The sequence below is a fragment of the Rhynchophorus ferrugineus genome, unplaced genomic scaffold, assembly GCF_030347505.1.
Source record: "Rhynchophorus ferrugineus isolate W39M unplaced genomic scaffold, kcgeb_rfMv2 rfM3, whole genome shotgun sequence".
Classification (NCBI taxonomy): domain Eukaryota; kingdom Metazoa; phylum Arthropoda; class Insecta; order Coleoptera; family Curculionidae; genus Rhynchophorus; species Rhynchophorus ferrugineus.
The window spans coordinates 48,365,631-48,911,012 of record NW_027472582.1 but is presented as its reverse complement, the minus strand read 5'-3'; the positions used below and the strand labels follow the sequence as shown (position 1 = coordinate 48,911,012).

Sequence of the window (545,382 nt, the reverse complement as noted above, 5' to 3'; positions counted from 1 at the left end):
ACACTACAAACAACGCGTCGACCGAAAGACAAGACCCACTAAAATTAAGAACGAAACGAATCGCCATAATAAAGTTCACACTTAACCGTGTTAGTTTCAGTCATTCGACGATACAATAACGGCAACAATATTCACAATAAAATGAGGGTGCGACAATGGGATCCCGTTCATATTTCATGCGAAACAAGACAGCATAGGAGCGGTATGGACCGACCGCGCCAAGTGGAATAAAAATAACACAAATTATGGCTTTTTGGTTTGTGCTCTTTTCGCCTGATTTTGTGTCTCTTTGTTCTTGCTAGGTCGGAAACGGTGTGACTTACGAGCCAACGAAAATAAGTTGAATATATGGAGGTTAAGGGGAAGATTGATTAAAATTGTGACTCTGTTTGTGCTTAACGCTTTCTTGTACGTCCAAAATAAGCGGATACTAAATAGAAGTAATCAAATCTAAAATCAAATATTAATATTACGTAATTTTTATCAGACTTTATTGAATTGAAATTATCGGTTCAAGAAGTATACTAGTCTAGAGGCATAAATATTAGGTATTTTGTCCAGTGAAATAAAATCAATATTTTTATTATCCATTTTTTGCTAAACTAACACATAAAAAGAAAGAAAAACAACAAAATAATAAAATTAAAAATGTTAAAAATTTACAGGTTAATAAAGTGGGGGCCCAAGATAATGGCGCGTTCTCGTTGACATTCCTGCCAAATTCCTAGTAAGCTTAATCTAAAAAAAAAGAAAATTCTTGAATTAGAAAAGTGCATCCTACAAAGCCAACAATTTCTTTTCACAAATTACGGGTGTTTGAAAAAACTAGAAAATTATTAACTATTCTCCTAACAATTCAAAATTTTTAAAATATAGTAGAAATCCTAATTTTATTATAGCATTACTTTATACTCCAGACCTCACATTAGATTTGAAGTAAATCTGTGAAGTAAAACTGTGAAGTCAGTAGATATATCATATCAACCGTCTCGAAGTTTAATTTTTATAAATGTTCCATTATATATATGTGGCTTACATATGTCCGATCTCGGAGTCTAAGTCTTGGAGTCATACAAAAGAATTGGCAGGATAACTGCTCGAAAAAGCGGATTCTAGTCTTGATTGTAATACTTTTTTTCTTCCATGTGCACCAACTTAGAGGATCAAAAGCTACTGCAGCTTGGCCGATTCGGCTAAGTACTTCGACGATAGGTAGCAATATATAGATATTGAACGCAATGGCAAACAGTGTAGAATTTATTTGTGTTAAAGAAAATTACTCTGAATTTTATACTGCTATTTTATTAAAAATATTTCGTCACGTTACATTTGAGAGGATAAAAAAGTGCCTTTAACTAAGTTTTAGTAGAAAACTGGATCATAACAGAAAAAAAAACTATAATGAAGCTGTATTGAACTGCAATAATTATAGGTCAAAAGATTCACCATATCACAGTTTCGTAAAAATACTGTCTGAACTAATGGCTTCCGAATTGATTAAAATTCGCCCAATCCTACTTAAAACCAGTATACTCATAGCATATTACATTATCCTTCCATTTTTTAATTATCAAACGGGCCATAGAATAGAAGGTTCTTATCGGTTGACTATTCAGTTTAGTGACAGACACTTTATTAAACCATGTAACTTTATTGGGGAACTTTCAGTGTCAGATAGCCCATCCTGACGATGAATTTTGTAGCGATTATGAAACGTCGGTTAGATTTACTCAATAAACGCTCCAAGCTTCAAGCATCAAGTCTAAAATTAGCAATGATTTCAATTGAATATCTTAATTGAATAATTGAATGATATAATAACGGTGATCATTAATAATAAGAGATGCCTTGAATTCAAGTGCTCAATAACATGGGCTGAAAAGTCTCGCACGTAACAAATAAAACGCGTTTTTTTGCTTCAAAATTCATTATATTCATCAACGCAATTTCCATCAAGAGCTACACAATCATTCCAGCGCCGCTATAACATTTCAATACCACTTTTGTAGAACGATTTATCTTTTGCTTCAAATTAAGCCCGTCACCAATTGCTGTGCACCCAGAGGATCGTTTTGATTCCGAAGTGAAGTAATAGCTCCATGTTTCATTCAATGTCACATGTCGATGCACAAATCCCGGTTTTTCATGTTTAAACAGATTTTATAACCAAAAGCTTTTAATCTGTATTTACGAAATATTTTATTATAATATATATATTATTTTTAAACACTTGCCAATAGTGTAATAACACGCACAAAAATCAAAAAAGCAAACCGACAAATGGTTTACCATTCATAAATATTTAAGCATCGATAGACAAAAAATGAAAAATCATGTAGCATAGCAAAATTTGCCCTGAAACATAATTTCACTTCGAAAACTTTAAAAATTTTACATTTCGATTTGTTCGTTTTTTTTTCAGTTAGCATTTTTGCCACGATACGGTTCTGGACGTGTAGAGCGACGCCTAGCGTCGGTAATGTGCTCGTTGAATGGAGGGTGCGAACCATTCGACTGAATGTAACAGCTGATGTCACTCTTTCCCCTAAATTCGGCGGCAGAATTTTCATTAAAATTATTTGTGCTCTTCCAGGCAATGCGATAATTTCATAAAATATGTATTCTGCTTCCTTATCTCTGTTATATTAATGTCGACGAAGGGTTGATTATAAACTTATCCCGGTAACGAACAACTTTGATGGCTTTCGGGAATTTTCTTTTTTTTTTGGTCTTCAGTTTAAACCGCAAAACTTTCTATATCTTGTTAATTAGATATTAGTTATGAAATATTATATGGTAAACATAGCCTTATTTCGGCCCATTTATTACTAAAAATTCTGTAATATTTAATATATGTTTGATTTTTTTTGTTTATAATAAGTAGTAACCCATCATCTTTGAGAATTAATATGTGAAATCAGATTTATAATTGTAAAGATGACTTTAGTTTTCAGTGCAATTTCCATCCTTGCATGTATAATAAATAATGTTTTCCGAAAGAGCTCTATCTGGCGAATGAGCTGGACGTTAAACAAATTAATACCTTAATTTACCGATTTCAGCGACGGTATTTTGTGTTATGTGAGCAGGTACGTTATCTTAATGGAAAGTAAAATTATTCATTCATAAACCAGTTCTTTCTTCAACAATTTTTGTCAATTAAATGTTTTGTCAGTTTTTAGTAGTTTACAAAAGAGACTTAATCTCGTTTCAAAACCGGGATTTGGGAAAGAGCGGGATTTGCATCAATTCTTAACCCCTAATTTTGATTTAGGACGACTATGGTAAACTAAAATTAGCTACAGCGATTAAGCGTCGCCAAAATATTGTTTCAATATTTTTAAGGCACGTACATATCTTTATGTGTTCTTAAAATTTTAAATTAAATTTAATATAAGCATGAAATGCTTTAAAAAATGTTTTTTACAAAAGATGAAATATTAAAAATACTTCGAATTTTTTATTCTACTTATTGATAAACAACTTAACAGTCTACCTTATTATAAATCACAAACACTATATTATAGGAAATAATAATATAAATTAATTAAGTATATAAATAAATGGGTAGAAAAATAGGAAAAGATAAAATATAAATAGAAGTTCCTGGAATCAGACTGCATTTAGCTTTAGACCAGGAGACAGTACGTGGTAAAGTAGATACAGAGAAATATGACAAATAAATAGTCTTCCTTAAACTACTACATTTCATTAACAAGGCTAGATATATTAATGAAGTCCATGTCAGCATTTCGATGTTACAGATTCTTTCTTAGACTGTTTTTTAAGCCTGACCAAATTCCCATATCTATGTGTCAATTGCATGTAATTAAAATATATGTTATCCCTCACGTCCAAATCTCTGATAGATTTTAATACTTTTTGTATTTTTACATGAATTTTTCGATGCCCTGAGATAATTTTTTTATATGATATTTTTCATATGACAAAGCTACATTTGCCGATGATATTGCCATATAGGAGACAGAAATGGAAGTAACAAAGAGAAAGTTGCAATAGGCAAATAACAATAAAAATAACTGGACCCAGAAATGAAGAAGAAAGGTCTATAAGTGCATATTGAATATTCATATAATCATTTCTATAAGTAAATGTAACTTATCAAAACATGCTTACGTGCAACCGATTTTTAAAATCTGTATGTACCTATGTAATCTAGTCCTGCACTTGGGTTGTTCTGCAAGAAATGACATAAATAATATAAATAATGAACACATTTTTTGGAAAAAAGTCAGTATAAAATCGTATAAGCATAGATATACTAGATTCGTATCAAAACTAAATGGAAGAAAAGCCACCACTCTCATGTTTAAATGATATAATGTTTAAATATTTATTTAAATATCGAATTAGGCCTAAATATGGAGCATGATATATTTTTATGAGAATCAGAGCAATTGGTTTTGCATAATGTAGAGAACTGCAGGTAATTTTGTAGATTTAATTTATTTGTTTACATATGTAGTCAAGAAAACGCTTCTTTGGACGTAAATAACTGTTAAAGACAAAGATATTCTGTATAAAAATCCATTAAATTACTATAGGGTTCAAAATTAAAATATATCCACAATATCACAATTATTCGCACAACTATTGTAGGTATTATAAGGTAACAAAATAAATAGTACGTTTATGAAATAAAATTGAATTCTTGAGTTAATTATTTGTTTTGGCATCCTAAGCCGCGAAACTGGTGAAGTCAGTACAACTATTTCAGCAAAATCATTAGATTGCTATGCCTAGTTGGATTACTATTACTATATACTTTTAATCGAAAATTACTGAAATTAGAAATGCAAATTATGTCACCAACGTCCTATTAACACAAGCCAAGATGAAATCTACAATAATTCTCACACAAAACATGACACAAGTTGGCGGCCAAGTGGAAATTAAGAAATAGTAAAAATATATTATAAATCGAAAGATTGATTTAGTTATTTTGATTTAAATTAAAAAAATTAAATCAAATCAAAATGGAAATATAAAACAATCAAATGTGCGTCAGTAAGTATAAAAATGCTAATATTTATAAGACATATATAAAATTTTAGGTAACTTATGTCAGAATAATTTACACGTACTACCCAACACTACCGGAAGAGTATTTTAAGTACTTGCATTGAACATAGTTATATGAAAGAAACCCAGCTGTGAACGTCCCAGGACATCAACAATATCGACTTGTCCATTAGGGTGAAAAATGTACGGAATTTTCGCTAGTTAATTCGACCTACCTTGAAGAAATATTTATAAACCTTACAACCTTGCATAGCATAAAATAATTAAGAGATAATTTAATAATTATTTTTTATTAATCTCCTAGAACGCCAACAATCTGCCCGTGGGCAATAAATATTATTATATAATATCAGTTACATAATATAACTATCCTGACATGTAGATCACTTCAGAAAGTGATCTACTGTACAACTTATAATCTAAATTTTATTCTAGATACTATTCAAACTTATTTTAAAATCTGTCCTAATTTATTCTAATAACTATTCTAGCTTATTCTAGATGTTATTAAATCTCACTCTATTTGTCTATTAATCAGTTCGTATGGCAGTTTGCGTTTGAGCCTATGCACTTCACTGTCATCGCGCACATTTAACTGTTTAGCGAGTGTATTGAGACGCACTAATAATCTTTCAAAATACTTCGCACTAACACTCCGAATCAGACTCGTTATGGGTTTTATGGGGATATCGCGCTGAATCAGTTTGTTGGACACGTAATATGGGACATCGACGATGACTCGCAATACTTTATTCTGGAACCTCTGGAGAATATCTATATTAGATTTGCTAGTAGTACCCTACAGTTCAATACCATAGGCCCAAATAAGCCTAAGTATTGACTTATGCAGCAAAACCTTGTTATCTAATGATATCAGCTAGTATATTTGGTTTAGTTTAACCCCAAGCTGTTTGCGTTTTGTAGCTATATGTTTTTCCATGTCAAACCTCGATCGAAATGCATTCCCAGATATTTAACGTTGTCTGCTGCACGTTTTCAACCACAATTCGACTTTGTTAAGATGAAGTCGGAGGTTTCTTCTGGCTCATATTGGACCCTAGTATCATGATAAAACCGCTGTATCGCCAGGTTATGTTGCAACAGTAGTGTTTCTTGAGGTCCATTTAATAATTGATATAACAAAACTAAAATTAATATGTTGTCATATTTTTGAATAAGATCTTAATAACTTAAAAATAATTATTCTTTAAAAATTGGACCCATACTATAAACAACACTCTGGACACCTTATGTTATAATAAACATGGTCTTCAGCATTAAGCCTACCGACTGGAGAGTAAAGAACTTAGAAATTATTAAAGACATCCGGTCTTACCCAGCCTAGTTATTGATGTGATTAGGATTATTTTAGTTGTCGAATTTTGCATTGCCGTCGGCCAATCCGGTGCTTTATAATATTATTGATTTGTTTCTGTCTTTCAAATAACAACTATCAAAAAACATCTAAACATTTTGAAATAACGTCTTTGAAAAATTATGAAATCAGCTACAAGAAAATATTAGAAATCTAAAGACATTATTTCAATAAAGTAAATATGGGTTTTAATATAATATATTACTAACTACTACCAGTAGATATATAAAACAGATATACCGTGGCAAAATTACCAAAAAATATCTAGAAGGACAGTCTCTCAGAAATAAAGCTTAATATCGAAGAAAAAATTTGTTGTGTCGAAAATGATGCAAATGGAAAACGAAACGCTTCTTTGAGATAATGGGTAACCTCATATCTCTTTAAAGATTTGTCACATCGAAAACGTTATTGTGATGGTACTAAAAAGTAAAACAATAATAAAACAGGCCTTACTACAAATTATATATAATTATTTATTACCAGCTTTATTAAAATAGACAGCTTACAAAAGCATTGAAGAAAATATATTAAACATTGTATAAGGAATAACATTGGAGTAAAATGAAAATTCCGTATTCATGAAATTAACATAACTAATAAACAAATCAAAAAATGAAAACTAATAAGATCTTATTCATATATTAGGTATACCCGGCCCATTTAATATTAAAACTATTTTACCAGATCCTACTCCTACAAGAGATTATTAAATGTAATAGGTCAATTGAAAAAAGTCCCCGGCTTGACATATAGATGGGGTTACTAGAATTAAATCCATATGTTTTTAGTTAGCCCTAAACCTCAGAAGATGCGTGTACAAATTTGACAGCTGTCGGATCATTAGTTTGTGAATTTCGAGTGAAGCAACTTTTGTTATTGTGAAACAAATGGTTAAAAAGGAATTTCGCGTATTGATAAAATATTGTTTTTTCAAAAGAAAATATACAGTTGATGCAAAGACTTTTCAATTGACTTGTTATGTATGAACTGCATGGTAGAACAACGCAACAAGTATTTCAAGCTAATTGTTTTTCGTTTTGACCTAAGATATTGCAAACCTCACTGAGTCAAATGATATTTTCAAATAATGGTTCTCGAAATAGGGTTGTCGAAGGAGAAACCAAATTTCTTAAATCTAGCTTAAAGTAACATCATAACTAACTGACCTATAAAAGAAAAACTTTTATGAAGTTGACATATGATTCTTTTCAAGGGCGATGGTCTGACATTCCTCATTACTGTGAGAATAGTTAGGATATAATTGTTTGTGAATTTTAACTTCAATTACACATGTAATGTAGTTAAGGCAGTATTATTTTCTTTTATATTCAAGTTTCTCGACTTCTGGTATAATTTTAGTTTAATAATTGTTTGTTGTATTTTTGTTACTGGGTGATTTGAACATTAAAACAGATAGCTTGGATTTTATTTCAAATATTTCTTAATTTTATATGGAATTACTATAATTATGAAATTATAGCAAATAAAATGAATAGAGTTATACTTAAAATAAAGAGTAATCTCTACGTAAAACAAGTGTATAAGTAATGTTAAATAATATAAAGCATAAAAAGAAGAAAGAAAAGGAATAACTTTTGTTAACGTAATTATACGATAGTTCACACGTACCACCCAACGATTTTAGGAGGGAGTTTCTAGGGCGCGGTACTTACATTGTGTTTATTGTGGTTGTGTTAAGTATTCAGCTGCGAGAATCCCTATTTTTCTGAATAAAGTTGAGAAAGTAGGAATTTGGCGATAATTGGGTAATTAATCCAATATTATTTGTGAAAATAGTTCTCATACTTAACGATTTGGTAAATAAACAAATGTTGACCAGATAATTCATTGCTACATTGGATATAAAATAAACTGTCCATAATTATCATAGTTTTATAAACCAATGATATAGGCGGTTATTTAATATTTCTTTTTTGCTCTTGCTCTTTCACTATCTGAAATAATTAGAAACAATTCAATAATTAAAAGTAAAATTCAGTGCCTTAGGTTAAAAGGCGGTTCCCCTGATGTAGCTGCATGTTTATCATTATTTTATGGAGTGTGTGTGAATTAAGTAAAATTAAAACTAATTTAAACTTATAATTAATTGAAATTTGAGTTATTTCTTTTATGTTTTTTAAATAATACATTTAGATCAAAAACATTGAGCATCCTCCGATATAAAGTCTATTAAAGTAAATTATAGTGGAACATTCGTTTTATACTCCATAACATTTCACCAGGTGTGCCGGTAAATAATTTTATGATTTATTATGATTATGATTTAATACACATATCACTATTATGTCCAAAATAATAGTGTTATATATTTTTATTATAATTTATATATATAATTTTTTGAAAATGTCGAGTTTTGTGTTTGAAAACGTGCATTATTATTATTACTTTCCTTGTTTCATCAAAAGAAAAAAGCCGCCAAGTCATCGTTTGCTTGTAGAGACTTAGTGGTGAACCTGCTCCAACCTTAATAATAAGATGTGAAATTCCAGGAAATATTAGATGAATATTAAACACATAATCAAAAACAATTGGCAGAAAAGTTGAATGTGAACCAAATCGCAATTTGTGATCGATTACGAGCTATGAGAAAAATCAAAAAATGGAAAGATGGGTGTCACATGAATTGAATGACAGATAATTAGAAAATCGAAAAATCGTCAGTGAAATTTCACTTCAAAGATATGAAAGGAAGTCATTTCTACATAGAATGGTAATGGGCGATGAAAAATTATATTATTCTAAGGAATAAATCATGGTTATCACGTGCCTAAGCCATCTCATCGTCCGTATTGCTAAATTGCTCTGGCCATGCTCTGTATCTGGTGGGACCAAGTTGGCGTTGTATATTAATAATAATAATGCACGTTTTCAAACACAAAACTCGACATTTTCAAAAAATTATATATATAAATTATAATAAAAATATATAACACTATTATTTTGGACATAATAGTGATATGTGTATTAAATCATAATCATAATAAATCATAAAATTATTTACCGGCACACCTGGTGAAATGTTATGGAGTATAAAACGAATGTTCCACTATAATTTACTTGCTTTAACACTTACTACCAATCGTTGTTGGAGGAAATTGGACGGTAACAAAAACACTGTTTACTTATTGATTTTATTTATTTGATCTTAAGTTATGCATAGGAGGGTGGACGGAAATATTAGTTAAGGATAATGTTGAAGTATTCCAGAAATAGGAACAAGGAGAGATATAGTCATTCTGAACTTTTATACCCTCGAACTGCATAATATTAATCCTCATGCATTATCTATCCAATATGAATCGATATTACTTTTTCCTAACATTGTTATCATGTTATAGTTATCAAATTAGTAAAAACGTGATGTAAACTAGTATAGCTAGTACGGCCTAAAGAAAAGAAAAAAAGACCCTTCAATCGGAATGACTTTTTATGTTAGCGTAATTGCACGGTAGTTCACACGTAACACCCAGCGATTTCTAGAGGGAAGTTTTTGGGCGCGGCAGTTACATTGTACCTTGAAAGGATCCTGCGGTGAATACCCCGGGATAGTCGCGATCGACAACTTTATTAGGGCGAAGGGTTTACGTGATTTGTTCTAATTAATCGAACCTACCTTGAGAATTATAAATTTTCTCAGACGTAAGCAAGTATCCCACTGTTATTTAGCAAAAGAAAACTATTTACATAACAAATTGACAACGCCGGAGACGGGCCTTTTTATTTATATAAAATATTTAGATTACTACATTTTACTATATTAAACAAAGAGGATATTTTAATTTTTACAACCGTAATTACAATTATATGAAATAATTATTTAATGTTGAGAAAATATGGTCGATTTCTTAAACGACTTCGAAGAAGGAGAAGCTTCTATGTTCGGCTGTATATACATATATATATTTTTAATGTATTTTCGCCGATTTATCCGTCAATTATGGACCGATTGTCAAAATTCTCTTTTTATTCGAAAGAGTGCACTTCCGAGGTGGTCCCATCGGAACCAAATCAGGATCTGTTGGGGGAAGGGGGAGAAATAGAGGGAAAACCTCAAACTTCAGGCACGTATAATGTTTTCACATATTTTTTATCTAAAACACTCAGATATTTGTGTATAATGTCATAGCTCAACTGATGTGACGAAAAATCGGAAGTAGTTCAGTGTAAAAGCCATTCATTTGCTTTTTATGCACTAACCATATCTTACGAGAAGTCATAGAAACATTATTGACAACTATTTGTATGGTGTAATGAATAGAAAGTTCAGAACACTCGCGGTAATCGCGGATTCGATTCCCAACAGGGCAGCAGTTAGTAGTACTTAAAATAATATTGAAAATAGATAAATAGGTTTAGGTAGGTATTAATCTAAATTGTGTGTAGATAGTAAAATATAAAATACGTTTAGTAGATAGGTTAAATAATTTTTTGTTTATTTTTATTTAGTTATTACAACAATTATTACGTCCATATTTTATTTTAAAATGGGTTTTTGTCTTAAAAATCTAAGTTTGATTAATTTTTACTTTTCAGTGAGTTTTTTATTATATTTTTTGAAGCCGGTTCAACCTTTTTTTAAATATTTCTTCTAAATAGTCCTCTTAAACCTTTCAATTGCAATTGATAACAAATTTCAGTGATTGTTTCGTTCAGTTTTCATCCATATTTACTTATCTTTGAGCTTTTATACTGACCCCACGTGGGCTTTATCGATTGTTTTAATAACATCACTTCTAAAATATTATTGTTCATAGAGTAATGTTTTTAATCATTATTTCGCGTCCTATATACAGACAGTATACCGATCTCAAGATTTAGTACTACTGCTAAACATATTTTGTAATACCACAAGCATTGATTATAACCTAAAAAGGAACCTTCAATTTCATCTAAATAAAATCCGATTAAATTTAAAAGCATGATGTGTAAAAGAGATAACATCTATCCGCCTGATGTCCAAACTGTGTGGATTAACATGTCCCTCAGTAGATGTTAACAATTATTGAGTAGGAGAAACAGAAATTGTAAAATATTTTGAAATGCATTCAGATGGACTTTTCACTCAAACTGGAGAAAACATATTCACGAAATATAAGTAATCTGAGTTTACTTCGTTTAAAAATAACATGATAAGCGTTAAAATCGACGGCTCATATTAGATGTAACAATATCTCTCTGAAACCCATGAAAACCGTGATTCAAAGTGTTAGAAGCGAAATAACTAGATCAAAATATAGTATCCCTACATCAAACGATTGCAATGTCAGTTACGTATGGAGGCTAGAACTTTTTACCACCATTCGCCTGATGAAATTATAGAGTATTTATATTAACGTAGAATAAATAGCTTTCCGAATAAGATTTAGGTATAATTATGTACAGAAGATCACTTACTAATCCTCTACATCATTGCTGTTAGTAATCTTCTACATGGTTTGAGTTATTATAAATGATTGAATTCACAAAAAATGTTTTTACTGAGCTTTGGTTAGATTGTTGAAAATTTATATAAAGATGAATTTTATACTTTGTATTATCATTATGACAATAAAAAAAAACAAATAATTAAACGATGCTCATACTACTAAAAGATTGTCTACTACCATGAATGGAAAAAAATATATGAATTCCTGATTTATACACAATTTAAAACGGCTGCAATTCTTCATGAAATAGATTCATAATCTGAATAATTTTCAAGGCAATTGATTCGGAGTGTTCTATTCTTGTACCAAAACATCCGCCAATTGCATTTATGGATGTTAGTGATGGAAACCTATGCCTCATTCTCTGTCCTAGTTCCCATCATAACGGTTCAATTATGTTGAAGTATGACGATTGTGCTGACCAAAGAAGATGTGTTTAAGTATTTAAGTTTAAGACCTTTTTGGCAGTATATCATCCCCCGACCATACCACCACAGAAATGTTTTCTAGCCCAAGAAATATGTATAAATAATTGTTTTTATAAATCAGTTTACAATTAGTAATTAGCGGTCATTTTTATGTCAATGACAATGAATGCCTTAGGGAATCAAAAAAGTTCAAAGACAATACATTTTAAGACTTCTTTGGACGAAAACCCAGCTCAAACTACTGGTGCCTCCTTCAGATAGCTTAGCATCACGCTTATCATGATTCAGTATCACAGTTTCATTGCTTACCAGACAAAAAAGAATAGTTTTGTACAAAGAAATATTGTAACTGATGATAAAAATCGGATCTACCTCTAAGTAGTCATCCGTTGAATCATCTGTTGAATCTCGAATAGGAAATTCCGCCGTATCCAGCGTATTCGCCGTACCAGATTTAACTCTTCTTGATAACGACTTGTTCAGTCCGATGCAATGTGGTCTGACTGGCAGATTGTTTCGAAATGCCGAAGAAGTGCGAAAATGGATCGATGTTTGGACTGCCATATTACCTGAAGGATAAATTTTAAAGATACATTTTCTCAATTTTATCTCTATATTGTGAAAAAAATGATCAGAATACATACAAGCAAGTAATACTTTAGCTTAAAAAATTAAATGGTGTAAATTAGTGCAAGGTACAAAGAAAAAAGAAGTTGTCGGGCTGGTTCGACATTCTATATTAACAATTGTTAGCGTAATTACACGGTAGTTCACACGTAACACCCAGCGATTTCTAGAGGGAAGTTTTTGGGCGCGGTAGTTACATTGTACCTTGAAAGGATCCTGCGGAGAGTACCCCGGGATAGTCGCGATCGACAGTTCTATTAGGGCGAAGGGTTTACGTGATTTATTTTAATTAATCGAACTTACCTTGAGAACGTACTTTTTCTCAAGCATTAGTAATTATATTATTATTATTATTTGGCAAACGGCTAAATAATTAAAAAAACTTATATAATACATAAACTTATATAATTATGTCAATTTAATACTTAAATAAACTATAATAAACTTACATAATTATTTCAGTTAAATAACACTCTTCAGAATAAATTAATTAATTTTAATTAAAAAATAATAACATTAAAAGTGTATTAGCCGCTTTCATTAGCGTAGTGGTCAATGCGACAGGATGGTCATCCTACTGTTGCGATAGCCGTCCGCTCGAATCCTGCTGGGGTATGGATGTATTTTATGTTTGTGATTATAAATATCTTTGTGGGCAAGAGTGTAAAATCCGACAAGGAAAATGATCCCAGTCACGCCAGTAGCCAGGCTGGGTAAGACCGGATGTCTAGGATGGTCTCTAAGTTCGTCATTGGCCAGTCGGTAGGGTTAATGCCGAGGACCGTGGTTCGGAGCTCACATTAAGCTGTAGGACTAGTCCAGATAAAGCCTCGTTGGTAAAAATTGACCCAATCACCAATTATTAATTGTGAATCCAATCTACGCTTTTGAAACTTAAGCTAAAACCATTTTAACTATATCAATTGTCTACCCTTTTTAACTCATTATAATTACACTATTTTTCTCTTATGTCTGTAAATTCAAAAAAAATTGTTAATACCACCATAATTCTGAATTAAGTCATCAGACTATGCAATTGAGATCTGGCTCTTCTGCTCAGAAGAAAACCCATGTTCAGCGTCAGCTTTTAGACTTTAACAATAATTTTGTGAAATAGCTCTAAACTAGTAAAACAATAAGTGTAGGTTACTAGTGTAACCTTTCAAGGCAATTAATACCAACATTTGTGACAAAAAGTGCCGGTATACAGAGAATACACTCAACTAACTTATTCGCAAGATTTAGCTACCTTTCATTTGATTCTTCTCACACCTGAAAAAAAGAAACTTTGTCAGACCTTGCTGAAGGCCATTATAGTGGTGGGGTCTAAAAATTGAATTTCAGTAATGTTATATACTCAAATGAAGTAATTTTTACAACCACAAATCCGTTTTTACTTCCCTTGTGAATTTTAATTTTATATTCATGAACTGTATGAATATTATTGAAAAATAAATCAAGTATCAAGTTTATAAGGTCACTGGGTATACCAAATTTAATGTACACAAATAAAATGTGCAGTTTACCTCGCCATCTAATCTCGCAGCTTGACACATTGACGAGTATTTCGATTCGATAATATCTTGGTTTTCGTTGGTATCGAGATCTTCACCGATATGGTTGGTCATTATTATGAGATTTAAATAGCTGGACAAACAGCTCAGAAACTCAACATTTAATTCTCCTGATTTTTAACCGCCTATAAGTTTCTCCAAAGACCGTTATTTGGAAACAACAGTTATATTTTTAAATGTCTGCCAAGAAGTTGTTAGAATTATTTCCGATCCCAGAAATTAATGAATGAATTGAATCTGGTGGTGAGTACGACTGTGGTAATTTTGCTTCTTCACCGGCACTTTAATGCCTTAGAATATTGGCTGACATCAACGATTGCCATTCCCCCAATTATAACGGATTTAGTGGCATCAAAATCAATTTCCGGAGAGAAGTAGAATTTCATTGGCTCGTGATCGTTGCTGTTTTATTTGATTTGCTCGAACTCGTTGGATTCTAAGCTTATACGCTTCATTCTCAGTTACTCTCAAACTCAACATACCAATACAACTATTATAATCTTCTGGCTCTCTTCACTCACTCTCGGAAACTCGCACATCGATTGATTTTGGCTACCTGACTCAGGTCCTAACTCAGAATACTTGTAATAATTACATAGTTGTAATTAATTGTAATAATTGTAATAATTGTAAAAATTAAATACTTAAATTCTTAAATACACTAAAAATAAACAAATATTTTGCGTAGTAAAATGATGACTAAATATAAACAAATGTGAAATTCATTTAGAAAGTATGCCTTATCATAAAGAGTCTTTATATATTTCAACCCTATTCTGGATAAATGTTTACTCGACTGCAATTTGAAATCACCCTTAGTATATAGTTGGTATTTTTCACTTAATATTCACGTTATCGAATCGATGTACCTACCAAAAACAGCTATATGTCTGTCTAAAGTTGTAAATTCGTTTTACAGTCAGACAATATTATCCTTGTCATTTTATTTTATCTAAAAAGAGATAGAATACTGTTAGAGAAGTTCGAACATGTAACAGAATGAGCCTGCAAAAGTTGTCCGTTTGCCAAACTTCTGAAAATTCTTCAAAATCTTATAATTACGGGTTATAAACCGGCAAACGTTGTATTAACGCTTTGTTTTAATTAATTTAAAATCGCCGCGGTTTTTAATGAAAATATTTTCTTGCGCCTTGCAACTGCACTGTATATTAGTACGGACACGGTCACTAATATATCTCAAGAAATAAAAAATATAACATTAAATTCGCCAAAAAGGAAACCGTGTTTATGCGAAATAGGTGACGAATCAAGATCAGCTTGGTGTTTCAGAGATCAAATATACGAAATGTATAAAACAGTAACTAGTTTTTTCAAGCGAAACATAATCTAATACATTTATTTCAAAGAAAATTGTTAGTCTGGAAAATATCCATCAAAATCCAAAAGATATACAGCTATTTGAGAGATGTAGAACATCGGTTCATACATTGTTAGATAATATAGGATTTAAATGGTGTAGAGATAACCCACGAAGGCGTTTAATCGAACTTCCAGAGATTGCTTTTAAAAGAATACAATTTTTAAAAACATATAACAAAATCAAGGAAGAAATACATAAATTTATATATTTAAATTAGACATGAATATTTCAGAATGGTACATTGGGTTGCTCATGGCAAGATGATAATAAATATATTAAAGACAACGAAAGCTGATGGAAAAAGGTAAATGTTGGAATAACTATCGATTAGGATTTACTAGTCATAACATTTATTCATTGCAAACATATAGTTCTTCATGCTGTTACTTGGTAAATATAAATGAAATATTTAATTGCATTTTATGTAATTTCCTTTTTTAGAAATAAGCCTGAGAAAAGATACATAGTAGATAAATTACTGAATGTTGTGGCCACAGAGTATTATGTCTTCCTCCCTATCACTGCATTTTTAATCCAATTGAGTTGATATGGAGTATTGCAAAGAATTATTACAATAGATATTTAGGTCGAGGAAGATATTCAAACCAGATCTGTCTAGATTTATGGAAAGAGGCATTGTTGAAAATGGCACCTTCAGTTTGTGTGGGAGCGATCAGACACATTGAAGAAGAAATTGACAAATGGTAGAATCTTGAGCAAGTTTTTAATAGATTGGAAATAAACAGCTTAGTTATTCAATTGACTAGTGTTTCTGAAAGTGACAGTGATTGAATAAAACCTTATGAATGTTGGTTTATAATTCAATGCTGACGATTGCCAAGACAGGGTGATGAAAGAGGAAACCACTAAAGGGTCAGTATACAATTAATATAATTTAGTTGTATGGAATTGTATTATAGAAGCTTTAGTACTAGCTAGTGAAATATTTATGAGCATGTGTGTTATTGTTCAGAATATACATGAACGTTTGATTAACATGTATGAGTGGAGAAATAACACTAACTGTTTTGTAAATGCATTAAGGAGAATGCAGTGATTAAATGTAGTTTTATCAAGAAATATATATACAGATACTAACAGGACATACTCAAGAGAAATATAGTAATATCATAATGACTTTACAAGGACACATTGCATCGAAAGAAACAAGAACTAAGCATAAAACATAAATATGTTCTCTAATGAAAGTAAAATACTTTACTCAGATATACAATTGTTAATTATGTGGATTAGGCCTCCGGGGATACCACTACATAAAAAACGCGCCTAGAACCCTACCTGTACTAGTGTGGAAAAAATATAATAAATATAGTAGTAATAGTATATATAATAAAACAACTCTAACCTATAAATTATTGTGACTGTATAATTAATTGTAGTTTTAAGTTCTTCGATAATATATATATATATATATATATATATATATATATATATATATATATATATATATATATATATATATATGTATTATTATGTTAAAATAAATTATATTTAATAGGATATTTGTTCAATTATTTTATTTATATTAAAATTTTGTTATATGTCAGAGCCAAAATGTACTAAAAATCAGAGTAGCTACGGCAATATTTCGACGTTCCCATGTCATTGCTATTTTGAATTGACTATATAGTCTGTTCCAAGTTATTTTGTACATAGGTCATTTAAATTTGTGACATCAAAATGTCTCAATGTTGCCGCATCAACTCTGAGTTTTGGTTCAGTTTGGCTTTGACACACAACACAATTTTAATCTAAATAAAACAATTCAATAAAAATGTTATCAAATATAACTTATTTGAACATTATAGTACATCTAAAAACTGCAGTTAATTATACAGCCACAATAGTTTATAGGTTAGAGTTATAACCTCTTATCACTATTGTTTTCAAAAATTTTGCATACGTCTGACAACCGGACTACTTTGACAGGCTCATTGGTTTACGCGTTCGAACTAATCGGACAGCATTGTGTCTCTTTTTAACTAGAATGTATTTTTATGGCATTAGAGATGCTTAGTACAATCTTAATTAAAAATTAATTTATTACTACTACTCATTTGTACTTGGACTAATTCACAAGCAAGACGGGTGCGAGAAAATACATCAATATGTATTCTCAATTATAAAATTACAATAATTTATAGCTATAGTTTACACTAAAGTTATACACTTTATATAAGTTCGTATGGTTTGGCTCGTTTCAATCTCCTAACATCCTGCGCGCTGTCCAACAGTTGTATTGCTTCCACATTAGTTTGATTTAGTAATCTTCTTTCGTATTTCAATGCGAAATCTTGGATAACTTCACAAATCCATTTGATTTCTAGGTCATCGTGCAGTTCTTCGTTGGTTACGTAGCGATAAGCATTGGTCAATCAATCGAAAAACCTTGTTTTGATAGCGTTGTATGACTAATTGATTTGAAATTTTATGACAACCCCATGTTTGCACCTTATAGGTCCAAATTGGCTATATAATTATATTATCAACCTCTTTGATTTTAGATCAAGTTGAGAGTATCTTCTGACTAACCAGTATAGTTGTTTTATTTTGGTTCTAATGTGTTTTGCTTTTTGTCTAACGTGATGTTTCCAATTTAATCTACCGTCAAGATAAATTTTAAGGTATTTGGCTGATTCGGTTTAGCTTCAGGAATCGGGCATAGAATAAAATGAGAAAGAAAATATTGTCTGATTCTAAAACGAATTTACAAAATGCGGCAGGCTTTGAATAGACTATACATTTATTTGCAATATAAATAGTGGTAAAGTGTTAAACGGCCAGTGCCGAGAAATTATCTCCAATATATAATTCTAATTACGGTTTGACGATAATGGCAACAGAGGCAATTTTAATCAATATTCAAGAATTTTAGTAACAAAATAAGTTTCCAAATATACCCATAAATATTTAACAACCAACAACAATGCTGAACCTTTGTGGGCGTGAAACTATAAATGTGGATGATAGTGACAATTTACATGAGGAAGCAAAACTGTCGTTTTAACTATTTTCCTCGCAATTATTCCATATTTTTTGACCATACAAATTTTCCCTGGATATCTACACATATTTCAAAATCAAAATTGGCCACATTGGTCCAACCGCTCTCGAGACAAACTAAAAGTAATTCATTTTTATGTATATAGAAAATTAATATGCGTTTCATCATTCAAAAAATGCAAAATGTAATAAATTATTATGCATCAATAGAACTAAGTCAAAATCAAAAGTATTAAATCCAAAGAACAAAAGGATATTTTTCCGAGCGTTTCGCACGTGTATGAATAAATTTTCCCTAAGTAGACTACGAGATTTAGCGACGAGATAAGGTAACTGGTCAGGCCACGGCACGGTCGACGACAAAAAAATTGCATCGAAATGGAACGAACGGAATTCAAGATCGATTCGATATCGCCGTCTTTAAAAAAAGCGGCTTTTGTAGCCGCAGCGATCAGTGTGGAAAGCGTGAAATCTGATCTGGCTGAACACCTAATACCTACTTGTTGCCGTCCTGAGGTATGCCATTGCTGCCAGATAGGGAGGGCCTAGACATTTTCAGGGACGTGAACGTGTTTTCCTTATGATTGATTGAGTCACGAACCAGTTATACGTTGAATAATTAATCGATAAAAAAATACTTCATTATGCGGTGTTGGAGATTAAAGCTAATAATTAAAATTGCAATAATATTCAGTAAAAATATAAGATTTTGTTTTTAAATTGTTTGTTACATTGTTATTAGTCGTTCTCTCTCTCTCCCTCTCTCTCTTTCTTGTTTAATAATGTATAATTATTAACACTGCTCTTTTTTCTATTAAATCCACTTTGCTACACTACGCTATATAAGATGGTTTGATTATTTTAACTCTGCATAGCGTTCAGGCGTTTGCTGAATATCTAAAAAAATGTTTAAACCAAACGAAACTAATATTGAATATAATTTGCCGGACATAGAAGCTGAAAATTTGATGGTTGAATTAGTCGCACCGAAAGAGCTTACCAAAGTTATTAAAACTGACATTAACCCCAGAAAATCACCAGGCTACGATTTAATAATAGAATTACTGCAAATATTACCAAGAATGAGAATTATAAAACTCACCAACTTGATCAATTCAGCATTTAGATTAAAATATGCCCCAGGCATTTGGAAGATGGCGGAAATTATAATGATCCCAAAACCTGGGAAGTCACTAAACGATATAAAAGCCTATAGACCTATATCACTGCTTCCAGTAATATCTAAGGTTTTTGAAAAACTCCTGTTAAAAAGAAGAAAACCGATCATAGAGAGAAAAAACCTAATACTAATACAATACATCAGTTTATTAACAAGCCTTCAACAATTGACCAGGTCCACAGAATAATAGATGTTATTAAACAAGCCTACCAGAGTAAAAAATTATACTCAGCTATATTCTTAGATGTAGCACAAGCCTTCGATAAAGTTTGGCATGAAGGCCTTGTCCATAAACTACAGAAAATGCTACCAAAACAACACACCGAACTATTAAAATCGTACATTACAATCAGAATGTTTAGAGTCAAACAAGAAGAAGCTTACTCTACAATAAAAGAAGCTAAAGCAGGTGTACCACATGGAAGTGTACTGGGACCAATGCTTTATCTATTTTACACTTGTGATATACCACAAATGGAGAATATTACGATGGCTACATTTGCTGATGATACTGCGGTTATAGCTGTCGGAGACAACAGTGAAGAAGCCTCACGAAAGTTACAACAGGCAAATGACAATATAAATAATTGGACATAAACTTGGAAAATCAGAATTAATGAAAGTAAATCTGTACATATGCAGTTCACCTATAAACAGACCGTACAAACACCAATAACATTAAATAATACTATCATTCCATATAGCAACAACGCTAAATATCTCGGAATGAATCTTGATGCAAAACTTCGCTGGAAGGAACATATAAAGTATAAAAGAAAAGAACTGAAATTGAAATATAAGAAAATGTATAGGCTAATTGGAAGAAACTCACATTTATCAGTACATAATAAATTGCTATTATACTATGTATAGAGTTCAATTATGGGGATGTTCTGCAAAGAGTAATATAAATAAAATACAAAGAACAAAGTCCTGAGAGGTATTGTGGGCCCGAATACTATAGGACTGATTACTTACATCGAGACCTTCAGATACCCACAGTCAGTCAAGAAATCAGGAGAATTATAAGGGGGCATGAGGAAAGACTCCATTTTCATGAGAATATTGAAATATTGTAGCTTTTAGATACCACCAGAACAGGACACAGACTCAAAAGAATCAATCCATCTGATCTTGTGTAGTGGGGTGCATATAATAGAAAATACAGCAGTGACTTGTATAAACATTATTTCACCAGAGACTGAGTTAGGGCCGATGGGTCCTCTTAGTTATATACCAAGATTTAAGTTATCATAAAGACAAATTGTAGGTTAGACGGAAACGATTAGTAGCAATGTAACAATTAAATAATAATAAAAGAAATGTCCAGACGTTATCCAAAAGTTACAATACTTTGATATTAACATGAGAATGAAGTCACTTCCTCATGCCTCCTTGCGATTTTCTTGATTTCCTGAGTAACAGACGGTATTTGAACGTCTCGGTGTAAGTAATCCTTCCTATAATATCTGGGTACACTTACTATTACCGTCCCAAAGTGCTATGTTCCATAAAACTTACGTATTATATTTAAATTGCTTTTCATGGAACATCCCCATAATTCAATTCCTTAGGTCCATATAGATTTTATTACTTGATTATGTTTTAATAAGTTACTATTTTAAATTATATTGTGATTTTCTTCCAATTGACTAATACATTTTCCTATATTTCATCTCCAGTTTCACGTGCACAGATTTACTTAATATGGTTAATTTTTATTTGCCAGGTTTGGTCCAATTATTTATTTTGTCACTGGCCTGTTGTAATTTTCAGGTTACTCCTTCCTGGTATCTCTGACAGCAAGAATGGTTTTTCATGTATCATGAGCAAACGTAGCCATCCTAATATTTTTTTATATGTGGAATATGACATGAGTACAAATAGAAAAAGAATTGATCCCAATAAATTTCCTTGTGGTACAATTTTTTATTGTACTAATTTTCTAAGAAGCTGCCTGTTTGTTTGATTCTAAACATTCTAATTATGATATATAAATTCGTCCATGGCACCGATAGTGTGTTTTATAAACATGTAATTATTAATATATATACATTTAAATTAACGACTATGATTATATTAATCAACTACTCATTGGACAGCCTCAACAATTTAGGCATGTAGAAATTCAAACTGCTGGACCAACGTAAATGCAACAAAATCTCAGTGACCCAATTTATTCCTAAGCATTCTCAAAACTTAGGAGGTATATCTCATTGAGCGAGTATAACTTTTTTCAGCGCATGAAAACGTACTTGCCACTAAAAAAAAAGGGATTTTTGTGAATATCTATGACGAGTGGTAAAAAGTATATTTTCTACCAGAATCCCAAATGGAAAACGTCTATACCACCTCCCATATAATATAGATGGCAAAACAGGACATCTTTTAAAATCGTTTTATTTTTTGTTTATTTTATTGTCAGATGGAAACTGACCAGATTCAGAATACAAATATACTGTCAGCAGAATAGTTTAGACCACGAACTGACTATGAGATAAACTTTATATGGAAAGGCCTTTTACCAGAAAAAGAAGCAGGCAAGTCATATTACATGGTAACAGTTGCTCACAAGAGTCAGGAGACCATCTTGAGGTGGGAATCTCACCAGGCGTAGCCCCATGAGACTCCACTTTAACCGATCAATATAGATAAATATATTGAGTTTATTTGAGAGATGGCTTCTTCTCTTCTAAAGCTATAAAAGAAGTAATAAAATAATAAATGATTATCACCAATTCAGTGCCGCCACTCAAGGAAAGTATTCTACGCGTTCCTCCTTTCCTTCCTTATTCCTTCTTCTACTTCAACTTACTAAATTGAGCTTTTACTACAGCCAGTATTTAACTATTTAAAAACCAACATTAGTTCTAACCAGATGCCGTAGAGATTTATAATTGCAAAAGTCTTGAAACCATACAATTTATAAGATTTATTTTAAACTATAACGAAAATAAATTTTAATTCATACTTTACGTGCCAATACTTTCTATATCCTGCTAGAGCTTAATATTTCCCAACTGACGACACAGCAACCGAGACGATTGCTATTTCTTCGCAACAGGTTTTTTGATGTTGGTATACATACATAAGTGTCAATAATGCGACACACCTAATTTAGCTAATGAATTTCCTACTATTTTACACAAATGGTGTAAAATGTCTTGTTCTGAAGTCAGAAGTAAAATTTAGTCAACAACGTCTGTTTCATTTGTTTTTATTTTATTTTTTACAACCAATAATCTGATATTGGTCCCGCATGAGTTTGAATCTCCTTCACAAAATATCGCCACAATTAGCGCTCTGTCATAGCTATTCTTGTTTCGGACAATGTTGGTCTTCTATTTTTCAGGTCGCTTTCTATGATCTAGGTTCATGTATTAGTCGGAGGTGTTTGGATATGTCTCTCCCGGAATGAAAGGTGAACTAATTTCTCACATATTTCTACGGCGTAATCGCCCTTTTTTGGATATAAAAGAAGTAACATTTTCGTCCCAGAAATGCAAATTAAAACTTTTAGTGAAACCTTGCTGGCTTTGTTTTATATAAACCCATTAGTCATAGATGTTTTAAATTCGGAGTTAATGTTTTATTACTTAGATCCACTGATCATTGTACGTTTTATCCAAAAATGTTCACTACGGAAGTTTTTGAGGATTTTGTTAAATAACAAATTTTGTAATTTAATTATTTTAATTTGATTATTCTTATTTTTTTATACAATTTATATCATGTAAAGGTAGAACAACAGAACAATGCTTTGCATGCCAATACTTTCAATATCCTGCTAAAGCTTAATCGCTCCCAGTTGACGATACAGCGACCAAGACTATCGCGATTTCTTCGCAGCGGGTTCCGTTCACCGTACAATGTAGCTTCCGCGCCCCAAAAACTGCCTCCAGAAAGCGCTGGGTGTTACGTGTGAACCACCGTGCAATTACTGTAACGGAGGCCGCAATCAGAGGGGCCGACACACGGCGCTGCGTGCCCGCTGCTGAGAAATTCCGTCGATTCTCCCCGGCCGAGCACGGCCCTCTTCCCTGCGGCCATTGTTCGCCTTTAAGAAACATTTAAATTCCGTTCCGTTTTTCGTCTCCATTGTGACCCTTGGTTCTCGGCAATTATTACGCACTTTACCTAAATGCATCTCCGAAAACGTTTTCGATTTCGGGGCGTTTCGTCGATGAAAAGGGAAAAGAAGAGGAGAAGAAAAAAGCGCGCACACATACACACCCCGAACGAACAGTGGTCGCCTTTCAAACGGTCGCCTTTTCTTGTTTCCTTGCGATTTTAAGCACGGGACGATTTCAATAGTGGACTTGGCCGGTTCACGGCGGATTTAACTTCGATTGTTTTCGCTTTTTGTGGTTTTATTGACGGCAAATCGGGGGAATGTTTGGACATTATTTCGTAGAATACAATCAGAGAGTGGGAACCGGATCAAATTAAACGTCACTGGCCTTTCAGCTCAAGTTGGACAAGTCGATAATTGAATTTTCATAATCGCACTGTAGGAGCACAATAAACGATTTTTAAGAAACACGTGTAAGTTGTTTTATATCCTACGGTACTATTTGATTTTTTGATATAAAAATACAAATTTATTATTAAAAGTGTTATATATTGTTAGGATAATTAAACAAGCAATAATAAAATAAATCTAATATTACCAAATATAATATGCAAACGGTAATACTGAATCGTATTCTAATTACAGTCAAGTAAATATTTACCAAAAATAGAGTCGATATATGCAGCGACTGTCTATAGTAAATCATAGTTTGTTAGTGTATTTCACATTTTTTATTATTTAATCACAAATCTAGTACGCGAGAACTTTCTTTACTTGTATATTTAACAATCCTAATGAGAAGACGACTGACTTAACAGTCAATTGAAAAGTCCTCGGCCTACCAACACACAGTAACACACATTTTTTGGCAAAATTAGTTTTTTCTAATCAACATAATTTCCTTCAAGGGTGATAAATATTATAGCGACCCTCCAACTTCTCGATACCATTTTTGTAGTACGATTTGTCCTTTACTTCAAAATAGGCCTCAGTTTCGGCGATCACCTCTTCATTCGACGAACATTTCTTCCAAGCGAGTATTGTTTTGAGATCTGAGAACGGGAAATAGTCGCTGGGGTCCAGATCTGGAAAATACGGTGCATGAGGAAGCAATTCGAAGCCCAATTCATGGATTTTTGCCATATTTTTCACTGACATGATACATTGTCTTGGTGAAGCAGCACTTTTTTTTTCTTCAAATGCGGCCATTTTCGTCTAATAACGCGATGTAATAGTCACTGTTGACGGTCCTTCCTTTTTCAAGGTAGTCAATGAAAATTATTCCATGCGCATCCCAAAATACAGACGGCATAACCTTGCCAGCCGACTGGAGCGAGTTCATCGTGTGCAATCCACTCTGATGACTGTCGATTGGAGTTCCGAGTGAAATGATGGAGCCATTTTTCATCCATAATCGACTAAAATCTCGGGTTTATTACGCTTAACCATCTTCAAACACTGCTCCGAATCATCAATCGTCGTTGTTTTTGGTCAAAAGTAAGCTCGCACGGCATCCAAAGACTCTTTGCAAAGAGCTTTCTCATACCCAAATATTCGTGAATAATATGATGTACACGTTCAGTTGATATCTTTAGAGTGTCTGCTATCTCAATTTACAGCCATTCAAAATCATTTTGTGATGATTTTTTAAATGTTTTCGCCGGTAACAACCCTTTTTGGGCGTCCACTGCTTTCATCGTCTTCGGTGCTCATTTCACCACATCTAAACTTAGCATACCAGTCCTTGATGGTTGATTTTCCTGGGCCAGTGTCCAGAAACTCGGTATCAAGACAAGTTTTTGCTTCAACTATATTTTTTCCCTTCAAATAACACTATTTTATCAACAAGCCAAATTCCTTTTTGTCCATTTTTTCACAATAACAAAAGTTGCTTCACTCAAATTGCTATAATTCACAAACTAGTGATCGGACAGCTGTCAAATTTCTACACGTATCTTGTGAGGGTTAGGACTAACTAAAAAACATATGGATTTAGTTCTAGTAGCGCCATCTATGTTTTTTGTCAAAGTAAATTAAATGCGCGACGAGTTACTTCACGTACTAACCGCACTAATGACCAGCGATAGACAGAAAGTGATAATAGTACTATTGGTATGTCAGAAATACTTTCGAGATTGACTGGGCAGGCTTATAGTCAATACGCTTATAATACAACGAGTTCATTCAGATCAACCACAGCAACAGCAAGCACGAATGACGTTTAGCGATTCCGCAAAAATAGATGATGGTGCCAATAAGTCAGATACAATTGAGGAAAATACAATATGTAGTTGTCAATGTTGTAAGGTATTAAAATATAGCGATGAATCTACTCGGTTATGTTATGCCCGTGGAAAATTTAAATTGCTACAATTGACCCCACCACCAGATCAGTTACACTCATTAGCTACTAAGATGGGAAATCATTTCTTGACGAAAATCCAAAAATATAAAAGTTGTTTCCAAATATTGTCGATTAACGCAACACATATTTTACAGAACAATTTCATACCCACTTTCAAAATATTATACCATAAAACATTTTTGGTAACATTCAAATTTCTATGCGAAATAAGTTAACAAAGTTTTAGACAATGTAGATACAAGGACACACTTATCAGTTACTAGGACTGCTGTTTCATGTTATGTTACGGGTAATTCATCGTACAAAACTTTGTGCTCACAATCCAACACTGAAGCGAACTATTGTGCAAGAAGTACAAAGGTTTCGTAGGCAGAACAACGATTTGATATAAATGTTCAAAATAGCATTGGATTGGTTGCCATCTAATAGCTATAATATCGTCGTCCGAACTGATAAAACACCTACCGGTTAGCATGCGGGGAGATTTAGACGAAGGGTCTATTGTTATTATCTGAGAAAATTTTCAATATATATATAGGTGATAAGAGGCTCACCGGGTCACCCAACCAATGAAAAGAAACCCTGGATTTGATCTGACAATCGGAATAATCATGCAAGAACTCTGAAAGTGAAAGAAAAGTTCCTCAAGTTAATAACATTCATATTTAATTTCATGTCGACCAAATTTTTTTTTCATGTAAACTACTTTCCTAACCCAGGGAAATAATTGTGTAGATCATACGGCACGGCAATGTTAGCATCTCCCAATGATCATCAAGGAGACTCCAATCACACCTTAATATTATACAACTGTGGCTATTATCGAAATTATCCTTAAATAATAAAATATTGTTGTAAAGTTAATAGTTGGACCTCTTTGCACCTATGAAATCTAATCATGGGGTACCTCCATAAAAAGTACAATTCAAGGTGTTACTTTAAATATTTCGAATGAGTGTCAGTGCACACCAATGGGCATGCTAATCAGTTAGATAATGATCACTTAGATAGTGAAGTCCGTAGATTGTAATGTTTGCTGCCCATCGATCTGATTAATGGATATATATACTTTAGAGCAAGATTTAGAAAAAGATATTTTATACAGAAGATAGATAAGATATATTTTTTTTAATATTCTTGACAACTGATAATTTATGATTATGATTGCATACGTACATATGAAAAAAGTGAGGTTAAGTTAGAATATAGCGGGTAAACAGTAGGCATTGTGTAAATTATAAGAATATAAGCATCTAATATAGTATGTGAAGTATGCAAAAATTAAACTAAGTGAATAAAGTCCATAAATCGTTTAAACACTATTCCAATTTTATAATTTGGTGAACCGATATTGCGGAATTAAAGCCGCAATAGATATGGTCCGATGAATAATCGTTTATATTGTTATTGTTTTCTACAAATGATCGCATTTATGTATGAGGACCACAAAAGAACATCAATAGCGGGAGCTTTCATTATGATTTTGAAGACAATATCATAATATTTAGCTGGTCCTCTCATCGTACTTCGAATGAATATCTCGATATCCTGAATGAATTTTTATTATGACTAGCACATTGCTGTCAAACACTGCCGTATTCTAAGATAATAATGCGCCCATACATACAGCCAAAAAGGTTCAGTCTTTGTTTGCATCAGAATATCATCCAGCATCGTCCCTGGCAGCACAATCGGCAGGTCTCAATGAAATTGGACCATTATAGAGTATTCTAGAGCGGAGCAAGGAGTAAATTTCCACCAACATTATTGAAGCATGGTTGTGTTGGTATAAAAGTGGGAAAGCATTCCGTTGGCAAAAAGCAAATTTTTCAACACCTTACTAATTAATAAATAAGGTGTATAATTTTTTAATTTATATATTACACTATTATTAGTCGTTGCCGTCTAACCTACAATTTTTCTTTACAATAACTTAAATCTAGGTATATATCTAAGAGGGACCATTGGCTCTATCTTAGTCTCTGGTGTAATAATGTTTACATATTAACACTGTTGTTTCTCTATTAAATCCACCTCACTAAACTACACTACACAAGTTCAAATGATTTGATTCTTTTAAGTCTGCGTCCTGTTCTGGTGTTTCAATACTTCGATATTGACATGAGAATGAAGTCTCTCCTCATGTTTTCTTGCGATTCTCTTAATTTCTTGACTGATAGTCGGTATCTGAGGATATCGGTATAAGTAATCAGTCCTTTAGTGCACTGTAATATTGACCACCTACAATATTTCTCAAGACTTTGTTCTGGAAAACTTGTTTATTACTTTTCGCGGAATACCAATATTTGCTTGTACAATAGCAATTTATTATGTACTGATAATTATGATTTTCTTACAACTAATCAATACATTTTCATATATTTGATCTCCAGTTCTCTCCTTTTCTTTAGTACATGTTCAGTCTAGTGAAGCTTTGCATCAATATTCATTCTGAGATACTGGCGTTGTTGCTATATGAAATAATAGTATTGTTTATTGTTATTGGTGTTTGTGCGGTGTGATTATGCTTGAACTGCACATGCAGAGATTTACTTTCGTTAATTTTCATTTTCCAGGTTTAGAAACAATTATTTATATTGTCACTTTCGGTAACATTTTATGTAGCTTATAACAAGGATAAACATATCATGCCATACCTTATCGAAGGCTTGAGCCACATCTAAGAATATAACTGAATATAACTTTTTATCTTCATAGGCATTTTCGATAGCATTATATATCATTCACAAACATATATTCATTCATTATTCAAACTATATGCATTCTATAAACCTGATCAGTGTTTCAATGTTTTGTTTTTTATTGAAGGTTTATTAATAAACCGAAATACTGTATAAGTACGTATTAGGCTTTTTCTCTTTATAATCGATTTTATTCTTAGCAACAGGACTTTTTCAAAAACCTTAGATATTATTGGTTTCAGTGCGATAGGTCTATAAGCTTTTATTTCATTTTATGATTATGGTGTTTATGTCAGGTGTGATATTATTTTATCTATCCCTTATATTTATTACCGCTTAATAAATATACAAGCCTAATTAAATTCAGTTGCGGGAAAATGTGCAAAAGCCACACTCGTATCGAGGAATCCAGTTGTAAAATATTTCTCGCCATAAAAAATTGGCAGATAGAATTTTTGCCGGTTCACTAATTCCAACTACATGTAAAACATCCCTTTTTTCCCGAATTCGCTTTGAATAGGGCCGCCGATTCCCATCCGCGTATAATTTCGAGATTTTCAAAGGGCATCTTCACGGACGGTCGGCTGGTTAAAAACGATGCTCAAGCGGATTAAAGCCTTCCTGCATCCCGCAAAATATTTTTTCGACGTCACACGAATCGTCGCCCGGACGAAATCGGCCACGGAGCGCGTGAATCGGTTCAAAGCAATTATATTTCAACTCTTAAGCCTGCAGGGATCCCCCTCAACGCCCGCCCCGGACACCGCTCGCGCGCTCTTCCCTACGTATATGCGAGTGTGAGTGTGTATGTGTCGATAGCGGTCCTCGCGTTGCGTTCGAGATGGGGGCGGCAGTGGTAGCGGCGGCCAGGTCCCGGTCATCCTTCTGGAAGTAATAGGAGGGGGCGGCGGTGGCGGAGGGCGCCTCCGACTGTTCGCTGGAGCGATGTAGTCCGCGCTCGTCCATTTTACCGGAAAACTGTTTGGTGTCGCCAAATCGGGCGTACTTTACACTCGTACCGGCCAAACTAGCGGAGCGGATGCGTGGGGACGCGTTTATCGCACCGTCGGCTCAGATTCACCTGCTTCTCTTTATTTAACAGAAACGTGACCGATTCAAATGCGACTGTAACCGTAGAACAAAACTCGGTTAATCATTTATTGTTCCGTGCATGAAACATGTTCCGGAATGTCTTAAGGTTGCTCGAATAATTATGCTTAAAAAATACGGACAAACCGACGGAACAAGTTGGCTCTTACAGACCTATTTTACAATTTTACAATGACAATTTACTTTCTTAAAACTATTTTACCATAACTCATCAAAGTAGCGACTTATTGAAGCCGGCATCACCAACGATAGTGCCGTCTATTCTAATGAAAACGAATATGTCGACACAACCCACCTCTCACATCTTCCTTTCTAACATAAACATCCTCTTTCATTTTTTTATTAGCCAGAGTTATATCAGCGCGTTGTATAACATATATACCAGATATTTCGGTGATCATTTTCCAGTTAAAACATACTTCTCTGGCCATAAGTATGCATGATTTATGAGGGCTTTGATATAATGCATATTTAATTTTATTCTACCGACCTTAACCTCAAAACTACATAACTCATATTAATCCAAAATAATAGCGGGAATGATTTATAAATGTTCAAAAATGGCAAGTTTTGTTTCTGAAAAACGAAGTAATTTCATCAAAAGGAAACAGTCGATGAATTATAGTGAGCATTTTCCAAACATAAGAATACGTGAAACATAGTTTCGAGAATTGAAATGTGGTTATATCAACGTTCAAGACAAAGAAGCTCCTGGTAGGTCGAAAATATTTGAAATTGCCTAATTGCAGGAGTTATTTGATGAGGACCCAATACAACTTCAAAAACAATTGGAAGAACAATTTAATATTAAGCAATTCGCATTTTTTAAACGATTATGAACAATTAGAAAAATCCAAAAGACGAAAAGATGAGTACTATATTAATTGAAGGACGGGAAATTAGAGAATAATGAAAAATTAATTTATATCGAAAATCCCAATCCAAAAAAAATCATGATTATCACCTGGCGTAGCCGTCCCAATGACTATAACACTTTTCTCTGTATCTGGTGGGGCTATGGGGGGCATATATAATGAACTGTTGAAATCCGTATAAACAGTTAATATTGATCGCTACTGACACCAAACGTCCATAATAAACTCAAAATCATAATAAGGGGACATTTCAGCATGACAATGCTCTGTTTCATACAGCAAAACCACTCAAAGAAGAATTGAAATAACTTGAATAGGAAGTTTTGCGGCACCCGCCGTACTTTCCGGGCATAAATTCATCCGTTTACTACGTTTTCGTGTCGATGGGGCACGCAGAGCAGTACTTCGCTGATCTCGAAGAAGTTAAAAATGGCTGGATGAGTGGTTTAGCCCGAATTAGCAATCGTTCTTTTGAAATAGAATCCATACATTTACTATTAATTAATTATATAGATAATTAGAATCAAATGACCAATAGTTTAAATAAATATGTGTTAACCATCAACTGTAAATATAGTATTTCCTTTAACGAAAAAAAAAGTATAATACACATATAATATTAACATATTATTTATCGAAAACTATATTACATCCAATATATATTAATTATAATATAATAATTATATATTATATATTAAATCCCCTCCGTTCTGTTAAAATTGCTTTATTTCAATTAAACAGTATATATTATTGAAAATATTGTTCATCAGAAATTGTAACTGTTTTTATGTTTCAGTGAACATCAATTGAGTGAACCTTCAACTGAACCAAATCAACTTACTTATCGATCGAAATAAGTAATAGTTAGAAAGGGGACAAATCTGAGCTATCAACAGCATCACCATCAGTCGGCGAGTTTCAGAACATTCTTCACTTAATCGAACAATATTATTAGCCTCCCATTTTTTCGGATCACCCCATAACTTTTTTGGGACATATCCAAATCATTGTAATCTATGTAGTCTTTATTTCTTCACCATACGCTACTTGTTGCTTCTTAAACTCTGACTCGGTTGATCCCAAGCCGGATTTCCAAATGTGGCGGGGACATTACAACAATGATCAAAACTATGAAACAAATGTCAAAATAACAAAGTAATCCAACGCTAAAACATCACATAAAATCAATTATCTGAAAGAACATTCAACAGGAATGTTAAAATTATAAAGACTCCAAAAAATAAAGTGGCATTGGCCGTTTTGAAAGTTGCTGCGATGAAGCGTGAATGTGTGAAGCGTAATTAACGTTCTTTACTTTTCATATCAATATTTGGTTTGTCAAAACGAATATTAAAAAGTGGTTTCATATAAAACATTTTCATAAAAACGTCTCTTCAGTTAGATTTGGTTTGGTAATGCTGCAAAAATTATATTATAGTGATAAATGAGTACACTTTACTATAAAAATGTATATGCATTGTATTTTTAACATTTAAAATAAAAATGTAGGTAATTAAAATACATAACAAGTCGTAAGTTATTAGTAATAACTATTAATAAATTATATTACATTATCCAGTACGTAAAACAAAAAAATAACTATTATGTATAAAAAACTAAACTTATAAAAGAACTAATTTCAGATTTAAATAAATTACAATGAGTAAAAAAAGTCCTCTCCGGCCGGGAATCGAACCCGGGTCTCCCGCGTGACAGGCGGGGATACTGACCACTATACTACCGAAGAACATGCTAAAGGTTTGAGATACCTCGTATGTAAACTATTTATATGCAAAAATAAAATATTTTTTATTTCAAGAATATTCCTTATTTTTCGACTAAAGAATGTTAAATTTAAAGTAAAAGATATGAGTAAGCACCCATAAAAGATAGATACTGCAAAAATAAACAACTAAAATCTAGATACCCTTATAATATATAAGTTATAAACGTCCATTATGCAATTCTGTTTTAATTATCCCTAAAGAAATATTTTTAATCTATAAATAATTTTAATAATATAATATTATTTTGTTTGTACGAATTTCTGGTAATCGCTTTCCCATTCATTTTCTTTCACATACCGTGCATATTTATTAGTATTGATTAATACCCATGTGTAGAATATATATATATATATATATATATATATATATATATATATATATATATATATATATATATAATATTTTATGTTAGTAATAAGAAAGAAGTTAGTTGTTTATCATAATTTGCTCGAAGCTTTAATAAAGTCCAAATTCTTCAATTTCACTGAACTAAAGTGTCCAAAGAATCCCATGTGTGAAAAAATTTAGTTATTTTTTAATTTGCAGTGGTAGTTAAAATTGGTTGGTATTCCTGTTAGTAATAGCATTGTGAGATTATGTATTGAAAATATATTCCCGAATTTATTCAATAAACGAGTATATTTCTTACACAAATGGTTAGCTAAATATATTATATATGAAATGGCAACATCTTAAACAACCGAGCTCATATCTAAGACGCCCAAAATAATATCGGTATAACGGTTTCTGTAGAGCGTTCTTATCAACGAGACCGTGCTTACCAAACCGTATATGGGGCCGCAAAATAAGTGTTATAACTTTTATCATTTCACACCTCATTCCGTAACAAACTGTATAGGGTAAAAGTTCATCGTATCCTTGTTGTACCCTCTCCTTTCCAGCCGAAGGGCTTTTTCTGTTGTCAACTTCGAAATACACTGCTATTGTGGGTGCGTTCAATACAACTAATATTGTGCACAATACGTAAATTCGCACTAATAATTTTAAATGTTACTTTTAATACTACATATACATTATATCTCTTATAAGAATGATATTAATTTTGTATGTGTAATAGTAATCTACTATTTTTTATTTTCTAACTTACACATTAGGATTTTGGAAATGTAAAAAAAATATTAAAACTACGTATTATAGCACATACATCAAGTGTTATAAATTAAACAAAAGTAATTATAGAATATATAGAAAAAAAATATATACAATACCTTCCAAATATTTTTTGCACCTAATCGTATACACTTTTATCTATCTACTGTATATCTATTAAAATCTATTTGCTGAAAATTATTGTCTTGTCTTTTTATTATGTAGTTCAAATTGCCACTGCTTATATTACGCAGACTTCATTTAACAGCCATTAAACTTTTAGTCACTGGTTTTCTTACAATCGTATGCCTATCTGATTTTCTGATAACAACAAAAGAAACACTTTGCTTTGGAACCTTTGCTGATGACACCGTTATTATGGCAAAAGATATATCTCTGCCTAGGGCAATAGAAAAAGTGCAAGTGGCAGTCAACAAAATCTACAAATGGACGAAAGATTGGAAAATTGAACTTAATAGCTCCAAATCTGTCCACGTTAATTTTGCATTAAGGCGAAATAATAAAAACTTAATTATATCACTCAATGGATGCCCGATTCCTCAAGCAGAATCAGCAAAATACCTTGGAATCCATCTTGACGGTAGATTAAATTGGAAGCATCACGTTAGACAAAAAGCAAAACAAATTAGAACCAAAATAAAACAACTATACTGGTTAGCTGGAAGATACTCTCAACTTGATTTAAAATCAAAGAAGTTGATCTATAATGCAATTATAAATCCAATTTGGACCTATGGGGTGCAAATATGGAGTTGCACTAAAAATTCAAATCAGTTAGTCATACAGCGCTGTCAAAACAAGGTTCTTCGATTGATTGCCTATCGCTATGTAACCAATGAAGAACTGCACGATGACCTGGAAATCAAATGGATTTGCTAAGTTGTCCAAGATTTCGTCTTAAAACACGAAAGAAGATTACTAAATCATACTAACGTGGAAGCAATACAACTGCTGGACAGCGCGCAGGATGTCAGGAGATTGAAACGAACAAAACCATACGAACTTGTGTGAACATTTAGTGTGTAATATTAGTGTAAACTATTGCTATAAGTTAAAAATTAATAAATAATTATAATTTTATAATTGAGGAATACATACTGATGTATTTTCTCGCACTCGTCTTGCTTGTTAATTAATCCAAGTACATAGGAAAAGTAGTAACAAATTAATTGTAAATTAAGATTGTAAAATCTCTAAAAAACAGACTATCTCTAAAAAACAGACAGATAGATAAAAAATAGATAAATAGCTTACATAAAATATACAAAAATTATAACTTAAAGCTTTTTTTTTCCACTCATCTCCTACATTTCATTTTATATCCCAATCTCCTAAAGCCCTGTCTCAAAAAGCCTGTTATGGTATAATTAAAACTTTTTTTTAATTATTATTCTCTTATCATGCCACAACCTACCTGCTTAAAATGGACAACAAGCATTTGATGAGATTTATAGTATTATGCTTAATTTAATTACTATTATATTTAATTATATTATATTATTTTAAAAACTATTTATTGTGTCTATTAATCAGGTCGAGTTGTAAACGTTTTAACCTACGAACTTAACTGACATCGCATATTTAATTGTTTGGCGAGTGCATTCGGGTGCACTGGCATGACAGTCTTTCGGAGTATAAGCCAATACGTCTGGTTCAGTTTAAGCCCAAGTTGCTTAGGCTTTAATAGTACATATTTTTTCCAATATAAGCGTGGATCCAGATGCATTTCTATATATTTACCGGAGAACAAGTGCTTCTATGCACGGTGAACGCCAAGTGAATATATTTTTCCAATTCACCTTGAAACGCCATGTTTTCGGCCATAAATGAATTCTGTCGAGATGAAATTGAAGGTTCCTAGTTCCTGATAATGGATCCTCGCATGATGATGGCCGGTACTTCAGCAGAATACAAGAGATATAATAATAGGCCAAGGAATACATTGAACATCTGAATACATTGGAGTTCAGTGTATTCGTCACCCTGTTTCACAATAAAATATCAATCTGTGAGATATAACTTTAGTAGTTAAAAGTGTGGATGGGGAAGATTATTCTCATTTTAACTTGAAGGCTAATTAACTAAAATAAATAACTCAATTTAACTAAAATGTTACATGAAATATGAAAATTTTTTCAATAGAAACTACCAAAATCGTACTGATGGTACAAGAATTACTAATTACAAAAAAAAGCGATTACTATATTATCAATAATATCTTAATATAGTGTTAATATTAAAATATAGTGTTAATCAATAAACTACATTAAATTATCATGCTAAATTAAAATTTATTAACACTTAAATATTTTACACAATTCTAATACTGCATGCCATATTGTCTATAATTAATAATTAAATTCTATATCTATATCAATTAAACCAATACACGGATACTTACCCATATATATTAAATCTTGATCCCTTATGCTACTAATAGAGATGGATTAACGATATAATAGCCGGATGATTGATGTATAACAGAAGCGCGCTTCCATTATAATAGATTTTTTTTTTGCTCATCAATACTGCACATTTTGTACAATTTAATATAAACTTATTAGTTAGTTATTACACTTAATCTAGATGTGTTAAATAATTTAAATACACGTTTAGCAAGTTTTTGACATTTATAGACCTAAAATAATGGTATTGTCTTTAAACCGTGAGTGCCAAATTAGTAGAGTCCAATAATACAGCCAATACAGGTTACCAAAATTTATGATGTCAGCAAGTCGCAATGTTTCCACATCAAATTTTACTTTTGGTTAGCAGCATTAGCCAGTTAACCTCTAATTATTATCACTAATGTTTTAAAGAATTTTGCAGGCATTTGGCAACATGGTGCTAGTGAACCATCTTGAAACTAAATCAAATTTTTATAGATTAATTCGGTTACATGTTCCGACGTATCAGACAGTATTCTATTTCTTTTTAACTAGGATAAAATGAAAAGGACAAATCAGATGGGGATTTTATATAGATTTTACATTTTTACGAAGTGTAATTGTAAAAATTATAATGTGCAGAAATACATTGTTAAACCTAGTTTTTAATCAGAAATCGAAACAATAAGCTTTCGTGCAAAACTTAGTTTTGTGATTAAAAGCGATTCAAATAGTCGCGACCTTATTAATTAAATTAAATACTGCATAAAAAATAAAATAATTTATGTTGAAGTATCAATATGCGTCTAACTAAAGCACAACATGAAAATCGAATGATTACACTTTACAGAATCCATAAAAATATACGTAGGTATGCTAAAACAGAAAGTTTTATCTTATACACTGTATGTGCAAATTACAGCTTTTTCCTGCTATTGCTGGTCCGGTCCAATCTATAACTGATTCAAGACGAGGAATCCGTATGCTACCTATAAAGATCGAAAAATGTCTCAGCTTATTTTATATAATAGTTTGAATGATATATCTGGTGTTTGCATGTATTTTGATCAACAATATATATTGGTGAAAATACGAAGAACCAATTTACAAAAGTGTTAAATTTTTAAGATTTTGGCATAAAATCTCTACATAAAATAATAGTTAGTCCTCCATTTAGTATTATTAAAATACTCATTGTGTATAGACTTTAATCATGAAAAACTCAAAATTTCTTTTTTGAACATTCATTACTTTTATTGTTTAATTTGAAGAAATCTTCTGCAACAGACATAAAACACTTTTTTACATAAATCAGCAAGGTGTAAAAGCAATTACGAGCTGTTAAAACCAAATTAATGTGTTACTTCAGATGTCGATCGACCTCATTTAAATGACACGACAACGCATTGTTGCAACAAATACTAGTAACAGTAATGGTAAGATAATGGTAAGTAACAGACAGTTAATCCAGTTGCAAGACAAAGATCGGCCAAGATACACTGTTATATCTCAAATGGAAAATTCTGCTTCACTCAGCGTACTCACCAGACATAGCGCCGTCTGATTATCACTTATTCAGATCGACGCAGCATGGTTTGGCTGGCTTCGAATTGCTGATAGGTGCGATCGATGGATGGATTGTTGCCAAGTCAACCTCATTTGGTCAACACGTTTTCGCAATGTTGGCAGAAAAATGGGAAAAATGTTTCTTAATAAATGCCTTTTTAGGTTAAAAATTAATGGAATACATGCAAGCACCTAATACATTTTAATATTTTTTGAATAAACCTTCAACATTATGAAAAACCTATTTGTTTACCTTATGATATCATACTTAATTGTGACAATTTTTAATTACAGAAGCAAGACTACTAGTTCCGTGTAACTTTAAATTGCTCCAACCTCTTCTAGTTTTCGCTTGCAGACCTTCCATTGATCAGTCTGATTTTTTTTATTTATATAGTAACAATAGTTAGAGTAATAGTTAGACCCTGTAGGGAGCATTAAAAGTAAAACATGATGTCTTCGACAGATCAAGTTAAACAGAACTTAACTCTTACAATACTAATACAATCATTCGGCCTCGCAGATGCTTGCTGATTTAGCTCTTTCATGCGATATATTGTGTATAACATTATACGAGGCATTTTAAGTTTTCAGTAATATAGTCACTAATATAAAATGCCACGTCTTCGAGTACGAAAAGGAAAGAGAACAGGTCCACAGGAACAGAGCATATATAAAATGCAGAAATAATCATTAACTATCAATTAAATAGAACTACAGAAGGAACATTTGACGGATAATGTAAATATAAGAGGCCAGGTTGCAAACACACATGTAAATAAAAGTCGAGAACAACATAATAAACGGCTTCAAGCTAATAGAATCAGATTAGAAGCACATCACTATATAATATTCGTCATTATGACGTTGACAAATCGTCATTGGCAATATGGAAAAAATGCAAACCTTGTTATACATTTAAGTATAAAGCTGAACCTGCCGGTCTTTGTTGTGCTTTGTTGTCAAGAAATGTTTCATTTCTATTCTTTCACATCTCAATCGAAATTGTTTTTGCGTAAAATTTGTAAATTCAATTCTTGAAACAAAAATCGTTCAGAATGGAGATGGTTGTAATTTTGATTCAACATTCAATATTTAAGATGGAACAATCAGGTTGATTCGTTGTCTTAATTCAATTTCAAATTTCAAATCTAGTTTATAGGCGACAAGGATCAATCAATTAACACACGTTGTCTATATAACCACATCGAGTAGATGAAGGAGATAAATTGTGGTAATTTTGGGTTTCTGCAAAATCAAAACCAAATGGTTCTAAACAAAAAGCCAATATTTGATACTGATATAATTTATTTTGAATCGTCGGAATGGTTTTAATATTAAGAAAAATTATTCAAATTCGTCAAAGATTGAGGATTCAAACATTGCTTAGAAATAAGCAGTTTTTTGTGTATGGAAAGCTAAGCATGATAATAAACCAATGTATTATGCTAAATTTCAATTACCCAATTTAAAATACGTTTCCAAGGAGAAAAAGATGTTTAAGGTGATATATCGTTTACCATTGTTAAATGTTAATTAGAATCGGAATATATACAGCGTTACGTACAGCCCAAAATATTGAATTATACAGTGTATTATTAAGTTTGTTAGAGTAAATAAGTGGAGACAACTTTTTCAACTTGTTGGCGTTACTCGACACGCCGAAATGAAGCAAATAAACGAAGCGACATCACGACAACACGCTAATTATGAGTCGGTGTCAGAATCGTTCGGCGTGTCGCCTGCATTTTCTAATTAACTTTCCAACAGTAGGAGAGGAGCGAACGTTTTAAGCCCCTTGGCAAACAGTCGAAAATTATTCCGGGTCCTTACGTTTCGCTCGCGAAATCTGCTAAAATAACAAATTTAATTTTTGGTAATCCGTTAGCAAACTGTAGATTTCGTTATTGGCATTCATGAGATTTAAGCATAAACCGAACAACCACGCATTGAAAATATGTTTTTAAATATTAATTTCTAAAAATAACACAGTCCCCGCCGATTTTATAATGAGTTGGGCAAAAACTAATTTCGATTTCGGTCAAGCATTTCAAAACAGTTCTATTCATATACACTTCAAACACTAATAAATGCTACAAATTACAAAGTACAATCAGGTGTTAGGTTATGTAAACAGAATAGAACTAACAGATCAATTGAAAAGTCCCCGGCCTACCATAGTAAAACAAATGTTTTGGGCAAAATTTTTTTTATTCAAAAATTCCTTCAAGGATGATGCACTGATTAAAGCGACACTCCAACTTTTCGATACCACTTTTGTGGTACGATTTGATCTGCGAACAGAAAATAGTCGCTGGGGGGCACATCTGGAGAATACGGTAGATGAGAAAGCAATTCAAAGCCCATTTCATGGATTTTGGTCATCGTTTTCACTGACTTGTGAATGTCTTGGTCATCTCCATATATAGTCAAATTTGAAGAATTAATAATTAGAAAGAAATAAACAATAACGTGAAAGAAATTTTAGCTTAAATCGTTTTTTATCTGAGAAGTGAATTAACTTTTTTAAAATTTCAAAACCATTTTATTTTAAGAAGACTTGCGTTTTATAAATATTAGATTTTATGTGTAAAATGAAGAGCAATCACTCGTCGTTGGTTTTTCTTAGGCTTCAATTTTGACGCAGTTACTTCTTCAGTTGACTCAAATTTCTCTTGCCCAAGTATCATTTTATTTTATGAACATGGAATATACGACAGATGAAAAAGAAAATCAAGACTTATTTAATTCAAATTCACTACCTATTCTTCTCTTAATGAACTATTGAAATTGATCCATATTACATTCCGATATAAGAAATCATGTTTATTTAACTTTTTGTTTCTATATCTTTAAGGTATCAGCTGGCCTAATTAGTTTTCCAAAATTACTTTACACCCTTTTTTCCATTTTCTTGCTGTTGATTATTATAAGAGATTACAATATTCAACATCATCGATGTCTTGCTTGCGAATTGATATTGAATAAGCAGAAAATGTAGTTAAAAGTAATAATAAATTAATTTATAATTAAGACTAATTTCTAATTTATAATTAAATTAAGCATATCTAATAAAAGATACCAACTTAATGATATTGAAATGTTACCAAAAATATGAAAAGAAGCTAGCGAAGTTATAATTATTTAGAAAGATAATTTCAACTGGGTTTATCAGGATAAAATAAATTGAAAAAATAAATATTGAATTTGACACTTCATATTTTAACTCCTATGATATATACATCAGTTTTTTTAGAGTAGCAGTATAATACTCCTCCATTATAGTCATCTTTTTTTATTTAAAAAAGACCTTAAAATCTACATATGTTCATTAATCACCGATGGCCGTACCAGAAAAAAAGTGTTCGACAAGGTCGTCGAAATTTGGCGAGCCCTCCGATTTGAACGGACGAATATCGGCGAGAGCGCGCATCATTAGCTGCTCAAAATGCAAAACTGTTTAAATAAAGAAGGCAATGAAAGGTGTAATTGATAACTGATGAGCTTCTGTGCGGCGTTCTAGTTTTCCGCGACGTTTGATCCACGTAAGGTTTCGTTATTCGTCAAATAACCCGCATTTAACTCAATTAAACACGAACAACCGTCACCATTTTAATCATTATTTTTAAACAAGAACGTATAAAAATAGTATCCTATATTTTTAGTTAATATTTATTATCCTTGATAGGTGTAAAATAATATTAGAATCTAATCAAATACTTTATAAATTACTTTATTATTTTTCAGTGCCTCACACTATATACATAAACCTACATACACCCGATTGCAAAAATCACTACTGTGGCTACATATGCAGACGTCACAATCATCTCAGCATCTCATGAAGATCCCATTACAGCATCAAATAATCTCCAAATGCACCTTGATAAAATACAACTGTTGCTGAAGACATGACGTATTAAAAAAAAATCTACCCATGTAACAATAACTCTGCATATAACATGCGCACCAAGGAATATCAATACCTTTCCAAAGTCGAAAATGCTAAATACCTTGGTATGCATCTGGACCGTCGCATATTCTGGAAGAAGCATATACATAATACAAGAAGTTTAGAACATACAAGAAGCTAAACGAAAACAACTTGGACTTAATCACTTGGACTTGGCGAAAATCCCAGTTATCATTAAATAACAAGGTATCACTATACGTATCAATACTTAAACCTACTTGGTCATATAGAATATAGCTATGGGATACTGCTAGCAAGTTTAACATAGCTATCATACAACGGTTCCGAAACAAAGTGTTGCGTGCCATTATCGATGCCCCGTACTTTGTCTTTAATGAAGTGATACAATACGATATCCCCCAAGAACCCATAACAGGTGTAATTCATAATGTTTGAGTTAAGTACTTTATAACAGTGTTAGTACAATATTAATAAATCTTATATATAAAAATGAATCGCAAAATGTGTTGGTAAGCGCATAACTCAACAACGCCTGGACCAATTTGGCCAAATCTTTTTTTAAAATGTTCGTTGAAGTTCAAGGATGGCTTTTACGGCGAGAAAAATTAGAATTATTGCTGGAAAAACCCTAAAAATAGCCCTTCTTATATATAAAAATGAATCGCAAAATGTGTTGGTAAGCGCATAACTCAACAACGCCTGGACCAATTTGGCCAAATCTTATTTTTGAAATGTTCGTTGAAGTTCAAGGATGGTTTTTACGACGAGACAAATTAGAATTATTGCTGTAAAAACCCTAAAAATAGCCCTTTTATATATAAAAATGAATCGCAAAATGTGTTTGTAAGCGCATAACTCAACAACGCCTGGACCAATTTGGCCAAATCTTTTTTTAAAATGTTCGTTGAGATTCAAGGATGGTTTTTACGGCGAGAAAAATTAGAATTATTGCTGGAAAAACCCTAAAAATAGCCCTTTTCTTTTTCCCATACAAATGATTTGTAACTAAAACGTAGTCAATTTGAGCTTTATTGCTATGGTATAAAGTTCATATTAAATTACAAGCACTCACTGTTGTCTAAGCAATGTAGGTGTGTTCCTGACGTCAAAGATCATATCTATCAAAACAATGTGCGTGTGTGCGTTGGAGCACAGAATACATAGTTGGAGGAGTTTAATGTCGCGTTCCGAAACTCGCGTTTCTTTTGTATTAGTTTCGGCACGCGAGATAAAATGTATCAGTTTCCACGTCAATACATCAGTCAAACAAAAATCGCGTTACCAACAGTGTTTTATTATTTTTAATATCCAAATTTTAAATAAATAAAACAATTCGTACAGCTTAAAAGGATTTGAGTTCATAGTTTCAAGTCATATCAAATTAAAAAAAAAAGTTGTCTGTTACAGATGACTTTTGACAGATGACAGATGAATTGTCAACTAATACACGAAACAAATTCGTATATCGTGTTTTGTGCAGAGTATTTAGTTAGTTAGTGTTTGTTTAGTTCGTGATTAGTGAAAAAATAATTTATATTTGATATGCCTCCTATAAGACGAAGCAATTTAGGTAGAAGAACCAGAAATGCTATAAACCAAGCTAATTACCGATCTAATCGTACTGCACAAGAACGTGACGACGGAAATGAACATGAAAGAATTCGGATATCACAAACGCGTGAAGCGCGAGCGCGACATTCAACTAATAATCGCGCAAGTTTGAATCGAGCTGCTTTCAGTTACGATGTGTCAATTGACTACAGTAACTACCAATGTGTTGTTATTGGTTCTATGAACTTGGTTTGCTCACACTGTAAGGCATTAAAATACAAAAACGAAGCCAATGGATTGTGTTGCGCAAATGGTAAAGTGAAATTGATACCATTGGATCCACCACCAGAACCATTGTACTCATTGGTTTCAGGAATAGGAACAGATTCTATACACTTTTTGACACATATCCAACAATATAACAATTGCTTTCAAATGACTTCATTTGGGGCAACAAATGCAGTTCGGGAAAATTTTATGCCAACTTTCAAGGTATGTATTATAGCAGTTACTCATAATTATTTTAGCGAACAAAATTTTCTGTCACCAAAGTTAAGATGTGTTACTAATCTTCAATTTCTTAATCATTACGAAATATATCACTTAGTCATCATATTATATGGTGATTCAGTTTCAGTGACACTTTTATTATATTTTATATTTGATAGATATTAGTTAAAACTAAATATATACTTTTTAAGATCAAATATTGTTTAAGTTTGATCACTGACAATCCATTAATTTATACCACACCATAATATTTTTTTTATTTACAGATACAAGGGCAAATATATCACAGAGCAGGTTCACTGTTACCAGTATCAGATAGCGACAACAAATTCCTGCAAATTTATTTTATGGGCAATTCACCACAAGAAATTGATCTGCGTTGTGCACATAACAATTTAGTAAAGAGGTCTATTGTAGAACAATTACAAACTTTATTTCATCAACACAATCAATTGATTATATTGTTTAAAACTGCCCTGGATCTGATGCCATCCGATAATCACAAAATTATAATCAGAGCTGATAAAACACCTGCAGGTCAACATACAAGACGTTTTAATGCACCAACTATTGATGAAGTTGCTATCGTTGTAGTTGGAGAAAATTTGGAATCCCGTGATATTGTTTTACATCGTCGAAATGATCAATTACAACGTATAAAGGAAACACACCGCTCATATGATGCACTGCAATATCCCATTATTTTTTGGCAAGGTGAAGATGGCTACGATTTATCAATAAAAATGATAAATCCCATTACAGGTAACTAAAATATTAGTTTAGCTATGGCGATAATATCTCAGTCACTATATTATGTATTTAAATGTTATTAAAACAAAATCTATTTACAGGTTCTGAAACCAACAAAAAAGTCAGTTCAATGAACTATTATTCATACCGCCTAATGATTCGGGAAAATGAAGATAATCACATATTGAAATGTCGGCGATTATATCACAAATATGTTGTTGACATGTATGTTAAAATTGAAACGGATAGATTAACATTCATCAGGTTGAATCAAACCAAACTCCGATCTGAAGAGTATATTCACCTTCGAGATGCGATTAATACTGATGGAAATGAACAGAATGTCGGTCGGATGACTATTCTTCCAGCAACATACATCGGAAGCCCTCGGCATATGCACGAATATGCTCAAGATGCCATGTCGTATGTTCGTCATTAGGGTACAGCAGATTTGTTCATCACATTTACATGCAATCCGCAATGGATAGAAATTAAGCAGGAGTTATTCCCTGAGCAATCACCCATTGATCGTCATGATATTACAGCCAGAGTCTTTAGACAAAAGTTGAAATCTTTAATGAATTTCATCGTAAAACATAATGTGTTTGGTGAGACACGCTGCTGGATGTATTCTGTGAAGTGGCAGAAACGAGGATTGCCACATGCACACATTTTGATTTGGTTGGTTGAAAAGATAAGGCCAAATGAAGTTGATGCAGTGATATCAGCTGAAATCCCTAATATACAAGTAGATCCTGGATTGCATGAGGTAGTTATCAAAAACATGATACATGGTCCCTGTGGAACTCTTAATCAAAATTCACCGTGTATGATGATGGTAAATGTTCAAAACGATATCCACGGACATTAATATCGGAAACAATTACTGGTAATGACGGTTATCCATTGTATCGTCGCAGATCGACAGCAGACAATGGAAAATCAACAATTGTCAAATTAAATCAACAAGATATTGAAATAGATAATCGTTGGATTGTTCCATATTCACCCATTTTATCAAAGATTAATTATTACGACTGCTATTAGTCAATGTACGTGGCCCAACATCATTCCAACAGTTACGAACTGTTGATGGTGAATTGTGTGGATCCTACAGAGAAGCCTGTCAACGTTTGCAATTGCTTGAAAATGACGCTCATTGGGATCAAACTCTCAATGATGCTGTAATATCATCACATGCTCATCAAATACGAACATTGTTTTCTATAATCATATCTACATGCTTCCCATCAAACCCAATTGATTTGTGGATGAAGTACAAAGATTATATGTGTGATGATATTTTGTATCAAATACGGAATAGAATGGGAAATCCAAATATACAAATCAGTGAAGAAATTTACAATGAAGCATTGATTTCAATTGAGGACATGTGCTTGATAATGTCAAACAAACTATTAATTCAATTAGGCCTGACCGCGCCCAATCGTCCAATGCATGACGCTTTTAACCAAGAGTTGCATCAAGAAAGACTGTATGATCTCAATGCTTTGAAAGAATTAATTCAAACAAATCTCCCACTGTTAAATGAACAACAGAAGTATGTATTTGAAACTCTTATGAAAGTAACAAATGATGAAACTGGAGGGATTTACTTCTTAGATGCACCTGGTGGTACAGAAAAAACCTTTTTGATTTCATTAATATTAGCAACAATTCGCTCACAAAATAAAATTGCACTCGCTTCGTCGGGAATCGCAGCAACTTTGCTTGAAGGTGGTCGAACAGCCCATTCAGCACTAAAATTGCCATTAAATATGCAAAGCAAAGAAACTCCAACCTGCAACGTTTCGAAGAACTCTGCAATGGCAAAGGTTTTGCAGCCATGTAAATTGATTGTTTGGGATGAATGCACAATGGCCCATAAAAAATTTTTGGAGGCTTTAGACAGAACCTTAAAAGATCTACATAGCAATAATAACCGATTTGGTGGTGCAATGATTTTATTAGCAGGAGATTTTCGTCAAACATTGCCAGTGATTCCACGATCAACGCCAGCTGATGAACTCAATGCATGTCTAGAGTCCTCCAATTTGTGGAAACATGTCAAAGTACTTCATTTAAGCAAGAATATGCGTGTCGAGTTGCAAAATGACCAATCTGGAAACATATTCTCTAAACAACTCATTGACATTGGTAATGGCAAATTTCCTATAGACATGTTGACTGGCTGCATTAACTTTCCTCAAAGTTTTTGTCAGTTAACTCGATCAAAAGATGAACTTATTCAGAAGGTGTTTCCAGATGTTTCTCAAAATTACAGAAACCATGATTGGTTGAGCGAACGAGCTATACTGGCTGCAAAAAACATAGATGTAAATGAATTAAATTTCAAAATTCAAGAACAAATTACAGGCGAATTGAGGATATATAAATCAGTTGATTCGGCTACTAATCAAGATGATGTAGTCAACTATCCACCGGAATTTTTAAACTCGCTGGATTTGCCAGGATTGCCACCTCACAATCTTCAATTAAAGGTTGGATCGGTGGTTATAATGTTGCGAAATATCAACCAATCGCATCTTTGCAATGGTACACGGTTAGCGATAAAAAAATTACTAAACAATGTGATAGAAGCAACTATACTCAAAGGAAAGTATAAAGGAGAAGATGTTCTCATACCGCGCATCTCAATGATTCCGACTGATGTGCCATTTGAGTTTAAACGACTACAGTTTCCAGTGCGGCTTGCTTTTGCTATGACTATAAACAAGTCCCAGGGGCAATCATTAAGTGTTTGTGGTATTAATCTAGAAAACCCATGTTTCTCACATGGTCAATTGTATGTTGCCTGTTCCCGTGTTGGAAAACCATCAGATTTGTTTATCTATGCGCCAGGTAATCAAACAAAAAACATCGTATACCACAAAGCACTACAGTGATAATAATAATAATAATTATGATTCACATGATTAACAATAAAGCGATTACTTACTTTTCAATCCTTATATATGTTTTATTTAATTATTTTTTATTCACAACGCCCTATCACCAGGGTGATGGTTCTGTTCAGGAGACTTTTTTAAAATACGTAGGCACAAAAACTGCCACATTACAAATCTTTTTGACAGGACGAAGTCTGTCGGGTCAGCTAGTATATAATAAATATTACATATATATATATATATATATATATATATATATATATATATATATATATATATATATATACAGTACATTCAATGTTTAAATTTATCTTTATTATTATTAACTAAATAAGACTTTTTATCATATTTTACACCTAAATCACATCTGGGCCGGATTGAATCAGCTAGTTAAGTATACAAATTTGTAAAAAAGTCCGGTTTATAAAAGAAAGCATTTCCCATCAATTAAAATGATAATAATCAAATTTCCCAGTTGCTCACATGAAAGCATTCCTGAAATTAGTATATTTAAGGTATTTTCAATCGCTAGCTACCACGATTTATTTATTTTAATTATTTAATACTTCTCATCCTCCTGGAAGCATACTATTCCGACGTTAAACATATATCGACGTAATATATCGTATCTTCACACATCATAGGAGAAAGGTAATTCTCTTGAAACAAATAGGAATCAGAAGAACTAATGTCCGGCGAATATAATTGGTAGCGGACTAACAAATTTCTTATTGAAGGGTGTTTTTTACATATTTTGCAACATGTTGACAAAGGTTGCAACGTAATATAATAGTGTATCATATAACAAAATAACTTAATCGCTTTTCTAATGCATCGTTTATAATTCATAACCCATTATTTTGTTCTGATTGAATTTTAGTATTTTTCGAAAATTTCTTGTCTAATAATGGACCCATTGGCGATCCATTGCCTGAAAATCGAGATATTTTAGCTACACAAAATGTTTGTTCATAATCTAGGATATAATTTACCCTTTAAATCATCGTTGGCGTTTCTTCCAATTCTTCAGTTGCCAATTCTTCAAGGAAAATATATTCAAGGCCCCTAGCACTATATTCACCGATTGCGAAGGTCCTGTAGTATGTGAATAGCACTCTACACACTCTACACTCAACCATACGCATTATCAATGTTGGTTTGCCCCTTGAAATCAAAATTATGAAAATAATAAAATGAAACAATGTGATATACACAAGAATAAACTAATTTAATAAATAACTATTAGCCTTTATCGTATTTCTTTTATTCGATATCATTAAACTGAATCTTAATATTGAATACGTCTATAAAAATTCTGCCAAATTAAGATTGTCCTATTTTAAACTCTTAATTACCACAGCGATAGACACCTTAAAAGATAATCTCCTTTTAAGATTGGGATCATTACTCTTTTATATCTCCCATTTCCTTTCTAAAGAACATTTTCGGGATCTTACTCGAAGTTATATACCCTATTATATTTCTCTAATAAGTTTGATGTCCTCAGTTCGTTATTAGACTAATTTATCTTTTAACGACTTTCATACAGCGTATCATTAAGTCTTAATGGGCCTATTTTATTTTAAAGTAAATAGAATGAAAATATGTTAAATGCTACAATCAGTAATCACATAATCATCAATAAATAATGAATTTGACAGTTTTTGGGGCGATAAAGTTTGTCTATATTATTATTGTCTTATTAATATATTAATAATAAACGTCTCTAAATAAGTTTTATATTTCCTAAACTAGCCAAATGCAAATAACTCATCAAATTCATAAAAATTATTTATTAATTACAGAAGTTAACAAATTCGGGTCAATTTTTGGACCCTAGGAGATGACTTGGATTTTAAAAGTTTTTTGATTGACTGAACTCAATCCGTATCTCAGGATTGCTTCTAATTTTCTAATTCACACATAGTGGTAGGCACTGCGCTCTTATATCAGCATTTAAAACTTGTTTTTTTTTGCTTCGGAACGTGTAAAAGTACAGAGACAACGTTGTAAAGTCAATCCAAAGCGTTTTTGTTACGTTTGTGGATGTTATATGCACGGTAATCATATTTGCGGTACTTCGGTTTTATTGTAGTAAATACATGGGTACCGAAATAACGCGTACAAGTGGCTACTTGGTGGAAATGTATACTTTTCATATTCTGTGCTAACGTTATTGGGAGAAGAGAATAATTATCTAGATAACTGCTACTTTTGTTCGATAAATGCCATCAGTATAAATACAACAAATAGCATAGTATTAATATCCTGACTTAGCATCAGTGTCGAAGCCTGTTATACGTTCATCCATTGTCAATTTGTTGAAGTATAAGCGTAAATAATGCGTTAGGATTCTCGTCTTCATCGCCGGCGAGCAATGAAAGCCATTTTGTTACAAAAGAAGAGCATTTAGAATTAGATCGAAGACTAACTGCTGACGCAAAGTTTTCACAATATTTAACGCCTAATGAACCAGCAGCATGTGCATTGCTTCAAACTGTTGTTCATAACTTCCTCAGTAACCACAAATTACTAAATTACCAGTATGTAGAAGACAATTTATTGCAAAATTACTACAAGTTCGGAGCTTGAATGTTACTCAAAATACAATTTCTGCATCCACATTTTGATATTTTCCCATAAAACTTGGGCTGCAGGAGTACCGAGCAAGAAGAGTGGCTACACCAAGATATACCAAGATACGTCAATTATTATTTTAAATGTTTTAAAATAAGATATTGGTATAACAAGAAAAACTTAAAAGCGTCTATTAACGATAGGCTTCATAGCGAAAAAATAGCAGCGTATACAAATTATTAAACTGTTGAGAATCTAGTCCTCGCCATTTTTTATCAAGAACAGGGAATTTATTATTAAAACAGTGAATTAAATAAACCCATAATTTATTCAAAATATTATTAATCGCTAACTACAACCATTTTTTAATTTTAATTATTTAATTTTAAAATATTATTTATATTAAACATATACCGACGTAATATACCGACGTAATATATCGTATCTTCACACAACGCAGGAGAAAGGGAATTCTCTTGAAACATACAGTAATCAGAAGAAATAATGTCCAGCGAATATATTGGATAGAGGACTATTGAATTTCTTATTTAAGGGTATATGTTATTTTGCGTATTTTGCAACATGTGCTCAAAAGTGTCGTAACATAACAGTGCGTCATCTAACAATATAACTTAATCACGTCTCTAATGCATCGATTATCAATCATAACCAATGATGATTTCGTTGTGATTGAATTTTGAGTTTTACGTCTTACCAAACCAAACTACTCAAGACAAAATATATGAAAAAAAAATATGAATTAAATGATCAAAATTACTTCTCTTGCTTAAGTCAGTTTTGCCAGATATTTCTACCGTGTATCAATCCAAAGAAAGTTCCAATAAATAACGCTAATTAGGCCCAAATTTCGAATAGATTAAAAAATATATAAGCTGATACAAAATATGTGACATGTGTGTGTGTTGTGATGTTGTGATATAAAATAAGCAATTCATGAAATATTAAGTATTTGAGACTTTGCTGTATTTATGTTAAATAATTTAGTTACCATAGTAACTATTTTTAATTCTCATATAATATATACATCTCATATAATAATTCTCATGTAATTATTTTAGAGGAAACTGGATCTTACTGGAGCTGAGTTATTGTTTTGTTACTCGTTACATATAAATTCAATGCTTGTGATTTATGTATTTTCCTTTTTTAGAAACAAGCCTGAAGAAAAATACACTGTAGAAAGAACATTGTCTACAATAACACCTTCCCTTTGGATAAACTCAATAAGACAGACTGAAAAATAAATTGACAGACGGTGGAATAGTTAACATGTGTTCGATGGATTAGATTTAATTTCTAATTTCTGATTAATCTAATTTCTTGTTAATTTAATTGATAATTGGTAATTGATTTGAACAGTGATTGCCTAGTAAAAGAGATTGAAATAAACTTTTTTGTTGTAGGCTTATGGCCCATTGCTGATAATTACCAACACTGAGTGATAAGAGCAGAAACAACAAAATTATTATATAATTAATAGAGGTTATCTATAGAAAATCGTATTCTAGGGTGTGAAATATTTATGTGCATAAATATTTGTGTAATTGTTTAAAATACACATGGACATTAGGTTAGAATTTATGAGAAAATTAATACTAACTGTTTTGCAGACATGATAAATACATTAGAAATAATGTACACAAGCAGTAATAGAAGAAACTCAGAAGAAATTCAGGGATTTTAAAAAGACTTAATAAGGAAACACAGGAGCGAAGAAATCAAGAACTAAACCTAAAAAGGTAAATATGATCTCTAGTGAAAGTAAAATACACTATTTATTATAGATAGACAATTATTAATTAGGTAGATAAGCGTTCTAGGGGATACCCTACATAAAATAACTCTACCTTATACTCTCCCTGGTATGATAATTCAGTGTAAATATTATAAAACAGCTCTAACGTACAAATTATTGTGGCCGTGTAACTGTAGTTAGTCCTTCAATAACATATGCATTAGGTGTACTATAATATTAAAATAAATTATGTTTTATAACGTTATATTTGATTCGCTAACTTACTTACATTTGTGTTTTGTTATGTCATAGTCAAAATAAAGCGAAACTTAAATTTGATGTGGCAACGTTGCATTATACATTTTGATCACGCGCATTGGCTGTTTTATTGGACGGTACATTACATATTGTAATCATCAGAAATGCTTAAATGCGTAAAATGTTAATACATTTAACAAAGAAGCTATAAAAGAAAGGAAATCTCAAAAAAGATTATATTCATTCAGGTCTATATCTTATAAACTGAAATTTAAAACCCCTACTTCTGAAATATTACTAAAAATATAGGAAGAAAGACTGATACAATGTCATACCTTTAAAATTTTCATAGCATTTGCCATTCGACCGATTCTAGAACTAATCTATAAACTATCGGGAACTCTTTCGGGAGGCGAACTCGTAAAACCTCCTCGCTCATTAATAATGCATTTCGCCCGACTCGGGACCGAACGAGGCTTAAAACGGAAAAATCCTCATCGCAAATTAAATTGGAATACGTTTAATACCCCGTCCGCCGGCTGCCGTAAGACAATCGCTCCCGTTCCGTGGAGGTTCAGCGTTCCGCAAAAGGTAGCGTCGGCGGAGACGGCGGCAGCTTCTCCTCCAAGCCGGAAATAAAATATAAACAGTCCATAAATACCTACAGGAAAAGTCCCTCGACTCTCGCAAGGAGAGCGAGCGGCCCCCGCCTCCACCCCTCGTCTTCCCCGTCCCCCGACCGTTTCGGCAGCGATGATTAAGCAAACTTCCATAAACGGTCCCCCGGAGAAAGGCGGAACGGTTCGGTGGCGGCTCAAACAACTGGAAAATGAATTTCCTTCATCGGGCCCATCCCGAGTTAATTTACGAGTGGCTGTTTATAGACAGATATAAGGCCACATACAGGATCAATCGGAGCTCGTCTGTGCCGGAGCCGGTCTTGCAAGAAAACGATAAGATTTATGCCTAGGCTTAATAGGACCTGCCGTCGCGCTGGCGTTACGGAAAAATTATGGCCGAGGGGGTACGGCGCGGAAAGGGGGGCCTCGTGGTGACGGACCGGAGGAAGCGGATGGAGGCGGTTTGGGGACGGGGCTGGTTTAAATAGGAGGTATTTAACCTGGATGTTATGTCAGCACAGATATCATTATGAAGAAAGGCTCTCATCACGAAAATACATGTTAATTTTTTTATTTGAAAGCCTATTTTTCTGTCATATTTCCTTTTTACTGCTTACCATAAGTTCCGAACCACGGTCCTCGGCATTAAGACTACCTAGAGGCGAGTGGCCAACTTGGAAATCATCCCAGAAGACATCCTTTCTTACCCAACCTAGTAACTAACATGACTAGAATCATTTTTCTCGTTGGAGTTTGGCCTATAACAAAATAAAATAAATTTTATAATACAGATAAAAAAACCAATTTATATTTAATAACTGTCTTTTTATTATAATTTACGGTACAGATTTAATCTAGACTGGTTTCATTACTTACTGTAGACTCAAAGCTACGGCTCAGGAATTAAACCCGCAAACTAGCTAGTGACAAACGCAGAAACCACTACAGAATACATGCAGTCCTCTAAACCTGGTTATTGACGTGCCAGGGAGATACTACATATTTGCAGTTCATTGGTGTGGACCGATTGAATTATACAGCACATAGACCCGCTAATAACAGAAGTTTACAAATTCGGATCAACCTTTAGGCCCGAGTAGGTGTGAATGATTTCCTGTACTCGGACCTTCAGTCAATAATGATTCTAGTTTTCGAACTCGCGCATAACGGCGGCCATATTCTCTTATAACGACTATTAGCCGACGACATTGCGTTAAACATTGTTTGGAACTTGTTTTGTGCTTCAGAACGTGTGAAAATGCACAGAAGGAGTTGCAAACTCAATTCAAATTGTTTTGTTATATTTGTGAATGTTAGTTGAAATATGGATACCGAAATTGTTTTGTAACGCGTATAGAACGAGGCTGTACAAGTGGCCACTTAGCGAAAATGTATACATTTCAATTTTTGTGCCAACATTATGGAGAGAACCGAAAAATCATATAGATGACTGCTACTTTTGCTCGATGAATATTGTCGGTATATATGTAAAAATATAGCAGAGTATAAACATCCGACGTATAATCAGTTTCGAAGTCAATTACACTTACGGATACATTACCGTGCAAAAAAATGCTTTAAAAACTTCATCTTCATCGCCGGTGAGCAATAAAAGTGATTTCGTTGTGGAAAAAAGCATTTAACTAGAAAACTAATAGTGACCGCAAAATTGCAAAGTTGAAATATTTAACGCCAGCATCATGGACATCGTTTCAAAGTCGTGTTCACAGCTATCTCGGTAACCACAAATCAACAGATTACAAACACATAGTCGGCTATTTGTTGCAAAATTACCACAACGTTGACGCTTGCATGTTTCTCAAAATATATTTTCTGCATTCACATCTTGATTATTTACACAAAACTAGCGCGACATGAGCAACATGCGAGGAGAGTTGCTATAATCACACTGATACGTAAAAAAGATAGAAGTAGTATAAACGACTAAATTCAAGTTATGTTCCTTTCTAATTTATACTTTTTAATATAATAAATGGCCTTTAAAGATCAAAAATAGTAAAATAATGAATTTACTCTATATTTCGAAAACTATAACCAATTTTAAAAAACGGGCTGCTGATTTGGTTTCAACCCCTCAATTTACTTTATAAGCATTTGGTTGCTCAGTCCCAAAATTGTGTGTACTTGTATAATGGAATTGCTCAAAAATATATTTTCTGTCTGTATGAGAATCTGTAATGTATTTTTTTATTAATTCATTATTTTTGTTGTCTATTTTAAATAGATCAGCTGTCAAAACTCACAAAACTCCTTTAGAAACTTATAATAATACTGTTCCGTCATATCCCATTTACAGATTTTGGTCTCAAGAATTTGAAAATGACTATTTTTGCGTCAATAACAAAGAACAGCCAGCAGGGCGAAAAACAGCAATAAATTGAAAGATTTGTTGAACAAACACTCCGCTTAAACGCCCAAAAAAGTTTCAATTAGCTTAGTAGTTAATTAGTTAACTGCTTTCAGCTATTCATATGCTATAAGAAAGGACAAAAAGGATGGAAAATGACTACCACGCGAATTTACAGAAAATACAATTTCAAGCCTTTTGCAATACTGCGGTTTCATTCTTCGTTGACAAAAAAGAATTTTCTGTAACATATTATGACTGGCGATAAAAAATGCCTTTAATACGTCAATCTAAAGTGGAAGAAGTCATAAGTTCGATTAAGGGAGCCATCTCCATCGACACTGAAACGAAATATTCATTGGAATAAAATGTTGCTATGCATATGATAGGATAGGCAAGGTATAGTGTATTATAAAATATTAAACCCGAATGAAACTATTGCAATACAACTGCAATAACGAAAATTGAATTGATTGTTGTAAGAAGCTATCAATATTGAGTAGCAGACGCAAAGTCATCTTCTTGCATGATAACGCCCCCCTTGCATGGCCGCTCGTGAAATGTCCGAATTATCGAATTTAACAGTTAGGTTAGGTTTTTAAAAGTTCTTGATAATTTAAATAGATATTGATAATTCCTACTGCCAATGTAATCAAAATACATGCAAACCTCTAATAGTAGTTTTAGTACATAATTCTGTAACAGTCTAGTCAAAACAGTTGTGACGCACGTCATAAATATGTACCTGTCGAAAGTTGTAAATTGGTTTTACAATCAGACAATATTTACCTTCTCATTTCGTTCTATTTAAAAGATGGGTGACGAATCAGGATTAAAATTTAGTTCTCCTAGTGTCAAAATTCTGTGTACTTCTATAATGGAATTGCTCAAAAATATATTTTATATCTGTATGAGAATCTGTAATGTATTTTCTTCTAAATTCATTATTTCGACGAATCAGGATTAAAGTTTAGTTCTACTAATGTCGAATAGATGATGCTCCGCAAAGTTATATCGAGCAACTAGGTATTTGCCGAGCTATTTATTAATACATTATGGGCTATTTTAGGTCGTTTTAATTTATTTAACGTCGGTTTATATAAATAAAAAGAGTAACGCACAAAGAATCAGTTATCCGTTAGAATTGGCGTCAAAAGGAAAAGCCAAGTGTACACAAAACAAAACAACCATTTTTTGTTCCCTTCTCTGTTCAGGAGAGAAGCGGCGCGGGCCAGTAGGAACAGGCCAGACAGGGACAGCGACAGACCCCCGCAATGAGTTCCAGTTCGTTAAATTATTCCGAAGAGTGGGCCCGATATGAAATCACTCGGTTGATCGGGTTCGGTCTTACGATTTGCATGAAACAGAGAAGAGGTGACGCGTAGATGGACACTGGGCGTCGGTGTCTTTGTCGCAAAAAGCGTTCACCGACGCAGGATCCATAATTAGAAACTAATTGGCGTGAAATATATCTGTGCGCGACAACTGTATCGGGACCAGTCAATTATCCTTTCACAAATTGGTCCATGATAAATATCGAAAATAATTATTTACAATTGGAAGTACTATAACCCATTTGCTTGGAATAAAGAAAGTGTTTTAATTGTTCTCTTTAACATATATTATATAATCCTTAATCATATTAAATGGGGTCTTCAAGAAGAAAAATAAGTATATTTGTGATTATTCTCGTCTAAATTAGTAACAAAACAATAAATTATAGTGCTAGAGAATCAATTGTATTCTGAAAGAATCATAACATTTGGTATGAGACTTGGAATTGCAGGACTAATAATTCTATAAAAATAAAAATGCTAACATTATAAAAAAAGAGGATTTTCCAACAGTCTCACTCTATTGATACTGTAATGAGTACCATACCAGCTGAAAAGATTTTTCAAACAGCTAAATTAATTAAATAAATATTAATTAATCTATTATTATTAGAGCAATGTATACTATTATATAAAACTTGCATAAATACATTTTAAAATTTAGTTAAGATAATTGACTACACTTAAATGTTATGATATATAGAAGAAGCTGAAGAATTTCGAGAAAATATTAATTTAGAAAAAACGTTCTTTCCAAAATTGAAACAACTTAGAAAAACACCTTTATGCGACAGTGGAAAAAACATACAAAGTGGAAAAAAGTCTGCTTTCCACATATAAAAAGAGCACACTTCTCAAGAAACACCAAATGATAAAACTATTCAACTCTATTTAAACATGCTTAAGAATCAATTCAGGCCTGCCAACCTAATAATTAAAAATGTAAGAGAGAAGAACACGACATTACCATGGAAAACAAAGAACAAACCAAATAAACTAAGAAAATGATATAGATATAGAGCCATATATCCAGAATATGCAGGAGGTAATAGAAATAGAAAGATTCTCTAAACATTTGAAGACTGGAAACAACATACAATATTTGACAAAACAGCCTGTAAAGTAAATAAACAAAAAACTATTTGCTAAATATATTATTATGATGTGTGTTAAAATACTAACATTTTTGTTCAACAATAATTGTTGCTAAATGTAAATAAGTTCAAAATTTATATTATTTACTATTTTTCCTTTTTAGGTCTCACAATATTAGTGTGAGAATAGTCATGGAATAACAGACTACTACGGAAGATGGTGACACAAAACACAAGGAGACATACGAGGAGAAATGAATAATTTTGGTAAAGGAAGTAGAAGAAGAATGAAATAAATGTAAATGAATGAAATAAATCGTAACCTTTAAATTCTTCTGAAGTTATTTAATTAAAGTTAAATCTTTGATGTCAATCCTTTGCACTCTTCATTATTTATTCCTAAATCATATAACTCATATTTTGGGAAATACATACTGATATATTAATTCCATACTCGCCTTACTTGTTTATTAATGCAATCGCCACAGAAAAGTAGTAAAACATTAATTTGTAAATTAAGATTGTATTAAGCCATGTAATGTAAGTAAAAAAAGGTGTGTTAAAAATATAACTCAAATGAAAAGCATATTTTGTCAGTACAGTTCAGGTGCCACTTAGCATCTCAGAAATCTCTACAGTGCTGAATAATGGCTCTACCAGAAAAGTACAACACATATATGGTTAATGGTTACTATGAAATCGACGAGTCACTATTTTGTAAATAAATGACACACCATACAACTAATATATCTTTTAATTCTTCATTATTTCTTTCTGAATCCTTTGCATTATATTTGAAAATTTAGATTCAGATTCCTCCAATAACCTATATTAACAATTAGGATTACAAATAATATCTGCTATTTTTTTTTACTTTTAATAAAAAAGTATTAAAACAGAATAGAAATATGATATGTATATATGGAATGAATTTTACTTGAAAATCATTTTATCTTAATGGAAAGGCAAAACTACTTGTTGAATCCACGACATAATCTACAATGCTTGTTCAATTACATTATAACGTAAACGATACCCTTATAATTTAAAGACATAACTTATCACATCAGTTCGCCAAACACCACACCGATGTTTTACTCGAGGTTGGTGGTTGTTGTTCCTTCTATGCAGCTTTTGTTACAACTGTAGTTAAATTATTTGTGAGTATTGTATTTGCCTGCCTGCAAATTTCCATGGTATATATTCTAAATTCCAATAGTCCACAATCAACAATCAAATATTCTTTTGAATGGCAAAAAAGGGGTTTTCCACATGCGCATATCTGAATTTGTTGGTCTATAAAAAGCGATTATAAGATATTGATAAGATCATTTCAGTGGAAATGAATAGAAATAGTGTTACGATCAAGAGTTATTTGGCATTGTTACTACTGTAGGAATGTTCGTCTGGTCGGTCGGTCGGAATGTGTGACTGTCGATGCGATTATGAAAGTGGTGGAACCACGGCACGAAGTTCCATGCTGTGGAAGTGGTACTATTACAAGGGGGTAGAGAAAAGAAAAGAGAGCGAGACGTCGTCGTGGTGGCCTTGTATAGCCGAGAACCGTATGGTACCAATCCACCAGCGTAGCCAACCTTTGAACTTGCTGTAGGTGAATGCGTGGTGGCCTAAAGGGTCGTAGCGGTCGCAGCACTACAAACATGATCCATGGTTCATGCGGTACTTTGAACATGCCATCGCCATATATGGACATTCATTGTATCTTTATAGAGACATAGACAATGATGACCAATTATATCACTTGCATATGTCAAAGTGTGTTATTTTGTCTGTACGTATGTCATTAAACTTCTTCTGAATAGTTGGACAAGTTACATTTTCGTGTAACTATGTGGATTCGAGAAAGGTTTAGACTCACTACCGGACCCGGCAGGTGGTGCTGTGCATTTTTTTTATCTTTTAAACATCTTTCGATTATAAGAACACAACAACAACATCACTAATTAAATGTTACTGTGATAATCTTATAGTATTTGTTTTATAGTCGAAATAAGTTATTCTATACAAACAAAAAGCAGGTTCGAGCAGGGCAGCGTCTGTTGGCCCGCCATAATTTTTTATTTTGCTTCTTGTTATCGTCTTGAAATTTGCGACAAGTTGATTTCTGTTTGATGTCGTTGAAAATGTTTTGTTACAAATATGACAGTTAATACTCCCTATATAAACAAAATTCATGCTGTTGGATATTTCAACTTTTAGAAATTTAAACTTACATCCGCACTCAAAGAAAGATTGTCAAAAATAAGAATAATACACCAATTTAATTATTATTATATAGGGATATAACATATGGCTCAGTGAATGGAGGTAGGACGAAATAAAGCAATTACTTTATGTGGCCGTTATTTATTGACGCTATATAAAATAAATATATTCAAATAGATAAAAGGGAGAGCGGTGCAGTTTTACCTGAAGAGACACTAGGGCATTCAATGGAGGCAAGTCTAAACTGAACAATGGTCAGTGACTGCACAAAATTGATGCGATGATGTAATATGTAATGATGCAATAGGGATAATCCGCAATACCCTTCAATGATATAAGAGATCACCATCTCGGGGTTGCCAGATCTTCGTTACCGTTTACTGAATGTAACTGCTGGCAACCAGCCCGTGTTCAACATTCGGAATAATATTTTCTTGGCATTCTGTAGGCCGCTATTCAAAGATTTAAAATTCGACATGCCTCAAGATCGCTACAATACTCCCTTACCCGAATATTACCACATTACCACGAACATATTTTTACATATGCGGACATTTTCGGATGCTGGTACGGCTGTCGATATTTTTCGGTCCTACAGATATTGTTGCTTCATCATCGTTTTGGCACTTGAATGTAGTCTATGGACAATGTTGAAAATAAACTACTTTTCGAACAGGACTTCCGTAATCGACGCTTTGGGGTTCGATATTTCGACGACGTGATAGCTCATTTTCTACAATTACGAGACATAAAGTTCTATTTATATTGACAATTCTGGTACCGTAGTGAATAAAACTCTAATTTCATATTATTTCCATATTATTTAAGAAGAAATATATCCCTTGTTCCATATCAATCTACAAAAATAATGTTTAATAAAATAATAATATTTTACTAATAATTCATACCTTATACACTTATTTTCGCATTATCTGCCGCTAATTTTCCCTATGAAATAATAACACAACAAAATTTAAATATAAAATTAACTTAAAAATGACTTCTAACAACAACTCTCGTAAACAGCAAGGCATATATAGAAAAGGATGCCTAGTTGTGAAAACTGTCAGGCTAGATTAGAACAAATACGCACATGCAGTTCTAGCCGGTCAACACTTTATGTGGAGGTCTTTTACTGTCGTCTCTGCAATTGATAGCTAACTTCTGAGGCTGCTCTATGACTAATCCAAAGCTGCCCAAAGCCTTTAAAATCAAAATGTGAGTGAAGGAAGACATTCTGATTTAAACATAACGCCCAAAGAAATGTCTAGCCGAAATGCCGATAATTAGATAAACAAAAATTACATGTTAAAAGCTACAATATTTCAAAAGAATGCCGGAAAGATAACATTTGGAAAAGAAATTAAAAAATGAAATGAAATTTATGAAAGTTCTTTGTTCCAGTACTAATATTATATTTAATGAGAAATTACTTCTTGTAAGAATGTAAATATTAAAAGTAAAAGTACATATGTATGTATATGTATGCATGTTATGTATATATACATAAATTACGTTTTTATAATTGCATTTGAGTGTCATATCGATTATAAGAATGGCATATTAATACTTCCTTAACAAGAAGGGTATTACAATTCATCGTGTTCGCCTCGTTGTAGCTGAATGAGTATCGGCAACGGAGTGGAAGTCGTCCAGTAAATTCTAATTTTTGTTTAACAACAAAGCCGGGCATGAAGCCACTTTCGAGAGGCGAACTATAATGTGATTGCGGTTAATCGCATAACGGAAATCGACTGATGCGTCCACTGTTGATGTTCATCGACAAAATAATGTCCTCGTCTCCTAGCCCTCGATTCCGATCTATTATCCGCGTCGGGAGTCCCACCAGGAGATCATTACTTATCCTAAACTGAGTCTTTTTACCGACGTCGCTCGACCAAAACTAATATTCCTATGCGTGTTCATTCGTTCGCTCCCATTGTCATCACCTTGTCGCACGTCGAGCTTTTTCGCAAACGGCGACGCACCACCATACCCAGATCTGGGTACAGTTGCACGTCAATCGGCTCCAAAGGAGAGCCGCGGGACGCCTGAGTTCTAATTATGTCTGGACCTCGGGACACGGCTTACTAATTCCAATTTTTTTGTTGTAACCGTTCCACTCTTTTCAACGTTCTAATCTTTTAATCTCATTTCCGTTATTAATTGCCTATATAAGGGCCTATTTTATGTGGAACTGATTTTCTCAAGAGACTATGCACACAAACTATTAAAAAAAAATTATGTAAAAAATGTACCTATGTGATTTGTGCACTAATGAGATTATTGGGTAATAATTTTAATTTTAAGCGATAATAATTTTCATATTCATTTTTATCAATAAAATTAAATATATTTTAAATAATGGTACAAGTTCTTGTAACTTTAAAGTTTTATCCGAAGAATTTTGTATTTTATTCAAAGTATGTATCTTATCTAGAACTTATCCCCACAATATTCTGGAGTCGCCGGCTAAGTTGGCGCAGTACCTAAGGCGACAAAACGATCCACCTACTGCGGATTCAAATCCTGCAGGGGCATCTTCGTATATTTATGTTTGTGATCGTTTATAATTGTAATTGTACTTAAGGCAAGAGTGCAAAATCTGACAAGGAAAATAATTCTAGCCGCGCCAGTAACCAAGCTGGATAAGACCGGATGTCTTCTGGAATGATCCCCAAATTTGTCATTCTTCAGTCGATAGACTTCATACCCGAGGATAGTGGTTTGGAGCCCACGTTAAGCAGTAGTTCCAGTCCAGTATAACAAAAAAAGTATTTATTGAGAAAAATTGGTACACCATACATTTTGTACAATTACCATGTGTACCGAAAAGTCATTACTGGTTTATCTATGGAAAATTGAAAAAAATATTTATTGGTCATTTGATTCTATACATCTTGTCCATCTTTCAGGCAATTTTGGATGTCATCCCAAAAAAACTGTTTATTACTTGAGCAAAACTATTAATCGAGCCATTTTCTCACTTATTCAAAAATGGCGAAGTGCTAATCTGCAAACGCGTGTCCCATTGATGCGAAAAATTGATAGTCGAACGGGGCAAGGTCTGGAGAGTATGGTTGATGCGATATGTCCCATACAAATACGTTCAATGCTTCCTTGACCGGTTTTGATTTTTAAGACGGCGCGTTATCGCGCTGTAAAATAACTTTACCGTGTCTTCGGACCCACTATGGCTGTTGCATGGTTCAAATTGATCACCTGTTGTCGGTAGGAATAATTATTAACTACTTCACCAACTATAAATAGTTTGTAATACACCACACTACTCTGGTCCCACCAAACACAGAGCATTGTCTTGTGACCAAGACGATTTGACCTCAAATTTCATCGGCCAGCTTCGCCAGGTCATAACCATAACTTCTTACGTTTAAGATTTTTAAAATAAATCCACTTTACATCACCCGTTACTATTCGGTGCAGAAGGGACTTCCGATGTTTCAATTTTCCATTTGCCATTCAATTGATGATGAATTACTTGATGTCATTTAATCAATGTGGCACCCATCTTCCCATCTTTTGTATTTTCCCTATAGCTCGTAATCGCTCGCTAATAGTTTCTTGGGATATTTACAAAGCAAACAACAAAATTAAAAAACATCGAAAACATTATTTTGTGCATTCAATAATTATATATGCCATTCACTTTGTTAAAAGTGTTATTTTATACAGAAATATGTTAAAACTATCCCATATAATAGTTTGTTTATGCTGTATAACAGTTTTTTACTCATTTATAACATTTATATAAGTTTAAATAAAAGTTATTATAAATAGTTTTAAATACATTGTAAACTTTGTTAAAAGAAATTGGTATATTATTTTAAACGTTATGTAAATTAAAAAATACAAAATATAATTATAAAAAATACGGTGAGTGTAGAGGATCTTTCCATTCAAGCGTTTCCATGTAGACTGTCAATGATTTTACACTATGTGATGAAACATCCTCATAATACAGAATTAATTGAATTAGTTTGATTTGAACACTCAATTATTTTGTTTCTGCTATATCTTCTGCATCGACGCTAAATCTACACTTCTATTATTACCTCCAACAAGTGATTGAGAACAAGTGAATCTATCGATGTGTCTACGATGATTTGAAGAAATCATCTGAAAAAGTGTGATAAAAGTTCAGCACAACAAACGCTTAATCTGCTTAAAAGTCCAATGGAGGAAAAGACAAAATATATGGGATGCTAATACAAAATCTGATGGTTATGTTAAGATGTTAAGAATTATTTCCTTGGGTAAATATAAAACATATCTAGATGTGTCAGGATTACCTGTATATTCATAATAGGTGGAAATAAATACTTCTATAGTTATATTCAGTTAAGAGTTTGTTGGTTGCATTATGTGTAATTTTGTTAAAGCGAAAATTCATTAGTATTGGTTATATGAGACACTTTAAATATGGTTAATTCGAAACAATTGACAAAGAAAAGTCTATTATTAGAAGCATAAAAGGAAAGAGAAATACAAAAAAGTATACTAAAAATTAAGTTAAGCGCAAGACGAACTAGCTGAATCGTTATATATACATCTCACAATGGTTCACAAGTGTTTAAATGTACTGAAAATAGTGAGTAAAATTCGAACCAATATTAATATAATTTTGACGACCACATGTTGCACCAGAATTGAAATGATACTACTTAATCTATAAAACCTGGAAAAAAATTTAACAAATTTTAAGCCCATAAAATATTATTTGCTTTTTTTTTCACTGTTTTTAACAAAATACTTCCTCAGAAGTTCAAAATACAAACTGTTTAGACGATCGAAGCTATATTTTATCCATTTTTCTATTTTGGCATTTGAGAGAAGAATGAGAAATGAGTATGAGAAACTATTCAAATCATTAATTTAAATAAAACTTTAATTAAAAATCAATCTATTTAATAAATATAATACGTGCTTTATTATCTAATAATTATTACTTACTGTATAATAATACATATGAAATTTTAAATTAACTTAATTACTTTAATGTATATTACCTATGACTTATTGGTTAAATATTTTTAGTAATTCTGTCATTTTTATCTTATTCTATAGTAATTTTAAATATATTTTTTTATATTAACATTTCAATTTGTGTATTAATTAGACAATCGTACTAATCTTATAACAATTATCGTCTGTTTTTGAATTTCCAATAGAGCAATTTTCAGTGTAATAGACATTTCGACTTCATCTATGGTTGTTTTTTAAATTTTTTGAAACTTTATGATACACAAACTGTTACATATTGATTAAAGGAAATCCTGTCATGCGGTTTCTGCATATCGATAAAATCCGATACGATCCAAGAATCGACCCAATTTTTGGTCTTTACTGCATTGCAATGAAAACTGTATCAGTATGTAAACCGGAATTATTCGAGACGAATATTATTTTCTCATACATTTTTTGATATAGCGGTTTTGGATGCAAAAATGTAGTCGAGGTATCCACCCAATTTTATTCCACCGCTGAAGCACTTGCTGACAAAAAAAAAACCGCAAGAAAAAAACATATGTCTTTCTTTTTGAACCATTTCCAAGGCTTTCAATAGATGAAAAGAAGCTTGATTGAGGTATTGAGTGATTGAACTCGTTAGTAATACTAGTAATACCTCGTCTATTATGATTCTATGACTGAAACGCCTTTTCAGTGCAGTTTATTTGCAATTAAAAGCAAAATTCAACATATACTACAAATAGCGCCTGTTGAGCTCGAAACTAGTAATGTTTACTTACTTAAATATATGTCACGGTGTGTTTAAATGTACATTTTACATGTATATAACATTTTATATATATAAAAATGGTATATATAGTAGGTAGACAAAAGTCACATTTAATATATGAAAAGCCTTTACATTATTTACTTGTTGCCTATAGAGGAAGGGTGATAATTTTGTCCTCCTTATAGAACATTTTGTTTCTACTGTCTCATCAACCATGTAATTTTTATTATCAAAACATTAACATCAATTTTGGGAGTCTCTTGTCCATCAAATCTCATCTGAAAGCTCCTACAACAAATATATCAAAGATCAATCATAACAGCGCACCGATTCTACTTGCCGTGAAATGTATACAGCTCGTTCAGAATTAACTGGAGGTGATTAACCTTTACTGCAACAGCCGTATCGTTTAATCTGTACGACCTATCACGTATGTGAATTTACAAATAATGTGAATTCACATGAATTAATATAAAAATAAGAAAACGATTAACGATAACGATCACGATCGATAACGAGAGTTAGACATGATCAATTTGCATGTCACTCGATTTCGCTTTTGAAAAATTTTACATATACTTAAAATGTTAAAAACTATTATGAGATTAACATTACAGTATTCATATCAAAAGTTCTTAGATTTAAGACAAGGTTTTATAGGTATTACACATTACAGTGAAATAAGGTTAGACTAATTTCCAATATTAATCTTTTAATTAGAAATTTAAATACCCCCTGTCTTAGTAAATTTGTCATTATTAGAGTGGTTAAAATATATAGACAATCTATATTGCTAATTAATGATTATTATAATTAATGATACAATTTAATTACTAGACATTAGACTTAAATTATAGCATTCATAGTTTAAAATAAATAAATATTCATTAAAAGTATTTTCCGTATATAGCTACTAATTTTCCCATCTTCTACTAATCTTCATAACTCGTGTCGGATGGAGTACTGTCTGGAGAGTATGACAGAAGGATAGGATGACATTTTCATATCAGTGTTTTTCAATACTAGTTATCCGGAAGAATATTGTCATTTTGAAGATTTCTCATTTATCTGAGGGATTATTACTCTGGTTATGGTTTCATTTGTTTTAGAATACATAGTAGGTCATATTCAAATACATAGTTTGAATTTGTAATTTTTTTATTTTTTTGTTTGTTTGGTGACTTAACTTATGATATTCTAGGCTTGAAATGCAATAAACTGTAGCAAGCATTTTTCGCCACTGGAGATTTCAAAGCAAAAATACCATTATTTTTTATCATTCCATTCATAATGAAGCCAATTTGATTCGTTTCCCAAGCTTTTGGGCGCTTAGTGTCGATAACAGAACTTCCAGTGCTTTTTTTGTAAGTATTTGATTCTGATTAGTATTTGACTGAAGTATTTTCGAAGTATTAAAACATTAAATAGCATCTACCACAAAAATAATAAGGTGAATCGGGCAAGCTACAGGATATTTTACTTGTCTGCGTAAAGATGGTGCATGTTAAAGAGAGGAATTATTACAATCAATCTCTTTCCGTCTTCTTCGAACGCTTATCTGGCTAATTCTTTTGTATGGCTGCAAGATTTGAATACTATTACAGTCTGACTGTAAGTATGAGGTCTTTCAAATGCGATGCCTAAGGCAATTTCTATATATTTCTCTTCCAGATTATATTAGAAATTGAAATCATTCATTTAAGATGCAAGAATAAGTGCAAATTATAGAACAAATGTCCTGCGGTACCAACAGCAGCATATTAGTTGAGAAATAGATACTGCTCCAACTGCTGATTATGGATTATTGATGATAATCAAACATTTTTGGTTGAATTTTGTCAATCCTCCCCATCATACCTAGTCTTTCAAGATAAACCACTTTCAAGATATTTGCTCAGCTAAGACATATTTTTGATAGTCTTTTTTATATTAAGGTAATGTATTTTAATTAATCAGGGTTCCTAACTATATTTCCAGTTTAATAATGAAAAAACCCAATATTCACCACTGAAATTGAATTTATTGCTTTTAAAACATACTCTTTGAAATTCAATGCACGTTTTCATTAATTGAATCCAATTTTCATATCAATTTTTTCAAACGTTTCTACAGGTTTGAAAAATTGTTCACTCAGTAACTTGTTATAATGTGCAAGAATATAATAGGTGCCAAATCTAAACTGTATGGTGGATGGCCCATTAATCCGATATGTTAGATGTTTTTTATTTGATCCGATATGTGAGTCCTTGAATTCTCGTAATCTGATGTGTTTCTTCCGTGTAAAACTTTTGTTATATTTAACGTTTGCAGCGCGTGGTAACTTCAGTGTGGCTAGTGGTACGTGAACTTAGTAGCGTACCGAAATTAGTTAAAGAAATTGTGCTGGCTGGTAAAAAGGTGCAGCCTAAATCGAGTGCATCGTCAAAATCGACAAAAACATCGGAAAATGCAGCCAAAATGTCAGACAACAGAAAGACAAACATATAAGGGATCTGGAAGCACAAATTGTGATACTTCAAAATCAGTAGTTGCAATTAATCAATACCAAAATGACGACCGGCGAAACCGACAACGAAATGATTGACTCCGGAAAATCGGATACCGACGCAAGCACAGACAGTGAAGGGGAATTTCAAACTGTCCGCCGAAAAAAAAAAGGACAGAGAAGGCTGAAATCAACTACTACCACAGACGAGAAATCAAACCAAAGCAAGAGAATAAAGGAGCAAGTAAAGAGACAAGCTGTGGAACAAAATAGGGGCGAGTCTGCTCTTGATGCATTATGTACTAGTAATATCGCGGTAGCTTCTACTTCTTCTTCCGATCTTCCGCAATCTAACGTACCGCGTATCTCTGAACCGATGGATCACGCCTCAACAAGTAATAACGAACGAACTCCTACAAGTCAATCTAATGATATCCCAGCTCCAACTCCAATTAGCACCAAAAAAACTCGAGTACAAAAAAACTCCTCGGCGATAAAAACGCGTGTTCGGAACTGACTCGCATCCTGACTTTCCAGGGTATTCAGTTTGGGTCTACTCAAAATAAGCTCAAAGATGTAACTTTCTTTTCCCCCACACCTGATGACTACAGGATGATTATCAACGTCCTGAACGACCGCAAATACGGCTATCATACCTTCTGCCCGCCGGAGAAACAACATCTCCGGGCAATTATCAAGGGCGTTCTAGAAAGCATCTCAACAGACGTCCGAGCCGCGCTCATGAAGCTCGGTTTCAAGCCAATCCATGTAGAACGATGGAAAACAAAGAGGGGAAAACCAATTGCCATCGTGCAAGTGGTTGTTCCTCGAGAAGAACGCCGTATCATCGCGGTCGACCGCCTAATGCACCAAGTGTCCAAGCCCAACGCAGCAATGGCAGGTGCGGTCAATGTTTTAACTGCCAAATCTACGGTCAGTCCTCGGCCAACTGTAAAGTCACTCCGGTCTGCGTCAAGTGCGCAGGCAAACACGGCTCACGCACCTGTCCCAAAGAGAGAAATTCCCCGCCAAAATGCGACAATTGTGGAGAACCACACACCGCAAATTACTCGGTATGCAAATTCCAACCTGCTCCAAAAACAACCAAACCCAAAAGACCAATCCCTCCTCCCACTCATGTATGGGGAACTCAGGATAAAAAAATACTATCGGCTCGCCATGGTTAATTCCCCTCCGCGATCACTAATAGTAATGTTCTGGAACGCATTTTCCGTGCGTGGTAAGACGGAGGAACTTATCAACTCACTGTCGACTCATAATGTCGACATATTGCTTCTCCAGGAAGCGTTTCTGAAACCCTCCATCCGCTTTAAGTGATGAGTAAGTGAATTAGGTAATCCTAATTACTCAATTTATCGAAACGACAGAATAACAGGCCACGGTGGTGGTACAGCCATCGCTGTTAAAAATAACATCTAGCACATCCAACTGCAATCGCAGCCTCTCTCAAGTCTTGAACATACAACCATAGTAATCGAATCAAAATGCAGGTAAATTTAATTCACTTCAATCTATCGAAAAAACGATATATTCATTGAAGATGAATTTAAGTCATTATTTCAAGGAAATACCCCCAAATTCATCGGTGGAGATTTTAATGCACACCATCCACTTTGGAGCACAAGCAGACCAAACACTGCTGGTGCGGGCATCGCCGGTATAATACATGAGATAGAATATAAGGCTAATTTCTCCAAGCGAACCAACTCACTACTCCTCCAATCGACCAACAATAATTGACTTTTTCATCTATCAAAATTCAAATCAAGCCTCTGACCTGCAATCCATCTCTGGGCCCACTCCAACAGACATTATCCATTATAAACGACACTATCCCCTCTCTAAAGAGGAAAGATCTCCAGTCAGTTCCTCTTCTGAAGAGCATAGTCTCCCCCACAGACCTTCAGCTCTCCATAAAACGTCTGTCCTCCAAAAAAGCTCCAGGCCCAGATGGTATAACAATAAACCATCTAAAAAACCTCACCAGCAAGTAACTATCTGAACTTGCCAACATTATCAACTCCATCCTGAGGTTAAAGCATTTCCTAAAGTCCTAGAAACATGCGCTTGTCGCTGTTATTCCTATAAAAATGCCTCTGTATAACGACTCTGTATAAAATTCCGTTATAATATATAGAATTATATCCGAATTACTGTCCGTCCAATCTGCCCCAATGGAGCACAGGTGTTTTACAGGTATGTCTCGGAGAGACAACTTGAACTACTCCAAGCGTTCCAATCCAAAAAAGTTAAGTTAAGTTAAGTCCAAGCGTTACTCAGAGCCCCATGGTTTATGAGGAACATCAACACACACCTCGAATCAGGCATCCCGTTTGTGAAAATTTCATAAACATGCTCAGTGCGAGGTTCTCCATAGGAACTTTAGCACACGATAACACCATAATAAAATCACAAACCCCGGTAGTAAACAAACTACGACAGTCCCAGTCATAACCCAGGGTCTCTGTCGCTCTCAAAACAATCTTATCCCGAACCTGAAACGACATCAGCCGAAGACCATTTGGTTCCAGCTGGTCAATCTAGAATACGAAAAAAAAAACGAAATTCAAAATGAACAAATCATCAAATAATACTCAAGGATGTCCCAATCTCACGACGCGTCACATGACCACCTTAGTTTACGAAATCCCATACAGAATGTTCAATGTTGATCAACGTATAAAGCACTAAGTTCATCGATACGCTGTTTTTTTAATAAACCTCGTCGAAATTTACGAAAAGTAATATAAAAAATACGAGAATTGCTAATGATAGTTCCAGCTTAACAATGAATAAACCAACAAAGACCATTGAAATTATTAGACCATTGAATATATTGCTTTTAAAGTCATTATCTATGAAAGTCAATGCATATTTCCATTAATTAAATAATCAATTTAATTAAATTTTCACATCATTTTTTTTTCGTTCGGATTGAGGTAACTCCCAAATACGATTTTACAACAAGCTCTTCATCAGGCGTAAAATATTCTAATTGAGTGCCAAATCTAGACGGTACAGCGAATGATACATCAATCTGATGTTTTTGCATTGTCGTAATTGATAAAGATTCTTGCTTTTGACTTTTTCCGAATGTTTACCAATATTTCTGCCAAATAAATGGGCGTATACCATTCAGAATTCATGGCTACGATAATGCGGAAAAAATCACGAACAATTGCCTCGATATTCTTATTCCGTGAATAACTTATGTTGGTTTTAACTCATCTTTACAATCGATTTCAATATTGTTTTGAGCTCATAGAAATATATTCCTTCTTTGTCACTGTGTAAATGTTATACACAACTTTTAATACATATTGAAAGCATTTTTTAACATTTCCTAGCACCAATCCATTTTTAAAGCTTTTTAAATTTTATAGGTCCAACATGGAACACGAAAATATTTTTTACAGCTACATAATCATGTAATATCTTATTAATTCTTATCATACTAATGCCCCAGGATGCCTCAATTTCACAATAACTCACATGACTATCTTGATTTCACGTACAGAATAATTTTTATTAACGTATAAAGAATAAAGTTCATTAATACACTGATGTCTTGATAATTCATGTTGAAGTTTAAATAATTTGATTAATTACTTGAAATACTGCAGACAATACATATCGCGCTCATCGTATATTGAGAATTATTGGATGAAGTAATAAAACATATCTAAATGTCTCAGAATTACGTGCATATTCATAATAGATTAAAATCAATACTTCTATAATTACATTCACTTAAAACTTTATTAGGTACGTTGTGTGTAATTTTAATAAAATTTATTCACTATTTCTTTTTAAAAACTAGTAGATACTATTGACTATTTATAATGAGTGTAGGTATAATAAAATATATTGGATACGACGCTTTAGATGGTGTTACGTCGAAATAATTGAATAAACAATTGAATAAAAGAAAGCCCCGGTCAATTTAAAAATATGGAAATAAAAAAATAGAAGCATTGTTCTACTGAAATATACATGAAGCACAAGATGAACTAACTGAAACGTTAAATATTTATCTCAAAATGATTTTAATTTTTTTCTTTAAAAAACTTTTTTTAGTTTACACATACTCGCTACGATTATAAGCGATAAAATAGTGAGTAAAACTCGAGCAAAAGTACATTTATATAATTTTTATGGACCATATGTTGCTCACGTATTTATATAGTACTACTTGATCTATAAGACCCGAAAAAAATGTCACGGATTTTAAATTCGTAAAGTATTATTGTCTTATAGATCGCTTTTTCTTAACAAAACACTTCCTAAGAAGTACAAAATACAAATTTTTTAGACGATGGAATCTGCATTTTATAAACATTTTTTTAAGATTGTACCTTTTCAACTTATCCTGCTGCTGAGAGTTTTTACGTTGTAAAACTTTGTCTTATTTCTGCTTGTGGGACAATTTTTTATATTGTTTGATCAAATAAAAAAAGGCTTAGCATTGAATACAAACTGAAAACCATCATTATTTCTTGATTTTTAAAGATTTATGATACAGAAACCATTACATATTGATTAAGGGAAACCCTATCCACCACCACGCACAACCTTGGTGCATTTTAGCATTTCAATATACATTTTAACTTCTCGAATCACACGCGAAGGAGCATTATTCAGGAAGAAGATTAGTTTCTCATGCGGTTCTTGATACAGCTAGATGCCGAAATGTGGCCGAGGTATACCCCCGGGGATTATTCAGTTGGAAACTCACGATATGTTGCTTTTTTTAATAATTACATCTTACATTAGATAGGCTCAGGACAATCTTAAATTACAAATTAAGTTTTTACTACTGTTCTGTTGTATATGCATTAACACACAAGCAAGGCGAGTATGGGATTAATATATCAGTATGTATTTCCCGAACTAAAATAAAACTAATATAGTTAAGCTAAAGTTAAGAATACACTTATACACTAAACAAGTTCGTGTGGTTTGATTCGCTTCAATCTTCTGATTTCCTGCATGTTGTCCAGTAGATATACTGCTTCCACGTTGCTGTTATTTAGTGACCTCATTTCATGTTTTAAGGCGAAATCCTGTCATGCTGTAGCTATTCGTTGGTTACGCAGTGATAAGCATTAGTAATTAATCGTAGAACTTTGTTTTGGGTGCGTTGGATTAATAGTTGGATTGATGTTTTGATTCGGTTGCTTTTGTTTGTTTTTGGTCCAAATTGGCTTAATGATTGACTGATAAACCAATCTCCTTGATTATAGGTCAAGTTCCGACTAACCAGTATAGTTACTTGACTTTGAGTCTAATCTGCTCTGCTTTTTATCTAACATGATACTTCCAATTTAACCTACCATCGAGATGTATTCCGAGGTATTTAGCTGATTCTGCTTGATGAATCGGGCATCTGTCAAGTGAAATAATTAGGTTGTTGTCATTTCGCCGCAACGCAAAATTAATATGGACAGATTTGGAGCTATTAAGCTGTATTTTACATTCTCTAGTCCATTTGTAGATCTTGTTGACCGCTACTTGTAACTTTTCTACAGCCTTAGATAGAGCTATATCTTTTGCCATGATAACTGTGCCATCGCAAAATGTTTAAAGTACTGTTTCTTTTATTGTGAGGATATCTGCAGTATAGAGCAGATACAGGGGTGGTCCCAAGACACTACTCTGTGGATATATTACATGACTATCTTGTTTTCACGAATGTATAAATTTTATTAATCTATAATAAATTAAGTTTATTGATGTACAATACACTTAACAGGTCAATTGAAAAATCCTCGGCCTACCGTAGTAAAACACATTTTTTTGCCAAAATTATTATTTTTTATTCAACATAATTGCCTTCAAGTGTAATACACTGATTATAGTGCCCCTCCAACTTTTCGATACCATTTTTGTAGTACGATTTGTTCTTTGTTTCAAAATAGGCCTCAGTCTCGGCGATCACCTCTTCATTCAACGAAAATGTCTTCCCAGCGAGCCTTCTTTTGAGATCTGAGAAAAGGAAATAGTCGCTGGGGGATAGATCTGGAGAATATGGTGGATGAGGAAGCGTCGTTTTTACTGACTTGTGACACGGTGCATTGTCTTGGTGAGGCACCATTTTCTTTTTCTTCAAATGCGGCCGTTTGTCAGCGATTTCGTCCTTCAAACGGTCCAATAACGCTATGTAATAGTCGCTGTTAATTGTCCTTCCTTTTTCAAGGTAGTCAATGAAAATTATTCCATGCGCATCCCAAAATACAGACACCATAAGCTTACCACCCTACTGTTGCATTTTCCCACGCTTTGGAGCGGGTTCATAGTGTGAAGTCCACTCGGATGACTGTCGATTGGACTTCGGAGTGAAATTATGGAGCCATATTTAATCCATTGTCACATATCGACGTAAAAACTCGGGTTTTTTACACTTGATCATCTTCAAACACTGCTCCGAATCATCAACTCGTCATTGTTTTTGGTCAAATGTAAGCTCGCGCGGCAACCACTTTACACAGAGCTTTATCATACCCAAATATTCGTAAATGATATGATATGCATATTCAGTTGATATCTTTAGATATCTATTTCGTTCAATTTCAATTTACGGTCATTCAAAATCATTTTGTGGATTTTTTTAATGTTTTCGTCGGTAAGAACCTCTTTTTTGCGTCCACTGCGTTCACCGTCTTCGGTGCTAATTTCACCACGTCTAAACTTAGCATACCAATCCTTGATGATTGATTTTCCTGGGTCAGTGTCTGGAAACTCGGCATCAAGCCAAGTTCTTGCTTCGACTGTATTTTTTCCCTTCAAAAATCAATATTTTATCAAGACGCGAAATTCCTTTTTATCCATTTTTTTCACAAACAAACAAAAGTTGCTTCACTCAAATTGCTATAATTCACAAACTAGTGACAGCTGTCAAATTTATACACACATCTTTTGAGGATTAGGGCTAACCAAAAAAACATATGGATTTAATTCTAGTAGCGCCATCTATGTGTCAGACCGGAGACTTTTCAATTGACCTGTTAATAATCCACGTTGAAAGGTTTATTTTATTTCATTTATTGCTTGAGATACTGCAAACAATACAAATCGCGCTCAAATTAATAAATGTTCTTAAAAAACTTATGTACAGCAACTCCAGACTTATATAATAGACAGGCAAGACTAATATATATATATATATATATATATATATATATATATATATATTGCAAAACACTTTATTTGATATAAAATCTCACATAGTTTACAAAGTATAAATTAATGTTATTTATCCATCTTTGATGTCGTCTTTTGTAAAAGGTTAGAAATTAAGTCCTTACCTAATACAAAATTAATTAAAATATTTAAATGAAAACGCCTATTTATTTAAAATGATTATATGAATAAAAAATCTCGCTCATATTTTAAAACACTGCGACGTTTTAGTTCTGGAACTAGTCATAGGTACGCAACCTGATGCCGAACTCCCGCCTCGAAATCTCACCCTTGCCGAACCGGTCTATCTTGAATCAAAAGTTCTTGGTGTGCGGCACCTTGATCCAGGCGTGGTCTGGGCCTGCCCCCGCCCCGGTCGCGATACGTCGGCACCGAAGGCTCCACCTTGCTTCGGTTGTCGAGCTCCCTTTCGACAATGTGTCCTCGTCATCGTCGAGTGTATTAAATGGGCAATTTATTCCTACGATAAACTGTTTAATGCTCGTGCTGATCGACGCCAATGCCCATTCGACATCGGTCTGTGATGCTGTCGTTAAACTGGACGTGAATTATCTGCGGTGCGTTCCGTTCTAGTTCTGGTTGACACTTCATTTGCATAATGACACTTCTCCTTCGCCATATGTGCTCGTAATCGTTTATCGTAGACCTTGATTTTAATGTACCATTTTGTTGCGTTATTTAACTTTACTGTTTACACAATATGAATTTACGAATTCATAATATCATAAAATATGTTAATTATCATTTTAAACTGTCAATAAAATATTTCATTATTTGAAGGCCATTTACTACGTAGTCATATATAATAATACATAATAATATATAATAATTAAACATTAATAAATTGTCTTTTATAATATCTCCAAAAATTCACTTTATCCAACTAGTAATGAAGAATGATCTTATATGCTAAAACCACACCGAACCCCTATGCTACCTTTTCCATATTTGGAATTTTTTAGTTTGCATAATATGGAAATAATATAATGAAAAAAAATGCATTCCTTTGAAAACTATTTTACTTTAACGAAAGACTTGCTGGAACGATTATACTACCGATTGTAATACTGCCGACATAATGATATTTTACATAAACAAAACCCTTCAATCTAAACTCTTATAAACATAGTGCATTTCCAAAAATACAAGATGGTAACAGTCGCGCAATATAACATATTATATAGAAAATAATCTTGTAAAAACACTTAAAGGTCTTACATGAACAAAGCTTTTATATTAGACAACCTATCAAGGCATCTTTCATTTCAAAAAATAAAATTACACATTAATTAGAATTATGGGCCTATAAAAAAATTTTAAAAAGATTTTTTTTAATTTGAAGCTTATTGTGAATATGTGAATGAATAGTGAATCGACCCATTTTTAGGTATGTTCATAAGAAGTGAAACGCTGCTCAGCCATTTATATCGAAACACGCAGCAAGGTCTGGAGAATACGGCGGGTTGTCTAGCACTTTCCATTTTAATGTTTCTCTTATTCCCGCTTTTTATAATCCGATTTCCGCGGGTGGCAATCGCCATTGAGAGTTTCAATAGGTTTTTGGCAACTTATGATACAAAGCTGATCCAAATACAGAGCATTAGCTTGAAGCCATGAATTTGGCTTTGCCGTTGATATTGATGCATTACCAGGTGGTTTCCATGAGTCTTTCGCTTTTAGTTATCATAGCGAAGCCACTCATTATCAGTAACAATACGATGCAAAAAAATTCTCTGATTTTGCCGTTGATGCAGCATTTCACGCATAACTAAACGCTTTTCAATGTATCTTCTGTTCAATTCATACGGCACAAAATATCCAAGCCCTTGTGTCATTCCCATGTTCTTCAAACGATTGAAATAGTTTCTTGTGTTAATACCAACAATTCTACATATTCTTCTTGCGTTTTGGATGGATCGTCATAACCACCAACGACTAATCAAATTGTTTTGGCTGTCCAGAACGCCCTTTGTCTTAGATGTCAAAATCACCACTTTTTAGAACGTCGACACCAATATTCACATGTTGAAATCGATGGAGTATGATTGCCGTGAACTTCACAGAGCATTCGATGGCCAATTCTTTGTACGCTCGTGTTGTAAATCCTTTAAAATTAATTTGGCACCCCACATATAATTTCATAAGCATAGTATCGATGAAAGGGGATATTTTCTTTCCTACTACATTGCTCTTTGCTTTACAACAGAGTTTAAAAGTTCTAATGAATTAACATAATACTGTCTGTTACTTGTTTTTACAATTTCCAGATAATGAGTTTGTAAAATAACATAGCCATATTTGTAATTACAGGAAAAAACAGATGCATCAGATTAATATAATTTTTTTATCATCATGGCATCAAGTCCAATATGAATATATTTCAAAAATAATTTCAATTGTGTATAAATTTGATATTGAAAAACAAAATCAGATCATACATTCAAAAAAATACACAATTTCAAACTTGTTTTAATAACTTGATAAAGTTTGACATATTTATTATCGTTCTTTCCGTCTGAGGCGTCCGTCCATTATAAGTTATGAAATATCAAGGATTTGAAACATTATTTAATACATTAACAATTTAAAATATTATTTTATGGAAATGAGTGCTACTGAGCTACTGCAATCCGTCTATGATGGTGGTACACCATAATCTGCAAACTTGTGTTCAAATGTCAGTAAAGTCCGCCTTTGATGACTTTGAACTGCTATACTTGCGACAGGAATCCACGATCTAGGGGTGTTTCTAAAAACCTCGACGTTTCCTAATTGTTACAGTTTTTGGCTAGTCACCTTCAATCCAACTATTATCAACTTAGCTGCGATAATTTTGCCAGAATTACACTTAACTAACCCACGTGAGTCTGTCTTCTTTTCTTGATAATTAATTTGATTCCATTTTAAATGAATGAATTTAAAATTGATGGCGAGATATGAATTTAGTTTCCGAAGACTTCCTTATTCTCAATCTCCGATATCCATACCTTAAAAGCTGCTAATTAACTTTTTGCTATTCTCAAATTTTAATAAATCCGTTATGTTTTCCAAAGATACATTATTCTCAATTCCAATAATATACAACTTGAAATGCTTCAGATGCGAATGTCTATCCAACTCCTAAAGTTCGTATTTCTTCATCAGTTATCTGAGTTCGATAGATTCTAAGATAAATAATCTTACAATACACCTAAGACAGTGGTTTTTAACCTTTAATTATATGTTTTGCTTATAAGAAACACAATTGTTACGGAAAAATGTATTTTAGTGGGCACATTTATATACTAGGATTTATCTGAACGACCTACTGTTTAGCGTAAGCTCCTAACCACGGTCCTCCGCATTAAGCCTACCGACTGGCGAATAACCAACTGAGAAATCATCCCAGAACACATACGGTCTTATCCAGCCTGGTTATTGGCGTGACTGGGATTATTTTCCTTGTTGGATTTTACACTTTCTCACTTTGAAGGACAATCACAAACATAAATTTACGACTATGCCTCAGCAGGTTCGAACCCACGACTATAGTAAAAGCAAGTGGACCGTCCTGTCGCCTTTACCATAGCGCCAACCAAGCCCCGGCATACTATATTTTAGGAGGTACCAAACCCAAACAGTTATATTAATTTTGATTGGTTTTGTTGGTAATTTAATTTTTTGTATAGGTCACAAAATTATATTGTTATTTTTCTATTATTTGGGCTCGGCACCGACTTCTAAGTGATCAGTAGGTAGTAGTTAAAATAATATTGTAAATAGGTAAATAGGTTTAGATAGGTATTAAGCTGAATTGTGTGTATATAATAGAATAAAAATACGTGTAGCAGAAAGGGTAAATAAGGTTCTTGATAATTTTTATTTAGTTATTACAACAATTATTATGTACATATTTTATTTTAACATGTTCTCTTGTTTTAAAAATCTAAGTTTGATTATTTTTTAATTTTTAGTGAGTTATCATTTTATTTATTTATTTTTTGAAGCCGGTTCATTTTTTTTAAATATTTTATTTTTTCCTTTGTAATGTTAGATATCTACTCAATAAATTACGCAATTATTTTATTTAATATTACAATGGAGAGGCCAAATAAAGGTGCAGCCCATATGAGGAAAAATAGGAATAAAGAAACAATGATTGAAAAGAAGTAGCGCTTCAGGCCGCGGGGTCCGCAGCCTAGCCTAGGTGATTTGACAAATTTAACTAAACAACAAAAAGTTATTGTCCCCGCCGGTAATCAAACCCGTGACCTCCGCTTGGGAGCTAAACCCTTTAACCATTACACCATAGAAGAAGTTGTCTACAATATTTCTACGAGGTCTTATATGCTATTGTTAGTGCTTAAAAAGCAAACTGAATGGCTGTTGCGCTGAACGACTTCCGATTCCCCTTCACATTAGCTCAGCATTAATGTTATACACAAATATCTGATTATTTTAGATAAAAAATATGTGAAAACTTTGTACGTGCCTTACGTACGTACGTGAAATTTGAGCGTTTTCCTCGATTTCCCCCTTTCCCCCAATAGATCCTAATGTTGTTCCCTCCTCGTTTTTCGAAGTCGGTTAATAAAAGGGAGCAAAACTTAATTAGCAGTAAGATCAATACTTTCTTTAGACCGGAAAATGCTTAAAAACATCCATACATTCATATTTCAATAGTATATTAGTACAACTTTGAAATAAGATTATTTTCTTTTTCAAGATATTAAGATACTACTGTTAGTTGAAAAGCTAGATGAACTAGTTTAGTTAATTCCATTATTGGCTGCATTGATGTATTTACTCTTATATTTGTGATATTCATAAATATTAAGAAGTTATCAGCGCTACATTCGCTGATAATATTGCACTACTCGCTACAAGTAACAACATTGAGGGAATGGTAAATAAAGTACATATAGCAGTTAATAACACTACTAGGTAGACTAAGACGAATAAAGTTGAATGTTATGAAGTCTATACATATTAATTTCACATACAAAAAATAGAGTACCTGGGTGTTATAATTAGTTCTAAAAGAATTCCGTACACGAACACAGCTAAATACTTGGGTATGGGACTGAATGCCAAGCCCAAATGGAAAAAGCACATTAAAAAATACAAGCTGAACTTTGTATAAGGCTCAAAAATATGTGGTGGTTACATGGACGTCGATACTTTTATTATACAAGCAAAGCTTGAAGCCACTGTGGGCCTACAATATGCAATTATGGGGTAGCACAAAAAATCCAATATTGGCATACTCCAAAGTTATCAAAACAAAAAAAAGTTCTAAGTTCTCTGCAGCATTGTTAACGCCTCATAATATATTAGAAAAGAGGATATCCACAATGATCTAAAGGTACCAATGGTCAGCGAAGAAATTAAAAGATTTACGAGGAAACATCACGAAAGATTACGTGGTGACAAAAAGTGCTACAGCTGCTCGCCAACAGTGGACTTACCCAGAGGTTGAAGAGACAAAAACCGTTTGAACACATAGTTATTTGAAAAAACTGCGCTGTGTTTTAGAACTATATGGAGTCCACCAGTGTATGTTAATTACGTTTTAAGAAAAAATTACTAAATAGTTGTATATTAGTTATAATACGTGTATCATATGCTTCTATATAAAAAAGCAATATTGAAATATGTTATTGAAATTAAAAATCTCCTATCCTATTAATTTGTAATTAATATGAACTGTATATAATCGCGTCTTGACTTTTTAATGTCTTAATTTAGTAATTAACGCGAACTTCGAACCTAATTAACCCTGTTAACATCAATATTTCGAATTTCGTTAAATTTAGCGAATGGCAAATTCAAGAAATCCAATCTTACTCATCTCAGTTAATGGCGTGATTGAGATAAATATTATATTTTAGTTTTATCTTAAAACACATATGTCTATATGTAATCACAAACATCAATATACTGGATGAGATTCAAACCCACAACTACTTTGACAACAAGACCCAAACGAAAACTCGTATCAACAGTAAATAAGCAATTTATTTTGTTGCAATTTTGGATATTAAAATTGAGTCATATATTTCTATATTGAACATTATTAAATAAGATATATCCGACAGAACGAAACATAAAATAATAAAATCACTTCCAGTCTGCGTAAGAAAATGAATCTGTGCAAATAGAATAATCGATGAACGGCACTAATTCAATATTATTATCCGAGCCACGTAAAAAGCAAATTGAATAAATAGAATTTGGATCTTTTTTCTTTCGGCGACGGAGTGAAGGCTCGACGTAACTGGTTAGGCGCATTTGAATTTATATATGATCTTGTCGGGTCCGATTATGATCCACGCCAATTATTCCGATGACTTTTCAGCGTGATACTGCTCCCCAGTCGAGCGGCTCCGTCTGATGGGGTCGCGTAACGTCGACGAGCACATCGTTTACGTCTGTTTCCAACCAACCAAAATCCACAAAATGATATTAACGTGTATATCTGATGTCTAGGCGGACCAGTTTAGGTTGACTATAAGAAAGATTGTGTGTTTTTACGTTAGAGTTAAAACTTTAGAGCTTATAAGAGTAAATATTTATAAACGCTTTAATTAAGAGTTATTACGATAAACTTCTTCTTTTATTTTTAAATTATAGTAAAAAATACAACGTTCAAATATGCCCAATGAACATTAGCTATTGTCATTATATAATGAACCATAAAATAAATCTTTACCAACTTTTAAAATATTTATTATATTTATAGCGACTTTGAGGCATGTCGAATTTTACATAATGGAATAACTGGCAACCCCGAGACGTTTATCTGGGACGTTATTGAAGGGTATTTCCATTCATTCAGTACTCGACCATCGTTTGCTTTAGACGTGCCACCATCGACTGCCCAAGCCTCGTCTCCAGGTAACACCGCTGCCATCCGTTTTATCTATTTTGTATTTTCCACATTTTTTTATATTGCCAATAAGTAACGGTCACATAATGTAAACACCACTGTTTAATTTCGTTTTACCTCCATTCACCGAGCCACATCGTTTACTCTAAAGTGGTGACCCCGACGTGATCTTTCGCAAAATTGGGTTTGGACTCGTGAATGGAGGGTACATGCAACATGGTGTATTTTCCGTGGCCGTTATATTTTTTGTTTCAACATTTTCAAAATTTTTAATACGATTCTTCCCCGATTTTACTTTTGTTCGCTCAACATTACATACATTCAAACATTTGTTCCTCATTAAATTTTATTTTAGTGCTGGAACAATGAACCTAAAATTTCATTTCATTATTCCCATTTCATATTTTTTAAAATTTTTGTCCAAATGTTATTTCTTTCAAAATCTTTTGAACTCTTAGAGATTTTTACATCACTGTTTAATCATAAGCGTTTCGGTTAAATATTTCTTTCGGCGCTATGTTTAAATCATAATGTCTTCCTTCGCTCGCCGTCTCCGTCATAATGGCATACATTTTGATTTGAAAGGGTTTGGGCAGCTTCGACCGAATACCGTCGTTATTTGTTTTTTCTGAATTACCGTAACGTATGTGACTACGGATTTGTCACAGAGCAGCTCCAGAAGGTAGGTACCGATTGCAGTCACCGTAGACTCATGTCTTCGCCGAGGTACCAGAATTGCCAACGGCTCGTCGTCGAGGAAAATAAGTTACCACATCGTCGAACAATCGATCCTCCCACATCGTCGATTACGGGAGACCTGTCCGAAAAATAGCTTGTTTTCAACGTCGTCGATAGACCACATTCAAGTGCCAAAGCGACGATGAAGCAACGGTATCTGTAGGACCGGAAGATATCGACAGCCGTACCAGATCGCAACTGTACCAACCACAACAATTTCGATTTATCATATTGTTTGATATATCAGTATTTTATATTTTTTTTCACCACTATCGACTGCCCAAGCCTCGTCTCCAGGTAACACCGCTGCCATCCGTTTTATCTATTTTGTATTTTCCAAATTTTTTTATATTGCCAATGAGTAACGGTCACATAATGTAAACACCACTGATTTATTTCGTTTTACCTCCATTCATCGTTTACCCTAAATATTAATAATTTGCGATAGTAGTATATGTCTTAGCCTACGAACTTAACTGGCATCGCATACATTACATTGCAGCAACTTTATATAGACTATTATGCTCAATATGATATAACCATGTGGTTACGGTAATTTTGAATCGTATTTTAATTGCTGTGGAGTAAATATTTACCAAAAATAAAGTTGAAATATGTAGTGATTGTTTATGGTAAAGCATACTTTGTAAATGTATTTTACTCTTGTTATTATATAGTCTATTTAGTTATTTAGTTTACCAATGCCAAAGACTTAGTTCGTCAAAGCCAACTAAATACGTAGCGAGATACTAATGGTAGTATAAGTATGTCGCTTTCGAGAGTAACTAGAAATTAGCTGCTTAGAGTTAAAATGGAACGAGTTCATGCTCATCAAACACAACAACAGAGAGCAGGACACAATGAAATTGAACAATTCCGCAGACGCAGTGCTCCTGTGATCCAGGAATAAGCAACATTCCACTATGATCTAGGAAAAATTGAAATTTTTATCGGGAATAAATAAATATAATCTTAAAAAATGCAGATACGACATATACGGATATTATCAGTCCTTATCAATGTATTATATAAACAATCTGGAAGCTGAAATTGATAGGCAGGTTACCCAAAAGTGAATGTTTCATCAAAACAACGATTTATTTAAAATGTTTAAAATAATATTGAGTTGGATTGGATGCTATCTGACTATAATGTTGTCATCAGACCTCACAACACACCTGTCTGTGAGTACTCTAGGACGTTTAATTCACCGACTGTAGACGAAGCGGTTATTGTTATTGTCGGAGAAAATTAAAAAATATGTGTAGATGATATGAAGGTCACCTGGTCATCTAGTACTACATAAATATAATAGTAAGAGTAATAGGTGAATATTTGACATTATAAACAGTTAATTTTAAATAATTTAATTATAAAAACTAAATCAATACTCAATTTTCGCTTCAATATTACTATAGTATAGTTATATAAGCGAAAAATAGGTCACTTTCGAAATGAAAGCTAATAACCCACATATAGGTATAACAATTTGATTTGGCTTTATCATCGAAATCAGTATTTCGTAATCATATTGCTTTATATACGTTATAAATTATTATCTATTCATGCAAATGTTTAGCAAAACCAGCGAAGGAACCGAAAGGGTTGTGCAAAAACAAATAATAAGCGAATTCATATATAATAATACTCATATCAAATAATAATACTCATATATGTGCCGTTCCGTAACTGTAGAATTTGTGAGATACCTTTGAAAAACCGAATCAAGTGATTTTCACGAAGTTTCGGAAACCAATTTTACACCATTAAAATAATTTGGCCGAATCCAGAATAAATGGTACTCGCAAGATCCGGGCTGAACGGTGGATATATCAAAACTTTCCAGCGAATCTCTTTCAGTCTTTGCCAAGTTATTAAAGATGTGTTTTGGCCAATCAATTTTGGCCATTGCTGACACGAGAGAGTCAAAGTAATAGTTCATGTAACTCGTAATGAACAATTATTTTCTTAACCCACACTTAGCATTATATTCCAATGGCTTTGTGACTGTATCATTTTTTCATCGCCCACATTCGTTTCAAAAATAGCTCGATTTCTTTTCGTTCTAGCAGCGATTTTCATTACTCATTTTTAGTGCTAATTCATGTGTCTCATATTGTATCTTAAATTATTTTGGTATCTCTTGTTATACCCTCCCTCCCTCTCTTTCTTAAATGGCTCAAGACTATTTTATAATTGATACTATTGGGAAAAGTAATAAATCCCTTTTTTCCCCAACCTTATAAAATAAATATAACTGTATGTATATTTTATATAATATAAATATTCTTGAATAGCGAATAGTTAAAAAATAAGAAGATAACTGCAAGATACTCTTTATAATAATGAGTAACAAGTGAAAGTCCGATTTCCATAGCAAAAATTAACATACAAAAAAAGATAAATATAACTTGTTAACATCATATCATTTAAAAAAATGCCATTAATTTTTAAAACATCCTTAATCATAATATTTTTTCTAATATATATTTTTTCTTTCTATCGTATAAAATTTCTATCATTATTATCTTAGTTTTATTTAAAATAGATCAAGCAGAATTTCACGATTTTACCCCAATAATAATACATCCTTAATAAAAGTGAATAATGTAAGTGTCGACGTCGCATAAAAAGACGGTGGCCAAACAGCAGGAACGGCCATTCTGCCGCCCCCGCGGCCTCGCACCATCCATCATCGTAATCGGAGAAGCGGTAACCGCCTACCGCTGAACCGGCCTGATAATGCACCTCCTGATTTACGGCCCTTGATTTACAGGCCGCGTCGCATTATCACCTCGCCAGGGGGGGCCGCTGCCCCACACCCGGAACCCCATAAATCAAGCCGCACCGCACACGTTACACTATGTAAGCAGAGAACGCCGAAAACTCCATTTTTACCGCCCATCTTTGAACCGCAACATTGCTGCATGTTAAATATATCTTTTATGTCTGTCTTGGTTTGATTAAATCAGCAAAAACTTAATTTTTCTTTTCCTCTTTTACGAATTTAGCTGGCTAATAGTTGTTCCAAGTAACACATTTATATAATTGTCTTTTTATACTTAAATCAGCTGTAGTTAAAATATAATTTTCACTTTGAGTAAAATACACTGTACAGATTTGTCAAATTAAAGCTTCATATTTTAAAAATTCATTTAAAACTAATGATTCCTAAAAATAATTTTCAAATTCATTTTCAATTCAAAAAGAATATCCTTTTTACTATAAGTAACATTTTTACCTCTTCAATTAATAGTAATAGTAACTTCCATTAAAAGAAAATATTGAAGTTAATTATAATAAACTGCCGGCGCAGTGTTAAAGGCGATGGGACGGTCCTCCTACTGTTGCGATAGCCGCGGGTTCGAATCCTGCTGAGGCATGGTCGTAAATTTATGTTTGTGATTGTATAAAATTTGTGAATGTTCTAGGCAAGAATGTAAAATCCGTCAAAGAAAATGATCGCAGTCACGCCAGTACCCAGGCTGGGCAAGACCGGAGGTCTTCTGGGATGATTTCTAAAGTTGGTCACTCGCCAGTCGGTAGGCTTAATGCTGGGGACCGTGGTTCGGAGTCCACGTTAAACTTTAGGCCCAGTCCAGATAATCCCATAGTTGGTAAAACGAGACTTTAAAATATATTTTTAAGAAATAATAATAAACTGCTTTTTATCCATGATATTTATATTTATATACAATTAAATATTTATAATACTAAAACCTATTATATTTATATCGAGACTCAATTAGAAAATTATCTATAATGAAAATTAATAATATTGTATAAAGATAACTATAAGATACTTCAGGAAGCAGATAACTAAAAATTCGGACAAAAGTAACGGCAAATAGGATAAAAGGAAATATTTGGAAACATCAGTTTCTAGTTTGTCAAAATGCCTGTTATCAGAAAATGGCTTTTTGAATTTTGCCATCGATATATTGAACACCAACATGTGCACTTTAGTCTATAAATTATGGAATATAGGGAAAACTAACAGAAATAACTAAAACTATAACAAAACAATCAAAGTATACTGTATCAAATCATATTCTAACCAAATAATTTTCAATAATAATTTTAATAACTGTAAATTAATTATGAGGGAATTAATTCATATTATTTTTCAAACCTTAGCAACTAATTATCCCCATTTCCTTTGATGTGCTATTATATCCGATCATGTGACTTCTATTTCCTCAACCTCGAACTTTTGTCTATTAACTAATATAATTATTTACCAACTGTGTACGCAATTGTTAATTTAAATACCGGAAGCCATATTCATAGATTTTTTGTTAATGTAGTATGTTGAATAGTAGTCACTGACATTCAAAAACATATTCCTTTTAATATATTTTTTTAATATAACGTCTTTTTTTAGATACTATTAGAACAATCTTATAACTAGCCGAGTGAGGTATTTATATAACAGAATTTAGTCCCCAAATTAAAACTAAATTTGAGATTTGGAGATCATGGTAAAATCCAAGTAGGCTTTACTTTTTTGGTCTTAGCTCAAGCTGTGAGCATCTTGCTGATAGCCAGTACAGTTGTCCTGTAGTCTAATCTACCGTCCAGATGGATTCCTAGGTATTTTGCTGATACTTTTTGAGGAATTGGGCATACAAAAAAAAAACGAAAATGTACATGTGGATATAAATCTATTAAGCTCTATTTTCAATCCCTTTGGTCCATTTGTAAATCTTCTTGACTGCCACTTACAGTGTTTCTATCGCAAACAATATTCGTTTCTACAAATAAAGGTCGGATAATGATGCCATAATTGCAAATATCCGAGTACTGTTTGTTTTATTGTTGGTATATCAGCAGTGTAGAATTAAACATGAAAAGTAATTTCATACAAATATGAACAGTTGTACTAGGGATGCAAAAAAAATATATGATATAAAAATATCGATATTTTTGGCTGATATATCGACATATTGATATTTTTTTAGCCTATATTTCTTGATATTTTTTTGAAAATAAATTAATATAATATTTAATAAACCTTTGGTAAATTGGTACTTAATTTTAAATGTTTGTTGAATTTCTGTACTTAATTTTCCATTAAAAACCATTTCAGTATTTTTATTTCTTCTTAACAATATCTGTATATTTTTTGTCAAATATCGATGTTTTTTTATACTTGTTGCCAAAAATATATCGATCTTTTTTTAAAAACATCAGAAACGATTTTTTTTTTTAAATCGATATATCAAAATATCGCTGTTTTTTTCGGTGGCCAACAACCCTATGCTGTATTTTATTGTTCAACTTATGATAAAAATTATTTATTACATTTTACAATAGAAATTGGTATTTAATTATATACATATGTAAATATTTTATTATATTGGTATAATAATTTACAAATTAAAATATTACAATTATTCTATTTTATTTGCTATAATACACGAGCAAGACAATTGTCGGATAGATACATCAGTATGTATTTCCTAAACTTATGAAAGATGGCGAAAAGATGAAACAATATTAAAAGGTAGGCCAATTTTGATATTCTATTGTTGGCACATGGATAATGAGTAACAAACTAATTAAACAACCAACAACATCAGAACCTGAATTTCTACAAAAACAACGAAAATCATCTTGGCTATACATTACACGCAAATTTCTATAAATTAAAATCAACTTGTTTATATTATATCAAAGCATTATTTGGCCTACAAACCACCTAAAACTCAAAACCTATATGTTATTATTCTTCAGTGGATTTAAAAGAGAAACTAAATTTAAGAAAATTAAATTACTTGTCCACTTAACATAGTTTAAATCTTACCTACTAACAGTTACTAATCCTTCAGATCTCAAATAATTGTTGCAAGAAAAATAACTTGCACAAATGAATCTAGATAACTAAATATATTGAGGAAATTTTCTGAAATGTGAAAAAGCTTCGAATTGACTGTATCTTTTTTGCAAGCGAATTAATACTTTTTATATATAGAATATGTTTCTCTTATTATTATTATATTTATTATTAATACTAAAGCTGCATTATATACTCTAGATGTATATTTTTATCTTTCTGTTAACATTTATATTATATAATGTATAAATGATTTTGAATAAGGAAATAATTTTGAAAGAGTTGTATACAGTTTACGTTACCATTAATTTACAAAAAAACCACACAAGGTAATTTGACTTGAAAATCTGACGGTTTTCAAGCGATTATCTTCTTGCGCGGACGGTCCATACGTCGGTCCCCGTGTAATGGATGGACAGGACACAAAATAGTTGTCATCGTGTCGCATAATTTCAGTTAATTTATTATAGGAAAAGGGACACCGGGGGACTTAAACGGTCCTAATCGAGGGCGATCGAGGTAGACAGGCAGCTGTTATCGCTACGAAAGGCTCCATTGTCGCTGTTTTGTGCGCGTTCTGTCGCGGTGTGCGCCATATTTTCCCTAATGAAGAATGAAAAAACTCATGTTACTCCACTATAATTTTTATTTCAATATTTTAAAAAAATATTGGAATATTAAGTAAATCTAGCTTTATTAACTATAAGATATTATTAAATACTCAACTGCGATATCTAGCAATATTTGTTTTATATTAGTATTTATCAGAAATATTATATAACAACTGCCGATTTTCAAACTAGAAATCTAGCATCAAGATAAATGAAATAAAATATTTTCATACCAAATTTATAAACTCCATATAGGAAAATTGCAAAATGTTAAACCTTGAAATATGTAGGACCACCTGAGAAAGGATATATTTAAGTGTAAGGTGGTAACTTTTGCTATTGTGAAAAAAATGGATAAAAAGGAATTTCGCGTGTTGATAAAATATTGCTTTTTGAATGGAAAAGATACAGTTGAAGCAAAAAGTTGGCTTGATGCCGAGTTTCCGGACACTGCCTCAGGAAAATTAACCATCAAGGATTGGTATGACTAGTTTAAACCTGGTGAAATGAGCACCGAAGACGGTGAACGCAGTGTACGCCCAAAAGAGGTTGTTACCGACGAAAACATTAAAAAAATCCACAAAATGATTTTCAATGACCGTAAATTTAAATTGAATGAAATAGCAGACACTTTAAAGATATCAACTGAACATCATATCATTCACGAATATTTGGGTATGAGAAAGCTCTGTGCAAAGTGGGTGCCGCGCGAGCTCACTTTTGACCAAAAACAACGACGAGTTGATTCGGAGCACTGTGTGAAGATGATCGAGCGTAATAAACCCGAGTTTTTGCGTCGATATGTGACAATGGATGAAACATGGCTCCATCATTTCACTCCGAAGTCCAAAGGACCACCAATAACGACTATTACATAGCGTTATTGGGCCGTTTGAAGGACGAAATGACCGAAAATCGGCCGCATTTGAAGAAGAAGAAAGTGCTGCTTCACCAAGACAATGCACTCATCCACCGTATTCTCCAGATCTGGCTCCCAGCGACTATATCCTGTTCTCAGATCTCAAAGGAATGCTTGCTGGGAAGAAATTTTCATCGAATGAAAAGGTGATCGCCGAAACTGAGGACTATTTGAAGAAAAGGACAAATCGTACTACAAAAATGGTATCGAAAAGTTTGAGGGTCGCTATAATCAGTGTATCACCCTTGAAGAGAACTAAGTTCAATAAAAAAATAATTTTGCCAAAAAAACTTGTTTTACTATGGTGGGCCGGGGACTTTTCAATTGACCTGTTATAATAGCAATTTATTATGTACTGATATTTGTAATTTTCTTCAAATTAACCAATACATTTTCCTATATTTAACTCCAGTTCTGTCCTTTTCTTCTTTACATATTCCTTTCAGCGAAGTTTTGCATCAAGATTCATTCCAAGATATTTAGCTTTGTTGCTATATGGAATGATATTCTTGTTTATTATTATTAGTGCCTGTGCGGTCTGATTTTACGTGAACTACACATGCACAGATTTACTTTCGTTATTTTTTATTTTACAAGTTCGGATAAAATTATTTATATTGTCGCTTGATTGACAATGACAGAAAAATCCGCAGTGTCTTCAGCATATGTAGCCATCGTGATATTTTCTATCCTGATTTTCTATTTTCTTTCTAACTGATATATCGCAATTAATGTTTTTCTCTCTATAAACGGTTTTATTATTTTCGAAAGTTTTTTTAAATACCTTAGATATTACTGGTGTAGCGATCTTGAGCATGTCGAATTTTACATAGTGGAATAACAGTCTACAAAATACCCAGAAATATAATCCCAGATGTTGAACACGGGCGGGGTGCCAACTGGAACCCGACAACGAATAGCTGGCGGCAACCCCGAGACGTTTATCTGGGATATTACTGAAGGGTATTTCGGTCATTCAGTGCTCAACCCTCGTTTGGTTAAGACGTGCCACCATCGACTGCCCAAGCCTCGTCTTCAGGTAACTCCGCTGCCATCCGTTTTATTATTTGTATTTTCACATTTTTTTATATTGCCAATAAATAACGGTCACATCATGTAAACACCACGGTTTCATTTCGATTTACCTCCATTCACCGAGCCACATCATTTACCCTAAACTGGAGTCAGTGATATAGGTCTACAGGCTTTCATTTCGTTTGGTGACTTCCCAGATTTTTGGATCATTATAATTTCCGCTATCTTCCAAATGCCTGGGACATGTTTTAATCAAAATGCTGATTTGATTAAGTTAGTGAGTTTTATAACTTTATTTCTTGATAGTTTTTGCAGCAATTGTCCTTTCATTAAGTCATAGCGTGGTGATTTATTTTGATTAATGTCAATTTTGATAAATTTGGTTACTTCTTTCGGCATGACTAATAGAATCGTCGAATTTTCACATTCTATTTCCAACAAATTATACTCAATATCAGTTTATAATCAAGGAATTATTTTGAAAGATAATAAAGCACTGCATTTTTTCTGAAAATGACTGCATTTTAATTACAGTGTTATATTATAATTATAATATTTCGTTAATTTAAAATATAAAAATTATAATGTTATAATAACCACTTATCTGAATAACCCAGTTGATGTTACACAAACTATAAAAGTCGTAATAGCCCTCATCAAAAAAGAAAAATAGCAAAAATATGTTTTTAACACCGTTCAACAACGACAATAAATTATTACCCGATACATCGGACCGGTCGTAAATCAAAATTTAAAAATAAATGTCTCCAGTTTCCATTATGTCGCTTTTCGTTCCATGATTGACGTACGGTAAACAGAAAAAAATCACCTTTAATAACCTCCATTATTAAACGTCCGCTCCTATAGAAGTAATACCACTCACTGACATTATTTTTATCGAAAATCCACATCATTAAAATATCGTTTTATATTAATTATGAGCGGCTATTAGTTCGTGTATGTCGATTGTGTTTCCGCCATTTTATGTACACGTCGCTAATCGCTGAGACAATCCAAAGAAAAATAATTTTCGAATTTTAATATCAGATTGATTAACAGCATCAAGTTTCTCCACAAAAAAAACTTTTTGTCAGCATACTCAAAATTATAACATTCTACGATAATTGATTTTATTGTCCTCTTAGCCTTCCACAATCTGATGAATCTCATTTTTATCTTCTTGGGAAGTCAATAGGATATCCCAAAAAATCAAAGAGATAGACAAAGGTAAAAAAATATGAAAAGTAATCTGAACTATGTTGTGGATATCGTAACATCTCTCATCATACGTTCTCAATCGGCTAGTCGTTGAAGATATATGAGATCACAAATTATTAAAGAAAAACTAATAGTGAGTTTGACCGGTTCAGCTAAATTTTCACAAACTGCAACAGGCTTGCAAATTTATGGTTTTGTCGTATTCACTAACAATTTAATAAGAATATATTCATGTACAATTTTAATAGATTAGGGAAAAAGTAATTTCAATGTTCCTAATATATTCCTAATTCTCGAATAACACTTGTTCAATAAAGCAAGCACGTAACAGCCCATAGCTCCTTCTAGATAAAAAGTAGAGTTATTCGTTTACTCAGTCGAAAGTTATTGCGCTTTGTTTATTATAAATACTGAATACAATAAAAATATCAAAATTTTGATTCCATATGAATTAAAACTGAAAAATTCCATATTTCCGCTGAAAGTACTTGTGGATATAAATATGGATATATTTATCCTGCTTGTGTATATGCAGAAGACTGAAAAATTTCACCGTATCGACCCGAATGTTGACCCATTCTTTTACCATTTGTTTGGTAAGTTTCACTAGGTTAAGTCTCTTATCAAAAATTCCTGAAGTTCTACAGTGACGGAAATATGGTGGTACCAAAAAAGTCGAAAAAGATATTCGATCAGAATTGCTATCAATAAATAGTGTTTGAAATATGTTTGTCAGTAGTTTAGGACGCAAAGTAATTTTTATATTTTTTTTATTCCAAATTGATCAAATGGTCTTTTGCTGATGTCTCTTCAAGTTCGGTATAGGGAAATGTTTTGTGGGTGACAGAGACCCTGTGTTACGACTGAGATTGTCATATTTGGTTATCTACCGGGATTTGTGGATGGGTAGGGATTTTATCAAGTTGTTATCGTGTTCTAGGATCTCTAGGAGTAACATTACACTAAGCACGTTCATGAAACTCTTCACGAACGGGATGCCTGATTCGAGGTGGATATTGACGTTCCTCATAAACCATGGCGAACTGAGTAACGCAAGTTGCTCAGAGACATACCTGTACCACACCTGTGCTCCATAGAGGCAGACTGGACGAACTAGCATTTTATACAGAGTCGCCTCTTGGGGGATTGGGAGTTCGATTTTCCTGCAGAGGAGTGGGAAGAGTAGACTGTATATGCCATTGTCTTTACATATACAATGTACAATTACAAATACAATTACAATACAATTACAAATACAATATTACAAATACATATACTGTACAATAGTTAGCTAACATATTTCAACCTAATGATATAGAATCTACCATGGATACATCTCCTGTTTATCAACCCGATATAGATCTAAATCTAATTTCTCCATTGGAAGTTGCCACTGAAATTGATAACCTCAATCCTAAAAAGGCACCTGGTATAGATGACATTTCACCTGGATTATTGAATGAACTGCAACGAAAAGTAATCATCATGTTAACATATATATTTAATGCCTGTTTAAAACTTAAGCATATTCCGGAATGCTTTAAGGTAGCACAAATATCGAATGCAATATCAAAACTATTTGAGAAACTAATATTTAAACGTGGTAAAAATTTTGTAATAATACCAGATTTCCAGTTTGGTTTTCGAAATCGCCATTTAACAATCGATCAAGTGCACAGAGTCACTGCGGCTATTGAAAAAGCTTTTGAGGAAAAGAAATACTGCCCTGCAATATTCCTGGATGTGTCACAAGCTTTTGATCGGGTTTGGCATTTGGGATTAATCTGTAAGATGGGCAAATTGTTACCGCCTAACTATTGTCAACTACTGGAGTCATATATTTTCGGAAGAAAATTTAGACTATCGCATGAAATGGCGTTCTCGATATTTAAAACTATTTCGGCTGTAGTTCCACAAGGTAGCGTCTTAGGAACTCTCCTATACCCACTACTTGGAACCTTTGCTGACGACACAATTATTATAGCAAACGACATATCTCTGTCTAGAGCACTAGAAAAAGTGCAAGTGGCAGTCAACAAAATCTACAAATGGACGAAAGATTGGAAAATTCAACTTAATAGTTCCAAATCTGTCCACGTTAATTTTGCGTTGCGGCGAAATAATAAAAACTTAATTATATCAATTAATGGATGCCCGATTCCTCAATCAGAATCAGCTAACTACCTCGGAGTCCATCTGGACGGTAGATTAAATTGGAAACATCATGTTAGACCAAAAGCAAAACACATTAGAACCAAAATAAAACAACTATACTGGTTAGTCGGAAGATACTCTCAACTTGATCTAAAATCAAAGAGGTTTATTTATAAGACAATTATAAAGCCAATTTGGACCTATGGGGTGCAAATATTGGGTTACACTAAAAATTCAAATCAACTAGTCATAGAACGCTGTCAAAACAAGGTTCTTCGATTGATTACCAATGCCTATCGCTACGTAACCAACGAAGAATTGTACGATGAACTGGAAATCAAATGGATTTGCGGAGTTATCCAAGATTTCGCCTTGAAACACGAGAGAAGATTACTAAATCATACTAACGTGGAAGCAATACAACTGCTGGAGAGCGCGCAGGATGTCAAGAGATTGAAGCGAACCAAACCAAGTGTATACTTTTAGTGTAAACTATAGCTATAAGTTATTATAATTTTATAATTGAGGAATACATATTGGTGTATTTTCTCGCACTCGTCTTGCCTGTGAATTAATCCAAGTACAAATGAAATGTAGTAATAAATTAATTTATAATTAAGATTGTACTAAGCGTATCTAATAGATGTTATATAAATATATATTATTTTATCTAACGTCTGTATATATTAAGTAAATTTGTACACTTTTACGATTACCTATGTTTATTTACAATTGAAAGATTTTGAATTAATTCAAATTCATTAATTCAATTAATTTTGAAAATATTTCTATTATTATAAAATAACAAATAAAAAATAAAAATAAACATCTTAAACAATTTTTAAGAAAAACTCATACTTTAGAATGTATTAATATCACCATTCTAATCCGTATAGAGTCGCCTTATTCTCATATAATAGAGACACATATTTGGACCCACTTATTTAAGAATGCATTCGATTATAGCCGTATACCGATTTGTACATCTGATACATAATCCGGATCATTAAAAAGCCGTTCTCTGTTGTCACCGCCGTCCAGTTGACACTCGCGTCCGCTGCCACACAGTTATCGGTTTAGAAAATAAGTAACATATTGGACCGGGGTGCGGAATCTCTACTGAATTGTATCTTATTAGGGTGCGGGCCTCAGGAGACATTAGCTGATAAGGGCCGATAGTGACCGGCGATAAGGCAGCGGGAGATGGACTGGTCCAGATAAGCTCGGCGGTGACATGACCGCCAACAATGCCCATTGACATGTTCATTACGCACTCTGACGTGCATTAATATTGTAGGAAGTGTTTATCATTTGATGAGATTTTTTTAATACTCTATATTTGAATATGTTATCATTTTTCATATGATAACTTAATATATAATATTTCCTCTTCCTTAAAAACATAACCATTATTTTATTTCCATATATTAATTCTTTGTAACTTTACAAACTATTTAAAGATGAAAATTGAACTTCATGCAGTCACTAAATTATTATTAAAACAGGTTTCATAGACTATGATGCTATATTGCAAACTATATGTATGTATATATGTTCGGTGAATATATTCCTTTAAACTTATCTAAAAATAATGGTTAGAGGACTGATTAGTTTAGAGTACGGGATATTGTGGAAAACCGTTAATTAACCGAAAAATATCGTAAAAGCTACTAGCAACTGGAAAGAGTATTTTAAGTTTTTGGTTTCAAGAAGGTTTATGCACTATATTAAAATAAATATTAGAATCCTAGTTTAATAATTATTTATAATATTTTGCCTCATTACTATGGATTAGATTCAAATTTATAGTCATAGTTATAAATAAAAATAAAGAGCTACATATTTCTGTGATTTATTCTCCGAAATTATACGAATAACTAGTATACTTACTATATAATCAATTCATTACAATAAATTGTTATTAAAATCTCTTAGGATCCAGAAAATTTAGAGATCATTCTTCATTCATCTTATCCAATCGGCGTCGTCAAGAATTTTGAATTCCTCAACACTGACATGAGTTTTTTAAGGGCCTGCTAACTTCTGTCTAGTTCCAAGCACCTATGTATATCATCATCTCTAAAATACCACGGGACATTAACAGCATTCCTTAATCTTAATCTTCTATAAAGCTGCTGAATTAGCCCTTCTTAGAACAACCCTATAACTGGACAGCCATATGGGTTTAAATAGTTGTCTATATAGCAGTGCTTTATTGTATCTTAAGAGGGAATTTCTAAAATAGGGCAGAAAATTAGAGTGAATTGATTTAGTCTCATCCAAACTGATTATCCATTCTTAATATTTCTTAATTTTATTTATAGATGTTTGCCAATTCTAGGAGCTACTTTTCGTGGCCAGTAACAATACATTACGTGTAAAAACTTCCTCTTCCGGTGCTTAAACTATATTTCGGATATGCAAAAAATGGTCATTTAGCGTCTCTTGTTAAATCGTTCCGTTGAATCGTTATTTATGAGCGATTTAATCAATTTTATTCAATAGTTGATTAGGTACAAATAATCACAGACAGTATTAAGAGACCGGATTACGCAGAGAAAATAGTTTACTCAGTTTCTTGGAAACTTGACTTTGATAAAGTCTGGCATAAAAGGCTCATTTATGAACTCTTTAAAATGTTACCGAAGCAATATGTTGAACTGCTAAACTTCGACATCTCAGTCTAGATGTTTAAAATAAAACAAGAAGAAGTTTATCAACCATTAAAGAATCAAAAGCAAGTGTGTATATATGACATATCACAAATAGAAAATGTTACTATTGCTACGTATGTTAAGTTTACATGTCAAGTCTTATATAGAACTCACGTTATCTATATTTATAACATACATACATAAACATACATAAACAACACACAACTAAGTCGTAATGTAACCTAAATATAACCAAAAAAACAGAGAATATATAGTATATCCAATAAAACAGTCAGTAGAATCAATCTATAATATTTTATTTGTGTTGGTACTGGTCAAGCCTGTTGTCAAATTTCTACAAAATTCTTTAAAACGTTAGTAACAATAATTAGAGTTTCTTACCGGTAAACGTTATAAAACAAAATTCTAACATTGCGATGTGCTAAGGTCATACATTTTGAAAACATGTGTTGGCTGTTTTATTGGATAGACTATATATTAAGTATTTCAGAATAATGATCGACGAAGTATTGTGGATGCACCCAGATGCTATAGGAACAATTATTTACACCAGGACCATTTGATTCTGTCATCACTCGCATGTTTACACTGATGTACTGCAGCTCTTGGACAACATTGAACTAGTTTAGACTTTGTGAACTAGTAGTAGTTGCGTAGTGAAGAGCGCTTAATGATTAAAAGATTAAAAAACATTAAGTAAGGACCAATGGGTTATATAAGATAAGAGCCTAATTTTAAGTCACTGTAGGGACGAATTGTAAATTAGTTAGCACGACTAATAATAATATTTTAATAAATAAATATTTAACAGTTTTCAAATGTCTAGAATTTGTAATTATTAACATATTAAAATTAAATTACGCGTATCCGATCATACCGAACGTTATAACTTTCAATTTTTTATGATTCCTTGGCGAACCCCAAAAAACTATAAAACCAAGATAAAAAGAATTCCAAGCCGAGCATAATTTTTAATTTTCATTCGGCAATATAATAACGGGAAGCGCAGATATGTAAAGAATTTATATTCGGCCGACGTGCGGCCAGGACCCGATATTGTAAATTTTCGTGGCCGTTCTTCCAGAAGACGGCTCGCCAAACTTTTGTCTTATCGCCGCTCCCTATAAACTTACGAGGGCCCGGTAGCCGAGGAACGGTTTTTATTTGCCGCCGTGGAAGGAACGGAGTTCAGGGAAGACGATATTGATATGAAAAGTCTTTAGCCAAGTCGCCCCGCTTGAACCTTATGAGTTTGTGTTCTAAGGACAACTCGATCGTTTGAAAATTAAATGGAATATCCCACATAAATTTGTTTCACAAACATATTTTTAAGGGTTTCAGTTCAGTTTGGATATACCAGGTGTACCAGAAAGTCACTACCGGTTTTTTCGAAAAAAAAACTACATAATTTTCAAGAAAATAGAAAAATGTATTTATTCAAAGTATTATCCATTTGATTCTATTCACCTTGCTCCTCCTTCAAGTAATTTATGGATGGCATCCCAAACAAAACTGTTTGTCCTTTGATCAGAAACATTCATCGAGTCATTTTCTAACGTCTTCGAGATTGGCGAAGAGCTGCTCTGCAAGCACTTCTCCTATAGTTGGTCGGGACAAAAACTGGAGAGTACGGCGATAATATGTCCCATCCAAGTGCTTTCAACGCTTCCTTGCTCGGTTTTGCTTTAACGGTTTATTTTGCGGTTTGCTATCGTGCCTGAAAAGAACTTTACCGTGTCTTCAGGTCCATTCTGGGCGTTTTTCAAGCCAACTTAATGTTTCTACCAGTTGTATATGTTTGGGTTAGGTTTTTATCCAATAATTCTTACAGTTTAGCATCTTTAAACTATTTCGGTCTGCCAGAACGTTCTCTGTCGTGCGCATCGAAATCACTACTTTTGAATTTTCGAAACCACGCTTCTTAGGTTAGAGCATGCTCACCGTAAGTTTCTACCAGTAAACGAAGACTTTCAGCGGTTTTTCTTCTATTGATTAATGCGTGCTGCAAATACACATTTTCAGACACAAAACTAGACATTTTCAAAGAGGTTTAAATCTACGACGGTGTTACTTTCGCAAAATATAACATATATAGCTTTGAAGCTTGACGTCAGTAGACTAAAATAATAATAAATAATAGTGTGTCAAATCATAACATTGCATACTTAAGCCCAGCGACATCTATTCGAAAAACTGGTAATGTATTTCCGGTACACTTGATATATATATATATATATATATATATATATATATATATATATATATATATATATATATATATATATTATTATTATTATTATTATTTAATTAATATATGTTACTAGTCGTTTCCGTCTAATCTACAATGTCACTGCTGAATTTTTTTATATATAAATATATGAACCTCACTACACAACACTATACAAGATCAGATGTTTTGATTCTTTTGAGTCTGTGTCCTATTCTGGTGGTATCCAGTAGTTACAATATTTCAATATTCGTATGAGAATGGAATGTTTCTTCATGCCCCCTTGCAATTCTCTTGATTTCTTGACTGACGGTGGGTATCTGAAGGTCCCGATGTGGGTAATCAGTTCTATAGTATTTGGGTGAACCTACAATACTCTCAGGATTTGTAATTTTCTTCCAATTAGCCAGTACATTTTCCTATACTTCAATTCCAGTTCTTTTCTTTTCTTCTTTATATGTTCCTTCCAGCGAAGTTTTGCAGCAAGATTCATTCCGAGATATTTAGCGTTCTTGCTATATGGAATGATAGTGTTACTTAATGTTATTGGAGTTTGAACGGCCTGTTTATAGGTGAACTGCACATGTACAGATTTACTTTTATTAATTCTTATTTTCCAAGCTTGTGTCCAATTATTTATATTGTCACTTGCTTGTTGTAATTTTCGTGAGGCTTCTTCATTATTGTCTCCGACAGCTATAATCGCAGTATCATCAGCAAATGTAGCCATCGTAATATTTTCCATTTGTGGTATATCACAAGTGTAGAGTAGATAAAGCATTGCTCCCAGTACACTTCCTTATGGTTCATCTGTTTTAGCTTCTTTTATTGTAGAGTAAGCTTCTTCTTGTTTAACTCTAAACATTCTGGTTGTAATGTACGATTTTAATAGTTCGGTGTGTTGTTTTGGTAGCATTTTCTGTAGTTTATGAACAAGGCCTTCATGCCAAACCTTATCGAAGGCTTGCGCTACATCTAAAAATATAGCTGAGCATACTTTTTTTATTTTCGTAGGCTTTTTCAATAACATCTGTTATTCTGTGGACCTGGTCAGGTTTTTTCTCTCTATGATCGGTTTTATTCTTTTCAACAGGAGTTATTCAAAAACCTTAAATATTACTAGCAGCAGTGATATAGGTTTATAGGCTCTTATTTCGTTTGGTGACTTCCCAGGTTTTGGGATTATTATAATTTCCGCCATCTTCCAAATGTTTGGGACATGTTTTAATCTAAATGCTGCATTAATCAAATTGGTGAGTTTTATAATTCCCTTTCTTGGTAGTTTTTGCAGTAATTATCCTGTTATTAAATCGTAGCCTGGTAATTTCCTGGGGTTAATGTCAGTTTTAATAACTTTGGTTAACTCTTTCGGCGTGACTAATTCAATCATCGAATTTTCAGCTTCTAAGTCCGGCAAATTATGTTCAATATTAGTTTCGTTTGGTTTGAAAGTTTTTTCTAGATATTCAGCAAATGCTTCTGCTTTTTGGTGATTATCACGTACCCAATTCCCACATAGGTCTCTTATAGGTAAACTGTGATGAGTGAGCTTTAAATATTTTGTGGCTTTCCAGAGTGAGTAATTAGTTTCTTTATCATCTGTTAAATTTCGCAGGTAGTCATTTATGGTTTTGTTTTAATTTCCAGTATTTCCCTTTTCAGTCTTTGGGTTATATTGTTTAAACTATTTTTATTTTCAGGTGTTTTGTTTTGTTGCCACTTTTTTCGTAATTTACGTTTTTCAGCTACCCTTTCCTTCACTTCTTTTGGATAATTAATTCCTTTAGTTGTACTCTTAATTTCTGGAGTATTATTCCAACCAGCTTGTTGATTATCAACTACGAATTTCTCTGCTTGAAAATTTAATTGTTCAGTTGTCTTGAGGGGTACAAATAATTGAAAGAATTGAATTTCATCATATTCTTCCCAGTCTGGTCTCTTGTTTGTTAACGTTGGGTTTCCTTCTTGTCTTATTATATTTTCGCTCAACGTCAGAATCCCTGGCGTATGATCTGAACTTAACTCAAATTTTTTTCTACCTTTATATAGTTGGATGTTATGTTTATTACTATGAAGAAATCTAACAGGTCTGGGGTTTTCTCTTGATCAGTCGTCCAATAAATTGGTTTTCCATTTGACATGTAACTACATCTTAGTTCAGCAGCTGCTTTATACAGTTCATTGCATTTAGTTGTAATTGATATATGATACGGCTTAAATGATACCGAGTCAGAGATTAAACTATCTCCATTAACTTAACATGAAATATAATCATCAATACCGTTTTTTGTCTCAACAGGTCTCCGAACTTTTTCGTCCACATCATTAAATTTGCATCTATATACACATCGTTATAACTGTTAAGATTTTTCCGTAGCGCGGATAATAAAAACATTGACTTTACCCAAGAAAGTTTTCATTTTGACTAAAATTAAAATCTGTTAATATAAGATATATCGACGGAACTAACCTCACGATCAAGAACAATGGATATGACTATATTTTTGAGAAGTATAGTGAACTGATAATTATTGGAAATAAGTTACCACATTCAATCCAAATAATAATGCACTAAACTAAATTGGGTGCGATTCGATCAGAAAAAAACCAGTGTGTATAGTCGTAGATTAGTTTAAGAGTTTAATTGGATTAGTTGAGAATTCTTAGCATACCAAAAGAAGCGGCACTTTGAGACTTCGATGACAATCGTGTTGGTTAGGCTGAGAAGCCAGAAGAACTATTTAATTTGGATGTGCGAGGTTTAACAGATAATGAACCCGTAGGTAAAAAGCATGCTATGTGGTGTTTAAGAAAGGAACTTAGTATAATGTTGATGGAGATCAATGACAATTTTTACTATTGTATTACAGAAATCGTATTACGCCAAGTATTCTCAATAACTTGTCAAGGATGGTAACAAGAAAGTAATTTTGGGTCCTAATTTTGATTTTAATTTGTTTGAGGATTTTGAAAATAATGAATTATGAAGTCGAAACAATGCGGGAAGAAACATATTTATGGTATGAAATTAAAACGTAGCTATTAGTAGAAAAGAGATAAAAAAATTAGGTAGAAAATTAATAGAAATATTTAAAATATGAAGAAGAGAAAATTAACATTCATCAATAAATTTTTACAAATTTGACGTTTGAATAGTCTCTCGAATAAGTTTAAAGCAGCAGACTTTGGCGATTTTATATAGTGGAGTCAAATTAAGGTTAACGAGTTTCGCGAAAAAAGATGTTATTATTGCGAAAAAGAGCTTTAACTGAGCTTAAATTATCTTATGATGAATTAGTGTTGACTTAGTCTTGACAATCAACATGAACATTATTACTATAGAGACTAACTAAGAACCGATAATTCCTGCTGGATATATATCTTGTTTTTAAGTTATTGTAAAAACAAATTGTAGCTTAGGTAGGTAGTAAGAATGTTTTAATAAAAAGCATAATGGTAGATATAAATATAAATATCAAATAAACAAAAAAGAATTCTAGTGTCTCAGGAACTTTGAAGAAACCGTAGAAACCAAATCGAAGGATTTTAACTTAACAAACTTATAGAACTTACCAGTAGAATAAGTCGGATCATACTGAAATATTTCACAATATCAAAATTATTTGAAAAACTGCTGTTAAAACGTATAAAACCATCTATAAAAATAACAGATTTCCAGTGTACCTCTCGAAATCACCATTGAACAATTGACCAAGTGCACAGTGTAACGTTAATTAACTAACACAGGGTAGTGACTTGAGACCACTCCTATAACTGCTCTACACTGCTGATATCCCAGCAACAAAAGAAAAAGTACTTGGAAGATTTATATCTCTGAAAATGTATATGTCTGACAAAGTCTCTAAAAAAAGCACAAGTGACAGTCAACAAAATCTATAAGTTGACGAGAGACAGGAACATACGCCTTAAAAACTCCAAATTTGTCCACGTTAATTTTTGCGTTGCAGCGAAACAACAAAAACCTAATTATATCACTTAATAGATGCCCGATTTTCCAAGTAGAATAAGTTTAATATACCTAGCCATCCATCTTGATGGTAGCATAAATTTATCAGTCAATCGTAAAGCCAATTTAGCCTTATGGGATGCAAATAAGGCGTTCCAATAAAACATCAAACCATATATAATCATCACACATCAAACCATCACACAACTAATAATCCACTGCTGGCAAATCAAGTTCTAAAGTATGAAATAAGGTTACTAAATCGCAACAACCTGGAAGGACTAAAGCTACTGGACAACACGCAAGAAATCAGAAGAGTGAAGCGAAACAAACCTCACGAACTTGAATAGTTAAAGTGTTACTCTTAACTTTAGCTTAAGTAGTTCAATTTTATTTTATTTTTGGAAATACATACTGATGTATTTACCCCTAGTCGCTTATCTATGCAAGTACAGCAGAACAGTACTAATAAATTAATTTGCAAGTTAAAATTATACTAAGCATATCTAATGTAAGATATAAATTAATTTAAAAAATAAGATTTAGATTTTATTTCAGTTACACCCAGTACTTTATGAGATCAATATAATATAAAAATTCTATTTCTGAACTCAACATAAGCCGTATTGGGTAAATCATATTAAATATAAATGGGCAGATAAAACTTGTAGTACTGTACTTTTTCGTTAATAATATCTGGTATATTCTGTTTTGTACGACACTTTCATAAAAAATTTATAAAATCGTGTATCATCAACGTACCTTTAAGCGTAATTTCAACGTAATAGGAAAACTTTACATCGCCGTCTCTCTAAGATACTTTAAACTATTTACATAATGAAAACATATGCGCCAATAAAAATGAAAAAGTAAATATCATGTACTCATATTTACGTTTTATTAAACAAACTTATCGCGATAAAAGACAAAACGAAGTCATTTATTTCCACAGGTCACTTTTTCTTAGAACCATAGGACGCGTGTAGCTTGACGATATCAAATGAGATGAAAAATTCAGTTTTCTAATCGAGTAGACAGCGCAATCCTCACCAAAACAAAATGAGAACACACACATACATTCTCACACACACAAACACACACACACGAACGGACGACCGGGCGGACGAACGAACGCAAACCAGGAAACGGCGAATGAACATCGGCGAAGAGATCGCTCCGGTTAGTTTCGGTCGGATCGGTAACCAGCAAATGAAGTGAACGGAACCGTACCAAATAAATAGTTACCTAATCGAATTAGTCCTAGTCCTTTAACAATATTCACCTGTAAAACGGGATCGTGTCCCTGGCAAATAAAAGACCAAGGTGGCTGAATACAGCCGGTCGAACTTCGATTGTTTCTTTTCCGTTCGCCTTCTGTGATTTTTTTGCTCAGTTATGATACTAAAAATACTTTAAACTATATGTTATGCCCTTTATGTTCAATTAAGCTCATTGGAAAAATTAATTGATTATTGTAAAGGCTAAACATAAGTATTGAATACTAGATGACCTGGTGAACTTCGTATACCATAAACTGCAAATTTTCTCTGACAATAACAATAGTCGCTTACCGATTATAGATGAATTAAATATCCTTACATGATCACCGGCAAGTGTTTGTCAAGTCTAATGATGAAATTATTGCAGCTGTTAATTTTTTTTATCAATTACGCCTTACATTCAATATGCTTAGTAACATACAATCGTATTTCACAAATTAATTTATTACTACTGTTCCGTTGTACTTGCATTAATATACAAGCAAGACGTGTACGGGTTAATACATCAGTATGTATTTCCCAAATTTAGCTGCTTAAGCTAAAGTTAAAAATACATTTATACACTAAACTAGTTCGTGTGGTTTGGTTCGCTTCAATCTTCTGATTTTTTTGCATGTTATCCAGTAGCTCTATTGCTTCCAGGTTGCTGTGATTTAGCAACTTTGTTTCATGTTTTAAGGCGAGGTCTTGGATGACTTCATGTATCCATTTACATATAGATACGCATTGGTAATTAATCGTAGAACTTTGTTTTGGGTGCGTTGGATTACTAGTTGATTTGAATTTTTAGTGCAACCCCATATTTGCACCCCATAGGTCCAAATAGGCTTTATGACTAACTGATAAACCAAACTCTTTGATTTTAGATCAAGTGGAGAGTATCTTTCGACTAACCGGTACAGTTGCTTGACTTTGAATCTAATTTGCTCTGCTTTTTATCTGACATGATGTTTCCAGTCCTACCATCGAGATATATTCTGAGGAATTAAACTGATTCTGCTTGAGGAATCGGGCATCAGTCAAGTAATATAATTAAGTTTTTGTTAATTAGCCGCAACGCAAAATTAACATGGACAGATTTGAAGCTATTAAACTATATTTCCAGGCTCTACTCCATTTGTAGATCTTGTTGACCGCTGCTTGTACTTATTCTATAGCTTTTGACAGAGATAGATCTTTTGATCTTTGATGCAAGTACTGTTTATTTTGTTGTTGGGATATCAGCACTATAGAACAGATGTAGGTGTGGACCCAAGACACTACCCTGTGGAACTCCAACCATAACAGGTTTAAGATAGCTGTTAAATGGTAACATTTTGATTAAATAGTTGTTCTAATGAAAAAACATTTGTAGTTCTTAGATGATAATACGCTTCATTATTGGATTGTGAGCACAACGCCTGTCAATCTCCGCCTCTGGATTTTCCACACAAAAAATTGTAATAATTAATGATCTGCATCTGATAGTACTAATAGCGCTTCTAGTAAGTGATAAATTTGTCCTTGTATCTACAATTATTTATAATTTTGTAGGTTATTTCTGACACAAATTTGAATGTGACCAAAAACATTTATGTCAAAATGCCTTGAAAATGGGCAACGATGTCATTTGGAAGCAACTATTATATTTTTAAAGTTGTTCAATACCTCACCAAGATGTTCAATGTCTTGCCTACCGCAATTTATAAATTTGTTTTAGAATCAGTCAATATTTTCCTTATCATTTTATTCTAGTTAAAAATAAACACAATGCTGTCTGATAAGTTCGAACGTGTAACCGAACCAGCCGGTCAAAGTCGTCCAGTTGTCAAACGTATGCAAAATTTTTTAAAACAATAGTGTAAGAAGTTATAAAATGGCAAACGTTATTTTAATGCTTTGCTTGTTTTGATAAATTTTAAATCGCTGCTTATTATTATTCTGATTGAGAATTCCGAAACATGGCAGAACAGATTACGTTAATCAGTTACTTGAACAGGAACAAGATAATGGAGGCCCCCTCTTGCCAGTAAAATTCGTTAGAGGTAAGCATTTTTACAGTTAAATATTAATTTGCAGCTATTTTTATTGAAAATAATTTTTAGTGTGTTGCAGCTGCACTGAATATTAGTATGGACACGGTCACTGAAATATCTCAAAAACTGAAAAACAAAGAAAAAACATCCTTATACAAAGCTGGTGACACGGCGAATTCAAGATCAGCTTGATGTTAGCTCTATCAAAGATTAGATATATGAAATGTATAAAAACAGTGAGTAATTTTTCAATACAAACATATTTGATATTGATACAAAGGAAACTGTTGGTCTGAAAAGTATCGAAGAAATCAAATTGAACTTCCGGATATTACTTTTAAAATATACAATTTTTGAAAGCATATAATGAATTGATTAGAATTAGAGAAGAATTAGAAAAGACAAGAATATTTCAGAATGAAACTAATATACCCAACGATCACTCATGGCAAGATGATAATAAAAATAATGTTATGACAACAAAAGTTGATAGAAAAAGGTAAATGTTGGAATAACAATTGATTAAATTTTATTAGTCATAAGATTTATTAATAATTCATTGCAGATATATTATATATTAGTTTAGCAAGAAAGATCTATACAGGTATTAGCAGAACAAACGAAGGAGAAACACCGTTACATCAAAATATCTTTACAAGTAATCACTGTACCGAAGGACACAAGAACTAAGCGTAAAATATACTCTCTAGTCAAAGTAAAATATTTTGCTTGGATATACAATTGTTAATTAGGTGGATTAGGCCTCCAGAGGATATAACTACAAACGCACCTAGAATTCTAACTCATAGGTGGTATGAAAAAAAATTCATTGTTCAATATAATAAAACACAACCCTAATCTATAAACTATTATAACTGTGTACTTAATTGAAGTTTTAATTATATTATTTAGATTAGAATTTTGTGGTATGTCAAAGCCAAACTAAATTAATACTCAGAGTTTCGGCAACATTGCGACGTTTTGGCATCTCAAATTTAGATAACATATGTGCAAAATAACTTTGGATAGACTATATATCAAATTTGTCATATATCATATTTATAACAACTCGATTTTCACGTTATTGGATCAAAAATGTACCTAAATTTGCATGAAGTACATATCATGGTAAAGTATTAAACGGTCAGCAGAGACTAACAGTCAGCAAATACTTGAATGTGAATTATAATGTGTGTTTCATGATAATAGCATTCATAGATAGTTCATAGATGGTCCTTCTTTTAGAATATAATATAGTTGAATCCTAAATCGAAATATGTTATCAAAATGTTCCTTAAAAAGCTATACCTGTTTTGGTAGTGTGGTAAAGGAGACGAGGCGGTACTCCTGCTGCTACCTGTTTTTTGTACAACCATGCGATTTATCGATTAATGTGACCCAGAAAACCAAATAATGAGTTCAAAATATTCTTTTACATTTCTGGATACGATAACTAACACGATAACACTAATTACGAAAATATTCACTTTTCCTATTCATCAAGCGGCAACTCTTAAAAATTGTAACATAAAACAGCACTCAAGTTCCGGATTTCTTTCCCTACCGAACTTGGATTAAAGCATTATTTTCACGTTTATAAAAACTAATAGCAACTGAAGGCTACATCTGTACCAAATGTTGGGTGACAAAACAATTCTAATCACAATTACTTTAATTTGACGATCTTTTTCGTAAGTTTTTGATGTGGTACATTGTTCTGAAAATATTTTTTCTAAAACGTTTACCTAAAACTATTATAAATTTTAAATTAAACGTCTAGATTGTCCTGAAATGTGGGTGTGTGACGCCTTTGCTGTCCGATGTCAGGGATAGCGAACTTACATGTCAGGCTCGATGTTACTCTATATTGTTTGTTATATTTAGAGTCTTCTTTTTACCAGGACCAGACCTACTACTTAACGTAGGCTCCAAACCACTGTTGCAGTATTAAAACAATGGAATCTTAAATTTATAAATCAGTCCAAAGTTTTGTATCGGCTCCGAAAATATTGTTGTATCGACCCTTCAATATAAGTATTCACTCAGCAGTGATTTATTGTAAAAATCCTTTATCAACTTATTTTGCTATGGCAATGCACAGGTATACTGTAATAATGTACTATCATACTTCATTTAATGAAAGAAGAGGAAGAAGTGAAAAAACGACAAGCGCCGATATATTTTTTTCCAACATAAGTATTTTTAGTCTTCTTTAACATCGTGTAACTTGTGTAGAACGCACGTTAAGAAACATTATTATGGTATTTATAAAGGTTTAATTAATATATTTCTGTTTTTACAAATTGACAAATCGCTACTGATTTTTAGATGGTTCTTAAAAACTTATAAATCACTTCGGACAGACTATACCATGTGAATTTGGATATAAATAATGCAATTCATAGAATCATCAAGAGCAAACTGGCAAACGAATGTACTATAATAACAAAGACTTTTATTATAACTGGAAGTAAATTAAAAGAATTTGTCTTATTTATAGATGTTTCATAATTTAAATATATAACCAAAATGAATTATATATATATATATATATATATATATATATATATATATATATATATATATATATATAAAGAGAGAGAGAGAGAAAGAGAATTAATATAAAATGTTTTTCTTCTATTAAATAGCATTGAACGTTTACAAGCATCATACAATTCTCACACATCATCTTCATTCATATCTTTTTTGTATGCGCCGAGTGGCAAAAGGACATAAATCACTCGAAAAACGACCGACCGTGTAGTATTTGTGAGTATTATAATGCGAGATAACATTTGTAAAATTTGTATCCCAACAAAGCCAATAATAAGCCTGTATTAGTGTATTCTGTTAAGATATCTGAATAGGTTTCGGAAACAGGCGGCTACAACTCGAGAACCCTCGAAAGGGTCGTCTTCGACGTACAATAACCAATTTTGCCAAGAGGGAACGATGCGTACGAACTGGTCCTTGTATTAAGTAACGATGCTAATATACATTTCAGTCAAACTGTACGCACTTTTGTAAATTATGCCAGGTTAATAACACTACACAAAAAAAAATATGATCAAACTGTTGCTAATTTTAGATTAGTGACAGTTAGGCCATTCATTTTTAAAGCGCACTTAGGGGGTAATTAAATCTACAAAGAATTCATTGATATGTCATGACATCACTGGATTTTAACATTTCTATGATCTATTAATTTTATTTTCATTTGAAGATTTATCTTCAAAAATCGGTACAATGTATTTTATCTAAAGTATTGTCTATCGATAAGCGCTACGTTTTCCAATCTTTTAGGCAATTTACGAATTTCATCTTGAAACAACGGCATATCTTTTGAGGTTATCCACACATTTTCGACCCATTTTTTTTGATATCTTCATAAAATATAAAGCGCTGTTCAGACAGGTCACGACTCATATGTCGGAATTAATACTAATCATAGAGCAATAGAGAGAAAACTCAATAGGAGTCGCTGAAGAAAAATTTTACTTTGCCCAACATCCAGATAGAGCTATAATCGGCCGTTCATGGTATAGACACCTGTAAGAAAAATAATTTGTTGTGAAAACATTTGATTGTTCTTTTTGTTTGACGTCACGTTTAATTGGCCAATAAAATTTAAATAAAAATCAATTTAATTTCTGAAACAAATTTCGGCCGTTAGTATGAAATGTAAATTATCTCCCTCAATTATTTCAGGGCCCTCATGTTCATTCTCTTCACAAGTTCTTAAAGGCGAATGAAATTTAAAAAAAAAATAACTTACGGTAAGCGCTTTAAATGATTTCTCAAACATACTAGCGAAAGATGTATTTTCCTGAATCCATGAGCTTTAATTGATGTAAAAACAATTCCAAACTATCTTGGTTAAGTAGCCTTAAGCCAATATGTTTATTGGAATAATAACACATTTTTTTATTTAATAAAATGAAGTCCCTCAAAATAGATATTACCTTTTTAACTGATGGCACTTTAACAGATTTGTTCTTACTGGGTCCTGAATCGCTTTGCATAAAAATTCTTAGTGAACTTCGGTTAATCGTCTATTAAAAGGTTTGTAGTCAGTAGCTATTATTTTAGCGGAGTTGCAGATATCAAATAATTGATCCAAGAATACAAATACATCACCATTTTTATAGCTTCTTTCGGAAGGGGATGGATTTCTAAAATTAAAAAAATAATTATTTGATATTTTATTTTATTTTAACTAATATGAATAAGCTTACCCCAACTTACAACAGAAAAACATGCTATAATAATCGTGAATTTCTTCGATTCAGTTTGGAATTTTTAACATTATCAATATTTTTTAAAGACAGCCAAATACTTTTTCGTAGGAAAACAATTCTGTATTCCTTTACTGTCTGTGCATCCGAGTACACAGTACTTCCTAGATCGAGATCACTTTACTTATTTTACTACCAACTTATATATACTAATGAACTAATAACTTAATCTCTAAATATTATAAAAATCTTAACATACTGTTCCTTATGTCAGGCACACTGAAAATAAATAATAAGCGCACAATGGAAATGAAGTGAACTAATCAGATCCCGTCGCGGCTCTTGGCATCGTTGCGAAACATTTTCCCAAAATTTTCTATAAAGTTAAATCTCTATTTCTCTGTGATACTAATCAGAAGGATCGAAATCTGGATAACACGGCTGGTGGGAAAGCACTTCTTATTTCATCAACACCAAGTTGATCCCGCTAAGTAAACAGCCCAGCTGGGGTCATAGCTGATCCCCATGATTTTTTCGTTTTGGATTATCAATATAGGTCCACTTTTCATCACCAGTAACAAGATAATATAAAAAAAAACCTTTTCAATTTTGCCACTGAAGCAACATTTCACACATTACCAAATTCCTTTCAATGTCTCTTGGCTTCAATTTATACGGCACAAAATATCCAAGCTTTTACATCATTCCTATGTTCTTAGGGAAGTTGTTCTTCAACAATTCTAAATATTCATCTTATTATCAATTTTCTTTGGTAGTCCAGAACGCTTTTTCCCATGAATATCAAAATTATTACTTATAAAACAATAAAACCAGTATTCATATGTCATTTCCACCATTTTCTACAATTTATTTCCCATTTTTCTGGCAACATATCCAAGGAAAGATGGTAACAATAAGATGGTAATGGTTGATTTGGTAACAATCCTATTATCGACCCATTTTCGCACTTTCTCAGCATTTCGAATCCATGTGCAAGCCAAGCTATGCTGCTTCGATTTGAACAAGTACTCCTACACAACTCTTACCGGACAGATGAGTGTTGTAATGCACTAGAATGACATTACGTCTATTACTTGCTATTTATAGTCTTTTTTAGAAACAACATGTCGTTAGTTGAGGTCCACAGACCTATACAGTAATAATTTCAGCAACGTCAATAATGTCTAAAAGCGTTTGATGGACAGCAGATCCTTTCAAATCAAACAACATAAGTAAAGAAAGCATGTCGAAAATACAATTTTGAACTTCCATAGTTAGCGCCTGGAACTGAATACAGTATTACTGATATGAACAGTATTACTAAATGAGAAACTTATTTTATCTAGAAAAATGTCCATCAAATTTAACCGTTATGTTAGGTTGTTTACAGTTATCGCTAAACAAAATATATGCAATCTCCTAAAATTGATATGTCTCTTACAAATCTGTAATATTTTACATTACATAAAATTTATTAAGACATAGAATTGTATAGAAATTAAAATGAAATCATTGTATAAAAAGTAGTGTATATAGGTCTACATGGTACTCTGAACTATATTTAGACCAGTTAGGAAACAGACGCGGTACAGGTACGACAAGCTCCGGTAGCCAATATAATGGGACAAACTTTTTCAAAAATACTCAGCAGCAAGTTTGAATGAATCCACTACACAAGAAGATGATTTATTGAAAATTTATATTTTACACCCCATTGAACATTTTAACAATAATATTAATAGGTGGCTTTGAATTGGGGTGGTTGAAAGATTCACTTATGTTTGATGCTAAACGGTTCAGTACGTAACTCGTGACTAGCGTTTAACAGATGATTATTGAGATATTTAAGAAATCGTTCTTGTTACATGTAAGTAGATTATACTGATTTTATTTCGGTTGCTCTAATTACTATGGGACTTTTCAAGAAGGCGAATCAATGTTGAAAACACAAGCTGTGTGTTTTATCTCATTATACAAAATAATGTTGATATTTGGAAGGCTGTGTATTTACTTTACTCCAAGTGAATTTTATTTCTGTAAACAATAAAAATGTCTATAGAAAAGTTAATTAACGGTTGAAATGATATATATGTGATAGGTTCGTAAATACTTGATAATGTGTATGTTTCCAAGTTTATGACGATAAAATTAAACAACTGATCTGGTTTATCGAAAAATACTCCCAACTTGACCTGAGATGAAAGAGATTGATCTGTCAGTCAATAATAAAACATATTTGATCGTATAATGTGGAGAAATGGGATAGCACTAATACATTGAACCGACTAGTAATCCGACTCTGCTAAAAAAGTTTTTCGCTACATAACCAAAGAGGAACTACACGACAACTTCTGCACAACGCACAGAATATTAGAGGAACTTTGGCTTCAGTAGTCCTATTTTCTATAAATAACGCGCAATCATCTTGCTTGTGAATCCATACAAACACACCAGAGCAATAGTAATAAATTATTTTGTAAATTTAGATTGAGCTAAGCGTATCTAATATAAGATTTGGCTTTGATATACAACAAAATTCTAATCCAAATAAAATACTCAAACAAAAATACTGTTATCAAATATAATTTATTTTAACATCATAGTAAATCTAATGATCTATTATCATCAAAGGACTTAAAATTACAATTAAGACAGTACACAATGCACAGTATAATAGATTGTAGGTTAGAGTTGTGTATGATTATATTTACATTAAACTCTTTTCCATAACACCTGTGGATTAGAGTTCTAGACGCGTTGTAGTTGTATCTCCTGGAGACCATATCCATCTAATTAACAAGTAAATATTCAAGTAATATGTGTTACTTCCATTAGAGAGCATATTTACCTTTTACACTTAGTTCTTGTTTCCTTCAGTATAGTGTTTCATTGTAAAGATATTTTGATATCACTGTATTTTTCCTTGTTGTTATCACTGTATATTTCCTTCCTTCGCTTGTTCTGTTAATACCTGTATACATCTTTCTTGATAAAACTAGATTTAAGCACTGCATTCTCCTTGATGCATTTGCCATATCTGCACAACAATTATTATTCATTCTCTCCTGATACATTTTAACCAAATGCTCATGTATATTCTGAACAATTACATACATGTCTGTGCACATAAATATTTTACACTGTACAATAAGATTTCCTACAGTTATCGTATATTAATTATATACTCACTTTTACTTGTTTCCATTCTCATCACCCTGTCTTAGAAATTGACAGCAATGAATTACGCGATCTTTATGACAAATTCACGCTTCCACATCTAATGAAATTTGCTCATATTGTCAACTAATTTTGCTAATTAGTGGTATTAAACCGCACTGGTTGCCGTAATGATTTGACTACCAATGGAGCAATAAAAATGACCTGTCCCAACTGAAAAATCCCATCCTATACCAATTAATAGTTTCCAATTCATAGAATAAAATGTATATTGAACTATTAGTAAATATGAAAAAAATATTAATAAATTTCTTAGACTGAAAATTGTAATATATACTGACGTAATCAGTTTAATGTTAACTTGATACTAAAAAAAGTAAAATACATGTTTAAAAGTGATACATTATTATAACTCGAAAAGTTTGTATTGTTAGGATATACTTTGAATAAAACTTCTTCTAAGTATAGAAAAACATCCTAATTAAGAACTTAAGGAAATGACTCGCTGTAACGTGGAAGTTTTGAAAAGATTCCAATTACATGAAAGTTTTAATAAAAATCAAGCGCATGTTCTTTTCCAGCAGTGTATCGAAAATCCTTCTCGGAAGATACCATCACTGGAAATGGAATTTAATTTTCATAGCTCGTTAAACAAGCAAGAATAATTTTATATTATAATATTCAAATGTTAAGTATTTCAAATTATACTGTTACATTCCTTGGAAACTGTATGAAAATAATGAGTTCAAAACTTCTCTAAGAATCTGTATAACAGCTCAATTGAAAAGTCCCCGGCCTACCATAGTAAAACACATTTTTTAGGCAAAATTAGTTTTTTTTTATTCAACATAATTCCTTTCATGGGTGATACACTGATGATAGCGACCTTCCAACTTTTCAATGCCATTTCTGTAGTACGATTTGTTCTTCGCTTCAAAATAAGCCTCAGTTTTGGCGATTACCTCTTCATTCGACGAAAATTTTATCCCAACAAGCATTCATTTGAGATCTGAGAACAGGAAATAGTCGCTGGGGCCAGATCTGGAGAATACGGTGGATGGATGGATTTTTGCCATCGTTTTCACTGAATTGTGACACGGTGCATTGTCTTGGTGAAGCAGCCTTTTTCTTCAAATGCGGCCGTTTTTCGGCGATTTCGTCCTTCAAACGGTCCAATAATACCATGCAATAGTCGCTGTTGATGGTCCTTTCTTTTTTAAGGTAGTCAATGAAAATTATTCCATGCGCATTCCAAAATACAGACACCATAACCTTGCCAGCCGACTGTTGCGTTTTCCCACGCTTTGGAGCGAGCTCATCGTGTGCAGTCCACTCGAATGACTGTCGATTGGACTTCGAAATGAAATGATGGAGCTATGTTTCATCCATTGTCATATATCGACGCAAAAACTCGAGTTTATTACGCTTGATCATCTTCAAACACTGCTCCGAATCATCAACTCGTCGTTGTTTTTGGTTAAAAGTGAGCTGGCGCGGCACCCACTTTGCACAGAGCTTTCTCATACACAAATATTGGTGAATGATATGATGTACACATTCAGTTGATATCTTTAGAGTGTCTGCTATTTCATTTAATTTCAATTTACGGTCATTCAAAACCATTTTGTGAATTTTTTAAGTATTTTCGTCGGTAACAACCTTTTTTGGACGTCGAGTGCGTCCACCGTCTTCGGTGCTCATTTCACCACGTCTAAACTTAACATACCAATCAATGATGGTTGATTTTCCTAAGACAGTGTCTCGGAAACTCGGCATCAAGCCAAGTTTTTTTGCTTCAACTGAATTTTTTCCCTTCAAAAAGCAATATTTTATAAACACGCGGAATTCCTTTTTATCAATTTTTTGCTCAATAACAAAAGCTGCTTCACTCAAAATGTTATAATTCACAAACTAATGATCCGACAGCTGTCAAATTTATACACGCATCTTTGGAGGGTTAGGGCTAACTAAAAAACATATAGATTTAATTCTAATCCATCTAAGTGTCAGGCCAGGGACTTTTCAATTGACCTGTTTTTAATCAGCTTAGCGAAATGTTTGCCCCTCATTTTGGAAAAAACAAGTGCACCTGAAGGCGTGATATTTGGCACGGTTAAAGTTTATATCGAGAAAAAACTTTTAGACCTAATATTTTTGTGTAATATGCGCTACCAATAAATATATTGTAATAAAACGAAAACCGCCCAAATCAAGCAACCTGATATAGCCATTAGATCGGCGACACAAAATATATGAACAAACAAAGCGAAGTTATTTAATTTTTAGCAGTGTTCTGTGTTACTTTTGGTTATTACGGTAATGTTGGATTTATTAAAGGGTTATAGCAAGTTTCGATAAAAAACCATTAAGAATATTATGGTCACATAAAATTATATTTTACATTTTTTGCAGAGAACAAATTAATGTGCCCGCTTTATCGGAAAGTATATATTATCGGAAGGTAAAGATAACCCACGAAAAGGTCTAATTGGAACTTCCAGGCCTCGATTTTAAAAGAATACAATTTTTAAATGTCTATAGTAAAATTAAGGAAGATTTATTATTTAAATTTGTATATTTACATGAGATATGGATATTTCAGAATATGACCAATATACTCAATGGTCACTCAATCACCACTTTTGTTAAGACAGCAAAATTTCACAGAAAAAGGTAAACATTAGAATAACAATTGATTAGGTTTTATTCATCATAACGTTTATTAATAATTCATTGCAGATATATTATTCTTCATGCTGGAAACAGGAATGTTTAATAACACCTTCGGTTTAGATGAACTCGAATACATTGAAAAAGAAATTGACAAATGATGGAGTAGTGACAGATAGATTGAAGTATTATAGATTGAATAGACAGCTATTCACTTGAATGAAACTTTATATATATGGGAATATCATTTAGTGCGGACAATTTCCATGACAGGATGATGAGAGTGGAAACAACAAAAGGTGAGAGTATATAATTAATATACGATAAATGTAGGAAATCATAATGTAGAGTATGAAAGATGTATATTCCCCGATAATTGTTTAGAATATACATGAGCATTTAGTTAACATGTACAAAGAGAAAGAATAGTAACTGTTTTGCAGACATGGCAAATGTATTAGGGAGAATGGAGTGATTAAATCTAGTTTTATGAAGATGTATACAGGTAGTAAACTAATACAGTGATATCAATATGGCTTTACAAGAGAACCCTGTACCCAAAAAATGAAGAACTAAACGTAAAAGGTAAATATGCTCTCTAGTGAAAGTAAAATATATTACTTGGATATACAAGGGATACCACTACTTAAAAAGACGTGCCTAGAACTCTAACTCACAGGTGGTATGGAAAAGAGCTCAATGCAAATATAATAAAACACAACCCTAACCTACAAAATATTATATTATATATGTGTATAATGTACTGTATAATTAATTGTAGTTTTAAGTCCTTCTATAATATATGCATTAGACGTACCATAATGTTAGAATGAATTAAATTTGGTAAGAGTATGCGGCAACATCCCGACTTTTTGATATCATCATTTCAGATTTCAAACGTTTCTACTGATTTCAATCGATAGCTCCCAACGCTAATCTTAACACATAAAACTAGATAACTGATCGTGTTGCATCAACACTAATTGACCGAAATAAACAAAGACCCGAAAAAAAAACAAACAGCTAGGAATTGTCCTGTAACGAGGGACGTAACGAAAGGGTGAGGAACGAGCGGGCAGCGCGAAGCGTCGCGGGGGTCGTCCGGACGCCGTCGGCAAGGCCATAAATCGGAAGCGACACGTCGGGCCGCGGTGTTCCGGCAGCGGAGGGCCCCGTTCAGGAAGCGCGCTAACAAATGGCTTTGCGACATCATATTTACACCCTCCGCAACAAAAATAATATATGTCCGTTCGAATCATTGAACACGCATCCGAAGGCGTCCTGGCGAGACGCGAATGTCACCGCAAACACATTATCGCCCTCGCTGTTAGGGGCTTACGGGGAGAAGCTACCCGATATTCCCCCCTAGGTCACCTTTTAAAACTACTTCATGTGTTATTTTAAAAAAGTCAATTAAAAAAAATACTGAAGAGCAATCATTATACATTAATGTTAGATCATTCCTAACACTTTCGGAAATATAAAAATAGTAGATGTTATAGTCTATTCAAAATAACTGTGAAATTAACTCATGTCATTATATTTTTTTATTAATTACATCTTACATTAGATATGCTTAGTACAATCTTAATTTACATATTAATTTATTACTACTGTTCTGTTGTACCTGCCAATTTCTAAATTAAAATAAAACAATAAAAACAACAAAAAATCCACTTAAACTGAAGTTGTTTATTTTAAGGCGAAATCTTGTATCACTTAGTATATACATTTGATTTCGAAGTCAACGTGCAGCTCTTCGTTGGCTACGTAGCGATAAGCAGTAGTAATTAATCGTAGAACTTTGTTTTAAGCGTGTTGGATTACTAGTTGGTTTGACGTCTTAGAGCAACCCCATATTTGCACCCATAGGTCTAAATTGGCTTTATAATTGACTGATAACCCAATATCTTTCATTTTAGGTAAAGTTGAGAGTATCTTCCAACTGACCACCACATTTGCTTGACTTTGAGTCTAATCTGCTTTGATTTTTATCTAACATAATGTTTCCAGTTTAACCTACCATCCAGATATATTCCAAGGTACTTGGCTGATTCTACTTGAGGAATCGGGCATCTGTCAAGTGATATAATGATTTTTTTGTCATTTCATCGCAACGCAAAATTAACATGAACAGATTTGGAGTCTCTAGTCCATTTGTAGATCTGGTTAACCGCTACTTACAGAGATACAGAGATACATCTTTTGCCATGATAACACGTCGTACGTTTATTGAACGTATTACATTCGAACATGTAACCGAATTAATCTGCATAATTCTCCTGGTTGTCAAACCTGTTCAAAATTCTTCAAAACATTAATGATAACAATTACAGGTTACAAACCGGCAAATGTTATTTTGGCACCTTGCTTCTTTTCATAAATTCTAAATCATTCTTATTGTTACTCTGAAAATGTTGAAGCTATTAGAGTTATCAGAAACAGATTGAATCTATTCAATTATTCCGAACAGGACCGAGTTAATATTTGCATTAGAAGTACCATAATGTTAAAATAAATTTTATTTGATAACATTATCTTATTAGTTTTATATATAGTATTAGTTTCATTATTTTATTTATGTCAAAACCAAAAAGGAACTAAATAATATAGTTTCTCACATAATAGTGTAAAGAGAATAATTTAAAAATGTTTTAAATGTCATTACATTTAACTTATTACTTGTTTAATGTTTAAAAAATGGTTGATAATGTTAAAAATCCCAAACTAATTGGATTAAGTATGAAAGAAATTTATGATCGTTACAGCGTGTTTTATTGTCGTAAGTTCAAGTTCATATTAATAATCATACAAATATTTATTGTTTAATTTTAGAAATTAATCCCTATATTATATAAATAAGTATCATTAATTATAATTCTCAACAAAATACGAGCCTATAAACAATGAAAACCTCATACGAAACTAAATTTAAATGTTGTTAATTTTATTTATGTGCAGATACCCTCAACTCAGCAAATCATATAACAAGTCCATTGAAAAGTCCCCGGCCTACTATAGTAAAACATATTTTTTTAGCAAAATTAGTTTTTTTTATTCAGCATAATTCCCTTCAAGGGTAATACATTGATTATAGCCACCGTCCAACTTTTCAATATCATTTTTCTAGTACAATTTGTCCTTTGCTTCAAAATGAGACTCAAGCAAGTATTCTTTTGAGATCTGAGAATAGGAAATAGTCGCTGGGGGCCAGATCTGGAGAATATAGTGGATGAAGAAGCAATTCGAAGCCCAATTCATGGATGTTTGCCATCGTTTTCACTTACTTGTGACACGGTGCATTGTCTTGGTGAAGCAGCACTTTCTTTTTCTTCAAATGCGGCCGTTTTTCAGCGATTTCATCCTTAAAACGGTCCAATAACGCCATGTAATAGTCGCTGTATGCCAGCTGACTGTTGCGTTTTCCCACGCTTTGGAGCAGGTTCATCGTGTGCAGTCCACTAGGATGACTGTCGATTGGACTTCGGAGTGAAATGCTGAAGCCATGTTTCATCTATTGTCACATATCGATGCAAAAACTCGGGTTTATTACGCTTGATCTCCATCTCCCAACACTGCTCCGAATCATCAATTCGTCCCTGTTTTTGGTCAAAAGTGAGCTAGCGCGGCACCCACTTTGAACAGAGCTTTCTCATATCCGTATATTCGTGAATGATATGATGTACACGTTCAGCTGATATCTTTAGAGTGTCTGCTATTTCATTAAATTTCAATTTACGGTCATTCAAAATCATTTTGTGGATTTTTAAAATGTTTTCATCGGTAACAACCTCTTTTGGGTATCCACTGCGTTCACCGTCTTCAGTGCTCATTTCACCACGTCTAAACTTAGCATACCAATCCTTGATGGTTGATTTTCCTGGCATCAATTCAAGTTTTTGCTTCAACTGTATTTTCCCTTCAAAAGGCAATATTTTATCAACACGCGTAATTCCTTTTTTATCCATTTTTTTTCACAATAACAAAAGTTGCTTCACTCAAAATGCTATAATTCACAAACTAATGATCCGACAGCTGCCAAATTTATACACGCATCTTTTGAGGGTTAGGGCTAACTAAAAACATATGGATTTAATTCTAGCGCCATATATGTGTCAGGTCGGATACTTTTCAATTGATCTGTTACTGCATCCATAAAGAAAAAAAATCCAATTTTTGATTGAGTAGCCTTAAGCCAATATATTTATTCGGATAATTAACTTTTTTTTTCTTTAATGAATTGAACCCCCCCAAGGTAGGTATTAATTTTTTAACTGATGACTCTTTAACAAATTTATTCTTACTTCGGCAATAAAATTTAGCATTATTTAGGTACTGAATCGCTTTGCACCAATGTTCCTTGTGTATTGAACTTCGGTTAATCCCTTCTTAAAAGGTTTGTATTCAGGAGCTATCATTTTAATGGAGTTGCAACCACCAAATAATTCATCCAAGAATATAAATATATCGCCGTTTGCATAATTTGTTTCGGAAGGGGATTAATTTCTAAACTTAAAAATAAATATTTGTATGATTATAAATATGAACTTGAACTTATGACAACAAAACACGCTGTAACGATCATAAATTTCTTTCATACTTAATCCCAATCAGTTCGGGATTTTTAACATTATCAACCATTTTTTAAACATTAAACAAGTAATAAGTTAAATGTAATGACATCTAGATGACACAAAAATTCCTTAGTTAAACATTTCCCTGTGACTACATCTTCTTAACTCGTCTGTACAACTCGGTTAACTTCGGCAGTTTTCGTGTCATTGTATGACGTACATTATAAGCGTTTATTATATTTACCATTATAAGCGTTCAAGGGATAGAATCCAATCAGCTGAATGCCACCACTTTTTCTATTATTACAGACTTATTTATATCGGATATATTTATTTTCTTCACTTATTTACATTTACTTTACTTCTTGACTATTATTTATATTCTTCAGTTTCCGTATTTTGTGTTATTCTTATTTTAGTTCAGAGTATGTAAATTAGGCTTTTACTTTAATGTCTATATATAGTTAAATAAATTATATTTGTTATCGTACACTTTCGTATTGACAGAAATGGTTATTATTTTATTTCGATATTTCCAAATTTCCAGTTTACCAACTATATAATTTGGATTGGATTTACTGCTTAACGTGGGCTCCAAACCACGGTGCTCGCCATTAAGCCTGCCCACAGGCGAATGACCTTAACCTAGAAGTCATCCCAGAAAACATCCATCAGTCTTGCCCAGCTTGGTTACTGGGGCAACTGGGGTGATTTTCCTTGTTGAATTTTGCACTATTGACTTACGAACAACCAAAATTGGTTCAAATCAAAATTTTAACTTGAATTTAAAGAGATGTTTTTGGCGAATATATGAATCCAAGAAATAAATATAGAGTAAAACGGAACAATATGGCAACATAACTTTCAAAAGGTCACACTCTAACAACCAACGTGCTTAGCTGCATGGTGAATGTAGCATCTTAAATTTTTTTTTGGCCTGAAACCGGGAAGGGGAATCCTGTTACGGATAACTGGTCGGAAAGACCCACAGGAATAAGCGAGTTTGACTTGTTATGTGGAGACTGCCTCTGGGCTACACACTAAAAGCTTCTTACTGTTAGTAAGAAGAATGCCCGTGACCGCTAACACCGTTAAGAAGCACAAGGGCCAGGCAAGGACTTGGTGTCGTTATCACAACACGCAGCTTGCGGTACATCAGTTAATCGCTTGCAGGAGAAGGTCGAGACCAGCAAATAAAATATCGACCAGCTCGGTAATACATCTATTGTCCGAGAGACGAAGAATGGAGAAATATCTCGAGTAGAGCTAGGATATAAAATCGTGAACTTAGGCGACGTCTGTTTCTCTATGAGTTTGGTTATTCCTGACGAACCAGGGGGCGTTGATTATTCTCCTGAGAATCTTGTTTTGAGCGACTTGAAGACGTTCCACCTGGCTAGGTGAGACGTATTTTAGATATACGCTGGAGCCGTATAGAACGACTAATCGAACCAGCATCTTGTACAGGAGAGATTTTATTGAGAGACAACAAATTGACAATACCTTGACCTTTCTGAAGGGGCGTTTGAATCAGGGAGTTCCACTTAAACTTGCGACCGTAGACAAGACTGAGATAGGTCGCATCTTCTGACCATGGGATTTCGGCTTTCCCGATTTTACGGCGCGAAATGCTCGGTGCAAAACGCTTCTTGTGGAAGAAGATGGTCTGGGTTTTCTGTGGGTTAACCTGCAAACCTCCAGAAATTTCAACACTGAACCGTCTCATCGAGCTGTTTTTGGAGTCTGCCTAAGATGTGCTTTGATGTATTCTTGAAGAAGCAAAGTAAGCAGCATCATCTGCGTAAAAAGCTGCCTCAACTTGTGGTCTCCTAGGAACATCTGAAAGAAAAATATTAAATAAATCGGGCGCCAGGGAGGAGCCTTGCGAAACTCCTGCGTCAATGGTTTTCCGACTAGAGAAACTGGCTCACTTAGAACTTCAAATGATGCATTCTGATAGGCCGACTGGATGTCTCGAATTAGCTTCGACACAGCACGCTCGAATTGGTCAGGTCGATCAATCCTCGGGATTGGACCGGATTCCAGCAGAATTTCCAAATAGAAGGTTGTATTTGATTCCTTTTTTGACTAGGATAGCTGTTCAGCCGCCGCGGGCAGGCACACAGTCATTCTTGTAAACCGCGACAGATGACTTGGTTGTGGCGGGGTCATAGGACCCCTCTTCCTCTTTCCCACCACAGTGAATCCGTCATCCGGGTCTTCATTTTCCAACGGTAGGGATGTGTTGATTTGGTGTCTCAGGAAGGTGGGCTTAACAAGGACGTCTTGTAGCAACACATTGCGGAGAGCTCGTCTCCTTGCTTGGTTAAGAGTACTCAAAGTTGAGTAGCCTCAATTTTAAGTTCTGTATTTCCTTATCGCAACCGGGCATCGTCAGGGCTATCGTCGGGATATTTCTCAGTTGTTGGAAGGCTTGGGCTACTTTCTGGAGGCGGTGATGGCTCTGACGTGCAGGACGCCATTGTCCCGCTTGTAAAACGCTTTCCGGAGTTTACAAACGTTTATAATATTTGGGCGAAGGTGCTGTTGAAAGCGGTTTATGATTCGATCATTTGATAATCAGCTGCGGATAATTCTCGGAAGAGTAGGTAGGCCCGCAGGAGCGGACGCGACCATTCTCTTCGAAAGCTAGCACGGAACTGAGCACAAAATATTAAGAATTTGGAAGGGTATCTTAAATGTGCGCATGCGATACATTATTTTAGTTATTTAATTTGCCGCCAGGTGGCTCAAAGTATAAATTTGGTAGCAAATCATAAATTTTACACTTCCTGCTTTCAGAAGTCTACTCTAAAAAATAAGAAGGCGTAGTGTACGTATATTTATATTTCGTGGAAATAATCACAAATTTACTGGATATATATTTTGGACTATTTTGGTAATTCTATGCTTCCTATAGAAACAATTTAATTTATATACAAAGAATTTCGTTTTAATTTTTTTTGACAAAGCTTTTGTTGAAAGCGTCTCTTTCGTTGCTGATAAAGCAAACTTAAAAAAATTATGAACTTACGTGTTAAATATTCTTATTTTGTTAACTGTGTTTTTATGGTTCTTTTTTAGTTAAAATGATTTGTTTAAATCTTAATACATCTCAAATGTTGCGTCCCAGGATGTAGTACCATTTCAAGTAGAATACCCAGCTTTCCTAGGGATCCTGCTCTATATCAAAAATAGCTTTTAGCAATAAATAATGAAATCCTGATGAGAATCTCTTGTGAGGTCTTAAATTAAAGCAAAAGGGTTTGTAATGTACATTTTACATAGGATTAACTACAAACCGAAATGTAGAAGAGCATTGCTTAACAGGGATATGATTTTCCAGGATCCAGTTGTTATTTACACCGTAAGTTTTTTATAATGCAATTTATATGTAACTGATTTGTAAAATATAATAAGCCTCCATTTTAGCTATGGTATAGAAGAAAGAAAACATTAATCCAAATATGCTAGGAAATGTGAGTTTTGTATTAAATCTGTTATATTACATTTTAATATATTGTCAGTACAACATATTGTCACTAAACATAAAAAATTCTAGGAATTTTCCTTTTATATAATTGTAATGTAAATTTTACATATATTTAAATAAAATGCATTTTTAAGCTTATATTGCGTTTTTAATAATAAAATATTTTAAATTTCCCGCCATTCAAATTGTCCGTCGCGCCCTCTAGTGGCAAATTAATGCTAAACTTGTTCACAGGTTATATATGGGAAATACACTTCTAATTCCTCTGTGTTTTGTGGAACTGAGCATCTTAGAGGGTATATATATCGATATGTGTCGTGAGGTGCTTGTTGCCAGATTCCCACTGGCAAAGTATTTACAACCAGATATGTCGAGTTATTTATGGCTATATAACCCATACCGTATATGGTATTGTGTAAGTTGGCAACATCAATTTATAATTAGAAAATTTGAAACTACAGTGTTCTAAAAAAGTCTCCAATTTACTGAAATAAGTCATACATACAAGCTGTATTATGTTCAGATGTTGCAATAAAAAAATGTTTAATTTTTGCCTTTTGCTATTCTGTTCACTTTTGTCATCCACCAAAATAAACAACACCTGTTTATTATATTTCTAATCACGTCTCGTTGAATGCTTAGTATAGTTGATCGTGTTGAAAAATACAAGCATTTGCTGATATAAAATATTAGACAGGCCGCTTGTTAAGTTTTGTGCATAATCTGGGACTTAAATAGAACAGTCGAGACATAATTTACCAACTAAGTAAAAAAAAGTCCCTCGCTTTGTCAAATTACATCATACGTCAATATTATATCACCATACTGCCGGGCTTCAATAATTTCATTGTTCTACTCAATAACGTTTCCTGCCATATTTAGATCAATGTTTTTCTTTTCCTATGCCACAGGCAAAATAGAGGCATGTTATATTTTTCAAATCAGTTACATATAGTTTATAGTTATATATAGTTTAACATTATAAAAGACTTACAATTTAAGTAACTACTGGAAACCGCATGCCTGTTAAGCAATGCTCTTTTACATTTCGATTTGTAGACAGCCTCTCTAAAATGTACACTACAAACCCTTTTGTTCTAATTTAAGACCTGACATAATAATCCCATCAGTATTTCATTATTTATTGCTAAAAGGCACTTCTGGCATAGAGCAGCATCTTTAGGAAAGTTGTGCATTCTATTTGAAACGGTACTACATCCTGAGATGTCTTCAGATTTAAACAAGTCATTTTAACTAAAAAAGAACCATAAAAACACAGTTAACAAAATAAGAATATTTAACACTTAAGTAAGTAAGCTTTGTCAGTCATGTCGAAAAATACATCCATTTCGAAAGAAACGCTTTCAACAAAAGCTTTGTCGAAAAAAATTAAAACGAAATTATTTGTATATATAATTGTTTCTATAGTTTCTATATTAATTAACAAAAAATTCCAAAATATCCAGTAATTTCTTGATTATTTCCACCAGATATAAACACACGGACTCCACGATTTCTTATCTGTTAGAGCAGTCTTCATAGAAAAAAGCAGTCTTCTGAAAGTTGAATATGTCAAATTTAGCTTTGCTGTCAAATTCAAACTTCAAGCCACCTAGCCGCAAGTGAACAAACTAAAACATTGCTTCGCATGCGCCCATATAAGATAACCTAAATTCTCAATATTTTGTGAATAGGACTGAGGCATATTCCCCCTCTTTATTCTATATATACTATATTCTTGAAATATCCATATAATTTACAGGAACTGGCAATGGTGCAAAATCTAATTTTAGTACGTATAAGTTAAGTAAATGTATATTAATTTTGTTATTATATCTAACATTAGATATACTGAATATAATCATAACATTAATGTACACATTAATTTATCACTAATGCTTAATCAGGCTTGAATTTTGAAACCAAAAGTCTTTCGGCATGCATAATTTTACATGCTGCTTCGATTGCTTGTAAATCAAGTTTTAAACCAATCAAAATGTTCTCAAGTTATGTTGAAATATTAGTTAAAATAAAATAGTAACAAAATACTGCTTATAAAAAAATGCCTGTCAAAAAGATTTTTAATTCAAATTTATATAAAGAGACGACACAAAAACAAGAAAGAAAGTACACACAACAATTATCCAGGTAATGAAGAATCACGTTGGGTATAAGTTGAACTTAAAACTTGAACAGATTATTAAAACATAAAATGCATCAAATAATCCATATTTCATATAATCAATTAGGCTTGCCGGATATTTTGGCCGATATTTTTTGACCGATATATCGATATTTTTGTAAGCCAATATTTTTCCGATATTTGAGATAAATGAGAGTTTTCTGTGACATATTATACCGGACGGTAGAAACTTGATTTACGGGAACAATTGGAAGCCCCAAAACTCTTGGGTTAGTCCAGGAGAACTATCCATATCATCACCTAAGTAGAATATTGTTGGCACTAAAATGTTGCTGTGGATATGGTGGAAAAAGTAGGGTATAGTGTTTTACGAGCTACCATTGATGAAACTGTTAGTACAGATAACAATTCACGTCAATTGAACTTAAAGTCATCCTCTTGCATGATAACCTTCGGGCACACGTTGCGAAATTGTGAATGAAGCAGCACGAAACGTATGTTTAGTTGCCTCCAGCGGACTCAACAAAGATAGTGTCTACCAGATTCCACATGTTTAGATCGATGCAGTATGATTCCCAAATATTCGGGATGGCCAAAAATGTATCAATGAATTGATCGCTAATGGAAAATATTTTGATTAATATTTCTGTATGTATATTTATGTATTATGTACTACTTTTGTATTCAAACATTTTATCTATGCGAAAAAAGTTATACTTTGTCCATAACCAAAGATTCATGTATTCTAAACATCCCTCTAATTTGCAAGAAACGCAAATTCGTTCCTCTACATACACAAAGTTCTAGTCAGAACCGTGGAACTCGAATTCCACGTCTGACATAATTTCATGTCAATACACCTCAAATCTCTTAGCTTATGATGCTTTCGTAGGCATAGGACAGGGTAATTTTCCATGACAACATTGAAGGTATATTCCTAATGGATCTAAAACATTATGACAATAAGGATTGGTAATTGTATACAATTTATTGAACTAGAAAAAGAATCGAGTTTCAGTTATAACACCTACAAAAATCAACCCGCTGGTGCTTAACATTCTATTCTGATGCAAGTGGGCACCGTATGTGACAGCTCTGGCTGAAATAATAACATGATAAAAATCTATAAAATCTATTATCTATTAATAGGGCAAGGTTTCTAAAAATAAATATGTAAAAGCACAACTACAAATAAAATTAAATCAGTAAATCGATTAACACCACATAGGTGAAGTTAACGACACTAAAACTTAACAAAACGGTATACAAAATGCTTTAAAAATCTTTCAACAAACTTCACTACTTAGGGGTAATCAATGTGAAAATCATCTAGAAGGGTAGTGAACCAATCTTACACTTTTAAGTGTTGATGTAATTAATCATTCGATGTCATATGTTGTTGTTAATAAAAAATTGCAATCATTCATGCCCAAAAGTTTTATACCTATTGTTGAATGCATAAATGTATCAACAGTGATTAATTTTACATATATTCACTGTGCTATCTATCGATTGTCGGCATAAATACAATTGTTATCAGTGCCATCTGATTTATTTTATTATTCTATTTTCTATATTATTAGTATTCTACTTTTAGCAAAATAAATATGTAATATTGCTAATCATAGAAATGCTAATGTATAAAAGTATATATTATATATAATAAACTGTCTTAAATTCTTCAAACAATATATCATCTATCTGCAACTTAATATACATTGATGTAATTTAATAGAATTATACATTATTCAAATACTTAACTTTAATGCTTTTATATATTTCACTTATACCATATTTACATAATGAGAAATCTGCAATTTGTACAAAATACAGCTCTTTACAAAATCTCTATTTAATTAGTAGGCACTAATTAAATAGAGATTTCAAATAGAGTCATTAAATATATTAAATAAAATCATCAGTAAATAATAGCTTTAAAGTATTAAATATTTAAACATTATAAAAAGTACAAGCCTTTTCTTAGCGATTTTTATTATTAAATTTCTCAAAACAAGTATAATCAGTATACGTGCATTTTCCAGTGTATCAAATTACGAAATTACCCATCTGTTTTTATTTATATATGACGTTTCGTTTCATTTGCAGGTTAAGCTGTCTAACTATAATGAATTGTAAAGTGATTTAGTTTTTGTTTGTATAATGAGTTGTTAGCTATGGTTGCTAAGCGTTCACTACCTTGTTTGCTACAATGAACTGAGTTATTGTAAGTATTCATTTTAAATCAGAAAATTCCGGTTTATATAACTAAAATTATTCAAGGTATGACAATCGGCAGTATAGGACTTGGTCTTTTTATACTTTTAATCACTTGGTTGATAACACTGGTTATCTTCATCATTGGAATAAAAATACAGAGCAATATTGCTTGGATTGCTTTAGGTTTCACTACACTTCTTACAATAATTTTATTATGTATACCGACTGAAAAGGAACCATCACATATTACTCCTAAAATTGAGGTACTAATGTTCACTGTTATAGGAATGATATAATTAAGAAATTATATTTTAGGAAATAGATTATACCATTATTTATAAAGACAGCATATTAGTTTTTTTAATTCTGAGCACATTAGTAGGATTTGTTATATTTTTCATCACACATTGTACTGAACCGGTCAGACCAAAGCCACTTAAAAGTTTTCATGACAATTAAACATGACTCCTCATTTGTTTCTTAGAAAAGCAACAAAAGTACTTAGAATTTCTAGGAATATATTTACTACTAATAATTATAACAGGATAATTAATATTAAAGGTATGTTGTAACTTTTTGTGTATATTACATAAAAAATTTAATTTTTTAGGAAATGATGAATTCTTGTCAAAAGTGATGAATTCTGAAAATCCTGTTATAGTAAATTTTCATGCAGAATGGTGTGAACCATGCCATATTTTAACTCCGAAAATGAAAGAACTTATAGAACCTATGACCCATATTGATCTGGCTGTAGTGGATGTTGAAGATCATCCAGAACTTGTTCACACATTTGAAGTTAAAGCTGTTCCAGCTGTGATAGCAGTTCGAAATGGTTTAGTAGTAGATAAGTTTATTGGTTTAGTTGATGCCAATATGATAGAGGATTTAGTAAATAAGTTGGATCAGAAGTTATAATCTTCATTATAATATTAAGACCTTTATTAATTGTTTGTTTAAACAGTTTATTGTACATATGTTTTTTTCTTTAATTCTATTAAGGATAAATAAAAATAATGTTTAATGATAATAATATATTTCATTTATAAAGTATAAACTTAAGATTTCTGCCTTTATCAGAAATCAATATTAAAGCTATTTTCAGGAATTTTCACTAGATTCTCACTAGTATTAAGGTGTGTGATGTCAACTAAAAAAAACACACAACGGTAAACATACCTAACCACTCAGTCTGTCCATGTACATTAAAAATATTTATAGATTGTGTTACTTACATTGAACTTCTTTCAAAATTTGTTCACATTCTTTGAATTGACAGTATAATAGAACATATTTTTCAGTTAGTTCATAGTTATTGGAGTTAATAAGATTCAAAACGGTTTGTATCATTTCATTTTTGAGGAAAATTCTCCACTTATCTAAAATATACAAATATTCACATGAACTATTATACATCTATTTACTATTATATATCTATTATACATATATTACACTATTATACATCAGTTACCATAGTTCCTCCTTTGCCGATTGAAATCTTCAATAAAACTCTCTAGTACTTTAAACACACATTCCACTTCTAATTTGTATAATTGGGGAATACAGCTACATCTAAAAAAAACATTTTTACTAAAAAATAAAAAATCGGCTTTTCGGCATACATAGTCTCAAAATTATCGTGATGTATATCATATGCAAATTTGAATGTGTTGTAAAAAGAAGAAATCATGTTGCAACAGATCTCTAAAGGTAATTGTTTCACTCTAAAAATAGTGTCCTGATACAGAAGAGATAGAACACAAAAAGTACATGAGCCTAAAAAAGAAATAAATTTGGCAAAAATAAGACAACTTACTATATCATACCTTCTGTGTAATACAAAAAGCCTTTTGATTTGCTTTCTAAAGGTTTCCTGATATTTTTTGAGAACAAAAATTTAACAAAATCCTCTGACTGTGAGTAAATCTTCAATAAGAAGGTAAATTTAGTAATAACCTGCATTCCTGGGCGAACATATACTAATTCTTTAAATAATGAATATATCAGATCTCTATGAACAATACTGTCTTGCCTACAACATAAAAGTTAACAATAAAAATATATACAAAACGTCGTTTATTAAAAATTCTTACGACATATTTTCTAATTTTCCAATGCTGATTAACAAGTTTGTTGTAGATATTAGTAAACCACAGGCTACAAGTGATTTTCTCTAAAATATAAAATCAACTAATAACTGCAATATACTTTTTTTTTCATCAATTACTTACACACTTTCCGACATTTTTAATAACATCCAACAATGTTTTTAAAAAATGGCCACTCTTATTTATCAAAAGATTTTGACTTGAAATTTCTGTTATAAATGTCTTGTAAGTTTGTGATTCTTTTAATTTGCCATTACCACATATATATTGAGAGGCATATGTACAATATAATATTAAATGAGATAAAATGTCTAATAATTTACCTACCAATAGTCCCAACTCATCTTCAGATCTATAACAAAAAGTATTACAATATTAGTTATATAACATTACCATTAGAGTAAAGTTGGAAAATTACCTATTATTACTGTTTGGTTCTTCGATAGAATCTTTTAGCAAATAGTTCATATCAGCTTGCCGAATATCTTCTGTTCGCATACAGGCACAATAATTAATTAAATAATCATTCAAATCATGTAGATGAATTAATGTAAAGTACATAACTTTTGTAATAGACTCAATACACTGATGACTATTTAAATGATTTAAATCACTATTTATCAATAAAATTACATCAGAATAAATTGAATGTACATTGTATTTTTCATTGTGCTGTACACACTTATGCTTGCACAAAAATTCATTATTAGTCTGTTGATTTTGTAAATAAGGAATAGTATTACGGCTTAACTTAAATGAAGTTGTTTTTATTGTATGTTTTTCTGGCATTGCCTGGTCAAACAAATTCATTGAAATCATTCTTAAGGGGTATACTAAAAATTATTTAATTAATAATACAATCTTATATAATCAAATACTACTTTACCTGATTCTAAAATTATTTCATTACATACTGGTTTATAATTATCAGGTGCCTTCAATGTGTTTCTAAAAATAATTATACTTTTAAATAAGAATTTTCACTATATTTGAATTTGAAAAATATGAAACTACATCATTAAAATAATGTTCAATACCTTTCACTTTTTACCTTTACACTACAGTCTGTAGTAAGAATCTGTTGGCTAGCACTTGCTTCAATAGTAAGTCTCTTTACTTCTGTTAGATGTTGTTTCAAGTTTGCTATTTCTAAATTCTAAAAAATTCCATATAACAACAATATATACAAATAATTTATTATTCACCTTAAATTCTAATTGACTTCTTATAGATTTTACTTCCTTCTCAGATAGTAAAAGTTTATTCCTCCATTCACTCATAGTTTTTTGCTGCTGTATTTGTGTTATAGATGATGCCTCCTTCATTTTACTTCGCAAAATGCTAATTTCGCCATCTTTTTCTGCATTTAAACTCCTTAATCGCTCCATTTCCAACTCTAAATTATTTGATATTTTATTTGGCATATTATTTGCTTGAGTTGAAGACATAAACCCATTTGGATGTTTAAAAGCATCATATGAAGGCAATGTAATATTTAATTGTGAAGTATTTGCGTTATTCTAAAATTACTCTACGTAATCTATAGATTCATAAAATATATGTAAAAATAAATACCTGATCATAAACTTGACTAGCAACTTCAAAACAATGATTGAGAGCTTCATCATCTATATCACTACCCCATATTTCATCTTCCAATTTAATTTTTTTTCCTCTGTTGCTTTGGTAACTTCCTTGTCGTTTCGTCATTATTCAAAAATTAAAATTGTGCCTTTATTTTACATATTTTGACATCAATAATATATTTGTGACATTGAAGTTAGTTCATGAATCTACTTCTTTTACGTTTATGGCAAAATATTAATAGGAGTAACTGATTAATATATAATAATATCTATATAAATACTATTTACATTTAATTATTGATTTGTATAGAAATAGTTATAATAAATAGATATTCCTTCACATGTAATTAAAATTAATTTCTGAAAATTATTCTCATATTAAAGATTTTTTTTTAATTAAGTAGCAATTTAAACAGTTATAATTGGGATGCTGAGAAAATATTTAATATCGATATTTTTTTCAGAATAAATTAAAAACAATTTTTAAACCAACTTTTTAACTTTAACCTTAAGAGAATTAAAAAAAAATCTATGCCAATATTTCACAATTTTTATTTTTTCTTAAAAATATGGATATTTTTTAGAGTTATTGCATAAAACATTATCCATATTTTTTAAAAAATATTGAAAACGATATATCGATATTTTTTTAAATATCTATATTTTTTGGTGGCCAACACCCCCAGTTTATAATAATTAAATTTTTTGTAAAAATATCGATATATCGGTCAAAAATATCAAAAAATATATAAATATTTTCAAAAAACATCGATATGTCAATGTATTTTCGGCATCTCCAAGTCAAAACATCAAATGGCGGGAAAATAAACCGGTTAGGTTGCTGGTTTATATTTTTTCTATGGTTTATATTTATGGTTTATTTAAATAAAATGGAGAACCTATCGCTTCTTAATGAAAATCTGAAAGAAGGTAATGATTTTTCATTTCCTTTTACACCCTATGATATCCAATTGCAGTTCATGCAAAATTTATATGCTGCTTTAGAAAACAAACAACTAGGAATATTTGAAAGTCCCACTGGCACAGTAAGTATATAAAGCATACTATTTTGATACAATTACATATATTCAAAATGTATCAATATACTTTTAGGGAAAATCGTTAAGTATCCTTTGTGGTGCGGTTAAATGGTTGAAGGATCATCAAGAATATGAGAAAGTATCTTTACATGAAAAAATAGAAGCTCTTGCTGATAAAAAAAAAGCCTTATCTAGTGACGACACAAATTGGTTTGAAACACAATCACAAGAGATAGAAATCACAAGGAAATTACATGAATTAAAAGTATTATTTTCATTTTCATTATTATATTTCTATAATGTATTAATTCTAGATTGAACAGAATACATTAATTGACTATGAGAAAAAAATTGAAAAATTTAAAAAAGGAAATTTGAAATCAGTAAGGGTTAACTCTAAAAAATCAAATACTAAGAATAAAGAGCCACCAACTGCTAATGAAGATGTTAAAGAACTATCTAAAGATATTGAAGATGAAGATATAATATTGGAGGAAAACAATCAAGATATACTTAGTGAGGAAGAATCAGATGAAGATGATATTACTACATATCATCCCACACAGGTAATATATATATATATATATATATATATATATATATATATATATATATATATATATATAGAAAAAAGCATTTTGTAAGAAATTTAAAAACAGGTAATCATAGCTAGCAGAACCCATTCTCAACTTACTCAGTTTATTGGGGAGATTAAGAAGACCTCTTTTTCTAAAAATTTAAGAGTTATTTCTCTAGGTTCAAGGCAAAATTATTGTATTAATTCTACTGTAAGGAGACTCAACAATATGACCTTAATTAATGAAAAGTAAGTTATAAATAATATAATCTAATAAAAGTGTATAGACATTGTGTATGTGTGTTTAAAAGATGCTTAGACATGCAGAAAAAGAAATCTGCTAGAGTAATGGCCAGTGAGGATGGAAAACCAGTTAAAAGACAAAAAACTGAAAATTGCCAATGTCCGTTTTATAAACAAACAGGTATAGAAGAGTTAAGGGATTTTGCTTTAAATGAGATACATGATATAGAAGATTTGGTTCATGTTGGTAAAGAATTGTCAGCATGTCCATATTATGCCAGCCGTAAAGCTGCAGAAGATGCAGAACTTATATTGGGTATTTTGAAACTTGAAGTTTTGAAAAAAAAAACTTTTTAAAATTTTTTTAGTACCTTATAATACACTGCTTCATAAGTCAACTAGAGAAGCCAATGGAATAAGTCTGAAAAACAATGTAGTTATTATAGATGAAGCACATAATCTTCTGGAAGCTTTAGCTCAAATGTATGGTTCTGAGGTAAACTATCCTCAACTTTATTATGCTCTTCATCAAGTAAAATGTTACAAAGAGCGATACAATGTGATGTTTTCAGCTAATACTTTACGACATGTTAATCAGTTGATTTTTGTTATTAATAAATTATTATTAGCTCTTGGTTAGTATATATTTTCAAGATATTTAATGAACTAAGGCAATTAATTTTAGATAAGGATGTTAAAGAAGATGTTGTCGAGATATCAACACTAGAAAGTTTTGTTGTTACAGCGGGAATAGAGCAATATAACTTTTTCAATTTAGTAAAATTTTGTAAAAACAGCAAGATAACACAAAAAGTTTGTATTGTTACTAATTATTTTTGGTATTATTTGAATAAGAAATATTTGAATTTTATGTAGATAAGATCATACTCTCTAAAATATTCAATAGAGAATGAGATGACCAAGAAAAAAATTGTTAAAAAGGGAGTAAAAGATTTCTTGAATAGCATTAGTAGTAAGGGGGTGCCTGAAGAAAATAAAGATGAGAAAGCGACATTTCCAATGCCTAATAACCCTCTTTTGCCAGTAGTATCTTTTTTGGACACTTTAAATTATTCACATACAGATGGTAGGATATTAGTATCTAAGACAGCTGATAAGCAATCATCTAAATTACAATTTCTACTCCTAAACCCATCATCAAACTTTACTGATATAGTTTCTGAAGCAAGATCAGTAAGTATCAAAAATGTATTGCAAACATTTGCTAATATTTTTTTGTAGGTGATTGTTGCCGGTGGTACTATGAAGCCTTATACAGAATTCAGAGATCGACTTTTTATCAATTCAGGTGCATCATCTGACAGAATTATTCAATATTCCTGTGATCATATTATACCAGCTGAAAATATTTTACCCATAGCAGTTACAAAAGGGCCAAAAAATAAAAACCTGTTATTTAACTTCAGCAATCGCTTGTTAATGGTACTCTAATTTATTAATAATCTAATACTCCACTTACTATTTGATATCAATTTTCTAGGGGGAATCTTTAAAAACAATTTTAATAGAAACATGTGGTCATGTTAAAGGTGGAATAGTGGTTTTTTTCCCATCTTACAATTATGAGAACTGGGTCTATGAGCAAGTAAAATCTATAAATTTTGGGAGACCTTTGTTTAGGGAACCTCAGCACTCGGGTTTAGTAGATGAAGTTTTGCAAAAATACTCATCAACAATAGAAAAATCATCTAATGCTTTATTGTTTAGCGTCGTTGGTATGTTCATGTAAATAAGAATTCCTATTACAGGTTTTAGCTTATTTTAGGTGGTAAATTAAGTGAAGGATTAAACTTTAGTGATGATTTGGGAAGATGTGTGATAGTAGTAGGCCTACCATATCCAAATGTTAATGCACCAGACTTGAAAGAAAAGATGTCTTATTTGGATAAAACTGAGGTGAGTTTGATTATTTCATATGCATATTATAAAGTCAAATGCTAGGGCTCAGGTGCTGGACAAAAATTCTATGAAAACCTGTGCATGAAAGCTGTGAATCAATGTATAGGCAGATCAGTAAGACATAAAAATGATTATGCTACAGTACTACTACTTGATCAACGTTTTGCCAGGGCAAACATCCAGAAAGCATTGCCTGACTGGATTCAACGTTCCTTTAAAATATGTGATTATAGTGAAACATTTACACATATTAAAAAGGTAAGACACACACGTTTTACCTAAAAAAAAATTGTTTCATCTTCCTTTTATAATAGTTTTTCCAGGAGAGAAGAAAAAATACTCCGTGATTAAGAAGCTTCAATTATTTATTTTTTGATATAATTTCAATTCTATTTCGTTTTGAGTAATGATGTATTTTATCTTCCAAACTTTCTGTAAAATATATATCGATTATTATTATTGTATAAATATAATTATAAAATAATCTAACCGCATTTTTGTCTTTTCAGGACTGGAACATATTTTTTTGGTTTTACTCCTGTTAATAAGTTTTCCGTTAAACACTTGCAAATTAATTTAGGATATTTCAACTGTGTACTTATTGAGCATATGGCATCTTCAACCATCGCTTTCCTAAAAGTTTCATATAAAGTACTAAATAAAAAAAATATATTAAAATTACTTTATAGACATAAATGACCACATTTTTCGTAAGTTTTCCGAAACTACTGTTAAATTTTCTTGAGAATAATTCCACTTTACATTTTCATAGTCACACTCAAATAAATTCAGGGGTACTTCATTTGCCATTTGATAATCAGGTTTTCTACGCAAACAGCATTAGTACTGTAAATATAAAAAAATTATACCATTCTATTATAAAATTATTCTACCTTGGATTCGCTTTTATATTTAACAATTCTTGAATAATTGAAGGTTCCTCTTTCTTTAAACCTATTAAAAACAATATTGAAACCATATAACGTATTTGGTGCCAAAGAAAGGCATTGCCTTTAATAATTGCAACATACATAGTGTATTCTAAAAAGTATATGTGTATATAAATATTAAGAGACTTGGAAGACCACGTTAATTTACCATTGACTTCCTTACTCTCATTTAAGAGGTCTATTTTAAAATCAATTATGTTACGAACAAATTGCACTACTCCATTACCTACATCCATTTTGCAAAAATTTCTAAAGTCATGACTACCTATAAAGAATTTTGATGCCTCCCTCATTCGCTAAAAATAACAATTGAACAAAACAAATATCATCTTTGTATTTTAGCTTACATTAATGTCTAAATTTCCTTTTGGAAAATAATATCTATAAGTTCTTGATGTGCAGTTGAATCTTGAACTAAAGTCACTAGGTACTGGTGCCCATGCTATGCACTTTATGAAATCAGGCAGTACTCTGTTTAAAACCTTACAATAATCAATTTCTGTGCTAGAATCATCTGGGTTAGAAAGATTACTTCGAACATCAATTGAAATAGTCTATAAAATAACATTTATTCAAAATTAAACTTTAAAAATAATAAACATCTTACTTGACCAAATGAACTAACACCTTTATCTGTCCTACCACATCTGTGATAATTTGATGAACTTCTATCTTTTATAAGACAAGTTTTGGTTAAAGCATCAAATAAATAATATTCTATGGTATTAATAGTGTCTTCTTGAGTTGCAAAACCTTGACAATCCCAACCAAAGTAAAATAATTTTATAAAAATATGTCGAAACATATACCTGTTCACAAAATAATACTCAATATAATATACAGCAAAATTTAATGGAAACATATATCTTACTTAGCATAGTCAATATTTTTATGAACTTGCTTCATTGTTCCATTATTCGATTTGGAAATAATATTCTGTAATTGCATATTATGAGCTTCCAAACTTTGTATTTTTGCTATAAGATCCTAGATATTGAAAATAAATATTTTCCAGTAATAATAATATAAAGGTCATTACCTCCTTTGATAATTTATTTAATTCATCAATTGATAAATGTTTAGGCAACTTTTTTATTTTTGCATTAATTTCCATTTTTTTATTTAAAAAAATGCATATAAGAAAACAAATACCTGAAAACACGTTAGCTTATATTTTCAAAACCATACTACTTCATGACTACAGTGATAATTCTAGTTACTTATCATATATGCAAATTTCATTCGTGGCTAACAATCATATAGAAGTATGTTGATGACAACCATCTGTCATTTGTCATTGTTAGAATATTTGTAGCATCACATGACCTGTTTTGTTCCCGTGACCAAAATCGTACTAAAATTCAAAATATTTTGAGAAAATCCGGGATATTCTACGATATGGACATTTTAGACCCATTAGAGAGAAGGTACAGCGTTACAATGCTTTTGAGCAAGTTTCACCTAGAGTTGCGAGTTATATAACGCCTTTGACAAGGTCAAAGTAACTCAGATATTGTTTGATAAATAGTTCTAATACGCTAATTAGATAAACACGACAATAATGATAGCTGTGTATTTTTAGTGATGGTGTCGAATTAGAAGAACCGAAAGTGATTTTAACTAATATTAAGACTAATATGGATAGTGAGGATGAAGAAACTTCTGTTGAACATTTAGCCCCTCAAACGTTATTGGAAACACCAGAAAGTGAAGTGCAATATTCTATTAGGTCGCCTGAAGGTAGGTATATATCATTTCTAAATTTTCTATATAATTATTGATTGAAATATATCATCAACCAACAAAAAATTTTGTTGTATTAAAATGTGTCACTTGGTAAAACATTCAGCTTTTTCTAGATATCACTCATAATAAACATATTTTTGTTTATTTATTTAACCTTTGTTTTTATTTGCATGGAATTTGTATTATTTTACTGATGAAATGAAAATTATTTTTTATGGTATTTAACCTATATACAATTATTTGGATTAGGCTCAACACTTATATTTGTTCAGTTTTTTTTTGTCTGTCAAAAATGATGACTATGAACGGATAATAGAATATGGTTTGAGGTACTGGTTATTATCAGTGTAACCTTGCTGTATCGTGGTAAAAAAATACACACTTCTGATATTAATGTAGCTGTATGTAGATGTCTATAGTGTCTTAAAAGAGTGCTGAAACCCTTAAGTTTTTTTAAGGTTCTATGATTACCTACAGGGTATTGCAAGTAGAAAATGGATCAGATCCCACGCAGTATGTATCAACAACTACAAATTACCCAACCACAACAACTTTACCACAAGTTATATCAGGAAGTAGCTTGAATGGACAAATATATGTTATCGGAAATCCTGATGCCTATACCTCTCCTAGTGGAACTAGGCCTATTATACCTAGATCAACAGTAATAGATAATTCAGTTGTAGTACAAGTTAAAAAGGTAAATAATGTTAGATCAAACCTATTTCTTCATCTTTTTTAAACATAAATTAACATAATAACAATGCATATACATCATGTGTTTATTATTATGTCATTATAAATAACTAGTTTGTTGATATAGAAGGATGATAAAAGAAGAGCCACCCATAATGAAGTAGAAAGGCGAAGGCGGGATAAAATTAACAACTGGATAGCGAAACTAGCAAAAATAATACCAGAGAGTCCACAGGATGGTAAAGGAAATGGCCAGTATGATGGTCATTCAAAAGGAGGTATATTAGCTAAAGCCTATGAATATATTTTTGAATTGCAAACCAAAGAAACGCGTTTAAATGCCTGTTTAAAAGAAAATAAAAAACTCTCTACTTCACTGGAACAACTGAAACAGAAAACTTTTGCTCTTGAAGCAGAAAACAAGGAGATAAGGGATATTTTGAAAAAACATGGTATAGAGTTTTCAAGTAGACCGTCATAGCTCGTTTTATTTAGTGTCGTTATAAAAATGAAATTATTTGAAATAAGAGTATGTCGGTATTGTCACATGCCTTATTAATGTATCTCTTTCAATGATTAGGAAATATTTTTTCTAATTTCAGTATGTTTCATAAGAGACTTTAGATTATCAGATTGTCTAGATGTGACTGAAAACTTTTTAGGTTTTTCACACCATTTCCAGAAATTGAATGAATGCCTATATAGTTTGTTCTATACAATCTAATAATAACATGTGCAATTTACTTTAAGAAAAAGAGAAACATACTAATAAAATAAATTAATTGTCCAATATATATGTGATCAATATAAAAGTGATTTTAGACATTTTTTATATGTAAGAGAAATAAAATATTTCCCAATCGTACCATTTACATGCAAATCAAAGGGTTAGTGCTGTAAAAATCGTTGGAACCTTGATACCTTAAACAATAATGATAAAAAGTTATTTAAAATTTTTATGATATCTAGGATGTATTAGTAAAGAAAAATATAGCGAATTGTTTAATTTTTAATATTATTTTTAGTTAACCAAATATTCTTTTTTCAAATAGTTTTTGTCTCCTATATTTTTTTAATTATTATTTACTGTAGCTAAGATGAATTGTTATTTTTACTAATTTTTTTATTATGCTGTTGTATTTTACCCAAAATAATCTTAAATATTTATAAAATCAGTGAAATATATTACGTTAAATTACTATGTAATTTCTGTTAATAAAAAATTCAAACGTATAAAGTTGTTTATAGATGAATCAACAATCAAACTAACTACTAATAATAGGTTTAGAAAGTATTGGGTTTATCAATCTGTCTGCAGTATTCAGTCAAATACCGCATTCTAAGGTATCTTAGGATACACTTATTTGTAACTTGTCTGAACTTTACACATATTTGCATATATATTAACTAGTTTATTAATTATATATCAGGAATATATTTTAAGTTCGTAACAATCAAAATCAATTATTCAAACGTAAATTGTTGCAGGTAGTCTGATACTCGTTGATTCGCAACGAGTATCAGATCATCAGCTAAACAATCGTTGAAAAATATGTTTAAAATGAGCGATATTTTGGTTTTTATGACGGTTCTATGAATTTAATATTAATAACAATTTTTGTACATGAACAAGCTGGACGTTTAGTTTTAGATTATTAGGTTATAAAAAAAATTGATGGAAAAATGTATCAATCTAGAGTTAATTCACATTTTATTTACGCCAGAGTAACAAAGAAACATCACGTAAAATACAATAACAAAAGCGTTACAAAATAAATATTACCTAAATTTAAGATATTACTATTAATATAAACACTTTCTTGATAGATTAAATTAACATTGATCCTCATTATTTTAATTTCTTTAAAGAAAATATTTTAAATATCGCAGCTACAAATGTTATGATTTCGCCCTGTAACTCTTGACATGGTTGGAAAAGATAAGATCATGACCATAGAGTAGTATAACACTATAGTAGTATATAATAATATATATGGTCATGACTAATATGAAATCATGCCATTATCCGAGTTTTTTATTGCCATAAAATTTAATATTCTATAATGAAAAATACTTTGTGAAAACGTTATGTTTTCAGGAAATAATATATATTGAATTTGAAGCTTGTACATTCTACTGGCATCTGTAAGTATAGGTGCATAAGCATTATAAATAGGCTTGTGAAATCCTTGTGGTATTATTTGTTCGGAAACTGCAGTAACATTCACGATAATTAGGATTTTAAGATAAATTAAAGCATGTAAATACATGCACTTACATAAAACGTGTAAAATAAAAAACTGCATCATATATGAAATATATTTTAAAAAATGTAGGAAAATCATGATACATAGGATAGTATATACCATTAAATTTAGATTAAGATTTTAATTAATATTAATGTATATCATTTTTGAAGCAAAAATTACAATATTTATGCAATATCATTCATAAAAAATTAATACAAATATCATTTTAATCTTCATAGAACATGAGCTGACAAATTACGATATTCTTTATTATGATTACATTTTTAAACTTAAAACCATTCCTAGAAATTGTTCATAATGAATGGTAATGACACCATCTTGATCTGTATCATATTGTCTAAAGGCAGATGTCAATGTCTGTAAAAAAACATATTTTTCACTAATAATTCAAAACTATCCATAAAATGTATATGAAGAAAGTTAACATTACTATAGGAATATCAGATATTATAAATTATGACATAGTAGATGTAACAGATAGCGCCACTGATAATACTTACATGTAATACTATACAAGCTTGGATGAAGTCATCAAACAAAATAGTTCCATTGCCAACCCTATCAAATTTTCGAACTAAGGTATTCATTAAATTATCAGAAAGATTATATCCAAATGTCGTTAGCGCCGTTTGTAATTCACTTTTATCAATATTTCCTGAGTTATCCCTGTCAAATGATTTAAAACAATTTTGCCAATCTGTCACGTATTTCCACAAAGCACCGAAATCATCAAACCCTATTTGACCCCTATTTTGCCGGTCAAACATACCTTTAATCAAAATATGTGTCGATTAACAGAAGTTATATGTACCATATCTATTTTATTTTAGCGTTTGTGATTAATTATTACAAATGTATTAAAAACATACCAATCATCAATCGCACCGTCTCGGGATTAAACGGACTCCAGGTTCCGTTGGACAAAGCTTGTTGTAACTCTGAAGTATTTATAAACCCACTACCATCTCGGTCTACACTGTTAAAATAATTTGGTATGTATATAAACTGTGTGCTGAATATTCCTACTTACCTTCGAAATATTCCCCATAAAAATTCTTGGTTGGGTAGAGCCATAGTTCTTTCCTGTCTGAAAGTAATATCAGTAGTAGGTTAGTATAAAAATATGATATATTTGGTAAGATAAAAAGGGCAAGTTGTTTATTCAATAACTTAGTACATATCAAATGTTTTTTAACCTCAATAAATGAAACATCTTATGGCCTTGACATTTTATCTTGTATATTAAGCCCTATATATGAAAATAATTTATAACCATTAATATGTATACATGACTTCCAGTATCTCTAATAATTTCTAATCTCTATAATGTGGCTCACCGTGTGGATCTCCACAATCTTAGTTTTAAATTTCTAAGCGTAGTTATTTACATTGTCTGTTAATCTTGTGACATTAAATTAAAAGTACATACAACGTTAGTGTTCGTATTCATTTATTTTAATTTAACTTAACACACCTATAAACAATATTTTTTTATTATAATTAGTAAAAATATGATTTTTCAAATTTAAACAAATTATTTTTGTATTTTATACTATCCTGAAAATATCAAGAACATAGTTTCCTATATTATTTTTCTATGTTTCTTGTGTTGTATTTTTAGATGGCGCGTAATTAGTGAATTACATCATTTTATTTGTCAGTTTCTCAGTATTTGTGGATATCCAAGTAGTGGCTGAGTAATATTTTTTATATATTTTTACAACATAATGGCATTTCAATCTCCAATGCCCAGTAGAGAATTTTTATGGGATGTATTTCAAAGGTATATTGTTGCTATGGCTGAAATTTAATAAGTAATCTAAGCAGTTATTGTAAACAATTAGGGTTGATCGGGACAGAAGTGGCTTCATAAGCGCTGATGAACTACAACAGGCATTATCCAATGGTACTTGGAGTCCATTTAATCCTGAAACAGTTCGTCTAATGATTGGTAATAGTTAGTTTTTATTATTTTACTCAAAAAATGATGTTTGTTTTGTAAAGGTTGGTTAACTAAGAATTTTTCAGGGATGTTTGACCGTCATAATAAAGGACAAATCAGTTTTGAAGATTTTGGAGCATTATGGAAATATGTAACAGATTGGCAAAACTGTTTTAGATCATTTGATCGTGATAATTCAGGAAATATTGATAAAGAAGAGCTTAAAACTGCTTTAACATCTTTTGGTTATAGATTGTCTGATAGTCTAGTAAGTACTATGGTTAAGAAATTTGACAGGCATGGAAATGGAACCATACTTTTCGATGATTTTATACAAGCCTGTATTGTACTTTATGTGAGTAGAGTCTTTTATTTAATTTAAAGTAGTTAGTTTTTGTTTTTGTTGCAGACACTTACATCTGCTTTTAGACAGTATGATACTGACCAAGATGGATATATAACAATTCATTATGAACAGTTCTTAAGTATGGTGTTCGGGTTAAAAATATAATTTTATTTTTATCATTTACTTGTTATTTAATCTTTTTTTATGTCAGTTTAATTATATTCCATAAATAATGTAATTATTCTTGATGTTACTTCCTAATTTTAGTTTTTGCAAGAGACACAATTGATGCCATAATTTATATGGAAAATATACTTAAAGATCTGTGATAGAAGTGGGTTTATATATATTATGGCAAAACTGATGATTTTTAGTAAAAACTAAAATATAATTCAAAATTTTAAGTGCACGAAAGAAGTGTTTTCATTAAGAAATTTAGCTGTTTATATGAACACCTGTTTTTCTATAAATCATTGTTAAGCATTCCATAATTCAGCCTAATTAGTATTTTGCCAAACTTTACAAGACTACATGATTATTACTGCATATTATGAAAATGCATTATGTGCTTATATTTTGTACAAGAAATGTCACTAAATATTATCTATTTTAATAAATGTTTTTTAGGATAACTTTTGCTGTATTATTTAAATCATATCAGCCTTAGTTGGGCTAATCAAATTTACATTTTTTTTATTCTTACCTTAAATAGCATTTTCTTTTATAACAATATAGCCATTTTATGCCTTGAAATATCATGACACAAAATCTGGTGAGTGATTTGAGAGATAAACTGATTGAAAATCCTCGATATATTAAACAAAATGATGTCATAAATTATGGCTTAAAATTAAGACTCTTGCATTTTGGGGATTTCAACGACTTTTAAAGGCATTTCGTACCATTGTTATATTTAATTGATGATTGATATGATAAAGATTGATAATTCTTTTACATAGAAAACTGGGTTCTTGCAGAAGTCTCATCTATAGTTTCACAAACGTTTAACCTTTGCAGACTCTTGATTGAATAAAACAAACAGTCCACAATGATAATAAATAATATTATATTCTTTCTCTTTCTAAATTTAAACTATTACAGTCTTTTAAAAGATATTTCTTTTTCAACAATATCACAAATATATCTCTTATTTTGTGATTATTCTTAGATATCAAGACTATTTGTCAGGTAGATATTGTTCCATATTTTTAAGATGATTGAAGAATGCATCCTCTGGTGGACCCAGGCCGAGAATAATCCATGCGGTAAAAGCCAAGAGAGCTCTCCACAGAGACAAATGATTCCAAGTTTTCAACTCAGAGAGGGTCATCTGAAAGATGAAAAATTAAAATTTTATGTATAATACTTATATGAATTTACCTGACTATCGCCATTGTCACTAGTGGTAATATTTAACAAGGCTGAATGATTTCCGCCAACATTACCAATAGAGCTGTGGTTTTGATAGGCGAGCAGTGACAATTTCTCGTCATATACAGCCGTTGAAAGATGAACCATCATACATACTACATAAGTAATTAGTACAAAACAACATTTGGTGTTTTTACAAGTTCCATTTGCATCAGTAGAGTTGATATGAGCGATGTCGATTCTGAAAAAATAAAAGAAATTCATGTATAATAACAGAGAAGTAATTTTTCTATTTTGTGATCAGATTGAGATATCAACTCAACTATTTCAGAAGAAAAAAGTTACCATTATTATACTGAAACAACTTGTTAATTGTACATTGACAAGCCAAAATAGCTTTTAAAAAGCATTTTAGAGATTACTAGGACTTTTAAAAGCATTTCGTACCATTATTTTATTTGAGCAGTGATAATTATTTTACATAGAGAATTATATTCCTGCAGAAGCCACATAGTTTCGCAAACGTTTAACTTTTTTTTGAAATCTAACGGTGATTGTCGGATCGATCTTTTACTGCAAACATTATTGTGAAATTTTTGTTTTCAGAATTTAACAATATTGTAAAGTAAAAATTAATTTTTTTAACTTTTGATCTTGTTAGGTAACGTTACTTCTGTCCTAAGCTAGCTATTTATAAAGCTTTATATAATTTAAAGCGATTTGTGTAACACTTATCACACATTAAATTAAACTCTATATTTGCAGTATAAATAAGTCTCTGCCATTCGACAAAAAAAAGAGGAAGTAATTAATTAGTAAAAATTGTTTAATGTTATATTGTAAGATTGGACATCCGTCAATAACCTTATACCCTTAAAATATTAGTAATTTTGTCTGTTCAGTAATTTTAGAGAGTTCTTGTGTTATTTTTTTTGATTCACCTCTTTAATTTGAGAAAATGTACAGAGGCATTGATTCTAATTAGAGGTTGAGAGGGATTTTGGGATTGAAGAAACTGAATTTGATGTCGAAAATAAAAGAATACACCAAAAAAATCGAGTGTTCGAGTGATGCCGAATAGCTAACTCAAATCGAACTAAACACTGATATTCGAATAAATGAACAATATTCATAAATCGCTCAAACGGAAAGCGTCACTTTCCTCGTTGAACTCACGAGTTATAGCTCTTATTTACTGTTATTTTCCTTTACCCTTTACTATCTAAGTAGCACTAACATCATATGAATTTTGTTGATTCACGGGTGACCTCAAAAGAAAATTTTCAGTAGAAGATAAGGTTGGATTATTTAACAATAGGTTTAAAAAAGTGGCGGAGATTTATTTACACTCCCAGTAAATTGTGTATAAATGCTACTAACACTTAAGCATACGATATACCATGTAATAGTTTCTTCAGACGATTTTCCACGAGATTCGACGAAAGATTTTCATGAACCAAAATAAAAAAATGTAAGTAGAATGTAGCTTGGACGTTTAAAATGATACTTGTATATTTATTTTTTTAGCTGGTACTTACCTGTCAAAAATTGAAATCAAACATAGAACACATAAAGCGAAAAATAAGCCGACATAGATGTCGCTGTAGTAAGCGTAATGAACTAGAAATGCGTGGTCCTGATTTTGAAAATTACAGACTATGTACAGCCAGTGACCTAATCCAAGACCACCTAACAGCCCGTGGCAGAGATTTGAGAATCTTATCCACCACTTTTGGAAACAAATGGCAATTTGTATCGGGTACATTGTAGGTCTACAAAAAATCACGGTCGACAATTTTCGCTTTATTAAACACTTTTTTGTTTACCCTTTGTCCAGATTACTGAGAGAATCTAGATCTTGAGCCGATTGTCTACTCAGGGGTACAGTATTCGATTTGGAAGCCTCTTCAAACCTGGATTTCTTTTGCACATATATTTTATCTGATCTTCTAGGACTTTTCCTTGTTTTTTCGTTTTTATTTCCGAAATCCTCCATGCTGTTTTCGAAAACGTCATCTTGAAGTTCCTCTAACGCCAAAGTTATGTCATTTTTCAGTTGGTGTTCGTCATCCCTGAAAAACAATCAGATTTTAAGGTAAGATTTTAAATAATTAAATTTACACACTATGTTTTTAATAACCAGATAGTTATTAATATTAAAGAATTACATGGGTTTGAACTTTTTAAGGAACTTATTGCAAAATTATTGGCAACATATTGATGTTTGGAACGTTTTTCTAATGTTTGAAGTATTTTGGAGAAAAAAAGTATGCGAAGACGTCCACCCATAAATCCCATAAATTTTCACTGTTATTTTAATTCGATCACTACTAATTTTAGAGGGAAATACTTGCTGATATATTTTTTTCTCATCAGCGTCTAGAATCTTGGTTTGGGTGAATTTTACTGTAAATGAAATAACACCAAATTCAATTTTATATTTCCTACAGGAGGACTTAGTTGCTTTTGGGAGGCTTATGTTTAATAAATCATGTTTTACATCATGTAACTATATATACTTTTTTCTTCTTCCTTTTGGTATCAATATTTGAATATCTCATAATTCCTGTTCATTCTGTATTAATTATTTGCTATCCTTATTAGAATCAATGCAATATTATATTAATATTTATACAGTATTTTATTACGGTTATTTAATTGAGTGTTAAAAACGCATAACAGATGCGGGTATCTGCCTCTCAGCAGACCTAAAGTGTAGTGAATACGCGTTTACGCGTCTAGACAAAAAGACTGCCTTTCATTTTTATTAGTGTTTTAAAATTATTTTCCCTAATTTTACAACAGTCCTTTTGAAATTCATTTATAGTATTTTTGGTCAAAAACTAGTGGAAAAAATAACGTAAGTGAAAAATGATGTGCGTGAAATAAACAATGTATTTATTTTATTTTTTAACCTCTGGAAGTAAATAAAATAAAATATTAAAAATCTAAAAATGGCAAACCACAGCGATTCAACCAAATCACCTGCACACTTTGATATAAGATTAGAATAATCAGCAATAACGCAAACTCCACCATCAGAATGGATTACAGTCATTAACAAAAAACGATTGAGAAGCCCAGAAGAAGAAATCGCGAGAAAACAAACAAGAATCAGTGACTATTGGTTACAGAAACCAATAGAAACAAAAAACATCTTTAGCAACCTGTCGGAAGAAATTGAAGAGAATATACAACCAAGCCCTGAAAAAGTTGTTCCCAAACCGCCACCAATAACAGTCTATAAGGTAGGAGTAAAACACATCCATGACCTATTGAAAACCATTACTACGAACTACACAATTAAAACAGTGAGCTATGAAACAATAAATACCAATTGTTCGAAGCGGAGCACTTTAAAGTTCTAGTAAAAGAATTAGATGAAAGAAACACCCAATACCATACATTCAGGCCAAAATCCGAGAGAACATTTAAATTCGTGTTAAAAGGATTAACACCATCAAGGTAGCACTAGCTGAAAAAGGCCATGAGGTCGTAAATGTTCACAATATACGACATCGCACGACAAAAAACCTCTGCCTATGTTCTATATTGATTTAAAACCTAATGGAAATAATAAGGCGGTGTATGAAATCACCAAATTGAAAAATAATATTAAATGCGAACCACCACATATAAAAATACACAAATACACAAATAAATACCACAATGCACGTGGTGTCAAGCGCTCGGGCACACAAAGACTTACTGTCGCAAATCATATAGATGCGTAAAATGTACAGGAGAACACAAAACAGGAGATTGTACTTGTAAAGTTCGGGATGAAAAAGTGAAATGTGCTGTAACGGAAATCATCCAGCGAACTACAAGTGTTGTGTAGTTCACAAGCAACTACAGCAGAAACTCTATCCTGCCGTAAGGGAAAAAAGGCATCAACAGCAACAAAAACAATCCACACCTATCAGTCTACCCACCAGACCAAGTCAACCAGATATAACTTATGCCCAAATGGTTGAAAATGGTTAGATGGCTAGATTAGAAAACATGATAGCCAAACTAATGGATCAAATGAGTACGGTGCTTGGTCTACTCACAACTGAACACACAATGGACTCCAACAACACGCCAGGGAACTAAAAATGTTCGTAACTGAACAATATACTGACGTTATGATGGTTTCTGAAACACACTTTACGGACAAACATTATTTGAAAATTCCTAAATATAAACTTTATCATACAAATCACTCTGATGATAAAGCACATGGAGGTACAGCCATAATAATTCTAGATGATATAAAGCATTTCGAAAAAGAAAAATTCCGCAAAGACTACCTGCAAGCCACCAGTATAACCATAGAGGAAGTCCATGGACCATTAACAAGTTCTGCGATTTATTGCCCACCCAAACATAACAAGGCAGAACAATTTCAAGAATTTTTCAGTACGCTAGGTAATAGATTTATAGCCGGAGCAGATTATAATGCAAAACATTTAATGTGGGGTTCAAGAATAATAACATCAAAAGATAGTGAACTGCTAAAAGCAATAAAGACAGATAACTTACAACATATCTCTACTGGTGAACCAACATATTGGCCTTCAGACAGAAATAACAAACCAGATACAATAGATTTCTGTATTACAAAAAATATTGATCCAAAACAGTGTCAGGCAGAATCATGTTTCGACCTGTTTTCTGATCATTTACCAATAATAGTAACAATTTCTTCAGAAATTACCATCAAAGAACTGTGCAAAGTTCTTTGTGCAATAATAGAACTAACTGGTTCTCATTTAGAGAAAACTCCGAAAAGACCGAAACATCTCTCTAAACTTACCGTTACAAACTGAAATGGATATAGAAATAGCAGCAATAAACCTTACAAAATATGTACAGGAGGCAGCATATTCCGCGACTCCTAACAGTGAAACATTTCTAAGAAAAAATACACATATATCATGTATAATACAGAAAAAGATAGCAGAAAAAAGGAAGTTACGACGAAATTGGCAACAGCAAAGGACTGAAGAGAATAAAAGAAAATTTAATACGGCAATAAAAGAGCTGAAAGAACTAATCCAAATTGAACAAAACCAAGGCATTCAAGAATACCTAGAAAACTTGACATCAACTGAGGCTACAGACTATTCGTTGTGGAAAGCAACAAAAAGCTTTGGAGATCCCAGCAGCATAACCCACCTATTAAAACAAACGAAAATAATTGGACGAGAAGCAAAAAAGAGAAGGCCGACATTCTCTCAAAACACTTAAAAATGTTTTTAAACCTTTCCAGTCTCAGCTACATAAAGATGGGGAAAATAAAATTACTAGCTTTCTAGATTCGCCATTTCAAATGGATTTACCGCACGAGAAATTAACGGTCAAAAAAGTTAAACAAACAATAATGAGAGAGATTAATATTAAAAAAGCTCCTGGTTATGACTTAATTACTCGTAAAATTTTAAAAGAACTCTCAGAAAAGGGTATAAAACTATTAACATTTATATTTAATGCTATGCTACGGATTAATTACTTCCCTAGTATCTGGAAAGTAGCTAAAATATTAATGATTCTTTAACCAGGAAAAATACCGGAAGATGTGACCGACCTATAAGTTTATTACCAATAATCTCCAAAGATTTCGAGAAATTATACATAAAGAAGCATAATACATAAACTATATAATAGAAAAAAGAAAAACTATTCCAGAACATCAGTTTGGCTTTCGCAATAAGTATGGGACTATAGAACAAGTGCATAGACTTGTAAACAAAATAAACACTGACCTAAATGCCAAAAGATATTGTTCGCTTTTCTAGACATATCTCATGCTTTTGACAAAGATCGCATACAGGCTTGCAGGTTAAACTAAAGAAACTTCTCCCTCGTCCGGACTATTAGTTACTAACATCGTATCTCACTGATAGACATTTTATTGTAAATCAAGGCGATGAACATATCGAATTAAATCCCATATATTCAGGAGTTCCGTAAGGTAGTGTATTGGGTCCACTACTGTATCTTCTGTATAGGGCTGATCTGCCAACCACAAAAATAACTACTGTGGCAACATATGCAGACGACACAGCAATCTTAGCATCCCATGAAATCCAGTCACAGCATCAATAATCCTACAAACCCACCTGGAGCAAATACAATTATGGTTGAAGACATGGCGCATTAAAGCCAATGAAACAAAATCCACGCATATAACGTTTACCCTGCGTAGAAGAACATGTCCACCAGTGAATATCAATCATCATCAACTCCCCCAAGCAGAGCACGTTAAATATCTTGGTATGCACTTATATCGACGCCTAACCAGGAAGAAGCCTCTCTAAACGGAAACAACTTGGACTCAAATTATATCAAATGTATTGGCTCATCGGGCGCAAATCCAAGTTATCATTAGATAACAAGGTATTGCTGCATGAGTCTATACTCAAGCCCATTTGGGCATATGGAATCCAACTATGGGGTACCGCTAGCAAATCTAATATATTCATGATTCAACGGCTCCAAATAAGGTGTTGCGTGCCATTGTTGATGCTCCGTACTATATTTCAAATAAAGTGATACAAGGTGATATTCCTCTAGAACCTATAACGAGTCTAATTCAACGTGTGTGAAGTACTTCGAAAGAGTGTCAGTGCATCCCAATGTACTTGCTAATCAGCTAAATATGCGATGTGATCGTTTAAACGTTTAACACCACCTGATCTGATTACTGGACATATGTAGACTTTACAATAAGCTTTAGAATAAAACTAATTAATTAAGATAATATTTTATACAGAAGATTACTTAATGAAGTGATTTTCTACATGCCATGTATATATAATATAGAAATAAGAAATACTTATTGCCAATAGGGCAGATTGTAGAATCACGAAGAGTAATAATTAAAAAAAAAAATTAACTATGAATTTGTCTTCATCTTGATTTATTCTATACATTACTATTGGTCTCATTAATGCTTTTATGGTATTATAGATTCTTAATTTAATTATTTTTCAAATACATTATTTTTTAAATAACATATTATTGGCTTAAATCCTCTGTTTTTTTTTTGCATTTGTGCTGTAATACTGTCCACTGACTTGAATTTGACTTTTTGGACTCTGAATAACGAGTGAGACAGGTTGGTCTATTTTTACCCTCAGTGTCGTTTTGTATCGCCGTTGTTGCCTTTTCTTTCCGTTAAATACAGTAATATTTTCAAGCAAATTAATAGTTTTTGTTTTCTATACCCTTTCACTTATTTAACTTGTGTATCTGCTTTGTACTAATTGTTAATACTGCATCAGTTGTTGATTCTTCTTATATCTTCTATAGTTTCTCCGTAATTCCTGTATCATGGCTGATTTCACCACTGGAATCTGGGTATTATTGGCCATGAATTGGTTATTGGTCTTTTCAATTATTGCATCTTATGTGAATTTTGCCGAATTGGAATACTTGTTTGTGATTTATTTTTTTTAGATGCTTGCGTGTGTTGTGATTATTTTGCCACTTTAAAAAGAAATGAGAGAATGGGAGAAATTGGCCCAATATATCTTTAAAATATTTTCTATAATATTCCATAATATTTTCCTAAATTTTGGCAACATTCTCGCACTTCTTCGGTATTAAGAAACTGTGTACAAGCGAGACTCGCATGAACATGATCGATATGAACAAATGGTAACCGGAGGCGTTTTTTTTTGTCAGGTAGCTAATGAAAAAACAATGCTGAAATATTTCGAAATCGTATTTTTAGTCAATTCATGTAGTAACAATTTTATAAAATTTATATATTTCCATTATTTTACAGTTCCTTTTGTACAATAGCATCATTTTTTGAATGTAATTGTAATTTGCAATGAATAATGTAATTAAATAATAACTCGCTTCTCTTGATATTGAAAACAAATGTAAAATTGCCCAAGTTTACAAATTCTGCTCAACTTTTCGACACGAGCAGATGAGAACCATTCTTAAGGTTATCCCCTGAACTCAGATCTTCAATGCTTGCGTCAAGATTGGTTCTAGTTTTCGAATTGAAGAATGGTGGCAGCGCTGCGCTCTTATAAGAGCTGTAAGCTGATGACGTTGCATTAAATATCATTTAGAACTTGTTGTTGTGTTGTGATTCTGCTTCGGAATGTGGGAAAAGCGGAGGCAATGTTGCAAATGCCATTCTAAGTGCTTTTGTCATGTTTATGGATGTTATATGTGTGGTAAACGTGGAAAAATCATGACAAATGTACTTAAAGATGCCTGCCTGCTATACTCTGGTCTTGCTGTAGTAAACATTGATAAGCCACCCATTGCGAATTTGTTCAACTATAAGTGCAATAATGCCCGAAGAATATGGTCTTCATCATCGGTGAAAGTGATTTCGGTATGGGTGAATAGCATTAATTTCCCAAAGTGAACTTGCGATGATTCGCGATCTGAATTTCTCGAAACAAAAAGCAGAGTTGCTTGCATCGCGTTTGCAGAAATGGAGACATTCTGATCCTAAAACATGTTACTCTATACAGAAATAGAAAGTACACGATTTTGCCGTTGGTCAAAAAAGAAAATGACATGTGTTTCTGCAATGATATCAAAGGTGTATTTGATTTTATTAATACATGAATACACATACGATCCAAATGAATGGCGTTTGTTCATAGATGGTTTTAAATGCAGTTTGAAGGCGGCTGTACTCCACATTGGAAATAAAAAAATCACCTATTCCGATTTCTCACGCAGTACAAACTAAGGAATGCTACGACACAATTCCCACAATTGTCGCTAAGATTATGTACAGTGAGTAAAGAAAATTTAGAGTGTCGCATGAACAGGCATTCTCAACACTTAAACCTATTTCGGCTGGAGTTCCACAACGTAGTCTCTTGGGACAATTTCTATCTCTGCTCTATACTGCTGATATCCCAACAACAAAAGAAGCAGTACTTGCTGACGACACAGTTATAACGGCAAAAGATGCTCAATTTTCCTTATAAAGAGCTTGTGGTTGCTCAGGCTCAAAATCGTGTATATTTTTTTTATTTTTGGATAAAACATAATTACCTGTTTCTTGTTTTGTGTTTCCTTTTTGAGGTATTCCCCGCAGATCCCGGCGATATTTCTCTACGTTTCTTCTTGCTTTTTCTCTTTTCTTTCGGAATCATCATCTCTCTGCTGTCGCCTATCCCCGTTTCCGAATCTCCGTATCGCTTCTTTCTGGATTTTGACTTTTTGTTCGACCCGTTCATGATATCCTCGGGATCTCTCGAATTATAAATGTCTTGGAGGGCGTTGTATGCATTTCTTTCATCGGTGTCCATTTGCGAGTATTCCTTGCGTCTTCGGTAATGCTTTTTCTCTTCCGGACTGAGTAGTTCTAAGTTCCCTATTGGCGTACAATAATCGTGGAGATTAGTAATAAAATCTTAACTATAATTTTCAATATCTACCTGAGAGCTCCTCAGGCATTTTTTCATCTTCATAGAAACTAAGACTTTGGGGTCTGGACTCAGTGAAATGAGAATGCTTGTTGATGTCTCTTTTCATTTCTGTTTCTATTAGTGCCAGAATTTTGGAGTTTATTTGAGTTTCGCCATCTACGGAGATTTCTCGGCTCGGTGTATGAAGCACTGAAACATTAACAAAAAAATAAATGATTGAATGTTAGATTCAAAGAAATGTGTCGATTATTCAACAATTAAGGCGCAACAAATCATTTTTTTAAATAATGTAGGTAATCTGGGTTAAAGATGCCGAAAAAAAATCGATCGAAGAAGCCTAATTTTACTAACTGGGACATGATTAAACTTATAATGTAAGAACAAATCAGTTCAAACGTCAGACCCTAAAGTATAGACGATCTTGAACAGCAGACCCGAAACATAATTGAATAAATTCGGTCTGCTGCAAAAGGAGCTACCCGAACATCGAGAGTGAAATAAGAATATAAGGTAAATTAGCCCCTTGAAATTAGGGAATTGATAAAAGAAAGACAAAAAGCTAAAAGAGTGCGGCTTAGAACCAGAAATGTTGTAGATAAAACAATATTTAATAGAATAAGTAATCAGACAAATCAAAAGATTAAAAAATATTAACACAATTGTTTCGAAAAATATATAAGTGAATTACGCTCGGAAGTAGACAAAGATTATTCGCTATGGAAAGCAACAAATCTTATTTGACAGTCCGATGTAGCTGTATATCTGATTTCTCTAATGGAAGTTTTTACAGAAATTGACAATAACTTCAATCCTAAATAAGCTCCTGGAATTGATGATATTTCACCTGGGCTATTGAAACAGCTGCCACGAAATCTGTTTAAGACTGAAGCATGATCTGGGATTTTTTAAGATAGCTCAAATAATTTTGTTTAAAAACCTGACTGGTAGAGAATCTGGTAGAACAAGTAGGATCTTACAGACCGATTTGGATCCCGAAATCACTACTCAACAATACACCAAGTAACGTAAAGAGTAAAGAAAGTTTGTATATAGGCTCTTTCGAAACACTAGGTGAGGATTGGATTTTCACCATTATTTCATGAATATTTAATTTCTGGTTTTGGTGATCAGAATAAATCATCGATGTCAGAGACAATAGTGAAAAAGCCTCACGAAAATTACAATAAGCAAGTGACAATATAAATAATTACACACAAGCTTGGAAAATAAAAATTAACGAAAGTAAATCTGTGCATGTGCAGTTCACCTACAATCAGACCGTACCAAGCACCTATTAGATTAAATAATACTATCATTCCATATAGCAACAACGCTAAATATCTCGGAATGAATCTTGATGCAAAACTTTGCTGGAAGGAATATATAGAGAAGAAAAGAAAAGAACTGGAATCGAAATATAGGAAAATGCACTGGCTAATTGGAGGAAAATCACAATTATTATGCTATTATATAAGCAAATACCGAAACTTATATGGACATACGGAGTTCAATAATGGGGATGTTCTGCAAAGAGTAACATAAATAAAATACAAATTTTTAAGAACATAGTCCTGAGAGGTATTGTGGACGCACCCAAATACTATATGACTGATTACTTACATCGAGACCTTCAGATACCCAGTGTCAGTCAAGAAATCAAGAGAATTGCCATGGGGCATTCTCATGAGGATATTGAAATATTGCAGCTTTTGGATACCACCAAAACAGGACACAGACTCAAAAATCAAACCATCTGATTTTGTGTAGTGTTGTGTAGTGAGGTACATATAATAAAAAATACAGCAGTAACATGTATAAACATTATTTCACCAGATACTGAGATAGGGCCGATAGGTTCTCCTAGTTATATATCTAGATTTAAGTTATTATAAAGACAAATTGTAGGTTAGACGGAAACGACTAGTAACAATGTAATAATTAAATAATAAAAAAAATTGTATGAAAGCTCTAAAAATTAAGTCTTACATCTAATATTTTAAATTAATATAACAATCGTGATCTAAATGTAATGATGTTGCCAAAAGGTTACCATAAAGTTAGTGAGTACGTCAGTTTTTTATGGGGTTAGATCATAATGAGGCCATGACATAGAACTAATATTATCGGAACTTGAATGATGCTGGTGATGATCGAAACATTAACAACGAAATTATTTTGATATAAAGTATATTCGACACTAAACAAGCAATAAAGAAACATGATATAATGTTTAATTTAGATTCAATGCTCAATTTTTTTGTGGTATTTTGACAAAAAGACGTCTTATAGATATTACGTTTTCTGAAAATAACTTTTAGATAGTTACTTAGAGAAGAATATTTATGAGTCTTATTTACTTATAGAGTACATATGACGTTTATGACTGTTTAATAATTATTTTTTAAATGAAAAGATCATTTATTTAAATTAAATTTGTATAATGAATTTACAAAGTATTTTAAAGTTTACGTCTTCGTATATAAAACAATTGTTAATTTATTAATATTATAAAAGCACTTTTGTTAAACTTAATAGCTTAACGATACTTTTTCAAACAATGTGACTTAGTAAAAAAGGTAGTTTTGATGTCAGGTGATGTGCTTACCATTATAGTTTTCATTCTTATCACTTTTAGATACCTCCAAATTATCCTCTGAGTTTCCATAATCGTTTTCCGAGCTGGTAGCCGACTTGATTTGTTTATGCACCTGTGCCACTATCTCCTGCTTCATATTATCCTCTTTCTGTTTGTGTTTCCTCGGCCGTGGGGATAGTTTTACGCTACCGCTCATATCGTCCGCGTTTTTACGGGCACCCACACACTGTTCCACTTGATCGATCGGCGGTATTGTGGGGTCACGACCTTTCCAAACTACCTTTCGCACCACTAATTTTCGCTGGCAATTGCATTTTTCCTATGTCGATTTTTGTTCACTGCGTCTCCGATATCTCGTTTAAATACCAACATCCATTATAGTGGGTTTCGACCGTCACAAATGACGTCGGTCTGGCGTAAGGCCGAGCGTGAGGGAACACGCCAGTAGAGTAGGAAGGAATATAATGCGCAGGACCGCCCTGAATTCCCTTTAAATTGTGTAAAGGGCAACTTGATATTTTCTCGTAATGTTTACTTGCTAAATGTGACAGACTGGATTTATTTGTGGAAACATGTATTGATTTTGGTGTTTTTATTCATGTTTTGAGATATAATTAGAAGATAGGATATATAAAAAGAATACGTTGTCTTGCGGATTAAAATAAAATTGGCTTTCTGACTGTAACAGGTCAATTGAAAAGTCCCCGGCCTACCATAGTAAAATATTTTTTTTGGAAAAATCAGTTTTTATTATTCAACATAATTCCCTTCAAGGGTGATATACTGATTATAGGGACCTTCCAACTTTTCAATACCATTTTTGTAGTATGATTTGTCCTTTGCTTCAAAATAGGCCCCACTTTCGGCCATTACCTCTTCATTCGACCTTGCCAGCGAGCATTCTTTTGAGATCTGAGAACAGGGAGTAGTCGCTGGGTGCCAAATCTGGAGAATACGGTAGATCAGGAAGCAATTCGAATTCCAATTCACGGATTTTCGCCATCGTTTTCACTGATTGTGACACGGTGCATTGTCTTGGTGAAGTAGCACTTTCTTTTTCTTCAAATACGGCCGTTTTTCGGCGATTTCGTCTTTCAAGCGCTCCAATAACGCTATGTAATAGTAACTGTTGACGGTTCTTCCCTTTTCAAGATAGTGAATGAAATTTATTTCATACGCATCCCAAAATACAGACGCCATAACATTCCAGTCGACTGTTGCGTTTTCCCATGCTTTGGAGCGGGTTGATCGTATACAGTCCTTTCGGATGATTGCCTGTGAAATGATGGAGTCATGTTTCATCCATTATCATATTGACGCACAAACTCGGGTTTATTACGCTTGAGCATCTTCAAACACTGCTCCGAATCATCAACTCGTCGTTGTTTTTGGTCAAAAGTGAGCTCGCGTGGCACCCACTTTGCACAGAGTTTTCCCATACCCAAATATTCGCGAATGATATGATGCACACTTTCAGTTGATATCTTTAGAGTGTCTGCTATTTCATTCAATTTTAATTTACTGTCATTCAAAAGCATTTTGTGGATTTTTAAATGTTTTCGTCGGTAACAACCACTTTTGGGCGTCCACTGCATTCACCGTCTTCGGTGCTCATTTCACCACGTCTAAATTTAGCATACCAATCCTTGATGGTTGATTTTCCTGACGCAGTGTCCGGAAACTCGGCATCAAGCCAAGTTCAACTGTATTTTTTCCTTTGAAAAAGCACTATTTTGATTACACGAAACATGAAAAACAAAAATTTGAACACACGAAATTCCTTTTTATCCATTTTTTTCACAATAACAAAAGTTGCTTCACTCAAAATGCTATAATTCACAAACTAATGATCCGACAGCTGTCAAATTTATACACGCATCTTTTGAGTGTTAGGGCTAACTAAAAACATATGGATTTAATTCTAGTAGCGCCATCTATGTATCAGGTCGGGGACTTTTCAATTGATCTATTAATTACTGAGGCGATCATTATTTGTAACAAGATATTGTTCATAATTAAATTCCAGCTCTATTATTGTAGGATTTTGGAATTAGTTTTTATCGTTTCTTTCTTTGAATAATATTTAATTATAGTTTAATTATAATATTATAATATAGCACTTAGAACTGACTGTGAGTTAGGGATGTCGGCAGCGGAAAAAAATGGTCAGTATATTGATTTCAATATTTTAAAAAATATCGATATATCGGAGACAACGAAGCTATCGATATTTTAAAGAAAAATGTAATATTGATATATCGGCCTAAAAATATTGACATTCTCTAAACATTCTAAAAAATCGTAGTTTTTAATTTTATTATTTATTTATTTTTTTATTTTTTTTAATAATTAAAAGGTTTTTTTTCAATGTTTAAAAAATATATAAGTTTATAACTTATATATAAATTTATACACAATTATCTTTGTTTTGTTCAAAATGGGAATAATTTTTCAGCATCCCTACTGTGTGTCATTTATGTACTATGTATGTTATGTACTATGTACTTCTTCAGCATTCCAAAAGCGTGCATCTGTCAAACCATCCCGCATCTCTCTGAGCATGATACAATCAGAAGCTTGGTATGTACGCAAAGCGTACAAGAACTGGATATTCGATTTGCAATATTATAATTTTTCATATCTTCTTGCATATATCAAAGCTATTTGAGAAACTGATATTTAAACGTGTTAAACATTTGGTAACAATACCAGTTTTCCAGTTTGGTTTTCGAAATCACTATTCAACAATCGATCAAGTGCACAGAGTAACTGCGGCTATTGAAAGAGCGTTTGAAGAAAATAAATACTGCCCTACAATATTCCTGGATGTCTCACAAGCTTTTGATCGGGTTTGGCATTTGGGATTAATCTGTCAGATGAGTAAATTGTTACGTAACTGATAACGTAATTGACGCGTAACTATTGTCAATTGCTGGAGTCGAGTATCGCACGAAATGGCGTTCTCGACATTTAAAAATATCTCGGCTGGAGTTCCACAACGTAGCGTCTTAGGACCTCTCCTGTATCTGCTCTACACTGCTGACATTCCAACAACAAAAGAAACACTTCTTGGAACCTTTGCTGACGACACAGTTATTATGGCAAAAGATATATCTCTGCCTAGGGCAATAGAAAAAGTGTAAGTGGCAGTCAACAAAATCTACAAATGGACGAAAGATTGGAAAATTCAACTTAATAGCTCCAAATCTGTCCACGTTAATTTTGCATTAAGGCGAAATAATAAAAACTTAATTATGTCACTCAATGGATGCCCGGTTCCTCAAGCAGAATCAGCAAAATACCTTGGAATCCATCTTGACGGTAGATTAAATTGGAAGCATCACGTTAGACAAAAAGCAAAACACATTAGAACCAAAATAAAACAACTATACTGGTTAGTTGGAAGATACTCTCAACTTGATCTAAAATTAAAGAGGTTGATCTATAATACAATTATAAAGCCAATTTGGACCTATGGGGTGCAAATATGGGGTTGCACTAAAAATTCAAATCAGTTAGTCATACAGCGCAGTCAAAACAAGGTTCTTCGATTGATTACCAATGCATATCGCGATGTAACCAATGAAGAATTGCACGATGACCTGGAAATCAAATGGATTTGCGAAGTTGTGCAAGATTTCGCCTTAAAACACGAAAGAAGATTACTAAATCATACTAACGTGGAAGCAATACAACTGCTGGAGAGCGCGCAGGATGTCAGGAGATTGAAACGAACAAAACCATACGAACTTGTGTGAACATTTAGTGTGTAATATTAGTGTAAAGTATAGCTATAAGTTAATAATTCATAAATAATTATAATTTTATAATTGAGGAATACATACTGATGTATTTTCTCGCACTCGTCTTGCTTGTTAATTAATCCAAGTACATAGGAAAAGTAGTAATAAATTAATTGTAAATTAAGATTGTACTAAGTGTATCTAATAAAGATGTTATAAAAAAAATATCTTCTTGCATTTTCTGCAACAGTTCTTGATTTAAATTATTCGGTTGTCGTTGTTAGTGTTGGAAAAATTTTAATAGTTCGCAGGCATATCTTATAGGGTTACGTCTTGTTACTTCTAGTTGCTGATTGAACAACTCCTTGCTAATTCTTTATGTATTTTATCTCGGTTTATGACCAATAATGCTTATATTCATTTTTGGTCGTTGTGAGGGTTCTTTTACCGTTAAAATTGAAATCACCATTTTGAAACCAATGCACCATCGGAATAACACTAGATTGCTGGTCTATGATTTATAAACAATTGATGGGTTGTGGCGGCCGATTTCTTAAATGAGCAAAATAAAATAATTTTATGTGTAGATAACTAGTTAAAACAAGATAATTTTTTCTGCGAATTTGTTTCTGAGCAAGGTATGCATATTTTAGCTTGAAGATTTTTTTCATGAAATAAAATAATAAGATAGGTTTATATATATAATTATTGCATAACAAAAACTAACAGCTAAAAATTAAATACTTAAATTAATCACAGTTACAAGAATTTGGAGACTTCTCTAGATATGTTCTTATTATACTCCGCTCGATTTATTTTTGATTGCTAAAAAATAAATTACGTTATAAACGTAGCATCGCAAATATTACCATAAAATATTATGAAAGATAACCTTCAACGCCTGTTGTAATTCGATATTGAATAGTCTCATGATCCCTTTTATGTTTCTTCTGATGATTCTGTTGAATTCGGTACGTGTAATTTTGTAAGGTGCCGCTGTCGTTGACACGTTTGGGTCGCTAGATGTAGTTGTTTCCACTTTCTATACAGGTAAATGAATAAGGAGTTTTTGTAGATATCGGATTATATAAAAATAAATAATTAGATTACTTACTGGTTGATTTTCTGGAAGAAAGTTGTCGTTAATCATATTGTTGACTTTACCAAATGTATCCTTTGTGTCTTGATATTGCTATAAAGAATATATAGTTAATTATATTATTTAGAAAGAAATTTTCATATTATCTAAAAGAATATCAGGAAAAAAATGGTTCACAGCGATCATATACTACACCATGTAGAACATTTTTATTTTGTTGACACTTTAACAACTTAACTGCTTTCCTTTGTTGTGATACTTCTCTACTTAAAATAACAGTTTTTTTAATTAATACATTCCAATCGCACTTTGACAATAGTGGCCAGTAGTTTTAATTAATATTCAATATCTTTAGTCACAAAATTCATTTTGGAACGCACTCGTAAATAATTGTTAAACAATAACTGTACTACTCCTTTGTGATAGTGAAACTATTGCTATCAGTGAAACTATGTTATCCGTGTTTGGTTTTGAAAAGAAGGAATGTAGCAAGCGTTGTAGACTTATGCAAAAATTATCAGGATACACGCAAGAGCCTAATATGCCAGTTATAGTGCTGAAGTTTAAATAACTAATTATTTAAATTTAAAATTTAATTTATTTTTCCTTAATTTCTAAGTAACCTAGTTCCTTAAGTCCTAGTATGTCGAATTATAAAACATCATTTGTGGAAAGTTTTACATTTCATATAAAATTCACTGAAATATATTGCAAAGAAAAGTCTTGGAATATCGTTGAAACTTTAGAGTTAACATTATTATACCACAAGAATAATTGTTTTCATGTTTTTATGTCTTTTATTGATTGAAAATTGGTGCCTCGAAAAGGTAACTTGAGTATAGGATACAGAAGGAACACAATTAAGTGAATACGATGGTTGTTCAATAGTGTTTCTTGACTTCTTGATCAGAAATCCGTTTATAATGTTAGCCTTGTGGCATCAGACATAAATTCATCAAACTTCCATTAGAGAAGTAGATGACTCACAGTAAGCGGTATTAAATTATTTATGTAAGGGAAGCAAATTATTAAATCTCGGTACTTTTTGACATAACGCAATTCTCTTACATATTCGATTGCAGTTTCTGTAAATATTTTGCGATTCTTACATTTTTATTGAACATTGCAGGAATAATAAGCAAGATCAAGATAGCCATTTTAGTCCCTCTACAGCTATTGGGTTTGTTTTTCACAATGGGGATGTTCCAACCCTCGTCGGAAAATAGTATATGAGATATCAGCAAATGTATCACGAAGTTCATACAGATGATTTAACAGGTCAATTGAAAAGTCCCCGGCCTACCATAGTAAAACAAATTTTTTTGGCAAAATTAGTTTTTTTATTCAACAAAATTCCAACTCCAACTTTTCGATACAATTTTTGCCGTATCAACCACGACAAATCATACATTTGCCCTTTGCTTCAAAATAGACCTCAGTTTCGGCGATCACCTCTTCATTCGACAAAAATTTCTTCCCAGCGATTATTCTTTGGAGATCTGAGAACTGGAAATAGTCGCTGGGGGCCAGATCTGGAGAATACGGTGGATGAGGAAGCAATTCCAAGCCAAATTCATGGATTTTTGCCATCGTTTTCACTGACTTGTGACACGGTGCATTGTCTTGGCGAAGCAGCACTTTCTTTTTCTTCAAATGCCGCCGTTTTTCAGCGATTTCGTCCTTCAAACGGTCCAATAACGCTATGTAATAGTCCCTGTTGACGGTCCTTCCGTTTTCAAGGTAGTCAATGAAAATTATTCCATGCGCATCCCAAATTCCAGACGCCGTAACCTTGCCAGTCGACTGTTCGTGAATGATATGATGTACACTTTCAGTTGATATCTTTAGAGTGTCTGCTATTTCATTCAATTTCAATTTACGGTAATTCAAAATCATTTTGTGGATTTTTTAAATGTTTTCGTCGGTAACAACCTCTTTTGGGCGTCAACTGTGTTCACGGTCTTCAGTGCTCATTTCACCACGTCTAAATTTAGCACACCAATCCTTGATGGTTGATTTTCCTTGGGCAGTGTCTGGAAACTGGGAATCAAGCCAAGTTTTTGCTTCAACCGTATTTTTTCCTTTCAAAAAGCAATATTTTATCAACACGCGAAAGTGTTTTTTATCCATTTTTTTCGCAATAACAAAAGTTACTTCACTCAAAATACTATAATTCACAAAGTAATGACTCGACAGCTGTCAAATTTATACATGCTTATATCTTTTGAGGATTAGGGCTAACTAAAAACATATGGATTTAGTTCTTGTAGCGCCATCTATGTATCAGGCCGGGAACTTTTCAAATGACCTGTTAAAATAAATTATAGAGGTATATTAATACATTTTAATATATTGCAAAATACTATTGTTATAAAAAAGTTGCAAGAATTCGTCAATCGGTTTCGTTGACATATTGAATTATATTGGGTATCAACATGTTGAAGCAATGAAGATTTTCACTTGATCCAACAAGAAGAATGAGATTGTCAAAGACAAGTGTTTAGATTTGTTTAGAGAGCTTAGTTATCTTTTTAGTATCTGGTACAATAAGTTACTAATACTTATGTTATCCTTGATTATCTCCAATTAATACCCTTTTTATTAATCTAATGGTAATTATTAAGTTTATTAAGGGAATTCAAACCAAACGAAAGGTATATTGAGTATAATTTGCTGGACATAAAATTTCGAGTGAAATAAGAGGAATAGTAGTCTACGAAAAAATATTCTAGAGCAAGTGTACCACAAAGAGATGTATTGGGGCCAATTATTTACTCATTCTACACATGTTATATCCTACAAATATTGTGATGTGCTACATTTGCTTATGATACTGCAATTCTTGCGGTCAGAGCCAAAAGTGAGGAAGATACACGAAAATTACAACAGACAAGTGACAATATAAAGAATTGGACACAAATAATTGACATATATTATTGACAATGATGAATGATACAAAACTTTGCTGGAAAGAATATGTAAAATGAGAAAAAGAAAGAACTGGAATAAAAATATAAGAAAACGTTTCGATTAATTTGAAGAAAATCACAATTATCAGTACATATTCATATCAGTATTGAAACCTATTTTGACATAGGGAATTCAATTATGAGAATAGTTATTACGATTAGTGAGAATGTAATAAATAAATTTAAAATAGTATAGATATTTTACATATAATAGGACACGAATAGTAGTCTATGAACTCGTAATATAACATACGTGGCAACAAGTTATCAACAATAATGTCAGCTAGAAAGCCACATTAATGAAAAGATAATGGCAAGACTTATTTCAAGGGCAGTTACATATTTTATGTCATAACATTCACTTTACATTTTATTTATTACTTCAATTATTATTGACGAGGTTTCCGTTTAAACTTGAGAAAAAGTACTATGCCTTATATATTTATTAATACACACTAACTGTTTATTATAAAAAATATGACCAAGCAATCATGGTAATGCATATTTATGTACGTTATGCTAATACCTAATATAGTTTGGTTTTGCAAACTATAAAAATTTAATATTAATATAATTAAATAGGATAGCATATGCGATATTATCACCGAATGAAGCCAACAAAATAATGGTGTTTTTTGGTCAGATATTTCTTTGTTTCAGTTAAAGAAGAGTGCTAATTTCATCAAATTTTGGGCCTAACACAATGATGGTGCTAGTTTTATTGCATTCACCACTTCTTGAGTTAATACTAACCTTCAAAAAAAGCTGTTAAAATTTCATGATATGTTACTCATAAGTTTGTGAGTTATTCTGCGAAGAGTGACACTACTTTTGTTATTCTCAAAACAATAGATCAAACACAATTTCGTGTTTTAATTTTACACTGCTTCTTGATGGGAAAAAATACCGTTCGAGCGAAGCAATGGCTTGAAAAGTATTATAAGGACTCCGCTCCATCAGAAATACCAATAAAACGTTGGTTTACTGACTTCAAACCTGGTAGTGGAGACACCGATGATGCTGAACGCAGTGGACGTCCAAATGATGTGGTAACACTAGAAAACATCCACAAAATCGTTTTGAATGATCGAAAAGTGAAGTTGCGTGAGTTAGCTAACATCGTAAAGATATCAAAGAACGTGCTGGTTTTATATTGCATGAGCATTTGACTATGAGAAAGCTGTGTTCAAAGTGGGCGCCGCGTTTTTTCACTGTTGACTAAAAAAAAACGTGTTGATGATTCTGAGGAGTGTTAGGCCATGTTTAAACGCCACAAACCGAAATTTTTGCGTCGATATGTGACAATAGATAAAACATGGATCCATCATTTCATCAAAAAAATTTTCAAGAAATCAAAACGATCGTCATCTGAGTGGACAGTAACTGGTGAACCTCGTCCAAAGCGCCTTCAAGCACATCTATCGGCTTGAAAGGTTATGGCCTCGGTATTTTGGGATATACATGGTGTAATATTTATCGATTATATAATAAGATACCGAGCCGCCATTCCTTTTTTAACAGAAGTAAAATAAAATAATATAGTTTTCAAGTATAATAAAATAAAAATGTTTGTTGTAAACCCTATACATTTCATAACTGGTACAGTCGGTAAGATTCTGGACATAATCTAAGACTATTTTTAAAAATTTATTCAGTTAACCGAAAATCACTTAGTTATGAAGAAAATAACAAGGTTGGTGTTTTGCAATTACTCGAAGTATTTCTTGGTATAATTAAGCGAAGTTTGGGAAAAAACAAGGTCAGAAAAAGTAGATTAAAGGTGCTCAAAGACCCTTAGCCATAAATCATTATAATAAAAATGTCCATGATTTGAATAACTCTCAGGGTAAATCTGCCGCAAGTATCACAGTTCAGGGTGTTGTGTGAACCAAAGGTGAACTGAAGTTGTTATGAACTAACATAGTCTACTGTCTACTGAAATGTAGGTAAAATTTTATAATTCAGAAGATCATCAAGGTAAACTGGCCAGTGACGGTACAGACGATACTCATCAATAATTTTACTACTGTAAACTGTCTAGACCTGATGGAATTATTTCTCTTTGGTCATTACTTTGAGAGAGACATGTCATATCAGTTGCGTCGATATGGCCCTGGATGTTAAAAACGGCATCTTTGTATGCACTGGAATGGCAGTATTCCCTATGCCGTCGGGTCAACAAATCGCCATCAACATGATAAGTGAAATAAAAGTTTTTATACGCGTCTCATAACTTAAATGTAGTAATCTATAATATAATTTGAAATAGTGAAATTGAGTTGAAGCCGAGATATATTGAACAGCAACTTTTCACTTCTGACCAATTACTCTCTTTACAATGGATAGTACTATGCTGTGAGAATCCTAAACATAGGTTATTATGTTTGCCAGCATTAAAATGACAATACTATATACTATACTATACTACTATATAATATTCATGGTTCAAATATCATAACTTGTATTTGATGGAATCACCTTCTGATTGTGTACTATAATCTACTTTAACCAAATGCAGTTATTATGGTACTTGCGCATGCTTTCAAAAACTATTGAAGGTAAAATTACGTGTATTGAAAGAAAAATATGAGTAAAGGCAAGGTAAACTAATTTTTCGACATGAAAATAATCGATTACATATTAAATGCACCCTCATAAAGGCAAAAATATATACAAACTAAAAATGAGGGGAACTAAAATAGAATTTTTATCGAGCCCACCATTTTCACCAGATATTAATATGTTAGGTCATTACGTGAGTGTTAAAACTAAGTCCAGTCTCGTGAATCAGTTTAATTAGTTAGAATCAGTTTGTATGAATCTAAATCTGCCTACGCCAATTTTAGAAATAAGATAATTCGACATATCTCTATCAGAATAATAACATAAATAACATAAATTATTTAGGAATGAGATTGGAAAACTTATATTAAGAAGGATAATTTAGAAACCATTGGCAATTATTTGGAATAAATTCTACTCTTTAAGTCCATATTCTATGAATTCGGAGATTAGGACTTATGGTATCCAGATATGGAGTTGTTCCAAGAGGAGCAAACTGGAAAACATTACAACACGTGCATGTCAAATATAATTATTTCTTTAGATATTGGATACTGGTATTGGATATGGCACAATTAAACAGAAAAAAAAAGTTCAGAAATCGGAAATTAAAAAATTGATCCAGAGTTATGCAAATCTTTACGACGTTAATGTCTGGCTTCTCGACGGTGTGGATCAACCAAGATGATTCAAGAGAACTAAGCCTTTTGAGCTGGGGTAGTGTGGTGTTAAATGAAAACATAGTGCTAGTGTATAAAGTAAGGATGCATTGTTCCACAACATCTCCGGATTTGGCGCGTGCGCACTTTCATAGAATAAACCATAGAAAAGAGTAAACTATATGAAACTATATTGTCTTCCTTTTCTAATCGCGGTTCATTCTTTTCAAGTCGATCGGTCGATCAGATCAAAACAACAAAAAAATCTAGAATATTTAAATTTTGCGTTACATTAATAATTCTATACATACATTGGTTTTGTGCAGAATGTAAGATAAAATTTTTATAAGTTATAAAGTCGATACAGCATCAATTTTATTTATAGTGGGAATTTTAGCTGCCAAATTTATAACACATCATTTTCAACGACCTGGAATAGGTATCAACATATCCCAAAATTTAATGATAACAAGAACAGAGAAGAAAATTATTCTCGTGTTGGAAGTTGTCAAGTCATTAATGAGGTTTGTCCTTCAAGAATAGTAGCAAAAACTGTAGTAACTGGTAATAATTAGACATTTATTTTAAACATAATATATTTTAGTAATGATTTAAATTTTGTTTTATAGCTAAGATGTAGCTAGAATTTCTTGAGACTAAAAGTCGAATAATGTGAGATTCAGAGAATCAGAGAAGAAGAGATTAGACAGCATTTTGCTAAGATATAACAACAGCGTACAGTGATACTTTGAAATTTGCTAACAAAAGTAGACCTGGATCAAATAAACAAAATATGAAACTATCAACGACACCCTGATGATCTAATGACAAGGAAAATACAATACATTATTATATAAGATTATAGGTAAATAAATTATTATTTTGTAAATATAATGATGTATTGACTGAGATGTCTTCTTTAAAGTACGATCATCCATTCGTTTTTGATTAGTAAATATACAATATCTTAATCGAAAGCTCGAGGTAGTCAATTCATTAACGGGGTTTGTGGATCAACAATACTAGCGATAATATTTCGAGATTTTTATGAAAATTTTACTGCTTTCATATATAGTGGTGGCTTTTCGTTTGGTTCTAACTATATTGGGTGTGTTTGATCTAAACGATTTTGGTCTTTTTTACGGTAATGTTTACTTATATGGTTCTTGGAGTTCTTGATAATTGTTCAAATATGTAAATATATTTAAATATGGTGTTTTTACAAAAATAGAAAGGCGTGTGGAAATTATTTTTATTTCATTTTATTCAATAATTTTTTAAATAAAATGTGTTATTTCAAAAAAATTTCAATGTTTATTTCTCTGCTTATATATAGTTTTATCATATTTGTGTATTTTTATTTATAAAAAATAATGATAATGTGTAATATAATGTTTTTATAAAAATAGAATAGCTGGACATATATTAATTTTACTTTTATTATTTCGTTTTATTCAACACTTTTTTAAATAAAATGTGTTATTTCCAAAATTTTACCATTTTTATTTACTTCCTGAAACTATTTACCTGCTTAATATATTTAACATTAAATCTAATAATCAGGATAAAAAAATAAGTAAATAAAGCTGTATATACGCACGCGCTAAACTCCGATTATTCTGTGTTTTAAAATTAAATGGAGCCAATATGCGCCAAATTCGGAGATATTGCGGAGTAACGTATCCTTATAAAGTATAAACAACAATATAATAAACAAGTTGATCGAACCTAACAGAATTTAATGTGAAAATCACTAATATTTTGTCTATAATTTAGGGCTGCATAATATGTATCATTGGATAAATAATTATTCAGGTAGTATTTTTCTGTTTTAACATCATTGATATTATTTAATAAAGAAAATTGATGAATAGAAATAACAATGATTTGTTCTTTCAACGCAAAACATGTCACACAACAAAACATCATAAATATGGGAAAATAGTCGCTGGATATGATCAATTACAAGTTTAATTCATCGAAAAACACTTCTATTCTATTCTATATTAATTCATACTGGTAGTAGAAAATTAATCTATAGTTAATAGTAAATCTTATAAATAAATTAGTAAAATCTTATGATAATATATGGCTCATGGATAATAGTTAAACATAAATTCACTGATATTTATTTCATTACCTCAGAAGCAACTGCAAATAATGTTCGAAAGAAACCTGGTTTTGAGGATGCTCTTTTGGTTCTTGGTGCCTCACTAATTAATGGCTTGCCCTGTCAAGAAAAAATCAACTTAATATACATACATCACCATCTATAATCTACAATTAAGGAAAGATTTTTTTTGATCACAAAACATTTGTGCTCCATAGTAGACGGGCATTTATTTTATGTAATATAACGATGAAAAAATAAGTACATACCGACATTTCAATTAACTTTTGTCCATCAAGGTTATTTCCATCTTCAGCGGTATTGACCATGTACAAACCTATTGCCAGAAGAATGATGGTGGTTTGTTTGAGTGTCCGATGCATTACCTAAAATATTTATCGGATATCTAAAGTTAATTGATCCCTGTCATAATATTTTTATTAATTATTATTGCCATTTTATAATGTTCATACACATGTCAAGGTCACATGTTTAAGTCCCCTATAAGTGTTGATATTTTTGTCGAATAGTAATAAATGGTCAATAACGAGCCATCCCGGTATAACGTAATATTTTAACGACTGAAAATATTATGCAATTAGCGGCAGAATCATTTCGCTTTCACCTATTACATAGCAAATGACCTCTGCAAGGTAGGTCATTGATTCCTGCTAAATTTATTTTGTCGTGTCTATAGCAGACGATGTTTTTATCATATATTCATGTAATTACTTATTAAGGTTGTTCAAAAAACATATCTTTATACATTTGAAAGTTTATTTTGTTTATTTTATTATTGAAAAATATATTTTGTTTATCATATATATATATATATATATATATATATATATATATATATATATATATATATATATATATATGATATATTTGTGGAAAATGTGGAAATAACTGTCAAAATATAACGTCAAAAATTGAAAAATATGTAAACTTCAATAAAATTTGATAGATTTTTTAATTATATTTGTTATAGGTTATGGTTTATCGGTGATTATAGTTGTAATAGTAACAAATTTAACAAGTTTACACTTATACTCACTTCTGCACTGTCAATCTTACTTCCACATTACTATTTCATTTAATTTAACTTTTAACACAATGTTTCTTTGTCGTATTAATGCACATTTCACTTACAGACATTATACTTATAATATACGCAATGACTGTTTTGTAGTATTCTTAAATTACTATTACGGATTTGAAAGTAAGAGTTAAACTACTAGCGACTAGGCGTAGCTAGACAACAAAAGAAAAAATCCTTTTCTCTTTTCCATTTATTAATTTTCAACCGCTATTCGAACTGATACAATTCCAAGACACGTCTGTTCTAGTCCTATAGTTCGAATGTAATGGGTTTTGCCGAAAACGATTGCTGGTTGTGTAACCGTACACTGTCGCTTTTACTAATCTATTTAAGGACTTTCATATACGGAATTCAGAAGACACTATAGAGATGCGTTTAGCATTTGTATTCAGGCATTTCCCTGGTATTTAGGTGCAAAATAGCATATCAAATATATTTAAAAAATAGAAAGTGTTGTAGAATCATATTTATTAATGATTTTGTTAAGTATGTATGTATTCTGGTTTGTTGGTAGTGTGGCATTTACTAGACAAAGCTGACATAAATTCAACATAATAAAGAGTTATTTTTCAGATGTTCAAAATTTTCTCGATTTGCTTACGGGCTAAATATTAAAAAAAATTATATTGAAAAACTTAATAACATTATTAATATAAAGAAAAAAATTTATTGTAATAAAAATTTGTCCATAGGTTTTAATTTTGTTTTGTTATTTTACTAAGGTATATTAACATATTTTTAAAAAATATCAAAAAATATCCAAGTATGACACAACAAAACCTCATAGAACATTGTTTTTGTATTAATAGATTTAATATTTAAATAGTATCTTTGATATAGTTGGTAAAAAACTCTGTTTAGAGATTAGGAATAGAAATTTTAAACTGAAAAGATAATTGGGGTTGATACTTATTGTAGTGATACATTTTAGCGGACACTGAAAAATGACAAAAGAAGTGATTTTATGGTGTCAGTGTTCAGATCTAAGTTGTAAAAACCGCTTCCGATTATATCGTTGATATTTATCATAGTATTATCCCTATGAACTTGATGATGAACTTTGATATATATGATAATACAGTGATTTTAAGCAACTATTGTTAAATGGTTAAATTACTCAGACTTAAATTAAATTATAGACAATGTAGCTCAAATCAAATTGTTTATTGAAAATTAATTCATCATTTTTCACTTAATTATGTAGTAATTTAAAATGAATTGTTTATATGCGTTGATAACTATTGCAAATTTATATTAGTGCAGTTTATAACGTTTCTTGATATATAAAATGTATTTAAAATAAGATTAATAAACATTGTGAACCGTTGATAGTTACTTCTCTTCACATTGTTTGGTTCATGTCTCACATGGTTATTATTGTTACTATTATTACTATTAGTATTTAGTTTAATTTAAAGTTTATTATAGATAACGCTTTTCTGGCCCCACCAAATACACATTATGAATTTGGAATCGTGGATATATAGCTGTATAAGTCATGATGGTTGGCTAACCTTAACCAATGACTATTTACGCTTATTCTTGCAGTAATAGATCATTTTTTGTACCACCGATGATAAGTAGAGGTAAAAATAATTTCCTTTTTTGTTATTGAAATAACACACCATAAGGGATTCACTTCAATTCAGAAGGAGCCAGTTTCGTCTCTTGTTTATTATTCTAAATGTTGTAGGCCTTTCCTTATAGTTGATAACAACTGTGTTAAGATAATTCCAGAACAGGAATAAAGACTCCTCAAATTTAAAAACATAATCCATTTCTTTAGCACTGAACTTTGTTGGAACTATCCGGGTCCTTGTTTTGTTAATTAAAATCACCACTTTTAACACACGCAAATCACCCTCAACTAAAAAACTCCACTAAAATACACTGTTTACTTGTGTTATAGCTATCGAACATTTTTTTCATATTAAAATAGTATAAAAAATCTAAAGTAAAAGTTGTACAACGTTGTTGTTATTTACTCTTTAAAAGAATGCATCATAGTTTGTAAAAAGTTACGAATTAAATTTTCAAAATGACTACTCATATTGCACTACATGAAAGTGGACTTTAATAATATCTTATATGAAGGTTAGTTGTATTTTATTTTGCAGTTACAACGTATATAAAATTTCTTTAAAGGTAGTTTTAATACATTTTGTTAATTAATGTAACAATAATAATATTGAAAGGGAAATCCTTGGAAAATAAATAATATATATATATATATATATATATATATATATATATATATATATATATATATATATATATATCCATATTTGAACATGGAAGCAAAATATGAAATAATAAAACATTAAAATAAAACCACCACTTGCCTATATGTGTACTCACGTTTTTTCTTTTACGATTACTAGAAGAGACACCGTCTGGACGCTACACGATACACAAACTATACCAACAAGCCGTGTAGTAAGACGCGGACATTTCAACTGAGTCAAGGTTGATACAACATTAACTAACTTGGCTTTCTTGCATAATTCGTAAAATACCTGTGACTCTAAGACGGGCAAATGACTGAATGGTTCAGTTCCATTAAAATGATGTTGCATGATCATCTCGTTAGATGTCCATTGAGCAATAACCAGAAGTTTGTGAAGACAGTTGTTACATCATTCTGGAATTCAATTAAAAATGCATATTTTTTTTTTGAGTATGAACTAATTTAGAGATTTCTTTAAATGTTAGACGCTTGCATGTATTTTGATAATTTTTTTTACTTTATGAAAATTTGGTACTAAGTATATGTTAATCAAATTATGGTAGTTACAAGGCATGATGTCTGATGAGTATGCTGGCTGTGGCAGAACTTCCCATTCATAGTTCCGACACATCTCAAATGCATGAAATTAAGTCAGGTGTGCTGTAAAGCAGCATACTGGGTCTGGTTTTCTGTCTAATATTATATAATTTAATATTATAATAATATACTATATATAACACATGCGAACTTTTGATTGAGCCTATTAAAGCTGATACAGATAAGCCGTTTCATAAGTTATATAGACCTAAATAAAACAATTGGACTGCAGGGTCCGGAGCATATTTGTCAGATGCCAGTAAAATGGCCATCTATACAGCTATACTAAAGCCTATATGCTGAATGACGTACAGCTATATTGCACAACCAGCCACAGTAACAACGAAAAAGCAAAAAGATTTCAAAGTAAAACGATGATGATTTCTCTGTACGTAAACAATAAATATATGTATCTAGGTTTGAATCTGCGAACAGTGAAGGAAGAAATCATCAAATCGTCAAAGGAGTCATACAGCAAGAACCATCAAGCCAGATTAGATCAACACATTAATCAGTTAGCTGCTGAACTCCAGGAAGTGGACAGTCTAAGATACTCTAGCTTCAAGAGAAATAGTATACCAGACATAGAATCAAAATTTGCAAACAGAAGATTAGGATGGCATCAATAGGTTTACAACTCAGCTGAAGATATATCTACCGATAAAAATCTGACAACATATTAGATTAGATTTAGATTTTTTTGCCCGGCAAGCAATAAGAAAAAAAAAGATTTTGAATGATTTTGGTTCGAAATAGCATTTTCTGTCAATACGTATGACTATGACTGGGCTTTTCATCCAATATATTTTGTAAATCTTCTTTGGTCACCCGGACCGTTCATTGCCACTAATATCAAAATCACCTCTTCTAAATCGTTGAAAAACCTACAATATGACCGGGCAGCTTAACCATAAGTTCCTAAAAGTATTTGATCGCCTTCGGTAGCAGATTTCTTTAAATCAAACAGCAAAAGTAATCAATGTCGAAAATGTAAATTTGAGCGTTCCGTGAAAAACTCAATAATACTAAATAGAAAATGGAATTGTATGGAGAGAAATGTCTAATCTATCGAATTTAATAGCTGTCATCAATACTTCACATATTTACTAATAGATATTACTATAAAAAATTCATGCAAGCACCTAATACAAAGTTTACTATGAAAAATGTATTATGTATTTTATAGTACTAGGTGTGTCGGTAATTCATATCCGCTTTTTCGCTAAAGAAAACACGTTATTTAACGTCGATAGTTGAAATGTATTTATTCAAAGTATTAGCCATATGATTTTATATATTTTGTCCGTTTTTTTAGGCTATTGATTTCCTGTCGGCTCTATGATTTATGGATATTATTGCAAAAGAAGAGTTTCTTCTTTGAGATAAACCATTCATTGAGCAATTTTTAACTTCTTCGAGCTCCGCAGACGCGTGCTATGCGAGAAGGTGATAGTCAGATGGAGAGTACAGCGAATACGCTAAAACTTTTTATTCAAATGATTTGAACACTTCCTTGACAAGTTTTGCTCTCTGAGACAGTGTGTTGTCGTGCTGCAAAATTGCTTTATCGTGTCTTTGATAGTGTTTTGAGTTCAGATTGATCATTTGTTGTCGGTAACGATCAGTATTAACTGTTATTCCATGTTTCAATAGTTCATAATTTACGATACCAACCTTCTCCTGTCAGACACAGCGCATGATTTTGTGACCAAAGCGTTTTGGCCTTGAGGTTGATGGGCTGGCTTGGCGAGGTGATAACCATGATAGAGAATCACTCGTTACTATTATATGCAGAAATGACTTCCTCTCTTCCTTCTTTCACTGACTATTTTCTAATAGTCTGTCATACAATTTATCTGGTAGCCACTTTCCTATCTTTTGGATCTTTCTCATCGTTTGTAATTATTCGCAAATTGCGACTCGGCTCACGTTTAATTTCCTACCAATTTGTTTTGTGTGGTTTCCACCCAATAATTCCTACAATGTCGCATTCTTCAAACGTTTTTGGCCTACCAGAGTGTTTTTACATTGAATGTTAAAATCACAACATTTGCTCAGGTAAGTCCCTGCCAGTAAACGTTGAACTAACAATTTTAAATCTATAACGTTGTTATTTTTGTGCAACATAACTTGTGTAGCTCTGAGGTTAATATTAGTAGAATAAAGTTACAAAATATGTCACACATAGTGAGAGATTGAGATTGCATACTTATGGCTTGTGAAATTTATTACAAAAACCGAAAAAGAAAGTAATTAAAAACATCTTATAAATACTAAGTAGCATCAGATTTTTAAATTTGGGGTAATCCTGTGACCGCCATGCTGTTTTGGTGACGTATGTTTAACTTATAGCTTATTCACTTATGCCATATTGACATCGTAAGTTTACGTTTCTTGATAGTGCTAATAGCGTAAAAGTCAGATTCGTTCAGCATATTTCCACGGCAGACATGATGACCTTTCAAAGTCGATCCTCCAATGTTTGGTGCCTAATTCGAGGTCTTCAGTTAACACCTGTGCGTAAAAATGCTTCGCTGAGGACATCTCTGCTCTTAGTGAATCTGAGACGGTCAATTGACCGCTGTATATAAAAACTTGGGCATGCTTATCTAAAATCTAATTAGCTCAGGAGCACAAAGTCAATGACAATGGGGAACATTGTTCGTTCATTGACTGAAAAATTACTGGCTACTCCTATTTTTTCTATTGATATTTACTCGCATTGACATAATTGTCACCTATTAAATGATGCTGAGCCCACAGGGCGTTCACCAGGTATTTACAAAAGTTGCGATGTTAAGCGATTTATATTGAGAAGAAATGAATTTTTAATTTAACAACCAAAATTGTGTGACTAGATTTGCCAATAAGCTTTGTAATAAGCTATTTAGATGGCTTATTCAAAGCTTTTATTGGATGGAGTCTCAAATCTATTGGATGGAGCCTCAAATTTAGGAGGCTCCATCCAATACAGTAATTGAACAATTTTCACTGTTTCGATCTACGAAAACCTGATTTTTTCATTCCATTCATCAACTTGATTTGGGTTTGAATTCTAAGTCGGAAATAGAGCATTTTTTTGTTAAAAACGTTGGTCTTTTTATATAGCTTTTGACGAATGTCATTACGTCTTGACTAAACGATATATAAATGGTTTAAAATGTACAAATAGCTGGTAACAAACATGACGAAGTAAAATAAACACTGATATTCCGAACGACCAGTTGAGAGGTATAGAGGTAAGTCATACAATTGGTTCAGGCTAGATTTTGTGTCATTTTGTCGTTTGAGAAATCCAAGGAGTCTGTCAGTATTATCCTCCGATTCCGTTTTGCGATAGTATTAGCATTAGTCAATTCAGCGTTATGAGGTCGGAGCGAAGGAGAATTCATCTTGTCTATATAATTATAGTTACTTCTAGAATCCAACGGCACTGCATCGAATACACAATAAAGACCTTGATGGTAGGGAAAAGATGATAATAATGAGCTCATTCCCATGCATGCCATCATAGGAGGGGATCCACACGAACCTTATATGGGAGCCATCCAGAGAACGACAGCGATTTGGACACTAGATGATGGTTATACGTTTGTACTAGGAAATATTCAAAGATATGGCGCTAATCGGTAAGAACGAACCATTCCTTGAAAGGTCTCGTTGACATGTAGGAATATGCCCTATTCCGAGAGTTTGAGGAGAATGAAATTACCAAGCTAGTCATCTACTACCGAGTTACTTGTAAGATTCTATAAGATTTGGAGCCATCGGTATAGATGTGCCTAATCTCATGGTTGAAGAACAATTCCCAAAGGACTTGGGCCGAGGGACAATATTTTCTTCGAGAATTGGCAAAAAATAATTTAATGGATGGATGATTATTATAAAATGGATGATTCATCAATATAAAGGGTGAAGGGACAAGGAGAAAAGGCAGGAATTAGGGTTCGGCATCAGAAGGAAGATTCATAATGATGTGGAAGGTTCGAGAGATGTAGTTAGGGGAGAGATGGTCCTGGGTAGGTGGATGAATCCTGAAGGAAAGGATGGGGTAAGCGATGGAATAAACATCTTTACTGAAACTAAGCCCCTAAGTGGAGTAAGCTTCTCAATCGAGATCGAGCTTCCCTCGATATTCTGAGGGTTGTATTTTAAATGGCTACAGGGACTTGCTATGGGTAGAAGCCATAGTAATAAACCGAAAGGAACCATAGTCCAGCTTAGGAGGGATCAATTTGCATCGTGGTATAAATTTTAACTATAGTTTCTGATAGCCCCCTGTGGAATGGATTTTTGAGGTCGTTTTGCGCTGATATATCCATGGCAGTTAACGGGCTAAGATGACTCGCAAAAACCTGAAAAAAATGACTATGTTTTTATAGGGATGGGAGACCAGAATGAAAGATGATTAAAAGTTCCTTGAAAGGGTCCTATCGAGGTTGATAGAACACACAACTGAACAGTAGATAAGTATATTGTCATCAAAATGAATTCACTAATTGAGTCTATAGTTGAATGGAATAATAAGATAGAGCGAGATGTTTTCGTCTGGTTTGTTTTATACATTCGCATCCTTTATATCTCGGTGAGTGACCTTTAGCTGGGGTTGTTATCTGCGTGCTTGATGAAAAGAAGGGCCACACTGGAAGTTGAGATGTGGCAATGTGGCAATTTTTTTTGTTCAGGCCTAAAACTAGGCGGTGGAATGCATGACGCACACCTAGTCGCGGAGCCTTGCCATGGAGTGACAAGTTGGACCGGGTTATGTGGTACTGCCTCTGGGCTTACCAACACACTAAACAGAAAACGGTTCATAGTTGACTCCTGTGGATCGCTACTGCTACTGCATTAAATTTGAGGATATGGTACCCGCTGATCGGGCAGCCGTTATTGGGCACGAGAACCTGGCGATTCTATTGATTCGCGAACTTGAGTTAACACACGACTGGATACTGTCGTGTGGGGGTAAAAGTTATAACTACAGCGACGGATGAGGTCGTTTCAGCATGGAAAAGGGGGGATGTTAGCGGTGACGTGGTACTAAGCCCTCAGCATGTCGGCCAGCTCACGAACAAGCGCGTTTTCAGAAGAACTTGAGCTGAATTATTGTTTGTGAAATGATTGAGATATAAAGTGCTTGATTTCTGGAATTTGATTATTTCTGACAAACTATGGAGCGTTTGAGATTCTCCTGAGGAGCTTATTTTGGAAAACTTGAAGCCGTTTCACCTGGTTGGGTGTAAAAAACTTGAAGTAGACATTAGATCCGTAGAGGAGTACGGACCGAATTAACATCTTTTAAACTAAGAATTTGATGGAGATGAGAGGTCTGCTAGAAGGGCAGATCAGAGAAGATAGCAGTTTTGCTATCCCCGAACTTTTCTGGATTGCTTTCTGAATTTGAGAATGCCAACCGAACCGTCGGTCGAAGTGGTAACCTAGGTACGTGACGTTATCCAGCCATGGAATTGTTGCGGTGTCGATTTTAAGTTGCGAGACGCGCACTGCGTAATAGAAAAATGGCTTCTTATGGAAAATGATGGTCTGGGTTTTCAGGGGGTTGATTTATAACCTCCAGAATTTGAACCACTTAACCACATGATCATGATCATGACATGATCGAGCTGCTTCTGTAAACGTTCATGAATTGTAACTATGAACCTGGCGGTCGTGAAGAAAGTAGTGTCGTCAGCGTAAAACGCGACGTCATAACGAGAGCACATCTTTTCTCGGCAGATCTGAAATAAAGAGGTTAAATAAGGCTGGGGCCAGGGGGGAACCTTGAGGTACGCCAGCATCGATTTGTTTTCGACTGGAAAGTGTTTTCCTAATCTTGACTTGGAAATATTTGTCCGATAAGTAGGACGTGATGAAAGGGCTTAGGTCTTTTGGGAGGCCTAATCGCACGCATTTTTCGACCAAAATGTCGTGCCAGACCTCGTTGAAGGCTTTGTTTAGATCGAGAAGGACTGCTCTAAGCTTTTTACGTTGGTCAAGAGCGTGATGGTTGTGTGTGGTCAGATGGGTAGCCTGATGGACGGATGAGTGAGTGGTGAGCACGAAAGCCAAATTGTTTTTCAGGAATGATGTTGTTTTCCTTTGTGAGAGCATAGAGTATTGCCCTCTCCACAAGCTTCGAAAAGGCACTGAGAAGGGTGATGGGCCTGTAGTCAATGATTTTAATCCTCTCTTGGGCATAACCGCTATATGTGCGTGTTTTCAAGACGTCGGGAAATGTTTCAGCCTCATGATGATCTTTGCCAGTTCCGCGAGTTGCTTGTGCGGGAGCTTTTTTAATTGGGTTAACGATATTCTGTCGAAACCTGGAGATTTTTTGGTTTGAAGTTTGCCAATAATAGTCTTTAGGGACTGTGGAGACACTAAATAGTTGAGAAGAAAGGCTGGGGTTACTGGTCTTTTGATGGAGTGGGATTCGTTGAAGACAATGTCGTTGCCATTAGGTTTAGTGTTCTCTGTGCTGTGCCCAAATCATTGGCATTTAAGTTGCGCAGTGGAGGTAAGACTAGGAGGCAAAGTTATGCGAGCTTGAATCTTTCTGAGGGGGTATCAGTTGGTAGTAGTAGTCTTGGTAGTAGTGGATGCTCTATTCCTGATCGGAATGAATATTTGCAGTCCATTCACACCGAAAGGTTTTTTAAATTTCTTTATCAGTGCGTAGTATTAGTTTGTGGAGAGTTATCACTTTGCAACTGAGAGTAGAATGAGGTAAAGGAAGGGGATTTTAGTTTGGTGAGCTGGTGGTTGTTTCTAGTTGAATTTAGTTGATATCTCTGGGCTTCTTTAAAGACTCTTCACACACTTAAAATTATTTAGTAAAACAGGTTATGCGCTTATTTTTTAAAATCAGACATTCTTACTTAATACTACAAGCAGTAATCATAGCATATCGCATCATACATATCATATCGGTGTCTATCAGAGCCGAATAACCATCTAGTTCCCACAACCACAGAACCAGGAATGTGTCGGTCATAAAATTACTGGAGGGTGGGAGGTACACCGTAGTTAGGTTGATAGGGTGAATATTCGGGTTATAAATATGCTGCTATCTAAAGGAGCATTTTAGAGAAGGGAGGCGATTTCTAGAGACATAAACACTTATTAACGGAACTTCAATTTTCCTATTTTATTTTTGCGTAGTACGTCTAGATGAAAAAATGAATCTAGTTTTATTATTTTATTTATATACATTCATATATCTTGTTCTATTTTTTTAAACTAATTTATTCAAAATGAAGAATGCTTCTTTTCTTCGTTTTGGAATAAAATTTTGTAACTATTACATTTTTAAGACATTTACTACTGGAACACTTACGCAACAAATGTGTTTCTATCAACATTAGATAATGTCAATAATATTTGAAATTTTATTTTCAAATCTTTTTTTCCTAACTAGGGTTTATCGATCGATAGATGAGTGACCAATTAACAACTGTGCCAAAAGATACCCGGTTTTTCTCCAGCCCAGTTGTTAGCGTGACTGGGATAATTATTTCTTGTTGGAATTTACACTTTTGATTAATTATAATTCAATTAGCTTATAGACAATTTTAAAGTAATTTATTTATAGTATTTGATTTGCCTTTTTTGGTAATAGTAACCTGTTTCAGTAACAAAACTATGGAAAGAATATAAAATGGACAAATATTTCTAAATTTAGGCAACCAATAAAACAACAAAAACCTATGCCTAAAGGCGACAGGACGGTCCACCTACTGTTGCGATACTCGCGGATTCGAATCCTGCTAGGGCATGGTCGTAAATTTATGTTTGTGATTGTCCTACGTAAAAGTGCAAAATCCGACAAGGAAAATGATCCCAGTCACGTAAGCAACCAGGCTGGGTAAGACCGGATGTCTTCTAAGTTGGTCACTCGCTAGTTGTTAGGCTTAATGCCGATGACCGTGGTTCGGAGCCCACGTTAAACTGTAGGTCCAGTCCAGATCAACCCTAGTTGGTAAAAGTATACTTTAAAATATATATATAAAAATAAAAATCTATACCATTTGTCGAAATTAGGGACTTTGAATAAAATACATGTATCTGTATACATAATGAGTTTTATTGAGTTATATACAAACAAGTTGTAGCACATATACGAATTCATAAAAGTTAATGCTAGACGTTAGGAATTATTTAATAAAAAATTTATAAAAGACGGATACAAATCTATTTTTTGTTTACTAAAGTCATCATTTTATAAGGACGAATACAATGTATATCACTAACGTACACAGAGATTTAGTGCCCACAAAAATAATTATAAATAAAGAATAATATACAAGAAAAAAAATGCAGTTTTTGCTTGGTATATATTCAAAGTATCGCCAATTTAGCTTGGAAACATTCCGTGCTCTTGCACACAGAATGATTGAGCAATTTTGTATTTGTAAGTGCTGAACAACGTTTGTACTAAAAAAATAGTTTTTAATAATACTGTCAAGTACGACGATACTATGTATATAGATGTTCAATATAATGTTCCTGCTTCAACAAAACGGCAAACATGAAATATTCGTTCTACAAAAAGGCACTTGCGATTTTAATATCAAGTAAATTAAAGGAGCACAAAAAATCTGGTAAAAAAAACTAAATAGATGTTGGAGAAATAAACCCTGTTCTAGGTATGAACAACAAATTTAGATGTTACATGACTTAGCTCAATTTAGATTCATGAAGTACGTTTGGGCTATATTAGGCTATTTAAAATTTGGATGCAGCTTGTGTTTTTACTAATGTTGAAAATTTTTCTAAAAATAGTGTCTTTCTAATGATAATTTTATTTCAAAACTAGTTAACATAGTACGCAAAAAATGCACTATGTAGGACATAATTGTAGCAACAGACTCGTGGAAGTGACTCAGAGGTCTATAGAGAAAGTAAAGTACATTACTTAGTTAAACCAGAGCAATCTGCTCTTTTAATTCTTAAAGCAAAATGGCTGAAAATAAATACTATTCAAATATATTTATTTGCAGATATAAAAAAACAAAATTAATTCAAGTCTATCGCTACTCTTGATTCCTGAAATGTGAGATTCTAAAGATATCCTTTGAAAAATTCTTCTTACATGTTAATGACCTACTTTCAACTGTAGTTTTTATTACAACTACCAAAAACCTTAAGTCATTTTAGATCTAATCTTGAATCTATGTACACTTAACATAATCATACTGTAATTTCTGAAACTAAACCTAACATATTAAATAAATAGTAAAACACCTAGACAGTTTAATTAATGAAGAAAGAAATACATACAAAAATAATGACCATATTTCCTATTGAAACTATGTTAAATAGTTTGAATAGAAATATTACACAGTTAATGTACAAATTATAGTTCAAATAATTATTATCATACAAAAACTGTTGCTTTTCAGCCCCCCCTTTATCAAGAAAAAATACATATATTTACACAAAATATTGTTTTACTTTTCTTTAGAATACATATTGCTAGTATAAGCTCAACGATAATGTTATTATTTTCAACTCAAATATATGATATCTCATCTTATATGCAACTAATTATATACCTGCAAAATTGATATTAAGTAATTATAGGCAATATAAAGTAAACTCGTTAAACAATTGTTACATTTTGCCATTTAGCATGAGATAACCATTATGACAATAAATATATTGACGATAATAAAATTGTGACTTGCTCACAACAATTACTTGTGAATATTAGTGCACACTTCGCTTGTACTTACTTTGCATGTTACTGATTGCAAAAGTGTTTTTAAGTTGCATATATTTGATTATTCCTAAAAACACTTTAACTAAATGAAATTACATTGGCCTACATCATGAAACTCTAATTTCTGGCGTAATATAATATTATGATTATAAATTTTTCATTAGCTAGCTATATTTTATTTCAGAGAAATAAGGTAGTAAGAGATATATTTTTCTTAAAAATTTGTTTATATATGGCAGGATGAGCCATACCACCGACATCTGGGTGATATATTTTATTTTGTATTATTCTTTTTATATGGCAGTAACTGTGCTGAATTTTGCTTTATACTATAGGATCCTGGTTGCGATATCGTGATTTTTAACTAAACCAGTAACTGTTTCTTCTAATTTTAGGTAAAAAATTAGGCCAAGCGTTAGAAAAACATAATTGACTAAGATATTTAGAATATTACACCAAATGGAATTGCAATGATGGTGAAGTTTGAAACTGTTCAGAGTTTGCTTTGAGCGCCATAGTAATACGATCTCGTGAATTACTTTACAGAAATTATTGGCTATGAAGTCGACCTTGCTTGAATTTTGGCTGACCATTTAATGGGGTGACCCCTTTTGGTACTGCTCCTACTATGCGAACCTAAAAAGTAAATTATTACGTAGTAAGTAATCTGAGAAGCATGAGTGAATCTGCATGATTTGTAGATTTATACTAACCCTGGTCACTTGTCGGTTATCGCTAAATTGTGGTGGGGGAGCAACAACCAGTTCCTCGCTAGGTAACAAGCTTGGCTGATTCTCATTGAACTCCGGAGGAGGGGGTAAGCAAAACTCCTCTTTCTCGTCATTCTCATTTTCAATTGGAGGGGGCAGTTGGGCCAATGACACTGCATGTCTTTTCAGAAGACCTATACCAAGCGTTATAATAGAAACATTTAATGATACGTTGCTTTAAAAGTCCACTTACTGGCTTGTGGCCTTTGTAGTTTCACTGATGGCACTGAATTTGGGTCATAATCGTTGTTTGACATGTTCGTGATTTCTTGATCCGAACTGACGCCAGATGAACTGTTATCTCCGTCCTCCACGTTGTCGATCTTGTCCGTCGCGTCATTCTGTTTGTTAAAGAAGTCATCAGGATAAGATTTCGATGACTTTAATTGAGATCTAGTTCTTTGGATTTCCTCCACGCTGAAGTTTTGAGGAACTGACGCGCTACTAGAACTGCTTCCACTGAAAATACTATTGTATATAATAATAATAATGAAATAGTATTAAATTTAATTTTTTTAAATATTTTATGTAAAAAATATGAAAAATATTTTAGTTGATTATATATACCTAGTATTACTGTTTCCACTATTTTCAATAGGCTGCAATTGCACGGTTGATAGCCTGGAGGCTAAACTAGAAACATCTCTTTGCTCAGTATCGCTATCACCTTCAGAATCTGTACAACTGTAATCTGGTTCTGGAATAGATGGTGGACTAGAATGTTGACCAATTTGTACAATACTTGATGCAGATTTGCTGGTGGGTAGTTTTTTTCTTTTACTTCGATTACTGACTGTAGAATTGGACCTGAAAGATAGTGATCGTTATTGATACATAAAGTACAAATTTTCATATAATATTACCTTGAATTTCTGATTGGTTGAGCGTATTGGTTGGTTTGAGACGTCACCTTATTAGTCACAGGTACAGCTGGAGGACCAGTTCCTTTAAATGGTGTAGATGCCTGTTTGAGACTCTGGGACTTTCTCAATTGAGATCTCGAAACCTGTGACTGACTTTTTGATCTATAACCCACCGTTTGCATGTCTTCAGGTGAGGCATATAATTTCGCACTAGCTGTTGGATTAAATGAAGAGGCGACGCCTAAAAATATTGATATCAATCGAATATTGATTAACAAAGAGAACCAAAAAGTAATACAAACCTTCCTGCATTTCGCGTTTTAAGGTATCATATTCCGATTTTGACCTGGATACCTCTACCGTGACTACTTGTACTTGAGGTGGTGGCGGGGGTGGATGATTTGGTGGTGGCAAATTTCTGTTGGGGCCCATTATCACGCCTAAATCTTCCTGACTGCGGTGATTTTTGGTATTTGGTAACGTGTGGGAGGTAAAGTAGGCGGCTTCTTGGGCAAGGTCTGGCGTACTGTGGAAATCTCTACGCAGTGACCTTGTGCCAAAAATGTCAAAGAACTTTGCTTTTCCCTAAAATTGTAGTATTTGTGTGAAGTATTTCATAAACCATTTGATAATGTTAAATACTTATTATAATAACATTTCTTTAATTACATTTTATATATTTAATCAATATTAAGTGATTATACGTATTTCGATCAGCAGTATTGTTTTCACCAAAAATAAATAGTATCAATGTACTGTTGTACTAACTTGTAATAATTTTTAAACAACCTACCCTAACTGTTTAATTCTATTGTTTTGGCCTATCTTTACATAAAATAACAACTTTTCATTTAGTATGATGGAGTTATTCAGTCAATACATATGTTAATCATGGAATTTCCAAAATTAGTTTCGTTTGAAGATATATGCTCCTGACGTTCATCAAATACTTTTAGAGACTAATGGTGATGCTGCTCCGGAATATCTCAAATATCAGTTTCAGTTTCGACAATTTAAGAGTTTTAATGTCAAAGACAAGCAGCCTGGCTGGCCAAAAAAGTTCGAAAATAATGAATTACAAAACTTATTGGACGATAACCCAGAGCAAACTCTTTCAGGCCTCTTAGGAGTTGATCCATCAACTATTTCTTCATGCGACTTACATGCGATAAGAAATATCTAAAAGGAGAAGAAATTCTGCATCCACACCGAAATTGAATATTCATGGCCATAAAGTTTTCATATAGAAAAGATCAGCAAGGTGTAGTTTATTACCTGCGAAACCCGAATGAAACTTGCTACTGCAGATGTCTACCGGCACTAATTGAATACATTTAAGTGCGTATTGTTGGAAAAAAGAGTAATAGTCTCAAAGTAATCTATTTGAATGACAACGTTCGGTCACACGAGGCAAGAGTTGCAGAAGGCACTGTTCTGTACTCACCATACCATAGCCTCTTTTGATCACTTGTTCAAATCGACCCAACATGGTTTATGTAGTATCGCTCGCCATGTTGCCAGAATAATTGAAAAATTGTAGAAAGTAATGGAAAATAATTTGACCAGTTGGTCTAATTTTTCTCAATAAATGCTTCTTAAGTGACAATATCGGTAGTAAAACCTGAATATCGTTAGATTTAAGTCAGGATAGGATGGTGCCATATTTTCGTGACGATACTAAAACAACCCTTTGTGGGGGTGGATTTATCTAAGTATTTAGATGTTATGTCCATCCGATATAGTTCGGAGCATATAATATATTATATCATATTATTTATTAGCATTTAAAAGTATAATTTTTCATTAACATCTCGTTTTACATTTTTACTGCATCTGTAATAAAATCTAAATATAGCAGCGCTGCAGCTATATTTATCCCTCTGTATGTAATTTTTTGATTGTTTTTATTTTGAATAGTTAAATTTATAATTTAATTCTATAGTAGAAATTCAGAATGGCCATTAATAAAGTTAATTTTATTAATTTTAATTATTTACAAAAATTCAATTATTGTAGGTCTAAAGAAAAATTATTATTTTTCAAGAAAAAATTGCACTGAAGGAATATTGGATTTTTTTTCTGAACAATATAAAATAGGGTAGTCTTTAGTGACGAAGCTCGTTTTCATTTAAAAAGTTATGTAAATTGAACTAAACCGAAAGAGAGTCTCTTGCCTCTTACATTTTTAAGCTTTCCATTAGATGGCTATGTAAAAACCGAGGTAAAACATTTGGAGGGTGGGTTTTTTATAAAAAAAATTAAAACCCACTAAATTTTTGTTGTATAAATAGTTATGTATTTATATATAGTATAGGACTTTTGTTTTGATAATATATTGAGTTAAGTTATTATTATAATGAATCAATTATATAATGTAAATAATATAAAGCTAAATAATTCATAACTTAGCCATAGAAAAGCTAATAGTATATCTGTAATCTGGATATTTTGATTACCTTAGATTTGTTTCTTTTCATTTCAGCAACACTAGTGTACACTTTGCCTTTGGTTGATTTGCTAGATCCTGGCCGACCAGTGGTTTCCGAATCTTGAACATTTTGGAATAGTTCCTCTAAAGCTGTGTGGGCGATACGAGTGGATGTGGGCCGTTGTCGGATTGAGGCTGTCCTCAGCTGAACCGGGGTGCTAGTGGCTGTGCCATTTTGGGATTGCTGTATCGATTCTGCCGAACTCGATTTGGCAACATCATCAGTCTCATCTCGATCTCCACCTTAAAATCATGTAAGCTAAGTATATTCATACTCCTGTTACTTTTCATTATGTTTTTACGTCTTATTGAGAAGATAAATGAACTAAACTGTAACTGTTACTCACCTAAACCGGCTACTAAGCTTTTTGCTCTGGCACGACCAATGCTTAAGGTCGTTTTAGGATCCCTTCTAGGTGGTAAGGGTGCCTGTCCAGATCGGCCCAAAGTCCCAGTTACATTACCCATTTTTCTCGGTAGAGTTGAGAATTGCCTGTTAGTAGAAGTTTCTTGGTTGTTTCCACTGGGCAGAATTGTTGATCTACTCATATGAATGGTTCCTTGAGACGTAGGTGGATCCCAAGAAACAACCTAAACATATATTTAAAGTATATATTTTGCAAGTAATATATTGAAAAACACCGATAAAGAAATATAATAAAAAATCTCACCGTCATTTTGACTAAGTCGCCAGATTTCCGAATTAGATCAACAACATGTTCATGTGATGCTGAAGAAACGTTTTCGTTGTTGATCTCTAAAAGGAAATCGCCTTTCTTCAATCCAGCTATATCAGCTACACCACCTATAAGTAAACCGAAGGAATTAAGCTTACTATGCTTAGAAAAGTTAAGTGGGATTCCTGTTACCTGGATCCACATCGTCTAAATATTGTAATGCAGGGCATTTTTCGGATGGTGTCATTTCCATTAATGGAGACATGGCTTTGGCGCCGCGCAATATAAACCCGAAGCCTTTTCTACCCTTGTGGAGCACGACAGTTCGAGGTTCAGATGGCAGGTCAAGGCTCCTGGATAGAAATTATTTCTTTTTAACATATTGCTTTTGTATTTCATAATTTTGACATAAACATATGCATCTCTATATAACTCTCCTATTTAAACTAAGAAAAATATGTTTCTTTATGAAATTCGACTTTCAGTGACTCGAAAGCCGCTCTAGCTTTTTTCTAAAAATTTTCTAAAAGCTTTCACCAGCTGCTGTACCCTCAGCTCATGAACTTTTTGACTAATTTTGAGTAGTATTTTCTCATAAACTATTCCAAACAATACTCTGAATCGTTGTTTCTTTTTGGCTACAAAATATAAAGACTACGGGAAGATAGAATGGGACGTTAAATGGGTACCATTGTAACAATGTTCTGCGTGTTCCACCAAGGGGTTGAAGGTATAGACAGACTTATTGTTTTTGGTTATCTGCGTTTGTCTAAAATTTATAGGGTATCTTTGAAAATTCATCTAATCATCTTTGACATCTTTAAAAATGAAGCAAAAAATAAAAATGTTGTGTTCCAGGAGTGAAGTTCAAATAATGTGCATTTTTGAAAGGGTCTTACTATAGCCCATTAATGGCTTTCAATTAACCAATGATAAACTTAAGGGAATTTCATATGATATTTACATAAGTACGGGAAGGATTACTCTTTGCAATTCAGACCATTCGGATTATAGACCCAAATGTGCTTTAAAGATACAATTCCTAATTGTAATTTAAATATTAAGTTTTTTTATTATGCTTGATGTACATAATTGAATTGAAATATTTAGTATACATTTATTCACAGATTCTTTATTTAAAAGGGAAATATGGATATATACTTTAGCATTAGAATCAGTAGAAGTTGATCACACCACATTGGAACAAATGTAACATATTTTTCAGAGGATGTAAATGGATACATTGCAAATATGAAAATTATAACAGGTGTTTCTGTGGACAATCTGGGGGTTTCATTGGAAATAGACGAATTTGTGCCTTCAGCAGATAGAACCCAGCTAATACAAGATAAAAATACCAAGAAGTGTATATTTACATACAGTATTTATAAACTGAATAGTTCTCGAGCGTCACACTATAATGTTATTTACATATTTTGTTATTATTCTGCTACTCTACACTTGCGATATACCACAAATGGAAAATATTACGATGGCTACATTTGCTGATGATACTGCGATTATAGCTGTCGGAGACAATAGTGAAGAAGCCTCACGAAAATTATAAGAGGCAAGTGACAATATAAATAATTGGACACAAGCTTGGAAAATAAGAATTAATGAAAGTAAATCTGTACATGTGCAGTTCACCTATAAACAGACCGTACAAGCACCAATAACATTAAGTAACACTATTATTCCATATAGCAACAACGCTAAATATCTTGGAATGAATCTCGATGCAAAACTTTGCTGGAAGGAACATATAAAGAAGAAAAGAAATGAACTGGAATTGAAATATAGGAAAATGTACTGGCTAATTGGAAGAAAATCCCAATTAACAGTACATAATAAATTGCTATTATATAAGCAAACACTAAAACCTACATGGACATACGGAGTTCAATTATGGGGATGTTCTGCAAAGAGTAACATAAATCAAATACAAATTTTTCAGAACAAAGTCCTGAGAGGTATTGTGGGTGCACCCAATTACTATGGGACCGATTACCTACATCGAGACCTTCAGATACCCACAGTCAGTCAAGAAATCAAAAGAATTGCAAGGGGCATGAGGAAAGACTCCATTCTCATACGAATGTTGAAATATTGCAATTATTGGACTCAAAAGAATCAAACTATCTGATCTTGTGTAGTGTTGTGTAGTGAGGTGCATATATTGATTAATAAATCAGTACTGATATGTATAAACATTATCTCACCAGAGACTACCCCTAGGGCCGATGGATCCTCCTAGTTATATACCTAGATTTAAGTTATTATAAAGACAAATTGTAGGTTAGACAAGGTACTTGGAACCCATTCTAATTCATTAGTGAATGATTTTATATCTGGATTTTTTATTTATTACCAAAATTATGTACTTTTAATATAACTGAAGATCGTAACTGATCAAATGCTACCCTTTTTAATACAATTGTCTGGACTATCCTCAACAAAACATTACATTGTAATAATAAAAATAACAATTGTGTTGTTTGTTTTGGCGGAAAAAAAAAGTCAATTTTTATATTAAATCTTGTAAAAATAGAAACTTTTTCATTAATGTCGAATGAAAGAGATATTATTCACACACGTTATATTTAATATCTTAAATAATAAAATAAATATAACCTGTAAAAATAGGAAATATATATTCCTATTTAAAATAATATAATCGGACCATATAGTGATTTTGGTATGTTAACAAAAATTAATCTAAACGTTAACCAGTATTTAAATAACTTTTTTAAAATTAATTTTCAAATATCCTACATCTGCATCTTGTGGTCTTTGTTTTGTTCTTTTTAGCTACATATTTAAGTATAAATATATATATATATATATATATATATATATATATATATAAATAGTTCCCCTTTAGCTATTTCTCGCAATTTGGTTTTTCCAAAAATTCTTTGTTAATTGTGCTGAAATTAGTAACGCTTTTGCTCATCAAACAGCATTGTTAATTCCATAAAAAATATTATTTTTGATCCATTGTTTTGAACATAGTAATAGTTGTTTCACTAAAATCTCTGTAAATTATAAACCAATTGCTAGAGTGAAATGATGGAATTTTTCAAGTTTGAAGGTTAGTACTAATCGGCAATTGTAGGGGTTTGTCAATAGTGGTGTCATCAATGTATCTATCAGGTCGAATACTTTTTGACTAATGTGTTCGTAAAATATCTCTGTTTAATGTTTCTGATAAATTGGATATCTGGCAATTAACATTTCCGTTCATTTTCTCTTTCTATTTAAATTTATTGGTATTTAGATGTTTTATCAATAAACCTATTCTAATCCCCAACACATATTTGTTCAAATTCAAAAGAACACGAAAACCGCGCATTAATTTGGTTTTTACGGCCAAGCAAAAAGATTTATCAGTCCGGGACGAATGTTACTATTCGTTAGATAAATTTCACCCTTTTATCTCCGTTATCCGATTTAAATCAAGATTTTAATTTGTCGAAACATTGAAAGTCGAAGTTACACATTGTCGAAGAAAGCTTTAAATCCGAAATTCAACACGGATATCATACTGTGTCTGTTTCGAAACAAATACTATTTTAGTTTTTACATTCTTTTTTAAATTATATAACGGTCTTTTATGGAAATTAAAATATGATTTATTATAGTTAAAAATATTAATTTATAATGACTCAGTATTAGTGCATTAATATCAATTGGAGACATTCGTTTGTTATTTCCATTTAATAGCGAGATAGTGGTTATAAAAATTATAACTAATTTGCATCGGTTTAATATTGGCCTATAACATCAGTGTGGGTCAGTAATATGCTTATTAACAAACATTTAATCAACACTATTGCGTTTTGATTCTATATTGTTCGAGTTAATTCTATCTATAATAAATACAAACAACTAACAAAACATGATAAGAAAATTTCTTACGTTTTTTTCGAACGAGGTGTTGTCGCAAACTGTTTGGACGTGCTCTCTCTACGTCCAACAACTCTGCCACCTGGTTGCTGAGCGGAGATTCGGGAATCTCGGGCCACCATCATGGGTGTGGTAATGTTGTGGTGTCGCAGTTTGACTTCTTGGACGCAATGGGCGGGGAACAGCCCACTACGGTTCCCTGTGCTTCGGACATTGCCCTCCAAGAAACCATCATCTGTAGCGCCCGTAACTAGAAAATCATTAAAAATTATTAATCTAGATTTGGAGATGATTACAATCAAGTTTATCTATAATATTTGTTTTTGTATCTAATTTCTTAGTTAATTTAGTGAATTAAAGTAAATTTAAGTCAAACATATTTAAAATTTAATTTAATACTTTATAAATAATTTTAGGAATATATACAGAATATATAAAAATAATTACCGATCTGTTTTTATTGAAAATAGATGTATTTATAATTATTTTTCCAATGAACAAACACGTGTTGACATTTTGTCACAACGATTTATAAGCTTGTTGGCGATGCAGTGACATGTTAATTTGTTCCAGCACTTTCTTTTTGTTCGTAAAATCGCAGTGAATTTTTAAAAGACAACCTATTGACATATTGCCCGATCATGGATTCAATATAAGCTTTATAAACAAATGAATAATTCTCGACATGCCTTGTATCATATATTTTCTGCGATAATATATAAAATTTCGTGGGAAATTTAAAAGACAGTTCAATGTAACGGGTGGGGAATATTGTTAATATCGCAGTTGTCCGTGGCACAGAAAAATAATGATCGTTTTTATTGGTCACACAGTAATATGTTCTAGTATTTGTAAAAATGCGGTTTTATATTTCAGCTAGAAACTGTACATTTATTACAGAGGACAGTTAACTTGTTCATTGAAGGATTTTCTAATGTTTAAAAACGTTTTAAAGTAAATGTTAGTTTGTTCTTGTCCGTGTTGTAAGTCTAATAAGATAGTGTCATTGCAACAGAATCACTTGAAGAAACATGACGTATATACAGTTGAATTATGGATCCCGAGAGATACTATATATTATGTTATTGTACGTATTTTGACTAGCGATTCTACTCATTGATGAAAATGCGAAGACCAATAGAAACAATTGTTTAAAAAATCTAATATAACTTAAATTTGGTGGTTTTAACATTTCTCTACATAAAATAATAGTATTCGATATAATTATTACTGAGTTATTCAGTTTATACAGACACTAACTATGGAACGCTCAAAATTGAATTTTCTACATTTATTACTTTTGTTGTTTTATTTGAAAGAATCTGCTGCCGAGGCATATCAAACCCTTGTAGAAAGATAGAAGATACTTATGATTCAACCATTTCCCGATGTTTAAATGCGATGGGAAAAGAAGATAATCGTTATATATCCATTTTAAGATCGCAAATTTATAACAAAAAGGAAAAAAAGATGATTTTCTGCTGTGTAATGTGACTGCCGATGAAAAGTGGATAGTATGACAATCCCAAATGTAGAAAGTCATGTACAAAGTCCAGGAGAGCCAATCACATTTTGCTGCGCAGATGGCACACTCATGAACAAAAAATCTACAAAGGTGAGTAACAAATGATTTTATCCACTTGTACGATAACGCCTCGGTCCTACGCTGGAGTTGTGGAGGGATATACTGTTGTAGCTTGAATGGGAAATTACCAGACTTAGAGACTTCTGATTACTACTTGTTCGGATCGATGCAGCATAGATTATCACACGGTTTCAAAATGGATCGATGATTTATTTCAAAAAGGTTTTTATTGATATTTGGGTTTTACCGTGGTCATGAAAATTATCAGAATACTTACAAGTACTTATATAATGTGCTGTTGTTCATTGTAATTTCTTTGGGTTTGGGTAAAATTGTAAACAAGCAAAATTGTTACCGTTTTGATGAAGCTATTTCGCCTCCTGTATTATTACACGTGATCCGTCTGTTATCAATATTTTCTTTTATTTATTGTTAAGCCATATTGTTCTGCATATAAACAAAGGATTTCGAAAAAATATCGATATATAACTATTTTACAGACGATATTGATATTTTGTTGACCAATTGTTTTTTAATATTTCTTCAAAATTTCTATTATTTTTGGTACTTAATTTTATATGTTTTCTATTTAATTTCAAAGGTTTATTAAAAATACCGTTTCTTTTTAAAATGTTTAATTTTAATAATAATAAAAATGTGTAATTTTAATCGAAGCCGATATATCGATATTTTTAAAAATAACATTTACATTGTGAAGAATTAATTTTATATCTGCATCAAAGTGTATAATGCTGCTGTTCATGAATATTAGGTTATAAAGTTTGTATCATAATACTGGACGCCATATTTGTTGCCAAATACTGTTTTAATACAACTATTGTGTTTAAAAGTAATATAAAGAGAATATCTTGTTAGTGGACACATCTACAATATATTATGTGAAGTTAGTGGAATATCTAGTATCGGATACGCCATTATTTAAATTTGATTTAACCATGATAACTGACATTTGGTGGAGCTTAATAATTTCTTACAATTCTGGAATACTAAAAGAAGATAGATGCATTAGATATAGTACAGAGGCAGTAACATTAACGTGCGAGAGCAAAATTTAGGAACATAAATCGTTCTGATATTATGGCTGCAGAAGAAACTCTAATTTCAATTACTTATGTTAACAGAGAATGAACAATGAGAATGGCATGAGAATTTTCTGCGTACAATGAGTGACAAGATAAATAACATGTAAAAGAACAAACAAAAAACCACGAACTCTTAGGTGGATGTTCAATTACCTCTGAATTGTCGGCAATCTCAATACTTCCTTAGGATACGACGATGGCCAGGCACCGGCACATCAACGTTTCCGAGTTCTTTCCACATGCAACTCAATCACGTTTCGTATCGTATTATTAAAATAGCTCGAGGACCTACTGCAGCCACCGTAATTGTTTCGCAACGCCGCAAAGAAAAAAAAAACAAAGAAAAACACAAAACCAATAAAGCAAACCATTCTATTTGCATTATCAAATTTACATTATGTCTGCGCTATGCCGTGGCACTTTTATTGCGTCTATAATACCCGTGTTTGATTAATGCTTACGCTGCGGAATAAAAACCCACCGGGTTAGTCGCCTTTGGAGGTTTTAAAGGCTGCGTAGGCAGCCCGAGAGCTCGATTTCGTGTTGTCGTCGACAGAAAAATATCCCGGAATAGCTTTCGCTTTATGGAGTATCATTGTACTGGTTGGTGTTATGACTTGTTGATGTTTGGGACAATGGAATCGACCTTTATGGCTACTAAGGGTTAAACTTTTTTTAAAATTTTATGTCAATGTTATTTTAATCTATTACGTCGCTGTCATTAAAGTCAAAAGAGCCTTTACGCGTCATAGTATTACGATGCTGCAAGTGAATGTTTCATTCAAATTAGTATTTTTAAAATATACAAAAGTAACAATAAATAGTTTGAAATAATGTTTTTTTGTAAGATTTATAATAATTAGCCAAGTTTACAAATTCGGCTCAAGTTTTGGGCCCGAGCAAATGAGAAAGATTTTTAACGTTATTTGGTGCCCTGAACTTAGATCTTCAATCCGTGCTTCCAGTTCGCGTATGGTGGCAGCACTGCGCTCCTACAACGGCTGTCAGCTGATGACGTTGCATTAAAAATCATTTGCAAATTGTTGTTGTGTTGTGATTGCGATTCGGAACGTGTAAAAAATCAGATACAACGTTGCAAAGTCCATTCAAAGTGTTTCTGTTAGGTCCACGGATGTTCTTGGTAACCATGGAAAAATTATAATAAATGCACTCAAAGATGTATATTTGTAGTACTTTGGTTTTGCTATAGTAAATATTGACAAACCGTAGGTACCAAAATTGTATTGTAACGCGCGCAAAAAAACCTGCACAAGTGGTCATTTGAAAAAGGTATTTTCTGTGGTAAGGTCATGGAGAGAACAGAAAAGTCATATAAATGAGAGTTAATTTTACTCGCTAAAAGAAAAAAAAAAAACAGCACAGTATAAATATCATGACGTATCATTAGTGTCGAAGCCAGTTTCACGCACGGACAGTGATCCATTGCCAATGCCTAGGTATAATTGAAGAAAATACTTTAAGAACTTTGTCTTCATCACTGGCCGGGGGCTCGAATACTAATGGCTGACGTAAAGTTTACAAAATACTTAATGCTGGATGAAGCAGCAGCATGGCCATCGTTTCAATCGAGTTACTGACTTGGATTCGGCCCCCAATTTATCTTAAAAACAGCTTTTGGTTTCTCAGGTCCAAAACCGTGTATAGTTGTGTTATAAATCGAAACGACCCTTTTATACGTCTTTAAAATAGTGGACACAACAATGATCAAATAAAAAAAGATACTGTGGAACAATCACATATTGCAGAATACTTAATAGTACTATTAAATGATTAATTTAAGCAAAAGTCATAGCCAAATAGAGTTCATTTTATCAGAATTTGAATTAAATGTAAATTATATCAGAAACAACTTTTACTTTTCCTATTTAATTAAAAAAAAGTGCTAATAGTTTTAATGGTAACTTACATTACACAATAATATATCGCAAAATCCGTGAAAACCTAGATGGAATAAATACCTGGGTAGTATATTATTCACAAATTATTGTTACAAAGTCCGAGAAATCCAGATTCCACCAAACAATTTTCTTTTTTGTAGACCTTAGTGGTGCAGATTAATGAACAATGGCGAAAAACATAAACTCTGAGATGATTTTATAACAAGTAGAAATAGATTTTAAGAAATAATTTAATTTAATTTAAACTTAATAAGTGTAGTAAAAAACGAAGAAGAAACTTACAAAGAAGTACTATCTGAAGATTATAGAATTATATTTAGATCATCCAGAACTAGAAAATATACTCCAAAAGAACTGAACGTCATGCCTGATCTTGAGACAGGTGGGAACAAAGAAGAATACTGTATGACACGACAAGTACGAAAAGTAGGATATAAAATAATTAAAATTTGTATTTAGTCTGACTTACCTTCGATTAATTCACCTTCCCTAATTGTAATGTGACCTTTCTCTTTCGGATAGTAGGATTCGATGCAAACTACGGTACTTCCTGGCATGGATATACTGCAATTGGTGGTATCCGAGTTAGCAGTTCCTACTCCAGAACTGTCGCTGATAATGTCACTGGCATCACCAAGGCTCTTATCTGCAACACCCAGTGCGAGCACTGGATATAGATCACGAGTTTATGGCACAAATTACAAAATAATTATAGTATGTATATTATATAATTATGTATAAACATTTAACAATTTAGTCACCGTTTACTCGTGTATCACCACTATGATATCATACAGATAAGTTAGTTTCATACAGGGAACATATGTAGTAACAGTAGAAAGGATCCTCTCTTATGAATCAGTAGTAATTTTCGGCAAACTTAACAAAGATAAATAAATATTTTAAATATATCATTTGTAATCGAAATTTTTTTTTCATAGTCTTAACCCTAATATCGAACCTAGGTTGTTAAAATAATGTGAGGTTCTTTTACAAATATTTTTAGAAAACTATATAAATAAAGTATATAAATAACAATTTTTACAAAGCTACGGAAATTTATATTAAGATGGCAAGGGTTAAGTGAAGATGCTTCTTTTAAGAAAATTGTCTGTATGTAAAACTGAAAAGCTTCAATATCAAAAACTGTCAGATAATGAAAAAAAAATTGACTCAATGTTCAGCTTATTTGACAAATTTAACTGGCTTCTGATTTCCCTCATACATTAAAATATTATTTTGTGGAAAATGATTTTCCTTAAACGAAAAAGTAATAGTTACTATCTAAGGTGATTTAGTAAGCCTTCTGTAAAATCACTGCTATTAGGTATTAGAAAAAATTGGTACATTATATATTAAACAAAATATATATCCTCATTTTCTACAGCCAATGATGTTGGTTTGACAATGACTCAATTATCGATCTATTTTATGTAGATCAAGATATGTAGTATAAATTTAAATAAGTAATCAGAAGGCACTAAGACTGGTGAGTACACTGGGTGCGGCAAAACTTCCCATTCGAGTTGCAAGTGTATATTCTTCACAACTCTTGCAAGGTATGGCTGAGCGCTGTTACGTAAGATGGCAACTTCTTTACGTTTGTTACTCGCTATTGTTTTTCTTTTATGAAAATTCGTCATTCAGTTTATTCAACTGATGCAACATTCATTCGGATTTGACAGCTCATAATACACTACACGTTGCTGATCTCATATTATCCATATTCCGTTTCAGGGTCGATATACACGGCTCTCCTGTACTAACCCACGCTACTTTACGCTTGGGGTTTTGGTAGTAGATCCACTTTTTATCCATACGTTGCAAAAAATTCTTCTTTTGGCTGATAAACAATAAAAATCTGTCTTGAAATTGAAACGTCTCGAAATGATATATTCAATCAATTCGTGTGGTAACATTTTTTTCCTTTCCGATCTTTCCCATCACATGTAAATGTCTAGTCACCAATTTCTAAGAGGTATGAAAGTTTTTTATAACGAGTATGAACTGGGTTTTTGTCCAATAAGTCTCGAAATTGATTTTCTTCGAATCACCGCTTTTAAATGATTAAAACCTCGATAACAGACTTCGATAACTTCGATAACAGACTTCTTCAAATAAAGTTAATGAATATCGAAATTGCTATTTTGAACGATCCATAATCAAGGCCTCTATACATTGAACAACTGAATAATACTAAATAGAAAAATATTATTTTATATAGAATACTGTCAAAACCATCGAATATAACAGTTAGGTTAGATTGTCTAACAGTTGTTTATATTTATAATTCACATTTTCACGAACAGATATCACTAATCAAAATACATACAAGTACCTAATACTATAAATAAATTGGAGGGCCGTTGAAATAAAATAAAAAGAAATTATACTGAAACCTTTTGAAACTTCACCATTTTTACGTAACAACTATGTATAAAGCCGATATTTCATTTCCATTCTGCGAACCTGTGCACCCTAGTATATATATCGTTCGTGATAAATGTTAAAGTGGGAGCTCTTATGAGATCAAGTCACACGCTAGAACAATGGTCGGAAGTAGCTAGAACACGATGTATGCGTCACGACATATCTCGATCATGAACTGCACCGTCTACGAGCTAAATATGTTTGGATTCAATGAACAATATACTCCATTTTTACCATTTATTCGAAACTAAATCAGTAAATGTCAGGATTATTAAAATTCGCGGCATAAGCTGCCACTACAGTGAATGTAATGTATTTGTTATAATATAAAAAGAAATTATAAAATTGAGGATAAAATAATCTTTTCTAATATATGATTTTATAGTCGCATATCTCTACCAGAGTAATAATATTCGATGAAGACATACTATAGCGCGTTTGAAAGGTAACAGGACATAGAATATTCTAGGTGTGAAGGTAGCCTCACCCGTCTGTAACAATTACTGTGCGTTGAAATGGATATTTTAGAAGATTAATTTCATCGTATTTTGCTTTTTTATTTACGAAAAGGGTAAAAAAATAGCTTGCCTGCTTCAGTGAATGTTAGTGTCAGAATTGGTTTGTTTGTTCCCGTTCCGGAAAATTCAATGTTGAAGATGAAACTCGTACTGAGTCACCAGTACCAGTCAATCAAAAATGAATTAAGGACGGCATTCTTAAAAAATATCGATATATTTCATCTTACGAAATCGTTACAAAACTGAGCCTCCACTATGACACAATTCCGAACTATTTGCATAGGACTGGATATCAGATGAAGCTCAATACTTAGGTGGTACATGAATTAATAGCGAAAAAGATTCCATTTGTGGATCGTAGCTGAACTAAAGTAATTTTTTAAGCGAATTATTATAGGCGATGAAAAGTGGATTATAAACGATAATTCGAAAAGGAGCTGTTAATCATCAGGCACTTGAACCTAGCCAAACTCTTTTAAAAGCCAAACGACTTTTTACTGTTAACAGCTAAAGCGAATGAAGCAGGTCATTACAAATAAACGTCCAGAATTGAACAATAGGAAATGCTTTATCTTCGAATACGACAATGCTAAACCATATACATCTTTAATGAGCCAGCAAATATTGAAAGAGATTTGTTAAGAAGTTTTGATGCATCCACTCTATTGTATTATCCGATTACCATTTTTCGGTTTTTACAAAACTATTTGAATGATGTAAAACTGACTTCAAAAGAGGCTCGTGAAAATTGCTTGATTCAATTTTTGGCCCAGAAAGCTCGGAAGCTCCGAATTATGGTTTTAAATGGCAGAAAAGTTGCAAAAAATCATCTATCAAATCGGTACATATCCTTTATATCTATATATACTATATATACCTAACATATTGCTTCTTTAAAGGCAATACGTTTTGTTTATATATACGAAAAAGTTAGGTTAAGAAAGCATTAAGAAGTCTATTAAGAAGGCAGCAATATGTACAGAGAATTCGAGAATTCGAGAGTCGCCGAGCATATTATGTATAATTATTACGTGTTGGTTTGTTACGTTTAAACATGGCCAAATACTGCTCAGAATCATTAACACGTTCTTGTTTTGTTTTCTCAGAGTCAAATGCTCATGTAATATAAAACCAACACGTTCATTTGATACCTTTACGATGTTATCTAATTCACTTAACTTCACTTTTCGATCATTTAAAACTATTTTGTGAATTTTTTGGATGTTTTCTGGTATACTGTCCACTGCGTTCTGCATGGTCGGTGTCTCTATGACCACGTTTGAGGTCAGCAAACCAACGTTTTATTATTGTTTCTGATGAAGCGGAGTCCTTATAACACTTTTCAAGCCATTGATTCGTTTGAACGGTATTTTTTCCCATAAAGAAGCAGCGTAAAATTAAAACACGAAATTGTTTTTGATCCATTGTTTTGAAAATAACAAAACTAGTGTCACTTTTAGCACAATAACTCACAAACTTATGCCTAGAATATCATAACATTTTAACAGCTTTCTTTTGAAGGCCCATCTATGTGTTAGTCCCGGGACTTTTAAGTCTATATGTTTAAAGGACAACTAAAAAACACGCCATTGGATCTCCTTTGTGAACAATAAATATGAAACTTTTATAAAATATAGTTTTTGATTTCAGTATTTTTCTTTTTTTTCAGTATATTAAAAATCCTAATCATATATATGGTATCGTTTTAAAAAAGTATAACAATTAACATAACCGTGAAAAAAATTCACTTAGTAAATATTCGCAAAACCTTTGATTTGATTATTATTAATTTACAGACCTCATATAAATCATGGTACGAGAGCTCATAGCGACCTTTTGAATTTCCCGAACTATTAATTATTAATAGTCCTATTAACAGACTACTGTGAGATTTGGAGCAATCTGCAATTTGATTTGTTTGATGTTTGATACCCATTGATAGCAGAATACTTCTCGAATTAAAATTTTTGTTTTAAAAAAAACACCACCGATATCAAGAAGATGCTTGATAAATAAGTTCTTAAAAAGTGGTTTACTGAGTTCCGTTGAGGTCGTACCAGCACAACATTCAGGTCGCCCAAAGCGTGACAATTTCTGTCACGCTAAAAATCGTCAATAATATCTATGGTGTAGTATTCGAAAATCTCTCTTCTCTCTCAACTGAGATGAAAAAGCTAACTTCGCGATGGGTGCTGTGATGGCTAACACTTGACCATAAGCGCAATTGCATGACCTCTTCAAAGGAGTATTTGGTGATATTCAGTGGCAATCCGAACGAGTTTTTGAGCCGTTTCGTTACCGCTGACGTACTTATACCTGTGTTACTATGCTGTGCTACGTTACCGCTGTACATGGGTACAACAAAAAACACTAAAGACCAAGGAACAATCAAAACAGTGGGGTTCTCCGGGTGAACGTGCACCAAAGGTAGTCAAGTTATGTCTGTCTGTTAGCTACAGTGTTTTTGGGGTAACACCGCGTATATTTCATATCAATTTTCTTGAAATACATGAAACGATAACCAGGGAATGTTATCCATAGTTTTAAAACAGATTTGATATTGATTTCAAGTAAAAACGACCTCATTTAGGAATTAAAAAATAATTTCTAGATTTAGCTCTTCCTGCGAGTATTTCCTGTTTTCAAACCAGAGAAAAATGTGAGGTTGGGTCGAATGAAGAGGTCATCATTGAAACCTATTATTTGAACGGAATACATTGGAAACACTATGTCCTAAATGTATTGTTTGAAATGGAGATACGTTGACAAATACAACGATTTTTTATCGAAAAAATATATTTTATTCAAAAAGTCACAGACTTATGAAAGTGCCTTCGTAAATCAAGGATTTTATGTTTCCATAAATGAGTGGCTTAGGAAGCAAGACCATCTTTATTGTCTAATGTTTTGAAACTCTTCAAAATTAATAAACAACTTCTTAACGTTTTCTTTGCGAATAATACGTTAATTAAAAAAAAAAGCTACAAATTGATTTCAATACCTAATAATAATCCGGTTACCCTACTAATATTATAGTACGTTAAATAAAATTAAAGTATGATTTATATTTTCAAAAATTAATAGTGTAGCCAAGCAGTGTTACACTTAACCAACATCTGACATCCTATCTCGTACCGTTATCTTAGGGCACGTTTAAATTTCAGCTCTGAATACTTGAATTATTATAGTTTACTACGTGCTCCGTGTATCCAATATCATTAACAATAACACACTACAATTATTTTAACGACCACTAATTTTGCTGTAAATTGGATTTTAATTATAATCGTAATCCTCCTAATTAATTATTATTTAAATGCTTAGTTGGTTGCGTTCTGTTCTTGTTTTATGAACGAAGGATAATCGAGGTCAATTATTTTCCGAGAAGTATTGTTTTTTTTTGCGAATTCCCATCTCATTTCGTTATATCATTAGATAAGTTATAAAAAAATGGTTTTAATATATTATAATAATTTATAAGAAATTGAAATCTATATATTCAAAACATATCTATCTATACAATTAACAATTCCCGGTTGTCTAGCGGATTATCTGTAGATTGTAGATTTTTAAGTTAAAAATGATATAAGTAGGCGTATAAAAAGGGTAAGATAATTTGTTATAATAAAAGAAATATCTCAAAAAATAGGACATGAACTCTAGCCATGAGTTCATTTGACTTGACTTTAGCAAAATTTAAATAATAAGATACATTTTTAGATAAAAAATATTTTATTTTAAAAGTAATTAAAGTATGACCATAAGACTTTATTTACGTTAAACCTTGTTTTTAAGATTTAACGAAAGGTACATTAACATTACAATTCCCATTTATTGAGCAGATTCGAGCAAATTGTAATGGTAGTTATTGTAGTCGTATTATTAGAAATTCATATAAGACACAACTTATGAGTCGGTCAATTTTTGGACCAAAATTCTACTGCAAAAAGGCTTTTCAAGCAGACGTTTATATAAATGATGGTGGAGTAGTCACTTTAGGTTAACTCAGTTTCCTTGAAATATACAGATTTTGATACGCAAGGGAAATTTTACATATTAGAAGTACAAATTGAAAAGAAGAGTGATGCATCGAAAGGACGAAAGGCCATTTGATATGTGGCTCATCATTTCTTTTGTGAATTTATCTGCGAACATGAATAGTTTTGATCTAAACAAACGATGAGATTGTGGGAAGTGTTGCTTGTTTTAATTGCAAAAACACTATAGCTGAAACGCGTAGAGTGATAATAGTATACGGTGTGTTGCTAAAAATGGGCGTAACGATTACAGAAATATGTTATCAAACTCAACTTATGAGCTTGAGCTGGACATTAAAGATGAACTGCAAATATCTAAATATCCTTTTTACACGATAGTGTCTGAGTTTTACCATGTTAAAAATTATTTTTAATGTGCCCTGGTATCGTACATCAACTATGGCTTCATTAAAAAGAAGTAGTTCTTGGTGCCAAGTTGCTTCCGCCTCATAAATACCACCATATTTTTAGTGCCATCTTATTCATATAACCCCATGATTTTCTATCTAGTTAAATCCGTAAAATTTTGAAAGTTTAAATCCGTCTTGATCTAGAAATACTTTCAATTTCACATTTATTTTGGAAATTGTTTCAAAATAACCATTTTCATTTGATATTATTATGATATATTATCATATGACATACTACATCCAGCTGAGCATATTAACACAATTTAATATAAAAAAATGTTGTTAGGAAATCTAGCTCCGATTCATTACTTAAGAAATAAGTTTAGTAGTTTCTAAATAAGGTAGACGACAAAAACTGTTTACAAATGCTAATTTGTTAAAAAATATATAATAGATATAAAAGTTTTGAGCAGTAAAGACATTTTTTGCCAATATGAATATTGGAAATCAATTAGTTGGAAGAACCTTAAACCATTACAAATAATATTAATTATTCAATATGACTTAAATTACAAAAAAAAATATTATAATTGCAGCTTTAAAATGAACGGTATTTTATCTAGTATATATGAAGGTTAGTAAATTGTTAGTATTGTTCACGGTTAAGGCACGTAATAGTTTTAAAATATTAAGTCAAATGTTACAATTGTTGATAATAGCTGAATACATACACTTCATAAATATAAATCAAATAACTTAAACGTGATATAAACTAATCCCTAAATAATGATGTAAAGTTACTATATTACTAACTAAGCACTAAATCATACACTGATGACGCTAACGCATTTTGCGAAACGTGCATCGACTGACGCCAAGCCAACGATGCAGTGTCTCGTACAGTTTAATCACTAAATAAACAATGAGGTCTCTATAAAAAATATCAAATGCACATATAGCCATGCTGTTAGGTCTAACAGCTAAAAATGGAATTATATGAGAATACGAATGTGGATGATGTTCTTAACGTTTTGGTTTATCATGACAAATTTACTGAAATTAATGTTTCCTTTATGATGAAATAACATTTTTGTTAAAATCAAATATGGTTTTGCAATAACGGTATATAGAAAAGACCGGGAAAAGAATAGGGTTTAAAAAGTTATTTAGGCTTTACTACTTATTAGTATTTAGAAACCTATTCACTTATTATCAGTTTCCTTACAGGGAATAAATTGACATGATGAATAAATATCAATGTTTGGTTGAGTAAGATACAATTGAACATGAATACCAGGCAATATAGTACATCTTGTTGCATGTTGGCAACACTGCTTCCGTGTAAATAAAGCGACGCGTATGTATTGCTCAGTTTACATGCCAAGTCTTGCATATGTGATCTTGAGTGTTTTTTTAATTGTTAAAAAAACTAGCCTTGGGAACTATCGACTGAAATTGACTATCGACTGTTTCAGTCGACTGTTTTCAGTCGCTATTTTCGGCTCGACTGATTTTATTACTATTTACTATCGACTGTTTCAGTCGTTTACTTTTAATTACACTTCTCGAGTCTACTAGTTTCATTCGACTGATTTTTCGACGTTCTGGCTCTGTCGTCCTAGCCGCGACGTTCATTGGTTTGAATGTGCCGTATTTATGCTTACATAGATTTATATGTGATATATTTAGTTTCATGTGTTTTTTGTAGTTTGCTTGTAAATAGCAATATATTGTACATTAATATAGCAGCATTTTGGAATGATACTTTTCAAGATTATTAATATAGTAGGGCAAAAGGAGTAAAACTGTGAATGAAAAATAGTAAAATATTTTTCACTATTTTTATGGCAATAATAGGTTTTTTTTTATTTCCTTTTTGATTGTATGTTATTTAAAAGGTGTCTGGTATTTATTGTGCGGTCATTTTTAGTTATGTCATGGATTAGTGTTTTCTATGAGTAGGTATACGTTTAGTTTCAATTAATATTTATGGTTATTGTACATCTTTATTTTTTAGTTTTTGTTTAAATTCTATTGTATTATCTAGATTTATTATAGTATGTTATTTAAAATAGCAATTAACATATTATTAAAATAATTGTGGTCTTTATTCCATTCCTTTTTACAGATCCACAGAACATTCATAAAACATAAAAAAAATTTCTACTTCATTGCAATGTAATAGTATTTCTTTCCTTTTCTTTTTTAGTCAGTACCTATGAAGGAATATGGTCTTACTTATAGTACGATTGAAAAAAAAATAAACACATTAATATTAAAGAAAACAACCAATTGTATTTATTATATTTATATTATGCCTTCATTACTTTCAAAATATTAAGATTAAATACGATGAAACGTATTTGGGATAATTACTCAATTCCTTGTAATTACTCAATTGGCATTGCCAATTGCCCATTTAAATTGACTCGAAAGGAATTGATCCAAGCAATTAACTCCCTCCCTTCCTCTCTCACAATTTATATGGGAATGTATTCGTACATCTTCGTCTGATATCACGAATGAAAAAAAAAACAGTTGAACCGTGCATTTAACTGTAAATAGTAATTACTATTTTCAGTCGCTAGTTTATTGACTATCGACTATTTTGCGATTATCGACTGTTTCAATTATTTTCAGTCGATGGTTCCCAACGCTAAAAAACCAATCAATGAAATATGTGATCTCTCAGACAGCTGAATTGGTTAGTATTTCATGAGTAATAGTATCTACAATAATAACAAAACATGGTAAAACGTCGTCGGTGCAGAAGAATAGTGAGCGGAACCCAAAGTTCTCTGACAGAGATCAACGAATATTTTCAAGACAACATAAAACTATCGCGGCAAAAATGATAGCAGAATTTAACACTTGCAATTGTTCCGTTATGATTTGGGAGGCAATATTAGGCAAATTGGGCGGGTATTTAGCTGGTCTTCTAATTCACATCCCTGGCCGGATTACTCTAGTGAATATCTCGACAATATTCATTCCAGTTCTGCCATATTGCAAGATGATAATGAGCCCTTACATATAGCCAAAAACGTATAGTGTGAACAGTATCAGAATATGATCAAATATTTTCCCTGGACAATAAAACCGCCAGACCTCAATATAAATGAACCCTTATGAGGAGTTTTAGCGCAGCTTTCCATCTCTAACATCACTGCAGCAACTGGCAGATGTTTTGATATAATAATGGGACAACATTCCGTTGGAAATTATTCAGGCACTCCATGAATCTATCTCGCGAAGAACTGCAGCTATTTTAAAAGCAGATGTTAAAAATTAATTAGTTTGAGGAGCATCAGAATATCATCTTTTCTGGTCAGCACAATCACCAGACCTCAACACAATTGAATCGCTATGGGGAGCTTTAAGGCAGAGAATAATGTGTAGATTTCCATCTCCAACATTATTGAAACCATTGGTGGATGTTTTGATATACAACGGGACAATATTTTGTGAAGATTTGAAGGTGTTCTAAAAGCAAATAGAGGCTCCACACCTTATTAATAAATAAATATAATGTATATGTCAGGTGTTCATATAATTTTTCCACCCTTGTGGTAGGTTTATAAAACAAGAATATGTGTTATATATTCTGATAAGATTAATAAATAATTAGGACTTTATATTAAGAAATTAAGTAAGAAATATTTGAGTAACCAATATCATCAAATTATTAAAAAACAATTTTTTAGGAGGACGAATGTAAGCAATTTAATAATCAAGTATAATTTATTGTATAACTTATCCAAAACGTTAATCACACCAACAACATTGAGATCGACATGAATCGACCAAGTGGCATCACAAAAATGTACGAACGATCGAACAAATGTATAACAGGAGGAAAGAAAGTGATAGTGAGAGACAAATAAGACGATTAGTAAACAGAAGAAAACGCTTACCTGTTATAATACTGGCGTTGTCGGTCTCGGGGGGCGCGCTTCCGTCACTTAAGCTTGAACTCGCCGAACTGAAGGGTAGGGATGATCGGTCGCTGGGACAGGGTGAGGGGGGTAGGGCGAGGGTGCTGAGAGATGGCGCTCTGGTCAGCCATCCGATTGCACTTCGACGTTTCGGGTTGTAGCTGGGGGGTCCACGGAACGGGACTGAAAATAGCATTGATGCAGGCGAGGCATGCTTGATATCGATAGGGGGTAGCGCAAATGCGGGGAGAACAAACAACAGTGCTTCAGATCTGCGATATTTTGATCAACGACCAATATGTTCAAAATTTCAAAATAATAACTTTGCCTGTATATTATATAGACCATTAATATCGCAGTTCTAAGAAAGCTGAAAATAGATGAATATAGTTGTGATAAAATACCTACAAACTACGGAACACAAATTATAATATGCTACGTAATGGTAAACCCATACCTGTACTAACAAAATTAAAAAGTTATTTTCTACCTCTGATTTTAAAATTGGTAAAATCATGCTGAAGATTTGATGAGTCATCAATTCTTGAAATATCATCACATAAGAATAGAGAAAAGATAATTATGAACTTTTTAAAATTATACAACCTACTTACTTGTCAAATTATGTTAATCGCCCTGTGGTTGAAATTCGACCACAATATATTAATTTACCATACTTTTATCATAATAGAGTAAAAGGACTAATTTAAAAATGATGTATTATTAAAATTTGTTCTTACAGTATTTTTAATATGAGATCAGAAATGTCTTTAATATATAACATTAATTAAAATAATAAAAGTCTATATTAAAACATATTAAAATATATGTAAACTATCTCAAGAACTAATACTCACAAATATTTTTTAAACTGCATTTAATTAAATTTAATTTCTATTAACTTTCAATTGTTAACAAAATATTAACAAGGGTAATAAGGATACATTACTACGCCACTGGACATTATAACAAAGTATCATAAGTACGATTATTTTGAGAATTGGAATAGCTTCAGAACTTACAGTATACATGCTCTTTTTTACTCTTATGTTATAAACATAAGTATAGAATAATAAATAAAGTAATGTATGTTTATATACATTGAATGTTTTAATTCAATATTCCAATAAAATATTCATTTTAACTCTTGATGCACAAATTAACGTATCAAATTATCAATATTGTGATTTCTCGAAAATCCAAATATTTTGTAAGCAAAGAGAACAGACGATTCTTATTATTTTCGAATTTTGTTAATCTATGTTGTGATGACATTTTCACATATGTCGGGTTTTTCTTTCAGTTGTTCCGTTCCTTTCAATCTTCCGTTAAGGCGAGCACATTAATTTGTTTTCTCTTTATCCCCAGCGAGATTCAATCCTAGTACATTATTGTTGTGAGCCAAACGCTTAGTCCGCTGGGTTTGTTTATATATTTTATGTCACCGATCCGGAGGCTATTCCAGGTGGTTTCATTTCGGCCTTTTTCGTTTTGTTGGAATATATTTATTTGTAGCGCATATTACATAAAAATATTAAGCCTAAAGATTCTTCCTCGATATAAGCTTTAACCGTACCAAATTTCACGCCTTAGTGCCGCCGTTTTCTTCAAAAAGGGAGGCAAAATTTTCACTAAGCCCTTAAATATATAGATTATCTATATATTTATTGTGATATATTTTAAAAGGATACTTCAAGCAATTAAATGTTTTATTATGCGCTTGTCATGTGAATAGTGCTAATACATGTTATATCACGCGACTGATACAGCTGTGGCTACAAAGACAGTGTGTGTTTATGCTTCACTTAATGGTGTAGTGAGTTGTCTAGACATAGGAGTTTGGTTTACATTAGAATATATTTAAACCTTCAGTATCGTTTTGCGATCGCCGTTTCACAATCGCCACTTCTTTCCGTAAGATTTTATTAATTAAGACTTCACATTTCATAATTTGCATGAATTGTCAAATTAAATTGAAGTATAATTAGTAAATACACAATATAATAGGATTTTTTAAAATGTAATAATAATTATAATAATTACAAACAATTAATAATTATTATAGCAAGATATAGAATAAAATTCTTCTATTTAAAGGGACTTAAAAAGGATTATAAATTAACGGTTTCACTTCAAAGAACCAAACATAAACGAATATTTATTCAAAATGAATAATTAATTAAAACAATACTTAGAGAACAATTCTAGAAGTTCGATGTTTGACGAAATATTATTTACTAGACATGAACACCTATGAACATCCATGAACAAGCTGTGAAGTGATATCGTGCCTAAAATTCTATCAGAGATCCGGAATACGGGCTTGAAAAAAGTGCCATTTTCATGAAAAAAGTCTACCGATCATTTCGGTTCACAAAGAGTGGTAGCAGCAATGATTGCAAGAACTGCGCCTCTGGAAATAATTTGGTTGATGATGAACAATTGGGCTTTCGGGTCAGGGAGAACTGGGGGCTTAATTTTCCATTTAGTCCTCCGTAAAGTTCTGGAGCTCCAACTTACAATGAGTATTACTTACTAAGACTTAATTATTCAAGCGACACACTTATTTAATTACCTTCTACATTCAAGCTGATTCCAAGCCATAATAACATCAATGAAGTGGTATGGAAATTTCGATTATCATCACCTTAATGGATCATCTATCACCTAACGGTAACTAAATAACAGCGACCAAGACATAACAATCTTAGTGTAGTTTGATTTTCTGTCGGTGAGCCAACATGTTAAAAAGGAATTTTCTAAGAAGGAATTTCTATCAACAAGTCGGAATAATGCTGATTTTTCCGCATCACAAGAATGCGCCAGATTATTTATATGATTTCTGATATCCATTGGAATTTTGGTTACTCCAGAATTTCTAAAATCTTCCCTGAGGACATTGCTTTGGGACAATTGTGGAGATTAAAAGCATTTAGTAGCTTGATAAATAACTGAGGAATCTGTATCTGTCAAAATTAACTTGTTTCAAAGTAATATCAAATCAACGCCAAGCATGAGGTTAAATAAGTCTAAATCGGATTTTCAAATGATCCTCACAGAAACCAGATTTATTAAACCAGCTACAATTTTATACAAAATACAAGTTTCTGTCAGCACTCGTTTACTTTTGATAATACCTATACTCTACAAGCTTTTTTTATGAAAATTAAAAATTAATACAGTGTATTGTTGGCTTAAGTGGAATATTTTCGAGTTAAGAAGATATATCTTATTTATGCTTTTATATGAATGCGATAACTTACACAATATGTTGAAATTTCTCAAAATTAACTCACATTTTTATCTATATCTTGGCTTACAGATAACACTAATTGTTTTCACGTTGACTTTACATGATTATTGTTTTCACTTGAGAAAGGCTGATATTTATTTGACGTCAATTTTTCATTTTAATGTCTTCATGTCATTTATATTTCCGAAGAATAATAAACTTTGCTATGTTATGTCATGTGATGCTACACAGATCTTGATCGATAGTGTGAGTTTTGATCCAGAATTTTTTAAGAGCGTTCGACCATTCGTCTACCATCTATTCCAGTCAGTGGATTGTTTGAAGGAGAAGCCAAAAATTGTGTTGATAATTGAATATAATCAAAAGGTCAATTTTTCAATGCTTTATTGGTAAATTTCATAACTAGAGGTATATATATATATATATATATATATATATATATATATATATATATATATATATATATATATTACACAACATAAATTGTATATATCGAAATTAAGCTTAAAAATTACAAAAAAACTTAACACTTGTAAACTTAATACAAAAATTGAGACTGTCGCCCTAAAGCCACATCTGTATAACACTAATATAGAGTTTTGAAGACTACTCTCACGGAATCATTTAAGTCAAAGTCAAACTCTACAGAAAATTTGAAACAGACAGGTTAAGATTTAATGAACCTAATTATAGACACCAGAAACGCATATATTATTAGATGTTTGCAGATATATTGATCAGCGATATCTATTGGCAAAAATGCGAAGTACAATGTAAACAACCTAATCTAATGCCACGGATTCAATATTTCCCTACATTCAGTTTCTCTTTTGGTATGAAAATAAAACTTTCGACATTCATTACTTTTGTTGTTTGATTTGAAATCTACTGCAGAAGAATACCAAACACTTTTAGAAGCTTATGGTGACATTTCTGAGATATATCCCAATTGTACCTTTTGGTTTTAACGATTTAAAAATGGTGGTATTAACTGTAGACAAAGTACGACATGGATGAGCAAAAAAGTACAAATTTAATGAATTGTAATACCGATTGGATGATTGAACATTGAACCCAGCTGAAATTCTCAAAGGAAGCTAAACAGCTTGTGAATTAACTGTTTTGTATGCTTGAAAAAATCCAAAGGAAAAATGTCTACTGCATGATTTGAATGAAAATTGCTTGCAAAGCAAAAAAGAACAGTTTTCGTTGACGTATTGCAACCAGTGATGAAAAGTGAGTATACTATGACAATTTTAAGTGTGAAAAGTCAAGTGGAATATTCATGACCATGAAGTCTTGCTGTACATATGATGGGGCCAGTAAGGTGTTATATATTACGAGCTTCTAATCCTGAGTGAAACTGTTACTGCAGATTTCTAACGACGTCAAGATAATAAATTGAATGACTTATGGTTGCAAAAAATCGTCTTCCTGCATAACAAACCTCGGGCCACAGGGTGAAAGAGTTGTGAAGGATACTGCAGCAACTTGAAAGGGAAGTTCTACAGGCACAGCGGACTCTGACCACTTATTGCGATCAGTGCAGCAAGGAAATGCTGGAGGAGTGATAAAATGCGAACCAATATCGTTCTTTTGACAATGTATTGCCATGTAGCCATAATATCTTATTTTTATTTTGGAAATCGTTCCTATATGCTTTAATATAAAATATTATCCTATATACTAAACCGGGAATATTGTAGAATGACCTTCTTAGAATTTTCCTATTCTTGTTATTCCACTGCTTCGAATTCGAGGTGGAAAACCGTTAGAGACGTATTAAATGAAGCCATCAATAATCCGATTGCTAAAGCTGTTCTATATCGTAAAGTGTAGCTGTCAGTGTCTATTAATAGTTCTGTCTGATTTTCTACGGGAAAATATTATTCGACCGACGTGAAAGTACTCTCGACAGATTAACGATCAATTCCGCGAGGTCGGATCCGACTTTTTCGCCCATATCGGAATAATTCAGACCATTTCCCATTCCGGGCGTATTTTTAGAATGCTTTGGGGAAATAGCGTTGGCACAGTCAGTTTTATACGAAAATATACAACTTTTGAGCCTTCTTGTCTATGTGAATATATTATAACACAGCCGTCGAAGAATATTTGATTTATCTAATAAAATATAGATGCATATAGTATATAAATGAATTGATAGGCTAATATGATTTATAGATAATACTAAGTTTCAAACAATATACGCAAAAGTGTGTGCCATTCCAATCGTTCGTTTATTTTGTTTTGATGCAGACGTTTTAGGTTAAAAACACAATATTCCAGGCGTATAGGTAATTATTTACTGGTTTTTATAACATATTTCACTAGCCATACATTTTAAATGCTATGATTGGATACATATGGTATTTTATTTATGTTTTTCATTCTACTGATATTAACATCAAAACATGCCCGATTCCTCAAGCAGAATCAGCTAAATAACTAGGAATCCATATTGACGGTAGATTAAATTGGAAACATCATGTCAGACAAACAGAAAAACACATTAGAACCAAAATAAAACAACTATACTGGTTAGTCGGAAGATACTCTAAACTTGATCTAAAATCAAAAAGGTTGATTTATAAGACAATCATAAAGCCTATGGGGTGCAAATATGGGATTGCACTAAAAATTGAAATCAACCAGTCATCCAACGCTGTCAAAACAAGGTTCTTCGATTGATTACCAATGCCTATCGCCACGTAACCAACGAAGAACTGCACGATGATCTAGAAATTAAATGGATTTGCGGAACCAAACCATACGAACTTATATAAAGTGTAAAGGTATACACTTTATATAAGTAAACTATAGTTATTATATAGTCTAAACTATAGCTATAATTTATAATAATTTTATAATTGAGGAATACATATTGATGTATTTTCTCGCACTTATCTTGCTTGTGAATTAATCCAAGTACAAAAGAAGACTACTAAACCATACTAACGTGGAAGCAATACAACTGCTGCAGAGCGCGCGCAAGATGTCAGAAGATTGAAGCGAACCAAACCATACGAACTTATATAAAGTGTATACCTTTAGTGTAAACTATAGCTATAAGTTATTATAATTTTATAATTGAGGAATACATATTGATGTATTTTCTCGCACTCATCTTGCTTGTGAATTAATCCAAGTACAAATGAAATGTAGTAATAAATTCATTTATAATTAAGATTGTACTAAGCGTATCTAATAAAGATGTTATAAAAAAAATTAACATCAAAACTACCCAAGTTTTATTCCGATAAAATAACAGCGTTCTAGATTAAGATATAACTTTTAAAGAAAAAGCTGCCGAAACTCATCATTTGCTGGGAGATACTTCACTGTACCTTTTATAGCTTTAACCCTAAGAACATTCTGCATCGAAAAGTAACGGGTCCAATCCACTCCAGATAAACTCTTTCGATTTTTGTTGACTCACTAAAGATATCTATGGTCTAGCGTTGATGTGGTGTAAGACAACGTCTTTCTTATTGATCAATTCAAACATTCGAAATTATTTGTAAAGCTTTTTCTGGGTATGAACCACGATATTTTTCACACATCATTGTCGTATTTGATTCAATTGTCATCGCCTGTAGTCATTTCATTCAAAAATGCCTCGATTTTGTTTTGTTTCAGCAACGATTCAAAAATGGAGACTCGGCCCATTACACTTTTCACTGGCAATTCTCGTGGCATCTAATATCGAGCTCTTATGGTATTCAGTCTTATGTAAACAATTCAAAGTTATGTTTATTTCTGTAACAATATGACGAGAAGTACTATATCGGTCCATTTCCATATTTTAGCATCCAATGTATTTTCAGCATAGACATCACACAATTTTCGGTAAGCCTGTGCTGCATTTTATCTTTCTCAAGAATAAAGAAACAAAAGATGATGAATATAACCTGGAACCTCCATTTTCAATTCAGTACTTGAATGGTTTTAATTCTCATCAAATTTTTAATTAATATACGAAAGTGTTGCCACTTAAATAAGTATTCCGAGTATGTTGCTACCTTCGAAATATTATTTGGAGTTTGATTTTTTTATAACTGCCATCCAAGGCTTCCTTAATCAAAGAGTTCCTGAAATATATACGGTTTTTGGAATTTGGTCGTCGTTTTGGAATTGCGTTTAGTTCGGAGGGCGTATTTATCGTCTTCAATGTGGGACAAACTAACTGCATAAATGAGATAATTTATAGCCGATAACCGCAAAACCGTAAAAATAACATAAACATATAAATTATTTATACTTAAGGAGTTATTTACGATCGATTAAATAATCGTACAAAGAAATATTTAACCTTGATCTACTTAACTATAGCTTGACATGAGAGTCAAGTATACTCACAGTTTACGATCACAACAGTTACAGCGAAATCGAAGAACCGCATTTACTGTGAATCTTGTGACAATCAACATAATCTGAATTATAGCAAAATATTTTATAACATTTCAATTATATTAATGAATTGTTTGTATTAAATAACAAAATATTTCGATTATTTATTAAATAGTTAACAAATGCTTTTGAAACAAACTCAAAAAAGACAGGAAGATAAATTATTCAGTCATTGTTTCAATAACTATTAATTATTCAATGTATTCATTATTTGTTTACGCACATTACGTACAATATTTTTTTAGTCACCTATATTTATGCCAACATTCAGTCACGTACGAAACTGATCTCTTGAGGATTCAAAGACTTTATTTTCAATTGTTCAATCTGATCATAACACAGGTTAATTGAAAAGTCCCCGGCCTACCATAGTAAAACAAATTTATTGGCAAAATTTTTTGACAAAATTAGTTTATTTTATTCAACATAATTCCCTTCAAGGATGGTATACTGCTTATAGCGATCCTCCAACATTTCGATACAATTTTTGTAGTACGATACGTCTTTGCTTTAAAATAAGCCTCAGTTTCGTCGATCACCTCTTCATTCGACCAAAATTTCTTCCCAGCGAGCAGTCTTTTGAGATCTGAGAACAGGAAATAGTCGGAGGCCAGATCTGGAGAATACGGTGGATGAGGAAGCAATTCGAAGCCCAATTCATGGATTTTTTCAATGAAAATTATTCCATGCGCATCCCAAAATACAGACGCCATAACCCTGCCAGCTGACCGTTACGTTTTCCTAGGCTTTGGAGCGGGTTCACAATGTGCAGTCCACTCGGATGACTGTCGATTGGACTTCGGAGTGAAATTATGGAGCCATGATTCATCCATTGTCACTTATCGACGCAAAAATTACGATTGATCATCTTCAAACACCGCTCCGAATCATGAACTCGTCGTTGTTTTTGGTCAAAAGTGAGGTCGCGCGGTACCCACTCTGCACAGAGCTTTCTCATGCCCAAATATTCGTGAATGATATGATGTACACGTTCAGTTGATATCTTTAGAGTGTCTGCTATTTCATTCAATTTCCACTTTACGGTCATTCAAAATCATTTTGTCGTTTTTTTTAATGTTTTCCCCGTTAACAATCTCTTGTGGGCGTCCACTGCGTTCACCGTCTTCGGTGCTCATTTCACCACGTCTAAACTTTGCATACCAATCTTTGATGGTTGATTTTCCTGGGGCAGTGTTTTATCAACAAGCGGAATTCCTTTTTATTCATTTTTTTTTTCACAGTAACAAAAGTTGCTTCACTCAAAATGCTATAATTCACAAACTAATAATTCGACAGCTGTCAAATTTATACACGCATCTATTGATGGTTAGGGCTAACTAAAAACTATAATGATTTAATTCTAGTAGCGCCATCTATTTTTCAAGGCGGGGACTTTTCAGTTGACCTGTTATGTAGCCGATTAGACTGAAAGGACTGAGTAAATGGAAGGGTTATTGCTATAGTTATCACGGCAAATGAAAACAAAAATTTACAGAAGGCTTTCGAAGCTTTGATAGCAAAATAGTATTTCGCATTTGTGTTTGTCTAACGACAGTTTTTATTTAGATAGTTGTTCCCTTTGGTAGTTTCGTTCGGTTTGAGCTGTGAATTCCTCTGCTGTGAATCGACTTTAGTTAAATTATCGTTTTAACCTAATTAATTCATATGTTATAGTGAATGGCCTTCAAATTGACAAATGTTGTGAGTAGCGTAACTGCATTAATAACATAATTAACCATGGCAGTAGTTTTGGCCTGATCAAAATCCATGATTAATGACTTGCCGATTTTTCATTTTCTAATCAGCTCTCAAGTTTGTTTATAATTTTTGAATTCGTTAGGCAAACATCGGCCATCTTATTAATTAATTTAATTGAAATTATCTCTTATTTCTTATACTGGGTTATCTCTTATTTCTGCAGTATTCTTACATTTCAGGCAGACTACAATGTGCTTGTGACATTTCTCATGTTGCTATAAAATTACAATATTCACAGCTTTATTAGCCTGATTAACAGGTACAAATCTAAAATTCATATAATAAAAGCATTCTTTCAAAATAATAATACATTATTTTTCATTCGAATCTTACTGGAACAAGGGTGTTGTAAATTTATGTTTGTAATTGTGACTGTCCATTAGGCAAAAGTGTAAAATCTGACAAGTAAAATCATCCCAGGCACGTGAGTAATTAGGCTGTGTAAGACCGGATGTCTTCTGGGATGATCTCTGAGTTGGTCATTCGCCAGTCGGTAGTCTTAATGCTGATGACTGTGGTTCGGAGCCCACGTTAAACAGTAGGTCATTTTTGAAATAAATAAGCAAACAGGATTTCTATTATTATTTTGATATTTGTTTTAATTATCATTTTTATTTATCTTAATTTTATAACGATTTTTATATAATCAGAGGTAGAATCATCTTGAATATTACCATGCACTAAGCTAGCGAGCAATAATTGTTTAAAACAAGAACATATGTATATATTTTAATACTTAATATTAATTAGTTAAATGTTAATAGTTGCAAACATCAATTAAGTAAATCTGTCTCATTTCTACAAAAAAAAACATGTGAAATATGACTGAAAAAAACTAAATGACATATAATTTATGATGGCATAAAAATATATCAGTAGATTAATATTAGACACCGACATGACTTCGCTAAAATGAGCTAGAAACAAATCAAGACTGATTACGCAATAAAACGCTGGTTTTACCTGTCAAGACAAAACACACCACGATTAATTGATAATTGATTAAATAAAATTTATTCCAAAATATTTTTAGGCTGTTCAGTTGCCCTCTGATTCGCTTTCTTCGTCTCACTCTTTGTCTCCATCATACTGATTAAGAACCCGTTTTTTTGGCCATTAATCTGTCGCATTTAGTTGGTTTCCTAATAGTTTATCAATCGATGAAAAATTATCGAAATAATTTGGCTTGTCGGATAAGACAACCTAAAAACCTGAGCTGATAAATTGTGTTTTTTTACCTAATGGTTTTCGAACGCATACAATAGTAACGAGGTTGTTAGACATATGCCGGATGACTAATATACGAGATACGGGCATTGTTATCCTAGTATTAATAGTATACATTAAGAAATATTAGTAATAGTTAAATAACATAAAATTTGATGATGTAATTTTGATACTTTGCCAATGAAAACTAGTAAATGCCATAAAAACGTGTTAGACGTTGATTAACACTGGAAGCATCTCAAGAGAACTCATCTAGTCGTTTATGTGCATAGAAATTATGTTTTTATGATTTCCTCTATAATTATTCAGCTACTAAATATTTTGTACGGGGGTTTCTTTATTAACTTGCTGTATCTTCAACATATTATTATGATAATCAATCAAAATAACTGAGATGGAAGTGGACAGGTAATTCTGGGTCTACGAAAAGTTTTGTTTTTTTTGTCTTTAAATTACTTTTAACGCAATTATTTCTAATTCTGCATACTTTTTGCTAGAAGCTAATGTTTTTTTCTACCATCGGAAAACACATACAGTATATTTTCAATTTGAATTATGAATACAATGATCTATTACTACTTTTAATATCTGTTTTACTACTTTTAATTTTAATGTAAACAAATATTGGTTGTAAGATTTTTGTAATTTATTTTACATTTGTTCTTGTTTTGTCGATTAGTTTAGTACATGAACACCAAAATCACAAATTCAAGCTTAATAACAAACGAAGCTGGCTTACCAACATCCTCTTGCCGATAATTCTGAATAAGCTCAGCTAATTCCATGTTACCGGCAATCACAGCAACTTGGTAAGGTGTTTGATTGGCGAAGTTTAAAGCTTCCCGATCTGCGCCTCGGAATAATAATTGACGTGCGCAAGATTCCTGACTGTTTACCGCGCACACGTGTAGAGGTGTGTTTCCAGAAGCGTTACGCGCATTCATGTCTGCGCCGTAAAATAACAGGTGCTCGAGATGCTTGAGCAAACCGTTTTTGCAGGCCTGAAACATTAGTCGTCACATTTAATCATTTCTAATACTAAAAACGCATTAATGGTGTTCTCAACATACCTGATGAACTTCATGCCAACCTTGAGTATCTGCTGCCCCGGTAGTGGCATAATCGTGCAATAAGGTTTCCGTGAAGATGGGATCAACGCTAGGTGTAACAGTGAAGTAAAGGGCGGTTAGGCCTTTATTATCTTTATAATTCGGGGAAGCGCCCAGCTCCAGGAGGGTTTTGAGCGCTTCTAGGCTTTTGTGTTCTACCGCCTTATGGAGGGCAGTAGAACCGTCTTTGGTTCGATAGTCCAAGAGGGCGCCACCATTTACGAGCGCCATGAGAACTTTGGCTGGTTTCTTGATACCTGTAGCTATTGTTAAGGGTGTTTCTGAAAAAAGAAGAACAATCTGAATATATATACTACAGCACGAAATCTCCAACATCCACAAAGAGTTCGACATATTACTTCCTTAATCAACTATTCATAGAAATAAATAAATTATAACTGTTTGTTACATTACTTCACAAATTAGTTACTAAAAATCACAATAGATTGTAACATTAATATGATAATTTGAAAACCAAAAGCTTGTTTTAACTTTAATTTAACTTCATTTTCTCAATTCACAAAGTTAAGAATGGGTCGAAAGTATACATTTGATCTGTTTGAACTTAGGTACTGTACATGTTTGAAAAATACTTCTAACTTATAATAAAAATACCTTTGCAATTTGAGACTATGGAAGTCAAAAGAAAATATTGCTAAATACTTTGGATAAAAAATATACGATTTGAATAAATAATGTGGTGTAAATGATTCTCATTCAAGTTAAAATGATTAAAATATTTTTGGATACAATAAGATGGAAATATTATAATAGAGCTGGTATTATTAATTAATTAAAATTATAACTTATTTTCTATCTTATATTTTTTAAATATTATTTTCATATTTCAATAAATTGTAACACTTGGTGGTGAAAATAGTTCGTAAACTGACGTTTTCAGTTACACGTTAAGAAGATGTTAAATTATTTAATATTTCGCCATTTTCTAGGTACCTCCACAAATTTTGGGTAATTCGGATAACTTCTACGGATTTTGGTTTAAAATCCTAATCAAGTGATTTTCATAGGTTTCTTTCCCATACAGCTTAATTCCATTGAGACCGATAGCAAAAAATATTATCCAGAAGATGTCTGGTTAATACGGTGTGTTACATGCTTCTAATTAAGTTTAAGCATTTATATGTTATCAAGGAATTGTGTAATCACTATGATTTGACCATGATATATATTTTGGATTGTCGAGTGATCCAGTTTTAATGACATGGCTTCTAATTTCATTCATTTCCTCAACTGCCGGTTAAGAATGGATGATGATGATATGCAAACAAATTTCGAATCAATTCACCAATATCGATATTTATACACTCAAAGTAATGCTAGAAGAGCCAGCCACATTTTCAAAGAGTGTTTAATGATATTGCTGCCAACTATATTTACTTGTTAATGTAAGTTAATTGTAGTTGCCGTTAGCTACCTCGATATTGACGTTTATTATCCATCATCCATACTTTATTAAGGTATACGGAAGGTCTACTGATTGGCTTTATCAAGGTAAACATTAAAAAACTATTTGTCATGTAAGGATTCCATTGGGAGGTAAAGTATGTTGGTTTGAGCCTCTTATGTAACATGTCAATTGAAAAGTCCCCGGCCTACCATAGTAAAACACATTTTTTTGGCATATTTTTTTTTATTCATCGTAATTCCCTTCAAGGGTGATACACTGATTATAGCGACCCTCTAACTTTTCGATATCATTTTTGTAGTACGATTTGTCCTTTGCTTCAGAATAGGCCTCAGTTTCGTCGATTACCTCTTCATTCGAAATTCGAAAATTTCTTCCCAGCGAGCATTCTTTTGAGATCTGGGAACAGGAAATAGTCGCTGGGGGCCAGATCTGGAGGATACGCTAGATGAGGAAGTAATTCGAAACCCAATTCGTGAACTTTTGACACGGTGAATTGTATTGGTGAAGCAGAACTTTCTTTTTCTTCAAATGCGGCCGTTGTTCAGCGATTTCGTTATTCAAACGGTCAAATAACGCTATGTAATAGTCGCCGTTGATGATCCTTCCTTTTTTAAGGTAGATAGTGAAAATTATTCCATGCGCATCCCTAAATATAGGCGCCATAACCTTGCTAGCCCACTGTTGCGTTTTCCCACGCTTTGGAAGGGGTTTATCGTGTGCAGTCCACTCGGATGTCTGTCGATTGGACTTCGGAGTGAAATGATGAAGCCATGTTTCATTCATTGTCACATGTCGACGCAAAAACTCGGGTTTATTATGCTTGATCATCTTCAAACATAGCTCCGATTCATCAACTCGTCGTTGTTTTTGGTCAAAAGTGAGCTCGCGCGGCACCCACTTTGCACAGAGCTTTCTCATACCAAAATATTCGTGAATGATATTTAGAGTATCTGCTATTTCATTCAGTTTCAATTTACGGTCATTCAAAATCATTTTGTGGATTTTGTGTAACAACCTCTTTTGGGCGTCGACTGCGTTCATCATCTTCGGTGCTCATTTCACCACGTCTACCCTTAGCATACCAATCCTTGATGGTTGATTTTCCTGGGGCAGTGTCCGGAAACTCGGAATCAAGTCAAGTTATTGTTTCAATTGTATTTTCTGTTTATCTATTATTTCACAATAACAAAAGTTGCTTCACTCAAAATGCTATAATTCACAAACTAATGATCTCGACAGCTCAAATTTATACAGGCATCTTTTGAGTGTTAGGGTTAACTAAAAAACATATGGATTTCATTCTAGTAGCGCCATCTATGTGTCAGGCCGGGGGATAATAAAGAAACGTCTCGTATAAAATTCCAAAAAGCCTGGGAGCATGGGTTTTTTAAGCTTTTTAACACTACACTGTCCTTAATTATATGCTAGAAATATATTTTTTATAGTTTTATAGTTTTTATAATTGAGGACTATAAAGCCTTTGGTTTTGACTTTTTTGGATTAATTTTTTACATATTTTTGGCAGGATTCTAGAGAAGCGCCTATATCGAGGAAACAACGTTTTTGGAAACGTATGTTAACTCCTGTTCAATCATATAATGGAATTGATAATAAGTAGTGAAATAGGTCATCAGGTAAATATTTAATTTATTGCACTTCAGTTTGTCAATGTTTCTTGGATTTACTGATGTTTTAACTTTTTTGTTGAGTAGATAGCGTCTGTTGTCAGGCTTTTATAAAAGTAATACTATTTTATTAAATTACAACTGAATATCTCGAGAACCAATAATGCATCTCGAAAATGCATTAATGTCCAACTCGATATTTTTCTATTATTCATAATTTGTTATGGTAAACTTTCACTTCTAACGCCATATTATTGCACGATGAAAATTTGAATAAAAGCAAACGAACCAATTTGCGTTACAATAACATCATCGATATCGGCGATAGAACCGATAGAGTACGGTCGTAAACCAAAGAATATCAGCTAAAAGGAAACCCGACGTCTGAGAAAACGGGAATATATCCTTGGGGATCGATGGAATGGGGACCGTCTTTAAAGCCCAACAGGATTACTTTGAAAAGATGTCGTTTTATTGACGCGGAGACTTTTTTTTATTATTTCCTTCGAAATGAGATGGAAAATAGCGTTGCAGAGAAGGGGGAGGATGGCGTGGATGAAGTGTGTTAATTGGGTATCGACCATCGGATATTGAACTAAGCGGCGATAAATATTTTATCACCTGTATTATTTTAAGACATCATTTGATAATCAGTGGTATACCTTATAATAACTTATAACGAGTAAAAGAAATCGTTATTGTAACCGGCGGTTTGAGTTCGAATAATACTGGATTATCTATATATACGTCCAGTTAAGCTTTACATATTTGCTGGATTTATAAATACCTGTGTTCTAGTGTTTTTGTAAAAAGTAACGAACAATTCCATCACACATTGATAATCGATGTATATGATTTATTAGGTATTTGCATGCACTCTTTTTTTTTCGAATAAATTTATAATTAATTATTTTCAAACTTTTTCGGCACTCAATGTATTTTTTTGTCATTATCATCAATATATACAGTAGAATTTAACAATTGATATTTTGTTTTTTCAGCAATAGTTATTACTAATCAAGATATATTAAAGTACTTAATATATAGGTTTGCCGAGTGACGAAACAAGGACTCCTTTTGGATTAACTCTGGATTTCTGGTAAAATCAATCTATAAATAATTAAGTTTTTATAAATAACAAATACAGAAAACTAATGTTTCATCTTTTATGATCAACTATAGAGATAAAATATGATAGTCGAATATTAATTTCTTTGTACCTACATTTACTTTGTAGAAAACCGAAAATTTGATACATAAATAAAAATGAAATGAAATATCTCAATCATCTTCTATGTTTCAAAACTTGATAATTTTATGTTTTTGTGTAAAGCACACAGGTCTAGAATTGGATTCCTTTTAACAGAAAAGAACTTAAAATTCTGTTCAAACTGAAATGTGATTACCATGGAAAATAAATTGCACCTGGTTTTAATTTATTAATTTAGTTTAACTACTATATAGAATATTTAAGTTACTCAAAAATGTAAGAGCACTATATATTGAATTTATTTAAATACTTTGGACATCCAATGTATTTTATAAAAACGACTTAGTTTTATACTGTTGTAATAAAGATACAATACCGTTAAATGTTTTAGTAAATGGTATGATGTGATTTTTAAGAAAATATAATATTTATTATGTTGACAAATCACTTGAAATTCATAATTATTTTACAAAACGAAATTACTTTTGAACATGTCAGCATTCAGCAAATATGTACATTTTTTGTATATTTAATCCAATATTCCCTGTGAGGTATACTTTGTTATATGCCGTTGCTACTATGATTTGATTGATTGTCGATGTTATCTAATTATTACATTTTCGAAACAACTTTAACAAGATTTTCAAAAATTATAAAACAATAAATTGTAGATACTTCACTGTGTCGTTGTTGAAGTATTATTCGTCTTGATTGCCTATTGTCTGTTTTTATAATTCGGTGAAACTAACCGAGTTTATCAGCGGAATACATTAAAATGGCTTGCAAAAAAACCTACTTAAAGGCGCGACAGATTTTGCGTGATAACAATTAGCATAACTGTATGTTTAATTTAATCATATCAAGTGAGTGTCGATCAGAAGAGTGTAGAATCTGATATGACATTAGCATCTCAGTTACGCTGGTAATACACACATCTAGGTTAGCCATTTGCAAGCCGGTAGACTTTATAAGTTACCAAATTTTAAACATAAAGGGTGTAAATCGAGGACAAAAGATTAAACATGGGCTGAAATGCCCTGTCTTTAACAAAGAAAACGTGTTTTTTTCTATCAAAATTTGCTTTATTTATCAACATAATGTCCATAAAGTGCCAAACAATCATTCCAGCGCCGCTCTAACATTTCAATACCACTTTTGTAGAACGATTTATCTTTTGCCTCAAAATAGTTTCGGTGATAACTTCTTCATTCGAACGAAATTTCTTACCGGTGCGCATTTTTTGAGATCTGCAAACAGCCAGTAGTCATTGGGAGACAAATCTGACGAATACGGTGGATGTGGTTTGAAGTTAAATTCATGTAGTTTTGTCATTGTTTTAATTGATTTGTGACACGGTGCGGTCTCTTGATGAAACAGCATTTTTTCTTTGCCATATGCGGTCTTTCTCTGCCTTCAAACGCTCCAATACTGCTACTGCTATATAATATTCACTGTTGAGAGTATTTCCCTTCTCAAGATAGCCGATGAATATTACATCACGCACATCCCGAAATACCAATGCCTTTCCAGCTAATTGTTGTGTTTTCGGGCGCTTTGGAAGAGGTTCACCATTTGTTGTCCACTCAGACGACTGTAGTATTTGATTCTGGAATGAAATGATGGATCCATATTTCCTCAATTGTCGCATATCGGCGCAAAAATTCCGGTTTCTTACGTTGAAACATGGCCAAACACTGCTCAAAATCATCACCACGTTTTTGTTTTTAGTCAACAGTGAGCAAGAGTGAGCGGTACCCACTTTGAACAGGACTTTCTCATAGTCAGTACTCATGTAATTTAAAACCAACGCGTTCTTTTAATATCCTTACGATGTTAGCTAACTCTCGCAACATCACTTCTCGATCACTCAAAACGATTTTGTCAATTTATTAATGTTTTCTAGCGTTACCACCTTATTTGGACGTCCACTGCGTTCTGCATCATCGGTGTTTCTACAACCACGTTTGAAGTCAGCAAACCAACGTTTTATTGTTGTTTCTGATGGAGCGGAGTCCTTGTCACACATTTCAAGTCATTGCTTTGCTTGAACGGTATCTTTTCCAATCAAGAAGCAGTGTAAAATTAAAACACGAAATTGTTTTTGATCCATTGTTTTGAAAATAAAGAAGTAGTGTCACTTTCTTTTGTTATTTAAGCTATACAAATCTGAAGGTTGATTCTGATGTGATTCTCATAACCAAGACTTTTCTTATTTGAAAAGTAGATCGACATTTTGAAAGTGATTTGTGATTTTTTTTTACAAATACTACATAAATGTGAGGCAACCAAAGAAAATAAATGATTTCAGATAAGATTAAGTGGGCTATTTATTGCATTGCAAACTGTAAAAATTGGTCTTTCTTGGTCCATCACATTCATAGAGATTTCTTTATAAAAGATTTTAATCTATCTATAGTAGACAGTGTAGACTTCACCCTTCTCAACCTCTTCAGCCGGAAGCCAAAAAAGGACCTTTAAAACGATTGATGAGGAAAGAATGGTAAATAAAATAAAAAAATACTGTATAAATGGACGTGTAGAGCTGGTTTAGGTCCTACTTAAATGTGAGATATTAGGAGCCGCAGCATATCAGGCAAAGATCTTATTGTACAAGTAATAACGAATAAGTCAACATTAATATTGTTTTACTTTCATAACATAAGATAGTGCGGAAGAAATAATTGTTGTAAAGGGCGTTGAGTAGGTAGACTTTTGGTAGAGTTAAAATATATTGAAAATGTATGCAAGTAAAATGTAATACATAATTGTAACAATTATATATTATAAAATAAAAGATTAAAGAAATATTTATAAAAGATATATATATAGAAATAGTAGATTGAGAGCGCATGTTAGTATATAGTAGAGAACCGGGGAGACTTTCAATTAATTAATTATGATTGATTTATAAACCACCATACTGCCTTATTTTTAGTATTATACTACTGTTCACATATTCAATATAGCCATGTTTATATATTTTTATTTTAGTTTTTTTTTGTTTTCTGCTATATCGTCTAAATTTAGTTTTTGGTTATTGTGTATTATCTGATGACTAAGAAAATAGCGTTAATCAATTATTCCTCTAACCGGAAAGTTGTACTTAGAAACCAATTCTTAATACATTTTAGAAAGTAAAAGAAATAATTTTCATAAACATATTATAGGAAACTAATATTCTAAACTATATTATCTTACCTCCCGAATCCTGACAATGAAAGTTTGGATCGAGGCCCTTCGAGCACATCTTCGTAATCTTTTCCACCTGCCCATTCTGAACATAATCCAAAAACCGTCTCAAGTTCGCCCTGGTGTGAAGACTCTTCAACTGTTTCTCGTCCAAGGAGACCATCTTATAAACTCTTCTTTTGTACTTTAACTGAAACACGTAAAATTATTTCAAATGTATGCTTTTGAACAAATGTAAACAACATAATTACGATTATAATTGTAATTTTCAAAATTAATATAAATTGAATCAAATTGTCATCCCTTGTTTATAATTTTCTGTCATCTTTCTCTTAGATGGGTTTCACGGTTAATAAAATTGAGTACCTTTAGAAACAATCTTAAACTCAGTTTACAACCTCTAACAAGAAACCAAGGAATGATGTTTGGCAAGATAAAATTGTAGTAAAATTACTTTGGCCTATATTTTAACATTTTTGAAGCGGTTTGTTCAATATATTTATTCAATATTGCTACTAAAGTGATACATAATTATTCTCAGCAGCTATCAGCTGCAATATATCCTGGCTGTCGGATAAATTTTTTTAGTATTTATGTTTTATGTCGATTTTACTGTTAACATTCGTATGAATTCATGTTCACATTCATGTTATAAAATAATCTAAATTAAAATTATCAGTTTTGTTATCACAGATCATAATTTCGTGTAAAATAAGTTTATATTTTTGCCTTTAAAATTTTATCTGACAAATCCCTAAATTACTCTTTTTCTACTAGCTGTTGGAATTAATGGTTTGAAGTGGTTTTCCAATTGAGAGCTGGTGCTTCAATAAAAAAGGAAAGTATTTTTATATCAGATTATAACTAAAAATAAGAAAAATGTATCTGTTACGACAATTCTAAGTATAAAAATTCATGGGTTAATACCGGTAAACTAAAACATCATCAGTTACAAATTGAACTGTGGATTTGATAGCATCAGAAGGGTTAAGACTTGTTAAAACTAAACGACACCATAATAGACGATTGTCACCAACTCTCTTCCTGTTCCCGTTGGGGTATGTTGTTGGGTTTCACTTTTTACGAAGATTGCAATCGATTCATGGGTTACAACGATATGGAATTCTTATCTGATTCGAAAGATGGGAAAAAGAAGCAGTTAGCGACGAAAATTATTTTTTCAATTTCGTCTTGAATAAATTATAAGCACTATGAATTAATTCCAACATTTAACATATTACTTTACGAAATTCCTTTCTCCCTCTTTATTTTGTTTCATTTACCTTTACATGTAAATTGCTGCTTCTGATTTTTAAAAAATTTAAGCTAGCTTTTGACAAGTAAGAGATAATAAAAAATGACATTTGATTTGATTGGCAAAAGAAGTCTCTTTTAATTAAAATACAAATAAAAGATAAACATGGAAATTAAAGAAAATATCCGCTAAAAATAACACAAGTTTACTAATTTGGTCAGTTTTTGGACCCGAGCAGATGATAATAATTCTTAACGCTATTTAATGCCCTGAACTCAGACCTTTAATCCGTGTGTCAAGATAGGTTCGAGCTTTCGAGTTCGCACATGATGGCAGCACAGCGCTCTTATAATGTCTGTCAGCTCATGATGCTGCATTAAGCATCATTTGATATTTGTTATTGTTATGTAATTGTGCTTCAGAAATACAGAGACAACGTTGCAAAATCTATTCAAAGTATTTTTATTACGTTTGGGCATGTTACATGCCTAGTAAACGTGGAAAAATCATGATAAATGTACTCAAAGAAACGTATTTGCAGTACTTTGGTTTAGATGGAGTAAACACTGACAAGGTATAGGTACGGAAATTGTTTTCTAACGCGTGCAGATAAAAGCTATACAAGTTTCGGTGAAAATTTATACTTTTCATTGCTACGATTGCTACTTTTTCTCGATGGATGTAATTGATATAAATTTAAAAAAATAGCATAGTATAAACATCCTGACGTAGCATTAGTGTGAAAGCCCACAAGCATTCCCAATTTGTCCATGTTTAAGGGAAAATACTTTATCTTCATCTCCACGGAGCAATTAAATTAATTTCGTTACTAATGGCCATCGCAAATTTTAGAACATGTTTAACGCTTGGTTAACGCAGCAGCATGGGCATCGTTTCAAAGTGATGCACACAACTTTCTTGATGTTCACAATTCAGCAGATTACAAGCATGTAATCGACAATTTGTAGCAAAAATTACCAAAATTACAATTATAAAAATAAAAGATTGGAGCTCTAATTTATCTCATAAAACATTTTCTGCATTCACATTTTGATTTTTTCTCACACAACTTGGAGGACACATGCGAGGAGCAAGGAGAGCGGCTCCACTAAGATATAGTGAACATCAAAATGCGATACCAATGATTTTGGGATGAAGACATGATGAGTGATTACTGAAGGATCCTAGTGCGTGAAACAGATCCCAATCAGTATGAAGGACTCAATTCAACCTCTGCTCATATCTGATATATACTTTTTAATTGCAAAAACCAATTCTAAAAAACGGGCTGCTGATTTGGATTCAGATCAAAAGTTTCCCATCTTTTGGTTGTTCAGGCCCAAAACCGTGTATACTTGTGTAATTAAATTGTAACTTTACAGAAAATTTTATAATTTTAATATTAATAAAGCTATAAAATGGTTATCAACACGCGTAAAGTAAACATTTACTTCAACTCCTTAAAATTACAACAATAAACACATAAATAACAATTTATATAACCAGTTTCGCACGATGGCCTACATTAAGTCGTTAAGCTTGCGACACACTCCCGCCTTAAAATTAGTTAAATGATTCATGAATCCAGCCCTTACCTCGAGATAACCCACAGGTCCATTAAAGGGATAGTCCCCAAGGCGTCTCTCCTCATCCAGGAATTTTCCGGCACGCCCGTTTTCCGGAGGGCAGAACAGGCCATAGTTAAAACTTTCTTTCAGCTCCTGGGAAATAAAAACATTTGCTGCTTAGCGTTATGAATAATAAAACTATTGGTTAGGTCTACGCTTAGATTTCAGACAGTATAAGGGACATCAGAAATGTATAATAAGTTTACATTCAAAGCAGATCAGGGGGGTCAGCCAATCTATAGAGCAAATAGCTTATCCTACTATAGTAATACTGTATTAATAAGTTTATCGTGGAATTATCGCTAAATTTGTTCATAATTTATAAAAACCGAATGAACAAATAGTTGATCTTTTCAGTTTAAGAAAAATAGTAATTTTATTAATATTATAAAGTGCTTAAGAAGAAAAACACGGCTTTATAGTTTGAAATACACGAAGTCGGAATGAACTATTAGATTCTTGCATGTATTCTGATAATTTTTTCACTTTAAAAATGAATTTATTGAGAAGAGTTGGTATAATATATATTAATCAAAATATTCCATTATTTTCCATGTTCTTGGAAACATGATGACAGCATGTCGAAAGAACAATATTGGTATGGTAGCGACTTCTTCGCACTTCTTCAGCAATTTGAAATCGTGTGTGAGCCCAGTCATACTGCATCGCTCAAAACAAATGCTAATCAGAAGGAAATGTCTAGAGAGTAGAAGCAATCAGAAGGAAATGACTTCCCATTCTAATTGAGCCCATTATTTCTAGGTCATTTTGGAACAATGCATTGTTTAATTAGTCCAATTGACGTCGGTATCTATTTGCAGTAATAGCTCCATTGTGTTTTAGCAGATGAACAGAACTTCTTATACACAGTAAGACATGGTTATATGACGAAGCATATTCCGCTTCTGTGTCGAAATTTGTGGTTTTTCTGGACTAATTATTTCGAAATGGCATTCTCAGTCAATTCAAATGGTTGTAATTTTCCTTTTTTGATCATCTCAAAGTTATTGGACAATATGAGCAGTATTATCATATATAGTATATATATTGGAGCAACATCATCATACGTCATCATCATGCTTAGTATCTACATAAACTGAACAACTCAATAATACCAAATGGAAAACTGTTATTTGTTGTAAAGAAATATCAAAACCATCAAATTAAATGTTTGTTTATCATAGAGAGAAAAAACCTAATACCAACACACCAGTTTGAGTTTACTAACAAGCATTAAACAATTGGCCAGGTCCACAGAATAACAGATGTTATTGAAAAAGCCTACGAAAGTTAAAAGGTATGCTCAGCTATATTCTTAGATGTAGCACAAGCCTTCGATAAGGTTTGGCATGAAGGCCTTGTTCATAAAATATAGAAAATGTTACCAAAACAACCCTCCGAACTACTAAAATTGTACATTACAGTCAAAATGTTTAGAGTTAAATAAGAAGAACTCTACAATAGAAGAAGCTAAAGCAGGTGTACCACAAGGACGTGTACTGAAGTTAATGCTATATCTACTCTACACTTGTGAAATACACTACATCTGCTGATGTTACTGTGATTATAGCTGTCGGACACCATAGTGAAGAAACCACACGAAAATTACAACAGGCAAGTGACAATATAAATAATTGGACACAAGCTTGGAAAATAAAAATTAACGAAAGTAAATCTGTGCATGTGCAGTTCACGTACAATCAGACAGTACAAGCACCAATAACATTAAATAATGCTCTTATTCCGTATACCAAAAATGCTAAATATCTCGGAATGAATCTTGATGCAAAACTGGAATTGAAATATAGGAAAATATATTGGATAATTAGATGAAAACCACAATTATCAGAACATGATAAATTGCTATTAAATAAGCAAATACTGAAATCTATATGGACATACGGACTTCAATGATGGGGATGTTCTGCAAAGAGTAACATAAAAGAAGTCCTGAGAAATATTGTGGGCGCAGCCAAATTCTACAGGCATAACTACCTACATCGAGACTGAGATGAGGCCGATGGGTCCTCGTAACATAGTTTCTACCTATATCTAAGTTATCATAAAGACAAATTGTACGGAAACGACTAGTAACGATGTAATAATTAAATGATAAAAAATGTTTGTTTAACAGGTATTTATATTTATACTTCATTACATTTTTATCAATGGATATCGCTAATCAAAATATATGCAAGCGCCAATGAATTTTAGATTTTTCGAGTGGTTAATTATCTTTTTGTTTTCTGACTTGAGAAGATAAGTTATACTAATGAAAAATTATTTTTTCTTTTGCAAGTCTATAGATTTTTGTATTTACAAGTTTTAATAAAATTCCTCCAGCATCAATTTTCTGTTATTTGTCTAGATCCTGAAATTTCCTCAGAATATTTACAATTTATACAAAAATTATTCACCGTTTTTAAATTTTTGGATTACATTAAAATTCTAAAATGCAGTTACTTATTGGATTATTGGCCTGCTTCATTAAATATAATTTAATTATGTGAAATATTCTGTTTATAGTTCTTGAAGAGGGTTATCTAGCACATCGCTCAATAGTCGCTATAGTTTTTTAGTTTACTACGAGCAAGGTGAAGCTCAATTTAAACAAAGTTTTTTCATAATGAATTTTTATTTCTGCCAAATTAGTTATCAACTAATTATCTCGAATTAAAGCCATCTTAGTGTAAATAAATGAAAACAATGCTGATTTTTGATATTCACGTTTTGTTTAATAAAAAATATCTTATTTATAAAATCAAAGGCAAATATTTTATTTATTATCTAACAAGAGATTTTTATTTTTATTGCAAAACCTTTTACAATACTCTCAAGTAATATTTTAATCCGTCAGATTTGTTATTTCATTGCATATCAAAATAAATTTCACATATCACAGATATTTTTTTATACAATTTTTCGTGAAATACAACTTTAATAAGTCTTCGAGAAAGAACGCATTTTCTTTCAAATATAGTGGAATCCTGATTATTTTACTCGATACTAGGTACTCGATTATTTTACTTATTTTTATGAAGAATCTTGTAATGTAGCAATAAACTATAGCATCAAATATATTGTTATTGTGTAATAACATGAAAAACGTTAGTTTTGCGACATTAATTCGATTAATGAAGTTACTTTTTCTTTTGAAGCTTAAAAATCATGAGAATCCTGCTACGTATTATCATCACAAAAACACACACCATTATTATAACCATAAAGCAAGGTATTCTTCTCAAGTTTAGTTAGACACATTTTACCCAGACATCTTATATGTCTAGATCTAAGCGAATATCTGTAAAATGATAAGTCTTCTGTAACATTATATCGTACTAGGTCCTAAATAGCCTATGAGGCTGTCGGGCATTTAATAAATAAATAAATAATTACATCGTGGAATAACGGTCTACGAAATACCCAGAAATATAATCCCAGATGTTGAACACGGGCAGGGCGCCAGCAGGGCCAACTAGAACCCAATAACGAATAGCTGACAGCAACCCCGAGACGTTTATCTGGGATGTTATTAAAGGGTATTTCGATTCATTCAGTGCTCAACCATCGTTTGGTTTAGACGTACCACCATCGACTGCCCAAGCCTCGTCTCCAGGTAACACCACTGCCATCCGTTTTATCTAATTGTATTTTTCACATTTTTTTTATATAGCCAATAAATAACGGTCACATAATGTAAACACCACTGTTTCATTTCGTTTTACCTCCATTCACCGAGCTACATCATTTACCCCAAAAAGTTATTAGTATTGACAGTTAAATTTATCTGGACTAACAAACTTCAGGCTTAATAGTCGAAATAAATGTTGTATATGCTAATATCACAAATTAATTCTAAATAGTACTTCTTATTTTTTATTTCTCTTTAATTATTACATTGTTACTAGTCGTTTCCGATTAACCTACAAAGTATCTTTATGATAACTTAAATCTAGGTATACAACTAGGAGGACCCATCGACCCTATCTCAGTCTCTGATAAAATAATGTTTATGCATTTCACTGTTGTATTTTTATAACATGAACCTCACTACACAACACAACACAAGATCAGATGGTTTGATTATTTTGAGTCTTTGTTCTGGTCTAGCGGTATCCAAAAGTTGCAATATTTCAATATTCTCATGAGAATGGAGTCCTTCCTCAAGCCCCCTTGCAATTCTCTTGATTTCTTGACTGACAGTGGGTATCTGAATGTCTCAAATTTTGCATCCAGATTCATTCCGAGATATTTAGCGTTGTTGTTATATGGAATGACAGTATTATTTAATGCTATTGGTGTTTTACGATCTGATTGCAGATGAACTGCACATGCACAGATTTACTTATTTATATTGTCACTTGCCTGTTGTAATTTTTGTGTGGCTTCTTCTCTATTGTCTCCGACAGCTATAATCGCAGTATCATCAGTAAATGTAGCCATCGTAATATTCTCCATTTATGGTATATCACAAGTGTAGAGTAGATAAAGCATTGACCCCAGTACACTTCCTTGTCGTACACCTGCTTTAGCTTCTTGTACTCTTTAACCGCGTTTATTGATAGTAATTGTAATGTTATCAAGTCTAGGGATTGAAACAATGTAAAATTTTATAGCTTTGATATGTTTCTGCTACTAATGATATTTGTCTGTCATTATTAGTGTTTTATGTTATTACTGTTGCATTATGTTTTCTGTCTGATTTGCTCTTGGTACCCATTAAACACTTGTAAAAGGTTATGGTAATGCTGCTATTATATTTCGGCTATCAACTATGGTTTCTTTTATGGTGATATTTAAGTTAATAATATTATTGACTTCTTCTATATATTAACGTCTCGAATTGACAAGAATTTACGAAAAGAACGAATAGCAACCATCAATTGATGTAGACCTAGATCAAATGCAACAAAACTTAAATAATTTGCTGATGAATCTGATGCTTTGAATGATTGCTGATGAAGTTAATTTAACGTTCGTTACGTTTTAGTTACTTAAATGGATGGAGAGCGTTTGTCTAAATTGGCAAATATTCACAAAGTTGTCCATCTAGAGAAATATTTAAGTCAGTCCAATTTTTTTTCCTATTGTTTAGAACTACACATTCTTATTTAATTCCTAACTAATTATTAAAAAGTTAAACCGAATTTTTATTTGTTTCCAGCCTTTTTGCTTTGCAAATGAATAACATTTCAGTAACATTAAATTTTCAAATTAATATGCAATGCATGGAGGTGAAAGCAGTATAAAAGATAATAAGGAATCCAAAACAAAGAAATCGTAGTTATGTGTGGCAGTATATAGCCGTGTATAAAACGAAAACAAAGAAAAACATGGCCTTATAGAAGTTCCATTATGAAAAAATTACTACCAAGCTATTAACAATAAAATTGTTCGAGCAATACTGCAACCGTCCGATTCGTAGAAACAATAATAACTTTTGTAATTCGAAAAATATACAGAGTGAATGTTCTGCACAATATGCAGGCACATTTCTAGATAATTTAAGCAAAACGTGCATTAAGAAATGATTGTAGGTAATTTGTTGGACTCTTCTAACAGGCGTTCATATTTCTTTTATATCTGTAGGAATATTTAAGAGATTTCATAGTTGACAAGACGATAATAAAATACTTTGAGCAAAAATAAGGCGCGACCACGGAAAGTTGTACCCGTATTTCGATGGATCTTCACTTATGATTAAATAATTGCTTCAAATTAAATATTGGAGTTTGAGCCACGCCCTTTGTCTGTAAAAAAGAGAAATTTTCTTCTTACCAATTAATGCACAGTGGTCTGGAGATTATAAAGAGTCGGTCAAATCAGTACTCTGGGTGTTAAAGGAATTTAAAGTGGTTTTTCTAAATTTTAAAAAGCTATTGAATATTTCTTCCCAATTTTATATACAAAATTAACTTTTTAATTAAAAAGGGAAAATGATCTTATTATAATTAATAATAATGATTACATTGAACCTGGAAACAGATATAATATTCAGTTTTATTTAATTTTGATTTTTAATGTTTGCATACAGAATATGGTAATAAAAATTTCCATTTTAAGATAAACATTTTTGTAGTAAGTCGATTTTATTTATCATCATGCTGTCATTTAATAGAGCTGTTATTCCAACTTTTCGATGTTTTTTTTTTGTAGAATTATTTGATTTACCTGCATTCAACTCTTTCGTTAGTTCTGATGAAAACACATGGAATTCTTTATTATTCATTGATTCAAAAACAACAAAAGTTATTTTACTAAAGTCATTTTAACTGTAACTAAATTAAAGGAATTATAACACGTACTATGCAGAAGTCTGTGACTGTGACAATTAACTTCAAGATTTATTGAGAGAAAACCCGGCTGAAACCTTATTTTAGCTGTTGATTGAATTATTTCCAGACATTTACATGCGATTGAAGAGATCGAAAAGAAAATAAAGCTGCTTGCCAGACAAAAAAGAGTTTTCACTAACGTATTGTGACTGGCGATGAAAAATTAATTCATTACAATTCTACGCGCAAAAAGCAATAGTTTAGTCCAGAAGAAAGATCCACATCGATTACAAAGTTGAATATTCATGAACAAAATTTTGCTGCGCATATGGGATCTGATGGAAACTGAACGACGCTTTGCTACAAAAAAGACCAGCAATAGCGAGTAACAGACGCAAAGTCATCCTCTTGCATGACAACGCTCGACATACATTACAATAGTTGTAAAAGATACTGTTGCAGCTTGAATGAAAGGTTCTATTGAACTCAGAGTATTTATCAGACATATAATATAAATACCACTTATTTAGATCGGTGGACTAACTAGAACTTCTTTCTTTATGCTTATCTTTGTTTATTATTGATAATTTGTAATTTATAATAACTAATTCAACTTCACATCCTCACCTAAATATTGAATAATTTAATTGAATTGTAACGAGAAAAATATTTTATTAAGACAAAACAATGAAATGTCACTTTTTCTCAGGGATAGAATTCCATCCAGGACTTCTGAGGGACAAATGAATACCAAATTGTTAAATATACAACAACTTTTTAGGACAATGTCATATTTTAAATGTTGAGGTTCAATTAATTTTTTGTTGTTTCATTCTCTCGCTTCTTAACGTTATGAAGGAGGGTATTCTGTTTATTTTTGTGTCACATATGTTCAGAAGTAATTGGATGTTCTCCAAACTGTAGGAAACTTCAATAGACACTAATAATGGTCACCACCTACAGGACTGTGGCAGGAAACTGGCGTGCCATACAATTTTACTGGCCGTAAGTGTCAAGAAAACAACTCTAATAACATATGGTTGGTAAAAGAAGATATTTATTAACTTTGCCATCGGCGACTGAAAGATATCTCTATAGTTATTGTTCTTTTGCATGAAAAAAGAGACGTTGTGACAATGCGTCGTAAAATCCGGCATTTAAACCCACTGGTTCAATTATTTTTCTCACAATCCTTGAGGTTAGTTATAGTCCAGTCGAAAGTAAAATTCTTTTGTATGTCATCACCAGTATATATCCGATAGGTAATAATTTCTTAACCAAAATACTGCTAACTAATGGCAGCATTTATATTTTATTGCAATAACAGCAATAATTTCCAAGAAACATGGAAATGTAATGCATTATCTAAATCAGCATATTTCTAAAATTTTATTGAAATCTAAGAAATAAAAGATTTTACAAAACATTACAAAGCATAAGTTAAGCTATTCAGCATTTCTGGTGTGTAAGTTTCTTCCTAATTCTCTCATGTGTAATTCTAACAATTGTTTATGTATAATATTAATGGTCATGCGTATAAAGTTCGACAATTTCAGTAAAAGTGAAGGTATGAGTTTCATTATCGCTGTAAATAAATATCTGAACATAAAAGGGTTGAATAACATTTGATACATCATCAATTTTAGGTCCCTCTGGGTTATATATGTTACTAGCACAAAAATTATAACTTTTCGTTATATCTAAGGAATATAACAAACAGATATAGATATTAATACGCTTTTTTGGGAAGGCAATATCAATATATAAAGTGGCCAGTGATATTAAAATATGTTACTAACGTATGCAATTCATTCGCTCTGGTTAATGTACATAGACATAGTTGTACAATGTTTTCGAGATCGTCGATTTTGTTGTAGGCTCCGTGTGGTAAGTAATGGTATTTTGTTAGAACCATCTGTCCTTGGATCCATATTTTTTGAATTTTGAGTTTATTGAAATACATATTTGCGAAAAAACTCAATGAAATGAGACTAGTAGTATGTACTGATTTTTACATATAGTTTAATTATTGCTTTTTATTGCTTGGCTCTGTATTAGTTTAATATTAGGATATTTGTTAAAACAAAATAGCTTGTTAATCTGAGTGGTACGACTTCTCAAATTAAATACAAATAGGTTATTCATTTTTCCAAATTAATCCCCTTTTAATAAAAGGATTTTAAGTAAACTTTTTTTACTTTTTGAAAGAATTGTTAAATAGATTTCTGGAATGATCTTTCTAGCCTTATTGGATCCAGTTTAAATATCATTAATCGGTTCAAAATTAAATCTTATAAATAAATCTGGTTGATTTTATGTAGCTATTTGTCATCAAAGTTCGGTCTCAGTCTTCGTAGAGTCAAGACGTGTTTTCTCCTTCTCGAAAATAACTCTATAGAAATATAACAGGTCAATTGAAAACTCCCCGGCCTACCATAGTAATCAAATTTTTTTTTTTTGGAAAAATTAGTTTTTTGTATTCAACATAATTCCCTTCAAGAGTGATACATTGGTTATAGCGACCTTCCAACTTTTCGATACCTTTTTGGTAGTAGGATTTGTCCTTTGCTTCAAAATAAGTCTCAGTTTCGGCGATCACCTTTTCATTCGACAAAAGTTTCTTCCCAGGGAGCATTCTTTTGAGATCTGAGAACAGGAAATAGTCGCTGGGGGTCAGATCTGGAGAATGATGCAAGCAAGCAATTTGAAGCCCAGTTCATGGATTTTTGCCATAATTTTCACTGACTGGTGACACGGTGCATTGTCTTGATGAAGCAGAACTTTCTTTATCCTCAAATGCGGCCGTTTTCGGCGATTTCGTCCTTCAAACGGTCCAATAACGCTATGTAATAGTCGCTGTTGATGGTCCTTCCTTTTTCAAGGTAGTCAATGAAAATTATTTCATGTGCATGCCAAAATACAGACGCCATAACCTTGCCAACCGACTGTTGTATTTTCCCACGCTTTGGAGCGGGTTCATCCTGTGCAGTCCACTTGGACGACTGTCGATTGGACTTCGGAGTGAAATAATGGAGCCATGTTTCATCCATTGTCACATATCGATGCAAAAACTCGGGTTTATTACGGTTGATCATCTTCAAACACTGCTCCGAATCATCAACTCGTCGTTGTTTTTGGTCAAAAGTGAGCTCGCGCGTCACCCATTTTGCACAGAACTTTCTCATACCCAAATATTCGTGAATGATATGATGTATACTTTCAGTTGATATCTTAGAGTGTCTGCTATTTCATTCAATTTCAATTTACGGTCACTCAAAATCATTCTGTTGTTTTTTTTTGAAATATTTTCGTCGGTAACCACCTCTTTTGGGCGTCTACTGCGTTCACCGTCTTCGGTGCTCATTTCACCACGTCTAAACTTAGCATATTAATCCTTGATGGTTGAATTTCCTGGGGCAGTGTCCGGAAACGCGGCATCAAGTCAAGTTCTTGTTTCAACTGTATTTTTTCCCTTCAAAGAAGCAATATTTTATCAACACGCGAAATTTCTTTTTATCCATTCTTTTCACAATAACAAAAGTTGCTTCACTCAAAATGCTATAATTCACAAACTAATGATCTGACAGCTGTCAAATTTATACACGCTTCTTTTGAGGGTTAGGGCTAACTAATATAGATTTAATTCTAGTAGCGCTATCTATGTGTCAGGTAGGAGACTTTTCAATTGATTTGTTATTACCTGACGGATGCCCTATTCCTAAAACAAATTCAGCCAAATACCTCGGAATATATCTCAAACTGGAAACTGGAAACATCATGTTAGATAAAAAGTAGAAAAGATTAGACTCAAAGTCAAGCAATTGTATTGGTTAGATGGAAGATACTCTCAGCTTGACCTAAAATCAAAGAGATTGGTTGGGTTGCACTAAGAAATCAAATCAACTAGTAATGCAACGTACCCAAAACAAAGTTCTACGATTAATTACCAATGCTTATTGCTACGTAACCATCGAAGAGCTGCACGATGACCTCGAGATCAAGTGAATATACGAAGTGATCCAAAACTTTTCCTTAAAATATGAAATAAGTTTGCAAAATCGCAGCAACGTGGAAGCAATACAGCTACTGGACAACACGCAGGAAATCAGAACGTTGAAGCGAACCAAACCACATGAACGAAACACATACTGATGTATTAATCCCACACTCGACTTGATTGTGTATTAATGCAAGTACAACAGAACAGTAGTAATAAATTAATTTTTAAATTAAGATTCTACTAAGCATATCTAATATAAGATGTAATTAATAAAACAAAATTTCACCATGGATGAGATATGGATCCATCAGCACTCTTAAGAAAAAAAAGAAGTAAAAAAAAGTAAGAGGAAGTGGGTGGAAGCTGTGGTTCAGCGCTAAAGAAAGAGTAGTTAATCAGATATGCTGGGAATTTTCTTAACCTGTGGGTTTTGAAACCCTCTAAGTTAATTACCGCGAAAAATATTACGCTAACCTTCTTGATTATCTGGGTGCCTAAAAGAGATATTTCGGATACGTTTTGCTCATCCATCATCCATATTCTTCCGATTTTACTAGCCGGCTTCTACTTATTCCCAAACTTTAAGACGTTTTTTTGTGGATAGCACATCCGATGATGTAAAGGAGATTGCAGATGAATATTTTATAACCTTTTAGACTCTCATTTCCGGAAAGGAACATGGATCTTGGAGGAATGCTGGACAAAGGGTTCAAGTTAAAGGAAATTTTCGCCTTACCCTCGTACATTGAAGTTTTTTTTATATTAATTAGCTTCTACAATATTTATGTTTTTAGTCAGAATGTACAGTATGACAGTGCACTCACGTCGTAATAATGTAGGATATATTGCCTATCCCATATTGTAAATTCGTTTTAAAATCAGATACTATTTTTCGTTGTTATTTAATTCTAGTTAAAAAGAGATATAATGCTGTCTGATGCGTCCGAATCAGCCGATAAAATTGGCCCGATTTTCAAATGTCTGCAAAATCTTTCAAAACATTAATGATAATAATTAAAGGTTGTAAACCGAAAAACTTTGCTTTGACGCTCTGCTTCTTTTTATTCATTTCAAAATGCTGCTTAATATTTGTGATTACTCTTTATTGAAAATATCGAAGCCTAGAAATCATGCCTACCTCATGGGTTGTGTGGAAAAGAGTTCAACAACTCTAACCCACAAACAATTTTGGCTGTATAATTAACTGTTCCTGTGTAATTCCTTCGGTAATATATGTATATATGCATTTATGTATTATAATATTACAATAAATTATATGTAATAATATTCTTTTTATTTCGTTATTTTATTTAGATTAGAATCTTGTTATATGTCAAAGCCAAAATGAACTAAAACTTAAAGTTGATGCGCCAACATTGCGACGTTTTGACGTTTTAGAGAGAGAGTTTGCTGTTTCGTTGAACGTGCCACATTGTATATAATTTGTGCCTACACTTGGCTTTTACTCCAATTAATATTCATATTTGTTAAGCCAGTTTTAAATGTAATTGAATTGGATTCTCACTTTGTAAGTTAGCTAGTTATTTGTCTCTTAATTTGCTGGTCGCGGACCACTGGGAATTGTTCGCGAGGACCATCCGAACCTCTTTCATACCGCAGCGAACGGTGTAAAATGATTTATATACGCTATTTATAAATTTATATTACTCTTGTCGGTTGAAAATATATTTATGTTCAAGCACGTAAGTATAAGGCGGCGTATACGTCAAGTTTAAACATAAGTGGTTTAGCAGTATTTAAGATAAATATTAAATGCCATGTTTTATTATTGTTTTCCAAGATCATTTTTTCCCGTGCCGTTTCTCTTTTGTTCCATCTTCTGTGCGTAGTATTCTTGTTGTTGAGCGCGCCTTCCTCCGACCACGTAGGGCTCGGTCGGTGATGATTATTTTCTTGCAGCTACTGGTTTTATGCGACTATGGCGAATGCTTTTTTTTACGATCCGACACTGAGCCTGCGTTTGTCAGATTCTATAAAAATATTGCGGTTGAGATTTGTTACATTTTTTTCGCAGTTAACAATATATGTTGTTATGTTAGGGTGTGTTCATAATGTACTAAAAAAACTGGAGCAAATCAGTTTACCAAGATAATTTTAGCACAACAGAAACAATACTGAATAAAAAATATATATTATTTGCTATTTAGAAAGAAATTTAGATTTATTTTTAATGGACTTAAAAAAATTGGAGGTTCTATGTTCGACTGTATATATAGTCTGTTCAAAGCTATTTTATACATGCGTCATTTAAATTTGTGACATAAAAACGTCGCGATGTTCCCGCATCAACTTTGGGTTTTAGTTCAGTTTTGGTTTGACATACAACAAAATTCTAATCTAAATAAAATAATTGAACAAAAATGTTATCAAATATAATTTATTTTAAAATTATAGTACATCTAAAAATTACAGTTAACTATACAGCCACAATAGTTTATAGGTTAGAGTTATAACCTCTTATCACTATTGCTTTCAAGAATTTTGCATACGTCTGAAACCCAGACGACTTTGACAGGCTCATTCGTTTACGTCTTCGAACTAATCAGACAGTATTGTGTCTCTTTTTAACTAGAATAAATGAGAAGGAAAATATTACCTGGTTCTGAAACGAATTTACAAATTACGGCAGGCAATATATTAAACATCTTGATGACGTATGTACATAAAAAAACTTTGAAGTCTATTCAATATATTTTTTAATGTATGTTTACCGATTTTTCTGCCAATTATGGGCCGATTTTCAAAATTATTTTTTCATTCGAAAGAGTAACATACACTTCTAAGATGGTCCCATTGAAGCCAAGTCACGATCGGGGAACCCTCAAATTTCAAAGGCTCGTACAGTTTTCACATATATTTTAATTAGAAGAATCAGATCTTTGTGATCAGAAATCAGAAATCAGAAATCGTTCAGTGCAAACTCCTTTTTTGAAGTCGGTTAAAAAACTGGAGCAAATCAGGTAGTATCAGTATCAGATAGATCAATACCAAGAAAATTTTAATGCTATTTTTAAGCACAACATAAACATTCTGAATAAAAATATATTATGGCTAATTTGAAATGCTCTACATTTATTTACATTAATATTAATTATCGACCCATAATCATAGGGAACAGAAAGCATGTAATATTGTATTACATATACATAGGCCCTCAAATAAAAAAACCAAAGTATGTCATCAACATCCATGGCGTCATCGCTGCGCAATGTTGCCGCATCAACTTAGAATTTGGATTTGCACCGTTTGTCTCTTTATAAGCACTAATTGTTACTTATAATGGATTAAACAATTTTGGAGACTTTTGCCAATATGGTCCACTAGTACCAGTTCAAATCGAATTTTATAGGCTGATTCGGTTACATATTCATTATCTTTTCTATCATATATTCTATCTCTCTGCAATTGGTAATGTATTTGACGTCAGTTATGATGTGCATTGACTGTTTTATTGAACGGGGTATATCACAAATATAAGAAATATAAGTAACAAATTCCTTATACCAGTAAACAGCAACAGATGGAGGGCCGAAGAATTTCGAACTTTGGATCCCCAAATATCGTTAAATATATCTTACCTATTGAATTTAAATAGGATTTTTAAATCATTAGCATTGAATAGGTACGAATATAACAAAGAAAGAATGAATATGAATATGAAAGTATAGTTGCTACAGTGAAGTTAATATGATTTGATTAGTTATTGGCCCACACTTTTTCAAAAAGCTTATTTTACCAATTTTTCTGTCTGGCAGGAATAATGTAAACTCGAAGTATTGCAAATGCGGTATTCAAGACAAATTCTGCGTGTTTTCTATATGATCAGTAATAAAAATGTATGCGATTAAATTGAGATTACAACAGCTTAGACATGTTTCTAGAATGAAAGATGAAGAAGCATAACTGCCAACTCCGTAAATTCGCTGAAGTTTCCTTATCATCATCGCTATCTAGGCTGAGAGATTTTTGAGACTCTTCGACACCATTCGGATGAGAGAATTTTGTGGGTGGTTCCTCTGGATCCCTCTTCACCGAGTATTCCTTTTTTTTCTTGTGTCACCCACATCGGGTAAATTGACCAGCTAAATTGGCATTCTCTAAAGGTAAACAAATAGAGATAAATGAAGAATATATTCTAGCAACTTCCGGATAGCCAATCTCCATAGTGGGGGGCTCATTTTACAGTACGGAGATCACACTTGGGATACTTCCGATTAATCCATGAGTTTCTCCTTTCGTAGTCATGACCTCCACGAGCCCTGCCTCCGCTTGCCTTGTATACAGCTTCTTCCTGACTTACGATATGTATTTATAGATTTATATTTTTTATTTAATTTGGTGTTTGAGAATGATTGTTATGTTACGAAATATTTTCATGTTATTTTCATGAATCTTATGTTTTATAACTGTTGTAATAATGGTGTTATTTGTAAGTTGTAATTATTGTTTCGAGAGAATCTCTAATAAATATATCTCACGTGCTTACACAAATCTCACAAATTTATCGTGAGTAGACACCCAGCGGATGGCAAGGGATTGTTCAAGATATTTAAAGAGTTAGAAAAGTCAGTTCATAGAATTTCATTCAGAGATAATTTGAAGTTAAACAGAAACAGAATATCATAACTATAGACAAAATATATCTTAAAGAACTAAAAATTAATATAAAAATTTAATAAGATTAGAAACTTTTTAGAGGACAAGTTACAATGTTATCAACCATAATTAATTTTAACATGTAAATATTGTTGTTTTTATTTTGTTAATTTGTTATGACCTTCATTTAAACGTAATATTAGCAATAAACTTGTTTTATTAAATCTACTTATAAAAATATCAATTAATGATGGATGAGTAATGAAATAAAACAGAGGCATACATATTTTAAAATAAATTATATCAGGAATGTCTTAGCTCGATAAGATCTTCAACATTTACAATTGTGTGTAATCAATTTATTTACGGACAATGTATTAGGAAAACGGATAAAATATGGCGAATGTATCTGCAGATAACGTTAAGGTCGCATACCTTCGACAATGTCAATCATGTTTCATTATATCAAACTTCACTTCAAAGCCTATATCTATCAGTTTTGTAACTGAGGTGAAATTCTCGAATATATTAAGTATATTTCCATTTATACCTTTTTCATGGTTTTGTGATATTTTAGTAAGTCGAACATAGTCTGCTGCGTTTAGTTTTAAGAATTAAATGTTAGTTTTAGAATCAATAATTATTTTCCAAAGTACCGCGTTTATAACGCATTTTTATAGCTTTATGGCGGTATTTTGGGTATCCCTGGCATGTTACCGATCAGTGTTTGATTGCATTTTGTTGCCGCTACCTGGCCTCTTGTATATTTGAAACATGGAAAAACTTTTATAATTGGCCATTGTTTAGAAGAGAAGGTGATTGGCAGATACCAGCCTGCTTTCAAAGTAGGCGTGATATACATGCCACCTTAAATAGGGCGAACCGAGGGGTTTTAATGCATTCACTTTATTCACTTCATTCACAGAATTCATAATGAAATAATTTAGGGTCGAGAAGTCTAGATAGAAAGATCCATATTAAAGATCGCCTTGGTTCACTTAAATTGTAATTAATAGAAATAGACCAAAGAGTACAAAGTAAGTGTTCACTAAGAGAACTATCAAAGAAGTTCTCCAACGACGAAGAGAGAACTAGTTGCTTATTTAACATTACAAGGTGTCTGAAAAGAATATTTCTATTTGTTTAGCTTATTGCGTGATCGCCACATATCTGAGAAGTGTGGAGAATATGTCAAATAATATCTTTGGGAATTCAGTCACAATGGAGCGTTTCGCATTTTCTGGGTAAGAGGACCCATTATGCGTTCAAATGTTTTACAAAAAGAACGAGTCAGTAGCTCCAACACGTTGAAGATTCTGCAAGATTTCAAGCTTTCGTATGAGGCTCCAAATATGTCTCCCGAAATATCAAAATACCTATCTGAAACTTTTAAGAAACCGATACAACATCGAAAAGACTAAAAAACAGACGACCGAAGTCATCACGAACTATATAAAGAATGAAAAGTTTTAATCAGTCTATTTGTGACGATTTGAGCCTGTCAGAAGGACATTTCGAAAGCGCAGTGCCTAAGCTGAAGATCATAGTCATTTTTATCTTAAGGGATACCGCATCATAAGCCCCTTCATTTGACTAAAGTGACGGTATGATCTGTGTCATTTTTTCAATAGACAGTTTAGGTTTTTATAATCAATCCATTAAATATGAACATTAAATATATACAAGGACTTTTATGAAGTGTGTTGGTCCTTTTCTTTTTTCTAATAGATTCTCATAGCATTATAGTTTCAACTATTTAATTATTAATTAATTAGTTATATTCTAGATGGATAAGCTGGATAAAATAATAATAACACTGGACATACACAAAATATTTATTTAGTAATAAAATATTGCGCCGCAGTTTAATTCTTCTTAAAATAATTCTTCACGAAATAGATTCGTAGAGTCTCTGAATAGTTTCCAACCGAATCTTGTCTCATTATATATCAAAATATTCGCCGCTAACTGCTTCACTGATGTTGGAGATGGAAATTTGTTTCTCACCCTGCTCGAAAACTTTCCATAACAGTTCGATTATATTGAGGTCTACCAAAGGAAGTTATTTAATGATATTCGATGCTCCTAAAACCAAAACTGATTGGTATCATCTTGGAATATGCCAGTGTTTGGCAGCTAGTCGTAGTAAGAACTTCATCGTTGGGGATGTCGAGATATTCATTGGTAGTAATCCGGCTAGTGATGTAAATGGAAGGACTAGCTCAATATCACGATATTGCCGCCCAAACCATAACGGAGCATCCCCTGTACTTGACTCTAGGGAGCCTGTATATAATTCTATAAAAGTTCTTCCATGAATGTTATGATTTGTGAAATTCCCGCTGTGAGTGTTGAGTCATGTTTCCACTTTTGGGCGGTAGTTTGATGTTGTCTGGCAACAATCCTTTTAGTGTTCATTGGTTTCTGTCAGTTAACTTGTTAACTAGGTTTTGAGCATGCTCCCATTACCGCGGATATTATTATTCGTGGAACGTTTAACGATATCTGTGAGATCCCACATTTTACCGGTCGCTTGTTTTAAACGTCATAGAACAAATCCTATAATGCACTTTTCAGTGTAGGTGATATTTGATACACCGTGACACAGTGATATCACCTACAAGATTTGCTATTTTACACAGAAGCAGTGTTGGCCAACATGCAATATGATGCATACTCCGTATTGCATGGTTTAAAGTTTTGAAATTCAGTTTGCGAATATTTATTATACTTTTTTATAATTTATTATAATTTATGTTATATTACGAATATTCGTTATATTTTAGCAATGTTATTATATTTTAATTATCGGCTTTTATTAATTTATTAAATTTATAAATTAATTTTTTAATTTATTGTCTTTTATGACGACAATACTAGATCAAACCTATTTCGAAATATTTTCGGAAAATTTCAAACATTAAACACTGTATTATTACTGTATTTTAAAATGATAAAATAACAAAATAAAATGATAAGCCCTCGAACTGGATTTTATAGTTTAGAATGGTCACAAGTCCGGTGGAGCTAAATCAAGCATATATTAATTTAGTTTTTAATGAAAAAGTTAATGGACAAAGAGTGCCAATACTGTGCGAGATGACGCATTATTCTGATGAAAAAATCAGTAATTATCTGTCTTTTCACACTACTTCACTTCACAATAGCTTCAGAAAACAAGACATAACACTCGAATAATATTCTTGGTTGATGGTTTGATCAGGCAGAAGAAATTCATAATGAATGCCACCATTTTGATTTTCTACTACTTTTTAAGAGCAGCAAAATATCAGTAGTCATTAAAAATATATTTAATAAGAAGACATTTTTATACCACAAATGTTTAAAAATTATTGAATTTACTTTGATTTGTAAAAGCTGCATTCCAAATCTGTCTGCATTATTTCCAGACACTTTCGAGCTCAATTGTGACATACCAATACGACTATTATGATTTTCTCTCTACTGCTACTGGACTTCGACGATCTAAGTCAGGTCGTCTTCTTCTTGGCATTGTTAATAATAAACGTGAGAACAGTTCTCGCACACTAAGTTTGTGACTAAATAATAAAAAATAATAGAAACATATAACACATAGGCTTTTTTTGTTCAAAATTGGTTTTATTCATTAACGTAATTTTCATCAGGAGCCACACTATCATTCCAGCGCCGCTCTAATATTTCAACACCACTTTTGTAGAACGATTTATCTTTTGCCTCAAAAAAGACCTGTCACCAGTTGCTGTCCACTCAGATGACGATCGTTTTGATTCCGCAGTGAAGTGATGGTGAATCCATGTTTTATGCACATCCCAAAATACCGGGGCCATAACCTTTCCAGCCGATTGTTGTACTTTTGGCTGCTTTGAACGATGATCACCAGTTACCGTACACTTAGATGACGATCGTTTTGATTTCTTGACGATTTTTTTGATAAAGTGATGGATCCATGTTTTATCCATTGTCACATATGGATCCAAAATTCCGGTTTGTTACGTTTACACATGGCTAAACACTGCTCAGAATCATCAGCACGTTCTTGTTTTTGATCAATAGTGAGCAAACGCGGCACCCACTTTGAACACAGCTTTCTCATAGTCAAATGTTCATGCAATATAAAACCAACACGTTCTTTTGATATTTTTACGATATTAGCTAACTCAGGAAACTTTTCGCTCATTCAAATCGATTATATGAATTTTTTTGTTTTCTGGTGTTACCACCACATTTGGACGTCCTCTGTGTTCTGCATCACTGCTGTCTCTACGACCACGTTTGAAGTCAGCAAACCAACGTTGTATTATTGTTTCTGATCGAGCGGAGTCCTTATAATACTTTTGAAGCTACTGCTTCGCTTGAACGGTATTTTTTCGTATCAAGAGCAATGTAAAATTAAAACACCAAATTTCTTTTGATTCATTGTTTTGAAAATAACTCTAGCGACCTTGAGGCATGTCGAATTTTACATAGTGGAATAACGGTCTATAAAATATCTGGGATGTTATTGAAGGGTATTTCCATTCATTCAGTACTCGACCATCGTTTGATTTAGACGTGCCACCATCGACTGTCCAAGTATCATTCTTAGCACAATAATTAAAAATAGCGACAAAGTTTTATATATCAGAAAGACATTTTGATACTACAAATGTTTTAAATAAAAATTATTGAACTTACTTTGATTTGTAATCGTACATATAGAAGAAAATTAACGAGCCCAATACATTGTTCAGATGATTTGTCGATTGAAAAAAAAAGCGCCAATGTTTCATTGCGTCGAACATCATACCGTTCCTTACTTAAGACCTCGTACGTTGTCCGAAACGAGAACGCGTTCAGACGTTCGGATTTTTCCATTTTACAACCTTCGTACGCGATCGATCGCAACTGTTTTATGTCCCTCGACACGTCCATATATCAAAAGGCGATTTTTTCGTAAATTGTGTATCGGCGTTTCCCACTAAATCATCCCGAGGCCAGGAACAACAACGGAGACGGTGAAGAATAAGAAGAAGACGTGGAAGAGGAACGGAGATCGGGGTAACGAGCGACCGTAGTCTCGTGAGCGGCGACCCGTGAAGGAATCTCCTTGGAGTCCGGAGTATTCGACGGCCGCGGCTGAACCGATCGAGATGATACGTCTCTTCGATCGGCTTTGGGTCGCGCTAATTGAGGAAAACCGGTGAAATGGTGTAGCATGGTTCTCGATGCCCTTTCAGTCACACAAATTAATCCAAATATTTTTGCAATTTTGTTTTATTCATTCATTAATTGTTCTAATCCTCCACGTCTCCCACATCCCTTTACCAAAAAATATACTAAAATATTTAGAAAATTGGTGTTTACTTAATGAAGTTATAGAAATTAGTTTAGACGTCTAATGTATTTATGTGTTTGGTGTATATTTATGTCAGATTTATTTTTGACAACAAAAATATTGAAAACGCATATGCATTAGTACTTAACATTTAGATAAGCTAATTTCTAAAATATCGATCCTGCAAGAATGTTTAAAAAATTAGGTGTGAAGCCAGGTGTATCTGGGACCGAACAAGATACTTGAGATAACTTGAGTGCAGATGCCAAGAATTAGAATACGTTAACATTTCAACCCCTTGGAAGACCATTGATGGTGCAAATAAGCCGATATATATCGAGAAGCGTATTGGCATCGGAATCCCATGAGACAGGTGAATCTCAAGGAATATTTAGATGTATATATTTTCACCCTATAAATAATAACCAATCAGGTTGCGAGAAGAAGACTAAAGCCAGCCTACTTTCTCAGTACAAGGTACCCAAGTCCCTTGTACAATGAGGTGCATGCAATGGGGGATAAAATGCAATCTCTAATTATACAGACCTCAAAGAGTCTTCACACTAATCACACGAGTCTTCATACAGTCGTTCAAACTCAGGGAGTCTTCATTCAAATGACACGAGCCTTCATATACAATTACACAAGAGCTCATAGTTGGTGCCACTTTGGCAGTGCGAAATTTGACGTCACTAACCATTTATGCCCGTATCAATATCTTTGTAATTTAACTTTTATTGCAAATAAAGTCATTTTAACATTGCCAGTTTTTCTCTTATAATCCCTAGATGGCCCAGTGAACTTCGTATCACCAGCTTACAAACACTAGTTTTTTCTAGTTTTTGAACAAACGTACAATAGCTTCACTGTTGAGTTCTGCAACTGTTTAAGATTTTACTAACTTATTTCTGATACAAATACAAATGTTACCAAAAAGCCTTTATGGTATGATACCTTGAAAGTGGACATGAAACTGTCCTTTACAATATGCGTTTTGCTAAACAATAACATTCGGATATAACTAGCAGAATCGCTCAATTTCATTGAGTCGCGTTTGCTGTTGTTGTATTTCATATGTCTGTACGCATTATTTTCAGATACTTTCGAACGAACTTGTTGATATAACATTACGAGTATTATCATTTTCTGTCTCTTACTGTTTATGAGTGTGGTTAGCATGTAAAGCATCATGTCACTTCGATTGGCTTCGACGACCTGTCAGGTGGTATTCTCCTTGGTATTGTTAATAATAAAAGTAAAGAAATTTCTTGCGCACTAAGTTTGTAACTAATTAATAAGAAAAATGAAATACATTTTAAAACATATATTTAACCACAAATAGTTTCAGTTCTATTTTTGGTAAATATTTACTTGACTGTAATTAGAATATGATTCGAAATAACCCTTAGCATATAGTTATATCATATTACACATATATGCCATTTGTCACCTGATGACAGCGACAATGACACTTTGGATGTGAAAACAAAATTGTTGTTTTTACTAGTTTTTCGCAATCATTCCATATATCCTCACTATATAAACCTTTCCTGCTCTTCTACAAGTATTTCAAAACAAAAATGAGCAAGTTCAGTTCAAACGTTTTCGAGTTTTAGTGAGACTAACGAACAACAATTAATTTTTATATATAGATGCTAAATTTGGTAGTATTAACGTTAGTCCCTTTAATTAAACTCTATTATTGTGAATAAATTCTATTGTATATACTAATAATGGCATAACGTGCATTATTTAATATATTCTAAGTTTTATTGACAATACAGAAGTCGTGTCACAGCAATTACATATGTAAAAACAGAAAATGTCTTTTTACACCTTTATATCTAAAGTAGATTTGTGTCTTAATATTACCTTTACCAACTTTTTCAAAGTCACTTGGACATTGGACATTGATGAAATGCGTCAATTCTAAATCAACATATCTAATACCCCAAAAATATTTAATTGCGTAACAAAATATCTAGAATAATATTTAGAAAATAGCTGCAAATACCGCCATTTAAATGCATTGAAACTGAGATATTCGCGAAAAACTGAATTTGGCGATCTTTAACATTTAACATGCCAAGATATGGGCACGTTACATATGATTAATTTGACATAGTTTATACAATTAAATTCCAGTGGTGTAAAATGGTCAGTATAAATTATTAGATTAATTAGAATTAGAAGTATTTATAGTTCTAGTTTAACTCCCGCGTGCTTCCAAAGTTTAGCACGGAACATAAATAACCGGTTAGCAAAGGCATTAAGCCTGCACAAGTTTGGTGATACTTAATTAAACCTAAGTATACATTTTAAGCTTCTGTTTGTTTTAGCATTACTGAATTAGATTATACAAAACTTTTATTAACATCTTCTATACATTAATACGCTAAGCCAAAGCTTCAGACCCCTTTTTAAGAATATTGCGAGAACGATGCAGATTTCGCATATTTAAGGTTTTATGAACAAGTGCAAAAAGCTATATAACAAATATTACAAATATATCAAATAAAATAAAAAGCTTTCGTACTAAGATAAATTCTTATTTAATAATTATTTTGTCAAGATATATTCAACTATGAAAGAAAACAACAATGCTGAATAACACTAACAAAGTTCAAAGATAAAAATGAATCGTGTGTTCTTTCAGTCCACAAGAGGAGAATTTGTTCACCCTTTTAGATTTCGACAAACAAGTCTTTCACATTAATATTATAGATTTTGAGCCCAATTTGAATTTTAAAAGTTTTAATCAAATTTGGAAAATACAGGATGAAGGAATATGAAAATGGTGGTATTAAAAACTAATACTGTTAGATTATTATAATATATACTAATAAATTTTGGACAGCCTGAGAAAATAAGCCATCATATATTGATAAATTATAATTTATTTTGATTGTGACTCAGTATCAGTTTGATAAATGATAAAGATTATCACAGAAATAGATAAACAATACGTTTATGGTCTCCATAATTAGACTAACAATCCTTCAAAACATTTACAAAAAATAAGTCGGTAATCCCTTCTTTGCTTTAAACTGTGTCGCTCGGATTAATTATGTCATGTTATATAAAACAATACTTTTGGAAAATGTAACCTCTATATATTGCCTTAAAATAACAACGGATTTCCCGACTCTATCGATATATACACCGCAATAAATACTATTTAAGATAATACGTATTGTCATATTTATCTAAACCATCCAATAAGTACCGTCGATAACAGTGGAGTTACTTTGTTTTATCATCGTAAATATTGATATAATATTATTAATAAAACCTAAAATATACTTCTCATTATTTTAAAATTTTAATTTTAGTATACGTATTAAAAATGTTAACGTCCTTTATCATATATCTCATTTATAGCTAATTTGCGATAATTCAGAACCAATTTCTTCATTGTTTTTAAATAATAAGTTATTATCTATTTATATTCTATATTGGTGTTATATCTATAGTCTAATCAAAGTACATACGTCATCTAAATTTGTGACGCCAAAATGTCGCAATAATTCCACATCAACTTTGAGTTTTAGTTTATTTTATCTTTGACCTATAACAAAATTCTAATCTAAATAAAATAATGAAACGAAAATGTTATCAAATATAATTTATTTTTACATTATAGTACATCTAAAAACTACAGTTAATTATAGAGCCACAATAGTTTATAGGTTAGAGTTATAACCTCTTATTACTATTGTTTTCAAGAATTTTGTATACGTTTGACAACCGGACGACTTTGACAGACTGATTAAGGAAATTAATGGACAAAATCTTCATCCTTTCATAAGTTATGTGAGATAGTCGGTATGATATAATCGATGAAGTATAGTACTAGTAGTCAACTTTTAGTACATTGCAGATAATACAAGAATTAAAGTAATATTATTAAAATATTGTAGTAATCTGTAAACAAAAAAAAAACAAACGCAATATAAATTTAATGACAATATCCAAAAAGAATAATATCTCCAATATATAAAGAAAGTATATTGTATTGTCTACTCTAATGCAATTTGTAATAAGAACGACAGCAGCAATCTATTATCTACTTAATAATAAAAAAACTAGCATTCGTACTAGAACTAGGAGAAATAACATTCCTATGAGGTCATGCAATATATTTATATCATGCGGGTGTCTACCAATACCTACCCTATACCAGCTTGCAACCTTAGCGGGTCACCAATAATGAAACACAAATTCAAATCATCAATACACGACCGAAAGAAAAATTTGTACATATTTAAAGATACCATACAGGATGTGCACTTATATGTCTATATAAGGTTTGCAGAAAATAATTTAACTTGAAATTCTTCAATACATTTTGTCGTTTTATCTCCTATAGCTATGCATTTTTATATCAAACCTGTCGTCAAACAGGTCATGTCTACATTGCAGCAAAATATTCCTCATACTTTGGTCCTTACCTAGGGTTTCTATTAATCCTCTCTCAGTTAATCAACGATTCGATAATTAAACGAATAAATAAAACGACTAACCCATTAGCACCATATCTTATCGAACACAAAAACTATTGAACAAACAATTCATTAGAACAAAGTAAAAACTTTACTCACACGTACATTAAGTTTGCACATCACTCTTGCTACATTAACTAACTTAACGGATTAACTAACTACTGTCATCAGTAGAACTATGTTGCCTCAACATTAATAAATGTAGACTCGAAAAAGTTGATGTCACATAGAAAAGATTTGTATTAATTGTCGAAAAACTATTTGCGGAAATTATTCAAAGGACATTTCCAAGAGCTCGTGATGGAACAAGTCAAGAAGAGCAGAGATGATTTAGACCAAATTGCGGTAGTGTAGATACGATTTTCTTACTCCCTTAGTTTATGGTGGAAGGTGTTAGATGTGATAAGTGTCCCATTGTCGTTTTATCGATTTTAGTTTTGATTTAAACTGTACACACTGAGTATCTCTTTGGGCAGCTTTGGAATCTGAGTATGTCCAGTTAAAAATTGCCACAAAAAAGGATATGTCATCTCTCCGCTACTTTTCAATAGAGCAGTAGATACAATTACAAGAAACGTATTTAAAAAGGGACATAACGCCCAGTATGATGCTATAAGCTTCTTGGTCTATTTGATGTTCGCTGATACCGGTTGGATTGAGGCTTGGAGTAGTTTCGCTTTAAAAATCCTAACATAGTTATGTTGCGAAATTAACCATTTGAATTAAAGATGTTCAGAAAGAAATTATATATTTTGAAAGGAATATTTCTTCAGAATCACATATTATAACAGCCAACCAAATCTAGCTAGTGACACCCACACCAGCAATTTTTTCCTTAAGATCACTCTTCGCCATATTACCAAAAGTAGGATAAAGATGTTAAGCATGCATTCTGGAAAAATTTATAATGTCATTATTATTAGTTGCAACCCATTAGTTATTAAATTATTTTCGTGATAACCTTATATATGAAAGCACTCGACATTTTTCTTTGTGCAGTTTGAGAAATGCGTGTATATACAACTCATCACCCTGTATTCCGTCAGATATCAAATGTCGAATTAATTAAAATCACTGAATTAATTTGTCAGAATGACTACCTATATGCCAAATATTTTTATTTAAATACATTCATATAACATAATAACACATAATTGTATACGACTTTGTACAGTTTTTTAAAGTTTTAGAAATATACAAAATAATAAAGTAAAACTACCAAGAACAAAATATAATTATATTGCGAGATATATATAGTTATGAATTATTATAAAAAATGTATTAATATAATAGGCATGATTTAAGCTGCAAAATAGAACTAAAGACAATAACTGCATTTTAATACAACCATAAAATGTATGTTGTTTGTTCCAAGCCGATTTCAATGTTAACAATTAACTGTTAATGATTATTGTTTAAGTGAACCTTCGTCATTTGATATCTGGTATCATCAAATCAATCAATATCTTGTGTTTGGCAAAAGCTTATCACTCACTCGAAATTATACTTCTCAGTTACTCTAATAAGCAAATATTTACAATGTTATATCTCTAGTTGTTCTATAATATTAACAATTGAATTACATATTACGTTATTCTCATTTTATAAGATCATAAACGTTAATTAATTAAAGGCATTCCAAATATTTAGTAGTGTAACGAAGGTGTCAGCAATTTATCTGAATATTTGACATATGACTGGATATTTATGTACCTGTGATTCATTTATTGTATAATTTAGGTTTGTTAGATTGAGAACGATCATTAGTGAAAAGTATTTTTTAGAATGATCGAACTTTTAATCGAAATAAAATGCTCATTTTTATTTAATGGTTTAATCATTTTGGCGAATGCCTGGGGGGTTATTCTGACTGACAATCATAAGTGAAATAATAATTATATCAATGTAAAAACAGTATAATTCTAAAAAAGAAACTATAACAACTGATTTTAATATATTTATTTGAGATTCCAAAGATGATAATGTAAAAATGTTTCTCCTACACTATTATTGATGTGTACGCTAAGTTCTCGCTATTTTTCAACAGATGACTGCATTTGTGCCACAGTCACTGTTAATTTTTGCCCTAAGAGGTACAACAATATATAATAAGGAGCGATTTTAGCTTCTTACATGGTAACATTTACTGTATTGAAAATGTTAAACTTTGGTTTTTGTTAACAATGTATTTGCTAGGAACTTTACTTTATTGTGGGAGCAGGAATATGTCTTATATGAAACAATGTGCAAAAAAACAAACATAAATTTAAAGAAAACTAATGCTAATTGAGGAAGTTACCGGAGAGTATTAATAACAAAAATCAGAAGACCTTGCGGTGTTTAAATGTTTCTATTCAAATTATTCAAAAACAAAAACATTTTGTCAGAAATTAATATGACAATCGTTTTTGCACCGAATTTTTACTAATTATGAAAATTAGATATACTAGAATAACTTAAAGGCCAAAGGCATATGTCTAGCCAGACACAGTAATATTTTGTGTCTGTTGGGATCAGGTGTCAAAACCTAATAAAATTATTAATGGGGAACGCTACCACCAACCATTCGAAGAACTGAAGCAAGTATTCTAATAAAATCCAAGCAATATAATATTGACAGCAGCTATATAACAGCCAGCTCCTTCTGATAACCATTTGTTTTGATCCATCTAGAATGCCATTACTTGAATGCTTATCTCAATTAAATGTATTTAAAAATGACTTGGTACGTTTCTAATTAAATTCTAATGAGAATATTTTTGAGGCAACGCATATTATAACGTGTTCGAATATATTTCATATAAATAAAAGTATATTTTTAGCAAAAAAATAGCGAGAGCTTTAGCATCCATCCGATATTATCTTCATATTATCAATTCAATTAGGATCGTTCATGTAGTGATGACAAATAGAATCTAGACTTACCTTAGGTAATGCTGCCAAACATTGCTGTTTGACATCCCACACCATCTGGTCCCGCGGAAACTGCAGACATTTTTGTACGCTCAACTCAGGCACGTGGATGCGAATGAGGAGGTGGCCCGAATCATCGGCGCCACAACGGCTTTCAACCTCCTCCTCCATGATCATCGCTACTTCCTCACATCTGCAATAAAAATCAATTTTAAGTATATTCCTCCGTGCGATCATAGAAATTAATAACCATTCAATTTTAGTTAATTTTGAAATTGAGGAGATTGTGAGCCATAACTTGAAATTTAGGTATCACAACATTTTGGTATGACACGGGTATAAGGAAATTGATCGATAATGTATATGCATGTACAAGAAATTTAGAAAGAGCTAATTTTGTTCAAGTTAAAATAAGTATAAAATTAAATAAGGCAAATATTATTTTAAAACACCCTAGTTGTTGCCAATACAGACGTTTTCAGATCTGTTAGTTAGTTATTTTCTATCTTGGATTGTTAATTCACAACTAGTGTCCAATTGTTCCGAACCTACTATTTTATTGTGATTGTATATTATGCAAAATAATTTAATAAAAATAGAAATCGAACTTTTAGCAGATTTACTTTGAGAATTAGAACACAAGACGGATTTGAAAAAAAGAAAAGAAAAAAATTATGTCTTTATGGCTGCGAGATGTGATGAGTGAAGTGTTTAGAATTAAGTGTACAATATCGTTCGTACAGTTATTCCAATAAGTAGCTACTTTCTGTTGTAATAAAATAAAATAATATTAAGGTAAATTAAGGTTTTTGTTTTGAACCCTGTATGTTTCATAATTTAACTACTGTGGCATCAGTAAAAATGAGTACTATGGTTGCATGAAAGCCCGATTTTAAATACTTTTATATATTGTGTAGGGAAAATTATGTTGCGGCAACTAACTTGTTTAATTAATATTAAGGCTTTTAACATTAACGCTGATAACATATTTTTCTTTTGTTGCAACAATCAATTGTTTAATTTCAAACCAATACTTTTGTCTCATATCAACATTTCACAATACTGTTATTTACTTTATAGAATTAATCTCTGTTTCGTATTTTGTTATAATTTTATTTAATTGTATTATTGAACTATTATAACTGCGTGTTTTAAACAACGTAACCTTTTACTACTTCTGGTTATTATTACTATATATTTTCTTCTATTTATTGAAGATTACTCAAATATTGATTAATTATTCAACACACATTCAAGTGGCAAAATTAATTTAGTTCCGAATAATTTGGATACACGTCAGGGATTTTTGGTATATATATTATAGAAACTACTCGATTTTACGCATATATTTTAGTATTGGTTCATTCAAAATCGAGATGGATCCAATTCTGGTCTTTTAACCTTACTGTGCAGTGAAGAGTTTCAAAAAGGACCGGTAGAATATTAGTTAGCATCGTATAATTAAGGTTGCTACTAGTCAAGAAAATATGAAACTGCTTCTTAAGGGTTCTATAAAAATGTGTTTATAAGTGTTTTAGATTATTTTCTTGATTACATTAATGAAAAGCTGATGTAGTAACTATTGAAAGTAGCTTTTAATATTATGTTACCCTCTTGTTTATTTTTACCAATTCAAGCAGATGGGTTATGGTGAAATCCATTAATATTTTTATATTGTGGGCCTATAAAGTCGAATCTAAAATACATCATGCTAAATGATGTAGCTCCCTGCTATAGATAGAACTAAGAATAAAAATTGTAACAACACTATTACAGAGTTAGAGAGCCATTGTGACTGAACAATAATGGAGAAGCACCACTACTCGTAAGAACAGGATTTATTATTAATGATAATTTATTGTGATTCAATTTAAATGTAAACGAAACGATTATATTCTTGCTATTTAGTTTTAATATGCATAATTGAAATATTTATTTATGACATCATTATATTCAATAATATTATGTTTATATCTGATTTTATTTATACTGATATATTATCAATAATCTATTAAAAACAAACGCAAAAGTTTTATTATAAGCACATTTATTGATTATAATACGAATTTATAATAAATATTTGGTCGTATTAACCTTAGTTTGCCATTAGCAGAATTGATCAGCTTAACTGAATACCACATATTTATTGAATCTACTTACAAGCCAATTTCAACAGAATTCAAAGACCACGAATCCTCCTGTATCCATTTCAAAGTCTTTTTTGGTTTTAGCCACTTCATATTTAACATTTGAAAACTATTTACATTTAACACACCATTTCGTGCAAGGAAAGAAGTTCTACACAGAAAGCGAGTGGTAACCGGCGAAATATCAAGTGAATATACTGAGTATTCAATGCCAATAATTGCAATTTGAAAAATCGAAAAACCAGAAACATCCAACACACGTCTCAATCGTTAGGAATAACTACGACAACTGGATGTGAAAAAGGTGAGAAAAAACACGTTGATTTCGGCACTGTCTCGCCGATAAAGAGGTCGCGCTAGAGTGAGACCGAACAACGCATCACTTGTTCTTATCTTATCGGTTCATTTTACCGAGGTGTAAGTTTTTTATCTACTTTTCCGGATGAATAGGACGACGGGTCGCGACGATGAGGCAATTCAAGGAAGCTGAAAACTTAGGCTCTGCGTTTTTCTTTAAATAAATTCACTGCAGACTGCATTGTTCTGCAATCGGATGGTCGACCGCGAGCCGAGTTTTTTATGCTTTATCAGACATTAAAACTCAGCAAGATTTGCTTATTTTGTACTAGCTTGTTCATAAAAGATTGCGGAGCAGCATATATCCATTAAATGCCAATTCAACATTATTTCAAAATTTAATTTTCCATAAGGCACTATATCAAAATTTCATTTTAAAATAGAAAATGTCATCATCACTATGAATGGCATCTATCATCATGATCCTGGATTCAGAAAACAAGTATATTCGTATTCAAAAATTTGCCAACAAAGTGTAAGTTTCAGGTTTTTAGGATCTTTTTTTTTTAATGAGTTGATATATTATTACTAATCCGATTTTAATAATCAATACACTTTTTTGTATTTTAATTCTAGTTCGTTTCTTTTTTGATATGCACCGTCAAGATTTATGTTTCCGTCAAGATTTATCGCAATTTACTTAGTATTTTTTGTTCTGGCCTAAAACCAGGTGGTGGAATGCCTGACGTAAACCAATCGTCGATAATTGTTCTGGCGCGACCAGTTGGGTTGGGTTATGTAGGTCTACCTCTAGTCTTACTAATAAACTAAACCGTGACCTCACAGCTGACTCCTGTGGGTCACTACTACTAAGGCAGTAAATTTGGGGATTTGGCACCCGCCAACCGGGTAGCAATTATGGGCACCGGGACCCGTCAAAAGAGCAGAGCGATCTTGAGTTAACACACTGTGTAGCGACCTAGAGGCATGTCAAATTTTACATAGTGGAATAACGGTCTACAAAATACCCAGAAATCTAATTCCATATGTTAAACACGGGCAGGGTGTCAGAAGCGCCAACTAGAACCCGATAACGAATAACTGACAACCCCGAGACGTTCATCTAGGATGTTATTGAAGGGTATTTCCATTGATTCAGTTACCAACCATCGTTTGGTTTAGACGTGCCACCATAGACTGCCCAAGCCTCTTCTCCAGGTAACACCGCTGCCATCCGTTTTATCTATTTTGTATTTTTCACATTTTTATATTACTTCAATAAATAACGGTCACATAATGTAAACACTACTGTTTCATTTCGTTTTACCTCCACTTACCGAGCCATCTAATTTACCCTAAAACAGTATAAGTTTAATTTAAACCTATCAACCAAACCTCATTTAAAACTATCGACACTTCTTTTGGAAAAAAAATTGTTATGTATGTTTTCTTTTAATACTTTTTCAATATATTTTTATGTTGAAGATACTTTTTCGGCATCCCTATCACTTGCTACCTGGCTAAACTGAGATGATCACTTACGAAGAATTCTCTATAGCTACCTAAAAATGAAGCCGACTTGTGAATATCACCATGACATTGTCAGAAATGTTGCAAAAAGTAATGTAATGCGTTGAGTGATATAAAATACTATGATGTACTATAATATAAACAATTTTTCACAATAATTTTTAAAACAATAAAAATATCTCTACTCGTTATTATGACAAAAATTTCATTCTGGGTAACCCTAATATCCATCGGATATTTAATTAATCTAGATATAAAGATATTAATTGAAATTTGAACTTTTATCATCACCTTTAATCAGAAACCCGAATTTCTGGAAACAAAAATTACTCATTTTACATTAATGTTGTCTCATTCATACTGGCATGTCTGCCTTATAATGAACTTAAAATATTAGAAAATACAAAGTTTACTAATTTAAAAGTTATAAACACGTGTCCAATATTTAACATAAATCATTTTATACATTTTACAATAACAATATAATTTAAAACACGAGGTGATTTATCGCGTTTAAATCAAACGGTACTTTTTATAAAAATCCTTCTAATTTTAAATGTGTTTCTAAATAATTTTAATCTACCGTATAAAAAAAAATAAAACATTTTTATCTTAGATATTTTGATGTTTAAAATCGATTAAATAATCAGTATGGCGCCGTCGAGCATTTTATCCCAAGGAAATATATGAAGTTAAAAATACAATCTCTAATTATCTATTAATAAAACGAATTAAAGAGACACTTGTTATAGGTAGTTAGGAGATATTATAAGGTGTTATTAAAACTTAATGTAATCAGCTCTTTCAACGACCAAAGGGAATGAAGGTTTGCCTTGGATTATTGTCGACTATGAAATGTAAAAAGGAACAAGAGTGGAAAGTCATTGGTTAAACCTGTTAAGTAACAATGTCAATTGAAAATCAAGGAATACAATCAAAAGGGTGTGGATCTGCTATGAACTGGATTGGATCTGCTGTGAGAATTAAATGAAAATTTTATTGGAAATATCACCTTTTACAACGGATGCGCCTAATAGTGTGTTGAAGGAGAAATTATCAGTCCAGTATCAGTATCAGTGTTTAGTCAGTCCTCACTAATATAAAAAATGTCCCTGCGAGTGATATGTATTTGTAGCGTTTGTCATTGATATGCTGGCAAAACAATATGGCTGACACAGGCTGTTAAATTCGACCAGCCCTTATTGAAATTGCCTATAAGTGACATATTTATAAACTAATATAATCCAAGCAATACATTGACACTTCCAAGATAAAAGAATAACGAGTATGAATACATCTCAGTGTGATAAAACTATGAATTGTGATAAAATTCATATAAGTTAAAACAAGCCGCATATATAATTATATTTGAAAGATAATATGGTATTTCTGATCGGCCTCCTAAACTATATAATTAATCTTTGGGGATGCAATGATACAATAATGGATGGTAAAATACTTGATTGTTCTTCTCATTCTTCAATTCTCATCTTAAACAATTATACTTGTTAACTTTGTAATCATTTGTCTGAGGCTATAGAAAAAGTACAAGTAGCGGTCAACAAGATCTACAAATGGATCAGAGACTGGAAAATACAGCTTAATGGCTCCAAATCTGTCTATGTTAATTTTACGTTGCGGCAAATTGACAAAAACTTAGTTATATCATTTGATGGATGCCCGATTCCTCTAGCAGAATCAACTAAATGCCTCGGAATATATCTCGATGGTAGGTTAAACTGGAAACATGATGTCAAACAAAAAGCAGATCAGATTAGACTCAAACAACTATACTGGTTAGTCGGAAGATACTATGAATTTGACCTAAAATCAAAGAGATTGGTTTATCGGTTGATCATAATGCCTATTTGGACCTATAGGGTGCAAATATGAGGCACTAAACCGTCAAACCAACTAGTAATCCAACGCACCCAAAACAAAGTTTTACGTTTAAATACCAATGCTTATCGCTACGTTATCAACGAAGAGCTGCACCATGACCTCGGAATCAAATGGATAGACGAAGTGATCCAAGATTTCGCTCTAAAAGATGAAATAAGTTTGCTAAATCACAGCAACGTGGAAGCAATATAGCTACTGGACAACACGCAGGAAATCAGAAGATTGAAGCGAACCAAACCACATGAACTAGTTTAGTTTATAAGTGAATTTTTAAGTTTAGCTTAAGTAGATTAGTTTTATTATAATTGGGGAAATATAGTGATGTATTACTCCCGTACACGCCATGCTTGTACATTAATGCAAGTACAACAGAACAGTAGTAATAAATTAATTTGTAAATTAAGATTGTACTAAGCATATCGAATGTAAGATGTAATTAATACAAAAAAATTGTCTATTCTTACAAAGCAGACGTATCCAAATAACTTTATTTATTTTATTTAAAAAATCTTTAATATGCTACTGACACCTACTCTATGTGCAATGTAGAACAAGTGCTAATGCGAGAACTAATTGAATGTCAACTGACAAGCTGACGTTACGATGGGGTAACAGAATGAAGGAAAAATATTATCTGATAAAATATGAAAATATTATCCTGCGAATCCATTTGTAATTAATTGCATTGAATTGAATTGACAATTGTTAATTGGCGATGATGAAAAATTGGTCTATTTTGTTAATCTTAAGGCCAATAACTACTATTCATTGTAACAATGCAATAAATATTGTTTTATGATCTCTTAAAATTTTGATTGTTCGCTTATTTTAGCTCTAGTAAAGATTAGCCGAATATAATAGGCGATAATTTGTCAAAAATATGTATAATGTGCTTTAATATAAACAATAAAATTTAAAATGTATAAAACAACATAAAATCATGTTTATCAATTTAAAATCAAATCTATTTAAGTCACGTTATAGTGTTAGTTTTGTAATATATCTTTGGATTTTGCAAATATTATTTGATATAATTGCTAATAGTAATTTCTGTTCTTGTGTCGCAATATGAGAAAAAAATCTAATTAGAATTTGTTTTAATTTTATTGTCTAAACGATATTAGATTAGTAATTGTAAAAAATGAATAATAAATAAAATGACCCACTTTTATAAGTATAAAGGTTTAACATAGACACATATATATTAATGTTATATAAAACTGACTTGGAAATATGATCTACGTGACCTATGAATTGTTTTTAATTAAGTGATATTTGATTAATACTCTGATAGCAACATAATTACTATGTGGAATTTTATTGTATTGTTTTATCGCTGGTTCTGTTTGAATGTTGTATAAGCAGTACTTATTTTATCAAATTATCTTCAATATACTATTAGTATTTGCTATTCATTCACCTGGGTAAGGCCGTAAGGTATATGCTTTACTATTATTTCCTGATATATGATTGTATTTACACAAATATTTCAAGGAATTGAAGGTTGACATTGTTGTGATTGAAGGTAAAGTATCGATGTTTTAAGATCTGTCAATACGAGATAATCTGAAAAATATCGATAGTTTCCTGTAGGTCGGAAAGAAGTTATCTTTAACAAATAACATGTTGTTTCAATAAATTAGGTCAAGAAAATGTATTTAATTTGTTTGGTTCAAGCGTTACGTGTTAGTTGAATTGCTGTGTATCAAAAAATATGAAAATAAAAACTAAAATAAGTATATGTCAAAATAATGAAATCTTAAATATACTCCGCGTTTTTGTTAAGTGGCCTAATAATGCTCATCAGAAAAGACAATAGCTGTATTTTAGATCATTATTATTTTCGATATTTGAATAAAAGAGCATTTCGAAGATTTGATTATATTCCATCAAGACATCACACATAACAGTAAACTATCCGTCTATTCTAAGAGAGGTAATGATCTATCTGGATGGTAGTTGCAAGATCAATTTTGTTTTAGTAAGTATGGGATATGTTTGATGGGTGCCTCACTTTTTGAACGAAAGATATTAATAATTGTAATGGTTCTCTCAAGGCCGTCAAATTAATGCTTCGAATATGTTGTATGGACTAGCCCCAATTTATGAATTTTTGCCATGGTAACTACACACGTGTATACTCGTACATTGTAAAGGCTTGAGCAATAATCTTTTCTTCGCCAAGTTCAGTCGTTTTTGTTTTAAATAAATACAAAATATGTCCAAAAGCTAATGAAAATTTTCCTCGGTGATCGTTTTATCCTTTTCAAGATAATCGATATGAATTACACAGGGTACATGTCAAAAAACAATAGCATTCTTTGATATAAGTTCATCCGGAGAAACCCATTATTTTGATTGTTCCTTGGTCAGTGATTTTTTGTGATACATCCATGTTTCGATCATTGCCAAGCACTCCTTTGAAAAAGGCAACTTTATTTTTCATCTAGCAGCATCTATTCACGTTTAATATTTTAAACATGTACAATATTGTCTTCAAAAGCATCAGTACCCATTTATTATATATTCTTGTCAAATTTATATGCTTACAAATTATATTGTTTAATAACCACTAGGAATCATGATATAAATATTGATATATACAAATTTAAAATAATCTACGTAACAGTGTTGGAGAATTAGTTACATTTTACATTATCTGCCCTTTGTGGGCTTTGAAAATATCCCTATTCGGGTAATTTTGTTGATCTGTCACATCTGGAATACATCATAATGTTTATTCATAGTTTAATTTTAGCGACGTTACAGAATATCATTCAAGTAATATATAGTATGGTAACATAACATATAGTAATAGTTATTTACTGGGATTAATCTCAATTTGTTGTTTTAGCTTCATTATAATTTGTTTATTTCTTTGATTATCAATAGAAAACTAGTATTTTGTATTTTTTTTGAACTCCGTTAAATTTTGGCATCCATATATGAGAAATTAACAAGAAAGTAATCATAGAATTAGCAAATAATAAACATGAACAAATGGAGATTATCGTAATGCGCATATACAGAACGAACCAATCATGTGATACATTTTGTTCGAGAGGCTGTCTACAGTCAATAGTGAATTAAATACAAACTAATAGATGACAGTTGAGGAGAACAATGATGCATTTAAAGTTACAATATTACGAAAAATTCAATAATTCGCTGAAAAAGAAACTGCAGCAATATTTGGATAGACGGATAAAAATGCAACAAATATTAAAAAGCTGTAGGTGTTTTAACTGTCGAAAAATCTCGCAATATTTCATTTTTAATAAGCGAGCGTTGGTATTGGTACGTAGTAACAGATACACGATATTACGCATAAAACCGTTAGATCACACCCATTTCGAGAATAATAACGGGCATCAATGGTTACGCGATTATTAAGTCATTAAATTCCACCGTGCTTTTACTGAATTATTTTCGGCCGAGACAAGACACCGACGAAAGAATGAAAAACAGCCGACCGTTAGAAGAACATATTTATTATCGCAGATTGCTGGAGAATGGACAAAAACCCACTACGAAAAAAAGGAGGACGTGGAAAAACGCGAACGTCGCCGCTATTAAGCCGGTCTTGATACTGTTTACGACACTAACAGTACAAATTTTTCTTCATAATTGGAATCAGCGAGATCATAATACATTTTATGTGAACGTAAGCCGGTCCACGTGACACCATCTTCATCAAACTGTTGACATATGTTGATGATCCATTGAATATTTTTCGAATATTCGTCATATGCAGTAATATTGATCAATAGTTAAAAAAACAAAGGTACAGGGTGTCTATTGAGAATGTCCATATTTTAAATTGATACAAAAAAGATAGATGGGCGTCTGGTATCAGAAACTGACACAGAAACATATATTTAGAGGCTATGAAATATTGCACCAATGCACCAGAAGATATTCAAAACAGATCTGTGAGCATTATAACTAAAAACGGCACCATCAAAGTATCTGGTTTATATAAATAGTTATTAAGCAACTCTATTATATAGAATATAGGCGGTGATAAATATACGGTCAAAGGATTCAGATAAAATCCCAGACTACTGGATTTCTACATCACTAAAAACATTTCAATCAATTATATATAAATTGCAGAAAATCTATAAATAAAATCAAATCATTCACCTATTGTACCGACTTTAAATGTGTACATCATATCAAAGCCAAGTAATGGAAGAACCGATTGGATAGGCTTTGAAGCGGCATTAGCAGAAAAATCAACCTGGGACATCGGATACAGAATTTAGAGTGATATATAACTGACCGATAGTTCAGAGTCAAACAAGAAAATCTCTGTTCTGACTTGAGGAAAATACAAACAGTTGTGCGTCAGGAAAGTTTATTGGGAACAGTCCTTTATCTGCCATACTATAGGAACGGCCTACGTTCAATGAACATGTTGTTGCTATATTTGCAGATGGTACTGAAATCTTAGCCATTGGAGGTAATAACACTGAATTAATGAAAAAGTTACAAATAATTATTTCGGAAATACAATGCTGGATTTAAAAATGGCGCATTAAAATAAATCACTCAATTCATCAACGATTCATCATCATTTCATCAACAAAAGAATCAAGAACAAGCCAGTATATATAAATCACTAAGTAGTTTCGTATGGAAATACAGGTATATATATAGGCCCTTGATGTTAAACTATTGGTGGAAGCCACATATTAAGAACTGAAGCTCAAGTACAAAAAATGTACTGGTTATTGGGCAGATTTTCAGCCATATCAATATATAATAAGGTTTTGCTTTATTATCTATTCTTGAAAGCAGTATGGACATATAATGTTCAACTGTGCAGTTGTACCAGCCAACGCAATAGAAATAGAAATATGATACATAGATTCCAAAACCAGGTACTGCGGGGTATTTTTGATGCTCAATGGTACATTCGTAATGATAAGCTCTACAAGTACCTGAAGGTAGAAACTGTCAAGGACTATGCCCAAAGATATAAAGAGAAGTCCCATGAACATACCAATATTGAGATTCTCCAGCTCCAAGATAATGATGGCTGAGTCAGAAGATTAAAGCGAGTAAAACTATTAGATATAGTTCAGTGAAGTTATAAGTGCACAATAAAACCAATGATATTTTTTTGACATTGCAATTTTTTTATAAAAATGAAATTAAATTAAATTAACTTGAATCTAATAATGAAATATTAATGAACTAAGTGAGATTGCGTGAACTTAAAAACATTGAAGTATTACTACTGCTCGACAACAGTGGGTTGTCCATATATCCATATACCCGAAAGTTGAAGGGACAGAAACCCTTTGAACTAATATAGTTAAATTATGTGGAAAAATTGTGTAGTGCATTAAATGTATGTAGAGTGCACCAGTGGTAGGTAGTACATTCAGTAAACACTAAATAAGAATAGGCTGAAATATTAGATCTGGAATTTTAATAGATATATGTACTTAATAACTTGTTATATGTGTGCAATGTGCTTTTTAAATAATTATATTTAAATTTTAATTAAATAAATTAAATAACAGGTCAGTTGAAAAGTCCCCATCTTACCATAGTAAAACAAATTTTTTTAGCAAAAATAATTTTTTTTATTCAACATAATTCCCGTTAAGGGTGATACACTGATTATAGCGACCGTACAACATTTCGATAAAATAGACCTCGGTTTCGGCGATCACCTTTTCATTCGACGAAAATTTCTTCCCAGCGAACATTCTTTTGAGATCTGAGAACAGGAAATAGTTGCTGGGGGTCAGATCTGGAGAATACGGTGGATGAGGAAGCAATTCGAAGCCCAATTCATGCATTGTTGCCACCGTTTTCACTGACTTGTAACACGGTGCACTGTCTTGGTGAAGCAGCACTTTCTTTTTTTTCAAATGCGGCCGCTTTTCAGCGATTTCGTCCTCAAAAGGTCCAATAACGCTATGTAATAGTCGCTGTTGATAGTCCTTCCTTTTTTAACGGAGTCAATGAAGTTTATTCTATGCGCATTACAAAATATAGAGGCCATAGCCTTGCCAGCCGACTGTTGCGTTTTCCCACGCTTTGGAGCGGATTCATCGTATGCAATCCACTCGGATAACTGTTGATTGGACATCGGAGTGAAATGATGGAGCCATGTCTCATCTACTGTCACATATCGATGCAAAAACTCGGGATTATTACGCTTGATCCTCTTCAAACACTGTTAAGAATCATCAACTCGTTGTTGTTTTTGGTCAAAAGTAAGCTCGCGCGGCAACCACTTTGCACAGAGCTTTCTCATACCCAAATATTCGTGAATGATATGATGTACACGTTCAGTGGATATCTGATATTTCATTCAATTTCAATTTACAGTCATTCAAAATCATTAAGTGGATTTTTTTTATGTTTTCGTCGGTAACAACCTCTTTTGGACGTCCACTACGTTCACCGTCTTCGGTGCTTATTTCACCACGTCGAAACTTAACATACCAATCCTTGATGGTTGATTTTCGTGGGGCAGTGTCTGGAAACTCGACATCAAGCCAAAATTTTGCTTCAACTGTATTTTTTCCTTTCAAAAAGCAATATTTCATCAACAGGCGAAATTCCTTTTATCTATTTTTTTCACAATAACAAAAGTTGCTTCACTCAAAATGCTATAATTCACAATTTCAAACATAATTGAAACTAATCGTCCGATATCTGTCAAATTTATACACGCATCTTTTGAGGGTTAGGGCTAACTAAAAAACATAAAAACATATTTAATTCTAGTAACGCTATTTATGTGTCAGGCCGGGGACTTTTCAATTGACCTGTTATGTGCGTGATCTTGTTGTCTTGTTTCTATTATTTCATTTGACGCAATAAAATTTTAAGTTTGTATAAATTTTTTCAATATATTTTCATTATTTATCTGCTAATAGACACTAATACACATAAATCAAAAAGCTTCAAATGTTATAATTATCAGGTGGATCGGAAAGTCATTACCGTTTTTTTCGAAAAAAATTTTTTTTCAAGAAAATGGAAAAAATTATTTATTCACAGTACTGGCCATGTGATTCCATACCTTTTGTACTTCTTTCAGTCAAGTTATGGATGTCATCCCAAAAAATTGATTGTCCTTTGAGCAAAACCATTAATCGAGCCAACTTCTTCGGAATTGGCGAAGAGCTGCTTTGGAAGTAAAAGTCCCAAGTGACGTGGGTGTGATAATATTTCCCATCTCGTTTCTTAGGGCCCATAGTGGATGTTTTTTAATCAATGCATGGTTCAAATTAATCATTTGTTGCCGCTAGAGATCACTACTAACTGTTTCACCAGATTTCAGCAGTTCGTAATACACAACGCCAGTCTGGTCCCACTAAACACAGAACATTGTCATGCGACCAAAACAATTTGGCCCTGGAGTTGATCAGCCGGCTTCGCCAGATGCAACCATGATTTTTTGCCCTTAGGGTTTTCAAAATAAATCAATTTTTCATCATCCGTCACTATTCGATGTAGAAATGACTTCCGATTATACCTTTGAAGCAGCATTCCACAGACGATTTGTCGATTTCCCATTGGCCTGTCATTCAATTGATGTGGCACCCATCTTTCCATCTTTTGGATTTTCCCCATTGCTCATAATCAGTCGCTAATCATTTCTTGGGCCACATTTAACTCTTTTGCCAATTATTTGTGAGTTGGGGCTAGGTCTTCTTCCAATAACCCTAGCAGTTTCGCATCTTCAAACTTTTTCGATCTACCAGAACGTTGTTTGACTTGTACATTAAAATCATCACTTTTAAATTTTCGAAACCATGCTTCACATATTTTTAAGGTTACATGTTAATGCGTGCTGTAAATGCACATTTTCAGGTACGAAACTTGACATTTTCAAAAAAGTATACATCTATGACGGTGTTACTTTTGCAAAATATAACATGTATAGTTTTGAAGCTTGATCTTAGTAGAATAGAATGGCATATGTGTCTAATCATAACATTACATACTTAAGCCTAGAAACATCTGTTAGAAAAACCGTTTTCCGGTACATCTGGTATATAACAATTTTAAAAGAAGATACAAAGTCTAAAAGGTAAATCTAATCATATAGATGTATACTTTATTTTAAGTTTCTTATGTGTATACTAACAATATAGAAATACTAATACAACATGAATAAAATGAGTAAAATGAGATAAGTTAGATTTCCTTATAATTCAGTCATGTAACATCAGTAACTGATTAATATGTTTGAACATCTGCAAACTTATAGAGGTGTATATGAGTATAATGCATTGTTATTATTTATTATTTACATAAATATCCATTTCTTTCTTCATTTTCTTCTAAATGATAACAGAAAATGATAACAAATTATTATAATAACTCTAAGAAAGAAGTGGCAACCTATTACATCAACTGGGGCACAAACTATACAGAAGACTCTTGATTTGTCACTTGTCATTATCTCTTGAAAGATTTGATCCATCAGCATCCATATTTTTTATTCAGAATATAATCGTCAGAATAATCGGTAAATTTGACCCTCCATCAGATAAATAAGTTACTTAGGAATTCTCCAGGCGCAACTAGTACGAAACGTCATTCGCCCTCTCCGCGATAAACTCCCCCACGAAATTAAACGACGGCCTCGATGGCGATCCCTCGGGCCGTTTCAATTTTCGTCCAGTAGCAGCTAGACGGATCGATGCGACTTTTTATTGTCGACAACGGAAACCGAAAAAGAAGTTTATTAAGCGTCGGAAAACCGTAAGTCGACGAGGACGGCCACGAATATCTTGATGTGGTTTTTTCGTTCGGGAATTAATTGGGACGAAGCAGTTAAGGGATGGATTAGGAAACGTCGGCTGTTGAAGATATGGGCCGTTGATGGAACTAATTCCCAGATTCCTGCCGAAATATTGGTGAGAACGGCAACAAAAATACGAAGCCGGAAAAACATCGCTATAAATAATGCACTAATGAAATGTCGGAGATCATTTCATTATCGCATTTGTTAGGTTTCATATTGATATTCTTTCGTCAGTTCGATAAAATTAGTGGTCTATCCCATCCATATTTTCAATTCAAGTTCCTTAATTTCATAAAAATATTTAAAAAATATTCACAAAAGGACGGTTCAGCAAATATGTAATGACGAAGCGGTTTAATATTTAAGCAATAGGTTAGATGACTATTTTTGAAAAACTATTTTATGACAATTCTACATATTTACCTTATAAATACGCCCTAAAATGCTCTAAATATGCACGTGACGTAGTTGTTTTGGTCGCACTGGACGGTTTGTATGGGCGCAGGTCTTATTTCTACAATATTTTAATAACTTTTGTGTTACAATGAGACATTCTATCGTATAACGATGGTGTTAGCGACCGATGGAAAAAGCTCCAAGGAAGAAACTTCTTGCAAGGCGGGAACCAGCCAGTATAGTTTGAACGTCGATAACTTATTGACAGTAATAATATCATTCTAATATAAGTATATACAATTTAAAATACTTTTAAATATGTCTAAAGTGTATTTAACCTAATATCGAGGCAAATACGAACGTCACTATTTATATTTCGGGACTAGGAAAAAAACAAATAGTTAAGCTGCGATATATTTTTATTGTTTTTCAAAGTACTCGCCTTGGTGATCGATATAATAATATACAATTGCATATGCTTAAACCAATTTTCAAAGCATTTATTCCATTGCTAATGAGGTATCTTTAAAACATGAGTTTTGAACGCTTCAATAGCTGCTTCGAGTCATGAAAATCGTTGATCACGCAGTTTAATCTTCACGGATGGGAACACAAAAAAGTTATTGAGTGCCAAATCAGGGCTGTATGACGGATGACCCATCAATTCGATGTTTTGAGTGCTCATATAGTCTCCATTTAGAGTTAATTCAGCTCTTAAAAAATTTGATACTGATTACTAAACTATGTTTTAACTTGTAGATTAATTTTAATGTTACATAGTCAAGTTAATGGATTAAAACTATCTTAATTAGACCGTAATAAATATTTCAACGATAATACTTTTTTATTTTTCTCGAATAAAAAAAAACGAAAACAACAGGATCCGCAGTTCTTGAATTAACCTTTCCTTGTCAGTAGGCGTTGATTGATGATGATATGGTACGATGTATATATGTATATGTGGTAATCAAATCAATATAATGTAAATTTTATTGTTAAAAATAATCTGATAAGAATAAAATGAAATTTTGGAAGCATAATTTCCCATAAGTTTAGTAAGACGCACTCATAAAAAAGCCGATTGTAAAAGAATGAACATTTTTGCTTCAGAACAATTAAAAGTTAATTACTAGTTTAATAAGAATTAAATGATATGTTATAAAAATAATTTTGTTGACGATTATAGAAATTGTTAGTAGTATTTTTTTTATATATGTTATATCGCGAGATTGATTAATAAGGGTTTATATTACATTGGAATATAATTAAGATTTAAATCCTACACATTTCATACCTTACATAAGTAACTTTGGTTTTAATAATTATTAAAAATAATAATAAATAATAATAATTGGTTAGACAATATTTAGTATTAATTAATTATATGATTACGAATTATGATTATATAATCTAGAAACTGGGAAAATTAGCGAAGTAATTCAACATTTCCAATTACTGAAATTAAAATTATGACCTACTAAGCTGCAAAAGCTGCTTTGAAAAAAATAAATAGTACGGTAATGGTGAAGTAAAAACACTGAATTGGTATCACAAAAATCGACGGGATTTTTGTTTAAGGTAGTTATTGAACGGTTTACCAAACTCATATTGATGATATTTTTAAACTGAGATACGCAATATGCAATTTGTGTCAAGATTCTGCATTATGAATATATTAGCAAATAATATAATTAATATAATAATATAATTGCTTTATTGATAACAATTTTACTTATTACTTACTACTATATACTTACTTACTACTTACTATTTATATAACTGTTTCGAGTATAATTTATATTAGATAACAGAAAAATATATAATAAAAACCATTAATGGAGTTTAAAAATACCATTTAAAATTGCTAGTGAGACTGGATATCATTACAGATATTTATTTAGAATAGTTACAATATTATTATTTTTCACACCCTGCAATATCCGACAAGGAATCCCAGTTACGTCATTAACCAGAGTGAGTAACACCGGACCTTTTGAGATGCTCTCTAAGCTGGTAGCTCGCCAGTCGGTAGGTTTAATGCCAATGATTGTGGTTTGGAGTACACGTTAAGTAGTCAGTCCATCTCAAATAAACCTAAGTTGGGAAAAATGAGATTTTAAAATGTAAAAAAATCACTCGAACTATTAACAAAAATAATATAAAATCGAAATGGGAGCTCTCTACAGAAAAATTGTAACATTAACGTAAACGTTGGCTGAATACCGTAAAAAAGGATCGACGAGAATAAATAATATAATATAATAATAAGGAAAAGTTTCCCTAGTTTTTCACTTGACTAGGGAAACGCCTCTGAAAAAGGATACCAGAAAATTATTATTATAGGAAAACTAGTGAATAATAATAAAAACATTACACTACTACTACACGCCAGAAATCAAATAGCATTCTAAGTAGGGAGTTAAGCCAATGGTTCAGCACCAAACAAAGAAAAGTCTACGGCATTTGTCAGAAAAGTCATATCCAACATATTTTGGGATCTGAAAGGGGTTCTGTTCATTGCCCAGATTGAAAAAAGTAGAAACTATATATCTACAACAGTCTACATATCTACACAATAGATAAACGGAGTTGAGATTATGGAAATTATTAAAATTATAAAAATAGGAAAAATGATTATGCAGAGGATTTTAATTATTCATATTTATAAAATATAAAACTAGTTTATAAAAGAAGGTTATAATATATCTAATGTAACAGTCTACATATCTACACAATAGATAAACGGAGTTGAGATTATGAAAATTGTTAAAATTATATAAAATATAAAACTAGTTTATGAAAGAAGGCTATAATATATCTAATGTAAGTTTTGAATTTATATATAGAAGTTATTTAACTAAATTGAAAATGACCTGTTATTATTTATAATTTTTCATATAACTTTCTAGATTTCTCAAGCAAGCAAATATCTCTGAATCTCTCGTTATCTTTGAGTGCTTTCATAGTATGTCAAAAATGACCAAAATTATACATGACCTGTTTTCCATTTTCTTAATTTCATTGTTCGAACGGTCTTTAAAATAATGAAAATTACATTTGTAGTAGAAAAATTAATATATTCTTAATGGACTTTTATCTTGATATAAATTAAATTATGTAGATCATTTTCCTAGGAAGAGCAAGATTGAAAACAATTAAGATTAATGTATTAGACACGATAATATAATTTTTCTATCATCATTTTGGTTAAATGTGTTATATATTTATGGACTGATTTAGTATTATAATTTGATATTATTTTGAAAATACAATAAGTTATACTTTTCTTACTATAAGAGTATAACTATTAAAATCTAATGGTTGTAATCGTCATAACTGGCATCATAACATTCACTTTCATACCTACAACCGAATCTAATTTATATTCCTTCCTGCATATCTCCGTTTATTAAAACCAATATTGAAATTAAGCGTAAAAAAGACATGTGGACATATTGTCCTAAGAAATGGTTGTTTCGAAATTTACGATCACTTGAAATGCTGTATAGGCCCAGATCGTCGTATCTCATTATATAAACCGTTCATGCGTGACGCCGGCTTTATCCAATATCGGTATCAGACTGGTTAAAAAGAATTTGTGGCAACTGTCAATGTTTCACGACGTGAGCCTGTTATTTCGATGCGATGAATATCATGGCGAGATATCTAATGGCCTGTAGATTGCAAAATACTAGCCGCTTATATACGCGGAGAATTTTCAGGAAATTTCTCTGAAAATGTGTGCTTACTGATGAAAAAATATTTTCATATGTTCCAACCATATAACCCTCGGCATAGTTTAGTCGGAAAAAGGTTGCAGGTCTTTCGAATTCCTTAAGTATGAGTTTTCAGTTTAGTGTATAGTTTACTGATTATTTCTCTATTCTCCAGTTTTCGAAAATAGGTTATACATATTAAGATATTATTTAATTAATTTCACATCAAATATTAATTAACTAGACAACATCTAAGACACATAACTATTAGCAATCAGGGAACCTACTCATAAGAAACCTATGTGGAAATTCGGTGGGGTCAACAAAAACCAAATGAAAATGAGCTTGAATATAATTTACCATCCAATGAGTGCGAAAATTCGACAATTCATCTATAAAAACTGCTATTAACCCAAAAAAAGTACCGGGTTTATTTAGTAACCTGGTAAGTGCTGCAAAATCTACCAAGAAAGGGAATTATAAAACTTACTAATTTGATCATTTACATATTGATTAATATGTACTATCTCGGGTAAAACAGGTCCCAGTTGTTTGGAATACGACTATTATAATTCCGAAACTAAAGAAACCGCAAAATGAACTAAAATATTACTTATTTCACTGTATCGTCATATTAAAGAGATTAAAACAAACTATAAAAGAAAGCATGTAATACTTACTCATTAGTCTGGTATTGTGGAAAAAAAAACAACTGCTCAGGTACATAGATTTACATACGTCATTGAAAAAGTTTGTGAAGATAAAACATTTCTGGTCAGCTATATTCTTAGATGTATCTCAATCCTTCCACAAGGTTTAACATGAAATAATTATACACAAAATTCAGAAAATGTTACCAAAGTAACACACTGAACTGTACATCGACACTCTTTCAGAATACTTTGCATTACCACTTGTTATGAGATATCCGAGGGTATGTCAGGCTGAATTAGTTAAAGATGTAAGACGATGGCAGGCAGCATGTTACAGGAAAACTCTTACGCTTTAGTCATACTATTTAGAGTCAAACAAAGAGAAGCATATTTTACAATAAAAAAGGCTCAAACAGGTACACCACAGGGAAGTATATTGTGGCCAATTCTTTACCCACTTTGCTGATACTTGCTGTTAGGGGCAATACGGCCAGTACAGTATAAAAAACTAGACCCAGATATAGCATACACACACTAAAATCTCTTTAGTTCTTTTCTTATCTTCGATACATCTCGATACAAAACTCAATTGTTAGAAACGTATTAAAAAGAAAAGAACTGGATTTTAAATATATAAAAAATTGATACATTGAAAAAAATCTCAATTTCCATACATAATAAGTCATTGTAAAAGCAAATTCTAAAGTCAATATGGACCTATGGAATACGGTTATGGGGATGTTTCGCGAAAAGTAATATAAACAAAGTCTTAAAAGCTTTCATAGAAGCATCCGGTTACTACGATAGGAATATTTACTTGTGAGAAGACTCGGATAATACTCGAGCAGGACACATATTCAAAAGAATAAAAGTAAAGTAAATTTAATAAAAAATAGCAGTGTTAATTAATGCATTAATATTATTACCGGAGTACTACCGGAAACGATGGGTTCTCTTAGATATATATCTATTTTTTAAGTTGTTGTAAAAACAAATTGAAGGTTAGGCGGCTTACGAAGAATAAACTTAATCACCTCAGATGTGTTTTTTCTTACAATGGGTATAGCTTACGTGACAAAAATAAGATTTATTAAATCAGTATGAAATAAGATCCGATAAGAAGGAGAAATAGAGAGAGTTAAGATCAAAGAAGTGTCAATAGTGTGAGGATGAAAACTAAAAAATACATACACAAAGTTATTTTTAAACTACACATGAAGATGTTTCAGGCGCTCCTTAACACCACAGCAAAAATCGACCCACTCAAGTTAACATTTACATAGGTTCCTCAAGAGCCTACAATCCTAGAGTGTGCAAGTGTACATAGATATGTGGAAAAATAATATTAACTATGTGTGAAATTGACGTACGACACAGTCAGTCTCGACTGAAAATTGGATGAATAGTGGTGACAATATTTCACATGGCTATTTCGAGAAAAAATATCGAGAATATTTTGAGATCTGTAAACATCCAAACAATCTCAACAAAGACGAGGGCTATAAGGTTAACCCTATCTGGTATACCATGCCCTTTTTTAACAATTCTTCCGAAAATTCCATTCTGAAGATCCAATTTGTAATGATTGCAAAAATGGTTTGAAAGGCATTTTTTCAGATTCACTAGTTAGGTTCCTGGAAATCTATTGTTGTGGACGTAAAAATAGGTGATGTATTACGTGTAGAGGTTTATGAAGGTTACAGTTCTTTTGTATGTTTTATTTAATATGCTATTAATATAAACTTGACTAAAATAGCTACTGAACTTTTGAGGAGTGCTCCTACCCATGTTCCGAACATTTATATTGATTTTATGTTGTATGTATGTTTCTGTTGTATTGGTTACTTAAATAAGTACATAAGAATAACAAATAAATATATAACAATAACTCTTAATAACATATCAAAGTGAATGTTTGTATTAAAGTTAATTTATTATGTACGTCTAGGGAATCGCGTGATATCCGATATTGTTTGAGTTTTTTTGACTGAAATAGCTATAAAATAAATCACAACTAATAGGCGAAGTTTTTATTATACTCGTTATGTCTACAGGTTGGTTAAAGATGAATATGTTTCCAGGATGCCCCATTGTTCCTTACTTAATCAATACAGTAAAATGTTTATGCCAGTTCTTTTCTTTTTTAATATGATCATTTCAATAAGGTTTGCTATTAATATTTATATATTAGTCCATTAATATTAAGATGCCAAGATTGTTATTATATGAGATGATATTTATTATTTATATTTTTTAATTATTTTTAGTTTTTAATAAACACTAATTCTCAATATTCATTGATTAAATGTTATTAACTTAGTATAATAACAGCTCTTTACGTGGGTCCAGTTATATTTGTCGTTATATTGCAATATTTGGGTTGGCTTCTCGCTATTGTCTCTTGAAGGAAGATTGGAGTGTAATCAGCAAATACAGAAATGCTGATATATTATATTTGTGGTATCACATGTGTAAAGTACTAAGTAAGGTAGGTAACTGCCTTGTAGCACAGCTGCTTTAGATTCTTTTAGTAGCCTTCTAGCGGTGATGTAACTATTTACGGGTTTAGTGGTATCTTGGTATCTTAATATTAATGGACTAATATATAAATATCAATAGAAAAACTTATTGAAATAATCATTCGGTAACAGTTTTTGTGGCTTTATTTTCTCATACAATATATTAAAACAAAATATGAAATTATATTCTAAAATACGTATTACCTACTCAGATCAGTTTCAAGTACTGTGGTGTTTGTTGGAAATTAACTGCCAAATTCAATGATTATATAAAGATGTATAAAGATAAACATGTAACTTTTACTGATAATTAAATGTTCATTCCAATATAAGGATGGGCAATAAAATTTCCTTAATATTATACTAAAGCCATTAACATACCAAACAACATAAAAAGCGTTGTTATACCGATGGCAATTGAAAACCGTTAATGTTCAATAACGTCAAAATTCCTCATCATCGGTATATAACCTGTTGCATTTTACTTCCTCGTATCTATGAAGGTGGTGTAAATGAAATTATACATACAAATAAACTGAATAAAGTCTCGAATAATTCTCTCTCGTTCCAACGAACATTAAAATAGATATACGGAATGTTGGAACACACTCAAATTCAAATAAATAAGCTTTATCATTTATTATCTTGGGGATTAATTTGAATACTTGGTTAAGATATAAGGAATGGGCATATTTAAAGTTATTTCATTTTATATGGATAGACCTGTTATATTGTATGTAATTAATAACATATATCAAATTTGAGTGAGTCACCGATCCGCTAATGTTAATTTTTAACTTTTTAGATCGAATAAAAATATTATGCATCATTTTCCACAATTTTACAGATCTTTCCAATAAATACAGTGATGATAAAACGATGTCTTTTTGGGGTATGTTTAAAATGCACTTCACATAATAACGAGGTAGATAAACATATATAATAACACTGTGATGAACATGATAAACATGTGAGGTTTGGCCTCATTTGTTTTGTGTTTATATTGAGTCTATGAATTCCTAATACTGTTGTTCTTTTTCCAATGACCAAATTATCTGAAAAATTATATTTAATATAACGCCATAATATAATGGTTAGTTGGATAACTGCACATGAGGTCAGTATATGTTTCTAGAAGATTCGGATACCAACTGGCGTTTCCAATGGCTTTTAAATGAATTGACTGAACATTCACTGCTGTTTACTACTAAACAACTATATATCCGAAAATACAAAAATAATTAAATTCACGCATTCAACAAGTCCACCCATCATGGTTAGAGAACAAAAAACAATATTAAATATGTTTTTTTTACCTCAAACAGTTCGATGGGCTATACTTTACCAAATTAAGGGTAACTAATACATATTCGATTGAACAATATGAGTTTATCAAGATTTTACAGCTTGCAATGTGTGTTATAACAAATAGGAGTTTCAATAATTTCGAACAATACTTATACAGGTAATATTTGAACCCATATGTTGTCATTCATGTTCTAACTGATGTCAAGTAAAGTAAAAGACACTAATCAAATATATACGAGGGGTAAGTAAAAAATAAGTTTCCCAACGCTGTACAATCGCCGCGCGATATGCTAGGCTCCATTCCCACTACTGGGAGCGATTGCTGCGACGCCCAGTGCCGGCCTAGTAGCTATTCGCGATGGACTTCGCTATCGCCGTCACCGCCAAGTGAGAAAGCCGCTCAGTGATTCGATTTTTAAACGCGAAGAAGCTTAAACCTATTGAAATTCAGACACTGGGAAGAAGTTTATGGCAAAGCTTGCATCGGCGTCCAACACGTCCGCAAATGGTGCAGGGAGTTCTCCGAAGGTCACTCAGACGTCCATGACGAGCAGGGAAGCGGGATGCCATTGATTGAGCATACCCCCTACAGCCATGATCTTACTCCCAGCGAATTCCACTTGTTTCCCAAATTGAAGCAACACTTGGGTGGACAACGATTCAGAAAAGATGAAGGGGTGAAGGAAGGGGTCATCAAGTTCATCGGCGGTCAAGCAGCGGAGATCTTCGAAGCATGCTTTCAGAAGTGGATAATTCGTCAGTAAAAATGCGTACAAAAATCTGGCGACTATGTAGAAAAATAACATAAAGTACAAGTTTTCAGATAAAGGTATACTTAGTTATTGCAATAAAAAATATCTTACATCTGGAAAAAATATGGGAACCTTATTTTTTACTTGCCCCTCGTAGGTTAAGAATTCATAGGAAAACTGCAGTAGAACATCGACGAATTGCTGCTGGGCAAATTTAGGTTTTTTGCCTTGACAAATCCCAGTTCAGTTTTTCTACTTTTTTCCATTGGTAGCACAAAATCTATTTCTTATATTTTTTATTTTGTATATGGTAATCCCACTACTGGTAAAACTATTTTAGTAATAATACTAATAAGTAACCCCACTTTTAATGTTAAAATAGATGTTTTTTAATAATCTCTATTATATATAATAATAACTATAGAGGTTATTAAAAAATCAATAATATTTGTTATATAAATAAATACAATTGTGATTCTCTCACAGTCATCTGTAAACTAATATAGACTAGTTCAAAGTGAACTCTCATCAACTCACCAAAGCCTGGGAAGCCATTCCATACTGAGATAATACAGATATTTGGGTAGAAACCGAAATAGTTTCATATAGAATACAAGGAAAACTGGCGGACGAAGGTATAAGCAGTAGTATAGGTGATTTATTTTAGCATACGAGGCAATTTGGAACCCCCATAATAGTTTATTAGGAAGTTTGGGGTATCTGGAAGATATCTAGAACGTCTTCAGGGTAATGTAACATTTTTTAACGTAGCTTTCTATTAACCTGGAGCTGTTCTATTCTGCAGTCATTATAGATTATGGGAATATTCATATAACGATGGGAAACTAATATGCGAGATTGTCGCCTCTAGTTTCTACGGAATCTGTTACTCTTGCAGGCACCCAGCAAAAAAAAAACAATTGCCTTAAATGACAACATGCTTGGTTTTTTTTCCTAGACCATATGTAATATCTTCACATGTCCAAAACACGTTAAAACTTCATAATAATTCATTTGTGAAGACACGATGCTAAGAGTCACTACATTTTTATTCTGTTGGTTTTATTGTTTTTTGTGCTGCCCAACCTGAGCTTCATCAAATGGTGAGTTGGTTTACTCGGTATGTCCGTTTTCTTTTTTTCATTTCATTCCATTCTAATTTGAAGTAGCTGTAGTGATAATCGATCCTTGGTATATTTCCGGTTTCATTAATCCTTGTCGTTGAAAATTGGTTGGTCAAGTACATTTCACCCGGTCATCTCAACACCAAGATCTTGCACGCTTAGAATTTGCTTTATTTAGTTCGCCATTTATTGTGTAAGTGGCTGTTATATCATTTATTTTGATCTCTGTTTTTAGTTATTTAATATGTTAAATTGTTTTATATTGTTTTATTAAATATAGTTTTACTTTATGTCCTAGGTCTAAAATTAACCCTACACAAATCGCCTCTTCTTTCCTTAACGTAAAACATAAAATAGTATTTTGAAATAACAATAGGTTTAAACCCCTTCACATCTCATAATTTAGGTACGTAATTCTGTTGAAGAAAAATTATTTTCATCATTTTCCTTCATAACACTGAGACATCAGCTACTTCATGTTTTTCCGCTCACGTAGGCGGCGTAACTCGACAATGAAACGTTCATCACAGGCAATTCTGCGCATCGTTTGGGATTGAAGTTAGCAGTCGGCTATCATCATACCCTGAAAAAGGACCGAAAGGGGAAAGCAAGTTAGGTATCACAGCCGATTGTATGCCGTAACTCCCGTCTGCGCCCTCGTCCCTGTGTCCTCCACCACCAATGAGTCATATTCAGCAGCTTTTGCTCGCTTTCAGTGCGTCGGCGTTCTTTCCGTATACGGTCGTGGTGTTATGAATTTAAAATTCGCAATGGAATCTCGTGCTCGCACAGAAAGCGACAGTCGTCGGGCTCCTTTTAACGACGTGGGCCTGTACTCGTATCACCGTTTACATAATTTCGCCCATTTGCATAGAAATCAGGTTTTATTTTCAGTGGAATATGGTTCTTTCCAAGGTCCTTTTCAATTGTCTCATGCATTACTGCTTTTTTACGTTGTACGCTTTAAAAGCACTCGGTTTTAAACACTCCTTCAATGGCATTAATGTTATGGTAGCAACTACAAAACGAAAGGACGTCAAGTTGGGTCGATATACAAAATATATAAAAGCTTGATGTACATAAGTGATTTATAACCTTCTCGGTATTATATTTCATTAAGTTTTTAAACGCACTTCTATTGTTATATAAATGTCAATGAGTAATCAACCTTAAATAATACAAGATTATATAAGTTAAGATTTAGTAAGTTCGTACGAAAACAAATTTAAGTGCGTGAAAAACTAATACACGTTTCTTACAATGTATATTGGTGAAGTTAATTTCAATCATCTCAAATACTGCAAAATATTGGAAATGACACATATCTATTTCTAAAAGATTATTTTTGAGTAGGAATACAAATACCATTATTTTCCAAATTTTAAAGCTTTATTGTGCAAAAACTGTTATTTTTACTGGAGGAATTACTGTTTGCTACAATAAGAAAATCGACTGCTGAGACATATTGATATTTAAAAAAATATCGATATTATTTCTCATAATATCGATATTTCTTTACTCCAAACCTACTTTTAAATGCAAAATTCACTTGATGACCGGGGAAGAAAATCTTAAAACAATTAAAACAACTTGATATTCTAATTTACCACTTCAAAATGCAATACTCTAATTTACAATTATCGGGCATATATATTGGGCAAAAAAATATCGACAAAAAATATCGATATTGCCTTTAACTAGAAGATATTAATCCGTAGGATATTCCATTTTAGCGTTTCAGGATAATATTTAATTTCTTAATATAGTGGCGGTTTTTCTTTTAATGTCCGGGTCAAACGCATAAATTGAATTCAACAGTGTGCTTCTATAATCCTTTGACATACCCTTAGCAATTCGTGGCATACCATGTCGAGTTGATCCATCATATACTCAACAAGGCCTTTTCACTATGGAAACTACTTATCCCCACGATATTTTCAATTAAGGTTGTTATAATGAATTAACTTGTCACAATTAGAGCAATAAGCAACACTTCCCGCAAATGGCGCCTGTTGGGCTCAAAATTAGTTATGCTTATGTTTATTCTTGTGTCTAATTCATTGTGTTCGCAAATCTCATGTTGAGAAATTTCAATCGTTCGATCAAGTATATTTTAAAAAATTAAAGAAAACTGAAAACATTGTGACACAACACATTAAAATAACACAACAAAACAAAACATCTATTAAATGAATGCCATTGATAGTTTGTTTAATTAAAAGATCAATAAATCTAAACTTAAAGGAAAGGTGGAGAAAAGAAAAGTTTTAAAGATGTTGATGGTTAACTACAGCATCTCGACTGCTTTTGAGCGTAATGTAGGTATGTAGACATAAGTACTAATCTTATCATCGTAAGCCTTCTGCAACATTTTTAATGACTCAGTACATGAAATTCAATTAATTAAATTTATATCAATGAATTCGAAATATAAAATCGAAATCGAGGTTTATAATCCACTAGTAACTAAATAGACTAAATAATATGATGTTATTTAAATTTCGCATCAGTATAGAATACAGTTCCGCCACTTTAGCAACAAACATAATCGATTATGACAATACGAATACCTAAAATTTAAACAGGAAAAATTATTTATGTAACATTTTTATCATTTGATACATTTTAAAAACCCCAGTCATTATTACATAAGAGATACAATATTTTTATTTTATTGCATTCTAAATGCAATTGTTTCCTCTTCTGCTTTTATACAGTTTTTATTCAATTCAGTTATATTATTTATTCAGTTAGATTATTTAACTCTATAGACAATAACATGTTTTTGTCAAATTAAAACATAATGGAACTCAGTTTTTAATATCATATGAACTAGTTCATATATACTAGTTTAATATCATATGTATCAAATCATCTTATGTATTTGTTTTGGATTTGATCAATTTATCATTACTTGGTAACTAAAGTTTTTATTTTTTGAACAAAATCGAGTTATATAAAATTGAAATGTAACTTAGTGTTAAAAACAATCGATCTGGGAATTTTTAAATTTATAACTGCATTTATTCGTAATTCCAGCAAAATACCTTGGAATCCATCTTGACGATAGACTAAATTGGAAGCATCACGTTAGACAAAAAGTAAAACACATTAGAACCAAAATAAAACAACTATACTGGTTAGTCGGAAAATACTCTCAACTTGATCTAAAATCAAAGAGGTTGATCTATAATACAATTATAAAGTCAATTTGGACCTATGGGGTGCAAATATGGGGTTGCACTAAAAATTCAAATCAGTTAGTCATACAGCGCTGTCAAAACAAGGTTCTTCGATTGATTACCGATGCCTATCGCTATGTAACCAATGAAGAACTGCACGATGACCTGGAAATCAAATGAATTTGCGAAGTTGTGCAGGACTTCGCCTTAAAACACGAAAGAAGATTACTAAATCATACTAATGTGGAAACAATACAACTGCTGGACAGCGCGCAGGATGTCAAGAGATTGAAACGAACAAAACCATACGAACTTGTGTAAACATTTAGTGTGTAATATTAGTGTAAACTATAGCTATAAGTTAATAATTAATAAATAATTATAATTTTATAATTGAGGAATACATACTGATGTATTTTCTCGCACTCGTCTTGCTTGTTAATTAATCCAAGTACATAGGAAAAGTAGTAATAAATTAATTGTAAATTAAGATTGTACTAAGCGTATCTAATAAAGATGTTATAAAAAAATTATTCGTAATTTGATAATACAGCTAATATCTATTATTATTATTATTATTATTTGATATTTTTATATTATTGTTGTGTTATGCAATTATTATTAACTAGTAAATGGATGTATGTTGAAAATTATAGTTTTAGATGCAGTATACAGTGTATGAAAATTTAGGAATGAAGATGTGTATTCAATTCATTATAAAATAATTCACTATATATAGACTAAACAATTGACTGTATTTCTCTAAATTTATATTAACATAGTTAAAGGGATGTTAATGAGCAAATAATATTTTTATTCCAACAAACTTTCTATGATTAAATCTTAGGTTCTGCTCTCTGCTACACCTCAGGCTCCATTTACTTAATTAAAATTATCTTGCAAGAGTATACAGTACAATGTTCTGTTTGGCTTATGTTTTTCTTAGTCCTTTTGTTAAATTCATTTCGTCGAAGAGCTATGTCGATTTAACTTTTAAATGCAGCTGAAATCGTTGTTTAATGCAATATTTCCTGCAATCTTTATATATATAATATTGCTCTGATTTCAGTTATAATATTATTTGATCATATTTCTCGTAAACTTATATTCTTCCCGTATTGTTGACTTCGAATTGTTTCCTATTATTATTTTATAGATCTTCATAGTTCAGTACACAAAAGAGGAATTCTTCTATAATTATTGTAGTTCCTTTTTATTTATTAACGAAACATTTTAGTTTAATGGTTACTATTTGTGTTTCTTGTATTGTTATAACGTTTACTTTGGTAATTAAGATCTAAGTGTAAAGCGTTGTGTTTATTTTAAGATATTTAAATTATATTGGATGCTGAACTTCTGTAAGGTACTATTTTGTAATTAACCTTTCGTTTCGAGGCGTTCATCAACCATGTGATGTTATTCAGACTTTCCATTTTTCTTAATATTTTTCCTATATCTCTTTAATATCCTGGTGAAATCATTCACTTTGCGTTTCACTCATATTCGATTATTGTGATGTACTTTATGATTGCATACAAATTTCTATATGACCTCACTAAAAGCTATACACACTTCTTTTTGTGGATCCGCCATAGTCGTGATAAATTGTGGGTCAGTAATGAGCCGTTTAATGTCTGGTCCGATGGAAACACCTTCTTTAACCTTTGCTTTTGAGAGGAATCATCTGTGGAAGTGATTTTATAAATTGCTTCGTCAATCCCATTACTTACCCTTTACATTCAACGGTGGTAAAACAACTTTATGTTGAGGTACCAAAGAAGACTTTCTTTTCATAAGTTCTAGTGATCTGGTCGGACGCTGCTAACCCATAGACACAAAAGGCAAGGAAATGCGGTTCTACAAAATGTTCTTGTAGGTTTGTTTGAGGTGTATGGAATGATCTATAGGAACAGAAGCCTAAAAACCGTTTCTCTGAAACATAACTGTTTCAAAGCTTCTTTTTGATAAAGTTATGAAAAGATGCAATTGCGTTATATCGTGTTGGATCTTAAATATATCCACCAAACTGGCGTTTAATTTTTAAATTTTTGTGTTATAAACCAATAGCTGTAAATAGCAACCAAGTCCTGGAATTTTTTCCATATTATTTTCGTTTCCATATCAAGTTTTTAACTGGTATTGTACCCTAGATACTGCATCACATTACTCCTTATCTTGTTTCAGATTAAATTATATGCAAAATCCTTCTAAAGTTATATTCAAATATGTTTCGTTCCGTTATTAACAGGTCCATTGAAAAGTCCCCGGCTTGACACATAGATAGCCCTGCTAGAACTAAATCCATATGTCTTTTAATTAGCCCTAACCCTCAAAAGTTGCGGGTATAAATTTAACAGCTGTCGGATCATTAGTTTGTGAATTATAGCAGTTTCACTCAAACAACTTTTGTTACTGTGAAAAAATGCAAAAAGGATTTCGCGTGTTGATAAAATATTGCTTTTTGAATGGAAAAAATACAGTTGAAGCAAAAAATTGGTTTGATGCCAAGTTTCCGGACACTGCCCAGGAAAATCAATCATCAAGGAATGGTATGTTAAGTTTAAACGTGGTGAAATGAGCATCGAAGACGGTAAATGCAGTGGACGTCCAAAAGAGGTTGTTACCGACGAAGACAGTAAACATGCCCACAAAATGATTTTGAATGACGGTAAATTGAAATTAAATGAAATGGCAGACACTCTAAAGGTATCAACTGAACGTGTACGTTATATTCTTCACAAATATTTGGGTATGAGAAAGCTCTGTGCAAAGTGAGTGACGCGTGAGCTCACTTTTGACGAAAAACAACGACGAGTTGATGGTTCGGTGTAGTGTTTGAAGATGATCACGCATAATAAACCCGAGTTTTTTGCGTTGATATGTGACAATGGATGAAACATGGCTCCATCATTTCACTCCGAAGTCTAATCGACAGCCATCCCAGTCCGACTCCAAAGCGTGTGAAAACTCAACAGTCGGCTGGCAAGGTTATGGCGTCTGTATTTTGGGATGCGCATGGAATAATATTCAATGACCACCTTGAAAAAGGAAGCGACCATCAACAACGACTATAACATAGCGTTATTGGACCGTTTGACCGACGAAATCGCCGAAAAACGGCCGCAAAGTGTTGCTTCACCAAGAAAATACACCGTCTTACCAGTCAGTGAAAACGATGGTAAAAATCCATAAATTGGGCTTCCAATTGCTTCCCTATCCACCGTATTCTCCAGATCTGGCCCCCAGCCAAATTTCGTCGAATGAAGAAGTGATGGCCAAAACTGAAACCTATTTTGAAGGAAAGGACAAATCGTTCTACAAATATGGTATCGAAAAGTTGGAGGGCAGCTATAATCAGTGTATCACCCTTGAAAGGAATTATGTTGTGTAAAAAAATTATTTTACTGTGGTAGACCAGGGACTTTTCAATAGACATGTTAGTAAATTGTGCTTTCAGAAATCTATCATTTCAACCAAAAATGTTGGTAATAATATTAGTCCATCTAATACTAATTCAATGTGACAACTTAACTGATAAAAGAATCTATTAAAAATAGTGTTTAAGCAGATAGAACAATCCAAGTATGGAATGTCATATGATGATAATGAATATCCATTGTTGAATCTTTGAGCAATGCTGCATGCTTAATTATTTCTCACTAAAATAATGTGAACTTTTATAATTCACCCACCATTTGATCCACCTCTGATTTTTAATAAAGTATATTTTCAAAGAGCGTAAAAGTGCTGATATTAATAACTAAGTGTTTACGATCATTACGTGTTACGAAATTAAGTGTTACGAAAATTTCAAAATAATAAAAATGAACCTTTGTACTATTATTAGATGATAATAGAAATCTGCGAATAAGACAAATGTTTTACTTATTCCTATCTCTATCAAAATTATTTATCGATTTAATATCACTTAAATACTATTAATAATGAAGTTAATTTATGACGGGGACTTATTTATGTTATTGTATCGATTGAAAACTGTCTTCGATATCATTTAACTACGTTTTAAGAATTCGCATTAATCTAAAATACATCTACTATTACTTTTAAATATGATTACGTAAAATAAAGTTTCAAATTAATTAACCACTGGGATCAAATTAGTAAAGGTGATATAGATAGTTAATACATTATTATAACAATTGAATGTATAACAATATTGCGTAAGTTTTACGCTATTTCACTTTCTTCCTCGATGGTTGAATATTAATAAATATAATTGATGTAAAATATACTAATAAAATCTTAATAGCTCTTTAATAATCTTATTAGCTCTAATTTTTTTTTTCGTTATAGTAGATATATTTTTTAGTTTTTTGATATTGTAACCTTACTCTATCGAAGGAAAGTCGATAGCTTGATAGAGTCATGTTTAAAGTCGAGCATTTAGGCTGATTGAATATTGTAGTATCCTTTGGGGCATAGATGATTGTTAATATTTTTTGAGTTCATGGTTATTATTATATTATACAAGCTTTTTTGCATTCCAAAGGTTTGTATCATATAGTATTAAATTTCATATAATGTATTAAATCCGTTTTATTGTTATAGTTCCAATTTCGGGCGTGAGTCAGCTTGGGCATAAACGAAACATGTGACCCAGAAAGTTGTCTAAATTACCAAGAATAAATAATAATTTAAAACACACACACACACACACACACACACACACACAAATATATATATATATATATATATATATATATATATAAAGTTGTTTACTAAAGCCATATGTCTACGTTTCCTGTATCAATAAAGTAATTCCTCTTCACATTTTTATGATAATTAATGTGTTTGAAATCCCACAAAAAAAGGGAATTTAAAAATATAAGTATATAACCATGTTTATCTATGATTAGGCTTTCAAACACCATACGGTTACTAGCAGTCCTCAAATATTTCCCCACAAGATTCTTAAAATATATGTACACTGACAAACGAAGTAATTACAATTATCGGTCCCTTCCACGTTGCTATTAGCGATACGCTGTTGCCAGTTCTAGTTTACCTATAGCTCCCAATACAATATACAATTTCCTAAAATCATGATTCGTCAACAAGAAATATTTTTTTCAGCCCAAGAGAGAACAATTTTCGACGCCGCACAAAAATTGAAACGAACAAAGACAGTCATTGACCGTCCGCTCTCGCTAACGAAGGCGATTCTTTTGCCTGGAAGCATGAAGGGGCTAGAACAGCCCCATTATTAGCACGAATAGTATACCTAAACTGTTTATTGGAAAAAGAGGGTATCAATCCTTCACCTAAAATCGCTGCACTCACGTAAAATCGATATCAACGAAACTATAATATCAATATAGTTATTTCTTATTATGGTTGAAAACATATAAATATCTTACATGTAAATATAGTAGGAAGTATGTAATATTCTCATGGGTCTTTAATAACATTATTTTTAATCTCCTTCAAACAATAAGATGGAAATTCGTGTATTCTGTATGTTGATAGATTTGGCCAAATTAGTCACGTAGATTCATTTATGAGGAGGTTAATTTTTTAATAAGCTTGTCTGCAGGTAATAAATGTATACATGATATTACAATTTACCAAAGATAACGTAAAAGGTATATTTTTGTTCCTTGTTCCAGTTTAGAGTTTAATTCTCGAGTATGTTTAGTTTGTTCATTAGTGAACTTTCTCTGCAATCTCAGTGACTACATGAAATATGGAATGCTTGAACGTTTTTCAACTCTTAACCAAGTGTTACTTTGATTGGCCATAAGTTGACTAGAGACATGCGTTGTCACTCACTCTGCAGTCTTCGCTATCTCTTTTCACAATTTGTAGTATATCTTCGCATCTAATTACAGTGAAATAGATCATTAGGATTTTTCTTTATTTATTTAGTTTTTGGATCATAATGATTTCAGACACCTTCCAAATATGTAAAACATATTTTAGCCGAAGCGTTCATCAAAACCTAAATCAAGTTAATAAGTTAATAATTCCCTCTTCAGAAAACTACAAAAATGAGAAGGAAACTAAATGGCAATAACTACCCTAAACAAATTCTGGAATTGATATCAGAAAAAAGAAGAGCTAGGAAGAAAGTGTTTGTTCATTGTTCCAGAACTCAACAAGATAAACGTAAGTTCTTGTCAATGACACCATGGTGAATTTCAGCGTAGACTTCCTAATAATCGTAATTCTGTGTATTCGACGTGAAGAACTACTAGAAACTTAGAAGGACCTATCATGCAAATGCCTCCGATAAAAGGGAGGATGAGATCAGAGATGATCGGGTGAAGGCGACAGATTTGCAGAGCACCTCGAAAGAATGTTTCAACCCCATTCACTGGATGACGTTAAATCATTACCCTGCATCATTGGACCGGAAGTGAAGAAAATTAGTTTCTCTAATTGAAGTTAAAAAAGAAATAAAAACAATATTAGCGCATAAAAGCTCCTGGCCTTTATTATCGAGAACATATTAAAAACAATTGCAAGAAAAGCACTAATTAAAACCATCAACCAACAAATGCTTTATTTAGACCACAATATGTGAAACAACTGTGGAAAGTGGGCGAAGTAATTATGATTCCTAAACTTGGAAAGCCACCTCATGAAACAAGACTGGCCTGGTTATACAACGCTGTCAAAACAAGGTTCTTCGATTGATTATCAATGCCTATCGCTATGTAACCAACGAAGAACTGCACGATGACCTGGAAATCAAATGGATTTGCGAAGTTATCCAAGATTTCGCCTTGAAACACGAAAGAAGATTACTAAATCATACTAACGTGGAAATAATACAACTGCTGGACAGCGCGCAGGATGTCAGAAGATTGAAGCGAACAAAGCCATACGAACTTATATAAAGTCTATACATTGAGTGTAAACAATAGCTATAAGTTAATAATTAATGAACAATTATAATTTTATAATTGAGGGATGCATATTGATGTATTTTCTCGCATTCGTCTTGCTTGTTAATTAATCCAAGTACATAGTAAATTTAACAGACATCTGGGAATTCTTATTGATACTATATTACATACTTCCTAGTATATTTAAATGTAAGATATTTATTTGTTTTCAACCATAATAAAAGATTACTATAATAGAATTATACTTTTGTTGAGATCGATTTTACGTGAAAGTGCAGCGATTTTAGGTGATGGATGGATGCCCTCTTTTTCCAATAAACAGTTTAGGTATACTTTTCGTGCTGGTAATGATGGGGCTGTTCTAGGCCCCTTGATGCTTCCAGGCAAAAGAATCGCCTTCGTTAGCGAGAGCGGACGGTCAATGACTGTCTTTGTTCGTTTCAGTTTTTGTGCGGCGTCGAAAATTGTTCTCTCTCGGGCTGGAAACAATATTTCTTGTTGACGAATCATGATTTTAGGAAGTTGTATATTGCATTGGGGGCTATAGGTAAACTATAATTGGCAATAGCGTAGCGCTAATAGCGGCGTGGAAGGGACCGATAGTTGTAATTACTTCGTTTGTCAGTGTACATATATTTTAAGAATCTTGTGGGTAAATATTTGAGGACTGCTAGTAACATATGGTGTTTGATAGCCTAATCATAGATAAACATGGTTATATCCTTATAATTTTTAATTCCCGTTTTTTTGTGGGATTTTAAACACATTTTTTTATAATAAAAAATGTGAAAAGGAATCACTATATTGACATAGGTAACGTAGAATATATGACTTTCAAAAACATTAAGAAAATTCTTTTAGCCGATAAATCGATATGTGAGTTTCCTCTGAACGCTTGTGCATTCGTTGATATTTTTGAGAGTAAAATAAATTGAAATATAATACTTTGGTTATGAGAAATAAATTGGATAGATTTTAAGGTATAACCCATAATTTTATATATATTTGTAACGTTATGATCGAACATTATATATAAAATATATTTTTGTATTTACATTATACATTAGTAATAATACAATATATTATTTGATATGCTAAAATATGTTTTTAGGAGAACAACGATTACCTTTCTAAATAATTGAATGTATCTATGTGGAAGAAAACCTTTAATAAACCTCCAGACATCCAAACAATTTAATATAATAACCGCGAAAAGAAAGTTTACTTACCACCAGATAATAATATACAAAATCAACATCACTTAAGCCATAATTATCCACAATTTGTCCGAAATATATCTAAATCGACATACGACGTTTTAGTAAAACCGATGGATAAAATGTTAAATGTTTTTTCAGTTTCTTAAAAATACGTTAGAATTCTACATTTGTTTTGATCGCCATGAGATTGTACTGAAAATAGAAGATGCTATTGAGCCAAAATTTGTTCACAGTATTTAAATTTCGCATTCCAATAAAAATATTAGGTCTAGGACAAGCCAAAAAATATTATCCAAAATCAATTGGTTAAAAATAAAAATATATTAGTGCTGGGCATAATCGATATAATTATTTTTTAGTAATCGATAATGAGTTCAAAGATCCATTTCGGCAACACTTTACTATCCTTTATTTGAGGTATTTGATTGGTAATAGAATATTTCTGTTATTATATTATAACGCCTAAAAATTTATTTTCAGGGACTTACAAAAGCTGGCATAAGTACCAATAAATCGCATCGGGAACCATCTTCTAATTGTTATCACATTAAAGCCTCATTATTTCCATCTAAGCAAACTCCAGTTTAGTGACACAATCATATGAAGATTGTAAACCAGTCCGGTCTAAACGCAAGCAGCCATATTCTAGCCCATTTGAGATATTCAAACCTCCAAGTTTGTTATCGAAAAAGTCCCCATCCTTTGGTTGCTGATCAAGATTTGAAAGATCAAGTATCTAGAGTTCCACTTCGGGCTGCCAGTTCAACCAGCGATATAGTAATGTTCATCACGTCTATCCCTTAATATTCAGAAAAAAGTAGCCTGAAGATGAAAATGTAAATGCTTCGCCGATGCATCCTCAGAAATACTAATATGACATTGATTAAAATCACCGATAGCTTGATAAAATTTGGAAAATTATTGTTCGCCTGTAAACAAACACATTTATAAGTAAAACAAATATTTGTGATGAATGTTTATTTAAAGCAGTCATTGAAGAATAACGGATGTAAATATAACCAGTATAGTTAGATCAACATGTCATATGAATGTAAATTTGTTGCATCCTTATTTAAATATCTGGGAAAATACGTCGTAAAAATAATAAATTGGTTTATTTCAAATATCATTTAAATGAAAATTACGCACGGATGTGTAAAGAAATACCATTTAAGGTATAAACAAAAATAAATTGTCTAAGGCGGCATTAAAAAAATATAGGTTTTTTTCGTTTTTGGATCGGTGTTGTTTCAGTTATATGGTATTAATTACGTGTCAACAAAATTTGTTATATATTTTAACTATAAAAACAAAAAATATAATTCATAATGCCAGGATATATTTTAATTGGATTATAACTTCATACAATTTCATGAAGCAATTATTTTTTAAATAAAAAAAATTTTCTCATTCATTTGCCATTCTATTTTTATAAAATCATTACTATCATTATTATCATTTAAAAAACATTACATTTTTATATGGACATAAATTTATATGTGTATGATAATAAGTTATGATGGCTATGAAGATCCCAACATACAGTATCATTATCAACCCTAAATATGATACAATATCTTTATCTGTGACTCAAAGAATAAAAATGGGATCAAAACTCAATTAATACATTGGTACCGTTGGCAATTGATTTCAGACATTCCGGAGTGTGCACTATTCTGTTTGTTTTTTTAGATCGCTATTTATAATCTTAGTCCATGTTTTTTAATATTTCCACCGTACTGCGTTTGGTTTCTTATTCAAATAACACGATCTGACACTGTAAAACAAAACAGAATGAACATGCATCAGAAACGAGTAGTATTTCTGTGTAAGATCTTAAATATTACCTTTGGAATACTTCTAGCTTACAAATATCAGTTTTAGATGACACTGCAAAATACACGTTTGAAAGAGCTCGAATTATGATACGTCTTTTCTTTCACGCGTACAATCTTAGAGAAGCGAACTCTTTTACGGCTCTACTAATTACTTCAGTTGTTGGGTGATGTTTTCTTCACCTATATCGATTCTAAGTATTTGACCGCACATTGAGAGATTATTTGAGAAGTCTGTATTGCCATTGATTGCATGGATTTAGTAATTTTTCAGAGCATATGTTTAGCTTCCAGATGACAAAGCTGACAAAAGCAAGAGTACGTAAATACTGTAAAAGGTGAAAACACTGCGGAATAATGAAAATGTTTCAGATTCAAAAATACCTTACTCTCATATATTTTTGTCTGCTGAAATAAATTTAGATGTCGGGAATTTTATTTTTATATATTGACACGCCCGTTAATTATTAAATTGCTAAATTTAGCTATTTGGATTTTATAAAAGGTGAATATAGAGGGCAGAAGAATATCGTTTTGAATATGAGTTTTGCTGTGTTTACAGTTTTTCAATTTTTTCTTGTCCACTTATAAAAACAGGATTGTTCGTATTCTATATTCGACCTATTGTACAACACTATGGAAGAAGAATAACTCAACAAAACTTCAAAATCCTATGACTTGACTTGATAGTAAAATAATCATCAACCCAATAGATTGACACCCAGTTGAATGTCACAAGCAAAAGACGCTAGGATCAAAATTTTGGAATAGTGACAATTGAAGCCTCCCGAAGCCTCCCAACGCTTAATCTACTCTACACTTGTGATATGCCACAAATGCAGAGTATTACGATGGCTACATTTGCTGATGATATTGCGATTATAGTTGTCGGAGACAACATTGAAGGAGTCACACGAAAGTTACAACAGGCGTGTGTCAACATAAGTAATTGGCCATAAGCTTGGAAAATAAACATTAACGAAAGCAAATCTGTGCATGTGCAGTTCACCTACAATTAGATTTTACAAGCACCAATAAGATTAAATAATACTATCATTCCATATTCGCTGGAAGGAACATATAAAGAAAAAAAGAAAAGAACTGGAATTGCAATATAGGAAAATGTATTGGCTAATTGGAAGAAAGTCACAATTATCAGTACATAATAAATTGCTAGTATATAAGCAAATACTGAAACCTATATGGACATACGGAGTTCAATTATCGGGAAGCTCTGTAAAGAGTAACATAAACAAAATACAATTTTTTCTGAACAAAGTCCTATATTGTGGGCGCACCCGTATACTACAGGACCGACTACCTACATCGAGACCTTCAGATACCCACAGTCAGTCAAGAAATCAAGAAAATTACAAGGGGGCATGAGGAAAGACTCAATTCTCATGAAAATATTGCAGTATTGCAACTTTTGGATACCAGAGCAGGACATAGACTTAAATGCCTCAAACCATCTAATATTGTGTAGTGTTGTGTAGTGAGGTGCATATAATAAAAAATACAGCAGTGACATGTATAAACATTATTTCACCAGAGACTGAGATAGGGCCGATGTGTCCTCCTAGTTATATACCTAAATTTAAATTATCATAAAGGCAAATTGTAGGTACAAAATGAAATGATAATAAAAAAAAACTGAACCTTCTGTGTCTCAAAGCATAAACAATACCAGTGAGATTTTCTCACTTTTTTGCCAGTAGTATCTTATGCCGAAATAACAATGGTACGCTTCAGCTGAAGTAGAATACAAAAACTGCATCTATAAAATCATGATTGGGTGAAAATCCTTCTTTCCATTCCCGGCTTGTTTTAAATCTAGATATCGGCATCGTTAATGTATATTGATATGTAGTGCTTTATATGCAAATATGGGTCTATATTTGTTTTATCGCATGACTGTTATAGCTCTGGCCTCGAAAACTGTGTACTCGAACTTCGAATTATATGTGTAGAGTGAATGGTGGTGATGAGTAAGATGTCTAGACATAAGGGTTTGTTTTGTCTTTCAATTGAGTTAAAACATCAGTGTCGTTTTGGATCACCATTCAACAAGTCCTCGCTTCTTTCCCTGACATAGTCAGTAACATTCCGGGAAGATCATAATGGCTCTTCTACTTTTAATTCATTGAATTAGCCGTCATCAAACTAATTATTAAGAAAAGAAGATAGCTTGACAGATATTAGCGACACAGTTACTCGAAGCAAGAAATAGTGTAGTTAAGTAGTAGAGGTCGGACGAAACTATTAAAGCTGAAATTAAGGTCACAAAAGAATAGACTGAATGTATTCAAAGACCAGAAGGCATAAACCGTTCCAATTAGGAGACATTCAAACACCCCTAGTCCATGTATTCCCGTCACAAGCACCATAGTTCGAGGTGTAAGATTACAAAAAGCAGACTGAAATTGCTCTGAACCAATTGTCTACCAATGAACCTATGAACCAAAGTCTACTGGAATTTTGACAGAAACTTGAAGTTCGTAGCATAGTTTTTCAGCGATCGATTATTGAAATCTGGACACACTAAAACTTGAGAAAAAATTCTATACAGGGTGGTAAAGGAAATTTGGAAAGAAACAGTGCTATTCAAAAGATTAAAGGTAAAGTGGCAGACAAAGGGACAGGTAACACTCACAAATAATTTTACAACAATAAGTTGTTCAGATGGAACAACGACCACGTCACATCACACACAACATCCCTTTGGCCATTTCATTAAGAGGGAGGGGTTATATCGCCCGTGAAAGTATTGCAAGACAAGGTGGTATGTTTATGTTAATAGTGAAAGGTGAGTGAGCCTGAACATAGGAGTTTGATTTATGTTATAATTTTGATAGATTTAAATCCCTGTCACGTGTCATTTCTAGCTCATAGAACCTTGGTGTGAATGAGCCAAAAATGTATTTATTACGCTTTAGGGTCGGCTCAATGTGGTAAAGTAGCAAATAAAAAATTATCATTATTATCGGAGGACTTATAAACCATTAAACCGTCATTAAATGAAACTATAAAATAAAACTAAGACCCATATTACTTTTACTCTGCATTTTAATAAGTTTTCAGACCGATGGTGTATATCTTCAGGTACAATGAGCGTGTGTATATCATTAAAATATCAATCTGGAGATAGTATAGTTAGCTAATACACGCGTAACATAATCGAATATCGTTTTAATAGCCAAAGGAAACAGAATATGTAACTCCATTATATATGCGTGAGAACGAGAGGGAGATATAAAAGATGGAGAGAGAGTTGCGTAGATAATCGCCAGTGATGAAACTGGCCACTTATACCTGAAATCTATCCTAGAGGAATCATCCGTTTCATCTACCACTTATCGAATTTGAATTGGAAATGCGCCGAGAGTTTTCGTGACCGCTCGTCGACGGTACCAGTCGGAACGTTCTTCTTCTTCTTCTCTTTTTTGCCGCATTACATCGGTACGATTTGGAATCGTTGCCAGTTCTGCGATTATTACGGGTTTCGGTTCTGCTTCTGTCCGTTTTTCAGTTCATTTGATCGTAATTGAAACTGAATTGTGATGCGCCTCTAATGTATGTGGTTTCCATTCCCATTGATCGTTTTTAATTTTCTTGCTTGTATTTTCGTCTTCGGCATAAAAATAATAGATCTATCCAAAGGTCAGACTCGGGCGATTTTACGTAATTGATATGTTTTGAAGTTTAACATTAAAGTATTCATGTTCAAAGTATAAGAAAGCTATAACACTGACAATACTGTGTGACAATTTTTATGTTCGATAACATAAAACTAATAAATTAAACAGTTTTTTGGACACAAATATTAATATTTTTAGAACTTAAAATTCTGCGAACTAATAAGGTAAATGTTGGAGCAATTTGTATTAACTTTACAGGTATTGGAACATTGTTTCCTAAATATTATTATCATATAACTGTTCATTTAGTATAGAAAATAACATTAATACTACGATATATTTATCTGTATTATCTTTTAATGTACTAAAAAATGTATGTAACAATTTTGCAATAAAAGTTTTGTTTAGAAAAAGAACTCAGTATAACAAATAAGTAAAATAAATACTTACAGTATATTCACGGAGGCATAGCAATTATGTCACTGTATATATTCCTATATTGTCCTAGTCATGACACTCAATCCGAAGTAATATTTAATCTGAAAATAATAAAATTAAATAATAAATTTAATTTAATTTCATTAAATATAACATTTAACATAATGTATTTTTATTTAATATTATTAAAATATTATTCACATAATATACAATGAAAAATGTTAATTGAGTTACCAATTTCCTAATATTATTTGTTATCAATTCCCCAACTGCTGAAAAAATGTCTATCGTGTATACCATGAGGAATTTTATAGACTATTCTATAAATTCTGGGGAAATAAAATTTGGCACGATATTCTCATAGGACTACCTGACTCAAACGCCGAGAAAACTACTGTAGCAAACTCGAAAATCCACTTATCACAATCCAATAACCAAAAATCAACGTCACTTCACAGAATTGCCAATGAAGTTTCACGAAGTATCTGCCAACCAAAATCGTACGAAAAAAGTTAGAGTAAAGCGCGAAAACTATCTATTAATAGACCCTGAATATTTTTGGAATTTGTTGATGGTAAAATAATGACCGGGTAGTCTACTTAAGATATATCGAAAGACAAAACTCTCGCGATTTTCAATTAAACAGTTTTTAGTAGGACATATATACAAAAATATTTTGTTACATTGGAAATTTAGCTCCCTCTGGCTGGTAGTTGTTCTGACATCTGTAACAATGCACGAAAGGAATTGAATCAACTCTTTTCCGGATTGCTAATTTAGGATTTAGTAGATCACAAATGTACTGAAGTTCAGTAATACTCTATTGAACCATATAGTGTATTTACAATATTAAAACTGTGTTTTACTTAACTAATGATGAACATTATTGAACAACTGATATGGAATTATTACGAGTGAGGTTACATCATTTTATGTTACTTTGACTTGCAGGATTAGTAGTGATAGGCTAATGACAGTAGGCATTTATAAAAAAAAGAAACAACCCACGTGAGTACATCTCATCCATTTTAAAGATGATAGTAACATGATGAACCAAATAATACGATGACGTCACTCACTAGATGTACTGGATGTTTGTAAGTGGTATACAATTTTTGTACGGTTTAATAACTAGTCACTCAATTTCAGTATAAATCAACAGCTTAACCTGAATAATAAATAAATTACATTCTTGGATTTATTTTATCATATACCTCAAGAAGTAAATCTTGATCCAGTTAGAGCAAGTGCAGGAGTTCTACTGTTTGGAGTCACTGCTAAAAGAAATGAAATTGGCATTGGCTGAAGTAATAAGCAGTGGACCAACTGCAGTTAAAAAAAGTCATGTATAAGAATCATAGAGCGTGATTTGAATATAGGAGACTTGACAGTGATATCATATTGTTTGCTGCATATTGAGAACTGGACACCCTCTCCGAACATTGGCTATGGATTGTTAAATTACAAAGCCTTTATGATAGATTACGTTGAAATGTCCTATTTTGAAAATTCTATTTATGTTACTGGCTGAAAATTATATTATACCTCATCGTTACAAATAAGAAATAATTACATGAAACCCATATTCGATCATTATTAGGCAAAACATACGCTAAGGTCCCCTGCATGTTTGAAAATGAAATTTTACACTATTCAGTATATAAGTTTGGTATATAATACACAATGTAGATGATACCTTCAGGTTTCAATTTTCAGTAGACAAATGAATATGAAATGATTTATGAATTTGAAATATCTTACGTTCTTATAATTCTATTTGAAATGATTTAAGAGCAAGTAAAAAACACATGAACTAAAACCTAAAGATTTTTAAACATGAATTTATGTTCTTTCTAAGATGTTGCTTAAGCATCCAAAACAGGGCGTTTTATAATTATTTTGTTACTGTTGATGAAAAATCGATATATTACAATTATCCGAAGGTATACATGACAGTATTCAACCTTAAGTTGAAAGATCTGCTAAAAACTATTCGAAAAGTAGCTGATAAGAACTTCCAATAGACTACAATATGAATAACGTGTTCTTTCATATTAATATCGAAATAAAGCTATATATTCAATAAATAAATCAAGGCATGTTGCTTACACACATCTTGTTAGGTTTGCAAATAAGTGATAATTAATAAAGGCAAATTAAATATGTTCTAAAGAAGTCTAATGGCATGTAATAGTTAGGCGTTGGGAATTATTGACTGAAAACAACTATCGACTGTTAGGAACTGACTACTTTTTACTACTGATTATCTCATTCGACTACTTTCAGCCGTGAGTAGTTCATTCAACTGGTTTTTAATGTTATAGCTTTGCCGTCCTATTCGCAACCTTCAAAATAATGTACCGAATTTATGTATAACATGTAATTATATGGTATAATGTTTTGTTTGTAATATCATCGTAAATAACAAAGTACATTATTATAGGAGAATTTAGAAACTATATTTTTCAATATTATTTATTTATTTAATAGGGTAAAATGAACAACATTTTAATTGATCAATAGTGAAATACTATTTTATGTTATCTTGGTAAATATTAGCTCTTTTTTTATTGACTTTTTCATTGATTCTACTGGATACTTGTTGTTAATAGAAAAGCTAGTTCTCTCTTCGTCGTGGGAGAACTTCTTTGATAAGTCTCGTAGCGACCTGCCATTAGAGCCCGTTTATTCGTTTATTGCTAATTCACTTTGCGCGCTGGTTTCTCACAGCTGACGATTTCAGCTAGAATTTTTTGCGAATTAATGAGATAGTTTTACTTTGCACTACTTACTTTATTTACACTATTAATTACAATTTAAGTGAATCAATCGTTAATATAAGCTATCTAACTCTCTAGACTTCTCGACCCTGAATTACAATTGTGAAAGAGGATCGGAACACCTCGGTTCTCCCTATTTAAGATGGCATGTAAGTCATGCGAAAATTGAACTCATACTGCATCTTCCATTCACTTTCTCTTTTAACCGATGGCCTATTATAATGGCCTGGTTTTTCCATATTTAAAATAAGCCAGACGCCAGGTACTGGTAACAAATAAATGTGAACAAACACTGGCCAGCAATATGACAAAAAGACTCAAAACACCACTGTATACATAAAGTTGTAAAAATGCAGATACTATAAAAGCGCTATTTTGGGAAATTACTATTAGAATCTTTTATCTCATTTATCTCTTCAGAATCCTTAACACTTGCTGCCTTAAATGTAACTCTTCCACGTTTTTGCTCATTTCTCTTAATGTTGTTTCTTTTGAATTTTACCAAAAAGATAAGTTTACCCTCTGTCTGTTCTTCTGATACTGCCTAAAGAACATAAACACATTATAGAAATATGTTCTCATCTCATATATATATATATATATATATATATATATTACATATTATAGATTCCAATGGATAATTGTTTTTATAATGTGCCCATTGATATTAATATCTAAACAAACATATCTTAATATAAAAAAACATGAGAACAAGCATGCATCCAATATATTCAAGGATGAGTGAAGAAAAAACAAATTACAAAGTTGAAGAAATCTGATTGTATACAACAATCATGACCATTAATTACTGATAACATCAGTCTTCAGATTAGACAGCACTCTGAAATTCCAACACTCTTCATTGAATTATTCAATTAGCTTATCATTTACGATCTTCTTGATTTGGTTTAATTAAGAAACAGGTCTAAAACCTAAAATCTGTTAGAGACGTTTCAGAAACAACGGTAAGCGATTTCTGATGGTATTCCACTAATGTTCTCTCGAACAATAAAAAAGAAACGTAATGGCAATCGAAGGTATACGACCATTTTAACCATTGTTCGCTCTTTATTGTTCGTCGACTCCGTATTTTGAAACGTATACGATATCGGTGCCATTTTACAAATTGATGGTGCTGGGGCGCGAGATAAAATCGCTCGGAGAGAACCGGGCGCTCAAGAGACGGCGAAGGCAATAAAACTGGAGAACGCGGACTTACTAGAAGGGTTACTTTGTCAGAGTGGTTAATAGTACAGAAATAATCTATATAAAGCTATACTTACAAGATATTTTAATAGTTTTAGCGGATTTAAGGTAGATGGGGTGATGAATCCTTCTCTCACAATATTGATACCAATTTTACATACACGATATGGACAAAATTATTAACTTTAATTTAAAAAAAAATATTAACACTTGATATATACCCAATATTTATTAATTAATAGGTGTTGAGTTGCCCTTTCCTCTTATAACAGCTGGAATTCTTCGCAGAATTGATTCGTAGAGTGTCCGAGTAGCTTCAAATGATGATGATGATGCTTTTGCATTATTTTCTGTTCGAAAATTCCTCATAACGGTTGAATTATATTAAGGTCTGGCGATTGTGCTGTGGGTTATGATTGGGAATATGTTTGATGATATTTTGTTGATCCCTCAACCAAGACTGACATTTTTGGTTGTGTCCATGGACGCATTATCATCTTGGAATATAGCAGTATTTGGTAGCAATATTCTAGTCATTAGTGAGTATTTCGATATATTCGTTTGCAGTAATCCGATCAGTGGTATTAAAATGTCACAATAATAATAGAATCTTCTCCATGTTTAACTGTAGAAAACAGGTCGTCCGGATCATAAGTTTCTTTTGGAGTTCTCCATACATAAAATGGGCCGTTTGTAGGAAACAATGTAAACGATGATTCATCGAATCATACCAAATTATTCCGTTGCCATATTTTATCACAATCATCAAATGTCCAGGTTTTATGATCGTTGCACCGCACGTCTTCTCTGATTTTTATTATTGTTAGTCATTTTGTGCTTTCAAAGAAAGTGCGTTTAGTCATCACGCGACATTTAATTAAATCTTACCGAAAATATTGTTATAAATATGTAAATAAAGACTTAAAATCTATCAAATATGGAAATGTGTATATTTCTTCTTAATTTCAAGTTATTGAAAGTGTATAGGACTGTGCATTGGTTACGGATTTTTGGAACTGCTTATTTCGTTATAACATATGGGTTGAAGTACCGGACCTAACACATAGATGGCGCTAGTTTTATTGCATTCACCACTTTTTCAATAAGTACCAACCATCAAATGAAAGCCGTTAAAATTTCATTATATTCGAGAGTGTCACTACTTTTGTTATTTTCAAAACAATGAATCGAAACGTTAGTTTGCCGACTTTAATCGTGCTCGTAGGGACACTGATGCTGCAGAACGCAGTGGAGGTCCAGAAGGATCACCAGAAAACATCAACAAAATCCACAAAATCGTTTTGAATTATCGAAATTTGAAGTTGAGCATTCAGCTATGAGAAATCTCTTTCAAAATGGGTGCCGCGTTTGCTCATGTCGACCAAAAACAAGAACATGTTGATGATTCTGAGAAATGTTTCGTCATGTTTAAACGTAACAAACTGGAATTTTTACATCGACATATGACAATGAATGAATGCTACTGGTGACAGGCCTATTTTGAGGCAAATGATAAATCGTTCTACACAAGTGGTATTGAAATGTTCAAGCGGCGCCGAAATGATTGTGGAGCTCTTGATGGCGATTAACTACATGAATAAAGCCAATTTTGAACAAAAAAAAAACGCGTTTTATTTGTTACATTCGGGACTTTTCAGCCTAAGATAACAAAGAACGGTTAGAGAAATTAAAAAAAATTAAAATGGGAAAACTGAAGACAAAACAAAATGTAAGCATTAGAAGACGGAATTGATGCATTTAAGACTGAGCGTTGAAAAAAGCTGTCATCGTACAAGCAGAAATCTGATGATATTATGAAGTGTAATCTTTTTACATAGCTCATTCCTGAAAAAAGCCGATAAATGCTTTGTTATATTATAATGTTTATCAATATTTTTTCTGCGTGGTGTGTAAAGTTGATATTGCGTTTTAACTTCATCTATTTGGCCGTTATCATGCCATCAATGTTCATTTTGTAATTCGATCGATATCTCATGATCTAACTGAGCTTGAGCAAGCCAATAATAGAAAAGAATCAGCCTCAAAAATATTTTACCTTGAGTCCCACAAGGAATTCAAATAATATATCTTTTAAATTGGTTCTTTTTATAAGTCAGTGGGAACGCGGAGTTTGTACGCACAATCTGCGTTAACTTACATGAACGTCATGGAAATTATAATATAATGCGAGGCTCCTTTCAAATTTTTGGACCCTCCTTGTACTCCAGTTAAGGTGGAGGAGATTGCGGAATATAAAAATGCCAGTACGCTCTTTGGGAGACATATAATAACTGGCGTTACATAATCTTAAAGCTGTATATGGGTAGTGTAAATTCAGAAGTTATGGGAAGCTTTTCAAATAATTTTAAAAAACATTTTCATTAATACTACAGGAGAGCATAAAGAAATGCACCTCTCGTTTCACTATTTACGGAACAAATCATTAATACTAAGACTTAAAAATGTTTCTGTGGTAAAGGCGGTTACAGAAAAAAAAATTAATCACTTAATTATTTAAATAATAAAATATTAACAATAATGGGCATTATATTGGCTCAAGTCCTCTCCAAGAAATAGTCTCGTATCATTCAACTATACCGCAAATTTAATTTAAATTGTCCGTAAATAATTCTTTTTAAAACCAAACACATGTTTGCGAAATAATTTGTAGCCGGAAGAGAAAAAATACACACTTTGAATGTGTATCATCTCCTACAGATCTTCTGCTCCTTCTGCAACAATTTATGGCACCTCTGTGGATGCGTATTATAACTTAGAATAAACGTGGTGACCTGTGAAATCTGCACAATTTGCAAACTCTGTCCAGGCGTCAGTTATAATATGTGAAAGGGTTTAGAATAGATAAGCGACTTGTTGAATGGCGATACAATGGCGACATTGAGGGTCTATTAGAAAAGAGACCAACCCGTCTCAATTGTTTACCAATCAGGAACTTTCAACAGACCGCCTTATTGCATGATATCTCCTTCCTAAAAAACGGTTACAGCGATGTACGTTGTCATTATTCCATCTAGACAGCTTATAACTGTAATAAAAATTATATTTGAGCATCGATTGTACCTTGAACTGCCAGTTTGCCTTCGAAATGGCACTTTCTGTACTGAAATGTCCATGGTACCTATCTACGGAATGATTTTCCAAATTTTTAGCGACTCCATATTCCAATGGTCTATGGCTAAGAAACTGAGCTACTGCAATCCGCCTTTGGTCAATCACCCTGAACTGCGAGCTCTGTCCAGATTCCAATAGACAATGTTAACTCACAGCAATTTCAGTTCAGCTTTGGTGGCCTTCCACTTTCAATTGTGATGCATGTATCGGGAATCCACGGACTAGGGATGCTTTTCAAAGCTTGAATGTTACTTACTTGGAATAGTTTATGACTAGGGGTCATTAAACAGATTCAATCCATCTTTCTTGATCTCACAGCTTCACCTGCAATACTTTTAAATCCACTTAACTACAATAATAAACGCTTTGAGTAACTGTGGAACGAATACCAATCTAATGTCAATCTGTTTTTTTTTCTTGATAAATTAATTAGATTTCGGTTAATTAATTCAACACATCTGAAACATTACAAGAAAATTTTTGAATATTTGCTCGTGTAATGAGTGGAAAGTGGAACAAAAGACAGCAAGACCTGAAGATATTAGATTAAATTCTGCCGAAACGTCCTATATATTTGTATATATGTTTAATAAATTATAAATTCCATAAAACTAAGTCGAGGAAAAGTTAAAATCCCATAATGAAACGACGAATTAAAAACAATAAGATTAATCCGGCTCGCTTAACTTTTAACAAAACCCAATCCCACACCCGCCGCTCCGACGGCAACAAGATTCCACCCCGATGGTCTCCCCCATCTCTCGTATCCTTCCACCCCTTCATATCTTCTAAGTAACGAGAGTCCCCCGGAGACAAAGATTTCAGCGAGCTTTCGGGGTTGCCATCGCCAGGCCTGTCCGTTAATTAAAAACTGCCTTTTACCATCTAAACAAGGGTAGTTGACTTTTTCGTGGGAGATTCAGCGGGAGCAGTGGGCGTTACTGTTGAAACAGGAAGGAGATACCGAAGTCATCTGTTTAATTAGTTGGATAATTTGAAGAGAAAAGAAAAATATCTTGAAGTAGAACAAGCGATAAGAGAAATAAAATATTTATTTTTCATAATTCATCCAAGTACGTTTATTTTTTCTGTATTTTATATTATATAATTTGACTTTAAATTTAAGAAAATGTATCAACACTCATTAAAGAAATATGGAAAAAAATTATATACCAACGAATTATCATGTAGGCTAAATGAAGGGTCCTGCAGAGGTAAGGCATAAAGTTTTTTTGTTTTACTGGTATCCATCTTTGTATTCTATTAAAGCCATGTTACACATATATTACAACTATTCACTAGTAACAACTATTTAGTAATTTTTTCTTCATATTGTTGTTAAAGTCCAGATCTAAGATAACACATCAATTGAAAAGTCCCCGGTCTGGCACTAGAATTAAATAAATATGTCTTTTAGTTAGCCCTAACCCTCAAAAGATGCGTGTATCAATTTGACAGCTGTCGGATCATTAGTTTGTGAATTATAGCATTTTGAGTAAAGCAACTTTTATTATTGTGAAAAGAATGGATAAAAAGTAACTTTGCGTGCTGAAAATATATTGCTTTTTGAAGGGACAAAATACAGTTGAAGCAAAAACTTGGTTTGATGCCGAGTTTCCGGACATTGCCCCAGGAAAATCAACCATCAAGGATTGGTATGCTAAGTTTAGACGTGGTGGAATGAGCACCGAAGACGGTGAACGCAGTGGACGTCCAAAATAGGTTGCTACCGGCGAAAACATTAAACAAATCCACAAAATAATTTTGAATCATTTTAAATTGAATTTGAATGAAATAGCAGACACTCTAAAGATATCAACTGAACGTGTACATCATATCATTCACGAATATCTGTGTATGAGAAAGCTTTGTGCAAAGTGGGTGCCGCGCGAGCTCACTTTTGACCAAAAACAAAGACGAGTTGATGATTCGGAGCAGTGTTTGAAGATGGTTAAGCGTAATAAACCCAAGTTTTTGCATCGATATGTGACAATGGATGAAACATGGCTCCATCATTTCACTTCGAAGTCCAATCAACTGTCATCTGAGTGGACTGCACATGATGAACCCGCTCCAAAGCGTGGGAAAACGCAACAGTCGTGTGGCAAGGTTATGGCGTCTGTATTTTGGGATACGCATGGAATAATTTTCATTGACTACCTTGAAAAAGGAAGGACCATCAACAGGGACTATTACATAGCGTTATTGAACGTGCATGCACCCTGTCACAAGTCAGTGAAAACGATGGCAAAAAATCCATGAATTGGCCTTCGAATTATTTCCTCATCTACCGTATTCTCCAGATCTGGCACCCAGCGACTATTTCCTGTTTTCAGATTTTAAAAGAATCCTCGGGAATGGGAAGAAATTTTCGTCGAGTGCGGTGATCGCCGAAACTGAGGCCTATTTTGAAGCAAAGGACAAATCGTACTACAAAAATGGTATCAAAAAGTTGGAGGGTCGCTGTATTACCCTAAGGGAATTATGTTGAATAAAAAAACGAATTTTGCCAAAAAAATGTGTTTTACTGTGCTAGGCGGGGGACTTTTTAATTGACCTGTTTTCACACCTAAACTAAATTAGCATTTGATCGATGTACTGGTGCTTTCTACATGGTTTTAAAACACGGCACACTTTCATGCATAATTGGGGCAAAGCCCTTTGAAGGAACGTAGTTAGTCTCTTCAAGATTCGGGTAAGTCTACTATTGTCAAGCAGCTGTAATACTGACTAGTGACATTTTTACGTTCACGCAATTTTTCTTGATGCTTCTTCAAAATCCATTTAATTTCTTCGATGATTGGATTTTTATAGATTTCTTCATTTCTAATGTACCATGGGAAGTTAACAATACTGCAAAGAACTTTGTTTTGGTAAGTTTGGATCATTTTAATATTATTTTCTTTATTTAATCCCATAATTGCAAACCGTAGGTCCCCACTAACTTCAATATTTGCTTGTATAATAACAATTTATTGTGGAGTGTTAATTCGATTTGTCATCCAAGCAACCATCACATTTTTTTGACACTCATACAAAGTTTTGCGCATGACATATTTAGGAAGTTTTTGCATGCAAAATCCATGTGTATAATTTGTAGAATTCAATTTTATTCACCATTGATAAGTCCAATCAGTTGCTTGTACTCCACTTACAGTTGTCTCAATATTGTTACTTGTAGCGACTATTGCAATATCATCAGTAAATGTGGCCCATGTTATTCCTACATATCTAGGGATATCTCTAGTATAGAATAAATACAATGCTGACCCAAGGACATTACCTTATGGTACACCTGTTTCTTGGCAGTTTCTTGCAGTGTGGACTCGTGAAAGAAACATTACTGATTAATAGCATTACTAATGAATACGTTAAAATGGGTAATAAAAAATTTACTTGAGTAATAAATAATAGAGTATGATCCAATATTAATATAGACCAATTATTTCAAGTAATAGAGATGATGGGTACACAAATATTAAAAATAGGAATCAATGTTTACTTGTAAAAGGAAATCAGTAACTGATACAGTACATACGTAAATACATAGTAGAAAAGAAATGAAGGTATAAAATAAAAGGTTATAAATTAATATAATCATCTATAGGGACAAATTATTGGAAGTAATAGAAGGAATGGATATATCAGCTAAAAAGACCTATAAAGGTTAAACTTATTACACATAACACAAATCAATGCAATAATACAAAAAGGACAAATACATCAATTTGTCACAAATACCATATCCATAGAAAATGTAACAAGAAAGGATAAGGATAAATAGAAACAAAAAGAAATATTAAAGATAGAAATATGTTACCAACCTTAAAAACTTCGGCTCTACTAATTTATTATAAGGGTTTTACTACTTTTTACGGAAATATAATTCATAATTGATCGATCAGAACTGTAAAAAAACTGCAAATTTTAACAATGTAATTTTAATAAAGATAAAACATAAATATCATTCATATGTCGGAACATTCAGGGTATGTGCACTGCCAAGAATGTCAAACTTTACGATAGAAACGTCAGTTGCCATATGGTAGAAACTACTTAGCACAATCTCAAAATTTAAAAGGTATGCCTCATATCAGCTTAATATTTGTTATACAAAAAGTTGAACTATGAGTTTCAAGATTTGTTTAAAAATATTGTAGTATTTGGCTTAAACATTTGTCATAACTAAGGAGATATTATTAATAATTTTGGTTTGGAAACAGGTTAGGTTCTATTGCAAAATAGAATGCATAACATATAATAACAAATAAAGCAAATAAATAATCAACTAAAATGTATTCAATGAGTATACGAAAGAAGTATTTTTAATTGTAACGCAGAACCAAATGTATCTCTTTATCATTTGAATAAATCAATGTACAAAACATTATACTTAATTAATTACAACACATATGTTTGAAGCTTTTGGTTTATTCTTTATTTATTAAATAACAATTTAGTGTTTTATGAATATTTTCATTTTCAAAATCGAATATTCTTAACGTTAGATATGGTACTGAATATTTAACAGCTTTATGGTAAGTTTTATTAGAAAGTGATATTAAAAATTCCAAGTACTTTTCAATACACCTTAAAAACTCTTAAAATAATTTACTTACTTTCTTTAAGTATTATAAATATTTCAAAAGCGTAATTTCTCTAGGCGTTATCTCAATGAATATAAAAATTCCTAGGAATAATTCTTCAGAACCCTCTAGAGTTTTTCACGTACTTGATAACACCAGCTGAATTAATTATATGATTTTTTGACAGACCTCACAGTCGTTTCATTATAATTCAAAGCTTTCGCTTCTTTTATTTCTCAAAGCCACCGTATTGTATTAATATGATGATGTTAAAGGATTATGAATATTTATTTTTGTAGAAAAGATTTGAAAAACTTGTTACATACATATTTATAATGTATTTTATTGTATTAGGTTTGTAGCTAATTAACTTTGTTTTTTTTTGGTGTAAAATTTAACACATCTTATGTCTATACCACTGTGTTTTACTATAAACTTTAATATATTACTAAATATATAATATTACAAAGTAGTAAAAATGATATCGCACATTTTTATAACTATATTCATATTCATAAAAGTCTGTTCTTACTCCTTACATCTGCTTTGAAGAATGGACAAGTTATGGTAATGGCCATTATTATGGAAGAAGTAGCAAATTATTTTTAGATCTCAAGATGAAAATTTACAATATTCCATAACATTTTTTTTACTCTTTGTGATTCCACAATCTGCCCTATAGGCAATGACTATTTCTTATGTCTATATTATATATACGTGGCATGTAGAAAATCACTTCATTAAGCGATCTCCTGTATAAAATATTGTCTTAATTAATTAGCCTTATTCTAAAGCTTATTCATTATCACGTCGCATATTTAGCTGATTAGCGAGTACATTGGGATGCACTGACACTCTTTCGAAGTACTTCACACAAACACGTTGAATTATACTCGTTATAGGTTCAAGAGGAATATCGCGTTGTATTACTTTATTTGAAATACAGTACGGAGCATCAACAATTGCACGCAACACTTTATTTTGGAACCGTTGAATGATGAATACGTTCGTTTTGATAGCTGTACCCCATAGTTGGATTCCATATGACCAAATAGCCTTGAGTATAGATTCATACATCAATACCTTGATATCTAATGATAACTTGGATTTGCGCCCGATGAGCCAATACATTTGATATAATTTAAGTCCAAGTTGTTTTCGTTTAGAGAGTATGTGCTTCTTCCAGGTTAGGCGGAAGGTAGGTTAGGTAGGTAGGCGTCGATCTAAGTGCATACCAAGATATTTACATGCTCTGCTTGGGGGAGTTGACGATGATTGATATTCACTACTGGACATGTTCTTCTACGCAGGGTAAATTTAATGCGCCATGTCTTCAACCATAATTGTATTTGTTCCAGGTGGATTTGTAGATGTATTGATTCTGTGACTGGATCTTCATGGGATTCTAAGATTGCTGTATCGTCTGCATATGTTGCCACAGTAGTTATTTTTGTGGTGGGCAGATCGGCCGTATACAGAAGATAGAGTACTGGACCCAGTACACTACCTTGCGGAACTCCTGAATATATGGGATTTAATTTGGTATGTTCAACGCCTTGATTTACAATAAAATTTCAATCAATGAGATACGATGACGAAGAAGACTAAAGAAGTTTCTTTAGTTTAACCTGCAAGCCCATATGCCATACTTCGTAAAAAGCCTGAGATGAAACTAGAAATTTAGAGGCATTTAGCATTTAGGTCAGTGTTTATTTTGTTTACGAGTTTATGCACTTGTTATATAGTCCCATGCTTATTGCGAAAGCCAAGCTGATGTTCTGGAATAATTTGTCTTTTTTATATTATATAGTTTAGCTTCTTGATGTATAGTTTCTCGAAAACTTTCGAGATTATCGGTAATAAACTTATAGGCCGGTATGAGGTCACATATTTTATTAATTTAATAATATTAATATTTTAGGTACTTTCCAGATGCTAAGGAAGTAGTTAAATCCATAGCATAGCATTAAATATAAATGTTAATAGTTTTATAGCCTTTTCTGACAGTCTTTTTAAAATTTTACCAGTAATTAAGTCATAACCAGGAGCTTCTTTAATATTAATCTCTCTCATTATTGTTTGTTTAACTTTTTTGACCGTTAATTTCTCGTGCGGTAAGTCCATTTGAAATGGCGAATCTAGAAAGCTAGTAATTTTATTTTCGTCATCTTTATGTAGCTGAGACTGGAAAGGTTTAAAAACATAAAAACATTAAAAACAAGTGTTTTGAGAAAATGTCGACCTTTTAGTCTCGTAATGTCTGTAGCCTCAGTCGGTGTCAAGTGGAATTCTTTTATTCTCTTCAGTCCTTTGCTGTTGCCAATTCCGTCGTAACTTTCTTTTTTCTGCTATCTTTTTCTGTATTGTACATGATATATGTGTATTTTTTCTTGGAAATGTTTCACTGTTCGGAGTCGCGGAATATACTAACGGTAAGTTTAGAGAGATGTTTCTTTTTTTTTCAATTCATTTTTCACTCACGTATCACTTTTCGCACTAGTTTTTGACCGAAAATACTATAAATGAATTTCAAAAGGACTGTTGTAAAATAAAAGAAAATAATTTTAAAACACTAATAAAAATGAGATGCAGTCTTTTGTCTGGTCACGTAAACACGTATTCAAGACACTTTAGGTCCACTGAGAGACGGATAGTCGCATCTGTTATGCCTTTTTAACATTCAATTAAATAACCGTAATAAAATACTAGGTTTTTTTTTAAAGAAAGGTATCTTTTTAGAGCTTTGAGCGTATTGAAAATACGTCTTCACCCTACGAAGGTTGGAACCGAACTGATTCCATAACATAACATAGAAGTAATCAACCATTACAAATATATATCTTTTAATATAATAACTAGAGTTTATCTGGACTGGACCTACTGCTTAACGTGTGTTTTAAAATACGACTCTCTGCTTTAATCCTACTGACTGGCCAGTGACCAACTTAGAGGCGGTTCCAGAAGACATTCAGTCTTGCCTAACCTAGTTACTGGCGTGAGTGGGGTGGATATTCCTTGTCCGATGCCTATGCGGTATTCGAACTCGCGACTATCGCAGTAGTATGAGTACATGCTGTTGCCTTATCCATTGCGATTACTATACGCCGATATTAAAATATTTTATTTATGTAATTAATGGGTTTATAAAATTATATTTATTTTCATATTTCGGTTATCATTACATTGAAAATATTTATTATACTTAGATTTTCCATGTAAAGTGGAACACCAATCAGAGCGAATTACGTCAGTCTTAGTGACGGATGCCAACTTTCCTATGTCGAAAATGGAAAACATATCCATACGGTTTATTAAAAAACAGTTTTTTTATATCTTATCGTATAATATATCGATTTTAGAGATATACCGACACTTTTTCAACAAGCCTAGGATGAAGACGTCATTTTATTCACTGCGAATATCTGATTTTTTTATTGTTTGGTCCTGTTTTCTGTCTTTGTACAGGACCGCACACCACTTGTACACTTTAAAATTTATAATTAACACGAAACGAAATGCTTTTGATGATATGCACTTTTTCTGAAAAGTTCTGATTTCATTTGGTTAGAAATAGCATAGTTTTAGAGAAAGTGCAAATAAATTGAAATATTATAAAATGATTTTTCAAGATCAGTCGTAATCCCAATTATATATCAAGGGAAAAAGAACAAAAAGGTGACGACCTGTAACTTTAAAAAATAGGAAGTAATTTCCTTTATTCTACATGAGTATTAAATGTAGCAAGCAGTATATCAGTAGTAGTAGTAGTAATATCTGTCAATGAGACACAAATTGATCCAAAAATTGGGTGATTTTTAGGTCGGGTCAAAAGATGAATAATTTTTGAAAGCTAGAGAATTACTTAGATGTACATAGACCTTATAGCGTTAAAACTTATTTATTCGCCTCAGCAATACACATACACGCCGTTCAAAAGTTTTAAAAAATTAAAGTAATTAAAAAAAGACAATAAAACAGATAAGTTGTGATTTATTACATTCAAATCTTAGACCAAACTACTCACATTTAGTTAATTAAACATATTTAGTACAAGTTAAAAAATTAATGAAATTATTCATTATATATTCTTTTATTAATTTATTTACGTAATCAAGTGTCTTCCACTTTATTATTATTAATATATATTCCCACCACTGCGCTAAACTCGACAGGCATATATTCTTCACTATTATATCAAGTTTTATTTATTATTTCATTTTAGTTCAGAAAGAATCGCACGTTCCTTAAACTTTGTATAGTATTTTTGTATTCTTATTTAGTATGGTTTAGCATCACGCTACCACAACCATGTTTAGGCACTGCACAAATTCAGTGAGCATTATCAACTAGATCCAAAAATATGAAATTTGGATTCCGATCATAGGACATTTTTCCCGTTTTTTCCTTATAGTTTTTGTGTGTTTTCGAGTCTAGTTCGTATATAAATCCAAGTTAGTCTAGGTATTTTGTCTGTTACGCACCTTCTCAGGCTAGGAGACATAGTGCACGACTCTTTACAGTTGTAGTTGAAATCGTCTTTTCTCTCGCTTCAATTAAAATAGCGTAATTTGGGGTCTAGTTAAATTCCGATTTCATATCGATAACGTTAGAACAAACTTACATACCTTTTTTTATTGTAGATATGGGAATCATCCAGATTTCATACGCTCTTGATTTCCTCTAGTAGCTTCTTTTCGTGTAAGATTATAATGTACACCTTTTACCTTAAGAAGCTTGAACCTTTTCTAGAATGGCGCATAAAATATCATTTCTTGCTTAAATTACAGATAATACTCGGCTGTTTAAGAAAAATCTGTTTTCTTTTTGCCATTTTATGCGCTTATGAATTGTTGTAACTATTACATGAACCTCACAACAAATACTGAACCTTAAACTAATAGTTTTTGAAATTGTAAATCCATATTTAAAAGATTGAGCTATATCTAACCGACTTCTAAAATGGAGGAGGTTCTATGTTCGGCTGTATTTTTTATTTACGTTCGCCGATTTCTTCGTCAATTGTGGACCGATTTTCAAAATTCTTTTTTTTTTTCGAAAGAGCGCACTTCCGAGATGGTCCCATTGGACATCAGGATCCTTTGGAGGAAGGGGGGAAATCGAGGGAAAAGCTCAAATTTCAAAGACACGAACAAACTTTTCACATATTTTTTATCTAAAATAATCATATATTTGTGTATAATGTTATTGATGAGCTGATGCGACGGAAAGTCGTTCAGTGCAAAAACCATTCAAGAGAAGACAAAAATAATAATATAATTTTGTAACATATATAAAATTAAATTACCGACAAAATAAATCTAAATTAATATAACTGTTTGGGTTCGGCACCGACTTCAAAGTAACAAGTTAGTTAGTAGTAGTTAAAATAATATTGTACATAGATAAATAGATTTAGGTAGGTATTAAGCTAAATTGTGTGTATATAGTAGAATATAAAATACGCGCAGTAGATAGGTTAAATAAGGTTTTTGATTTTTTTTTTTGCTAAAAATCTAAGTTTGATTATTTTTTAATTTTTAGTGAGTTCCTTATTAATTTTTTTTTATAAATAATTTATTAATATAAAAGCAATTACCAAAACCGCCAATTTTCAGAAATCAACAATTGGTGGTGTAGTAACTTTTGAGATCAAAATAAGGGACAATTGATAAACTAGTAATTTTGTTGATAATACCTATAAATTAACTCCAATACCAGTATTTTTATTTAAAAATTTATTTTCAAGGTTTTGAACGATAGTGTACATTATTTTGTAGCGTCTGTGGCCATTCACCGAACAGTTCGACTAAAAAGATTCAAACAAAATTTAGTTGTAAGTTTCATCACTTGGAATTTCTTACGATTTGCTGTTACTGATATAATAATGGGCCAAATTATTTCTCTTGATATAAACACATATGATTAAGGGAGAAGGGCCATCTATCGCTATACATATCAAAATAATACTGAAAGATAAATTTAGCTGCATTTATTGTAGTCATTGGGATGCGGATGTTTTATTGATATAGCTCGTAACTGATGGATCACTAATGACTGTCCATTTATCGCAGATGTTCTATTGTCGTCGTCCTTTGTGATTTAAATTATGAAGCGTCATCGTAGATGCCGTGTGTGCTATATCTTCTCGCTTATTTCCTGTTTCATATTTCCTCCATTTCTTTTGTCGAGGGCTGTTAAAGTTGGGAGGATTTTACGTCTAACGAGCTTATTTGTTTGAACATCTTTGAATGCTGTGTGGCGATTTTCGCAATTCCGCACCACATTTAGGAGATGCGTCAACGATTTCAATGAGCGGTTATAAATTAGTTTTGAATTTACAATCTAACTTTCATATACCGTGATGAAACTAACAATTAATCTTAATCATTTACAATTTTACCCGGGGGAAGTTATAAATCAATATATTATAATGGTGTCATAAAAATGATGTGCTTATTTTTTACATTCCACTGGTTTTTATTAAATAACAACACATTAACATTTTATTTGGTAACATTTTACTATATCATGATGATTAATGTTTTATATATTTGTATAAATACTCGTATAGTATGTAATCATCATTAATATATTATGTAGTTTTATTATCGTTTTATTATCCATTTTTAGTATCTTTATAAGAAGTGGAGCGTTGCTCAGAGAAGTCACGATTCATAAGTGAGAGCAAGTAGTAATCAAAAAAGAGTAAGGTCTGGAGAATAACGTGGGTGGGGTAGTACTTCCTATCTTAATGTTTCCAATGTTATAGATTTAGTAGTCAATACCGCTTTTACGACTGAAGAATATTTTAATAATGATCATTTGTACACTGTTGTCTTCTGTTCTGATATGCTGAATTACATATATTATATAGAGGGCATCAGAAGCTATTTAATTTGAAAGAATATATATATGCAATTTGAAACTTTTATGGAGTAAAATTGAGAACAATAATAAAATCAATGTTGTTCTTCTCCTATGCTACTATGCTATATCTGCATTATACCGTGATTTTCTACATTTAGTTCATTGTAGAAAATAATGTATATCATTTTGAGTTATAAGGAGTTATAAAGAATATTAAAAAAAATTAAATTGTACTCAAATTTTGCAATTAAAGTTTACTTTAATATAAATAATTGAACATATAGAAAAGTTGAATTTAATTTCTAATGAAAAAGCATGAACGCATTATTCATTGAAAACAACGAGAAGGAAAAATCGATATTAAACCAACAACGTTAACACATAAATGCCAAGAATGCAGCCATTATATTACCAATTGTTGTGTCAATGAAACTGACATTTCAGACATGCTGATGGGATAAATTAATCATTCAATTTTTGCCAAGGGTGTTTTCTATAGAGCCTGCGCCCTCCTCCGTCGGTATGTTCGTTCGCCACCCTCGCGGAATGCAAAAAAGTCCTCATTAAAACCTACTTTAACGTTGCCATCACCTTAATTCCTGAATGAGTCCTCTTCGTTCCACTTACGAGCAACATTCTGAAAAAGTCCCCGACATAAAGCTGTACATAATGGAAATATCAGTCTGAAGTCTCGGTCTTACATCAAAGAGAAACAACTAAATAGCCGTACGAACTGTTTGGAGGATTTGCGTTATTACGCAGGGATATTTTCCATTCCGACTTTTCAACGCAGTTGATACAAATCATTTATTTATAATTCACGATATTTTGAAATCGCTTATTCGGAATAAAAGTCGCTTAAATTGTCATTTATAGATATTACTGACATGACGTTCTATTAATAGGTTCTAATTTTTCAGTTTGTCATTTTGTAAATATATGTTCTCTGAATGGAGGACGATTTCACAAAGATCTGTGGGTATTAGTTTTGGCTTCATTTATTTATTATTTATTAAAAGAAAAGTGACATCTATTTAGATATATTGATCGTGAAATAAAAAAAAATAAAAAAAAAGAAACCTTAACATGAATGAAATTTTGAACAAGTGAGATATTAAATTGACCTCTCGGGTTACTACTTTTTCCAATTTCTCGGACATGGTCAGAAAAATCTTCAAAGCTTCAAAATCTTATTAAGATATAAAATGAATCGATCCTAATTAGCAGATCAAAATGCAAAAGATCATCGATGCAAAATTAATAATGTCACAAAGAGGAATTACAATTATGGAAATTATTACAGAAAGAGTATTCTAAATTAGATTATTGCATTACTTAGACTTAAAAATTACATTTATTTTGGTTTTCAAACTATAAAAATCCTATTTTTTATTCTATTTTAGTGTCTCCTTTATACCAACTAGTCTATTGACGGTATCATCCCAGAATATCTTCAATCTTACTCAGCTCGGTTTCTCACAGATAATCACAATTACCAATATAAAACGATTGTACGTGCCCTTAATCTCAATTCCTTGGGCAGGATTTGAAGCCGAGACTATCGCAGTAGACAGTAGGACTGTCGTCTTGACGATTGAACTAAACCATGCTGACTACCAAACCAGCTTTTATGTTAATTTGGCTTGGTTGTTTGATAAAGTATTATTAAATAACAGTTAGTATTACTAAATAACATTAAATCATATACAGTAACAAAAATATGTTCCAAATTCCTTTTCAATTTTGCAAATTATTGATATAGACTTGAAAGGTGGTTGTTATTCAAAATTTTCTTAAGCTGATATATGGAGTATTTTTCAGCTTCAATGACTCGGTGTGACTGCATTCCTCTACTTGCCTGGTTTATATATTCTTGATTAAAGTAGTCAATAGATGGCCAATATTGACACCAACTTGGGTTTTCCGACAACTAAGGGTTTAGACTGCAGAACATTCTTTGATTTGCTTTGTTTAATTTTCATGTATTTCATCCATATTTTGTACTAGATTATATCAAGGTCATGAGGTGCCAAGATTAACATATTCAGCGATTAACAATCCCTATCTTAGTCCTAAGTTGGAGATCAGAAGTTTATATATTTTGAATAAATTTAAGTCACCGAAGCCAACACATAGCAAACAAAAAGTAGAATATGTTGTTAAAAGGGGTGGCGATGTGAATGCCATGATTGTTAGCCTAATGAATACCCCACATACTCATTGCTAATGCAACTTTTAATTTTTTTATAAATATTTTATGTGTTCATTGCCATTTTTTTCTCACATTAATTAATAAAAAATACGTATGATTATTAATAGAATATGTTAATTTAAATATGTGATATATTTTTTAATATTCACGGTTTATTATAATGAATGTTTGGACACCGCAGATGTCTTGTCAAACAAAACATTAAAAGAATTACAAGTAGCAGTTCAGATTTAAATAACAATCTCAAATTAATATCCAATTAACGTAACGCCTCGTTTAAATATTTTTATTAACATTAGCAATTTATCACCGTATAATAGGGTGTGATAAACCAAGATATATCCATTGAATTACTGCCGTCATATAAAGAGGCTTTTGCTATAGATGGTATAAAATTATGGTGATTTATAAAAAATTGTTACAAATATTTCTAGTTAATTATAATGTTCGGCTAAGGTCCTATTTAATGAAATTTTATGTAATTGCTTATATATTATTTATTTTGATTTTTAGGCTACTTTCTAATAATGCATTTATGGTGCTAGAAAGTGGTTTCGATGATATTTAATAGTTTCAATCAAAATGGAAAACTTTAATATTGCTAATAATAACAATTTAATAATAATTATATTATAATAAATAGGATTGGGAACGATCGACTGAAAATAGTCGAAACAGTCGATAGTTCCAAAACAGTCGAAACAGTCGAGTCAAAAAACTTGCGGTTCAACTGTTTCTCTCCATTCGTTATATCAGACGAAGATGTACGACTTCCTTCTTATATAATTTGTAAGAGAGGAAAGGACGGATATAATTGCTTGGAGCAGTTTATTTTATATGTGGCTATTTTGTGTGCTAAATAAAAATTAAACATATACTCAATAATAAAAAAAACAAATGCATAACATAACTAAAAATGATCGCACAATAACTACCAGAGCCTTTTTAAATAAAATAACATCATTTATTATTGAACTGAAATATTTTTTAATCATTATTCAAAAATATAATCATGTTCAGTTTTTCTTCCCTGATGAGATTTCTTCGATCGTTATTAATTTGTCCAGATTTTAAAAAAACTCGTCCCGAATAGATGTTGCGGGTATAGCAGAATATTTTAAACGTAACTGATATAATTGAAGTAATATCATTTTATGAGCTTACCAAAAATCTAATGGGTTTTCTAAACGCCCAATAAGTGGCATTTGCAAAATACTGCTCCATTTGTAAAGTTGTTGTAATATGTTAGAACCGTATTTGTAATTTTTGAAGTTAGAAGGAAGGTATTTCTTTTGAGATAATTTCTCGTATCGCTTCAGTATTATTTGTAATACCCAATACTGATATTTTAAAACGACGATTTAAAATATGGATTATCGTTTATTGATGACATCTAATTGCAGATAGAAGAAGTTGAGGATTCTCTTCTTCAATATTCTCAAACCATAGAACGTTTCGCTGAACGCTTCATTCTACAAAAAAGTTATAAAATAATAAAAATAGATTATAAAGAAGATTTCTCTGTCTTACCTGCTGATAAAATAAATCTTAGCCAAAAAATATGGCGACCATAATTATTCCCTTGTATTTTTTAATAACCAAGAAAATCAATAGTTGAATATTAAACAAGAGTTTCCCTATCAGAAAATGTATTTATTAGAAATATTTAGTATAAATATTGAATATAGTTTATCATCTCTTTTTAACTGTTACTGTAAAAATTTCTTCAAATCGTTTGAAATCGATGCAATTTCTGGAACCTTTCGAATCTAAATTTAGTTTTCAAGATATTAGGACAGAAGTTTTGACACTCAAGAGGCTTGAACAAAAATTCAGAGAGTTAGATCGAAATGAAAAAGTCAATAAAAAAAACTTATTATTATCATAAACACAGTCAAAAGTATTTTACTATTTATCACTCACAATTTTAATCTTTTTGCCCTATTACATTAATAATCTTGAAAAATAGCGTTCCAAAATGTTGCTATATTAATATACAATATATTGTTATTTACAAGAAAACTACCAAAAAAATCATGAAACTATATATAATACATATAAATCTATGTAGCTTAAATTCAGTATATTTTTGTTACGGTCGCAGCTAGGACGACGGAGCCAGAATGTTAAAAATCAGTCGAATGAAACTAGTAGAACCAAAAATAGTAACTAAAAGTACACGACTTAAAACAGTCACTAATAAAAAATAGTAAAATTAGTCGAACTAAAAATAGCACTGAAACAGTCGATTATAGAAGATATGGAAGAGCGTTAGAAGTTAATTGACTGTTAATGAAAACAATATTTCATAGTTGAAAACTTAAAAAGCAAAATTTCAGCCTACAAATCGAAATTTAAAGATAATATGCTACTATATTAACGACATTACTGAAATTGTTTTGTCCTTTGTAACCGAATTGTCGCAAAGACATCACATTTCTAAATATCAGATATATCCTAATAGATTTTGCAGTCAGCATCAATTTGCAGATAGATATATAATGGAAGGGAGAAACTTTCACATAACTTTGTAATTAAACAAAATCCGTATGTTGATACAGATGGTTTCGATTATATATATATATATATATATATATATATATATATATATATATATATATATATATATATATATATATTTCACAACTAGAACTGACAAATAATGCTATTGAAAACATGGACGTAGATCAGTTCTAGAGCGTTATCATTCAGTAGAATTGGTACTATCTAATGAATAATAATAAGTTACCACTGTTAGTTAAAATTATTATATTGAAAATATCCGTTTGTGTCAATTTAGTTTTTGAAACTCAGTTGAGTCGTTCTAGAGAAATAAACCTGAATTGGTGTCACCTCCGGCTAATTTTTAGACTCAAAAATATTTGAGAGGGAAATATTTGCAGGCGGAAAAGTAGATTAATATCAAGGTTAAATTTTACTTTAGTAATATCGTAAAGGCAGCTGTCTGAACACTTGTAAACTATAGAAGAAGATTGAAAATTGTTAAATATATCGTTATGTAGGGCAATTAATTTGAATTTATGTTAAATATGAATATAAAAAACTGTGGTCCATATCCATATTATATTATCAATAATTATGACGACTCAGTAACAAAGGAAAAATGTAATTGAATTATATACTATAGATAAAATCCTTCAAATTACAACCGCCAATCTTTCCAAATTATCGATTAATTTCGACAAGAGTATTTTAACATGAGATTTAAGGCCGAATATAAACTAAATTATACATTGGTATTTCTAACGTCAGTCTTCAAATATTTACCTATGAAATGATTCCAATCAGTATTTTAAATACGGTGAAACTCCTTTAACTGTTTTTCCAACCAAGTGTAAAATTTGTCCCACAATGCATTACGCCAAATTGCAATCTCGGATATTATTGAAAGATACGATTATTGTTTGGGTAACTGTTGTTTTTTACTTCGAATTTCGATGCCAAATTTATATTAAAATTGTTTTTGTTATAAATATACTATGCTAATAATATTTTTCGTTTACGTTATAACGGAATAAATAATTTAAGTACTACAAAGTCTATAAATAATATATTAAATGCGGTATTTAATTATAAAATATTTGTATTGGGATATGCGACCCTAGCACCACCGTTTTATAGACATTTGTAGAAATAAAAAACCAATCCTATCTATTTGCCAACATAGATCTTTCATGTCAATAAAAAGTTTTTAGTTCTATTTTCGTATATCGGCATTTTATATTAGCCAGGCCATGCTACATCTATTTGAACAAGTGCATAAAGTGCATAATGTGGTAAGTAAGTTAGGTACGTGATAACTTTGCATTCAACTTACAATAATGTATCTTTGACATTTCTCCAAATCTACTTGACTGAACATTGTAGTGGTTTGTGGGTTTCAGTTTTTCATACAAATTATTCATTTCATTTAGGTTGCTAAACAATAAGCAACGAATTGTTTTAAAATAAATGATTAGTTTCGAATTTTCACTGTAAATTCACTCTAAGTTACCAGTTACGATACCCCACCGAAACCACACTTCTTGTTTGGTAGCTGAATATGAAAGTTGCATTATTATATTAATTAATTCGTATGACAGCTAGATTTCCCTTCCTTTTTGAAAATTCCATGTTATATGAAACTTCCTGTTCGCCATATATAAACATTCGTACTTTTTGAACATAACAATCACCATTGCCGGCCTGGTTGGCGCAGTAGTCAAGGCGAAAGGACGGCCCTCCTTACTGTTGCGATAGCCATGGATTTGAATCCTGCTGTACCATATATACCTTATATTTGTGATTGCAATTTTAAATGTCTTCCGGAAAATCCGACAAGGAATAGTCATCCTAGTCACCCCAGTAACCAGGTTGGGTAAGACCAGGTGTCATCTGGGATGGTTTCTAAGTTGGTCACTCGCCAGTCGGTCGGCTTAATGCCGAAGATCGTGGTTCGGAGCCTACGTTAGATAACAAGTTCAGTCCAGATAAACTTTTTAACTACAAATCAACTAATATTCATTGTTCTATTAATCCATGCCCAAGTTCGTTACATAATGTCCATTCATTTCGAATAATATTCAGCGGTAAAGTAAAACAAAAACAACGAAGTTACATGTTTAATATATGTAACATTTGAAAGTTGTCCTTCTATTATATATACTAGTTTATTCTAAGTAGGAAGTAAATAACATTGTAAATAAATTTTAATATCACACATGCATTAGCTTTCACGTATTTAATTAATCTTACACAATATAATTATAGTATCTGAAATATTTGCATTTATCTCGCAGTAACAATTTAGGACAAGGAAAGTAATATAATCAATGCAGCATAATCGGGATACATATTTACAATGCGCAACATGGTAAGAAATATCAATGAAATAACCTGCTTTTTGCAATTTTCGCATAAACAACAAAACGGAGTTTTTTCACCAGTAGGTCATTGTTATACGTGATATATAATAGATATAGATATATGTAGTAGTAGGAATCAATATCTGGAGAATACGACAGATGTCAAAGTCAACGTCAAAGTTTCAATGCTTTAGGGTATTAAATTTTTGTTTTGTATACTTTATCAGGTTTCGTGTTTAACAACTGTCCGGTTATTATTATCTTTAGTAAAACACTACGAAGTAATTCCAAAATTTGATGTAATATTATACTATATAAGTTAAAATATGTGAAAATGTATTAAACAAAAAACTATTATTTTACTTAAAAAAAACTGTTTCATTTTACGAATAGAAGAGACGAATTGTTTAACGGCGATACAAAGCGACACTGAATGTTCCTGTCTATTAAAAAACAGACCCCTCTGGCTCTCTCGTTCAGTACGATTCAGTACATTAACTACAAATAATATAACACCTCCCTCCTAAAGAAATGGCCACAAAAATGCACGTGACCGTTATTTCGCCTGGGCAACTTATAATTGTTATAACAATTGTTTTTGAGCATGAAACGGCACTGTTTCTATTCGTATTTCCATAGTATCCCTCTATGAAATTGTCTTCCAAATTGTTTTCACTTCAGATTTCAACAGTCTGTGGCTAAGAAGCTAACCTACTGCAATCGCCCTTTGGTGGCCATTCATTGAGAGCTTCTGTCCAAATTTCAGTAGACTATTTAATTCACAGAAATTTCAGTCCGCCTTTGGTAACCTTACAACTGTGATGTATTTCCCTAGAATCCATGAACTAGGGCTTGTCTCAAAGTTTGAATTTTTACTAATTGGAACAGTTTATGACTAAGGGTTGTTGATCCACCTCTTGTGAGCTTACAGCTTCAGATACGATACTTCTGCCCGAATTTCACGAAACTCCGTGGAATGAATGCCAATCCAACGTCAACATATCTTCTTTTCTTGATAATTAAGTTGATTCCAGTTAATTGAATTAATTCAACATATAACAGTCTTATGAAAATCTGCCGACAGCGCAAGTTATAATACGGCCGGCTTCGTTGGCGCAGTGGTCAAGGCGACAGGACGGTCCTCCTACTATTGCAATAGTCGCGGATTCGATTCTTGTTGGGGCATGGATGTATTTCATATTTGTGATTGTAATTGTAAATGTCTTTAGGTAACAGTGGAAAATTCGACAAGGAATAACCATCCCAATCACGCCAGTAACCAGGTTAAGTAAGACCTGATGTCTTCTAGGATGGTCTTTAAGTTGTCCACTGGCCAGTCGGTAGGCTTAATGCCGAGCACCGTGGTTCAGGGCCTACGTTAAACAGTGGGTCCAGTCCAGATAAACCGGCGTTGGTAAAAAGGAGACTTTAAAAGATTTTTAAGAAAGTTATAATATGTGAAAGGGTATTAAACGAAAAAACTATTATTTTACGAAAAGAAAATTATTTTATGAAAGTCCATTGGTTTTCAGCAACAAGAGTTTTGTTTCATTATATTTTTTTCACTAGATTCTAGTTTTCTGCTTCGATTAAATCAGAATATTGTGATCATTTCTGTATTACAGAACATAATGCAGAATGACCCAATGTCATAAGCATCTAGTTATTATATTGATTATATTTTTCCATCTACTATAAATCCCTCAAAATTAATTCACAGTTTTAATATTTGTTATCAATACAGTACGTAAACGGAAGAACTAAGCCTGACAATAACAACGTTGATTTATGTACGGAACGGTATAGAAGGCGGGAAAACGATTAATCTACGGAATTAATTATGAACCATTTAACGTAGAGACAAGTGGCATCAACAACAGACAACAACGAATGTTCGCATGCGATGCTACAAGGATTTGTTAATTTAAAGAATAAATAATGGACGAGCGTGGACGCGCCCATTCATAACGCATCCATGACGAATAAAACGAGTTGTTTTATTAGAAATAGTCACTTTTAGCACCATTAAAGATACGGCCCCTATAAATTGAGCTGGACTGAAGACGGGGCGCTAAAATATATAATATCGATGGCGCGTCGGTTTTATCCCCGTTTCATTCCTATAATCCAATTAAATTTTATTGCAGCGACATAAAATCCTTTAATTGGAAATCGAAAAAGAAATTTCTGTCGAACGCCTCACAATTATACGTTCCCGCTCTTTTTTTCTTCCTTTGCTCTTCTCCTAATCGGATAGAAAACCTGGCGGATGATCAGCCAAAGGGTCATGACAGTGATGCTAAAGCTCATTTTATCGGTTCTCTTGCATAAATAAAATGCTACTGATTAAAATACGTATCCATTTCGAACGTGTACAACTCTAATTTCAGCAAAGGCTGAAGATTTTATGCGTTTTATCTAGTTTGAGATGCTATTTTCAACCAATGGAATATCATGGTGTCCTTAGTGTGAATCTAAATGATATTTAAGTGTTCCTCTCTGACATTTATTATTATACTTTATAATCGTGCAGGGAGATCTTATTAATGCAATATATTATTATAACACCGATTTACTAGAATTGGGAATTAATTTTAAAGAGTTCCAATGCAATTCTGTAGATATCTTGATAAACAAGGATATGAAGAAGAAGATGAAGGACTATTGGTTCACGACCGAGAGAAGTTTAAGGAAAAAGATAAAAATCGTATCCTGGTTTATCAAATTAATTATAAATATGGCTATCATAAAGTTTTACTGCTGTGTTAAAAAAGTAAAAATTTTCAAATAAACGTCAAATAGGTTATTTACCATTCGAAACTTATCAGGTTCCATTTAGAAGTAAAGTGATATTTAAAGTATTTTTAATCAATTTTAATGGCTATAGTCAACTAAAATATACATCCATAAAAAATTAGTTTAAGACATAGCGAGAAGCGAAACAGAGCTAAATGGGGTGATTAGGGTAATTTCGAAATAGTTTAATTTGAATTTTTTACAAAATTGTCGATAGGATCCAATACTGTTTAAAAATTATCATAATCATACCACATCATTACATTATTACCCCTCATTGTGTTGCTATGTTAACAATTCTTTTCTCCACAATATATTTGGTTTCAAAATTTGTATTATTTCGATGGAGTTAAGGGAAAAATCTGTGATCTGAGTATGAGGAATTTGATTGCTGGCAGTTGCAACTAAAATGTTTGAGCTGAGTATTGAGGGAAATATCGTACAGACAGAAAGAAATAAAACATTTTTAACAAAAAAATTGAACCGACCATAAATCAATAAATTACGCTGTTATTTTATTTAATATTACAATGGGTAGGCCAAGTAAAGGTGCAGTTCGTATATAAGAATAAAGGAATAATTATTGAAAATAAGGAACGTTCCGTCGCAGGGTCCACTATCTAGCCTAGGTGATTTGACAAATGCTCTAACTACAAGAAGAACAAAACAACAACAAAAAGTCATTACCCCACCGGGAATTGAACCCGTGACCTCCGATTGGGAGCTGAGCACTTTAACCATTCCACCATAGAAACAGTTGTCCAAAACATTTTTACAAAGTCTTATACGCTATAGTTAGTGCTTAAAAAGCAAATTGAATGGTTTTTGCACTGAACGACTTCAGATTTTCCATCACATCAGTTCATCAATAACATTATACACAAATATCTGATTATTTTAGATAAAAATGTGTGAAAACTTTGTACGTGCCTTTGAAATTTGAGCGTTTCCCTCGATCCTACCCCTTCCTCCAACAGATCCTGATTTGGTTCCAATGGGACCACCTCGGAAATGCACTCTTTCTATTAAAAAAGAATTTTGAAAATCGGCAAACAACTGATGGAGTAATCGGCGAACATACACTAAAAAAATATGTGCAGCCGAACATAGAACCTCCTCGTTTTTCGAAGTCGGTTAAAAATGAGCTGAGTTAATCATTTCGAATTGATTTTTCGCCGTATTTTTTTTTGATAAATTATGATGTATCAGTATTTCTTCTTTCAATAGCGATCATTAAGTTATCAGTTATTAATTATTTACTTGTACTTTTTCTCATAACACCTAAATTATTCTGATGTTTAACTTCATCCAATTTATCACTCAAACCAATGTTTGCAGTATCATGTAGAACTTAAAAAACAGGCGATGATATTCGCGATGATGCTATTATTCTCTATTATATGTTTCAATTTGAAGTCTCTTACAATTTATAGATTTCGGCAGGCAATTTTATTTCAGAACAATTGGAACTGGATTGGTAGCTGTAACATCAAGACTGATCAAAGCGACAGGATTGTCAGTGGTTTTAGGAAAACAATTCCTTCCATTGATAAACTAGTCAAAAATATTGAAACACTAACATAAAAACAGCAAAAAATTATGGTTTGATATCAGAAACTGGTCCATTTTAATTTGATTTAGTTCACTTAAACATATATGTCAATTGAAAGTATATATTACATAACCAACAACGTACGTACATATAATAAACAACACAAAGAACATGTATATTGACCCAAACATATATTGAATAGCAGTAATAGCTTTTGGTAGTTCTTTAAATTGTAACATGTGGACACAACTTAAGGAAAGCGTCGATTTTATTTCTTTAATTTCAAGAAATCTGCAATATGATACATATATTATTTTTAGCAACACATTACTGACTAAAGCGAAATCAACAAGCGAAGCGTTGTCAACAATTATTACAGGCAAAACTTAGTGGACGAAAGTATAAAGTATAAGATGCGAAATCGAAAATTACACGCAAACTAAATCATTATTGATCTCTATAAATTGGAGTTCGAGTAGAAATGCGATTAATCAATTTTGTAACAGGAAAATGTTCGATCGGTACTTGAGAAAACCCTACAAATTTACATGAAAAAGATTACTACTTGTTCCTGCTAATGCCCCATTGCTGGCTAAGAAGGGCTAATTCAAGTCACTTCTTACCAAGAAACCAAAAACTGGGTAGAATACTTAGGATTAGTATTGAACCGATTGAACAGCGATGTCTGGACTGCCAATTCAATAAGTAGTCACTTTCTCCGTCAAAACAAAGTAATCTTCCGGCAGAATTAAAAGCGTTTAAACCACGCACATCTTATAAGTGGTGCAGTCGGTAGAATTCGAAATTAACTTACTTATTAACAAAAGAAACAACTCATGAAGAAAATAAGACAGGTTGAAATTGGTAATCGTTCGGCAGTTAGTTGAAGCATCCCTGAATTGAAGTTACCAAAAGTCCCCTAGTCATAAAACATTTGAATTTGGATACATCCATGTTTTAAAAAATACCAACAGTCCATATATTTCTGGCATACGGACCCTGCACTATGTAAAGTAGTTAACTTAAATTTGGATAGACGCTCGCAGTTCAGGGTATAAGGCCCCTAAAGAAGGTTTGCAGTAGTTTAGTTGATCAGCCGTAGACTATTCGAAGTTGGATACACTAAAACTTGGGAAACCATCCTGTAACAAGCTATAGTATAGAAATTTGGGTAACAATAATGCAACTCAGAAGATCACCAAAGCAAACTGTCGAATGAAGGGACAGGCATTACAAAAAATTTGATTAAAACAGTAAGTTGTCCAGATGGGACAACGGCTACATACACCTCCGGTGGTTCCTTCAGGAGGGATTATATCGCTCGATTATACGGCACTGTATATTCTAAGAATTAGATGTAAAGGGATGTGATAAGCGATGTGTTGAACGTTGAAATAAAATAGGTCAAGTAACATAAAATATCTTTTGTTACACTTTTCATAAGCCACATATATAGAAAATATTATTTAGCAAAACATTATCTTTACTTAAATAACGAAAACATATAAATAGGGGTAAAAATCGTTGTACATGAAAATTTAACTTATACCCAATTAAGATAAGATATACGCGTACAAGAATCTTTTCAAAATAAACTGGCAGTTATATTGACCCTAAAATACAACGAGCTGCTCGGTTAGAGCACCTAACAGAAAAATCAAATATTTGCGTTTTTTGTTTATGAGAACGTACACATATTTGGACTGCTTTTAGAGCATATGCGCGGTTAAAGTGTGAACAAATCCACCTATTTGAAGTCTTCCGCGTGATTTACATATTTATATTTTTATATTTACATTTAAATCCACAATACTTTATTTGTCTTATTACATTGTGACATTAGTCCGGGATTTAAATATGTAAATTATAACCAAGAATGGTATTCATTGTTTTATTACCGGAGATGAGTTGTACTAAAATGGATATTTCGTGTTGTGATAAAACGCATTTAGAAGATGGTTTTTATTTTACCGTAATTATTAACGTCTTTTTTGCGTAACATGTTGACCAAATATATAATGTGGTAAGTAACCTACAAAATTAATAAAGCAGGTAAAATTGCTAATGGTCTATGTTACTTTAGCTGATAAATGCACAATTTAATATTAGTGAGAAGAAACAAAAGTGGTTTGTAAAAAAAAGTAAAAAATGGTTTGGATCGACAGAATGACTCAGTTACAAGTTGCACATTATACGAAACCATATTGGTTGGAATGAGCATGAATTGAGCTTCTAAAATGTATCTATGTGTACAATATTGACACATAGGCCTGAACATACCGTGCTGTGATTGATGGTCGAGTATGCATTAATGCTTCAAGTTTGAAAGGCATACTTGTTGCGACGAATAGCAGACAAAATTTACGATTTTGGATTACAAATTAGAAATTCGTCGACATTGAGTCGTTTGACTACATATCAGCCAAGTCCCGATGAAAATTGCAGCAATCTGTAGCGATCTTGAGGTATGTCGAATTTTACATAGTGGAATAACGGTCTACAGAATACCCAGAAGTATAATCCCAGATGTTGAACACGGGCGGGGTGCCAGCAGCGCCAACTAGAACCCGATAACGAATTGCTGGCAACCCGGAGACGTTTATCTGGGATGTTATTGAACTACATTCATTCAGTTACCAACCATCATAGACGTGCCACCACCCACTGCCCAAGCCTCGTCACCAGGTAACACCGCTGCCATCCGTCTTATCTATTTTGTATTTTCCACATTTTTATATTACTTCAATAAATAACGGTCACACAATGTAAACGCCCATGTTTAATTTCGCTTTACCTCCATTCACCGAGCCATATCACAAACTTTAAACAATCAAAAATTCATTTTTGTTTGAAATTAGTCTTCAAATTCACCTCAGCATTATGAATCGACATTCCAGGAAAATATAATCAAATACCGTTAGAGAATATAAAGATTATTGATTAAGCGTGCCCTCAAGATTGTACTGGGATATTAAACATCTTGTTCTTGTTTACTGTCTTGAAAAAAAATGTATTATTTTATAGGACAAGATTTAAAATATAATTTTTTTAGTGGAATTTCATATATTCTGATATATAGTATTTATAGTAATAAATAATATAAACAGGAAAATTTTTTAATTAGAAACTACTGTGTATATTGTAACATTTGGATTCAAATTCATACCATCGTTTGTTCGATTAAAAAGTAAATGCTCTTTTATTGAATTCTGCAATTAAACAGTTTGACTGATGGAACTCCTCGACATGTGGATTAACAAACAATCATTATTTTATTTTAATAAGACTGATCAGATGGGTTGTTTTGTACTGTTTTAATCAGTTTTGCTTTTTATCCTCATAACTTATAATTTCTGGTTATTTAATTATATAATACTGAAGACAATAATGATTATATAGATGTCCGAATTTGTAAAAAATTAATAGTAACTTATTTAGTTGTTTTACATGTATTTTTATGGGCTCTCTTTCTCTCTATTTTTATTAGATGTCTCTGTAATTCTATCGGATTTATCAGCATACAATAACAGTGTTTCATTTAGTGTTATCTAGTTTCTTAGCCTACACAAATGCTAATCATGGAATGTTTAAAATTGTATTGATTATTATGTCTACTTAATTATATATTGCATAATCTTATGTTACATAATTTGAAGAAATTTGCTACCGGAGCCTATCAAACTTATATAAAACTTTATAAACTTATGACGATCTTGCTAATTTAAAATTGTCTGTCCATGTTTCAATAATATAATAATGGCGATTTTGATGTTAATAAAAAGTAAAAACAAAGGGGACCGAAACAGTATGAAAACCCAGCTCAATCTTTCAAATAATTTTTAGAAGACAGCGTTGCAGTCGAAGGTGTTTAGAAACAGTTGAGCATGTGATGGGAAAAATCCAAAAACTACCACACGAATTTACTGAAAGTACAATTTCGAACTGATTCAATATTCATGGTCAAGTCATATTGCTTTACATATAGCCTGATTAGCTAAAACCGAATAAAACTGTTACTGGAGATGCCTACTGAGGCCGATTGAACAAACTGAATCATGTATTGTTGCAAGAAACGACAATAGCGATTAAAATACCCAAGTCATTATTTTGCTCTTACAACGCTGGATCACATGCTACAAAAGTTGTAAAAGGTACACTGTTACAGCTCGAAGATGAAGTTCCACTGAATCCAGCGTATTCACCATATATAGCACCTTCTGATTAGTATTTGTTCATTCAGTACAGCATGGCTTTGCTGGCACAGAAAATGATGAATATAAGCGAAATTGGATCACTGCAAACCAACATCATTCATTCGACACGGTTACAGAAAGAAAAAGTTGTAGAAAAATATCTATTTGTTTGTATGATCAGAATACATACAAGTGCCTAATAAGTTTAATGTTTCAGTGCCTTTAAATGTTTTATTTAACATCATTGATACAATACATAATTGGGTTGTATTTATCCACTCTGATGCAGGCCCAGTATTTTTATTTCATTTACAAAATATTGATTCTCATTTAGTTAACCCATGCCTTATTAGTAATAGGATATATTGATTGAGTAATTTTGCAACATCACATATTTGCTATTACATATTAATTATTATTTCTTTTAGGGTCATAACGTAAACTACCAAGATGACTTAAATTACACAACAATGTTGAATCAGATTCTAATTCAGTAGCTTTACATTTTAACCGTTATGCAACCGAACCTTCACCAACAAATCCCCAAACAAAAAACAAACCTCAATTTACACCGTCGAATAATTTAATTTACGATTGCCAAATAACAATAAATATAAATAATGCGAGAAACTCGACCCAATTCTCATAAATGTTTAAATAATCGGCTACTGTTGCTGTCGGCAATATGGTTATGCCTTTTTCGTGTCGTCGAGACGACTTATGGCGGTTCGAAGACAGAGCAGCTCGATTAAAATGGAATCGTGCTCGCGTCTATCTCGAAAAGTTTCTCCTTTAATGAAGAGCGATTTAATTAAAAATGTCTTGGGATCCTAATAGTTAGACACATAATAGTTTACTTTTATTTACAATGTTCAAAATTAGAAGATGTAAAAAGATAAGTGTCTTTGAATCATCATAGATTTACTAAAGGCGTTTGTTAGAGAAAACTTCATATCCGAAACGTCAAAATAATAACAGTCTTAAGTGCATGTTTGAGGCTTACAATTTATTTAATAACTATTTGCTATAATTATCATAAACGTATTTTATACCACTCTGCTGTAACAAGTATCAAGTGATGTAATTCTGCTTAATATTCTTGCTGCACTCGACAATTTTTCTCTTTTTTGGAGTATTTTTCTAGTATATTTGTCCCAGGTTTGCTTAACATACGTCTACTCTGGTATTTCTTCTTTCCGTTCTTGCTTCTCAGATTCTCTTAACCTGCCCTTCCAAATAAATTGTCTCTTTTCTAATAGAATTTCTTGGTTTCTCATCGTGCCCATCATTGTTTTTTTTCGCACTCTTTTAATACATTTTCCGCTTCTTGGACTTTATTTTTCTTGAACTGCACTAAGTGTCTTTTGTATCCTTTTGTTTTCGTCTTATCCAAGATCTTTTTTTTGTTGATAAAGTTCATGACGTCATGTAAAGTCATAGTTGTTCCAATTCTGGCACTAATTTTCTTTTCATATGTTCTGTCAATTTGAATTCTCAGATATTTAAATTATTTTGTTCAGTATCAATCCACAGTTTCCTAGGATCATGTTCCATCTGTTTAGAGTTTTCTGTAGATTGTGTGGCGTATCAATTGTTATTATCACATTAGTACGTCATCACCAAAATCTTCCGACTTTTTTTCATAATTTTTTTTACGTGCAGCCCTGTTAATTCGATTCACAATTATAAACTGACGTTGACAATTTATTATTTCATCCATGCTATTTTAACAACTATTTTCTTTTAAGGGTCAAAAGGTTTTATTTTAATTATGAACTATAGTGGGGGAATAAGGAGACAAAAGTTTGACACCAGGTACTAACTAGGCTGTAACATTTGTAACATTTATGTTGTTATTATGTACTTGCAATTGCCAAAACCAAAACCAGTACCCAAACCAGAATGTATTACTACAATGGCATTTCTAATAAGATATATGGGATATTTTAAACCACCCAACAAATTACAAAGAGAATGCGGATATATTTGAAAAGTTCAAATTCAAAGTACGATCTAATTAATTTATGAATTTATTCTACAGATTTCCCAATATGTTGAATTTCATAAGGACTAATAGTCAAAAAATGATTAGACAGAAGTATGTAAGATACGATATAAAAAAAAAATTCGGTATCGCCAATGTTTATGAGCTTAATGAACATGAAGATATCGAATAGTGAAAATAAACGTCAACCCCTGGTCAACTACTTGAAGTGATAAAATTGAGGTCAAAATAATAATTCAATAACATCACATAAACTGTTCTCGACCTCGAATAGTTTGAATTGGTTAAGAAGCTTAACATTTGAGTTCTAACAAAATAAATCAGAATTCATGTCGACCCTTTTCTGAAATAAATCATCAGTATCATTTAAAAATGGATCCTAAAATCATTTAGAAAAGATAAATAAAACTTTTTATAATTGTATGTTCTAGTAGTATATTGATTATGACCTAAAATTGTATTTTTTGTTATTAAATCTTTTATATTTTAGTCAGTGATTAGCTGTGAGTATGGACATTTGAGTATGTAATTATTTACAGGCAGAAGTATAAAAACATGGTATCGCATCTCAGTCACGTCACTGTTCACGTTAATCACTTGTCAATTGGCATTCCAAATTGCTAAAATATTAAAAGGGTGTTAATTGGAGGTAATCAATGAACAAGCTTCATAGTTTTAAGCCTACATTCAGTAGCAAAATTGAATAATATTAAATTCTATTAGTTAAATTAAAGTTAAGAAGGGTCCTTTCATTATATAATACTTTTTTGGGATTATGAGCATCAACTATTTAATTAACACAAAAATATTATTCACTTTACGAATTTATAATAGCATAGTAAAAGAAATTAATATTGTTATTAAATCAACAATAAAACACAACAATTATAATTTAATATGAATATTAATAAAAGAAGAGAATTTATCATTCACTTTCAAAATTTAAAAACCTTTTATACAAATAATGTCTAAAAATATGTTGAAGTAAAACAAAACAAGAAAGTACAACTTTATTAAGCTATAGGAAAATAGTTGTGAGTGTTTAGGTATAACGTTCCCGTTAAACCAATTAGGATCTAAACACCCTCTACTGTTGCCGACTTTTTCTCTAGGGGCCTTTTTGTGTTTAGGGTGGACATGCTAGACCATCTGTCTTTTGGTTATTTTATTTTCGCAAGATACTACATTGTGTATAACAAGTTTTTTTAATAATTGAACCTAAATTAAGTTTAGGCGTATTTGATTATAAAACAATTAAATTTATCTTGGGATTAAGAGATAATTTGAAACTAAATTAATGTAAATATTTGAAATCGAAATTATAATTATTATTCAATATAAAACAATAAAATACTTTAACGTTAATTTAACTGCTTTGTCGATTCTTTAGAAAAAAAATCAAATTCGAAGAATCCTTTATTACAGGGTTATTTAAGAATTTATTAAATTACTTACCTCAGAAATCAATAAAATATGCAAGAAGAACTACAAATATTGTTTGTTAATATTTCTTAATTTTATGATAAAACTGAATTAAATTATTTATTTCGGTTAGCATCCCTTTTTTGTTTAAATAATATTTTGTGACATGAATTATTTGCTTCAGTCTTATAATTAAATATGATTAAATAAGCACGTAGTTTTATTAGTGGTATCTATGAAAGAAACTGTAAATTATCATGACCATAATTTTAGATAAGACTATTAGGGATAGAGATTATCTAATGAGGTGTTAATAACGTATGGTGAATACATTTGATGCGAAGCTAAAGCATATATTCTGTTGTGATTGGCAATTCTGTATAATAAAAAACAAGCTTTGGGATAAGCTAATAACTTTATTATAGGTAAAGTTCCAATAATTATGAAGATCATCAGAAAAAGGAAAATCGATAATTCATAATCTGAGGAAATAATAATCTGTAGATATTTATTTAATCTGGATTTGAATTTAAAAACAGAGTAATTTTTATGTCCATTTAAAGGCTTTTTGTTTAAATTTTTAGCAGCTTTATATAATTTTGACTGGTTTTGTAATACATTATTTTGCATTAATAACAAAAATTGTAATAATGGTCGAAAAATGTTTTTTTAGATAGTTGTTATCTTGTGAAATATACCCATGTTTCAGATGATCAAGGCAATCAGATAACTATTAACTAATGTAATCATTATTTGTCTTCTTTTGTATATGTAAATTATCTAAAATATTAATGAAAATACAAAAAAATAATAATAAAAATGTTATTCTTCTACCGAATTCGTCAAAACGTCCAATATTTCGTATGTCTCTATACGAAAATATTACCTTAATATTTATATAAATCTGCTTAAAATTTATACACATCTTTATAAAAACAATACATCAAAAAATATTTCCGTTATTTTTTTGACTCCCGTTATTGGAAACTGATTCATTAAAATTGAATGAACTTAAGAACGCTGTAGTAACGGTTTCTTATTTGATTAGGTGGAAGTCACCTTCAGGAGCCATATTTTTTTTAATGAGAATCTTTTGAAAAAATGTTTCGGAATTATAAAACGCTGCGTTCGTTATGAATAGTTGCCACAAGGATTGTTTTTTTTTCTGTTAACATTTCATCAACGTGTCACAGACAAAAACAACAGTCTATTAAAAATTCAATTACTCCGCCTGATAAAGTGAAAGTTATGCGGGCAAGAGAGAAAGAGTGGGGGAGGAGAAGCCGGTCCAAAAACGCGATACAAGTCCGCGCCGGTTGCCTGGCAACCGTTCAGACGCCATCTGATCAATAACGGAACGCTCATGGCGTTTCCACAACACGATAAATTATTACACTTGCATTATTGGCCCATCAGACCGAGATATTTCCAGTTGGGTCTCCATGGCCTCCCTCAGGATTCCTTTTCGACTGCGATGATGGCATTTAGAGATGAAGGACGACCTACAGGGGGTTAATGTTCGCTCGGGATAGTCTTGAGCTGGTAATTTATACGATGAGGTATTTCATTCTTAGTCATTTAATATATTGCATGTAGTTTCAACAACGCTTCCCTACATATGCTGATCATTTTTGTTCCATTTATTTGATTTGCATATCTAATTGTTAGTTAGCCACAATGTCGAAATTTTGATCCCAATTTATATTATTTTTCAATTTAGCATTAACAGTAATATGGCGACATTCAATTTGATAAAGTCCTTAACACACACTAAACTCTGACACTGAATATATATTATGAAAATGATGATAACTAGTTTTAGTAACATATAGTTAAATAATTACGATTACATTAAAGTGCTATTTTATTCTGAAAGGGATTTAGTAACGGAAATAACAAAATGACGTAAGTTAAATGTCGTTATAAAATAGAAAATCAAAACTTAGATGACATATAATACAAATACAATAACTTAATAAAATTATATCGCTATGCATATAAACCTATTTATACATTTTGTTTGGTGTATCGCTAGTATTTGAATATGAAATAAAATAAATAATATTAAATGTATTTCCTCTTTCAATTCAAATCCCACTACGAAAAGTCGACAAATATGGAGAATATTTTAATTTAGTATGATATTTTAGTATAATTTCGAATTTATAGATTGATTATATAAAGTGCTTAATTATCTGGAGTAGTTACAAAAACAGGGCCAAAACAAACAGTTTGAAATCGCAATTTTGATTGCCACTTTATTAACCAACCTACGTTTAGTTTTATTTATTTTAGTTTTTAATATTTAGAGCGTTTAGATATTCAATAATTGTAATTGTTTTAACTAAAAATTAACTATACGTTTTTATTTATAATCATATATTTTATTATGTTGAAAGTATAAATGGACTATGTATGAAGCATGCAGTACTCAGTTAGTAATTGCTACCGAAATTTCTGATAAAATCGAACTTTAAATGTGCTACGTTTCGTAGTATTTGTTTTCATAGTCAATAGTGATGTAAAATTGTCAAATAAGTTCAATTAGTAGATAATTTTGTTCTTTTATTCACACCAACAAAGTAAAATATTAAATATCAAAATTGACGCTCTTCGAGGAGCCTGGTGGTGGTTGTCCAAGTAAGTTGAGTATTGAAGAAGTGATGAAAGAAATCTATAAAATCATATTGGATAACAATTCAACATATATTCTTTACTTCAAAACTAAGACGAACAGTTAAATCATTGTAGTGAAAAATAACATGAGAAATGTTATGGTAAATACATCACTTTTTATTGAGTTTTCAGATATTCTTATTATAATATTTGCATGATGAAATTAAACAAAACGATTATTTTTGTTAAAGAAGTGAATCACTGAGGCAAATTTTAAAATAAAAAAATAACCAGTGAGTAAAAGAATTGCCAAAAAGAACAAAGCAGATTATGTAGTTGATCGCTTATTTAAATAGGAAGAAGAATAAGAAGCTATTGATTACTAGAAAAAAATGTATCAGGGTAACAGAACATTATGCGGACAAATAAATATTATTTTCAAAACGGTTTATCTTCTTTAATAGATTTTATACTTTTGGAACTATTCTCATATTATAGACCATATTTAATATATAATACAGCACTCCACACGTATGTATATTGTTAAAAGATGTTATAATTGAACGAATTACTCATCGAACTGATTTGCCTTTGACTCGACTGATTTGAAAGTAAAGACAAATTAGAGGAATGTTGAATTGAATACATCACTCTTGAAGAAGAGTCTCTTGATGAATAAAATTGATTGATTGTTGAGTGAGGGTGTTAATTCTATATTTGGATAGGTTGACAGTTCTTCTAAACATTAATTAATATAAAGCGCAACTATTAAGGACTATATTAAATCTTTAATAATAACAACATACAAACACAAAATGACGAATACAAAGACAAATAACATACAAACATACCCTCAATATTTAAATAAAATATAAATCCTCAAAACATGTCATTACACTTGTTATAAATATTGTTTATAGTTGTTAATTGTTTTTCATTCTATTTCCTCGGTTGATAAAACACTTGTTTGTTTAGATTCAGTTACCACAGTAATTTCGCAAACAAATACGAACGGTTTTAAACAAACCCACAGTAATGAAATAAAACTTGAACGCTCGACCACCCCGAGAACAAATCAATAAAGAAAAACAATAAACCCACACAATAACACCTTAACACATGCCTTTTTTGCGGAAATACGGGCGGACGTCAGCGCTTCGCTCCGAACGGTCCTTTCGCGTTCAACCCCTACGAGCACGTCCGTGATTCGGCACCGAAAGAGGACGGCCGTATAAACGCGCACGACGAAGGTGAGTCCTGTGGGAAAACTGGCTGGGAAATGCGAACGAAGGTCGACGAACCGTCGATCGTCATCTTTTTCCCTCTCCAGGGCGACTGAGACCGAATTTTGGTCCTCGCCTAACTTGTTTATACGCTTTGCAAAGCCTTATTAGTCGAATATAACATGTCATATAAAGTTCATATTTAATATCACAAATATTATTCAAAGACACGTTTGAAAAGTCTGAAGTTGACTGAAACAATTAATTATGATTATATTTTATCATTATAAATAAAAAAATACTCCTATAAATTCCTTAAATAAGTGTTTCGTGGAATTAATATTAGGCCTATAAATTAATTTTAAGAATAGTTTTTCTTTATTGTGAAAGTCTGTATTTTATTCAATGTATTGTACACTGATAGCTGCTACTTTTCCCCATCTTTCAGGCAATTTACGAATTCCATCTCGAAAGATGTATCTTTTCAGACTGTTCACGAAATCATATTGGATAATCATTCAACGTCGATCCTTTACTTCAAAACTGAGATGGAACATGAGAAAACTCAGAAAAAATAGTTAGAATATTGCACTGAAAAATGATATGAGAAATGCAATGATAAATCTATACCTTTTCAGGAATGCAAGTGAGATTATTCTAATTAACAATTTTCAAAAAGACCAGTTATCAACAATGGGTATTAAGATATTGAGTTTCCTGTTATTATTATTATATGGATGAAGCAACTGAGCAAAAAGGTTATTTTTATGAAAAAATTGTATCATTAAGATAATACATCCGATAACAAATAAATTACTGATTAAAATCATTGAGTTAAGTTTGCAACTTTAAAAAATAGCTGATTAGCGAAAGTATTGCCAACATGAAAAAGCAGACTGTAACTATACACAAACAAATATTTTTAAATGATCTTTTTTATGTATTGTGAAAAACCAGGTCCCGGGTCATATGTCAGAAAAAGTAATAACAAGAAGGAACAAGGTCTGGAGAACACGGCAGGTGGAGAAACAATTTTAATTTTAATGTTTCGAATCATATTTTCATTGGTTTTACAATTAGTGCTGACAGCATGACAATGCTGTGGTCGAGCGTTGTCAACACTTTTTTGTGTTTTTGCTCGTATTCCGATCGTTTTTCGCGCAGTTCTCGACTCTTCATTCATTTTTATTGCCTGTCTAGAACGCTCTTTGTCTTCGGTGTCAAAATCACCACTTTTGTCAGCTTAGAAAGCAGTATTCACATGGTGAAATCGATCGATCGATCGATTGAGCATTTATTCAACATACTAAAAAAAATTTTTTTTCATACTTACTGAACACTTACGAAATAACACATACTGAAAATGAAGCCTGTTAGCGTGGCTTCTACATGAAGTGGATTGACATCTGTTGTAAATCAAATTAAAAAATTAATTTCTAGACCTGATAATTAAATGGCCCCATTCATATAAACATTTAAACCAAAATATACTAATATAACAACTTTGTAAACGTCTTACACTTAATTAGAGTCATGCAATTTGTTGCCAGAAAAATGAAAATCTGTAATGCCTAGCAATCATATTCATAATCATTAGTCCATAACTGGTGATCGAGGAAAGTGCCTACTTCTCCACTAATACACTGCTGTTGGTACCGTAGGGCTTTCAATATTACTAGTCAAATCTAGACATTGCCGTAACCGTTTTGGTCTCATATACTATATCTGTTAGTCTATTTTGTCTCATATAGCACTCAATAACCTTTATCGATATTATTAGCGTGTGATTTAACGATATTATTAGCGTGATTAGTATCATGATTAATATCGTTGTGTCCATACAAAAGATCGATATCGCCACATAATTCGAATGAGGAATTAGTTCACCTATTATTCGATAAATAATTCCAAAGTATTGCAATCTAGGTCTCTGGTTGTACAGATGTCAAAAACGTCCAAGTCTTGGAGATGTATAGAATAACTAGCTAGGGAAATAAGCGTTCGGAAGAGACGGCTCTTAATACCGAGTTATTTTAGAGAGGCGAAAGCTTCTCTTAGACCGATTTGGTTAATGACTTCAGCCGTAGATCTCTTTTCCAGTATTACTAATCCTAAGTATTGAAACTTTTGCTCTTGAACAACAGCAGGTGATCCTTTAGTTGTTAATACTTTTCTTCATTTCTCAAGGCATATGATTCTGTAATGCGAACTATTGATTTTTAAGCCTTAAATTAAAATTATAAACTAGCTCTATTTCAGAATAGTGAATAATATTAGCTGTAGTCGTATATCTCCTTAGAAGACCTCTCGTAAATTACATTAATTAGGTATTCACGAGATCTTACACTATACTAATCTTATCACAGTAATTTATAAATGTTTTATGCTCTCTAAACTATACAGAATCTCCTTTTTACCAAATTATGTATTGAAATGTTATGAAATTTATTATTAAAAATACTAATTATTGTTCCCTTGTCTGGCATTAAACAACCCAACTTCGTTAAAGTAAAATTTTAAATAATGAAAATGCTTATTTTAATAATATTGGAAATAGCATTGTAAAAATAAAAGCTGATGGAATTGAAAAGTAATAATACTTCATTCATTCAATTAAATATTAATATGTGTAGATAACTTAATGGGTTGTCTTAATGTGTTACCAACTGGCAATTAATGTTTTCATCCTAAGTTTTCAATATATGCTAGCGGGTTTTCGCATATAACGGTTGTTTATTTCTCGAGATCGATTCGAACTCAAATATATTTTAAATATTCTCCATTTCAATAACTAGGGTTAATCTGGGCTGAACCTGCTGCTTAACGTGAACTCGGAACCACTTGTCGGCATTAATTTTACTGACTTTTGATCATTCCAAAATACTTCTGGGGTTCCGCGCCTGGTTAGTGCCGTCATTTAAATTGTTGCTTCTGTCGGATATAATCCAGGTTAAATTCGTATTCGAACCAATTCTTACATATTTGGTACAGGTTTAAACATAGTTAATTGTAAAATATTTTTTTGGTTAATTATACAGTTATTATTTTTACCTATAAAAATACATAGTTAAAAAATATACTTCTTCAATAAAATTTACTTATTTCCGTTGAAATAAAATAGTTTGAAAATAAATGATTTCTTCCTTTCCAATTTCCAAACTCTACACGTTTCTTAACTGGCGGTGACAGTCGGTAGATCTTTGGAAAGATCACAAGGCTATCTTTTTTTAGTTCATTTAATTAACGGGATTCAAATTACTTATTAAGGAAATATTCTTATTATCAAGAAATTAAGACGGGATGAGGTTGGGTTAGCAATCGTTCAACAGTAACTGGAAACATTATTTAATAGAGTTACGTGGAGTTCGGACAAAAGTGTCGCAGATCTGGTTTCAAGATAATCAAATATGAATTGAAGGTACTCAAAGCCCTCTAGCTATAAAATGTTGGAACTAAGAAATATCTATGCTTTAAAAAGTACCCCTAGATCGTGGATTACTGGCACAAATATTCGCTAAAGTAAGGCTGCTAAAGGCGGCCTAAAATTGAATATGAAGCTTATTCTTCAAAAGCTAATTAATCAGCAATCAGAAGCTAATTGTAATTCACTGAAACTTCTGAAACCATTCCAGGCTATATTATGGAAATTTGTATAAAAACAGTGCAATTCAGAAAATAATAGCAAATTGGCGGACAAAGATACAGGCGATACTACAAATAGTTTAAATATCACAGTGAGCTGACCAATAATCTCCACGTCCATTCTTTTGGTCGTTTTTTTTGGAGATGTTCTAAAAAGTTGTGATGGTGGAAAAGGTGACTGACTGATGTCTCATTTAAATTGAAATAAGGTTGAACCGACGATGGAGTCCCTTCAGTCGTTCCAATAAATCGCAACCTCTTTCTGTTTACATAAGATAGCGTTAAAGTAAATGTTAAAAGTAAAAGTTTTTGTTGTTAAATCTTACAGGTTTCTTAACTTATAAACACTTTAGTAAGATGACACATAATAAAAAATTAATTCTCAATAATTTCATTATTCACAGATTATAATCAAAATGAATTTTATAGTGAAAATGTGTTAATATGCACGACAAAGGTGCATATAATACACGCATGGTGATCTGTGTATCGTAAACAAATGTTCCGCTCTGTCATATATAATCTCGCATACTCACTTATTGTCGTCTTACATCATCGGCTCACGCTTATCCGACAAACGTACCAACTTTACGAAAGCAGAAATCTGAAATATCGACGCGGAACGCGAATCTGATAAGTTTCAGAATACGTCCTGGCCAGCTTTTGCGTGCGCCACTTGACAGCATCCGTATCTCGACCGTTCCTCGTGGTTCCGATAGAATTCCGTACACGCTGAACCGTATGATTGATACGTTCTCCATTATGGTCTAAGAGCGAGATGAGTTATTGCGATTAGGAATGGAGAAACGTGTTTTTTAAACATGGCACTGCTCGAAACGGCCGATGAATGAAGGCGTTCGCTTTATTGCACTCGCTTATGTTCACTCTGAAACATCAGCTTTGAAATCAAGTCGGTTAGAGTTGCTACAGTTTCGTTCTTCGTATAAATTTTTTCTTTATATTTTAATGAAACCGTATTACCAATATAATAACGTTTGGAGCAATGCTTTATAATATTCAGTATGACATATTTTATGTATTAAAATATATATTTGTACATAATACATTTAAAATATAATTATACACAATAAAATGGTGCAATAATCATTATATATATATATATATATATATATATATATAATTATTAAACAATCACAAACATACATTTACGAATGCCCCGGCAGGAGTCGAACCCGCGACTATCGCAACAATAGGTGAATCCTCTTGTCGCCCTTATCACTGCACCAACCAAGCCAGCAATAACCATTATTCTTATGTGGATTGCTATTTATATTTTGATCCTTGGCTAAGTGTTTTTTACCTCCATCTGAGGTTTCCAATTGAAAGTTTGACCCTTATAATAACCTTCTTCAGAATGTTATGTCGTTAACGGTGCACAATTTACTTATTTTATAAGAACTTGAAAATGTCTCAATGAATACGGAGTGAATGATTTTTGTGCGATGATTTTTACAACTTTCCACGTGGATTATCAAGATAGGAGTGTATCGATCAACTCACTTCAACTTTTGGCGATGAAGCATCGCATTCTGGAACACTGTGAAGGGTTGGTATAATGAATTTAATAGCGGTCACAGTTAGCTCATGGGTGAAGATCGCCCAAAATGAGTTGTTCTGTCAGAAAATACTTATGCTATGCGCGATACATACATACTTTATGCAGCCTTTAGCTATAAAAAGAAAACAAAACAACAATATACTGTATAATGGTGAATTCTGAATGGTACACAACCATTTGTTTACTAGCGCTTCGTGAAATAAGAAAAAAGAAACGACAACGCCTTCGTTATGATCCTTATCATTTTTCATCATGACAATGCAATCTCTTACTCATATGTGAAAATATATGTTGAAATAACCATCGATTTGACTCGCCAAAAGGTCGAATTGATGAGTCATCCTCTGTACAGCACTAATTTGACACCAAATGGCTTTTTCTGTTCTCGAATATCAAGAATAAATTGCGTGGTCAACTTTATTATTTCTATCTATTCACTATTAAGCTCAAAATATAAATAGCACAACTCTCGTATTGTTATTACTAATATTGTGAAGGAATTGGCAAAGAAAACAGATAAATAAAATAAGTTTAAGGCAAAGTTGAAGTGAGTGTTCCATCATTTGTAGTCAACTTGAATATCGAGTTTTGAGAGCAACAAGATAAACCAAAATGAAAGTTGGGAACATAACTCGCAGCCAGAGACAATTTAATTCTAACTCGTTTTCATTTTCAACTATTCAAGATAATAACAATAAAAGAGAAATAACTATAAAGTTCATTAGAATCAGAATCAACCTTTGATGACCAGAGAAAGCGAGACGGCCTTCTAATTATGTAGCCCCAGCAAGAAGCAGCTAAACCTGCATAGCTCATTCCGAGAATATCTGAATATGATGGGATTCATCGATGAAATAGAAAGTGTGGAGTACAAGAGAGCCTCTATGGACACACAGGATTTTAGCAACTAGGAGTATTTTTTATCAAATAAAAATTATAACAATAGAGTCCTGTTGAAGAAGTAAAAATAAAGATAGATAATTATTAGTAAATAAGAATTAGCGGTAGGATAAAGGATAACTAGTTCAAATTAATGGGGAAAAAGTGGATTTGCGTGAGATATCACATGTTTGCCACACAAATGTTTCTGTTAGAGAATAAAATTATTGAGTGTTGTACAGACAGCGCCATTTTTATTAAAGATAATACTACTAGTTCACAAATTATAGTCACAGCAAAGATTATGAAAAAAGGCAGCGGTAAGGTAAAGGGATACTAGATTACACTAATGGGATTTGAAAAAGGAGCAGTTTTTCTATAAAAATTGAAGTAAATGAAGGTGAATATCTAATCTGTAATATTCAGTAGATTATACAAAATACTAGAAAATATTTGATAACGATTTTTAACTAGTTTAAAATAAGAATATAACATTTTTAACTATAAAAATGTCAGATATTACAATGTATGTTACTATTTATTTCATATACTTTGATTGATTATAAGAAAATTATTCAAATATTTAAAAATATATTAAACACTTAAATATTAAAACAAAATATCATAACTAAAATAAGGAGATAGGTCATTGAGGAATTAGAACTTCAAACCGAAAAATTAAATATATAAAAATTAAAATAATCATATCGATCATATATTAGGCATTAGATTTTATTAAATAGAAATCTAGGATATGTTGAGACCAGTACCAGTTAAGTGGCTAAACTTTGAAATTGAAAATCGTGTTTTGTTGTCTGTATAAATATACAATTGTACATAGTTTAACAGTAATGAGATGCATATTTAGAACCTAAATTTACCATTACATGGAGTAGATTGTAACATTGCAACATCAACTTTCAGTTCAATTTATTATTTCGTTGTGGGCGTTATACATTGCTGTACGTTTAGCTGACCGCTTGTTTATGATCTCATCCATTCATCTTGCTTTCGGTCTCTTCATCAATCATCAGGTTGTGTTGAGTGTTCTCTTTATCACCATTTATTAGTCGAATTATTTCCATATAAGTTAATCGGGATTTTTATGGACCTCAATGGGATTTGTTAAATTTTCATGGGATATTTGTATTTGAATACTTACTTATAGCTGGGACGTTGTTGTAATAGACACTACGACGAGCGCTGATCACTGAAACAAAATATTTAATAAAATACGCAAGTTAAAACTACGAAATATTGCAATCCGCAATGGTAAAATAAAGCGAATTACGTTATTTCTATATAAATCGATGCAATATGCATTTTGTTTTGGTACTGAATAGTACTTCAGCTTACGAGTTCACGAAATAAAAGCTAATAATGGAAGAAAATTTCATCAAGGAACCGTAACTTTTTTTGGGGTTTTTGGTTTTAATAAAAATCTTTTGTTCAGCAAAACTTGGAAATATCATAACTAACGGAACTATATTAGTAATCTTAATAAAAAAGTTAAAGTTAAAATTTGTCAAGAGCACAATATATATGCAAACTTATATGAAGTTGTCGATGATGTGTATGAAGTAATTTAATCAGTGCGAAGACATGATTATATTGTTTCACAAGGGCACTTCATTTCTGTTGTATGGGAGGTAAACAAATAAATTATTAAGTAGTTTTAATGATATATCACTACAGCAACATTTTGGAATACATGATTAACAAGCAAAATAAGTAATTTTGGTGTTTTTTATTCTAATATCTACGATTATTTATATAGACGTGACATTCATACAATATCATCGAGCGTTTCGGTGCAATATTAAAGCATTTTTCTTTCTGGAAACCCTTGCAGAAATAATATATTTTTAGGAAACAGTATAGAAGAGTTGATAAAATTTATATAATATATAAAAATTATATAATTAAATAAAAGAAAATCGTTTTAACAAATAGTAGTCAATTTCTTGCTAGTCATCTTGATACAAGATTTTGGAATAAATGAATTATAGATTTTATTATATGAAATAATGGTCATTAAAATTAATGATTGTTAGTTTTGTTCTACAGCTGTTGTCCTTGCTTAAGGGAATTTTGTATGAAATTTATCACATAAATGTATTTAATTTACATATTGAGTGGGTTTATTTCCTTTTATGCGAGTTTTCATAAAGAAAACCCTAAAAATACAGGGGTTATGTGACAATTCTGTTCTATAAATGGCAGCAATTTCAAATATATATTATAATTTCACTATTAGTTTAACATTTACAGTGGTTTTAGGAAAACAGTTTTCGTTTTTTTAAGATAAAACATAACAGACGCTGCTGAAGTCAGATAATGATTTAATATATGAAAAAACTCTGTCAGGAACATTAACTATTATTCGCTAGTCATAGCAATCATTTGAATGCTAATGAAAGCTGCGATTGTTCGTTGCAGTTGTTCTGAAAAAATCCAAAACCTGTTTAAGAGAAGTTGCGTGAGATATCGCATGACTAAAAAATATCAGCATATTATATTAGCACTTTTACATGAATGTCATATCGAACCTATGGAATTAATCTTCTTGAAAAATAGTATATAACATTTTCTAGAATATTCTAAAATGTTTCCCTTAGATAAAGAAAAAAATTATTGAGTCTTACATTTACTGAGTACATTTATTTGTATATATATTTATATATATATATATATATATATATATATATGCACGCTACGATTGCTCCCAAGTGAAAACAAGTACACGTATATCAACTTCAAAATAATCTTTACGATGACTTTGAAATGTAATCACTGCTAAGCCCAAAATATACTTTGTAGAGTAAAAATAATATAAAATACTAGAATGGATTAGTAACTTCGGTTTTCATATACATTTTAAATAACAATCAATGATATATGTGCCGTTTTGATCGATTACCTTTTTCTGATAAAACCATAATTCGGTCACTGTATGACCTAGATTTGTTGATGAAAATGGTTCAAATGTTCACCGAGTCACTAAAAATGTGTGGTGGGTAATTGATTCCATTTTATAATTCCATTTATAATCCAATGCTGCATTCGCTTTAATAGAGTGTCGAATTAGTTGTTTGATCAGCTTAATATGAATACTTTTTTGCCAATCTTACCAAAAATTCCATCCTGGACTGTCCTACGTGATAATTTAAAAATTGCGTCGATTTTTTCATTTCGGACACTAGACCCATTAAAAATATTACTACTAATTCATGTGGAACTTAAGAATCTAAATTCTTTTGGTATTCAGTCTTATGTAAATGATTGAAAACTACTGCACTGTTGATAGTTCCATATCGATGTTAGAGAATGATATATGCATACCTCGATATATTTAAGAATCATCGATGTTTTCAACTATTGGCCGGCCTGGACAGTATCTATCCTCAACATATAATCTGGAATAAAAACTATCAAACCAATTCTTACACTGACGCTCACTTAAGCGTTCATCGCCATAATTCCAATAATATTTTTACAGTAAGTCTAAGCTGCATTTTTGCAATTTCAAAGGTAACAAAACAAAATATAGCGAAAATAATTTGGAATTCCCATATTCAAAGAGCAATAATTTTGGACTAAGTGAACGAATGTTGTTATCTTGTATTAAACAGTTATAGTATGGTTTAACAAAGTCTCATTCTGTAAATATTTTAGCTTAAAGTGATTAAATTGGAAAGGTGTCAGTTACTTTTTCTTCGCCTTATATTCTAAATATAAAGTATGTTGGTTCGATATTTCAATAAAGGGTGTCGGCCGCATACAAAATATCGATATATCGATATACCCTTAATTTTAAAATAATATATATATATATATATATATATATATATATATATATATATTGGACAAAGCCTAGGTTTTAATATCAATATTTTCTTCAAAAAAAATGGATAACCGTGGGAGAGAAATCAGAAATCAAAAGTTCAACAAAAATACCGTCTTTTTATAAATACCGATATTTTTAGCATATAGATATATATATTTTTTAGCATCCCTAGTTGAAGAAAATATCGCTATTTATTGTCATCTTAATATTTAGAAAAGTTAATAATTTTATACTATAAATAAACAATTTATAAATAAACATTTACAGAATATTACAGTCGAAACAGTTTTGTTACAGTGTAAAATGAGTCATACTCCCCGATCTCTAAAGCTACTTTAGAACCCGTTATGACGTAAAACAAATAGAAATTTATTGTCTGTGCAATTCAGATCTAAATTTAAACACCACTGTTATTTTACTGAATATTTATTGGGAAATATAATTATTTCGATGATCATTATTATTTTTGTCAAATTGCAATATTACAATATAATAAACAATATTAATTTATACGGTGCTTAGATTAATTGTTTATTAAATAATTGAGTTAATATTTTATTTACAAGTGTACACCGTATTTAAACATATTTCTCTAAATTCGACTACATATGTCTTGCCATTTCTTTCCGACAAAAACAATGTCTACTTGTGTAGCCAATAACATATGTATTCTGTCAGGCCTAGTGATGATGTTATGGCTGTCAGATAGCAACCGTCCAATGCTATTTTGAACATTTTGTCTAAATCATTTGTCAATCATCAAAAGATTTTGTTGATTTATTATACAGTGTGATACCTTTATGATTTACTGATTTATCGATGATTTTTATACAGTAATGCTCTTTGTTGGTTTCTTTGGAAGATTTTAACTGGCTACTACTAACTCTGCGGACGATTTTTTAATACAATTACATAATAGGTGCAGTGAATCCATTTTCTAGCAACTGTCACATAACAAGGTAAGAACTCGACTAAGTTTTATCGATCAAATTCACTGCAACTGAATTTCTATAATAGTGTAGATGTAAAAAAAACAACTTTTATAAAATAACGAAATTCAAAATAGCCAAAAACAACTTAAACTTACACGAGGGCAGCACGAGACGAGTCGGTGACTTTTAGGATTTCGGATGCAGCTACTTTCATTAATAGGCTACTGTAAGGTTTGAGAAAGTTGCGTCATTCAGTTTGTGCCTGACAGCTATCGAGAGTAGACACCCTCTCAAACAAAAAGAGAAAGTGATATTCGTATGCTAAATAAGCACTTTATTTTGTTCAAAAAACCATTACTGAATCGAAGGAAAGGATTCATAGATACTGTGGGAATTCTGTACCATCAATTTCATTGGTTAATAAGTGGTTTATTGAGTTTTGTTGTGGTCCTACCAGCACGAGTTATTCGGGCATTTAGGTCGCCAAATATAGGTCTTCATGCTAGATGTCGTCGTTAAAATTCATGGAATGATATTCAATTATTAAAGAATGAAAGTATGTGATATGACCGATGCTAAGGGCATCTTAACTGAGCGGTTACATGACATTTTACATAAAACAATGAATCTTTTCAATGCTTCAAAATATGCATACATAAAACATTCCAGAGACCAAGAAACAATGAATATAGTGGGTACGAACTGCCATCCCATTCAGTGTATTCTCCAGATTTAGTACCTGCGATTATTTCTTATTTTCAAACCTGAAGAAGGCTAACTGGTACGAGATTTGGTTTCAAAGAAGAGATCATCACTAAAAGAAACGTCTATTATGGAGGCGTTGAGAAAACCTATTGTTTTAAAGAAGTATGCTGATCTAAATGTATTGAGTTAAAATGGGTTGGCAATATCTTGGGAAATAAAATGCTTTTTTATCCGGAAAAATATCCTTTAAAAACGTCGCTGAATTACTAAACTGTCCTCGTATTTTCTGTTGTCATATTTACAAATATGATTATTTCACTTCAACTTTTTTGCACTGTTCACTACTCCATTTCGTATTCATTCAATGGAAATTTTTTGTAAAAGTTCTAAGTTAGATTTCGATATTAATACAAATCGACGTCAATTTTAAATAACAACGATGTAAATTAACCAAAAACAGATTCCGTTTCGTTGTAGCATACCGTTCTTTCAAAATTGCACGTTTCGTTCTGCTAACTGTTACCAAAATAACAATGCAATACCGAACAAATTAAATGACTAGCTTATTATAATTTCGAACCGTTTTCTTTGGGAATTCCGTGAACTACCACAGAGATGGACATCTGAGTAGTGGTAAATTACAGCAGCGCCGTTTTCATGGGAATTCGTGTCCAGGCAATAAATAATTTACTGCATATTTTTTGCTAGCCACTATTTTTATCGATGCACGTTGTCTTTCGCCTTTTTAGAATAAAACGTGAATCAAGGAAATCAAACGAGACTATAAGAGACTTAAGGATTAATTCTTATTTTATTATGCATGGATTACAATACGTTAAATGGTCATTTTTTTTCGTGAAAGTGATTGGTGACTTTTTTACCAGCTAAAATTTAGGTTTGTTGATTTTGCATTGAAGGATATTAAACTTCGTTCTGTAGAATGATACCGCTCTACTTAAATCAATTAAATTGTATGTCATGTTGCTTTTGTTATTATTTTTAATACAACTTATATTTGTATAGTTTTTATGATTTAAACTAGGGTAAGGTGAAAAGTTCTTATTCTGACACTGAAACACTACGATTTTCAGTGTAAAAATTATTTGATTTCATTTTTCTGTATAATATCCTTTGAATTGAACACACTTAGTTCACTATTTTTTTAACATAAATATTCATTTCGGAGAGTGAGATTCTGGAGGGCTTTGGAAAAAATTAATCTAAAACCCTCTCAACTTCTTCCTTGGATACGAAGCGATTTCCACATATAAATTTGCACAAATACGGCAATAGATGGAAATCTGAGGATGCCAAATCAGAAGAATAGAGGTTTCAAAACCAGCCGAACATCTCTCGTATTTTGGCGTTCATATGGTGAGAAAGTTGGACTAATATTCGCTTATAATTGCTCTTTTTTAAGGCAAGATACTTTTCGCATCGCAAAATACTCTGACCATGATCTTCCGGCAAATACGATCTACTTCGCTTTCTTTGACGCTCAACCACCTTACCTGCTGCTTCATTTGCTGTTTAATTTCAGGTGTATAATAGTGGACATCCATGGCGACAACTCACTGAAAATTGTTCTACAATTCCTGCAAGATGTTTCGCACCTTTACTCCCTATATCTATAAAGCCTCAACTATCTCACCTTCACTCGCCTGTCGTCCAACATGATGTGATACCATGCACTTTTTCGATGATTTCCCTTTTCGATTCTTTTATTTTTCCTTTTTCAGGATTTCCGGCACCTGCATCACAGTTTAGGGTGTAGGGCAACCAAAGACGAACTGAAGTTGCTCTGTAATAACATAGTTTACCGGAATTCGGATAGAAGCTTCAGGAGAAGCGGATTACGGTGGATTGCTCATCAGTAAACTCCTGGAATTTAGAGTCACCAAAATTTGGAAAACCATACCTTAGAGGGATACCATGGAAATTTGGATTCTGCAATTCGGTATTATATTATTCTAAGAACTGTTCTAGTTTCGAGTGTTATACCGCCTAATATATATATATATATATATATATATATATATATATATATATATATACACCAAATGATATAGGAACATTCTAGAAAGTAAATAGCCTAATTAAGAAAATTAAAGTAAACAAAATAAAGCAATTTCTGTCTGCCGTAAAATATAAAATATGTAAGAACAAAATATAATATTAAATAGATAATTCAACATGAATTATTATTACAAGCGGAATTAAAAAAAAGTGAAGCACTAGAAACAATTTGTTTTATCTTAAACAATGAAACGCCGTCTAACATTGTTCTTTTCCTTTTGTTTAAGAGTGACAATAAAATTGTTTGTTAAAATTTGGCGATCTGTAAAATTTTAATGAAGGATGTTTTAGCAATTTGCTTTTGTTTGCTTTCTGTTTTTTTTTTAAGAATAAATCGATTCTCTAGGAGAAAAAAATGACATTATGTAATGATACTTAAGAGAAATATTGATACATCTGTATAATCTGTACTGAAGATTTATACTTTTTATTTAATATTAATTGACTTGAATTCACTAACATTTTACTATTTATTATTATAATTATATTTCAAATATTATATCATAAATATTAGTCCCTATTACATTTTAATATATTCAAGTCTTGTAATATAATATGATTAGAAAAAGATAAAGCTAATTTGATTCATAAATAACACATATGGTAGGCCGAAAAAAAAACGAAGACGCCCAATAAATCATATAAACATATGCTAAGTATTTTCTTCAGACATCTGATAATAATCTGATTTTATGTTCATTTATTGTAGTTTTACTACTAATATAACCAACTTAATAATTTTTTTGACAATAGATACTGTAACAAATACATGTGTAACATATATAGAATACTTTTATTATAATACCAATCAATAACGCGTTATTCATATAAATTAAAATAAAAAATTATAATTAAACGAATTTTTATGTTTTTAATGTATGGCTAATATTAAGTCAATTATTTTTTAACTTTTGTTACCGATATAGAGCACAACCTTTTGATTTTGGAACAGTATTTTTTAACATTGTATTCGTTAATATTCGCTAATGTCTAAAGATGGAATATTTTAAATATAAATTATAAATATGTTTATTTAGGTACTAATACAATGTTTGTATTAGAGTTATCATAAGTAAACAAAAATTAAATTCGTAATTTAGTCCATATATGCTTGTGATCCTAAATATTTACTTGGTAGCATAAAATAATAGTCGTAACATACTGTCAACAGATGAGACGGCAAACGTATTGTTAATAAAATCTGCAAATTAGAAACGCAGCTTCTAGAAACACCCATTTTCTAGTTTCTGGAAACAGAGTTTCTCAAAGCTATATGTTACATATACGATAAACTCCAATACTTATTCCCTTTGTTGTAAATGAAACAAATTATATATATGCGTATTAGAAGTGTTGAAGGATTGAATTTCGAAATAGTTATAAAACAAAAATCTGCATATATGATAGGTGAAGATGATATTATTCAAAAACTTGGTTGAACACCGAATTATTCTTTAATGTGTTTGTTATGTTTTTTTTTAATAGACCTACTAAGATTATAGCGTTCGAATATAGAGGAAATATTGGACTAGACTTGCAGTTAACGAAAAAATATTAAAACAGTCGTACATTTGGAATAATCTTATAGCATTCCTTGGTTGCCAATCAATAAATGAGTTTCCTATAATGTATAGTGAGTGGTTATAAAAAGTGAATATACTATTACAACCCCAAGCCCAAAATGTCATGGATTAATCCAAGAGAGCCATGCACATCGACACTAGAGGGGAATATGCATGACTGTAAAGAATTGCTGTGCATATGGTGCAATCAGTAAGCTGTAGTGTATTACGAGCTGTTAAAATTGAATGAAAGTGTTCCTATAAATGTTTGCCGATGTTATTTGAATGAATTGAATGTCGTATTGCTGCAGAAAGTATAAGTAGTAGCGAATAACAGCATGACATGATAATGCTCGGATGAATTGTGAAGAATACACTGTTGCGTCTAGCAAACAGATAAAGCGCCTTATGATTACCACTTGTTCAGATCGATACAGCATGCAGAAGTAGTAGTACAATGATCGAAAAACCTGGACACTTGGTGATTGGAATAATGTAGTATGGTTCTATGAATCATCTTTTATATCGTTTCTTAAAAAGGGCAGTTGTTTATGTATGAAGAAAGAAGTTTACGATCTCCCAAAAGAAATTTGCGATCTTGACTGCCTGCCTTTTTGCAGTGAAACCGAGGAGGTTCCGCTATCTTTATATATATGATATATTATGTGACTAATACTGCACTGGCTACGGACTGCATTGTGATCTAAGGGGTTTCCATCTGTTTTTAATTGTGTTACGTTATTTTAACCCTTAATATTACTTGCAGCGCCGTTCAACCAGCCCCATCTTCTATTAGTTAAATAAAATACAATTAAATAAATACAAATAAAATAGTTTTTTTAAGTAAACTAATGGTTTTTGTTCTTGTAATACCTTTTACAATTTATAATTTTGTAACTCGACTATTGGTATGTATGTAATTGAACTCCTCTTAACGGTTGGATTAATTTTGTTGAAATGTTTTGCATGTCTCTATGTGGATTCGAGAAAGGTTTAGATTCATAACCGGGCACGGTAGGTGACGTTGCTATAGGGTTCTAGGTTTATTTAAAACTTTTAAACATTTTCGATAAAGGGAATCTCATCCAAAAAAAAACAATGTTCGGATAGGACAACGTCTGTTGCGTCCGCTAGTAATAATATAATTTTTTTTATATTTCCATCAAACCGTGATTGCTTTCACATATTTCTCCTCCCGTAATAAAACGAATATCAGAGAAAAAGAAACGAGCACAAGATAAAATTCAAATTGCGATCTTTCCTATCAAGATCCTCCTCCACCTTTTCTCCAGTTCGTCGGCGACGCCGAACCCTATTCCTTCATCATTTTAAAATCCATCTTTTCCCATTCCAATCTCATCAATATACGCTGATTCGATAAATCCTCATCGTTGTGACGTTTGGGATTGTGGCCTGGAGCCGCTCTCTCAGCTTGAGCACGAATTTTGCCCGAACGGGCGAGAGAATAGCTGACGGCAGTCAGGGCAGTGAAGGTTACGGGACGAGGAACAGCAAAAATATAGGTAAATCCCCCCGATATTTATAGGTTTGATAAACAAGGCGGAGTTGGAAGATGAATGTTGGTTTTATGTTTAATGCGATTATGTCGGTGTCCTTATCCAATACGTGAAATTGCGAATAAATCAACGTCTGTAAATGTATGCGATGATACTTAATTGTTAACTTCTGTATAAATGAGGAAGGTCTACGTATTTGATATTAGTTGATAATGTTTCTAACATTTCCCATGAAAATGAAAAGGAACCTTTTTGAACCACCTACAGAAAATCATAGATACATTATTTATATGTTTACAATTCAACTTTACATGCTACTGTGTCAAAAAATAGAGTGTACTATTATGTGCGTCCTTGAATTGAATATATTATTAAAAATACGAAATATTAGTATACAGAACATATCCTAACTGGATTAGTTTGTTGGTTTGGGTTTGACATTTCTCTACATAAAATAACAATTATCTATTTAGTATTATTAATTTGTTTAGTATATACAGATATTAAACAAGAAAATCACAAATTGCATTTTCGACATTCATTATTTGTGTTATATTTATATAATTTGTCGGTTTTGGTATTAGTTGATGAGGTTTCTAACATTTCCCATGAAAATGAAAATGAACCTTTTTGAACCACCTACAGAAAATCATACATACATTATTTATATGTTTACAATACAATTGTACAAGTTACTGTGCCAAAAAATGGAGTGTACTATTATGTGCGTTCATGAATTGAATATATTGTTAAAAATACGAAATATTAATATAAAGAACATATCCTAACTGGATTAGTTTGTTGGTTTGGCTTTGACATTTTTCTGTATAGAATAAGAATTTTCTATTTAGTAACATATTTTATACAGATGTTAAACAAGAAAAGGACAAATTGCATTTTCGGGATTAATTATTTGTTATATAATTTGTCGGTTTGATGATTTATGTGGTGAGTTTGATGTCTATAACTAAAAAACGGCCTGGAGAACCAAAACAGTTCAAAAATAAATAAATTGCAACATTGACTGTATCCATATCGAACTTTCAAAGAACTTTCTCAGACAGTTTAGAAGTTTAGAAGAAAGAAGGAGAAGAAGTTTAGTATTAACTATTTCCAGGCGTTTATGTGCAGTGCGGTCCAAAAGAAGTGAAAATAACTACCACACGAATTGCCTAAATATATCACTTGTTTCAATCGATTTCAATTAATTTCATTTCCAACTAGACAAAAAGAGAACAAGAAGAAGAGTTTGATACAAAAAGAAGTCTATGATGTATTGATCAAACTACCATGATAGTCCTAAACAAAAAAGTCATGTATTAATCCGGAAGATCATAGCGTCGTTTGACTGCGGCCTGTTTAGATTAATGCAAAACCAATATAGTTCTTTGGGCCCGGTATCGCTATATTGCCAAAAAGATGGGGAAAAGTTATAATAAAATATTTTGATTAATATATATTCTACGAATTTTTCTTAATAAATACATTTTTAAAGTGAAAAAATAATAACTGCAATCATCTCATAACTGATTATTAGGTGAACATTAGGTGTTTTTAGTGATATTTCGATATTTCAGTTAAAACTTAAATATTAAAACAAAAGTTCGATAGTTTCCGCTCCGTTCTCACTTTTCTACGCAATTTCATTTGATGACTAGGCGGTAGAAATCCCAAAACAAAAGTTTTTAAACCTGCGAGAACCGTAGGTTTTTAATATCGATATTTTACTTTACATCTAAAAGTTGGATACTGTCATTTACAGCTATCGATACTTCCTTGAAAAAAATATCGAAAAATATCGGTCCAAAGTTCGGCATCCCTAGCTTGTAGTGTTTATGTTCTTATTTGTTTATAAAAAGGTAATATTATCATCTGCCTATAATTATAATCTTAAGTTATTATTAATTATTTCATAAAAAAGGTTTTCTTATGACCTCAAAATTTACATTGTTTCTATTTTTCTAGTCAGTTTTAAGACACGTGCTGATAACATGTTATGTGTAGGTTGGTACATTGCTAATATCTGATGAACGTATTAAATTAAGATAGAAGCGTAAAAAACGTGATAATAAAAAATTGTATTAAAACATATTCCAGAAGATTTTGTGCAACAGACTGTATAATTATGTTAATTGTGGAGTGAACTATAAGGAATCCGAACGTTATATTGTAGACTTTATTATATACCACAAAATAGAAATATAAAATCGGCACCTAAATTGACACACCCGTAACCATGTTTTGCATGTTTGAATCACTAGAGTGCCGGAGATCTTCCTCCGTTATTTTCTTTGTTTCGATTTGAAATTTTGTATTTGTTTTCTATTTTTGTGTATAATTTTAAGAAAAATCTCTTGTTATAGCGTTATTTTTGTAACATTTAAGGAAAATATAATTTGCATAAATGCAAATACATAATAAGAGTGTTATTTTCCAGGATGTGAATGTTCAAATAAAATTAATTATTTTTGAAAGGATTCTGCCATAGCGCAGAAATAATATTTAAAAGTAAACAATATCAAACTTCAAGAAAACTCTCATGATCTCCTATCCTTCTAAATCAAACTACAGAAGTGAAAGGTTTATTCTTTACATTCCAAATCTTCATCGATAATTTGATTAAAATACATAACATGTGTATTCACAGATCATTTCCCTTAACCTATTGAATTGGAAAATAAGGTTACAAATTATATATTGAAATTGCTTAGCCCACATTAGAATCTTCAAAAAGTAAGTACAAATATAATATATAATTTTTTTCAAAGAGTACTTCCTTTCCTCGTTTCTTCCCTGATGTGTTTGAAACAAACGAATCTGTGCCTTCAGCTTCGTGCTAATAAGAACCATAAAGTGTAACACCAAAAGTACTAAGAACTAAGTCTGTTCAAGCAAAAATTATTATATATGATTGTATGATTCTGTTATTATGTTATATTATTTAAATGTTATTTAACGTTACCATGAACTTATTTTAATTCCTTTGTCAGTGAGGATATCTGTAGACTTTTTATTTATTGGTTAAAAAATATATAAAACCAAATTTAACGAAAATTTTCATTCAAATATTATCCCTTAGCAAATGGTGATTTTTTTAAATGATAAATTGTCTACAATATTCTGAGCAAATGTTGCTTATTTCGGCAAATTAAAATAAAAACAAGATTATAAAGGACAAAATGTTTCATAGCTACAAATAATAATGATAGCGTAAGTATAAAACAATATAAATAAGTAAATGTAAATATTGTACCTTCAAGTATATTTTGGACAAATTATTTTCTAATTTATAGTTTATACCTTATAATATTTAAATCAATAATAATGTACAATTATAAAATGAGCTAGAATAATCATATTAGATATTGTCTTTACGTATTTTTTAAAATGTTTCATACAAATGTTAGATAGAATTTAAATAGAATATTTTATTAAAATCCAATTTTCCCTGTAATATAAATGATATTGTTTTATGCCATTTTTTAATTTCCTCCTGTACTAAATAAACCTATAAGCTTGACCTGCCCTTAGGAGGTTTAGATAAACAAAACTTGGCTACAACTTTATAAATGGGAGATCGCATTCTAAGTCTGTGTATTTTGTGAATATGTAGCATCAAAACAATCTTGTATACTCGGAGAAGAAGGTTTAATAACAATTAAAAAGATAAACGCACAAAGAAGCACAAAATATCTTTAGAAACATCTCTATTTTTACAGATTAGAATTGAATGCAATATCCTCGGATATAATAAAGAACATTGGAATCTACAGCAAGAGGAACATAAAATTAATTTAATATTAATTATTAGACGGATATTGCTTGCTGGAAAAATTGAATGCAATGTCATTAATTATTATGATTAGCAGAAGATAAACATCTTTACATCGATAAAAAAGATGTGGATCGATCGATGTCGAAGATACGATAATACTACAAGCAGACGGTAAATAGAAGCCTCTAGATAGAAGTGGAATTAAACGTAAGCCTTTTGTATCCCTGGCTCTGTAAAAACACGTCAGTATTCAACAACTTCACGGTTAATGCCGATTTAATCTCGAAGAAAACAAACTCGGATAGTTTGGAGAGACACATCGTGCAACATGCTTGAGTCAATGAATCATAAATAATCTATTTAAAACAAGGGGATGTCGTTACTGAAGTAAACATTATTGACATCTTATATTACAAGCCTTTCAAGAGCTGCAGTAATTTGATATAACACACATAGAGAACTGTTTAAGCTACGTACTGTTTATTTACTCGTTAGTAATTTTTTGTAGCACAATGACTCATATTATAATTGTATGGATATAACATATTGTAACATTAATTCATTACGCAGTTAAGAATTGTGAAATATCATAACAATGAGAGGTATAAGTCGATGTAGTTTTTGTTTTGGGACTTATATTTTGGCTAATTTATAGTAGCTGATATTTACGCTACATGGTGCGACTAATATTCTAAGAAATCGTCGTAGTCTAGATTAAAAACGATGTCTGATGATAAATGATCTATTTATAATATGCTTTAGTTTACATTATAACATTAGAATAGGAGTGGGTCGGCTGTATTGTCTGTATCGTTAATTCAATAATTCGGTAATTTTACGTATGGTACCGTTAAAATAAAATAATATTCAAGTAAATTAAAAGTTCTTGTTTTAACTCTTATAATTTTAATAACTACTATGTATAGTAATATTTCAAGATAAAAAATATTTTAACGTTGAAGTTAAAAAACATTCTGGCAAACCGAAAAAGCTTTAAAGAATGTTTAATAAAATAACGTTTGTTGATTTGATTTAATTTAATGAAATAATGGGACCCTCTTTAGTTTATCATATCAGATACTAGTTGCTTTAAAGCACAAAAAGCTTACAAGTCTGCAAATATTTATATTATTTTGAATGCTTGTTTGCAACTTTGGATTCAAAAAAGATCTACAGGAAAATGATACTGAGAATAAAGTCGTTGTAGATAGAAATGTGGACATATGTTTTAAGATCCTTTAGAGGATTCAAAAGAGTCTAATATGTTGCAAACGTTTTTAACTGGAAAACTTATCAAATGTGGACGAACCACACATCATAATGGTACGTTTCTGTCTTCGGAGATAAAATTACAAGTATGACGTGAGTGTTTTATGTAAATTGAGATCATTGAAGAATACTCGCTGATAAAATTATAAGTTAAATGATAATCAACCTGCAATAAATATATAGAAGATTATGTGAAACAGTGGTTTACTTTGAAGGCTACAAAACATAAACACATGAATACATTTTAAGTTATTTATTCAGTTTTTATAATAATATTATGTTAGACAAAAAGCAAAACACATTAGAACCAAAATAAAACAACTATACTGGTTAGTCGGAAGATACTCTCAACTTGATCTAATATCAGAGATTGATTTTTCAGATAATCATAAAGTCACTTTGGACCTATGGGGTGCAAATATGAGGTTGCACTAAAAATTAAAATCAACTAATCATCCAAGGCTGTTAAAACAGAATTCTTCGATTAATTACCAATGCCTATGGGTACGTAACCAATGAAGAACTGCACGGTGACCTGGAAATCAAATGGATTTTGCAAGTAATCAAAGATTTCGCCTTAAAACACGAAAGAAGATTACTAAATCATACTAACGTGGAAGCAATACAAGTACTGGACAACGCGCAGGATATCAGAAGATTGAAGCGAACCAAACCATACGAACTTATATAAAGTTTATACCTTTAGTGTAAACTATAGCTTAAGTTATTATAATTTTAGTAATAAATTAATTTATAATTAAGATAATATTAAGCACATCTAATAAACATGTTATCAAAAAAAAATGTTAACATATATGTAGTTTTAAATGTATGTGAATATTGCTGTTATCACATTGTTACTATCTTGTCGGCTAATCTAAAATGTGTCTTTATAATAGCTTAAATCTAGGTATATATCTAGGAAGATCCATCGGTCCTATTTTATTCTGCAGTCTAACAATGTTTTAGTATTAACACTGCCGTTTAGACGTTATTCAAGAATTTCAATGCAAGCCTTTGTTCTGGAAAACTATTATATATATTCCTTATTATCGTATTATATTTATAATCATTTCCGCGAATTCTCTAAGAAGTGTAAAACTGGCCTTAAAAGGGGCTTGTAAATAACAGTTGATTAATTTTCTCGGTTCTTCTTGAACTTCATTCATTCTTCTTGATTCAGAAATTCTACAACCGACTTCTTCGCGTATAACTTTGCGCGTCCTCATAAAAATTATACTATTTAAGTCTTTAATATTTCATTCTATCAAACATTTCACTTTCATTTCACTGTTCCAGTAATAAGTCTTATTTATGAAATACGACTTATGGTCTATCTGGTACTACGGTCTATCGTATTTTTCTAGTTATATATCACATATCTTTTAAATTAATTACTAACCTCTTATTTATTATTTTTGCCTTATTTCTCATAGGTCCTAAGTCTTATTTTTGACATCTGATGTTCTTTACAATGAATATTAAATATTCAATTTATTCGTGCCCTATCTATTCATATTATTTTGTTTTTAATACATCGATACTAACTAATTAATTTAAATTAATATGATCTTCTTTTTCAATTCTCACATTAAAATAATTCATGTTACGAGATATTCATGAAAATAATTGAAATGAAGCTGCAGATTTTAAACAACATCATTATAAATCGTTATCCCTTAATAGTAACGGTATTTTCGTGAATAACGTGAATTTTAATATAATAACTAAAGAAGTTATTGTTGTTGAAGATACTTACCAATATAGAACGAATATACCAAAGCGTTAACAGCAAATGACCCATTAACAATTATAGTACGTATAGGCACAGTTTATAGTATACAAGTATCCAAATACTAAATATATATAATATAAAATAAGAAACCAGTGCCAGTGATCAAATGAAATTGCCGACCCGCAGACTAAAACTTGTTTAAGATGGCGATTTTAAAAGAATCGTACCAAAATTACAATATTTTCAACTTATTAAATGAATGAAATTTGAAGACTCTTAAAATGTAATTAACTATCAGTAAACTCAAAGCATTACACTTTCCAAAAAGTTCTATAGCTCTTTTATGTCATGGAATGAAATTAATTAAGAAACAACGTCTAATAATATTAAGAACTTTTTAATATTGAATGTTTATTTCTGAGATAAAAAAAAATTGATAGTCCGTTAAAAAGCTAAAAAATAGAAAACAGAGTAGATCTTAAAACAAAAAATTCAAAACTGTTCTTATATGTTGTTCAGCCCTTTGTTTTATGTATGTGTAAAATATTAAAGTTAATAAATGATAAAGAGGAGTCATTGTAGACAGAAATTCGACCTTGCATCTTACATTAGCATGAATAAATCATAAACGAGTATGCGTAAATTATATGGACGTCCGTCGCAAGTAAATATGGAATAGTTATTATTGTGTTAATGGAATTTGATATGAGTTGACTGGTCGTACAATCAAAAACTAATTCTCTTGAAAGCACCATGAAGCACCCAACAGTGCTCCATCTCATTGGGAACTACGATAAATTTGATACTAATGATAAATAGTTTATGTAACAAGAATTATAATATTTTTGAATGTTTTTCTATTATTATATATATGTTTCAAATTTGTTACTGTACATTTTTTTAAGTGATAGGAAATAAATGATGGTGACATTTTTAAATTTAATTAAGTCAACCATGAAATAACTTTATATGACTCTGGATTGAAAGCGTAAGTAAAGAAGGATGAATAAAGATGTTTTTTAGAAAAACTACCATTTAGATGTCATTCAGGCACATTTTTAAGACTCTGAAGGCATTAGATTAACACCTTGATTAATATAATAAATAAAATAAAATTAATAACATGAACAGGGGGGGGGGGACTAAAAGCATAATAGCCTCAACAAACACAATCATAACAAAGTAGAGACTATCCAGACATCGCACACTAGCACCTATACCGATGCTGTAATGGATATTTGGTCAGGGACACTAGGCTAGACTCTATGAAGATAATCGATTTCTCATAACTAAACTAAACTCACAGTGAGCAGGCGAGCTTGAAGTCATCAAGTGAACGACAGCGACTCAATCTCAGTCCATTTATAGCTACAGCATGGTGACGAGGGGAAGCAACGGAGAGGAACATTCAGTTGTAATTTCAAAGAGCTTGTCGTAGTTGGACTCCTGGGTCCAACGAGGTTGTACCTCGTTATTGATGAAATGAATGGGATAAGGTCAGTGTGGATACAAACATTTGTGATGGAGAGGGGAGAGGAGGCTGTTGATTTAGCTGCACTCATTTCCATGTATGCCAAATTGCATTTTATAATTCTATGTTACTTTTTATCTCAAACCATATTTGATTGGTCGCCATCATTCTTTATGCCACTAACGACACATTTGAGTTGATTGTCACTCACAATATTATTTACGTATTTCAGAATGTTGATACTTGAGAATCTATAGAAATGAATCATGATCACCAAAAATCGCTTATTTTTCATGCTTTATTTAATATTTCTTAGTCTATCCCTTGTGCTCTGTATCTTGAACACCTTGTCCAACAAATATTAGAAAAATTCCAGACATCACTTCAGATTTTTTTAAATTATTTACTACATTATTATTACGTTACCGACTAACCTAAAATTGGAAAATCTTATTTTTTATATATCAATGGAGGGTCCATTGGTTCTATTATTTATTTTTAAGAGATATTAGATAATAAGATTAATTTAGATAATAAAGACGAAGCAAGCAAACATTTAGAAATGGAAAAAACCCTTTAAATTATTTCACAGTTGGCAAACAAAGTAACTGTATAATTTTTTGTTAACTAATAGTACGCGTGTGTTTAAGAAAAGGCTACGATAATGTGAGAATGTAGTAGCAGAACTATCTCACGTAGAAACAATACTCTATATTGCGGTTGTGATCTTTTACATCGTTGCCGATTTTTTCGTTAAGTTCGTTACGTAAGTGATAATTTTTCCCTGTGCGCGAACCAGATTGCGAAATATGCTACAATGCATTCGAAGTAAATGTAAATTATGTGTTTTATATAACCTAATAACTTTTAATTGTAAACAGGAATTACTTCATTTACATATTGTGGTTTATTGGCTATAAAAATCCACTATTGTTAGTACAGCCTATTAAATTGACTGATATTCATAAAACATGGGTCGTAAATTACAGAACCAATCAAAATATACTCGGAGAAAGCAACAATCAGGCCATAGTTGCGATAACTGGTTATAAATTCAGACGCTTGTAAAAAATTACCTTGATATTATATAATTTAATTAATTTTAGTAAAATGCATCATCAGATGCATTCAAACCATGCTATATATAACTACATTATATATGAGTTACGGACTAGAAATTTTAAAAGATTTTATTATTTAAAAAAAGTTGATTTAATACGAGATTAATTAAATAAGTGACTGACTTGGAGCATTTCATGAAACTTGCTTGAACAAATGTTATGGTTAAAAGTGTTGATTACGGATCAACACGAATCCCTTTTTACATCCTTTTTTACCAAAACAGAAAGCACAAAAATGGTTTGTGCTGAGGGTAAACTTTTTCTACATTTCTACAGAAGTATATTTTATCTGCATATAAGTTATATATAATATATTTAATCATATATAATCTGCATATAAGTTGGAGAATATGTTGCGATAAAATGTTGTCTGTTTCCATTTAAATTATTGTAAAATAGACGACGCTAATGAATCCCTTTTTAACATTTCATTTATAAAACTATTCTAAATATAAACAATTATTTGTTTTACTGGGTTCAAAATTCCCAGGTTTATTCCAAGAAAACCTTGTATGCGGGAAATTTTATTGCATTTTATTACAGGAAACGGTGACGTAGAGAAGAAGTATTTACCTAATATGTTTCTCAAATAAACACACTAGGTACCACATCAATTAAATGAAAGAACTATTGAATGCAGAAAATACAATGCGAAAATAACATCTGAAAGGTAATGAAGAAATTTTGTCTTAAATAATATTATGTGTTTGCTTGTATTTTAGTAATGATTTAATTTTTATTTTACAGATGAGATGTAGCTAGAATTTGTTGAGAGTGGAAGTCGAATAATGTGAAAGACAGCATTTTGTCAATATGCAAGAACAGTGGACAGTGATACTATAGAATAATTAAATTTGCTAACAAAAGTAGACCTGGATCAAATAAACAAAATATAAGACTATAAACGACACATTAGGATCACACATCTGATGACAAGGAAAATACAATGTTTTATTATAGAAGAGTATAGGTAAACCAATTATGGTTTTGTAATAATAATGATGTATTGACTGAGATTTCTTTCAGCTTTTTTTATGAATGTCTTGGAACATCAACAATCTGCCCGTGGGCAATAAGTATTATTGTTTGATTTCCGTTATATAATATAACCATCTTAACATGTAGAAGATCACTTCAGTAAGTGATCTGCTATTCAATTTATAATCTAAATCTTATTCTAGATACTATTCTAACTTATTTTAAAGTCTATCCTAACTTATTCTAATGACTACTCTAACTTATTCTAGAAATGATTAAATTTCACTCTATGTGTCTATTAACCAGTGCGTATGGTAGTTTGCGTTTGAGCCTACTCACTTCACTGTCATCGCGCACATTTAACTGTTTGGCGAGTGCATTAGGATGCTTCGCACTAGCACTTCGAATCACACTAGTTTGGGTTCTGTATGGATATCGCGTTGAATCAGTTTGTTGGAGACGTAGTATGGGGCATCGACGATGACTCACAACACTTTATTCTGGAACCTCTGGAGGATATCTATGTTAGATTTGCTAGTAGTACCCCACAGTTCAATACCATAGGTCCAGATGGGCCTAAGTATTGACTTATACAGCAAAACCTTGTTATCTAATGATAATTTAGATTTACGCCTTATCAGCCAACACATTTGGTTTAGTTTAAGCCCAAGCTGTTTGCGTTTTGTCACTATATATTTTTTCCATGTCAGACGTCGATCAAAATGCATTCCCCAGATATTTAACGCTGTCTACTTGCGGAAGTTCATGGTTATTCAGTTTTACTGAGAGACATGCCCTTCTGCAAAGGGTGAATGTCATATGTTCATTCAGCTTGGAAATACGATCATCCATGCGTCTTAAGCTAGTAAATGTACAATATGTTAATGGAAAGCTCGATGTAGTCAATTCATTAATGGGGTTTGTGAATCAAGAATATTAGCAAAAATTTCAGTAAGGATCATACTTGATCATACTTGGCATTTCACTGCTTTCATATATAATGGTGGCCTTTTCGTTTGGTTTTGCCTATATTGGCTGGATTTGATCTAAATGACTTTGATCCTTTTTATGGTTTATTTATATGGCCCTTGGAGTTCATGTTAATTTTTCAAATATGGAAATTAACTTAAATATAGTGTTTTTATAAAAATAGAAAAGCATATAGAAATTATTTGTTATTTCATTTTATTCAATATTTTTTAAAATCAAATGTGATATTAAAAAAAAATTTAATATTTATTGCCCTCCTTATTATAGTTCCAACATGAATTATTTATCAAATTTGTGTATAGTTATTTATAAAAAATTATTTATATATAAAAAAGTTATTCAATGAAGATGTATATCGCATGTCCCAAAGTTTAATTATTTTCTGTTTTAAAAATAAATGGGTCCCAAATATGCATGCGCAAAATTCGGAGTTATTTGTTGAGTAATGTATCATGATATGGTGGGATCACCAAGGTAAAATGTATTACCACCTCCTAAACCGAACTAAATGGTTATTGCAGACGTCTACCGATGTTAATTGGACAAACTGAATGACGTATTGTTGCAAAAAAACACTAGCAAGTGACAAACGCAAAATCATCATCTTACATAGAATATTCTACCACAAGTTACAAGAATTGTAAAGTATATACTATTTCAGCTGACATCAATGGTTTTGCTGCACCTGACCTACTCACTTGATATTTAATTACCAGTGTTTTCCAGATACAACTTGTTCAGATCATTCAAGCTTGGCATTAGCTATGCGCACAGCTTCGAAATGCTAAAGAAGCGAGAAAATGAATAGATGATTAGATTGCTGCCAAACCATAGTCGTTCTTTCGATATAGTATCGCTGTGATGTAGAAGGATAGGAAACAGTATCAAATATTTTGATTAATATAATTAATATATATACTATTAATTTGTCTTAATAAATGCCTATTTAAAGTGACCTAATGCATCACAGACATTAATATTAAGTGTGTCAAGACAACATCTTTAGCGATAGGGTCAGAGAAATAGCTCATTATAACAATAAATTCACCTGAAACGGACTCAAATATAGAATGATTGAATTAAATACCTACCTAAATTAATTACCCGACATGTTCAAATATAGAAAAAAGACGTAGAAAGTAATCCCACCCAACATGTTCAACAAGTATAACACCTTTATTTCTTAATCACTCCAATCACTACAATAGGCAGAATCTTGAGAACAGTGAATAATTGGATCTCATATATGAAGAAACGTTTCTAAAGAGTACATTCAATTAAAAATATTTCTCGATTCTTTTCGATTTATTGGACTTCACTTTGGAAAACTTTGGAGGCTCCTCAAAAAAAATGGTTTTACAACATCCGTGGATATGGTGCAAAATTAATTTTAATCGTGGATTACCCTAAAATGGTGAAATAATAATTTATGAAAAAATCAAAAAATATGTGTATTAGTTTAAATATAAAACTTCCTGTAAAATTTATTTTTATTACAGACATTTCTCGCACAAATAAAAAGAGTTTAATCCTACATTCTAAAAGGCTAGATTTTGTCCCGTTAGCGTCATTAAAAAATACCACGAAAAAATAATCAAACAATCTCGTTGAGAATTTAATAATAACAGATAATTACCGATCAAAAAATATATACGACATACCAATAACCGCTATTATATTTGTTCTATATACCATCAATTACCTTTTTTCGGTAACCTGAGTTCAAACTAGATAATGTTTTCGTTATATAATAATACGGCGCACGATCTATATTATTTGGTGAAATGAAACTTCCAAGAAAACGATCCCGAGTGTATTGGCGTGTCGAAAATCTCGAAACACAAAAATTCGAAACGATCGGTAATGGAAGCTCCATCCATCGCCTTCATCTAAATATACGTGTCGACGAACGCTTCGGACCTAAGTTTAAATAGAAGGCGCGATCCCGGACAAAAAAAAACGTATTGTTTAACGGTACCTTCATTACTCTTCATAACTGAAGTGAACGACTCGCATTTTCGATATGCTGCCGGGTAACCGGTCCGATGCTTATGCAACCCGTGGACTCTTTTTTCTACTGGTCACGCGTGAATAGAAAGAACCTCTGCCAGCTAAATAACTCGAAAAAACGGCCTCGGAAAAAAAAATGAATCGTACTATGACTGTATAATAAGTATTTTGTAGATCAGTACTTTGAATGAGTATATTTTCAGTTCAGCTATATACTATCATCTAATTTAAACTCACTTAGGTTAAGCGCATTTTGAGTCACCATTATTAACCGATTTCGAAAAAGGAGGGGGATCTATGTGCGGCTTTATTTATTTTTTTAAAGTATGTTCGCCGATTTCTCCGTCAATTGTGGGCCGATTTTCAAAATTCTTTTTTTTATTCAATATTCTTTTTATTTTTTATCGTGAGAGTGCATTTCCGAGGTGGTCCCATTGGAGCCAAATCTGGATCTGTAGGGGGAAGGGGGAAACCGACGGAAAAGTCCAAATTTCAAGACACGTATAAAGTTTCCACATATTTTTAATCTAAAATCAGATATTTGTGTATAATGTTATTGCTGAGCTGATGTGGCGGAAAATCGGAAGTTGTTCAGTACAAAAGCCATTCAGTTTGCTTTTTAAGCACTAACTATAGTAATAAGCCCACGTAGAAATGTTGTAGAAAACCCTTTTATGGTGTAATGGTTAAAAAAATTTAACTCCCATACGGAGGGCGCGGGTTCGATTCCCGACGGGGACAATAATTTTCTTATGACCGTATAATAAGTATTTCGTAGATCAGTACTTTAATTGGGCATACAATCAATTTAAGTGCATTTCGAGCCACCATCATTCATGTTATACCATAAAAATCATCTTCTGTAGTAGCGGTATTGCTTCCATGTTACTATAATTTAGCAACCTTATTTCATATTTCAAGGCGAAATCATAAATCACTGGATTTCGAGCTCATCGTGCAGTTTTCCGGTGGATATATAACGATAAGCATAGGTAATTAATAGTAAAACTTTGTTTTTACAGCGTTAGATTACTAGTTGGTTTGATATTTTAGTGCAGTCCCATATTTGCACCCTATAAGTCCAAATTGGCCTTGTCATTGACCAGTAAGTTGAGATAATTTTGGTTGAATGATTTTGAGTCTCATTTGCTCTATTTTTTGTCTAACATGGTGTCTCCAATTTTACCTACCATCAAGGTGGATGTAGAAGATAGCTGATTCTGCTTGTGGAATCGGGCATTCGGCAAGTGATATTATAAGGTTTTTGACATGTCGCCGCAACGCAAAATTAACATGGACAGATTTGGAGCTAGTAAGCTCCATTTTCTAATCTCTAGTCCATTTGTAGGTCTTGTTGACTACCGGTTGTACATTTTCTACAGACTTAGGAAGCCTTTTCTACAGTATTTTTTTATAATAACGGTAAATATTCCAAGTTCTTTTTGTTTTGTTGGGATATCAGAAGCATAGAGTAGATTCAGGAGTAGTCCCTAGATATTATCCTGGGAAATTTCAGCCGAAATAGATTTAACTTGATTAATCAATAGATTGTGTGAAAACATATGATTTTCTAATAGAATATAAATTACGACCTTCGTTCCAAATATACTTAACAAAACAAATAAAAAAATAAAGTAAAAAGAAAATAAAAACCAAAAAAACGACATATTGTCAGTGTAGGTTATTTAGGAAATAATTTCGAAACTTGTTGAACATATCAGTATATCATGATAATACGCTAAAATGAATGGGTATAGCATATTTTAACAACTCTTTAAAATTTCAAAGCAATTAATTCATATTACACTTCAATTATGCATTGAATTTCTTTGTATAGCAATTAAGTTTTTCTTAACATAAGGAAGAATATCAAGTTACCGAGTCAGAAAGCAAGTATGTGTGAACTTCATGGGATCTTTAAGTTGTATGCGAAAGCTCTAGGTCCGGAATACCATTACTCAATTCTATTTGACTCAGCTGGTGTGGTTGGTAATCTTTTACATTAAAACCAAAACCTTCACTGGAAAGACTTACTGGGCCTTCAATTATTTTTTATAATCATTCGCTTCATAATTCTAAAGAGGAATAAGTTCAAATATGGTAAAATATTTGAACATGAAATGGATAGAACTGTAAGCGAAACATTTTTGTATTTTAACCTAATTGTTGTTTTCACGTCAACACGTCACACAACACAAAAATTCTGTGATATCTTCAACATATGTAGTATAATACACATACAGAAACACACTTTGCTGTTCGCCAATGAGGGGAAATTCTTCAAGAAATACATGGACCGGCAAATAAAAGCTTATTAATTATTTTCATGACGATTTTTTTCATCAACAGATGAATAGTGGGTTAGAAAATGAAACATTCGCAGTTCGCAGTGTAATTTCATTTCTTCAAATTACTTAAATTATTATTTCTATAAAGTTTATATATAAAGTAGTATTCTAGTCCAGAAATTTGAAACAATAGACTTTTTTTGTCATGCTTTTAAAGAATAGATCTTATAAAAAAACAAATAAAGAATAAACAATATACCTTAAAAGGATTTTCCATAAAGTAAATTATTTTAATTAATTTAATTATAGTTTTTGTTTATATTTGTTTAACTTTTTTACTTTACGATAGAAGAATTTTGAGCGGTTTACCAACCAGAATCATTAATGATGCCATGTTGACTTACACATAATCAATGAAAGTGTTTATCCGGATATCGATGGGAAAACTTTTGTTAGTTTTTTACGTACATCGTCATTGGTGGAACGGTGTACGTGGTGCATAGTGATCCGACATCGAATAGGAAACCGTCAAGTTCGCGACGGATCTGACCTCAAAGTGCATCGTATACTCTACGAGCGAGAGGCCGATCGAGCGCACGAACAGCGTCGGCCGAGAGAGAAACAATTGAAGAACTTGTTTTTCGATTAACTGTTCATTCACGGCGACCGAGAGGGAAAAAACGCACATTTGTGAGTATTTGCACTACTTATTGTCGGTGAAATATTTTAATGGGAAAATATCAAGTCGACCGTATCGTCTGATGGAGCTCTTTATCTAAGCTGATACGTTTACCAAACGGTATTTCCCGGACTGACCGAGATACACATTGGAATACCGGGACATGTGAATGTGTGAGTGATATATTTTTATCTTGAAACTGTCAAATATCGTTAGATGCAGGTTAATGAATTTTCACCTTCTACATCCCTATACTATACTTTATTTATAATATAAGGTTTACATTTTCTACTTCATATGAAGCATCGGAATGTTGTAAATTTTCTGTGTTTATATTTAAATAAAACTTTTTAAAAGTGATTAATACGTTAAACTTTTAAATTCAAATAATTGGATCCTACTGAAACTTCGATTACAAAGTTAATATGATCGTAATAGCACATGTCAAATATATAATATAAAACGAGTTTTTATCCGCAACAAGGTCTAAATATTTTCTTAATTTGAAACATATTCGAGTACAAAATACACTAAAATATATAACTTCTGTACTACAAGTGAGAAAAAGAAATTACTCCTATCTTTTCACCTCTTTATAACATAAGCATTAAACTGATTTGGAAAGAGTGAATGTTAGTAAAACTAAAAACTTATAGTCTACATTCTATAAAATATATTTTTAAAGATAATCATTATAAAATAGAATAGTGTTTCTATATCAGTGGAAAATAGAATAGAAATAAATAACAGAATATTTAATATCGGAATCAAAATATTAAAACTTTAATGCTTTTAAGCTGACTCATAATAATAATATAAAATTATTATTCACCTAGTTATTCTACTTAGCCTTTCCACAGCAACACAAAATTTCGATGTATAAATAACATAAATATACACGATTTTGGACATGAGCAAAACCAAAAGTTCTTTATAAGGTAATTTAGAGAACTGAGTCCACGTCAACAGCCCATTTATCAAATTGGGTCTATTTATAGAAATATTTAATAAATTCATTATTTTAGTATTTTTGACCATTAACGGCCATTTATTGAATTAAAAGGTATAAATCAGGTGTGAACAGAAGTCGAACTGAGTCTTTTATTCTGCTTGGAATCTATTTAGGATCCAACAGTAATCGCCTTCGCCCCAAAATCTTTAGTATCCGATAAATATTCCTTCTCTGATTTATGCACCTTATTTTAACTTTTGGTAAAGTGGTAAAGGCAACAGGACGGTCCTCCTACTGTTGCGATAGCCACGAGTTCGAATCCTGGTGGGACATGGTCGTAAATTTATATTTGTGATTGTCCTAAGCAAGAGTGTAAAGTCCGACAAGGAAAATGATCCCAATCACGCCAGTAACCAGGCTGGGTAAGACCGGATGTCTTCTGGGATGATTTCTAAGTTGATCATTCGCTAGTCGGTAGGCTTAATGCCGAGGACCGTGGTTCGGAGCCCCCGTTACATAGTAGGTCCAGTCCAGATAAACCCATAGTTGGTAAAAGGATTCTTTAAAATATGTTAAAAAAACCTATTTATTTATTTATAATATTATTTTAACTTCTACCAACTGATCACTTTGAAGTGGGTGCCGACCAACAAATCAGATTTGTTTTGTTGGCCATTTAATTTTAAGAACCCAACCTAACCCAAACAGTTATATTAATTTAGGTTTGTTTTGTTGGTAATTTAATTTTTTCAATATGTTACAAAATTATATTATTATTTTTGTATTAAGCCCAACTTTCTTCATAATATTTATGGATGAAGTAGTATATGGAAAAGTTAAATTGTCGGAAGGTGCTTTTGCTGATGATGATTCACTGTTAACAATTGACACCAGAAAATCATAATCAAATAGAAGACGCCACAAAGACAATACGAGAGAGCTAGAAGAAACATATATCCAGATTAAAAAATAGGCCAAATATATTCATGTAAATATCGGGGAATGGAAATTTATAGTTAGTTGTGTATTAGCACAGTATCGGAAACCAGGAAAATACATTAATTCCAGAATTGGAAAACTTCCAGAATTTTCTATAACATATATTTATATATAACAATACTAATTGTCCAAATTGGAGTCACAGAGGAACTACATTTTACGAAAAAAAGGAAATTCATCTGCGTTCGACTTAATTCCTTTTGAGCCATTGCAATTTTCGAGCAGGCAATTTTCAGTTTCCATTTTATCGAGCTGACGATGGATAAATCAAGAACCTTTTAACGTACACCACCTGCGTCCTAGTTTCGCCATTCTCCATCCCCGCTATGATGAGGACCCGCTTTAAAAACACATAAGCCGTATTCATAAAGTTGGCCACTCACATAACACGCGCGCGCTACTTCCTACGTCGTTATTCAAGAGACGGTCGATTTGAATGTAGAAAGAAGTGCTTAAAATCTAAATGCTTCAACACTGGATCATTAAATTTATGAAAGGACTTAGGTTAGAAGGATTTATTTGTAGGAGAACTGGAATATTTACTGTGTATTTGACTTTTCGACATCCATTGATTTTGAGTGCATGTTAAGGATTCTTTTTGATAATACGAAATAGGTTTCTTTTGGTTAAGTTAGGAAAAAGGGTTCGCAGTTATTTTCCTTTTAGACACGCAACGAGTAAATTAAAAAAGTATAGTATATTTAATTTTATTTTTTATTTAAACTGTATATTTACGGTAAATCATTAATATAATTTTAATCATAAATTTACAATATTGTGTAAAATAATACAAAGAGAAAATAAGGTATTCTCTATTCATTATCCTCCACTTATTTATTAATTTATCCATTTATGGTTATCTATTTTATCGTCGTTAATTTTATTATTTTTTCGCATCGTCCGATGATCCAGATAATTCTTAAATTATGGTAAATGGTTGAAACAATAAATATAAATCAACACTATTATATAAACCAGAAACTAACGCCAAAGTAGCCAGAGTTACAAATGTATAGTTATGATCTATGAATACCGCCACCGCCAACGCCACCGAAAATGGTTTCTGCTGATTCTTGGTAGCTGTCTAACTAGCGTGTGTCCTTTGGCTCTTTCCATTGTACGCATTACAGGTTCATCATAGCTGGAGCTGGAGAAGTGAGTACATAATAGTAATAGAGTATTGCTTATTTATTTATTTGGGGTTTTAGTTTAATCCTAGCGGGGCCTACTAATATGAATAGTAATATTGGTAGCAGAATTTTGAGCTTTGGCTCCCTTAATCTTATTGCATGTCCATTATTGTTAATATTAGGACATAAGCTGGTACGTCGTGCGTTACTTTCCTTCGTACCATATGCATATGTCATACGTCATCCTAGCACAGTTTATGATTGCTATTAATTATCGGTATTATCAGTATTATCAATTATATGTTGTTTGTTGGCTAAATGTTGAAATTATGGTTTGTTAGCAATTTGGAGCATAGATAAACGCCACCACAAATGTGGTTCCTTCCGGCTCTTGGTAACAGCCTGTCTAGCATGTTTGCCTCTGGCTTTTTTCCCTTGTACGCATTGCACGTTCATCATAATTAGAATTAGGAGAAGTAAGCGCACTATTGCCATAGAACTACTTATTTATTTATATACTAGTATTTGTATACTTATTTGTATATTGAAGATTTTAGTTTTACCGTAGCGAGTACTATTAACCCTAATGGCAGGATGCTGTGTGTCTGCTTCCATTGATGTCATCGCACGTCAATACCATCGTTTGCCAGTATTTGTCAATATATTTATTTATCAATACTATTATTTGTCAATATTATGATCCGCCGGTATAATTAATTAATTAATTACTTTAATTACCCCCATATTTAGCTGCTAGTTTTTTAATGAAAAGTGTCTATCTTAATAAGAATTGATCCCTGTTATATTCCAAGTATATTTTAATTTCACCATTGTTATTGCAAATTGGTGGCTCAGGTACATTTTCATTATGTTTTCAGAACTATCACCCGACCACCTGGACATCAAGATGCTATTTAGGCATCAAGCACACTTATTTGCTTTATTTATTTTATCATTTATTGAGTAAGTAGTTGTTATTTCATTTCTTTCGATCGCTGTTATTAGTTATTTGAGATTTTGATATTTAAATTCTTTATTAAATCTAATTTTTACTTTATGCCCTGGGTTTAAAAATAACCATACATATTGTTAAGCATCATAAGACCTGTATTTTGTTGATTCGTTTACTATACAGACACAAAACAACATCATAAAGGGAACTTCTTTATGGTTTATTATCGGTATTGATGTCGTGCTCTTGTTATTATTATTCTGTCATTAAAAAACGAGCGAATGCCATTCAGGTCCGATAGGGAAACCTTCACGTAGATCACTTTTCAGAAGAAATGCGGTGATAAATAATGCGTCTTAACCAGCGGTGTGTAAAATATTCCTCCTTATCCCCATCTTCATCTCGTTAGCATAACGCATACAAATGCGTCATTCAATAAACTCGAATTACAACCAGTCAACAATGAACAATGAATAAGAATTCGTTTTTCTCTCGTTTGATTTTTTATGCCACACTGCCGACGCATGCATGTATTTATATGTAGTTTTTTTTATAGGCGTGATCATTTAATAGCAATTTAATATTCACCTTTTATATCGTCTGTTTTAATATTTATCGTTCCGTGAGACCCGCTTGGCCGTACATAATTTAAATAGAAAGGTGCTTTCCATTTCTGCAGACTTTTCCCCGACATGGGTCCATTTTTTTTTTAGTTGACTGTGAGCGTAAAAGTATGAAATATGAAATGTTTAAAATATACACACATACATAATAAATACTCAAATATTTTCTTGTTAAATTATGTATATTAGTTATGTTTTATGAAACGGATTCAAACAAAATTATTAATTAAAAACAGATTTATTGAAGAAAAGAAGAAGGTAGTAGAAAAACAGATGACCCGATAGTCAGGGCCATACTACATAACACCTTCCTCTCAAAGAAAAGGTCATAAAGCTGTACGTGGTCGTTATTCCGTATGGACAGCAGATAGTTGTTTTAAAAATTGTTTTTGAACATCGATTGTACCTTCTTACACCAGTTTGCCTTTGAAGATCATCGAAATGACACTGTTTCTGCCCAAATTTCCATGGTAGCCCTCTACAAAATGGTCTTCTAAATTTTGATCATTCCAGATTAAAATAGTCCACGACTAAGAAACTGAGCTACTGTAATCCGAATTTGGTGACCATTTACATTGAACTGCAAGCTTCTCTCCAAATTCCACTAGACTATGTTAATTCATAGCAACTTCAGTCCGCTTTTGTTGGCCTTGCACCTTGAACTGTGATGCATGTTCCGAGAATTCATGGGCTACTGGTGTCTTTTAAAGCTTGAATGTATCTTACTTGGAATAGTGTATGGTTAGCAGCCGTTGAGCACCTTCTATCCTCCTTTTATGACTTTACAGGCACAGCTGCGATATTTTTGCACGAACTCCATTTAACTGACTACGCAAGTTATATTTGATAAAAAGTTTTTAAACAGAGAAAAACTATTTTTGTTTAAAAAATGATAAATTCAAGAAAAGAAGATGCGACTGGTTGAACGGCGATACAAAGTGACAAGAGGCTCCTAAAATATTTTGAAAATATCGATATATCGGCTTCGATTTCTTAAAAAAATTCAATATATGGATATATGGGAGAATAAGAACTATAGGAAAACACCGCAAAAAATGTTGATACTTCTTTTAACAATATCGGTATTTTTATTGCAGTAGCCCTAATTTTCCAAGCACTTACACCGGAAGGGGAGAACCTTGACAAAAAGGTTTGATATTAATAAAATTATCGGTACTGTTTGAGAAATAATGCGTTGAATAAACGTTTGTTTATGATTTTGGACGTTTAGCACAACCATTGGTATGATCATCTTGGTATAAGTATTTGGATCGACGCTGAAACTTCAACTCCAAGAACAAATCTAATTATTATTAAATCTAATTACTAATCTAAATTACCTATGATATAAAACCGTCCATTTGCCTAAATATTTGTAAATATCAAAATAATATATAGAGATATTTGTACAATATATATTAACCAAAATATTTCCCATCATTTTCTACGACTTTTTTTCCGTCTTTCTGGCAACATGGCAATGCCGTGTCAAAAGAACGATGTTGATTTGGAAGCGATCCAATCATCAATACATTTTCCCACTTCTTTAATATACCGGAACCTCGTGTCAGCAAAGTCATTGCTATATCTATCTGAACAAGTAGTAACCAGAAAGGTGGTATGTCTGGTGAATATGCTCAGATATGCATGAGTCTGTAGTTTTAACAGTTCCTATTCAACTACCCGTCGCTGACGTCACCATATGCACAAGAAGACTTTATGACCATGAATATTCCGCTTCAGTCAATGTCATCCCTAGACTAGCCGATAACTTCTTGTGCTTTGGATTGTAGACACACGCCGCAGAATAATCTTCATTTGTATTTAACAAGCACATGAAACGGGTATGTTTAGAAACTGTTTAAAATGGAATTTTCATTTAATTTAATGCTTGTTTAGGCTGAAGCATGTTCCGGAATGCTATAAGGTCGCACAAATAATTATGCTTAAAAAACCTGACAAACCTGCAGAACAAGTCGAATCTTACAGGCCTATTTCGCTACTGCCTGCTATATCAAAGCTATTTGAGAAACTAATATTTCAACGTATTAAAAATTTTTTAATAATACCAGATTTCCAGTTTGGTTTTCGAAGTCACCATTCAACAATCGATCAAGTACACAGAGTAACTGAGGATAATGAAAAAGCGTTTGAGGAAAAGGAATACTGCCCAGCAATATTCTTGGAGGTCTCGCAAGGTTTTGATCGGGTTTGGCATTTGGGATTAATCTGTAACATGAGCAAATTGTTACCGCGTAACTATTGTCAATTGCTGAAGTCACATCTTTTCGGGAAAATTTAGAGTTTCGCACGAAATGCCGTTCTTGACATTTACAATTACTATGTCGGCTGGAGTACCACAAGGTAGCGCCTTAGGACCTCTCCTATATCTGCTCTGCACTGCTGACATTCCAACAACAAAAGAAACACTACTTGCAACCTTTGCTGACGACACAATTATTATGGCAAAACATATATCTATGCATAGGGCAATAGAAAAAGTACAAGTGAGAGTCAACAAAATCTATAAAAAGACGAAAGATTGGAAAATTTAACTTAATAGCTCCAAATCTGTCCACGTTAATTTTGCATTGTGGCGAAATAATAAAAACTTAATTATATCACTTAACAGATGCCCGATTCCTCAAGCAGAATCAGCTAAATACCTTGGAATCCATCTAGGGTAGATTAAATTGGAAACATCACGTTAGACAAAAAGCAAAACACATTAGAACCAAAATAAAACAACTATACTGGTTAGTCGGAAGATACTCTCAGCTTGATCTAAAATCAAAGAGGTTGATCTATAATACAATTATAAAGCCAATTTGGACTTATATGGGGTTGCACTAAAAATTCAAATGAACTAGTCATACAACGCTGTCAAAACAAGGTTCTTTGATTGATTACCAATGACTATCGCTACATAACCAACGAAGAACTGCACGACGACCTGGAAATCAAATGGATTTGCACAGTTATCCAAAATTTCGCCTTGAAACAGGAAAGAAGACTACTAAATCATACTAACGTGGAATCAATACAACTGCTGGACAGCGCGCAGGATGTCAGGAGATTGAAGCGAACAAAACCATACGAACTTATTTAAAGTGTATACCTTTAGTGTAAACTATAGCTATAAGTTATTATAATTTTATAATTGAGGAATACTTATTGATGTATTTTCGCGCACTCGTCTTGTGAATTAATCAAAGTACAAATAAAAAGTAGTAATAAATTAATTGTAAATTAGGATTGTATTTTGCGTATCTAATAAAGATGTTATAAAAAATAATTGAATGAGGCTAAGTTATTTAACACTGATATAATATTGATATTTCTAATCAAAATACATGAAGATAAACAAGGAGTGATAGGAGTGATGATGGAAAAATCAGTAATAAAAAAGTTATGTACGTACCAATTCATGAAGTACAAATGAGGTATTTTCAAATATAATAAAGTAGAACAGAGGACAGTTGTATTTAGAGGGTGCACGTGTAATATGAATACGATAAAATATGTTGTTATATATAATTTTCTGAAAGATCAAATGATGGGTAGGTAAAATTATTAATACTAACTATTACATAATTACTTTTTAAAAATTCTATTGAAGTACATCCTAAGTTGTTTTTCTCCTGTTTTTTATTTGATTTAAGCAAAGATCCAAACTCCCACACACACAAATTCGATAAATCAGACTTCTTGTATTTCTCTCACGTGCTGTGGTGAAAGAGATTTAAGTTAATTTTAAAATATGTATTGATTTAAAGTTGATTTTGTATTATTTTATAATTGCTCAAAAAACAAGAGCTACTTTAATTTTTTATTTAATAGAATAATATAATTTAATAAAATATCTTCTATAAGTATAAAAACAAAATGTTTTCTACGAAACTATTTGGCCTAACAAATATAATTTAAGTGATTTAAGTGTGTACATGGGAATTTTCTCTGACAAAAGCCTATTTTTGAAAGATATTGATTTGAACTTGATATTGATGAACTTTCACTAATATATAAGTCCTGAAATTGTTTTTATATTGTTTTACTTCATTAGGAATTCTTGGGAATTAAGCAATTCTTCTATTCCCAGACAATCTATATTATTAGATCTGTCCAAATTTATTCCATCCCACTTATATAATTTCTATAATTTCTTATTATTCTTGTTTATTTTAAAAAGAGTTATAATGCCATGAAATAAAAATTATGTATAGAAAAATAGATGAAATATTTCCTACAATCATAGGCCATCAGTAGGAACAAATATTCACTTTTGCTTCACTATATTTCAATATTTGTCCTTCCCTCACATACAGCCATACATTATAGGAAAGATGCTATCCATTTCTTTCAGATTTTTTTGGCTTTTTGAAAGTATAATTGTTATTGAGTGTACGATGTAAAGAAATTATAACAAGTTTATTTTCTTTTTTATATTAACTTGTTTTTTAACTCTTACTTACCAAAGTTCTGTACATTTACATTTGGTTTATATATTGTAAAACAGCAGACTTTAACAAGAGATTTAACTTTCCTTAAAGCAAGGAAATTACCTTAAAATTGGTTTACTATATTTAGCAGAAAATGTATTTAAAAGAGATAATATTGGAAATCACTAGGGTAAAAAAGTTATAGGCTTGTTTAGAATTGTTGTTTACAGTTGCCTGTATATTAACATAATATCAATACATTTTGTATGCAAATCAATAGGGGACATAAAATATTATAGATTAGTCATTTAGTTAGAGGAAAATAAGGCCCTAGACTAGTAGATCGAAATTAAATAATAATTATTATTAAAATTTTACTTGTATATATCAAAAATAGGAATTAATTTGACACTACTGGGTGTACAAATAAGTTGTGAGGGTTTTCTTTCTATCGCTATCGCCAGCTAGTTTTTCCCATCTTTCGGTCAACGTTCAAGGAATACCGTGTTGAAAAAATCCTACTCTTTTGAAGTAAACTATAAATTTACCAAATTTTGGCCTCTTTGTAAGAATGAACTAAGAAAAGTGGTAATCGGAAAGAGCATGAATACAGCAGATAGTCGATTTTCCAAGATGTGACCATTTTTATGTCGCAAAACACTCCATACTTTTTACTTCTATGAGCTTGTATTTAATACAAAAATCAAAGTTATCACTTTATATTTGACATGATAATAATAATGATAATATAGTTCAGTTTGAATCATATGCCTCTAAAAATAGTCAGTGTGTTTCAAATAATGTAAAACTTCTCCGCAATTCTTCAGTCAAAAACCCGAGTCGAAGAAAATAATATAAAATGTCATGTTGGTGCCAAATTGCTAAAACTTCAAGGTTATTTTTGACACATATTCAGTTTTAAGACATGATGTTTTCAATCAGACGATTTTATTATCTAGTGGCGTCTTCTTTTATTGAACGTAACAGACTTATTCGGATACATAATATAATGTCTGTAGGTATATTAGTCAAGTATATTTAATCTAACCTGAGTAATTTCACACCTAATTGTTATTTTGGACATAATAATAATTTATAGTTGTTACATAATACCATGATTTCATGGTAGAAAAAACTCGCATAAATTCTTTTAAAAAGTGAGAGATGTTTCTTAGCCGAAGACCGTTGGAATTTGGAGTCATCAACATTTGGAAAACCATTCATTTCGAAGATGTTCAAAGGCACAGTGGCGGTCGAAGTTACAAAAAATACTCCGACATAGTTTTATTAGAACTATAAGCTGACCAGACGGGACAATTACCACATCTATCGCTGTCGTATTTCTTTTAGGAGGGAAGTGTTATATTATATGAATAGTACTGCATTGGCTATGGACTGCACTGTGATCTGTGGGGCCATATGTTTTAAATGGTATTACGAGTGAGGTTTGCAAAAATCTTCTTAATAGACGATTTTTCGCTATTTTTACTTACTTTGTATCGCCATATTCAATCATTTACCTTTACGTTCCGTTAAATAAAATTTGTTTTTTTCAGCGCCTTATTAATACAATTGACCAAAAGACTTACTGATTTGGCTTCCAGGGGCATTCTCAGAGCATAATTTTGGATTTGGATTTTTGTATACGATGTGGGGAGGATGAGGGGAACCATTCCAACAATTCGTTTAGTTTAACTGGAATTAAAGGACTTAGTTTTATATTAATTGGAATATAACCTTAGCATGGAACGGTTAGAACGAGTTATTGAGTTGTAACTGATTTTGATTGTGTTGCGTAAATGTCCAAAACCAAATAGTGTTAAATCATATTTTAAAAGCTTTTAGCTTTTATAGGTGGTTTATAGGTTGGTTTTGAGTCATATTCTACTAAAATATTTGGGAGAAAAAAGTTTACTGAAATCATAATTTATCAATACAATTGACTATTATTTCTCAAAGATCTTCATTTGTTAATTTGAAATAAAATTACTATACTGAATTAATAAAGAGGACAATATATGAACGTGAGAATGAATTAAAATTATGGTGCATTTTAACTGGTATTTAAAATTTTAAGAATAAAGCAAAGAGGGTTACCAGTCGCATGTTCTTATGTTGATCACTTGCTTCATATAATATACATATATAAAATAAATGTTAACAACTCATATCTATTAATAGCTGTAGGATCTATTAATCTAAAAATATTCTATTCGAGCAAAAAATCAACTAATTACCGATTAAATAAATAAATATCAGCATAAACAAACTAATTATATGTCCCCTTTCTCATTTCTTTCTGTGGTGTATAAATTCCCGACCGGTACGACATACAAACGCCATAAATATCGGTATTATGGTAAATAAGTAATAAAGGATCTGTCCCGATACTAACGCCGGTTTCGCCTTTTTCAACGGAATTTACTAACTCGCCTCAATTAATGACTTTATCGTGGAATTTTAAAGCAACTTTGTCGCCGAGAGGGTCCCGAGAATAAAGAGATAAAAGAGAGTATCATTGACAAATAAATTGGTTCAGTACCTGTAAAACTAACAAATGACTTCGACTTAAACTACTTAAATAAGCGTGTTATTTTAGCCGATAAGTGGATTAACATCTGATAGAAACAGGAAGAATAATTCTACAATATAATATAATTTTCGCAGTTTTATTGTAATAGAGCAAATTGATACGAATATCTCAAAGACGTAATAAGATTTGGTTTGAAAAATGAAAGAATTTAATAAAATTTTCAATGATAAAAAAAATCTAGTGCATAAATCTCAATTAAGAAGTTGGACTGAGTAGTCATGGCCGATTTTTTATTGTTTTGATAGTGTACAAAGAGTGATTCGAGATCGCATATATTCCGACTATAACAGAATGTCTGGTAAGGAAATTTATTTAGTACAACTCACGAATTCTGTCAATTACGCCAGATGTATACCAGAATAAAATAGAACAAAAATTTGGTGTTCATGAGTGTCTTTTACCTGTTGACTTCTGGCTGTCTGTTTTTATGACTTTTTTTTATCTTGTTCAGATTTTTCTGATGAACTGATGGTTTGTCTGTGAGTTAAAAGTGTAAATAATTTTTTTAACTCTTAGTAACTCCACAATTTTCTCAGAGCGCAATAAATATTTGTTATGTATGGTATGTAGAAAATCACTTCATTAAGTGATCTCGTGCATAAAATACTATTTTAATTAATTAGACTTATTACAAAGCTTATTCTAAAGTACATATACGTCCAATAATCAGATCGGATAGTGTTAGACGTTTTAGTCTAGGCACTTCACTGTCACTTCGCATATTTAGCCGTTTAGCGAGTACATTGGGATGGAGTGGCACTCTTTCGAAGTACTTCACACAAACACGTTGAATTACACTCGTTATTGGCTCTAGAGGAATATCGATTATTATTGGTTGAGCTTCTTTGAGGGTAATTTTTTTATGTGGCGACTCCATTTGAAATGGCGAATTCAGGGAGCTAGTAATTTTATTTTCGTCATCTTGAGATAGCTTAGACGGGAAGGGTTTGAGAGAAGGTTTGAGAAGATGTCGGCTTTTTCTTTATTGCTTCTTTATTCTTCCCAATTATTTGCGTTTATTTTAATAGGTGGGTTATGCTGCTCTGTAATGAGTATATATATAAATAACTAAATAATATGAATATATAAAATAATGGTTAAATTAGTAGTTTCACCATTGCATTTATTATAATCCCAAACTATTTAAAAAAATAGCAAAATAGCTGTTCCTCAACTAATTTAGAGTCTGCGCATAATCGCCAAATAATAGGTGTTTGCGTGTATTCTAATCACTTTAAAAAGGTATCTATTTTAAAAAATTGGTACAATATATGTTTATGGAACTATTGTTCATGATTTTCTTCAACTTATTCCCATCTTTCTGGCAATATGGATCTGAATGATATGTCGAGAGAAGGCTGGTTCGATGGTTGGCGGATGGTTTGTCACTTTGGTATCCAATTATCGATTTGTTTTCGCAATTTTTCAGTATTTCTTATGCCAGCTAAGCCATGTTTCATTGATCTCAACAAGTGGTAATTCATCAGCTAAATACCCTTGGTGCCGCAGAACTTCACAACTCTTACAAAGTGAGACTTAGCGTTGTCATGCATGAGGAAATTCCGAAAAAAAAACACGGCTTAGTGGGTATTAAAATTGTATGTATAAATGTGTTAAAGTTGATGAAAAAACGATATAAAGTCAAAATTTGTTATGTATTTAAGGAACATTATTAATTATATTTTATTATGACTCACGAAATTTGACATTCTTGATTCTATAAATAACAGTTAATCAATCCGATACACTTAAATTTAAGAACTAGAAATAATCCACTTGCTTAACTTAATTATGCTTCAGTAACTATATTGACTAAAATATTGTATCAAAACTATTGAATTGGTCAAGATTGCGTAAAAATGATATGTATTAATAAACAAATAATGAAATATATTTCCTAAGTAAAGGGACAATAGGTTATTTTTAAAATGACCATATGCCCTAAAATTGTTACTAAAATTAGAAAATAGTCATGTGATGGATATTTTTCTGAAATATGTGCTAGTGAATGGCTTCTTTCGAATTGCAATTTAAATTCACAATAAGTATTCTAATTTCCAGATTATGGTGATTTAATATCGCGTGATTTCCATCTACCAATAAAATGAAAGTAAATTAATATTATGCTGACCTAAAGACCATAGATGTAGATGTTCTAAATCACTACTTCAAATTTTAAAACATTATTTATATTTTGAGCCATGGAACTCTTGATGTTACCAATGAAATTTTGATATTTTTGATAATACTTTAGAACACTTTATCATTTAAGCCCTGCTGATTTTTACAATGTGTTGGAAATTGCATCTCTGTTGACAATTATGCTTATTCCACATGACGAAGGAAATAAAGAATCAGTATGATCAAGGAATGTAATGACGATGATTTAAATGAAGCATATGAGATAACAGTTGGAGATACATTCAATCAATCAGTCAACTGTATAAATGTTATATTAATAGATTTAAAAAAATCTTCGTTCGCTTATCAATTTATTTATACAATTATTAAAAAACTCGTATATGGCGACAGTTTTAAATGAAGGTTATAATAAACAATATTTTCTTGCTGAAAGTCTTCGGAGAAATAAGAAAAACAAACAAATGTCATCGGATTATTCCTCAACATGACAATTCCGCTTCCGAATATCAAAAATAAATTGTATGGAAGATTCTAGTTGGCAGAAAAAGCCGTTCATGCATACACAAATCGTGTTTTCCGGAACAATCTTAAGCGTAAAACGGAAAAAATACATTGACAAATGGTTCAAACGCATGAAAAAGTGTAATAAATGATAATTAAAAATATTTTAAAATGCAATTAATAATATTTCATTGATAATTAACAAGTTAAATATAGATACTTACTTTTGTTTAAAAGTTTAAGAAAATTATTTCGTCTAAATTAAGTTCTTTTTCTGAATATAATATATGTAATAATAAAATTATATACATATATGTTGGAATAGGTCATTGCTAAGGTATTTCAAACATACTACGGTAAATGTAAGCACATGTTTTCATTAGGTAATCGTTTTCATAATTAACCTAAATACGTTGTACTCGGTTAAGTAATATATGAAAATATATGTCTATAAAAGCAGAGACTGGTTAAAGATATTTAAGTTTGTTTAGAACATATTCTAGGTTTTCGTTTATCTTTAAACGTAATGGTATAAACGAACAAGTATTCATAAGTGTTAACCTCTTTGTACAGTTAATACTGAAAGTCATTTTATTATATTTTTACATCCTATATATGGTTTCAAGTATCATTAAAACCTCATATATCATGTTAATATTGACTTTTTATTAGTATTTGTAAATTCTTCATGAATTGGTAAAATTAGCTTCAAATATACCTTTTTCAAACATTATTTTATATCAAAAATAATATTTGGCACAAGTTGTTATTTTTGACACTCTATTGTTTATGGGCATAAGAACGAGTCAAATATGTCTAAATCGAGTAATTTTACGTTTTATTGTTATCCTAGACATACAATATCTATTATGACATATGTTTACTTAATACTACGTGTTGCTGTGGCCCCGTCTAGTTAAATAAAAGAAGAAAAGAGAAGAGGCACCGGTTCTAATATGTTTAATTTTACAATGATTGTGGACATTATGCATTTTTTAAAGTATAGTGACGAAGTGAGCTTAATTAGTTCATATTGGTTGTTTTTCTAATACTCAATTGATGTCTAAAATGCTGAATGAGAAATAGATTTATGGCTACAGAAGAATTCAGTTATTTTTGTGCATTACTTTGTCACTTCCTTGGTATGCTAAGAATTACAATTATTCCAAATGCGCAAAAAGCGGGTGCAATTATTATAAGGAAAGAAAATACGTATAAAATTAAGAAATACGGTTAAAACTAGAACCATTGGAACAAAACAGTTGTTAACAGAAGAATACGAGAGAAATATACATATATTTAATTAGTTAGAAAGAGTTATAATACTGATATATTTAGTAAATAAAAATAAGTAACGCCTATATAAAATGAAATTATGCTTTACAATTTCAAAGCAATCCATGGACAATTTCGGGGTCTTTTCGATTTTACACAAGCGGGTATGCATATTTTTATATATTCAATTAATAATGTTATGGGGTGCAAATATGGGGTTGCACTAAAAATTCAAATCAACTAGTCATACAGCGCTGTCAAAACAAGGTTCTTCGATTGATTACCAATGCCTATCGCTATGTAACCAATGAAGAACTGCACGATGACCTGCAAATCAAATGGATTTGCGAAGTTGTGCAGGATTTCGCCTTAAAACACGAAAGAAGATTACTAAATCATACTAACGTGGAAGCAATACAACTGCTGGACAGCGCGCAGGATGTCAGGAGATTCAAACGAAGAAAACCATACGAACTTGTGTCAACATTTAATGTGTAATATTAGTGTAAACTATAGCTATAAGTTGATAATTAATAAATAATTATGATTTTATAATTGAGAAATACATACTGATATATTTTCTCGCACTCGTCTTGCTTGTTAATTAATCCAAGTACATAGGAAAAGTAGTAATAAATTAATTGTAATTAAGATTGTACTAAGCATATCTAATAAAGATGTTATAAAAAAAATAATAATGTGAACAAGAATACAGAATATTACAAAAATACATAGACTTCGACGTTTTAACTTCAACTAACTATTGATTTAAAACTTATATTAAGAATTATTATTTGAATAACATATCTATGTATTTATTTTTTTGGGAAATATTTAAGAAGTTATTTAAGTTAAAAAAAATACTTTTTTCGCATTAAAGTCAATTAAAGTTACAACAAAATTCGATTATAGTTTATTGTTATATATTCTTTGATAAAATAAAATAGTTCTTCAAATTCTAACATTTAATTAAATTGCGGAAGTAGATAAAAGCCTAGAAACTATGATATCATTATACCATTTATTTGGTAACAATAATTAAAATGATGATTTCAAAAAGCTTTATTTTTCATAAATTAGATGTCGTGTAATTCGATTATATCCTTCCCATTGTCATTGAAATGACCTTTCCATATATAAGATATTTCCTTTTAAAACACAAACTTTTTATTTACGTTACAGGTAAATACAGGTAGGTAGTGAAGTATCCATACGCAGGTAGATAGATCTACCCTGACATTCATAATAGTAATGACCTTGAATTTTATCTGTCATCTTGGAATATTATTGGCTGTGACGTTTGAATTCATATTATTCTTGGCTTTACTAAAAATAGTAATTAATTATTGTTCTAATAGAGGAATATATTAAAATGTTTGCGATAAGATTTTTGAAATAGTAACTAAATTGAAATAAATAGTACCTACACTACCTTAAAGTTATTTCTATGCATTCTTGTATAAACTATTAAAACTTTTTAGGGTTTGCTATTAAGGAGATATTTTGTTTTCTGTCACGAAATCAGAAATATTTTTAAATAACAATCTATTTTCTCTGAATAAATATAGTTTGTAATAAATGTATTTTGCTAAAATTCTACTTATCTCACATAAGTAAGACGTTTTATATCTATATATCTCTTATCTTGTAATAAATTAATCAAAATCATTGATAGATTTAGTTTTACTGCTAATCTTCCCATTACATAAATAAAAATTAAATATTCTTAAAACACAATTTTATTTTAAAGCTTGCACTTATAGAATTATTTTTTCATAATTAGCTTTAACTTAGGATAAATAAGCGACTATACTAGCGACTGGACATTAAAATAGTCAACCTGAAACTGGTACGTGCTCGGTTTCAGTGATATTATATAAGTTATAGGAACATTTTTAGTATCCTCAAGCAGAATCACTATTTTGAAACCAACCTAGTGTTAAGAAAAGTTATAAACTATTGGAATGGCCAGATAAAGAAATTGTCAACGGACAATTACATACTCAGAAGATATTATTAGTTTGTGAATTATAGCATTTTGAGTTTGCTTGTTTAGTTGCAAGTTTAGACGTGGTCAAATGAGCACCGAAGACGGTGAACGCAGTACACGTCCAAAAGAGGTTGTTACTGACGAAAACATTAAAAAATATGACAAGATGATTTTGAATGACTGTAAATTGAAGTTAACTGAAATAGCAGACACTTTGAAGATATCAACTGAACGTGTACATCATATCATTCACGAATATTTGAGTATCAGAAAGTTCTATGCAAAGTGGGTGCTGCGCGAGCTCACTTTTGACCAAAAACATCGACGAGTTGATGATTCGGAGCAGTGTTTGGGGATGATCAAGCATAATAAATCCGAGATTTTGCGTCGATATGTGACAATGACTCCATTATTTCACTCCGAAGTCTAATCGACAGTCATCCAAGTGGACTGCACACGATGAACCCGCTCGAAAGCGTAGGAAAACGCAACAGTCGGCTGGCAAAGTTATGGCGTCTGTATTTTGGGATGCGCATGGAATAATTTTCACTAACTACCTTGAAAAAAGAAGAACTATCAACAGCGACTATTACATAGCGTTATTGGACCGCTTGAAGGACGAAATCGCTGCTTCACCAAGACAATGCACCATGTCAAAAATCCATGAATTGGGCTTCGAATTGCTTCCTCATCCACCGTATTCTCCAGATCTGGCCCTCGGCGACTATGTTCTGTTCTCAAATCTCAAAAGAATGCTCGCTGGGAAGAAATTTTCATCGAATGAACAGGTGATAGATGAAATTGAGGCCTATTTTAATGCATAGGACAAATCGTACTACAAAAAATGGTATCGAAAAGCTGGAGGGTCGTTATAATCAGTGTATCACCCTTGAAGGGAATTATGTTGAATAAAAAAAACTATTTTTGCCAAAAAAATGTGTTTTACTATGGTAGACTGGGGACTTTTCAATTGAACTGTTATTTCGTTAGAAGCCATAAGAAGTATAATTCACTGCTTGTAGCACAATGTGTAAGTTTTGCGTAACGTATTTGCTAACCAACTAAATGTGACCTGATAGAAAAGTGGATAGAATAAAACTTTGAAATTCTACACGATCTAATTAAATATAATCTGTTTAATTTTAAAAATAACAAAAATCATCAATTGTTATTCTACATTTATATTTCAATAATATGTTGTTTATATGTAACTAGGTTTTAAAAATTATTTTTATCACTCTGCCTCTAGTCAAAAACAAAATAATATTGTTCCGAATTCAGCAAGAGATTAATGAGATATCAAAAATTAAATTAAATTAATATAATAGATTAAAAAACAGGAAACATATGTTCTTAAGACATATCAAATTATGGCATCAGAAGTAATGCGATACAGTTGGTCTAAGCAAAACAACTTCATAACACACATAACGTACGCCGTTTATTCTTCGTGGATGTCATTGACTTTATAGCAACATCAGATTTTGTTTAATGATGAATCGCATTGAACGATGCTAAACCGGATGAATTCTTAGTCTGTAATGCAGACCTCGTACCCGCTATCTGATGTGACATCTAAACGTTTTGTTCTAAACGAGATTGAAATGAGAACCATTAAAGCTGAAGTCCCGATTGTTTCGATCGAATTACTAATGCAAAAAGGATCTGAAACAGTTTCTCACCACATCGAAGCCGATAAGCATCACGCGGATGTGCCTCTCCGTTCGCTCCCAAGTTCACCGAGAAAGTGGGTGAAATGAGACAACGAGGTCGACGACGCGCAGATAAGGCTCTAACGATAATTAAATTTCGTTCAGGACTCCTTCTGACAAACGAAACTGTTATTTCGTTGTGTAATTGATTTCGACGTGTGCGTTATTCATCTGTTTATTAATTTACGAGGTTATCATGATCTATGCTACCGCGATTTTATGCCATCTGTCCAATGTTAACAGTAACGATGTCTCTAGAATTAATTATAAAACCATCAGAGTTAATTAAAGAATAGAGTTCGAATTTGTTACTTTCTTCTTTAGTTCTCTTTATTTAACTTTTGGAAAATATTTAATTATTTTAGTTAATATTTGCTGTTATTTTAGTATTTGGCTTTATTAGATATAAGTCCATAAGATATAAGAAGTAGCGTTCATGACTATTATCACCAGAGTATATAGTATTGGAGGGGCTTGAGCTTCTTAGCCCCTCAAAGGACTATAGGGCTCCCCAAAAAGTTTAATTTTTATGTACATTCTAAAAGTAGTCTAAAGGAAAAATTGTCCAAATTATGAGATCCAATTATCGATCAATTTTCGCACTTCATTAGTACTTTCTCCGAAACTGTATATCGGTCAAACCGTACTGCATTGCTCTGAACAAGTCGTAATCACAAGGTGCTATGTTTGATAAGCACGTATGATATATAACTTGGTATAAGAGCTGCAACATCGTATCTTTCACAACTTGCAATGTATGACCAAGCGAATTGTCATGTAAAATGATGGCTTTGTGCCGGTTAATAGCCAGTGGGCTAACAACAATATGTCCTTCAATTTGGTCAATTGACTTCGGATATCTGTAGTTTCAGTATCCGTAGAATACTGATACTACTATAGTTTCGTTCAGTTTTAACAGTTCGAAATATATTACACCTTGCCGATCACATCATATGAACAGAAAGACTTTACGGCCATGAAAATCCCGGTTCGGTATCATTGTGGGTGGCTCACCTGGGCTAACCAATGCATTTTTGCTCTTGAGATGGTCGTAGTAAATCCACTTTTCATCTCATCAGAAATTCTTCGTATTTTACTGGACAAGACATGAAACCGGGAAATCGTTCGAAAATTTTTCAGTAAATTAACGTGATTAACAATTTTCTCTCCTTTTTATATATTTTCGGTCAAGGATTTTGAATTTTGAAATATGTAAACGTCTGGAAACAGTTGATTCGTATAAGCGGTCTGAAAGATCCTGAGAGGCCATTAAATGAAAAAAAAATTTTGATCTATTAAATTGTTAGGACAAGTTGTTTAATATATATCGCTGATCAAGCACATGCAAGCACCTATTAAAGTGTTATATGATCAGCATCAGCGCCTCGCGATCCAAAATCGTAGGCCCGTTACTCATTATTAACCGACTTCAAAAAAGGAGGATGTTCCGCTGTATATATTTTTTTAATGTATGTTCACCGATTTCCACACACTCAATTGTGGACCGATTTTCAAATTTTTTTTTATTCAAAAGAGTGCAGTTCCGAGATGGTCCCATTGGAGGATCCAGTTCAAGATCAAGTCAGGATCTGTTAGGTGAAAGAGGGGAAATTGAGGAAAACTCTCAAATTTCAAAGGCATGTACAAAGTTTCAAATATTTTTATCAAAAATTATCAGATATTTGTGTATAATGTTATTTTTAAAGTGAGGTGATGGAAAATCGGAAGTAGTTCAGTGTAAAAGCCATTCAGTTTGCTTTTTCAATAACTTTTTGTTGTTCTAGTTTCGTTAGAGCATTTGTCAAATCAGTAGCTAGAGTAGGTAGCCGACCACGGGGCCTGAAGCGTTCCTTATTTTCAATAATTATTTCTTTATTCGTATTTTTCATCATACTGACTGCACTTTTACTTGTCACACCCATGGTTATACTTAATAAATTAACTGCGTAATTTATTGAGTAAATATCTAACACTAAAATGAGAAAAATAAAATATTTTTAACAAAAAAATTGAACCGATGTCAAAAAATAAATAAGGAACGTAATAAAAAGTAATAATCTTTTTTTAGATCGATTCAATTTTTTTGTTAAAAATATTTTATTATAATTTTTATTTTATACATGAGAATAGCGCTAATTTTAATCCGTTTAAAGATGTAATTACGGCAAACATTTCAAATAGATAGGAACTTAAGCAGTCACCTTACGTTTACAACTTTTCAGGCAATTTGTTTCTAATAGAATCGATCTGAATATGTAATAATCTCAAGTCTGGAAAGTACTCTAGTAATTTTACCTTTCAGACTTTTTGCAAAGTGTGACAAAGTGTAAAATACAAATAATAATTAACAAAATACAAAATATTATCTAGCATGTATTTAAAATACAATATTTTAGCTATTTTAATTAAAAATTAAAATTACATATTACAAAATTGAATCAGGTATTAGGTTATGTAAATAGAATAAAACTAATCCAGTCAGCCTATCAACTAATAAAAAGAGAATTTCCGCTCAAGAACACTAGATTTTTGAATGCCTTGTTGGGGTATGAAAAAATCTGCTAAAGTAAGCAACCTTTCTACATACAATTCTGGTGAGTGTTATATTGTATGTGCAATTTCTTTATATTTGGATAGAGTTCAAGGATATTTGATGTCTGTGATCTTTATCCACAAAAACAATAACATCATCTTTACTATTACCATTGCTTTTGTTAGTCCCAGGCATTATTTCATGTTTTTTGTAATTAGCTTTTAAAAGATTTAGAATTCCTTACCTCTCAAACGTTGTGATGCTTTTTGCCAATCTATGCATTTTGTAGTCAGGGGATTGTTTGTAGCATGAATCAGATAACAGTTTAAAAAACTTATCGACAAATCGTCGTTCTTTTTCAGTTGTGATACAATAACACTAAAATTTCTCAAATTCCAATCCTGTGGCCGATCTAATCTGGTCCTTACAGACATTAAAGTAGGCAGTAGTTGATTCGAATGTAATCTAAATCTGCAACAATTAGTTTCAATACTCAAATGAATTCCTCCAAGTATTCTAGTTCTATGACCAAGAAAGTCTTAGTCTTGCCTTGGGCCTGATGGTTCCAATGGCTGGATTTATTACCCTTGGATATATTTCTGGAGAAAAAAATACACCGAAATGTGGCTATATTTCCTGGATAGAGACGTACGCTATTAAATAAAAATGTAAAATTCTCACGATATTCAAACGCTGCCCCATTGACGTTTTTATAGCATAGCACCAGTTAAGTGAGGAATGAAAATGCAAAACATGTATTTGTATTTCAATTACGTATTTTTATTACAAATAATTCAAATACTATTACCCAATCCTGGGTAATACTTAAATCCTGTAGAAGTCATTTTAAATAAATTCTTGCCGGCTTAGTTGGCGCAGTGGTAAATGCGACAGGACGGTCCATCTACAGTGCGGCATGGTCGTAAATTTATTTTTGTGATTGTTTAATATTTGTGATTGTCCTAGACAAGAGTGCAAAATCCGACAAGAAAAAAATGAACCCAGTCACGCCAGTAACCAGGTTGGGTAAGACCGGATGTTTTCTGGGATGATTTCTAAGTTGGTCACTCGCCAATCGATAGACTTAGTGCATGGTTCGGAGCCCACGTTAAACTGTAGGTCCAGTTATAAACATTAGTTGGTAAAAGGAGACTTTAAATATATATATATATATATATATATATATATATATATAAAACAGTAAAAATTATTATTCAAAAAAAACAATCAATGTATTAAAATAGTTTCTAGGCAGCTTCAGACAAAATCGAGGAAACTGTACTTTTATTGCTGATTAAGTGTCGAGATTGCAGAAAGGTCATATTTTATTGTTATAGGTCCAAATAGCGCAACAGCTTTCATTCAAGTAATATTGCAAAATATAAGATTTTTCTCTAGAAATCGGTTATGTTCTTACAGTTAAATTAAATAGTTATTTATGTAATGTTTTAAATATTGAGAGGACATTGGAATTAATAAATCGCTTTTCCTTAAATATTCTTTAAATCAAATACTATTTATTAAAGCATTTTTAAATGCATGCTGTATGACCAATTAAAAGGTTATCTACAATAACTATCTGGGCTTGAGACGTGCGAATGTTACAAGATTTTGACCTAAAAGATGCCTTATTGATATAGCCGTTTGTTCGCAGATCTATATCTATATCATGAAAGAATGAATTTCTAATTTCTAATTCGTTCGTGCTTTTATTCTTTATTAACTTAAATGAAACGCTGAATCATATAAATGTCGAATGTGAAAACATTTCTAATTGCAAATATTTTGCTGTAATTTTGACTACATAGTACACAAATGTATTGTAGTATTATATGAGAGGGAAAACCTTCATAATAGATAACTTTCATTTTAGTTACGTTTTTATCAAAGATGATATTAAATTTATGGTTCCGCTGTTGACAATCTGCTAACTTATTGAACAAACTAATATTAGTATTCGTATCAGTAGATCGGCTTACAGAATATGTATAAAGAGTAGGCAGAATTTCAATTCAACAATCAAACTGAAGCTCAACAACAAAAGTAATACTAAACTGGACAAAATAAACTAATTAATTTTCTTATATCATAGAGAGAAAAAACCTAATACCAACACACCAGTTTGGCTTTATTAACAAGCATTCAACAATTGACCAGGTCCACAGAATAACAGATGTTATTGAAAAAGCCTATGAAAGTAAAAAAGTATGCTCAACTATATTCTCAGATGTAGCACAAGCCTTCGATAAGGTTTGGCATGAAGGCCTTGTTCATAAACTACAAGAAATGTTACAAAAGCAACACACCGAACCATTAAAACCGTACATTACAACCAGAATGTTTAGAGTTAAACAAGAAGAAGCTTACTCTACAATAAAAGAATCTAAAACAGGCGTACCACAAGGAAGTGTACTGGGACCAATGTTTTATCTACTACACACTTGTGATATACCACAAATGCAGAATATTGTGATGGCTACATTTGCTTATGATACTGAGATTATATCTGTCGGAGACAATAGTCAAGAAGCCTCACGAAAATTACAACAGGCAAGTGACAATATAAATAATTGGACACACGCAAGCTGTATAACCAATTAAATGGTTATCTACAATAACTATCTGGGCTTGAGACGTGCGAATGTTACAAGATTTTGACCTAAAAGATGCCTTATTGATATAGCCGTTTGTTCGCAGATCTATATCTACCTTATGAAAGAATGAATTTCTAATTAGTTCAAGCTTTCTTTCTTTATTAACTTAAATGAAACGCTGAATCATATAAATTTCGAATGTGAAAACATTTCTAATTGCAAATATTTTGCTATAATTTTGACTACATAGTACACAAATGTATTGTAGTATTTTATGAGAGAGAAAACCTTCATAAGAGATAACTTTCATGTTTCCACTAAGGTTTAATGTAATATGATTTATTTATTTATAATTTAAGTCACTTCAACACTACTGTGTTATTTAATAATTGGTAAAGCACACGATATGCTTAAAGTATTACAGTATATTAAATAGATTATTGTTATAGATATAGATTTTAAACGAAAGTATATTATAAATATTATAAAATAAATATAGTAATTGTTAACCATGTTAATTAAAATATTAAATATAGGCACACATTTATGTTGTCATATAGATACATCAGTACAAATACAACGAGTTAACATTGATTTAGTTTAGCCACTATCACATCCTACATACCATAACCGACTTAATGTAAGATGTCCTGTTTGTCGGCAGTTTTGAGTAGAGCTAGGGATTGTGCCGGTAGGGATTCAAGCGGAGTATATAAGACTTATAGCGAATACTAAGATTGCTATTATATGAATACTATATTGCTATTATAGTAGAATCCATCAGATAATCATTAACAGTATGATATTTTATGGAAATAATTTCCCCGAGGATACCCAGCATTCTGTCGGTATTGTCTCCAATTATCTTCTGTTATATTTTCTATAATCCTGTAAAATCGCAATTAATAAATATTGAATCAAGATACTTGCAATTGGGATGACTAACTATGTTCAATAGAATGTATCGATTCGTGGATACCCTCAAAAGATACAACGTGCTTTCAAGACGGAATCCATAAATTGTCTGAAAGAATACTTTGAATAAAATAAATGTACCATTTTGTCACAATAAAGCTTCAAATTACAAAAATTCTTTAATAGTTTATAGCTCTAATATAAACAAAATATTATGTAACTCCAAAAATTGTTAGCTTCATGGGTTTTTAATATTGATAAATAATACCATTAACATAAATTCCAATGGATCATATTAGAACCAACCGGGTCATCAGTTACGGATAACGATATAACGTATTCGATTAGATACAGCCCATTATTTGACCAAAATTCCGATGTACAAGGAATAATCTTCAATCTTAATAATCCAATTAAGGTACAAGCATGTAAAATCAGAGTGTGTGTTGATTTTATGAAATTTCTGTCTCGTCGACTCGTCCTCTTCGTTATGCGATGGATCGGCAGATCGTTACGTGCGCTCGCTTGGGGCCTGATACCGACTTAATATGAGATGTATAAGTAGCAGCGGTCGGTGCCTATTGGCGGTACCTTAAGGACATTTTATAGACAAGCTGGGAAAGACCTAATGGTTGTCCAGGCCGATTATCGTTTGATGTTATGAAGGCATTCTTAAAACGGAAAACTTTTTTTAATGTCGGCCTTTTGCGTGTTTTTCTAAACGAAAAAAGATAAATGGTAATAGTATATATTTATGCAGTCTCTTCCTCTCTTTCTATTCGCTTACTATCGGCAAAAAGCACGCACAACGGGGCATTAGATATATTTGCTCTGGTTTGATATTTGTAATCAAATTTGCCTTGTATTTTCTTATCATTTAATAACACCCTATATAATACTTAAGAAAACAAAAATTTTAGCTTGATTTTTTTAAGATCAAGATATCTTTGTTTTTAATGAGACGTGTGTTTATGTTAAAACCGAATGGCGTATTGAGCGAAATGTCTATAAAGAAAAATAAATAATAATAAAGGTTTGTTTTACATTAGAATAGATTTGAACTGTAAGATCTGTCACCGTATAGCAAGTCACGACTTCTTTCCGTAAAATAAAATAGTTTTCATAACTGGTTATCGGTGGGATTCTGGAAAGATCATAAGGTCCTCTTTTGAATTAATTTAATTAACAGAAATCGAATTGATTATCAAGAAAAGAAGACACAGATTGAAGTTGGGTTGACAATTGTTTAGCAGTATTCTCGAAGTATTCCTTGGTATAGTTAAGTCGAGCTGAGACAAAAATATTGCATCTGAATCATTCATGTTACAAAAACATCCTTCTTCCGTGGATTTCCGGAACAATAATTGCAATTCAAGGTATAAGGCCACCATAGATCATTGAAGTTGCTGTGAATTAACCGTCTTCTGGAATTTGGATAAAAACTTGCGGGTCAGGGTGTGCGCCCATTAAAAGTAGATTACAATAGCTCAGTGTTTGTTAGAATTTGTAGTTGCCAAAACTAAGAAGCCTTTGCATAAAGGTATACTATAGAAATTTAGTTAGAAACAGTTCTACTCAGAAAAACTACAAACCATGGGATAACGACCACGTACATCCCTATTTATATATAGGTCAATTTTTCTTTTACCGGGGACTTTTCCCCGGCTTACCATAGTAAAACAATTTTATTGGCAAAATTAGCTTTGTATTCAACATAATTCTCTTTAAGGGTGATACACTGATTATAGCGACCCTTCAAATTTTCGATACCATTTTTGTAGTACGATTTGTCCTTTGCTTCAAAATAGGCTTCAAATTTCTTCCCAGTGAGCATTCTTTTGAGATTTGAGAACAGGAAATAGTCGCTTCCGGTTACAACCTCTTTTGGGCGTCCACTGCGTTCACCGTCTTCGGTGCTCATTTCCCCACGTCTAAACTTAGAATACTAATCCTTGATGGTTGATTTTCCTGGGGCAGTGTCCGCAAATTCGGCATCAAGCCCAGTTTTTGTTTCAACTGTATAATTTCCCTTCAAAAAGCAATATTTTATCAACACGCAAAATTCCTCTTTATACATTTTCTCACAATAACAAAAGTTGTTTCACTCAAAATGCTAATTCACAAACTAATGATCTGACAGCTGTCAAATTTATACACGCATACTTCGAGGGTTAGGGCTAATCCCGCAGTATCACCATCTATGTGTTCGGTCGGGGACTTTTCAGTTGACCTGTTAAGACAATTCCTTTGTTTAGAACCAATTTTTTTATAAAAAAATTCAATTAAGAGTTCCCCAAGATAAACAAAAGAAAGTAAGGAGATATGTTGCAATGTTGTCCTGATCAAGCAATATTGCATTAAATAATAATTTTCAGTGCTTATTTTACTCAGCTTATCGCTTTTTCAAATTTGCATTCAACCTGTGATAACTAGGTTAAGAATATTTTCATATTATATATAAAAATGAATCGCAAAATGTGTTGGTAAGCGCATAACTCAACAACGCCTGGACCAATTTGGCCAAATCTTTTTTTAAAATGTTCGTTGAAGTTCAAGGATGGTTTTTACGGCGAGAAAAATTAGAATTATTGCTGAAAAAAACCCTAAAAATAGCCCTTTTATATATAAAAATGAATCGCAAAATGTGTTGGTAAGCGCATAACTCAACAACGCCTGGACCAATTTGGCCAAATCTTTTTTTAAAATGTTCGTTGAAGTTCAAGGATAGTTTTTACGGCGAGAAAAATTAGAATTATTGCTGGAAAAACCCTAAAAATAGCCCTTTTCTTTTTCCCATACAAATGATTTGTAACTAAAACGTAGTCAATTTGAGCTTTATTGCTATGGTATAAAGTTCATATTAAATTACAAGCACTCACTGTTGTCTAAGCAATGTAGGTGTGTTCCTAACGTCAAAGATCATATCTATCAAAACAATGTGCGTGTGTGCGTTGGAGCACAGAATACATAGTTGGAGGAGTTTAATGTCGCGTTCCGAAACTCGCGTTTCTTTTGTATTAGTTTCGGTACGCGAGATAAAATGCATCAGTTTCCACGTCATTACATCAGTCAAACAAAAATCGTGTTACCAACAGTGTTTTATTATTTTTAATATCCAAATCATCAACGTTGAATCTTGCAATTCAGTGAAATCGATTAAAATATTTGCAAATATGTAACCAAAGGGAGTGATATGGCTGTGATTGGAATTGGTGCAGAGAATTCTAATGATGAAGTTACCCAATACCAAATGGGCCGCTATGTCAGTAGTAATGAAGCAGTTTGGCGAATATTTTCTTTTCCTATTCATGAGAGACACCCTTCTGTTGTTCACTTAGCTGTGCATTTAGAAAATGGACAAAGAGTGTATTTTACAGCACAGAACGCAGTACAAAGAGCTGCTCAGCCACCATCTACTACATTAACCAGTTTTTTTGAGACATGCCAAAACGATGATTTCGCACAAACATTGCTATATTCTGAAATGCCAAAATATTATACCTGGAATCAATCCTCAAGGAAATTTATACGACGGAAACAAGGAAAACCAGTTCCAGGATATACAGATGTATATTCCACCGATGCGATTGGCCGGATTTATTCAGTACATCCAAGCAATGATGAATGTTTTTATTTACGACTGCTATTAGTCAATGTACGTGGACCAACATCATTCCAACAGTTACGAACTGTTGATGGTGAATTGTGTGGATCCTACAGAGAAGCCTGTCAACGTTTGCAATTGCTTGAAAATGACGCTCATTGGGATCAAACTCTCAATGATGCTGTAATATCATCACACGCTCATCAAATACGAACATTGTTTTCTATAATCATATCTACATGCTTCCCATCAAACCCAATTGATTCGTGGATGAAGTACAAAGATTATATGTGTGATGATATTTTGTATCAAATACGGAATAGAATGGGAAATCCAAATATACAAATCAGTGAAGAAATTTACAATGAAGCATTGATTTCAATTGAGGACATGTGCTTGATAATGTCAAACAAACTATTAATTCAATTAGGCCTGACCGCGCCCAATCGTCCAATGCATGACGCTTTTAACCAAGAGTTGCATCAAGAAAGACTGTATGATCTCAATGCTTTGAAAGAATTAATTCAAACAAATCTTCCACTGTTAAATGAACAACAGAAGTATGTATTTGAAACTCTTATGAAAGTAACAAATGATGAAACTGGAGGGATTTACTTCTTAGATACCACTGGTACCACCAGGTACAGGAAAAACTTTTTTGATTTCATTAATATTAGCAACAATTCGCTCACAAAATAAAATTGCAGTTGCACTCGCTTCGTCGGGAATCGCAGCAACTTTGCTTGAAGGTGGTCGAACAGCCCATTCAGCACTAAAATTGCTATTAAATATGCAAAGCAATGAAACTCCAACCTGCAACGTTTCGAAGAACTCTGCAATGGCAAAGGTTTTGCAGCAATGTAAATTGATTGTTTGGGATGAATGCACGATGGCACATAAAAAATCTTTGGAGGCTTTAGACAGAACCTTAAAAGATCTACGTAGCAATAATAACCGATTTGGTGGTGCAATGATTTTATTAGCAGGAGATTATCGTCAAACATTGCCAGTGATTCCACGATCAACGCCAAATGATGAACTCAATGCATGTCTAAAGTCCTCCAATTTGTGGAAACATGTCAAAGTACTTCATTTAAGCAAGAATATGCATGTCGAGTTGCAAAATGACCAATCTGGAAACATATTCTCTAAACAACTCATTGACATTGGTAATGGCAAATTTCCTATAGACATGTTGACTGGCTGCATTAACTTTCCTCAAAGTTTTTGTCAGTTAACTCGATCAAAAGATGAACTTATTCAGAAGGTGTTTCCAGATGTTTCTCAAAATTACAGAAACCATGATTGGTTGAGCGAACGAGCTATACTGGCTGCAAAAAACATAGATGTAAATGAATTAAATTTCAAAATTCAAGAACAAATTACAGGCGAATTGAGGATATATAAATCAGTTGATTCGGCTACTAATCAAGATGATGTAGTCAACTATCCACCGGAATTTTTAAACTCGCTGGATTTGCCAGGATTGCCACCTCACAATCTTCAATTAAAGGTTGGATCGGTGGTTATAATGTTGCGAAATATCAACCAACCGCGTCTTTGCAACGGTACACGGTTAGCGATAAAAAAATTACTAAACAATGTGATAGAAGCAACTATACTCAAAGGAAAGTATAAAGGAGAAGATGTTCTCATACCGCGCATCCCAATGATTCCGACTGATGTGCCATTTGAGTTTAAACGACTACAGTTTCCAGTGCGTCTTGCTTTTGCTATGACTATAAACAAGTCCCAGGGGCAATCATTAAATGTTTGTGGTATTAATCTAGAAAACCCATGTTTCTCACATGGTCAATTGTATGTTGCCTGTTCCCGTGTTGGAAAACCATCAGATTTGTTTATCTATGCACCAGGTAATCAAACAAAAAACATCGTATACCACAAAGCACTACAATGATAATAATAATAATAATTATGATTCACATGATTAACAATAAAGCGATTACTTACTTTTCAATCCTTATATATGTTTTATTTAATTATTTTTTATTCACAACGCCCTATCAGCAGGGTGATGGTTCTGTTCAGGAGAATTTTTTAAAATACGTAGGCACAAAAACTGCCACATTACAAATCTTTTTGACAGGACGAAGTCTGTCGGGTCAGCTAGTTATATATAAAATTCACATTGCTTCGCTTAAAAAGGAAAAAAAAACGAAACAAAAAATTTAAAACTGCATCAAATAAAATGTTTGAGTAACTTCTTGCAATAAAGCTAAATCCAAAATGTTTCACCAGATAAACTTTTTTTATTTCTCTTGTCCGGGTGTTTTCACGTTCTTCCCGTAAAGCCAGAACTTCTCGGTCCAATTTTTCCCCCAGGAACTGCGAGAGGGATAACCACTTTCCAACTAACGCACATAACAAGGAATGTAATATCAGCGTTGAACTGGAAAAAGTATTTTCCCGTCTGCCTTTGAATGCGGGCTTTGCGTCGAGTCGAAGTTGGTAAACAACACACAATTATGTTGTCGTGTAATAAAGTTCCCGGTCGCAGGAGAGCTAATTTATTTAGCGTTATGCATTAGTTAAATTTTTTGATGCACCAAAGTAGAGTGAGGTTTATGATCATAATTATAAAACACCTAAGTTTGATTACTACATTAGGTCAAAGTAAAATTCCTGCAGCTTTTTAAATCACATTTAAAAATCTAATGTTTGAAAATGATGTTTGCTAGAGGGTATATATGGCCTACCGCAGATTGTAAAAATGAATTATACCTGTGAACCATGGATATGGGTCGCATATATTTTTGTTTCATTGTAAAGAAATGCAGCACTTATTTTAAACATATTTTCTGTCATTGCACAATTAAAAAATTAACTTTAATTTAATCATAAGAATTTAGTTATGTTTTTATCAAAGATGATATTAAATTTATGGTTTCGCTGTTGACAATCTGCCAACTTATTGAACAAACTAATATTAGTCTCCCTATTAGTATTAGTATCAGTAGATCGGCTTACAAAATATATATAAAAAGTAAGCAGAATTTCAATTCAAGATTAAAACTGAATCTCAACGACAAAAGTAATCCTAACCTGGAAGAAATAAACTAATTAATTTTCTAATATCATAAAGAGAAAAAACCTAATACCAACACACCAGTTTGGGTTTATTGACAAGCATTCAACAATTGACCAGGTCCACACAATAATAGATGTTATTGAAAAAGCCTACGAAAGTAGAAAATTATACACAGCTATATTCTTAGATGTAGCACAAGCCTTCGGTAAAGTTTGGCATGAAGGCCTTGTTCATAAACTACAGAAAATGCTAAAAAAACAACATACCGTAATCGTACATTACAACTAGAATGTTTAGAGTCAAACAAGAAGAAGCTTACTCTACAATAAAAGAAGTTAAAGCAGGTGTACCACAAGGAAGTGTACTAGGACCAATGCTTTATCTACTCTACACTTGTGATATACTACAATTAGAGTATATTACGATGACTACATTTGATGATGATGCTGCGATTATAGCTGTCGGAGACAATAGTGAAGAAGCCTCACGAAAATTACAACAGGCAAGTGACAATATAAATAATTAGACACAAGTTGGGAAAATAAGAATTAATGAAAGTAAATCTGTACATGTGCAGTTCACCTATAAACAGACCTAACAAGCACCAATAACATTAAATAATACTATCATTCCATATAGCAACAACGCTAAATATCTCGGAATGAATCTTGATGCAAAACTTCGCTAAAAGGAACATATAAAGAAGAAAAGAAAAGAACTGGAATTGAAATATAGGAAAATGTACTGGCTAATTGGAAGAAAATCGCAATTATCAGTACATCATAAAATGCTATTATATAAGCAAATACTAAAATCTATATGGAAATACAGAGTTCAATTATGGGGATGTTCTGCAAAGAGTAACATAAATAAAATACAAATTTTTCAGAACAAAGCCCTGAGAGGTATTGTGGGCGCACCCAAATAATATAGGACTGATTACCTACATCGAGACCTTCAGATACCCACAGTCAGTCAAGAAATCAAGCGAATTGCAATAGGGTATGAGGAAAGACTCCATTCTCACGGGAATATTGAAATATTGCAGCTTTTGGATGCCAACAGAAGACGACACAGACTCAAAAGAATCAAACCATCTGATCTTGTTTAGTGTTGTGTAGTTAGGTGTATATATTAAAAATACAGCAGTGACGTGAATAAACGTTATTTCACCAGAGACAGAGAGGGCCGATGGGTCGTCCTGGTATACCTAGAGTTAAGTTATCATAAAGACAAATTGTAGGTTAGAGGGAAACGACTAGTAACAATGTATTAATTAAATAACAAAAAAAAATCTTATAAATAAAAAATCTCAACCAATTAATGACAATAATTAAATTATATATATTAAACCGAAGATCAAAAGATTATTGAAAATTTCGGTACAAAAGTAAAATCAATATTGATAATAACGCCATATTATCAACTTAATAAAATAATTAAACAATCCAATTAAATCCTAAACAACCTCATGAGAGTATGTTATAATAGACACTATTAACTTTATGAACAAGATAGTTGAATAATACTGAGCTTTATATGATGAAACTATTTAATAATTAAATCAACACTTACCGATACTATATATAAACAGAAGCAGATTTGTATTGCCTGTAACAAAAACAATTATATAATATGTATATGAATCAAGCTATAATATTTATACTAAAAATATTCCATCCTAGAGTTGAACATACATAAAAACATTTCTGAGGGTGTCTATTATGAGGAGATTTACATTGAAGCTAAACATAAAATAATGTAACATAAATTCGCGAAATAACGGTACTATACAACAAAATAAATTACCAATAATATAACTTATCTATAAATATTTCAACAAAAACGTACTTATCATTTAATAGAAAAGTAAAACTAATCAACAAACTGGGGAAAGATCAAGTTTTTATATCATACTATAAACTGGCGACATAACGATGGTATTCACTGGATCAATAAATATATACATAATTGGAAGATATGTGTTAATGTGTTTTATGTGTAATTTATGTGTTAAAGTATTAAAGTGAATTACTAATGGAAAAATACGTATTTTTGCTAGTGTATTTATTAGCATCTGGATAATTATAAAAAGAATATTCCTTCGAATACCTATTTTTGACCAGTGAAATAAATTAAAGTAAGAAAGAATAACTCAAGTATTATTAACAATACCTAAATCGTTCCATTAGTTCTTTTAAATTATTTTAAATGATAGTTAAGGTTATAATTTCATCCAGTATATACATCCATTAAGAGCATGTTAAAAAGAAACGAGCATAACTTTGCATGAAGCTAAAACAATCGTGGTGATTGCTTGAATAACAAATTGTTACTATATAAACACATTTTGAAGCCAATGTGGATCAACCCTGTGTAACACGAGGTTGCATAAAGAAACCCAACATCGATATAATCCAAACTTATCAAAACAAATTTCTCGCAGTTCTAGCATTGCAACGGTCATTGCATATTAGAAATTAGGACATTCATAAAGATCAAGTTTACCAACAGTCTGCGAAGAAATTAAACGGTTTGTGAAAAACAGCAAGTTAAATTACAAAACCTGACAACGTCGAACCACTACAACTGTTCAACAAGAGTGAACCTAGAGGTTGAGAGGACAAAAACCCATTTGTGTGAAAACTGTACCATGCGTTTTAAACTAGATTGCACCAGTGGGAGTCCATCCATCAGAGACTAATAAAGAAAATATTAGGGGATTTGTGGTATATGCAATTTAAATTAAAATATGTCTTTATTGACAAAATGGAATGAGTGTGTCTCGAGCGGTGATTAAACTTGTATACCCAAAACGTCGAAAGAGACCAGAGTTTGATGAAGGTATTTCTGCTTCTGTGTTTATTTGTAACTGGATACAACTAAGTAAATGAGTTTAAAAGTAGCCGTATATCCACCAAATATACAAATCTTTCGGGACATCCCTTGCAAGTGGTCATTCCCAAATCATGACAAAATTGACGTCAAGAAATCTAAAAAGAACATCCTCATTTGGAAAGTGTTATTACCAATGCTTATTGCTAAGTAACCAACAAAGAGCTGCAGGATTATTTCAAAAATCAAATGGATATAAGAAGTGATCCAACATTTTGCCTTAAAGCATGAAATACGTTTGCTAAATCACAGCAACATGGAAGCAATACAGCTATTGGACAACGCGCAGGAAATCAGAAGATTGAAGCGAACTAAACCACACGAACTTGTTTAGTGTATAAGTGTATTCTTAACTTTAGCCTAAGTAAATTAGTTTTATTTTAATTTAGGAAATATATACTGATGTATTAATTCCGTACTCGCCTTGCTTGTGTATTAATGCAAGTACAACAGACAACAAGAATATGTAATGTAATATGTAGTTAATTTTAAAAAAAATGGAAAAAAAATACAAAGTATATCTATGCAGTTCGCCAGTAACTTTTCTATAGTCGAACTTCAATTCAACAAAAATATCGCTTGCGGTACTAAATTTTACGTTAGACCAGATTGCTTGAAATCTTAAAAAGTATGTATTATGTTTAAATATTTAAAAACATCATCCTAAAATATTTTGTTTGACTATATTCTTCTACGGACTTGCAGCTCAGGCTCATCGAAAACTAGTTATGTGGTGTGAATGGCTATGAGTGCTTACGTGAACGCCAGTTTCAGAATTTGTTTATTTGTTTTCGTTCTAATTTTCGATGTTAAAGATGAAACCAGCACTAATCAGTCAATCTTTAAAAAAGTCAATGAAATTCTTTAAAATATTGATGCCGACATATTTCATCTCGGAACCTTTCTACAGGACTAAACATCTACTATAAAACAGTTTTATTCATGAATTGACACACGAATTATTTTCAGCAGCAAACATTTAATGCACTAAGTTTCCATTTTTTAATTACTGTTGAAAGGAAACTAAATCGACCTATTTTTAAAATATTATTAGGGGCAATGCAAAGTAGTTCACGTAAGACAACTATGTGTGCAAAATACTGTGGTTGAATTCCATGAAAGCTCCACAAGCTATTCAAAAGCTCGGATTAACACCAAAGAAAGTTAACTTGATTCTAAGTCTTGGGAATTGGAGAATTATTATTATTCATTATGAGATATTCGACCTTTTTCCAAACTATTAATTCGACTCTTTGATAGCACCAACTAATGCGATTAAGAACAAAACCTCCAGAATGATTGAATGCTGTCATTTATCATGACAATACTAGACCAAATACATCTTTAGTTACTTAGAAAAAATTGATATACTATTGATTGGCTTGGAAGTTTTTTTGACGGATCCACCGTTTAACCCGGAGCTTGCCTAGTCCGACTACTACCTGTTGCAGAATCTCCTAAATATGTAAAGCTGGTAAAGCAAGTTTGTGAAAAACACTTGGATCATTTTTGTCGCATAAAAATCCGAGAAATTCTACAATGACAGGTTTATGGTTTTATTAGAAGAAAAGCAAAAGGCCATCGATCAAAAACGGCATGTGATTAGTGTTTGCAATTAATATGAATAAATTCGCTTTGATAAACATAAAAAAAACTAAATTACTATTTACTCATTCATACCATCAGATAGACAATAAATTATAAAATTATGTTAAGAATTTTTCAGTGTAAATAATATGCGGTAACAATTTTAATATTTAATGATTATTACCAACGAGTATTAATCTTAAAAATAGTAGTTTTTATGAATGAAGGCAGTAAAATTTACATGGTATTTTTAAATTTAAAATAGCTGATATGAAGCATAATCTCTTAGATCCAGATATAAAATATTTTAATAGAGATATATATGTGCTTCATTCGCTTTATAATTTATAGAGGTAGTTTATACTTTATAATTTATAGATATATACTGATATTTAATTTTAAATTATCGTTTGCTGCAACGTATTACGTTAGATAAATAATATACTTGTTAGTATCATGTGACTGCTACTATATCAAATGGAATAGATTAATGATAAGTAAGTAATGCATTGTCTATGTATAATAAGCTATACTATGATAATTGTTAATATTTGCTATTATCATATTTTATTCGAAGATAATAGTCTGTACAATTATTTATTTATTAATTCTCAATTATTTTAATAATGTTTTCAATTTATACCAGTACATAAAGTTGTTTCTAAAATACAGAAAGATGATTTTAGTATGTGGTAAGGTTATGTATGTATATGTGTATAACTCTATGTATAATAGCCTTGGTGGTATCATTCTATTCCCATAATTATTAACAAACAATTTTACTGCCGATATATTTTTTTTGTTTCAAGTGAATTCAGAATTCCCAGGTTCATTATTTAATATTCACTATGCAGTATTAATTTTTCGTCTTTTTAACTTATTTATTGATATTTTGTAATTCCAAAAATGTTTGTCGAACAATTCACTTGCAGCTCTTCTCATCGCTCCTAATAACTTGAACCTTAATATTGGTGACGGGACATATTAAAATTGATCTATTATTTAGAATTAGAATATGAAATTAGTATTTCATGCAAATGATAATAAGAACTTATTTGTTTTTTTCTCAGTTCTTCAGTTGTGTTAACTTATGTTGTACATTCACCAAAATATTAAAAAGTATTAGTAATGCTATTTATCGGAAATAATTTATGAATCACACTTTATGCATTTTTATTTTATGTTGTTAAAATAAATGCATGTTGAGAATTTTAATATTCTCGACTTGTGAGTGATGATATCTGAAATATTTGCCTGCCTTTTTGTGTGGTGTATCACTGTCACCTGAATTTAATTTAACTATCGCTTAACATAAATTCAAATCAGCGAAGGTTTTTTTAAAACGAAATTAGATCAGAGTGAGTTGCTAATTAATAATATTACATAGTTATTAAATTGAAATGGTTTCCAAAATTGTAAGCTAAAAGGATATTTTCAGTATCACATTCACGCTTCATTACCTATGCAAGTTATTAATTGTAACACGTCCTCAGTGTTTATTACTTTGTCTTTGATATTGGACTTTTAATATTGTCAATTATTTTATCCTAAAGCATTAAACTATATTACAATTAAGAAGATATATTATGTATAGATATATTATGTATAGTATGTATAGATTTTTATGTATAATTTATAGCTTGTGAGAAAACCGGATGCACATCTGGCATGTTGACAAGTTACCTTGTATGATGTGACTGTTAAAAGAACGTCAAATATAGTCATAAAAAAACTACACTCACATTAAAAGTTGAAGAATAACAGTTAAGGAAAAATAAATCTTGTAAAGCACGAACATTCTTTTCCAACATATATTTTAAATATTCCAATGTTTTTTGAAGGTTGACTACATACAGCAACATATGGTTAGCCCCAAAGTCGTGATTAATTTTTTTTGAAAAAAATATGATTTATATTCTTTTAAGAATATTTTATCCCTTTTTGTCCCTATAAGTAAATAAATATATTAAATATTTAAAACTTGGAAGAGGGACAAAACATAAATATGTATCCCCTGGCCGAGGTTTTTTTTAAACTATTACCAGACCTGAGAACTGTTTCATCTTTTAGCAAAGCTGGTTGATGAAAACATAATGTGTGTAGTTTAGTCCAAGAGTAGAAGTAAAATCGTCTATCTTTTAAGGTGGTCAAATAATCAAGCTCAAGCAACATATGTCAACAATTGTTGCACTGTTTCATGGAAACTTTAAATATGATGAGCGGGATAAAAGTATTTGGCTGTTTTAAATTTATTTTGGGCCTATGTTATATCACTTTTCCACGTCTTGTAACCCATTCTGATCGCTTTTAGCTTCGCTTTCTTACCTCCTCTTGATTGGAGCGAATGATTATTCTGACTCTCGATGCGGCATATATTAGATTACAAATTATGGTGACCAACATTTAATACGTTAATATTTAATTATACTTCGATATTTCTCCATTGACCTGGTGTATTATTTTTGTTTCAATTCTAAATCTATAAGCCACTATAAATTAACATGACAGATTTACATATTATATAAGAAGATTTTTTCTCTGTTAGTTTAACAAGAAAAGTAATACGTACAGCAAAATGATTTGGTTCGAAATTTGATATATTTAATACGGGAAAAATTTAGTCTAACTATAAATCTTTCAGTGAAAAGTTATTAAATATAAACGTAGAAAAAACATTAAACATTAGGCTGGGAACTGATGTTTGTTTTTAGAGTCATGTATTAATAAAAATAAGAATGTTCAATCACGACTTCCAGTACAGTGTGTACTAACATATCATAAGATAAATCTTTTATTGTTTTACGTATTATTATTTGAAATCTCCATATTGGTGATTTTGTATGTATTCGTAATGTGTAATTGTAGCTACGTACTTGGAGAAAACACAAGAATTAAATTTTAGATTTTTTCTGGCAGTACATAATATTTCGCCAGGATTTGAAATCTAGTAAAATCTATATCTTAATGTTTTAACTATATTTTTCAATATATTTTCGTTAACACGGCATCTCCAATGAGAAAGTTAATATTTTAAAATACTCTCCATTATTTTCTACAACCTTTTCCCATCTTTCTGAAAACATGGAAATACCATATCGAAAGTTGCAGAAGAAATGATTCGAAACAAACCATGTTGCATCAATCTACAAAAGCTAATCATAAAGTGCTATGTTTGGCGAATATGCAGGGAGTGGCAGAACTTCTCATCTGAGCTGCAGTAATATCCTTCACGATTCTTGGCCGAGCGTTGTTATAAAAAAAGGATGACTTTGCGTTTGCTACTTGTTATTGCTGGTCTTTTCTGCAACGATACGTCATTCTATTTGTTCAGTTGACTTCAATAGTTACAGTTTCACTTGATATTAGCCGCTCGTAATATATTGCAAGTTACTGATTCCATCATATATATCATTAAGATTTTATGGTCATGAATATTCCGCTTGAATATATGCTTCTGATGTGCATGGCTCTCCTGTCTAATCTGTAATCTGTTGTCGCTGTCTAATCCTTCTTTGCCATTAACGAAATTATCAGTGAGCATTTAAAATTGATGAGATTCAGCAGCAGAATTCCAAAAACAAAATAAATCAAACAACAAACAAAAGTAATGAAGTAGGTAATGTTGAAAAATGCATTATAAATGTATATGATTGGCGTCTGTATACACTAAATAGAAAACCGTTATATTATATAGAGAAACATCAAGTGTGTAGGTTTTCTTGTTTAACAGTTGCTTATAATTACACGTTGCATTTTCAGGAATAGATATCGCTGATCAAAATACGTGGAAGAACATAATAACAGTCTTAAAAGTTTTTCTTAAAACATGACCACATGTTTCTGATGGAAAGATTGCACTAATTGAACATTTTAAGTAAGTTAGTAGTTTTCTAGTTGACGCTAGAGAATACAAAAATTGTTGAATGCTTACGTCGAGAAAGCCCTGGTGTTCCGCAATAACAAAATCATGAAATCGATACAAGTTTTATTTCGTTGAATCCATAGACACAGATCCAGGCGTTAGTTTATTGGGGGCAGAATCAGTTTCGCCGAACTTTTTATCCTTGTTTTTATGTAAATTCGCATATTGGATATTATATTGCACTGAGCATAAAACTTTCGAAGAGCCACTGACTGCGATTTACCACTTGCAAAATATGTGTGAATCACAAAAGCTCGTTTGATTACTAAATCCACACAGGCTTAGCGCGTCGCTCAACTCCCGTCGAACCCTCCGCATTATCCTGTATTAACACTTTTACTACTGTCACCGGAGGAAGCTCACTGAAGCAATTAATCTGGCGCTCGTGACGGTATTTACCATAAAAAAATAGTGGTTGTCAACAAAACAAAACTTAAATTCCTGGAACAAACTTTGAAGAAATGGTTAAGTTTTGGTCAATTATTCTTAGTAACACTTAATTCAAATTCTAAATTAGTTTCAGTAAGTCTAAGTTATATAGAACGTAGAACTTCCAATAGAATACTCCCGTAAAATTTCCAGTAACAAGAGAGAATAACTGGGTATTATAATTTGTAAGCGATTGTTAAGCAGATGAAGTTCAAAATGCTGACTTATGGCTTATACCAAATAATATATATATATATATATATATATATGTTATCTAAATGAAAAGAAAATTTTTGAAAGTATATTTTTGCCGGCTTAGTTGGAGTAGTGGTAAAGGTAGTGATAAATGATCCTCCTGCTTTTGCAATAGTCGTGGGTTCGAATCCTGCAGGGATATGGTTGTAAATTTGAGTTTGTGATTGTCCTTACGCAAAAGTGTCAAATCCGAAATGATCCCAGTCACGCCATTAACCAGGCTGGGTAAGACCGGATGTTTTCTGGGATGATCTCCAAAGTTTGCCATTCCAAAGTTCGACAAATCGACAGGCTTAATGTCGAGGACCATGATTCGGAGCCCAGGTTAAACAGTAGGTCCAGTAGCTAAACCCTAGTAGGTAAAATGGAGACTCTAAAATATATAAATAAAATATTTTTTATAAATCCAACGTAAAAGATAAAAATATTTCTCCTTGGTGTCATGCAAATTGTCATTGCTATTCCAAATTGGTTCGATTCTTTATCAAGAACCGACAACAGAAAATACCGGTCCGACAGAGCTCGTGTTTTATTATCGATACGATTTGTCTCCGTGTTTTTTTCGTTCGAATTGGAATCAAAGTAGGCGACTTGTGGTCCTCGCTTGTCCAGGTGGGTGTGGCTTTATCTAATATACTAATCAGTTTTTATCCAATTAGGTACATAATTTTGGCTTAAATACGACGCGTCCACAATACCAGAAACAGGTTTTAGATAATAATGAAACTGAATTGGCAACAAGAACGATATGGCCGTGATGTACTCGATCGATATGATATTGTAGCCTAAGTTTGTAATAAATCACAATCAATAAAAATTCAATTAATTTTTGTTACAGGGATTTTTCTTGTAATAGTGTTATTTTACATAATAGTCAACAGTCACCGTTTTTAATATTAAAATACATTTTTTAATTAAAAGTAGCATGAAAAAATTGTTTCAGTGAAAATTGGTCAAAAAACTAATATATCTCGAACCAATCTAATATATAGGCTCAATTTTCATCAATAAGGCAACATCAAAATCAAAATATCACATCAAAATGACTTTTGACAAACTTTGTTAGTCCTCCAGACAATTCTATGTCAATGACATTAAGATCACATTTAAATCGCTGAAACCAAACCTAACAATTAGGATATGACATAGCAGCATCACCATAAGTTTCTGAAATTATTTGATGGACTTCAGTTGCGTATTTATTTAAATCAAAGAACAAAATAAATCAATATCGAAAGAAAATTTGAAAATTTTGAAAGTTCCATTATTAGCGTCTCTATATACATACGTATCTATATTGAATAACTCAATGATGCTACATGAAAAACTGTTTTTGTCTAAGTTATGTAACATTGATAATTCGCATTGTCCTCAATACATTTCTCTGATGAAAATACATGTAAGTACTTATTTTCGGTCATCAACAACATCAATTACTGTAATTTTTCTCTGAATGGCACGAAAGTGATCTTAGCTTACGTTTACTTATAGCTTCTCAACTGTCTCAACCTGAATGTTGTTAAGTTTTAGCCGATACTTTATTAATAATTTGCTCACATCCAGCCCTTATCCATATTGAATTCAATGGTTTCACGCTTTTTGTGTGACTTGTTTGTGTTAAGTAAAAAATACACTTTCATACTTGTAATGTACAAAATCGTAAAAATATTTAAAACCCTATTAGTTTCCAATAAAACTGCCATTATCAATTGACTATAATTTAGTGACTATTAAATAGGTTCTGAGGCTATATAACAATAATTGTTAATCTATAACAATAACTATTAATTGATTTGACATTCTATATTTGCAGTCTGCATCATTTAATCGCAATTGCCTCGTCAAAACAAATGGATCTCTAAGAATTTTATTGTTGTCTGGATACAAATAAATTAATTTTTACTTAATATGAAGGCTTTTAAATATAAATCTTCATAAGGAAAATATGTTATGTTAATATTATTAAAATATAATCAGTAATTTCTGAATATTATCTTATAAAGACTTGTATAAAGCCAAACTGAACTAAAACTCAGAGTTAATACGGCAACATTGCGACATTTGAACGTCACACATTTAGATGATGTATGTACAAAATAACTTTGGCATTTTATGTGAGTCTTCTCTATACTTTCTTTTATATGATATATCATAGTAATAATAATAATTGACTAGGTCCATAAAATAACGGACATCATTGAACGTGATTTGGAAGAAAAACAAGCATTCGACAAAGTTTGGTATATAAATGAAACAAAATTGTTTCAAAGTAATATATAGAGATATTAGTATGCTACACATCCAGTAGACTCCCCCGAATCAAAGAAGAGGATATATATATTGAATTACAGGAAATACATGCAGAATCATCTATCTATCCTATAAAATACTCAAAAGTTTATCTCCATTTGACTTCATGGAAAACAGCTTCTACACCATATATTAAAATATTTATCATAATAATCAGATGTAGATGACAGTGTAATGCATAAGCTCAAACGCAAACTACCATACGAACTGATTAATAGACACATAGAGTATGTTTTAATAAACTAGAATAAGCTAGAATAGTTTTTAGTATAAGTTAGGATAGACTTTAAAATAAATTAGAATAGTATCTAGAATACGATTTAGATTATAAGTTGTATTGTAGATCACTTACTGAAGCGATCTTCTACAGGTCAGGATAGTTATATTATATAACGGAAATCATATAATAATACTTATTGCCCACGGGCATATTGCTGAAATTTTAACAGATTAATAAAAAAAATATGAGATATATCAACGGAACAATTATGTTGTGGTTCTTATAAAAATATATTAAGTAACAAAAGGTATATAAAAATATAAAATCGTTTGTTTATTATAAACGTCAAAACTTATTAATCAACCGGTTGATTTTATTTAGGAAAAAATGACATAATGAACCCACCTAGTATTTATTATTAAATGACTTCTCAGGTTCACGTGTTCTATTGTTAATACATAACAATAACAAATAATCATGTTAACATTGGATACTTATATTCTATGATTATAAAGTAGATATTTCGGATTGTACGATAACTGAGCTTGATGATTATAGACAATTTTTATTGAAACGGATGTCACCAATAATGAGTCGTTTAATGTTGACCTCGGCAAAAAAAAACTAATTATTCTAACTCATTAACTTGCAAATAGGCGTAAACTGTGTTTTATATTTAACGTTTCCGTAAATATTTTAAGAAATTTAATGAACAAAAATATTCCATGAAGCATTAGTTTAGGTTACTCTTTTCTGTAATTCTATCATTATCAAAACAACTATCAAATCTTTATTTCGATAGTCGTTAAAGTCTAAAACCCATTGCTGTTTAAAACCTTCAGCCATTATTTATATGAATATCCTTCGAAGATACTCACTTTTCTATTGAGATTTTATGTTTATTAACATTTAGATTCTTAAACATCTATACACTGTTTTTATTTATAACTTTTCTAACACTTATTAGAGTGTCAATAAAAATTAGGTTAAAGGATAACAGTGTTCCTGATTACATTAATATGTCACTGCTCTATGAGTATTGCCCCAATGTGTTTATATCGTAGTATTTTGTGAACATGACTTGAAGTATATTTTAAATGTTAATAAATTTCGTTCATAACCTTCATTAACTAAACTAAAACAAATTAATTTCATTAATAAGTTTTATACAATATTTTTTGTCGCTGTATATACTGTGAGGAAAAAATCAAGCACTAACAATTATATCAATTGTAATTAAAGTTATTGATATTATTTCTTGGGTCAATAACTAATATTTATTTATTCGGGTTTGTTTCTTGAATGTAAGAGAGAGGTGCATATTGTTTTTAAATTGTATGAAGATAATATTAAAACTATAGATTTATATTCAAATTGTTTTCATATACACCTTTGTGATTTATGTTTTAGTTTTCTTGAAGGATACTTAGGCTACTTAATTTCAACAAAAAAAATGTGTTTAATGGAACCCCTTAATTGTAATCAAATTAATTCTAAGTAAGATATGAATAACACTGATTTTATTGAAAACTTTATAGTACAGCTTCTATGAAATACCAAGTGGTTTTGCTGTACCCAAATTTCAATACCTAAGAAACTGATTTACTACAATCAGTCTTTAGTGGCAGTACACTCTGAATTACAAGTTTCTGTCCAAATTCCACTATACGAACTGATTAACACACACTAGACACAGACTCTAGAATAAGCTAGAATAGTTTTTAGAATAAGTTTGGATAGATTTTAAAATAAGTTAAAATAGTATCTAGAATAACATTTAGATTATAATTTTTACAGTAGATCACTTACAGAAGTGGTCTTCTACATGCCAGGATAGTTACATTATATAACTGAAATCATATAACAATACTTATTGCCCACGGCAAGATTGTCGACGTTCTAGGAGATTAATAAAAAAAATCCACTAGACAAGGTTCGTTCACAATAAACTGTAGTATACCTCTGGTGAATTGTGATACTTTTATACATATTCCAGTATACCATGGTAAAGAATGGCTTTAGTAACCGAGAAAGGATTGCTTGTCTTCTTTTCTTGATAAACTGTTTTTTTGTTATTTATTTTTTGTCTGTTTTGTGCTAGTTGTTTCCGATTAATTGAATGAATCTAAAATAGAATAAGCATATTACAGTGAAACGTTTTTAGTATTTGAAACAAATTTTTTTATTTAGTCAAAAAGTATTTTATTTTAACAGAACGTGGTGACTTGTTGAGTGTACTGTACGAGCGAAACTGTTGATCTAATTATATTGTGATATAAACGAAATGCTCAACTGTAAAGCATAACACAAAAAATCAACAACAAACTTTCTTGTTATTATGTATAACCCTTATTTACTTCCGCCCTTTTCCTCAGAATTTCCAGACTTTATTTTAAGTATCGTAATCTGTATCGTAAACAAATTAACTCATCGTATGGGGAAATATTAGTTTCTTTTTTGATTATTAGTTCGAATTAAAACCGGAAAACGGTAGAAGCAAAATTGTTACTTGTTATTATCGCAAGCAGTGCGTATTTTTTAATGTATAACAATATCAGGTAATTGTTTTGGCAATGGCTGTTTAAAAATCATAATAGATTATAAAGCATGATAACTAAACTCGTTAATAATACGTAATATTTGTTAAAACTCATATCAAATCAAATTAGCTGTTAGCCTTTTAAAATTGACCTTAGCTTAGTGAAACAAAATCAAATTATATCTATTCATCTCTTAGAGAATAAACAAAAACATCTCTTTAACATGCCAATATCTCTGCAAATATTTAACATCTCTGGAAAATTTTAAGAAATAATAGTTACTCTTTAAGATGTAGTCATTGTTTTAGTGTCAATCAAATATTTTCAGATCATGCACTAATTTAACAATAGTATACCGGGTATGTCGGTAATTACATTCCGGGTATTGATACGGGTACGGCTAGTAACGTAAGAATTCACTGTTATGATTTCATACATATATCATTTTATTTTACTGGCATTAGGCTCGAAACTACACTTATGTTCTGCCAAAATAACAAAATTATAGATTTATAATGTTTTGAAAAGTACGACTTTTCTACTTAAAAACGTGAATTTCCATCACCTTTCTTGTTTCTTGACATCATTTACTGGCAGAGACTTACGGCGGACATGTCTTACCATAAGTATATGTAAAACGTGATTTCGACAATTCAAATGTGGTGATTTTAACGTTTAAGAGAAAGAACGTCCTGGTAGAAAACGTTTGAAGATGCGGAAATTCAGTTATTTTATGTAGATCCAACAAAACTCAAAAATAATTGGCAGAAAAGTTGAATGTGAGCCGAGTCGCAATTTGTGAAGGATTATAAGCGACAGGAAAATATCAAAAGATGGGTGTCACATGAATTGAATGCTAAAGAAAATTGAAAAGCTCTTAGTAAAATGTTGCTTCAAATAAATGAAAGGAAGTTATTTCGGCATCGAACAGTAATGGGAGATGAAACATGCAGTAATTCCCAAAATTTCAAGCGAAAAAATTCATCGTTATCGCCTAGCCGTATCATCATAGTTATCACCTTCGTCATGGTGAAACCAGCCGATCGACTAAAAGCCAAATCGTTTTTGTCGTAAGGTTATGCTCTGTGTCTGGTGGGACCAGGTTGGTTCTTACCTAAACTCTACGTATGAATTGTTAAAGCCTGGACGAACAGTTAATTAACTATAATTAACATTTAAGCGAGCAGTTAATTAACTCTAACTGATCGCTACCAACAATGAATGATCAACATTATCTGTGACACTCAGTGTCATGAATATACCGCAATTAAATTTTTTAAATTTATTTAGGACCAATTTTGTAATTTTTATGGAAAATGATTTAGTAGTGAAAGAATTAATTAAAATGGTCGCCCTGAAAATAAAAACTGATATAAAATTTTTTAAAAAATCATACAAAAAGGCATTTTTAAGGAAATCCTTCCGCCTAACCGGTCAATACTTAGAATATCATAGTATAACAATCTAACCTCAATTTAAAAAATATATTGTGCTACTAAAAAGATGCATTCACATCCTCTTCAAGTAAAAATAGTACCCTAACTTAATTTATGTCTGGATAACTATCCAGAAACCAGTATTAATATCAGTTATTCGTTTGAAACTGACCATCGTTATATGGCAAAAGGCAAATTATTTAAATTCCTTAATTTTTAAATTGAATTTAATGAAAGAAACCATTCTCGCGTTTAATGTTTCTGTAAACACTTCACAGAATCTAATAAAAAATAAATAATTATTTAAAAAATTTGTTAATACATTGGCTGTTTCCATAATTTAATGGGTAAACAAACCGTTCAGAATCTTCTGTAAATATTTGAAATGTATCTAGAAATATATAAATCTATTAGTAGTAAAATAGTAAGTTGTAAAACTACTCAATTAATGTACTACTTAAAGTACTACATTGTTTAATTGTATTGTTAATATCAGTTTATTGCTTATAAACCGTAAATTAAAATTTCAGTAATATTAATTTCAAAAATCGCAAAAGACTTGATATTGCTGTAACGGTTTTGTAAAAATCGATGGTTGAGTGATATTAGCTATTTAATTTCCTTTCTCGTTTGCTATTAATAAGTCCTTAATGTTGTTGGACAAGAGGGTTGTCGTGTATTTTATGCTAGTCATGATGCTTCCTGCTGAGTTCACTTGCATTTTCTAAACCATATGTTCGTAACTACATACGATGTGTCTAAATGAGTTTAATAACTGTTTTGTTTATAACGGTTTTGGTTGCTAGATATATTCCGAGCCTATATCAGTTAATTTTTCTTTTATTTTTAGGTATTAATTCCTTTTAAGTTTATATCTCTTGAAAATAGTATAAGACATTATAACTATGGTTAAAGAAATATAATACGCAGGTTGTCTTTTATATTTTTATGACTAATTTTTCTACTACAATTGAGACAGCTTCAGAATATTAGCTTTCAAGACGGTAACCAATTCCTTAAGCATCAAGGAATATCGCAATTTTAATCAAAATAAAGTCATTATACCTACCAAACGACTGTCAAACTAATAAACAAATGGATGTATTTGGCTCTCAAAACCTTGGTTCAAATTTTGTCCAGCCATATGAAAATCTTAAAACCAAAGCGTTATCAATTTTTCCTGAAACAATAAACTGAAGACTAAAGTCGACAAACAATAGTTAAAGCAGCAGTCCCAATTAGTTCTTAAAGAACAAAAGTCAAATCAATTGTATTTATACACTGTAATTGCCATTAATTTAATAGTTATTCGTAATTAAAGTTAATATATAAACTAATGTAATGTAATTTAATTTCTCTTATTAATATTATTAACAGTGATTAGAGTGACTTGGAACTAGAAGTTTATTTAGGAAAACCCATTGGTCCATACTTAGTCTAATAAAATAAAATAAAAGTTAATAGCACTTTTAAATTTCATTTAGCTTCATGAGAAAAATATGTTTTCTGAAATAAAATATATTCATATTCGTTATACAAGAAAAATATAGTATATAAAAATATATAAATCTATACGAGTTATGAAATGTGAAGGGTTTAAGGCAACAAAACTTCTATTTTGTGGAAAGCGGAAAGAATTGGCGATGAAATCAAACCTCTGTCTGACATTTCACTCATCACAGCTTTTAGTCTAACATAAACTTATAGTTCTCGCATCCGGAACCGTATCACTGACCGATATAAAATATATAACGTTATATGTAACATTAAAACTGTACAAACATATACCAATATTTGGCAAGAACAACATTTTTGTTGTTTACTTATTACTTGCTAGAAATCAAGGGATGAATAATGACGGTACAAGAGCTTAAGTAACTCCGAAAGTCTGCAATATAAAATATTATGCAATAAGAAAGAACTCAATTTCTATCTAAAATTTAAATATGATAAGTATTTAAAAAGTAACCAGCGTCAGGGTTAAAACTATGGATAGTTGTTTTATATAAAGTCATTATCATCCATCCTTTTCCACCATATCTCCCAATACGCAGCTGATAGTGAAGCAGAACTTATTTCAGCTAATTTTCTGTGACCACCAAATGAAATAAAAGCCTATAAAACTATCTTACTGCTGTTAGTAATAATTAAAACAGTTGAAAAACACCTACTGAAAAGAATATAACCCATTATAGAGATAAAAAAAGATGTAATTGAAGAAGCCTCAGAAAGTAAAAAGGTATGTTCCGCTATAATCATGACGGCCTCGTTTTTAAGCTACAGAAAATGTTACCGAAGCAACACAGGCACAATGTTTTGAGTCAAACAAGAAGAATCCTAATCTACAATAAAAGAAGCTAATTCTTTACTTACTCTACACATGTAATATACCACAAATGATACTGTGATTCTTGATGTCGGGGACAATAGCAAAGAAGCCACATAAAAATTACAATAGGTAAGTGACAACATAAATAATTGGACCCAAACCAAGAAAACAAAAATTAACGAAAGTAAATTTGAATATGTGCAGTTCACGTATAATCAGATCATAAAGGCACCAATAATAATAAGTAATACAATCATTACATATAGCAACAACGTTAAATATCTCGAAATCAATCTTGACCCAAACTTCGATGGAAGGAACATGTAAAAAACAGAAAGAACTGAAGTTCAAATATAAAAAAGTATTGATTAAATGGAAGAAACCTATATGGGCATACGCAATTCATTTATGGGGATGTTTCGCAAAAAGCAATATAAACATAATACAAGTTTTCCAAACAAAGTCCTGTATTGTAAGTGCACCCAGATACTACAGACTGATTACTTACACCGAGGCCTTCAGATACCGACTGTCACTTAGGAAATCAAGAGAATTGCGAGGAGAGATTACATCCTTATGTCAATATCAAAGTAAATACAACTCTTGGACAACCCCAGATCAGGACACAGTAGTGTAGTGTAGTTTGCTACGTTTAATAGAAAAATAACAGTGTTATAAACATTATTAGAGATTGAGATAGGGCCGATGGGTTGTCCTAGATATATGCTATTCAAGTTATTATAAACAGCAAAATACCTTGGAATCCATCTTGACGGTAGATTAAATTGGAAGCATCACGTTAGACAAAAAGCAAAACACATTAGAACCAAAATAAAACAACTATACTGGTTAGTCGGAAGATACTCCCAACTTGATCTAAAATCAAAGAGGTTGATCTATAATACAATTATAAAGCCATTTTGGACCTATGGGGTGCAAATATGGGGTTGCACTAAATATTCAAATCAGTTAGTCATACAGCGCTCTCAAAACAAGATTCTTCGATTGATTACCAATGCCTATCGCTATGTAAATAATGAAGAACTGCACGATGACCTGGAAATTAAATGGATTTGCGAAGTTGTGCAGGATTTCGCCTTGAAACACGAAAGAAGATTACTAAATCATTCTAACGTGGAAGCAATACAACTGCTGGACAGCGCACAGGATGTCAGGAGACTGAAACGAACAAAACCATACGAACTTGTGTGAACATTTAGTGTATATTGTTAGTGTAAACTATAGCTTTAAGTTAATAATTAATAAATAATTATAATTTTATAATTTAGGAATACATACTGATGTATTTTCGCGTACTCATCTTGCTTGTTAATTAATCCAAGCACATAGGAAAAGTAGTAATAAATTAATTGTAATAATAATAATTAAGATTGTACTAAGCGTATCTAATAAAGATGTTATAAAAAAAAAGTTATTATAAAGATAAATTGTGGGTTAGTCGGCAACGATTAGTAACAATGTAATAAAAAATCTCTGTGACTCAACGTGCCTTCAATCAAAAAATTTAATTTTGACATAAAAGTCTAAAAGTCTCTGAGAGATTATTAATCGTATCTTATTCGAATACCTTGATTTAATTTTTAATGCCTTTAATATATATTAAAAATTGAAAAAGTTGGCGATCTCTCGCAATTACAGGAAAAGAGGAAATTTTATTTAAATCAAAAAGAGGACAAATAAATAGAAGTAGTTAAGTAGTGGCGAATGGACGCGCTCAAACATTCATTACGATAGGCCTGATTTAAGATCGCCAGTTTGCTATTCGTAAGCAAAACAAACCCAAGAAGGCGCTTTATTTACAATCTACGCGGTTTATAAATGCAGAATCGAAACTAAAAGAAAAAAAAACGCTCTTACAAAACCAACGAGGAAAATATATCTGAGCAATTCGGCTCGGCGCTAGAATGTCGTCTAATTAGTGTTTACGGTTTTTTCTCCTTCTCGGTTTTCCGTGCTTTCTTCCTTTTGCCAACGATTATTCCGTTCGGATCGTGCGCACTACGATCGTTTAATGCGAATTAATAGAGTGGAATATAATTAATTCAGGTTGTTGATACGGTTGAAGGCGTCCCGCCCATAAATAACTCGCTTTTCCACAGCTTGAACCAATTTATACATTTTGACATTACCTCAAAGTGTAAAATTATAACCGTTAATAAGAAGCGAGAGACGGAGGAAGCCGTCGTAAGCTGAGTATAAATCAAAACTCGTTACGAACGTTACATAAAACGAGAAGGCAAATAAAACGAGACACTTCGTCAATAATTGGGAACTCTGTTTCGTGATAACTCATCGGCCTCCAGTCGCTAATACAAACAAAAAGGAACAAAGATTTTCAATAATTTTATTTGAGTTTATTTCAGCGTGAATTATATTGATTGAAAAGTTCTGTGACATTTTTGGTAGCAAATATTTATTTATTGATCTCAATATTTCAGTTCCGTATAAAAAGTCAATTGAAAAATCCCCGGCATACCATAGTAAAACATATTTTTTTGCCAAAATTACTTTTTTTTATTCAACCTAATTCCCTTCAAGGGTGATACACTGATTATAGCGACCCTCGAACTTTTCGAAAATAGGCCTCAGTTTCGTCGATCACCTCGCCATTCGACGAAAATTTCTTCCCAGCGGGCATTCCTTTGAGATCTGAGAACAGAAAATAGTAGCTGGAGGCCAGATTTGGATAATACGGTGGATGAGGAAGCAATTGGAAGCCCAATTCATGGATTTTTGCCATCGTTTTCATTGACTTGTGACACGGTGCATTGTCTTAGGGAAGCAGCACTTTTTTTTCTTTAAATGTGGCCGTTTTCGGCGATTTCGTCCTTCAAACGGTCCAATAACGCTATGTAACGCTGTTGATGGTTCTTCCTTTTTCAAGGTAGTCAATGAAAATTATTCCATGCGCATCCCAAAATACAGCCACCTTAACCTTGCCAGCCGACTGTTTCTCATGCTGTGAAGTGGGTTCATCGTGTGCAGTCTACTCGAATGACTATCGATTGGACTTCGGAGTGAAATAATAGCGCCATGTTTCATCCATTGTCACATATCGATGGAAAAACTCGGGTTTATTACGCTTGATCATATTCAAACACTGCTCCGAATCAACTCGTCGTTGTTTTTGGTCAAAAGTGAGCTTGCGCGGGACCCACTTTGCACAGAGCTTTCTCATACCCAAATATTCGTGAATTATATGATGTACACGTTCACTTGATATTTTTAGAGTGTCTGCTATTTTATTCAATTTCAATTTACGATCATTCAAAATCATTTTATGAATTTTTTAACGTTTTCATCGGTTGGCCACAACCTCTTCCACTGCGTTCACCGTCTTCGGTGATTATAGCACGTTTAAACTTAACATACCAATCCTTGATGGTTAATTTTCCTGGGGCAGTGTCCTGTATTATTTCCCTTCAAAAAACAATATTTTATCAATACGCAAAATTCCTTTTCATCCATTTTTTTCACAATAACAAAAGTTGCTTCACTCAAAATGCTATAACTCACAAACTAATGGTCCGACTGCTGTTAAATTTATACACGCATCTTTTGAGGGGTAAGGCTAACTAAAAAACATATGGATTTAATTCTAGTAGCGCCATCTATGTGTCAGGCCGGGGACTTTTCAATTGACCTGTTATGCTATAGAGATGATCATAATTGTTGACAGAGATTTCTGGATAAAATCAACCATCGTGGATGGGTGTCAAATAGTTATTCCAATATTAGTAAATTCATTAGTTGCAGTGATTTTAATGAAACAACTTTTATTGTTTATTAAATAACGGATTAAGTGTTGAACTTTTGTTCAAGTAAAAAACTATTTAAGCCAAACAGTGACTTCGTACGCACTATGGAATGGGGAAATAACATATACTTGGCTATTAATCTGGATTTAAACATGCTGTTAAACAACGATGTTTTTGTCATCCAAAATAGGCAGTTGTTTCGGAAAAGGCAAGAAAGCGATAAATTAGTTTTGAAAAACTGAATATATATACAGTAATCCCTTGTTACCCGCGGGGGTTATGTTCTGATGAGATAGCAGCGGTTAGTGAAACCGCGGTTGACGAGGGATCCATACATGTACGGATTAGAAAAAGAAAGGCATGTAATTTTGTTAGATTTATAGTTCAATTTATTTGTCTATTCATTAATGAAAAACCTATGCACTTGTATACGAACATGTAAGAATTATTTATGTAATAAATTATTATGTAAATTACCGATAAAAATATAAAAATAACACCTATAATAGGCAAGTCACAAAGTTATATGTACTTAGAAAATACAAATACAACAAAACAAAGTTTTTTTAATGAAAGGATTGATGAAAGGATTTAAGTAGATATTTTAATAACTTCTTATTGATATATTTGTTTTATAAAAGCACCTACAAAAATTTTTAGGACCACAGCCCCTAGTTATTTTTTGGGCATTTTGGTTAAAATCTTGAACCAAAATTATACTTATCGAATACTTATACACTTATTATATAGATGTAACATCAGCTAACATATGTATGAAGTGTTTTTATAAAATAACTTCAACAGTATTATAATTCTAATAATTATTATTGATCTTGAGTTCAAATTCAGAAACGGTTATATTTATAATCTATTAAAAACTATTACAAATTTACTTGAAGATATTGAAAAACCTATAATACTTACGTTACTTTATCTTAATTTATAGAGTGGGAACATTAAAATGTAATGTTTAATGTTAAAATAGTTAAAAATATTAAGTTGAAATATTTCAACTTTTTGTTAAACTATTTAAAAACCGTTTCTGAGATCTTACAACGTTTAAATTAGGATACTTACTCCGTTTTGTTTAGAATTGAATGGATACCCAAAAACCTATATCGCCTATATTATTAAAAACTTTTTATCCGTTTAAAATTACACCACGCGTATTTTAAATTACATTAAAGAACCTTGAAATCCCCAAAAAAAATCCTTTTATTAATTATCCTTTCATCTTTTAACGATGTCCGACTTTTTTTTATATCTGTATAATTTATTTAGAATCTAAAAGGATTACAACATTAAGTTATTAACAATCAAGTTTGGGCAGGTGGTCATTTGACATTTTACGTCACAAGTATTAAATGATCAAAGTGTCCAAACGTTCTCAAAATCTAATGATCTATTGTTTTCTTGTCTTTAAACATGTTGTCAGTATATATATTAAAAAAACATATTATCATGGATTGTTTAAGTTTCATGTCAAGAAATCAACAAGAAAAAGTTAATTAGAATTTAATATTATTAAATTCAAACATTATAAAAAGTTGTAAATTAAATGGTCAAAATATTTTTATATATATTTTAAAGTCTCCTTTTACCAACTATGGGTTTATCTGAACTGGACCTACAGTTTAACATGGGCTCCGAACCACGGCCCTCAGCATTAAGCCTACCGACTGGCGAGTGACCAACTTTAGAAATCATCCCAGAAGACATATGGTCTTACCCAGCCTGGTTACTGGCGTGACTGGGATCAGTTTCCTTGCCGGATTTTACATTCTTGCCTAGAACATTCACAAAATGTAAACAATCACAAACATAAATTTACGACCATGCCCCAGCAGGATTCGAACCCGCGGCTATCGCGACTGTAGAAGGACTGTCCCATCGCCTTTACCACTGCGCCATCAAGCCGGCCAAAATAAATTTAACTTAATATATTCATTTACGTTTTAGCATACCATAGCAAAATCATTAACTAATTGTAATGCATTTTATTACTTTGTTTTTATTATTTATTATATTTGCATATTACTCAATTTTCTAATATATCTAGTTAATGGATTTAGATACAGTGTATACAATTTATGGATCCATTGGGGCTATTAATTGCAAGACTGACTGAAAAACCCTTTACGTCATATCTATCTCCTCTTTTTATTAAAATTCTTTTTCACAATTTTAAGCAGCTGTTTTTCTACAAATGTTTAGGATTTTTTAAGCTATTGGAAGAGTCAGAAAGAGACATGGATGATAACCTCATTGTTGAAATGATTAGCACTATAATTCACTGAATTTAGTAATAGAAGTTTTTGTTTACCTCTGTGAGCAGGTGGATTATAGTATATAAAAATATTTCTTCATTTGAAATTAATTAATTTATTTTTTATTGATCAAATTATTATAAAAATTAGCTGAGTTTATTGTTTTAATGGTTTATGGTCGATTTTTGAACTTTGGTAACCGAGCAGCCAGGTTCACAGCGCTCATCATAGTCACCTAATATGATCACCAAATATGATGTGATGCTCAAAATCAAAGAGATATTTTGAGTCAAGCTATCGGTTTAACACAAATACTTTTTTACAACTGAATCATATTTTAAAAGGTTTTAAAAGTGGTGATTCATAATTTGCATCATTATGTTGTCACTTATTCACAACACCTATTACACTATTTACAGGCTACCAGATGCCTCCATTGCTAATTTGGCAAAAAAAGTGGATAAAAGCACCGGATTTACGTCCAGTGTTTTTAATGGAAGAACATGTGCGTTCACAGAATATTTAGCCAGTTTCGGAATTCCTTCAATTAGTCTTCAATTAATTTTTAAAAATTAATGCAGTAGTAGTAGAAGTAGAACAATAATAGTATAGGAATAGTAGAAGACTATAAAGGAAAATAATTATGCTATGGCTGAATATTGAGCTATATATTATTGAAATATATTTTACCTGCACAACGTAAACTAAATAACATAATATTTTGTGACGAAGTTCATTTTTCATTTAGAAGGATATGTAAACAAACATTTCATTTGAAGGAATAGCGACTGCAGATTTCTGGAAGCAACAAACAGTTTTAGAAACTCAAGGTGATGCTCCTTTAAAAGAAATTTAAGCAGTAAATCTAATGTCAACGTCAAAGAATGGCCTGGATGATTTAAAAAAGTTCAAAGAAAATATTGAATAACAAGAACATCCATCCCAAACTCTCAATGGACTTCCAGGCATTTACATTCGATGGGATAGATCCAAAATATTACGGCTTCTCTGCTTGCAATGCAAAAAAGAAAAATATTTAAAAAAATTATTGAACCTACTTCGAAATATAAATAAAGAACTCACTGTAAAGCAAAAAATAATCAAACTTAGATTTTTAACACAAAAAAAAAACTACTACACGTATTTTATATTTTACTATATACACAGAATTCAGCTGAATACTTACCTAAACCTATTTATCTATTTACAATATTATTTTAACTACTACCAACTGAATATTTTGAAGTCGGTGCCGAACCCAAACAGATACATTTAGATTTAGATTTGTTTTGTTGGTAATTTAATTTTGTGTATATGTGACAAAATTATATCATTATTGTTAGGACTCGGCACAGTGATTTTATATTTCTATTTTTAGTGTATTTTGTTAAGTATTACAATTGGTAGGTTAACTAAAGGTGCAGCCCGTATGGGGAAAAATAGGAATAAAGAACAATAATTGAAAATAACGCTTCAGGACCCGGAGTCCCTTATCTAGCCTAGGTGATTTGATAAATGCTTTAACCAAACTAAAACAACAGCAAAAAGTCGTCCCCCCGCCAGGAATTGAACCCACAACCACCGCATATGAGCCGGGCGCTCTAATGACTACACCATAGAAGCAGTTGCCGACAATGTCTCTACGGCTTCTCATATGATATGGATAGTGCTTAAAAAGCTCGTTGTTTGGCTGATTGGCTTTTGCACTGAACGACTTCCGATCTTCTGACAGATCAGTTCAGCAGTAACATTATACACAAATATTTGATTATTATAGATAAAAAAAAATATGTCAAAACTTTGTACGTGCCTTCGAAATTTGAGGTTTTCCCTCGATTTGTCCGGATTCCGTCATCAGATCTTGACTTAGTTCCAATGAGACCACCTCGGAAGTGCACTTTTTCGAATAGAAAAGAATTTTCAAAATTGGTCCATAGTTGACGGAGAAATCGGCTAATATACATTAAAAATATATACAGTCGAACATAGAACCTGCTCTTTTTTGAAGTCGGTTAATATTTGGGACGCATTGTGATTAGTGAAGAAAAGTGGATCGACTAAGAAAATCCCAAGTGGTCAAAGTTATGACTTAATCCAGGAGAGCAACCACACCAAAGCAGAATATTGATGGTCACGAGCCTTGCTGTGCACATGGCAAGATGATGTGCAAGGCGTAGTGTAATGCGAAGGGCTAAAGTTGAATGAAGCAGTTACTGCAAACGTTTGCACTAGTGCGGCATCTATTGGATAAAATGAGCGACGTATTGTTCCAAAAAATGCAAGCATTGTAACAAGTCATTAATATTTTTGGATGATAATGTTCGGCTAGGGATACACTGTTGTAGACTTACGACATCTCACTCATTAGACATAGCGTCTTCTGATCACGACTTGTACAGATCGATGCAGTATGGTCATGTGCTACATGATTAGATTGTTGCCAAACCAAAAAAATATTTTTATTAATCATCGATGTCAGAAGCGGAAAAATATCGATATAGCGCTATCGATAAAAATAATACATTTTACGTTAATTGTACTACAAGGAAAAAAAGGTTATTGATTCAGAAAAATTATCGTTATTTCGTAGGTTTATTATACTAAAGAGTAAAAAGAGACTCTGACAACATGTTAGCGTTGAAATATGCTATAGTTTGTGCTTTAAATTAACTGAGACTAATTAACTGAGCTTGAATTTCTTAATAGTAATATTTAGTTGGATATAAAAACATTATAGATATTCGGACTATTTTCATGCAAATCTATAAAACAAGAAATAATAACACATGTTGATGAATTATCGGATGATATAACTTAAACCGCTAGCATTATTTATAAGTTACGTGAACAGTTATTTCAGATTTATAACCAAAAACTCTTCTTCAGCTTAACAATACCTGAATTGTTTCGTTGTTAAAGATCATCGAAAAAATAAATACTGTCAACCAGCTGTTACATCATCTGCTTTGTGGTGTTCGAGAGCGTCTTTTTCGTTAGTTTTGCGTCTTTAACGGTACACCATTCTGATGCATTAGTAAATATCTCGCTATAAATAATTAATTAGTGTTAGAACAGTTAGGAACATGGAAGCGAAGCCTGTTCTGCAGCCGCGATGTATATTAGTGCCGCCACGGCCATTAGGCGCGACTTTTGGATTCATCTCGTGCAGAATTATTATTACTGGTCATCCAGTTGGTATTTGTTGATGATGGTCGTTTCTCAGTTAAATGACCTCGAATTAGAACTCAATATGTATAATAGTCGACGGGAATCCGCTGGCTGAATTATTTGCAAAAAAATGCCACAACAATTATGTAATCAATCCCGTAAATATATTTTACTTTTTGCTTTCTAAACGTTTCATATCATGTTTCATAACAAATTATACAGAGCGAATAATAACTATAATTCTATTATTGTAGTGGAACAATGTTGTTTTTCGGTATTCTAGTGCGGTTGATTTATTTGATGATGAGCAACAAATTAGAGTTGTTTTGTTCGTAATTTAATTTTGTGTATACGTCACAAAATTATATTATAATTTTTGTATTGTTTGGACTCGGCATGTACTTCAAACTGAACAGTTCCTAGTAGTTAAAATAATATTGTAAATAGATAAATAGGTTTAGCTAGGTATTAAGCTAAATTGTCTGTATATAGTAAAATATAAAATACGTGTAGTAGATAGGTTAAATAAGGTTTTTGTTTATTTTTATTTAATTATTATTAGGATTATTTTGTACATATTTTAAATTTAAACTTTTTTTGTGATAAAAAGTTTGATTATTTTTTACTTTTTACTGAGTTCCTTATTTACTTTTTTTCGGTCCAATTTTTTTGTTATAAATATTTTATTTTTGTCTTTTTAGCCTTAGATATTTACTTAATGAATTATGCACTATTACAATAGGTAAGCAAGGTAAAAGTGCAGCCCGTATGAGGAAAAATGGAAATAAAGAAACAATGATTGAGAATAATTAAGGCTTTAGGTCCCGGGATCCGTTACCTAGCCTAGGTGATTTGACAAATGTTTACTTGGTATAAATTAAAACAATAAAACGTTGTTGTCCCCGCCAGGAAACGAACCCGCGATCTCCGCGTGTGAGCTGGACGCCCTAACTACTACATCACAGAAGCAATTGCCCGAAATATTCCTACGAGTTCTCATATGATATGGTTAGTGCTTAAAAAGAAAACTGAATGGCTTTTACTGATATGAACAACTTCCCACGACATCAGTTCAGCAATAATATTATACACAAATATCTATCATACACAAATAAATATGTATCTATACACAAATATCAAATTATTTTAGATAAAAAAATATGTGAAAACTTTGTAGCCGCCTTTAAAATTTGAGGGTATCCCTCAATTTTCCCGGATTCCATCATCAGATCCTGACCACCTCGAAATTGACGGAGAACTCGGATGAATATGCATTAAAAAATTTATATACGCAGTCGAACATAGAACTTCCTCCTTCTTTGAAGTCAGTTAAAAATTGAGATAATAACAGTAATCAACACTCATAAAATGTTGTATTTATCTAATGAAATCGGATTGGTGGATTTATATAAGTGTATTTGTTTTCATATTTAGGTCAAGACGGATAATTTATTTGATAAAATATAACCAGGACTTACAGTAGTCCTTCACGATAAGTAGAACACCAATTAGGGCAAATTATGCCAGTATTTAGTGATAAATGTTTAAGAATGTCGGAAACAGCAAAAAGTAACGAGATGTTACTTGTTTTCTTTTAAAAATATATTACTAATTTAGTACTTCTGCAATTTTTAGGTTTCTATATCGTTTAAACATTCCATGCACTATTTTTCTACAGAATCACACATCACTTATACCCTTAAAATTAATTATTAATAAGGAAAGTAAATGCTTTTGATACTTTCGCACTCAACTTCATTGTGCATTAACTATGCCTTGAAGTCATATGATACTGGGGAGTGTTTAGCACGAATTAAAAAATGGTAGAAATCTTTCTTTCCGTGAAAAGCCCCATGTCTAAGTAATTTTTGAAAATATTTTATGGTCCTCTTTTCATCAACAAGGGTTTATTTGGACTGGACCTACAATTTAACGTGGGTTCCGAACCACGGTCGTCGGCATTAAGCCTACCGACTGGCCAGTGACCAACTTAGAAACTATCCCAGAAGACATCCGGTTTTTGTCGGATTTTTCAGTGTTGCCTATAAAAACAATTACAATTACAATCAGGAACATAAAGTACAATCCATGCATACAGGATTCGAACTATCGAAAGAGTAGGAGGACCGTCATGTGGCTTTAACCACTGCGCCACCAAGCGGGTAGAAAATAAATTGTTGCGAGTAGATAAAATATGTAGAAGTGGCATCATGTATTACCGCACGTTAGCCTACTCTTGTTTCGCGTTATATAAAATATGTACGTCCTTGTAAGATAGTGCTACCGCATTTTTCATATTTCTGCGCTTCAATTAATAATGCGCAGGTGTTGAATTGCAGGTGTTAAACTGCATACGCTTTACACATCTTTTTGAGTGCGTTTTTTTGTCTATTGCTGGTTTTAAGTGTGTTTCTTAATTTTAACATACTAAATAGATAGCAGATTATATACATTCGATTGAATTTAAGATATAATAAATGGTTTTTTTATCCAATTAGTAATCAACGTTGATATCGATATCGATCGATTTGTGTCCAATATTATTTACAAACAAATTTCTATTAGTAATCTAATGGCAATAAATTCTATATAATAATTATACAAAGGATATAAGTAACTGCTCTACTCCAGAGAATTGCTTTTAAAAGGAACTAAGATAAAATATTTTAACAACCTATTTATATATGAATAATAGTCATAAATTACGTTAATTTCAAGTTTCTGGTTATACTAAAACACAAGGGGAATGCTGTATTTATATCGAATTGTATAACATGGATTTATGACAGCAAGTCTGAGTCTAACATCGGGAGAACAAAAAAATATGACTATTTTGTCAAATGACTTCTTTGTCGTCAAGAACATATCATAAAACTATTTTAAAATTCAAAGTGGCCTCAATTTAAACACGAATCATTCCCCAATATATCTAACAATCGGTGATAAAATAATCAGGAAAGTTCAAAATCCAATTCTGGTTAATAAGCACACGGTTTGGTAATATTTCAATTACCTATTACAGCAGGATATTAATCTGAATACATCTCTTAAAACAGCGAACCAATTGGAAGAGGATGTAATTACTTTTATCATTGCCATTCAAGAATCTGCTTGGAGAAGTACCTGCTTTTCATAGAACTGAAAATCACGGCTTAAATTTTCCAAAAGGTATTAGAGGTCTGATAGCCAAAAAACATAAAATTAGAAGAAGATGGCATCAATTCAGAAGCCCATGCCATAAAACCTTGCTTAATAGAGCTACGCAGCAATTAACAAAGGAAAATAAAAAATCAAACAAGCATCAATAACATTGGAGTCCTTTCGAAACTATCTGTCAATAGTGATGGCGAGTATTTTTCTGAAAAGCGTTTAGTAGCTTTCTATCCTAAACATCCCATAGTTCTGAGGCTCAATAACTGCTCTGAGGTGACTGCAATGGTTACTCTTGGGAAAGTTTTGGAAGAACATAAGCACCGCTTTAATTGGAAAAAACAGCTTGCTATGACCTTGTTACGAGAGAGATCCTTAAAAGACTCCAAAGAAAGCTCTTGGTTAAATTAACCAACCTTTTTAATGTTTGCATTCGATTAAGTTATGTACCAGATGCATGAAAAACGCTGAAGTCATAATGATATCAAAACATAGTAAAAATCTAAGTGAAGTTGAATCATCTCTTTATTGCCTATCATGGCTAAACTATATGAGAACTTGATTGTGAAAGACATCAAACCTATTCTCGAATAAAGAAAGCTAATACCATCTCATCAGTTTGGTTTCAGGAATGTCCACTCAACAAGTACATCGAATTACAGATATAACCGAAAATCTCTCGAAAAAAGGTGTGTAGTCTGCTGTATTTATTTTGTGCCCCAGCGGTTTTATTAACATAAAAATACCTTGGCATGATCCTAAATACCAAGTTCAGATTGAAGGAGCATATAAAAAAATCGCGATGAACTAGAAATCAAGTTCAGGAAAATGTATTGGTTAGTTGGCCGAAACTCCTAGTTCAGCGGATACTAAGACCAAAGTGGTGTTATGGAATTCAGTTGTGGGGCTGTGCCAGTGACTCCAATGCCCAAGTAATTCACAGGTTCCAAAATAAGGTGCTGAAGTGTATTGTGAATGCGCCTTGATTATTAATATGGACACTATTAAAAAATTTGCCGATTCCCATCAAAGAAAACTCTAGAAACGTGTCAACACGGAAGCGTCGTGACTTCTACATGTGGATAATGTCATTAGACATTTCAAACTAAAAAAACCTGATCTTGCAAATATTTGAAGTTTGAATGTCATAAGTGCCAGTCACACAATATTATTAGTAAGTGTTATTCCAATAACATCATACCTCTGTTTAAACCGGAAGTTGAATATGAACGGAACCTTATGTCTTTGGCCACTATATTTTTTATATTTCTGACGGCTTATGGTTACCTCATTGGAGAATGATTTATCTAATGACCACAATAAATTCAAAAATGATGGTATTTTCACAAGACGTAACTCATATAGGTAAACATTCTAAGGCTAGTGGAATAACATGTTCAATTTGAGAATTTCAAAGTAGATTTTTGCAGAGTCTGCGATATGTAGCCAAAGGTTGCAATTATGTAAAATTATTTGATCGCATTTATCCTAATAGTAATAGACGATAATAAAACCTTCTGATCTTGCAAATGTTTGAACACTCTAAGTGATTCAGTGGAAAAAATATTAGTTGCAGGTGTTTGTTGGTAGGTTAAGTCAGATTACAGTTACTTGCTGGTTGTATTACTAGATTTAACAAATATTTTAAAAGAGCATATTTATTTTGAAGGACTATATGAAAGGTGATTATGTGGAAAAATATAATTTATTTTACGTGTACATGTTAGTGGGCATTTGCAGCTAAGCTACTCTCTTAACATATTTCTCGTTCCTCTTAATCTCATCTTCTGATGTGGAGGGAGTTTTGTTCAATGATCACCAGCAGGCGAATTTTGCAATTCTAAATATCGCAAGTTTCCTAATTAAAAAAAAACTGTTTAATGATTATTTATATACATAATTTGATAGAAATTGATATAAGTAGTCTGCGTTTCCGTACATGTATTTTTTTCTGGTTGCAATGGTACACAAAATATTTTGCGTAGCAGTTACTTTAGGGTATGTTATATGGTTTGGTGAATGGAGGTTATTTACTGATGATGTAAAACATTAAGAAAATAAAAGTAAATGAAAGGTATTGGGGCTGGGTTTACCTGTAGACGAGGCTAGGGCAGTCGATGGTGGCACGTCTGAACTGAACGCTGGTCAGTGACTGAATGATCGAAAGTACCTTTCAATAACATCCCAGATAAACGTCTCGGGGTTGCCAGATGATCGTTATCGTTTCATAGTTGGCGCTGCTAGCACCCCGCCCGTGATCAACATCTGGGATATTTCTGGATATTTTGTAGACAGTTATTCTACGATGTAAAATTCGACATGCCTCAAGGTCGCTATAGTTGCGTATTAAATATGACATACACTTCTTCGTCTGAAAAACCTGTATGACTGAAAACCATAATCAAACATTAATTTGATTATTATGACATTAAAGAGATGTATTTGGTCGTTATTCCATCTGGACAGCTACAACGTTGGAATTATGAAATATCCATACTTTGAAATAGAATCACTAGTCCGTGGATTTACAATTATTCAGATACAAGCATCGTAGTTCATAATGTATAGCCACCAAAGGTGGTCTGAAGTTTATATGAAGTAACCTACTTTACTGAAATTTGGGCAGAAGTTCACCATCTTCAATAAAATAAATGTACCGGTTTAATAAACTGCAGACTGCTGTAGCTCGGTTTCTTAGCCGTAGACAATGGGAATTTGAGAACGCTTTCCTTACAGGCTATACCACGAAAATGGGGTAAAAACAACGTAGTTCAGAAGATGATAAAAGGCAAACTGACGGACGAAAGTACAGTCGATACTCACAAATAATATATCTATAAGCTGCCCAGATGGAACAATTAATACATATATTTCTCATTTCTTCAGGAAAGAGTTGTCATATAGAGCGACTGATACCGCCCTGTTTGATGTGATGAATGAAGTGTTTAGAATTAAGATTTTCGTTTTTATAAAAATAAGATTAGTTTTCTGCTAAACTATTTAAGAAAAATAAGTTTCAAACGCTATAAGTTTCATTGCTTAGCCTCAGATAGTCTAAGTATATACATTTTTAGAAGTTAGTTTAGTGAATGTGAAAAAAACTGACAATTGAAATAGTAATTTCAAGCCAATTTTATATTTGATTTATTAATCAATACCTTGTTATTTAGAGATAAGTATGATTTGTGTCGATAAGCCAGCACATTTGACTTAGTTTAAGGCAATCTGATTTTGCAAATATGTATTACTTCCAAATTAGGTATCGATTCAGCTACAGACCAAGATATTTAGCACCTTTCGCCTGAGGAAATTGGCAACTTAATAGTACTGACCTTAACCTAGTGGGTGGAAATGTTCTACGTAAGGTAAAATAAATAAATTTAAAGAGAAAACTTTATTGAATCAAAATCAACGAAACGCTTTTATATCTAAAAAACTTTACATGATTCTGTAACAAAAACAGTCGTAAATCTTTAAAATAATATTTAGCTGCTAAAAAATGAGAAAATATATCAAACATTGTATATTTTCTTTCGACTATTATTAGAAACTTCGATGATTTGTTACGTATTTCGGGTGTCGGGAAAAGAACGTAAAAAGTACCATTGTTGCAAAGTTAGCGATAGGCGAATAAATTTTGCGTTTTATTCGATTTATCGCTCGGTTCGGGTAGTTACTCAACCGTAATCTCGCGTATTTCCTAGACCCAAGGTATTTCTGTCGAACGGTCTGTCTCGCTCGCTCGTTCCGCGCCCATATCGGAATCGGATTATGTTTAAAAATCATTGCGCAGGAATTGGGGCCGGTCGGTTGCCAAAGAACGTAGAAAATAGCGTTTTTTTTTAACCGGTGGCACTTCTGTAAGAACACAGGCATCGTCAACAAGGGTCCATGCACTTACCAAACAAAGTTATTGTTAGAAAAATACAATAGATTGATGAAAGGTGTTTTATATAAAAAACTGAATGAATACTGATTCTTTTCTGTAATAAGATATTTGAGTAGTCTCTGGCCAGAGTAATATAACTCTGAAGGTTAATAAGTCAGTGGCTTTTTGAATGAAATATATTATTTTGGACAAAAAGCGTTTTGTCTCTCAGCATAATCTCTTTTTAAGGTAAAGGTAAAGGTTTTTTTGTAAAATATTTAGTCCAACGTTTTATTAATTTCTTAATTCCTTCCAAAAACTATTTCTGCCATTTCTTCAGGTTTAAAAACAGGTTAATTCGCAGCAGACTAAATCTGGAAATTTTGTAGCAGCAATTCGTATCCAAATGTATGATTTTCGGCATGGTTAATTTTGTTCGCCAAATGCGGTCGTTCCTTGTTTCAAATCAATATCAAATATGTCTAAGAGCTCTGAATAATATTCGCCAATAATCATTCTCATATTGGATTCATCAGGGCTCTAACACTACTACTTATCTATTCATTTTTAAGCTAAATGAACGCTTAATCATAAGCATTTGCCACCACATTAAATCAAGCATTTCAAGACGTAACATGTATTTAAATACAAAAAAGTGATAAGGTTTTCTGGAAAATATTTTAATAGTTTAATAGACAGAACAGAAACAACTAATAACTTACTAATACATTTGTAATGTAAATTTGTCATTAGAATATCAAAGCCTGGACCTTTTAAATAGCCTGGATGATGCTTGCGAGAAATAAGAGCCAACTTTACATTGACAATATTATTCAATAGTTGGAATTATTAACTTGTTCTCTATACGTCCTCAATTTTGTACTTTTGTATATAAACATTCATACAGAGTCATAAGAGACATACTTGAGACATTTCACTGATAGTGTAAAACTGACTTCAAATGACTGTATTTCAAATCTTATGTGTTGTAGTTTCTTGTTTATAGCAAAAAATCGGTAACTTAACGAAGTATTTAGTTTGTTTAATCAAAGTCTCATAATTATGCTAATTTTGATACACTTTTTAAGTGAACTATTTTTTCCTATTATAGCTGAGTATGAAAGTCAGATCTTAAACCATATCAATACAATAGAAGGACTTTAATCAAACTACCAAAAATATGATTCATTATTTAAATCTCATATTTCAAAAAAATATATACTCAACATTTCTATACTAATTCTAAATTTTATATTGACATGATATTAAACTAGTCCAAATAAATTATATCTACAGTTAGAATTTAGTAAAACAAATGCTTTTTACGTTTTAAAACGCTACTGCTATATCTAAATTTACCACACTTAAAACGGTTTTTCAGTTCAATTCAAATGATTGACCAAGAGCTGTAATAAATAGATCTGGTCATTGACTGATATAAAATTTTACTAATTGCTACTTGAATAGAAAAAGTGAAAATGGATTTAGCACGTGATTACAATATAAATTAGAAAAATAGTTTCTGTAAAATAATACCTCTGTTTGAACCGGAAGTTGAACATGAACGGAACCTTATGTCCTTAACCACTATATTTCTCCATATTTCTGACGGCTTATGGTTACCTCATTGGAAGAATGATTTATCTAATGATCACAATAAATTCAAAAATGCTGGTACTTTCACAAGATGTAACTCACACAGGTAGACATTCTACGGCTAGTGGAATAACATGTTCAATTTGAGAAGTTCAAAGTAGATTTTGCAGAGTCTGCGACATGTAGCCAAAGGTTGCAATGATGTAAAATTATTTGATCGCATTTATCCTAATAGTAATAGTTGTTCGGCTTTCTGGTAAAAAAATATCCACAAAAATTCCTTATTATTAACTCACTTATGTTAGCTTTAGCATGAACATCAACAAACAAGCGTTGTCCTAAGTTTTTGTAAATTAAACTTAGAACAAAAGGAAAAGTTAATAAATTACAAATATGCTTATAAAAAAATTGATAATATTTCCGTCTTGTTATTAATAGGTGTTCAATTTGATAAAATGATAGCATTTTACATCAGTCAGAAATTTTGACATAATTTATAGGAAGTATTTTAAAGATAGTTGAGACTTACGCGGCCTTTAATATTAAATCTAATCTTTTCCGGATCGGCTGAGCGTTGATTGACTAAAACTAGATGATGATTCCCAATTATTATAGGTTATGTTTTCAGGATATACATTTTGATACTGAAGCTCTCCTAATATTTTATTTATTTTACTTATATCAAGACCCACTTGATATTTTTTTCAAAATAACCTAGTGGAGTTATTACTTGTTTAGCTAAGACTGTGTCTGTAACATGACTTTAACACCAAAGCTAAAATAGCTGCGCGAGAGGTAATACGACTGTACGAAGTTCTCTGTGATTGTGTGTACAAATAGGATCAAGTGTGAGGATGATAAATACACCGATCTGGGGATTCTAAGTATTAGAGTTCCTGTTCTTAAATCCTGAACTCTTGAACTTTAATTGCCAAATGTAATATTTCATGAAAGATAACGTTAAAATTACGTAAAATAATAATACTGATGTATGATAAGAATATAATAGAATGCATACACATTTCTAACCGAAACCATTTTCCTTGTATTTTTCTCCTTCCATATCTGTACTTTTTTCAATACTTAATATTTTATAATGTAGCAACAAATTAAACGTAATTACATTTTTACATCGATTATATCGTTTCATTTTTATTACCAACATATTTCCAGTTCTATATTTATTAGAGTTTAATTTTAATCTATTTATAAACTGCAAACTCTTATATAAATAATTATACAGCAATTATATAAGTGATTATAAACTGGAAAATTTTATCTTAAGTAGAATTAACTCGGAATAAATAATTGGATCTTTGTTGGTTAATTAGTTTAACATAACTCTTGTGTTGAACTTATATAAGTAAATATTTTATGGCTAATTGATTACTCGATAGTGCATATATACAGTTGCTAATTAAATTAGACAATAATGAGAAAATACTAGGAATATAAATTGGCAATGAAGAATTTTTTTAAATTTAAAGCTTTATTGTGAAAAATTGGTATATATTTTATTCAAAGTATTATCCATTGATAAGTTTTTTTTGTTTGTTGATTGTTTTTTAAGATACCCGCTAGTTTTTTTTTCAATTTTTTAGTCAATTTACGGATCGATCAATTTTTTAGTATCTTCATAAGAAGTGAACCGTATATTCATATATCGTAACAAGTAGTAATCAGAAGGAGCAAGGTCTGGAGAATAAGGCAGTTATCATTTTAATATTTCCAATATTTTCATCGGTTTTGCAACATGTGGCCGAGCGTTGTCATGCTGAAGAATAGCATCGTTATGTCTTTACTCGAATTCCCAGTTTTTTTTCTTGCAGTTCTTGGCTCTAATATATCAAATGTAGTCGATAGTGCCCCCAATTGATAGTTTCGTTAGCTTTTAGCGGCTCACAGTATATCACACCAAATATCTTGGAACCATGGATATTCGGGTTTGCCCTTGATGTATATTTATGGCTAGGTATTTTCGATAATTTCTTTCGCTTTGGATTATCGTAATTGATCCAATTTTCATCACCAATATCAATACGATGCAAAAAAAAACCTTTTCATTTTTGCCGCTGAAGCAGCATTTCACACATGACCAAATGCATTTTATTGTCGCTCAGCTTCAATATATACAGCACAAAATATTCAAGCTTTTGGATTATTAACATGTTCTTCAAGTGATTGGAACTAGTTTTTTTATACCGATGATCATCAAGTGTAATACTTTTAAATCCTTGTTTTAATTTTATTTTGTCTGTGCAGAACGCTCTTTGTCTTCGGTGTCCAAATCAGCAGTTCTAAAACATCTCAATCAGTATTTACGTGTTGAAATCGGTGGAGCATGGTTATTAGTTTCAAACAGAATTCATTCGGTCGCCTTTTGCAGCATTGTGAAGTATAAAAGTAAAATTTCCAGCAAATGGGATTTACTCGGTAGAAATTGAGACATTTTCAACACACTGAAAAAATTATTTGTTCACACTTCGACGAAATGACAAACTGAAAAGTAAGCTGAAAAGTGAGGCTTCTATATGAAGTTGGTTATAAATGTACTCGATTACGATTTAATACACAGTAACACTATTAGAATTAATTAATTAAGTAATTAAGTAAGATTTTAGAATTAATTTATAGGCCTGACAATATTTTGAAATTTAGTTCACAGTATTGATCAGTATTATAATGTCTGCCAATCTAACGTTTTTTTTTTTGGATTGGAACAATGGTGTTAACTGAGAAAAAACTTTATGCTAAAATGCCTTAAAAGCAGAAAATGTTATGATCATTTATATGTTATATTTTAGGGTCTCCTTTTATACCAATCAGAGTTTATTTGGACTGGACCTAGCGCTTTACATGGGCTCAGAACCATGATCCTCGACATTAAGTCTACCGACTGTTGAGTAATCAAGTTAGAGGTCATCCTTGAAGATATCCCAGTGCCCAGTTTATTTAATCTTAAGGTTACACTCTCAAGGGACTTAATCCTTCAAAGTATTTGAGAAAAAATCGATAGATCTACGACTACGAGTCAAGTAGCGCCCAATCATCTATAAATAGTAGGAAACCAATAAAATATTCCAATAAACAACCCAATTAACTTCCATTAATAGTTTGCGAGTATTGCATATATATGAAATACTACATACTGAAGTTTGACGTCAGTTGTTAAATTGCAGCACTAATTTATTACCACCCTAAAATCGAAAACGCACGGAAGACAGATTGATACTAAAATCTAATTTGATATCAATATAAGTATATCTGTTCAATTTTATGCTTAGTATTAACTGAATTAAACTTTTTTAAAAATATACAGAAAATATACATTTCGACGCTGCACATTTACCAAACTATATTTAGTTTATGCCTAAATTACTGCACATTTGCCGAAAAACCAGAGAAATAACAAACAAGACCGGGCACAATTCCACCATTGTATAAAATCTGAGCTGGTAAAATTGTGTAACATTTTCTCGTTTGTTAGCTTTGTGGCTGACAAGGAATGTAGAGAGATGTAGGTGAAAGGTTCGACCGAAACATGATATGCAGTGAAATATTCATTCAGTTTTAAATATCCAAAAATACCATCTACTCAAATATTTACGCGCATATATCTAACCTTACGTAATAAAACCCATTTATATATATTACCTGTTGATTTAAATGAAATTTTTATAAAATAAAATTATTTACTATTACAGTTAGATAATTAAATTCTAGTACGAAAAGGAAATTCTATTACTATCAAGATATTTCATAGCTGGTGTAAGTAATGCTAAGTGTTTAAATAAGCAATATAAAAGAAAACCGAAATAATTATTATTCATAATATATACATACTATCCTTAATATGGTGCAAACTATTGTAATACTTTTAAACTTTATTAAGCAGGTTATGTTTTATATTGTTTATTATTATTATTTTACGTGTAATCTAGCATAAAATATTTATGTTTATGTGTTTACGATTCGGTATTATTGGCTTTAGTTTATAGAAGCTTGGTGCTGTATATTTCTCAAGAACAAACTATAAAATTATACCCACTTTCTAACCTCCTTACACCACTATTCTTAATATAGAGTTTGATAAATATATGTACAATAATAAAATATATTATCTATCATTTTAGATTTATAGTTATGAACTATAACACTGTTCACGATTTCTCTTTTGCATTGTAAGCATTTAACCCATTTTGATTTGAATTTTTTTTTTTGATAGAAGTAAACGATCGCAAATAGAGATAACATAGATATAAAATATTTTTCTAAATATGTTTACAGTACACAAAAAACCTAATTGAAATTATCACTAGAAAGAAAATCTGTAAAATATTGATTATGACATAGAACCCCATACTACAATAATTTCCTTATTATAATAAGTCCTTTTATTATAGAATTGCCTTTGTTTTTCATATAAATTTCATACATTCAATCATTCATGAACCCTTTTCATTTTTCGTTGATTTAATTTTTAACATGTTTGCACGACCATAACATCGAATTTACAGTTTTGAGCATATAGTTTAAAAAAAAACCTAGGTAGTTCAGCGATTCACAAACTTTTCGCCTTCGCTTTCTCAATTCTACATTTTCTGGGTCAACTTAAAACTAAGCTTCTTCAATAGAAAAAAATTCTCAAAAGCAAATAGAGATACATTTATAATATCAATAAAATATTTTTAACAAAAAAATTGGACAGACTTCAAAAACTAAATAAGGAACTCACTAAAAATTTAAAAAAATAATCAAACTTTTTTATAATTTTTAACACAAAAAATTTTTATTAATATAATTATGTAAAGAATAATTCTTGCAATAATAAAATAAAAATCGATAACAAAAACCTTATTTAACATCTCTACTACACGTATATTATATTCTACTATATACATAAAATTTAGCTTTATACCTACCTAAACCTATTTATCTATTTACAATATTACTTTAACTAGTACCAACTGATCAATTTGAAGTCGGTGCCTAGCCAAAACAATAAAAAAATAATAATATAAATTTGTGGCTTATAAACAAAATTAAATTACGAACAAAACAAATACATTTTTTTTCTCGGGATAAAGATACAATGATTGAAAATAAGGAACGCTTCAGGCCCTGGTGTACGCTACCTAGTCTAGGTGATTTGACAAATGTTCTCATCAAACTAGAACAATAAAAAGTTGTTGCGCCCCCGTCAGGAATCCAACAAGCGACCTCCACATGTGAGCTGAACGCACTACCTACTACCATATAGAAGTAGTTGTCGGTATTTCTATGCCTTTTCATATAATATGATTAGTGCTTAAAAAGCAAACTGAATGGATTTTACACTGAACTACTTCCAATTTTCCATCACATCAGTTCAACAATAACATTATACACAAATATCTAATTATTTTAGATAAAAAATATGTGTTAAATATGCCTTTAAAATTTTAAGTTTTCCCTCGATTTCCATCTCCACTTGATCCTGATTTGTTTCCAATGGGACTACCTCGGAAGTGCACTCTTCGAATAAAATAAGAATTTTGAAAATCAAAAATATACATTAAAAAAATATACAGCCGAACATCGATTTCCACCTTTTTTGAAGTCGATTTTTCATAAAATATCAACGCCATATAAACGAAACATTCACCATATTCTAGTAAAAATTGTGTCATCTGATTTCAAAAAAGCATGAGATTTCTGTAATGTATTTCATATAAAATATACAGTTTTGAGTACAGTAACTACTGGAACTGGTAGTTAATAGGTTAGAATGAATGATTTCGGTTTACTGTAAAATTATACTATACACAATATAAGTCACAACTTTTTCTGATGCCAAAAATCATTCTAATAAAGTAATAAACCATCGGCTACAAGTCAAAATATTATTATTTTTATATTATACACTAGTTGATGGTTCCTTCAACCCAAACTTCAGCCGGTTAATAATCACATTGTATTTTTTTTTCTGCTACAGCCTCTGGCTATATAGATATATGAGTTATCTTCAATAAAGAAACAGGATCCCTGTTGAAAAACCTTGAATAATTTCTAAGAACTCTACGCTAATAGTTTATGCATCATCTCCACTACTAAGAACTTTTAGAGATATTTCTAACAATTATGATTATTTAATAAATTTAATTAAACTCGATTACGTTTCATTTCTTTTTGATTAACTCGCGACTGAAACATTAACGCCCAAAAAAAAACAATGTTTGTTTTTAATATGAAGCTAGTCGTTTAGGTTTTTTTATATGAAGTAATTACAAGAGATTGAACATGAATTATTTATGAAAGAATACAAAACACTATAGAATTTTAAATGAATAAAGTTCACTTTCTATAAGATTAAATCGTTTGGTAAATTGTTAGTATATAATTTATTATGAAAGCATTATTATTATTAACTGTTATTTTTTTTAATATATTAATTCATTTAAATGTTTACTTAAATGACTTAAATAAATATATTTTTGGATGCACATACTTTTGTTGAAACCATCAACTATGCAGCAAATCTTTATGAGGAAATCACTGATTCCTCCTTCAATAAAAAGTTGAAACCAACATATTTGTTTCTTTGCCTTGGGTAAAAAGCAAAAGTTTTCTTTGGCGTATTGTAAGAAGCAATAGAAAATGAATCTACTATGATAATATAGACGAAAAATGTATTAATTCACCGAAGAAATATCCCCATCACAACCAAAGTCCATGCTTTGCATTTGATTGTACTAACAATGAATGAGGTAATGTAAGCATCACTGTTAAAGTCCACCAATACCAATTAATTAAGAACTATTGTAAATATGGCCAGCAATAGCGAGTAACAGATATGAAGTTATCATCTTAGGTGACCAAACCAAACTTAGTATAACCTGACTGATACTTCTGGAATGTTGAATAAGTATGAAAATTGATGAAAGAAATATCTTCCAAGGTGAACACAAATCAAATTTCAAAGAATATTTGTACACAATCCGACCTGTTAAACAAGAAAGCAATGTGTCGAATAGAAACTATGAATCAACTAAGTTTAAGAATGATTTCCAAAAATTAAAAACTAACTATATCTTAACAATAATTAATAGGTAATACGAGGAAAAAGTCTAGATTAACAAGAAATTAACTAGTAGAGTTTTGTTAAAAATAATTTGACCTAATAACACAATATCACAAGAATGTTGATGGTTTCTAATAATTTAACATATTTATTTTTAAGGCTTGTTGTTAAGACCTATGTTGAAGATTGGATGCAATAAACAACAAAAAGATAACAAGAAGTAGCTATAAAAAAGTAAAATCATAACACAAATATCGGGCTAGAAAATTTCCACGTGCTACTGTGTATTACGTAGCAACATTCCTTATATATGTTGCAAAATATTGATGTTGTTAAAACTATTTTAGCACGCTATCTCGTTAACTCGACCTCGTTAATCTCAACGTGTTATCTACAAATTAATTATATAACAAACGATTGGTACAATTAAAATAGTGTAGTAAACTTTTACTCCGGTTTGGTCTTTTCGATAAGGATAAAGTGTCACAGTAGATAGATACGTTGTAAATCATTTTTAATTGTCCAATAGTTAAATGTATTTGATTGCTAAGAATAGATACGCTTCACTGAATAATTATTTAGATGCAAGAAATGCGTATTTTGATAATGGCGTGACAGTTAGAAGAGCGAGAGAGAGAGAGAGAGAGAGAGGAAGAGGAAAACTTTATGCTCTATTTAGAATAACATTTAATCTATGTAATTGATATCGTGATTAAACAAATTTATTACGAAGTCGTTTCACCATCGATATACCTTCACACCCAATATATCCTAAATTAGCATTAAGTATTAATTTTCGTTAAGTCAATTATCATTTTCAAGTGAAGATACAATATAATGGGACTATAAAATTTTACCGAAGTTAGCAGGAGGCTAGTAGAAGAAAATAAAGACGATATAATAAAAAAGAAAAAAGATCACTTAAATAATTAAGTTAAGATCACTTAATTCTTTCAGAGAGAAAAATTCATATACTTACTATTTAATTAATTAGATAAAGTAGCAGGATATAAGATGATAGAAGCAATGTGAATAATTACCAAGATTCAAGTGAATTTTAAGAAAATGAAAATGTTCACAATGCAGCCTGTTCTCAGTCAGTTGATCCATGATTATAATATTTTTCCAAGTAAAAAATTTTCTTTTTTAGATCCTAGATCTCTGTTAATTCTCTTAATTATTATTAAATGAGCTTCACTCAATTTCCTTCGTTTCTTAAAATGATTAATGGTTTAGAAACTTCCTACTAAGAAATTTCAATAAAAGGCAAAAAGCTAGTACATAAGATTACTACTTAGAAAATAGTATGTAGATAAAAGCCATTTCAAAATAAAATTAAATACAAGATAAAACTAAATTTGAATATAGGCTAATTCCTTATACTAACGTGACCAGATTTAAGATAACCAAATACTTTTCAGTGGATTTAGTAAAAATATCGAACACACGTTCTACCTTTTCCAACGAGGTCTTCACCCAATTCGATCTATGAAGAAGGAGTTAATACGAGTAAATTGATAGTATGCAATAAACAATTTATTTAACATTATTGTGCTATAGCTTTTCACAATCTAAATACGAAGTTCTTCAATTCGAACCATTATGAAGGAATAAGTAAATTAACAATATGCAATCATAACTCTAGCCTTTTGTATGTCTTCTAGAGACATAGCAGGAGAGAAGTCTTTCTTCATTTCTTAGAAGTATGATAGAAGTATGATATAATCTATACATAGAAAATAACAATGTAAAATAATTTATTTACTTGGTTATTTGTAATACTATAAACCTCTTAGTTAATTTCCAATTATTCCCTTATGACTGGGGATCCAGACGAAAATGATGAAATGTTGACTATTTTTGAAGGTATATAAAAAGGTGAGAAACAACTGTGTGTAGAAAATTTAGAGAGTCGATAGCATATTAGATATGTATTCTAAAAGTTACTGAGAAAGATTATAGAATTTAAAATCACTATTATTTGTAACATTTTAGTCGAGATAAGATAATTTGAAAAGCTTTTCCGGAACGTATGAAGTGCAGCTGCAATTTCTATAAGGCACTTCCTATGCTGCCTGTGATAGCTTCTGAAATGTCAGTAGATCTGTTATTATTACGAGAGGCCAACATCAAATATATTTTGATATAAAACTGACTCCAAGACATTTCAGAGGTTCATCCTTCATCCCATCAGGAAGCATCCTTCATCCCATCATTTTTTTGATTTTTGGTATGGACACCTTAATTTGATTTTTCACGAAATTTCTATGTATTTCAATATTAATTTTTATGAAATATCTTCGAACCTGGTAGACCGAACTTTGCTCAGATCATTCAAAGATTTAATTAATTATATTAATTAATAAGTAATAGTTAAATTAACTATAATTTATAGTTTAGTAATATTAAATTAATTTAATAATTTTGTACTTTCATTATTTACGCGTTTAAATTTTTTAAATAAAACATTATTACAACTTATAAATTATATTTCCACTGCAACGGGACAACTAGACCTAAAATCAAAGAGATTGATTTATAAATCAAATATAAAGCCAATTTCGGCATATGGGTGCAAATATGAGGTTGCATTAAAACATCAAACCAACTAGTAATCCAACAGACCCAAAACAAACTTCTACGATTAATTACCAATGTTATAACTATGTAACCAACGAAGATCTGCACGATGACCTCGGAATCAAATGAATATACGAAGTAGTCCAAAATTTCGCCTTAAAACATGCAATAAGGTTGCTAAATCACAGCAACGTGGAATCAATACAACTACTAGAAAACACGCTAGAAATCAGAAAATTGAAGCGAGCCAAAGCACACGAACTTGTTTAGTCCATAAGTGTATTCTTAACTTTGGCTTAACTAGTTCAGTTTTATTTTAATTTTCGAAATACATACTGATGTATGAATTTGCCGTACTCACCTTGCTTTTGTATTAATGTAGGAAGAGTAGTAATAAATTAATTTGTAAATTAAGATTTAAGTAATATGTAATTAATTGAAAAAAACTGCAACGGAAGTTCCGTGCTGATAAAAATACTTTAAATAATGTGGTAATATATCCGGTTTCTTCAATAATTAAATTATACATTTGAGTGATATGCTATAATACTATAAAATTATAAATAATTAACCCTTTCAGATCGACTTTCAACTCAAAAAAAAATCCTAGTATATATGTCCGTTGAGAAGAACAACTCTTGGAAAAGGTACTTTTAATTTTAATAATCGTAGAAATAAGGCATATAACATAAGAAATTTGAATAACATAAATTTTTCTCGATTATCTCTAGGATAGGTACACTAAAAGGGTTAAATGATTTATTAAGACGTCATAACGCATAGGATGCATTTTTATGTATATGAATTAAATAGAGACGCATTAAATCTTTGCCATGCCGGTTTTAGAATGATTGATTAGGTAGTTCATCATAATTGGAAAAATAAATAGAAATTAAAATTGATTAAAGTCTACCTAAAATGTATGTATTTAAGGAAACAATCTTGGTATCACAGAACAATGTACCATATTTACATCTAGATTACAGCTCCTTTGTAAAAGTATTTCATCCTGTATTCGCAGACGATTTGCATAAACCGCTTTTCCATATTGGTTATATGTTCGAAAGTACTGTGCACACATTTCTGAATCTGCACCAAAAATATGTTATTACACACATTGCCTAATAAGATGTTTAAGCGTTCTATTAAACCTATTCCATGTGAATCACTACATAGTATAAAACAAAGTCGCCTTTTCTGTCCCTATATCCCTATGTGCGCTTAAATCTTTAAAACTACGCAACGGATTTTGATGCGGTTTTTTTCAATAGATAGAGTGATTCAAGAGGAAGGTTTACATGTATAATACATGCATAATATACTAAGGCAACATTGCTAATTTTAGAGGTTTCTAACGTGATGTCGTAAATTAACCTATTTTTTAGGCTTATTTCGCAATTAGCAAAAACGCTGCCTAACCCTACGAGTTAGATCAAATTAATGTACTACAGTATTGTACACCATAAAAAGGTCTACAAAAAAGTCCGCGATGGTATATGTTTGTCTTTTAGGGATAACCCACATTAACCATTTTTATTGTTTACTTTTTACGTGAGAAAATGGCTTATTTACGAAGCTATTTTAAGCAATACGGCATTAATCCTTATCGAATTAAGTACCTTAAATACAGTGTGCAATTAATATAGATCAATATGGTTCCTTACAGCATGTAAATTAAACAAATATTTTCGGAGATATTACAAATTTAAAATTTGCGTTTAAAAATGTGTAATGTATAAAGTAATGTAATGTGTAAAGATATTCCAAAGATAGCAGGAAATCTTCATAGTAAGTATAGGGGAAGAGGAATTGTTTTACTCCAAATTTAATGCGTGCAGGCCAAGGGCAGTAATGAATGAAACAAAAATACTGGATCGATTTTAATCATGTTTTCATTGAGTGACATAGGCATATATATTTTATGCCCGTGCAAAGTCGGAGCGGGCCGCTATGTTTTTATATACAACGTTCATATTTTTTCTGTAGTGTATTTAATTTAGTATCAGCATTGCACCCGTGCGAAGCCGGGGCGGGTCGCTAGTTCTTTATAATTACAAATTTTATTGTACTAATTATTAAATACCTTAAAATCTATCAGTGGTTTGAAATATTTACCAAATTACTATGAATAATTAATAATTTCTTCTATTTGTTCTGTGTTCTATCTATGTAAATTATTTAGTTAGTTTGACTTTATTTGCATATTTTCATTATTTTATTTATATATTCATATAATTTGTATATTTTAGTCAATGTTTAAAAAAATTAAAAAAAAATTAATATATCAGGCTTAGTGTATTATTGGAATCAAATATTTTAAAAAGAGAATCAACATAGTCAATATGGAATTGCCATATAGGCCTGATTTGGTACTCAATGATCATTTTTATTCCCCATATGAAGAATGTTATTAATGAATACGTTATCATAAAAAGATAAAAAATATAAACCGTCCCTAAGGACTATAAAATCTGATCCATCTAAATACAGACCGATCTTGTGTAAAACATTTACTTGCAAAAATTTAAACAATTCTAAACATTTATTGTTGAATTGTCGATTAAAACGGATTTAATAAAACTGGTTTCGAATAATGCAAATAAGTTGGGACATTTACGAGTGAAACATTCCCGTTTCGAAACTGGATTTTGTTTTATTCGATAGAAAACACGTCGAAAAACGTTAGGACGCCCCAGACGCGAGACTGGACGTTTTCGACGCGATAAAAAATCAAATAATGTTCAGTTTTACTACCGAAAATAGTTGTAGGGTCGTTTGGAATCGTAGCTAACGGTATCCCGACGACAAATATCGGTAATCTCAACGTTGGACAGTTACAAATGAGAAGGTCAGTTATGTTACGAGGATGCTGTTAAGCGAGAATTTCGAGTGGCCGAATCGAGGCACTGAGATGCTTCCGTTTCGAGTTGGAAACTGGTCTTGGAACACCATATGGCCAAACAAATTGACCGCATATATACGTCGGTGCCGCTTTTAATCATCGCCATTACATAACATTTCATTTTTCCTCGGACTTTAATGCATTAAGAAATATGATCAACCTTCACTACCTTTCCCCCATTTAAATATAATTTGTATTTTAATACAAAAAACTGAATATTGCAACATGATTTAACTCATAGAGGATGTTTACTAGAGGATATTCGCTATGGGAAACACTATAGTTAAAAACATTAAACATTGCATGGGCTTCAAATGTTACAAAACATATTCTCTATTGTTTAATTTAATTAAATCTACTTAAAATTTTAAAAAATTAAATTTTTTTAATTGTTTTGAATAGTTTTTTTTATCCACAATATGTGAAAATTATCACAGTGGAACTATTGTCAATTGGTGTAGTGCGAAACAAAATTCAGAGTATTGTAAAGAGGTATTCTAAACATTAAAGTTTATTTTGGCTGGAGTTACGCAATCTTAGAATCACTCCTATATTAGCTCTACACCGCAGTATCCTAACAACAAAACCAGGTTAAATGGAGAGACGGCCTAACACACCTTAACATCTCGAAATCTGCCCAAGTCAATTTTGCATTGCGGCGAAAAGACAGAAACCTAAATGTATAACTTGAAGGATGCTTAATTCATCAACTCTTTAAAAGTTCGATATTGCCCCTTATATTGAAAATGCCCCTTATTTTCAACATGAAAATCCATTTTCGCTGGAGTTCCGATTAGTACCTTGGGGTTATGGGGTACCAGTAGGTAGTATGATCTATACCACCGATATCTAAACAACAAAAAAAATACCAGTTAGAACATTTACTGATACATACAGTCAATAAATCTATAAAAATACTGTGGTTGTAACAATAAGTGGAGGTCAACAAAATCAATAAAAGGACTAGAGACTAGAATATATAGCTCAATATCTCGAAATTCATGTCAATTTTTAATTGTGGCGAAAAGACCGAAACCTAATTGTATCACTTGGAAATTGGAAATGTCATATTAGTCAAAAAGTTGAATAGATCAGGCGGAAACTTAAACAGCGGTACTTGTTACTCTAAGAGATTGATTTTTCACTCCATAGTAAAACCTGTTTGACCCAAGTATGGGCTTTCATTAGTTCATCAAACCAGCAATCCAAAAACGTTTCATTAAAGCGATAATTAAAAGTATAACACTGCCAAAATGAAGTTCCTTGATTAATAATCAATGCTTATCGCTACATAACCAATGAAGAACTCAACGATCATCATACGATCGAATAGATCAACAAAATTATCATCAAAAACATGAAAAATATGATTAAATCATACCAACATTAAAGCAATAATGATAAAATGAATGAATTGTTGGGAAATGTATACTAAAAAGTAGTAATACATTAAATTATACCCGTCATTAAGTTTATTAAATCATTAGATTGTAATCTAATAAACGATGATTTAAATAAAACATTATAAAAATCTATCAAAAATCTATAAATCTATATATCATCTATAAAATCCAGCAAAAAGTACTACAATATAATTCTTAAGCTATAAAAATTGTATATTTATTTTCCAATAAACTAACCCCTAAATAAAATAAATTTTCACATACAAGCATGTGTGCCTTACTGTTCAACCTACCGTCGTAGCTTTTAAATATCAATATTCTAAAATATTTTCTATCGGTAGATGAGTTTATCTCATGAACAAACAATGGTTTGACAAAATACACTAGGATTTTCATTATATTAAGAATTTTTTTAAAGCCTTTGCAAAATTGGGCACAATAGATCACTAACTATTGTCATTAACTTATCTAATTGGTAAAGAAGGCAGCAAAATTGTAATTTGTTTTTAAAAATCGAAACTATCCACAGCAGTTTAATCCATGTGATTTATGTGATGTAGCAATCAATATTAAGATTAATTATATGGTAGGAACAAAAATAGTAAAAATTAATAATTAGCGATGAAAAAAAACATGGTAATTTTGGTTAAAAAAATCGTAACTGGCACATGACAAACGATCAACAATTAATTTAAGACTAAAAGTAGAAGTAGTTCATATCTAGTCCAACTGGTCTGATTCTTCTAGAAACTCTTATTAAGTTAAGTATTAGTTCTTAATATATTGTTCTGTTATATGACAGGAACAAAAATAGTTTTTCGACTATTAAGTCTAGCTCTTCATAGCTAGTTATAAAATAGCTATGAAATATGAATAAACATGAATATTTTGTTTAAAAAGATCGTAACTGGCACATGACAAACGATCAACAATTAATTTAAGACTAAAAGTAGAAGTAGTTCATATCTAGTCCAACTGGTCTGATTCTTCTAGAAACTCTTATTAAGTTAAGTATTAGTTCTTAATATATTGTTCTGTTATATGATAGGAACAAAAATAGTTTTTCGACTATTAAGTCTAGCTCTTCATAGCTAGTTATTAAATAGCTATGAAATATGAATAAAACATGAATATTTTGTTTAAAAAGATCGTAACTGGCACATGACAAACGATCAACAATTAATTTAAGACTAAAAGTAGAAGTAGTTCACATCTTCTACTTTTTCTTCTTAATATATTGCTCTGTTATATGGTAGGAACAAAAATAGTTTTTCGACTATTAAGTCTATCTCTTCATAGCTAGTTATTAAATAGCTATGAAATATTGATAAAACATGAATATTTTGTTTAAAAAGATCGTGAGTGGAACTCAACAAACGAACATCAGTGAATATAAAACTAAAGTAAAAGTGGTTTACTATAATAAAGTGAGGTGAGTACCTAGTCAGGTAAATTCAAGGGAAATTTTTTGATTGTATGGGTAAATAAAAGTCACATCATACCACAATATTTGTATATTATAATTATTATATATAAACGTAACATAAACATTTTACATAAATCATATAACACCGATTTAATATCAATTTAATATAATTAATTTAATCAACCCTCAGATTATTTTCGCAAACCTAATTCTGTATAATCCTTAAAAGAACTTACCACTGGTGTAACAATAGATTTACCTGAAAAATATAAAAAAATCAATTTAAATATAGAAATAGTAGAAGCTAGTTTAATTTTATTGAATTATTAGTATATTATTTGTGTTTAGATATAGTATAAGAATCGATTTTTAATTAATAAAACTAGTAAAATTTAAGCAGTATATTCTTTTAAACAAAAACTAATTTTAGACTGAAGGAATACTAAAATATTCTTGCATATGCACCAAATTAAGAATACCACCAACAACTGAAATCAATTTTAATAACTGGCAAAGATATTTTAATGAACAAAATTAATTCGATTTATGAATAACACAATTAAATTGAATAAATTAAAGCACATTAACTTGAAAGTAAACCTACTTTCCTAATAAGGTAAAACTGAAAGAGCAAACTGAAAAATCACTCTGGATTCTAAGAAACGATGATATATTGGTGAGAAGATTGAAGCAATCCAGCTGCTCGAACAACGGAGAAATATTAAATTATATTAGATAATTTGAATTACCTAAGTAGTGTTACACAATAGACGTTTTGTGTACCATTGTAATTAAAAACTTTTTCACTTCTTAGCCTTCGCCTCATATAAATATATAAGATAAAAACAAATACTGAAATTGTAATAAAATTGTTGAAGTAAAAAGAATTTCTAAAGTTATATGTTACATTACAATTAATTGTGTTTAATTTTCTTATTAAAAATCTCTGTTTGGGTATTACAAATACTTTAAACAACAGTTAATAAACAGTTAATTTTATTAATAATTTAAATCATGATCAATAAAGCTTAATGCATCTTAAAAAAAATAAAAGAAAGTATGGTGATGAAAATATATCAACCTGATAAAAATATTAGTAATAATTTATAAACTTACACTCAATAACAATCTATATATATATATATATATATATATATATATATATATATATATGTATATATATATATACATATATATATATAAATATATATAGCATAAATTAAATACTATTCCTTATTGAGAATATAGCCTGGCGGAAGGAATTTATACAAAACAACACCATGATTTTTACATCCCATTATTGTCTGATTACAGAATTAAACAACTCCTGTGCAAGCCAAGCCAAGCTGCAACGATCTGATTAAATTGTAATCAGATCCATAGAATTTAGCAATTGCTTATATTGATATTTACATTGCATTTTCACCAATAGATATCGCTGATCAAAATACCTAAAATTACTTAATATAACTATTATTTTTTTTTAATAATCACCGCAAGCTCAATTAGCAATACGTTGTGAAGAATAACAGATGTCCCAATGCTCAACAAAATCATTCATTTATATAATTAAAAGAAAGAGTGTAGCCTTTTCGATGTAGTCGATGTATTACAATCACACGTTCAATACTTTCTCAACCGTTTCCATTATTAATATCATTAGCAGCGGTACATTTCCTACACGCACTTGCACGTGTGGTGCTGTTAAAATGCCCGGGCACGTTTTTTCTCAAAATTTTAAGAAACACCCCCGTACATAATAATATTAAAACGTTTCGACGGCTTCTCGAACAATACGTTCGTTATCTGAAAAGTGAGTTTCTGAAAAGTGTCCCCCCTTCGGCGCCACTCACGGTACCGTCTACTCACTCTCTCTCTCTCTCTCTCTCTCCCACGCTGCAGTCTGCGGAGTTGACTCATTAATATTTATAAAACGCATTCGGCCCATTCGCCTTTAAACAATACGTACTTCGAGTGGTATAATATATGTTTGTTTCAATTTCACGACTGAATGAAGTGTTGACCAAGTACGGCCCGAGATATAGGAAGTGAGTTAGAGCTGCACTCTCGTACAGTACCACTAGCATGTATATGAAACGGTTCGGCTTCTCGTTAATTCTATTGAATGCGGCGACCGGTAGTACGACAACGGACCACTTGAATAGACGTCGGCTGGGATAAGAGAGTGAGTGGTACCGGATTATGATCCCTTTTAAAATGGCATTCCCATACGAGGCAAATAGGTTTTATATAAAAAAATAGACGACTAAATTGTATGTTTATTTTATAAACTAGAGCACATATTTATATTCCACAACTAGGATCAACTATTCCCCAGTAATAGAATTAAACATTCAAGATTAAATTTAATTTAATTTAAAAATTCTTAAAACAAAAATAAACAAAATTTCACTAAAATATATTTCAAAGTTAGTTTTTAGGTGCTTAAAATGTTTATGTGTATTGTTTCATTATACATACAATATTAGTTTTATTTTGCACAGATTAACTGCAAACTGACAAAACAATAAGCCCACATTATTATTATAACCTTCAAAGAAATTGAATGTAAAAATTCGGGAAAAATAGATCCTACTTTAAGAAGAAAAAAAGAAGTCCCGGGCGTAACGCGTTTTTATTGTTCAAAATTAATTTTATTCATCAACGGAATTGCCACCCAAGAGCCACACTATCATTTCAACGCCGTTCTAACATTTCGATACCACTTTTGTAAAACGATTTATTTTTTTGCTCAAAATAGGCCTGTCACAATTTGCTGTCCACCCAGATGACGATCGTTGTGATTCCAGTGTGATCCATGTTTTAACCATATCGAAAAAATTCCGGTTTGTTACGTTTAAATGGGCAAACACTGCTCAGAATCATTAACACGTTCTTGTTTTTAGTCAACATTGAGCAAACCGGCACCCACTTTGCAATATAAAACCAACACGTTCTTTTCAACTTCACTTTTCGATTATTTAAAACAATTTTGCGGATTTTTTTATGTTTTCTGGTATTACCACCTCATTCAGACGTCCACTGAGTTCTACGTTATCGGTGTCTCTACGACTACGTTTGAAGTCAGTCAAAGTCAGCAACCCAACGTTTTATTTTTGTTTCTGATGGAGCGGAGTTCTTAAAACTTCAGAGTTCTACTTTGAAATTAACAAAAGTAGTGTAAAAGCTAGTACTAAATAAATGATCGGCGAATGCAATAAAATTAGCGCCATTTATGTATTAGGCCGCTTTTAAATTTAGTTAGGACGATTTTACGTTGTTCAATTTTTTCAATTAACGTCGGTAATAACCTACATCTTGTTAGTCCCACCATATGCAATAGAATACTTTAAGAATTTTACTATTAATGTTCCGTATGGGCGGATTAAAGATGGCTCTGCTGAGCTAAGCCATGACTTTTTGCGCTTAGGATTGTCGTAGTAGATTAACTTTTCATTGACAGTCACAATACGCCACAGAAAACGGTTCATTTTGCCGCCTGGGAAGAAATGATATCGCGATGTTTAAATATTTTAATTCAAAACAACGTTTAAATCATTGATACAGAAATCTGGAATTGAGATGTGACGAAGCAGCATCAGGAAACTTTTCTAAAAGCGTTTGAAAGGCTTCAGCAACAGGTTTCTTCAAATCAAATGACAAAACAGTAATGACAGTATAGAGAAAACATTGTTCTCAAAATAATTTTAAAAATTCTAAAGACATGAATATTTAATAACATGCAATATTGTTGATACCTAAGCAAAATCAGTTAATTTAACTATTATTAAACATCAAGGTTGCAATACGTCTTTTTCATAGTCAAAAATTTGCCTCAGTCCATTTGTACATTTCTTTTCTTTTAAAATGTTTTAACGTGACTTCCTTGAAATTTTATTTGGATGCGGTCTACAATTTACTGATAGACCTGTTTCCATTTTTGATTCTAATATGTTTTAGATTACCATGGGTTATAGCCAAAAAAAATCTTCGGTATTCCGTTGGCGTTCGTTCTATTCTAAAGAACATTAAATGACATAAGGTGTTTCAATAAACTAAAATTGAAATATATGGCTAGCAATATTAATATTATGGCGATGGACTAATGTTAATAGTGACTAAATTTGTCAAAAATACGCCCACAAAATGGATCTAAAACACGTTAAATTAACATCGTAAAAGTTAATGGCGCCAGTCCAAAAAGAAAGGTTTCAGAGTTCATATGCATAGATTTACTTTATATTTTATTTAACTGTCAATTAATTTGTCGGGACTTGAGACAGACTATTTTTGGCTTATTTTTAGAGATCTGCAATTATGAGGCAGCAAACATAATTTTTCAATGCTTTTGCAAATCATCTAATATTGTTACTTATGATTCAATAATATCCACCAATAATACTTTTTATTTGAAAAAAAAATTGTTTTTTATTAAGTTGTATGAACAAAGGTGTCTGTATGTATTTTCTACTAGTGATATATATTTGTGGAAATGAGAAGTATCAATGTAAACTACTGCTAAACAACCTAACCTAGCTGTTAAATTCTATTGTTTGGACATTTCGCTGTTTAAAATAATAGTTTAGTATTATTGAGTTATTCAGTGTATACATCATGGAGTGCTCAAAATTATCATTTTCGACATTCATTACTTTTGTCATTTGATTTGAAGAAACCTGTTGCTGAAGCCCTTCAAACGCCTTTAGAAAAGTTTCCTGATGCTGCTTCGTCACATCTAACAGATGTAAACCTGTTTAAATATCCTGAATATCCACACTGGTATGAATCCACTACTACACACTTTTTTTATTATTTAATTATTACATTGTTACTAATCGTTTCTATCTAACCTATAATGTGTCTTTATGATAACTTAAATCTAGGTATATAACTACAAGGACTCATCGGCCCTATCTCAGTTTCTGGTGAAATGCACCTCACTACAAAACACTACACAAGATCAGATGGTTTGATTCTTTTGAGTCTGTGTTCTGTTCTGGTGGTATCCAAAAGCGGTAATACTTCAAAATTCTCATGAGAATGGAGTCTTTCCTCATGCCCCCTTGCAATTCTCTTGATTTCTTGACCGACTGTGGGTATCTGAAGGTCTCGATGTAAGTAATCAGTCCTATAGTATTTGGGTGCGCCCACAATACCTCTCAGGACTTTGTTCTGAAAAATGCGTATTTTATTTATGTTATTCTTTGCAGAACATCCTCATAATTGAACTCCGTATGTCCATATAGGTCTCAGTATTTGCTTATATAATATCAATTTGTTATGTACTGATAATTGTGATTTTCTTCTAATTAGCCAGTACATTTTCCTATATTTCAACTCCAGTTCTTTTCTTTTCTTCTTTATATGTTCCTTCCAGCGAAGTTTTGCAGCAAGATTCATTCCGAGATATTTAGCGTTCTTGCTATATGGAATGATAGTATTATTTAATGTTATTGGTGCGTGTACGGTCTGTTTATAGGTAAACTGCACATGTACAGATTTACTTTCATTAATTCTTATCTTCCAAGCTTGTGTCCAATTATTTATATGATCACTTGCCTGTTGTAATTTCCGAGAGGCTTCTTCACTATTGTCTCCGACAGCTATAATTGCAGTATGAGCAAATGTCGTAATATTCTCCAATTGTAGTATATCACAAGTGTAGAGTAGATAAAGCATTGCTCCCAGTACACTTCCTTGTGGTACACCTGCTGTAGCTTCTTTTATGGTAGAGTAAGCTTCTTCTTGTTTTACTCTAAACATTCTGGTTGCATTGTACGATTTTAATAGTTCGATGTGTTATTTTGGTAACATTTTCTCTAGTTTATGAACCTGAAAGCTTCTTAACAAAAATGAAAGCTGAAAGCCTTCATGCCAAACCTTATTGAAGGCTTTCTACTACACACTTGAATCGTTAGTAGACGAAAACAACCCCTGATAGTCATCCAACAAGTAAAGTTAAGTATTTTGAAAAATATTTTTCTTAAACTTGTTAAATAATTTCTTAACATGTTAATTTGAATCCTACAATGCCGTGAAAAAATTCAATCGTGGTTTCAAAGTCAATCAATAGACAGACACATTGTAGCAAGGTGGCTGGAAATAAAATTTAACTGAAAATAAATAAATATCTTAAAGAATATATAATACATTTTCTTCGCTGTTCTGCGCCATGGCAATCTGTCTTAGAACAATAAGCCACTGTGTTGTCCATATTCTAAACTGTACGCTTATTGTATTTTTTAATAAGAGAATTTCAATTAAATCTCTTGAGCCTCACGTGTTATTATCCTCCTATTCCACTCCAGGCCAATGCCAGCTCGTATGTTGTATTTCTGATATGTTGTGCTATACTCACTCATTTCCTGCTTTGCTGTTTGCATAATTAGATCTAGATACATATATCTGTTCCGCATTCTTTGAGGAATATTGAGCATGCTCCTTAAATTATTGTATATTGAGCTTGCTCTGGAACATATCTAATATGTCAATATTGCTGTTGCTTGCTGTGCCCCATAGTTGAACGTGGAATATCTAGATTAACTTGATGGTGGATTTGTATACCATCACTTTGCTCATTGCTTAAATGAGAGTGACCAAACCAATTCACTCTGCGGAGTCTGATGTCGAATTGTTTACGCTTGGGTCACATATGCTTCTGCCAAGTTAACCTACGATACACGGCCCAAGTATTTTGTATGTTCTATCTTGTTCTATCGATAGAGATGGACAGATTCTGGATAAACCATTTCTTTATTTTATTTAGATAGCACTGGAATTAAGACGAAGCAGTTTTTATGTCAAAATACACCGAAAAACCCGCAGTTTATATTTATAATAATTAACCTGCTTACTATGGAATATAATTAAAAATATATGAGTTTTATAAAACAATAATTTATGACTGCACCGATTCATAGAGCTGGAAATTCTTCAAATTATTTTTTTTAAATTGTCATGTTTACTATTCATCTTGTAACAGAATCTCAGAATGATATTAACATTTTATGAAAGTTTCTAAAGATACAAATAATGACTGACATAACAGCCCATAAGAATTTGTTATAACCCTAAAAACTTTGACAGAATTTAACATATATCTATCAAATGAAGTTCATATAAACAGAATGGACAGTTTTCAAAATCTTAATTACAATTTGGTGCTTTCATTCCAAAAAGTCATCTTTCATCCTGCTCCAATTAGCGAAAATTACAGTAAATTTTAATTTACAATCAGTATTAAACTAAACCATAATAACTCGTACTCAATTTTAAGTAAATCAGTTCAGTAGTTGAGATATCACGTTAACCATTTCGAAAAAAAATAGTTTTGAGAAAAACACGTTCATAATTTAATTTTTAAATATCGGGCCATTAAAACAGCTATATCTCCGAAAATAATTTATTATTTTGAAAAACTTTCTTAACGGCATATTCTTAAATAGTTGGTTTTTTCAAAATTGTAGACTAGAATGTCCTCTTAAACCGATCTGACTCGAAAGCTATTTAAAAACACTTGTCTAATCACAATTTGATAAGACATTTCGAACTAGCATGGCACATGAACCTTTAGACTCTAAAACCTTGATTATTTGCAGTTCACATTTCTATATCATCAACCACATTTAGTCTACGAAGTCTACAAATATATAAAATTTCATAAAATTGTGAATGGTAGAGTGTAATGTAAAGTAATGTGGAATGCAGCAGAGGCTGCATAGTAAGGTCATTTATCCCCGCCTTGAAATAATATTATAACTTCCAAGCCTTAGAACCAGCTCAAAAAGGCTGCTGTATATCTTCGATTATTGCAATCAGTAAGTAAGCTTGGAACAAGGTCGTAGAAACTAACGAATAATAAGCATCCAAATTCGCATTTTAAGCAATAACCAGAGGTCAAAGATCAAGTTCTGTGTGATTTATAACTGAAGAAAAAGCTGGTGGTTTACATCCGCAATCCCAAATATATGTCTACGTACTATATAAAGTGCTTGTTCAATTTTATTTTTATTAAATAATCTTGTAGAACCTAAAGGAATATTTGGAACAGTAGTTTTTTACAAAACTAATAAAAGTGTGTGCCTCTTTTAATACCATGCACATAGAAAGTAGTTTTACTGATTATAATACCTTATATCCCATTATTGTTACCCAATGTGGAGCAAAGCTGAGCAAGCAATAAGAAAAAGAGCTAATTTCCCCCAGGACTAGAAAGATATTTTTTCTTCGGTAAAGAGCAGTGGTCCGACGAGAAACATCGACGGATTAAATCGACCCATAAAGACGTTCGGGAGACGCAAGGGGAACAGAGATAGAAAGTGACACATTGCGTGTTCAACGAGTTCTGCGCTGAAAATGACTTCCTCAATTTTCGATGTTGTGTTTTTTTCTTTACGATATCTTTCTCCTTCGGCCCGTCAATTCACGTCGGGCACATCATTAGGCTTCGAAATTAAAGTGACTGAAAGGAAGGTTTCTCTCATTTCTTGTTGTTATTGAGAGATCAAGATTCAAATCAGACGACTGGTATTATTTTATTTTTATTTGCTTGATATTACGATAAAATTGTAGGTGATCATTAAGTATAAAATGTAGTTAGTTATTTAAACAGAATTCTACCTCAATATGAACAGAGAGATATCCTCATCAGTATTAAAATTATTTCGCTCTAAGCAAAAACTACCAATATTCTAGTTAAAATTGATGTAATAATTGGTAGTCAGTATTAATTTAGTTTTGCATTTGCATTTAGGTAAACTAGAAGAAAACAATGCGATGCATATTAACATCTATTATAAGATATGTTGAGAAGAGATAACAAGAGATAAAGTTTAGTGAAAACACGATATATCGATATATGCCCAATGGTACTGGGTCAGATTATTATTTATATATATTACACTACCACGAATCTGACGAGCTGTTTTATATATTCTATTATATTATTTCATAAATGTGATGTTTTTAAGATTCTTCAAATATTTGAGATATATAAATCTGTTAGATAACGTAATTTCCTCAATTTTTTTATAATGTTTCATCACAGTCTAGATTAAATACATCCATAAATATTAATGTCGATTTGTTAATATTCGACAAGTTCATTAAAATAGCTCACTTTACCATTAAAGGAAACTTGGAATGTAATTCAGATTTCCTATTTTTACCACTATTTCTAGATCTTAGCGTAGCTGGTCACCCAAATCTGTCTTATCTAAATAACATTCTCCTATTAGTACATTCAGAATTTCAAATTTCTAATTTCATTAATATACTCGAATAAAAACTCTTTAATGTCATTAGAAAATATTACACAGGTCAGTAACAAAGAAGCTTTTTGAGTATTTTCATCTTAAAGCAGTGGTTTTTATGCTTCAATTCCTGTAGCATCCGTTTGTTCAATTCCGTACACCTCAAGGAAACTTACAACAATTTGGAATTGGTTCTTCGCAAAATTAGAATATGAAGACCATGTTCGCCAGGTTTGCGGCGATTTTAAAATATTGTACATTTTGTTTGGACAACAGGTTGTGTTTGCCAAATTCCCTTACTTTTTGTGTCTATGGGATAGCTGATACCACACCTCACTGTAGCAAAAAGTTGGGTGTCGAGGAAGTTTAAAGCTGGTGAAAAGAGAGCCCTGAATGAAACATTATTACATCACAAGGAGTTCTTTACTACCGTTGCACAAAAATTTGGCATAGGTGAATTAAAAAAATTAGTTCCCAAATTTTTATGTAATCAACAGATCAACCCTAGCTATAAACAAATCGTTAAAAGAATGCTGAAAACATTTCAAGCTTTCGGTCGCTTGATGAATCTAAACGTATATTTTCTTCATTCTCACCACGACTATTTTCTAGACAATTGGAGCAAGATTTCACCAGGACATCAAAGAGATAGAGAAAACATACCAATGAAAATTTTCAGATTCAGAGACCTTCCAGATTCTTTTTACGATGAAATGTACAAAGAGGAGCAACAAATGTACAAATAAAAGGTTTTAGTGTGGGCTGGTGAAACTTTATAAATAAAAAATATGTATCGTTAATGGTTTGTACAAAAATAATTGTTAAGTTGTCAAGAAACGTGTCGTCCTATGACAAAAAGGAAGTTTCGGATTCAAAAATACAAAAATTATGTCAGAATATTTAAACAGTTCTGCTTGAAAAAAGTACCAATTCTCAAAAAAAAATTAGTTCTCCCCTCTTATATTTGAAAATATTTTTTTAGTTATATTTTAGTTTATGAGACTTTATCTCATATATTTATAGATTTTATATTTTGCATAAGTACTTTATCTAGGCTGGCTCTATGGCTTAACTTGGATTACCAACCCTGATCCTCGGTATTGCGTCTACCAATTAGTGAGTAATCAGCTTACCCACCCCAGAAGATATCCGTCCTTACTCAGCCTGATTACTATCGTGACTGAAATGGATATTTCTTATCGGATTTTAACCTCATGTAGACAATCCCAAACAGTTGTAATTATAAGTTGAAACCTCCCATGCCCTGAACAGGAGTCGAACCTGTGACTATAACAAATTGCAAATTAAATAAATATCAATTCGAAAAAGACCTTGATTTAATTTTAATTTTACGGTATTAAAATGACCGTTACATGATACTAAAACATATTTCCTGTTATTTTTTATAGCTTATTAATAATAAAAGTGCTCATTAACATAAAATTCCCTTCGTCCTAAACAAGTTCTTAATCAATTACGACATCAAGATGAGCTCAATGGTTCCGAGGTATCTCGATTACAAGCTAAGATTTTTTTCACGTTGACCTCGTCGATATTTCTTTATTATAATTGGATTATAATTTATGATTGTTTTATGATAATTTATGATACTAGACTGTCAAAATCACTTTTAATTTCGAATGTTTATATTGTTGTATTTGCACTTTGAAATGTTTCTTTATAGACACTTTTTGATACAAAGGAACTTTAAAATGTTATAAGATTATAATAAATTTGTCTTTTAAGTTGATTTTTGTGTCAGAATTTTTTTATATCTGTTTTATGGTAATTTTCCAATCGAATAATATTTAGTTGTTCTGAAAATATATAACACATCCACTCAAAAATCCTCGATCCGACCTAGAAATGTCACTTCTCATAAAAAATCTCATAAGATATTTCGAAAATTCCAATCTCTAAAGAATCCCCGTTAAATTCATGATATATCTACGATCATCATAATCACTAGATACTGAATTACAATGGCTTTACTACTTAAACAACTTTGTATCTTTTCGAAAAAAAAACGGGCAATAGTCAATGTTAATTAAAAACTATTTTTTAATAAAAATACACACCACTCAAGTAAACTTAAAATACTTAAAAACTTTTAATTCATTTCGCTGGATAAAGTAACCATGATACAACATTGATACAAGTTATGAAAGTGTTATTTATAATTTGTTCAACAGCTGACTTTCGAATAATATAAGAATTGCAATGCAACGTTGGGATAATATGGATTGATGCTATTTTATTCAGAGATAGAATGACGGAACTGTACATAAATAGAAAATAATTAATATAAACACAATTAGAATAGAAAATAATGTAAAATTAAAGCATGTAATACAAGTAACTTATTAACAAGTAACATGTTACTTTCAAAAAGCGTCAATACAAATGCACTGCCAGTTATTTAACAGTATCTGCTTAGGAAGGTTTATATTAGTGATGTTGTTGTTTATTTGTCTCATATGCCATGTTTTCAATCACAGTTGGATTTTGTTGAGATAAAGTTGAAGGTTCTTTGTGGCTGATATTTGATCTTTATGAGATGATAAGACAGTATGTCACATATACTGATGATATAACCACATGGTGGTTAGTAGATCAGATGTATTTAAAGGTATAATAATGGGCCAAGGACACCTGAATATATGTTATTGGATGTAGTTCAGTGTATTCCTCACCCCGTTTCACAATAAACTGTCTCTCTGTTGGGTACAATTTTAGAAACTGTAAGTGCCGTCATACCTTATCAGAGGCTTGAGATATATAAATATGCAGTCGAATAATATTTATACCATTCCAGTTTTTATTTATGTGGTTGATCAATTTGTTCTATCGTTCCATGTTTCTTAAGGAAACCAAATTGTTCTGAAGTAAGTACTATCTTCTTTAGTTACTTTTCAAGTCTCGAAAAACTCTTTTAAAAATTGGAGAATACATATAATAACTTATAGAATAATAGGACGTGTTCTCATTTTTTCCATTTTGAGAATCATAATTTGGGCCACTTTTCAAGTGGACTAATAGGGAACTAGTTTAGTCGAAATATGGAATTAAATATCTAAGTCTTCCTAATTTGAAGCACTTTTCCGAGGGTTCCTGTAAGATTCTTCCAGTTATTAAATTAAAGTTTTTTAACATCGATTTCTTTTATTATTATATGTAGATCGGCAGGTTAATATGAAATGGAGAGTTAAGAAAATCGTTGATGCCGTTTTGCTCGCCTACGGAAATTTCAGACGAGGATTATTATTTTAAGAAAAAATGTGTTTCAAATAACAAAATTATATTTAATGATTCATCATCCAAGTATAAAAAGTTGGTCAAGAAAGAAAATATAATAGTGGACACATTTTTTTTTTAATTTTAGACCAACGACTTCTGAACCAATGTGTTTATTGGTAATACCTCATAGTTAGAAATCGAGTTTAAAGAGCATATCGGCATAAGAATAGATTGGTAATTTGCGCAAGCTTTTTAATTTATATCACATCGATACTATTTGCATCATACAAAAAAACTCATATGTAGAAGTTATATTGGTATAAGGTATGATACGTCTAACCTTGAAGATTTCAATTTGTGTAGTCATTGTTTCTTAGCCGGGTATCGTTTAATTCTTTCCTTTTTTTTTCTCTTAAAGTTAATATATTTTTTAACTTAATGGTAATCTTTATGACTACAAAATCGCAGTACGTATGATGTATATTTAGTGGTAGGTGTAGTAATAGTATATTTTTAGATGACTGTAAAACACCAAATTTTATAATGTATTATTGTGGAACCTGTTTCACAACTAAATGAAACAATACAATCACGATTCGGCATTCTTATTGACCAATACCTTCCGATTGACATGCTATTAATCATTCCGAATTGTAATTTTAATGTATAAATAAAATAAGCTGCATCACAATTAATCACGAGGTATGATTTTATCAAGAAATTGACACATGTTACTAATATTTTCGCTTAAATATATTATACCGTATTATTTTGTAATATTATAGTTCAATTTCAATCGAGTATCATTATTAATTGTTAAAGCAAGACTAAAATACATAACTAAGATAAATGATCTATTTAAAAATTCATAACAATATCGTGAATCTTGGATTGTACAGTGACTACGTTCAGCAACTTACTATATTTGACTAACACCCTATAAGTAATTAGAAATGCTTCTTGCTTTGCAAGCAAGTCATCTCAGTAGAAATCCGACCTTGGCCAGTCAGGTTAATGTCAGAGAAGTTCGTGTTCATCTCATGTTAATTTGTTTTAAAGAATGGTCAGATTGTATTTCTCAATAATAGGATATTTTACAAGAAGGATTCGTTTATTTGCTTATTAAAGTTATTGTTAAAACTTTATCTCTGTGAAGAATGAAGCTCCCACTTCATAAACATACCTTTCGAACACAACAATTTTTCAATTTTCAATGATTTCAATTGATGATTTCGAAAATTTGGAGAGGCCTTTACAAAAATCTGTTTTAAACGAACCATAGTCATAATAGAATTAGAAATCATCGATAATCGTCCTTGATAATATTTCATGGTCAAAAGTTAAATTCGGTTTATCAATATCCCATATCTCGAGAATATAAAAGGGAAACCTCGTAATAACAACGTCCAAACGAAAAGTAAAATATCATGACAGTGGATCAACAATAACTTAATTTTTTTTATTTGATTTGATCTTTACTAACTTACAACGATTGGTCTTCACTTCGTGACTCTGACAGTGTTTTTTTAATGAGTTTTTAATTAATTAGTAAATCCATTCAAGTCCCATTCAGATATAAAGAATAAACATCGAAAATTAAGTGGGTATAATAAAGTGTGACAGCAGTCTTAAAACAGCAAGAGACGAAATGTTTAAAATACAAATATAAAAGCATTCAGTGAAAAATTAAAGGAGTTAATAAAACTAGGTTATTTTCAGTACTAGCCATAAATTCAGAAATTTTAAAGTAAGATAAATTGTCTGTGGTTATTGTCCAAATTGTGTCCAACATAAGATATCACTGTATTACTAAGGTATAAATGATCCATAATATATTAAATTTTAAATCGGCCAAGCTCAATGGCCACACGGAGAAGCACCTCAAGCTATAACATCTCCACCACCTCATTAAAAGTTAATTTAAAATATTTGGCAGTGAACCTATAGTAATTTTTTTAATTTCCACTGATTTAAATTCCTACATTCCAGTTTTTTTAATGAAGGTTTTCTTTGGTTGTATATATTCTTATAATTTCTGTCCAAAAACATATCTACAAATCAATAAAACTGGAGCCAACGAGGAATTGAAATTCATGGGTTTAACAACAGATAAATAAATAACTCGGCTATTTATGCACGTTAATGCTATTTGGTTTTTCCATTTATGCCCCTGTAAATATAAGGTTTATAAGACTTCGATATATATTGCTTATGTATACAGGGTATTAATAAAATGTTCTTGTTTTATTTGTAATATTGCATAAATATTGAGATTCTACATATATGGTCCGCGCATATAAAAGATATCTTAAAATACATATATTAAAATAATATAAAATATTTTTAACAGAAAAATTGAACCGACTTCAAAAAATAAATAAGAAACTCAGTAAAAATCAAAAAATAATTAAGCTTTTTAGCATAAAAAAAACGTTTAAAAAAAAGCAACAAATTAGATTTGTTTTGTTAGTAATTTAATTTTGTGTATATGTCACAAAATTGTATTATTATTTTTGCATTGTTTGGACTCAGCATCGACTTCAAACTGATCAGTTGGTAGTAGTTAAAATAATATTGTAAATAGATAAATATGTTTAGATTGGTATTAAGCTAAATAGGGTGTATATAGTAGAATATAAAATAGGTGTAGTAGATAGGTTAAATAGGTCTTTTGTTTATTTTTATTTAGTGATTACAACGATTATTATGTACATATTTAATTTTAAAAGGTTTTTTGTATTATTAGTGAGTCTCTTTCCCCTGAGCCCCTTTTTAGTATTGTATATTTACTCAATAAATTACGCAGTTATTTTATTAAGTATTACAATAGATAGCCCAATTAAAAGTGTAGCCCTTAGGAGAAAAAATAGCAACAAAGAAACGATGATTAAAAATAAGGAACGCCTCGTGGCTCGGGGTCCGCTACCTAGTCTAGGTTATCTGACAAATCTTCCAACCAAACTAGAATAAAAATTTATTGTCCCTGTTGAGAATCGAAGCCGCGACCATAACGTTCTAATCGTTACACCATACAAACAGTTGCCTTCTTTGCTTCTACGACATCTCATATCATAAGACTAGTACTTAAAAAGTAAACTGAATGGATTTTACACTAAATTACTTCCGATTTTTCATTACATTAGCTCAGCAATAACATTATAAACAAAAATCTGATTATTTTAGATAAAAAATATGTGAAAACTTTGTGCGAGCCTTTGAAATTTGAGCGTTTCCCCCGATTTACTCCCAACCCCCCTCCGCACAACAGATCGTGATTTGGTTCCACCTCGGAAGTGCACTCTTTCGAATAAAAAAAATTAAAAATCGGTTCATAATTGACGGAGAACTCGGCGAACATACATTAAAAAAATACACAGCCGAATATAGAACCTTTTTTCGAAATCGGTTAATAAAAGAAATCAATTCTATAAATACTTCATAAAATAACAAAATATCTCCACAAACTAACAAAATGTGTTAATGACTCAAAAATATAGTAATATAATAACTAATATAGTAAACAATTTTCATAAAAGATTCCTTATTTTTAAATATATTCTAGCTCTTTTTATAAGTTTAAAAATAAAGTTATAAAAATCGTATTAGATTTAATTGAATTTAAAAATGCATTAAATTTATTAAATTCCGAAAAACATCGATCCATTGTTTTAAAAACGCGTTAAATCAGATTATTTAGTTAAAACGGTATTGAAATGACCTTATTTGAACGATAATTTTTTACTTTCACAGAAATTGCACCGCGAAATTTACCAGTTTCAATCCCAAGAATGCCGTACACCGAAAGGCTGAAATTTATTTTAAATCGCAGCTACATAATCTAAATCTCTCTGGCAAAAACTAAATTAGTTAAATGCGGTTTCAAGCTAATTTGAAGTAAGTAATTATCATTGTTGAAAGTAGCCACATAATCGTGAAATAAAACGACAAACTAGAGAATATAGCTGGAGAAAAGTAAAAACTCGGTTACAAAAAATAACTGTTAAGGATATTGCTTCTGTGCTGGTTGTTTTTTAGGTTTTTAGAAAACATAAATGTGTGGCATTTCAGTAAACAAAGTGTGAGTGTTAAAAAATTGGTGTTATTTTGTTCCAACAAACACAATTTTATTTGTTTAAATAAAAATATGTAAAAATAATATAGTAAGATACGGATAATATGTATATTACAAATATATTTAAAACTCATTATATTTATAAAATAAGTTAAAATCACAAACACTACTTGTAATTAATATGGTATGTTACTTAATTCGTTTAATAAAGTCTAAAACTAATTTATTTTAATGAAAAATGCCTCCTCTCAGATAAACGAATTAAATATTCATTATAATAGCCCTTAAATAATGTAGAAATAAATTCTAAAAAATACCTACCTTATCAGATATGAAAATAAAAATATCTAATCCACGTATCGAGGTACGTAAAAATCCAAACACGATCACAACTAAACGACCAAAAAAACTCACACCAAATCCTTCGTATCCTATGAGAGAGCCCAACAAAGAACACCTGAACAATTTTATTCACTCAACATTCGCGCCGAAAAATCGTACTGTGCTGCGGGTCGAACTTCGGTTTACGAGACGGACTCCACAGACCATTCTTCAGCGACGGCTCCGAACACCGAGAACCTACTGACGGTCAACGAGATCTCGGCTAGTTGCTTGTCGGTGGTATATACACAGACACGCTCTCACACACATACATAAACGCGAACGCATTCGGGACCGTTTTTGGTTCTATTCCGAGTTTGGTGCGATGAAGAAGGAGCACGAGACCGAGATGGTTAGGAACGTTTTATGTTTGCGAAGAAAAACTAACAGAAAATAAATCAGGCACGGTATTTTAAATGATATTTAACTTTAAATGTTGGCCTATGATTTGATTTTGCCAGATTTTTTCTACAGGCTTAAAACTAAAACAAAATTTGTAATTTTAATATTTTCAAAAAATTCAGAAACGCCAAAAACCTATAGATACATTTCTCTTTTTTTGAACGGCCCTAATTTGGGGAGAAAAGAATAGTTTGGCTTTGTTACAAAATATAGAGAAGGCTGCAAATAAATCGGTTCCAAATTTCCAATAAATCGGTTCAGTAGAACTGGAGATGGTCATATCAACCGCCTTGAAATGGCACGAAAAAAGTAGTTCGGAGAAGAAGTCACTAGTCCACCGTAACCTTCTTTCTGGTTTAGATATGAGAACGACACCTTTGTCATTAGAAATCATGAAACTCAACATCCAAACATCCCAACATCCTCCAGTTTATTATGGGGACTATATAATAATAATTTAATAATTATATAATAATTAATAATAATTCCTTTTTTGGACAAACCCTTCCTTTTTTAGTTCAACGAAAGGATTTGTAGGAAATCGACAGCAACCTTCAGGCTACTTCACATATTCACCTATGCTAAAAATTATCTTTCCCGGTTTCTTTAATTAATATCGCCTTCGTCACATCTAAAGTAAATTCCTTAAAGAATCAGCTCAGATTATCCCCAAATTAATACAGCTTGAGGAATATGAATAAAAAGATCATCCAAAGGAGTAATAAGATGCAGTGTTCATCTATTATAAAAAAGGAACAGTTTCCCCTAGGAACATAATACTAATACAAAATGTATTCAAGGAACAGCAGTATAAAATTAACATAACATCAAAGTTATATAAAAACCATCTAAAGTTAACAAATATACAAGGTCACTTGTGAGTGTGCGAAATTGTAAATAGTAAAAACTGGAAGGATGATAAGTACACAGACAAATGAACAGATAAAGTATTTCAATTATTCAGCAGATCAACATTGATCACTCAGCTGTAGTAAGAACTTGCTTACATCGGGAAACATGGTTATAAACAAAATATAAATATATGTAACATTTGCTTAAACGTCGGCTGGTTTTACCCAATAAACATAGCTCCTATTTAAAAGCGAATAGTTCAGATTCAGGGAAAAGATGCCCAACGAACAGGAATCAATTTGTTGTCCACGGTGCAGATGTTATTCTTAAGAAATGTGTGATTATCGGTAGAAACATTTTTGAAGTCATTATTTAAATCTTAGTGGCAAGCTGAGACTTGAAGAGTTTTGAAAGTTTTAAAGTAAGAACCTCCGAGCGGGATAAAAGTTCATCAAAAATGCAATAACAACTTATAGGTCATCTAGGAGTCTTCAACCCAAATGGTTTCCACACTTGTAAGGTACTTCTATTTTTTTTCACTTTCTTGGACAAGTGCAACCAAAATCAACTGACTCGGTAACAAAAAATGATAGCCAAATCATTACTATCGCCAAATGGGGCATGAAGTGGGTTATTTTTATTATAAATCCTAGAAATTGGCCGCTACTATGGAACGCTACAGCCAACAATTCAAGAAATTATACGAAAAAATTGACCAAAAGGATATTTACTGAGCAGGAAAGTTATACAGCTGCTCAGGTAACTCAAAATACCCTTTTGAACTTAGGTCATAGAAAACAACAATACAATTAGTAATAATAAAAAAAATTCTAGTGAATAAGATGAGTGAGGTAGATGATTCCAATCAGGAACCGCCAGTACATTATTATTAATAAATTTAGCGACATGTCAGTTATATGTGGGTTATTAAATAAAAAGTGATTGGTTGTTAATTTTGTTATGGCAAATGAGTCTTTGCTGCAATATTGTTTTATTGAGATGAACTGGTATTTATAATATTCGGGCATAATAACTTCAACAGGTTCATCATAGTTCGTAATATAAATTCCATCGTAAAATAAGGTGAAAAAACTAATTTTCTAAAGCTGCTACATATATTTACTACTATTGTGTGCTAGATCAAGTCGTAGACATTTTGTAGTATTCGTAAGCTGAAAGGTAAGAAAATATTGCTGGAACCACAGTTTACAGTCAGGAAAAGGTACTGATAATTTTATTCAGTCCTGAGATCCTTAATAGAGCTGCCTGAAATCATTGCTGTGAAAGCAATTACTTCAACACATTTAATGAATTAACATTTTAGAACATTTTAGAGCTGAGATAATCATCCTAAAACTGCTATATAACAAGACATTATTTAACTAAAAAGGAACATGTAGTATTTGCATTAGGCATCGCATTTGAGCGACTTCTCGGAGCTCTCAAGATGAAAATCTCGAAGTCATATAAAATAATCGGAAAAATAAGAGTTAGAAAGAAGTAAATTTTTATATTGATTGTAATATTCCCTCTCTTCCGTACCCATCATCTTAGAGAAGCCAAATCTCCTGTAGTTTAGCCGATTGGACTTATTACTGATTATTACTCCTTATTACTGATTTTATGATTGTTATAAAACTATGTTTATTACTGATTTAAAATTACTAATTCAAATTAATTAAACGCCTGTACATGCTAAAACTGGACCCCGTTAATACTTGCAATAGCAGGCCATCCATCCATCAGTTGTCAATAGTTTGATCTTTATTAAATCTCGAACGATATGGCTCTGAATGAATCAAAGTATCATTAGCATCATTTTGAATGGCTCAGCGTCTCTCTTTAAAAATCCTATATCCTCTTATTATTGCCAATCTTGGCTCTTACTTATTTATTATCTTCTTGGCGAATATCGATTCGGACTTCATTATACAGTTTCCAAAGTATTTCTGTCATGACTTTGTCATCTTGGTCTTAACAAAAATAACTTAGGAAAAAATTCAGAAATATTAAAATCACTTAACAAGGAAACACAGCAACGAAGGAAACAAAAACTAAACGTAAAAAGGTAAATATGCTCTCTAATGAAAGTAAAATATATTATTTGGATATAAAATTGTTGAAATGTAGATTAGGCCTCAAAGATACTACTGCATGAGAAAAAAACGTGCTCAGAAATCTACATTGTGGCATAAAAGAGTTCAATGCAAATAGAATAAAAAATATAACCTACAAACTATTGTTGCTGTATAATTAATTGTAGTTTAAGCCTTTCAGAAATATATGCGTTAGATGCACTACAGTGTTAAACTAAATTATTATTAATAAAATAAATATTATTTAATATCCTTATATTTATTTCACTTTTTATTTATTTTAATATTTTATTATAAAGAATTAAAATAAACCAAATCTTAAATTTGATGCGGCAAACTTGCATTATAAACTTTGATGACGTGCATTGGGCTGTTTTATTGGAAAGACTATACATATAGTCTTTTCAAAACTTTTTTTATATATGCGTCATCCATATTTGTGACGTCAAAAAGTCGCAATGATGCGGCACATCAAATCTGAGTTTTTGTTCAGTTTGGCTTTGACATACAAAGAAATTTTAATCTAAATAAAATAATTGAACAAAAATGTTATCAACTATAATTTATTTTAACATTATAGTATATCTAAAAAGTACAGTTAATTATACAGCCAGAATAATTTATAGGTAAGAGTTAAAACCGCTTATCATTATTGCTTTCAAGAATTTTGCATACGTCTGACAACTGAAAGGAGGTCCGGTTGTCAGAGGTGCGCTAAATTAGTCAAAATATTAGTTATAATTACTACAGATTATAAACCGACAAACGTTATTTTAGCCCTTTGATTATTTTGATAAATTTTAAGTCGCTCTGTAAACCTGGAAGAACCATCAGTTATTATTTTGAACTCGATAAGACATACAGAGGAAGTAATTGATAAATGGTGGATCGTGAACATGTTTTAGACATACTGAAAATTAACAATTTAGTGATTGCCTTGGACAGTGACTCGGAAAGTGAAAGTGACTAGGGGAAACTTTCAGAATATATGATAATGCTGGAAATTCCTGAGATAGAGTGATGGGAGCGGAGACAACTGAAGTTATGCACATAATTAATCAAATATAACTGTAGAAAATGGAATTGTAGGGCGTTCAAGATTTGTGTGCACGGATATGATTGTAATTGTTCAGAATTAAACATGAGCATTAGGTTAGAATATATGAAGAGAGAATGAATACTAACTGTTTTGTAGATATAGTAAATGCATTAAACAGAATTCAGTATTAATTTTATGAAGAATGGTGTACAAAGATAGTAGCAGAAGAAATATAGTATACAGTGATACCAAGATGACTTGACAAGTAAACACACCATCGAAGGAAACAAGAACTAAATGTAAAAAGATAAAATACATTACTTGAATTTACAATCGTTAATTAGGTGGAATAGGCCTCCAGGGGGATACCACTACTTAAAGATATGTGGTTAGAACTCTACTTCATAGGTGGTGTGGAAAAAAGTTCAATGTAAAAATAATAAAACAACTCTAACCTACAAAATATTAATCCTTTGTTCTTAATTGTAGTTTTAAGTTTATATATATATATATATATATATATATATATATATATATATATATATATATATATATATATATACATATATATATATATATATATATATATATATATATATATATATATATACATATATATGTATATATTTGTATATGTATATACATATATATATATATATATATATACATATATATATATATATATATATATATATATATATACATATATATATATATATATATATATATATATATATATATATATATATATATAGGTTTATTCAAAGTTTTTTTTATAAATATATGCGTCATCCAACTTTGTGACGTTAAAAAGTCGCAATGTTTTTGTCAGACTATATGTATAGTCTATTCAAATTTGTTTTATATATGTGTCATCGAATTTTGTGACGTGAAGACTTTGCAATGATGCCGCATCAACACTGAGTTTTTGTTCAGATTGGCTTTGACATACAAAAAATAATTGAACAAAATTGTTATCAACAACTAAAGTCCGAGAGGCTGTCGGGTCGTTAATTAACAAAAATAAGTATATAAATAAATTTTATTAGCAACATTATACATGCCTCTCGAATATTATGAAGCAGTCCTTGTAGAAATGCCTGTCTCGGGTTAAACGATTTCGTACGCGCTAATCCGGCCGGTTGCGTAATATATTAATTTTTTCGCGTTGCATTTGATAGACCTCTCGCGGCCGACGTGTAATTGAACGAAATTACAGCGTCGGACGGCCGGGTCCATTTACGCCGATCGAGTCACTGCCAAGGAAATCTTTTCATTTCACGGTACGAAACGAACGTCGGCTCGCTCAGTACGTGGACTTATGCGAAATTTCCGATTCGAGGAGAGACCTTAACGCCACGGGAAGAAAAAACAAACACCGTTGCTTCAAACTGTGTGGCAATCATTTAAATGCGCCGAAACGAATCCGTCTAAATCCGCGGGCGGCAACAAAAAAATATGCTCATTTCACTACGGATTTATATTTGAAAATTTAGAAATTTAACATTTTTCAATATTAGTCTCGATTCGTGTCTCGATTGAATGACTTTTTTAAACCAATGAGGCCAGGAATTAATTGTTGTTGTGCCGTATGTTTAAACGTTTATTTATTATTTAACAATACAAGATATAGAATGACAACTAAAAGCAATGAACTCCATAAAGCAGCTGCTGAGCTAAGATGTAGTTGGAAAACCAACTTATTGGCCGACTAATCCAGAGAAAAACCTAGATCTGTTAGATTTCTTCACAGTTAGAAAAAAACAACATCCAACTGTATGGATGTCAAGGAAACTTTGACCTAAGTTTTGACCACACATCTGAGTGATTCTGACACTGATTGAAAACATAATAACAAAATAACAAAATCCAACGTTAACACAGAAAGAGTTGCTCTTGGAAAGAAATTGCTAAAGAATTAAACAATCGAATTCTACTAAAGGTATTTCTTAGGACCGCTGAGCAACTAAATTTTACAGCAGAATATTTCCGAAGAAGCCCAGACATTTAGAGTACAATTAAAGGAATTAATTATCCGAAAGAAATCAAGGTACCATTTCCTCAGAACAACATCTATGAAAAAAAAATGGGCCAATTGACTTATTCCTGCCAGTACCAGACAGTAAAACTGTGTATTCAACAGATTCAATAATACATGTAATACATACAACCAAATACTTTTTAACATTACGAGGCATTGCAACATATTCTGGGAATATCTAGTAATTTATCAAATTAAATAAGTCATTACAGTCACTAAAAATAATATTAAGACCATTGAAGCAAATCAACCCATTTAACTCTTGACATGTCGACCAGTTAACATCAATAATTTCCAACTACCAATCGCAAAGCGTAGCAAATATTTCTATATGCATTTAGATCGACATCTGATGTGAAATATATATAGTGTTGAAATGTGAAACGTTGGGCGTCTAGATTTTAAGCAATTTATTATTAATTTAAAAATGTATACGTCGAAAAACCCATACATGTTCTTTGGAATATTTGCCTGCCCAAATAGGCAGAAAACACATCTGAGTGATTCTGATTGAAAATATAATAAGAAAAGAACAAAATCCAACGTTAACAAAAAAAGAGTTGCTCTTGGAAATAAATTGCCAAAGAATTAAACAATCGAATTCTACTAAAGGTCCTCCTTAGGACCGCTCAACAATTAAATTTTAAAGCAGAATATTTCCGAAGAAATCCAGAAATTAAGAGTACAATTAAAGGAATTAATTATACGAAAGAAATCAAGGTACTATTTCCTCAAAACAACAGCTACCAAAAAATGGCAACAAACGAGAATGTTTAAAACTAAAAATATTTTAAACAATATAACCCAAAGGTTGTAAAGATAAATATTGGATGTTAATAGCAATTCCACAAACAACTATCTGCAAAATCTCACAGACAACAAGGAAACCCATTATGCATTCTGGAAAGCCACCAAATACCTAAAACGATCGTGTCTATACACTCCACTAGACCTATGTGGAAATTGAACACGCAGCAATCAACAATAAGTGGAATCGTTTGCTGATAACTTAATAATAAAACAATTTCTACAAAAACTAACAAGAAAGGGAACTTGAATTGAACTATTAAACTTACCAACTTGATCAATGCAGCATTTCAAGTAAAACATGTCCCAGATGTTTGGAAGATGGCTGAAATTATCATGATCCCAAAACTTGGAAAATCACTAAATGAAATAAAAGACTATAGACTTGTTTCACTACTACCAGTAATATCTACACCATTTTATTCAAAAATTTCAGTTGAAGAAAATAAAATCGATTGTAGAAAGAATACCTAATACCTAAACCATATACATACTAAATTGTTTTTTTTAACAAGCTTTCAACAACATTCAATTGACAAAGTGCATACAATAACAGATATAATCGAAAAAGCCTATAGAGGTAAAATGATATATCTAGCTATTCATAAATATAGCACAAACCATCAGTAAGATGACATGAAGGCCTCGTTCATAATCTATAGAAAAAGTTACCGAAACAGCACACTGAAATATTAAAAACTTATAGCTTAGACATAAAACAATACTAGCGAAAATGTTTAGAGTCAAACAAGAGGAAGCTACAACAAGAAGAAGCTACAATAAAAGAAGTTAAACAGGTGTACAACAAGGAAGTATATTGTGGACAATTCAGACAACTCTACGCATGTGATATGCCACAAATGGCAAATAACGCGATAGTTACATTTGCTGATAACATTGCGATTTTTGCGGTGGGAAATAGTAGTGAAGAAACTATACGAAAATTAAAATAGGCAAGTGACTATATAAATAATTTTACTAAAACCTGGAAAATAAAAATTAACGAAAGTAAATTTGTACAAGTTCGCGTATAATCAGACCATACAAGCGCACCAATAGCATTAAATAATACTATCATTCCATATTGCAACAACGTTAAGTATCTCGGAATGAAGCTTGATGCAAAATTTCACTGGGATGAAGATGTAAACAGTAAAATTCCTTCCTTTTACTGGAATTGCAATATAGGGAAATGTTTTGGTTAAGTGGAAGAAAATCACAATTATCAGTACATAATAAATTGCTATTATACAAGCAAGTATTGAAACCTATATACAGAATTCAATAATGGGGATGTTCTGCGAAAAGTAATAATAATACTATATCAGGCTTTCAGAACAAATTTCTGAGAAGTATTGTAGGTGGATTGATCACTTACACCGACACATATCCTCTGATGTTACTCAGAATACTGCTCTTAGAGTATATCTGGTTGATTTCTGATGCTCTCCATTAATTAGCCTGGTATTATATGCACCCCATCTCTTACTTATCGTAGAGAGTTTCTTTCACTGTTAGTTTCTGAGTTCGCTTGTTCTGCTTAAATCTGACCTCCACTTGGAGTCATCTACCCAGTCATCTTATCTCTAACTGTTCCACCTGAATCTCCCACATAATTGCTAGCCTTTTTTTGAACAAAACTAGAATTAACTTGCTACATCCCCTTTCTATCCACTACCCCAAATTTCCCTTTTGGGCATTCACTACCCCCTTTATAAAAACATACCTGTGCCAATTATTACACTAATGATCTTCTAGGCCAATTTTGATATCAAATATCAAATATATTTGATATCAAAATTATTTGAAAAACTTCTGTTAAAACATACTAAACATACAAATACCAGATTTCCTGTTTGGATTTCAAAATAACTCAACAATCCACCAAGTGCACAACGCAAGCACAACACCAAGAGTTACAACGGTTTTTGAAAACCCTTGCCAAACCGACCGACCGAAGATATACTGCCATACAATATTCCAGGACGTCTCACAGGCTTTTGACCTGGTATCCCATTTTGGGACTACTCTACAAGATAAGCAAATGGCTACCGCGGAACCATTGTAACTACTGAGTCATATATTTTTAAACGAAAATTTCATCAACATTCTCAGCAATTCAACCTATTTCGGCTGGAGTTCCCCAAGGTTGTCTTGGACCCACTCCTGTAACTGCGATATACTGCCGATATATCGACAACAAAAGAAACAGTACTTCAATTATTTGCCGACGACACAGCCCTCATGGGAAAAAATATATATCTGCCCAAGGCTGTAGAAAAAGTACAAGTGGCAATCAACAAGATCTACAAATGAACTAGTGACTGGAAAATACAACTTAACAGCTCCAAATCTGTACATGTTAATTTTGCGCCGCGGCGAAATGACAAAAATCTAATTATATCACTTTATATCGGACGGAGGTCCGGTTCCTCAAGCAGAATACTTCGACATCCATCTCGATGTAGATTAAGTTAGGAACATCATGTTAGACAAAAAGCAAAGCACATTAATGGAAGTTTAACAGAAAAGTAATAATACATTTATTTGTAAATTAAGATTGTACTAAGCATATGTAATGTAAGATGTAATTAATAAATAAAACATGGACCATTCGACTTATTCCTGCAAGAAGAAATACATACAACCAAATACTTTTTTGCATTACGAGGCATTGCAACATATTCTGGGAATATATAGTTATTTATCAAATTAAGTAAGTCATTACAGTCACTAAAAATAATATTAAGACCATTGAAGCAAATCAACCCATTTAACTCTTGACATGTCGACCAGTTAACATCAATAATTTCCAACTCCCAATCGCAAAGCGTAGCAAATATTTCGATATGCATTTAGATCGACATCTGATGTGAAATATATATAGTGTTGAAATGTGAAACGTTGGACGTCTAGATTTTAAACAATTTATTATTAATTTAAAAATGTATACATAAAACATGTTCTTTGTAATATATAAGAATTGGATCCTTTCTTAGTTATCTACAAAATGTGTAAATACTGCCCAAATAGGCAGAATAGGATAAAACTAATCAGAAACGGCAAAGTCTTCTCCACACCACTTATCCCGTTTCTGCTTATATATTCACCATTTTTTCTTAATTATCATTTTAACCGTATCAATTGCAATGGATGACGATTTTCCACCGGGATATCGCTCCATTTCAGCTTTTAATTCATCTATGAAAATGTTCAATTGATTGGTATTAAGTGCTTAGACATTTCTTTGTCAGCTATGACGAAATAACTATATCTGAGATATGGAAACTATCAAAACTCATATTTAGCCTTTTAATTGATTGAATTGATGAAATATGAGTTTGCTTTCCCCCTCGTTTCTCAAAGTTTCCACCAGGGCTCGATAACTTTCATTACTTGCATTGTATTAACATAATTCCACATTTTTGGAGATGTTTTGGAACATGTTTACGATATTTTGTAAAACCTAATGGTATCTTAACATGATTTTATACATTAGTACTGATGTTTCCGAGTTAGTCCAAAATTATACAATGTAGAATAAGCGTCGTAATATCTTTATCCATCAAATGTTAATTAAGTTTAGGTCTCAAATCTTAGATCCGGATTTTAAAAACAACGTGAAGGAAAAAATACTAGAAGTGTTGTAGTATGCGTGCCGTAATATGTGCTAAATTTGAAAAAAAATGTGTGATGTGTGACTCAGCAATATTTTTACATAAATAGTTTGTTTACTATATGATGTTATATATTGGTTTTATCTATACTTCATGTTTTTATTAATTTTGTTTAAATAAATTTGTTTTTTGATTATTCCTAAAAAATGAAGACAAAAATGCGTAACCTGATGAAGACAAGACTTACTAAGTTAGTAAATAAAAGATGGTTTAACTAATTGATTTAATAAGTATAGTTAAGGGGAATTGTTTACTTAACAATAATTATTTCTTGTAATATAAAATATTGCAGCAGGGGCTTAAAAGAAAAGAAACATTTTGTACATATATACACCCCTATATAGTCTCCTTTTACCAACGAGGGTTTTAACGTGGATTCCGAACCAAATAAGAAATCATCCCAGAAGACATCTGGTCTTACCCAGCCTGGTTACTAGTGTGACTGGGATCATTTTCCTTGTCGGATTTCGCGCTCTTGCTTAAAGACAATCACAAATGTTAAACAGTTACAAACCGGATTCGAACCCGAAACTATCGCAACAGTAGGAGGACCGTCCTGTCGCCTTTACCACTGCGCCAACCAAGCCGGCATAACTAAAATTATATGAAGTGAATGTGTAAAAATCGTGAATACTTCTTGTTAGTCTAATTTACTTTATGTGCATGGAATATACGGATAGTCGATTATTTCAAAACTAATCCTTGATTTTCATAATGGAATTATTGGCACACCAAAATGTTAAATCTCAGGAACGATACAAATAAGATCATTTAAAATTAACGAAAATAAATTGAGTTCGATTTGCTTGCGTAACGGATAGAAAGTGAGTGATTATTACACATGACACCTCAACAGATATTTCCTCGTCGGCAGATATAATTATGTCGTAATCTTGGGGAACTCTAAGGTTTTTGAACAAATAAATCATGACGCGAGACGGCTAATTGTTTCTGGTTTTAGTTGATGTGAAAGAGGTACAAAATTGTTATTAGGTGCTTATATATACCAGGCGTAATCAATAATTAGAGAGTTACCTTTTGTACAGTTGCAAATATTTCCAAACTAAATGACGTTGTCCTATATGAGCTATGAATATTTAACTTGTGCTGGTCTAAATAATACAAAATAAATTATTTCAAAAACATAGTGTGTATTGCATTGCTTTTTAATACATTATTACATTGTTAGTTTTCTGGCATATTGGATGGATTAACGTGAATTTTCAAGATTGATGCCACAAATACTTAATGACTACCCTTGTGGTTTAATCATTTACATTGCAAATGCAAGCCAACTGCAAATAGGCTAGATAACTGTAATAAAGAATCACAACAAAATAATTAAAACTGCGATTACTAAGATTTTACCAGAAATAAAAATATAAAATCTGAAAATTCATCATATTAAGTCAATCAAACACATATCAGAATCACTACGAAACATTGACGTCACTTACCATTTTCTAATCATCATTTCCGCTTTCCAAAATTTCATATTTTAACGCGCTTCGATTTTATTCAGATTATTTATCTTATATTTCACAGTTAAAAAATTGGTTTTATGTAAAAATAACCTAAATTTGAATAATAATTCTGAAACTCTGTAATTCTGTAACTGAAATGATACTTTCAAAAAGAATACTAGAACTTTTTGTAGTATTGAAGTGAATGAATATTCCAGGCACACTAACAATAAAGTGTGATATAATATTGAAGAATATTAACTAAAAATGCTATCCCTATAACACATACATGTATATGTATACAAATGCAAATATATTTGATAAATCTACCAATATTCATTTTACATAGTTTATAGTAACTATAACACAAAAAAAAGTTTAAATAATGTATATTTGATGGTGATATTTGATTTTCATAAACAATTAGCAGCTCCGTATTGTATCAAATTACCTTGTAATATTTGATAAATAAAAGTCACAAATTGTAATTTTAAATTCAGTTTAATCTTATAATCATCTGCAACTACAATACTTCATCAAGTATTTTACAAAGTCTGTACTTAAACATACTTTAACATATTAACTTTTCCTATGAATTCTTAAAGTAGATATCTACTTAGTTATTTTACTTTGATGGGATACGATGATGGGATATGATTAACACTTGTTGAGGACTCGAATTTTATTTTTTAATAATACAATTTTTTAATTAATATTTTTCTTTATATTTTGAAAATACATGATCATTCTAGGGTGAATGTTCAGTGGGTCCAATCAGAAACCCATTTTTTTCTGTAAATTTGGCATTAGAATATTGTAGAAACATATATTGACGTCATGCATATAAAATATTTTACGGAAACTTTATAGTACATTTGAAAGTAACATGCTTTCCATCTTCTCGAATCCAACTGCTCAAAATAATTTGAATTAGTGTCTTAATATGGCTAGTGTTAAAATAGATCATTGCCGCTTTAGTGTACATAAATTTGAAAGTTGTTATATAGAAAATTCACCGCAAATATTCTTCTTGTTCGTATATTTTGCACATAAATGTCTTTTTATATATTCTCGTATAAAATTCCTTCCCTACAATGCATCCGCGATGGCTTAATATCATTCAAAATAAATGGAACAATTATTTTCGTTCATTCCATCCGCATCCGTTCGATATGTACAAGTGACACGTACAGATTTTATACGGTATAATGCACATTAATACATATTGTAGCGGAGGAATTCTGTCTAGAATCATATGGATATAATCAAATACGATGTGCGTGTGCGACGTAATTCGCAAATTCGATTGAATAGTGGAAACATCCTTACAGAGCTTTGGTTTAACATTTTCATAATTATGTACTTAAACCTAAAATAATAGATTATTCACAATCTTAGTATAGAATATAATAATCATACTTATATACAGGAAATCAGGAAATAACTCTGTTGAAATCAAGAATCATAATCTTTATTTGATATTTTTTCTGCTTCTGACATCCCAATTGTTATTTTTATATCCTCCTCCCTTTTTCCTTCCAAGTTAGAAAGAGAAATAATTGTGTCTAGACAGTTTGTTTCACGCTAAAAATGTAAATATTGCTTGTTCTTTCTTTATATAACGGCAAGTTACTCTATGCAGTCTGAGGGATGACAGTATTCAAATTTAATGAAATTTATCTTTAACTAATTTCACATATCGTAGTTGATATAGTTTAAAAGATATATTGCTCTAATATGTTAATAGAACGTTCAGGAAGAAGTAGCAATTATAATTTTTTACCTCTGCGCAATCAAAAATAATAATATGTTGACTTGCAGATTCTCTCTTATGACAATGAAAATCTTGATAATAATATTTCGATTGAGCTTCCATTAGTTAACCATGTTTTAACTCGTCTTTTTCATATTGCTAAAGTAACTTGTTACCGAGGAATGCCAGATATGATACATTCAGAACTGTCATATTATTCACAAATATTATCGGAACATAAATGATTTCAGGGGGCTATTGAAATTTGTGAAAGGAGAGCACAAATAATGTAGAATGTGCGACAACGCGTATTACAGCCTAAAGCTGACACAGGCTACAGCGAGCAACTACTAAATCTAGTAGCAACAGCGTGTTAATTAATTATTATTTATCAAAACAATTTCAAACAAGCAGAACAAGGAACATAAATGCCTACTTTTTTTATAGAATATCTTAATGAACTAGGTAATAGAAGAAATAGCAAAGGTATGTAAGTTATGAAATGGAATTAAAAAAAGAAAAAATATTGTACTTTAAAAAACTATTTTATTTTATGGAAAGGAGCGGCAATACAAAGCAACGCTATGGGTTTTTATAGCCATTGTGGTAATGTGTGATATAAGATTTATTATATATAGAAATCCATATTATAAATTAGTCTATTCAATGCAGACTTTTGAACGACTACATAAGAGTCACTCTTAATCAGCGACGAAACAATACTTCAAATATTTAAATTAAAGTATTTTTAATGGAATAAACGCTCTTTGCAACTTTTGAAACGGTCATTTTGTCCATATTGAAAGCTACTTGCCTTATCATTAAGTCTAGTAAAAAGAAATCAATCATTTCTCTAATAAGATGGCTTTAATAAGTGTATCTCGCGTTAATTGAGTCAGTTTTGTTTTGAACTAATAGCAAAGATGGAAATACCTTCACAATGGTAATAAATTATAAAGCAAAATGATGAATATTTGACCGAAATGGGATTATTGTAAGTATGATAAATAAATCTTCCAATTTTATGTAAAAATAATGGATTTGTTTTCAGATCCTTCCTTGTTTAACAAATCAAAATTATAACACTGGGAAAAGGCGAATGATTTTAGAAATATGTGGTCAGCTAATGCAAAATATAATGGTGAGTAAAATTTTCATATTCAAATTATTAGTTGGACTGAATACAACAACGAATCAAACAACAACAAATTGTAATTTCTGTTCATTGACATCATGATGGACAAAAGGTTGAGCAGATCAGACTCAACATTAAAAAACAATGCAGGTTAATCGGAACATTTAACAACTTGACTTATGATCAAAGAGATTGACTTGTCAGCACTAACTTACCAACAAGAAAACAACACAACTATTGAACAATGCACAGGAAATTAATATATTAACGCGAACCAAATCTCATTATATAAAGTTTATAGTTTTTGTACAACTATTGTATTGTTTTTAACTTTAAATTGGTAAATAAATACTGATTTATATACTCTGCACTCATCTTGGTTGTGAATTCATCCAAGTACAGATGAAATGTAGTAATGAGTAATATTTTATAATGGCGATTATTGTTGGCGATTGGCTTAAGAGCCCTGAAGAACAAGAACATCCACGAAAGTGGAGAAATTATAGTTATAATATAAAATGGCGAAAAAGAACTTGTGACCTACATTATTATATAATATAAATTATTGCTTACTCTTCAACTAACTAATAAAATGAATTGAAATAAATACTGCGAGGTCCAGATTGTTAGGGGAAACAACGGAATGTCGTGTTACCTAAGCCATCTAATATAATTTTAATAACGCTCTCATTAATATATTTTAAAAAATAAAACCTAGCTTGGTAGCCGCAATAGTTAAGGCGAGATGATGATCCTCCTACTACTGCTATTGCGACTGTCACAGGTTTGAGTCCCACCGGGCCATAGTTGTAAATTCATCTGTGAGATCGTTTCTAATTGTGATTGTTCATAGACAAGAGTGTAAAAATTTGACAAGCAAAGTCATCCTGGCTATGCTAGTAACCAAGCTGGGAAAGACCAGATGTCTTCTGGGAAATTGGTCACATGTCAGGAGGTAGGACCCGAGGACCGTGGTTTGGTGCCCACGTTAAGCAGCAGGTCTAGTCGAGATAAACCTTAAGATGGTAAAAGAGGAACTTGAAAATATTTTTAAAAATAAAAATTAAACATAAAGGTAAAAGAATAAATAATATAGAATTAATTAGCATCAATTAGTTAGAGCTTAATTACAGGAAGTAAAATACGAATTGTCTATCAAGAATTAGATAGATAAAGCCAAGAAGTTAGGATTGCTTTTTGATAAATGTACATATTCACAAAAGAGCCAGATGTATAAACAAAAGATATTAAACTGTCAGAGAAAAATGTAGCACCATGCCAGTTGAAAAAATAATGGAATTAGCCTTCATCCTACATGATATAAATAACAACGATGAAAAAATATCTCTGAAAAAGTATATATAATAATTTTGAAATTACTGTGTTTAAATACCTAGAAAAACGTATACATTCTAACCTACTATTTCAAACGGATACACGTAATAAAAAACAATAAAAAATAATTAAAACTATGTGTGTTTCGTCCGACAACTAATTGCGTCAAAAGCAGAACAGAAAAAAAACAATTATGTAATAGAAATAATAGGACACGGCGGCCTCATAGCAGAAATATGCAGGTCATTTTTGATTTCAGCTGTTCCTATTAATTCTTTTTCTTATAGTTGTTAGACAGTTTGATGTTTACTATGTGATCAAAGTATTTCTTGTTAATTTGTATCCTATTATAATCATACTGGTAAATATTATTAACGAAAGTAAATTGATTTTGTTGTCCCTTTGAATCATAGTTTTCTAAAACACTTCAAGAGGCATGTTTTTTAATTATTAGATATGGGATTTCATTATAACATATTTTTATCCCGATAGCTAGCTATTTTTTTCTAAATAAAAAAATGTTTATGGCGAAACTATCTGACCCTAAAAACGTTGTCCGAAAGTCTTGGAACCTTATCGCCACTTAACAGGTTTAATTGTGACTATAAACTCACTCTCGAATCCACATAAACAGACATAAAAAAATTCATCTAAATCGATCCAGTCATTTAGGAGGAGTTTAACATAAAAGTGCTGTGTAGGAAGTTGTAAATAGCAAACGTCAAAAGTCACCAATGCCCTGTCATTTAGGATTGGTTAGCTTACCTTCAATCACCATATGCGCTAATTAATTAGTAAATTTGCCTAGTATTTATTAGGTGCTCACGTGTATTCTAATCAACGATATCATTTGGGAAAAATGCAAAGAACCAATTCAAACACTGGTTAAACAAACAATCTAAACGCCACATTCAATGCTTTTAACAATTCTCTACAAAAACTAATAGTTTTCCATTATTGTATTATTGTGTCGTTCAATGTATATCGAAGCTAAACATTATAACAATATTACATTTTCAACATTCACTATTTTTATTGCTTGATTTGAAAAAATTGATGCTGAAATCCACCAAACACTTGTTGGAATTTCAGGGGATGCTGCTGCGTAATATCTCAGTTGTTGATTTTCGTTTCAATGATTTAAAAGTGGTGATTTTATTGCCAACGACAAAGAATTACCTAGAAGACCAAAAAAGTATACAATGAATGGCAAGACTTTCAAAGAACTTTCAGACAGCTTAGTAGTTGATGACTCGACTGCTTACAAACGTTTGCCTTTGATGCATTTAAACATTCCATTTCGAACCTTGCGGTGTGAAAAAAGTTCGATGGTTAAATCGCTACCAAATCAACATTCCTCTTTCCACATGGCATCGTAACGTTCTCACTATAGCGCTTCCAAAACAAGCCAATGTACATCACCATAGGTCAATTGAAAAGTCCCCGGTCTACCATAGTAAAACACATTTTTTCGCCAAAATTAGTTTTTTTATTCAACATAATTCCCTTCAAAGGTGATACACTGATTATAGCGACCCTCCAATTTTTCGATATTATTTTTGTAACACGATTTGTCCTTTGCTTCAAAATAGACCTCGGTTTTGGCGATAACCTCTTCATTCAACGAATTTGCCATATACCTAGAAAAAACTTTCAAACCAAATGAAGCTAATATTGAACATAATTTACCGGACATAGGAGCTGAAAATTCGATGATTGAATTAGTCACGCCGAAAGAGTTAACCAAAGTTATTAAAATTGACATTAACCCCAGGAAATCACCAGGCTACGATTTAATAACAGGAGAATTACTGCAAAAACTACCAAGAAAGGGAATTATAAAACTCACCAACTTGATCAATACAGCATTTAGATTAAAACATTGTCCCAGACATTTGGAAGATGGCGGAAATTATAATGATCCCAAAACCTGGGAAGTCACCAAATGAAATAAAATCCTATAGACCTATATCACTGCTGCCAGTAATATCTAAGGTTTTAGGAAAACTTCTGTTGAAGAGAATAAAACCGATCATAGGGAGAAAAAACCTAATACCAACACACCAATTTAGGTTTATTAATAAACACTCAACAATTGACCAAGTCCACAGAATAAAAGATGTTATTGAAAAAGCCTACGAAAGTCAAAAAGTATGCTCAGCTATATTCTTAGATGTAGCACAAGCCTTCGATAAGGTTTGGCATGAAGGCCTTGTTCATAAACTACAGAAAATGCTACTAAAACAACACACCGAACTATTAAAACCATACATTACAACCAGAATATTTAGAGTCAAGCAAGAAGAAGCTTACTCCATAATAAAAAAAGCTAAAGCAGGTGTACCACAAGGAAGTGTACCAATGCTTTATCTACTTTACACTTGTGATATACCACAAATGGAAAACACTACGATGGCTACATTTGCTGATGATATTGCAATTATAGTTGTCGGAGACAATAATGAAGAAGCCTTACGAAAATTACAACAGGCAAGTGAGAATATAAATAATTGGACACAAGCTTGGAAAATAAGAATTAATGAAAGTAAATCTCTACATGTGCAGTTCACCTATAAACAGACAGTACAAGCACCAATAACATTAAATAACACTATCATTCCATATAGCAACAATGCTAAATATCTCGATGCAAAACTTCGCTGGAAGGAACATATAAAGAAGAAAAGAAAAGAACTGGAATTGAAATATAGGAAAATGTACTGGCTAATTGTAAGAAAATCACAATTATCAGTACATAATAAATTGCTATTTTATAAGCAAATATTGAAACCTATATGGACATACGGAGTTCAATTATGGGGATGTTCTGCAAAGAGTAACATTAATAAAATACAAAATTTTCAGAACAAAGTCCTGAGAGGTATTGTTGGTGCACCCAAATACTATAGGACTGATTACCTTCGAGGTCGAGACCTTCAGATACCCACAGTCAGTCAAGAAATCAAGAGAATTGCAAGGGGGCATGAGGAAAGACTCCATTTTCATACTAATATTGAAATATTGCAACTTTTGGATACCACCAGAACAAGACACGGACTAAAAAGAATCAAACCATCTTATCTTGGGTAGTATTGTGTATATGTAAACATTATTTCACCAGAGACTGAGTTAGGGCCAATGGGTCCTCCTAGTTATATACCTAGATTTAAGTTAGCAGGAAGACAAATTGTAGGTTAGACGAAAACGACTAGTAACAATATATTAATTAAATAATAAAAATAAATAAAAATTTTTGGATTGTTCTCGTCGTTAACGACCTCTTTTGGGCGTCCACTGCGTTCAACATCTTCGGTGCTCATTTCACCACGTCTAAACTTAGCATACCAATCCTTGATAGTTGATTTTCCTGGGACAGTATCCGGAAATTCGGTATCAAGCCAAGTTTTTGCTTCAATTGTATTTTTCTTTTCAAAATGCATATTTTATCGACGCGCGAAATTCCATTTTATCCATTTTTTTCACAATAACAAAAGTTGTTTCACTCAAAATGTTATAATTCACAAACTAATGATCCGACAGCTGTCAAATTTATACACGCATCTTTTGAGGGTTAGAGCTAACTAATAAACATATGGATTTAATTCTAGTAGCGCCATCTATGTATCAGGTCGAGGACTTTTCAATTGCGTGTTAACGTCAAATATAATGTGAATATAGAGTCTGGATTTGTCCTTCTCATTTTATTGGTGCGATATGATTGCAAGATTCTTCACAATCTTTCTGATATATGAAGGTTATAAACAGGCAATTGTTGCAAACTAAGAGTCAGATCTCTTGCCGCAATATTGCGCTGTACTAATGTTATAAATTTGTATAACTTGAATTGACTGTTTTATTGGATAGACTTGATATGCTCAGACTATGATGCACACCATAGTCTAAAGAAATGTGGAAATGATAGAAAATTGATGTAAAAGTGTGAAGAACAAAAGAAGGATATAGGTTAAATAAATATATAGTACCAGTAGATAACAAGTAGTATTTTATTATGAAAACGAATACTTAAACTAAATTATGAATTGTAGGTCTACTAACGCTAGAATATAAGGTCTCTTAAGGCCAAATAACATAGCTGGAAATTCTTGAAATTAAATACGGCGTATATTACTATAATTATAATTATATACAATCCGTTACTATTTAATAATTCCCATAATAAACTAACTTAACTAAACTAACCAAAATACATAATTCAAAATACTACCTACGTATTATAGGTTTTTTTTATAAGTAGCTAAATCAAAATCATATATTATAATTCCATTGAAATCGATGTAGAACAATAAAAAAAATCACATCAATATATTTTGAATTCGTTCTGCTTTAAATACATGAAACTGTAGTACAGAAGCAGTCATTAATATTTTTCACCTAAACTCAAACGCCTCCGCAAGCTTGAAAAAGATATTGAACATGACAGTTTAATATTAGGTTTTTTTTTCGTGCAACTCTAGGAAAGTTAATTTTAATTCAACTTTTTTTTTAATTTTAATATACTAATTCTATTCTATATACATCAATATACAGTATTAATTATTTACTTATTCTTGGAATAATTGTCAAATCAGACTCAATAGAACAACTAAATTAGTAGAACTTACCCCTTTTTGTATGAGAAAACAGCAAAACAATTATCTAAAAAGAAATAGGCAATTAGTATTATAATTTTAACTTAATGCCTTGCTATTATAATAAGCTTATAAACAGGTTTAACTGTAATTTTATTTGTATATGTATATAAGTTATGTGTAAAATGGCGACTGTAGTGGTGGTGTGGTGACGAACGGTAACGAGAAATATTAGCGATCTAATCCTATATTAATATAAACAAAACTGTTCATTTTAAACACTACAATTTAATGTCACAATTAGTTGCATCAGTTTTTCCGAACAACCAGGACCGTATTAATCGCGCGATATAACACTTACGCCCTTATGAAACGACCAAATGCATATTATATATGTAATTTCTGTGAGTTTGGAACGATTTTCCAATATATGTATTATAATATTTGTATTATAGAACCATAGAAATCCAGGGAACACAGATTTTTTTCCAAGAGTGTTACCTAATACTAATACTAGTTCATGATTAGGGAACTTCGGCGCCTTTCCCACCATTACGGTTCTGGTTGTTCGGAAAAAATTATGCACACGTATAGGGTTAAACATTTTTTTACATGAAATTTATTTAAATTTATCCACTTGATAGTCCCCATTCATCACTCATTTTAATCATTTTAAGTCCTACAGATAATACTGTTGTTTAATCCTAATAAACAGGGCGGTATCATCAGCCGTGCTATATTCGGATATAAAATTTGGTTAATTGTTGATACTTTATAAACAAATTTTCATTAAACACAATTACGTGAAAAGATAAAAACATTGAAAAATATAGTCATATACCAAAGGAACTTAATGGAATTCCAACTTGGAGAAATGAATAATTAAATGAAGATAACTGTCATATGATATAAATGTAGATTGGCAATTACGAATGCCAATTGTAGTAATGCGTCTAAGTTTTAAGAAGGTAATATTCAAAATTCAAGATAAAGATTTACATATTTAACTACTTTTTTAAAATTTATTTAGAATCTTTTTGGGTGTTTCGAGTGAATTTTTAAGTGAAATAAATAGTTTTTAAATAATTTTAATTCAAAATGTAAGACATCCATCACTACCTTGGGGTTCCTCGTATACAAATTTAAGATTCTCAATGACTCTGGATTTGTTATTTCATTGTTATTGTTTGTTATTTCAGGCCTTAGCTAATTCAATTTAATTAATATATACATTTTGTTTTATAATCATTTTATTTAAATTATTAACGATTTTAGATATGTATCTACTTCTTCCTCCCCTTCATCGATTAATTTCGGTTCTTTATCACTTTACTTTGTTGGTTCTCCGATGCTTATACTATTTTTTAAAATAAAATAACGGTTTAGTATTATTGGCTTATTCAGGTTTAAAAGTGGATATTTTGACCTCAATGACAAATAACAGCCTGGAGGAACAAAAAGTTCGAAGACAATGAATTGCAAGTCTAATTGGCGAAAAACTCAGCTCAAACTATCAAAGAACTTTCGGCCAGTTAAGAACATGCGATTGGAAACATTCAAACGACGGAAGAAATAGCTACCACACGAATTAACTGAAAATACCACTTTCATATGAATGATTTAAATATCGCGGCTTCATTGCTTACCAGGCAAGAAGAAGATTTTTCTGTAGAGTATTGTGACTGGCGATGAAAAGTGATGGGATCAACAAGGTATAGTGTAGTACAAGCTGCTAAAGTCGGGTAAAATTATTATTGCAAATATCTACGGACGCCAATTGAACAAATAGAATAACGTATTGTTGCAAAAAAACAGCAGCAATAGCAAGTAACAGTCGTAATGTCATCCTATAGTATGACAATACTGCTCGGCCCTGCTCTAGAAACTTCGAATAGAAAGTTCTGTTGCCGTACCCAGCATACTCACCAGATACAGAATCTGGTTTCAAAATGCTGAAAAAGTACGAAAATATTTCAATACGCTATCACCATGTTGTCAGAAAGCTAGGAAAAATCGAAAAAAATTATGGAAAATATTTTTTTTATTAACTCTTAGAACTTCAACAATCTGCCCATGGGCAATCAGTATTATAATATGATTTCTGTTATAAAATATAACTCCACTGACATGTAGAAGATGGCTTCAGTAAGTGATGTGACTATAGTGATAATACTAACATATAGAGATTATTATACCTCACTGTATTTGTCCGTTAATCAGTTCGTATGTTAGTTTACGTTTGAGCCTACGCACTGCACTGTCAACGCGCACATTTAACTGTTTGGCGAGTGCATTGGAATGCTTTAACTGTCTTTCAGAGTACTTTGCACTAACACTTCGAATCACATTCGTTATGGGTTCTAAGGGGATATCGCGCTGAATTAGTTTGTTGGAGACGTATGTTAATATGGGGCATCAACGATGACTAGCAATGTTTTATTCCGGAACCTCTGGAGGACATTTATGTTACATTTGTTAGTAGTACCCCACAGTTCAATCCGTTGGTCCAAATGGGCCTAAGTATTGACTTATACAACAAAACCTTGTTATCTAAGAATCAATTAGATTTACGCCCTATCAGCCAATACATCTGATTTAGTTTAAGCCAAAGCTGCTTGCGTTTTGTTACTATATGCTTTTTCATTGTTAAACGTCAGTCAAAATGCATTCCCAGATATTTAACGTAGTCTGCTTGCGGGAGTTTAAATTATTTATTTTTACTGAGGGACAAGTTCTTCTACAAAGGGTAAATGTCACATGGGTAGATTTTGTCTCATTTGCTCTGATACACCGTGTCTTTAACCACAATTTGGCTTTGTTACGATGAAGTTGGAGGTTTCTTATCGCTGATATTGGATCCTTGTCTGATGATAAAACCGCTTTCCATATGTTGTAACAGTAGTGTTTTTTGAGTCGGTAGGTGTACACATTAAATATAACAATGGACCAAGAACACTGCCCTGCGGAACACCTGAATATATTGGATGGAGGTCAGTGTATTCGTCACCCTATTTCACACTAAAATGTCTGTCTGTGAGGTATGATTTGAGTAGTTGAAAGAGCGTATAGGGCTTTTTCAATTTAACATGCAGTCCAGTGTGCCCCATCTTGTCGAAGGCTTGAGATATATGGACAAATGTAGTGGAGCAATATTTTTATTGCCAATTTTTGTTTTGTTGTTTGCCCTTGTTTTAATTTTTAATAATTTGGTTCACTAATCTATGTATTTGTTGTCTTGTTTCGTGTTTATCACGGAATACATTGATGGTCTGAAATAATATTTCTTTCTTCCTTAATTGTTTCGAATATTTTAATATAGAATTTTTAAAAAAATTTAGAAATCACAGGTAAGAGGCTTATAGGACGATAAGAGGAAATGATGATTTGAGCCACTTACCAAGTGTTAGGGAAGTAATTGAACCTTATCATGGAATTAAACATAGCTGTTATTAATTTTATACACTTTTCTGAGAGCTCTTTTAGGATTCTTCTAGTAATTAAGTCAAAACCAGGGGCTTTTTAAAATTGATTACTTTAACTATTGTTTGTTTTACTTCCTTAACATTAAATTTATCATGTGGCAAGTCCGTTTAAAACGGACTGTTAAGAAAGTTAACTATATTATTTTCTTCTGCTTCTGATCTGATATTTCGGACGTGTACCGATTAAATACATTTATTAAGTGTTTGGAAAAAACTTCCGTATTATCTTTATCATTCCTAGCCGAAGTATTATTATCAGTTTTACAATATTCCGTTGCATCAGTTGGTTTCTAAATATTTTTGAATTCCTTGATTTTGTTAGTTATTTATTAGCTCTTTCAGACCTTTTGTTGCCCTGTTGAATTTTCTCTTGTATTCTTATGTTCTTATTTGTTGCCATGTCTTTCGTAATCTCCTTCTTTCAGCAATTTTTTGTATAATTGTAAATTATATACAATTAACCATTGATTTAATTAACTTTTAATATGTCGCGCTATTAGGAGTTGCGTACCATGCCGCCTTTTGTATATATTTTGTTATATTTATTGCTGCTATTTCTGTATTTCTTTCAGTTTTGATAGGTAAATTTAGGAATATTAGACTGTCTAGTTTCTCTCTAAATAATGGAGTGTTCTAATAACTAGTGAGTGATCAGATGATAGATCAAACCATGATAGAGCTTTACATTTTTTGGCGTCAATAATTTTGTAACACAAAAGTTTATGGTATCGCGAGTTTTATTTCTATCTAATGGCCAATATGTTGGCTCACCAGTAGCGATTTGCTGTAGATTTTGTACCTTCATTGCTTTAACCATAAGGAAAATATCTTGATTTATTTATATTGTACTAATTCTTCTAAATAGATCTATATTTAAAATTAAAAAACGATCAAAATACATGCAAAGACCCAATAAAATTTATTATGAGTTATTAAAGTGAGTTAATATTATGCGATAAATATGGTAGCTCCTCAAGGATGATAAACAAATCCTCCGTATGTCAAAAAAATCCTAGATCGGCCGAGAATATCGCCGCAATCAGTTCAATTAATTTCTGCAGTTTATTCTGTTAATTCCTCGCCATGTACAAGAATTTGGCGTTTACAAATACAGTATGCAACTAAGTCAGGAACTCAAAGTTAGATATTGTTAGACGTACATCAATTTTACCCTATATTTTCTCCTGTATAAAAGGACGCCAATCCACAAAATTACATCTCAATTTACGCTTAGGGGAATTTAGCTTCGCGACATCATTGATCAGTGCTTTTTCGAAAAATGAGTACCCCCATATACAGTTTGTTTCATTCCATATCAACATCGATCCGGTCTTATTGAAACCCTGATACAATTTAACATTTTTGAAAAGAAGAATTTTTAAAAATTAAGAAACACGTAATTAACTAATCTTGATGGAAGTGTGCTTCAAACGAATTTCTCGGAATATATTTCTGCATCACACTTAACATAAGACTTTCTTCGACCGTTAGACTTTAAAACCTTTAAAGTCTACTCAATCCCACACTATCCAACATTTAAACAATCCCCACCATGTTCCAATCTCATTATTGTCGGTGATTGAATGGAGACCCGTTTAATATTCCGTTCCAATCCATCTTTAATTGTTGTACAGGCGCTGATTAGCATAAAATTTACATGATGATTGTTCTGGTAGCATTGTTTTATCGTTCTGAGGTTACGCCACCTAAAATGCCCGCTGTTTCGAGCAGGAACGAGGTCGCAACAGTCGGATTATTTTACGATTTAAGCGATGTCAGGCCCTGTGGGAGGAACACACGCCAGCTTATTCAGATTGGTTAATTATTGTCTCCTTTATAGAAAGAAGTCTGCTTATGCTGGATTTATTAATTTTTTATTGACCAATAAATTAATTTTTAAAAAGCTCGTATTTTTAGATTCCTCATATAATTTAGTCGCGAGCTGTATCTTATATTTTCATAAACGTTATAGTATTCGAAAAATAGTAAGACGTAAAAATGCCGTACTCCTCTACGGATCTAATGTCTACTTCAAGTTTGCTACATCCAACCACGGCTTCAAGTTTTCCAAAATAAGCTCCTCAGGAGAATATTAAACGCTCCATGGTTTGTCAGAAATAAGCAAATTCATAGGGAAGCTGGGAGGGAATCTCAATTATTTCAGAAACAACAATTCAGCTCAAGTTCTTCTGAAAATGCGCTTGTTCGCGAGCTGGTCGACATGGGAGCTTAGCACCATGTCACCGCTAACCTCTCCCCTTTTCCAGGCTGAAAAGACCTCATCCGTTGCCCCTCAACCTTTGCCCCCCATACGACAGTATCCAGTCGTGTATTAACTCAAGTTCGCGAATCAATAGAATCGCCGGGTCCTCGTAGCCAATAACGGCTGCCCGATCAGCGGGTGCCATATCCCCAACTTAATGCAGTAGCAGTAGCGATCCTCAGGGGTCAACTGTGAGGCGATTTCGGTTTAGTGTAATGGTAAGCCCAGAGGCAGTCCCACTTAACCCGGTCCAACTTGTCATTCCAGGGCAAGTCTCTGCGACCAGGTATGCCTCATTTCACTCCGAAGTCCAATCGACAATCATCCGAGTGGACTGCATACGACGAACCCGCTCCAAAGCGTGGGAAAACGCAACAGTCGGCGGGCAAGTTTATGGCGTCTGAATTTTGGGATGCGCATGGAATAATTTTCATTGACCACCTTGAAAAAGGAAGGACCATCAACAGCAACTGTTACAAAGCGTTATTGGAGCGCTTGAAGAACAAAATCGCCGAAAAGCGACCGCATTCGAAGAAAAAGAAAGTGCTGCTTCACCAAGACAAAGCACCGTGTCAAAAATCCATGAATTGGTCTTCGAATTGCTTCCTTATCCACCGTATTCTCCAGATCTGGCTCCCAGTGACTATTTCCTGTTTTCAGATTTCAAAAGAATGCTCGCTGGGAAAAATTTTCGTCGAATGAATAGGTAATCGCCGAAACTGAGGCCTATTTTGAAGCAAAGGACAAATCGTTTGAATATTACGCCGACTATTATGTGGCGCCATATTTTACTCTTTAAACGATCTCCGTAACTAGCAAATTAACCGAAAGCTCGATCCATCGTCCATCAAAAGTATTTTTAAACGCAATGTTATCGATGTGTAAATCTAAAAAATATTTCCTGCAATCCTTGACCATGATTGTTCATTTTTCTTATTTGTTTTGTTTTAATGGATATCTTGTTATCGCATGTAATAAAATGTAAATAAATAATATTCTATTAAATAAATATAATTATAAACATAACAACTATATTGCTGATACAGCAGATTTTATATTATTCAATTTTCAATCTTAATTATATATTGTTTAGATATTTCAAGGTTATTTAAATAAATTAATTGGTATATGGGTTACTCACTCACATAACCAATGGACATGCATACCAAAAAGGTGTTCAGGTAAATCCATGGTTATATATTTTAATTTTCTTGTTAGTCCCAAATAATATCAGAAAATATAAATGTACACATTTATAATAACAAATTAGCGAAATACATGTATAGTCCGTCAATACTTTAATATTGTATTATTTAATAACAAACCTAACTTAAAGATTTGTATATTTCTCTTGCAATGGAATACGATTTATTGGGGATATCTGGATCGTAGACTTCTTTTGAGATTTTCCTCGTAGAATACAATGAAAATTATGATTTATTGGACCATACAACATATTTTTTGTTTTGGCCTAAAACCAGGTGGTGGATATCCGCTCATAGAGACTCGACCTGGAGCATGATTTACTGTGTGGTAGTGGGACTGCCGCTGGCCTTACCAGTAACAGGTCAATTGAAAATTTCCCGGCCTGACACATAGATGGCGCTACTAGAATTAGATTCATATATTTTTTTAGATAGCCCTAACCCTCAAAAAGGGTGTGTGTAAATTTGACATCATTAGTTTATGAATAATAGCATTTTGAGTGAAGCAACTTTTGTAATTGTGACAAAAATGGATGAAGAAAAATTTCGTGTTTTGATAAAATATTGCTTTTTAAAGGGAAAAAATACAGTTGAAGAAAAAAGTTGACTTGATGCCGAGATTCCGGACACTGCCCCAGGAAAATCAACCATCAAGGATTGGTATGCTAAGTTTAGATGTGGTGAAATGAGCACCGAAGACGGTGAACGCAGTGGACGCCCAAAAGAGATTGTTACCGGCAAAAACATTTAAAAAATCCATAAAATGACTTTGAATTACCGTAAATTGAAATTGAATGAAATAGCAGACACTTTAAAGATATCAACTGAACGTGTACATCTTATCATTCACGAATATTTGGGTATGAGAAAGCTCTGTGCAAGGTGGTTGCCGTGCGAGCTCACTTTTGATAAATCGTACTAAAAAAATGGTATCGAAAAGTTGGAGAGTCGCTATAATCATTGTATCACCCTTGAAGGGAATTATGTTAAATAAAAAAAAACTAATTTTGCCAAAAAATTTACCTCTTACACTAAACCGAAACCGCCTCACAGCTGATGATTCTAGATTACTAAACTCACTACTTCATTAAGTTTGGGGATATGGCAACCGCCAACCGGGCAGCCATTTTGAGCATGAGTAGTCGGCGAAGGAGCAGCTTGCCAAACTAACTGTTGATTCGCGATCTTGAGTTAATACACGACTGGGTGCTGTCGACCATACGACATTCTTCCGATCATCAAATATCCAGGTTTTATGATCGTTACACCACTTTTTTCGCAGGTTGGCGTTGGCTTCAGTTATAAAGGGTTTCGCAACCGGAGTTTTTCCTTAAATGTTAACTTCGTGAAGTTTTTGTCGAAGTAGTATTACTTAAATAAATCATTATCTTCCCTTTCGCTACTTAAACGAGCACCAACACTCTACATGTAAACTAAGCAACACATACCTATCAATACATACACAGAAGCAGGGTTGCTAATATGTAATACTTGTAGAATGGTGTATATGTTAATACCGATTTTTTTTATTACAGAATTTCACGTGGCTAGATCTAATTCAGTTTGCTTCGCCATTCTATACCACAACTTATCATCAACTTGTGGGACATAAAGAACAGAACGCACTCTTCATAAGCAGCATTTTTTATATAATAAGGTTATAATATGAGATCTAATTTGGTGGCTTTCTGGGCTTAGCTATCAATATCACTTTCATGAAAGAATATTTATATTAAACACAACACTGTACTCAAATCAAATACAGGGAGTTAATGTTTTTATAAATAGCATTACTATTTTTTAAATGTATTTATTACATTGTTATTAGTTGTTACCGACTAACCTACAATTTATCTTCACAATAACTTTAATCTAGTTATATATCTAGGAGGACCTATCGGCACTATCTTAGTCTCTGGTGTAATAATGATTTTGTATTAACACTTCTGTTTTTCCTTTAAATGCAACTCACTCTACTACACTACACACGATCAACTGATTTGATTCTTTTGAGTATGTGTCCTGTTCTGGTGTTATCTAAGAGTTGTATTACTTCGATATTGAGATTAATCTGTCGTAATGTCTCCTTGCAATTATCTTGACTTCCTTACTGACGGTCGGTATTTGAAGGTTTCTGTGTAAGTAATCAGTCCTGTAGGATCTGGGTGTGGGTAGGATCTACAATACTTCTCAGGACTTTGTTACGGAAAACTTGTATAGTATTTATATTGCTTCTTGTGGAACATCCACATATCCCCATAATTTAATTCCGTATATCCATATAGGTTCCAATGCTCATATAATAGCAATTTACTATGTATTGATAATTGTGATTTTCTTCCAATTAACAAATATATTTTCCTATATTTTAACTCTAATTATTTCCTTTTCTTTTCTATATGTTCCTTTCAGCGAAGTTTTGCATCAAGATTCATTCCGAGATACTCACCGTTTTTGCGATATGGAATGGATAGTATTCTTCAATGTTATTAGTGCTTGCAGATTTAGTTTCCTTAATTTTTATTTTCCAGGTATGGGTGCAATTGTTTATATGGTCACTTGCCCGTTATAATTTTTGTATAGCTTCTTCGTTATTGGCTCCTACAGCAAGAATCGCAGTATCATCAGTAAATATAGACATCGTAATAATTTTCATGTGGTGCATCACATGTGAGGAGTAGGTAAAACATTGACTATAGTACATTTCTTTTTGCTACGCCTTCTTTGGCTTCTTTAATTATAGAATAGGCTTCCTCTTGTTTGATTCTAAACATTCTAGCTGTAATGTAAGATTATTAATTTAATAGCTCTTTGTGTTGTTTTGGTAACATTTTCTGTCGCTTATAAACAAGGCCGTCATACCATACCTCATCGAAGGCTTGTGCTGTAACTAATAATATAATTGAGTATACCTTTTAATATTCATAGACTTTTTCAATTACATCTGCATTACTAATGATGATTATTTCATGATAAGTATCCCAAAGATCATTTTAGATTTCGAATCCGAACTATATTTAACATCCTTGAACACTTTAAGATGGCTATTCGCAAAACAACGGTTTCAATAAATATTAGATAGATTCCCTATTATTTACATTTAGAATTAAACCGTTAAAATTACGGTTAATTCCTTTTAATTAGATACGAAGTCATTATCTTCCCTTTAAGTAACACTGTTCTCCGTTTGCAAATGTGAGAAAATACCAATAACGCGGCGTGAATTATCATAACGGTACCCGTCATTGTGTGCCGACCAAAAAACGTTGCTGTTTAAGTAAATTAGTGATTTTTTCCGCCTTTACAACTTTATTCAGTACCGTAATAGCGGCGATAATGAGGAGCATAATAACCAACCAAATTGTACATGTATTTGATTAGTGTGCAAATTATGCAATTACGTATGATCATGTATCCGACTTGTATATTACCTTGAATAACAACGAAGGTAACAAGAAGAGAACAGTTCTTGTATAAGCAAGTTAATCAAAAACAAATAACGTTTTAATATAACAGGTACGAAAAAAATGATAATTGGAATCGAACAATCAGAATCTAGCTCCTGGAACTTATCAGAGCTTGTTTGATTTTTAATATAATATGTTCTATTATATGGAGTTATAATAATATAATTTATATTTTAAGGTACCTCTAATCACACTGAGCTAATGTATCAAAACTCATTACTATTCAAATAACATCACGTTAAATAAAAATCATAGCAGATCATATTCAAAATCACAGAACTGTATTAATCGGCAGATGCACCCCACTTGACCAAATATCAGAGATTGTTTTTTTGTCTATTCCAAAGGACTTATGGGGAGAAAATATGGAGCTGCACTTAAATAAACCTAGGCGGACTAAAAATCCAACACCCAAATCAAAGTTCTTAGATTAATTAGCTTCGATTATTTCTTATCGCTACGTAACTAACGAAACACTGTGTGATGACCTATAAATCAAATGGATTTACGAATTTATCCAAGATTTTAGCTTAAGAGAGGAAATCGGTTAACGGCGCATTTCGGGTTATTTTATGATTTTTTCAACCAATTATCAATAAATTCATTTTATTTATACTTTGAGAATATACTGTGTGTTTTTAAGAGTTTATAAATACAGTTATTTTAATCACACAACGAAGATATAGGCTGCCGCACGTTGTGAATCTACATTCATACATCATAAACCGAATAGTGTCGTCGTGGTTGGTATAGTGGCTAAGGTTATAAAAGCTGGGTTATAAATGTATTGATTTTTACATTAAATACCTTTTTAAGTAATATATTCAGTTTTTTTGTACTACCAGAAATAGAAGTGCTGAAGCTTTACGTTTTCCATACCAAATGTAACCATAAGCGAATGAAGGGCCAAACATAAATGTATTTATGGCAAGAGCATTTAAAACACGAACACGAACATGAACAGGGAAGTATGCTACATGTTGGAACCCAAGAAGAACCTAAAAGGATTATTATTTCAAACGAAAAAATAATAGGCGATATGTTGAAACTTCTGAAGCAATTTGATAAATTTGCACAAACAAATAGCATTATCTTTATATCTAGAAAAGCAATACAACATAGCTTTATTGAATAAGAACCATTAGAAATATGCGATTTTAAAGTCATCTATTAAGAAAAGTCGTAATTATTTTTCACGAATCTTACATTTAATTTTTCAATTAATGTTTTTTGTTAATTACATCTTACATTAGATATGCTTTGTACAAACTTAGTTTATAAAATTAATTTATTACTATTGTTCAGTTTTGTAAGTAAGTTACAAATAGAACGAGTGTATGATAAATACATCCATATGAATTTCCCAAATTAAAATAAAACTAGACTACTTAAACGAAAGTTAAGATTAAACACTTATACACTACACAAGTTCATGTGGTCTAGCAGTGTGTGTTGTCCAGCAGCTGTATTACTTCTATGATGTTATATTTCAGTCTTATATTTCTATCTTATTTCATACTTTAAAACGAAATCTTGTAAAATTCAACCATTCATTAAATTAATTCAACCATTATGTGAGATAGATATCGAGGTATATCGATGATTCTGCTTAAGGAATCAGGCATCTGCCAAGTGATATAATTAGGTTTTTATCATTTCCTGGTAACGCAAAATTAACATATACGAATTTGGAGTTTTTACAGTATTCTTATAGTCTACTTGTAAAACATTTTTTTTGTGATCAATATTTTACAGTTATTTTGAACGAATGCATGTTCAAATTAGAAATGATAAAAAATAACCAAAACGGAAACGTCAAACCATTTGACAGGCCATTCAGAAGATAACATTGTTAAAACACAATTAACAAGAGAAAATACACAATCATCAAAAAAAAAATACGATATTATTTTCTAATTTAAAGTTAAGGGTAATAAAGAGATAATGCTACGTACAATCGATAACCACACATATTACATTTTTACGCCTTTAATGAATGATTCAACATTCCCTGATAAATATTCTTCAATTACGCGATAAGAACAGGTGCTCGGATGCCTTCATCAGCAGTACGTACCATCAAATGAAAGTGACTGATTAGAATTCCCCGGTTCTTTCGGATTTTTGCGAAGGAATGTTAAAATAAACGTATGCAACTCTGGCGGGGCTATTATGAATTGGTTCCACCTTTTTCCCGCGAAGACAACTTAATTATCTTTTACGGCAACTATATAACATAAGGTATACTCGAAAAGTGGGAATTTTAATAATCATCGAGGATGCTTTATGAAGGTCAGATTTTCTTGGAATTCTATTAGGTGTTTGCATGTATTTCAATCACTTTTTCACGTTGAAAAGAGCATTTAAAACATTTATTGAGAAAAATAGGCATAGTATATAGTTTATTATTCAAAATATTTTCCATCACTTTCTACAACCCTCTCTCATCTTTCTGACACTATAACGACACTGTGTCAAAAGAAGGATGTTGGTTTAGCAGTACACCAATCATCCTTGTCGCACTTCTTCAGCATTTCAAAACCATATACCAGCCGTATCGACCTAAACAAGTGGTGAACTAAAAGCGCTATGCCTGGTAAGTTTGTTGAGTACAGCGAAACTTCCCCAATCGAACTACAATAGTGTAACCTTCACAAGTCTTGCAAGATATGGTAGGGCATTATTATTCAACAGGATGACTTTACGTCTCTTAGTCGCTATTTGGTCTTTTTGCAATATTACGTTGTTCAATTTGTTGAAGTAGGTAAACATCTGCAGTAACAGTTTTATTCGGTTTTAGTAACTTACTCTTCATAGTCATCATATGCACAGCAACATTTTATGGCCATAAATATTCCGTTTCAGTGTCTGTAGCAATGGCTCTCCTGTGTGGCCATCTGTGAGTGTTTACGCTTGAAATTGCTCTAATAGATCAATTTATTATCGTCGGTCACAATACGCTACTAAGTACGTACTGATTTCATATGGTAATTAATTGATTTTTTTTAAGTTTCAGGTGGGGTTTTGTCCAGTAAGTCTTGTAATTCATTGATTTCGACATTTCTGGACCTCCATTCGTCAGCCAATGGCATCAAAATTATCACTTTTAAATTATTATAACCAAAATCTACAAATTGGATATGACGAAGCAACATCACCAGAAGATTCTATGGTTTAATGAACTTCGACAGCGCATTTCTGCAAAACGAGCAACAAATAATATATGAGTAGCGACCTTGAGGGATGTCGAATTTTGTATCGTGGAATAACGATCCACAGAATACCCAGAAATATAATTCCAGATGTTGAACACGGGCGAGGTGCAGCAGCTCCAATTAGAAACGATAACGAATATCTGGCAATTGGAGGAATTGATTAAAGGATTATCGTTCAGTGTCTGACCATCGTTCAGTTCAGACGGCTGCCCAAGCCTCGTCCCCAGGTAACACGTCTGCCACCCGTTTTATCTATTGTTATTTCTATATTTTTATAAGTTCAATAAAATAATGGTCACAACATATATACAACCACTGTTTCATTTCGTCCCACCTCCATTCACCGAGCCATGTAACATACCCTAAATATGTAATGAATGTTCAAAATGCAATTTAGCACATTCCATGATTAACTTTTGTATACATTGAATAATTAAGTAATACTAAATGTTGTTTTATGTAGAGAAATAAAATTTAACAGTTAAGGTAGTTTGTTTAACAACTGTTTACATTGATACTTCTATTTTCACAATCGTTGATCAGAATATATTCAAGCGCCTAACTGTTTATTCGAATTCTAATTCAGTATTTTTGCCACATTTCTATACATCGTTCCCATCTTATTAGTTTTTACTTAAAAAAAATTTAATATTGCAGTGTGAATATTTGACGTATGTTTTTATATTGTAGAATAGCTAAAACGAACAGAGCTTGGATAAAAGTTGAACAAAAACACTACCGAAGTGGTATAGCAATTATGTAGAGAAATAAATATTTTGAAAGCGCATGATGAGCATGTTAAACAATGAAGAAATATTTTAATAACTTAATTTCCTGATTTGACGACTTAAGTGTATGAAAAAAACGACTAAGGCAGTAGAAATTGTCAAAACTCACGCAAATTTTAAAATCGGAAGGCATTATTATGCCTATTAGCATGCAAAAAAGCATTAAAAGTTTCGATTCCTTTAATTTTTGAAAAAGTGTGAAATTTCAACGATTTTTAAAAGCAGTTATGCAATAATATATCTATAATATTTCAATAATAATCTTGAAACTAAAATATTGGCAATTAACTGGCAGAGAGCGATTATTAAGCACCTACGATTCGGCCCAAGACCGATTCTTTCGAAATATTTTTCTAATAATTTATAGAAAGCTTATTCCGCTTACATTATCAACTTTTTTGAAAATTGTGGCATCTATAAGCCTCTTTTACATTAACTGTACACTTCTCGATTATTTTTTTGGCATCACTTAGTCAACTGTCATGGCCTTACTTTAGTAATTCAGTGATGTATTTTACTCATTTTGATTTTTGGTTAATGGTGTTGATTCTGATCAATAAATCATGAGTTGTTTTTAGAACTAAAAATATGGCACCCATTTTAAACACAAATCGGTATATTTTAAAATTGATTCATAAAGTTCTAGAATTTTCTTAGAAAGATGAAATCAATAACCTATAAACCTAGTAATAATTATAATTCTATTAATTAAGGAAACCACTGATTCTCCTAAAGATAAGCAATTTAATTTAAATTAATTAAAGTGGTCCCAATATTTGGGGCCAGAAAAAAATTCAAGAAGACTCATTTAAATTGATCCTCGCCACGGAAATCTTTAGTAAAAGGCGAAAGATTTATTCGTTATGACGAGAATCCAGAGTGGTACCGGAGATGTTATTTCGCCTCCTTCAACTCAGTAAGACGATTTAAGCGATCAACTTATAACATGCAGCGCTCCCTAGTGGTAGCAGATAAGCTCGTAATAATAACCCCAAAAATATATACAAATGATGAATAAGGATACCCATTTTGTAATAACCATATAGGTCCTTACCTATCGCTAAAGATAACATTTGATAAATTCCTTCATAATGGGATGAACTCTAATTGTATTGTAGCGAATTGAGGCATGTCGAATTTTACATCGTGGAATAACGGTCTACAAAATACCCAGAAATATAATCCCAGATGTTGAACACGGGCGGGGTGCCAATTGGAACTCGACACCGAATAGCTGGCGGCAACCCCGAGACGTTTATCTGGGATATTATTGAAGGGTATTTCGGTCATTCAGTGCTCAACTCTCGTTTGGTTAAGACGTGCCACCATCGACTGCCCAAGCCTCGTCTTCAGGTAACTCCGCTGCCATCCTTTTTATCTTTGTATTTTTCTCATTTTTTATATTGTCAATAAATAACGGTCACATCATGTAAACACCACTGTTTCATTTCGATTTACCTCCATTCACCGAGCCACATCATTTTACCCTAAAGTGGTGACCCCGACGTGATCTTTCGCAAAATTGGGTTTGGACTCGTGAATGGAGGGTACGTAGAAAATGGTGTATTTTACGTGACCGTTATATTTTTTTTTTGTTTCAAAATTTTAAATATTTTTTAATTCGATTCCTTTTCAATTTTACCTTCAAGATTCATTTTCATTTTATTCCGATTAATTTCATTATTTCCAATTAATGTTTTAAATTTTTTTGTTTTTGTCAAAATTTTTATTTCACAATCTTTTGAATATTTTTCTATCACTGCTTAATCATCAGCGTATCGGCTAAACATTTCTTTCGGCGCTATGTTTAAATCATAATGTCTTCCTTCGCTCGCCGTCTCCGTCATAATGGCAGATATTTTGATTTAAAAGGCTTTGGGCAGCTTCGGTCGGATACCGTCGTTATTTGTTTTTTATGAATTAACCTAACGTATGTGACTACGGATTAGTCACAGAGCAGCTCCAGAAGCTAGGTACCGATTGCAGTCACCGTAGACTCGTTATGTCTTCGCCGAAGTACCAGAATTGCTAAAGTCTCGTCGTCGAAGAAAATAAGCTACCACGTCGTCGAACAGTCGATCCTCCCACAGCGTCGATTACGGGAGCCCTGTCTGAAGAATAGCTTGTTTTCAACGTCGTCGATGGACCACATTCAAGTGCCAAAGCGACGATGATGCAACGGTATCTGTAGGACCGGAAGATATCAACAGCCGTACCAGATCGCAACAGTACCAACCACAACCGTTTCGAACTATCATATTTTTTCAAAGCCCAGTTTACACAGCACATTTTGTTTGGTATATGTTTTTTTTTGTATTTGATATTTTTTGCAAACATTTTTGTATTTTTGTTGAATTAATTTTATGTAAAATTCTGGCAGGGGAGTATTGTAGCGAATTGAGGCATGTCGAATTTTACATCGTGGAATAACGGTCTACAAAATACCCAGAAATATAATCCCAGATGTTGAACACGGGCGGGGTGCCAATTGGAACTCGACACCGAATAGCTGGCGGCAACCCCGAGACGTTTATCTGGGATATTATTGAAGGGTATTTCGGTCATTCAGTGCTCAACTCTCGTTTGGTTAAGACGTGCCACCATCGACTGCCCAAGCCTCGTCTTCAGGTAACTCCGCTGCCATCCTTTTTATCTTTGTATTTTTCTCATTTTTTATATTGTCAATAAATAACGGTCACATCATGTAAACACCACTGTTTCATTTCGATTTACCTCCATTCACCGAGCCACATCATTTACCCTAAAGTATTATATATTTTGATTATATTTCGATATAAACTCCTTCAGTCATTGGATAATTATTTATATTGAATTACATCTATATATGTTTGATTTCTACTTTTCTACTAAATAAGACTTTTCATTCAAAGTAGAGAATCACAAATATTAATACTTTGTAAACAACATCAATGGCTTTAAATTTATGGAAAATTCATAACCTTGCTTTTTTTCTATGTATTAGTATTGAATACTTCATTTAATATTTTAAAGCAGTGTAGTGGCGTTAAGACTAAATAACACAAGAACCTCGATATTTACTAGTTTCTATCTGTGCTGCTGAAATGAAATCGATCCTTGAAACAAAATGATTAGGGGCAATGGAAATTGAATCACGTACGACAATAATTTGCGAACATCGTGGTGAAACCCCGAAGAAGCATCGTAAAGGGTTGAAAATTTCAGAAGAAAGTGATGCCAAGCATTTAACGAAATAGGAGATAAATTATTTATAATGAGTTACTCGAATTTGCTCGGTCAAACCGTTAATTTTACACATACACATAATTTTACACACATTTAGTGACTCGGCAAATATTTAAAGAGATTAACTGGAAATATTTGATGCATCCAATATATAGTCCAGACCCGCTGGACTGCTACTTGTTCAAGTTTATATACTGCCCTAATTGGTTAAATCTGGCTGCAAAAAAGCTTGCGAAAATCAATCACTAGTGACGGAATTTTGATTGATTCATAATTAATAATTAATTTTTTACGACTTTTATCTTAATCAAAATTAGGTTATACAATTTTAATAACATGTGTAATAACATTTAACAATTAATGTGTGATTATGTAATCTAAGAAGCAACAGTAATTAACATTTTTTTAATTGAAACAGAAAGACTCATATAAATTGATCCTCGCCATGGAAATCTTTAGTAAAAGGCGAAAGATTTATTTGCTCTGGCGAGAAATGAGAGTGCAATAAAATCTTTTTTTATATTTTTATTATACCTTTGTTTTCTATTGGCCTTATAGATTTATTATTATATCATATAGCGAAATGTCAAACGTCATGTAACATTGAGCATTAGGATATTGTAGCTCTAGTTTTTCGTTAACTTATAATATGTAAGATTTACTTAACATATAATAAGCGGTATAATATGTAAACAAACTTAATCTAACTTAGTATTAAATTTAACTTATATTGTGTTTTATAACGTCACTTCATTGATCTTATTTGTTTTTTTATATAACTGCACTTGATTCACACATAGAATGCCACTGTTCGGTGTATTGTTTTTAAGGAAATCTTTCAGATAGTTGCCGAACTAAAAGGTTGCCGACTTGGTTGGCGCCTTTCATAAATCTCGCTTGTATTTTGGAAAGAAAATTGACCTTCTTTGGGTTACTGGTTTCCTTGTGGATTAACATGTTCCTAATGAACTGGAAGGCTCTCAAGATGATCTGTCAGTATGGCATTTGGTCTCACATGCGGAGACTTTAGGTGAATTGTGAGATGAAGTTATACGAAACTTAGTACTCGCATAATTGTATGAATTTGATGAGAGTCTTGTGTAGCAATGTATTGGACTATCCTAGTATCAAATTTTAGTATTAACACTATAATTTGACTTTAATTATTATCCCTCATTGAAAAGTGAAGACGAAGGTCTAATCACATAATTAGTTCGAAATATTAAATTATAGATGAATTATCTATACATACAGATACGAATAAGTTTAAAATCACAGCTTCCCACTAAGTCCCTGATTGTTTAAATTTTAATTTTTCCAGCCAATATAATTACAGTTTTCATTTTCGATCTACATATAGCTCTGAAATGTGAGAAAAGGAGACCTCGCTAATCCACCCTTAGGTTTATACTTCGAAACCTTCGAACTAGTTACAAATAAGTAATTTAATTTCAATCAATTTAGGTGGTTCCAAAAAATAGAACCAAACAAAAAATTCTAACGACTCATTTAAAATTGATCCTCGCCACGGAAATCTTTAGTAAAAGGCGAAAGATTTATTCGCTTTGACGAGAATCCAGAGTGCTAATGAAAATCTAATTTCGCCTACTTCAATTTAGTAAGACGATTTAAGCCTTCAACTTATAACATGCAGCGCTCCCTAGTGGTACCGGATATGTTCATACTAATAACCCCAAAAATATATACAAATTAGGAACAAGATACCCCTTTTGTACTCACCATATAAGTCCCTACCTATCGCTAAAGATAACATTTTGCCAATGTCTGAAGCAATAGCAAAATTAATAATTACCAAAATATTTGATAAATTCCTTTATAATCGGATGAATTAATTGTATTATATATTTTGATTATATTTCGATATAAACTCCTTCAATCATTGGATAATTATTGATATTGAATTATATCTATAGACGTTTGATTTCTACTTTTCTACTAATTAAGGCTTTTCATTAAAGGTAGAGAATCACAAATATTAATACTTTGTAAAATACATCAATGGCTTTAAATTTATGAAATAACCATAACCTTGCTTTTCAAATATTGGCTATTATAAATTTAACCTCTCCGCATTCTATTGTATTGTTATATGACAATTCTTTTAATTATATTTTTAATTTGGTTATCAATATTGTTAAATTAAATTTTTCATAAATATTTTATAAACCATTTTTTAACCATAAACTATCGTTCGTGTAATTTTCATAATTTTCATTAGTTCCTATGTATTAATATTAAATACTTTATTTTATATTTTCAAGCACTCTAGGGGCGTTAAGACTAAATAATTCAAGAACTTTGATATTTACTAGTATCTGTGAATCGCTGCTGAAACGAAATCGATCCATAGTTGAAACAAATGACCACGGGTAGTGGAAATTGAATCACGTACGATAATGATTTGCGATCATCGTGGTGAAAGCCCGAGGACGCTTCATAAAGGGTTAAGAATAATGCCAAGTATTTAAATCGAAAAGAAATAATTTATCATGAGTTACTCTAATTTGCTCGGCTAAATCGTTAATTTTACTCTACTATCAAAAACTGACGCGACTGAAGGAGGGGATAAAAAAGCAACAATTTGTCAATAGGGAAAGGTAAAATATTACACATTTATAGTAACTCGGCATACATTTGGAGGGATTAACTGGAAAAATTTGATGTGTCCACTTATAGCCCAGACCCGCTCGACTGCTATCTGTTCAAGTTTATGTGAAACTTCCCTATTTGGTTATAGCTGGCTTCAAAAGATGCTTGTGAAAATCAATCACTAGTGACGTACTTTCTCACTAGTAATCACACGTGTTATGTTAATCAAAATTACATTATACAAATTCAATAACAAGTGTAATAACATCTAATGTGTGATTAAGTAACCTAAATTGTAACAGTAAATAATTTTTTTAATTGAAACAGAAAAATTCGTTTAAATTCATCTTCACTACGGAAATCTGTTTTAAAAGATTCATTTGCTCTGGTGAGAATTGAGAGTGCTATAAAATCTTTTTTTTTAATTTATTACACTTTGGTTTTCTTGGCCTTACAGATTTATTATTTTTTTAAATAAACGCACCATCATATAACGAAAGGTCTAACGTCATGTAACATTGAACATTAGGACATTGTAGCTCTAGTTTTTAATATGTAAGATTATAATAGTTAACTTATAATATATAAGATTTAACATATAATAAGCCGTATAATATGTAAACAAACTTAATCTAACTTAAAATTAAATTTAACTTATATTGTGTTTTATAACGTCACTTCATTGTTCTAATTTGTGTTTTTTTATATAAATGCACTGGATTCACACATAGGCTGCCACTGTTCGGTGTCTTGTTTTTGAATAAATCTTTCAGAGACTTTTCATTTGTTCTCACCTGCGGAGACTTAAGTGACTGGTGGGATGAATCTATACCAAACTTACTACCCTTATAATTGTACGAATCTGATTAGAGTTTTGTGTAGAATGAAACTTAGAACTAATTACGAATTAGTAATTTATTTTCAATTAATTTAGGTGGTCCCACAAAATGGAACCAGAGAAAAATTCTAAAGACTCATTTAAATTGATCCTCGCCACGGAAATCTTTAGTAAAAGGCGAAAGATTTATTCGCTTTGACGAGAATCCAGAGTGCCATAAAACCTGAAATTTCTTCTACATCAGTGTCGCATGATGATTTGACCAGTTAACTTATAGCATGCAGCGCTATCTAGTAGTATAACTCGACACAAATGTATACAGAGGATGAATAACAATGACCCCTTTTGAATTAACCAAGCAGGTATCAACCCAAAAACCTACAACACCTTTTTGTCTCACTAATTAACAGAATAATATACTGTAATTCAATTTTAATAATCAATGTGATATGCATTTCTTCATCACCTTAGAACTATTATTACTTTCTTAATTTTTTTTTAATTAGTAATAATAATCACAGTATAGCAACTTTTGTGGACTTTATTATGTTCACAAAAACTCAAACATCTAAATTGCTGATTCTCAAATAGAACTATTATATAACTCAGAATATATTGAAAATGTTTTGAAATAGTCCAATGATTTCAGTCATTTAAATTATATTTATTAAAAAAATTAATTAAACAAAGAGGAAAGTGTTGTTCTAATACATGAAAATGTATATATTAGAAATAAAATTAAACTTGAAGTTTAAATTAATTCTTTAATATTAATTTTAAGTAGTTTACCATTAATTTAATTAATAATTAGTGTATTTTAACCTTGTCCAAATAAGATTACTGCATAAGTTCCTTAAACGATTTTCATCATTTGGGTTAAATATAAGGTTCTATATATAAAGTTTGTTTTTCAAATTGATTTAGTATGGTTCCAACAATTTGGAACCTGAGAAAAATTTTAAAGACTCATTTAAATTGATCCTCGCCACGGAAATCTTTAGTAAAAGGCGAAAGATTTATTCGCTTTGACGAGAATCCAGAGTGCCATAAAACCTGAAATTTCTTCTACGTCAGTGTCAGAGGAAACTTACAAAACTACAAATTAAATATAAAATAAAACTAAATGAAAAAAAAACGATTTTTTTTTAATTTTATAAAATTTATTCGCTTTGACGATAATTAAGAGTGTTTTAAAAATCTCTAATTTCACCTACTTGAACCTAGTACCGCGATTTATATGATGCACTTATAACATGGTAAAAGGTAACTTTTTGCAACAATCCCAAGCTCCAGTTAAGTTATTCAACACATTCAAAATATAAAACATTTAACAAAAAATAAAGATTAGTTTTGTTCATTAGTTAATTTAATTTTGTGTATATGTCACAATATTTTATTATTATTTTTGTATTATTTGGACTCGGCAACGACTTCACACTGATCAGATGGTGGTAGTTAAAATAATATTGTAAATAGATAAATAGGTTAGGTATTAAGATAAATTGTGTGATAAATTGATACATAAAAAAGATTGATAAATTATAGTAGAATATAATATACGTGTAGTAGATAGATTAAATAAGTTTTTTGTTTATTTTTATTTAGTTATTACAACGATTATTATGTACATATTTGTCTTTAAAATGTTTTTGTGTTACTGTTTTGTGTTTACTTTTTAGTGAGTCGGTTCAATTTTTTTGTTAAAAAAAATATTTTTCTCTTTTTAACCTTAGATATTCACTCAGTAACTTACGCAGTAATTTTATTAAGTATTACAATGGATATAACATGAAAAGTGCATCGCGTATCAGGAAAAATAGGAATAAAGAAACAATGACTGAAATAAGGAACGCTTCAGACCCCGGGGTCCGCTTCCTAGCGTAGGTGATTTGACAAATGTTCCAACCAAACTAGAAAAAAAAGTTACTGCCCTCGGTGGGAATGAAACCCGCGACCTCCGCGTGTGAGCTTAACGTTCTAACCGTTACACGATAAAACGAGTTACCGGAAATATTTCCACGAGTTTATATATAATACGATTAGTATATAAAAAGCAAACTGAATGGCTTCTACACTGAACTACTTCCTATTTTTTGTTACATCAGTTCAACAATAATATTATACACAATATCTGATTATTTCAGATAAATAATATATGTGAATACTTTATATATGGTGATAACACCATATATACTTTGAAATTTGAGGGTTTCCCTCGATTTCCCACCCTTCCATCATCAGATCTTGACTTGGTTCCAACGGAGGCACCTCGGAAGTGCACTCTTTCGAATCAAAAAATAATTTTGAAAATCTGTACATAATTGACGGAGAAATCGGCGAATATACATTTTAAAAAATGTACAGCCGAACATACAATCTCCTCCTCTTTTGATGTCTGTTAAAAAATATAATAAAGACAGCCGAAGATCCGAATCTATCTTTGAAGTTAATTAAGAAGAATTATTACAATTTTACACTTTAGTTTAGTTAAATATCTGCATATTGTTTAAACAATTATACCATCGCGAATATTAGTTATTTACATTAAATTATTACATTTATATTTATACAGACGTACGAACAATTTCCAAGTAAAAAATAATACCTTTCTACAATCCAGGAGAGATTTTTAAAACAATTGTTACACACGTGTTGAAAATAAATACCATAAATTTAATCTATTTATGCCTCAACAGCTTTCTTCTTTTATTAATATCAAATATCAAGAGAAAAATGATTAAACCGAGAGCACTCTTGGGAAATACAGTTTTTTATAAACCCAGTTGGGTTCAAGACGTTAATAAATTATTATTTCATCCGGAACAGATTAAAAACTTTATATGCCCGCAATGAATTAGTATGACCCTCAGAGAGTTTGAACGTATTTTAACCAACAAATTATATTAGTGAAAATCCGAAGTATAAATGCAAACAACTGTTAAATGAACCAATTTAACTGTTAAATTCGATGGTTGTAGCATTTCTTTACTTAAAATAATATTTTTCCACGCTAATTTCTATTGCTTTTGATTTAGTTTGGAAATATCTGCTAAAAGTCCATCATACATTGTTAGAAACTTATGATGATATTTCCCCGTCATACATCAATTGTCAGTTTTGGTTTAGGATAGTCCGGAGGACCAAACAAGTTTATTGGACCAAAAGCCTTAGGATCGAATGGGACTAAACCATTAATTTTTGCCAGTTTTCATTGTCAGTTACTATATGTAACAAAAAGCTCTTCAAGCCCGACAAACATGGCAACGATTCGACATTGTATTTTCAGACATTGACATTTATATTTCTTTTTAATCGATAGTCTTCTCACATGATCCATTAAACTAGGTGATTTTTTGTCATAAACATGAAATTCACTACTTTAAATCGTTAGAATTATAGCCAACAATTGGAATAGGTCGCAAGACTGGAGAAATCATTTTGGATGTATTCAGAGTTTTCAACCAAGTGTGGCACAATAGCCTAATCTTCAAATCCAAAAAGGTTTACCTAAAAGACCACTAGTTTTACCGGATGATCTAATATCCCTTATTCTGATACTAGGAAGATAGGTCTTTCCAAGTAAAGATCAGTGACTGACTCTTCTCCCAGAAGCAAATATCCGCAGGAATTCCACAAGGTTCTCCGTTAGCCCCGTCCTTGTTCAACCTGTACATGGCCAATTTCCGTGTATAGCATCCTATATCCACTCTGTATAACGACTTTGTATAAAATGCTGGTCCGGTCAGTCTGCTTCTATGGAGCACAGGTGTGGTACAAGTAGTTCTCCGACATATAACTTGCACTACTTCAAGTGTTCTAATCCAATAGAGTCCGCGCGTTACTCAATGTCTCATGGTTTGTGAGAAACGCGAATACCCACCTCGAAATAAGGCATACTGTTCGTCAAAAGCTTCGCGAACATGCTCAGTGTGAGGTTGGCCTTTGGAATCTTGCAACACAAAAACCAACTGATCAAAACACTACCCAATCATCACTCACGGTAGATAATCAAAATACAGCAATAACAGTCGTAACCCAAGGTCTCTGTCGCCCGCAAATCCAAACATCCTGAAAATCATATTGGTTGGTCATGGCATAGTTAGTAAATATACCAACATAAAATATGTTTTAGTTATCTGAAATTGTAGTATATCCAACTTAGTATATCTGTAAAATGTGATCTTCAACTTTTTCGTTATATTTCTTCACTTAATCTTATCAAAAAAGGGTGGTGATGATTAGAGGGACGCTATACACTATTGTAGATATAGCTCCCAACATATGTATGTGTATATCGCTAGAGAACGCCACGTGTTACAACTGTATCAGTTAAATCGCTTTCTTAAATTGAAATAGGCAAATTTCGATCTTTTTCATCACAGTGGATTCTCGTCAGAGAGAATTAATCTTTCGCCTTTCACTAAAAAGCCTATACGTACATGCCTGCTAATACACACATACAAGTTTCCGTTGACTTAAACTGCACGTGCGCACTTGTTCTGTAATCTAGCCTTGGGAGTTTTCTCAATTATTCTTCCTTTTCTGTATACCCTTTGTTTACCTCAGTTGTGGTTAGAAATCATTTATAGGTTAATTTTGTATTCACATTTTCTTGAGGTAATATAAGTATTTCATACGCAAAATTATAAAGGCATATAATGCTAAAATAAGTGTATAAGGTATGAATTATTAGTAAAATATTATCGTTCTATAAAACTAATTTTGTAGATTGCTATGGAACAAAGGATATATTTTTATGTTAATAACATGAAAACGGTAAGAGTGAAATATGATCATGTTTGTATACGTTTTCTGTCTATTTGTTATTATAGTTATATCTTTCTTATTTTACAGATATTTCGAAACATGAAAAAAGCTAAATGTTTAAATGAAGTGTCAAGAATTTTCAGCATAGTGTGTTGGTGATAACATAGTATTTGAAGTTTTGTGATTTATTATTTCTTTCAGGTTATATAACTCCTCGAAGCAGATACATAATGTCGAAATATTATATCATTTAACAAATTTTATTGCAATAATAGAATGTAATCTTAGGTATACATATTTAGAGATATACACACAAACCATATAAATAAAATGTTAAAACAAATATTTGAATCAAAATATCTTATCTTATATTTTCCTTTCGAACTGCTTTTTTGTTAAAATCTCTTAAACACCACATCTATGTTATTAGCAATTTCGATTTTCGAGATTCTTGATTGACTGATTTCGAATCTGTAGATATATTGTCTATTCTGTTATCAATGCCATTTTCCTTATTTGCTTCTTCTGCTTCTCGCGGCGGCTAGGACGACAGAGCCAGAACTTCAAAAATCAGACGAATGAAACATGTGGAACCAAAAATAGTAACTAAAAGTACGAATAAAACAGTCGATGTAAATATTAACAAAATCAGTCAGTGGTGAAAAGTAGTAAAAACAGTCGAACCAAAAATGGCGACTGAAACAGTCGATAGTAAAAAGTAGCCAATTCCAGTCGATAGTTTCCAACACTACTTCAATTAAATTTAAATGGTCCGAAAAATTGAGACCACAAAAAAATTATCAAAGACTCATTTAAAATTGATCCTCCCCACGGAAATCTTTAGTAAAAGGCGAAAGATTTATTCGCTCTGACGAGAATCCAGAGTGACAAAAAAAGTTTAAATTTTAGTACTTTAAATTTAGTAAAGCGTTTTAACCGACACACTTATCGCATGTAGCACCATCTAGTGGTGTAGAAAACATCATATATTTGTACCTAGAGTTGGGAACTATCGACTGAAAACAGTCGATAGTCGCAAAACTGTCGAAACAGCCGAGAGTCAAAAAAATAGTGACAGAAAATAGTAATTACTATTTTCTGACATCACTAATTGAAAAAAAATACACACGAACCATGCATTTGACTGAAAATAGTAATTTACTATTTTCATATTATAGTAATTACTATTTTCAGTCAAATGCATAGTTCGTCTGTTTTTTTTTTTTTCAATTAGTGACGTCAGACGAAAATGTACGAAGATTTTCCTGTATAAATTGTGAGAAAAGAAAGGATGGAGATAATTGCTTGGGGCAGTTAATTTATGTGTTTATTTTTTATGTGTTATTATAAGTGATATGTGATAGTATAAGCGAGACGGAGATGTACATATTCCTTCACGTACTAACTTTAAAAAAGAAAAGGAAAAAAATTACTGAATACTATTAACATGCAATTAATAATTTCATAATGTGTGGATTTGTAAAAACGAATGGATAAAAACTAAAGATGTACAAAAACCATAAATACTAAAACATACCTAATCATAGAAAAAAAGCTAATTCATGACATTATTAAAAATGATCGCACAATAACTACTAGAGCTTTTTTAAATAAAGTAAATATTTTATTTATTTTTGAACGGAAATATTTGTTAACAAAAATTGAGAGAGTAATCGAAATATTACCTATTATTGTCATAAAAACAGTCAAAAGTATTTTATTACTTATCATTCACAATTTTAATCTTTTTACCCTATTACATTAACAATCTTGAAAAATATCGTTCCAAAATGCTGCTGCATTAATATAGAACATACTGTTATTTACAAGCAAACTACCAAAAAAAACTACATATTTTACATATAAATCTATGTAAGCATAAATTGGGTACATTTTTGTCAAGGTCGCGGCTAGGACGCCAGAGCCAAAACATTAAAAATCAGTCGAATGAAACTAGTAGAACCAAAAATAGTAATTAAAAGTACACGACTGAAACAGTCGATGAAATAGTAACACAACCAGTTGACTGAAACAGTCACTGGTAAAATGTAGTAAAATCGGTCGAAACAAAAATAACGACTGAAACAGTCGATAGTAAAAGCTAGTCAAACAGTTCCCAACACTAATCATAAACAACTTATTTTGAATTGGATTAAATGGTCCTCAAAAATGGGACCAGAAAAAAATTCTAAGAGACTCATTTAAATTGATCCTCGCCACGGAAATCTTTAGTAAAAGGCGAAAGATTTATTCGCTCTGACGAGAACCCAGAGTGATAACATAAAACAAATTTTAGTTTTTTCAATTTAGTCAGGCGATTTAACCGGCGTACTTATAGCATTCAGCGCCCTCTAGTGATATTATATTATTGTATCCCTAATTCATCAGTGCCGTCACATCAATAACCTCTTGATATATAATCACAATAGTATGTACTTGAGAAAAAAGTAAACGTAAAAATATTTCATTCAAACTCTTACATTAATTAGAAATACTATTTTTACAATTGTAAAGTTATTTACCTTATAACAAAGACTGCATTCCAATCATGGCTCGAGGATTAGACGTATTTGCTGGGTTTGACGAAAGCTTATAGGCCTACATTGTATTTTTAAAGAAAGGTTATTGTAGACCAAAGGCGTTAAGTGTATGACCAAAGGCGTTAAGTGTTAAACGTCTTGTGTTTAATCAAATTAATTACAAATCTAATTTAATCGAATTCAGTATTGAGATAAAATACTTATTTGCATCTTGATATTTTATAAAATAAATCTTCACATAAAAAAACTCCAAAGCCCTTTCTAATTCACTAATAATTCTTCATCTAAACTAGTTTATCCCACATGCAAAGATTATTAACCATCCCAGGGCATAAATTTGATAAATAAGATTATTAATAACTAATCTGATCTATTTGAACTGCCTAAAATAGATCTCTTTAAATATATTATTATATGTTTTGTTAGAGTTGAAAACAATTGTTCTTAATTTTTCGTTTATCTATGCAATACAATTAACCACTATGACAATTTTTCCTATGAACTGAATTGAAGAGAAAAAAATTAAATTGTTAATTAAAGCCAACTACAATCATTATACGCTACATCTATAATTAATACTTAAGATTATGTAATTAAAAGTAAGCTAATTATATTTTCAATTGGTTTGAAAATGGCCTCAGATATTGAGGCCAGAAAAAAATTCAAAAAGACTCATTTTTAGAAGATTTATTCGCTTTGACGAGAGTCCAGAGTAACAAAAAATTCAAATTTAATCTAATTAAATGTATTATGGCGATTCAACCGATATACTTATAGCATACAGCGCTATCTAGTAATGTAAAATTATTATATGTTTGCATCCCTAATTCAACAATAGCATCACATCAACGCCCTCTTGATATATAATCCAGATAGTGTCTACCTGATATAAAGAAAGTAAATGCAAAAATCTTATGTGTGGTCCGTTACATTAGTTTTTTATTGGTATATCATTTTATTTATTTAATATATAGGGAGTTTATTTTTTATATTCATATTAATAATGCCATTTCTATAGTTTAAAAATAATTTGCCTTTATGTCATGAACTGAATGAAATCCTTGGTCACACTTACGTAATTTCTTTCTATTCCAATCAAGATTCGAGGAATATACGTGTTTCCTGTGTTTACCAAAAACTTACATGCGATAATCTTTAATCATTAACAATATTAAACAACATATGAAAAGAAGACATTAATTTGTCACGTAATAAACGTTTGTCACAAAGCATTAGTTGCGATTTTATGTGTTACTTTAATGCATTAAAGCAACAACAGAAGCAGAGAGGAAAAGGTGCGATTATAACTTCAAGTTTACACGAAGATAATTTTATAGATCTTAATATAGGAGGAAAAAAGAAGCCATCTATCATGAGTGGATCAATCAAGGTGGGTAGAAATTCTCCGTTGGCCCGTGGCAGTTGTTTTTGTCATGTTTAATATTAGAGAAATCAATACTCATGAATGGCTACTCAGTCAGAAAAGTAACCGGCAAAACTATAAATCCGCAATGATCAAGATATTATTCGAAGAAAGACATTTTTAAAAAATCACACGTATTGGTACCTAATATGGGTTTACGAAATTTACAGATATCTGGCATTCATGCCAGCCTATAACAAGGTCTAGAAACAATTATGCCCGTAGACCAATTACAATAGAAAGAAGAAAATAAAAATGCAAAAGGTTTCAAATTTGCATAGAATAAAGACGTTTAACAAAATATGATTATAAAATATGTAAAAAAAATTCCTTATACACATAAAAAGCTTTTTCACTTAATACTGTCAAATATTGTCACAAGATGACGTAAATGAAGATCTGGTATAATATACATGGTTCTGAATATTTTTATTAAAATAAACTTAGATTTTTGAAAAATTAGTTCACTTTAGTTTGATAGGGGGCTAGTTCGTTATTCAATAATTTATATTTAATGTATCCTAATAGTTCTTATAGGATAGAATGCACTTAAGAAATATATAAGCATTATAACATTTTACCTGAAGTGTGGGAGAATATCAAACACATGATCATTTTAATATCGCACCCGATTTTACTGATCGTATGTTATTGTCTGACGAAAGATTAGGTTAATCAAACATAGGTTGAGGCATGTCGAATTTTACATCGTGGAATAACGGTCTACAAAATACCCAGAAATATAATCCCAGATGTTGAACAAGGGCGGGGTGCCAGCAGCGCCAACTAGAACCCGATAACGAATAGCTGGCGGCAACCCCGAGACTTTTATCTGGGATGTTATTGAAGGGTATTTCGATTCATTCAGTACTCGACTATCGTTTGGTTTAGACGTACCACCAGCGACTGCCCAAGCCTTGTCAACAGGTAACTCCGCTGTCATTCGTTTTATTTAATTGTATTTTTCACATTTTTTATATTGCTAATAAATAACGGTCACATAATGTAAACACCACTGTTTCATTTCGTTTTACCTCCATTCACCGAGCCACATCATTTACCCTAAAGTTTAAATAACAATAAATAACTTATAGTAAATTAGTAGGACCTATTTTTCCGCTATATCGATAAAATAAGCCGACATTTTTTTGGTTAATGACTATTTTCTTCAGTTGACAAAATATCGATGTCTTTAAAACTCCGCTATTACTCAAATTATCGAAGGTGATATATATTTATATATCACTTTCCTTTTTACTTTCCTCTTCCGATATGCATTCATACAAATTATCTTAAATTATCTAAAATGGTCCCCAAATTAGGAACCAGAAAAAAATTCTAAAGACTCATTTTAAGTTGATCCTCGCCACGGAAATCTTTAGTAAAAGGCGAAAGATTTATTCGCTTTGACGAGAATCCAGAGTAAAAAAACCGTTGAAATTACGCGTACTTCAATATAGTCAGACGATTTAACCAATCCATTTATAACACGTAGCGCTATCTAGTAGCAGACACTTAAAATGTTAGGTGGTAGTATACCTAATTCGAGCATACAACAACAAAATGAATGCTCTCTTGCGATAAAATCTACCTGAAGAAAAAGAAATGTATATTCTCTGAAGAGTAAAATTCTGCAAGTAAGATTCCCTTTAATTATATAATTATCCTGATAATTATTTTTTTATCCTACTTTTATTCAATATTTGTCGCAAATCTTGTATCGTTGTCTTAAATCCTTTTTTTTTAATTATATCCGTATATATATCCGTTAATTATATATATTTACAAATTAATTTTGTATACTTACCGATATTTTTTAATTAATTGCATATACTAGATATATATAGTACTATCTTAATTTATAAACTTGATTTATTTATATTATTCAGTTGTACTTGCATCAATATACAAGGAGAACGAGTGTAGAATAAGTACATCAGTATGTATTTCACAAATTAGTAAATAATAGAAATTTAAGTAATTAGTAAGTTCAGATTAAACACTTATTTATATACTGTACAAGTTCATGTGATTTAATTCCCTTTAAACTTCTGATTTCCTGCGTATTGTCCCGTAGCTGCGTAGCTTCAACGCTGCTGTGATTTAGTAATCTTATTTCATGTTCTAAGACGAAATCTAGGATAACTGAATATATATATTTGATTTCGAGGTCATCGTGTAGTTGGTTAAGTAGCGATAAGTATTGGTAATTAATAGAAGAAGTTTTCTATCCCATATTTGAACCCCATAAATCTAAATTTGCTTTATAAACAGACTGATAACCCAATATTTTTTAAGTCAAGTTGGAAATATCTTCCAACTAACTAATACATTTCTTTCATTTTGATTCTGATGTGCTCTGTTTCTGGTCTAACGTAATATGTCTTTCCGAAAGGAATCGCTTTAAATTCATAGCTTCTGAACAAATCTTGTATTATTTAAATTATTTTGTTTGTTAAAACAATACTTTGAACCTTCCTGATTTTTTATATTTAAATATGTAACCGAAATGAGAAAAAAGCATCTAGAATAAATGAAAATATATCACATAATCGTTATTTAAATAAATTTAAGTTAACAGTATTTTTAATTAAAATGTCTGTGTCCCAAAAAATGGAAATCTAAAGATTTCTTCAAATTTACCCAAATAACGAAAGCTTTATCGAAAGGACAAAAAAGAAAAGCGAAACATACTTCGCAAAATGTTAATGATTACTAATCGTTTGTCTCTTTTGAAGCATTTAAAAGTACTGATCAGTTTCATGTACATACCTTTAATAAAGCTAGAGAAGTTATGAATGGTTATAATCGGCATTTTTAATTATAATTGAACTTCAAAATTGAACAACGCCAATTTAATCAAAGTCCGAGTTAAAAAACCTTTGGATAACCAACAGGTACTATGCACCATTTACATGTTGCCAGTAATATTGTTTGAAATAAATTATATGGCTCGGTGAATGGAGGTAAGACGAAATGAAACAGTGGTGTTTACATTATGTGACCATTATTTATTGGTAATATAAAAAATGTAGAAAATACAAAATAGATAAAACGGATGGCAGCGGTGTTAACTGGAGACAAGGTTTGGGCAGTGGACGGTGGCACGTCTAAACCAAACGATGGTCGGTTACTGAATTATCGAAATACCCTTCAATAACATTCCAGATATTCCCTGGAAAGCCACCAAACACCTAAAACGATCGTATTTACACATTCAACCTATAAGAAACCTACGTGGAAATTGGGCACGCGGCATTTGCTGACCATCTAGAAAAATCCTTCAAACCGAACGTAATTCATATTGAGTATAATTTGTCGGACATAGAATGTGAAAAATCGACGATTCAATTACTCACGCCTAAAGAAGGAACTAAAGTAATTGAAATCGACATTACTCGAAAGAAATCACCAGGCTTTGACTTAATAACAGGACAGTTACTGTAAAAACTACCAAGAAAAGAAATTATAAAACTCACCAACTTTATCAATTCAGCATTTCGATTAAAACGTGTCCAATGCGTTTGTATCATAGCTGAAATTATCATAATCACAAAACCTGGAAAATCACAAGGTATTTGAAAAACTCCTTATATAATAAAACCGATTATAGAGAGAAAATACCTAATACCTATTTAGGGTAAATGATTGTGGATCGATGAATGGAGGTAAAGCGAAATGAAACAGTGGTGTTTATATTATGTGACCGTTATTTATTGAAGTAATATAAAAATGCAAAAAATATAAATGATACAAAAAAGGCTGGCAAGGGTGTTACCTGGAGACGAGGCTTGGGCAGTCGATGGTGGCACGTCTAAACTAAACGATGATCGCCCAGATAAACGTCTCGGGGTTGGCAGCTATTCGTTATCGGGTTCTAGTTGGTGCTGCTGGCACCCCGCCCGTGTTCAACATCTGGGATTATATTTCTGGGTATTTTGTAGACCGTTATTCCACTATGTAAAATTCGATATGCCTCAAGGTCGCTACACCTACATATCATTTAGGATTTGTTAACAAACATTCCACAATTGACTAGGTTTTTTTTATGATAACTTTTTTTTATTAATCTCTTGGAACGTCAACAATCTGCCCGTAAGCATTAAGTATTATTGTTTGATTTCTGTTAAATAATATAACCATCCTAACATGTAGAAGATCACTTCAGTAAGTGATCTGCTGTACAACTTATTCTAATGACTACTCTAACTTATTCTAGAAATTATTAAATTTCACTCTATGTGTCTATTAACCAGTTCGTATGGTAGTTTGCGTTTGAGCCTACGCACTTCACTGTCATCGAGCACATTTAACTGTTTTGCACTCGCCAAACAGTTAAATGTGCTCGATGATAGTGCGATAGGATGCACTAATAATCTTTCAGAGTACTTCGCACTAGCACTTGGACTCACACTCGTTATGGGTTCTATGGGGATATCGCGTTGAATCAGTTTGTTGGACACGTAATATGGAGCCTCGACGATGACTGGCAACACTTTACTCTGGAACCTCTGGAGGATATCTATGTTAGATTTGCTAGTAGTACCCCACAGTTCAATACCATAGGTCCAGATGGGCCTAACAATTGACTTATATAGCCAAACCTTGTTATCTAATGATAATTTAGATTTACGCCCTATTAGCCAATACATTTGGTTTAGTTTAAGCCCAAGCTGTTTGCGTTTTATCAATATATGTTTTTTCCAAGTCAGACGTCGATCAAAATAACGCTGTCTGCTCGCGGAAGTAAAATAAAAATTCTATGTTTATTAACTGGCTTCAAAAAGGCGAAGGTTCTATGTTCGGTTGTATATATTTTATGTTTGTTCATCGATTTCTCCATTAATTATGAGTTTCACATATTGTTTTATCTAAAATAATCCGATATTTGGGCATAATGTTATTGCTGAACTGATGTGATGGAAAACCGAAAGTCGTTCTGTATGTTTAAGCACTAACTATATTATATGTGAGGCCGTAGAAATATTGGCTAGATAGCGGATCCCGAGGCCTGAAGCATTCCTTATTTTCAAACCGAGCCCAAACTGATACAAAAATAATATAATCTTGTGTCATATAAACAAAATTAAATTACGAACAAAACAAATCTAATTTATTGCTCGTACCGACTTCAAACTGATTATTCGGTAGTAGTTAACATAATACTGCAAATAGATAAATAAGTTTAGGTAGGTATTAAGCTAAATTGTGTGTATATAGTAGAATGTAAAATACTTGTAGTAAATAGGTTAAATAAGATTTTTGTTTATTTTTATATAGTTATTATAACGATTATTAGGTACATATTTTTATACGTTTTTTTGTGTTAAAAATCAAAGTTTGATTATTTATTACTTTTAGTGAGTTCCTTATTTATTTTTTGAAATCGGTTCAATTTTTCTTTAAATATTTTATTTTTACCAACATTTTCGGACAGATGTACACGTACCACGTTGGCGGTCGCACAATCAAAGTGAAAACGATAGTAATATAAGAGTAACTATTTTAAAATGTTAAACAATTATACAAGCCTAATGGCGATTAAGGAAAATTAATGAAATATCAAACAGCACGAGTTCAGAAGATCGGTTAAAGCATGAGCGGCTACGGTCGTCCTTTCGCCCGCTCATTGTTTAATCGCCAACTATATAAACCTACCTTTCTCCCCCGCCCTCCGACAAATTTATAGAGTGGAATTTTAATACCTCGTGTTCGCAATAAGCGAGAAAACGCAATAGAAGAGCGGAGAGAGGACCCACAGGCGGGTCGCCAATTGCCCGCCGACCGACCATAACGTCTTCAGAATGAGGCATTTTAATAAGGTGATTTAATTTTGATTTACTTTACTGCCATTCGGTATTTCGCTAACTATCTGATAGAAGCGGCGAGCTAGTAAAACACTAAAATAAGATCGTAACTCTTCAGATAAAACCGCTGCAACGAACCAGAAGGGAAAAATCGACCAGCGCTCAGATAACGGTCTTCCTTTTTCGTTTCGCGGCCATTATAAAGATTATTGTTCAATTATCACCTCTGCAGCTGCTTTATATCGAATATAAATGCGTTCGAGATATATCTCTGGACGTGTTAGAGTTGTAACTTTAGCGTAGACTGTGCGAATTTATAAAATGCAGAATTCGTTGTGATCTTTTGTTTTTATCCAATCAAGTTGCCTTTTTACACGAATACAAGTCCAGATGATCTCTCGGTATGTCAAGCTTCAGGTTCTGTTAGGTGCTGAAGTGTATTATTATCATTTTTTCACTTAAATGAGACATTTATTGAGAAAAATTTGTACAATGTATTTTTTACCAATTACATTTCTCAAACTTGATTTACAAATAAATTATATTACTAGTATTCTGTTATACTTACATCAATACACATGTAAGGCCAGTACGGAATAAATACTTCAGTAAGTATTTCCCAAAAAAAAAATTAGTCAACCTGAAATTAAGAGTACCACTTCATTGCTTCCATATTGCTGTGATTTAATAACCATATTTTAAGGCAAAATCTTGGATCAGTTTGTATATTCATTTGATTTCAAGATCATCGTGCAGCTTTTCATTGATTACCTTGTTGCTTAGTTCATTCCCATGTTTGCATCTCATAGTTCCACATTGGCTTTATGATTGACTGATTAACCAATCTCTTTGATTTTAGGTCAAGTTTAGAGTATCGTTTATAATCAGTAGAGTTGCCAGTTACCTGATTGTGAGACTGATCTCATGTGCTCTTTTTTTGTCTAACATGATATTAATACAATATATATTAATCAAATAATTATGCATAATTTTCTAGAGCTTATTCCAATTTTGATATATTTTGGCATATTGATTGCCGCCACGATACCATTGCGAAGGAATAGTGTTAGTTTAGCAGCGGTCATCATCTATCTATTTTCGCACTACTCCAGTATTTCGAAATCGTATGCCAGCCAAACCCATGCTGCATCGACATGTACAAGTCGTAATCAGAAGGCACTATTATAAAAAGGCTTCTGGAATTGGTGATATTTCGCCAGGGTTATTCAAAGAGCTGCCACCAAAAGCAACAATCATGTTGCCTATTTCACTGCTACCTGCGATATCCAAAATAATTTAGAAAACAGCTGTTAAAACGTATTAAACTATTTATAGAAATACCAGAGTTCCAGTGTGGATTTCGAAATCACCACTTGACAAGTAAGTGTACAGAGTAACAGCTGTTATAGAAAAGGCATTCGGAGAAAGAAATATGCCCTACAATATTCCTGGACATCTCACAAGCTCTTGACCGACATTTAAAATTAATCAAAAAATTAATTACCACCGCGGATTTACTGCCGGCTGCTGGAATCATATCTTTTCGAAAGAAAATATAGAATCTCGTATGAAGGAGCATTATCAGCACTTAAACCTCTTTCGGTTGGAGTTCTACAGGGTAGTGTCCTGGGACCACTCCTGTATCTTCTTAAGACTGTAGAAAAAGTACAAGTAGTAGTTAACAAGATATACAAATGGACTAGAGACTGGATAAAAACCTAATTATATCACTTAATGGATGCTCAATTCCTCAAGCAGAATCAGCTAAATACCTCAGCATACATCTCAACGATAGATTAAATTAGAAACATCATGATAACAGTAAATCAGAATATGGAAGCGAACCAAACCACACGAACTTGTTTAGTGTATTCTTAACTTCAGCTTAAGTAGTTTAGTTTTATTTGAATTTGGGACATACTTACTGATGTATTAATCCCGTACTCTTCCTGCTTGAGCATTAAAGCAAGTACAAGACAACAGTAGTAATAAATTAATTTGTAAATTAAGATTATACTAAGCAAATCGATTGTAAGATGTAATTAATAAAAAAGAAGTCACTATGGCTGTTGAGTACCCTGAATATTGCGAAACATCCTATTACAGATATTTTTGTTTAAGACATAATAAGCGAGACATTCGAAAGACTCTATAGATAAACTGCATAATTTTATTAGAGTTAATTGTAAATGATGTTAAGATTACCCTATGAATATATTGCTAAATTTATCTCAGGTTTTCTAAATATTCTTTTTAAACCTATTTATTTATATATTATTCGTTGTCCACTAATTTACAATTTTTCTCTACGGCGACTTAAAACAGATACTTAACTAGGGAGACCCATTGGTCCTTATAACTTCTGTAATAAAAATAAAGTAAAATAAACGTTTCAGATATATTAAAAAATACGTCTTCACTCTACGAAAGTTGGAACTGAATTAAACTAGAAAATAAGAATTATATTCTTTCTCCGCAAAAGTATGATTGCCTCATCGATTTCGGTATATATAAACACTTGAATATTACTTTGCTGCTGAGTTTTGCTATAAATATATAACAATATGATAATGTAAGGTAAGTTTGATGCAAATTTTTAATAATTAAGTGAATTAAGTACACAGAAATATGACATTGTATTAATTTAAGTTTTCATTATTATTTTAGTTATTTACTTTACTTATTCAATCAATGAAACTTCTATAAGAGATCAGATGTAGCTATTGTGACATGAACATTTATATTAAAAATATTTTTTTAAATGGTAGAAAGTTATCTTGCGGTAATAGCTGAGATATTTTAAGTTTTTCTTTAAAAAATCATTCATTCATTAAAAAAGTCAAGCATATGTAACTTAACTCAAATTAAATTCTTGTAGATTGTAACATTCATTTTAATTAATTTTCATGTATTTTAAGAATCTTAATAAATAGAATGAACTAACATATAAAAACATAAAAATGATAGAGATGTTCAGCAACTGTAACAGATCCATATAACCGAGATTTTGATTTTTTACGATAAAATCAATAAAACTGCTACTTCGCTGTAATGTTCTTTGTTCCTAAAGTGTAGGTGTAGTCGTTAATCGATCCTTATAACTAGTATTATACCCCCCATGTCGAGACCTTATTAGAACACACATATATTTAATGTGTTGGATTAAAACATAAATCACATATAAGAATAATAAAGATATATTTACTTAGTAAAACGAATAAAAAATTTATTTTTAAATAAAATTTTCATTAAAACTACTTAACATTCAAAAAAAATTGTTCAATATTTAATTCTATTCTAGTTATTGATTACTGAATGAGAACGATATCGGTGTTGAAAATATTGAAATGTCGCTTTAAGCGAATCTAATTATCGCATTTTCACTCACTCCAACAAAGGTAATTTTGTTTATTTACGAGTTAGTTATGGTAAAAGTTAGTGTCATCTGAAAATATGTTAATGTTAACATGTTAATTATTGCATCAATTGAATTTTATAGGAATTGCAGCTTTAGATATTTGGGCAAAATGTAGTATAATTATTATATATCACTTTCTACAGCATACTTTCAGCAATAGATATCGCTGATCAAAATATATGGAAGTACCTAATAGAAATTCTGTAAACGTTCTGTTAATTATGTAATTATTAGTTCTCAAAACAAATTATATTTTAGGACTTTTTGTTATTTATTAACAAAACTTGAAATATAGTAAATGAAGCGTTATATACATGACTTCAAATACTGCCAAAATCGGACGTGTCGTCTGCAATGCGTCTAACATTTTAAAATTTCGATAGCGTGAAGCGCCAACGTAATTTCCAGACTGGATCTTCCGGTTAGCGGAAATTGATTTTCTAAACCCATTTCCTGGCCTTTATATTAGTTTAGTACTCCAAATTATATCGTTTAACTGACGTTGGTATCTCTCTTACATTGAACTAGATCTAATCAATTCTTCGATTTGTGTAATATGATAATTTTGTAAATAATAGAAGTAAAAATTTGAAAATAATAAATTAATTTTATAAGTGTTTTTATTATAGTATATATTTAATATAACTAAATTTCATACTGTAATATATATTATAAAAATTATGGTAATTTAGGAATTATGCTAATTGATTAAAACTAGACTTTCAGATACCCATTGTTACTCAGAAAACCGCGAGAATCACTGATATTTAACGAGAAAATCTACTGTCATAATAATAAATGTGGCGACCGCCACGACCCTTTAGGCCACCAGGAATTCACCACCAGCAAGTACAAAGGTTGGCAACGCCGGTGGATTGGTACCATGCAGTTCCAGGCGATAAAAGACCATCACGACGACGTCTCGTTCTCTTTTCTTTTCTCCATCCCCTTGTAATAGTACCACTTCCACAGCGCTACCATACTTCCTCTACTTAACCTAATATCCTGTCAATTCTCCCGTCGACCACATGTATAATTTAACATTAAAAATAAACAGTATTTCTTCAACCAGTGTTTTCAGTTCTCGTGCAAATTCCTTCCAAAAATAGTAGTGAGTGTTCTGACAAATAATCGCAGTGGCAGCCACACATTTCGACCGACTGACCGACCCGACGAACATTCCTACATAGATAACCGGATAAAACTCGCGCATACTTAAAAGGATCAAATTACATGATCATATTAGAAAAAATATACAAGAAACAGCATATTTCGCAACTCTTAACACTGAAGCATTTCCAAAAAAACATACATACATCAAGTACAATTCAGGAAAAAATTGCAGAAAATTGCGAAAGAAATGACAACAGCTATGAACTGAAAAGTAAAAGAAAATGTAATAAAGCAATAAATGAGCTAAAAGAATTGATTCAAAATGAACAAAACCAAGGCATTCATAAATACTTAGAAAATCTGACACCAACTGACATTACAGATTATTCATTGTGACAGGCAGCACAAACAAAACTCAAAAATCCCAGCAGCATAACTTTCCTATTAAAATAGATGAAAATAATTGGGCTTTTCTAAATTCGCCATTTAAAATGGAGTTACCTCATAAAAAATTGACCGTCAAAGAAGCTCAACAAATAATAATTAAAGAGATTAATTGTAAAAAAAGCACATGGATATGATCTAATAATATTAACATTCATATTCAATGCTATATTACGAGTCAATCATATTCCTAGCATATGAAAAGTAGCTCAAATAATAATGATTCTCAAACCATAAAAAACACCAGAAGATGACACCTCGTACCGGCCTATCAGTTTATTACCCATAATCTCAAAAGTTTTTGAGAAACTATACATATAGAGGCTCAATTCCAGAACACCAATTTGGGATCTGCAATAAGGATGGAACAATAAAACGAGTGTACGTCTCGTTAACAAAATAAATATGGTTTTATACGCCAAAAGATATTGTTAAGCTGCATTCCTAGACATATCTCAGGCCTTCAAAGTATGGCTTAGGGGATTGCAGGTTAAATTAAAGAAACTTCTCCCTCATCCGGACTATGAGCTTCTACAATCTTACCTCAAAGGTCCCCATTTAACTAAAATAACAAGGCGATGATTACCGAATTATTACATACACTATATTCAGGAATTCCGCAAGGTAATGTACTAAGTCCATTACTATATCTTCTGTACGCAACCGATCTACATACAACAAAAATAACTACTGTGGCAACATGCACAGACGACCCGGCAGTTTTAGCCTCTCATGAAGATCCAGCCATAGCATCAATTAACCTACAAATATACCTAAATCAAGTACAAATGTACGAGTGCAAACAACAACGTGTCTGTGTAAAGTACTTCGAAAGAGTGTATCCCAATGTACTCACTAATAAGCTAAATATGTGAAACGTCTAACACAATGTAATTATTATTGGATATATATAAACTTTAGAACAAGACTAATTAATTAAAATAGTATTTTATACAGGAGATCACTTAATGAAGTGAATTTCTACATGCCATGTATATATTATAGACATAAAAAATACTTATTGCCCCCGCAGATTGTGGAACTACTAAGAGTAATATGAAAAACCATTTCACCGAATAGTGCAGTGAAATATATTTAACGACGAGAAAGACGGCAGTGTTTTAAGACAGCAATACGTGAACATGATTACTATAATAACTAGGTAAGGACAGATTAGTTCTCCTAGTTTTTAAGTTATTGCAAAAAAATTATATGTTAAATATCTGGGAATACATTTTGATCGACGTCTGACTTAATGTATTGGCTAATAGGGCATAAATCTAAATTATGATTAGATAACAAGATTTTGCTGTATAAGTCAATGCTTAAGCCTAACCTTAACCTATGGTATTGAACTGTGGGGTACTACCAGCAAATCTAACATAGATACCCCCCAGAGGTTCCAGAACAGAATAAAGTGTTGCGAGTCATCGTCGATGCCCCATATTACGTGTCCAACAAACTGATTCAACGCGATATCCACATAGAACCCATAGCGAATGTGATTCGAAGTGCTAGTTCGAAGTATTCAGTTAAATGTCCGCGATGACAGTGAAGTGCATAGGCTCAAATGCAAACTACCATACGAACTGGTTAATAGACACATAGAGTGAAATTTAATAATTTCTAGAATAAGTTAGAATAGTCATTAGTCACATTTATATTAAGTTTTGTTTTGCTACAGAGTTCCTTATTTATCTTTTAAAGTCAGTTCAATTTTTTAAAAAATATTTTATAGCTTAAAGAAATCATAATACTTCTCTGCGAAAAATTATAGCTGACCTTTGTTTTCTATATACGACAGTAGCCATACAATAATTTTAAACTTTCACTGCTTTTATGTATTTTGCACTTCTTGCCTCCATTTGGGCCGCCTACTGTATGATATATTATCTATTGTCTCCATATGACAAGATCGGTTTTTATATTCGACAAAAATAATTTTCACTCTTGTATCATTGTCTAATTTGTATAATTCATCCATAAATCATTCTGTTCCGCTTATAATAAAATGAGATTACGTAAATAAATTTGGGAGTAATAAAGAAGTATTATAGTAGGCTCAATTTTGGTAGTAAATTACTAATGTTACATTCATTAGCATTTAAAAAATGTATTCTAGATATTTAAAACCATCTAAACAAAACACAGAAAAACAACTAGTGGGCAATTATCTTTGTAGTGTAAGATATTAAAGCATAGTAAATTATGATATATCGTAATATTAATCAAAAATGCTGGCTAAAGTCGGTAATTCCGTACTTGTTAACTTGGGTTTATTTAATCGTTTTAATCAAGTCATGCTTGGAAAGCATCAGGATCATTTCAGGTCCAGGTTAATGAAAAATGATAAACCAGGTAGGAAGCAAAGACGGTGGTCAAGCAGTGCTATCATCTAGCTACAAACTCTATATAGCTGATCTCCCAATGAGAAATAATATGACCCTTGCCATATATAACCACCTTTAACCAAATGGATGAAACTCTGAAGAATATAAAGTATTCCAACCAAAAGCCGAAAATCGTCTTTCATCGGAAGCAGTACACCCAAAAGATCTCAAATTAAAGATCCCAAAGCAGTAGATCTCCAAAGTGTTTTGAAAATTGTCAACGTCGAAAATGTCCACATACCTTGAATGCATAATATCATGTACCTCGCTTTACATTTCGATCGACAATGTTAATGATTTGTGCATAGTCAACAAGCGATATGCAAAGTGTTCCCTAATTTGTAGGAAAAGTAGCCTCTTCGCTGCATCCAAAACACTGCTATACAAAGCTCTAGTCACATCCGAAAATTGTGCTAGTCCCAAGTGTCGAAAATACTGAATGTACTTAGATTGAGTTAAAAGTCAAAAAGACCTTTATTCATATAATAACTTCAAGCTCATGAAATAACTAACCCAGATAATTATTCTGTTATTTTAAACTAGCTGAGTGCAATAATTCTTGAAAAAAGATCTGGTTTGGAAAAGACAACTTTCCCCGCTCAATCAGCTAAGAAAACCGTCGATTTAATCAATGATATTGTGGTAAATTTTAAATTTCCGTTTGAATTTCGGGAGCTTATTGAAACCCTAATATTAAGTCGCTAAATTTATAGATCATAATACCTATAAAGAATTAAGTTCTGTAAAAAAGGCTTTATGAAACAAATATGCATTCTTAAAAATATAATGACCGCAACACACAATTTTGTTTATTAATGAAGGTGGTAAAGCAGCCGCCGGTGTATTCAAAAGTTTGTATTTCAGCATGCAATGTTGCCAGACTGAACGAATTGTATTTATATATAAGGAATACACAGCGTCGAACATTGTAATAGTGATGATATAAAATTTAAAAACGATCTAGAAAATGCAATATCGAAACTCACTCTAGATATTCAGACAGCCGCAGACAGAGCAACTAAAACAAGTAGCCCTGAATCGTCTCAATTTAACCTCCCTAGAGAATTAAAAGAACTAATCAGGCACAAGAACCGATTAGCGAGAAGAGCTCGCACCACACTGGACCCAGAGGACAAACGCACGGCGCAGCGCGCAATGAGAGAAGTCAGGGACAGGGTTAGAGCCTGGAATGAGAAGAAATGGGAATCATTTCTTCAAAAGCTAGGCAACCCCTCTTGCCCAAATGATCTCTGGCGTGCCGCCAAAAGCGTTATGGGGAAAAATTCGAAGGCAATCCCCCCTATGAAAGCTGATTCCTCTACGGATATCGCCTACACAAATCCAGAAAAAGCCGATTTGAAAATCAAATGAAATGCAATCCATCTCTGGGCCCAACTCAACAGACATTATCCATCAAAAACGACACTATCCCCTGTCTAAAGAGGAAAGATTTCCAGTCAGTTCATCTTTTGAAGAGCATAGTCACTCCCAGAGACCTTCAGCTCTCCATAAAACGTATGTCCTCCAAAAAAGCTCCAAGTCCAGATGGTATAACAATAAACCATCTAAAAAACCTCACTAGTAAGCAACTATCTGAACTTACCAACATTATGAACTCCATCCTGAGATTAAAGCATTTCCCAAAGTCCTGCAAACATGCGCTTGTCGCTGTTATTCCTAAAAAAATGCCAATTCTAACCCTTCTGACTACAGGCCTATCAGCCTGATTAGTTCACTCTCCGAACTTGCCGAAAAAGCGATATTGAACGCATTAAACGATTTCACAGACGCACATCATATAATCCCGAACGAACAATTCGGTTTCCATACTAAACATTCCTCCATCAAGCTGCCCGCGTTGCAGCAACTATCCACCAAGCAATTATAAAAGGTCGAAAAACAGAAGCCATCTTCTTAGATGTCTCCAAAGCTTTCGACCAAGTATGGCACCACGGTCTAATATTTAAAGCAAAACCACTAGGTCTACCGAATGACCTAATATACCTGATAGATTTATACTTGGATGGTAGGTCCTTTCAGGTGAGGATCGGTGACGCAGTCTCCTCTCGTAAACAAGTCTCCGCAGGAGTCCCGCAAGGCGCTCCTTTAGCCCCAGCCCAAAATTTAGCACAGCCATTCAATCTTTATATGGCTGATTTTTCTCTCTACAAGCTCTCCCACACAGCATTTTATGCAGATGATACCGCTTTCTTCGCAACCGGATACTGTCACGACGCAATACGCAATAGACTCCAAATACAACTGAATCCAGCGATAGCGTGGTACATATTCTGGTCGCAAGACGAAGTTTCGCGCCCAACGCCTCCAAATCGATAAAGTCCCTATCCCATGGCTCTAGAAATTCTCATACCTCGGTCTCCAGTTCGACCACAGATTCCAATGATCTGCCCAAATTCAGCACGCCATCCAATAGTTTATGAGGAACGTCAATACACACCTCGAATCAGGCATCCCGTTTGTGAAAATTTCATAAACATGCTCAGTGTGAGGTTCTCTATCGGAACCTTAGAACACGATAAAATATATATATATAAATATATATATATATATATATTATATATATATATTTTACCCTAAAATTTTATGTAAATTTCAACAAGTGGGAGTGTTGTAATTGTGTTTCCCAATAATATTAGGAACATGTTGAAATAATAAGGCATATTGAATTAAAAAAATTTATTTTAAAAATCAGACATAAAAACAATTAATTTTACAAGTTATTCTATTTACATAAACACAACACCATATTAATAAAAATATATGCCATTTAAATATATAAACATTTACAAAAAGCTCACATAAATATATTTAAAAAAAACCAGAAACCATCTTTATAAAAAATGAGTGAAATACATTATTTATAAAAAGCTCACACACCATTTTTACACAAAGACATTATACTGAAACCTATAAAATATATTTTTTAAAAATCCAGAAACCATGTTTATATAAAATGAGTGAAATACAATGACAAGTCCAGCCATCACACAAATAAGACTAAAAAGCTTATTCTATACATGCAAAATTCAATGAAATATTCCTTGAAATCTGTGAATGTAATTTAACTTGTTCAATTAATTTTGTACATATACTTATGAGTTTACTTGTTATTTGGAAAATAGGTCTGGTTTTCAATTTTCCTTTTTTGCATATTTGATTTTCTTTATCCTCATCTTCCATAAAGAACTAGCACATCCTATGAAGGCATTTATAAAATGCAGCAAATTTATCATTGTTGCTAGCAAGTTTCATGAGCACATTATTAACTATCTTAAATGCCTGCAAATCAGAAGTTGAAAAATGTTTATGCTGCTGTTACTTCTCTATTTTGATCACTTTCATATTCTTCTAGCATCAAAATCTTTTTGGTTCGGTTTCAAATTTGCTGCTATTTCAGGATGAAATTTTCGCAAATGTTAATTCTTATTTGATGTCGACGAAAATATTTTATTGCATATCTGGCAGCTTACGTTCCCACTATAAACAAAATTGATAGTATTTGAATTTTATAACTTTTAAAAATATAACCTCACATTCTGTACCTTTCTTTTTCCATATTTTCAAGCCAATTTATGTTAAATAGCAAGAATAATATAATGCATAATGCAGCACAAATCTAAAAATATTCTAGATTTCTTGTTGATGTACAACGTGCTCGATAGACTGTAAATTTTAAAATGGTCCTGGAATACCCAAGAAAAAAAGGAAGGAGTAAGACCGGATCATGCGCATGCGCCAATTCCATCATTAACAGGAATTTAGCGTATTCTAATATGGAGCTTGTTAAATGACCGCGTAATCGTTAAGAACAAATCGGCATAAGAACATGCGCTATTCGCAGAACTGTGAAATAAAACTCTACTTAACAGAAACCTATAACAATAAACGTTAAAACTCTCATTTAAATTATAAAACGTGCCCTACATTAACTGTAGGGCAAAGAAAAATTGCTTATAGACTCATTTAGATTGATCCCCGCCACGGAAATCTTTAGTAAAAGGCGAAAGATTTATTCGCTCTGACGGGAATCCAGAGTGACCAAGAATTTCTTAAAAACCATTGATCAATCAAAATTTCAGACGATAGACGGTAAGATATTTATGCTGGCGACACATAGCGCCAAAGCCTAGAACTATTGAATACAATATCTTTTATCTCTCTCTCTCCCGTAAATCTTGATATTGTTTGTTTGGAAGAAATATTCACTATGTAATATAATGTAGACATCTCTATCATAATCAACCGTGTCAATTTAAATATTGAAATACTATTAAGGCAACTATTTAATCTTGACCTTGAGGTATACATATCAGTCGGGCGTCCCACATACACGAAATTGTAAAGAAATTGCCGGGTATCACAAAATAATAATTAAAAGTAGGTTTTTTCTACTTCTTTTTTTTCCTATGCAAATTGTTTTCGAGATATGCCCAAATAGTTATGGCGCATAATTAATTTCAAAGTCGATATGGCCTTCTTGCCTTGTAAGAAAATTAATGATTTGCTTAATGGAGGTCTATTAATTTTAATTGTACATTTTGGCATTTTAAAGTGTTATTTTCTCGGTACGATTTAAACGATTTTCTTATTCATGCCACATTTAGAAATAATTAACTTCTTTGGTCAATTTGTTAATACATTTAATTCGATTTTATGTTTTGTTGTATGCATTACTATTATTGAAAGCATATTCAATGGCTATATATATGGCCGCATTTATGGTTTGGAGAGACCATCTGATTTATATCAGAACGAGTAAGAATAAGTAAGAAATATGTCTAATGTATTTTTTTTCAAAGTATTGCCCATCGATAGCTATGACTTTTCTCCATCTTTCAGTTCGTTTCCTCTTTTCCTCGTTTGATGTTATCCGACAATACATCCAGGTGCAGGGGCAGACTATGAATCATCAACCGGTTTTAGTGGTA

At 31.8% G+C, this 545,382-nt stretch overlaps 11 protein-coding genes, 9 non-coding genes and 1 pseudogene across 34 annotated transcripts; 5 read left to right on the top strand and 16 right to left on the bottom strand.

The window, feature by feature from the left end:
- Positions 1 to 32,881: 32,881 nt before the first annotated feature.
- Positions 32,882 to 32,953, bottom strand: TRNAD-GUC (transfer RNA aspartic acid (anticodon GUC)). The gene has a single exon. It is a non-coding gene; the product is annotated as a tRNA-Asp (tRNA).
- Positions 32,954 to 44,759: 11,806 nt separating this feature from the next.
- LOC143193698 (uncharacterized) lies at positions 44,760 to 45,343 on the top strand. Its single transcript, XM_076400012.1, has 2 exons — positions 44,760 to 44,834; positions 44,924 to 45,343. The coding sequence occupies exons 1-2, from the start codon at positions 44,816 to 44,818 to the stop codon at positions 45,259 to 45,261; spliced, it is 357 nt and encodes a 118-aa protein (XP_076256127.1). The 5' UTR covers positions 44,760 to 44,815; the 3' UTR covers positions 45,262 to 45,343.
- An 84,008-nt stretch (positions 45,344 to 129,351) lies between these two features.
- Positions 129,352 to 130,513, top strand: LOC143194481 (thioredoxin, mitochondrial). Its single transcript, XM_076401333.1, has 4 exons — positions 129,352 to 129,487; positions 129,544 to 129,743; positions 129,796 to 130,041; positions 130,091 to 130,513. The coding sequence occupies exons 3-4, from the start codon at positions 129,942 to 129,944 to the stop codon at positions 130,396 to 130,398; spliced, it is 408 nt and encodes a 135-aa protein (XP_076257448.1). The 5' UTR covers positions 129,352 to 129,487; positions 129,544 to 129,743; positions 129,796 to 129,941; the 3' UTR covers positions 130,399 to 130,513.
- On the bottom strand, positions 130,500 to 133,700 carry LOC143194473 (uncharacterized). Of its 2 annotated transcripts, none has more exons than XM_076401319.1 (12): positions 133,164 to 133,700; positions 132,794 to 133,108; positions 132,626 to 132,744; positions 132,475 to 132,536; positions 132,007 to 132,421; positions 131,712 to 131,940; positions 131,574 to 131,653; positions 131,307 to 131,512; positions 131,103 to 131,256; positions 130,952 to 131,052; positions 130,716 to 130,859; positions 130,500 to 130,630 (listed from the first exon to the last, which is right to left on the bottom strand). In XM_076401319.1, the coding sequence occupies exons 1-12, from the start codon at positions 133,296 to 133,298 to the stop codon at positions 130,557 to 130,559; spliced, it is 2,034 nt and encodes a 677-aa protein (XP_076257434.1). In that variant the 5' UTR covers positions 133,299 to 133,700; the 3' UTR covers positions 130,500 to 130,556. The 2 variants fall into 2 exon arrangements, with proteins under 2 accessions (XP_076257434.1, XP_076257435.1); XM_076401320.1 differs by having other exon boundaries at positions 131,916 to 131,940.
- Positions 133,701 to 133,947: 247 nt separating this feature from the next.
- Positions 133,948 to 137,438, top strand: LOC143194472 (putative ATP-dependent DNA helicase DDX11-like protein 8). 3 transcript variants are annotated; one of them, XM_076401316.1, is made up of 13 exons: positions 133,948 to 134,220; positions 134,288 to 134,479; positions 134,529 to 134,780; positions 134,874 to 135,040; positions 135,103 to 135,350; positions 135,403 to 135,669; positions 135,720 to 135,847; positions 135,911 to 136,228; positions 136,277 to 136,477; positions 136,536 to 136,770; positions 136,821 to 136,951; positions 136,997 to 137,212; positions 137,278 to 137,438. In XM_076401316.1, the coding sequence occupies exons 1-13, from the start codon at positions 133,948 to 133,950 to the stop codon at positions 137,299 to 137,301; spliced, it is 2,652 nt and encodes an 883-aa protein (XP_076257431.1). In that variant the 3' UTR covers positions 137,302 to 137,438. The 3 variants fall into 3 exon arrangements, with proteins under 3 accessions (XP_076257431.1, XP_076257432.1, XP_076257433.1); XM_076401317.1 differs by having other exon boundaries at positions 137,269 to 137,438; XM_076401318.1 differs by lacking the exon at positions 137,278 to 137,438 and having other exon boundaries at positions 137,004 to 137,172.
- Positions 137,302 to 139,146, bottom strand: LOC143194476 (tRNA pseudouridine(38/39) synthase). 2 transcript variants are annotated; one of them, XM_076401324.1, is made up of 10 exons: positions 139,125 to 139,146; positions 138,944 to 139,056; positions 138,776 to 138,891; positions 138,512 to 138,713; positions 138,252 to 138,458; positions 138,053 to 138,200; positions 137,848 to 137,995; positions 137,637 to 137,780; positions 137,445 to 137,587; positions 137,302 to 137,386 (listed from the first exon to the last, which is right to left on the bottom strand). In XM_076401324.1, exons 1-10 carry the CDS (start codon positions 139,144 to 139,146, stop codon positions 137,316 to 137,318), a joined length of 1,314 nt encoding a protein of 437 aa, XP_076257439.1. In that variant the 3' UTR covers positions 137,302 to 137,315. The 2 variants fall into 2 exon arrangements, with proteins under 2 accessions (XP_076257439.1, XP_076257438.1); XM_076401323.1 differs by having other exon boundaries at positions 137,848 to 138,200.
- A 39-nt stretch (positions 139,147 to 139,185) lies between these two features.
- Usf (upstream transcription factor usf) lies at positions 139,186 to 141,583 on the top strand. Its single transcript, XM_076401325.1, has 4 exons — positions 139,186 to 139,331; positions 139,487 to 139,644; positions 140,109 to 140,350; positions 140,474 to 141,583. Exons 1-4 carry the CDS (start codon positions 139,303 to 139,305, stop codon positions 140,825 to 140,827), a joined length of 783 nt encoding a protein of 260 aa, XP_076257440.1. The 5' UTR covers positions 139,186 to 139,302; the 3' UTR covers positions 140,828 to 141,583.
- Positions 141,584 to 142,651: 1,068 nt separating this feature from the next.
- Positions 142,652 to 144,092, bottom strand: LOC143194478 (programmed cell death protein 6). Of its 2 annotated transcripts, none has more exons than XM_076401328.1 (5): positions 143,954 to 144,092; positions 143,647 to 143,703; positions 143,486 to 143,592; positions 143,117 to 143,385; positions 142,652 to 142,973 (listed from the first exon to the last, which is right to left on the bottom strand). In XM_076401328.1, the coding sequence occupies exons 2-5, from the start codon at positions 143,688 to 143,690 to the stop codon at positions 142,872 to 142,874; spliced, it is 522 nt and encodes a 173-aa protein (XP_076257443.1). In that variant the 5' UTR covers positions 143,691 to 143,703; positions 143,954 to 144,092; the 3' UTR covers positions 142,652 to 142,871. The 2 variants fall into 2 exon arrangements, with proteins under 2 accessions (XP_076257443.1, XP_076257442.1); XM_076401327.1 differs by lacking the exon at positions 143,954 to 144,092 and adding an exon at positions 143,813 to 143,943.
- On the top strand, positions 143,914 to 145,536 carry Alg-2 (Apoptosis-linked gene-2). Of its 2 annotated transcripts, none has more exons than XM_076401329.1 (5): positions 143,914 to 144,048; positions 144,238 to 144,399; positions 144,461 to 144,567; positions 144,645 to 144,913; positions 144,968 to 145,536. In XM_076401329.1, the coding sequence occupies exons 2-5, from the start codon at positions 144,344 to 144,346 to the stop codon at positions 145,067 to 145,069; spliced, it is 534 nt and encodes a 177-aa protein (XP_076257444.1). In that variant the 5' UTR covers positions 143,914 to 144,048; positions 144,238 to 144,343; the 3' UTR covers positions 145,070 to 145,536. The 2 variants fall into 2 exon arrangements, with proteins under 2 accessions (XP_076257444.1, XP_076257445.1); XM_076401330.1 differs by having other exon boundaries at positions 143,963 to 144,054.
- Positions 145,537 to 145,948: 412 nt separating this feature from the next.
- On the bottom strand, positions 145,949 to 158,600 carry LOC143194474 (uncharacterized). 2 transcript variants are annotated; one of them, XM_076401321.1, is made up of 7 exons: positions 158,282 to 158,600; positions 155,686 to 155,865; positions 155,300 to 155,621; positions 148,102 to 148,347; positions 147,814 to 148,047; positions 146,285 to 146,516; positions 145,949 to 146,234 (listed from the first exon to the last, which is right to left on the bottom strand). In XM_076401321.1, the coding sequence occupies exons 1-7, from the start codon at positions 158,466 to 158,468 to the stop codon at positions 146,082 to 146,084; spliced, it is 1,554 nt and encodes a 517-aa protein (XP_076257436.1). In that variant the 5' UTR covers positions 158,469 to 158,600; the 3' UTR covers positions 145,949 to 146,081. The 2 variants fall into 2 exon arrangements, with proteins under 2 accessions (XP_076257436.1, XP_076257437.1); XM_076401322.1 differs by lacking the exon at positions 147,814 to 148,047.
- Positions 158,601 to 162,703: 4,103 nt separating this feature from the next.
- On the bottom strand, positions 162,704 to 174,989 carry LOC143194480 (uncharacterized). Of its 2 annotated transcripts, none has more exons than XM_076401331.1 (6): positions 174,875 to 174,989; positions 171,684 to 171,800; positions 171,445 to 171,534; positions 163,130 to 163,207; positions 162,908 to 163,057; positions 162,704 to 162,840 (listed from the first exon to the last, which is right to left on the bottom strand). In XM_076401331.1, exons 2-6 carry the CDS (start codon positions 171,795 to 171,797, stop codon positions 162,775 to 162,777), a joined length of 498 nt encoding a protein of 165 aa, XP_076257446.1. In that variant the 5' UTR covers positions 171,798 to 171,800; positions 174,875 to 174,989; the 3' UTR covers positions 162,704 to 162,774. The 2 variants fall into 2 exon arrangements, with proteins under 2 accessions (XP_076257446.1, XP_076257447.1); XM_076401332.1 differs by lacking the exon at positions 174,875 to 174,989 and adding an exon at positions 172,472 to 172,587.
- Positions 174,990 to 183,403: 8,414 nt separating this feature from the next.
- Prosap (SH3 and multiple ankyrin repeat domains prosap) lies at positions 183,404 to 476,328 on the bottom strand. Of its 7 annotated transcripts, none has more exons than XM_076401310.1 (22): positions 476,190 to 476,328; positions 409,762 to 409,797; positions 350,391 to 350,438; positions 301,686 to 301,774; positions 259,375 to 259,555; positions 231,706 to 231,831; positions 228,865 to 229,045; positions 221,364 to 221,683; positions 221,033 to 221,294; positions 209,625 to 209,828; positions 198,845 to 199,042; positions 193,781 to 194,018; positions 190,052 to 190,212; positions 189,854 to 189,987; positions 189,530 to 189,773; positions 189,151 to 189,425; positions 186,997 to 187,279; positions 186,695 to 186,935; positions 186,399 to 186,638; positions 186,025 to 186,299; positions 185,775 to 185,965; positions 185,467 to 185,697 (listed from the first exon to the last, which is right to left on the bottom strand). In XM_076401310.1, exons 5-22 carry the CDS (start codon positions 259,537 to 259,539, stop codon positions 185,611 to 185,613), a joined length of 3,825 nt encoding a protein of 1,274 aa, XP_076257425.1. In that variant the 5' UTR covers positions 259,540 to 259,555; positions 301,686 to 301,774; positions 350,391 to 350,438; positions 409,762 to 409,797; positions 476,190 to 476,328; the 3' UTR covers positions 185,467 to 185,610. The 7 variants fall into 7 exon arrangements, with proteins under 7 accessions (XP_076257423.1, XP_076257425.1, XP_076257426.1 ...); XM_076401311.1 differs by lacking the exon at positions 476,190 to 476,328 and adding an exon at positions 459,545 to 459,564; XM_076401313.1 differs by lacking the exon at positions 409,762 to 409,797 and having other exon boundaries at positions 476,190 to 476,286.
- Positions 476,329 to 512,622: 36,294 nt separating this feature from the next.
- LOC143194514 (U5 spliceosomal RNA) lies at positions 512,623 to 512,741 on the bottom strand. The gene has a single exon (XR_013005354.1). It is a non-coding gene; the product is annotated as a U5 spliceosomal RNA (small nuclear RNA).
- Positions 512,742 to 515,474: 2,733 nt separating this feature from the next.
- LOC143194496 (uncharacterized) lies at positions 515,475 to 515,586 on the bottom strand (annotated as a pseudogene).
- A 962-nt stretch (positions 515,587 to 516,548) lies between these two features.
- On the bottom strand, positions 516,549 to 516,668 carry LOC143194503 (U5 spliceosomal RNA). The gene has a single exon (XR_013005343.1). It is a non-coding gene; the product is annotated as a U5 spliceosomal RNA (small nuclear RNA).
- A 1,960-nt stretch (positions 516,669 to 518,628) lies between these two features.
- LOC143194494 (U5 spliceosomal RNA) lies at positions 518,629 to 518,746 on the bottom strand. The gene has a single exon (XR_013005336.1). It is a non-coding gene; the product is annotated as a U5 spliceosomal RNA (small nuclear RNA).
- A 711-nt stretch (positions 518,747 to 519,457) lies between these two features.
- On the bottom strand, positions 519,458 to 519,576 carry LOC143194537 (U5 spliceosomal RNA). Its single transcript, XR_013005369.1, has one exon. It is a non-coding gene; the product is annotated as a U5 spliceosomal RNA (small nuclear RNA).
- Positions 519,577 to 524,066: 4,490 nt separating this feature from the next.
- Positions 524,067 to 524,186, bottom strand: LOC143194495 (U5 spliceosomal RNA). Its single transcript, XR_013005337.1, has one exon. It is a non-coding gene; the product is annotated as a U5 spliceosomal RNA (small nuclear RNA).
- A 1,269-nt stretch (positions 524,187 to 525,455) lies between these two features.
- Positions 525,456 to 525,574, bottom strand: LOC143194492 (U5 spliceosomal RNA). Its single transcript, XR_013005334.1, has one exon. It is a non-coding gene; the product is annotated as a U5 spliceosomal RNA (small nuclear RNA).
- A 2,994-nt stretch (positions 525,575 to 528,568) lies between these two features.
- LOC143194526 (U5 spliceosomal RNA) lies at positions 528,569 to 528,687 on the bottom strand. The gene has a single exon (XR_013005362.1). It is a non-coding gene; the product is annotated as a U5 spliceosomal RNA (small nuclear RNA).
- A 15,683-nt stretch (positions 528,688 to 544,370) lies between these two features.
- Positions 544,371 to 544,492, bottom strand: LOC143194485 (U5 spliceosomal RNA). The gene has a single exon (XR_013005329.1). It is a non-coding gene; the product is annotated as a U5 spliceosomal RNA (small nuclear RNA).
- Between the last annotated feature and the right edge of the window lie 890 nt (positions 544,493 to 545,382).

What these genes read in the sequence shown, in the direction of transcription:
- LOC143194474 (XM_076401321.1), bottom strand. Translation starts at nt 158,468, where the DNA reads ATGAGCGGTAGCGTAAAACTATCCCCACGGCCGAGGAAACACAAACAG. An exon ending in AATGCCTGAGGAGCTCTCAG is followed by an intron (nt 155,622 to 155,685) that starts GTAGATATTGAA and finishes GTACGCCAATAG; the next exon opens with GGAACTTAGAACTACTCAGT. An exon ending in AAACACAAAACAAGAAACAG is followed by an intron (nt 148,348 to 155,299) that starts GTAATTATGTTT and finishes ATTGTTTTTCAG; the next exon opens with GGATGACGAACACCAACTGA.
- Alg-2 (XM_076401329.1), top strand. Translation starts at nt 144,344, where the DNA reads ATGGCATTTCAATCTCCAATGCCCAGTAGAGAATTTTTATGGGATGTA. An exon ending in AACAGTTCGTCTAATGATTG is followed by an intron (nt 144,568 to 144,644) that starts GTAATAGTTAGT and finishes AGAATTTTTCAG; the next exon opens with GGATGTTTGACCGTCATAAT. An exon ending in AAGCCTGTATTGTACTTTAT is followed by an intron (nt 144,914 to 144,967) that starts GTGAGTAGAGTC and finishes TTTTTGTTGCAG; the next exon opens with ACACTTACATCTGCTTTTAG.
- LOC143194481 (XM_076401333.1), top strand. Translation starts at nt 129,942, where the DNA reads ATGACTCCTCATTTGTTTCTTAGAAAAGCAACAAAAGTACTTAGAATT. An exon ending in CAGGATAATTAATATTAAAG is followed by an intron (nt 130,042 to 130,090) that starts GTATGTTGTAAC and finishes TTAATTTTTTAG; the next exon opens with GAAATGATGAATTCTTGTCA.
- LOC143194473 (XM_076401319.1), bottom strand. Translation starts at nt 133,298, where the DNA reads ATGACGAAACGACAAGGAAGTTACCAAAGCAACAGAGGAAAAAAAATT. An exon ending in CTAGTCAAGTTTATGATCAG is followed by an intron (nt 133,109 to 133,163) that starts GTATTTATTTTT and finishes GAGTAATTTTAG; the next exon opens with AATAACGCAAATACTTCACA. An exon ending in TCGGCAAAGGAGGAACTATG is followed by an intron (nt 130,860 to 130,951) that starts GTAACTGATGTA and finishes TGTATATTTTAG; the next exon opens with ATAAGTGGAGAATTTTCCTC.
- Usf (XM_076401325.1), top strand. Translation starts at nt 139,303, where the DNA reads ATGGACATTTTAGACCCATTAGAGAGAAG. An exon ending in TTCTATTAGGTCGCCTGAAG is followed by an intron (nt 139,645 to 140,108) that starts GTAGGTATATAT and finishes AGTTTTTTTAAG; the next exon opens with GTTCTATGATTACCTACAGG. An exon ending in TTGTAGTACAAGTTAAAAAG is followed by an intron (nt 140,351 to 140,473) that starts GTAAATAATGTT and finishes TTGTTGATATAG; the next exon opens with AAGGATGATAAAAGAAGAGC.
- LOC143194480 (XM_076401331.1), bottom strand. Translation starts at nt 171,797, where the DNA reads ATGCATCGGACACTCAAACAAACCACCATCATTCTTCTGGCAATAGGT. An exon ending in AAAAGTTAATTGAAATGTCG is followed by an intron (nt 171,535 to 171,683) that starts GTATGTACTTAT and finishes TTTTCTTGACAG; the next exon opens with GGCAAGCCATTAATTAGTGA. An exon ending in TTCTTCCAGAAAATCAACCA is followed by an intron (nt 163,058 to 163,129) that starts GTAAGTAATCTA and finishes TTACCTGTATAG; the next exon opens with AAAGTGGAAACAACTACATC.
- Prosap (XM_076401315.1), bottom strand. Translation starts at nt 261,611, where the DNA reads ATGTTAAATATGAAGTGGCTAAAACCAAAAAAGACTTTGAAATGGATA. An exon ending in GTTTGGCAGCATTACCTAAG is followed by an intron (nt 231,832 to 259,374) that starts GTAAGTCTAGAT and finishes TTTATTTCCCAG; the next exon opens with GAGCTGAAAGAAAGTTTTAA. An exon ending in ACTACAAAGGCCACAAGCCA is followed by an intron (nt 185,966 to 186,024) that starts GTAAGTGGACTT and finishes CGCTTGGTATAG; the next exon opens with GTCTTCTGAAAAGACATGCA.
- LOC143194472 (XM_076401317.1), top strand. Translation starts at nt 133,948, where the DNA reads ATGTCAATGTATTTTCGGCATCTCCAAGTCAAAACATCAAATGGCGGG. An exon ending in TAGTTTCTGAAGCAAGATCA is followed by an intron (nt 136,229 to 136,276) that starts GTAAGTATCAAA and finishes ATTTTTTTGTAG; the next exon opens with GTGATTGTTGCCGGTGGTAC. An exon ending in CTTATTTGGATAAAACTGAG is followed by an intron (nt 136,952 to 136,996) that starts GTGAGTTTGATT and finishes GTCAAATGCTAG; the next exon opens with GGCTCAGGTGCTGGACAAAA.
- LOC143194478 (XM_076401327.1), bottom strand. An exon ending in TTATGGGGAATATTTCGAAG is followed by an intron (nt 143,593 to 143,646) that starts GTAAGTAGGAAT and finishes TTATTTTAACAG; the next exon opens with TGTAGACCGAGATGGTAGTG. An exon ending in GACGGTGCGATTGATGATTG is followed by an intron (nt 143,386 to 143,485) that starts GTATGTTTTTAA and finishes TTTTGATTAAAG; the next exon opens with GTATGTTTGACCGGCAAAAT.
- LOC143194476 (XM_076401323.1), bottom strand. Translation starts at nt 139,146, where the DNA reads ATGAAATTTGCATATATGATAA. An exon ending in TAAATAAATTATCAAAGGAG is followed by an intron (nt 138,892 to 138,943) that starts GTAATGACCTTT and finishes TTCAATATCTAG; the next exon opens with GATCTTATAGCAAAAATACA. An exon ending in AATATAAAAGCGAATCCAAG is followed by an intron (nt 137,781 to 137,847) that starts GTAGAATAATTT and finishes CTGTTTGCGTAG; the next exon opens with AAAACCTGATTATCAAATGG.